Source organism: Ictidomys tridecemlineatus, chromosome 1 (assembly GCF_052094955.1).
Source record: "Ictidomys tridecemlineatus isolate mIctTri1 chromosome 1, mIctTri1.hap1, whole genome shotgun sequence".
NCBI lineage: Eukaryota > Metazoa > Chordata > Mammalia > Rodentia > Sciuridae > Ictidomys > Ictidomys tridecemlineatus.
In genome coordinates, this window is record NC_135477.1 from 124,105,993 (window position 1) to 124,681,885 (window position 575,893).

The 575,893-nt window shown below is 36.9% G+C and overlaps 2 protein-coding genes and 1 long non-coding RNA gene across 4 annotated transcripts; 2 read left to right on the forward strand and 1 right to left on the reverse strand.

Moving 5' to 3' along the window:
- Window positions 1–137,472: 137,472 nt before the first annotated feature.
- On the reverse strand, window positions 137,473–150,482 carry Yipf5 (Yip1 domain family member 5). The gene is made up of 6 exons (XM_005324219.4): window positions 150,324–150,482; window positions 149,708–149,827; window positions 143,175–143,347; window positions 141,894–142,039; window positions 139,741–139,922; window positions 137,473–138,445 (listed from the first exon to the last, which is right to left on the reverse strand). Exons 2-6 carry the CDS (start codon window positions 149,815–149,817, stop codon window positions 138,283–138,285), a joined length of 774 nt encoding a protein of 257 aa, XP_005324276.1. The 5' UTR covers window positions 149,818–149,827; window positions 150,324–150,482; the 3' UTR covers window positions 137,473–138,282.
- Window positions 150,483–150,570: 88 nt separating this feature from the next.
- Window positions 150,571–158,197, forward strand: LOC120885455 (uncharacterized). Its single transcript, XR_005728085.2, has 2 exons — window positions 150,571–150,848; window positions 152,121–158,197. It is a non-coding gene; the product is annotated as an uncharacterized LOC120885455 (long non-coding RNA).
- Window positions 158,198–182,784: 24,587 nt separating this feature from the next.
- Window positions 182,785–448,514, forward strand: Kctd16 (potassium channel tetramerization domain containing 16). Of its 2 annotated transcripts, none has more exons than XM_078047148.1 (3): window positions 182,785–183,892; window positions 184,245–185,405; window positions 302,946–303,141. In XM_078047148.1, the coding sequence occupies exons 2-3, from the start codon at window positions 184,574–184,576 to the stop codon at window positions 302,948–302,950; spliced, it is 837 nt and encodes a 278-aa protein (XP_077903274.1). In that variant the 5' UTR covers window positions 182,785–183,892; window positions 184,245–184,573; the 3' UTR covers window positions 302,951–303,141. The 2 variants fall into 2 exon arrangements, with proteins under 2 accessions (XP_077903274.1, XP_005324275.1); XM_005324218.4 differs by lacking the exon at window positions 302,946–303,141 and adding an exon at window positions 436,928–448,514 and having other exon boundaries at window positions 182,832–183,892.
- Window positions 448,515–575,893: the final 127,379 nt, after the last annotated feature.

Sequence of the window (575,893 nt, forward strand, 5' to 3'; positions counted from 1 at the left end):
ATATGACCAAGAAGTAAAAGTCTCTAAGACTTCATAGCCTTTGAATAAGCTGTTGGAATTATGGCACAACTTGATATTACTAAGTCATATTCATGGAATTTGCAATTTTAGAGCTCTTAAATACAATTGTCTCCTGGAATTTGTTTAAATTCCCTAAATACTTATACTTACATATGCATTTATATGAATACATTTTAGGAAAAAAACATATATATACACACACACACACATGCCTTATGTTATAAATTATATAGGTGCATATAGATTTCTGGAACTCTTAAATCCAAATATCACATAAGGTCAAACATAAAAATTCTAATTTCTTGATTCAAATTTCAATAAAAAAGAAAAAGTAATCATGTCGTCATAGAATTAGAGTCTCTGATTCTCAATTTCAGATTCATCTATTGCCCCTGATAATAATAGAAAGAGAGATTGTTAATTTTTTTATAGAGTGACATATTTCTCTCTTCCTCTCTGGATTTCTAGCCATCCTTATTTTTCCTTCTACAAAAAAAGAAGTTTCATTATAATTCCTTCTCCTAACACTTCTCACCCCCGCTAGCATTAAAAAAAAAAAAAAAATCCTGCCACTTCTGAAAAGCTTCTTTGTTGCAGACACAAATCTTCTCAGTGCACTGAGAACCAAATACCAAAAATTCTCTGCAGCTCCTCCAGTTCCCAGTGGATACTCAATCCCTTGAATTGCAATACAGTCATCTCAAATCATCCCTAGGATGACAGAAAAGAATATATATTCAGTAAAGTGCTTAAAAACTTTAAATTCTATAAGTAAGATTTCTATACCCTAAGAGGATTCCGATTAATTTGTTCCAAAAATATTTGACTGCCACTCGTGTTCAAACCACATTTGGAGGGGAAGGAAGATAGAATGTAAGCAAACTTTAAATCTGTCCTTGAGGATCTTAAAATTCAGAAGAGAACATGAGGTCTCTACTCAAATTGTATTTTAAGGGACAAAGTATTAGTGAGTCCAACTATTTTTATCCTTTAATTGTTTATGACATATATTTGAAAACTAAAATTTTAATGCATTAATGAAAATATTCAATATGACACTTAAATCCAATAATTACAATAACACAGTACAGGAAGAAAATATCTAGTAGTGTTAAAAAAATAACATTTACAAAACTGACACTATTCCTAGGCCAACATCTCTGCTCTTGCTTATGGACCAGAACTCTTTACTGCCTTGATTCCATCATTTTAGTCTTTGGAGGTCCCTGTGAAGGGGCTACCTTTCTTTCATGCCTTGACTTCATTCTGCTCCCCTTCACTCTGTTCTACCTGCTTGTTTTTTTTTACATCACATTGTGACAAATCTTGCCCCATGTCATGAGAGGCACTTAGTTCAACATATGATCAATGCATAGCACTGTAATATCACCTATCTTCAGTTGCAGAGAAGGATATCACACACATTTGCATTAGGTAGGGCTCTTTTGCTGGCAATGGAATCATTAGCTTTTGTATGGGGAGTTAAGTAGCTTCAGGCACGATAGCATGACTAGGTCCAGAAGCTTGAAGATCACCATGACACAGACTCTTTCCACTCTTAGTTCTTTCAGGGTTCCTCCCTTGACTCTGTACTGAATTTATTTTCAAACCTCACATGGTAGTATATCAGTTCCAGACCTAAATCCTTCCAGAACCAAACATGGAACAAAAGGGAAACTTTTGTCTTCTATTCACAGTGGTTTCATAAGGGCCTAGATTTTATTGGCCTCCATTAGGTCATAATCCCAGTTCTGAGCCAATCTGTGTAGACCAGTGCCCTTTCCCTGAGCCAAAGGGAAAGAATGCTTCTTGGTTTAGTAGAGGCCACATGCCCACTTCTGCATCTAGGCTTGGGGCCAGACCTACTCAGATCATAGGAACTGAGAAGAAATATGAATCAGGTTCTCAACAGGAAATCCAAAAATAGAAAGGAAAAAAAAGGAATCTGGGAATCACATCCCTATCCCCAGAATCCATGTCACAAAACCTGATGATATCCTTGTGAATAATATCCCGTTACTAGTATGTAGAACAGAGCAGTTGAGAGCCATTGGCTTAACAGAGACTGGCTTGTGGTCGGGAGAGAGAACGTGGATTGAGAGAGGTAGTTGGTTTAAGGGAGAAGTTCATGTGACTGGGAAGTTAAGGCTAAGTTCATATCAAGAATTCATTGACAGTAATGCTATTGATTTTACATTAACTTTTAAACTATCTTCTATATTTTTTACTATGCCTCATAGGAACATTTTCTGAATTTTGAATTTTGTTATTCTCATCCTTGTTCCTAGGCAAAAGTTTTGTGTGTACCTAAGTCACAGATGTGGAAAAAGCAGAAGCTACCTGATTGTCAGAAGAAGTTTGGTTTTGATTAGCTCTAGGACCATGTCTACACTGGACATTGTTCAAATTGCATCATGTGTTTTTGACTGAAGTTACAGGAATAGAAATTTGGCTTTGTCATAAAGTCATAAAATTCATTTTATTCTGGTCTTAAAGGAGGCCAGAAATTTAGCAACTTTTAATAAGAATATATTTTTTTGTTTTAAAATAAGAGAAATGATTTAAAATCATACTCTCTAGCTGACTTTACAGATTCTCTGGGGGGGGTTAATGGTCTAATTTTATTCAAAATAAAAATGAAAACACGTGTCTATGAGAGTATACCTTATCTAAATCACATGCAAGGAAGAATAATGAAATTATCTTATAGTATTTTTGTCTTTCCTGGAATAAAACAACATCCAAGGAATGGATTCATCTTAAGGTTTCTTGGGAACAAATAATACTTCATATTCTTAGCATCTCTCCCTTCCCGAACCCACCCATGGTACAATGTTCTGAAGGATACCAGGATTCTGCAGGAAGCTGCATTAAATCAGCAGCAGGTAGCATCTTTGTTTTAGCATTTCTAGAAATGCTCAACTGGAAGAGAGGTTCAAAATCTAGAAGGCAATTAGGCACTCTGTAAGTGCTGCAATTCCTCTCCTCAGGGAAGATATCAACACTTATACCCAGGCTGGGTTCTGGATCTCTAGGCATGCAATTATCTAGTAGCAAGGAAAGTTAACTCTGATTTGCCAGGCTCTCTGGAATGTATATGAATGCATGTGTATGGGCATGAATACTTATATTACTCTGTTCTGACTACAGCAACTCCCAAGGTAGGTATTATTAACCACATCTCATTACTGAGAGACCAAGGCTCAGAGAAAGTACAATATCTCAATAGAGATATTGAGGCTGTCTGATACTGGAACCTATGCTTTTATACTGTGCTCTTCTGCTTCTATTAAGATAACCATTGTTCTCTAACCCCAGAGTGTCTTACCCATGAAAAAGTCAACCCAAGCCTTGTACCAGGGTTTTTGGCAAGGCTTAAATCTAGACATACTGCCTTTATACCTGAAAGAGCTGTAAGCAAAAAACATTGCTATTGAGGTTTGAGTCAGAAGAGTCCAGCTGGATGGTTCTGACTGGGTCAGATCCCTAGAATGTTGGAGCATGGAGAAGACTCGCAGGGGTCAGGATTCTATTTCAGACTCTATTCCTTCTTAACTCTGTGGCTTTAGACAAGGTAACTGAATTTCCCAGTGCCTCCTATCCTATGATCCATGGTTCTCATACAGGGACATTGGGAGGATTCAGTGGGATAATTCCCCTAAAGTGTTGGGCCTTTGTCTGGCACATAGAACACACTCAATATGTGTTATCTAAATGGATAGCAAAGAGATGGAGAAACAAAGATAGGGTCTCAGAAGCCATGAGACTTTCTGAGTTAGACCCAGAAGCTAGAGAAAACTGGGATACCTGCAAAGTTATTTAATATCTTTTTGATTTTTCATGATTCTTTATTCATTCTTCCCCAGGCCTGTTAAGTCTAATACTTGGTTTCTGTAAACAATGACCTTTTAATGATAATAATAGATACTGAATTACAAAGACACTGAGCATCTTACTCTAACATAGAGTGGGCCAAAGTGTGAACTCAGCTCGACAACTCCTAAAGCTTTATTCTCACTCCTCAACACCTCTTGATGCTGCTGTTGATCATTGTCCCCAACGCACCATCATCACAACCACCACCATCATCATGGCCACTACCACTATCACCACTAGCACCAGCATCATTACCTCCAACACCATCACCACAATCACCACCTCTATCAGTACCACAACCTCCCCACCACCATCACCACTACCATCACTATCATCACCGCCTCCACCACCATCCCAATTTTCATCATTGTCATCACTACAACTACCAACACTCCTGCCATACTACCTCCACCATCATTACCACTTCCATCTCCACCACCATCACCACCGCCCCTGCCAGCATCACCACCACAGCCACCATCACTACCACCACCACCATCACCTCCACACCACCATCTTCATCATTGTTGTCATATCTCAGTTTATTGAGCTTGCAATTACAACCTTTTAGTATTATTTTCAGGGCTTTATACATATTAACTCATTTAATTCTCACAGTCTTATGAGGTACCTATACATATTATTCCTGTTTTACACAAAAATAAATGTAGTACCTTCCTTAAGGTCATGCTGTTGATGAGCAATAGAGCCATAGTTTAGGTCCAGACAGTCTGATTGTAGAACTCATTGACTTAACACTTCTCTAGTGTACTGCATGTGCTACCCTTTACAGAAAATATCCATGTGCTCTATTTTGAGCCTAATCACTATTCTTCCAGATAATATTATTCTCATTTAACAGAGGTGAGAATCGAGGCTTAGGATTGTGACAGTCCCTGCATCCCCCAGCTGTCTGGTAGCAAAGCTAGGACTAAGCCATCTATCTGACCCCAAGTCCAGTATTATTTGCATCATAGCACAGCTACTAGTGCCTGTCCAGTATCCAGCCCATATTCCTTCTCTTCATTCTTACTACATATATCTCATGCATAACTTTCATGACATATTTATCCTTGTACTATCCTTCTGTTCAAAACGTCTTAACTATGGTCTCATTCTAACCTCATATCACTTTGTCTTAGTTAGAAAATTAACTCCATGTCCAGAAAAAAATAATTTGTCATGGAATTTAAGCTAAAGAAATAACACTTTAGGGCTGGAGCTCAGTGGCAGAGCACTTGCCTAGCATGTGTGAGGCACTGGGTTCCATCCTTAGCACCATATACAAATAAAAAAAAAAGGCATTCTGTCCATCTACTACTACAAAAATATTTTTTTTAAAAAAAGTAGTAACACTTTAAAAGTAGGACCTCAAGCAAGTGCCTGGCCACCAGAATAGGTAGCCTGAAGTTTTCCATTGCCTCTGTCACCAACCTAGCTGGCCACGAAGGAAAGCTGTTCTTTGTCCTTGCTAGGAAGATGCCTGGCTTCAGGAGAAAATTCAAAGCCTGATCTCAAACCATCCCTGCATTATGTTATTCTAAGAATGAAGTGCTTACAGACCTAGGGACTAGGCACCATGAGAGATGAGAGGAGATTCCCTCTGTCCTGCAGTTTCCATAGCTAGCTTTCTAGAGGAGAGCAGAACTGCTAAGTCACTAGAGATGATCTCAGGCTGAGGTGCAGTAAAGCCTCTTAAGAACACATTACTCTTTAAAATAGAGAGAATAACTAGACCTCAAGAAGAGAAGTCTGAGGAACCAACACCCTAATTTTCTACAGAAATGGTGAAGAGACTAATCATTCATCTGGTCATTAATATTTCTGTGTTACAGATTAAGTCAGCTAAAGTTAAACACTGTTATTTTGATCATCATCTAGCAAGAATTTTAACAAGATAGTTTCTTTGGAAAAAAGAGACTATGTATTACTTTTTATCATTTTTAATTTTTTTTTGTATCTTACACAGTGTCTACAAATAGGAGAAATGGTCAAGAAAATACTTCTTTTTATTTTATAATTGATTCAATTGAATAATTGATTCAATATTGTTACACTGATCCTGAACTTGTCCAGTTAAATATCTCCTTTTTTCAGTTCCCTAATTTATACATACTTACTGAGTGCCTACTGTATGTCATAAATTAGAATATGCATTGAAAAATTCACATGGTTATAAACCTTTGGATAATACATACTCAGGGAGGACTGACAAGAGAGAGTTACAGACATGGCAGTTTTATATATGATGCTACAGGAGCACAGTTAGGCACTCTGAGCTGTGTGGAACAACTTCCCTGAACAAAGGGGTTAAGTGGTATTTAATGAGTCAGGGAGGAAGGGAAAGTGGGATCCAGGAATGTGGGAAGATTTAGATGCCAGAGAAAGAATGCTACTTTTGAAGAAAAGAAAGCAAGTATGATAAAAGTAAAAAAGAAGATCAGAGATATGTCCTAGAATGCTTTTTAAGCCATGGTAAAGATTTTAGCCTATTTCCAGAAAGGGCAGATGGCCAACACTGGGAAACAGGAAGCGACTGAGCCACCTAGAGGCAAGAGCATTATTTACCAACAAATAGAAATTGCTTGGATGGACAACGTACATGTAAAGTCAGGCAATCACCAAGCCACTTTGTAGCATTTGCTCCAGAATTTTCATAATCTGGCATGGAAAATAATAAAAGCCAGGTGAATAGAGAGAAAGATCAGACCCTGACAGGTAGGTGGGAATAATTAAATGATTAGTCAAAGTGTGAGTGCTGAGTACCTTCCAAGTGACCATGAATATTCAGGTAAATGTGTCTGGCTGGAAGATTACTGAAACAGCCGGCACCCAGTGGACAAAATGTACTCAAGTACTCAAGTCAATCTCTAATTAACAGACAACGTGGTATTGACTGACATCCTGCTAGGTTCTAAGCCTGGGTGTACAGATGGCAGCCAACATGCAGGCAAAAGATGAAATATTCAATAGCCATCTGGATAAGCCTTGCCATCACACCAGACATTTGGATCATTGGAAACATCTGGAATATTGACCTGACCTCCTTTTTCTATGAAAATCCACAGTGCTGCAAATCAAACCATAGGGACTTGGCGGAATTACAATCATCCACCAGCTACGGAAGGAGCTTAAGGTCGTTTAAGTAGTTTGGATATCTTCCATGCCTAGGCTTGATGCTTCCATGCCTAAAATTCTAGTTTGTTTGTTTATTTATTTATTTATTTTTGTGGTGCTACGGATGGAACTCAGGGCCTTGTACATTCGAGTCAAGCACCCTACAAACTGAACCATATCCCCAGCCCTGATCAGAAATTTTCTTTATAGCTAAATTATTGACATCAGTTATCTGTCGGTCTGCCCTTCCTTCCTTCTCTCTTATTTTGTGTGTGGAGCTGTATGTGTGCTGGGTACCAAACTCAGGGCCTTTTGCATGCTAGACAAGTGCTTTACCACTGAGTTACACACCCTAGCTCCATAAAATGCATTTGAATTCCCTTCCTTCACCACAGTCAGCAAACCCACCAACTCACAATGTGAAATGTCAGCAATCCCTGAAATTACCCCTGTTCAGACTAAGAGGGAAACACCTGTCTCAGCTGAAATCAGTATCAACTCACTGCCCTGCAGAGTTGGCTTTGCTTGGTTACTTCTTCTTAGAGTTCATAAACTAGTGCTTCCTACCTGGGCTCCTCCAGTTTGAAAACAGGATCAGAACTAGATTCTAGGGGCAGTCACTAAGGCATGATCCAGAATCTTCCTAGGAGTGCTGCAAGCCAAGTTGGACGAGAGCTGTGAAGATGGTAGAAAGCCCAGAAACCTAGATATCCCTATGTGCAGTACATCTGCAGAGCAGTGTAGCTCCATTTTTGTTTGTTTGCTTGTTTGTCCTCCTTTCTTCACTTGGTGAAACTCTCTTTAATCTGCAAAACCATGTTCAAATACATCCCTGGGGCCCCTTCCATGACATCTTGCAGAGTGAATGACTCATTTGTTCATTGAATCATTCATTGGTTTGACAGATATGCTAAGAACTTATTGTGGGTGAGACACCTGGGATAGCTTCAGAAAAAAAGACCCAGTGTTTGCCATCAAGCTCAAGTTGCTGTTTGTCATATCTTTTTGTTCCTAACTATTAATGGGTATTAAACTTACCAAGTACTTATTTTGACCCAGGCTCTGTACCTGAGCACTCTATGTGCATTGAAATCTATGCTATATTTCTTTCATTAGTTCCACTTTATAAATGAGTAAACTGAGGCACAGAGAGGCCAAACAATTGCCCAAGACTTCATTACCAGTTTTTGCAAGTGGCAGACCTAGAATTTGAGTGGCATTAGGCTGAGTCTATAAGCTTTTCATTAATTGCTCCAAAAGACTCCCTGCCCTCTCTTGGCCACACTTTCATTGTACAGTATTATAATTACAATTATAATTAGCTATCTGCCTATATGTTACTTTCATCACACTGTGAACAATTCCAGAAAAAGCACACAGAGAAAATCAATTTTATATCACATGGCACCTGGCATATAAAATGTACATTTAAAAACTAATCATCAAATCATAGAAATTGAGATGTTCCTTGCCAATAGCAAGTGTGCTTTGATAAGTGAAGCATGACCAGGCTAAATTGTTGTGTATTTTTGGAACCGAAGGTATAATTTAGAAATTGGATGGTTTTCAGTTTTAATATTGTACTATTTGGCCAGGATCATGTAGCCTTGTTAAAATAGATTCTTTTATTCTAGGTTATTTTACAAAAGAAATACATTTTAGTAAAATATTTATTTTTTACAATATGTGTTATTAAAAGTAAAATTTTCAATCTTCTCTGATATAATAACAACAGCTAAAGTTTACTAAACATACTGTACTAGACAGTGTGCCAAGAACTTTACATGTACTGTCTCATTGATTCGTCCCCCAAAAACCTTGACACTCAAACTTCTTTTATTCCCGATTTGGACTTCTGGTTTCCACTCCAACATATATAGAGCTTATAAGTCATCACTCTTGTCTTCACAACAACACAAGTACTGGACAAGACTAAAAAAAAATCCATCATTTTCTTGGAATCATGAGAGAACTGAGGTTGAAGGAGAAACAGTCACCCTGAAATGTAGAAAGACAGACACATGAAGTCAAAGCAGGCGCTGATTCTCTGGAGCCACTAAAATTATAAACAAGTAGGAACACTTACTGGTAATTTTAATGAATTAAAGAAGACTGAGTAGATACTGAATATGAGAATGAGGAACTCCCTAGGGTCTGCAGTAGTCTTAGAGCACCCCCAAATTTCTACAAGCTTTACTTCCAAGAACCTCATCAGGTTCTTACAGTGAAGATCTGGGAAAAAAAAATTATTCTGGCTTTGGCAGGGAAGGGGAAGAGCAGTTATGCTGATACACTCTCAGATTCTGCTCCATAAAAGAGGCCTACTTTCCAAGGAAATGACCTTGCCAGCCTTATCTCAGCAAAGGGAAGGGCATTCCTCACAGCCCAGCCTCCTCTAGCCTTTCTGTCTCACCAGGGGAATGGCCAGGAAGGAGAAACCAGTGTCAACAGAGGCCAGGGCTCCATGACAGTAGGTTGGAGATGTTGTAGTCAAGAAATTGTAAGGGACAAAGGGTAAAAAGCTACTACTCTGGAGAAACACTTGTGAAGGTCATAGCTTAGTGGACCATAAGCCTACTGAAAGACTAACTTAATTAAAAGATTATAGAATGTTCTTCCTTCTTTATACTTTATCACCATGAAAATAAGCCTCTGAAAAAGTCTACCAATAAGCCCATCCAAAGCACTTTTCATTTCCTTAACAACAGATTACTCTGAAAGAGCTCAAGGCACAGATTCTGTTTGAGGAAGAAGTCTTAGGGATGTCCAAATCAAGAGGAGAGAGAGAGAGAGAAACAAGCACACCAGAGGAACTTGAAGCCTCTTGATGTCTTGCTTCAAGAACCTCAGTTCTTATGACTTCCCACCATTCTACTGTGAACATCCTACCTCAAGAGGCAGACAGAATTTATGAAATAGGAAAAGGGTTTTATCTTTCTTTAGTATGGACTAATAAGCTACCAGAGTTCTGTTTCCTACTCCAAAAGAGATGTTCAGGAAGATTCCCTGAGAAGCAACTTAGCAGACTTTTAGAAGAATAACTTTCCTTTGAGACACTGAAAACAAAACTCCTTGAAAGAATAGGTTTGTGAGGAAGATAATCAAGCACCTCTGCTGCCAAAGAAAGGGAGCTGCATCAGATCCTGTGTGTTGGGGTCAAGAGAAGAGATTCACTCAGTTTCCTGAGAAAGGACACGGAGGAAAACTCATCAGGTTTATTGCTTCCTAAGAGGTAGCAACCCTGACCTAATCTACCTAATCTCATCTCCTGGGAGGTGTCTGGTAGCACTTTTGAGAAGCTACTCTAAATGAATGAAGCGTATGAACCTTCTCTGGAAGCCAGGGTAGAGAACATACACAGTCACCTTGCTCCTTTAGACCCAGTCACTCAGCCACCAGCCGCTGCCAGCACTTCTCATGGTCACAGCTGAAGATGGCATGTCCTTGTCCCTTTCCTGCTATTTGAGCTGAGAAGACTCAGACTGAAGCAGTGAATATAATACCTCTGCTGCAATCATATTAAAATGGCTTGCTTCATAGTCAGCTTTTTGTCTGTATCTATGTAATGTTTGTTCTTTTAACTGATCTGATTTTGTTTAACAACAACAGAGATACATAATCTGGGGGCATAATTTAGGCACAATTGAAGTCACCTATGTGGAACTACTAGAGCAGTCTGGTAACTATTGTTATATGCCATCCATAGGCAGTGCACTCTGTTTAAGGCAATAGGAGATTTGTGGCCGGGGGTAAACACAGCTTAAAATATAATGAGGCAACACACACACATATATGCACATGTATGCACACACACGCATATAATGGTAAAGGAAAAGCAGAGAAGCTGTGATGAATAGAGCCAACCAGTCTTGAGGCTCTTTTGAGGGCTTCTTAAACCACATCTCACCATTGGCTGGTAGTTTATTATTGACCAGATTGGATTTAAAGGCTTACTTAATAACCTGTCTTGAACCATTACTTCTGCTGTTCTGATAGATAATTTGCATTTTATGTACACGGCCTTTGTGTACAGTCCAAAGCTCATCAGAATCAAAATGCTGTTAAAGAGAATCTATATTTCCAAGTCAGATTATGGAGGAACCAAGCTTTCAAATTGCATGTATCTACTTCTACTGACCAAGACATTTTCCTGAAATGCAAATGCTTATCTTACAAATGCATTTTGGTAGTTTTCATTACTTTCAATATCATTGAGCAGGCTTAAAAGCTTCCAGTATATATCCAAATTCCAGATCTGAACTGTTAATTCTAAATCACAATACAGAAAGAATGCAATTGTAAAAATGATTGTTACTTTGAAGTTCTACCTGTCTGAATACCTGTGAGTGCTCCTAAGTTGGTTTGTACCTTAGTGCCATATAGAAAGGAGGGAAAATGAACAACAGCTGGACTCCTTTTATCTTACTTCTTTTGGGGGAATGACTTCACACAGAATAGGTAATGGGTTTTTCCTGAGGGAAGTCATAAGGGGGCTTGGATGCTTCTGGAGTTATAAGCCGTATAGCTACAACAAATGTTCAGCTCCAGGTTTCTTACATAAGATATATTACTGGTAGATAATCCTGAGGGATACAAGATATGTGTGTTAGTCAGGTTTTGTTATTATGACAAGTTTAAGATAAACAACTTAAAGGGTGAAAAGTTTATTTTGGCTCATGGTTTCAATCCATGGTCCCTTGGTCCTGTCACTTTGGGCCTGCGGTGAAAAAGTGCATCATGGTACAGAGTGCATGGTGGAACAAAGCTTCTCACCTCAGGGTGAGAAATAGGGCAGTGAGAGAGGAGGAGCAGGTGTGCAAATATCCCCTGAAAAGTCACACCCCCAGTGACCTAACTTCCTTCCATTAGGCCCCACCTTCTTAAAGTTCTACCACCTCCCAATAGATCTACAAACTTGTAACCAAGCCATTCGTTAGCAGATGGGCCTTTGGGGAATAGTTAAGATCCAAACCACAACAATAACAGTATGCCTGGTTCATTTCAGACTCCAAAGAGTCCACAACAGAAAGGCAGCTTTCAATTTGGTAGAAACTAGTATCCTAGCAACAAAGGCCACAAGAAGTTGAGACCCATTAAGATGGAGAAGGAAACAATGCTAGCATTGCTGTGAGACATTGAAATACATCTTTAGGCCACTGAACTTTCAATTAGTCTGTTTTACTAATTAATCATTGCTTTCACTGAAAATGTGTGCAAAAGAATTAAGAAAAAAATCAGGGAGCTTTGTCATATAGTAGCAGCACTGCAGGCTGAATTACAATCTTTATCTAGATTGATGATTTTGAGAGATTTCTGTGTGTATTTAAATATCTTTTTGACAATGGTAGACCTTTTGTGTAGACAATTTAAAAGATACTTTGCTCAAACAAATGAGAACATTTTAACATGTCTAATTTTCTCATGAATGTCGAATTAGCAAATAAGATATTTGGGTGTTTAATCTCCAATCTGCATAATAATAAATGCTCTCAAAACAAAATCATCTATTTTATATTCTTATTGGAAAACCATTTTATACAAATTTTAGAGGAAAGTTAATACTTTGCATCTAGAAGGCCAATATTTACCTTTCAGTTTTTATAGAGCTGTGAATAATAATTCATCATTCTCCTCCATTTCTGAGCTTCTGGTCCAAGAAAATGTAGGCAGGGATTTGGAAACTCACATTTGTCATGCTCAACCTGAAAATATGTGAGCTCTGGGACTTTGCCATTAATTCAATTCAATTCAAATAATAAGAAGAATTAAGAGGAAGAGAAGCAGAAGCAGGAACAAGGAGAAATAAAAAGAAGAGAAAATGGTTTCTGCCTGAGTTTAACTCAAAGTATTTGTAGCCTTGTATATGCAAGTAGCAGTTAATATTTATTCGAGTGGTTACTGCTTATTGGGGTGTTTATTATGTAGAGAACTTGGGCTGAGAGGATTAGATCCATCATCTCATTTAATTCTCACAACAATCCATGAGGTAGATTCTATTATGATCCCTGTTTTCCAGACAACAAAACTAATGCTCAGCATGGGAGGAATAGAGGAACTTTAGACAGGGCAAAGGGGAGGGAGAGGAAGGGAGGAGGCATTGGAGTAGGAAAGCGGGTGGAGTGAAATGGACCCTAAGTGCATGTATGAAGACACAAATGGTGTGACTCTACTTTGAGTAGAGAGACATGAAAAATCATGCTCTATATGTGTAACATGAATTGGACCACATTCTGCTGTCATATATAACAAATTATAATAATTAAAAAAATTAATGCTCAGAGTGAAATGAATTACTCTAAGTTACCCAGCTGCCAAGTGGAAGAACCCAATTTGAACTCCTGACTGTAGGACTCCTGAGCCAGTGTTTGCCTTTCCTACTAGCTAGAAAAATTGTGGTTGCCATCTGTCAGCATTGTGCAAGTCCTTTTTAAAGGGTTATCTAATAGAAAATAGGAAACAGAGTGGTCACCCACTGCTGGATTCATGGTTATTATCACTATCCTATTGTCCTTTCATTAAGGTCCTTCTTCCAAAAATGGTTGCATATTTCACAAAGGTGAATTTTTAGCCTAACTATAAAAACTTAAATTGGCAAAGGATTCCATTCATTTTTATCCATTTTAATAGTGATAATCTATGTTATATTACACTAGAGAAACAAAAAGAACAAACACAAAGCAGGATATCTATAACAATTTGAATTAGTGCACTGTATCATTTTATATTGGCTATGTCTATAAAGGCTTTTTGGGGGGCTGGGTACCGGGGATTGAACTCAGGGGCACTCAACCACTGAGCCACATCCCCAGCACTATTTTGATTTTAATTAGAGACAGGGTCTCACTGAGTTGCTCAGGGCTTCACTAACTTGCTGAGGCTGACTTTCAACTCACAACCCTCCTGTATCAGCCTACTGAGCTGCTGGGATTATAGGTGTGTGTCACCATACCTGGCCTATAAGACTCTAAGACTCTTAATCCTCTAAGGCTCATAATCTAGGTGTGGCTGAATAATTCCTTTTGATTTTTTTTCAGATATTATGGGCATAATTGAGAATATTTTCTCAAATTCAGGCTTCCTTTCCTGAATAACTCAACACTCTTTTATAAAAAAAGCAATGAGAAAACATACCTTTAAGGAATGACTAGATAAGAAAGGCATTTGAATTGGGGAGTTAAATAACTATGCCAGAGAATGAGGTTTTCTTGTTACTCCTTTCATCTTTAATATTTCATATGCATTGACAGGCTCACTCCAAAGACCTGGTGAATCTCTTCTCTTTGTGACCCTCCAAGGCCTCTGTTATGGTTGAGACATTAGATGTCCTCCAAAAGCTTATTTGTGAGACAATGCAAGAAAGTTTAGAAATGAAATGATTGGGTTATAAAAGGTTTAACATAATCAGTGCATTAACTCCCTGATAGAAATTAAATGAGTGGTGATTATAGGTAGGTGGGTTATGGCTGGAGGAGGTGGGGCATTGGGGGCATGCCTTTGGGGCATATAATGAGCAGACAGAGCTTAGTCTTTCTATGCTTCCTGATACCAAATTCATGGATGTTTTCCTTTGCCACACATTTCCATCATGATGTTCTGCCTTATCTCAGGCCCTAAAAAATGGAGTCAACCATCTATGGACTGAGACCTCTGAAACATGAGCCCCCAAATGAACATTTCCTCTTCTAATTACTCTTGTTTGGTCCTTTGGTCACAGCAGCAAAAAAGCTGACTAAAACAGCCTCAATGGCAAAACAGGTAAAATACCAATCTTTCAGATTATGTGAAGTTTTATGGACAAAATATCATGGGGTAAAGTATTATAATATAAATTTGCAACCCCAAATTCTGTGCAAAATATATCTATTCTTAAATTAGCTTAAAACTATCTGCACATTTCCACTTACCTGGGGGCCATGAAGTTCAAGTGCTGCCACTCCTGGGGACCTCTTTCCTCTCTTCAAAATTTTCCACAAAACTCTCCTACTCATGTCAAAGTATTGGAGAGTCCTCCAGACATCTGTCCACCCTGGGTACCAAGGAGACATTCGTTGTTGCTGTAGATCTTGCTCCTTTTAGCATTCTTGGGTCACAGGTCACTACAGAGAATATGAGTCCACTTGTGGCCCACTTCTTATATGCAACTGGACTCTGTCGATTATAGTCTGATCTAAAATTCACCCCCCAAATCAGGTTCTGAAGTCTCAGTCCCTAAAGTGGAAATGTTATTGGATGAGGCATTCGGAAGGTGAATGGATCACAAGGGTTCTAACCTTGTTAGTGGATTAATCAACTAGTGGATTCATAATATAATGGGCTATTTGGAGGTAATGAAATATAGGAGGTAGAGCCTATTTGAAGAAAGTAGGTCACTGGGGGCAAATCCTTGAAGGTTATAGCTTGTCTCTGGCCCCTTCTCCCACATCCCTCTCTCTCTCTCTGCTTCCTGGTCATCATGAAGTAAGAACCTCTGTTCCTCCAAGCAACTCTTGCTGTTAGGGTCTGTAAACAAGTAAAGATGGCGCCTGGCATTTTGCCAGAGGGAGTGGTTTGTGAGGTGGCACCAGCGAGCCATTAAGTGTGGAGATTCCTTATTGGTTGACTGCTGTATCTAGTTTATGTTAATTAAGATAAGCTGTGTGGAATGTATATATACCCCTCCTGTCCTACGATAAAGGGCTCCCCCTCCTGCTGCATCAACCTTCACAAGTTTCTCTCGTCACCCCTCCCCGGTTAATTTGCCCAGCCAGCCGGACTGTGGCATCTTGCTATGATGTTATGCTTTGGCAAGGTCACCATGGTGTGAAATCTCTGAAGTTTTGAGCTAAAATAAATCTTTCCTCCTTTAAGTTGATTTTCCTAGGTATTTTATCATAGCAACAAAAAGCTGATTAACACAGAAAATTGGTACCAAGAGGTAGGACCATTGCTGTGATTGTTACAGACAATGTGATTCAGAAGGCTTTGAAACTGGTTTTCAGGAAGTTTGGAAATTTTTGGAGAAGAATGCTAGAGAAAACTTAGAACATTATAAACAGAGCTTAATGTGTGAATATGGTGTGAGCTTCAAAAGACCAGAAAATGCTGATAGGAATGTGAACAGTAAAGTGTGTGTTAATGAGGTTTGAGATAGAAATGATTCTATTGGGAATTGAACCAGAGGCCATTCATATTACATTCTGGCAAAGAATTTGTACATATTTCCATGCTCTGAGACTTTATATGAGAATGAGTTTAAAGGTGATGGAATAATTAATTTGGTGGGGAAAATTGTAAGGCATCACAATATTCAGGGTGGCATTTGTATAGCTGGCTGCTATTAGTGGGATTTACAATGAGAATAGTGTCCAAAAGCACAGTAGAATAATTTGAAAATCTTGAAGTTTGGTCAGAAAAGAAGTACATGCAATCTCAATTCTTCTTAAACAGATTCGTGTGTCCAATGCTGCTGCCATCATCTGTGGACATCAGTCAGAGCTTCTTCAGCCTCTTCATGTGGACTCATACCAGTGACTCTCCAGGAAGATTCTAGGTCTCCAGTCTTGGACTGGGGCTGCATAATTGGTCCCTCTTATTCTGAAGTTCCCAGCTTCTCAGAGCACCTACTAATTTCTCTGGCTCTGCAGCATACAAATGCCATCGTGAGACTATTCAGATTGTGATCATTTAAGAATATATATATTCTATTGATCCTATTCCTCTAGAGAATTTTGTCTAATGTACCATCCCCAGAAGCCACCTACACAGAAGGGACCAAATTGCTAGATCTGGACCCAGACATCTTTTTTAACCTGCAGGGTGGTGGTAGAGGGCAAAGTTGGGGCTTAGAAAATCATATCCCAGAATATGCCGCTTTAGACTTCAGACTGAGTACCTGGGGGACAGTGAATGTAAGTGAGACCTTTATCTAAGTTCCTTGATCTACCTAAAGACCAAATCTACAATTAGAGGAACACAATTACTTTCAACTTTTCTAACTGAAATGTTATTCAAGGAAGACTAAACTTGTATCAGTGAGAAAGAGACTGAAGATTAAACAACACACAGAGAGGCCAGAGGAACTTTGCTATGAGCAATTATCTGTTCTCTGTGTTCATTTTCCCTCTAAAATTTATTTGCTTCTCTATCCTCTGTGTAGAGGGTATTTAAGCTTCAACCATACAGTCCTGCTATAAGTGTCACTTCTTGTATGGCTTCCTAGATCACATTAAGACACCTATAAGCATTTCCCCCACTAATCTGCTTATTGTCAGTTGTTTCAGCAGGCTCAATTATTGACCCTTCAAGGAAAATTTTTAGCTTCCCTATGACAGCCAGTATCATCTTGTAGAACCTGGTAGACCAGTTCTTATGGCTCTACTGCAAACCTTCCATGAACAAGAAGACCCCTACCTGCTAAGAGTGGGAAAGGATGGTAAAATTGTAGGAAATAGTAGTTTAGTAAAATGCTCAAGGGGTGGGGAGCACTAGTTTTACTCAGCTGTGCATAGTCAATCTTGATGTTGCTGATTTTAAAAATTATTTTATTTGGTTTAGCATCATAGTCTCCTTTCTAGGGAAAGCTTTTATAGAGGGCTCATTTGTTTAAAAAGAAAGAACAAAGAACAGAGATGTTGCCCTGTTGACCTACCAGTTTGCTTCCCCACAAGAAGCCCTGGAGCTCCGTGGGTCACACTGAACATTGATATCCTCAGTCAAGGGCTGCCTGTCGAAGTTCACCTACAATATCATAACCGTTTCTATTACAGAACAGAACATCCACAAAATGATGCTTCATAAAAACACATTGCCATATTTCATTGGATTTGAGATGTATCTTTTGTAGCAAACACCATTTGTTTTTGAGTGTCATCAGGGAATAAGAGTACAATCTGCATATATGTTATACATTTCAGATATCTTAAAATGTGAAAAAGGTGTGCTTTAGAATAGAAAATATTTAGTAATAAGCTGACTTTTTAAACAGTGAAGGAAAATGCAATCCAAACAACCAAAGTATTTAAAGGACATTGGTTTTCCTATTTTAATTGACAATTCTATCCTTACTTTGACCGTAAGGACGACACCTGTTTAGAAAAAGGATAAAGGTTGGTTCAACATATGAAATTCAATAAACATAATTCATGATGTTAATAGATTTAAAGGCAAGAATCATATGATCATCTCAATGGATGAAGAAAATGCATTTGACAAAATAGAGTATGCTTTTATGTTCAAAACACTAGAAAAACTAGGGATAGTAGGAATATACCTCAATATTGCAAAAGCTGTCCATGCTAAAGCCAAGGCCAACATTTTTCTAAATGGAGAAAAATTGAAAGCATTCCATCTAAAAACTGGAACAAAACAAGGATGCCCTTTATCACCACTTCTATTCAATATAGTCCTTGAAACTCTAGCCAGAGCAATTAGACAGATGAAAGAAATTAAAGGGATACGAATAAGAAAAGAAGAACTCAAACTATCACTGTTTGCCGATAATATAATTCTATATTTATAAGATCCAAAAAATTTCACTAGAAAATAATGGAATGAATAAATGAATTCAGCAAAGTAGTAGGATATAAAATCAATACCCATAAATCAAATTTATTTCTATACATCAGTGATGGATTTACTGAAAGAGAAATTAGGAAAACCCCATTCACAATAGCCTCAAAAAATATTTGGAAATTAATCTAATAGTTGAAAGAGCTCTATAGTGAAAACTACAGAACACTAACAAAAGAAATTGAAGAAGATCTTAGAAGATGGAAAGATCTTCCATGCTATTGAATAGGCAGAATTAATATTGTCAAAATTTATCTGGGAAATTAAGAGACCTAGAATAGCTAAAGCAATTCTTATCAAGAAAAGTGAAGCAGGAGACATCACAATACCAGAAATTAAACTATACTGAAGAGCCATAGTAACAAAAACAGCATGATATTGGCACCAAGACAGACATGTAGTCCAATGATACAGAATAGAAGACACAGAGACAAATGCACATTAGTACAGTTATCTCATACTAGACAAAGGCACCAAAAACATTCATTGGAGAAAGGATAGTCTCTTCAAAAAATAGTGTTGAGAAAACTGGAAATCCATATGTAACAAAATGAAATTAAACCTCTATCTCTCACCATGCACAAAACTCAATTCAAAGAAAGAAATGATGAGAATAGAAGTAAGAAAATTTGAAAAAAATAATTTAGTTTAGGTAGATGGTCCATTTAAAAGCACCATTTCTAGCAATTCAGCAATGGAATGGTTTGCATTTACCATGTCTTCATAATATTCCAAGTAAGATCCAAATATCCAGTGAGCAATTTGAGTGCAACTTTAGAAAATCAACTATGACTTGTTTGTTTAATACCTTATGGAAGCCTATGTACATTTAAAGAGAAAAATAATTTTGAGGAAAATATGTTCTAAATCCTGTTTTTTAAATGATTGTTTTTGAAAGTCGAGACATTGCCACACTCATTACAAAGTTCCATTAAACAGAGCCTTAAAATAATAGGGTTAGTCATGACTCTGTCTTTATATCTTGCTGCTTTATATTATGCTTTCTCTCTGTGGCCTTAAAACATAACATTGTTTCTCTTCAGAATCCAGATTTAGGGACTGTGAAATTAGGACAGGAAAAGGAACACATGCAATGTCCTGTTGTTTCTCCCTGAATATCTACCACATCAGTCATTTAACAATGACACATTAAGGGCACGGGGGACCCTGTTGAGGACCCTTTTGAGGACTGGGGCTTATCCAGGGAGTGGGGGAACAGAGGTAGAGGCATTTTAGGATGCAGGAGTTTCCAGTTCTCATCAATCTACTACTTATAGCAACAAACCCTGGTTAAAGAAAGGCCTTGGCAAAGTGGGAATAAAAAAAGACCACCCTAATTAAAACAGGCAAATCTTGTTCATGAGGAAGAGGGACAGCCACCATTACTTATGTGTAGCAGAGACCCAAAGGCAGGCAGGGAAGTGGGAGAGCTTTACTGTGGGGAAAATGGAAGACTTTCAGGAGTGCTGGGATTGGAGGCTATCTGCACGGGTAGCTGTTGCAGGCTAACTAGAAGGATCTTATGGGATCGGTTAGGGGAATATATTTAACTTCTTTCTATTAGTTCTATGTTGGAGATGGGGGCAACCTATTTCTGGTCTTTATAAACCACTGAGTTTCAGGTATTTTGTTATAGCACAAACAGACTAATACATCAAACCATGCAGGAGAACTGATTTGACAAACAAAACAAAACAAAACAAAACCCTGCTACTATAACTCTTGAGCCCCAGATACTTCAAAGCTTCTGTCCCCTGCCGTGTACTTAGAAGACCTGCTTCTCCCTGCATCATCAATGCTACCTCTGGCCAAGCCACCTATGCTACCTCTGGCCCAGCCAGAACCTTTTCCAGCAATAAAATAGATTTTGTGTGGTATCTGCTTCAACACCATTGCTGCTTCTGATTCAAAGTCTCTCATGGGTCTTTTTGACTATGGATCTAGGTAATGAGCCATAAGGGAGGCAGAAAAGAAAATTTTTCTGCTTTGGACGACCAGGGTTCATAAGATAGAAGTTTAAAAATGCACTGAAAGTTCAAAAAGCACTGAGAAGTTACAAAAATAAAGTAAATTCTCATTACTGAACAGGACTCAACATTTTGGTCTTCCAGTGCAATGGAGTCCTACAGGCTGACAAAGGACCCCAGGTTCTAGTGAGGTTGTTACATGTTAGAAGGCATCATTTGGCTATCTTTTAAAAAATATAGTTATTTCTCTGTGGGAGGCTTTAATTTATACCATGGGCAGTCTCATGTAAGTTGGAGAATTGACTCAAAAGATTTATTGCCTGACTCTCTCTGTTCCAGATTGAGATGTACACTCTGGCATCTGTGTTCAAGCACAGATGAAATGCATCATTTGTCAGGTGTTTAGAACTCCACTCCAAATTTTGCTCTGTGTCATATATTATGTGCTTTGATTTTCCTCTTTAAATTTATTTTTCACATCTAATTTTATGTGCTGCTGTATTATACATATCTCTGTCATGGTTCTTTCAAGTGCTTTTTGGAAAAGGGAGTTTCTCAGAACAAACAAATATGGGATTTGATTCAGTTATAAATTCCTTTTTTAAGCATGGCTTGAAAATTTGAGCATGCTAACAATGTGCAGAATTTTTCTGATATCTCGGTTGCATCAATACCCTTATGGATAATCTGGGAATGCTTATTATGCCTAGGGTGTGATGTATTTATCAAATTGTTATTTTTATCTTCCCCAGTTGTGAAGGCATTGGCAATAAATGCCAATTATAAAAAACATTACATGCGAGTACTGTGCTAAGTTCTTTATGGAGATGATCATGTTTGATTTTTGTAGCAATCCTAGGAGATAGGTACTACTATTATCCCCAGTTTATGGATGAGGAAGCTAAGGCTCAAAGAGGTGAAGTAACGTTTGTGATTTCAGAGATATTAAGACATTGCTTAACCAATTTCAATAACTGACAAGCATCGCAAAGCCACCTTGGTGAGATGGCCAAGGTGAAGAGGAGCAAGAGTCAAGGCCTAGGGCCTCTGCGTCTGAACAACTCTCTCCAGCTGCAAGGGAACTTTGCACAGAGCTGTGGAGATAGAATCTGTCATGCACATATCTCTTGGTTATTTTATGTGGTCATAAAACTGCTTCAGGCAGTAAAGGAAAATGCTTTGATGCTTCAAAGGGAATTTGAAAGGAAATCTCCATCCTCATCCAGAAAACAGCATGACTAACACTGTCCCAGACAAGAGGAGAATGGCCAACACACTATGACCGCATCATGCAGACAAGGTGTCTGGAAAACCGTGCATGGGGGCTGGCTCCCCTGTGATGCTGCCTGATAGCCCTGAATCTTGGCCTTTTGGGGCTAAATACTTCTAACAAGTCTTTTTTATCCAAACCTTTTAGTATTTTAGGTGTCTGAGCTGTATATAAAAATATATAAATATAAATATATATATAAAAATATCTCAGGAATCATTAAGCTTAGCCTCTTTACTTTGAGGATTCACTTACAATTATATTTGTACTCATTGTTCTATTTTGTTATGACTAGGGCTGTGTAGCTTCCATCAGACTAAACTTCTTGAGGAAGAATAATTTTTAAGACTGCATAAAATGCAAAACAAATAAGCAAACATTTTTCTGATTTCAGAGTGAGCATATCAGAACTTGAGAGTGAAGATCCTGGAAAAAGGAATGCAGAAGAGAGAGCCCTTTATTTGTGTTGATTTTCCACTTGAGGTACATGTTGATAATTGGGGAGGAATAGAGACTCCAATAGAAAGTGGCACCAAGAACTTATGGCAGGTGCTCTGTAATACAGAAAAATTAAGATTCATGGATATAAGGCTGCAAGAAATTGAGGAATTAAGATTCCAGAGAAAGGAGAATGGCAGAGAAGATAACATACACCCAATTTCCTCTTAAAGGATGCCCTCCCCTAAACTGGACACAAACAGGGAGGAGACATTCTAGGAAAAGTATAATATGCATCATTAAATTAGAATTTCAGATAAAACAGAGATAACTTTTTAGTATAAGTATATTCCAGAGTAAATGAAATGATGGAGCGTTTATTAGGAGTACTGTTGCCTATGAAAAGGATCAAATGAAAGTTCTAGAAATAAAAAATAAAGTGATTGAAATAAATAATTCAATAGATAGATTAAAGAAATTTAGGAAATGTAGAAGGAGAATTCGAGAAGTGGAAGAGAGATCAGTAAAATATCCAGATTGATAACAGAGAAGAGAAGGAAATATGGGATCAATAAAGAAGCATAATATACTGAAATACAGCTTAAGGAATAATAGAGAAAGAGGAATGAAATGGCAGAAAAGAGTGATATGAAGAGACACTGGTTGAAAAAATACCTTGGCTAATTTCAGGTGTAAATTTGGGCCACAGCTCATAGATATTTGCTCAAACATTATTCTGGGTGTTTTTTTTTTAATATTTATTTTTTAGTTGTAGTTGGACACAATACCTTTGTTTTGTTTATTTATTTTTATGTGGTGCTGAGGATTGAACCCAAGGCCTCATTTGTGCTAAACAAGTACTCTACCACTGAGCCATAATCCCAGTCCCTATTCTGGATGTTTTTTGAAGGTGTTTTCTGGATGAGATGAACTTCTAAATTGGTGGATTTTAAGTAAAATATTACCCTCCATAGGATGATAGACCTCATCCAATCAGTAGAAGGCCTCAATAAAACAAATTCTGACTTCTCTTAAGCAAGAAGAAATTCTGCCAACAGACTTTCTTGGGTTTGAATAATGATTCTAACCTTGATCTATAATCTGCAAGTCCACTATTTAGAGGACCAAGGAAGCTTCTTAGCCCTCTCTCTCTTTCACCTTCTCTCTCTCAGTCTCTCTCTATCTCTCTCTCTCTCTCTCTCTCTCTCTCTCTCTCTCTCTCTCTCTCTCTCTCTCTCTCTCTCTCCACACACACACACACACACACACACACACCCTGTTGGTTTTGTTGAAAAAAGAATAATTAGTACATAGATCCATACTATAGGAGGTTTGAACAGAAGGAAAAACCTCAGGACAAACACAAAAAGAAATGAAAAATACTACAAGGATAAATATGTGGATAAATTTAAATTATTTTTAAAGTAGTAATTATAGTGATGCCACCAATAGCAAAAGTTCTAAGAATTTAAAGTATTCTTAGAGTTAAAACACTTAACTGTACACAAGTACAGAGCAAGTCATGAATACAGTTAGCAAATTTTAATGTCCTCAACATTATTCAGAATGTGTCAAGAGCATTAATTTAAGGCATTCTCTAAGAAGTCAAGAATGCATATTATAATTTCTAGGAAAACCATTAAAAGAATAGAAAAATTTTCACCATGAGATTAATAGAAGAAAAAAATGAATAATAAAATTATTCATTAATTCAAAAGATGGCAAGAAAAGAGAATAAAATGAACAAAGAGTTTGGGGAACAAATAGAAAACAAATAAATGGTAGGTATAAAGCATATCAACAATCTAATTTAATACAAAGGGATTCAAGAGTCCAATTAAAAGGAAAAGATTTTCAGACTGAATTTTTACCACTTAAAAGAGGAACATCTTAAATATAAGGGCGAGATGGTTAAATGTATTTTTTTAATGGAAAACGTTGTACCATGACCCAAAAGAAATTTGGTATAGATGTATATCTTAGTCCATTTTCTGTCACTGTAATTAAGTACTGTAAACTGGGTAATTTATGAAGAAAATAAATTAATTTTTAGTTTTGGAGGCTGGTAAGTCTGAAGTCAAAGGACCAAATTTTATGAAAGCCTTCTAGATCATTGAACATTAGTGGTGGCCTCAGGAGTATACAGGGCATCAGCTTGGTTTCTTGCCTGAAATTGTGATTTTCATCAATTTGGCCTTTCCTGAACTCTCTAGTAAGCCAATTATGCATTTTATAAGGGTTTTGATGTTTCATTCAACATTTAATTTTTGACACCTGGATTTGTTCTGTTTGTTTTTGAAGGGCTATCCAGTCTTCCATTATTCATAGGGAAGGCTAAGCAACAGACTGTGCTCCTAAGTAAGTTTTGTTATTAGTTAGTCCTGGCAGTCCAATTGTTCAAGAGACAACTGCTATTGAAACAAGAGTACGTTGCACTGATAGATTCCCAGAAGAAGGGACATGCCGTACTATTGAGGATCACATAAAGAAGCAACAGGGTCAGCCAAGAGCCAGCCTTATTATAGTTTCCAATAGAGGGAATGAAAGAGTAAGTAGGCTCAGAGTTGGTTAGTTTGATTAGCTGCAGTAGGCTCTAGGTTGTAGGGGTTGTTTCTAGATGTCTGGTATTTGACTCTGAAATGATTAAGGTGGAGGAATAGAAATATGGGGGGAGGAGCTCAATGAAGGATGTGTTTGGGGGTGTGAGCTCTAGATTGGTTAGTTTGCATATAAAACATGCAGGACCAAGTTAGTTCCTGGCTGTCTATAGGAATTAGCTAGGCTAGGAGGAAAAAAGGTCCCTGCAGGGTTAGTAAGGCCCCAAAATATATCAAAAAACATCAGTCATCAAAAGTACATAATAAAAAAAGTCATAAGAATACAGGCTTTTAAAAGGCATGATAAACAAGTTGCCGTGTATTCCTAAACAATAGGTATCTATGTTTGTATATATTTTATCTTAGAAAGTTACATGAGCGCAAGGATTATATATATCTCTTAGTTCCTGAGAAATTGAGATGGAACTCACCTATAGCCAATTTAACCAACACGATTTGAGTTAGATTCTACCTCCATTGGAATCATAGCTACAAATTCAAGAAACTATTAGTTCCAACTACAAAATATTTATGAATCAAATTTACTGTGTACTTTCAAATACCTAAGTATTCTTAGTTGTTTTCTTAAGTGTTCAATTTTTCCATTCATCTCTTTTGTTTCACCATTTGAAAAACACTCTCTTAAATATAAAACAAAAAAATTAGATCCCAATTGAAATGTCTCATAAAATATGGTCTTTGTTGAAAATTAGTCTGCAGGTATAGGTGATTGCCACTTCAAAGGATTCATGTAGTGGAACAAAGCAACTTCCTTCTTGGTCTTCTACTTCAATCAAATGACAACTGCTTTTGATTAGGACATTGAGTGAGTTACCTAATATATTCCAGTCACATGTCTGATTTCCCCAACAATGTTTCAGAAAAGCATTCTTGGAAGGCATGTTCCTTCTCATGTCTAGATTCAATCCATGCTAAGGATAAAAGCCGCCATTCCACAGTTCCACTGGCTCTGCAAGGCATTTGGCCAAGTTCTCTGTCAACACTCAAGCAATTATTATCCAAATTTGCATGTGAGCTAAGTGTGAGCCCTATTTAAGGAAAGTCGCCACAGAGATGATGGAGACATTCTTTCTGAATTGACAGATAGAGGCATCGCTTCAGAACTGACAAATCAAGACCACCATCCCCATAGTTGCCCAAGTGCCCCTGCTCAGCAGTTGGAACTGAACACACCACTCAAGACTGTCAGTGCTGACAGAGCAACTTCTCCCCTGTCCCAGTGTCCCTTTGAAGTCACAAACAGTAATGAGAGAAAGGGCGGAACTTCATGTGGGTGGTAAATTCCTGGCATTCGAGGGTTTAAATTATTTGTACCTGATGCCAAGGATCATTCCATTTTCCCATCTGCAAATGGATATTTCCCAAAGCAGAGTATATCTTAATAATAATCCTCTATTCTTTAGGAATACAGGCTCACCCTGTTCCTTTGTTGAAGGAGACACAGAGCAATGAGTGTTTGAAAGGGCTGTGTCTACTCTCTGATAGTTTTCTTGCATGCGCCCTGTAACAGAGGGAAGCCTTCAGCCAGATGACCTCACAGACCAGATATTCAGGGAAGCCATTCAGACACATGCACTGGAGACATCTTCTGAACAAAAGCCAAGGGATATCTTCTCAGTCTCCCCTTCCAACAATGACCTGTGAGAATGTGCTGCAAGATGCCATGGAAATGGAAGCATCGCCTGACTTTCCTTTAGTCTGGCAATTATAAGCGTGGGTGAGTTGAGGTGTCAGCTTAAACTGGAGAAAGCATGGCTTGAAATCTGAACAATCAGGGAACTCTAGCCTCCCAAAATATTTTTTAATATCTGTGTAGTTTTAATGGTGCCCATTTATTGAATGCCTGTTTGCTTTTCTTTAAAGGATTCTGTGACAATACATGCTGTAGTTTTTTTTAATAGCAAACAACCTCCAACCTTTTTAATTTGTACTCCCTAGTAGTCAAAACTTGCTGAATACCCAGTACCACCAGTATATGAACATTTATTTATAAATTATCTGACTACTATTATATTTCTTTCACTATAAAATATTCAAAGGATGAGATACGTTAAAATACCCAGTATTCAAACTGCAGAGAGTTCACACTTTATTAGTCAACTCCTCAAATTATAAAAATAATCAGAATGACACTGAAGCATTTTGCTACTAATTTTGTATAATATAAAACATGAATTCAGGCATTTTATTAATGTTTAGAATACATGACATAAAAAGTCAGTAAAGCTAAGCCTGTAATCCCAGCAGCTTAGGAGACTGAGTCAGGAGGATTGCAAGTTCAAAGCCAGCCTAAGCATCTTAGCAAGGCCCTAAGCAACTCAGCAAGTTGGGGATGGGATTGTGGCTCAATGGTTAAGTGCTCATGGGTTAAATCCCCAGCATTGAAAAGAAAAAGAAAACAAGAGAAAAAAAGCTAATGTTTACCATATTGTAAATATACAATATACAATCACATAAAAATATCACAAATCAAGAAGTTAAATCTAATTTATAAAAAATCAGAAAACATAGAATAAAAAATTAGAAAATAATTATTCAAACACAGATTCATAGGATAAAATAAAATAAGGCATTATTTAAAAAACCCAAATATTAAGCATAAACTAATGTGGCTTTTTATGAACACTGAAACTGAAATATATTTGATATTTTATAATACTATGCTAATAGGTTACAATTACTAGCATCAATTTATTCCAATCTCTGGAAAAAGTTTATGGTTATAGTTGAAAAGGGGCAAGGAGAAAGCTAAAAGCTAACACCAAATATTTTCCTTTGTTGTCTTCTTCAAATAATCCCTCTGTTTTATTATCTTCAGGACATAGTAAGGCTTTCTTTTTCCTCAAGAACTATAATTTTTCAAATGATGGTACACTACTTTTTGTTTTTTAAAAAAGCATTTCTGTTTCATATAAAACTAGTTTCATCATAGATAGACTGAGATTACAATGGATAGGAAATTACTTCTTATAGTTTAAGTATTATTAATACATTTTCCACTTGTTCAGAAGTCTTTGAAATTAGAAATAGAATAATTATTTCAATGAAAACTTATTTCATTGCCATTTTCTTTTTCCTCTTAAGTTCTTGAAGAATCTAAAGGACACTGAACACTGTATCTTTTTCTGCTTTGAAATAATAATTTATTTATAATTCAGGAAAACCTCAAGACAAAAAAATATCAGATATTGGTTTAAAAAAATAGGTATACCCCCATTACTGATGTTTTAATACTTGAAATAACAAACAAACAATTACAAGCACCCCTGTTTATCATACTAGAGTACCCAAACCCCATGTGGCAATACACTGAGGGAAAAATGTGACATTAATGTCAGTGAAATCTGTGTTTGTAAAGTGATTTTATCAATAGAATTCATTCAACACTGGATGTGGAAAAAGAAAGATCAAGAGTAGTAATTCAGAAATTAGATTTATTTTTTATTTATATATGACAGCAGAATACATTACAATTCTTATTACACATATAGAGCACAATTTTTCATATCTCTCGTTGTATATGCAGTAGATTCACACCAATTCGTGTCTTCATACCTGTACTTTGGATAATAATGATTAACACATTCCACCATCATTAATAACTCCAAGCCCCATCCCTTCCCCTGCAACCCCTCTGCCCTATCTAGAATTCATCTATTCCTCTCATGCTCCCTCTCCCTACCTCACTAAGAATCAGCCTCCTTATATCAAAGAAACATTCAGCATTTGTTTTTTTGGGGGGGATTGGGTTTTTTTGGGGATTAGCATTATCTTCTCTAACTCCATGGTATGCAAATACCATGATTTTATTCTCTTTTATTGCTGAGTAATATTCCATTGTGTATATATGCCACATTTTTTTATGCATTCATCTATTGAAGGGCATCTAGGTTTGTTCCTTAGTTTAGCTATTGTGAATTGTGCAAAGCTATAGATTTTTTTTTAGGCTGACATTTTTCATAATACCATTAATCCAGGGATTTCTTACACCAGGAAATCGAAACTGGTGTTTCAGGTTGTGAGGGATGATTTAAGTAAATCCAAATAATATAATCTCAGATCTCTCAAATTAAGTTGTGAAAACTGAAAGTCAATGGACTGAGGGCCTTAGTCAACTTCTCCCTGGATCAGAATCACCCACTTCCCTTAGGATCCATTGAACACCACAGATGATGCGTCATCCTCTGATACGTAGTTAGTTAGATGATGTGTTGATGAATATAAAAATACTGGTAAAGTTTCGTTTTTGCTTTGTTTTAGGTTGAAAAACATGTTAAATTCCTAACACTTCCTTCTCTTTTCCTAGGAGATGGTTTTTTCACCTGTCATAATGCACAAGTTCCCTTCCACTGTGGGAGACAGAAATGGAGCCAGGGGCCTGTCCTGCTGGAGCGGATAGGTAAGAAGCAAAGCACAGAGACACAGATGTGGGACAAAGTGGGGATCACATAGAAGGCAGTGGAGTGAGACAGGTCTTGGGAGCACCAGGGGAGATTGAATGAGGTTGGCTGTCACTTGAATGTTTTCCGGGCACTCCAGCTAGGGCCATTATGGCACCTTTGTGTACAGAAAGGGCCACAGCCCAGCAGAGCACTTGGACATTCAATCAGACATTATTAAATTTAATTGAATTAAAAGAGTTGGAACCATTACATGACTAATTTAAGGCCCCAGGCTGGGTACATTCAACATTTGGCAACATTTGGCGAGGGCCAAAGCGGTGCCTGCAGAGGTGGTGGCACGGCCCCAGTTCAGGGGCAGCAGAGTGCCTCATTATTTGATGGGAAAGTGTAGGAGGAGACGCTTGAAACAGCTCCACTGAGGACTTTGGATCTAAGATGGAGCTTAGGAAGGCAGAGAGGGCTTTTGTTTCTTTTCTTTTTAATGTCCCTTTTTCTAAAAATATAAAGACAAAACAAATTAACCACTGCAAATTTAGAAAAATCAGGCAAGACTTCCCAAAAAGAAAGAAAAAAAGAAAGGGAACAAAGAGAAAATAAAAATCACTCATGATTTCAGAGAGGATTACAGTTAACTTTCATGTACGTCCATTCAGTGTATGTGTGTGTGTGTGTGTGTGTGTGTGTGTGTGTGTGAAGAAGGTCATAATTTATCTACATAAACAACTCCCTGAGCAGAGAGTCCTGGAAGATGGCGGCGAAGGGAGTGCATCACCCCAGTGCGCCGCATCACTGAGCCAGTGAAAGACGATATGAAACGGCTGAAGGATATCTTGTTGGGAATTTCCAGTGAAATTGAGGCGCTACAGAATCTAATAGACAGGTTTCCATCGTGCGAGGTTCGGCTGTGGGAGCTCCATTTCTCCGCACGGAGGGTCGCATAGCCTGATCGCTCCGCGGCTGGTTGTCTGTGGCGCGCGCTGGGGATCGGCAGGGTGCCGGAGCGGGAGAACAGCGAGGAGAGGGAGAACAGTGATACGGATTCGGGGGGCTCCTGCCAGTGATACATCGGCAGCGCTTGGTGCGGAGTTCCGGCTTGAGACAGAGGAGAGAAGCGGTGGTTCCAGTCACCAGTCTGACCACGGAGGACGGCGGCCGCCATCTTGGAGAGATGATGTAATCATCCCATTGTTCTGCTGATCTCAGCTCATTCAGCTACGGAACAGGTGATTCCAGGCTGGTATTTGCCTGCGTCTAGCAGACAGATTTCTTGCTCAGGATCGGGACTGGGGATCTTGTGGAGAATACTCTTGAAGGCTCGTGCCTGGCAAGGCGTGCGCCGGGCACTGAGCAGCGGGACTTGGGTTCCCGGGACTTGGGTTCCCGGGGCTAACCGGGCCCAGGTCTGAGGAATCTGCGGAGACTGCCTGTGAAGGCGAGCTCCGAGTGGAGCGTGCGCTGAGCTTGGGGCGACTGGGTTCTGACTCCCGGGACAGTTTTGGCCTGGGGCTGGGGAACCCCTGGGGGTCGCTCGCTGGAGCCAGCTCCCAGCGGAGAGAGTGTATCCAGATCGGAAAGGCGGGGTTCTTGCTACCTAAGCTGCTTTGGCCCAAGGCTAGGGAACCGGCGGTGACTGCTTCTCGGCCAGGGTCCTGCTGGGTGCTGTGGGGGCAGAGTGGAGCTTCCATCTGCGCCCAGAGCAGGCCAAGTGACCCGCCGGCGTGGTATCATGAAACCCCAAATGCAACTGGGGCTGAAGAGAGAAGCCGCCCACGCCTAGAATAGGACCAGCGACCCACTGGCAAGACAGGCCAGGTAGCTTGCCAACGTGGTAGACACGTAACACTGAGGCAGTCGCGTCACACTGGTTGGAGTGGGGGTGGAGCAGGGTCGCCGCCCGGGTCCGGAGGGGGCTCAGCGACCCGTTGGAGAGGTAGTCAGGTACCCCCATTGGGAGTGGGGGCTGTGCAGAACTGCGACCCACCGGCCTAGAGGTCTGCCAGCGTGGTAGACACATCACACCAATTGGAGTGGGGGCACAGCAGAGCCGCCACCCACATCCAGATCAGGACCAACGACCCCAGGGCGTGGTAGTTACGTTACCACAATTGGAGTGGGGTCAGAGCAGAACAGCCACCAGGGCCTGCAGTGGGGGCAGACCTGCGACCAATTAGCGTGGTAGACAGACCACCCTAATTAGAGGAGGAGCACAGCCACTACCCGCCCTGCAAGGGAGACTTCCCAACTATACAAGAGCAATATAAATAAATAGGGGGTAAATTTCAAAAACACAACAGTTGCACCAAGCAGAAAGAAACGCGAGCAGCATGAAAAGACAAGGAAAGAAAGGACCACAAGCAATGCAGGTCAACTCAACTTTAGAAGAGGTAATAGCTGCAACAGACGGAATGTCAGATAAAGAGTACAGGATATATATGCTTCAGATGATCTGGAGTCTCAAGGAAGACATGAGACAGCAAAATCAGACAATGAAAGATCACATTGACAAACAAATCCAGGAAGTAAAAGATCAATTTCACAGGGAGATAGAGGTAATAAAAAACAAACAAATTGAAATCCTAGAAATGCAGGAATCATTAAACCAACTTAAAAACTCAATTGAGAATACTACCAGCAGATTAGATCACTTAGAAGAGAGAACATCAGACAATGAAGACAAAGTATTTCAACTGGAAAAGAACATAGACAGCTTAGCAAGTCTGCTAAGAAACCATGAGCAGAACATCCAAGAATTATGGGACAATATCAAAAGACCAAATTTAAGAGTCATTGGGATACAGGAAGGTACAGAGCTCCAAACTAAAGGAATAAACAGACTATTCAGTGAGATTATACAAGAAAACTTCCCAGACTTGAGGAATGAGACAGAATCACAAATCCTAGAAGCCTACAGGACGCCGAATGTGCAAAATCATAAGAGATCCACACCTAGACACATTATAATGAAGATGTCCAACATACAGAATAAGGAGAGAATTTTAAAAGCTGCAAGAGAAAGAAAGCAGATTACATTTAGGGGCAAACCAATCAGGATAACAGCTGATCTCTCAACACAGACCCTGAAAGCTAGAAGATCCTGGAATAACATATTTCAAACACTGAAAGAAAATGGGTTCCAACCAAGAATCGTGTATCCGGCGAAATTAAGTTTCAGGATAGAAGATGAAATTAAAACCTTCCATGATAAACAAAAGTTAAAAGAAAACCATCTCTTCAAAAAATCCTTGGCAAAACATTACAGGAAGAGGAAATGGAAAATAACATTGAAAACCAACAATGGGAGATAGGACAGTAAAGGAAGGAAAATAGTCAAAGAGGATAACAAATCAGGTTTAGAAACATCAATAAACAAATATGGCTAGAAGAACAAATCATATCTCAATAATAACCCTAAATGTTAATGGCTTAAATTCACCAATTAAGAGACACAGGCTAGTAGAATGGATCACAAAAGAAGACCCAACAATATGCTGCCTACAGGAGACGCATCTGATAGAAAAAGATATCCATAGACTGAAGGTGAAAGGTTGGGAAAAATCATACCACTCATATGGAATGCGGAAACAAGCAGGAGTGTACATACTCATATCTAATAAAATAGATTTCAAGCCAAAGTTAATCAAAAGGGATAAAGAAGGACACTTTATACTGCTCAAGGGAACCATACACCAACAAGACATAACAATCATAAATATATATGCCCCAAATAATGGTGCAGCTGTGTTCATCAAGCAAACTCTCCTCAAGTTCAAGAGTCTAATAGACCACCATACAATAATCATGGGAGACTTCAACACACCTCTCTCACCACTGGACAGATCTTACAAACAAAAGTTAAATAAAGAAACTATAGAACTCAATAACACAATTAACAACCTAGACTTAATTGACATATATAGACTATACCACCCAAAATCAAGTAGTTACACTTTTTTCTCAGCAGCACATGGAACCTTCTCAAAAATAGACCATATATTATGTCACAGGGCAACTCTTAGACAATATAAAGGGGTAGAGATAATACCATGCATCTTATCTGATCATAATGGAATAAAACTGAAAATCAATGATAAAAGAAGGAAGGAAAAATCAAGCATCACTTGGGGAATGAACAATAGGTTGCTGAATGATCAATGGGTTTTAGAAGACATCAAGGAGGAAATTAAAAAATTCCTAGAGTTAAATGAAAACACAGACACAACATATCGGAATCTATGGGACACATTGAAAGCAGTTCTAAGAGGAAAATTCATTGCTTGGAGTTCATTCCTCAAAAAAAGAAAAAACCAACAAATAAATGATCTCATACTTCATCTCAAAATCCTAGAAAAAGAAGAGCAAAACAACAGCAAAAGAAGTAGAAGGCAAGAAATAATTAAAATCAGAGCTGAAATAAATGAAATTGAAACAAAAGAAACAATTGAAAAAATTGACAAGACTAAAAGTTGGTTCTTTGAAAAAATAAATAAAATTGACAGACCCTTAGCCATGCTAACAAAGAGAAGAAGAGAGAGAACTCAAATTACTAACATACGGGATGAAAAAGGTAATATCACAACAGACACTTCAGAAATACAGAAGATAATCAGAAATTATTTTGAATCCTTATACTCCAATAAAATAGAAGATAGTGAAGGCATAGATAAATTCCTTAAGTCTTATGACCTGCCCAGATTGAGTCAGGAGGATATAGACAACCTAAACAGACCAATAACAATAGAGGAAATAGAAGAAACCATCAAAAGATTACCAACTAAGAAAAGCCCAGGACCGGATGGGTATACAGCAGAGTTTTACAAAACCTTTAAAGAGAAACTAACACCAATACTTTTCAAGCTATTTCAGGAAATAGAAAAAGAGGGAGAACTTCCAAATTTATTCTACGAGGCCAACATCACCCTGATTCCAAAACCAGACAAAGACACTTCAAAGAAAGAAAACTACAGACCAATATCTCTAATGAACCTGGACGCAAAAATCCTCAATAAAATTCTGGCGAATTGGATTCAAATACATATCAAAAAAATTATACATCATGATCAAGTAGGATTCATCCCTGGGATGCAAGGCTGGTTCAATATACGGAAATCAATAAATGTTATTCACCACATCAATAGACTTAAAAATAAGAACCATATGATCATCTCGATAGATGCAGAAAAAGCATTCGACAAAGTACAGCATCCCTTTATGTTCAAAACTCTAGAAAAATTAGGGATAACTGGAACATACCTCAACATTGTAAAAGCAATCTACGATAAGCCACAGGCCAGCATCATTCTGAATGGAGAAAAATTGAAGGCATTCCCTCTAAGATCTGGTACAAGACAGGGATGCCCTCTCTCACCACTTCTGTTCAACATAGTCCTCGAAACACTGGCCAGAGCAATTAGACAGACGAAAGAAATTAAAGGCATAAAAATAGGAAAAGAAGAACTTAAATTATCACTATTTGCAGATGATATGATCCTATACCTAGCAGACCCAAAAGGGTCTACAAAGAAGCTATTAGAGCTAATAAATGAATTCAGCAAAGTGGCAGGATATAAGATCAACAAGCATAAATCAAAGGCATTCCTGTATATCAGTGACAAATCCTCTGAAACGGAAATGAAGACAACTACTCCATTCACAATATCCCCCCCAAAAATAAAATACTTGGGAATCAACCTAACAAAAGAGGTGAAAGATTTATATAATGAAAATTATAGAACCCTAAAGAAAGATATAGAAGAAGACCTTAGAAGATGGAAAAATATACCCTGCTCATGGATAGGTAGAACTAACATCATCAAAATGGCGATATTACCAAAAGTTCTCTATAAGTTCAATGCAATGCCAATCAAAATCCCAATGGAATTTCTTGTAGAAATAGATAAAAGAATCATGAAATTCATATGGAATAATAAAAGACCCAGAATAGCAAAAACAATGCTAAGCAGGAAGTGTGAATCAGGCGGTATAGCAATACCAGACTTCAAACTATACTACAGAGCAATAGTAACAAAAACAGCATGGTACTGGTACCAAAACAGGCGGGTGGACCAATGGTACAGAATAGAGGACACAGAAACCAATCCACAAAACTACAACTATCTTATATTTGATAAAGGGGCTAAAAGCATGCAATGGAGGAAGGATAGCATCCTCAACAAATGGTGCTGGGAAAACTGGAAATCCATTTGCATCAAAATGAATCTGAACCCCTATCTCTCGCCATGCACAAAAGTTAACTCAAAATGGATTAAGGAGCTTGATATTAAATCAGAGACACGGCATCTGATAGAAGAAAAAGTTGGTTATGATCTACATACTGTGGGATCGGGCCCCAAATTCCTCAATAGGACACCCATAGCGCAAGAGTTAACAACTAGAATCAACAAATGGGACTTACTCAAACTAAAAAGTTTTTTCTCAGCAAAAGAAACAATAAGAGAGATAAACAGGGAGCCTACATCCTGGGAACAAATCTTTAATCCACACACTTCAGATAGAGCCCTAATAACCAGAATATACAAAGAACTCAAAAAATTAGACAATAAGATAACAAATAACCCAATCAATAAATGGGCCAAGGACCTGAACAGACAGTTCTCAGAGGAGGACATACAATCAATCAATAAGTACATGAAAAAATGCTCACCATCCATTAGGAAGTCAAACAACAATAAGTGCTGGAGAGGATGCGGGGAAAAGGGCACTCTTGTTCATTGCTGGTGGGACTGCAAATTGGTGCAGCCAATTTGGAAAGCAGTATGGAGATTTCTTGGAAAGCTGGGAATGGAACCACCATTTGACTCAGCTATTCCCCTTCTCGGTCTATTCCCTAAAGACCTAATAAGAGCATGTTACAGAGACACTGCTACAACGATGTTCATAGCAGCACAATTCACTATAGCAAGATTATGGAATCAGCCTAGATGCCCTTCAATAGATGAATGGATAAAAAAAAATGTGGCATTTATACACAATGGAGTATTACTCTGCATTAAGGAACGACAAAATCATAGAATTTGGAGGGAAATGGATGGCATTAGAGCAGATTATGCTAAGTGAAGCTAGTCAATCGTTAAAAAACAAATACCAAATGACCCCTTTGATATAAGGGGAGTAAACAAGGACAGGATAAGGACGAAGAGCTTGAGAAGAAGATTTACATTAAACAGGGATGAGAAAAGGGGAGGGGAGGGGAGGGGAGGGGAGGGGGGATAGTAGAGAATAGGACAGACAGCAGAATACATCAGACACTAGAAAGGCAATATGTCAATCAATGGAAGGGTAACTGATGTGAAACAGCAATCTGTATACGGGGTAAAGTTGGGAGTTCATAACCCACTTGAATCAAACTGTGAAAGATGATGTATTAAGAACTGTGTAATGTTTTGAACGACCAACAATAAAAAAAAAAAAATTAGTTCCTAAAAAAAAAAAAAAAAAAAAAACAACTCCCATACCTATGCTTTGCTACTTCTTCCCCAGAAATGAAGTAATACCCTTCTCAGTGTCTTTTTGATTGCCAACATCATCATAGTCAGTATAATGGTTTGGTCACTGAAGATAACTTTTGGAGATGGGAGAGGGAAATCTAGATTGAAGGTGTCAAGGCAGACCTCAACTGTTCTGTAAGAGATGGAATTTGGAGAGATTGTCCCCTCTTGTGGCCACCAGCGTTCTCTAGTGGGCACTCTCCCTGAGGGCCTCAGGGGACCACCTCTGCTCCACAGTGCTCCATGAGGAAAGTTCTCAGACACATTGAGCACCAACATCCAGGCAGCAGAGTACAGCTCTCAGCTCAGATTGGCTGTCAGTTGGATGCCTGCAACATCACTGGATTTTATTTACTGCTGCTGCTCTACTTTCTAACAGATTCATATATTCACACAGGGGTAGTGGAAGAGGACGATAAACCCAAGGGACAAACCCCACTCTGCAGAAAGTCTGAACTGTACAGCTAGCCCTGTGTGACGGAAAGAAAATGCTGTTTATAATGTCACCATGACATTTATACCCACTGGGGTTGTCGTATATATGGTGGCAGGTGACTCAGCACAATCATGTATTTCAAGACAGGATTCTATAGTAAACATGGGCCCTCAGCCCCTGAGGCAGGACTGCCTAGATACTCCTCTTCCACCTGGTACCCATCCAGCCAGAAGAAAGCCTGACTTGAACTTGTACTGCTCCCTCTCGCTAAAGGTCCAATCACATATTTATGGGTGTCTATAAACAATGTAGTTTTGCTTGCTTCTGCTTTTCAAACCAAAAAGCCACTTTCTCCTTCTAACATTACCCAGACAAATAGCAGGTTTTGCTTCACAATACACTTTATTTAGGAAAGCAACGTACCATCATAGGTATTTCAAATAATGCAGCAAAGTACAAAGACAAATTATAAAAGCCAGCTGGAATACAACTGACTGGCTTTGGCCTTCAAGACATTGTGAACCTTATTGTGACTAAGTTAACTTTGGCAATGGGAAGTGCAGAACCAAGTCTGTGGCTGCCTCTGGCAACTCAGGCCACACCAACTAGTATACGTTTGTAAACCTGCCATATGCTGAGTTTCACCTTCATTGTTTATTGAGCATGTGACAGGGACTGTGCCTGGGAATACAAAGGGAAACGACAGTCAATCTCTGCACATAGGAGCTCATAATCTAATGGTGAGATAGAGAAGCACACAGTCAACACAATACAGAGTCATGTGCTAGCTCAGTGTCCTATGGGGTCCCCAGAATGGTCATCTAACCTAGCTTTGCACAGTCGAGAGGTTTCCAGGAGGAAGTGAGCCTAATGCAAGACCTGGAGGATGAGCATGCATATTAATCAGGCAAAGGGAGGCCTGATGTCCTTTTGCCATCTCTTATACACCCTCAGGGACCCAAGAAACTCTCTATCCCATTGTCTGTCCCATTCTTTGTCTTGGTGGTTAATTTTCATGAGCACACATCTTGTACTCCAAGACTAGGTTGCCATTTCCTCAGAAGACAGGGATTGTCTTTTTTCAGTGTTCCCAAGACTGAGTAGGACAGAGCAGCTGCCAACCAGAAACCCTGGATAGTAAATAGATTGATCTTTAATGAATCAGCACTTCTCCATCACTTGGCTGTAACAAGAAGGAAGAGGTAGGTGGTTGTACTAGGTGAGAAGGGGCCAATGATACAAAGAAAACACAAAACCACCTGCTAGGTTGCTGCCTGGATCAGAGGACTTGGAATATTTTCTATTTGTTAATGGAAGAGGTCCAACCACACAAGTCTCTCAACAGCACAGGAATTTGAAAGAAAAAAAACTTATTTCATTGAAACCCCAAATAAAATGACCTCCACCCCCTGCCCCAAATCCATGGCCCTGAAGAGGCCTGTATTTAGGAGAAGGTGATTCAGAAGCTGCACTCCTGCTTCTTGTGATGCCCTTTGTACACATTGGTCACCTCCTCCGGCTTCTTCTGCAGCAGAGCTGAATTCTGATCAATCCACTACAGAGTCTTCATGTGCATTAAGGGTCTTGCAGATCTGCTGTCAAGGGTCACTGGTGCTGGTGGGGTCTCCAGATGTATTCAGGTGCTCGATGATGTTCATGAGTTCCTGGGCCATATGCTTCAGGTGTGCCTCAATGTTCTCAGCCAGCTTGCAGGTCTTCTCACGCTCCTTGTCAGCAAGCTACAGGTGGATGGTGCTGCTCTTCTCCTTAAGTGACTCCTCCAGTGGGCTCAGCAGGTCTTCCAGCTCCTTCTGTTGCGATAGGATGAAGTCAAGCTCTTGGTCCAACCACTACTGATCCAGCTTCACTTTCTGTACCTCACAGTGTAGACTGATGATCTTCTCCCCATTCTCAATCAGTGTGCAGTCCCAGGCGTTGACTTGGGTGGCCTGCTGTGGAAAGTGCCATCCCTGGACCTCCAGCTTCAGAATCCACGTTGATCAGGCTCTCCAGCTATGCAGAGGTCATCACAGGACAGGTGGCTGCTCCAGCAGCTGCACTGGTGCCAGGTGGAGCTGTCACAGCAGCTACTACCTTGCTGGGGATCCCAGTTGGCACCAGTGGTTTTAAACTCAAGGCAAAACCAGTGGTGGTGGTGGTGATGGTGGTGGTTGAGTATGTTGCTGTGGACGCACCAGAAGCTGCTCCAGGGGCCTTTAAGCTAAAACTCAGCATGCCAGCTCAGGGGCTTCAGCAGTGGTTGCCGGGAGTGGGTATAGTATGAATCCACAGTTCCTTACTACTGCTCAGTGTGTCCTGGGGCTGTGTGACAACAAATGTCAGTTTGCACATAGAGATTTCTGGGCAGCTGACTCCAACCCTGACAACTTGGTATGGCCAGCGCTGTGTCTCATACTTTCCTCACCTAGGCCCTCAGCTAACTTTACAGCTGTCCTGGGAGGAAGGTCAGGAGTTCGGCCCCAGTGCACAGGTGGGAGAAAAGGCTGAGGTGGAAATAGGCTGTTACTCAGTGGGCCATGTACCTCTCTCTCTATTCCTACTCTACCATATGGCTCCATAGGCATACATCCCTCTTTCCATCTCACCCTCATATCATTGTTTTCCTTTCACTGAAAACAGCTGAGGTAAAGCAGCTCCAGGATACCTTCTGCTTTCAGGCACAAAGTCAGTCTCCAGATGCAAGGAAAAGACGGAGGCTTGAACTCTGTGCATGCCACTTACTGGTTCTTCTAAGGCTCCCTATGCCTTAGTGTATCCCTATGTAACAAAAACCATCGTGACTCTCCTTGAAGAATGGGCAAGGTCACAACTGAGAAAGGTCTGTTTCTTCTTCCCTCTCCAAGCCAGTTCTTATTTCTGGAAGTCATGGAATCCCCTCCTAGCTGACGTCAGAAGAAACCTACTAGAGCCATCCTCATCCCTTTCACTGTACCCTTTGCTTTCCTCATGTAGAAAACTAAGGCTTTGCTGTGGGCCTCCACAGGTGGCACCCACCAAGGGCATTTCCCTGTTAGCAGGAAAGCTTTCCTGATTTCTTGCAAATATGCTGAAATAGATATTTTTCCAGTAGAATATGCAATTTCATTTTCCCTACTCCAGGAGGGACCTTTGCTCCCATGAAAATATGCTTCTAATAGCTCCTCCCACACCTATGACCAAAACCCCCAGATATATCAGAATTCTCTTAGCACTATTTATTGAATTATTCATTTCCAAGGAAGACTCAGAAAAGTCTTGAGTCCCATATTGTAAACTGCAATGAAGGATTCAGTCTCTAAATCCAAACTATATTGGATCATAGTTCACAGCATTTTAGAAAGAGTCACAAAAGCCATATTTCAGTGTCTCGACATAATTACCTGGGTAGTAAGAACCTTAAGCAGAGGTGTACATGTGTGAATGTGTGTACATTCCAGAATCTGTTTTAAACAAAATATAGTCAGTCAACTTTAGGAGCTTAGGTTTTTTTTCAGCCTGCTTTGTATATCAAGCCAATACATCAATATTCATGGTCAGATTTATTTGTAAGGCTAAAATAATCACTGACTGGGAAATTTTTAGATGTAATAAATAAATGTGAAGAAACCAGAACCTTCATACACTACAGTGGCAACGTCCTTGCCTGTAGTGTGATTTTTTTGTGGGGAGGAAAACCCTACCCCTTGCCTGCCTTGAAAGGATGGGGAGTTTGTCCACTCCTCCTGCTCCTGACAGGTGTCTGTCTTGGCCACAGTCAGTCAGGGTCCTGCACTCTCCTTGAAGTTCATGATAGGGCATGCAATTCTGAACTTTAAAATTAAGATAAAATACTAAAGTCAAAAAGAAATAATTTCTCTCTTGTTCTGAATTTAAAACTGCAAGACTGTTGTGAGCAGGAGCTATTGATAATTCTTTTGCTTCTATAAAGGTAGAGCCTTCTGAGTGTAGGAAGGCTAAATGGAACTAAGAGATTCAGAGACACAGAACCCTGATGATATTGTTCAGATGCCCCAAAGCAGCCGCACTTGGCTTTCTAGTTGCATCAGGCTAAAAAACAAAACAAAACAAAAAAAAAATGCTTTTTTTTCCCTTTGGTACTTAATCCACTTAAGTTTGAACCTGACTAACATAGTTCTTAATACAAAATAAAGTCAAGGAAGAAACAAAATTAATAAATGAAAAGTACTAAAGGAGAACTTACATCTAACTAAGAAGGAAGTATTATCATTTTGGCTTAAGATGAGTACTAAGACTCAATCAACAGGAACCAATATTTACATCCTTAATCCTTTGCAAATGATTAAATTGAGACTCAGAGAAACTTTCCATCTCAGCCAAGGGCACATAGCAAAGATGGGGAGGGAGAGATATGGTCTAGGTTTTCCTCCAAACCCATGCCTTCTTCATCAGAAAGGAATTGCTACTTACTCTGAAAATAATCCATAATAAAAAACAGTATAACATAAGCAGACAGGTTTGAAGTGTTGATAAATTATCATAAATTTTATGATCCACTTTTTGGGTCAGTATTGATAAATTAAGTCTTTGAACATCTCTAATTCCAATGTCTATCCAGGTTGGGATCTGGCCTCTTTACCACTGAGCCAGGGAAATGCCTGGTCTATGACAGATATTACTGATGCCCAGTGCCATCAGGCTGAGAGGTTGTCTCACTACAGAGAACAGAATTCCTCCAGTGGTTGTGAGGTTATCTTTAAATAGTCCTATTCTTCGGCATCCTCTTCCATTCTTTTTTTCCTTCCCAACTCTGATCTACTTTGATTCATCCTAGTTGAGCACATATTTACTGAGAGCCTCTTAGATGCCAGATGCCACACTGAGCAGATAGCCTGTTGGAGAAATGAATTTTGGCTTCTCATCCCAAAAGACCAAAGTGACATTGCCTCAGTCACTCCATCTTCGATTCTCTCTCCATCTCCCATCCCCAACAACAGCTCCTTGGTACCTTGGAGACTGAATCTTCAGTTGATAAAGGGGATAAGTAAGCTGCCCCCAAATCCAGGCTGGGACCACTATTATGAGCTGCATTGTGTCCCTGATAAATTCCCATGTTGATGTCCTAACCCCCAATTCCTCAGAAAGTCACTGTGTATAGAAATTGAGTTATTGCAGATGGAATTAGTATAGCTAAAATGAGGTCACTAAGGTGGGCCCTAATCCAACATGACTAGTGTCATGTTGGACATGGACAAACTTGGACATGGACACGTGCAGAGGAAAGCTCATGGGAAGATACAGGAGAATGCCAATGAGTGTAAAGGTGGCCATCAACAGGTCAAAGAAGCCCGCTCACATCCTTCCCTCCAGGCTGTAAAGGAACCACTGTTACCAGCACCTTTACTGCAGAACTCTGGCCTCCAGACTGGAAGACAAACACTCCTGATGTTTAAGCCACCCCAACCACCCCATGGTCCACTGTTAAGGCAAAGCGATTCGCCATGCAGGGCCTATCTATCTTCAGATGGGGTGGGCCTGGCCCCATTCGATGCACTTATTTTTTAACTACATGGCATTCCTACTTTTCCTGGAGCTTTGGAGGACATCCATCCCTGGACTTATATTCCTAGGTGACATGAATCCCTGGGAGCTGAGCAGCAACTTCTTCCTTCAGGTGGACATGTGCAGGTGAGCTCACCAGTCCTCACCACAGCTCCTCCTGCTTTCCAGAAGACTGGCTGAGTCACGCACTGTCATGCTCAGGTCCGTGCTGGTCCCTGGCCTCAGTTCAGGGGAGCATGCATCAAGACTGGCCCAAGTAAGAGGGTGGAGAAGTGAAAAGCGGTGCGACCAGAGGGGGAAGGTTGGGTTCCCCGAGACCTGTTGGCTGAGCAGAGGAGTTGCTCACTTTGGCATAGTCGGTGTGGGCAATGAACACCTCTGGGCCCCACAATGGATTAAAGAAGGGCTCTTCTCTATTAGCAGTGAGGCTATTATATGCTGGCCATGCTTCCTTCTCACTCCAGTAACAACTGATATTGGGTTTCTTGTCAACTCTGACAAATGGTTTTCATTTAGAGTGAGAAAAATAATATTGGTAAATTTCCTTACACTCTAATAATTTGGAGTAAGTTTTAAAAGTTTTTTCACTTCACGCTTACTTTACACAGGAGGCTCAGAGAGGTCAAGTAACTGGCTCAAGGGCACAGCGCCAGTAGTTATTTTGGAAACAACGCAAGTTTCCTATATTTTCTCTGGGGTCTTCATTACTAAGCTACCAGCAGAGAGGTCACAGGAAGCAGAATTGGCGTCACCTGATGACTACTTTTTTGCCCCTTTTCTTGCTCCACAGAGCAGAAGTGACTCATCTTCCTTGGGCAGGGATTATTTGCCCTTTCAAATAGGTCTCTGAGGAATTTTTCTGATAATTACAAATGCCAGCAATCATTCAGGATTGGGAAGCAGCACAAATGGTCCCAAATGCCACTGTCCTCATCCACCAAGCCCTGCCCCGATGGCAGAGTGGTATTTTTACCACCATGCTTTAGCTGGACCAACACCTGGGGAAGCTTGCTGAGGACAGGTTATTACAAAGATGGATTTCATAAAATATGGAGGAATAAACCAAAGAACAAGATTTGAATACTAATAAGTTGTCTGCCTGAATTCTCTCCTAATTCTGAAAGTAATTTTTATCATGTCTAGATGAATGAGACACTAACCTAGGGATGTTTCCACAAATTTGGGGAAAGCAGACCTTTGTGCCTGATGGATTCCTTTGCTATTCGGTCAGGCCCTCTTTAATACACATAACCCTTGAAAGTAGGAGCAAAGAGGAAGGAAACACTGCAGGTTGGAAAATGGTGCCCACCCCTGTGCCCTGAACCAGCTCCCTCTGCCAGCTTTGGAATGCAGAGACAGAGCTGCTTCTCTATGCCAACAGGTCCTTCTCCTGTCTTTCACTTAGAACTTTCCAGACATGGAGAATGGGGAGTCTCATGGAAACCATAGAGAGACTGTATTTGTTGTACAGATGAAAAAAAAATGAGATCCAGAAAAGTGAAAGGGTATTTTTGAATGCCTAAGTGACTTACAGGATTGGGACTGAGAACCCACAGTTGCTGCCTTGCTCGAAATATGGATTTTTTCCCCCGTTTTACAGGCTGGCAGTACAAGGCTGTACGGTCTCTGTAGCAGATAAAACTCCCACAGCAGGCATGCAGGAAAAAGGCATTTTGATCCATAGCTTTGGTCCCTATGACAGCATTAAAGCAGTTTAAATCTATTTGAATGATTTTCTATTCATGGATGGAGATTATATATATATATATATATATATATATATATATATATATATGTCCTGCTTTTACTGAAATCTACTGAAGATACTGAAAAAAAAGATTAAAATGCTTATTGGGAGCTAATTTATTACCTGAGCACTTAGATATGTGCTAAGCCAAGTAAGTGTTTTACAATGTGTTATCCCAGTTAATCCTCTCAATAACTTTATGGGATAAGTGATTTTTTATTTTATTGGTAAGGAAAATAGTGCAAGGAGCATTCCCCTAGACAATACAGATAGATCCTGGATGCAACCCATATTGTCTGATTCCACCAAGTCCAGGTATTCTTCTTCTATTTTGCATAACAAATTGTCACAAATGTTGTGGATTAAAACAACTGTGATTTCTTCTCTGATTATGCCAGCCTAGAGTCCTGATGGGGTTGGCTAGGCTCTGCCCAAAGCTTACTGCAAGGCTGATATCAAGGTATAGACCGACTAGGCTCTTATCTGAAGCCTTTGAGGAGTTGCATCCATCCCCAGATCTTTCAGGCTGTTGGCTAGCAATTTCTTGCTCTTTTAGTTCTGAGGTCCCAGTTTTCCTATTGGCTATCAGCCAGGGCCTGACCTCTTCTGCTAGAGGCCACCCTGTTCCTCTCCTCTCTTGTCCTCCTCTATCCTCAACTGCATATTAAGTCCTTCTCATGTTCATGCAATTAGGTCAGACCCAGCGGGGTAATATGCATCAATTCAGCTGACTTGGGACTTCACTTGCGTCTTCATCTAGACTAGTGTTTTATTGAAATAACCAGAAACAAGAATTTTAAGAGGTGAGTGGGTGACAAAGGCTTACGGTAATAACTAGGGGATGGTGGGACCAGGGAGTGGTGGGACCTAGAGAGAACTCGCTTCTGTGGTGTTCCAACTGCAAAAGGCTGCCACTATACTGCTCCCCTAGACTGCTACCACATGGAAAAGCAAAAGAAATAGTATTGACAGATCTTCTGATTTTTTAAGACCAGAATCTTCATTTTTTGTGTGATATCATTAAATTAGTTAAAACAAAACAAAACAAAAACAAAAACAAAAACCTTACAACTAATTTGAAGATAAAACACATCCATCTTCAGACTGGGTAGGACCTACAGAACACCAGTTGGGAACTATCTTTAAAACTTCCATGACCATGATTTCTCCCTGCCTCTATCCAGTCCCTTGGAGTGTCCCCATGTCTACGCCCTGACTTTGCTTGTCACTCTGGGCTCTCCATCTTGAGCACCATACACCATAGTTGCTCACCAGCCCCAAAGGCTTTTCCACAGACAGCTGATCTTCAGAGATGAACAAAGTCTCTTTGGCACCTGCTGTCGGCTTTCTCCAGATAGTCCCAGTGACGTTGCCTCTCTGTTCTCCTACAGAGAACCTTTAAAACTGTCCCCGGAATAACCCTTTTCAGGCTGTTGCTTGTCTCCCTACTCTACTAGATTGTAGCATAAAGAAAGCAGAAATCAACCCTACCTCATTTGAATTAATTTCCTCTTATTTACATTAATTTCCTGGATGTGCTTAGCAATTATTTCTTGATTGAACAAAAGGCATTCTGCAACACTGAGAGCTCTCTTTGAGCTCCTCAAATGGCACTGGTCATCCTGGGCCCTCTTTCAGAATGTCTGAGACTGCAGGGGAAGACTATTTACTTGAGAGTTTAAATATGGAAACTCATCAAACAATGGATCAATTCTTTAAAAAAAGCTTTTTGAATAGACATTTCTTAAAAAGAATTATTTATTTTTAGTAGAGTGTATTTTGACATATTATACATACATGGAGTCTAACTTTCCATTCTTGAGTTTGTACGTGATGTGGAGTTATACTGGTCATGTATTATATTGAATGGACTTTTAAAAAGTCATTATTACAAGCATTGAAAGTCTCCACGGGGTAGCCTACCATGGAGGTGTGGTCTGTTGAGCTGCAAAGGAGCAGCTGGTGTTGTGACCCACCCCTTTACATGGTACAAACAGGCTAGACAAAATAGGGTGGACAGAGTAGGACAGATGGAGCAGGGTGGATGGATTGGGATGAATGGAGTAGGGTGGATTGTAAAAGAACGTTGCTGGTAATGTGGTAACTCTAATAGTTTCTGATTATTTTCTATTTCAACATATAAAAAAAGAGTTTAAAGGCATGATTTACAATTATGTGTATAGACATTTTACATCCTACTCCTTAATCCTCATAATAGAAGGAAACCCTAAGGGAATGTGTGTAGAACAAAGTGGGGGCCACACCATCTGTTTCCCATCACCTTGTGCCTTTGGAGTTAACTCGAGTAATATTGTTAATCCAAAACAGATCAGACCCTGGACACTACAGGAAAACAAAAGTCTTAAGTTCCTCGTCCATGTTTCTGGGATGTTATCTTGGGCCGTGCACTAGCTCTCCTGTCATGATCACGACCATGGAAACCCTTCCTAGCAGAACTGACCGCTTCCCCAGGCTTGGCCCTGCCAGAGCCTGCCCGTGCTTCCTTGTTACCCTGAGTGCAGCTGATGCCTGGACCTTCCTGCAGCATCCACTGCACCACTGCAGCATCCTTCAGGAAGCACACTGGCCTGGGAGTCAAGAGACCCTCTCCAAAGCCTGTGCCAGTAGCAAGTTCTACGATCTTCAAGAAATTACCTACACCTTATGGGCCTCATTTTCTTCATGTGCAAAATAGGGTTTTTTTTCAGCTACATTAAGTGTATCACTATGACATATTTTTTTGTAGTGATAAGGAATGGTCTTAGTTGTGGTTTTTAGCAGCTTGGTATATTAGTATGATTTTTTTTACTGATAAGGAATGTTTTTTCTTGGCACAGGCTATGTCTATATGAAGTCATTTTCTTTGTTAAACAACAAGACTAATACGAGAATCCCTGAATTACGACCAAATAAACCACAGTCAACATATAAGACTATACAGTGACTTTAATCCTAAGCTATAAAGAATAGTTTCTTTTTGGTATGATTTCTTTTTATGCTTCTCCTGATTCAAGAAAAAGAGCTACAGAATCATGTCATAAAGAAATTCACTTTGTAGTTGGGGAGAGTATTTGTTTTGTTTCACAAATATTTAAATCCAGAAAACAAGAAGACAGCATCTTCCTGGGAAAAAATATTAGAGACATGCCTCAAAGAACACTCTCCCACTATTCATTCCTGCCAATGTCATCAACCTCATTCATCCCTCTGATCCGTTCTGGTGTGTGATGAAACTCAGGTTTTTCTTTTGCTAAAATTTTCATGTGATATTGTCAACAAGTAAAATAAATTAAGATTAGAAATATGATATCATGAAACTAGAACTTTGATATGGAACCAGAAGTTTATGAAGAGCAAACAGGAATCTTTTTAATGGAAGATTAATATTAATGGCATAGCAAATTGGGATAGGGGCACCTGCATCTGAAAATGAAGTGCATTTTTTTTTAGTGGTTCTGGGATGGCCCCCAGGGCTTTGTATATGCTAGGCAAGTGCTCTACCACTGAACCACAACCAAGCTCCCCTAGGTGCACTCTTATTAATTTCTCAGTAGTGAGATCTCTAAATAGAGGAGTAAACAGCTGTATAGGATGTGAAGTATAATTCAAAAGGTGGGAGAAGACACTCAGAAAATATTAGAACATCCTTTGGGGTATAGATGGTACTGGGGATTGAACTCAAGGGCACTCAACCACTGAGCCACATCCCCAGCCTTTTTTTGTGTGTGTGTGTGTGTGTGTGTGTGTTTTATTTAGTAACAGGGTTTCACTGAGCTACTTAGAGCCTTACTTTTGCTGAGGTTGGCTTTGAACTTGCAATCCTCCTGCCTCAGCCTCCTGAGCTGCTGGGATTATAGCATGCACCATGGTGCCTGGTTAGAACATCCATTTCTTTTTATTTTAGCATAAAATTTTTAGTATAAAAATAAAAAGAAATTAAGCCTTATTGATATTCCACATGGATTGACACTAGCACCTTCATCTGGTCAGCTCAATGTCTCATATACAGTGTTTACATTGGACTATTAGGTGAATTAAGCTTGCCCTCAGAAAATGGACAAATGGCTATTTTTAAAGCAACAGAAATCCAAGTTTAGTAAATGGCAGAGCTGACATTTCTACTACTGGTGTGACTTTTTAGTCAGTCATCTACTTAACTCCTAGGAGTTCCCCAGGTGACTGCTAAGTACTTTCCATTTATTTTCTCATTTAGCTCTATCTTAAAATGGGGAGTCTGAGGCATAGAGAGGCTAAGAAATCAGCTGAAGTTGCACATGCAGTGAGTGAAAGATCAGGATTCAAACCCAGACCAAACTTAAGGGCTGTCTGTCTTTTCCCAGAGTTTGCTTTTCTGATTCACTGAAAATTGGTGTGGTGAGTGTTCCTTTAAGGCCAGCTTCTTTTCTTTCTTCTGGATTCTTTCGACTTTCAAAATGTTTGAAAAATCACAGCTTCATATTGATGTTACCAACAAACTTTCCATAGGAAAGAACAAAGGAAAATCCACTAAAATCAATTTCTACTTAGATATAAAAGATAACATGTTTCAAAAGAAAATATTAATTTGGAAAGGCTACATACTATGCATACTGTATGATTCCAACTATGTGATCTTCTGGGAAAGGCAAATCTACTACGTAGACCATAAAAAAACCAACCAACCACCAACAACAACAAACAGTGGTTGCCAGAGTTTTATGGAAAGGGAAGAATAAAGGTGGATATTTATGACAACGAAGGCATTCTGGGTAATATATAATGGTGGATATACTTCACCATACATTTGTCAAACCCCAGAGAACATACAAAACAAAAGACTGAACTCTAGTATAAACTTTAAAACTTTGGTTGATTAAAAAAGGGGAGTAGTTTGCTCCAAAAACCAAAACACAACAAATATACTTGACAAAGGAATTCTGTTCAGAACATATGAAGAACTTCTACAACTCAGTCATGAGATAAACTACAACAAAAATGAATAAAAGATTCAAACAGCTGGCTCATGAAAGAAAATATGCAAATGGCCAATAAGCATGTTAAGGCATTCACCTCATTAGTTATTCAGGAAAAGCAAATGAAAGCCACAATAAACTAATGCCATATACCTTCTATAATGGAAAAAATGTAAAATACTGATATTATCAAATGTTGGAGCAACTGGAACTCTTGTAAATTGCTGGCGGGAATATAAAATGAAATCACCATTTCAGGAAACTGGCAGTTTCTTGAAAAGTGGAACATATGTTTACTCTGTGACCTAGCAATTCTACCTCTAGAACTTCCCTAAGAGAAACAAAAAACATATGTGTACTCACATCCATATAAAACTATTCATAGCAACTTTTTCATCATACCTCCAAACTGGCAGAATCCCAAATATCCATTTATAGGAGAATGAATCAACAAACTGTGCATATCCCTATGATGAAATACATTCAGCAATAATAACAGATGAACAATTGATATCTATAATAGTATGGATCGCTCTTATGGCATGTATCTTTAGCAAAAGATGCTAAGGATGACATACTGTATGATTTTGTTATATGAAATTTAGAAGGTGGGAAACTATCACATAATGGTAATTGATAGGATTAGTGGTTATTTCTAGGAGGGGCTTTCCTGGACAAGGACACAGGTGTCTTTCTATGTTGATGGACAATTTCTGTATCTTGGCAGGGCTGTGGTTTCTATAAGTGTACACATTTATCAAAATGATTGAACAGTACACTTATAAATTAAATATTTCACTGTTTATATTACATATCGATAAATAAAATTGGGAGGATTTATTCTTTAATCTGTGACTAGATTATATATATATATATATATATATATATATATATATATATATATAGGAATAATTATGATTTGGGGGTGGATGTCAGACCAGTGGAGACATAAGAGAGTCCTCTTTAGTTTATCCTATTTTATTTTCATTGAACTACCTTATTGAGGTATAATTAACATGTAAAATTCTGTGCACATTTAAGTATATAACTCAACAAATTGGGGGATAAGTATATATCTGTGAAACAATCACCACCATCAAAGCTGTAGACATATCCTTAACCCCTTAGAATTTTTTACCACTGACTTTATCATTATTTGTGTGTGTAGGTGTTAAGAACACTTAACATGGTACCTATCCTTTTAGTGAATTTGGATTATAAATACAGCATTGTTTGCTGTAGGTACTATGCTGTGTGGTAGATCTCAGTAGTTGCCTCCTGACAGAGAACAGAAAGAGAGAGGCGTACCCTGTGCCAACAGGACACCAGCAGTTTACTTATGTGGTTTGCAATTTCATTTCCTGTCCTGATTTAATGCTACACATTGCAATTTCATAGTTTAACAAGCACCAGCACAATAGGCTGGCATTATTGCCAAGGCACAGAACTCTAGATTAAAGTTGCCATAAAAAACAATTAAAAGTAAATTAATGCTTAAATGAAATCTTTAAGTACAAGGCCTTTGAAGTAGAATTAGTAGAAATCAGTAACATACAGACAAAATAAATAAGTAAATAAATACATTTAATTAATTAATTAATTAAAATGAAAATTCACCTCTGTTTTTAGGCTCCTGTTTAGATCTAGAATAAAATTTATAGAAGCTAGATAACAGAAGAAAAGCATAATGATATGAATTTCTGTGGCTCAGGAACCCTCAAAAAGAAATGAAAGCCCAAAGAAGCGATTAGAATCAGTTACTTAATTGGGATAAAGAAGAGTAAGTTGTGAGGAGGCAGTAAAATTATGCCGGGAGGCTTAAAAGGTGAGAGCTATATCAGCAAGGCTTGCAGGGTTCTCTCCGTGTCAGCTTCTTGTTCTTGAAGAGGAAGCTGCCTTGTCTCCTACTGTAGGGAGAGCGTCTTTCTCAGGGCAATTTCAACTTCTTTTAAGAAGCAGTAGGATGATCAAAGTGATCTTTTTACACTTGCTGTTTTTCAAATGTCTTTTACTTGAATAGTCAGAATGCTGGGATAGCATATTTTAACTCCATCACAAGATAGATAGCTTAGGAAGTGGCATATCTGCAACCTCAGGTGAAGAGAACAAACTAACCTAGAATTGTATTTTATTTTTAAGACACAGATTTGAATTATAAATAAAGACCAAATCTCTTTACTATCCCATGATCAATTAAAAAATGAAATCAGATATATTGAATGCAAAATGAGAAGTTTTGTATTTAACAGTATGCAAATAAGAGGGTACAGAAAGTTCTTCGGTGAAAACTCTTTGGGTTCATAACTTAGAAGAAGGAAGAGAGTTTTCTGAGTTTGCTCAGATGCAGCCAGAGGAACAAAGAATTTATCCTCTAACCAGGAATGATCCAGTGATGACTACTATGAGGCACTTATTTGTACCCATATGAGGTAACATTAAATCTGTCTTTTTGGTTGGCTATATTTTCTATGATTTTGACCTTTTAATACCACAAGACTTTGCATGGACAGAAGTGAAACAAAAGATCATCATAAAGATTTTAATTATATCAGCCAATTTATTGACTGTTAATTACAAAATTTTCTTGATGCCAGGTTGCCATCAATAAATTCACATCTTTGGGTGGGAGGAGGAAAAGAAAAGAAATTCAACTAAGTGCATGAATTTTAAGACACATTCCAATTTCAGAATGTGAGAAGTTATCTTAAAATCCAAAAACTATGGTCTGTCCGTGTGCTAAATTTTCATAAAAGTAATCACAACAAATCCTTATAATAATCTTATGAAACAGGGATTATCTTTCCTATTTTATAATTATCCTATAAGGATAAATAACTTGATCAAGATCCTATGGTTGGTCATTTCTAGGCCTAGATTGCAGTATAAATACTCCTGGCTCTAAAGTCCTTGCATTATGGAAGCTAAGATCATTCATTATTTAATAATCATATCTTCCCAGATTTCTAGCCCATATGAAGGAAAGATCTTATTTTGCTTGTGTTCTTTCTTCAGATAATTCTGTGGCTCCCTCATGGCTTAGCTCTCATCTTTCCAAGTCTTTCTGACTTAGAACAAGATTTAAATAATAGAAAACAATGATACATGAATAAATATGTATAATGGAGAGTCCAGCAGATTCTTATAGAATTTAGGTCCTCATAGGCCAATTTGAGCAGTGTATGGAACCTTGGTGCTTTGCAGACAACCAACCTGAAATAACAGTGCTCCTATTCATTGACTAGCTCCTTTTCTTCTGAGGAGAAGCAGAGGCTTCTCCTCCAATTAATATTAGCTGCTTTAGACCTTCAAGGGCTGACCTACTTCCTCATTATACAGAAGAGTCTCAGTGAGAAAAACTGAGTCACCCAAGGGCACAGAGAGACTCACTGGTAAATCTAGCAGCACTATTCAGATATTCTAATCAGTGATCATAAACATGACCATAATCACTACTAGCTGCTGAATATTTATTATGTGCTAGACCTTGTAGTAGTAGTTTCACATACAATTTTAACAATAACCTATGAGGTTGATGGCATTCTTAGCCTTGTTTTATAGAATAAGAAAACTGAGGCTTCGAGAGGTTATTTTTTCGCCCAAGGTCACTCAGATTGTAAGTGGAACAGCAGGATCAAATCTAGGTCTGCCTGATTCTAAGTCCACTCTCTTCTACTCTTTCCTTTTTAGATTTGATTAACTGCATCTGCTCTCTATTGGTTTTGTCTGTAAGGCATGCTTCCCCCGGTTCACCAAAGTAGTTGACCACACACCAGGATGTGGTGATATTGACAGTTACTGTATCTTTCCATTTCATTAGGCATCTAAATTTTCCTACAGAAAATAAATTTAAAAATCAAGATATTAGCATTTATTCAAATAACATGTCCTTTAGCTAATGTGTCCTTTAAAAATTTGGGGGTATCCATCTATCAATCAATCATCAATTATGATAATGTTTTTCCTTCTATTAAGTAGCAATAACCTAAGCTAAAGAGTAACCACTCTTAGCCAGTGAATACCCTTGCCATGATGCCCTCTTCTGCTCATTCCCAATTGTGTCAATTTTATTAATTGGAGAAAACCTATTTTGTAAGTAACTGATTCAAACCAATCAGTTTTCCACGGAACATTCCATAATTTTCATTGCAGGCCTGGAAGCCCACATTTTCTAGAAATGGCTAAAATTTGCAGGCAGTACTTCTGTAATATTGTGATTTATGATACAAAATATATTTTTTGACCTCCCTCTTTTTCCTGGCACACATTTTATAAAATATTTTGGGATTTCTGGAATGATAAGGGTCTTTTGTATGCTAGTGAGACCGTTGGTGGCTAGGGGGCACTCAATGGAGTCCAGATATGAGAAAGATCAAGGTATAAATAGAGGGTTGGTACTTTCAGCCCCCGCCCCCACCTCTGGGGAGGGGAAAAGACTTAAAGGTTGAGTTGACCATGAATGGTCAATGATAAAATTTATACTTACATACATAATGAAGCCTCTCTGAAAACCTTAAAGGACCGGGTTTGTCAATCCACTTGCAGGAGGCTGGTGTCCTCCAACTCCACGGGGACTAAAACCCCTGTGTTTGGTGTCTTTCCAGGTCTTTCCCTATATAGGCTGCAATCTTATTATTCACTTGTATCCTTATTCTATCCTTTATAAATAAGCTGGTTAAAGTTAAGTAAAGGGTCTCTCTTAGTTCTGTGATCAGCTCTCGCAAACTAATTGAGCCTGATGAGGGAGTGGGAGAACCTTGATTGTTAGTCCATGTTGTGGTTTGGACTTTAGGTATTCCCCCAAAGCTCCTGTGTTAATGCAGGAATACTCAGAGGCAAAACGACTGGATTATGAGAACTGAGCCTAATCAGTGCATCCTAGTTTGAATGGACTGATGGGCAAGGAGGTCACCTTAGGTGGGGTGTGGCTGGAGGAGGTGGGTCATTGAGGACATACCTTGGAAAGGTTCCTCTAAGTTGTTCGTGTTGGCTATTTTGGTCACAGTGATAAAAAGCAGACTAACATAGCCCATCGGGCAGAAGTAGAGGTGATAGCTTGCTACTTTTGATTGGCATGTGAAGTGGGTTTTCAGGCTATATCTACCACAAAGGATATCATTTGGGAAGTAGTTTCTAAGAACTGCTTCCTACTGGGACTTCAAACTGAGTGGTGTACAGTTCCCAACAGATTGATTACCATGTAACTACAAATCCTGATGCTTGAATGCTTATGTCTTCGGTCATAATGGATAACATATAATGGCAGTAGGCTGTTAAAGAAAAAAATTATTCAATGACACCTTTTAAAGCATAGTATGGAATACTTCATTCAAGACCATCACAGTAAATAGAGGAACCACTATATTGGGATTTGCAGTGAGGAACAAAGATGGTGCTCAGTTCTAAAACTAGCATGAGTGAGTGAGAATTTATAACCTTAGTTACTTAAGAGGCCAAGGTAGGAGAACTTCAAGTTCAAGGCCAGCCTATGCAACTTAGCAAGACACTGTCTCAAAATAAAAATAAAATGAGTTGGGGGTGGTAATTCAGTGGTAGAGTGCCACTGGGTTTAATCTCAGAAACACACACACACACACACACACACACACACACACACACAAATAATATTTATTTAGGTTCATATTTGGAGGTTCCAGTCTATAATCAGTTGGCCACAGCAAGAGCACATGATAGAACAAAAGCCACTTATCTCATGGCCATTAAATAAAAGACAGGAAGAGATGCAGGTCCCACATTCCACTCTGAGGGAACAACCCCAGTGACCTAAATGCCTCCCACTGGGCCCCACATTTTAAAGTTTCTACCATCTTCCAATAGCATCAAGTTGGGGACCAAGACTCGAATACATGGACTTTGGGGGACATTCCAGATCTGAACTATAGCACTATCATACCCTTTACTGACCCCTGGCCTAGAGGATCTGTGATCACTTTTAGGATTTCACATTGAAGTAGAAGCAGAATGAATATCCTCTCTGCCAACTCAAATATCCCAATTTGACTACCAGTAGAATGAATTACGAGTAGAATACAGAACCATGATATCCACACTATCCTCAAAACAATATTCAATAGTAGATGCTTTTTTAAGAGGGGAAAGGATATTTTATGTCTCCACCTTTTCCATCCATATTATTTTCTCTGTTAAAAGAATGCAGCTATTCCTGCTATTTTAATTCATGACATTTTTATTGCACTATACAGTATACATAGAAGCCTGCGCACAATTTTATTAAATCCAGACCTCAGGATCATGTTTTCTTTCTGCACTTGGAGTGAGAAAAGGAGTTAGGGTGAGTTAAAAGCCAAAAATGAGAAAAAATTTCCCTAAGCATGAAAGAAAGTAGAATAGTTACTTTACTGTGGTCCAACAAATGGATCAAGAAATGGTATAATGTGGTTTCACTAAAAACCCATTATCATGACCATGATTCATGGCTGTGTGAAAAATTTAAACAAAAATTCCTTTACCTGATAGTCAAATTTCGCAAATATATGACTCACTCATTGTTCCCTAGTATCATCTGGAACTAAATTGAATATTCAGGTTCCATCATGTTTGGGATATCTCAGGTCTTAATTTATCATTTTTCCCTTTAAAAAGCCTTCAGGGAGAAGGTAGATTTTGATGGATGATAGACACTTGGATCTTTCCCAAGCAGTGTCGCATCCTCCAGCCTCCTCTTAGAAATGTGTTGCTTCCTTTCTACAAGTAAGCCTTTAAGTCTTCTGTCTTACTCATTAACATTTTAGACTATTTAATTGACTTATATGTGATGTAGTTTACAATGATAAAATCATCAAAAATTTATAGGGATACCACATAAAACTAGAAGAAAAACAACCTGTCAAAGCGGTTTTTAAAAACTCTTCTGTTAACATTATGGTGCAATCTTTAAAGATGCAGAGCATGTTAGAGATAAATGGACATGATTTATTATGCTTTGTAGCCTGGCCACATTCTTATGTTACTGTGATTAATTTTCTCAAGAGAGGATAATTCTGACATCTAAAAATGTGACTTAACTTTAAAAATTCCAAACAGAATATGTTTTCTTGCTGAAATGAAGATATTTAAATATTTAAATAAACTTTTCAAAGGTAGCATTGCTTTATCATCTCAACTAAGTATTAAAAGCAATTTTTTGCTATAGATTTATCATAGAATAAACATATATATGTGCACATATATATGTGTATAAACACATGTAAGAATATATATAAAATTTGTACTTGTATCATATATTTTATCTATATAGTATATTTATAATTACATTATGTATTTATCTCTGTATTATATTTTATATATATTGATGTAATTTATTAGAATATTATTATAGATTAATTTTTAAGTGGTAGGGCAATATAACCTACATTTTTGTAGGCATAATTGGTCACTGATGTAATTTATTTCTTCTCCTAAATAACTTCCTTCCTCCTAGAGCCAGATTTTTGTGTGTAGCTACAAAATTGGGAGCTGATTAGTTTAAGTTAATCAGGTGATTGGTTTAGATTGGCATGGGAGGCAGGACAATGAACCATGAGCAAAAGATTTCTAGAAATATCTGAGACAGTTCTCTGTTATTTGAAAACTTTATGTGGTAGAGTTCATTACTGGATATTTTCAGTGTTTACACGGAGCAGGTGAAACTGTGACAATCATATTGAGACCCCAGGCAAGAAACTAGAGCAGGACATCAGTTTGAGGATGGCACAGGAGTTTGGAATAGTAATGACATCATATTCCACAGATTCGTCAGTTCTAGAGTTGAGCTGCTTAGATAACTTAGTAGAGGAAATGATTTATCTTCCTTTGTATTAAGCTAATTTGTATTGAAGTGCTTTTGCAATTTGCAGCTTAAACAGTCTGATTTATACACATCTGATAGTCAAACTACTATTTAGCCACTTTGGAGTTATTCTCAAGATAATAACACATCAATCCAGAGGAAGAAATAGACAGGCTGTCCTTTTATTAGTAAGTCACCATCAACTATCTAATGAGTACCTATTTCCTTCATATCTAAGGAGAACTACTGTATCCTGGGTGCTATGCTCTTAAAGATGCCACACTTAGGTGAACTGTTTGTCCAGGAAGATATTTCAATATTGTGACAAGTTCTCCCTTTGTTAAAGGACAAGTAAAGCAAATAGGAGATTTTTCACAAGCCCTCATGCTTGATTTAAGGAATAAACTAGAATGTAGACAATTATAAAACATCTCCATATTGGAGAGTATCTCATTATATGAGATAATAAATTACATCATCATAATAAATTACATCAAACAGCTGAATATGTGAAATTTTCTTACTGGAAAGAATACATGTTTCTTAAATCTTAAAAAGAAGCATGTAAGTATCTTTATTTAAGAATGGAAATGTTATATGAGTTATACTCATATATATCTCCAAATCATATTAAAAATGTGCATGCTCAGGGTCTATTATAAACTTGTATATGAATATATTCTGTTTCACATATTCACATAAACATTAAACAAAAACATGCAGATATATATGCATATGAAGAAGGTCTGGAAGAACACAGTTCAAATCCGGAAGTCTTCTTTGGATGTTAGAGCCGTGGAGATCAGTAGAGGAAGACAGAGATAGAGAAGACAGAGATAGGCTCTAGGGCAGGTGAAATCTATTGTTGCTTTGACTTTATATAAAAAACTCAGAATTCTTATGATATATATGTGTGTGTGTGTGTGTGTGTGTGTGTGTGTGTATTCTCTGTCTTTTTCTGTCTCTCTCTCTTTATATATATAATATATATATATATTATTTACATACATCTATGAAAGACATATCAAGAAGCCTTAATGTTCATAATATTTCATTTAAATTCTCTTTTACTAACTCATCATATAGAAATAATCTTAAAGATTTGCAAAGGTATTTTATATAGAATTATTTATAATAAAAATATGTAAAACATTTATAATCGTTAGATTCTTGCTACAAAATATTAAACCTTTAGAATTATTCAATATGCATAGTCTAAGAGAATAATTTACAGTGCCATTTTAAATATATATACACACACACATAAACAAACATTCATATGTATATATATAGCCTTATCTCAATAATGTCTGAAAGCTAAATGATTTTAAAATATGTGCCAAAATGATGCTATCTCCAGGTGCTTATTGCTCTGGGGGTCTCTCTCTCTCTCTCTCTCTCTCTCTTTCTCTCTCTCTCTCTCTCTCTCTCTCTCTCTCTCTCTCTCTCTCTCTCTCCCAATTTTCTGCATTATTTCTTGCAGTACAGGGAATTGAACTCAGGTCTTTATACACAGTAGGTAAGAGCTCTACCACTGAGCTACATTCTTAAAAATGTTTATTTTGAGACATGGTATAACTAAGTTGCTGAGGCTGGTCTCAAATTTTGAATCCTTCTGTCTTGGCCTCCCAAATATTTTGGATTACAGGTGTATGCCACCATGCCTGATAATCTAACTTTTAAAGTAAAAACAAATGTATGATTGCACATACACAAAAACAATTTTGCCAAAATGAGATATTAGCAACTCAAGTTAAAAAGTGCATTAAAAGAAAAAAAATTTATCAACAACATATAGAGTCTATTCCAAAAAGTATTATTCCAAGTATGGCTTAAGTTTAGGAAATAGAGCTATCTTTTACTTACTGAAGAGTCCATACCAGGAACCTATAAACATAAATATCTTATTAAATAGTCAGTTAGTAGAATTATTCCTTTAAAGTAAATAGAACATAGCATATTTATTGTCATCACTGCTATTCAATATTGGACTGGAAATAGTAGCCAATGTAATCAGATAATTGTTTGTAAAAGAATAGGTAATTCTGAAATTATTCCCAAATATTTCTATCATTGACCTAGAAATGATAAATTGATATATAATCCACTTTATAGATTCAAACAGGAACTTTTCCATTTTATAGAACAAATTTATATACCTATCTATAGAGGTACTTTCTATTTCTTCTCCTCTTTCCATAAAATATATTTCTGACCCAAGCAAAGCTCAATCTCTCCACTCAAGCTCTACAGTTTCTTCCCTTCTCTTCTTTCATAAACTTCACCCATATATTTTTCTCCTTTCTCTCTTGAATCCTTGACTTCTCTGTTTGAGCTGAGTTAATGACTCATGTCAGCAAAGAAGCTCTGATATCTAAAATCTTTTGAACAACAGCAAATCATTCCTGACAATCCCCCCAACCCATTCCATTTCTTTTTTCCATTTGCAGCAAAACCACTTGAAGTGTTAATTGGCTACTCTAGCTATCTACTTCCTTATCTTCCATTTTTTTTTCTCAATTCATTCTAACCTGGCCTCACCCCAATATTCCATTGAAACATTTTGTTAAGCTCATCAATTCCACCTCCGCTTTCCCAATCTTGCAGAAAATTTGTTGTTGATGTTTTTATTTTTAAAATGGGCTCTTCTATGTTTCCCAGGCTGGTCTCAAACTGGTGGGCTCAAGAGATCCTCTTGCCTTAGCCTCCCAAGTGGCTGGGATATCAGTCATAATTCTCCATCTTCTCTTATCTTCTGTGACATCATCTATCCTGCTGTTCCTCCTTCATTTTCTCTGGCTTTTTTGTTTTAACTTCTCATCCCCTTACCCACCTACCCACTTTCTATTTCTGACAACCAAATGCCACACTGAGACAGAGTTTGGTTGTAAACTCTTTCTTTTCTAATTCAACTATTTTCCCACATTATCTCATCTAGTGCTGTGCTTCTACATTCTATCTACACATTTCTGAATTCTAAGTTTTTAATTCCAAGACCAACTGTTTCCTTGAGCTCCAAACCCATCTATGCACCTATGAATTTGACATATGCACTTGGATGTCAATTGGGTCTTTCAAAATAAACATTCCCCAGAATTCTTGATCCTTCTTCTCCCTTGACAAATCAGCATTCTGCAGTGTTTGTTATCTCAATAAATGGAACCACATTCCACCCAGTTGTTAATCTAAAAACCTTAGTCCTCTCCTGTTGAGAGCCACAGCCAAGTCCGGATGGCGCCTGGCATTTTGCCAGAAGGAGTGGTTGGGAGATGATGCCAGCGAGCCATTGGGATGATGGTGATTAAGTTAAGCTGTGTATTATTATTATTGGGATGGTGACTGATTGCTGTAATTGGATGATGCTGGATTGGGGCAAGCTGTGTATTCAGTTGTGTATGTGGACCTCTGCTATCTGGCAGTGGGGCGGCTCCTGCTGCTTTGGCTGCCCACTACTTTTGAGTTCTCGTGGAGTTCCTGATGAGTTCCCATTGAGTTCTCTCAGAGTTTCCGTGGAGTTCTGGGGAATTCCCATGGGGTTCGGGCAATAAAGTAGTTCCTGTTTGAACCTACAAGTGGCTTGTGACCTCCCGGTTATTTTGTGCCCAGCCAGACTGCAGCACTCTCCTTGAATGCATTAGTGAATCTGAGTTGTTCTACCTTATAGAGTATCTTAAATGCATCCATTTCTCTTCATCTTTTTCCTATCTAGTGAAATCACTCTTAACTCTTAATTCCCATAATACAACCTCGCCTATTTCCCTCTTGCTCCCTTAAAACTTTTTCTCCACAAAGCCACAGCAATTGCTTTAAAGCACAAATCAGATTATTTCATTACTCTGACCTTTCAAAAGTTTCCAAATGTACTTAGAATCATATTTGCCCTCCTCATTCATTTGTAAAAGAATAGATAATTCTGTAATTATTCCTAAATATTTCTGTCATTGACCTAGAAATGATAAATTGATATATAATCCACTTTGTAGATTCAGACAGGAACTTATCCATTTTATAATATAAATTTATATACCTATCTAGAGAGGTACCTGTATTGTATTTCTTCTCCAGTTCCAACAGAAGATCTTTCTGACCCTAGCAAAGCTCAATCTCTGGCCTGACTAGCCTTATATATTTACGGTCCTATCTACCTCTCTGAACTCTCACCCTTTCCCCTTGGATTCAGTTTCTGCTCTTTGGACTGCTGGGTTCTTTCCAACTTCAAACCTTTGGTTTGCTGCTGACCCTGCCTTGACATGCAGAGCCCACCTTATCCCAGGTCACAGGCTCCTTCTTGGTGGGTCTTCCTGGGCCATAATGCCTATGTGTTAACTCACTCTCTGCTGCATCATGCTGTCATAGTTCCTTCCTGACACCAAAACTGTTGTATGTTTCCTTGTTTAATGACTCACCATCCTCCACAGGAATGCAAGGTCTCTGTGGGCACAGACTTGGCACTATCTTCAACATCTAACACAAACAGGTATTCAACAAGTGTTTAATGCAAATCAAGATATCAAGTGGCCAATAATCAAAACTAATGAGTGAGTTTTGAAAGGTGACCAGGTATGAACCAAGAGTTAACTTCTGCAGTGCTCCTTTTCACCAACAATAGCAATTAGAAAATATAATATTTTAAAAATCTCATACATAATGGAATAAAACCTTATTAAAGACCTGTCAGTAAACCTCACAAGAAATACTCAGGAAACTATTTGAAGAAAACTATGAAACCTAATTGAAATATGTAAGATATGAATAAATAGACCAATATGTCATATTCCTGGATGTAATTAAAGAAATTTCCTCAGAATAATTTAACAACGTCAACTATATTTCAATAACAGTATTAACATTGAACCAATTCTAAAATTTATGACCAATTTTAAAATTCATAATGAACTAATGAACCAATTCTAAGATTTATTTAGAGAAGAAAATTTACATAAAATGGTATATCAGAGTATATTCTTTCTATCAATTTTGGTAACACCAAAAAAGAAAGAAAGATAACTTAAATAGTTATCAATTAGGAAAAGGCTAAAATACAGCACATCTGTACTACAGAATGTATGTAGCATTTAAAAATAATTACGTAGCAAGGTATGGTGGCACACACCTGTAATCCCAGATACTTCAGAGGCTGAGGCAGGAGAATTGCAAGTTTGAGACCAGGCTTAACAATTTAATGAGACCCTGTCTCAAAATAATAATAATAATATTAAAAAGGCTGGGGATGTGGCTCAGTTGTAGAACATCCCTGTGTTCAATCCCCAGTACTGCAAATGATGATAATGATGATGATGATGATAAAATAGTTATGCAGGTAAGCTCCAGAAAAAAATTACTAAGTTTAAAAAAAAGAACTAAACTTCAGGGAATGCTACATAATATAGTGTCATGTATCTGAGGCACAGACCAGTCTCTGACCCCTATGGGTACCATGGTTCAAGTGCCTCTGAATGAACACAAGCATGACAGCTCTTCTAATTCCTACCTGGGTGACATGGGGCAGGTGATTTATGTAGAAAAGGAAGAAAAATAATCTGTCACTCATATTTATGAGAATTAAGCCAAATGAAATAAGTGGTGTTGCAAGCTCACTACCTGGCATATATCATGTCTTTAATAAAGGGACACATTATTACCTAGGGTGACAGTGATCTTGGTGGTGGTGGTGGTAGTAACAGTAACAGTAGCAGCTCACATTTGTTTGGCTAAGTTGTCTGCTAAATCCCTCTGGACATGAACTATTTTTATCATTGCATCTACCCAGGAGGCATGTATTGCACTGTATAAAACATCCTGAATTCAAGGATGAGGAGACTGAGTTCTGATGAACTTAAGTAACTACCAGAGATCAGAATCTAGCAAGAAATTGATGCCGGGAGGAGCACTGGAATTTAGATGACTCCCAAGCCATATGGTCTTACTGAACATATGGTCTTGCTGACCATATTGCTGCCTGTTTCTTTGAGTGTGGAGCTAGAAAACTGCCTCACTTGGTCACACATTCTTAGCATTCATCCGTTAGTCTTTCCTTTTTTATTTTTTATTTTGAATGGTATATCATTTGGTTTTTAAAATATTTTTAATTTGTATTAGTTTTTGAGGGTGCAGCATGGTATTATAATCCAATGTACACAATGTATGCTAATCAAATCAGTGTTATCATTACTTTGTATTTGGGGACTTCAAGCTCCTCTCTTCTGGAAAATAGTAACAGGTTACTGTGACAGCCCCGCACTGTGTTATATAGCACACTAGTGCTTCTTATTTATACCTATCTAATATTTTCTGAAAGCAGGCTTGCATCAGATTTGCCTTCAGAACCAGAGCTTGAAGGTAGAGCCCTGAATCTTTATCTTTTTCTTGGCTTGTTTTCCTTTTTATAAAAAGCAGCATGCAATCACAGGCTAACCATTCAGACTATATGGTAGGAATCTAGATAGGTAAAATACACCTTGGCCAAACCTCACCTTCTCATGCTTGCTCTTCCTACCAGAACTGCTACTGTGTGTTTTCAGGATGATGTTTTTTCTTTACCTTCCACTGCCAAACATAAGCCATAACTTCATGTCATCCTTGCCACCTCCCCAGGACATATTTCTATGATGACTTGGAGTTACTCTTGTACCTGACCTTAATATTCTGCTGGAAATACAGTCAAGTGAATTTAGTTTCTCTTCAGTCTAGGTCAGTAAAGAAACCACAGAGAGCTGGGTCCTGTGGATGAGGCAGATAGACTCTGAAGGCATATAAATTCTGAGGCTTTTGGAAAATGCTCAGGACCGGGGGCTGGGCCTGTGGCTCAGTGGTAGAGAGTTTGCCTAGCACGTATGAGGCACTGGATTAGATCCTCAGCACCACATAAAATTAAATAAAATAAAAGTTAAAAAATTCCACTTAACATTTAAAAAAATAATGTTTAGGACCAAGCACTTGAGCTGTTTGTCTCTCTCTCTGCCTCTCAGGTTTTCTTACTTAGAAAACAAGGAGGCAGGTCCTATATGTTCTACAGTACTGAGATCAATCAGGGAAAAGAGATGGACAGTAAATTTCTTCCCTGACTCTCCTTCTCTAGCCATATTCTTTCTCATTCCTAGCACCTCATGTCTTTAAGACACTGCATATTTATAAAAAATTTCTCAATCACCTAGCACCAGGGGAGGGACAACACTGAAATTATCCTTGTAGCCTATGCATGCAAAGGTTGAGTGCTTTTCCTGTGAGGAAGCTTGTCATTTTTATTCTGCTTGTTTCACTTTGGTTGTAGCAATCCATGATGATATGTGTGTTTGGAAACTCCATTAAAACAGATATCTATAACTCACAATAGTATCCTGGTATTATCCCTCTCCTGTAGCTTCACTTTCTATAAGGTACAGCCACATGTTTCTTTGGGCTTTCTTTTCTTTTCCTTTTTTTTTTCTTTTGGTTTTTTTATTTTTGGCAACTACCCCTTTCTCTGGAGAATTGTAGCTAGCAGGGGAAACTAAGATTGTCTTCAGTGCTCGATGTTTAGTTAACAAAGATAGGGCAAAAGCCTGCTCAATGCCACTCAGTCTTTGTCATGCTCTGGACCTGGCTCATAGTTGCACTTGTGGGTATGATTGAACTTAACATTCTTCCTTCTCAAACATGCATAAAGCAGGGTCAGCAGGCAATTTGGTTCCCCCCCACCCCACCCCCAGCCTCTTTCCTACCAAGTTTCCTGTTTGTGGACTTTCCACAGATGTTTTCTGTTTGCAGCAGCAGTGCACCAACAACTTACTTCTAACAACAAAATCAAACAGCTTGCCTAATGGCAATGCGGGGCTGATGGAAGCCCTCCAGCTAGTCAAGGAGGGAATGTGGTTATTGTAAACATTTATTCATCAGGCGGTAGGTCTCTTTAATCCTCTACCCTGCTGAACTTCAATGAAAACCCCCACTCTGGCCTCTAACCAACCTGCTAGGACTTCAAAAGGAGCAAGCTGGGGAAGAATGGGGCTCTGGAGGGTGCAGCCCCTTTCCTGTGGTGGGAGGGGCTCTCTGCCATGGTGGTATGGAGAAGCTTGAGCTTGTATTCACAGGGTTTGGAGGAATCCCCTGGACCAGAGAACTGGGTTGAAGTTCCCTTCAAGGGCAGGTGAAAAGGAAGCACATTTGAATGGGGAAGGATGCTTTGGGGTAGGGCTGTTGGAATTGGCAAATAAAAATATAGAACATCCAGTTGAATTTGAATCTCAAATAAACAATGGTTCTTGTATAAGTTTACTCCATGCAGCATTTGAGATGCACTTTACTAAAAAGTTATTTGCTGATTATCAGAAATTCAAGTTTAACAGGGTGCCCTGACATACCCTCTTGGGGGTTGTCTCTTTGACAAGCCCTGGGTCTCTTCAGGTTTATTTCTTTCAGGGATGATTGTTTCTCCTGACCTGTCAGGATGTGCTTTTGGAAATTCTGAAAATGAGATATTCTTTCCCTTCTCCTTTCTCCTGAGGGTATCCAGGTGGATAGATCCAGTCGAGTCTTTCATTTCACTTTCTGGCAGTGAATCCTTAGTATAGAGCCAGATTCTCCCAGTGGGCAAGTTCCTCTGTGGGAAAGGGTGAGGCAGCCCTGAAGTTGTGTTAACTCTTGCAGTTCCTCAGGATTCCCTTAAGCAGGACTTGGTCTCAGGTCAGCCAAGTTCCAAGAGGCAAGTGGCTTCATCCAAGTGCCTCACTTAGGCAATGCCCACATAGACCTGCAGGTCAGTTACTCACTGGTCAACTGTAAATATCTGTCTTGTTTCTGGTACAGACCAGACCAGCACTGATAGTAAAACTCATTTATAGTGTCATCTTATTGCCAGGAATAACAGCAATGTGTCTGCTAAAAATCTAACATATCAGCCAGGGAATGGGCTGGGAAATATCCTCTTTTCTTGGCTCAGACCTATCACACACAGGATGAATTTAAGTTGTGTTACAAGGAACCCTGGGCTGTGACTGGGCATCCTGGATCTTGGGCCCCTCCAGCCTCATGCCAAATAGAGTAACATAGGGGCTCTATTTTTTTTTTCTTTTTTCGTACCAGGGATTGAATCCAGGGGCACTCAACTACTGAGCCACAGCCCCAGCCCTTTTTTGTATTTTACTTTGAGACAAGGTCTTGCTCAGTTGCTTAGGACTTCACTAAGTTGCTGTAGCTGGCTTTGAACTTATGATCTTCCTACATCAGTCTCTCAAGCTGCTGGGATTACAGGTGTGCACCACGGTGCCCAGCTCCATTCTTGATTATTATATACTTAGGCTTTTATTTAAGATAAAGGCTATGTTTGAAATAAGGGTCCTACAGCTAAAGGCAAGTCTGAAAACAGCTGAACTAGAATGACCTCTGATTTTTCTATCAATGGTGTTACAATTTCAACAATGATTTCCCAAAACCCTTCACTTGGCCTTTCAAGCCTTTCAAGCATTTGGTGCCAACTTCCTCTGTTCCTATCCCTGACCTCCATGTGTATTGGTTCCATTCACAATTGGCTAAACAGCCATGCTCTTTATTTCTTTTACTTCTCAGTTTTGCAAAACTCATCATTCCAATTGGTTCTCCATGGAGAAGTCCCAAGCTTTCCTCTCCCTGGACAAAAAGCTGTCCTTTGCCTACACACCCAGAGAGTTTTGCTTGTGCCCATGATCTAAGCACAATTTTCATTGACAGTTTATAGAGACAATTGTCTCTCTCAATTTTGAGCTCTTGGGGAATAGGATAGTGGTTCTGCATCTCTCATGGAAACCAATTGGGACATTGCATCTTGCAGCATTGACAGCAGTCTATTCTGCCTGTGCTCCTCCTTTTGCTCATCTCCTCCCCTTCAGAACCTGGATGGAAAACGGCTTCTTCCAGGATGCCTTCTGTCCTCACCAAACACATCTCAGGCACTTTTATGATCATATTCTACTCATCTTCCCATTGTCATTTACTTAGATGTCTCCTTCCCCAGAGTAAGTATCTTTGAGGGCAGAAACTGTCCTATCCTATACCTGAGCCCAATGTCTTACATGGACCAAGTATTTAAACAATGTTCATTCAATGAATAAATAAAGCACTGAAGAAGGAATGAATTTATAGGTTTCAACTCACAATATTTTGCACACTTAACAGGAAAATAAGAGAAAGTCTATTTTATAGTACTCTACCAACATGGGCTCTGGATTCCAGTTGCTTGAACTTGAATCACACCTTCTTACTAGGTGTGCAACTTCGGGCAAATTAACCCTTTATTCCTTCCTTTCATCCTCTGCCAAATGGGTATCATTATTCCATTCTCCTCACAGAATGGTTATGAGGAGAGTCAAAGTAAAACACTTCTTATAAAAAGGATTAAATACATGTTAACTGTCATTATTATTCTTACCATAATTAATGAATACAGGGAAGGCTATTATCAGTTTGTAAAACAATAATAAGTATGATATCTATAGTAAATGAACTCATTTTCAGCATTTCTACAACATATACAAAAACAAATGCCCTTACAGAGGCATTGGACCAAATCCCAAATCATTAGCAAGTTCCAGGTGTATATTGTCCCCTGACTCCATCACATCCCAGACCTAGGGGACATGCACTGAGACCAGAGGGCCAGGCCTGTAGGGGCCACTCCTGGCCCTAAGCAGCCCAGCCCTAGGATGGCTACTTCACATCTGTTCAGAGCAGTTCTTGGAGTCACATGAGGCACATAGAGGCAGAGTCCCAAAGTGACTGTCTCAATAAAGAGATCTCAGAGTCAGGGCTTTCTGGGCTGTTGAACCTTTCTCCACTCATCTTTCACCACAGAAGTGCCATTTTTTTGTGTGTCTTTATTGCAGCCCTTGTCTGATAGCTGAAGTGCCTTTGCCTTATTAATTCTTACTGCCCCCAAGCTTTGGTAGACTGTGACTCCTTCAGGCACAAGTTTCTATAACTTAATATGCAGCTTCGTTCAGGTAAGCGTCTGTCTTTGTGAGGCATGGAAATAGGCCTATGGAAGGAAATACATCAGCCTGACTGGCAATCATTTCCACTTCAAGGCACATCAGTGGGCTTGTGAGGGCATGGTTTTGTCTGGGGAGGACTGAGTGAGTGAACAAAGGTTAAAAAGAAAAGAAAAGAAAAAGGCAGGAGAAACTACAAGCTACCAGGGAAGTCCTTCCAAACTCAACATATGTGTAAGTTTCACAAAGATGTGGCCATGTGCTTCAAATCACCCTCAACCAACAGCTGCCTCTTCTGTTACAACAACCACTTCAGATGTCTCCTTCCAGGTTCCTGGAAGAGGTGAATATCTAGAGCACACAGGGGTCTCTTGTCTGAGAAGTAACATGTGTAGCTTAAATTTCATATGTGTTTCATCAAGGAAAAAATATTTGGCACATGCTAGGGAAACAGGAATGAGTTACTTTTATCCTTTACAATTGCTGATTATCTATTTCAAGATCCAAATAGTGTAAGGGGATCTGAGGGAGGAGGGAGAACTTGATTATTTTTTTCTTACTTTTTCATTGCACTGCCACATTCTGCATTATTAGGGAAAAGATTTAGGCTGGGGATAGATTCTGTGGCTCCCGTTCAGCTTTCACCAGTAACTTGCTGTATTCTTAGAGCTTACTGCACTTAGCTGTTCTAATTCATAAAGTGAAGTTTCTCTAACATTTTAGAACTGAAGGACTCATTGGGGCATATTAAAATGCAGTTTCCAAGGATGAGGTGCATCTTTAACAAGCCTTCCAAGCGACTGTGATGTAGGCAATCTTTAGATCAGTCTTTAATCTCCATGTTGAGCTCTAAGATCCTTCCAACAAAGTTCCATGATCCAGTGATCCCTGATGATAGAGAGTAGTAAGATATTGTTTCAAGGTTAGGTACTCATTTGGTCACAAGGACATCAACATTAATTTATTCTGAAGTTGGTGGGCTCCCTGAGGATGATTTAAGTTTTAAAGCCATCACCCTTCAAGTTCTTTTCTTGCAGATGGGTTCATGGTTGTCGATGAAACGTGGGCATAGATGGGCAGAGACAGTTTGGGATATGAGCATCTGATAATGTAAACAAACAAAAACTTCTCAAGTCACCAAGTGTAAAACTGAGATGAGAGGGTAATCTGAGGAGACCTGGATTGGAGGTGAACCAGACTAAAAGACATGCACAGGAAATAGTTGTAAGCCTGCTTACTTTAAGTACTTGATGAAGGTTAACCCAAAAGACTCAGCATGTATACTAGTGAAAGGTATAATTCCACATGACCAGAGGACTCTTCATCATTTTTTAATATTATTAAGAAGTGCAAGAAATGGTTATCACATTCTGTAACTAATATCCACTAGGCTGTCAGTTCTATGAGAACAAGGACTACATCTTTTACATCTCATATTCTCAACAGTTAGTACAATGCATGCTACATAATAGATGCTCACTAAAAATTTATAGAATGGGAGAATGGTAGTGTTCTTTTAAATTAATGGTCATAAAGGAATAATAAAATATTAAATATAAATTTCTATTTTCCATTATCCCTTAGACAATAATTTCAGAAATTGTCCTTTTTCTTTCACTTGTCAAATATGCTCTCAGTCTTTGCTTCCAACAAAGTTCCTAAAGCAATACCCTAAAGTAAATTGTTCATTTCTTTATATATTTAATAAGTGGCATCCAGCTATCAAAGGGGCCACAAAGATGAAACAGACACTGCACTCAGGGAGCTCAGATATGGTGCAAGATTGAAACATGTATAACATCTGAGAGATTTCCTTTGGGTAAAGGTAAGATTTTGTTTTATTAAAAATAATAGGGGAATGATAGAAGTGGTGGGAACATGAGGTTAAGAGAATAATTCTATAAAATGGGCCCACTGTCCTGATTCCCATATGCTTTCTTTTCCAAGAAGCAATTTACTTGCAACTCTGTCTGGCTTAAGTAGGTAGACAGGATATGTCATATTCCTCAGCAAAATACCTGTTATCTGAAGAATCAATGAATGCCCAAAATAATGTCAATTAGAGAAACAAGTTACCCTGAAGGTGGGTGGCAGGGGACGGGGCATGGTGACCAGATCCTAGAACTCAGTGAGAAAAGGATGATTCCTCCCAACCATGAAATCTATAAGAAATTATGGTTAAGAATCCAATTAGAATTCAGTCAGCATGGGCCAAAGTGACCTAGGGCACTGGGGACTTAAAAGTCTGACATCATCCTGATGTCAGTCAAAAGTCAAAAGGTGGACCTAGACAGGACTTTCTGAAAACTTTTCTGGGATTCCAAATAAAACTGGAGTGCAGGAAAAGCAATCTGTCCTTTCCTGACTGACAGAAACCACTCTGTCCCTTGAAAGTGTCCCATTTCCCTTTTCTATTCCTTCTCATGAACTCATTGCCTGTTACTCTGAGCAACATGTCTGAAATATTTCTGAATTGATCACAAGAATTGGGGCTTGAAGGAGGGTCTTTGTGCTGCCTCTGTTTTTCAGAAGTTCCTAGTCCTGTATCAGAAATAGCTAACAGAACTTCTCAGACCTGATTTTTATTCCCAGGTCAAAATTTCTTCCAAGTTCTTATGATCTGACAAAGCAAATTTCTATGTCAAAAGTAAAGCAGAATATGGTTCAGTTTTCCTTCCCTTCTCCATTTCTTCTGCCACCCTGCCCCTCCCCCTAGTCTCCTGCATCAAATATTGAAACTCCTAAGGCTCACTCTTCTTGAAATCAAGCAAACTTTTAATAACTATTTATTACAATCCAAGGGCAAAGTCCAACAGCTCAAAATATATGAGAAACAAATTTAAAAAGTTTCCAGGAAACTAAACTTTATAAACTAAATGGATAAACTTGGTAATATTTTTTTTCAAATATTTTTTTAAATTTATTTATTCTAATTTGTTATACATGACAGCAGAATGCATTTCAATTCATAGTACACATTTAGAACACAATTTTTCATGTCTATAATTGTATACAAAGTAGAGTCACACCATTCATGTCTCCATACATGTACTTAAGGTAATGATGTTATTTCATTTCACCATCTTTCCTACCCCCATATCCCCTTTGCTCTATCTAAAGTTCCTTCATTCCTCCCATGCTCCACCCCCACCCTCATTATGGATCATCATCTGCAAATCAGAGAAAACATTCTGACTTTGGGTTTTGGGATTGGCTTACTTTACTTAGCATGATATTCTCTAGCTCCATCCATTTACCTGCAAATACTATGATTTTATTCTCTTTTAATACTAATATTCCATTGTGTATATATGCCACAGTTTCTTTATCCATTCTTCTATTGAAGGGTATCTAGGTTGGTTCCACAATTTAGCTATTGTGAATTGTGCTGCTATAAACATTGATGTGGCTATATCCCTGTAGTATGCTGTTTTAAGTCCTTTGGATGTAAACCAAGTAGTGGGATAGGTGAGTCAAATGGTAGTTCCATTCCAAGTTTCCCAAAGAATCTCCATACTGCTTTCCAGACTGGCTGCACCAATTTGCAGTCTCACCAGCAATGTGTGAGTGTACCCTCCCACCCCCGATCCTCGCCAACACTTATTTTGCTTGTATTCTTAATAGCTGTCATTCTCACTGAAGCAAGATGAAATATTACAGTAGTTTTGATTTGCATTTCTATAATTACTAAAGATATTGAACATTTTTTCCCATATATTTGTTGATTAATTGTATATCCTGTTCTGAGAAGAGTCTGTTCAGGTCCTTGGTCCATTTATTGACTGGGTTATTTGGTTTATTGGTGTTAGATTTTCCTATGATTACCTGAATAGATGCAGAAAAAGCATTTGACAAAGTATAGCATCCTTTCATGTTCAAAACACTAGAAAAACTAGGGATAATGGGAACATATGTCAACATTGTAAAAGCTATCTATATTAGCCCAAGGCTAACATCATTCCAAATGGAGAAAAATTGAAAGTATTCCCTCTAAAAACTGGAACAAGATAGTGATGCCCTCTTTACTACTTCTATTTAACATAGTTCTTGAAACTCTAGCCAGAGCAATTAGACAGATGAAAGAAATTAAAAGGATATGGATAGGAAAAGAAGAACTCTAACTACCACTACTTGCCAACAACATGATTCTATTCCTAGAGTATCCAAAAAATTCCACCAGAAAGCTTTTAGAACTAATAAATGAATTCAGCAATGTAGCAGGATATAAAATCAACACCCATAATTTTTACATTTTACAGGTATTTCTATACATCAGTGACAAATCCTCTGAAAGAGAAACTAGGAAAACTACCTCATTAACAATAGCCTCAAAATAAAACAAAATAAAACTCTTGGGAATCAACTTAAAGAAACAGGTGAAAGACCTCTAAAATGAAAACTATAGAACACTAAAGAAAGAAAATAAAAAAGACCTTAGAAGATTAAAATGGCTCCCTTGTTCTTGGATAGGCAGAATTAATATTGTCAAAATGACCATATTAATAAATTTATGCAGATTTAATACAATTCCAATCAAAATCCCAATGGCATTCCTCATAGAAGTAGAAAAAGCAATCATGAAATTCACCTGAAAAAAAAAAAAATGAGAGACCCAGAATATCCAAAGCAATCCTTAGCAAGAAAAGTGAAGCAGGAGGCATCACTTATATTACAGAGTTATAGTTAAAAAACAAACAAACAAACAAAAACCAACCAAACAAACAAAAAACAGCACCGTATTGGCGCCAAAACAGACAAGTAGACCAAAGGTACAGAATAGAAGACACTGAAACAAACCCACATAAATACAATTGTCTCATACTAGACAAAGGTGCCAAGAATATGCATTGGAGAAAATATAGCCTCTTCAACAAATGGTGCTGGGAGAACTGGAAATCCATATGCAGCAAAATGAAACTAAACCCTGTCACCAAGCACAAAACTCAACTCAGAGTAGATCAAGGACCTAGGAATTAAACCAGAGACACTGCGCCTAATAAAAGAAAAGTAGGTCCAGCAAAAGCTTCTTCTCAGCAAAAGAAACAATAAGTGAAGTGACAAGAGAGCCTACAGAATGGGAGCAAATTTTTAGCGCACACACATCAGATAGATCACTAATCTCTAGGTAATATTTCTTATGATAAATGTTGAAGATCCTATTTGGAGGTGCTGGCTATACCAAGGACAAGTTGCTTCATCTTTCTTCTCCCGATTACAAGTTTTCAGAAATCCTTTAAGGAGGAAAGACTTCCTGTTCACTAGTAGTTGAATACTGGGTAAAACCCCAAACTTCTTCTTCCAGAAGACAGAGAGGACCCCTTGGGACCCTCCTAACAAGAACATGAACGCTGGTCTGCCTCAGAATCAGAGAAGTCTGGCCATGCATTGGCTGTGGGGGGCTGGGTCATTTCTTTGGGTTCTCTAAACAAATGGTGTTGACTTTGTCTATCCTTAAGTACCATCTGTGCCTCTCTTTCTCCACTTTTGGCATTGAAAAAAGCTAAAAAACATAGTGAGAGTTAAGTTTTTTAAGTTAATTCCAAGGCTGCCAGGTAAAGCTCCAGATGGCTGCTCTTTAGTAAAAATTTTAAGAAATAAGACAAATCCATGTAGAGAAACTTAAGAATTCAATTCTATAGCAACTCTAGTTCCTTCTAATACTATCATAATATCAAAGATTTGGGCCAGTAGTTCTGAACTGAGATAGTACAGCCCTTTAAGAGGTGCTTCAGAAATCTGTTGAGATGTCTTGGTTACACAGTGATTAGGGGACATTGCTTGCATGAAAGGAGACCGGGATCATTAGATCCTGTTTAGTTCAATGCAGAATAAGGGATTTGCATGACTTTCTGTCACCCCAAAGACAGTCCTGGAACTAAAAAATCTATTTATAATGATTTTAGCATGGAATGTTTGATTTCACATAAATTTAAAGATTTTTCGATACAGTTGTGATATAGAACAATTTTCTAACAATGTAATTATGCACTTGGAGAGAATTTTGTTGTTGTTGTTGTTAATTCCTTCTTTTCATTTCTACTTTCTCTAGAACATTACCAGGAGCATTTCACAGTTCTAAGCAATTGCTCACAGTGTTCAAGTCACAATACAACTTCCCTGTCATATTCTTGGTAGTTCAATGGAAAGGGGCAAGCACACAAATATCACCTTGTGTCTTCAATGAAGACAATCCTGAGGATTTTACATATTAATATACATAATGTCTCATGATAAATTATATTTATTTCTTCTTTTATTATAGTGGAGATTTTTCAATTCTTTTGCTGTTGATACTATGCATATAAATAAGATATACTATCTACAAATTTTCTTTCAGGATGAAAAAGGGACAGAATTACAAGGTACTTATTACAAAAAGTAGTTGGATAGGCTATTTTAACATTCTTGCTTCTTTTTAAGACTGTTTAAGGCAAAGTAAAATACACAAAGCAAATACCTGTGTATCTATCATTCAGATTAAGAGTTAGAGTATTAGGGTTAGGGTTATAGCTTAGTGGTATAGCACCTGTCTAGCACATGTGAGGCGCTAGGTTCAATCCTCAGCACCACATAAAAATTAGTAACTAAAATAAAGGAATTGTGTCTGCCTACAATTAAAATTTTTTTAAAAAGAGGCAGAGTATTTTCAGCAACATGAAAATTCCCTTGTGGCCCCTCTCAAACATGATCTCCTTTTCTATCTTGTTATTCACAGAAATCTCCTTACAACTTACCTCCTAAGAAGACCTTCCCAGACACCAGAGTTTAGTAAGCATTTTTTTTTCTTTGAAACTACACATAAGTGAAATTTTAGTATGTATGCTTTCAGTGTCTGGTTTCTTTAGCTGAACATTATATTAATGATATTCATTTACATTGTTGGGTCTGACTAGTGTTCATCTCTTTTCATTGTTGTATCATGTTCCATGGTATGAATTTATTACTACTTACTATTCCATTCTACTGATGATGATTTGGGGCTATTCATAGGTTTTGTTATTTAATAATAGTGCTATGAACATTGCTAAACATTCCTCCTGGTACATGTGTGCTTACATTTCTGTAGATTAAATTTAGGGTTGCAGTATAAAATACAGAACATGGGAGTTAAGTCTGAATTTCAGATAAACAATGAGTAATTTTTTACTGTGTTTTTCAAACATCTTATGGAACATACTTATACTAAAGATTTATTTGTTCTTTATTTGAGATCCAAATTTAACTGGCATCCTGTGTTTTGTTTTCTAAGTCTGGCAACCCTAAATATAAACTTAGCAGGGGATTTGCTATATCATAAAGCATGTGTATTTTCAACTTTACTGAATAACACTAAACTGTTCTTCTAAAAGGCAGAACTAAATTAAACCTTCTCTAGTAGGGTTATGAGAGTGTTTTCCTTCTGTCATGAATTGCATGTCCACAGATGTGTAGATCTCTCTATATACTCTGTTGGTCAATTAGTATATTCTGGTGCAAACCCTATTATAACTAAATAATAATGTCTTGGTTTCTGGTAAGTTAGGTTTTCCCATTATCTTCTTTAAAAGTGCCTTTGCTATTCTTGGTCTCTTAAATTTCCAATTGAATTTCAAAATCAGCTTGTCAAGTGTTAACAAAAACTTGCTGGCATATTTTTTAATATTTCTAAGTGTTGATTAACCTTTATTTTATTCATTTATTTATATGCATTGCTGAGAATCAAACCCAGTGTCTCACATATGGTAGGCAAGTGCTCCACCACTGAGCCACAACCCCAGCCCAACCTGATGGCATTTTGATTTGTTATTATACTGAATGCAAAGAAGAATTTGGGAGAAATTCTAGTCTTTGAAGCATTCAGTTAAACAATCCATGATCTCTGTGTATAAATTTGTTAATTTAGTATTCTTTTAAAAATAATTTTATTGTTTAATGTATATATTGTAGTTATTTTAAAGCTCTACTTTGATCATTTCAACATATTAATTATCTCTACATCTGATTCTATTATCTATTTTCTATTGTAACCATGAGTCTTTTTCCATTTTTTTGCTTCTTATGTGTCTCAACAATTTATACATTAAAAGACAATAGTAATGGAAGTAAATAACATTAATCCTTAGGAAAGGCCATGTCACTTTGTCTGACAGGTTGAGGAATCTAATCTGTAGTTTAATTGGGTCCTGGTTTGTTGCTGCTTTAATTAGATTTAGCCTCTGATTCAAATGCTCTAAGATAGGAATTAAGACTTTTCACTCAGCAAGGTTTAGACTCTGGCCCTCAGCAGCTTCAAAAGCTTGCCACAGGCAGTTCAGCTGAGTCACCTCAATTTTTTGAACCAATGGAGACCACACTGTGCTTTTCCACCTAGCTGCCACCTTTGGAGGGCCTGGAGAGTTCTCTTCATTCACATCTTCAGCCTTCTACACACTTAGGATACCTCCTTGTACCTTCTGTGCTGCTCAGAGTTTTTGGATAATACCCACAGTGAAGTCAGGGAAGGCCACGTACCAGGATGGTTCTTCACTCCCTGCTCCTCTCCCAGGTGTCAAAATGCAACTTTAGGTGTCAGAGTTCTGACTTTATATCATCATTTAAAAAGAAAGACTTTTATATTTGTTGCTGCCATATAAAAATACAATTATGGATTGGTTATTATTAACCAAAATGCTTGAAACCAGAAGTTTTTCAGAGAGTTTCAGATTTTTAAATATTTCCATATACATAATGAAATACCCTCAGGATATATTTATGTTTCATATATACCTCATACACATGGACTAAAGGTAATTTTTTTTTTGACCACTGAGCCACATCCCCAGCTCAGTTTTGTATTTTATTTAAAGACAGGGTCTCACTGAGTTGCTTAGTGCTTCACTTTTGCTGAGGCTGCCTTTGAACTCGCGATCTTCTTGCCTCAGCTTCCTGAGCCTCTGATATCCTTGGCATGTGCCATCGTTCCCAGCCCTAAAGATAATTTTCTAAAATATTTTTAATATGCTTACATTTTTGTCTGTGGCCTGTCACATATGGCCAGGTGTGGAATTTTCTACTTGAGGCATCATGTTGGAACTCAAAACTCAGATTTTGGACTATTTCAGATCTGGAATTTTAGATTAGATATGCTCAACCCATACCATGTACATTGTACTTGTATTCAGTAACATCACTAAATTTACTTACTAACTCTAATAGATTTTTTTTAAATGGATTTTTTTTTTAGAATAACACAAGAAAGTTCTCAAGGCCTCAATTATTAAACCTCAGCATGTACCACTGGTTAAGAAAGTAAATTGCTGAGCTACATAGCCTGGGTCCAGATCCAAATTCTTCCATTTGCTGGCTTGTGACATTGGGCAAGTTTTACCTTATAATTTTTTGTCTCCAGTTTCTCACCAGTAAAATATGGATGATAGTAGGACATACTTCTTAGGTTTTTTTTAATGTGGATTAAATAAGTTAATACATACACAATATTGACAGCTTTCTCTGCCTACCTCTGCCTCCCCCAATTTCATGGCCACTGTCACAGTGGTCCTTGTGCTCCAGCATGGACAAAGAGCTTCCCCACTGCCTGGATCACATTTTTGTCTTTTTTCACATGGATAACTCCCTTATATTTTTTAAGTATCAAGTAAGTGTTGACTTCAGAGAGCGGTCTCCCTTAGGATCCCGCTAGTCCATATGATATATATATATATATATATATATATATATATATATATATATATATATATATATATTTTGCAATTTAGAAAATGTCCCTTTTCCTTGAGACACTTCAACTGCAGGAAAACTAACCTTCATGTTCAGTGTCTACTTCATGAAGGGTAGGTGTCCCTAGAGTTCTGCAGTCTGCTACACTGGCAGCCTTGTTTCTGATGCCAATCCCCAGACCAGGTCAGTTCCCCCAACATCTATACTCATGTAGGACCCTACTTACTTCTTCATGAAACTTGTCACATGGTAACTGTTTAAATGCAATTACCTCAAGTGCCAAGAGAGAAGGGGATGGTGTCAGTTTTGCACTGTTGACCCATTATAGGTGCTCAATAAATATTTCTGAATGAATGCACAAGTGAATTTTAAATTTCACAGGGAAAAATCAAGATGGGCTAAAGTGTACTTTCTTAATGATAAAGGGCAATTGTAAGGCTTTATCCAGAGGGACCCACTGTTCCTGAGGAACAGCAGAGAAGGTTAAAAGTGAATAGGAGGGTTTAAGGACAGGTCAGAAATCCAGAATGGTTCTATCCTTTCTCTGAGCATTTCCCCTATTTCTCTGCTTCTTGAGCAGAGCCCATAATGGAGAATATGCTTCATAATATCTTTTCTTTTACAGATTTCTTATACCTGCAGCTGATATGGCTGTTGAACTTCCCATATACTACAAATAACGTGAGGGGCAAAGTTCTGGAAACAAAAGAAATAATTTCTTTAGATGAATTACCTAACTTTAAAACAATTAATGTCAGCAACTCTAATTTCGAAGTGAATCAAAGTGAATAATGCAGAGAGCCAGAGTTGATGGAATGCATCCCACTTTTGCTAAAATAGGAGAGAAGTGCTTTACTTTTTAGATGAATCAAGAATGTTATTAATCATTCCATCCATCCCTGCTGGTATAGAAGGGCAAGAGAAAATGTGAATTGATTTGACACTAAAGCAACAAGCTAAGAAGTGAAAATTCAGTGTTAAAAAATAAGAATATCATCACTATGATTTTTACTAATTAACAATAACACCATTTGATTCAAACGTATGATATGTCAAAATCATTGTATTGTTATGTGCAATTAACAAAAAAAACAATAACAGAAGCTCACTTTGCAGTAAGTCTTTACTGTGTACAGCTCTGGATAAGTATTTATGGGCATTAACTTATATACTTTATTGTCACAACAACGAGGTGAATAAAATCCCTCCTCTCTTTGCAGAGGGAGATGACAAGGCAGAGAGGTGTTAGAGTTGTTTTTTCCTCAGGTGACACAGCTCTCAAGGATGGTGCTGAGGTTTGAATCTGAGGTCCCAGATCTGCCTTTTCTCAAAGGCAGAGGAAATAACCCCACTGAAGCCTGCTGAATGCCTTTCAGTGTTCTGCATGCATGGGCAAGGGCTCCAGTTGCCTCACCCATCAAGTCACCTGTTGTTTGGTCAATTTAGTGAGTTTAAAGGATAACAATTTACTCTATTCTTCCTACAGCTAGCTCCATACAACTATGATTCAAAAGGCAGCACAAAGGATGGGCTCAAGCAAGGCCTTTCCAACAGTGGTGTTCATTGCTCAGGGAGAAAGAGGGAAAAGGAAGTGCTGTTTCTGCAGGTCCTGAGGGCTCCCAGCCTTTCCCTGGGTAGGGAGTCATGAAGCCTGCCATGCCTGGTAGTGGACACCCGTGACTCAGCCTTTCTCATCCCTATCAATGGAACAGCATTGACTCTATCACTTATAGAAACCTTGCCATAGGCTGGGCCCCGTGCCAGGCACTTCACAGACCTTCACTGAATGAATCCTCTGGCAGCTGATTGTAGGTTTGTCTTTGGCCAGCGATCCTTTGGGCCATCAAGCTACCTTTTTCCTCCTGGGTACCTTCTGCACACCTCCTTCCCCTTCAAGGTCACTAACCTTGTTGCAAGTTAGATAGGGCCACAGAATTACGCTCTGATGGACAGAATGCAGGCAGTGGTGATGTGTGCACTGCTTTGTGGATGACTCTTTCCTACAGCCAGCAGCACCCCTGAATTGTGAGGTTATCATTACCCTCATTGATATGCTAATCCTACGCTGTTTTACAGATGAAGATGAAGTTGAATGATTAGCCAAGTTCACACAGCTAGTGAGTTGTAGGGCTGAGACTCAGAACCATTAACTGTCTGACTCAAGGCTTACTCTCCCACCTTTTCAGCCACCATAGTTTGTTGTCTGGAAAAGCAGAAATAGGGACGCCACTACCTGAGGCTTAACAAAAATGCTGCTGTCCTCCAACCCTAAGCAGCAAGCAGCAGCAAATATTGCCTTCTGTCACACACACACACACACACACACACACACACACACACACTTCTTTATCTAGAAGAATGTTTCAATCTGCTTCAACATTTGTACTAAATTAAGCTATTACACTTTATTAGACAGTATCTTTGGTTAATTCCAAATACTGTAAGACACGAATTTTTTTCCATATAAAAAGGGATTTAATTTTTTTTTATAAAAATTGTATGTGCTGTCATATAATGCAGCTGGAGTTTATTTGCATAATATCAAGTTTCTCAAAGTTTAGTGCAATAATTAGATACTGCTGTCATGATGCATGTTTGGAGCTCGGCTGGGCATGTTTCTAAAATGCTGTTGCCACCTCAGAGTGGACCCTCTCTTTTGGAATTTCCACATATGTTCTCTTGGCGTAAAAATCCTATGGAAAAATATAGTCATCATCCAGACTCAGATAAAAGTGATCTGCATTGAGAGATGTTCCAACAGTTCTGATATGTCTCTGTTTGGGAGAGTTGAGAAGAAGTTTTGCCTGGATAAGGGGGGTGACTGATGGTACCCTCATCTTCCCAGTCTTAGGATGTTATGCTTCAGTGACATGAGATCCATTTCCCTTTTCCTCTCATCACCAACTTATTTAGTTATGCCAAGGAATGCTTTAATTTTCTAAGCTTTAAGTGAATGCCTTTCAGGGTTGATCTTATAGACAAGGGGTCAGCAAATTCTTACTATAAAGGGCCAGATAGTAAATATGTTTACCTTCATAAAGCATAGATCTCTGTTGTGCTTACTCAACTCTACTATTATAGCATAATAGCCATCATAGCAATCCATCAATGACTGAGTGGGGCTATGTCCCAATAAAATTTTACATTCAAAAGCAGTTGGTGGGCTGCATTTAACCTGTGGGCCACAGTTTCTGATCTCTGCTACAGATACTCACCAAAGAAATAAAATCTATTGCTTTGTTTATTCATTTACTCTTGTGAAGAATGTTTATTAAGGTTTACCTTGTGTGTCAGGCACTGTTCAAGGTAGTAAGGACTTGCTCTCTGAGGCTTTCTTGATTAAAAAATATAATAAGTAAGCAAATGAATAATCTTGGATGGTAACAAGTACTATGACTATATTAAAGCTGAATGTGTAGTGTGTAATTTCTGGGGTCTGCAGGGAAATATGTGCAGGATTTGAGCTGTGGGTTCAAGGAGGTGACTTAGCACAGAGGCTGTGCCTTTGCGGGCTGCTACCTTATATAGCACTGTAAGTTGCATTATTATGCCCTTTTTTTCCACAGGAAAATAAACCAAACTGAGACTCTAAGAACAAAGATAACTTGCCTATAATTCATAGCTGCTAATGAAAAAAAACTAGACTTCAAATCTGAGCTGGAATCCAAATCTGCTTGTCTCTATGTGGTTTCTCTCAGGAGCTGTAGTTTTTACTAAGAGATTCTCTGGCAATGCCCCCTTATAGCTATCAATGACTTCCAGGAAGTCATGATTAGAAAGAAACAGAAACTTTCACTCTTGCTTTCATGTAAGCCTCACCCCTACTTCTAACAAATATTTACTGAGCATCTACTATGAACTGGGAATAACTGAGTATCTAAGGTGAACCAGACAAATACAGTGCCGGGACCATGATATGCTGGTAAAGACTGCAACCTGGCTCTGCAGAGGCAGAGGAAGCCCTAATTTGCGGCCTTTGTCAGCTTTCACAGTATAAACGCTTGTGCCAGGATTGATTTCATACTACCAACTTGTCATGAGCTGGCTTTCAACATTCCTGAAAATCTAACAATACATTCTTGTGAGCAGCCACAATCTAGCTCCAGCATACCACTGTGCCCACTGACTCCAAGTGCTTATAGTCTGGTGAGATACAGACAAATAAACAGAACATTCTAATACAGAATAAGAAGTATTATCACAGGGAGTGGAGGAAGGATACTTTTGGTGTGGGGTTGACGCAAAAATACGCGCACTTCACCCCAATGTGGAAACATGAAGAAAGAATAAAAGCAATCATTGTAGTATATACTTGACACCAAAGGTGGAGACATTTGGAAACTTTTGTGTTTTAATAGAAATCTTCACTTTTTATAAGAATATTTGTCATCTTTACCGAACATCATAGTGAGGGGAAAGCCCACTTCAAATAGTTGTTCCCAACAGAGATGATGGATTTGTATAGACTCATTCATGTTCTCTTAGGCTCACTTATGACCAGCTAGTAGAAGAAAAGCCATAAGCTATGGCCAAAAATTAGGGAAGAACAGTTGATCTATAAGGAGATCAAACCATCAGCATGCACTGTAATTACCTCTTCTATGAGAACTCAGGGAGATGAGGAGAATAATATGATAGTAATAAGAATCAGTGATTGAAACTTTGGATTGTACAGGGGGAGTGAGGGGAGGAGAAAGAGTTTAGGGATGGAAAGGATAATGAAATGAGATGGACATTATTACCCTATATACATGTATTATTCCACAACCGGTGTCACACTGCACTATGTTCAGCCAGAGGAAGAAGTTGTGCTCCATTTTTTGTACACTGTGTCAAAATGCATTCTACTCTCATGTATACCTGTTAGAACAAATCAAAAAAATGAAATTAAAAAAAAGTAATTGAAAAAGACATGGAATTGGGCAGATGGGCACAAGTATGAATTTAATATTAAGAGTAATAAACTATGTTTTGGGGGAGAATAACATGAATATTATAAAATAGATCATAAAATATTTTAAAACTTATAATTGTTCTGTTAATGGTATAGTCTTTGTTTTTCAAAAGAAGGAAAATATTAAAGTAATTGTATAAAAATTTCAAGCAAACCACACAAACTCCCAAAATGTGTTTACCTCGACTAATATCAGATAAGAAACTTTGCTAAGTACTTGATTGATAACCAATATTCAAATTTACTTTTAAAAAAATCATCATCTTGTTGATATACTGCAGATGGTCCTTAGCTCAAATTATTTAGTTTGTTGTTTGATTCTTTGCATGGGAGAGCCTGAGTTAATGGAAGGTTGAAGTTTCTAGTCTCATCCCTGCTGTCAACTATTGTGACTATAAAAAATGTGCATTAATTCTCAATTCTTCTTCTGATCCCAGGAATATCAAGTGTCAGTACTTTATCATTTAGGCTCTCCAGTTATAAAAGTTTTATTTATATGAAGCCTCTTTCCTTTCCTCCTCAGTGATGACTCCCAGAGAATACACACAAATGACAAGATGGAATTCTGTCAGGCTTATGGGAAGTCACTCATTTTTAAACTCTAGCACAATTTGCAAAAGGCTTAATTTAGACTTAAAATGTAGCTGGACCAAAATAAGTTAAAAAAACAAACAAACAAAGAAATGTATTAAAATCCATAGCATTTTAAAACCAAGATGGAACAGGAACTTCAATGACATGTGGACGACCTTTTGCAAATATCATCAGCTTTTAAATATTTAGCAAACAAAGACATATCTGACTTGAGGACTTTTCTGGTCACATCCACAGGCATCTACCCCATCCTACCACCCACCCTCTTTATAACTGAGATAGTGCTGGGACCTGTTCAAACATCAGCTAGAAAAGTTGCTTGGGAAACACTGTTGCCAGAACATTGAAGATCAACATGTACATTGCCATGCACACCCCCAGAGCTGGAACTGCCTTTCTGCTATTGCCATCAACCAGGACCCATAGTCATTTTCTAGTTGTGTCCCCATATTCATTAATTCTGATGGCAGGGGTCTGCAGGCTCATTCCCCTCTTCCTGTTTCTCCATCATCATCCCAGTTCATCTTGCCTCTTCCAAAGTATGTTGTGTGGGCTCAAGAGCATACCAGAAAAAAGCTCAGTGATTCCAAGTCTTGCTGTGTTTCTTTTGTAAGTGAGGTTTCCATCTAGAGACTGGAGATGACTTGATCCATTCATATTCTCATAGGCTCACTTATGACCAGGTTGATTAGTGAAAGAACTATATTTCTTGATTAGTTAAAGACTTGATTAGTGAAAGAACTATATTTCTAGCACTGCACAGTAAATAAATAGATAAATAAAAACTATAGCTACAACCTGAAAATGAACACATGAGCTCTACTTTTTATAATTATTCCAAACATACATGTTGGGTTCATTTTTAATTCATTCCCCTTAACTTTAGTTCAGAGACAGCACCTGGTGATCTTCAAGTAGTGAGCTATGATGAAAGCCTTATCTATACCTACCAAGTACACATGAAACAGCTCTAGAGACTCAAATCCTGCACTCACACTGTCTGCTTTGAAGTACTTCACCAAATAATAGCCAAATTTATACTTCATTGTGTTATTTGCAAACCCCAACCTCACACACATCTACAAATCAACCCAGTACGCAGGTCTATGTGATCCCTTGTAATTTTCTACCAGAAAATAAGTAAATGTGCCAATAATGTTTTATGAAATAGAAGGCACAGATTTCATCAGAGAGACAACAAAGAATGCTGGAGACTGTGGTGAAGTAGAGAACCCGTGCCTGGGTGCAGAACATAGACTTTGCTTTGCCCTTGCATATTGCTGCCATGTGAGCCCAGTTCTGCAAGATCTTCCAGTTTTTTAAAAGTAGAATGCAATCTGTGTATGGATGTACATTTCCCCAATTTTCAAAGCCTTGCAAAAAATTTAATTTTTGTTTAAACCTGTGGACCAAACACATCTGTGGGTTTACACCTGGCATAAAGAACACACTTTTGTAACCTGTAGTATTAACAACCATACATTTCAGAAATCTTGCAGCACCATAGAATGTTCTGAAACTGAATCTTCCACCATTTCCATGCATCTTTAATTTTAAATATGTATTTTATTTATTAGTTGCATTCAGAAAAGTATATCTATTAGAAGTGCATAGCTTCAGAAACTGTTCATGTATGTGTAACTAGAACTCAGTTCCAAAATTAGAATATTTTTCCAGAAGCCCCCTACCATCACTACCTACCCTCTACAAGAGCAACCACAATCATATACCTTTCTCTGTTACCGTTTTGCTAAATCAGACCAAATCAATGACTCAAAGGATGCTAACTATATCCATAACCATATCCATACACTAATTAATTACAATAATATAAACCATAGATTGCTTTAAAAATCAATGTATGCATAAATACCAGCATACTAGAAACCTTGGTCTGATTTCTCAGATAATTTGTCAGCTGAGTTTGATAGAGCAGCCTTGGCCAAGTTTTCCATTCATTTTGTCCATACAAAGAAAAGGAAGGCTTTGGATTCACAGATTTCATGTTACCTGATCCAGGTCATTGGAGCCAAATACTTCTCTAATGACACGTGTACGTAAAATTCAAACTTTCCTGTCTTTCTGAAATGTGCATCGAGATATCACCATTTGTTTTTTCATAAAATTAACCACATAGATGATACATAGGACTTTGCTTCGATTATGTACTTGTTTCAACAAGTTTCTAACAGTCCATCCACAGGCCCTGCTGAGCTTTGGCTTCTCAATATGTTTTTCTTTTCATCCTTCAGCAGTCATCCTGCAGTTTAAAGCTTTTGGTTCTCACATCCTTTGTTTTGAAAGCAACCTGAAACTGGCATCATCGTGTGTGTGTGTGTGTGTGTGTGTGTGTGTGTGAAAATAATCTGTGAAGGACATTATGGCATATTTGGCACAGGATGCTGAAAACAAAGACAGGGCTTGGTGGGGTTTGTGTCAAAACACATGCCAGTATATTGATGAAATAGTCCTGGAGACCTCCTCCTCACTATTGAATGTGATCACTTCCTGACTGATTCAGCTGCTGGACATCTGCTTTGGCTGCCCACCAAAATTCAGAGCCACCCCTCCTACAAACCATGCTGTGCAGCAGAGAAACCACCACATTGGACTCCGTCACCCAGACTGCTAGATGGATGAAATGGAAGAGACCTAATATGCATAATAATATCCATAGCATGTATACATAATATAATAATATACATAAGATGGGACTTTGCTTTGATGTATCCATCTATCTTACCTGTAAACTGTGTATTGATTGATTATTTTACAAAGTGCTCTTTAAAATCTACCTTCATTAACAACCTAAGGAGCATCAATCAGTGTGGAGATGCCTTCCTTCCTATCAGACGTAAAGTCTATCTTTGTCATTTTCATTGCTTTAATAACAAGACCTATGTTTAAGGAGAGTATTAGGAAATGCTACAGGCAATATAAACCATTAAGTACAATCTGGAAGGTAATATATTCCATGTCTATCATCGGCAGGATTTGGGCCTCTATAGCTTTTGTTTCTCACAGGATAAAGGGATTTTTGCAAATGGCCATCTGTGAATCAGATGGCCTTCTAAGAGGAAGGTTGTCTGGTGGGGCCATAGTCATCTCCTGAGTCCTTAGAATAGAAAAGGAAGTCAGAGGGATGAAGCAGTGCAAGAAAGATTGGACCCATCTCTGATTCCTGGTTGGAGGAGCTAAGGGAGGCCCTTCCTGACAGCTAGCCAGGAAATGGGCTTGAGTCCTGCAGCTGTGTGAAGATGAATTCTGTCAGCAACATGAAGAGCCTGGAAACACACTCTCCCCGAGTCTCCAGAGGGGAATGAGCCCTGCCCCTACCTTAATTTTAGTCTTGGTAGACTCAAAGCAGAGAAACCAGCCAAGCCCACTGAACTTGTACCCTACAAAACTGCAAAACAATAAACAAATGTTGTTTTAAGCCACTGCATCCGTCCTAAGTTGTTATTACAGCAATAGACAACTAACACAAGTCCAAACTCTAAGATCAAATAATTCCTGTTCTAAGATTTTTGAAACCAATCAAGATTATATATAAAAATGCTTTGTTACCCAGTAGCTAAATATTGAAAATAATCTGATTGCTGAATATTAGAGAATTGGTTAAGTAATTTATAATAGAGCCATACAATGAAATACTATTCAGTCACTAAGATTCATTTTTTTTGCTATGAATATTCAATATTCTAAAAAATGCTCACAGTATAACATTGAGTGAAAAGAAAGAATACTGGGCTATAAATAAAATATGGCCTGGTCACGTATCTATGCCCTTTCCTGCATGTGTGTATGTACCTAGGATTATGTAATAAGATGTTAACAAGATGCTTACTTTAGTCCTGGCTGGTGCCCAGAAGCCAAGAATACAATCCTAGGCTCCAGAGTCTCCACATTCCAAGACCAGGTGCTGCACAGAATTAGCCCATTGGCTCCTCCAGGGCAAAAAGAAGGAACTTTGGAACAATCAGGGAGTGGAGGTGCTCTGGGCCTCTTCTCTTCATCACTTCTGGGGATGGGGTGCTTGGCTCTTATTTTATAACAAATGAAAGGGGGGACATCAAGGGGACCATATAAGCACTGGTTACCTGCCCCAAAGTTTGCAGGAGACCCCGGCTGGGCTGTGACACATAGCATACTGATTTGTGAGGATGTAACTGATTGATTCATCACTGCTTGAGCCTGGAAGCGATAATGGAAGACAGTTCTGTCCTTGGGTTACTCACATCCACGGATCTTTTTACTTATGTCACTTTGAGTTTTGGGGCATCATTAGCTACAGAAAAGGCCTCCTACTCACAACACCTTCCTTATTTTACACTCTAAAATGTTGTTGAAAGCTTAAACTTAAGTTCTCAAAATTGAATTTGAAGGGAATATGACAATCCAATAAATTAAAAATATGCATACATTTATAATATAATAAAATATCTTTAAAAATACACCTAAACTAAATTTTAAATCAAAAATACCCTGAGACAGAGAAAGAGTACTAATCCAACTAAGCATGATGAGAAAAAGCTTTCCTTTCTTTTTAAAGATTCTTCGCTCAATCTTTCTGTTACTTTCAGGTGGGCCCAGTCTGAGAATAGATAAAAAATACTTGAAGGGTAAGGGAAGAGAAAAAAATTCAGCAATTATTCTAAAACTTAGACATCAGTCAGATGCCTCTGATCCCATGTAAGAACTTTGATTTTTGTTACTAATTTTGCGTTTTTTGAATTCTTTGTGGAGTCTATGTTTTAAACAACACACTAGAACATATCTTTTCATATACTCAACATTTGGCATTGGGGAAAATCTCTCAAAGGAATCTTGGCTGCCTTGTACTCCCCTGGAGAAAATTCCCCCAGAGTTGGGATGACAGTGTGTTAAACAGCCCATCACTCATCTACGACAGTTCAGCATCTCACCACATCAGAGAATAAAAGAATAAGGGCCCTCAATTTTTCACAGTCTAACCTTGGGGTTACATTACTCAATGCCAAAACATCTAGATTAAGATGAAAAAATATTCAATCATTCACCCAGATACTCTAAAGTATCCAGATGTTTGACATCTTGTATGCATAGCATACAATGGTATTAATTGGATAATATAAAATTACTGTACTCCTTGGTCATTAAGCATTTCAAAATTATCATCTACTTATGTGCCAGCCATGCAGGATGAATTGATTCATAAGCCATTGTCACTGCTCCTCTGGAGTTCCCTATCCAGTGACATGTACGCTAAACAGAAAAGTACAAGAAAATGTGGTAAATGGTGTGTCACATTAGGAAGCTTTCATTGCAAGGAAGAGCACATTCAACTAACAGCATGGCTTCCAAGAGCCAACTCTGTGCTTTCGTGCAAATTGGAAAAAGGTGTCTCATTCGCTAGGCAAACAGTACTCCATCAGAACACGTGGTGGGGTGAAGAGAGCGCAGCAGAACAGCCTTGCACAGGGCCAAATCTGCACAGCTGTGCTCAAGCTCATGGGACACATACAAACACACACACACATAATATTTCATAGAATGAGAAGTCTAAGTTTAGGCAATACTAGGGTTGGTTAGTTCTGTGGAATGAAAGCAAAGTGTTTTGGTAAATCTTTGTGTGCTGGCAGCCTTAGCACTGTTGGCTCTCATCTTCCAGGTCAACCCCTCAAGGTTACAAATGAGCTGCTACAGCTCTAAGACTCACCTCTTCACACAACTACATCCAAACAGAAGAGCAACTGTGTTGATCTAGGTTGAAAAAAGCTTTCCCAGATGCCCTCCAGAAAAATTCTCTTTCATTTTCATTGGCTGTTACTGGGTCACCTGTTTATTCTTAGGTCTGTCTTTGATAACAGAGAATAAATTATCAAGTTTAATCAGAACCAAAACAGATTCTACCACCCAGGAATAGGGAGGCTATCCAACTCTTCTTATTTATAGGGCCACCTAAAACTTTAGCAAAAGCTGGGTTTGGTTTGAAGAAAGAAGAATAGAATGACTTGTGGGTTGACAGTGGCTATTGCCTGCTACAAGTCAGTGAGAGATACAATCCAAACGTCGTTGCACAAGCAGCATGAGAAACAAGTGATACTTTCCACAGCAATCTTGATTTTGGAATTGGCACTTGATGTATAAGACATATTTCTCAGGAGAAGAAATGATGAGAAAATATGGAAGATTATTAATTTGACAGTTATGATGGTTTCTTCTTTTAATGAGACAAATGTTCTGTACAATTACATAGGCACCCAAGAGAAACATAGTGGGAAAAGAACTGAAAGAGAATTTTCTTCTCATTAAGAAAAAAATAATATGTACTTTTAGTTGCAATACACAACCCAACAAACACTCATTTATTAAAGAAAGGAATTATGGTGATCCCACTGGAAGAGCAGAACTTGAGGGTTAAACCATGAGGAGCCGCTCACTGGTGCTCTCTTTCTCTCCTCTGTTGGCAGCATTCTTTACATAGTGGGACCAGAGGTTTTCAACAACGCCAAGTCTATGGCTCACAGGCTTCACAACCAGGGGAAAGTGAGTGCTTCTCTCCCTTTGTGTGCATCCTTACACTAGAAAAGGACATTGATGGTCCTGCTAGGTTAGCTGCTCACCCTTACACCTATCATAATTGCCAAGAGATGGTGACAGTCATCTGGGCCACTTGTCCTCTTCTGCGGCTGATGTGGTGGACGTCTTCGTTTCCTCCTCACAAACCCCAAGGAAACAAAAAGATGAACAAGAACAATTACTAACACCCATTGCATTAGTTAGAAGAATTTGAAAAATAAGAAAATAACACCATCTTTAATGCTTTTAATGGTATCACAAAGAAATAATGAATATGTTCTTTTTCCAATGTTTTGTGTCGCTTTTCTGATATTATATTAACACTTTAATATTATAATGTGTGATCTCTAACATATATGACACATACATGTGAAATGTGTAGATACACACACGTACATATATACATACACATTTTGGGACATGCCCCAAGATAAAACATATATTCTACACAAAAATTTGTACATGATTATTCATGGCAACATAATTCATAATAGCCAAAAGGTGGAATAACTTGAAAGTCCATCAATGGATGAATAGACAAATGAAATACATATTCACATAATGAAATACGATTTAAGAATAAAAATGAATGAAATATTGACACATGCTACAACCTAGATGAATCTTGAAAACATGTTAAGTCAAAGAAGCCAGACAAAAGCTCCATATTGTATCATTTTATTTGTGTGAAATGTTCAGAATAGGTAAATTCACATAGACAAAAAAAGTAAATTAGTAGTTTCTAGGGGCTAGGCTGAGTGTGATGAGCCAGCAAATGAGCCAGTCACTGAGAAGCACAGTATACCACTTTGTGATGATGAAATTTCTACAATTAGCCTGGGATAATGGCTGCACAACTCAGCTGCACACTTCACAAAGGTGAACTTAATGGTGTATAAAGCAGACTTCAAAAGAACTTGAAGGTCTAGCTGTATTACCTAGAGATAATCATATTAATATTTTTATTTGTCTCCATAGAGACTTTTTTAGGCATGAATGCAAAACATGCATTTTATTGTTGCTATATATTTTGTGATATATGTGCACATACATAATAGATCAATATATAGATAGATATAGGTATACAACATAATTGGTCTAACCATTCTCCCCATTAAGGAGAGAACATTTTAAAGTGTGTTCACTATTTCTGTTTGGTTTACTATTTGTGAGCTAGGGTGAAAGTCTGACTCCTGCTTAAGACTTTGTAGAACTCATTATAGGAAGAAAGAAGAAAAACACGAGCATTAATCTACTTATTTTTAAAACTACTGTTGTCATAACAATTTCATATTGCCTTGTAAGTGGTATTCTTTTTCGCCTTCATGCTATATTTAGTGCATTAGTTACCATAACAACAAGATGTAATTCATCATATTTAAACCCAACCTGAGGGGCATTCTCTAGCAGGAATCTTTAGATTATGTTATAAACATACAGATGAAAGACAGTTCCATAGATCATTAGCTCCAGTATTTTGCCTCAGGAATAGCTTTCCCTAAAACTTCCAAATACATGGACTGTAAGCTTATTTTAAAATAAATATAAAACAAGGCTTGGAAAATCAAAATCCTCCTGTCTCATTTCAAATTTTGTTTAGGATTCTGAAGCCAAGGCAGCAATGGTGCACCTTATAGGCATTAACCCTGCAATAAAGTCCTCAGGAACTTTCTCACTGATTTTTCCCTGGGTAAGCAGGAAAAAAAAATGACCCTAGTAGACTATAGAAACCCTGGGCCCCTGGACCTTGTCAAACATGGCTGAGCTTGTTTCCTGTCTATGTCTATTTTCTGCTGCTATAACAGAACACCACAGACTAGGTGATTTGTAAAGTATTAAAGTCTGCTTGGCTTATGATTCTGGAGGCTGAAGATAGGAAGTTCAATATTCAAGGTGTTGGCTTCTGGTGAGGGCCTTCTTACTATGTCGTAACATGGTGGAGGCTATCCTATGGAAAGAAAGCAGAAGGAAGGGAGGACAGAAGCAAGGAATGGAGAAAAAGGGGCAGAGAAGGAGAGAGTGATGGAGAGGGGAAACAGGAGAGTTCCAAACTCCCCCTTTTATGATTAACCCATTCAGTCATAAGGCTTAAACTCACTCATGAGGTGGATGCACTGGTGACTTAATCTCCTCTTAAAGGCACCCCTGTCAAGACCCTCACAATGACAATTACATTTTGATAAGAGTACATCCAATTTGATAAGGGACATTCAAGCAATAGCAGTTTTTCAATCCAAAAGCACACTATCAATGTGCTTCTGTGATAGTAAAAAGAAGCCTTTTCTTCCTTGACATGTGCTTCTTCTCTATAAGTAATATTTTTTTAAACTTTTGGCTCAGCCATTCCTTTGAGATGGACAAAACCCAGGATCATATTTCCAAAAACATGCACATAATACTAAAAAATTTTTATTCGAATTTCTAGGGCTTCATGCATCCCTTAAAACCCATCAATAACTTAACACCAAAACAAACAAACAAACAAACAACTCAATCAATAAACTGAATAGACTGAACTGAACAGACACTTCTCAGAAGATGATATACAATCAATCAACAAATAAATGAAAAAATGTTCAACATCTCTAAATGAAGATTAAAACTACTCTAAGATTTCATCTCACTCTGGTCAGAATGGCCGTTAGCAAGAATACAAGCAACATTAAGTGTTGGTGAGGATGTGGGGGGAAAGGCACACTCATACACTGCTGGTGGGACTGCAAATTGCGCAACCATTATAGAAAGCAGTATGGAGATTCCTAGAAAACTTGGAATGGAATCACCATTTGACCCAGCTATCCCACTCCTTGGTCTCTGCACAAAGGACTTAAAATCAACATGCTATAGTGATTCAGCCACATCAATGTTTATAGCACCTCAATTCACAATAGCTAAACTGTGGAACCAACCTAGATGCCTTCAATAGATAAATGGATAAAAAAACCTGTGGTATATGTACATAATGGAGTATTACTCAGCCTTAAAGAAGAATAAAATTATGGCATTTGCTGGTATATGGATGGAACTGGAGAATATTATGCTAAGTGAAGTAAGCCAATCCCAAAACACCAAAGCCCAAATGTTTTCTCTGATAAGTGAATGCTGATCCATAGTGAGGGGGGATATGGGAAGAATGGAGGAACTATGGATTTGGCAAAGGGAAGGGAGGTGAGGGGGAATGGAAGAAGAAAATATGGTGGAATGAAACGGAATCATCATCCCTAGGTACATGTATGTTTTCAAGGATGGTGTGACTCCACATCACATACAACTAGAGAAATGAAAATTTGTGTTCCATTTGTGTACAATGAATCAAAATGCGTTCTGCTGTCATGAATAACTAATCAGAAAAGAAAGAAAGAGAGAAAGATTCTTGGATCCAATCTAATCTAAAGCTAATGCATTTGCTCTCTCCATTTCATTCATTTAGTTACCTATCCAGTCATGGAGTAAACATTTATTGAGGCTTACAATATGCCAAGCACTCTCCTAAGTTCTTTGTAGTCTTATGAATCATTCCCAGGACACTTTGGGGAGACCAGTAGGTTATGGAAGAGTGAGTATTGTTCTCTGTACTTGGACACAGAGCAATTCTATGTCCTGGAGAGAGATTCTCCTTGCTGCAGAAAGTGAGCTGCCTAGTTTGATGCATTTCTATAACATCCTTTTCTTCTAGATGCACAGTCCTGTGTAGGTCTGTGAAAGCCTTTTGCCTAGCAATATGGGGCTTTGGAGAAGACACAGGATTCCAGGTCAGCACCATTTCCCAGCCACATAAACTGGATAAGAAATTTCACCTAACATTTAATTTCTTCCTCTGTGGGATAGAGCTAATAATCATGACTACCTCACATTAACTCTATCTGGAAATATGAAGTAAAAAGTAGTAAAATGAGAAAATGGAGATAAAAGCATTTTGTAAAAAAAATAATAAAAGCATTTTGTACAAAAAGATGATGATGGTGATGATTATCCTCATTATTGTTATGCCATTGTTGTGGAAAATCAGATCCATATGTTCACTTTTGCTCTATAGAATAACAGAAAGGTGAGAGCCCACTCATAATCTGGGTTCCAGCTTTCTCCTTTACTTTGAATTGAACTAAAAGTTGCTGGAATAAATCAGATAGCACTGTTTCAAAACCATGAGACCTCTCACATCAGCAATCCCCTGGGTGGGAGACAATCCCTCAGCCTCTAATTTGCAGCTATAAATCACCAAATGTGATGAATTATATGTACACACATTCACATTATAAACTATAACTTCCAGATGTTTTTAAAAATGAAAGTTTAGTTTAATTACCCTTCTTGGGAGTGTCTTATAAAGATCTTTGCCTGTAGTATTAGGATTCTTTTGGTAGAAAGACAACTCTACTTGTCTAAGCTTCCATATGAGGAACATATGTTCAAGATACCAGAGGGTCCTATGGATCCCATGAAGTGGGACAAGTTACCTGGCCATCGGGAAGGGCACTGTTGGGAGTCAGAACCTCAGAGCACTTTTTCTACTTCTGCTTCTGCTTCTCTGCTTGGGATCCTCATATTTCTGCTGGCTCTTTATCATTAGATCAGCCCTCTCTGAACCTCTGACCCACATGGGATGCTGAAGATAGCTGTGCCTAACTCCCAACTGGACACGTTTGCACTCAATGTCTCAGATAGACCTAATCTATCTCTCTGTTCTGATTCCACAACCCAAGAGAAGAGACACTGGTCATGATAAGGAAAAAATTCTGAGATGTCCTAAATTTAATCATGAGGGTCAGAGGATGGGATGGAGGAGAGATGAAGAAGGTTAATCAATTAACATTACTGATTACTGTTATTGTTGCGAAGGAAAATATCAGGAGTTTTATTTTTATTTTTATTTTTCAGTGCTGGGTATCAAACTCGGCACATTCGAGGCAAGAGCTCTACCACTGAATTATATTTTATATCCCCAGCCCCTGTTCCCTGTATGTGAATGTATGTTAAAACCTGGACTCAAACTCCTCCAGGCTCCCCAGGCACCACTGCATCCTGATGTAATCAACCCAGAAGCAATCATTACTTTTCCCTTTGGACTGCCCTCTTATCCCAGAGCTGTCTCAAGCTCTTATCTATGGCCAAGTTAAACACAAACAACTTACACCCACCTTTCCCTAATTGTTTTATGCAAAAATGCTCTTAGCTCTGATTGGGGGACAATTTCCCAACTGTGCTCTAGCTCTGTTGCTAGAAGTTGTGAGAACTCATCCCAGGACCTGGTTTCTTTGTTGTTGTTGTTATTGTTGTTGTTGTTGTTGTTTCTGGCTAGCATCTGTAATGGCTTCATAAACTCTTGTATTTCATAGATCCCTCAGTCTCAAGAATTTAGGTTTAATAGACTGAGTTGGATTTGATAGGGCCTAACAACAACCAAACACCCACTTTCCAACTCAAATTTTCAAACACTGGAGAAAACAGTAGAGAGAGGAGTGACCTGTTAACTTTATTATTAATAGAGGTGGTTTAAATGTGCTGCAAAGTGGGATTCCCCATGAGGGCAGGAGCCTTTATCTAAAGAGCAAGGAGAAGGGTAAAGCAAATGCAGAAAGCACACAGAAGCCGCAGGAGGGAGAGGCTGAGCTAAGCAAGCCCAGGACCTCACCTGGAACTCATTAATCCATCAGCTGCCCTGCGCCTCCTTCCTGGGAGGAAGGGGTGGAGGAGGCTCAAGTATCACAGAGGCAGGATCTCCACCACCTGGTTGAAACGTCCAGACCTGGGAAAGGAGGGTCTCCCCTCTTACAGAATTTACTGTTGTCTAATCAACTGCATTTGTGGGCAGTAGGGAAGACTGGGGACAGGCCTGAACCCTTTGGATAAGAGCAAGGAAGGGAATACTTATGAGCTGGCTGTGTACTTCATAAGGTGTGCACTACAGCCCTTCCTTCTTGGAGGGAAACGAGAACCCCTGGAAGGTTGTGTTCTGGCCTTGAGTTTGCTGCTGCCAGAATCCAGGCTGGAGGGAAGTGGAGACCATTGTACTAGTCTTCAAAGGAGGGGAAGTCTTCTATCTCTGTTCTTTTTAGCATAGTGGGGAGGATTTTCTGTTCCTTTCAGCCCTTATGGGCTTTCCACTCTTTCACTCTATGAGGAGTTTCTTGAGGTGTTTTGGTTTAGTCTAGCATGAGTTAAATGAGATGGAGTAGACACCTCTTGTATTTGCTCTATTATGAACAACTGCAATACACAAGCTAACTGTATGGAGGGTTCTGTCCTACTGGGACAGGACAGGAATATAGATGTCTGTGACTCTGACCCCATCATGCACAGCCACTAGGGGTCTAGACCCTGGGGCTGGGCTGGAAAGTGAGAAACACAGACAGTGGCTATTACATAGAAACCTCATGTGAATTTAGGAGAAAAGAAAAGACATGTGAGGCTGTGGCCTCCCGTGTGGTCATGACCAGCAAATAGGACTATGTCTTCATGTCCTTGTGGATGTCGAAAGGTACAAAATGAGGATGAACCTGTAGCCTTTGTCCTGGTTTCTTTTTCTCCTGGGCCACCCACTGAGGGCATGATGCTGCATCTATGACCAACCTAGCTCCACAATGGATCCACCATGGCTCATTGTTCTTAGCACTTTGCTCAAGTTATTGTGCAAATCAGACCCTTTGGCACATGATTTTATTCCTTGAGTTGGGAACAAACTCTTCCTAAGGCCTACAGGCCCTGTGGGATCTAGCTCTGCCTTCCCTCACACCCAGCCTGGGCGTGCTTCTGCCTGCTCAGCCATCTCTGCTGCAGCCACACTGCCTGCCCTGTGAACCAGGAAGCCCCCTCCCTCTCACCTCACAGCCTATATGAGCTCTCCCCACACTTCTCCCCCTCCTCTTATTTCATTGATCTGACTCCTAATTCTCATAGAACTCTCAACACAAATGTCACTTCACCAGGAAAGTCCTTCTCAATCCCTAGGACAGGCACCAGAGCTCTCATTGCTTCTTGCAGTTATAACTGTACATCTCTGTGATTAGTTGATGAATGTCCATCTCCCCACCAGAGAATAAGCTCCATGAGAGCACCCTATGTGCAGCTTTGCTTTCCACACCATCCTCAGTATCAGGCATACAGATAACAGACTGTCAATTTACACAGCACAGAGGTTAGAAGTTGTTATGTACATGTATGAATATGCCACAGCAAGTTACATTTTTTGTGTATATATAATGCACTGATGAGAAAAATCAGCAAATAAAAGGAAGACAGTAAAGTACAGGAAGGAGAAGAGTGGGAGGGAGGAGGAGAGGAAAAGAGGAAGCTCTGGAGACTGAAATGGAGCAAATTATATTCTGTGCATGTGTTATGTCAAAAGGAACCCCACTATTATGTGTAATGATAATGCACTAATAAAACATTTTTTTAAAAGTTCTGGATTTGAAGTGTCATTTTCTGGGTTTAACTCCCACATCTATTACTTAATAGGTGAGTCTCAGCATGCTCATCTGATACAAGCATATAACAAGTTATTTATCTCATAGAATATTGCAAGAAATAAATTGTTGCATACATGCAAATTTCTTAAAACAGCACCTGGCAAAGCAATATGCATTCAATAAATGTTAATAATAAATGGAGGGTAAAATGTTCCCAAAGGGAGGAGAGACAATGACTCCTTTTACAACCAAAGACAAGAAAGATCATTTTTTTCCATCTTGCTTCTACATTATTTTCTTAAATTTGAATTCTGCAAATTCTGAGTGTTGAATTAGGGTGCTTAGTCTCCTAGCAAAGCCCCCACAGAGTACACAAACAATACACTCACAGAAAAGATTACAGCGATGAAAGAAATGAGCCCATCCATATTTATGCAGATGATAAATTCTGAAGTCAGACTGTAATACAGTTTTGTGTAGCAAGTAACAGCTATGATTCAGGTGCTTCTAAACAGGAACTAGATGAATGTGGGCTTGCAAGCCTGTAGTCATCTTTCCCCAATTGAAGGGCAATATGAAAATGAGCTTCACTCAGTGTTCATCTTCTTACACACATATTCTTTCAATTTGTTTCTTCAGGGAGCAAGGTAGATTCATTGAGAAATATAATAGGTATATTATCAACCTGGGCTCTAGCTCATTAGATTGGTTTATTTGCTTCATTTTGATCCTTCTGGCCCATGGGAGGAACTGAGAATGCTGTCTTCTTGTTATTTAATAGAATCTCCAAACTTCTTTTTCCAGTACATTCTATTATGGAGAGACAAGTATGGTATTAGTTCTGACATGCTTCCTGTACTAAAGGAATTTACCTTTGATTTAGCCTCGGGCTGGAACAATTTGTGGCACTTGTGTGACATTGCTAGTCTACTGTAGAACTTAAGAAGTTGAGGCAGGTGTGGTGGTGCATACCTATAATACCAGCAGCTCGGAGGCTGAGGCAGAAGAATTGTGAGTTCAAAGCCAGCCTCAGCAATTTTGTGAGGCCTTAAGCAATTTATTGAGACCCTGTATTCAAGTAAAATATTAAAAGGGCTGGAGATCTGTCTCAGAGGTTAAAAAGCCCTGGGTTCAATCCCCAGTACTCTCCAAAAAAGAAATTGATGAATCCTGATCTCCATTGAACAGCGACACAGTTAAATGCTTTCTAATTCCCATGTCTACTCCCTTCTTCCATTTTTTGATAGCTTTTCTTGCTGCCTACATGGCAGAAACATGACTGTTGACATTGATTTATGGTTTGCAGTTTCTTTTTTTTTTTTTAAGAGAGAGAAAGAGAGAGAGAGAGAATTTTTTTTAATATTTAATTTTTAGTTCTTGGTGGACACAACATCTTTATATGTGATGCTGAGGATTGAACCCGGGCCTCAGGCATGCCAGGTGAGCGTGCTACCGCTTGAGTCACATCCCCAGATCTATGGTTTGCAGTTTCACCAAACTCCAGAATAGAATGATGTACTCTCTAGAGCCCTAGTACAAAATTCCCACAGAAATGCTCTAATTGACCAAATTAAATCATGCGGCTCACTTGGATAAATAGGTAGGACAGGGTGAAATACATTGAAGAATATGTAGGGATGTGGAGTTGAAATGACAGGCAGGCAAAGCAATGTGCCCATCCAATGTATACACATACCTGTCTTCCTACATGTTTCTGCCATGACCCTTATCACCCTTTCTGTCCACACACACGAGTTCAAACACTGACGGAGCAAAGTGAGCAAAACAGACCCTGCACACTTGCTCTGATATGCAAAGACATATGTGTGAAGCAAATTTTGAGCCTTTTCCCCTCCATGTGAGTAAAACTACTTCATGATATTAGAGTAATAACATCTGGAAAGCTCCAGCTGGTTTTCTCCTCTGCCCACCATTCCACAAATCTCTAGGGGAAAGAGATTTATATTTCCTTACAGTTATAAGGAAATGAGAAGAGGCCCCTCCCCAAGGGAATCACTGATTCAGTGGGCCCTTAGAGAATAAGGACTTTTTAACATTCTTTGTGATTCTAATGCATGACTAAGTTTGACTTGCTACCTTCATTATATTAATAATCATATTAGTGCTAGCAAATATTGAATTATATTAACATTAATATAATTAACTATTGATCCCTTTCTAATTACCAGGTCCTGGGATATGTACTTTATATACATTGTGTCATTTATTTTTTTCTAATCCATATCCAAACCCTAGAGATAAAGAGGCCCCTGGAAAGCTACATTCGTTTTTTAGGGCACTGGTTTAGATATTGGAAGACAAAAAAAATATGCTTTTCACAGTAAAAGTAACAATAGCTGACATTAATCAAGCTCTTGCTCTGCCAAGGTCACTGCTAAGGAGTTTACACTTGGCAGCTCCTCCCTGTGCCGCAGACCAGACTTCAGTGTTTTTACATGATGCATCAGTTTATGAGTTTATTCAAACAGCTTTTGTCAGCTGTCTACCATTCTGCAGCTACTGCCCAAGGACACCATACAACACAGAACCTTGCCTTTCAGAAGCTTATCCAGCATCCAAGGCCAAGGAAGTACCCTGGCCAACTTGGGTACTTTTTATTTGTAGTCTTGCCCAGGTTTATCATCTCCCAAATTCAAGGCCTTGGCTGAGAGTTGCTGCAGAGAGATCTGTCCCTGTTCAGACCTGACTACCCCTGGATCTCCTAGACCTTTGGTTCAGAGGGAATTACTTAAGGTGCTATCCATCTTCACAGCCCCAGACTTTTCTTATTCTCTCAAGTGGAGTCTCATGGGGCTTTGAAAAACCCAGATTAAACCTTTTGGTCAATCAAGTAGTAGCTGTTTGATACAGTATCTACACATTTTAAAGGTTTATGGGTAGAATGCAGGAGATCTCTGAACTTGGATGGGAGAATTTGAATTTTTAAATACATTAGCCTCTAACTAAAGTGACTCATTTCTTCAATTACATATATAGGCAATAAATCACAATAGTACTAACAGAATCTGTGACTTTGTCACAAATACAAATTAAATATTTTCATATATTACTTGTAGATATAAGTAGTATTATTTATATTCATTCATTACTTCAATATAATGTTAGACTTGCTGCTGGAACTTGTTACTTAACACATGAAGAACATATTTGTTCTTATAATACACATTTGTTCAAATAACACATAAAGAAGCATATTTGTTACTATAACACAACTATATTTTAAAAACTACTCCCATAATCTATATTCCTAGTTGGTTTCCTTTGTAATTCTGTATTTTTTTTTAAATTCACTTAGAAACATTATTCCCAGAGAGTTAGTAGGTTCCACAACACACACAAAGTATCCCACATATCGCTTTGTGCTAGTGCATGCTATGCAACTTAGAGAAATATCAGATGTTTGATATTCATAGAAGAGATATTACAATACTGTCAAAATTATCTAAATTCCAAACATCGCCAAAGTGCATCAAGTATGAATCTCAATACACAAACTGAAGTATGCAAGAAATTCAGTTGTTTTCATAACTTAATTCCTATTATAAGCCTCTTTTATAATAAGGCAGAAACCTAGTATCAATTAATTAAGGATGACTTACCTTTGAGTGGTAGAACTGTAGGACCCAGGCACTGTGGGACAGGCTTTATCTGTGCCCTCTCCTCTGCTTTAGTAGTCAGTCTCTGGCACCACAGGTAGACACTGGTTACCTCCTGGAGTTGTCTCTGACTTCTGGACCCTGCCAGGTGTGTGGATGTGCTCATCAGCATTCTGCTACTGTTACAAACACTCGAGAGAAGTGTTTGTAACAGTAGTATAATGAGGAAAGATTTATTTTGGCCACAGTTTTGGTTTCAGAAGTTGCAGTCGGTAGTAACTTGGCTCCATTGCCTTTGGCCCTGTAGTGAGCGGAACCATGAGAGTGCACAGTGGAGGAAGCCTCTCACCTCATGACAGCCAGAAAGCAAAGGAAGGGAAAGGAGGGCTGGGGACCCTAAAATCTCCTGCAAGGGCTTTCCCCTCCAAGGACTTCACTTCGGTCCTTAGACCCCACTTCTTGAAGGTTCCACCACCTCCCCAAAGCTCCATAGACTGGTGACTAAGCCTTTTACACCTGGGCCTTTCGGGTTCCCTTATCCAAATTATAGCAGTGGGGAGCATCCTGCTCTTCTTGAGCCATCCCTACGTCTCTTTCCTTTTCTGTCTTAGTCCATTTTTTTGGAAGCCCCACATAGCTTTCCTACTCTGGGCTCTCACCTTTTTCCAAGGCATAATCAGAAGCTGGGCACAGCTGTGCTTTCCTCTCACATCCCCCAAACCTATCTGGACTTATGTCAGCTCCCACTCCTAGAATTTCACCCACCTGAGCTTGGGCTGGTTGGGGAGAGATTAAACAGCCACCTTCCCAGACACACACTGGTGCCTAAGTGTCCTTACTTCCCCCTTTCTCCTCCCCCCCATCCTCCTAATTTCAGCAAACATTCTAGTCTGGGAGGCTGAGAAGCTTTGCTTCTACCTTTTTTAGTCTTGGCTCCCCCTCAAATCCTACCATTTGAAATGCAAAAACAATCATTTTAGAAATTCAAATGCAATGTTTTTAACATTTGAAAGTTTTTGTGGAAGTGTCTCCTCCCTAAAGTCAATGTCTATCAGCTTAGATGGGACAGTTTAGGGAAGAGTCAAGGTGTTAACAGGAAACACCAGGGAAAACATATCTGTTAATTCCAAATATTTTTCCACCATAAAAAATATAAAAAATTTACATATCAAGTACACAAACTACAGCTGAAAATATTTATGTATTCTCACTCTCAATGAGAAATGCCAGAAATAAGTAGAAACTAACAAAATTGTGATGAGTAGAGGCTTGGAGAAGCTCATTTGTAAGCTAACTGACTTCCTTCTGCTCTTGCATGATGGGAGCCAAAATAGGGACCTATAAAATACAAATGTCTCCCTGTCATCTTGTAACAGGTGCTCTCTGAGCCCTCAGCTAGTACGAGCACTCTGTCCCTGTGCTTCTACAATACGCAGAGTTAGCATCTGTCTTAACTCAGAGAAAATCATATAACCACAGTAATGATGCAGCAATGATTAGGAAAATTTTACTGCCGAGCAGAGTCTATGGTCTGGGTTGTGTAGTGAATATTTCTAAATTTTCTGCATATTATGATGTTTTGACATCTTAGAAAAATTTTCAGGCTGAGGAGAGTCTCCGTCTCCCGGCAAACCAACTCTCAGAGATAGCAAAGGGCCCAACCTTTGCTGGGCCTTTGCTATGGAAATTAATTCAGAGATTCAGAGGCATCCTCCTTTATTCGGCCTGTACACCTCAGAGAAAATATTCCTTTGCCTTCAGGTGCCAAGGCATCAAGGGACCCCTGTAGCCCAGAGACCCTGAAATTATGCAAACTATCTAATTCTAAACTATCTATTGTTTTTTTCTGTGAAGTCCCAATAAAGGCAGTGGCTTAACCTACCCCTCATCCTTGGTCTGCCTCCTGATCGCCTGGTGGCTTTCCACATGACTCTGCATGGCCTGCTGTGCCTCCTGACTCTAGGACCAGCAAGTATAATGGATGTTATTTTCCCCTGAGCCTCTCCAGTGTCTCCTCTTGTGGCCATATCCAACTATCACATAGAGGAATGTAAAACAGGGGGAATGAGGGCTGAGGAAGGGGAAATGAGGTGTGTCTTCCACAGCAAAATGTGACCAACTGCATCTGAGGGGTGAGGGGAAAGCAAATCCTCTGTGTTGCTGGCAAGCTGCCTCCATGTGGGCGGATGGAGGTGGTCAGCACTGTTCTGGCTTCAGAGAGGCAGTGTATGTCCCAGGACCAGAGCACCTCGCTGACCCTGCTGCAGACATGAGGGATCAATGAGGGATTAAGGCTCCCAGTCAGGTCTGCCTCTTCTGCAGGTGAGGCCAAGGGATATCACAGATTTCCCCATTATTGCCTGGATATCTTTCAGCCTCACGTGGCTGTGCTCAGAGGGCAGAAACCAGGCTTTACTCATCTCTCTATCACTCATCACCCTACATGGGAACTAGCACACAGGAAGTACCCAGGAAGACTGCTTCCCCCACCATTTACTGAGCACTTCGTGTGTGAGGTTCTGGGTCTACACACTGGAAAAACACTATTCTATTTCACCCTCACAAAGAACCCCCCAAGACACACAGCCCCACAGTGAGAACAAGCTCAGTGCCTAAGGTTACACACCTGGTGAGCGGCAGAGCCAAGATCTGAATCAGGAGAGGTGACTCCTGAGACTGGCTTCTGAACACCTGTGCTGCTGAAGAGCAACCCCTGAGAAGCTCCCTACAGCTTCCCTGCGCCTCAGGAGACTGCTCTCTGCATGTCCAGGGCAGCTGTGGCTGGAGTTGATGTGGACTTAGGATGTGTTTCCATGGTTGCAGCCCTGCCAGGATTTCTGGGTAAGATAAAGAGAAGAGAGCCTAAGCTTTCTTGTCAGATGGAAAATCCTGAGATATTATATTTATATGCACTGGCTCCTTTTTCAAAGGGGCCAAAGAGTGCTCGACGTCCAGCATCAAGAAAACACACACAGACATCAGCAAGAGCCTAACGGCACAAGACTCCAAGTTCATTACGTTTTCTTGAGCATGGTCCCTCAGAATCAGGTTTTCTCATGTGTGAAACGAGGGTTTTGTGGTTCTCAGGGTGATTCTCCATCAGTGAACTAGCAATAGTAAGATTTTAAAACACAATTTCCTTGTTTCTGTTCTGCCAAGTTTTAATTTCAGCAGGTTTATGGCAAAGCCTGGGAATCTAAGTTTTAAGTTCACTTAGTGATTCAAATACTCGGCCTTGTTTGGGAACCGTTGGTCCCTTCCTAACTGAATTGCTGATTGGAGGAATTAAGTCCTCAAGTGTCACCAGACAAGGGCAGGGTGCTGGGAAATGTTTAAGAAATGTTTAAGTCTGGGGCTGGGGCCCAGAAAAGATGTATGGAGAATGTGACAATACTAATTTATCTGATGAACAGTAAGAAACACAGTGACATTTTATAATGGTCATCTAGTACTGCTCATCACTCATTTGCCTCATTTTCAAAGTGATATCTTGATATTCCTCCAAGAAACCACTCCATTTCAACTATTTTGCCATAGTTTTAGAGTAGGGTTGAATCCATTTTGCTCCTGACCTAGGAGGTAAGCAGTGTTTATCTTGGCTTGGCTGCCCATTTTATCTTTGCTTGGGGACCCACACCAAGTAAATGGGAATCAATCCCAGGATTTTTTTTTTTAATTTTTAATTTTACTTTTTTTTTTTTGGTCCTGGGTTTGACCTTATGGGCACTTAACCTCTAAGCCACATCTCCAACCCTTTTTATTTTTTATTTTGAGACAGGGTCTCTCTACATTGCTTAGGGACTTGCTAAATTGCTGGAGCTTGCCTTGAACTTTCCATTCTCCTGCGTCAGCCTCCAAAGTCTCTGAGACTATAGTCTTCACCATCATGCCGGGCAATCCCAGGACTTTTGATAGCTTGACTGCAAAGCTGGGACATCGTCATCTTGGAGCTATTGGCAGTCCTCTCATGGCAGGGAAAATGCCTGTACACAGTGGAGAAAAATGGGCTGCCCCAGAGAAAAGACATCATAAGTACCACAAACTGTAAGGTCTCAACAGTAATGAATTATATTACATCCAGATGGATTTTCTGTTAATGAGTGCACCATGGATGCATTTAATAGAAAACTGACAGAATGTGAAAAGATATTTGTCATGTCAAGAAGGAACTTATATCTTCTAGAATACGTAAGAAACTTATAACTCAAGGATAAAACATTGCAAGTTGGTACCTGATATGAATAGGAACTGTACAGAAGAGAAAATTCCAAAAACAAACCTACATTGAGCTGCTCGGAGTCAGGATCATGAAGAGATACTCAAATGACAAGAATTAAATGTTACTTTATGCCCTTAAACTGGCAGCCATTAGGAAGCTGGAAATCACCAAGGGTTGAAGGAACCAAGAGGGATACAGGACCCTCCAAGTATTGCTGATGAGGGTGTCAGCCCCTGCAGCTTTGGGGAATACTTGAGCTCAACATGGTCAACATGATCTCAACATGATCCACCAACCTGGGGACCCACCAGTGTTTTTCCAGAGTCCACATCCCAGTAGATAAATTTTCCGGCTCCATGAAAGGACATGTGTAGGATTTTCAAAGAAATACTGTCTCTGATGACATGGCAGGAAGCTAGAGTTATCTACCACTGGGAGAAGGAGGAAGAACAATGTAGTAGATCTATACCATATATTATTATGTAGTAATCATAAAAATGATGTGTGTGTATAATAAAGTGAGAAAAGGAGAGAACAGAGTAAGATCTATAATCAAGTACAAATAAAAAAAATACATATACCCAAACTGTATATATATCATATTCAATAAAAGTATGTATACTAAACATATTAAAAAGATTTCCCAAGGGGAATCCCTCCCTGCTCCTACCTGGGTTAAACAAAACAAAAACAGAAAGCAAACAAACGAATATTGGATAATTTCAACAAGAGAAATAAGGGTAAAACAAAACCCCAAATGCTAAGAGCAAGAAAAATAAGAGAAATTATCTTTGCATAATTTGGCTAGGGAAGTCTTCTCTGAGGTATTCCCCACTGTGTGAGCTGAGACGTGACTGTGGGCTTCTGGGAGAGTAGCTGCACAGAGGGAAGCTATGAGCAAAGCTCTGAGGCAGGGCAGAGCTGGATGTTTTAAGGAACTAAAAGAAGCCGGGGTGGTGGTGACCAAGGCAGACAAAGTGCCTTTTCTTGAGGTTCTCTTTCCCAGGAGGACTGTGTTAATAACACAATTAGCCTGAGCTGTAAAATCCATTCTCTTCAGTTTGCACAGTCATTATAAGAAGGAAGCAAAACAGTTTCCCGGTAAAACTTTTTTCAGTTTTACAGCAACCAGAGTGCATTTGGAGGAAATAGGTTTGTGATTTTTTTTTTATGTGAGACCCTTGTGTGGAATTTCTACATAAAACTCCCTCTGAGATACTACTTTAAACTCTCCACAATCAATAGTCTGAAGAAATGGAGGCTGTGTGGGTGAGCAGGGTCAGAGTTCCAACTTTAGGATCTGGCAGCCCTTGTAGTGTTGATGGTGGCAACTCAGTGTGAGGTCTGATGCTCAGTAGGTGTTGATTATACCTGTGAGATGCATACACAAATAATAAATTTCCTTAAAAATAGTATGGGGAGGGGCTGGGGAAGGTAGAGCCTACTTTGCATGAAATCCTGGGTTCAATCCCCAGTACTTTTGAGAAAAAAGTATGTGAATGGAAGGGGCATGATCATCTATGACTGGTTATACCTCTGCTATCTCTAACATACACACGCACGCTCACACACACACACACACACGCACACACGCATGCCAAAGTTGTAGACAAAGATAGAGAATGCAAGTAAATAGAGAAAACATCAAAATGTTGACAGTGATTGTATATGTGTCGATTGTGTGGTGGATCTATGGGTAAATTTTTCTTTCTAATTTTTGGTATTATCTAATATATAAATTCTAAGCATATTTCTATAATTTCCAATTTTATGGTTTTTTCATGTAATTTTCTCTACTAGTAATTCTTTGAAAAATTGAGAAAGGTACATATAAAGGGAAGGGAAAATCCTATTAAAAAATATATTGCCACTTCCTTTTAGGGGATGAACAACATTCATGATTTTGGTGGCCAGTGGATGTACAAAGACAGATCTGGAACACAGTGCAAAGTGGATGGAGTTGAGAGCTGTAATTTCTATGCATGGGTAAACTATAAGAAATGGGAGTCTGCACTTACATTTGAAGAGATTGGGGTCTTGGGAAAGAGCAAAGAGGTAAGAAAGAGAACCCAAGAAGAAAAATGGCCATTGTGAAATTTCCTGGTATGAGGATGTTGTAAATAATTCAGAATAGCAGTGTCTGGGTTTCCACATGAAACATCTCTGGGCCCGGCCACTACTGGGGCCTACAACATGAAAAAGAGAGGCAGACCTCTGCGTTTGTGGACTTTATGTTCTAGGGCGGCAGACAATGATAATATCTAGTATTTATAGAGCAGTAAATGGGTGCCACGTACTGTTCTCAGTGCTTTACGTAGTTTAACTCTTGTAATCCTCCTAAGGACCTTAGGAATTTCTTTTTTTTTCCCCCAGTGGTTCTGAGGACAGAATCCAGGGCCTTGCACATGCTAGGCAAGCACTCTATCCCTGAGATCCCCAGCCTTGAGTTTCTTTCTTTTTTACATAGACCAAACTGAAGCACAACATGTTGTCTTGCCTGAGCCCTTGTAGTGATTGGTAAGAATGGGACTAGAACCTGTGTAGCCTGCCTCTAGAGCTAGTAAACAGAGATAATTACAGGTTACCCTGACTGTTAGAAAAGAAATGTGCTCAGTATTTTCATGGAGAATAACGAGGCACTAACAATGGCCAGGACTACACATGAGCCATGATGACTTTCCTTCAGAACACAGCAGAGGAAGGTGAGGCTCAGTTCAAGAGACCAGGAATGGTATTTACATGGACAAAACAGACAAGGGCAAACCAGGCCATGGATGCTAGGGTTGCACATTAGAGACAGGAGCTGAAAGAAAAGAGGAAATTGTAAACTCCCTCTACAGAGTACCTTTTGTGTAATAGTCTCAGGGAAGTTTCCTAAGAGGCAGTACTACAAAGTGGCACACTATAAAGTGCTACAGAATTAACCAGCCTTCACAGTGTTCCAAGTCCACATCCACAATATACAACGGTGCTTTTTAAAAGCAAGAAAATGAGCCTATTTTTAACAGAGGGGCACAAATAGTAACATTGCCCATTCTTGAATGGTTGTTGCTAAGTGGAAAATTATTCTAACAACTTTTTTTATTCAAAAGTCATTAGGACCAGATAGCTGGTAAGATGACGATGTGGCTGTCCAAATGAGACCCATTCCAAACCATTGCCTTGGACTTTCTGATTGAGTAAAAGGCTCTTGGTTGATTTAATGTGTTTGCAAATGCATCTCCCTTGCTGCCACTCCTACTGCCTCTGAATGATTTCTGGTGAACTCAGCTGATCCACCCTGCCACACAGAAGAAATTCCCAGAAGTCCCAAGGACTTTCCCTCCTGTGCCACAGAGAACTCAACTTCTTCACGTCTCTCCTCCCCTCTTCCTTCTGCCCTCCTTCTCAATATTCACAGTTCTTCAGTAGCCTGAATTAGATTGTACCAATGTGTCTGTATTTTCAATTAAAATTGTTTCTTAAATCTTTTCAGTAATTTATGTGTGCTTACTATTATTGCTGCATTGCAAATTACCCTCAAACCAAGTGGCTTGAAAAAAATAAACATTTATTATCTCAGAGTTTCTATAGGCCAGGAATTTGAGAGTGACTGAGCTGGGCAGCTCAGGCTCAGGGCCTTCTGGGAGATTGTGTTCAGAAAGCTGGGCTGCACACACCTGAAGCCCTGGCTGGAGGGTCCTCCTGGCTGGAGGATCACATGCAAGGTGGTGCCAAGGGCCTCAGTTCCTCTGGCTATTTGTTGAGGGCCACAGCCGAGTCGGGGATGACGCATGGCTGATGGTGTCATCGGTGGTACAATTTTCCAAAAGGAACCGTCATTTGGCTTGGTGTCTTGGCATTTTGCATCCTCCTCCCTTCTACTTGTGATGGTCTAAAATTTTTGGGCCATCAGAGGTGAGGCAAAGAACCTCACCCCTCCACTGGCACCAAGGCCAAATTTTGGGGCCAACAGAGATGAGGCAAAGAACCTTACCCCCCCACACACACACTGGTGCAAAGGCCAAATTTGGGGGCCAACAGAGGTGAGGCGAAGAACCTCACCCCACACACACACTGGTGCAAAGGCCTATCCACAAGTATGGCTGTATGCTGGACTGGTAGTCAATGACGGGTAAGATCCAATTGCAATGGTACCAACCTAAGACAGGAGACTGACGCCTTGAGGTCAGCTCATCTGATGATGGGTAAGGACCATATGCAGTATTAGACAACCTAAGACAGGCAGGGTCCCTAAGCCACATGCTGTTGTTTAATTAAACAGAAGGGGGGAGATATTGAGGGCCACAGCCCAGTCAGGATGAGGCATGGCATCTTGCCAGAAAGGAGTGGTTGAGAGGTGAAGCCAGCTAGCCATTGAGATGTTGATGGTTATGTTAAGCTGTGTATTCAATTGTATATAGACCCCTGCTGGGTGCCCCCTACTTTGGAGTTCTCAAGTGGGGATTCCTGGGGAGTTCGCCTGAGGAGTTCCCATTGGTTGGTGAAGCTCCGGTGGAGGGAGGTCTGGTTGGTGTGTGGTGTTCCTGGAAGGGCTGCGTGGGTGGTGTTCACGGGAGTTCGGAAATAAAGTTTGTTCCTGCTTGAGTGGCTCGGTTATTTGTGCCCAGCCAAACTGCGGCTGCTATTGACAGAAGGCTTGGGTTCCTTGTCACAGGAGTCTCTCTGTGGGGCTGCTTGAGTGTCCTCATGAACAATCCAAGAGACAGTAAGGCAGAAGCCACTGTCTTAGGACCTACTCCTAGTAAGCACACATGGAGGTCATTTTCATAAGATCTCCATGGGTTACACAAGTCTGTCCTGTCAATGTAGGAGACCAAAGGTCTTCAGAATCATGAGGACTATCTTGGAAGGCTGACTACCACATCAGGGAAGGGTGCATACTTAACCTCTAATCCAAAGATATGGAAGAATAAAGAAATCACTGACCGGTCTAAATTGATAGTCTCTCCTATATAGTAGTTGAATGTATTCACTTTTACTTATTTGTGAAAGAATTCATTTTGAAGTTTGTCAAAGTTAATATCAAGATTGATCCTATCTTTATTTATAATTCTATTTATTGTACTCCTACAGGTATCAATCCTTTGGGCTAAGAACTTTAGTTACACTTAATTCTTATCACAGTTTTATGAGGTTGTTATTACTAGTCCCTCTTTGCAGACCAGGTAACAAATCAGAGTCTCCAATTTACAGATAATCTTAAAGAGCAATGAGTGTAAATACTTCACCAAGGGATCCTGCAGCCTGGAGAGTCTGAGACTCTTCCAAAATCTACATTGAAGCAGGGCCTCCTTGAGCCTCCTTGAGGACGGGCAGAGCTCTCTTTCAATTGCACAGGGGCAGTGGTCTTATGATGTGGTGGTCTTTTCTGCTTCACAAAAGGCCAGAGCTCTGACAAGACACCTAACCTCTGTGAGTCTGTCACAATGCACGTAATAGTGTGTGACGATTGTATGAGTAAATAAATAAAGCACCAAGAGCCATGTCTGGCATACCCCAAGGGCTCATAAGATAGTAGCTGCTATTACCGTGATGTCTTCGTTGGTTATGAACAGGAAAGCTAATGAAAACCACCAGTGAGCATGTGATAGTTGAATCATGACTTAACCCAGCCTGTGCTGACCCCTTTTCACCCTCCCTCCTCAGGCCAACCTCATGAGTTGGCACAACATATGATGGGCTAGTCAGCCTCTGTTTTTGCTCTAGCTCCAATCTTTTAACCAAAGTGAAGTGTGCATGCCCCTTACTTTCAAAGACAAGAACACAACCTGGATCCTTCTGGATTAACTTTTGACAAAGTAACATTGCTATCTGAGGCTCTTTAGGGTTTTGAGAGATGCCCCATGACTGATGGACCCCTCTACGTGCAAAAGTTCATCGCATGTGCTTTTTGGAACATCACTGCAATTGTTCAGAAAAGAATAACATGGTTACAACCTTACAAAAATGCTCAGTAGTGGGTTACTGCCCAATGCTGGGAGCAGGCAAAATCCCCCTTTCTAAGAACAGCCATACACGAAGTTTTGCAGGCAGTCAGAGCCCACTTTCATTTTGGACACCATAAAGCTCTTTTTCCCTATTTCTCATTGTTAAAGATTCTAATGTCTTCCATTTAGAAGTTGAGGTCAAAATCATGTTCTCTCTTTTTCAGGGACACGAGCATTATAGATCTAACTCCTATTGCAAATTGACTTTGTACTCTATTTTAAGACTCTCAGGAAACAGCCAGCTGGTGAGGAAGAAATTGTGGATGTCTGGGCAGTGTGTAAAGTTGGACTGAGAATCTTTTTAGGGGTACCTGTATATACTTCAGTGAGGAAGACTATAGAAGCCACCTTTCCCAATTATTGGTATAACCAACTTGGAGAGGTGAGGTTTATTTATTATTTGTTCTCCTTAAACAAAAAATATCATAATTTTTTTCTGAATGAAAAACTATAGTCCCTTCAATGTTCCACCTTGCTGGTGTTCTTGGTAACTGACCACAAACAAATCAATTCGATTTTTATCTATTGAAGACTGTTGTAGAATTCACAGTCAGTATAGCAATGTGCCATATTTGCCATTCACTCTATGTTACTTAAACCACTTGATTTATAATGAACCAAGAAACGAAGAAGAAGGAGGAGGAGGAGGAGGAGGAGGAGGAGGAGGAGGAGGAGGAGGGGGAGGAGGAGGAGGATACAAATAGACTATAACATCTGGGTCCTGTATCTCATAGAAGAGCTTTGGGGCTATGGAATCAGGTTACTAACAGAGACCCGAGTGAAAAGCCCCATGTCTGTGATGTGCTTTGCCACGAAGGTCAATCAGTTAGCAATCAGTCAGGAAGATGGGTTGGAGGTTGTGGGAGTTAAGAAACTACATGTTCAGATAATGAAGTGACAGCAGGGGTCCCAGAATTACCATATTCTGGTGTCTGGGGCCAAACCACAATAGTCTCCTTGAGTTATCAGTATAAGGGGAAAAATGGTATAATGTAGTGTTTAGGAATATAGTTTTAAAAAATATTTTTAATTACAGATGGATAAGAATATAGATTTTGGATTCTAGCTTGGCCACTTTGCAGTTGTGCACACTTAGTCAGTGTTTCTTAGCTATATTTACTTGACTGTTCTTAATTATAAAATAAGGATAGTAAGACCAAGGGCTGTTATAAGTGGTACAGCTACTTTCCCTGGGCAAAAAATAAATAAATAAATAAAAATTAAGGGATACTACAAAAGTCAGTAATTGAGACAAATTATCTTTTAATGTCATTTTTTGTAAAAAAATCAAATTGAAAAAAATCATGGTCAATAAAATTTCAAAGGGACCTTTTCTGAGATGAACTACATTGACTTTTTAAATATTTCTGGGTTTTTAACAGAAGGTTGTACAGTTGCACACTCAGCCTTTTTTCTATGCCACTAGTTCGTAGCCATTTTGGACATTTAGCATCTTTTACCATGTGGAGAGTCAGAGGCTTCAAAATTGTTTAGTCCTGATGATGCCATATAATTTACTTATTTTGTTTAGTTTACTTGCCCCACTAGAACTTAAACTCTGTTTAAGTTTTGATTTTAGATTCACAGCAAATCTGTGGAGATAGTGTCTGCCAGTGAGGCCATGAAGGGGCTGTGGGGGTCAATGACCACCATTTCTTGCCCTCTTACCTGAAGAATTTCAAGCTAGTCATATAGGAGCAGACAGGAGTTTATTAGAAGGGAAAGGACTAGGGAAAAGGGGACGCCCTCAAGGGAGAAAGAGAGAGCTTCTCCTAATATTGACGTCTTATATGAACATAGTAACATTTTAAAAAATCACCAAAGTTACTGAGAGTACTGTCACAGCACTATCGACTAAACTCTGGACTGTTTAGATTTTCCCATTAATGCCATTTTTCTGTTTCAGGATGCAATTCAGGATATCATGCTGTGTTTAGTCCTCAGGGCTTCTTGATCTCCCCAACCTATGACAGTTTCCCTGTCTCCTTTGCTTATCATCATTTGACACTTTTTTTAGTTAGATATTTTGCCAAAGAGTCCCTCCATTTACCACCCACAATGACCACATCTCATTTCCTTCCAAAGCCCCACTTCTAAATGCTGTTGACATATGTATTTGGCGATTCCATTTCTAACATGAGATTGTTTGGGAGACACATTCAAATCATAGCAACAAGGTTTGAAAAATACTAGTTTCTCTGTCTTACACTTGACTAAGTATCAGAATTTGTAGAAGGAAAGCTATGGGGTCCTATTATGTTCCTTTTCAGAAGCATTCAATATCTTCTTTTCCTCAGTGAGTGCTTTTTAAACTTGTTTACCAAATCTATGCTATTGAACATGCTGGGTACAGAAGGACAAATTGGCCTCTGGGCAGCCACTCCTTCAAATGGTATGACAGTCATTTTACAGGCTAGTTTTGGTGTTTTTTTTTTTTGTGTGTGTGTGTGTGTGTGTGTGTTTTCCAGTGCTGGGGATTGAACCCAGGACTCTTGCATGCCAGACAATGTTCTACCACTGAACTGTGCATCCCCAGCCCTATTCCACAGGCTGGAGATGAGTTTTGACTCAGAGAAATAAACAGTGAATTCTAACTCTTGCTAAGGTGAGTTTCTTGAGCTCTCTGAATTCCATTTTCTTTATGTATAAAAATGGAAAGTCTTCACTTTTGTGGCCAGGGATGAATCAGAGTTTCCTTTCTTTCTTTTTTTTTTTTTTCAAAGTGCCTAACTGGAGACCTAGCACATAGAGGCTGGCCAATAAAGATTCTTTCTTATCTATTCCTCTGTGTCTAGTGTCTCCCCTGGTACTGTTCAGAGGAGGCCTCTGGTACAGCAGATCACTGCCCCCCAAGAAGCAGAACACTGATAGACAAAAGCAGTCAAGCATGTTTGCTAATTTCTCACTTTTAAGATACATGACCTTGGATAAGTTATTTACTAACCTATTTTTTATCTGCATGATAAAGATTACCTCAAAGGGATGCTGCGAGGATTTTGTAATAACATGTACTTATAGTTTCTAGGACTTTGTATGAAACATTTAACTCTTGACAAATACTAATTATTGTTATATTGCTACTTTTGATATATAGGACAGGTGACAAAAAGACCTGGGAGGGAAGAAAGAAAAATAAAAACAGATTTACTATGAAGGAAATTTTAAAAATGGTAAATTTGTAGCTCACTAGCTTTTGAAAAGCTAACTCTAAACTTCCATGATTTTAACTTAACAATTAAGGAATGGGAATAGAGAGAGAGGATGTGGTTCATTACTGTAGTATTTCTGAAGATTTAGAACATGAGTGGCAAACCTTCCCTATGAAAGGCCAGGTAGTGAATATTTTAGACATCACAGACCACACTGAAGTTCTATCCATGTTCTTTTCTTTTTCTTATAATATTTTAAAACTATCGGAAAACAAACAAACAAACATTCTTTGCTCCACTGACTAGGGCTGCTGATCCCTGGTAGTTAATTACTATTACTATATTATAGAGAAATTTGAAGAAAGATAATGAGTAGGTAAGTTTAAAGTGTAGAGCATTACATATTTGCTGATAAGAGGGAAGGAGTGAATTGTAGAATGGCAATTAGATTCCTTGCCAAAACCATGGAAGAATGAAAACAAGGAAAATCCAGAGTCTAAATCCAAGACTTAATGAAACATTTCTTCCATGTATAGATAGCTTGGGGCTTATTTGTCACAAAAACGAGCAGGAAATTTGTTTGGCCAAGGCTGCTTATAACTGTGGGAAGATAATTCTCCATGGGCCACTTGGGTTTCTGGGTTTCTTGTGAGCAAGGCACTCATTTTGTTTCAGATTATCTTTTGAAGGACTTTTGTATGGTGAACAGACTTGTAAGATAGAAGTAGTGTTTCTCTCTCTCAGAATAAAAGACCCAGTATGCCATCTGCCTATAATAAAAAAAAAAAAAACTAGGCTCTCCAACATGAGTCTTTTCTTCTGTAGCATACCATTGCATGTGAAAACATTATCTGGCCTTCTTCATGATGCAGAAAAAGTCTGGGAGTAATAAACTGTTCTTTTTCTCTTATCCAGAAGTCTCACATCATCTGTCAATACCCATGGAACTCTGGCAGATTCACTTCTTACCTTGAAAGCAGAAAGAAAAAAATCTTAAACTTTTCACAGAGACAAGTGAAATGAAGACGAGGAAAAACAAGTTAAAGCAAGAGGACCAGAAAACATTATTTGTAAAGTCATCTTTTAAAAAAGAATTTAACAAAAAGGTATGTTTTAATCATAAAGAAATGATAGATTGATGTATTTACTATGATTGCAACATTACACAATGTATACATGTATCAAAGCATCTCACGGAATTCCATAAATATGTACATTTTTATTTATCAGTTGAAACAAATAAATAAGTAATACATAAGTGAATATTTAATGAAGTCTTTAAATACTATGAGACACTGAAATAGGCAAGAAAAGTGACTTATTTAGGGTATGCAGGTGATTTGAGTAAAAGCATCACATTGCCATCACATCCATCTCTTTGGCTATTTGTTGACTAAAATTCTACCCAGTATTCAAAGGGCTTCTCAAATACCACCTTGCCTAAAAGTGACTTCTTTTCCAAAACTTGTTATTTTATGCTGCCTTCAATACTTATTATTATTATTATTTAAAGTGTAGATCATTACATATTTGCTGATACCCATTATTATTATTATTATTTTGGGGGGATACCAGGGATTGAACTCAGGGACACTTAACCACTGAGCCACATCCCCAACCCGCTTTTATATTTTTTATTTAGAGTCAGGGTCTCACTGAGTTGTTTAGCACTTCACTTTTGCTGAGGTTGGCTTTGAATTCATGATCCTCCTGCCTCAGCATCCCAAGCTGCTGGGATTACAGTGTGCCACTGCACCCAGCACAATACATATTCTGCAATCTGTATTTGGGGTAAAAATGGGAGTTCATAACCCACTTGAATATAATGTATGAAATTATGATATGTCAAGAGCTTCGTAATGTTTTGAACAACCAATAAAAAAAGAAAATTTATACACAGATAGGTACAAAAGGGAGACTCTGTGAAGACACAAAAAGAAGATGGCACTGAGAGTGGTCTCAGAAACATTAGACTCTGCCAATCCACAAGACTGAGACTTCTAGCCTCCAGAACTGTAACAAAAAAACTTGTTGTATATGCTAAAATCTGTGATGTGCTGCTATTGCACCTTACTAGTAAGTTAACAATGTACTCAATATTTAGTTATTAAATAAATGAATTTAAGGAAGCCACCCCTTCCCTGAGTTAAATGTATCTTATTTATAGCAATAACAATTTGTACCAACTTTTATTATACTTCTTGTCCATAAAGTTGCATTGTAATACTATCTTTGTTTATCATATTATATAATATTTGTTCTATTTTGTACACTACAGAAAACATGGTAAGATCAAACAAAATTGAAATCTATTGACAAGCATGTTTTGATTTAAAGATTCAAGTTCCATCTTTAGGGCCAGATACACACAAACTCTCTCTCTCTCTCTCTCTCTCTCTCTCTCTCTCTCTCTCTCTCTCTCTCTCTCTCGATTCTCCTTCCCTCACATCAGATTCAGCTTCATATTTAATGTGATGAAAAGGTGATTTCCAATATATTCAGACTGGCAGAAAAGATCAAAAAGCTTATTTTTCCCAGCAAAATTCCCCAAGTTGCTTTTTACTGGATCAGGCCACAGCTCATTCCTGAACCAGTTAGTGTGAGCAGTGGTTGTGATGGCTAGGCCTACATGGAGTCCCATGTACCCTACTCCCAGGAAATCAGAGGTGGACTCAGCCACTCTACCCTTCACCCAACAGTTGAGAGACAAGGAGAGGTGCCCTCCAGAGGTAAATCAAGATGCAGGAGAAGTGGAATGAGTGTTGGGAAGAACACATCAAGAATCCCTAATGCTTGACTGCAAGACTGCTAAGCCCTGTCTCCTTATCATCTGGACCAAGCATCAATTAAGCATGAGGAGATTTGGGTTTATGTTGCAACCCAGACAGAGTTTCTGTGACTCCCACTTGTCTCCATTTTGGAAAACAGACTATAACCTCACCACCTGAGCCCCATGTGGTGAAGGGAAATGGCCCTCTTCTCTTCCCTAGCAGGAAGGGAACACATAGGCAGCCGTGATGAGGTTGGACATATTGGTTTTGTGATCAAATTCTACCTGGTTGGTCATGGAGAAGTAGGTGAAAATAAAGATAAGCAAATGGGAAATGTATGAGGACAGGAATACTACTTTCAAATTTTCTGTTCTCCACTTTAGCCAGCAAGTGGGAATTACATCAGATAGGTTACAGAACCACCTAGTGGTCAAACAGCATCCATGCTAGTAGGATGTTCAGAGAACTTCCAAGTACGTGTTACACCAGAAAGTTCACTAAGACTTTCAGCCTCTTTGTCATCTCCGTGTCTCTCCTTTTCCCACTACCTATTGTAAGAAAGCCAAAAATAATATGCCAACACAGCTGACTCATTTTATCCTAATTTTTTGCTCTCAGTAGCACTTCTGTAAGCAGAATAGGTGAAAGCCCACAAGGGCACCTGGGCCCTTCAATCATTTCCCCAGACCCTGAAACATGGCCATGCTCTCCTCACATCTGTTAATTCCCACTGTTGTTAAATTTTTCAGTGGTGAGGTTCATATGAGGGACTTTCAATTTCTGCTTCATGTACTTGGATGTTCTTTGAATCCATTCATAATATGTTTGCATTGCTTCTGTAATAACAACAACAACAACAACAACAAAAACACTTCAAACATGAAAATACAGAGTGTCACTGCTACAGGGATTTCCCAGTGTCCTAAGACCAGAGAAGAAGAGTCCATCTGTGTTGAATTATCTACAAATCTCCTGTACATATTTTTTAGATGCAAAGCTAGAATTATGAGAAAAGAAAGTGGTTTGGACACTAATTGGTGTTCATTTGTTCACATGAGAAGTTAATCCATGGATCTCATGAGTTGAGACACTCTGGCCCTCTCCAGAGAGTCTTACTTTTGGCAGTGTGAGACTCCAGGCTCCTGTGCGTTGCTTAATTTGTAGCCATGTTTGGAGGAAATAAGGCTGGCAGAGGAAGGTGAGAGGGTACTCTACTTGGCATGTAGACATACAATCATGATTCAAACTGCAGCAGGGTGGCTTAGAAGGACAGCCTTTTATAATATTCTACATAAAAATATAAGGGTTTTAGATTATCATGTATGTATTACTGAGCGTTACTGAGAATTGAATATACGCTATTTAGAAAAATATGATGAAAGTTGTATTTGGGCAATTTGGCCTGATGGTTTGGAGGAGGGATTCCATCTTCTGAGATAACAGGAGAAGGTTGTAACTCAGAGACAATTGCTGTGACAACTGCTAATGCAGGCATAAGACTGCCTTTTTGCCAAATCCCCAGCGTGCCCATTACAGTGCCTCGTATAGTACAGTTGACTAATAAGCAGTGTTTGGATGAACATTTGCATAATCTGAATGCAAATAGTGTTGTAGAGGAAGGAATCATGGGCGAGAAGGAGGGAAATCAAATATGACTCTGCAGTCTCAATGACTAGTCTCAATGTGTGTGTGTGTGTGTGTGTGTGTGTGTGTGTGTGTGTGTGTTTGAGAGAGAGAGAGAAATACATGAAGGTGAAGAGGGAAAGGAGAGAGGAAGACATTGTACAAGATTAATGTGGAGGGGCTGCTTGTCAGGGTGGATGAGGGAGAAGATGAGATCTGTCATACATAGGCTGAAGTTGAGCTTATGTTGGGACATCTGAAGAGAATTTCCAACAGACAATTGATGATAGAGATTTGGGTATGATTGAGAGGTCAGTGTTTGGGACATAGATTTACATGCCTCCATGTTATACATTAAGAGTTGAATCTGAAAGAGCACATAAATGGTCTTGGAAGCAGGATGTAAAGACAGAAATCAGATACCACAAATGGATTCTGGGGAATATTCACTTTAAAAAAATGTTTTTTGCAGTGCTGGGGAATATAGAACCAAGGTCCTTATGCACAGATAGGCAAGTGCCCAACCATTGAGCTACATTCCCATCACCCATTTAGTATGTTAAAAAGTGTTGGGAACGCTAGATAAATTCACAGGTGATAAGCTTCTCTGATGGACAGTTAAACTCTTCTTTATTCAAGGCTAGGTGAAATTTTACATGAAGACTATATAGAGAGAGTTCCTCAAAGACAGGTATGAAGTAAAAAAATCCTTCTGAGATACATAAAAGGAATAAAATATCCTCATTTTTCCATTGTTCTCTGTCCCAATATTCTCAATAGCAACAAAAATCCAAATACTTCAATTAAAAAGTTTGCAGCAGAGGTTTTCTGTCATTCTTATTTATTAGAGTGTACCTTTCCCCTCTACTTTTGCTTTTGTTTTCACTTTTTAAAGAGGTTGTTTAAGCCTATGCATCAAATTCTTACAAAGCAACCCTACCACTAAGAGAAAATCAAAAAGGAAGTACAGAGCATCTATAACAACTTTGCAGAGAGTCAGTGGGAGGGGGAACCAAAGGAGCACTATCCAGGACATTGACCCCAGAGCACTTGGAAAACTTAATTGGCAAACCATGAAGAAATACAATGGGAGAATCAAGGGTAGCTTAATGCAACCTTTTTTTTTTTTTTTTTTTTTTTTTAGCATTAAAGGACTACTTTTGTACTTTTGGTGGTAACCATTTTTCTCTTCCCTGCCTTATAGCTGTCCTCCTCTTGTACATTAACAAAAACCAATTTCTTTCTTGATGCAATCAGACAGCTAGAAAGAGGAGACTGATTGGATGAGTGGTCTTTGGTGATGATGACTCACCAGTTTGCTGGAGAACGTGTTGAAGTAAACATATGTGACTTTCATTGATGGGAGAGAACAGAGTTTCTCCATCAAGGATACATGTGTGTGCATGTGTCACCAGCATCAATTTGGATAGGTAAATGGAAACGTGATTGTTCTCTATTGATGCAAGTATGATGGAAACAATACACTTTTTACTAAGTAGATATCACATGGAAGCAGGACCCAGGTGTTTCCTTTCTGAAGGAAACTCCCAACAACACGGAAAAACACGGAAATCCAATGTAAACAATGACAACACATTAACAGAAAACACAGTGATTCTCAAATCAAATTCTTAAAGGCTCATAACTCTGTAAATTCAGCTCATTAAACTACTGAAAGGGGGAAAATTAAAAAGCAATCATTTTAATTATTGTGTTTGTGTCAAGTTTAGCCAACTGCTACAATATCATTTGGCTTGTTCTACTGTAATTAATCCAGTAAGTGTACAAAGTAAACAAATTAGAACTATTTATAGCTCTGAAGTGCAAGTGGAAATGAGATATTGCCCAAGTACAATTACAGTAAATGTAGGCTTGTTGATATTCTTTCAAATGACGCATTAGGACTTTAAATCCCTCTTGTTGTTCTTCAACTGTATTAATCTTCATGAAACAAAGAAAATTCCAAGTTTGTATCTCATCAATCTTTTTCTCAAATGGGCACATCAAGTTGATTAGCCAGGCAGTTGGTTTTATTTGAGCTAAATTGGATTAATCTCATTAAAGAAACATTAATGTGCAAATCTAAAGTGAATTTTCTTTAAGAGTCTTTGCAATGAGGTGCAAACATTATGTGACTTTTTGAGTCAGTTCCACAGAATGAAAGCCATGACTAAGATTTATATAATTTTACTGGGACAGATGCTCCCAGGTTCAGATAATAATGACTTATATGCAAATAAAAAAAATACTTGGCATAAAAGGAAAAAATAAATTTTTACTGAAATAAAAGTTTTTAAGTAATATCCTTTACTTAGCAAAAACAAATGTCAACTCTTTAGGTACAACACATGCAAATCAGATCCAAAGTTACTGTATTCACAATTGTAAGGGAAAAAGATTTCCAAGGCCCCTCATGATATTTCTGCTACCACTGTTGCTGAGACGACTACAACTGTAATAAAAAATATTATCTACTACCTATTTATGCGTTTAGTTTACAAGATATGAAGTCCGAGTTTGTGTGGAATTTTGAATATAACTGAAATAGCCTGCTATTTGCTTTTGTATCAACAAGGCCAAGAAAATTCACCTACTGCTGCATAGAGAAAAGGCCAGATCTCTGTTTCTGCATATCTGGTTTGGCCTCTGGTTTTACCCCAACCACTGTTTACCATTGTCTGCTTATAGGCATACAGCAGGTTTATTATCTTCAAAGCAGTACTGTGCAGGAGTGGTGTCCTTTGGATGATGCTAAACCGGTTCACATAAATGGTCTCTTTTAATATTCTGCTCAGTGAATGAAGGGGACAAGGAAACCATTTTAATCACCATTTTCCAGAAAATATAAAAATAAACTTTATTTGAAGCCATATGAGGAATTAGGAGGCACAGCCAAAATAGAATCTGGGTTTTGCTCTTCTCCTGAGCACTTTCCACACCTGCTTATTTCTCCCCTGTGAGCGAAAGCGACAGCCCACCACAGTGCCTACAGGGATTTTCCAAGAGCCCTCTAAAGAAAGTGAGTAACACCTGGTAAGAACAAGGCTTTGTATTCTCGTGTTATCTGGAATGTAGAACTATAGAAAGAAATCTCTAGTTAATTTCAGAACTGAATTAAAGTTCATAATACAAGCCTCAGGGAGATAACTCTACTTTTGATTTGTTGCCAAAAAAGCCCCTTGGGGAAGAGCCAAAAACTTAATTCATTTATCGGTTCGGTGCTATGTATGTAATTTAGTTCTTTCAAATTTGCTCTTAGGATTGAAAATAAATTATAAAACAGCATGAACTCTTTTGAAATGTTGCTACATTTTCAGGATTGCCTAACTACTGTCTGGGTCAAACCAAGGCTATACTCATTGCTAGCCACTTCACCATAGGGCAAATACTTTGCATATTTAAAATAATCTCAAATGATGATAACTCCTACCTCATTGGTTCGTAATTTCAACATGAGATATGCACGTGGCAGACCTGGTTGAGAACTCAGCACAAGGCAGGTACATTTTGATTATTACTGATTTCACTCTGAGTGTACATTAAAATGCATATTTGAAGACTTACACATAAATGGTAATTACTCTTTTGTCAACGTTTTTAGCTTAAAGTTGAAATTAACCCAAGTTGTCCACTAATCAAATACATGCTTCAATTATGAATTGATATGATTGATTGATTTGCATCGCTCTTTACAGAGGATCCAAGGTGCCACCTATGACACAGTCCCCTGTCCTGGATGAGTTTACCTGGGCTTTCTCTGTACTCTCTCAACTTTGCTTTGATTGTAAGAATTTCATGAGGTTGTGACCTCCTGAAAGGCAGAGATATGTTTCCATCTGTATTCTCACATAGAATCCTCTGTATAGCAGCCACGCAGCAACATTGGTTAAACATAGATTTGAAGACGGGAAGCTAAAAGCTACTTATCCACTAAAGTAACTGATAATTAGCTTTGAGATCGCTGCTGTATTGGCAAATAAGAGCAATCCTAATTCTCCAAGATCATAATTCTACCCCTAGGCTTCCACTGCTTTATTCTATTATGAGAAGATATTATAACTTAACACACATGAGAGGGAGATAAGAGGAGAGGAGAATAAGGAAAAGGAGAAATAAGGAAAGGGAAAACTGGTCAAGAGGAGAGGAAAATCAATTCATGAATTTCCATTTTATTTTTCACCAAATATCCTTCAATGTTGTATGATTATACTATATGTAATATATACTATGTATATGTACAATTATAATACTATGTATATTATATACATACATATTATACATAGTATCCTAATTTTCCTTTTGTCTTACACATCGTTATTTAAATATTCATTATTTAGTGTCTTACAGAAAATGTTTGCTGACCTCTAGTGTAGGAGACAGGAAGCCATGCTGTCCCAAGGCACTGTTTCCTTTAAGCCCTGTTACACCTTTTCTGTGAATGAAGCAGATTCCATGAAGGTGAGAGCAGAGAGGTAGAGAGACTGAGACTAGAGGAGGGAGGAATATATAGATATATTTTTAAGGAAGATTCTTTTCCTTTAAGAGGAAATAAAAAGTTTTCTTTGTCCCTTCCATTCTGCCTAGGGCTAACCTAAAAAATGCTTATGGCTACCTTACAGTGCCTACCTGCATAGACCATTGCATCAACAGTCATGGTAAAATTAATCCTGCATGTGGTCAAAAAGAAGCAAACAAGGATCCCTGAGCCATATACCAATATTAGAAACGTTAAAAGTAAAGCTTTAAAATCCTTGGGAGGAAATATTGAGGCTTTTTAAAAACGTTTTTCACAAACCTATAAATGAAATGATGTAGCAGTTCAACCCTATGAAAGTTCCCTGAGAATTTCTTGCACAGAAACACAGGGGAAGATACATTATTCACAGACCATTGTTTGTAAAAATAAGAAACTAGAGAAAGAAAATAGATCAATGCCTATGACATTCATGGAATGCTCTATACCAGTGAACAGCTTCACCAAGTGTCCACATACTTGAATCTCACAAACTTATTGGCAAAAATACCAAAGTTGCAGAAGAATAACACGGTATGATATAATTTACAAAAATCCAGCTGTGATGGTGCATGCCTGTAATTTCAGCAACTTGGGAGGCTGAGGCAGGAAGATCACAAGTTTAAGGCTAGCCTCAACAACTCAGCAAGGCTCTAAGCAACTTAGGGAGACTCTATGACAACAAAAAATAAAAGAGCCAGGGACATAGCTCAGTATAAAGGACCCCTGGGTTCATTCTTTACTGAAAACAAAACAAAATATGCTAATATTACCTAGTTTTAGGGTAGATATAAATGCAGTAAAAATAAAGGAATGCTAAGAACAATAAACTCCAAATTTAGATTATTAGTGAGTTTTGCTAGAAAGACATTGATCACAATTAGAATATATGGAGGATATGTGCAGGATGTTTCAACCACATTTAACAATGTTTTCACATTTCAATTAAAATGCAGTGCACATGCATCCTACTTTTTATTTATTGTATGGTAATATAAAACACAACATTTAAATATAAAACATAAAATTTAAATATAAAAATCAACTTTACAACCTAAAAGAATCTCTCTTTCCTTCAGAAGCTTTGCCTTTTGAGAGCCATACTGCTTTCCTGTACTTGCTGAAATGAACATCCTTTCCTCCCTCAAGAGTAGCACAGCTTTTACTTTGTGAAAGACATTTTAGTTATTGAACTAAGGAAATTACCACTGAATTTTTGAGAAGAGTCTAGTTACTCCCCAGGAGGCCAGTCCTAATATAGATAAAAGTCCTTGGTACCTTAGAGTGATTTAGGTTGTAAGATTGAGAGGGACACTAATGAACCGAAAAGAAAAGAAGTCTGCTAATGGTAGAAAATCCAGCCATGGCCTCTGGCTGATGTGCCTGCTGAATAGTAATACTTTTTAATGCCATTAGACTAAAAGGAAACCACTTAAAAGAAAACTTTTCATTAAGATTTGCTGGAACAAAATCATGGTTTTTTCCATAAATTGTATCTATATATTTTTTCCCCAAAAGAAATCTGGAAAAAAATTTTTTAGTCACAAATTTTCTCACTTCATAAAATGTTCCAGGTGACAACTCTGTGGAGATATAGATGTAGACACATCTATATTCACTATATAGACTTCTGTGTAAACTGATAAGATTCAAATAAATAGGGGGCTGGGTTTGTGGCTCAGTGTTAGAGTGTTTGCCTAGCACATGTGAGGGTCTGGGTTCAATTCTCAGCACAATATAAAAATAAATGAACAAAAGAAAATAATTTTTAAAAAATCCAAATAAATAATAAATACAGGGAACACTTTATTATATCAATATATATTCTTTCATAATATGATTGAAATTTTATTACCATCTCACAAGTTATAGAATTTCAGAATTGAAATGCTTTAAAGAATCTAATACAACCTCTTCGTTTTACAGAGAAAACTAAACCACAGAATGACTTAATCAAGGTCTTACCAAATTATTAGCAGGATTAATGCTAAGATATGTATTCTCCCCTCTCAGTTCAAAAGGATGAAAGAGAGAAAGGAAAAATGAAAGATTAGAGCAAGATTTCCAGCTACGTTGTGGTTTGGGATTCAAGAAGCAGGAGTACAGCTTCTCAGTGAGATGGTGATAAAGGGAATTCACTGAAATTTGGTATTGGACAGTTAGAGAATTATAGAGAAGCAGAAACTCGGGTGCTTTGAACAGAGGACAAAGAGGACAAAAATGAGTACATTGAATGATTCTGGGACGTATTTTTTTTTTACTTCTTTGCTATTTATGATGGTTTTGTTCTGTAGGGTTAGGATTGTTGATTTTGTTGATTTGATTTTTTTGTTTATCTGTTAATTTGTTTTTGCTTTTATTTTTATTTTTAACTCTTCCTCTCATTTCTTTCCTTATAGCCAAATTCTCTTCTTTCTCTATTGAGTTTGTAATTTTTAGTTATTTCTTACTCCTCCATCTTTATACCCATTTTCTTTATTACCATTATGCCCATCTCTTCCACTTTCCATCTGGTAGACTTTTTGGATGGTGGCACCACAAGTTTGCCTCAGCCAGGAGGGGTGACACAGGCAGGGAGAGAAACACAGTGAACAAATTTGGCATGGTCGAAACTGTGGAACAGAGAGGCAGTCTGATCTTAACTGAACCAGAGACAGCAGGGCCAGCTGGTATTTGGAAAGTGCTCTGTGTTTCTTGGCTGTCAAGGAGAGCTTAGGCGGTGTGGGGGGGCATCTTGAAGTGGCTGCTGTGGGGTCTCCCAAATGGGAGTTCATAGTGAGCACCAGACTATCCTAGCAAGCAGCTGCTGTGGGGTCTAGTGTTCCTGCTGGGATGTGATTGAAGCAGGCACAGAATTGTATTCAGGCTGGGGATAGATAGGAAAGTGACTTGCTTTCCTTTTAGGTATAGCAGCTTATGGGACCAGCTGGGGATAGTCCAGAAGATGGAGGGGGGGGGGGGCATGACTGGACCGCATTTGTATGCAATGAAGTGTTCCAGACCTATGGAGGGTTAGTTACCTCACCCTATGAGTGGGGCTCTTGGGAGATGCCTGAAATCCAGATGTCCACCAGATATTGGCATTTCCCTAGCAATAGGGATTGTGGATCTAATATCTCTGGAGCAGATACCAACCCACATAGTTCAGAAGTTCTTATCACCAGCTGCCAGCCACTGAAATTTCCTATTTAGAACTCTGTGCCAGCCCCACTCTGGGAGTGCTTCAATATAGTCTGTCCAGACAAAACTCCAATCATTAGTACTTCCCATTCTGTCCTTTGGTTCCAGGCTTCTCCAGCTTGCAGATTTGTGAGCAACACAAAGATGATGGATTGAATATCCCCTAAATCTTACTCTCTAAGGGGTGTACAACCCATGAAGAAACAGAAAGAAGCACAGTATGACATAAGCAGTGAACATCCAGTCTTGTCAATAGCTTTGACAACCTCAAAAGAAATAATTCCTTTCTTTTTCTTTTTTTTTTTTAAATTTTAATATTTATTTTTTAGTTTTCGGCGGACACAACAGCTTTGTTTGTATGTGGTGCTGAGGATCGAACCTGGGCCGCACGCATGCCAGGCGAGCGCGCAACCACTTGAGCCACATCCCCAGCCCCAATTCCTTTATTTTTCATTATGGGTTTTTTTCCCTTTTGTGTGTGTGTGTGTGTGTGTGTGTGTGTGTGTGTGCGCGCGTGTGTGTGTGCACGTGCGTGCACGTACACGCACATGTGTTAGTACTGATTGCTCTTTTTCATTTTTTACCTCTTTGTTATTTATGACTATTTTGTCTATGTAGGGTTAGGATTGTTGATTTTGTTGATTTGGCTTTTTGTTTGTCTGTTTTTGCTTTTATTTTTTTTAACTCTTCCTCTCCTTTCTTCCCTTACAGCCAAATTCCCTTTTCTTTCTCTGTTTAGTTTGTAATTTTTAGTTCTTTATTACTCCTCCTTCTTTAAATCCATCTCTTCTGCTTTCCCTCTGTAGACTTTTTGGATATTTTAAACTTTTGTTCTTTCTTGCCACAATTGTTTTTCTCTTAATGAACAGTCATTTTACTATTTGTTAGCACTATTTCATTTTATATAATTCTTGTCCCCACCATTTGTATTGCTGCAGTCAGTAGTATGGGTGGCATAGTTGACACCTGTGTTTAATGCTATATCAAGTTCATGGCTATTTTTTGTCATTGCTATTGCTAACACTGACCTTGCCATTCTTTTTTTTTTTTTTGTGGACATTAGTGTTGTGGATATCATAGTAGGCACTGGGCAGTTGTTTTATTTTAAAGCTATACATTGTTCACCACTCTTCTTGTTTGTTTCCCATTTTTCTGAGAGGGGCTGGGAAGCTACTGGGACTCTGCAAGTTCACAGAGTAGAGACTATTGCTGAGCTACATCCAGAACTCACACATGTTCTGCTCAAATTTCAAAAATATTTTAATATACAGATTAGGGGAGTGAAAACCCCCAAATAAATAACCAGGCACCAGATAGGAATGGCTAGAGGGGAGCCTCAGGTCCCACTCTTGGGCATCTGTTCCTACAGCAAAAACAAAGAGAAGATCCATAATGGTTGCTCAGAGTGGTGTAGCAGCTCTCCAAGAGAGGTCCTGCACTTCAGCATCATCCTCCATTCTCTTAATTCATTTCTTAGATCTACTTTTAACTCACTAATCACTTTACTACTCTTTCTGTACTTCACTCCCTTCTATATTTGTGGGTTCCTTTGTTGAGGGTTGTAAATTTGGGGAAAAGATTTATTAGCCTGTTTCCTCATGTTTTCAGAAGTCTTGAACTTGTGCAACTTTTTTTTGATGAATTCCTCTTTCTTTTTTTGTGTGAGGGTGTTTTTTGGTGTACAGCTATCTCTTTTTTAAAGTGCTATGTAGTTAGTATATCTCAATCTCCACACCTAGGCTCAGCATAGAACAAGTGTTAATTTCATCTGCCAATGACTCTTAGTTTGTTGCTGCTGAACAAAAATTTTAATAAATAACACTGCTCTGTATAAGTATAATGTAACAATAAAACATTAATTCTTTCAATTAATAAATATCTATATCTTTCTATGATTGATTACTTTTATAAATTTTTCAACAATGTTTGTAGTTTTCAGTATCCATGAGTTAGCCTCCTTAGTTAATTTTTTTCATAGCCTATTAGGCTAATTACTAGTACAGTTGATCATAGCCTAATTTTTTGGATACTATTGTAAATGGAATTACTTATTTTTTTCTTGGATTATTTATCAGCAGTGTATAGAAAAACAACTGAATGTTGTTAAGTCCTATCTTTTAATTCATATCTTTTTTTATCCTGTAAAACTAGTGGTGTGAAGGATGCAGTTTGGAAAATACTTCCCAAAGGGATATATTATTTTTGCCATGAAATCTTTCTTTGAATTTATTTGCTTTTCCACATCATTCGAGGGGGGTTTTATGTCATTTTTAACACTTGTGGTGGATTATATTCTTATCTACTTACATATCTTATTACTAGGGGGAAAAGACTAGAAAATTTGAATAACATCATAGTTAAATAAAAATTTATTTATCCACTTAAAAAAAACAAAAATCACTTAACCAAAAAAATAGGCATGAAATGTGTCTGTTTTGGCCATGCAAAAAGAAATAATGTGAAGTCACCTTTATCTACTGATTACCAAATATACAAAACATGAACGTTCTCAACTTCAGAAGTAAAAAAAGATGTGAAGAATTTGGAAGGTATTTTAGAGAAGATTCCAAAGACAATCAGAAAAAGAAAATACATTGTGGGAAAAAGTTAAAATAGATAATATTCAGCTTGTTAAGGAGGAATCCAAAACCAGAACTTTGTTCAGAGTGGGTACTCAATGTCCTGGAATTGCGTTCAAGGATAGCAAAAGCTCACTGAGCAAGGATGGGAAACATTTCTCTATTTGCTGAACCAGGAAAACCCAAGCAAAGACTTCATTCTTTCCCTTGCCCCTGAAAAAAAATATATTTGTATTATTTCCCCCATCACTTAGAGATGAAATTTTTTCTTTTTTTTTTTTGTTAAAGAACTAAAAATAGGCAACATAAAACTCTATTGGCAATCACAATAAGTGCTATAAATTTGCTTCATTTCTATATTAGAGTCAAAGTTGGAAGGGACACAGACAGGAGACAAGGGTGAAACACTAAAAGGATGCCATCAGCTCCCCTAGTTCTGTGGACTGTGGGCTTGGATTGACATGCTGCTGGCACTCCAGAGTCTCAGAATAAACATAGTGCACATTTGTAAAATCCTTGAAACTTCCTCACTAAATTAAGAGCCGTTCTTTTAGTACATCTGCATTTGTGACAGATTAAATTTCTTAAGATCCTGGCTCTTGGGGTCCATTGCATATTCAATGGTGACTCATTGTGGTTTTTGATTCCTCTCCTCAAAAGGCGTAGGCTGTCCATCATGGTATTTCAGATGAATATGGTCATAAAGCTGAGAGCACACAATTACCAACCATAGTGATATGTATTACACATTTTATTTTGGACCTACTTATGAATATGGTTCCTTTGTCATAAGTTATACTCAAGTGAATGTCATTGTATATCTGTGTATGCTTGCAAAAACATGTATGCCGTTATGGCCTAAGTTTTTGTGTGAAGTGAGCTATGAAATGCTGTCATGTTTTTATGTTTCTCAAGTAAACGTCATTAAAAAGGTAGATAAATGTCCTTTAATATGTTTATTTTTTTCCAGAATTACATTTTTTGGATTTTAGATTTTAAGGATTTTAAATTTTAGGGGTTGTGATCTCTCAGGATTTCAATATTCTGGATTGTGGTGTTTGGGATTGTGTTTTATGGGATTTTAGTCCAAACACATTCTGACCAGAATATCATCATTAGCAATGTGGAGGAAATTATTTGGGGAGCAGTACCAGGAGCTAAAGCATGCTTGGCTGCAAGGTGAGGGGGTGGGAAGGAAGACAGATGAAAAAAAGTCAGCTAGGATGGTAGTGAATGAATTCTTTCTTCCAGATCTTGGCCAGGATCTATACGTTCGCCACTTCAGATTTAAAAAAATGGTGATCTGATACTATCTCAAATAGATAAAACAAGAAGATTCAAAGTCTAATTACAATATGAAAAATTGTAGTGGTTAAGAAAAAAGTTTCCAGCATGAGGGCTGGAATGTATTTCTGAGAGGTTTTATAAGCAGGTTAATATCAGAGACAATTGGCTTGTATTATGCAGCTATTTAAAAACTGCTTTAGAATCATAACATGCTTTTCTGCTGTTTTGACTTTCAGTACTTACTGCTTTTATACCAGATACAGAAGTTTTATTTTGATACATCAAAATTTTTTATTAAAATTAAATATTAAATAAAATTCCTTAGCATGTCTTAGCACAATCTTTCTCAACTGTCCTTCTGCTGATTCTCACAAGACCCTAGGTTCCCCTTGAAGTATTAAAGTCATACTCTTAGCTCTTGTTCTGCCTCTGGTAAAGACAGTTTCCATGGTTTATTCATAAATGATTCTCTGTTATTTTTTTGTGACATGAATAAAAACAGAAAATCAATGTAACTCTTATGTCAAATATTAAATTCTAACTCTAGTTCAGAGTAGATGTCCAAATACAACTATGTATAAACACTCTACATCTCTTTTGCCATTCAGTTTAATCTTTTATTCAAACCACAGAAATGATTGATTCTTTCCAGGAAAAGCCAAAACTAAGCTATCCCATCAGGAAGACTGTGAGCTACACCAGAGTCAAAACAGAATATGACTCAAAGAGACGGTAAAAACTGAAATTGGGTAGCTGGGCATGGTAGCATACACCTGTAATCCTCTTAGTCAGCCTCCCAAATCACTGGGATTGAATCTTTCACAGGAAAAGTAAAAACTCAGGAGGATGGGAAGTCAAAGTCAGCCTCAGAAACTTAGTGAGAACGTGTCCCAGAATAATAATAATAATAATAATAATAATAATAATAATAATAATAATAATAATAGTAATAATGGCGGCTGGGGAATGTGGCTCAGTGGTTAAGTATTTCTGGATTCAATCCCTGGTGCCAATTTTTTTTTTTTAATTAGCCTGGGTTTAGAATGACCTGTGCTGACCCATACATAGGAGGATTGCCTGAATGGACATTTAAACTAGCAGATCTTGTTCAATGTGACTCTTCAGAGTGATATAAAATTGACATTTAAATATTAGAAATATAGTCTCTTAAACTACTCTAAGATTTCATCTCACTCTTGTCAGAATGGCAATCATCAAGAATACAGGCAACAATAAATGCTGGAGAGAATGTGGTGAAAAGTGTATGCTCATACACTGCTGGTGGGACTGCAAATTGGTGCAACCACTATGGAAAGCAGTATGGAGATTCCTCAGAAAATTGAGAATGAAATCACCATTTGATGTTGTGTCTGCCGATAACTAAAAAATAAATATTAAAAAAATGCAGATGCTAATTCACAATAAGGTGGGGGTCACTAGGGAATAGCATTTCCTTAGATTAGGTAAAGGGAAGTGATGGGAGGGGAGGAGAGGGTATGTGGGGATAGGAAAGATCACCAGGTATCCTACTCCTTGGTTTACACCCAAAGAACTTAAAATCAGCATTCTATAGTGACACAGCCACATCAATGTTTATAGCAGCTCAATTCATAATAGCTAGACTATGGAATCAACTTAGGCATCCCTCAATAGATGAGTGGATAAAGAAAATGTGATATATATACTCAATGGAATATTACTCAGATTTAAAGAACAGTAAAATTATGGCATTGCCAGTAAACGGTTGGAGTTGGAGAATATCATGCTAAGTGAAATAAGTCAATCCCATAAAACCAAAAGCCGAATGTTTTCTCTAAAATGCAGATGCTGGGGCTGGGGATGTGGCTCAAGCTGTAGTGCGCTCGCCTGGCATGCGTGCGGCCCAGGTTTGATCCTCAGCACCACATACAAAAAACAAAGATGTTGTGTCTGCCGATAACTAAAAAATAAATATTAAAAAAATGCAGATGCTAATTCACAATAAGGTGGGGGTCACTAGGGAATAGCATTTCCTTAGATTAGGTAAAGGGAAGTGATGGGAGGGGAGGAGAGGGTATGTGGGGATAGGAAAGATAATAGAATAAAACAGACATTATTACTGTATGTATATATGTGACTACATGACCAATATGCTTCTGCAACATGTACACTGAGAAAAATGATTATATCCTATCTATATATGATATATAAAAGTGCATAAATGCATTCTACTGTCATGTATAACTAATTAAAACAAATTTTAAAAAACCAAATGTCACACTCCAGGAATGAACGATTCCAATACGGGCACAGCACTACATACATTGGTGGGGGGAAAGTGCAAAGATCCCCAATGTCTGAAAACAGGGGCTGGTGACCTAAACTCTACTCATATAATAAAATGATATCCAGCCAATAAGAAGGATTAAGTAAATCTCAATATTCAGCATATATATGAGGCTCATAAGAGCTAAATTTAAAAAGGGAAACTTTGAAAGCATTATCCTAAGTGAACTAAGCCAGAAACAAAAGGCCACATACTGTATGCTTCCACACACAGGAGATGTCCTAAATAGGCAAATCTGGAGACAAAATTTTTATTGTGGTTGGAAGGGCAGGGGTGAGAGGTATAGTGTTTCCTTTTGGGGGTATGGAAGTATTCTTAAGATAGTGGTAATTGTTGTACAACCCTGTAAGTATAATAAAAACCACTTAGTCATACTCTAAAATGGTGAATGTTTTTATACAAATTTTATCTCAATAATGAAAACCTTAAAAATAAGATGTGTACTGTGTATATTCAAATGTGTGTATAAGTCACTGGGAGGAGAAAGAGGATACCTGTATTTTTATATGGCAACCTGTTTCAATGTGGATGGCCTTCAAAAACATTATGCTAAGTCAAAAAAAGCCAAATATAAAGGCCTATATATCATATTCCATTTAAATTAACTTCTAGAACGTGCAAATAAATCTATAGACAGTAGTTGTCAGGAGGTCATGGTGGGAATTGACTGTAGTGAGCAAGTGCATATCAATTTTAGGGAAGTTAGGGAAGTGAAATTTGGGGGGCAACTTCCCTTTCTTCCATTTTCTGGTATTGCTTTTTTTTTTTTTTTTCCTGGGCAAAATTATTATATTATTTCTGCCTTTAATAAAATTCATCATAAACCCTCCTCTCTAACTCTACAAAGATATTTTAGATGTTTTAGCAGTTGCTCTATCTCCTATTTTCCCTCTCCATATTTCAAAGTTTACTTACACAATTTATTTTAAGTATGTGCTTCACAGGTTTTAGTAAACATACTGTTGTGTAACTATGGCCACTCAGAAAGTTCCCTCTTGCTCAATACAGTCAATTCCCACCATGACCTCCTGACAAATACTAACTGGCTATCTATAGATTTATTTGCATGTTCTAGAAGTTAATTTAAATGGAATATGATATATAGTCCTTTATATTTGGCTTTTTTGGCTTAGCGTAATGTTTTTGAAGGTCATTCACATTGAAACAAGTTGCCATATAGAAATATTCATTTTTATCATGGTGATGGTATAATTGGAAAAGGAAATAAAGTTGTTTCCACCTTTAAAAAGAAAACAGAAAATAAAAGGGATTTTTGAGACAATTCTTTAAAGGCAAGACTCTACCAAATTCTTCGATACTACAGAAGACCATAAAACTGAAATCCACAAGCAAATGTCATTAAATATAATAAAGACATTTTCAGAACTACATTTTATCTAGGAAAAAATAACCATATTGTTTTCCTTACTTTTGGGAGAATCAGAGTAAGCCAACTAAGTGAAAAAATAAAATTTACAAGCATTTTACATGTTACCACTCAGTACTTGGTTAAAACTGTGTATATCACAAATTTTGAAAAGCTACTGAAAACACCTTAGTACACAATTATTCATCCTGCAAATTATCCGCAGATTTAGTGCTAATTTCAGAAATAAACCAAATTTATATATGCAAGGTAAGCCTAATTAGTTAAGCTCACAAAAATGTATTAGCCGATTTTTAGAACCTAATGTGCTCAAGAAAGTATTTTGCTTTTAAATTAGAACAGCTCTGTATTTAATTAGTCCTCATTTGAGTATGTAATCACCTTAATTTATTTGCACAAACATAGGACATTGTGCTCCATCAGCAATGTTCTTCATTAACAAAGTAGGAACTTTGTGCACAAGAGCAGAAGAAATATTTCCATCTGTGATGCAACATCAGAACTGAATACTATCAAATCTTATAGTCACCATTTGTTGATTTTAGGGTCATCATCCTGAGATGCATATTAATGATAATATATTTTTGATTAAGTACACTGCCATTCCCTAGAAACCAACAATTTAAATATTTAATGTTTCATTTTACCTATCATCCAGTTATAAAATGGATATTTACTTGGCAATGAACAAAGTAACTTACTAAAATTCAAGTAACAGTATTACAATTCAAGCATCAGTAATTTGTATGGTGCAGAAGCATAATTAATTTAATTTTAAAAAATTCTTCATTATGGTATAAAATAATAGCAGTTTCAACTGTCGAAGAGGCAAGAATAGGTTTTATTTAGACTGCTGGAAACAAACAGTATATACTGGAAAAGTCAATGACATAGCATTCTTTCATTAAAATGTAACCAACCTATCCTTTCTTAAGGCATTTTGAATAAATGTTGATATTTGTGTTAATTACCTATTATCACAGTTCTCCAAAATCCTAAATAACTCTCAAAAGATTCTTGTTAACTTTTATCTACTTTTGAAAAGGTACTTATGTTTTTGCTTGATTCTAAATGTTTCATTTCTAAAGTTCATATTCTGACACACACATCATTCAATACAGATAACTTCATAATTTAAGCTTTTATTTTCAAATAAACTGGAATTTATAAATATTGAAATCACTTAGTAACTAGCAGTTGAAATTTGACATGACAACACAAAATGTGTCAGTGGATACTTTGTGAGGACTAACTTGGGGCATTATTTGGATAGGAGGTTTGCTCCAGGTAGTATTTTAAAGAATGGCTTAGTGCTATTTTTTTGTCAAGCATGCTTCCTGTTAAGACTTTTGCCGTGGGAGATGCTACATTTTGAAAAATTCAGACACTATTTTATGAAAGACTAAACACTGTTATATAAATGTTTTTTGTGTGTAAGTATATATACATATATGTATATATAATTTCCCCTCCCACAGGGCAAGATAAACAGGTTGACTTGAGTCATTACCTCAGATCTTCTCTATATGACAAGAGATCTTGAAACATGGTTTTTATGTCCTACTTGTCCATGACTGAATGAAAGTGCCCTACAGAATAAGATTCTAACTTCTACATTTCCTGTGTTATTCAAACTCTAAAGTCCCCATTCATATGGTGGGGGAGTATATAATTTCAAACCAAATTAACTTTTTTTTTGGTAGGTAGCTCTAATTCTATAGGCTCTCTATTCACCTCACTGATTGTTTCTTTTGCTGAGAAGATTATTAGTTTGAATCCATCCCATTTACAGATTCTTGATTTTATTTCTTGCACTATAGGAGTCTTATTAAGGAAGTTGGGGCCTAATCCAACAAAGGTAATTTTAACATTGAAAAAAATTATCTTTCTTAGCTATGGAGAAGTTAAATAATGCCTATTAGGGTCAAAAATACATACATTCAAACTGTCAATTATACAGTACTACTTAAGTTCTAGCCAAAGTCCTGTAATTAGACACATTTTAAAAAAATTCTTTGATTGAATGCTAGTATCCAAAGATAGCATTTCAAGATTTATAGAACTTTGCATATGCATTACTATGTCTGAAGAATGCCTTTTCCAACAAAACTAAATAGTTCTTAAAAAGTGTGAATACAGTATGGTAGTAAAGTCACAAAACATGCATATACACCATGTGTTAAATTAACTACATGTCCTTGGCATGTGTGCATTCGCAAGTAAATAACACAGTAATGTGCTTTAACTTGCCACTCCATTTACTGAGAACATGACCTGGAATGAGATACAATATGTGTCAATCTGTCATCCCCACAGTGAGCTTTAGTTAATTTATGTTAATCACTGGGTGAACTGAGCTAAGCTGAGGGTTTCTAGTATTTAAAGGTATTTGTATGTTTTTGGCATAAAAAGGTACATAAGAAACAGAAATCCATTCCAATGCCAGACAAAAAGAAAATATCCACAAATTTTGAGACACAGATTACCATTCTTTAATGTATGCATAAATATGGCTATATATATTTTTGACTTGGAATTTTATAAGGGAAATATTGGCTATACATGACTCTTCATATAACCAAGCAAACTCTTGCATTAAATGCAATTTCACTGTATGGGTATATTGATAGAGCTACATATTAACTGGTTTTACATACTATTATTTTGGAGCTAAATAAAAAAAAATCTGTACAACAATTTAAAAATTATTTTGTTGTGGGGATAGGCAACAAATAATAAAGCAATATTATCCATTTGGGGAATGTGGCTGATAATGACCAGTGTTAACTAAGAATGAATTTAATTTCTAAAGCATAATCTACCTTATTCCTCAGAGCTTAATATTAACAGAAGGCATTCATACATTGCTTTAAAAGAACTGTATTTAAAAAACTGAAAAACGTAAAGATACTATTTAAATATTACAATAAAATATATTATTCTAACCAAAACTATTAGTGAGTGTGTTTCTCCTGAAGATTAAGTATGAAGAAAAACATATTTATGTGATGACAGAAATTAGAACTTATGATCTTATAGGAAATGTGTTTTAATTTACCTCAACTTTTTATACTTGAAAAATTGCTCTAAAAAACAACCATTAATTCTTCAGTTTGGATTTTTTTTTTTTTTTAAATAACGTTTTTCTTCCATACCATGACTTTCTCATAAGTGTAACAGAACTTTATATAGAATTAGAGGCAGTTTCTCTAGAAAAAGCCAGTGGTCAATATACATGGCATAGTATTTTCATACAGATTATCTGGTAAGAAAGCTTGAATATAAATCAAATAAATTCAATGTAAGAAAATAAATTTCTTCTCATTTAATCTTCTTTTTCTGATTCTATACTAACTGAATTCTATTTTTAAATCTAAGGTGGAGAGTCAAGATCAAACCCTAATTACAGAAAATGAGACACAAAGAACAGTTGTTTAGTAAAAGTAAACAACACAATTAAAATTAATTGGGAAAACTTTAATTATTAAGCATCAAATGTACTTTACATTGATAAATGCAATATTCAAATTGTGAAATTTTAAATATTTTTCTCAAAAAAAGTTAGCAATTTTCTTTCTCCTGGGAAATGTGGAGACCCAACTAAGCAATAATGTGGTCAGTTCAGGTTTAGATAATATTAATATCTACACAGCCGTTCACGTTTCATGTCTATTGTGAACTTCCCATATCTTTGAATTTTAGCAAATAATTTTCATGAGATAATTTACAGGACTGTCAATTCTTTTGAAGTGCAAACTCACAACACTCTGCCTGGATCCTGTTTTTGTTGTTTCACTGTACTTAATTTGAGAACACAGGTAATTTTTCTTTCCTAATTCCTTGGAAAAAAAATTCTGCAATAAGTTTTGTATCTTGTTTACTTTATATAACTGGGTTGTTTTTAAGAAAGATTATCAGCTTTGTGGTTAGTTTCCCACAGTTGATAAAAATCTATCAAAAACATCGTAATATAATTTGTAAGGAAGAAAAGTTGTTTTTCAAAGAATGCAGAACAGGAAAGAAATAGTACTTCTTATTTGTATAACCACAAACACTTAAAGCTAGTCACACTGCAGGTAAATCCAATACAGTATTCAAAAGTTCTATAAAAATGAACAAAAGATACATGTTTACTTCCACTGCTCCAAAAGTCTATTGTAAATCTGCACGAGAATTGTGTTGCAGCAGTGTGCTGGTCCAATTTAAGAGTTCAAGGTTCTTTTTGTGTATTTGGCCCACTGACGTCCACATCCCAGTAAGTTCAGTTCAAAAGACGGAAATTAGGGCAAAGACTCCATATAATAAAGCACATGGATATGCTACTAAAAGTTGCTGTCCTTCCATAGCTAATGCAGAAATAAAAATCTTGGAAGCGGAAAAACTACACCATCCAATAATCCCAGCAGTGAGAATGATTCCTATCATTCCTCTGTAACAAAAAAAAAGGGGGGGAGGTGTGAGACAGATGAGATTAGTTGTATAAGAACACTACAATAACCTGTTCTAAAGAAAAGCATTTTAATCCACATGTAGACATACAGAAATAATCAAGAATTTTTTTCAAATGTTAAAATGTACCTCACAGTAAATTCAATAATGCTGAATCACTTTATGTGATAAAAAGCTAATTTATAACCACATTTTGCTCTTTTAAAATATGAGATTTCCTAATTGTGGCACTTCTGAAATTCAGGCTGAAAATTTCTTTGTTGTAGAAACTACTCTGTGCATTATTAGGACATTCAGCAGGTATCCCTGGCTTCTAGCTTTAAGATACTACCATTCCTGCTTGCCCACAGCTATGACATCAAAATTGTCTCTAAACACTGTCAAATGCTCCCTGGAAGCAAAACTCTACTGGATGAAAATTAGCATTTTAGTATAAAAGCAACTTCTATAACATTCAAATATAAATATATTAATTCGTAACAAATCACAAGCACAAAGCAGCTTCTTCTGAAGCATTTGTTCAAAGGCAGAATGCTGCAAAGCCATTATCTTGCCAAATTTTTCCTACTGCTTTTCTCCTAAACATTCATTTTGACCATCTATCTGAAATAAAGCCTAATCATTGGTAATGTCCAGTATAAGCCACAAGGAGGTGCTTGAATTACTGAAAAAGAATTTGCACACTGGCCATAAGGAGGAACTTCATGAACAGTAATTGACCTTTCTATTTAATCTACCTAAAAGATCATTTAAAAAGTACACATATTTAAAGCTATATACAAGTACATCTGAGAACATGGGGATTCATAATAGCCTCTTATCATAAAGAGTATGTTTCATTTTCAATTATAAAGCTGTCAAATCAAGACTATGTATTTATTATTCATTCATTTCACATATGCTCAAAGGTGTCAAACAATTTGATATGATCTAAAGCATATTAAGAAGGGTAAGCATAATAACTTAAGATGAATAACTTAAACTTTTCTGCGTGTGATATAATGATCACAATTATTCATTACTGCTATGACCAGGCTAAGAAAATAAACACAAAACAAGTAAAATTCTTTTCATAAGTAAAATGAGCTTTCATAAAAGATTTTAAAATTTATTCCCATTTTCTTTGCTCATTACCCAAAAGCATGTAGCAAAGTTCTTACCTACAAGAGCCACTTTTTGATATGCTTGTTGAATCAGTGATTTCAAACTGAAGATAAGATGAATCCTACTACATGGAATTGTCAATTAAATCCCAAGATAAAGATCAGTACTTACTGCAAAGAAAAAATCACTGCAAAGCTGGAAAGTAGGATCATGGGAAGAAGACAATATCCCAGGACACTTGCCACACAACCAAATGAAACACCTGTCATACTCATTAAGTTCAATAAACAAAACATCCCTAGACATCCAATTGCACTGATTCCATATACGTAGCCAAACTGGATTTTGCCAGCCTACAGGTAAAGAAAAGATAACAGGTTAAAAGGCAAAAAAAAAAAAAAAAAAAAAAAAAGTTCATTTTGACATAATTTCCCTTAAAAGAGTACAGATATAGAATTCAAGATCAACAAAATCTGAAGATGTATATATTCTTCACTTAGGGAAGTATAAGAACAGACTAGTTTTTATATACTTCTTAAGCTTAAAGTGATATCACCTCCCAATACAGATATTTAATTTTCCATTTTCCAGGTAACATCTGAAGTTGGCATAGAATTGAACAAATAAAAGGACAAAATTATGGTATAATTACTCAAGCTAGCTGGATTTCTAAAAAAGAACTTCGGTTGAATTTAAGCAAATAAACCACAAAGACATGAAAGAAAGGCATTCAGAATGCTTGAATTGCTAATAATCATTTGAAGGCCCCTGATTTCATCCCAAATGCTCCAAAGCAACTTATTCTCAATGGCAGATGTAGCCATAATCTTTCTAATAGCAGAAATAATTTTATCAATTACTTTAAATACATATTAGCAGAGCTAGGAGGAAAGAAGTCAGGATAAGCACTAAGGTCGGGCTCTGTGGAGAAAGGAGGAAAAAAAGCAAGAATATAATGGAACATTTTTTTCTCTCATTATTTTCCAAAATAGTTACTTTTTACAGTTCTCTGACCAAATAACAACAAAACCTTAATTCTGCTCTGGTAAAAGACATCATTAGACAATTTCAGAATAGCAAAGTAGGTTAATTAGAACTACCTCACTAGTCAAGGTATGTTAAAAAAAAAAAATCACTGTATTCATGCCACACATTCACTAGAACCTGTCTATACAGGAACCTTCAAAAAGACCCTGGTTTGTCAAATTTTCTTCTCATTTAAGATTTAATCTTAAAAATTCTTCTACATTTCATATAGCAAAATGAAAAATCCTTAGAATTTTTATAACAAAATATATTTGTAAATACTTCATTAAGAGTGTGGAAATTTGAAAAAGCCAGCTGAATTCATTGATGAATTCATTCATGTAGCAATAATAAAATCCCACACTTACACAGTGCTTTTAACTTTTCAAAGTGTTCTGCCATAACCAGTCTTATTTTATCTTCAAAACAATCCTGTTAGGTAGGCAGCCCAGGGTTATCTATCAGAGGGATGTCAAGGACAAAGTAGATGTTCAAGCCCAGCTCTTCTGTAAATTTCCGTTTTTATTCACTACATTATTTATCTTTTGCAATTTAGAGATATAATATAAAACAGGAATAATTATCTTTAAAATGTTTCTTTTCATTCTCAATATACTTTAACATTCTTGGGAGATAGTGTGGAAAAATCCCATAGTTCTTCAAGGTTTTGATTCATTACAAGGTAAAATATATTTAGGAAAGTAATCATGAGTCCAACAACAAAACACTGACCACCAGGTCTAGCATTTAAAAATCAATAAGCAAAAAATACTATCATTTAAAAACAGCCAAAGCAGGCTAGGTGCTGTGGCATACACCTATAATCTCAGTGACTCAGAAGGCTAAAAGCAGGGGGATCACGAGTTTGAGGCTAGTCTCAGCAACTTAAGAGAGACCCTGTCTTAAAACAAAAAATAGTAAGAGATGGTGATACAGCTCAGTGGTAAAGCATCTCTGGGTTCAACCCCCAATACAAAAAAGACAAAGCAACAGGTAGAGAACATTAATACCTGCAAAGTAGGAAGTAAAGGGACTGATTGAAGGACTGAAGCCACATATTATGTAATTTTTCCTTATTGTTTTGTTTTTTCCCTAATTGGACCACTTCCTGAAATAAGAACCATAAATACACTACATGGTTCTACTGATGTAGAAATGATGAATAGGTATATATTCGAACAACTAAATGCTATGTAAAACACATCAAAGACTTGAGGTATAAGCAAAATTTCAAAATGGCTTTTAATAGAATATTTAAAGATTGTTAAAAATCTGAGAGATGAAATTAAAAATCTTACCAGTAACAACGTGGCTCCAAAGGCAAGGCAAAAAACCATTGGTCCTGCCAAATCAGTTTCATTCATAATGCTGCCATCTGCTACTTTTAATGGATGTAGCACTGTTAGTGTTTTTTGCCAGATGTGGTCAAAATTGATACCTAATTCTAAGGGAAAAGAAAAAAAAGGACATGAACTAGAAAGGGTACCAGATGTGATGAAACAGATAATAATTACATCTCTCAGCTATGACTGCACAGCAAAAAATACATGGACAGTGGTAATAGTAAGGGGCTCTTTATCTAAGGCTTCAGGAACACCTGGTGGCCCCATGAAATTGTATACAAAACTATGTCTCTATGCATATGTGTGCATTTTTCTGAGGAGAGTATTCACAGCTTTCTTTAGACTTTTAAGGGTCTTTAGTCCACACACACACAAAGAAGGTCAGAACTACTGCTCTGTAGGTTTTGAAAACTACAATATTTTTTAAGTAACATTATCAGTCTATTAGTTCATTTCCATGCTCAATAATCTCTACTGTTATTTCCTTAATTTCTTTCACTGATAAAATTTAATAATCTGAAGTAAAAGTCAGTCTTTACAAACTGATATACTTTAGTATTAGTTAACAACAAAAAAAATTCTGTTGCCTCTGGCCCAATGTGGTTTCATATACACTTTGTTCAAAATGAGCTTCTAGCCAGGCATGATAGTGCACACCTGTAATCCCAACAGCTTGGGAGGCTGAGGCAGGAGAACTGCGAATTCAAAGGCAGCCTCAGCAACTCAGCAAGACCCTGTGTCTAAATTAAATATAAAAAATAGCTAAATATGTGGCTCAAGAGTTAAGCATGCTGGGTTCAATTTCCAGTACCCCCACCCCACAAAAAGCTCCTAAGTTGAAAAAAATTTTTCATATATGATTGTTTTCTTAATGAAAGGACATCTCCTCAAAATTAAGTTTTATTTTCACTGACCAGCTAGATACTAAAGTACAGGTTGAGTATCTCTCTAACCTGAAAATTCAAAATCTGAAATACTCCAAAACTGAAATTCTTTGAATGCTTGGCACAATTCTCAAAAAATTTCAGATTCTGGAAGATCTAAGATTTCAGAGTTTTGGATTAGGGATGAGGAAATCTAATCTACAAAAATATTCTATCATCTACAAAAATATTCTATCATCTACAAAAATACTCTAACATCTGAAAAACTTCAAAATCTAGAACACTTCTGGTCCCATGCTTTTCAGATAGAAGACATTTAACTTGTACTATCAAATGTTACAACCAATCTTACCTTCTAATAAAGGTGGTTCATCCTCAAAGTTGTTTCCGTAGAATGGCTGAGGTGTAGCTGGAGTATATGCCTGAGCTGGCTGGAAAATCTGACCAGTGTATGGCTGTTGTGGCTGCATCATGTCTGCAGGGACAAATCGGCCTTGCTGCGCATAGTCATAGCCAGCATACTGTCTACAAATCAAACACAGTTCAATTGTTCAAAAATATTTCAATTCACTGACAGTTGATATCCTTGAAATTCCTAAACTTTCATTTGACAGGTCTTGGTCATGCTATTTCTAAGATACTAACTTTGCCAGTGCTTATAAATACTAGTTGAAATGATTGAAAGATTAAGCTGATCATCTACACTGAAAAGTCACCTGCTTTTATACAGAATCTTCCTGATGTCAGTATTCATTTGTGCAGTGTATTTTAAGTAGTTTACAAACTATTACATTTTCAAACATTAGAATGTCAACAGATAAAAACACAAATCTATTTATTTTTCTATTTTCTTAGTGAGGGCACATAATATTACAATACTCCATGAAATAAATTTATGCATAAGAGAATGAACTGAGGCTTACGATGACAGACTTTACATGTTACATAATTTCCCACATAATTTGTATACCTATTGAATCATCCTTTTACTTCTCATGCTGTTGTTATTTTTTGCAAGTGAGTAAATCTCTTTAACAGTCTATTTTAAACCACAGCATGGAAAAATCAAGTTTGTTTTTGTTCAATCTTTGTGAATATAATAAAACATTATTAGTACACCTTGCATTCAAATAGTACTTTTAAATTTTCAAAGTGGTTGTATACCTATTGTCTCATTTGATTTGTACTAGAGAAAATCCTAGATTTAGAGGGTGACAGATACCTTACCACTGGTGTTTTAGCGACAATGACAAGAAGGAACCAAAAGATACTGAAGCCACACCTTCAAATACCTGTTTGATCACATTCTGGAAAATGTACCTAATCTAGCTATGTATTAAGAAACACAGACGCATACTTTTATTTTAAAAGTAATTTTTTAAAAAATACCTTTATTTTGTTTATTTATTTTTATGTGGTGCTGAGAAAGAACCCAGTGCCTCACAAGTGAGGGGCAAGCACTTGACTGCTGAACCACAACCCCAGCCCCCAAAGTAAAATATTTTTTAAAAAATTAGTCTATTAAATTTTTTTGGTCTCTTTTCAAAAAATACAAAAATCTAATGAGGGTTTTTTTTTTTTTTTGGTACTGGGGATTGAATCCAGGGGTGTTCAACCACTGAGCCAGATCCCCAGCCTTTTTAAAAATATTTTATCTAGAGATAGGGTCTCTCTGAGTTGCTTAGGGCCTCACCAAGTTGCTTCCCAAACCGCTGGGATTACAGGAGTGCACCACCATGAGATTTTAAAATAAAAATTCTTAATTAAACATTTCAACTAAAAGAAAATCAAAATAACATTAAATGTTTAGCTACATACAGTCCTTTTGGGACTCCAATGTGATTCTCAAATCATAATCCTTTAAAATGTTACTATGTGCAAAGCACTGTTTTAAGTGTTTAATGTGAATTCTCTCAAATTATGCTCACTATAACCCCATGAAGTCACACCATATTAGATATTGTATTTCTCATTATAAAGATATGGAGAGTGAAATTTAAAATAATTTGCCCACGGTGGTGCCTAGATTCAAACCTAGGCTTTCTGACTCCAGTGGCCAACTCTTAACAATTGTAATAAAAATCACTTCAAAATCCTATATCAGAGATAACTTAAGATAACTTAACAGCCTTTTCACTATGTAAATATGTTGATTTCTACTTACATACATACCCATCCATACATGCACACCACCCAACAGGGCTAGCTAGGTGAACTACAAAAAGAATTCACATTTCCTGATTTAGCACAATATATACTACTGTGATGATCTTTGTCAAGAATTTATTGGAGTCTATGAAAACACAACTAAATCTCCATATGGAGGTTTCTACAATCTGCTTAAAAAAGACTATTTTATATCTGAGAGAGAGAGAAAGAAAAAAAGAAATATGACTCAATAGAAAATCAAAATGAACAATACAGATTAGCAGATCTCAAACTCTTTGGTATTAGAACACCTTTATATTCTTAATATGTATTGAAAACCCCAAATAAGCTATTTTCTATCAAAATTTATAATAAAATAAATGTTTAATAAACATTTAAAATATTTATAAATTCATTTAAAGTAACAATTCCAATACATTATATTTTAACCTTTTTATGAAAAACTTTCTAACCAAAACAGTATTGAAAAAGTCACACTGTATTTTTAAAAATTTCATTAATGGCTGGTTTAATAAAAGCTAGATTCTTACAACTCCCTCTGAATTTAATCTGTTATGATAAGTGGTTTTAGGTGAAGTACCTGATGAAAAAACCATTCTGCAGGCATGTAGCTAGGAAAAAAAAAGAGTACTATAATAATCTTTTTGAATGATCATGAATGTTCTTTTTGATGCCACATCGAAAATTCAAGTTGCAACATGGAACTTGAAATACCATCAATGAACTTTTTGTACCATTACATTGAAGTAACACTCTGAATGGTTCCTTTATTCTTACATGATTCTGTAAACATCATGCATTGGCCACTTAGAAAAAAAAAATCAGTATTAATTTTATTAATTTTGGTTATCTTCCAACTGGCATTTTATTCTACAATATTAAAAGATCATATTTAATATCATCATTGTTCTCATCAGAAAAATAGTTAAAAAAATAGTAAAAAAAAAAAAAATCTCTTTCACCTGAAAACTCAAAACTGATCATTGACGACATAAACTGTCAGTTGCTTTCTTTGAAATGACAGGCTCAGTTACTCATTTTTCAGAATATATCTGTTAAACACTCAAGTTGAATAACTGCAATTTGTCAGCTATTATTTCAAATAAAAATGGTCTCCATGAAAAAGCTGGTTGCAAACTGGTTCAGCTTGCAACTCAAATTGTACATGAGGGCTTCTTAGAGATACCATAATTTCAGTATGTAATAGATGTGCTTTACAAGTGTTTTCCATTTTGTCAACAAAATATTGAAGAAATGTGTGTACTATGGGTCAGGATTTAACAAAACAACAAATGTTATTGCTTCATTAAGGGAATACTTGAATGAAACTGACTCCCTCTGCTCTTCTACGGGTGTGTAGCCTTGAAAAATACAACTACTAGAACAATTTGATACTCCTGTGATGACTTATACTTAGATAACAGCAGTTTTACCAAACATATTTTTACTACATCAGTGCAAATGTTAATACATCTAAAAAGCATACAGAATGTCTTAGTATTACCATGAAAGTAACTTTTGGCTTTAAAAGCCCCCTGAAAAGTCTCAAAGATCCTCTAGGGTCTGTCATCCACAGTGAGAAATACTAATTTAGAGTCATAAATTAAAAGTAAGTAAGAGAAACAGTGAGAGCAATTGACCATTTCTAAGCTGGCATCATCATTCCATCTTCAGGATGCCACATGAGAAAGACAACACTGTGGCATTTTACTACCTCCCTTTTCTGACAGGACCTATGGAAGAAAACTGACTCACTCCTTTTAAAGGAAAACATGGTATGGCAGACATAATCTTTACAGATTAGCAACATTTTCACAGCAGGAAAAGTAGCATATGCTAAATCAATCTCTGAAAAAGTACTTTATGTCTTTGTTGTTGAACAAAGACAAAGCCTCTTATTCCACAAAGGTATTATCAGTTAAGTCAAAGATGAAAACAAAAGCTCTCAGTGTTTTTTTTTTTTTAAGTACTGGAGAAAAACATAAGTGATTGCTGTTGCTATATATTTTAGAAGTGTATCTAGAATACAATGTGGGATCTATTCAATATCATACATGCCAAAACAAAACAACAAAAAATAAGTTATGATAAAAGAATATTTACTTTTGGTTTTTGTTTGTTTCATTTGGCATATGAGTGTTATCAGTGGTATCTGTGAAGCACCCATAGAAGACACCAGAAAATGTTAAAGCTGACATCATATGGAAAATGCCAATGATAGACTAATAAGCCAAACTTGAAGACAATCCAAATATTATGCCTTTTGAATCTAGATTTTCAACAACAAAGAGTTATCAGCTGATATTTGTTAACAAGTTAGCAAACCACACAGATAACACTTGGTAAGCTAATATAAAGTTTTAAAATATCATAAGGATGCAGATCTATTTTCAGATACATACAGAAGTGGAAAAGCACAACTTATAAAGTGTAAAGAACTTATAAAGCTAAGAAACACATATTTATTACTGCTAATATATAACACCTTTTGTTTTCCTAAGTATTATCTATAAACCCTTAATTGTTAACTGGCAGCAATGGCTATATAATTACATAAGGAGGAAAAAAAAAACCCTTCTTCACAAATACTGAAGCAAAGCTTAGTAACCCATGATTTGGTTGGAATGGAATTATGAAAATAGTTAGCAACAGAATATCTATACAACTTCCAAATGGAGAACTGCAATTAGATAAGCCACCTTTTTATTTATTGTTTTTTATTTTGGGGGGAGGCTTACCGGGGATTGAACTCAGGGGCATGTGGTTACTGAGCCACATCCACAGCCCTATTTTAGAGACAGGGTCTCACTGAGTTGCTTAGTGCCTCACTTTTGCTGAGGCTGGCTTTGAACTCATGATCTTCCTGCCTCAGCTGCCTAAGCAGCTGGGATTACAGGCATGTGCCACTGTGCCCAGTACACATTATTAAGTGATACAAATATGGATAGGTTATAAAATAAATGCTGAGGTAGATAAACTTGGGAGGCTGCAATCTAAATGTACTACTTCTATAAGTCTAAAGATGGTTAAAAAAAGAAATGCTGAGGTAGACAGACCTAGGAGGTTGCATCTAAATGGAATACTTCTACAAGTCTAAACATTAAGATCTTTTGGTTAAAAACAGGCTGGCATATTGAGATAACTAGTAGCAGTCAAGCGTTGGAGAGCCTAAGTCTCTGGTCAATCTTTGGCCCTTCGATACACAAAGCAATCATCAAAAATACATATTTAGGTAAATTAATGATTGGAAACCTCTAAACATGATTTTCCCATTCTACTCAATTGTTAGATCAAGAGAGATAACTACTCATAGGTATGTAACTGAGCACTACACAAAAGGAAAAAGATAATTCATAGATTCGGGTATTTTTACATGTTCACCCCTACTGTTCAACAGGTTATGTATTTACATCTCAAATTTATCAGACTTAAATAGTCTATAGGTTATAAAAAGGTGCATAGTGGGGCTGAATTTTTCTTTTTTAAATATCATTGGCACTTTCACTCAGATACATTAATGCAACGTATTCTAGTACTACACACTTCTCACAGACTGACTAGATACACAATCTTTTCCCTATCATGGAAAAGTCTTCATGGAGTTTTAAATCCAGGATCCATAGATGAACAACAGATGACACATGGATTGTCTACAGTTATATACACATTTATTTGGGGAGTTTATGCATGTACTCCTGAAAAATGGGTCCACAGTTTTCATAAGATTCTCAAAGTGGTCCAGGACCACCTAAAAATGTTTAGGAACCCTAATATAGAAAACTCCTTCATTTGCCAGAAGAATAATGAGATTTATCTCTAAGGTTCTAAAAGACTAAAGATAGAATAGTTCCAGAAGAAATTGGGAAAAAAAACCTTCAGTTAACATATTTTTGCCACAAACTCCAGATACTATAATAAGATTTCATTCTATTTTTAACAGTTCAGACTGAAAGGACTTCAATTTTCCTATTGAATCTGCAACTGATGTCTGCTTCAGTGTGAGCAATAAAAATGATTATCAATTGCTATATGAAAATCACCTGATGACTCATAACAAGGAGCTTCCATTGTTAAACCGTCTTAAACAGTGCCACCAAGCACTTTCAATTAGAGTTGATAGCTTCTTTTTTTTTTTTTTTTTTTTGTAATGGGAATTGAACCCAGAGGCTGACTCAACCACTGAGCCTCATCCCCCACCTCTCCAACCTCACTTTTAAAAAAAAAATTTGAGACAGGGTCTCACTAAGTCGCTGAGGCTGGTTTTGAGCTCGTGATCCTCCTGTCTCAGCCTCCTCAGCTGCTAGGGTTATGAGCCAACATCAATTACCTGATAAAATCAGAAAGTTGGACTGTATTACTACACAAGCCATCAAAAGCTTTTGACAGTCCAGTGGGACTATGTAGGAGCCTATCTTCTAAGTACTTGAAGCTTGCATCCTCATTTTAAAGGATACAGAAATACGGTAACTACCTCAATAAGCTACTTTTCTACCCTGGCATACCTGAAGATTTTGCAGAAGATACCAAATTCTAAATAGGATAATCTCTTCAAACTCAAATTAGTGTCACAGATTTCTCCAGAAAAGAAATTTATTAATAATCACATTCCTGAAAAGGGACACGTTCACACATTCAGTTTTGGACAGAACTACATATTCTGAATACATGCTTTCAATGCAATGTAAACTAAATAAATCGCCAAAGCTGAAAGGTTACTTGCTATAGGGTCCTCCACTTCCTCCATAATCATAGGACGGCTGAGATTGGTCATCGATGCTGTAACTTGTCTGGTAGAATTCCGTGTTTAAGTTCTCAAAGCCTGACATTGCAAATGATCTGAAATAGAAGAGAAAAAGCATGCCCAAGGCTCTATTGAAATCATTCATGGCACTTTGCTTAAGCAAATAGTCAGAAGACAGTAAACATTTATTCCCCAGTAATTGTGGAAAGCAGCATTTGGAAGGTGGTCGGGGAAAAGGAGTATGAAAATATCTAGTTTCTAAGTCGAGGCCGTGGAAGACACTGATAAGTCTTTTGGTAGGGGCGAGGTCGTGGGAGGGGTGACTCCACAAGGATCTACAAGATCAGTTATAAAAGATGATTCCTCAGAGGCGTACAGCTGACAATACGACTGTCTCCTTGAAACCAAGGCTCTAGGCCCATCAGCAAAGTGCAGAATCCTAGAAGGTCGCGCCTAAGGTGCTGAGACCACGGCAGAAGGAGTTGAAAAGAGAGTAAGGGTCTAGAGAAAAGCGCCGAAAGAGGGCAACAATCAGAGCCGCACTACTATCGGGAGAAGCCAAAGAGTGTGCCACAGACCAGGGACACTCACCAAACGCGGGGGCGGCAGCGGCGGAAGCAGTTGTACCTCCAGCGGCCCCAAATAACCCCCAACTCAGTTCCAGACCCTGTAGTAGCCCCGTTGCTACGTGTCACAGGGCCAAAAAACTGCTTCCGGGGCACGCCCGCTCGCGCAGGCGTGTTGGCAGGATTACATTCGGTTGGAGTCCGGGTCGCGGTGGAGGGGGCGGTGCTAGAATATAGAGCATGCGCAACGTCTTGGCGGGCCAATGGGAAGAGAGAAAGTACTTCTGGCACTTGGTGAACGGCGGAGGAAGAAGGCGCAGGCGCAGCAATTGCTGATTACTTGGTGGGAGGAGGGAGTATTCCTCCCTTGTCCGGGAGCTAGGAGAACGGACGGGAAGCCGCGAGATGAAACCTAGGGATTCTCTTTCCTGTGCACTAGCTACAGAGCCGCGGTCTCTCTGGAAGTACAGTGATTCAGGCGCGGTACTAACAGTTTAAAGTATTTAATTTTTGCAACCTAATGAGATGGTTACCCTCTTACTTTACGTTTGTGAGTGTTCATTTTGTGCTACCTACTGGGAATACAATAGTGACTATTAGATTTAGGGTAACCGTCCTTCTGGGCGAGAGGGCTAATTAAGCACATACAAATAAGTTGTTATTGATATCTTTAATGTCTTATAATTTTTCGAAAGGTGTAATATTCATTTGGGGGGGAAAAAAGAGCCTTAACAGCCGCTTAGAAAGGGTGATGATCAAAAGGTTGTTAACTTGAGAGGGAAAAAGAGGGAAGGATAATGGCGGAGGATGGAAGGAGAGCTTGAGTGTTGCAGGCAGAGAGAATAGCATGTGCAAAGCCCGGAATGAGGAAAAGCATGGTGTGAGGAAAGGTGTAAATCAGGCTTTCTGAGCCTTTGCACTACTGTCATTTTGGTTTAGACGGTTCTTTCTAGGGGCGGGTAGTGCCCTGTGCATTGTAAGATGTTTGTGAGCATTCTGACCTTTATCCACTAGATTTCCCCTGAGTTATGACTAAAATGGCTTCAGACATTTCCTAGAATCACAATTTCCAGTCACTTTACCCTTGGTGGTGGAATCTTGAATATTGTCACTTTAATACTATGCTATTAACCAATAAGCAGAACCGTCTTTGAGGGTTCAGTACTTAAATTTATATAGTGAGCCTTTTCATTATATACTGGAATCAAAATACTGTGGTCCTCACAAAAGAAGCCAGACCATTGCTCTGGGACCAATTTCCAAAGGAATAATAAAATTTCACTGGTTGAAACTTTTCTCTGGGCACACATAAACACTTCAAGATAAAACAAGTGCAAAACAAACATTCTGCTTCAAACTAAAGTAGTAACAGCAAAAGAACATAGCGTCCAAACCAAAAAAACAAGTATACCGTGGAGTACAATAAACAGTTAGCCACCTTTACAAGTTCCAGCTCCATCAGCGTGAATTTCTGAAATTGCTCATCAAACTGTTTAATTTACCACTGTTTGCCAATCACTTTAGCATTTATTGATGTAGGTATCTTCTGCATAACTTTAGATAGAAAGAGCATATATTATGATTTGTCTCATTGTCTCAATTTATGCCTGTTCCCCCGCCCCCAACATTATTAATAGTGTCCCCTTTTCATTCTCAAGAATATCTATTCTTGGTTCACAAATTTATATGGTTATGCTCTTTAAGCTACTTTATCCATGAAGCTTAAGTTTCTGTTTATTAACAATATGCAATAATTCATCACTTAGTGATCTTATGGTTGAAAAAATTCTAATCTCTCATCTGATATTTCTATTTCTTCCAGTTCAAAAGAGGTGTACCACTCTCAAATTTTAATGAAATAGAAGAATATGAACAATAAATGTCTGCTTAGGAATGAATTGTTGAGCATAAATTTTATTCAAATTCTGCTTTTGTATGTGAAAGCAATTACCGTATTTGTTTAAATGTCTTCTCCTCCAACTTCTGCGCCAACTGAGAAACCAAGTAAGAAAACTGAGTTACCTGATTAAATTTTCCATATTATTTGACTTTGAAACATAAGCCAAGGTATCTTGCAGAAGTTCCTTGGAGATTTTGAGAGGATTGATTAATTTCATGGCTAGACATATGGGTCTTTCTTTTTGGAAAAAAAATTTTGAAGTTGCTTTCCCTTTCTGTGATAGGCTCCAGAGAGTTATAGGAAACTGGTAAATGTGCTGTCCTCTGTTAAAGTCATCAAGCTGACTTATTTACCAGTAGAAAGCCTTAGCCAGGTCACAAGATGGAACATGAAATGGGCTCTGGGACAGCTGCTTTCTCCTGCTATGGGATACAAGGTACAAATCACCAAACTTGTAACAAAAATGGAAAAGACATTCTAATCATGAATAACATTTTAATTTGGTTGACAGTCACACTAGTGTAATACTAATATAAGTACTTCACAAGCACACATAAAATAACTTTGTTTTCTTAGAATAGCAGCAAAATTGTTTGTCAGTATTTTAGAACTACCTTCTTTACCTCTGTTTTATAGTAATTATGTCATGTGCTAGAAAAGATAGTTTGAACATGGGAAGTTTGCTCCTATTATTCAATGATATCCCCGAACACCACTTGAGATGGAGATTTGGCATTTGTACCTGTATCATATCAAGTTCCATAATGAAACTTGATAACAGTAAAAGCCAGTATAATTGCCCAATATCTTTTTTTACTATTTCCACATATCCCAAATATGACTACTGTTTTCCCCAAATCATTGTTTATCTCTTAAAAAGAGTTCCCTCATTCAATCCCCTGTATTAGAGCTGTTATTCAAATTCTGCTTCTGTTATTTTAATTATTTTACAGTAAATTGTTGTTTGGGCAAGATAGATTTTCCTGTAATGATACAGAATACTTTTGGATAGAACTATTTTTCAGATGTCAAAAGAAATTTAATGCTGATTTAATAATTATTTTTGGAACTTTGGTATTGCAAGTGCTGTTGTTTAACAAAAGCCTTTAAAGATAATTTTTAAAACAATTCTGTAATTATTTTATTGTATAGATCATAAATACTCTCTTAATAACGAAAACATTTCTAATCTTAGATAAACATATATTGTGGTTTGGGATAAGAATTTCAGTGACAGCATTGGAAGTCCTAGGGGTCTCCAGCTACTTAGACAGAAAGAGAGGTAATGTAAAAGAACTAGCATCAGACAACCTGTACTGGTCCCTAGTGATGGCAAAGCCACTGGTGCACAGTGAAGGTAAAAATGAAGCATTTGTACATTGTGAAGTTAATAACTACACATACTGTGTGCCAGGCTCTACTCCAAGCAATTTGCAACATTTAACTCAAATAGTCCTTCTACAACCCAGTGAGGTAGGTACTGTGTAACTCCAGTTTGACACAGGAAACTGTGAAGATGGTAGGTAATTTGTCAAGCAGCATTAGGCTAGGAAATACTAAACCAGACATTTTTACTCATACAATCTGGGCCTTGAGTCCCTGTGCTAAACCACTGGGCAGCCTTGTTATTGTGTTGTAATGTGAAGGTGGGAAAGGCATTAATTCTAATTAATATACTACTTAATCTGATGTGTGGTTATGTGTATTTTTATATGTATATAAGTTAAAATTGCTATTAGATATTTGACATTTGCATCTAAATTCCCATGTGTATATGTTCAAGTTTATAAAAATATATTTTATAATCTTTTTGCTGAGGAAATGGTGGATCAATTTATGTTTAAGTTCACCTTTTATTAGTCCTGATTTTAATTAATATTGCATAGTGTTTAAGTATGCAAGCACTGGAGCTGTGTGGATTTATATCCTTTAGCACTTATTAGCCATGGATCTTTGGTAATTTACTTAAACTCCTTGTGCTTCAATTTTATTATCCATAAAAACAAGATAGTAGCAGTATTCTTCTTGTAAAGTTGGTAGGAGAATTATATGAGATAATGCATGTAAATGTTATTGTCTAAGTACTAAATAAATGTTTGCAGTTGTTGTTATTGCTGTAGTATCATATAGCTATAGAAACAATATGATTTCATCAGGAATAAAAATGGAATTTTGAAAATTTATAAGGATTAGGTTTGAACAAACTACTTCTAATATCAATTACACATATTTACTGTTTCTTCTCCTGCATATTCTGTATTGCTTTGTAATTTCTTTTTTGATACTGTAAATTTTATTAAAAATATACTTTTTTACCCTCTGTGCAAAATTTGCCATAGTTGACTTGTTTGCATTGTCAGTTTTGCTGTCATAATTTTTGATAGCAAACACTATTGTTTTAAGAACTACCCATATATTAGAATAATTGTATTTGAAAACTGTGAACAGTGCTATTTATATTTGATGTTCTTGATGTGTTTTGTGGTATTTCGAACACTAAAGAAAATATTTTCTTGTTTCTTCTTATTCTCTCTCTTCTCTTCCTCTAACACAAGGAATTTATCAGGAGACAGTAAATAAGATGAATTATGTTATGAAAGATGTTTTATTTTTTAAGAAAAGGAAATTTCCCAGTCAAATGGAACAGTTTTCACAAAAATTTTAATACGTAATGTTTCTTACAATCAAGAGGGCTCAGGGTTTACTACACTCAATGAAAGGAAAGCCTGAAAGTTACTGCAAGTGTAATATATCATGGCCAGCCTTCCTTTTAGCAGTGTACCTTTTATATTTTTCTGTTAGAATTCTTTATGACCTTCTCAATTATATATACTATAAGCTACCTCTGCTTATATTACATTTTAAGTATTTGCTGATATGAGGAATGTCATATTAAACTCTATTTTATTATAAGACATCATTTCTAGGGATAGACTTTGTTGCACCAGGAGCTTTAAGCCAGATCAGTTTTCATTTATCTTTACATCTTTTGAAGTATACATGTTAAAGCCATAGTGTTCTAATTTTTCATTTTGATCTGATTTTCACATTAATATGTTGATAATAACAGTATCTCACCAGAATATGAGTCAGGTCACTAGATATGAGGCAAGTAGAATTTGTGGGAGAGCATCCTAGCTTATTGCCCATATATAGCAGCCCACACATTTTTTACTTATTTCTGTTCTAAATGTTAACAAATGCATGTTACCAAAGCAAGAATGAAAAAGCTTGCTTAGGTCATTACTGTGCTCTGCTGATTAGAAGGGCAGGGTGCATATGTCTGTGCATTATGAAGAAAAGCATTTAGCTATTCTTGTTACTGATAAATATTAAGTAGCATTTATTAGCAACTCTTGTTACCGTGAGCTTATTAATGAGACAAACAAGTGTAAGAGAATTACCATATACTGAGCTTTTATACTGTGCCAAGTTTTCTAGGCTTATTCCCTATATCACCATTTTCACAATGGTTGGACTTTATGAAATTGCTGATATTTTATCTACAAAAGGGGAAATTTTATTTGGTTCAGCCTAAGAGGTTATATTTATTTTCATTTGACCAATGAGTAAAGTGTGGCTTACCATGTTAAGTAACTTAGCTAAGGTCACACAGAATGCATTATGTAAAAATACAAATGCATGTATGTTTTATAACTAAGGTTTAAACCAAAGTTCATCTCAAATGTCCTATGTATTTCCCAAATCTTCACAAAAAATGTTTTAAAAATAAAAGGACACCTGAAGAAAGAATTACTTTAAAAAATACTACGGTGCAAGGATGTGGAGAAAAAGGTACACTCATACATTGCTGGTGGGATTGGTGCAGCCAATTTAGAAAGAAGTATGGAGATTCCTTGGAAAACTGGGAATGGAAACACCATTTGACCCAGCTATTCCTCTTCTCGGACTATGCTCAAAAGACCTAAAAACGGCATACTACAGGGACACAGCCACATCAATGTTTATAGCAGCACAATTGACAATAGCTAGACTGTGGAACCAGCCTAGATGCCCTTCAATGGATGAATGGATAAAAAAAAAAAATGAGGCATTTATACACAATGAAATATTACTCAGCACTAAAAAATAATAAGATCATGGTATTTGCAGGGAAACGGATGGCATTAGAGCAGATTATGCTAAGTGAAGTTAGCCAATCCCAAAAAAGCAAATGCCAAATGTCTTCTCTGATATAAGGGAAATGACTCAAAATGGGGTAGGGATGAAGAGCATGAGAAGAAAATTACCTCTAGATAGGGAAGAGAGGTGGGAGGGAAGGGGAGGGAGAAGGGGAATTGCATGGAAGAGGGAAGGAGACCCCCTTCATTATATAGAATCCAGGTTTGACGATGTGAGGAAAAAAAAAAGAAATGAGTCACATTAGATTGGGTAGAGAGAAGGGAGGGGAGGGGAGGGGAGAGGAAGGGGAGGATGGAAGGACAGCAGAATAAAATAGACATTATTATTGCTATGTGTATATATGTGACTGCATGTCCAATGTGATTCTGCAACCTGTACACTCAGAAAAAAGAAATTATATCCCATCCATTTCAAATGTATGATATGTCAAGATCATTGTAGTGTCATGTGTAACTAATTAAAACAAATTTTAAAAAGGAAAAGGAAAAAAAATGCCATGGTCAGTAACTGTGTTGCACAATAATTACGATGCAGGCATGTGTTTCATTGTAACTTGTGCAGAAATAATTGGTGAGGAGGAACCTTTCACTGCTGTTGAGGAATGGAAAGAAGACAACTGAACTGACTGTTGGGAAAAAATTATTCAGCCTGTATTAGTTTCTTAAGGCTGCTATAACAAAGTACCACAACCAGGGTGGCATAGTAAATAGAAATGTTTTGTCCTACACTTCTAGAGACTATATAAGTCTAAAATAAGGAGTAGGTAGAGTTTCTTTCTTCTGGGAGCTGTAAAGAAGAATCCCTTCAAGCTTCTCCTAGCTTCTGGTGGTTTCTGGGAATCTTCAGCGTTATTGAATTGAAGATGTTGCCCTCCAACCTCTGCCTCCATCATCCCATAACACTCTGTGTTTCTGCATAAAGTCTTCCCTTTGTACATATCTGTGTCCAGAATTCCTTTTTATAAGGACACCAATTATATTGAATGAAGTCCCACCTTAATGTTATCATTTAAGCTTGATTAACTCTGTAAAGATTGCATTTACAAACAAGATCACATTCTCAAGAGGAGTAGAAACAACAGAATATGTATACATTACCTATGTGTGATTATTAAAAGGAGATTTATTGATTGGTGTACATGACCAGAACCTGGATAATCTCACAATGGCCATCTACAGGCTAGAGAACTAAAGGAACCAGTAGCTGCTCAAATGAAGATCCTGGAGCCTCACAATGAGAGGGATCAATGATGTAGCCTTAGTCCAGGACTGAAGGCCTGGAAACTCCCAGGAGTGTCACTAGTCAGAGTTTGTTTTGAAGGATGGAATGTTCTCAGGTGATCACAGCAGTAAAGAACCTGTTTAAGAAGTATTAACCTTGCATCTGCTGCTGCTTCCTTGGTCTTGCAACTTTTGTTCCATCCAAGCTCCCAACCTATTGGACTGTGCTATCCACACTTAGGGTGGGTCTCTGCCTCAGTTTGCTATCCCACAGGCCAGTCATTCCTAGAAATACCCTCAAGGACACACCCTGAAGCCTCTTAATCTTAGGTATCTCTGAATCCAATCAAGTGGACAATTCAGACCAACTGTCACATGATGTAATGGGGATAAGAAGTTTTAACATATCACTTTTGGAAAACATAATCAAGCCCATAACACACACAGTCTTATGTTCTTACTGAATTCCTTTGTCCAAACATAAACAAATCTTTTGCTATTACAGGTTCAAATGAACAATAATCTGATTTTTTCCCTTTTGATTACCTGTTCATGTCAATGTCAATTTTTTGTCACTACTATAATGAGTGATAAGCCTTTTGAATAAAATCCATGGCAATGGAATTTCTAAATCCATTCTTTTGGCTCAAAGTATATTCTCTGCATTTGGCTAAAGTAATTCATATGCATATATAAGGATGAGTACTGGAAAAATATTTTCATCAGTTTCTTTAACAAATTATGAGGCCACTAATTATAAATGATAAAGTCTTGCCAAAAGGAAATGTTAATTTTTTAAATTAATGATGATTTCTAATAATTGAAGTTAGAACTTTTTTCATTTTTAAATTTTCTCCCTTGGAGAAAAAAGTTATTTTGGCCTAACCATAATATGTTTCACATACATAGATTAGATATTTGGTTACATTTTTTTTTGTTAAGAATTACCAGCTTAACTTTACTCAGGTTTACTTAAAGATTATTTTGTTTTAAAACAATTAAAGACATGTGAAATCAAACTTATGATCTTTGTTTAATTTTGCACACTTTGTTATGGAAGTCAAAACATTTTTGCCTTGGGTTTTACGTTAAGCTGTCAAGATATTCTTTACTCTTTCCCTGTACTTATAATTTTGCACAATTTAATGAAATTAAAAATTTCAAAATTTCCCTGCTCTCTGAGATCATGGAAGGGAGTATAAACATTCTTGACCCTTGCTAACATTTTATTTTGGATAGATTAACTTCATTTAAAATTTATTTGGTTTTAGGTTTGTAAATATCACTTTCTCTAACACACTCTCCCTCCTACTCCCTGGAAATTAAGTATCTCAAGTTTGCATTAAATTCTTGGGAGGACCCTAGGAGATTAGCCTGAATTCACTGAGACAGCTCTGATCTTCATAGAAAACAAAAATAGACTGATCTTCACATAAAAATCAGGACAGTAAGTACCTCAGAAAATGGCCAAAATGCTCTTCATTTAACTGGCTTCACATAATGGGAATTAAAGAGAATTAAACCTGACAAGATATAATTTATGCCCTACCCTCTGATTTTACAAATGAGGATCTGAGGCCAAGAGAAATGAAGGAACATGTAGGACCTAAAATTGCAACTCCTCTCTTGATATTTTTGATCCTTGTAGAGTCCCCAGAGGTCACTCATCATTTCACCTGCTCCTGCCAGCTTGCCCACTATAAAACAGGCAAGGTTCCCCCACCTGGCTGGTTCCTGTCAATCATAGCAGCTGCACCCTACCAGAGGCTTCAGTCTAAGCACTTTTACCACCCTATAAACTAGTGAATGTATTTACAAAAGTCAATTCTATTCACCTATGGAAACCTAGTGTTACTCAGTCCTTCAAATATTATAAGCCACAGCCTGTTCTTGTTCCTGCTATTTCTGAATGCAAACCCCATGTGGCCCTGCCTGGCATAGTCTCTTTCTCATCTATATGGGAGTACACGTGATTAATAAACTGCTGACAGTCTCACCTTTCCAGAGTCAAGTATACCATGTTTTCAGTCCTCTGGTCCTATTTAGGGGAGAGGATGGTCCCATTTAGTGGGAGGACCCTTCTTCCACCAGCAGGGTAAATATGTGATCAGAAAGAAGACTCGGATAGATTTTTATTAATAATAGTATCAGAGCCAACAGATATCTTTTCTGTGACTTTCAGCTGGTACATGACAAAGATTAGGTGGTAAGTAAGAAGGCAATGGTAACCATCTAATTACATTAGAAGCTCTATTAGCACTAAAGACATGTTATAGTTTCGTATCCTAACTATGGTATAGAACAATGTGGTATTTATTCATTTATTTAATAAATATTTACTGAGATTCGGTGATGTGCCAGGCTCTACATACAATAGACTCTTGTTAGCTCCTTGGTAGTCTAAGTTCAAAGAAGTCCTCTTCTGTTTCTCCTACAAGTTGGATGCAAGCTTCCTGGATAAATTTGTTTCTCAGTGTTTCCAACTTGATAAGGCCACTTCGGATTTTCCATTCAATACACCCATCATTTGTTTTAAGTGTGGATATGAGATGTTCCCCAAAGACTTGTGTTGAAGTTTTGATCCTCAGTGCAGCAATGTTCAGAGGAGCTCTTGGGAGGTGATTGGACAGAGCCCTCATGATCCATGATTAAGTCATTGCTGGGCTTATAGTTGAAGACATTAAGAGAAGGTAGTGAAACTTGGGGAGGTGGGGTCTAATTGAAAGGATGGGTCAGTGGAGTTGTGCCTTTGAAGGGGATATCTTATCCCATGCCCTTCCTTCCTCCCTCTTCTTCCTGTTTGCTATGAGGTAAGCAGCTTTTCCCTACAACACCCTTCCTCCATAAGTCCTGCGTCACTCCAAGTCCACAGCAATGGGACCAAGTGATTACAGACTGAAACCTGTGAAACTGTGAACCCAAATCATTCTTTCCTCTTCTAAATTGTTTTTCTCAGCTATTTTTTCACAGTGATTCGAAGTTGACTGAAGTACTATTCTTTGTGATCTGGGAGATCTGGACCAGCAATAGGCTCTCATTTGCAAACCTGCTCCCGGGGAGAATGTTTACAATAATCTGTCAGTGGTGGCCTTCCTGTCATTGATAATAACCTCACCAAATGGGAAGTCATCATCTGTTTTCAGGACACATAGTTCTGAGTACTGGTATACAAAGCACATGGGATGAACAATGAGGGACAGCATATCTTGAGAACTTTTAAATCTTTTTAAGAGCAGGTATCATGGATCCATGCCAACGGGAATCCACAAAAGTGTTAATTCCTTGGCAGTTTATTTTCTTAAATTCCTTTTTCATAATCCTATGTTCCTGTTATCTATCACTTTGTAAAAAACAAAACAAAAGTAGAAAAACAACTAAAAGAAAAGAAAAATACCAACAAATGCTCAAAACTTTTTGGTTTAAACAACTATAGCATCATTCTATTTCCTCACAAATCTAATCTGGGCAAGGGCTTGCCAGGATTATCTCATCTCTGCTCCACACAACTTTGCTGGTGTTGGAATCATCTGAAAACTCACTGAGTCATGTATATTTTTATTTATTCATTTTTTGATGCCAGGAGTTGAACCCAGGGGAGTTTAAATCCCCAGCCCTTTTTAAAATATTATGTTTAGAGACAGGGTCTCACTGAGTTGTTTAGGCCCTCACTAAATTGTTCAGGCTGTTTTTGAACTTGGGATCCTCCTGCCTCAGGCTCCCGAGCCTCTCACTCACATATCTGACTACTGCTGCTGCTGCTGATGACTGCTGGAATCTTCACTAGAGCTCTCACCCAGAGCACCTGTACCCTGCTTCTCCATATGTCATAGGCTTTCTCAAAGTGCAGTGGCTAGATCCTAAGGAAGAACATCTATCCTGAGAGCATCCTGAGAATCAAATGAAAGTTTCTACACTATCCTGGGAAGTCACACATCACTTCATATGCATTGTATAGGCTGGAAAGGAGTGGTGTGTCCTGGGGGGAGGGTTTATGAGTATGAATCCAAGGTCTTCTACATGCTAAGAAGTGCTTTACCACTGACCTACATCTCCAGCTCATTTTATGTTATTTTGAGCAAGAGCCTCCCTAAGTTGCCCAGGCCCTTGAACTTGCAACCCTCCTGCCTCTGACTCCCAAGTAGCTCGTATAACAAGTGTGAGTGAAAGGGAAGGGTGGGTGGTGGTGGTGGTAGTCAAGTATAGCTTACTGGCAGAGCATTTGCCTAGCATATACAAAGCTGTGTTTGATCCTCAGCACTGTATTTTTAAAAAGGGAATTAGAGAACTCCGACTTTTGAAGGGAAGACTGGTCAAAGATTTTTGACAAGTTTTAAAACTACCACTTTCCAATGGGATGAAAGTGGGAAAAATGTTGTTTTGCAATCAGAGATGTTGGTACTAGTTAGCAGCAATCTCTGTTCAGCAGTCCCTCTTGTGAATACCTACCCAAGGAAATGAAATCAGCATCTTGTAGAAACATCTGCACTCCATGTTCATTGTAGAATTATTCAGAATAGCCAAAAAAGGGAAAAACCTAAATGACCATCAATGAAAAAAGAAATTGTAGCACACCCACAAACACATTACTCAGTTTAAAAAAAGGACAGATTCTGCCATTTATGATAACATGGTGAAATTGAAGTATATTATATTAAGAAAAATAAGCCAGACACAAAAAGAAAAATATTGCATGATTTCTATTATAAAAACATACAATCTAAAGAACTCTAATAACTTGAACATGTGAAGGTGTAAGTAGATGAGTGGTTATCAGAGACAGGACGGGGGAATACTGAGGAGATGTCGGTCAAGGGGTAGAGAGTAGAAGTTATATAGGACAAATAAATCTGGAAGTCTAAAATATAGCATGAGGGCTGTAGTCAATAATATTGCAATATGTGCTAGAAATTCTCCTGGAGTAGATTTTAGGTGCTCTTATCACACAAAAGGTAAATCTCACATATTGGATATGTTACATTGCTTATCTCTACTAATAATCATTTTGTTACATATATGTATATTAGAACATTGTGTCATGTACCTTAAATTTATACTATAAAAAATGAAAAAGTTAAAAACATAAGAGTGGGTACACCACTTATCCCCCTACCAAAAAAAAAAGTAAAAGAAAGAATTCCACATGTGTATTATTTAGATCCTAACTCATGAGTAAAGAGCTACTTCAAGTTTGAATATATTGGTGGTTGTTTTGTAGTTCTGTAGACACAGTCTTACTATTATTATATGCATTTATAGATTCTAGTCAATTATGAAATTAAGCATTCTGCTTCTTGCACAGCTATTACTCATAAAAACATAGTCTCTAATCAAATAGTTTGTTGGCAGAATCAAGCACATTTGGAAAACTATTCTGTAGCACTCTGCCTACATCCAGTGATATCCAGCCTTTGATGTTTGCTCATTTTTTCATGATGCATAATAAAATGCTCCTGTTTGTTTCTAGAATTTCCTGTCAGTAGAATGTTTACACCATGCTCATCTTGCCCCCTAGTGGTTTTTTATATCTTCATTCATATGGTATTTGCATATCATTTTTCCAATCCTTTCAGATGCACAAAGGAAAAGTATCATTTTGTTCCTTACCACACATACTTCATTTTACTGATGAGAAAAATGAAACCCAGAGAACTTTTGGTAGTAAGACTGTCAGACTGTCACATATCCTGCTGGACCTAGAAATTATGTATTATATTAGAAATATGCCTCAGAAGGACAGGCAGGATTGTTAATTGATGAACAAGAACAGTGCCTAACAAATGGGAGGTGTTCATAAAATATTTGATAAATAATAAAAATAAAAGTTTATACTATATTTTACTTATATATATTTTATTTATCCCATCATCCATTGATGGATAGATGTTTAAGTTGCTTCCATCTTTTACCTGTAGTGAATAATTGCTGCTATGAACATGTGTATACCAATAGCTCTTTGAGACCCTGATTCCAATTCTTTTGTACATATAAACAGGTGTGCTAGATCACATGGTAATTTTATTTTTAATTTACTGAGAAACTGCCATACTCTTTTTCATAGCAGCTACACTATTTAACATTTTCAACAACAGTGTACAAATGTTCCAGTTTCTCTACTTTCTGGCCCACACGTGTTGTTTTGTTTGTTTGTTTTCATAGCAGCCATCTGATGGGGGTGAGGTGAGAGCTCATTGCATTTCCCTAAAGAATGGTGATGTTGAGCATTGATGCTTGTTAACCACTTGTTTATCTTCCATGGAGAAATTCCTATTTAAGTCCTTTGCTACCAACAGTCACTTTCAGTTCATCAGTTACTTTCTATGTATACAGAAAAATCTTAACAATATGATAAAAGCCAGTTTTCCTTCTCATTTAATGTGCCATATCATTATTCATTTAAGATATGAGCAATAATGATAATAATAAAAAAAACTTGCACTTGTTATATGCCAGGCACTATCTTAAGTACCACACATAAGATTCTTAATCCTCAAAACTTTCTGTTAAGATGGATACTATCACTATCCTCAGTTTGCAAAGGAAGACAGAAGCACAGAGAAGTGGTTTATGCAAAGTCACATGATGCAGGGAAGTGGAGCCAGGACTAGTACCCAAGTAATTGGCTTTAGAATCTCTGTACTTAACCACATTGTTTTGCCTTTGTGACACTCAGTCATTTAAAAATATTAACCTCATCTTCTTTTGTGCTTTCTTCCTGGATGCCTCTTTTGTATAAAATTGGATTGTGGTTTATGGAAAATTAAATGCAAATTGTCTGTATTGCAAGAAGGAATCCATTGCTTGATTAATTTCCATCAATTATGTCAATGCCTGATGTTCACAATCAAAAAAAGGCATCAGAAACCTTCATTTGGTCAACCCAGAAAATAATTATGACTGATACTAGTAACTAAACTCTATAGATTTAAGGGGAAAGTATATAAGTATAAAATTTCTTGTATCAAGTTTGTGCTAGATCCTAATTTTAAAAAGGAAAGGAGGAATCAATGACCTATAGTCCCTGTTCAGAGCCTAATGAAATGTGGTTGAAAGTTTAAGTAATAAGTTATCCATGTTGCCAGTCAGAGCTCTTCATCATCATAAACATTGACTCTTTTCTGTATAAATCTTTTAATGATATTCCAGTTTTGTAGTTTTAAGAAATAGTTGCAAAGTCTCATTCATAATTCTTTCACTAGTTAAAAGACAGCAGAAGGAGATTTTAACCAGTTTGTTTAGGCAAATATTCAACTCTTCTTCAGGTATTCTCATTTTTTCTTCAACACACTCCCAACACCAGACCAAGCTTCCAAGGCAATATACCACATGTTTGTTCAAATTTTAGCATCTTGCAAACAATGTTCAAGGCAAGATTTTTTCATTTTCTTTTAGAGTTGTCATACTATCAAGTGGTGATGAGAACTATAGATCTTACTAAAGAATGGGAAGGAGATAGGATCACCTAAAGTACAGGGTGGCTAGAAGAAGAAGAGCCTGAGTTGCAGATTCACTTAAACAATTTGTTGTGATATTACCCATGAAACTTTTCATGGCATAACTTTCCTCACCAGAAAATTGACAGAGAGCCATAAAGAGAGGGGTTGGAGGAAGGACGGAGGGAAGGAAGGACTGGCAATGTGTTAATTCATCCATCAATTCAATGACCCTTTATTGAAGACCCATTATGAGTCAGGCATTGTGCAAGATGCTAGGGACAAGTTACAGTGACAAACACAAATAGACATTATTCCTTCCTTTGCAGAGCTTACATTATCGTTGGTGGAGACAAATATTATTCAGATAATCACTCAGCAAGGTGTCAAGATACTCCTTAGGACTTCTGAGTTCTGAAATTACAGATATATAAATATAAAAGGCATAATTCATAGGGCACAGATCTTATGTATGTATTTGAGAGTTCTGACAAATCTCATTTATTTCTTAGACTCGTTTTTACCAGACTATTAGCCATGGATATTGCAAACCACTTATGACAATTTTCTACCTGTCAATAACATAACACATTATCCTGGTTCATTATTGTAATCATAGTTACTATGTCTATTGAATGCATAATTTCAGGCATCATTTTCATCACATTCTTAGAACTGCCTTTCTCTTTTCAAAGGTAGAAATGGAAAAATAACAGGGTCCCATCCTAAAGTCTAGAAAGGTCATTGTGATATTAAAGTTTTCTTCACATTAAATTTAGAGTTTGAAATGCAAAAGCTGATGCGGATGCCTGAGAAAGAGAAAAGAGAGATGCTGTTTATTTTTTAGCTATATCAGAATATCACTTGGGTTCTCCCTTCTCTTCAAATTTAAGTTTTTATTGATAGAACATATACAGACAAAGATGTGAAGATTATATGTCTTCACTGAGTCATTAATGATCCACGGGTAGCAGGAGGTAGAATTTTTAATTACTTACTTGCTCATTGAATTTCTTCTTTGGCAGGTGATTTCTGAATTTTATACCTCAGAGTTATGTCATTATTTAAATCTTCTGTGCAATCTTTAGTTTCACCTGTAAAAACTATTCTACAAATGTGAGATGTCTTTAAGTTGTATTAAATGTTTAAGGAGGAGGCTATTTACTGAGAACCAGCCAGAAGGAAGATTAGAATATTGTTGCTAGCAACTATTCTGTCTCAGGCTGAGGTTTCTTAGAAAGATATTTGCACATGTCAGTTCTTCAGTAACCACTGCTCCAGCCTACCCTGACCCCAGAAGTTGATGTGGTTGATTTAGTATGTAGCACACTCACCATGGAGAATAGCTTCTACATACAGGAAGACTGGGAAATTATATATTTGGAGATGTTCTTCACTAGGGGAGGCAAAAACTCTAGTAATCACCAGTCGTTATAGGTTTCTTGCTTGTCACAACCAAAAGATTTTCTTGATGTAAAAAGAAGATGTTAGGCAAATTTTTGTCAATAATGAACTTTTGATTTTATCTGGTTTTTCTATTGATTGGATACTTTTTCTGCAAAATTTCCTTTGTTCTGAAAAGCTAATAAATATTTGCCCTATATTTTCCCCATGATTTCTGTTATCTTGTAGCTAAGAAATCTTTGAGGCTAAATTCTCATCTTAGATTATCTTTTCTTAAGTCTTTCAATAGAATGTAGTTTTAATGATTCATTTTTCTGGTGGAGTATAGAGTTATATAGCTGGAGGTGGATTTTATGACTCTAAACTTGTTTCTTAAACCTCTAAGGATACTTAAAATTGGCGAGGTTGGTGCTTGGTAGGTAGAACATTTCAAGCTCTGGAAAGTTTGCCTTTGAGCAGCATCAGTTAAGAGATGAATGATTCTCCACTATTCTCTATACCTCTTCAATGACTAGAGAACAAATTTAACAAAGAGAAGACTAAATTAAGTTATTATGCCTAGAGTGATCCAAATATACATAAGGAGAAAGTATCAATAGAAACTTGAATTAATGATAGTAAGGACTGGAATAGGAGTAGTGAAATGGAGAAGTCTTGGGTGGGAGGGTGTGTATAGCTTGAAAACACCAGATAGGTGAGGTGATTCTGTCCTTTCCAATCAAATATCCATCCCATCTGTCACCCCTCGTTGCCAACATATATGGAGACTGGGAACCACTATTGAACTGACTGACACCTTCTTTGATGAGCTAATCTTCCTACACATAAGTTCCAAAAGGAAGATAGAAGGTCAATAATGCACAACATAATCAAAGGCAAGCTCTGGGATCATGTTAATGCCTCATACTCATGTGTGGGGACATAAGAGGCACATGAATTTGCAAACACTTTAATAAAAGTGATGAATAACAACGATATCAAAATGCTCACTTAGGATTTTTGAAATTTCTAAACTATTTAAATTTTGACCAACCATTGTGAAAATATTCAAAGCACAGCTCTTAACCTATTTGGGGTTAAGAGAAATTTCATACTCTATTAAAATTTGGATAAGTTGTTTGGAATTTCTAGAAAGTGCCCAACAGGTACATTGTTTTACATACAGTTCCAGGGAATTCATGAACTTTGTGATATTCATACATGGATCTGGTTTAAGGACTCAAGATTTAAATCAAATTGTGCTGGGTCATGAGAATGTTCAGAGAATACAAATTTCCTCTCTGAGTGACTGTAGATAGCTGTGGCCTTGAGTTATTATGAGTGGCTTTCCAGAATCTTTACCCTTTTCACTTCTATTGTAACATACATAGTACAGCCATCTCATTTTAATCCACATGTTTCTCATATTCCTTATTCTTTTATTCGGGTACTTAAGGTAGTTGCTATCTTGTTATTTTTCTTCCTTCTTCAGAGTGGCTGTAAAGAGTTTGTGCAGCTCCTGTGTCAGAATGACTTCTTATGTGCAGGATGAGGCTGACTAACCACAACCTGAGAGGCCAGCCTGGGGAAATCCACCGGAAGGAGGCTTTAGAAGGAACTGCAGATTAGTTGTGGGTAACCAGGCCCAGCGAGAGCCATGAATTACATAAAACATAAATGCAGACATAGTGAGTATGTCTGCATTGGATGAGCCTCACCCATCCTTCGTCAGGCACAGAGTCGACATTTCCTCTGTGTTTCCTTAACTCTATGTAACCCCATCATGGCTCCTCCCACTGCACTGGCATTATGTCTCTAGAAGCTTCTCTCTCTTAGAGTCTATGAGCAATTCCAAGGCAAAGTCCATGAATATTGTCACCCAACTTATCTGTACCCCAATCCAGTGTCTGGGTTAAGTACAGGCTTTGGAGTCAGACTGTCAGCTCCCCTAAATTCATACTCTGTACATCAGCATACCTGGGGCAAGAGACTTACCTGAGCCTTGGTTTTCTTTCTTTTCTTCTTCTTCCTTTCCTTTCATTTTTTTTAGGCCCCCTCCCGTCTTCCTTCTCTCTTTCTCTCTTTTGATTTTTTAATTTCCTTGCGCCAAAATGTCATACTAATAAGGTTTATTGTAAATGAATAAATTGAAGAATGGTTAGCAAAGTGATAGTCACTAAATATCATTTTAATAGTTGGTATTATTATGTCTATCATTACTGTTGATTGTTATATGAAAATGTCTTTGCTTTATGTCTCCTTGTTCATCTGCCTAGACAAAACTTTTTTTATCTTACACCACTAAAGAACACTCTTCCCCTTACCTCTTTCCTTGTCCCCTCTGACCTCTTTCTGTTAAAGCCCCTTCTATGCAATGCAGTAATTAATATCCTTCTCTCCTGGTTTTATTCTTCTCTATAGCACTTATCATGATTTCACATTTGATGAGCTTATTAATTGTCTAGGATGTAAACTCCATGAAGGAGAGGCTTTGACTATTTTATGTCCACTGCTATATTCTTAATGCCTTGATCAATGCCTGTTGCATGGAGCACACTCAATGAATATTTATCATTTGAGTGAATGGATACGCACACGCACCATACTACACACAATAATCCCCATTCTCTGCCACAGTTGAACTTCCCTAATTGTCACCAATGTTATGCATTAAATGCATGTATTCCTTCACTTGCCAAATGGTCAAAAAGAACATATTTTCCCTTTATTTTGTGATAGGGGTAGGGAGTGGAACTATTTCCGAAACTGTTATCAAAATGTATATTGATTAGAACTTTCCCATGAAAGCCATATCTTTCAGTGGGGCTTCTGACTTGAAGTCATTGGTGGAAGTCCCTTCTCAGAGAAATGAGAGTGTGGCAGTAGGCAGGGGTGATGAGCTCTGCATGAAGCTGCATTCCTCCCCATATACCATAAGGGACTTTTACCACTCTTGTGGGGGACTTTGGTAGCCTCTCTCCATTGACTAATCCTTGTCCAAGCTTGTCTATTAAGTCATCTTGAGGACCAGGACCCTTCATATCTTGGTATTTTATGTAAAGAATCAGTCATCAAACATTTTTTGAGGAAGGGCTTGGGTATACTAATATTCATTTTTCTATCCGTAGAAAGAAACGTTAGGGCCTGTTGAATGATTCCATGTTAAATATGGAGAATTTTTCTTATATGATCAGGTCAGGTAAATTTCTTTCACCACATGTTTTGTAAAAGACCAAACAATTGATTACTAACATAAGTATAGAGATGAGCTTATATTTCTTAAGGCCACACTGAGATGGCAAGGTATATCTAGGTGGCAGACACAGAGGGGATCTCATTGCTCTCTTTGGGGGCTTGAGACTTAGCTAGTTGGAAGAAATAAGCAATTGAAACTGAGACTCACTTCAGACCCTGGGTAAAAAAAAATGAGCCATGTTACTCAGGGTAGCTTTCAGTTTCCCTTTGTTAAGGCCTCAAGTCCATGCAAGGACTGTGACAGCACTGCCCTCTTCTGTCACTCTGTTTGTTACTTCCAGTGACTTCTCAAGTTGGCTTAATGATCCTAACATGAATTTTCAATTTCTAAAAAATGCTTGTTTCAGGCAGAGGGGAAAGCAGATCATAGTTTCAATGTGATGAATGGATTTATTCTATCAATTTTTCTCTCTCCATATGATTAACTAACTAGATCATTACATTTTGTAGTAAGGTATTCCTTTGACCTGTGTTTTCTCTGGAGATTATAAATAGGGGAGTGGATGAAATCGAGGGTCATCAAAAAATTAATTCATAAATTTATTTGTGTCCAAAAAGTTATTTGATTTCTTTCAATTTCCAAAGCTTTCTTATTTCTTTCCTTGGGAGTTAAAGTCTACTGCTTGACATATTGTGGCTCTTTCATTGACAGAACTTTCAGGTTTTAAGAGCAAATAAAGAGCTCATATATCAAAAGCTAGTACCATTTTCTATGAATTTCATGTTTGTGCAAAGATTTTTCTCAGAATTCAGGACTGCTTTGTTATTCTTTTTTTTCTTTATATTTGTATGTATCTTTAAAGTAGCCAGATAACATGGGGCTTTGAACTTTATCAAGGACTTTGATCTTTACTCTATAAAGCAATGAGGAGCCAACTAAGATATATGGGCAAAGAATGCATCCTTAGAAAGACCACACTGTTGGCTTTGTGTTTAATGAACTGGATGAAAAGCTTTGAAGCAGGGAGGAAGTTAGCAGGTCATGTGCTAATACCACTCACTTCCACTTCCCCCATACCTCCACAAGGCATCCACAATCATGGGCAGCTTTTCCTCACTTATTTTTCCTCAACCCTAGTCTAAGTCGTCATCATTTATAATGGATCCTGAATATTCTTCTCACTAATTTCCCTACTATGAATTTTGCTCCCCTAAGAACCCATTATTCCCATAGCAAGCAGCATTAAAAACAAACAAACAAACAAGTAAACCAGAACATACATCACTTGCGAATAAACTCACCAATGACTTCCATCACACTTAGAATGAAATCTACACTTCTAGTGTGTTATGCGAGGCTCCAGCATCCAGTCCAGTGGTTTTTCTCAGTTCCTTGAACATCAAGTTCAGTCTCACATCAGCTGTCTGAGCCTTATTCCTGTCCTTCTTCAGCCAAGGATACACGGGTCTCAGGATTTCCGAGCTGACTTCTTGTCTCAGCTCACGTTCTTAGAGAGTCCCAGCAGGCAGTATCCATCCTTTTCTCCTTGGCCCTTTATCCAAGACATACCTTTCCTACCACTTACTTCTGTTTTATTCATAATGCACACAGCTATTTGAAATTACATTGCTCTTTTATTTGTTCACTTGTTTAGAATCTGTGTTTTTGGCTGAGAATGGAAGTCTTCTGAAGGAAAAGACCTGACTATGTTGTTCATCTCTGGGTCCCCAATAGGTTGATCATACAGTTTACTGCTTTACCAGGATCATGGAGAATGCTCAATTATTATTTGTTGAATAAACAAATTTAGGTAAAAGGCAAAGTACTGGGTAGGACAAATAGAAGAAGAAATACCTAAAAGAATTATGCTAGAGATAAAGTGGACAGATTTCATTATTGGGAGCCAAAGAAAAGGGCCTGCCATAGTTGGGATGCTAAATGTCCTCCAAAGGCCCATCCATGTCTTAAAAGTTTAGTCCCCAGGGTGTGTTATCAGGAGGTGGCAGAACCTTTGACAGGTGGGGCCTAGAGGGAGGTTCTTAGGTAATTGGGAACTGTCCCCAAAGGGGATTATGGGACCCTTTTTATTATTCTTTTTTTCATTGTTCCCAGGCTCATATCACAAGAGATTTTGCTCTGTCATATGCTTCTGCCATGAGGTGCTTCCTTGCCCCAGGCTAAAAGCAATGGAGCTAACCAATCATGAACTACAACCTCCAAAACTTTGAGCCAAAATAAATATTTTCTCTGTATAAGTTGATTATCTCAGGCACTTTGTTACAGTAGCCAAACTCTCTAACAAAGAGATATCAGTTGATGAGTTTTCACTTGCATGAGAGAGAGAGAGAGAGAGAGAGAGAGAGAGAGAGAGAGAGAGAGAGAGAGAGAGAGAGAAAGCCAGTGATGCCATTAACAGAGATGGAGAAGTTGGTGGAATAAAATGGATGCAGTTACAAATAGATATTTGGCTCTGAAAATAGTATAAAGTGCTGGTAGTTCCCTGTGAAGATGTCTAATAGACATATAAAAGTTGGGAAAAGATCAGACAAAAATTTAGATTTGGGGGTCATTTGCATAGTGATGATGAATTAGTTCAGAAAAGGGGAGAGAGAACTTAAAAAATGTGCACATTCTAGCCCAACCATCCTTGTGGTCAAGAAACCATGCTGGAACAAGTGACATCTAACAATTGAAGAGCAAGGCCTGGAGCTTATGGGGTGAGAGGTAGTTAACACTGACAATTGAAAGTATGTTATCCAGATGAGAATAATTACAACACTGACATAGGGTGCCCTTTGACCTGCCCCAAACATCTTTCATTAGGAGGTCTATGTCCAAAGGAGATGTAAGCAATTGCTTTGTTTCCTTCCCTTTGGATCTATAAGGGGTTCAGAGTAAGGATTGGCCAACATTAGTGATAGGTTTTCATGGAGCTAATAATGTAAATAAGTTTGGGAGGAAAATGCATTTTAAAAATACACTAAGCATTAGGTACATAATATAATACCAAAAGCTATATTTATTGATCTCTTTCTATGGAGTAGGTAGGTAACTAATCACTTAATATACATTGTCATATTAGTTCTCACAAACCCTGTATAAAGGAAGTACAGTTGTTATCCCTACTGCATAGATGAAAAATCGTGACTCAGAGAGGTGAGATGACTTTCCAAGTTTGTAAATTATGAAGTTGGGGTTCAGCCCTAGAGTTTCCTAGTTCCAAAGTCCAACATGATTATCCCATGGCTTTGCTGTTTAAAGTAATCATTAATTTTCAGTATTTCTTAATAAATTTCTTTCCTTTTCTATCCCAAACTTGTGAACATTGTCAAAAAGTCAGACAAACTTTATTTGCAGTCATGAAAGTTGACCACAATCGCTCCAACATTGTCTGTAAATGTGTGTGTATGTGTGTGTGTGTGATCAAACTCACTCTATTCCTCTATTAGACTTCTGGTATTACACGTTGCCTGAGGAACTACTATGGCCAACACCAATCAGCTTTCCCAGATCCTCAGGATATCTTTAACCACAGGGTTTCCTAGGTAGTTAAAATAGAAATAGTATTTGGAATTCTTTCCCCCCACCTCCATCCTTAATCTATAGGCATATCCTCTTTAGTGTAGAAATCTGTTCGTGGAAATGATCACATTAATTAGACTGGTGCTATGCATAAGTATTGCAATACAGTAGGCTGGTTATGTGCTGCTGAAATCAATCTTAGGAAATGGTCCTTCTTTCTCTTCATGCCTCCTGATGTTGTGATGTGATATGCCTCTGGCTATAGTTTTAGTCACATCTTTCTGTGCTATAGGGAGGCTGATGTTGTCCTTCAACAAGTCAAAAGATTTCTACCAGGCAACAACTGACTGCTGACCTGGGTGTCTTAGACCATCTCCTCAGAAGCATTTGGAGTTGTTGCAGTGAAGCATGCTTGTTCCATCCAGCATCTTCCACCATCTTTTGTAGCATCCCCAACACTGTAGTTCACACACCTTTTGTCAGCCATCTTGAACCAAAGAGATTGCAGATGTACAAGTAATGGCAGAAAGCGGGCCCTGGAGGAGTATGTAAACAGCCTGGGAAGGGCCACTCAAATGGCTCTTAGTCTTTATTGGCTGAGAACCAAATATAAATTAGCTGTTGAGTCCACTGCTGCAATGGACTTATATTTATATACACATATAAAATATTTCTGAGGTCACTAGTCCCTTAATGAACCAGCTCCATCTGGAGTGGTTCTAAATGAATTCTAGATGAGTGCCTCTTTGACTTCATACCCAGGAAATGTATAGTGATGCAAGGTGGCACTTTTTTAGCCCATCAATAATTTATTAATGGGTACTTTGGGCTAAGCATGATGTTCCTTAGTATTTCAAAAAATGACTTTGTCTTTGGTTAGATCTGAATTTCTCATTGAACTTTCCCAAGTTCTCTTTGTAGCAGTCATTACCTTTTCTGTGTTTCAGTTGTCTCCAAAATTCTTTTTTCTTTTTGTTTTACCCTACTGGATAACAAGCTTATGGAAGGTAAAATTTATGTCTGATTCATCACTATCTCTTTTAGAGTGCCTGATGGTTTCTTGCAAAGACAATGCATGATTCATAAATATTGAAGTGAGTGACAATAAGAGACATAGAAGAGAAGGAGTTGAAAGGAGCCCAAAGTTGCTTTTGTTGGACTTAAACAACCTTTGTCAACAACAACAACAACAACAACAAAAACAACAACCAAAATTTGTCATTACTAAGTGGAACTGGACCCGTGGGAAAGGACTCTGATAAGCCAGGGGCTCTTTCTTTTTCTTTTGTGGTGCTTGGGATTGAATTCAGGGGCTTACACATAGCATTCACTCTGCCAACCGAGATATACCAAGCCTTAGCCAGAGGCTCTGTAAGTGAATTTGTTTTTAAAGGTAAGTGACTTTTTTGTTATTATTATGAAACACTGATGTTCTCATCATGGACTCCATCTGTTACTTCCTTTAGGTAGTTACTTTCTTTGATTTTACACTTAACAGATATAATTGTCTTTGAATACAACGGCAATAAAAGGATGTATTTGCTTACTCTTTGGTGCAAATAAGACATTTAATATTTCTCTGTAACTAGCCCACTTATCCAAGTTTTCATCTTAATTTATGATTTTATTAAATGTCTCACCCGGGGTAAGCGTAGCTTCTGTGTCCAGTATGATGGCTCTTCAACAGCAGTTGTATATAACTACTCTTGAAACATAATTTAAATATATGAAAAATTCAAGAGGTTGGTCAGGAGGAATCAGGTCGAATCCAGTTTCTATCAGATACATAAATCTTTTTTTGTGTGTCACTCCATTTGTTCACAAGCATTCTTTTTCCTGATGAATGGCAACCAGATTTATCAGGAAGATATACAACACTAGTTCCCTCTCGAATGATTGCTTGATGTCCTCAGGTAGTGATTAGAACTGCACATTGCACACCAGCCTGTCATTTTGAGAGACCCTAGGGTTATTGTGAGATATGCTTGAAGTTCAGATCATTGTCTACAATGGTAACATGCAATTTCTTTGGCAGAAGTTCTGCAAATCTGCATTGTACAACAAAGGATGATGTTTTCTCTCTCATATTTGAATGGTGTGCTTTGCCCCTAAAATCTTATGCCCAATACATGTTTCTGTGTAGATCAATCAGTACCAGGCCTTCTACCCTCTTTTCCTGTATGTTTTTGGAAAAGATGCATAGTGACTAATGTATGAAACCATCTCAAAATATTTTTAAAGTAAATACTTTTCCCAACATCTTAACAGTTAAAAAAAAGTAGGATTTGATTGCTCTGTGGGAGATTCTTATTCCCCCCCCAAAAAAATCTCTTATTTCTATAGACTTCTAAATTCTGAAGAAAAAAGATACCTCTATATTGCTCATCCTTCTGTATGCATGAAGGGTCAGTCCTCTGATGATATGTTCAGAAATCTTTTATTTTTTGTTAACCTTAAATTATTCTCCCATTTGGAACTAACATTTTGGAAATGAAGAAAATTAAATGTGCCACATGAGATTGCACTCTTGCTGTATCCAGCTGAAATTTTTAGATATCAATGTTCCCATTGGTAGCTTATCCTTTCATTTATTTATTTATTCTCTCATTCATTAGCTAATTTATTCTAACGATCATTTTTTTTTTGACAAAGACTTATAGATCTCTTTCTGTCTGCCTGGCACTGAACTAGAACTGAAGATACAGTGGTGATCTAGCTAGAAATGTGTTATTGCTCTATGTGATGCCAAACCCAAGTATTGGGTACACATTGAGGATATTTAATAAAGAAAATAACATGTTCAATATAGTCAAGAGAGCCTTTGGGGTAAGATAGGCTTTATGTGATCCGCTGCTGGTAACCTAACCTCTTGGAGACTCTTTTATTCTCCCCACAATACCAACAGTTTAGGATTGTTACAGGAATTAAGAAGAGATGGTATGTGTGAAATTGTCTGGCAGTTAGGGTCAGTTTTACTTATTAATCTTGTTAATTTGTTTAGCCACAGGCATGGTTTTATTTTAAGAAACTTGTGTCAGTACAGTTTTGTAAAATGTTACTCTTTCAGAAATATTTCTATTAATTGTCTGTCTTTCTTCCATTCCAGTTTCATTTCACGTGGAGCACTTGAATAACCTCTTTGCAGTACTGGGCTCAAAGAGGCTAGTTTTTGCATCCAGTTTATTTCTCTGGGGCCCAATCAAACAAAAAGGTCCTTGCTAGTATGCAGAATTCAAGTGCCTTGAGAAATAAACAGGAATGAATTGCCTTATGTTCCCAACCCATTGCTTGTTCAGACATAACCCTGTCGGCTTTTTAACATATCAATTTCTTGGGCCATTCTGAAGATATTACTCTTGCTCCTGCAACTAAATTCAACAAACATTAATTAATTGAGCATCTTTCAGATGTCATACCTTGTGCTACCTTCTAGGGGATACCAAGATGAATGAAAAATGATCTAGCCCCATTTTAAGTTATTTCAGAAATAACACAAAAGATAAGAAAAAAAAGTAGTGTTCAGAGCATACCTGCAATCCCCAGTTTTGACATCTCAAGTTCTCTGTTAAAACAATTCAATTGTTCTCCTGGAACTGAATCTTTCCATTCATTAAGTGGTCTTTGTCCTTCTTTCTTCCTACTGCTTTCCATCTGTGAATGACACTGGTGCAATTCATTTCAATAAACATATGACATGTCTTGGTTTAGTTGAAAAAAAAACGCCTTCTATGAACAATTGCTACCCCAAAGTGACAGTACTGAAATACTATAAAATGATGTGAGATATTTTGAATGAGCCAGCCTGTTCATTTACTTTCCTCCATTCCTCATTCTTTGAAAGATGTAGTTATCTTCCAACTTAGGGTGTGAGTTTTAAAATTAACTAAATTAAAATTATCAATCTCTAAGGACAAACATGATTAGAGTTCCCAGTATCACTTTTGCTTTCTCTTACTCTCATCCTAGCAGGGAGAACAGGCTCTCAGAAAAGGGACCAGTAACATCACCAGCATGAATGAGTAACTCAGTCCCCTTCCATCTACCTCTCACACACACCTGTGGGGTATGTACTGAAATCGGAGGAAGTTAGGGAGTGGTGATCGAGTTAAGCATAAATATAATGTTACCCATTACTTATTGAACACTTGCTATCTGCCAAGCAGTTTCAGAATATTATCTCTAATCCTTGCATCTATTCTGCAGAGTGGATATTTTTATTCCTAATATATACATGAGAATATTCTCAGAGAGGCAAAGCTATTTACTCCCGACTTTGCCGATGTCTTTTGAAAAATGGGTGTCCTATGCAGGAGATAAAAAATTGATAAGTTTTGGCCCAGAAATACACTCTTCCTTGACTAAGAGATAAGATACACTACACAATGTATAGCAAACATCATGAGAAAGAGTCCAACACATATAACTTAACATATATAACAGGCATTATACAGTGAATAACAGACATGGTTAAACAGTAGGGAAAGAACTATAGGAGTATAGGGTAGACCTCTTTTGTTTGTTTTATAGCTATTACTAAAATAGTACATGTGTATTTAATGGAACCAAGTGTTTGATGAGCAGCTATATTTTGTTTTTCCTCATTTGCCAATCTATTTTAAGAAATAGAATCAAGTTGGGTGCAGTGGCATGCACTTGTAATCTCAGTTACTAAAGAGGCAGAGGCAGGAGAAGCACAAGTTTAAATCAGCCTCAGCAACTTAGTGAGACCTGTCTAAAAAAGAAAGAAAGGAAAGGTGGGTGGTTCAATATTTCTTTTGGCTCTGCTTCATGCTAATGAGATCACAGTTTTCAAACACATCCATAGAAATTGGATTTAATCAATATTTTAGTCCACTTTTGTGTCACTACGACCAAGATACTCCATAAGAACAATTTAGAAGTGGAAGAGTGTATTTGGAGCTCATGGTTTCAGAGGTCTCAGTCCATAGGTGGCTGACTCTATTGCTCTGGGTCCCAGGAGAGCCAGACATCATAGAGGAAGGGCCCAATGCAAGACAACTGCTTAGGTCAAGGTGGGGGAAAAGGGCTGTAGGGAATATGCACCCTTGACACAACCCCAATGACCCACCTCCTTCAGCCATGCCCACCAGCCCACAAATGCCACCAGTCAGTTCATTCAAACTAGAAAGGACTAATTAGGTTAAAGTTCTCATAATCTAATCTATTCCTGAATTCGCACAGGAGCTTTTGGGGGACACCCCATATCCAAACCATAATAATCAACTTCATGGTTAACTGTACAGTCCTAACCTGGATCATTTGTTTCAGAAAAGCTTCCTACTATAGAAATGAGTACAGACATATACACATTCCAAAACTACTAATACAGTCAGGAATATTGCCTTTACATCTGAAGAGCAGTACTTTTTTCATAGCAGCATTTTTTTTTTACTTTTAAAAATGAGATCTCAAAATGATAGCTCACTTGAAAGAACTTTGTATCCTGTAGGCGTCCATTCAGAGGCACCATGGTGATCCAAACAGCTTTTGCTTTCATTTGTATTTTGTGAGAGTCGATTTCAAGAGTATCTTCAGGGAGAGACTGAGAGAAATGACTAGACTACACGTTTTCGATTACTTCAGACCTTTAACTGTATCAGAGGCTAGGGAGGATGACCTGGAAGTGCCTCCTCCTTCAACTCTAAGATTATTCTAGTCTCATCTAAATTCTTTCTCGTAAGGCTTTACATTAACAAGAAAGATTGCTGTTTGCTGCCTTCATCTTTTGTTTCTTACGTAGCAAATTACTTCCTGGGATGTCTTTGAAGACTTGGCAGCTGTATTTTATCTTTATTTTGTCATCAGTCACAGGATATCTTTAAAGAGAGACAGTTTCATTTTATAGATAGGGTAGCAGAGGCCACCTGAGGTTAAACGGTCTGTCCAAATCATAAGTGAACTAACTAGGACCAAAGGATGCGTATAGCATCAGGCATATTTTGGGACATAAAATTCAGAGCTCTAGAATCTATGACTTTTAAGTTATTTTTTCATTAGTATGATTTTGAATTTGAGTGTGTGCTTGCATGTGATTGCTTGAACTCAAAGATTATATAAAATCCAGCTCTGTATCTCAACTTTCTAACATCATGCTAGATGCCACACGGGCACTTCATGTATCCACGTGGAATGAATAGAATAGTGCCAGGTAAGTAGCATCCCTTGCAAAAGATGGTGGTGTTTCCATTTTTGACCATTGGAATAGTAATTAGTTTCAGTTCCCCAATGCTGTTGCCTGGTCTCATTCACCAAAGCCTGAAAATCCTCCAATGATTTTGGAAGTAGAATTGAATTTCAATCTTTGAACATGTTTCATAATTTCCTTATGCCTCTACTGGGGTCTAACAACAATGACTACAACTACTTTTATCACTGTTATGAATACTAATGGCATGTATTAAGTATTCACTAAAAGCTATATAATGTCCAGAGTATTTAAGTGCATCATAATGTTTAATCTGTACAATACACATGGGATGCAGATCTTATTGCCATCTTGCTCTGGCTGAGAGACATTGAATCCTTTGGTCAAAGTCACATAGCTGGCCAGGAAGGGCTCAACAAGGGCTGATGACTGAGATGAGGATTTGATGCTTCCCCTCCATAAACAAAAGTTATTAGATGATGGCCATAATGCAGGATTGCTTAGGGGTATATAACACCCTGAGTGCACAGCATCTTTGTATGAATAAGTTTATGGGATCAATTCATTCTCTGAGAGCAAGGATAGTCAGCAAAAAACCTATCTTCACTTGATGGCACGGAGATGCAAGGATGTGTTAGGTGTGAGAATGTGGGAAATGATCACATGATTTCAAATTATTTTGTCCTTTTGAGAATAAACCCTACAACATTCAGCTATGGGAGTGTGTGAAAAGTAGGGGTGAGGAAGCAGAAGCTAAGATTCATCGTATTAATATTACAATTTACCTGGGGTATATCTTGAGGTTCTAGGGACCCGAATATCATGAAAGCAGGATGGAGCGTTCTTTCTTGCTCTTCCCCTAAAAGAAATCTGTTGCTGTCTGTTATTCAGCCTTCGGCCGAATGTGCCATCCCAGTGTTTCAGCGGAGGGAGCTGCCAGGAGAGAATAATAACACTAGTGGTGCTATCTGCTGACAGGAAGGACAGGAATACGCTTGCAGCCTGGGCTTGGCTCCCTGCCTCCTCTGAAGGTTCACTGACAGCCTCCCAGAGACACACTGGCCTGCTTACCCTAGCACTATTTAAGTCTCTCTGAATGGTGTATGGCTTTCTTTCCTTCAAGCCTTTTATCTTCTAAATCTCACCCCTCCTTTGTTTGAGCCCTGAGACAAAAAGAACAAGGACTAACTCACATCAAGATGGTTAACCTGAGGTCTGTGGACCCAACAGGAGCAGGCTGCAGGCCAACCTCTAAACAACCCCCTGATTCCTCAGGAGGGGAAAGGCTCAGGTGTCTTGAATTCTTGAGGCTCTGTGTGATTTAAAAAGTAGATATTCCCAAAGAGAGCTGCCAAAGCAGTTCTTCGTTATTAATAGGGAGCATGTTGGCACAAAACAATATAATGCAATATAACTGGAAAACAGAATATTTGTGAATATTTATTATTATTGTTGTTGTTGTTTATTAAAAATTCAGACTGTGTTTTAGATACCTCAGCACATCACAGGCTACAAGCTTATGGTAGTCTGGTGAAGGTTTTATGTTTCTCTGTCTTCAGAGTGTGTCTCTGTGACTGTATGTGTAAGCATATTTCAAAAGAAGTTTTATAGTAAAAATTTGAGGTTTCTTGAGGTATGAATCACTGGCTCACCTCGCTCCTCTTCTACTCAGCTCTTTCTGTGAGCCTCCGTCCTGACATTAACGTATGCTTTGTGTTAATTTCTTAGGTCTCATCAGACCATTTAAAAAAATTAACAATTACTTGTCTCAAAAATAACTTAATCTCCAATAAATAGAACTCTTCATTTATGAAATTCAGAATATTATTCTTTTAAATTGTAAAATCTTTTAGGCTTGCAATTTAAATTGATTGATTAAAATTACTTGCTTTTAAAAACATATAGTAATTTTGATATTCTTCTCATTTTCTTTACTTATGTCTTCTTATCCCTAGTCTGAAATATATAAGGTTGAAAATAAGACATTGATCATACCAAATGTGCAGTGGACTGAATCCTATTCTGCTACTCTGCTGCAGACTCTGTGGAAATTATGTACCTCTCTGATTCTTAGTTTTTGTCTTTAATGGCTTGCAATTTAAATTGGAATGGTTAATATCCATTTCTCAAGTGTTTTTTTTTTTAGATTTAAAAGACTGATTTTTCCTTACTCTCTTCTCTACCTCTTGCCATACTAGTTCCATAATATTTTAATACCTGACCTTCAAAGCTATTGTCATGGTGTACTGATCCACTTTTTAAGAATGAAAGAAAACAAAAGCATTTGCCTATTTTAACCAAAACCAGCACTTAATAGGCCTAGATTTAGATTTATTTTTCCTTAACATGGCGGTAATTAAATGTTTATTTCATTCTCATGTGAAGAGTGCATGTCAAGTAAACTCAAATCACTATAAAAACTTAAAAATAAAAGCAAAGTTTGTTTTAAAATAAAATTTATTTTTTGGCTCTGCTGAGTTCCCATGTATTGGATCTGCACTGATACTTTGGGGCACTAGATGGCGATATAAGTGCACCACATAACAAATATTTCCTTGATTGGTCCAGCAGTGAAATCCTGATGATTGAGGCCAGAACAGGTTAATGCATTAGTTAAAGAAACGAAGTCAAATATAATCAGGTGTTGGAGTGTTAGCTAATATTCTGAATGTGTTTAGTAACCCAATGCTTATTGAAAGAAAAAAATTGTTAAAACAGAAATTAACTTATCCAACTTTTGAGTCCATCTTCAAGCTAATTCTGGGGACAAGGTTGGCCATAAACACAGGTATCCCATCAGATAAATGCATCCAATTCATACATTCCCCTCCATTTTTGGTTTTTATTTTTTTAAATAGCAATTGTTTGGAATGGAGTATGCCTCACATATATTATTCATTGATGAAGTAGTATATTCTTATCAGGAATGTGAGCCCTAAGATACTGGTGTTTTAAAGGGGAAATGGCCGACTTACTGTAAGCTGTTGGCTGGACCATTATTGACTGGCAGGCTCAACTGGAAGCACTTTGTTAGTGGATTAGGTTGCCCTGGAAATGCCTTCCTGACACTCTAATGATGCACTTAAGGGAGCCCTCTGGGACAAGAGTAAAATGTCTCTTAGCAGGCATGCCTTCCACCAGAATCCTCTTGGGATAAGTTGGGAGGGGGCAGGGCTATGTCCACAGATGCTCAGTAAGGAAATAGCCCAGAAATGGTTGCAGGTAGCAATTTCTTCCAGGTAAGCCAAGAGATAATGACTTACTGTTATAAATTGTGGGCATTCTTTTTCTATGGGTGTCAATGCTTTATTTTTCATTATGAAAGAACATCATTAGTTCCTGTATGGTTTTTATTTTCTGGTTTTTCTTTGCTGGGAGTGGCAGTGGCAGATGGATGAAAAAAAATAAAGGAGGATATTCGATTGGATGAGGAGGGTATTTGAGTGAATATGATTTTAATTAAAGGAATAAAAACACTATGGCTTGCATATTGGGTCATTCAGTGGGATTTTTTTTTTAAAGAGCTTTAGAGGGGAAATGTGCCCTTTAGCAGAAATTCAGTGCATGTGGAAATGATTTGTTTGAAGATTTTTCAAATGAAAAGCACTTGTGTCCATCTCATTTCCGAGTGGAGGCTTATTGCTGTGTGTGTCTGTGTTGGGCTGTTGGGGGTGTTGGGGTGGAGGTAAGGACAAGAAAGAAATGGCAAAGAAAAGGCCCTTGGAAACTCCAGACTCCAGGACAGGACAGGGAGGGAAGTGGCTGAGCCTCTCAGCGTCCCCGCCCCAAGCCCAGAGCTAAGCGCCTGGAAGTCGCGTGCCCACCACCGGGTGCAGCGTCCCCGTCAGTCCTGGCAACCTGTCACCGAGGAGGACGTGACTCGGAGCTGCCTCCGCTTTCTCTAAGCATATTCCTTTAAGATGATGTAATAGTCATTTCCCTGGATGGTTTCTTGCCTGCACTGCTGAAACAACAGCATCCGAACTGCACTGGGAACTGTGGAACCACCCAGCTCCGTCGCTGGAGAAGCCGGAGCCGCGAGCCCCCCGCCGGCCTCTCCGCCGCGCTGCTGCGGCCTCCAGCTCGGCTCCCACCGGTGCGAACATGGGAGTCCCTTTGCCCTTGCCGGCAGGTGGGCTGCCTACCTGGGACCCCAGCCCGGCACATCTGTCTGTCTTTCTGCTGCTGCTGGGCTTTCTGAAAAGCTTCTAAGTCCCGGTACCTCTTGCAACTCTCCTGTTTTAAGGATCCTTTATGAAGGTTTGTTTTTTTTTCTGGAGAAGCTTTGGTTGAATATTTTTACTGTTTTACTTCTTCAACCTAACCTCTTCTCATCATCGTTTAACTTTTTTGTGACTTGTTTTAACTTGAGATCGAGAGTGAATACATACACATACCTGCATATATACAAATACACATATATACTTACATACATACATATATAAATACATATATAAATATTTAATATACAATTATTCTTTCCCAAGAGCACATCTCTCTGGCACTTTTCATTGATACCTCTGTCCTTTACCTGTTCGGAATTTGACAAGATCCAGACTCAGTGTGGCTGTGGATTCTGATTGCTTTCAAATGATTATTTCTTCACAAGAACTGGGTCTCCAGCATTCACCAAGGTAAGTTCCAAGACTTATTGCCTTTCCTGTCCTGATGAAAAAAGATCCCCTTTTAGAAGTTGAAAATTGTATATTCCTTTTTAATGCAGAAATTCAAATGGGGTTGTTTTTATTACTAATTGCTTGAGACAGAAGCTTATGGGTAAACATATAGACACAAAATACCATAAGAGAAGCTACAATTTAGTTGAGAAATGGCTGAAATCAGTAGTACCAGGGATGCTTATGTAAAATAATCTCTCTCCCTCCATCTCTTTCCCCCTCCCTCCCCCTCTCTTTCCTCTCTCCAGAGGTCTCTCTTTTTCTGACTCATTCTGGGTTTGAGGACATAATTTTGTCTCTTTTCCTTCAGATCTCTGAGTACCTGGATCTCTGAGTACCTGGGAACTTGGCCTGCCTTGGCTACTAAGCTTGATGGAAGATCTGATGTAGATGAGTTGAATGTATTCCACGAAGTGATAGCTCAACATCAGCCAGGGTTCAAAGTACTTTTTCAGCATCACTTCACCTGTGGACTCTTCTAAATTTTGCTTTACTGGGGGGGAAAAACCTGGGGTAAGAGGAGATCATTTTTAACAAATTAGCATCCTTTCCCCTTCCTTACAAGTGAATGCAAAGGATAAGGCTGTGACTCCATTGGACTGCACCTTTAAGTTAAAATTGCAGAAGAAGAAAGGGACAATGGCTCTGAGTGGAAATTGTAGTCGTTATTATCCTCGAGAACAAGGGGCTGCAGTTCCCAACTCCTTCCCTGAAGTCATAGAGCTGAATGTCGGGGGTCAAGTTTATTTCACTCGCCATTCCACATTAATAAGCATCCCTCATTCCCTCCTGTGGAAAATGTTTTCCCCAAAGAGAGACACAGCTAACGATCTAGCCAAGGACTCCAAGGGAAGGTTTTTCATTGACAGAGATGGATTCTTGTTCCGTTATATTCTGGACTATCTCAGGGACAGGCAGGTGGTCCTGCCTGATCACTTTCCAGAACGGGGAAGACTGAAAAGGGAGGCTGAGTACTTCCAGCTTCCAGACTTGGTCAAACTCCTGACCCCAGACGAAATCAAGCAAAGCCCGGATGAATTCTGCCACAGTGACTTTGAAGATGCCTCCCAGGGAAGTGACACAAGAATCTGCCCCCCTTCCTCCATGCTCCCTGCTGACCGCAAGTGGGGCTTCATTACTGTGGGTTACAGGGGATCCTGCACCTTGGGCAGAGAGGGGCAGGCAGATGCCAAGTTTCGGAGAGTTCCCCGGATTTTGGTGTGTGGAAGGATTTCCTTGGCAAAGGAAGTCTTTGGAGAAACTTTGAATGAAAGCAGAGACCCTGACCGAGCCCCAGAAAGATACACCTCCAGATTTTATCTCAAATTCAAGCATCTGGAAAGGGCTTTTGATATGTTGTCAGAGTGTGGATTCCACATGGTGGCCTGTAACTCATCGGTGACAGCATCTTTCGTCAACCAATATACAGATGACAAGATCTGGTCAAGCTACACTGAATACGTCTTCTACCGTAAGTATAAAGGCTTCTATTCATTTTTTTTTGTGTATATCAATTCTCTTCATAGATACATTTGGGCTACATGTTCTGTCAGTATCTAAGGACGACCATTTGGGATTGCTATACCTCTTGAACTTTAGCTAGAGTACTAGAGATTACAATTAAGCTCTCATGGTTTACTTACAGCAACTTCTAAGCTCACAAAATAGTTAAAGGCCTCAGAAATCACAAGGTACAGATATTGGTGTAGGTAATATGTGGATGAAAACAAGCATTTTTGTCTTTTTTGCCAAATATCAAATTATGAAGGTAAGATTGGTGATTATAACTTGGCTGTTGGTCCACGGGGTTTGGTAGTGTCAGAGTGGAGAAAGTACTGCTGTCTCCTCTTTGAGCTGAACTTTGGGGTCCATTAAGCCGATTGGTAAAGACTTTCTTTCATCAGGGACTCTGAGAACACAAATGCATGTTGCACTGAGTAATGTGGTCTTGGCTAGATGGCAGTACAGACTGCTGAAAATCCCCCTTCCTCCCCCCAAGTCTGAAATTGGCTTTTTATGGGTTTTACAAATCTGCTGTTTGATTCGTTCTCATTTTGTACTGAGACTTGAGTTGCACTGCAGACTTAATTAAGCTGAACTTCATTTAAGATCCATCTGAAAGGAACTACATCCTTGAGAATTGTCAATCACAGGCAAACACCTTCAGACAGCTGAGGTGATAGAGTTACTGACATAAAAAGAGACCAGAGTGGGGGAAAAAAGGAAATGGATATACTGATGACTTTTAAGTAGGGATTCTTAGAGTTCTTTTTTTTTTTTGCTTAAATGAAGACTTACGGTGCAGATTGCCTTGTGTTTTTGAAATGACATTATTCAAAACTATAAACTTCAAGCCATTGATCTATATAGGAAGGATAGTAAATCAGCCTATACTGTTTTCTGCTTGGTTTAACTGCTGATTTTCAGTAGCCTAGGAATTAGCTGAAGTGAATTCCATAAAGAATATGTTTCCAGTGTTAATATTTAATTGTCTATATTATCATTTGAAAACAAATGTCTACATTTCTTTGAACATAAAAGTGAAACTGAATTTCTTGAACTGCTTTTGCCTACAGTTGTTTTTATTCATTTGGAGATCATATTGGCCATCCTGATAGAGATGACAGGGTTATCACACATTTGGTTATTTTAGAAGTGAAGCCATGTGAATTGCATAGACAAAACAGCCTGTGTGGAAAAATTAAATCAGTTTAGGAGACACTGATGTGTAATAACAAACATTATTTGGTCCAATAACCCTATCTATGGCCTTTATCTATAATCTATATCTTCCTGTATGCCAGAGTGTAGTTACCAGATACTGCTTTCTTCCTTCTGGCATATTTCCCACTAGCATAGAGATAAGACCCTGGCTTTTTAGCCTTCTGTAAAGGAACTGGCATTATCTGTGATTCTGTAGAACAAATATCTTTTCCAAACTTTTGGAGAAAATGCATCTTAGAGAGTTCAAATACAGTTTTGTGATACCCACCATGGTTCTTCAATTTCTAATATATGAAAACTTGTTCTTTCAAGAAGCTTCTATCAAATAAATGAAATATCACTCATACCCTCCAAAAGGACCACTGTAAGTTTTTTAATCACTTGCTTACATAAATGGGACACTCAATCATAAATGTATTTGCCTATTAGTTCAGTGGCATTTCTGAGTTCATCAAGAGCTCATCCGCTTAACATTATGTTCTCTTTAGATTGCTCTGGAAACACTCTGTTCTCCTGATCATATAATTGCTTCCTTCTTTGTTGGATTGCTGAGAGGTTATGGAGGTAATAGTTTACTTTTCATCTTTCCATGCATAGGCTAGTAAAAATGCACATACCAACAGTATACACCTTGCCAATCATACACTTCTCCTTTGTACCCAACACCGAGAGTTAAATGTAAACTCTTCCTCTGTCTTAGGACCAATAAACTGACAGCTGGCTTTCTAGGGTGCATAACAGCTTCCGTGCAGCTGCTTAGCCATAATTATTTAATTAGAGGCTGCCAACTGTGCCTATATAAGCATTAATTCATCAAGCTGTTGTATACGGGTTAATGGGCTGAAACCATGGGAGGTGCTCTAAAACAGGGAGTTGACTGCATGCAGATCCTTTTCACAGAGGAACTCAACTTCCTCCTGAGTTGAATGGGGAAGGGGAGGAAAACACACACACACACACACACACACACACACACACACACGCACACACCTTAGATCCAGAAAATTAATTCCAAGCAATCAGACCCTTCCAATATCCCAGTAATAATGCAAAATCTCTTTGCCTGGGTCCACATCTTAGTTAAAAAAAAAAAGAAAGAAACAAGATCGTTGTGCTTTGCATATGGTGTTTGACAGCCATGGGGGAAGACCTCTTCTTTCTCCATTTACCTATTTTCCATCCAAATCTTCCATGAGGAATTTGGGAGAGAAAAATCTGCCTATCAGTTATTAAGAGGTTAGAGTCTTACCTCGTTGAAATTTTCATAGGCAGTTAGAACTGGTGGTTAGCATTGGGTAAATTTCAGTATTTTGTTAATGTAGACCTAAGAACAATGAAAAAACAACTGGTACTTGTATGTTTGTTTACATCACTCACACACCAAAATATGATATGTGATATACTATGGACTATGATTCACCTCTCTGCAACCAAAAGAGTACATGAGTGCTATAGGAACATAGACAAGCACCTGTCTTAGCATTGCTTCAAAATATGCCCTTTGTTTTTATTATGTTTTAATAATATTATATTTTATTATGTTTTAATAATATTAAGATACTTTTGATCCTTTTCCACACAATTTGTTAAATAATATCTCCTTTTTCTTCACATATTACATAGAAGGTGATATCATAAACATTAGACAATTCTTCTTGATTCACCTCTAAATAAAAAGGGAGTTAAGTAATTTAGAAAGAGAAATCTTGATTTTGAGATAGATGCCCCAAAACCATCACATCACTTAGGAACAAAATCACAGATGCATGGAAACAAATGAGCCCCATCTTTCCAGTGCCATCTTCCAATTCCTAAAGGAGTAGAAAGATTGTTCTCGGTTCAAGAGAATGATGCACATTTCTTTCAGCCTGCTCATGAGTGAACTACTTCATATGAATACCTGAAAGTACTTTGATTCAAAGGCATTTGCCTCTAAAAAAACCTTGATAACATGACCACAAGTAAGGAACTTAATTCATGGGACACTTTACTACAAAAATACACACTCTAAATTCTGTGAGTTATAGAAACAGAACCCTATTTATTATCTTTTCCACAAATAAATGCTTGTAGGTTTCTTTTAACCTTTCTTCACTTTTTTTTTTCTTAAATTTAAAGGGTTGTTTCCACAAAAGTCTCTAAATTACATACACAGTATATATCTTCAGGCCTGTTGATTAAGATAGGGTGTTGGCAAAAAGTAAATCAGGAAATTATTTCCTACTTAGAATTCAGCTGTGTTTTTGTACTGGGGAAAAATATATGGTTATGTCCACTGTGAATAATTTACTTGATATTGATCATAAAACTTTCAATTAAAGGGTATACTTTCACAGCAAAGCAGGTGGGAGTACATTTATCTTGAAATGATTCTACCTCTTTTTCTCCTGATTACTTGAAAGATACTGATGTCTTCAATTGTTATTGCCATAGAGATACAATGTTGGTACATTTAAAATGGAACAGCAGGGAGAAGGTAGCCAGAACTGTGAGGAATGTGAGCCTGGGTCTCTACCAACACCTCCATCTCCATCTCCGCTTTCTGTAGCTTTTTTATGTCCTCTCAACTTAAGTGCTCTTTTTACCTCCTGCTCAAGTCACTCCTGCTACCAAGTTCTTTCTCCCCATGCTATAATCACAACTTGTCAGGATGACTTCTGCTCTGTCATTACACTTAGAATGCTTTCAAGGCTCAGGGTAACTTTCCCCTAGAGATACTTGTGCCTAAGAGCACTTTTAATAGTTGAGTATCAGGCAGCCTTTTAGCTATAAAGAAGTGTTCTTAAGAATTGAGGCTTCTTAATTTATAATTTAAGAAAATGCACAATTTGAGTACACAGTTACATCATGAAGTCTGCCTAGACCTGCTGCTCAGGCAGGTATTGGATGGTAACCATGCAGGAGTAATGTTGTAATTTTTCTTATTTAAGATGCTGTGCCCTGAGAATCTTAATATGATAGTGACAAAGCATGTTAGTAAAATATTTTATTATGCTGTTTTCACTTCCACACCAAATAAGATCCATTACCCAAGCTCAATCCCTTGTGCGAAGCGATTAAAACAGTTTCTTCCTGGGCCTGTGGCATCACTGAATGAATTTGGCAGCAAAAGACTGTCAGTATCTAATCAGCAAAGGGAGAAGGTCTCAGAGTCTGCCGTCGAGTGTCCTGATATGTTTAAAAAAAAAAAAAAGCATTTATGATTGGAAAGAGAGAACTGCATATTCCTGACAGTCTAATGAGGTTTAGATCTTATCAAAGAAATCAAAAATGGAGCAGCTGAGACTGCCACAAAGCTCCAGACGCAAAACACCTACGAACACCTCCAAACACAGAACATGGAGAGAAACGACTGCTTATGAGAGTAACCAGGCCAACATTCAGGAAGAAGCTGTGCTGAAATTGATAGACCAATGCTCAGCTTTTGCATCATGACTCACTGTTGCTCTTTTTCTTCTTCTGTCTTTACTCTGACTTTCCTGAAGTCCTGAATTTCTTAGGAAGTCAGTTTAGATTTTTTTATTACATAAAAATTTTAAATGCAAATAAAGTAGAGGTAATAGTAAAATGAACTTCCATGCATTAATTAATATCCATCTCCATAATCACAATTATCAGTATAAGATGATTTTGCTTCATCTATATTTCTACATGCATTCCCTCCAGTATACACTGAATTATTTTTGAAGCAAATGCCAGATATCAATCATTGAATTCATCCACAAATACTAAAGTACATATTTCTAAAATGTAACAAATTTAAAACAACACAATACCATTATTACATATAAAATTAATAATTCTTAGCTACCATTGGATATCTAGTCAGTGTTCAGAGTTTCCTGATGTCTCTTAAAGTTGGTTTGTTTCAATCAAGATCCAAGTGAAGCCCATCAGTTATACTTGGTTGCTTTTTTATTCTCTTTCATAATTAAAAAAAGTTGCATAACTTATATGCAACAAAATGGCAAAATACGTACATCCCTTTCTGCCTCTGTTTCTATGCTGTTTTTTGTTTTTGTTTTTGACAATCTATTTGTTCCAAGAATCAAGTTTTTTTTCCCATATCAACTGTCCTACATTTTGTGTTTTACTGATCTGTTTCTGAAATCTCTGTGATGTCACTGATACTATTTTTTCCCCCATAAACTTTTTAGATCTAGACTAGATTCTAGAAGCTTGATCTGATTTGGTTTCAGTATTTCTGGCAAGAAATATTCATTGGTGATGGCAAGTGTATTTTTAATTTATGTTGGTGAACTGAAATGCTATATGTTATGGAGGCAAGGTAAAAACATCTTTTTTATTGTTAGCTTTCACATATTCATTAAATGAATAAATAGCAATTGGGTCTTTTCTCTCCATTGTCCAAGTTGATTCCTAGGAGAAAGTAAGTATTCAAGAAGCCCCTACTTTTCCTTCCAGTCATTCAAGAACAATCTAGTATTCCATAGTTGTTCTCATCTTTGGACTGGGCTGCCATTAGGGGTACAGTGAGCTTGCCAAGATATGTACTCTGTCCTGTTGACTGTGAGCAGGAATCATTTTGGATGGGAAAGTTCACCTTCTGCCTATTCTAATTTTACATTTGAGTATCTTTGGATCCTTTCAACTGTGCTGAAGTTCCAATGAATTCACCATCTGTGTTTCCCAAATCTCTTTTCTCTCTGTGTTTCTTATCTCAGTAAATGGCATCATCAGTCACCAGCTGCCAAAGGAAGAATGAAACCTAGATGATGTCCCTTAGTCTTCCTTTTCCTCAGTAACTTTCTCTTATCTATGACCAGTCCCCTGGTTTCTCCTCCTTCAATTTCCTTAGGTTTATTCACTTCTTTCTAACCTTACTGCTGCTGCTCTGGCCCAGGCCATCAATGGTGCTTTTTTAGACAACTTCAAAGAAACTTAAATTGTCTTCTCCACCCCTTCCAGTGTTGTCTTTGGATCTATTCTCCCTGTTGCAAACATGGTAAGATTTCTCAACTGTGAGTCTGACCCTGTCACTCCTTGGTTGAAAGTTCTTCATTGCCTCACAACTACTATTTTTCTACCTAAACACAAGCTCCTTCACATGAACCGCTGCCCTTTATAAGGTGACCTCTGCTTCCATCTCCTGACTCTACTGTTGCCATCCTGCCCCTTGCATTTTAAACTCAGCTGTAATAGATCTCTTTCAGTTCCTGGTACACATGTGCTTCTTCAGTTTTGTACATGGTATTCCCTCTGCTTTGATTTAACTAAATATTTAAGGTCCTGATTAGAGCATTTTCTAAGAAGCCTTCTAAGCCTACCATATGTGGGTAGGGAACCTTTTTTCTTTATCTCATAGGTCCCTACTTTCCTCCACCATTGTATAAATAATAATTGATATGCTTATTTACTTGTCTCTCCAAATGTAAGCTCTGTGAAGATAGAAACTGTGCTCATCAAGTCATCATAGTACATGGTACTCATCTAGTGCAAATGTAGGTATTCTGTAAATATTTCTTGAATAAGAAGAAGGAGAAGGAGAAGGCCTACAGAAATATTCTGTTATGATAATGAATGGTACTATCTCAAATGTATCAAGATAAAAATCTCAACAGATCTAGAAAACAATGATAGTATGCCTTTAATAATAACAATAATGATATTGCTTAAGTTTCTCTGAGTGCTAAGCATTTTACAAACAAACTGGAATTCTCACTGCATGTGTTCCACTCTCAGCACCTGTACAAAGATTCCAGCTCTAGGGAACTGAGAAACATATTTGCCAGCAGCAAAAATCTCCTGTGGTTTCCTTTTAGATGCTTCATCCAAGCAGGATCAAATTGAACTGGGTGGGGCCAGTGTTTAAGGAAAAGCCCATGAGGGACTGAGGATTTGGAAGAGTACTTCAAAATTGATAAAGTAGCCCCCAAAGTAAAAGAATTCTAGTATAATATAGAGTGTGCTGTGAAAATTGCTTCTTAATTTTCTTGCTGCTGAAGTGTTCCATTTTCTCCCTTCTTCTCTTCCCATAAATGTTAATGACCATTTCTTAAACTTAGAGGTAGCATGATATGATGGTTAAGAGCTTGGATTTCTGAGCCCAGATTAAAGTTTGCTAATTGCCCCCAATAAAAGAATGTTGAAGGTCAACTCCCTGCTTTGCCTACTAGCTAGATGATCATTAGCAAATTCCCTTCTTTCTTTACGTGCAAAATGAAGATAAGAATAAGTACTTGACCCATAACATTGTGATATTCAATAAGTATATAGGAAGTACTCAAAATAGTGCCTAGCACCCAGTGCTTCAGGAATGTCATTAAGTACACCCATCCTGGAACAACAGCATAGATCAGTCTCAGGCACTTCCTTGAAGTAACTTATCTGATTCTTTCTGATAGTCCTCTTGGCTACTTTGTCTAGTCTTTTAATCTATGCATGTTAAGACAAACAAAAATTACTTAAGATTTATTTGATAAAAGGACATTCTGGCTACTTATTTGTTTATTTTGGTATTGAGGATTGAATCCACTGCTGCTTTACAACTGAGCCACATCCCCAGCCCTTTTTATTTTCATCTCGAGACAGGGTCTTGCTAAGTTACTTAGGGCTTTGTAAAATTGCTGAGCTAGTCTCAAACTTGCAGTCTTCTGCCTCAGCCTCCCAAGTTGCTGGTATTACAGAAGTGCACTACCATGCCCAGTTGTGTCTATTTATTTCTAATTGTATAGGAATAAACATAAAGGCAAACCCATCAATTTGAAGTAAAAGGCTTCAAATTAAATGTCACACCATACCTCAATAAATTCATAAAATTACTGTGTCAATTTAAAAATATATATTAGTAATTAAAAATGAATGGACAATAAAGGCTTTATAGTCAAGTAACTCTGTATTTGCTCTTAGCCATTCCAAAATGGAATTCATTAACAATGGCCTTCTCCCCCCGTAGATTTCAACGTGTGACTTTTCAGAACCTAGAATAAGATATGGTGGAATTGAAATTTAAAAATGCAATTTAAATTACATATTCAGTCACTGCCAAACTCGAATCACCTTTTATGAATCTCAGCCTAGAGGGTATTTTTTATGGTGACAGAAAATGGTTTATTGAGTCTGCTATTGACAATAGGACCACTTAAATTGCTCCAGAAGTGAAAACAAGACATTTTGCTCTGCACTGCTCATGGCGGTCCATTGTGGCATTGAAAGGAAATTAGATTGTTAATTAGAGGCAATATCATGTGACCCATTCAAAAGCTACCCCATGTGAAGAAATTCATACTTTTATTCATCAGCCTCATTCCAAAGCAAAAAGTTGGGGTAATTTCTCCAGTCCACTTTATAGCAACCTTTTATTCTAAGTAAATCTGATATAATGTGATTATGAACTAGTTACATTGATAAAATTAGAAGGAAACCCATTGTATATAATTTGGTGGCAAACTGAAGAGGCTCTCAGGCTGTTGTATACTGAGTTTTAGACAACACTGTGAACTGACCAGATCAACACCATGAGGCAAGTAAATAGAGAAAAGGAGAGTTGAACTCTGGTAACAGTGTTATGATTTAAATATGACCTGTACCCCCCAATAGAACAGGTAAGAGAGTTTAGAGGTGAAATGATTGGGTTATGAAAACCTTAACCTAATCAGTGCATTAATTCACTGATGGGGATTTACTGGGTGGTAATTGGTAGGGTAGGGTGTGGCTGGAGGATGTGGGTTGTTTGGGACATAATTTGGGGGTTTATATTTTATCCCTATGAGTGGAATAGGCTCTCTCTCTGCTTCTCACTTGCTTTCTTTGCCACATACTTCTGCCATGATGTTCTGCTTCACCTGAAGCCCTGAGGAATGGAGTCATCCCTCTATGGACTGAGAACTCTGAAACTGTGAGCCTCACATAAACTTTTCCTCCTCTAAAATTGTTCTTGTTGGTTGTTTTGATCATAGACACAGAAAGCTGACTGAAACAGTTTTTTTTTTCTTATGGGGACATGAAAGTGCAGAGAAATTCTAGTGATTAGGACAATAGAAATGGGGCATATGGATGTTAGAGTGTGGCAGAGGCGTGGAATTAAAACCAAGAGAATATTCTTGACTTGGAGAAGTGTTGCAGCATTCTGAAAATACCCCAGACAGAAGAGCTGACCTATAATGCAGAGCATATGGAGCACTGGTCAGGCATCACTGCTGATTTTCTTACAGCTTAAGCAGTTGGTTACATTGGTTGAAGACATTTTCCTGGGAGTCTGTGCCTGCAAATTTACACAGTAATGCAAGTGAAAATAGGATTCAGTTTATGAAATTGCTTTCTAGTCAATTAGGTGAAATATCTGTTTTTTTCCCCCTTAAACAGAGGGATACCTGTGTGGTTCAATTTTGTCAAGCTGCAGTAATAAAAAGGGAAGGTATTAATTCCTATTTGTCCAGTAAAAGCATGCCTCAGAAACTGAGCAATTTTTTTGCTTGGCTTTTCTGCATAGATATTCCTGTGGCACAAAGAGGTAATGGTTGATAGTAAAATGTATGGTACCTTCAACAGTTTTAGGCCTGCTTTGTATGCTCAAAATTATAAAATATTTACTATATTTGTTTGAAAATTCTATATTGATTCATACTTAGTGAGGATCTGTCTTATATAAAGGAACTTTCTATAGGACTGTCCACTTGAGATGGGTACAAGATGTCAAATCTGTATGCAAAGAATCAGGATTCTGATTCATAAACTCTTCATGTTAATAATTTTCTAGTATTTATCCACAATCTGCCAGAGAAGTGATTAACAATCTGCCCCGACTTCATTGATTGGAAACTTCAGGCCCTTCAAACTTTCCTTCATCTGTACCCTTCACATGTTAAAAAAAATGCAGTGAAGTATAATTTTGTTTTCTGAAACATCTTGACATCCTTTCATCAGAATGACCTTTTGCAATAGGCAGATTTAAGTCTAGCCTTAGTTATTTGTTGAGAGTTCTGTTCACCACTTTCTGACCACATGGTGAAGACCAGGCACTGTGACCTTACTCTGCCCTTTGCTTTTGTGTATATTAAGATCCTAGACATCTTACAGGTAGGCTTAGACACTTCTAGAAATATTTATTGTACTCAAAATTGCATGAGGATATTCATATAAGGTCAGTGATATCACCGGGCATGTGATCTGGGGAGCAGTCAGATTAATAAATGGGAACTTTCAAAGAGAGAGCTCTCTTTCCCACATACTAGATGAATATATGAGAATAGAGAGGGAGCTCCTAATTTGAATTTGGGAGTGTCAGGAACTTAAAGTAGATTTAATATTAATGCTTAGAGAGGACAAAATGCTGAAATCCTTAATGCATTTGTTGACTTTAAAATGCGTACTGATTGAGGAAGTCATAAAAGTTATCTACTAAGATGGCTTTGGAAAACTTTAAGATCATTAACAATCTTGTAATTTCTTAATTAGTTGAATTTTTTCCAACAATACCTAAGTGAATGATTTCAATAATGCCAGGAACCAGTATTGTCCTTTAAAACTCTTCAATCAGGGGCTGGGCCTACAGCTCAGCAGCAGAGCGCTTGCCTAGCACATGTGAGGCACTGAGTTCCATCCTTAGCACAACATAAAATTAAATAAAATAAAGGCATCTACAATGGTGAAAAAATTTTAAAAACAACAAAACAAACAAAAAAACCTCTTCAATCCTTAGGCTGGGTTTTGGGCTCAGTGATAGAGTGCTCACCTAGCACTTGTGAAACACTGGGTTTGATTCTCAGCACCACATAAAATATACATAAAATGGAGGTATTTTGTGTCCATCTACAACTAAAAACAATTAAAGAAAAAAACTCTTCAATTCTCTTCTGTTGAAAACTTTTCCTTAACAAAGTGTATGTGCAAAGTCAGAGTCAAAATGATAGCCTATGACTAGCCATTGAATTTATTTTATTTTATTGGTACCAGGGATTGAACTCAGGGGTATTTTCTTTTTATAATTTTGATTCAGGGTCTCACTAAGTTGCTTAGGCCATGCTAAGTTGCTGAGGCTGATCTTGGACTTGTGATCCTCCTGCTTTAGCTTCCCAAGCCACTGGTATTACAGATATGCACAAACATGCCCAGCTAGTTATTGATTTCAAAAGTACTTTATAATTATATCTGTAGTTCCTTTTATAAAGACTCTTAAAATGGTATGTGTCATTATCATCATTATTATTATTTTAACTGTAAGGATTAATGATTTACTTTGTCAATCTAATGCATAAATCTTTCCCAGTGACTACCACAGTGTGGAACATACAGGAGGTGTTCAATAAATATTTGTTAAATGCATGAATAAATTCATGTTCACATTTTAAAGAAAGAAAATGTGAAATGTAAAATGAATGAGATTTGCTGTTTTACTTGTTATTTACTTTTAATCATGAATGTATCCTATGAGCAGCGATAAAAATATGGTTGAACGTACCAACAATATCAAACTGTTTGGGTAAAAGTCTTGGTTCCATCATTTCTACCAGAGAAAATGTGTTAACTTCTGTACTCCTCAAATTGCTTATCTGTAGCTGGAGGATGAGGAAGCTACTCTCAAGGTGGTATTGTGAGATCTAAGCCAAGCCCGAGCCATTTTACCAGCTTTGCTCACATCAGTAGCCAGGCATTTCATTGGTAGATTCTTTTTAGTTCATCTTACAAAAAGGTGTTTTTGGACCCTGGAGAAACTGAGAATGTGGACCCTTTAGAGTGGACCTTGCCCACCTTCAAAACAGAAGCTGAGTGGTACTTACCAGTATCACTCTGGACCATTACTTCATGATCTCAAAGAAAGAAAAGTTAATCCTGCAACACATGCTCCTCTGGCTCCCTTGGCTCACCTCTCTTGCCTTTATGAAGGCACTTGTCTATCTGCAGTGTCCCCTGCACTGGTCATTACAGCTGGCTGGTCTCTTCTGCACCTTAACATGCTGCACTTGTGTGTCCTCTGCCGAAACACTCTTCCTCCTGCCACTGACCTTTCTGTGTCCTACTTATCCTTCAGGATCAGGCCTAATGCCTTTTCCTTAAAAGGCCTTCTGCCACCTTCCCAGCAGGAGTAGCCAGAGTTGTCTTAGTTGCATTCTACACAGCACCTTGCTTTTTTCCATACAACACTGTTCACATCTGTTAAGTATTTGTTCAATTTGCTTGTTCATTGTTCCCCTTTCTCTGTAGATAGAAGCTTCAAGGAGGAAGGAGCTATATTTGTCTTCCTCTTTTGTATCCTTGGCACTGAGCACAATACCTGGCATATAAGAGACCCTCAATAAGTTAGATTTTTTCTATCTTGCCTGTCCCACCATGTAAAATTATAATAATAAAATTCCCTTCCATGTTGAAGTCAAGTATGCATATATGCATATATAAAAACATTTTATATATATATATATAATCTACAGCACATAATATGTAATATATGATAATATGTATAAAATATAACATATATGTATATATGGTCAGACATCACAGAGACCTTTTTGTTTTTTTTATTCTTATTTTTATTTCGCTGTAGATGGACCTAATGCCTTTATTTTGTGTATCTATTTTTATGTGATGCTGAGGATCGAACCCAGCTTTACACATGCTAGGCAAGTGCTCTACCTCTGAGAAACAACCCCAGGCCCTACATATAGATCTTGTTAGTGTAGTGGAAACAATGAGAGAAAGAAGACAAAAGGCAATTTAAATCTTGAGAGTGTAAGAGTTGTAGACAACCATGGGGAAAGTTGCTTTGGAAAGTCACTTAACCTCTCCAATCTTCAGAGACCTTAATTGTATGACAGGGATAGTGGATCTATTTAAGAGTCTCATAGGATATTTAGCAAATAAGAGGGCATATGTAAAGTGATTATGTTGCTTGATCAGACCTCAATGGAACATCTATAGAGCATCTTAAGGACAGGTAGTTGCAACCAAGGTGGGGGGAGATTTAATCTTCACTTTTAGAAAGATGCTAAAGCATTTAGACATTAGTAGTCAAAATAGGCAAGCAGGTTTAACAAGACTGCAGCACCGGCACTATAATTGTGTAAGGTTGGGCAACATTCAATCAAAATATGTAGGATACATTTTGTTTCCTCCATTGTACAATGTTCATACATGTGTGCTGTGTGAGAAACTGGCCAAATGGATAAAAACAAGTTGCTTAGTTAAGCCCTATATATTATAATGCTGGATACTTTTATAAAATCAGAGCATCCTGGCTGGGGTGGAGGGAATACTTTGATTTCATGACACATCATCCTTGCTGAGTTACCAAACTTTAAATGAAATCCTGGGCAGAAGCCGACATACACATTCTTTTAAAGTGTTGCTTTTTTGATTGAGTGGTTTTTGGGTATATGTATAATTTACCCCCCATCCCCGTTTACCTCCTGGTGGCCCTTGGGGCAATTCTAAGAAACCTAGCACTCGTGATGTAGTTGTTGAAAAAAGCTTGACCTGAATATTCTAAAATGATGAACTGCCCTTTTGAGAAATTGGCCTTTTATATTTTTGGTTAAGTTGTTAGCTGTATGTTCATTTTTGCTCATTTTGTTTTCATTAGACTTGTGTTATATTATTAGAACAAGTCTATATCAAGGCAATTATTAGAAAAATTAAAGAGCAAAGTTAATTTTGTTTCTATCTTTGGTATATTTCAAAGAAAGTTATCTTAATTATCTATTTTTGTAAATACAAGCAATGGGCATTGTTTCTATTGAAAAGGGGATGTGGAAAATAATTTCTAGACTGAATTTATATGCTATCTGCCAACTAGTTGGAAATAGTTTTCATATTGTAAATAAAGGCTAAGTTTGGTATATTAGTCTATTACATTTATATAATAAATATTTCTTTCAAAGAGCTTAAAGAACTGTGGTAAAACCTCTGGTTAAAATGGTGCTTTCTAGCTTGACATGAAGAAATCATTGTACACACAAAAAAGTCTATTTTGAGGGTATTCAAAAATAATCTCTCATACCAGCCATATTCTTTTGCATAAAATCAGCAGGGGTACTTTCTTTTTATCATAGCTATATTTTTATATTTTTTATAGTCTCTGATTTGCATTGGTAATTTTCTTCCTTTTATGGGAGAAGAAGTTTTCTTCAAAACAACCAGATGCAGTGTAATCAAATAATTCGTCTCTTCACTTGCTACAGAAGTCCTCCTGACTTCAGATAGAAAAAAAAAACCACAGGTAGACAATAGTGTATATTTAAATTCTGAGATGTAAATCATAATCATAAGTATCCTTTACTCAACAGTGTAACATATATTATGTAAAGTGTTTCTTGTTTAATCCTCACAAAACCTGTACAAGGAGGAACAGGCCCAGAGAGGTTTAACATAGTCAACATCACATGGTTAGTGGCTGCCTCAGAGTTTATTTGTAGAGGGCATTTGGTAGGGTCTGTGTGGCTTCAAGTTTAAAAAAGTTCATTGGTTCATATTAACAACAGGATGAGGGTAGACTGAGAGAGATCAAGCCTGGTGATGAAGCTGAATTTAAAATAACTCTTTACACCACAGAACCACATCACTGCCATGGTATCTAATAATTAGTACAAGCAAAATTCAAACCTCAATTGTCCTGACCCCAATTCTGGCATTCTTAACTGTCATGCCATACCACAGAAATACCAGATGGCAGTGCTGTCTTTTTTGAGCTGTCAAAGCAGCTATTCAAGGGAACCACCTCACAAGATTAAATGAGAAGCCCACATAAAGCCTCTAGCAGGGTGTGTGGATGGTAGAAGGTGCTCAACAGCTGATTTTCCTTTCTCTTCCTCTTCAAATTTCAAGTTGTATGAACACGATTTCCCAGTGATACAGCTTCAAAAAAATTAAACCAGATTGGGCCGAAGTCTGCAAATCTGTCCTCAGTTACCCACACAGAAATTCTGAGATACAATCTCTTCTCCTAGAGACTCCTACACAGCATTATTTTTAAGAATTTGATTTCTTAGGTACCATGGATATGAAAAGGCAAAAGATTTCATTGTACAAAAAAAGATGGAAAAGAATATGTCCTTGTCTTTCTCTATCCCATCAAATACCTAAGCAGAAAATAAATAAAATATGAGTATATATTATGTCTTCTTATATATGTACACACACACACACACACACACACCACACACACACACATTAAAGATTTCTGGAATCGGTACCAAGGCATCTTAAGTGAGGTATCTTAAGCAATAGAAATCCAAGTGCTTTGGCAGGCATTCTTGCTTCTCAGAGAAAAGATGTTAAAGCATGAACCTATGAGCGACCTGAAAGTCTGTTTAAATCATAAAATATCCTGAAAATGAACTCTTCTTCAGTACAGTTTCCAGTTTTGCACTTGAGAGAGTTATCTGGGAATGTAATTTAGGTCTGAGCACTCTATGTTAATGAAGCTTTCTATTACTTTAGAAGCCTATTACTGTAGCAAGCCTGCAACCACACATGGACAAGAAAGGTTGGTTCTCAAATGTAAAACCAGTCGACTCTCTTTTCCTCTTTCCCTTCTGAATCCTGATGAAAATCCTAGAACTCTAGAGACAGGGAAGTATAGACTCTTGTTTTTCTTCATTTCTTAAGTTTTTTCCTCTCATTTGTTACTTTTGTCTAAAATGAATTGGAGATGGCACTGGATAAGTGCAAGCCACATAAGTGCTTTTGATAATATTATAATGTACTCTTTTAACAACACTAGGATAATCATTAGAACAATTAGGAGATAGGGTTTACTTTCCCCCATTTTACAGATGAGAACACGGAGATAAAGGGAAATCCTTACTCAAGTTCACAGCTAATAAATGCAAAACCCATGATTCAGACTCCAGTTAAATCTGTCTGATTCTAAAGACTATAAAATAAAACTTTAAGAACTTTCAGTTACAATGGATTGTCCATAGAGTGCAGATCTTTCTTGTGTCCATGAGTTATTATTCTTAAAGCATTCAGGATAATCACTAGAACATTTTAAATGCAATGTGAGTTCACTAAATAAAATGGGACTTGTTTCTTTTATTGTCTACTGTGAGACTGAGCCTCAAGTGATTAAGAGTTTGACTCTGAGGAGAAAAATCTGTGTATGAATACATAATAACAGTTAACATTTATGGGGTTGGTTTATTTTTGCCAGGCTTTGTGCTGAGGGCTTCATGGAATATTCATTTATTCAGCAATTTTTATTAAACAGCTACTGCATGCCAAGCAGTATTCTAGGCACTGAGAATAAATTCAGCATTGAATAAAACAAACATGATTTTCTACCTTCAGGGAACTTTTATTCTAGGGCATGTGTGTATATATGTGTGTGTTAGGGGAGTGCTGGGAATGCATGACAAGAAACCATAAGTAAAGGTCGATCATGCCACATGAATACAGAGATGAGAATGAGGCAGGGTGGTGTTAGCAGTACATGTCCTTTAATTCCAGGTAGAAAGCAGGTAAGTCTTCAATGGTGATATTTAAATAAAGGTTGTGGGAAATAAGGTTGTGAAATATGGGGCATCTTACAGAGAAAAGCAATAGCATGTACCAAGGCCCTGGGGTAAGAAAGTGCTGGACTGTTGGAAAAATAGCTTAGAATGGCCCTTTCGGCTAGAGCAGGTAAGGCAGAGAGAGGCTAGAATGAAAGGAGACCAGAGAGGTTCCAGGGAGCCAGACTGAGTTGAGACCCGTAGACCTGTGTAAGGACTCTGGCTTTAGCTCTGGGTGATGTGGACAGCCATTGTTGGGTTTTGAGCAGGTAAGTGACATGATCTGTCCTATTTTAAAAAGCTGCCTGCTGTGTGGTATTAGAAATTTGACCTATATTTTTACAAGCTAGACGTATTTGACTCTGGCTGCTGTTTTGAGAACAGACTGATAGGATCAAGGGAAGAAGCAGGGCTATCAAATAGATGACCACTGGAATGATCCAGCTGTGAGACGGTGCCAGCTCAGACCAGGTCAAGAGTGGAGAGGGTGAGAATGGACTGATTCTGGATGTGTGCCAAGGACAGTTTGTGTTCCAAGATTTCTAACTTAAACAACTTGGAAGAATGGAATTACTCCAAACCCAGATAAGGAAGACTGAGGAAAGAGCAGGTTTTGGAGGTAATAAGGAACTCAAATTCTGGGCATATTAAGTGAGAGATGCTCATTAGACATTTATGTGGATGTATGAAGTAGGAAGTGGGAGATACGGGTCTGTGGTTGAGAAGGGTAAAGGATGAGGCTTTAGATATAAAATTTGGTTGTCGTCAGCAGCAGGTAGAAAGCATTGAAACAGAAGTGGCTGTATGATACCAAAGGAGATATGTAGGGGGAGCAGAGAGTAGGGTCATGACCCTGAGGCCTGAACTCTCAAGTGTTAGGTCTTGGGAAGAACCTGCAAAAGAGACTCAAAATTAATGACCAGGGACATGCAGGGAGAGATGGGTAAGTGTGGTGTTCTGGAAGTGAAATGAAAACACGATGCTTTGAGTACTATGGAGGGATTAGTGAATCACATACTGATGAAAGAGTAAATTCTTTGAAGTGCGATACACACTGGATATGCCAATATGGAGGTCATTGGTAAATTTGGCAACAGAAGTTTTGGTGAACCAGAGGACAAAAGCCTCATTACAATGTATTTGGGAGAGAACAGGAATAGAGGAACTGAGAAAAGTGCATGTAGAGATTGCTTTCAAAAAGCTTTGCTATACAGTGAAATAGAGAAGTTTGGTGATAGAAGAGAAAGTGAGAGTGAAACATGATTTTAAAAAAGAATGAATTGCATGTTTGATGAAAGGAAAGTACTGTGGTTAGGAAAAAAATCAATAATACAAGAAAGAGAGAAAAGGCAGCTAGAGTGATACCCTTAGATAAGGAAGAGGGAATCAGATCAAATGCAGAGTTTATCCTTAGATATGAGCCTTGTCACTGTATCCATTGGAATAGGACATAGAGATGTAGAATTGGTAGTAGTTACAGTACATATAATGACATATATGCAGAGGTATGTCATTATATGTACTATATCTATACATATGTACCTTATCTATACATATATACATGTAAATGTGTATGTACGTACATACACATATACACACACATGCACAAGTATTTTGGGAAGGAAGTACTTGAGGTTTGAAAAGAAAGAGTAGTATAAAATATTAATCCAGTAATGTGGGAAAGTAAATGAACTGCAGAAATGTATTACTGACCAATAGAGCATTAAAGACTCACTTGAAACAAGTGCTCATCCATTTCAAGTGAGATGATTCATCATGGTTGGCCATTTTTCTCCACCATTATCAAGCTGTGTGGGTGCTGGTGGGATGTAGGTTCAGATATGGTACTAACCAGGGGGTAAGAAGTTTTGCAAAGGAGAGGTAGAAGTATTGAAAAAATATGTGAAAGTTGTTAAAATAATTGACCATTGAGCTTATACATTAAGAATTTCTGTGAGGACATGGAAATGAGGGACAATGAAAAGGTGTAAGATCAACGGATCACATATGCTTATGGTGTCAAGTATCTGCATGGAATATAGTGCTGGAAGAAATGTGCTGGAGGACCTCAGAGGAGATGGTAGCTGTTTAGACTTGAGCTTATGGTGGATCAAGAAATTACTAATGATGTTGTTCAGGGTATGACCATGAAAGAGGATGACTAAGGGGTGGGTATGCTTTTGAAAGAGAAGAGTTAGAATTTGCAGGTGTTAGTAAGTACGTATCTATGTAGGTACTGAAAGCACCAAGTCTTATTTTGTCTTCACCATGGCTCTGTCATCCTGATTTTAGAGAGAAAAATTGAGGCTAAGATTGATTAAGTAATTCCCAGGATCCCAAACTAGGGATAGTAGCACTAGGACTTGAATCAGGCCTGTAAGATACATCTGTCTTACCACTCTCATAATGGCTTCGGTAGGATATGTTTTGTTGCTTCTATGCCATGGCCAATTTAGAGAGCTTGGGAGACTTTCAAATGTGTTGTGTCATTTGTCTACCAGCTCGTATCATTCACCAACATAGATTTACTTATTTATTTAGGTACTGGAGATTGAATATAGGCCTGTTCTATGATAACACATGCCTTACCATTGAGTTACACCTCAACCTCCAAAATGGATTTATGGAATACCCACTAAAGAGCAGTGCACTGCATCATTCCATGCTCCGGGGTTGCAAGGATAAAATGTATTATGTAGAATTATAGTTGAGAACTCATTTTCAGCTGTATTATCTTTGCCAGTAAGAAAGTGTTTGAATAGTTATTTGAATATTTCATTGCATCTTGTTCCTATTATCTTATAAAAAATGAGTAAAGAATAGAAAATGAAAGTGCTGATATTGGAGATAAGAACCATCTATCTCATAAACTTAATATAATTGAGACATAGATAGAAATCTTTAGGCATGCTGAAATAGGCAAATCCTTAGCCTTAAGTGGATATCATTGGATTTAAGCCAGTTGAATAAGTTTTCAATTAGGAGGAAAAAAATCATAGTTAAAAATGTACAAATTGTTGGAACCATATTTCAAAGATACTATGTAGAAAGGAAGATATAATTAAGCATGATATTAATTTTTTTCTTATTAGGTAATGCCAATTATATAAGGTGTAACATCTCTAGTTTGATTTATGTAGCTAGACCTTTATACATATCTTCAGGGATTTATTATTTACGAATATGTAGAGTACTTTTATAATATAGCAGTGATAGATTCTGGGAAAAAGTAGAAGAAAAAGTGCTTACTTCTATGTGGAATGATCAGGGGAACCTTCCCTGAGGTCTTAAAGACATATAGCATGGGAAAGTAGTTTGTCAAACACTGAGTATAGGGAACAGTGTGACAGGCGTCTATTGAGCAGGTGCCAAGCCACCTTCATTGCTAATTTAGTACTAGAAAAGTTTGCAGCAGCACTGTTTGATAAGTATTTAACACATTGCAATATCTAATGGTATAGTTTAGGGTACACTCTTTACAGCCATCCTCATAAATTATATGCCTGAATTTTCTTGTTCATTTATTTGATAAATATTTATTAATTGTCCACTATTTAGCAGGTGTGCTCTCAGAACCTGGGAGTTGGGGTGAAGGGCTACTTCTGTCATGAAACTTACATTCTAGTGAGGGAGATAGATTGATAGGCAAATTGCAAATATTACGTTTTCTTATATTGATTTCTCATAGTAAAACTGTCATTCCTAGTTTGTGGCTCATCTTTCCAACTATGCATTAATCTAGTGATATTCTGTGGTGTATATTCCTACTACCCAAGTTAGATTAGCCAAGACAGCATTAGTTTAAATCACTATCCATGAACATTGCCTCTAAGGTTTAATTCAGTAAAGCTGTGAGGTTGATAAAATCCCCTCTTCTCCACTATGCCTTCTGGAGCTAAGAGTGTTCCAGAAATGGAAGCGCTACATAAAAAAAAACAAAAACAAAAACAAAAAACCAACAACATCAAAAAAGGAAAAACAAAACAAAACAACAAACAAACAAACAAACAAAAACATCCCAATTGTATCACCAACTCTTTATTAAAAAGATGGAACTATTCTCAACTCTTGCACGTTCTTGCTACTTGAGAATTTGTCAAAGGATAAATTATTCAAATTGCTCTTTCTTTGTAAATTCACATATATAATCCATATGATTTTTTCTTAAACTTTTTTTGGAATTTCATATATGTCCCCAATTGTGTGGGTCAGCTTTTTCATCATTGTGACCAAAAGGCCTGACGAGAACAATTAGAGGAGAATAGTCTATTTGGCTCATGGTTTCCTATGTCTCAATCTATAAATGGTCAACACCATTGCTTTGGGCTCAAGGTGAGGTGGAACATTATGGCAGAGTAAAATAGCTCAGGGCATGACAATCAGGAAGAAAAGAGAGAACTCTGCTCACTATGGATAAAATATATTTCTCAAAGGTACCCCTAGTGACCTACCTCCTCCAACCACACCCTACCTGTCTGCAATTGCCCCCACTTAATCCATTCAAGTGGATTGTACTCAGTAGGTTAAAGCTCTTATAGCCCAATCATTTCACCTCTAAACTTTCTTATGTTGTCATACACATGAGCTTTTGTGGAACACCTCATTTCTTAGCCATAACGTCAATAATGTTCAAATAACAAATCTGCTTATTTTAATAACAATAGTAATAACTAATATTTTTGAGTACTTATTTGCCTGGCATATGAGATACCATTATCTGAACCTGAAAAGTAATGGGCTCAGAGTGATTAAGCAGATTGTTCAAGGTCACACAGCTAGTGACAGGCAGAGCTAGGATTTAGACCACAGGGTCCCAGAGGATCTGTAATATGTGACTATGTTCCCAGAAGGCCAATCTACCTGCCCTTTTATTTCTGGCCAACAAACTCCTTTTGATGAAGTCCCAGATAGTTCTCTCCCCAAGTTAGATGCTGCAGTCTTTAGAGTAGCACTGTTCAATAAGGGGAGCCATGTATACCAATCAAAATTTTATAGCAACCACAAAAAGAAGTAGAGCCTAACATTAAAATTAATTTGAATAAAATGTTTTAATCCAACATACAAAATATTATCTTGTTAACATATTTAATATTTTTATTGCTTCAAATTTTATGATAAAGTCATTAAAACTAAATAAAATTTAAAATGTAGTTCTTTAGCCATACTCTTCATATTTTCAGTGCTCAATGGCCACATGTAGCTAATGGATACTGTTTTAGAACATACAACTGTAGCAGGTACTGTTCTAAAGTACCTCATTACCATCACTTATAGATTTTTAAGTAGAACTGAGATGTTAGGATTACTTTCTAAATGCAAGATTGCATTTAAACATAGAATTTTTGCTTTAAGCAGAGCAACTATGTCTTCTAGATTTTTCTAAGTGTTTTGCAGGTGTACTTCCACCTTGAGAGGGCCTTCAGATGCATAAAGGGAGCCATGTCCCCTGATTAAACAGTTAGCTCAAGTGTGAGTCAACTTTTTTTGTTGTTCTTGTAGGCATGGGGTAGGATGAAGATTTTGATCCTTGTCATTTTTCTTTCATCTCAGGAGAAATTCTGATTCCATTATTTTTAATTGTTTGCCTTATTACGTTGAAATGTACACTGCAAGGGCTTGGTACCATGGAGGTCAACTTTATTTCCATCTGAGTTTTACAATCAGCAAGGAGTCTTACCTAACAGAGCTATCTTCCTAAGTCAGTGAAAAGGAAAAAAAATATAAAAGGAAAGAAATGTGTGAGGTTTGCATGTTAGCTTCCTCAAAGTTCTTTTTTTTCCCTCTATTCCACCCACACTTTATTTTATTCTATAGTAAAAAACAAAGAGTTTAGTGATAATGGCCTCAGGTTCTGTCAGTTAGAGTCTGGTCCCCAAAGAGCTGTACTATTTCATTATTTGTACTTTAAATGAATCCATTGTTACAGTTGGGTTTTTCTTGTTTTGCACCCTTTAGATCTTTCATAAACAGGACAGATAATGCATACAAAAGAATACAGCCTACCTGGGAAGATAAGGCAAAATTGCCCAGGTGTTTGAATTATGCTGACCAGTTTTATCTGGTTACCATAAATCTGTTCCTGCCCTGGCAGTGGATCCTAGGGAAGGGGAGGAGAAGAGGGAGGAATAAAAAACCTATTAATTAGTACTCACCATTTAATTCCTGCAGATTCTACTTTGCACCTAGGAAACCATACTATTTACTAGGCAAAAGTCTCCCAGGATTAAAACACAATTGTAATATTTTCTGCATAAGAAAAAAAATTAACAGCAGGAAGAGATGATCCATTGAAAAGAATATAATCTTCAATTATTGTATTGTGCTTTTGTACAGAAGCATTTGCATTCCCAGTCATCCGATCCCAAACAGGTGCTATATTAGCAGCCAAGTCCCAGCAATGGGGAGGAAATGAGTTATTTTTTGCTTTTGATGTTGTCTTTGGAGTTTCCAAATTCAAAAGTCAAGATGAATTGTTCAAACCTCCCTACCTGGTAGAGACATAGGCCTTTTATCTCAAAAATGGGTGCTCTCCAGTGTCATTCCATTGGAGAAAGTTTAGATGTTAACTTACTTGTGAGAAATGTAATATGCAAAAACCTCTTTAAGTGAGCCAGGCTTGCTCAAACCACATTATGTTTACCAACCATATCTTTCCTATCCTGGGTAACAAGTTATTTAGGTACCATTAGAGGCATTGAATTAGTGAGATAACTAACTCTACAGCAGTTTAGTAGAAGGTCCTGGACTTGAAGTCAGAAGGCTAGAACTCACCCCTAGTTATGCTACTTACCAGGTAGGAGGACAAGGTACTAGAATGAGTATTGGGTTTTCTTGCAAAAAGTAGGAACAAATCCACTCACCTTGCTATGTTGTTGTAATGTGTTAAATAAGATGATGTTTATAGCAAAATGTCTAGTAAAATACAGAGCACAGTACAAAGAAGTTGTGTGCATCATTCATGTCATAATCCCTCCCTTTCCTGCAGATAAAAGTTGCTGAGACGATGCTGAGACGATGCAGAAACCAATGTCTCTCTAGAGGGATCCCAGCCCTTTCCTCTCTTTCCTGATAAAAACAGAAATACATCTCTAACTCTATCTCTTCCAAATGAAAGCTAAAAGCCTCCTGATCAGCAATAAATAAATGATTGCCAGGAAATGTACACACTAGGCTCACTAAAGTGGAGCTCAGTTTCTACCCCGTGAAAATATATAAGCACACCCAGTTGATGGAATAAAATGTCCTCAGCTTATGCTTTTAGGGAAGAATCATTTTGCATGGATGATAATCTTGTTTTTGTGCACAAAGTATGGTCTGATTCAGTGATTTTAACCTCTTAATCCTTTATTCCTGATTGATTTGCAATGAAGTCTCAGGCTTCCCTTCTCTTGGGAAGTTCTATGTGCCTCTCCCAAAGGTGAGGCTGCCTGGTCCATAAGCTAATTGAAGCTGAAGCACTCTGTAGCCTGCTGAACCCAGAGAGCTTCAGTGAGATTGTTCAGCTCTTTGTCTCCAAGGTTTTAATTTAACTGGAGCAGGGACTGGAGTCTGTTTGACTGGGTTCAGATCCTCACTCTGCCACATATTGCTTATTTGTCCTTATGCACACAAATTACCCAAACTGTTGATGACTGTTTTTTTACTTATAAAGTGAGAATGATGACAATACCTACTTTTTGTAGTTGCTAAGAGGGTTAAATGAAAGAATCATCAGGAAATGTTTAGTGATGATCCTTGCTTATGATGAGCCCTCAATAAATGTTAGCTTTCATTATTATTATTGCTATTATGGAAATAAAAGGTTTTAAGTCTTTTGATTAAAAATTATAATGTTCCCTATTCCCTATCAAACTTTAGTTATGTCTTTTGAGATTCACTATTGAAAATGCATGCCTCTGGGAATAAGCCACATTCTCAACGAAAGAATTTTAATATCCAGCTCTTATTTTAAAGGGCATGAAGTCTACCATAGGAGTTTAAAAAACTTAAGAGCATGAAAGTCTTCATTCCTACTGTGTTCTATGAAATATCTTCACACTGCATGTTTTAGCAGTATTGGTCCCATACTTACGATGATAATTTTTATACTAAAGAGTATAAAATATTTGGAATATTTGGAGTCTAGAATTAGAAAAATTCTAATGATTCTATTAAAGCATTGACATTATTAAGCAGCAAAACACTTATCATGATCCTCTTAGGATCTAATACGTAGTACTGTGCTAGGTACTATCAGATGCTCAGGATACATGAAACCCTGTCACTGCCCACATAGACACAAGTACCATGTAAAAATAATTATGAAATAACTAGTAAGAGTTATAGTTGAGAGCACAATTAAAATGCAGAAGGTAAAATCAATTCTGGCTATTGGGCAACATCAGGAAAAGCTCTGGAGAAGATGAGTAGCTATTGATTTGGCAAGTGGGGATGTGGCATGGGGAAACTTGAAAGGATGGTTCCTTAGAGTTTTGTGGAATTGGTGGGTAATCTGGCATGTCTAGAAAAAAATGACAATAAAAGATGATGTTATTAATTACACTTACCTAAACAATCATGGATGTAGATTTTCATAGTAATGTAGAGATATAAAATAAACCTAACTTCTATTTTGTGACATTGGCTAATGACTATGAAAGTGACATCTTAAGAGAAACTTGATTTTAGGTTAGTAAAGTAAGCTGTTTAGAAAAGGCATTAGAGTGAGTGACTTGAAGAATACATGGCCTAGTGTCACAAAGAGGTGAAGATTTTTGCAAGTGCATTTAGCACTAGCACTCTGGGGAGGCATAGTGGGATATGTATTGGTCTGGAAAGAAGGAGATTTTTTTTCTGCTACCAACTGGATGATGAGCTGGGGAAGTTGCTCAACCTTTTGTACTCAGTAAGGTGATTTTGAGAAAAATCTCAAAATGTATGTATTCATCATATTGACAGTGGCTACCTCAGCAGTGGACTATGTTTTAATGGTTTGCCTTCTCCCTATCTGAAAAATACCCTCTGACTAATACATGCCGGTAGTCAGGCACCAGTGATTATCCCAGGATGGAGAGAAATATGAAACTTCTGCTTGATTTCCTTCATTATTCTTCTCTGAGTCCTAGGTTCTTGGGCATTCTGGGCTCCCCTAGCCAGAATGGTTTCCCTGCTCTGAAAGTCTCTTTGCTTATGGCTTTGTCAATAACATGCCTCTCTTTGGTCTTAACAGGATGAATATCAAGCTCAAAAATAATTTCCAAACAAGTTGGCTCCACTCTGGTTTCTCATCCCATTGAAGAATGGTCACTGTTTAGATCATGAGCCATGAAGCTGCTCTCCTTGCTATCATAATTGTTATTTGGCATATTGATAGAGTATTAAATTCCATTTGAACAGATGGTGCCAGGATTTAAACGTGCACTCATCAGATGCAGATGGTCGAAACGGTGAACTTATCTGTTGGTTACTGTTATTTAAAGCAGGTTAAATATAGTGACTTTGCATCATTTTTCTTTGAGACTTTTATATTTTCAGTGATTATAAATGGTGTCTTCTATTCCTCATCCTTTTAGGGTAGCCTTTGATTTTAATTAATACACATTTTTCCTCTATTTGGCCCAGATTATCTCCTCTAAGCCTGTTGTTACACACTTGATTTCCAGTTTTTTTTTGGGGGGGGGGTGGGGGGATAGGAATACAACTAATCCACACTGGCAATTTTTCTGGAAGAAAAAAGGTTTTGGTTGTCTAGATTTCTAATCATACCTTCTACCCACCTGTCACCTAGGTACAAATTGTCAGTCACAAAACAGAGCTTAGCACATAGGATTCAGAAGCCCTATGCTTACTTTAGAGAAGATAAAGCAACACAGCAACAGAGAAGCTGAGTGACTTACCCAAGGTCACATTGAGGACTGTGAGAGAGTCAAGGCCAGTCCTGTATCTTCCGGTTGCTATTTGGTACACTTTTCAGATACCACACAGCCTCCTGGAACAATTCCAGTAGCTTAGTATCAGATACTGTTACTAGCAACTGGCACTTTTCCCTCTTGGGGAAATTGATGCCATCATGTGGAGAACAAACACTCTGCCAACTTTCTGAAAAACCACAAGTTCTGCAAACATTTCATGGTTCTGATTCTGAAGTTGGGGTTTTTGCAACCAGATGGCTATGAATTGAAAAAGAGATATCTTTGCAATGAAGGAGGCAGGAGCAAACATCGAAGAGTTAATTTCTGAATGTGGGATGACAAGAGAAGTAGGTCACTGGATGCTATAGTTGAAAAAGATTCAGGGGAAAAATATTTCAGATAAGTGTGTATTGTCTTCTTGATGATTTCCAGTGACCGACTTCTCAGGGTCCCATAGGATTTCATTCAGTACTCCATTACCCTGAGAGTTCATGAGCTCTTCTTATTTTCATTTAGGAGAATTAGTTCCTTTTAGTTTGGTAACTTTAAGTCAAAGTCTGTCACTTCTACACTTTTCTTTGGGGGAAACAAGAGTTGCCTGGGAAGTGTGAAAGAGTCAGAATTGAAACTTGTCCATGTAAACTGCTTTACCTGGAAAGGGTGAGGCTTCATATCATGCTCCTCTGTGATCACTGGGTCTTATTGGCTCAGCCTAAGGGTTGATCTTGCTTCTTCCCTAAGAATGCATTGTTGTCTCTTCCACAGCCATGCTCTCTGTTGTGAAGAAGTGGGCTATAAGATACTAAGATCTGGAAAAGGAATGATATAATTAGCATTTATACAAAACAATTTATTTAAGCTCTTTTGGCACATCTTCCAGCATCATTATTTGAGCTATTCTCTTCTTCTATTCCACAAATGTTTATTGAGTATGTAGTTGGTGCTACATACTAGGGATATAACTAGGGCAAAACAAATTCTAGCTGTAAGAAGCTCATAGTCCAGGAGAGGAGACAAAAAAAGTAGGTAGATTACTGTAATCTCTCATAATAAGCTCATTCCTGTGATAGGAACAGGCTTCTGGGGCCGAGAAAGCACACAAGGAAGCCCATGGGAGACACACATTAAATGATTATTGAGTGAGAAAAGAGTCCTAAATTGCAGCTTACTAGTTGTATGATTTTTGGCAAGTCTGGACCTCGGTTGTCTCATCTGCAAACTGGGAATAATTATACTTTCCAGATAGCATCTCAGAGTACTTATGAGAATCAATTGAAACAATGCTCTTAAAAGCACTTAGGAAACCATAATGCTATGTAAGGGAATTGTTAAATGATGTGTTCTTCCTGGTGTTGTGCATAGGCTTGGTATCTTTGTTAAAATTTATTATGAATTTTGGGTAAGTTTCCTGAGAGAATAGATTTCAGCCAAAGGGATATGTCTATAGAAGTCTCTGATAGGCTTTCTTCTTTGCTAGACAAAAACATATGACATAGGCCCCAGACGTAGTGGTAAAAAATCTGATTTAGTTTGTATTTAGAGTAAAGAGGATTCTGAAAGACTTATTTCTTCTTTAAAGGGTTTTAATTATATATTTACCTCTGTAAGTCCTGTTTTGACAAGTATCTAAATTTCTAATGACTAAATCCATGTTATCACCAGATTTCCCCAGAAACAAAAACACTGTAATCATAAAATATCAAGACTATTTGAATGCCCATTATATACTCTGCATTAAGGAAAACATATGAAACATATATTTTTTATATCATCAAAGATCTTTTAATCCAATTGATGAAAAATGATCACTCCACATAAAATCATAATAGCAAATGACAGTGTATGCAATACATAAACCATATGCAAAACTGAGAGTTAGAGAACATAACAGGTTTATGGAGGCGGGGAACATCTATTGGCACTTGAAGGATGGATGGGATTTGGATAGAACTAACTGCAGTGGAGGATTATTAATCCCTACAAGTGAAAGGAGAGGCATGGACATTGGAAATGAGCAGAATGCATAGTGCCGGTTTCTGGGATAATACTAATTGTTTCTATTTATTCACATGCTAAAATCTTTACATGGATTACCTCACAGAGTTTTCAGAACACCTCTATGAAGTTGGTACTATTAGCATCCCTATTTTATACCAGAAAATCGAGGTTCAGAGAGATTAACCTTAGACCCACAGGTATTAAGTGGGAAACTCAGGTTTCAAATCCAGATATGTCTGAATCTTTATTAATCACCATGTTATGCTAATTTCTGTTTGTGTCAGAAAGTTCTTAAATGATCTCAATTTATGGAAAAATCAGCATTTTTAAACCTCTCAATATCTCTTAAAATTAGAATCATCCTTTTTTTCCTTCCTTTTTCTTTCTCTCTTTTCTTCATCACAAAGTGATGTTTTTGGTTTTTTGGGGTTTTTTTTTTTGCTTTGTACTTCTAGTAATTTTTAAAATTTGAGATAATGTAAATCTAACAGAAGAGTTAAAAAAGATCAGACTAGATAAAGGGTAATGAAGGGAAGAGGGGGAGGGGAATAGGAAGGACAGTAGAATTCATTGATTATAACTTTCCTAGTCTTGTATTTGTATTCACGACCAGGATAACTCTACATCATGTACGACCACAAGAGTGGACACCTAATAGAATAAGTTATAGTTTATGTATGTATATTATGCCAAAATATACTTTACTATCATGTATAACTAAAAATGAAAGAATTTTAAAAGTAGCAGAGTCCCTGTATACCTTTTATCTATACTCCTCTTCTTTAGACATTTGACATAATAATAGAGCAGTAGCCAAAACTAAGAAGTTTACCAAACTATATTATTTCTAGCTAAAGTACAAAATTTGTTTGAATTTCTTCAATTTTTCCAGGAATGTCCTTTTTCTGCTGGAGGATCTGGTTCATTTTCCCAGCGTGCATTTAGTCATCACGTATCCAAGGTCTCCTTCAATCCTTACATTCTCTCCATTTCTCTTTGTCTTTCAGGACTCTGAAAATTTTAAAGATCACTTGTCAGCTACTTTTTCTAATGCTTTTCAGTTTGAATTGATATTTTTCTTATGATTAGATTGAGAATTATGCATTATTGGGAGTGTGTCAGGGAGGTAATGTTCCTGCTCAGTGCTTCATACCTGGGGACACTTGCTAGCAATAGGTGATTTCAAAATGCCTTTCAATATTCCTAGACTGTTTAGTCTAGTGAGGAGATTTAAAACAATAAAATGGAGATGTATCTCTGAAGAGAATAGATAGGACTGAGGTACTAGGATTGGAGTGGGAAGTGGTGTGTTTTTCTTCCTATATCTTATCCTCCATACTTCAAAACTCCTGCATTGTCAAATAGGGCAAGCGTCCCCTATTCTAAAAGGTACCGTACCTGAAATCCTCACTCTGAAGTTTACTCTGATGGGTCTTGAGCTTTGTTGGGATCTGTTTTTATGCTTCGACAGCCTGGAATATGTTGATACTAGAAAGAGGGACACTAAATGAGTAAAAAGCATTCTAAGTAATACAATTCCTCTCTGACCTTACTCATGCTTTCAAAACACTTTTTGGAGTATTAGAGGACAAGGTTGAAAACCTGACACATGGCTTTTATGGTTAATGTGGAAAGTTTATGTTGGAGGCACTCATCATGTTGGGGAATAGCAGCATATTATAATAGAATCACTCTTTTCACAAGAGTCTTTGAATTCTACATATAATGTAGACTAGAAATTACATCAGATTATTTAAAGGCACAATATTTGTACATTAATCCTTTAGCCACTGACTTTGGTGGATATTTTAATTTTATTCAGAGAGGCAAATAGGACTTGTGTATGAATAAAAATGAAAGGATTGTAAGCATAAAGACTTTATTGCTATCGCTCCCCTATTGAATACAGTGATTTTCTGGTTACCTGATCTGAAATGAATCCTAAGTTAGTGGCAGAAGAGAGCACAATGCAATAATTCAGGGTGCCATGTTTTGCCTACAAAGCATAAATATTTGAACATTTGCATTACCATTTCTGAATGAGTGGATTAAATAGCTATGAAATATTAACTCATGTTCTTTCAAGTATGATTGAAATATTACATTCAATTGTTACCCCCCCCAAGGGAAAACCCCACAAATCCCTGTGCTCTATGAAACATGAAAAGAATCTCATTTTAGTGTCATGCTTCATTTAACTGGTGCCCTGTCTATGATATGATGGGAGCCATGTTGTAGTTGAGAATTGAAGACTTCCCTTTCGCTCTTCAGAGGAACAGTGCATTACCTACTTCGTCTGTTTTCTCTAAAAGTTGTAAGTTAAAATTTGTAAATTCAGAAGTAGAGCTGACAACCTAAAGAGGGTTCTGGTTTTTTTTTTTATAAATGGAAGGCTGTTTCTGTAATGTGTCTTATGTTTTAGAAGCTTGCTATTGTAAGCATAAAGAGATATTAAGGCGAGACATATTGCATGGACTTCTGTTAGCTCAGGAAACCTCTTACTTATCTGGTACCATAAACTGACATTCTAGTTTATAAACAGAAGTTGTATTAATCTTGTCCAACAAAAAAGATACAATTCTTAGCAGGTGGCTTTTGTAGAAAATGATAAGCATTTTATCACAATACAAATTTTATTATTATTATTATTATTATTATTATTGAAAAAAAACATAAACCCTAGAAAATGATATACTTTTTCTCCATGGATAATACATTTGCAAAATTCCTAACTAATATGTTTTTGTTGACATGAATTTTAATTGTATATATCCAACTGGCCATTATCATTATTTTATATATTTAGCATTTATTATGAACCAGTATTCATAAGTTATTGTTAATTAAAGTTCATAATTTTCTCATTTCTTCAGTTTTTACCTATTCTTTTTCTGTTCTGAGATCCCATTCAGGAAACCAGAGTGCATTGCATTGTCTTCTGCTTAGGCTCTTCTCAGCTGATATTTTTTCATAGTTACTCTGGGTGATGAACTTCTGGTAGGAAGATAACAGAAGGAAAGTGCCATTTTCATCACTCCCATAATCAGCATAACTATGGCATCACTTTTAAAAATATATGTACTTTTGGCTGTAAATAAACACAATACCTTTATTTTATTTATATGTGGTGCTGAGGATAGAACCCAGTGCCTCACATGTGCTAGGCAGACACTCTGCCATTGAACCCCAGCCCCAGCCCATTATGCCATCACCTTTGATGTCAGTCTTGACCATTTGGCTGAGATAGTTCTTGTGAGGTATCTCCAGCATCATGCTCTTTTTCTCCTTCTTCATTGAGAAGAAGTCTCTATGTGTAGCTCATCCTTAAGGTGTGATGATTTATGCTTCTCTCCAAGGGCAGATTGTTCAATAAATTATTTGGAATTCTTTCACGTAGGAGATTTCTTCCTTTCTTCCTTCTTTCCTTTCCTCCTTTGTTCTCCTCATCCATATAGGATACAGGGTCTTCCATATGGTAGACAAGTGCTCTACCATGGAGCTATCCCATCAGCCCCAATTATTTCTTTATTCAATAATGTGTGTTGTATATGCTTTTATACTGTTTTGTTACTCAAGTTGTTTCAGCTTTTTGATAGCTCTTTCTGTTGGCTCCTTTGTTCCTATGACCTATCATCATCTTTGTGAGTTTTGCCATAATGGTTGTTGTTGTGGGGGACATTTCATGATTTTATGGTCCTACAAAGTCTTCCAGTAAAACTTTCTATGTAACATCTAAGATCAACCATTGTACCAAGGATTCCTTGTTTCTATTATTGGATAATTGTATTAGAAATGGTTAACTGGATGCTCGATGTATTCATTGCTACTAGGGTAATACTGCTTCTAGGGCATCTCAGCTGAAGAACATATAATGCAGTGTATACACACACACACACACACATCTTTCTAGGCATTATAATTATATACATATGTACTTATAAATATTATACATAACCATTTGTATCTATATTAAATGAAGCATGAGTTCATACTGATTTCTCCAACTCTTAATTCATTACCACATGGATTATTCTAGTCTCCTTCTCTTGCTTATCTGTGAACTCCCTCTCCAATGGTAGCAAACCTGCTTCCACTCTCTATATTCATTTACTATCTTTTTCACTTCCATTTTGCATGAATAACAAATTCAGTGGGACACAATTTTACCAATTAGAGTACAATGCTTATGTACAGTTTCTTTTGCTTTTAGTCTTATACCCCATTCAATTGCAAAGTTTCTTATATCCTTTTTTCTCTGTCCTCTTCAGTGAGATTGTTTCATACATTTGCAATGCAATTAGATTGTTTTATTCTATTCTACAATAATCTATAACAATTACATTTTAAAATTTCATTTTATAAAGACATTTGTTTCTTTGTATCTTATTTTAGAGATTTCCTTATGGCCTGTGTTCTAGTTCACTAACTCTTTCTTCATCTGGATTTATTGTTCTGTTGAAATTATCCTCTTCCTTCTAATCTTGATTGGTGTATTTTCCACTTGATTCTTTTTTTTTTTTTCGCAGTTTCAGTTCTTTGTCAAGATTTTCAATCATGCCTGTTACCTTTTTGTATATATTAAAAATGGTCTGTGTCTGATAACTTTATTATCTGGATTTCATGTGGTTTTGTTTATATTGTCTTTTAAAAATATTACTTTCTAACTATTTATCTTATCCCTTCATCTGCCTGTGTTGTTTTTCATTAAATTGCTCATTTATTTGAAAAAAGTCAAGGGTTAAGTGAATCTACAATGGTCTTCTTCCAGGGAGGATTTAATTTTGCTTCCAGGTGGAAGTTAGGGATCCTGGGTTACTAAAACCCAAATTCAAGGACTGCAATGAGTTGAAGGGGGACTTCTGTCTTGGAGAAGATCTATTTATGGTATGTAACTCCTTTGGGTTACTCAAACCACAACATGAAGTGTCTCTAGGGCTTCTTTACCTTGATGAACTCCAATTTCTTTCTCACAAAATCTCTGCCTAATTTCTCAGCAATCTCTTTTGGGATTGTCAGATGCCCAACAGCTTTTGCAAAAAGAGGTGCTTGTGACATTTGAACAGGCACTTCACAGAATAATACAAATGGTCAAAACATATATGAAAAATGTTCAACATCTCTATCAATTAGAGAAATGAAAATTAAAACTACACTGAGATTTCATCTCACTCCAGTCAAAAGGGCTATTATCAAGAATACAAATAACAATAAATTTTGGCAAGGATGTGGGGGACAAGGGACACTCATACATTGTTAGTGGGACTGCAAATTGGTACAATCACTCTGGAAAGCAGTATGGAGATTCTTTAGAAAACTTCAAATGGAAACACCATTAGACACAGATTTCCCACTCCTTGGCATATACCTAAAGAACTTAAATTCAGCATACTACAGTGACACAGCCACATCATTATTCATAGCAGCTCAAGTCACAATAGCCAAGCTATGGAACCAACCTAGGTGCCTGCAACAGATGAATGGATGAAGAAAATGTGCTATATTTACACAATGGAATATTACTCAGTCATACAGAAGAATAAAATTATGGCATTTGCTGGTAAGTAGATGGATTTAGAGACTATCATTCTAAGTGAAATAAGCCAATTCCCCCAAACTGAAAGGCCTAATATTCTCTCTGATATGTGGACACTAACCCATAACAATGGAGGGTATGGAGGGTATGGACTTATAGAAGTTCCTTGGATTAGAAAAAAATAGAATGAAGGAAAGGGAGATAGATGAGACTAGGAAAGCAGTAGAATGACTCAGACATACCTTTCCTATGTTTATCTATGAATACATGACCAGTGTAACTCCAATCAAGTTCAACCACAAGAATGGGAAGTTATGCTCCTTGTATGTATAATAAGTCAGAATACACCCTACTGTCATGTATACTTAAAAACAACGAATAAAAATAAAAGAGCTTATACTTAGAAAAAAAATCCAGTGTGGGGCACTGACTTGAATATGGCATAGTTGTCACCTACAGATACACACAGGAAACACTGAGAGCAGATTGAATAATGAAGTACTAAATTGCATTGTATAGATAACTAGAGAATACACAAGTCTGTTTTCACTTGATGCTGTACAATGTGAAGAATAATTACAAAACAGTCACATAAAGGAGAAATTGGTGAGGGTTACTATGTAATTTCCATGGAATTGGACCAATTGACTTTTCCATTTTTACACTTCCCTATCAGATATACTTCCAATCAGGTTGATAATGTGACCAAGTATATCTCAGTAATCCTATAAATATGTTAAATATGTTTATTTTTTCCTTGGGGGTTGGGGTGGTACCTCTATTGGTAGATAAATTTCTCAATGTGCCTTCAAAAGTGGACCCAATTCCCAGTTCCTCACCTTCCCTAGTCAGATCTGCCAGGATCTTTGGTGTGTTCAGAATTCTAGCCTTAATTTTGTATTGTTTTGAGCTAGAGATTCTTTTTTAGTAATAAAACCAATAACAAATCTTGGCAAGTTTTAAGGGTCAAATGAAATGTAGTCATGACATGAAGCTCCTTAAGAGCTGAAAAATCACAAGTGATTTGTTAAATTTTAAATATTATTTTGGCTTGTCATGGGATTGTGAACCTTGGGGATAATGATAAGATTAGGAAGCTCTGGATGTGGAAAGACAATATTAAGCATTCTGTGACAGGTGATAGAGAGCCTCAGAAACCTGAATTGTGTTTTTTTTTTAAATTCATTTTAACATTTATCAATCCATTTATTTATTTAATAAATAATTATGACTATCTACAATGGACTTATCTCTGTGTTGGCTGCTGAGAATTAGAGAGAAAATATGCATATAATCTGTGACTTCAAGAAGCTTACAGCACAGCAGGGAGGTAGAAATTAACCAAAGAATCAAATTAACAAATGTATGAGTCCCAATTCAGACTTTGAAGGAAAGGACTAAAAAGATCTTACTATATTAGTATATAATGAGGAGATGGAAGGCTTGGTCTCCTTGAGAGGTCAAGGAAGTCAAGGATGACTAGAAGGCCAGGACCCAAAATGGGATCGAGAGACATGAAGCATGAAGAACCTGTGGAACTGTGGGCCATGGCAAGAAGTCTGGTCTTCAACACGAGAACAGTGGGAAGCCCTTGAAGTATTCAGGATAATGATCTAATGAGTGAGGATGCTGCATCCTGGAGATCAGGTGATGTTGGCATGGAGAGAGAGTCTTTATCAAACTTTATATCAAATAGTTGAATTTTCCATGTTCTATAAAGAGAGAGTAATTTAAGGTGAACTCTTCCACACAGAGTGAGATTTGTGAATTTTTGCCTAGGAATGCATTATCAAAAAGACAATGAATATAATACCAGGTAATTTGAAACTATCACACTATTCCCTTCCACTGAATGAATAAATAGTGGCTGTTTTGCACAAGTGGTTAGGATAAAAATAAGCCAAGTCTGGTTTTGAGCTACATCCATTGAACATTCATTTAAGAAACAAAATATTGGAAATATACAAATGATTAAATTTCTTCTTCTAAAACATTTACAATATAAGCTGAGCACAGTGGCACACACCTATAATTCCAGTGACTTGGGAGGCTGAGGCCAGAGGATTACAATTTTGAGGTTAGCCTCAGCAACGTAGTTGAAACCTGTGTCAAAAATAAAATTTCAAAAGGGGTTAAGGGTGGGGGTTGGCATTGTGGCTTGTGGTCTGTGGCTTGTGGTAGAGCTCTTGCTTAGCATGTGTGAGGCACTGGGTTCGATTCTTAGCACCACATGTAAATAAATAAAATGAAGGTCCATCAACGTCTAAATTTTTTTAAAGGGGCTGGGGGTGTAGCTCAGTGGTAGAGTGTCCCTGGGTTTAGTCTCCAGTACCACATATACACAACACATTTAAAAATACAATGGAATAAAAGGTATAGTGTAGAACTTTGATGGCACGCACATTTTATTAACATTTTGAATATTTGCTCAGAGAAACTAGATGTGGGATATTGTCTGAGATCTCCATATCTCCTCAAATAAAGCATCAAATCACTGATGATAATTGAACATTGACAGATACACCATACTGTCCTACCTGTACTGAATTTTTTTTCCCCAACCCATTTCCCTTTTGAGGCCCACCGATTTCTGGGTCATTTCTTCAATTCCCACATCATATTGTTTATTGAACTTATTCTTTATTACCTTCTCTGGCCCCAGGGGAAGATTTAGTAGGAAAAGCATGAACCCTAGAGTCAGTTATACATTGCTTGGCTCTCAGCAATGACAAATATCAATAGTGTGATCTTGAGCAAATTATTTAACCTTTTTGTAGTTCGTTTTCCTTAAGTTTGAATGTGAGATAATACTATCATATAGGGATACTGTGGGAACTGAATTAGGATTTGTTCAAGGTGATTATCATTATTTCTGTGAGATTATAATGATTAAATATGACTGCAACAATATTTCCCATCCATTATGATCTTTTCCAATGTGACCAACTGACCTGAAATCAAAAGGTAGATTTCATTTCTTCTTGGTAAACTTGTGGCTATTTTGAGTCTTGAGTATGATGAAAATGATAAGCAACCTCTAACACCAGATCATAAAAAACACTGCCACTTCTGGCTTCTGTCCTTGGACACTTGGTTTTAGAGCCCTGAGCTTCCATAAAAGTAACCTAATTATTCTGAGGAAACTCAGACACACAGAGATGTCCACACAGAGGCCTGGCCAATAGCTCCAGCTATGGTTCCAGCCAAAAGCTTGATCTGATTGCTGTTGTGTTAGTGAAGAGACCTCTGAATGACTTTAGTTCCCAGCAATCACTTCTTCCCAACTGAAGACCCAGAGCCATAGAGTTCAGATGAACTCTTCCTATTATATCATTTGCGTTCCTAATCATAGAAACTATGAATACAATAAAGTGTTTTTAAGCTGGGTTTGAGGCAATCAGATATTAGTAGCAACTGTAATAGTTGTCAGTGAGTTCTAGACATTATCATCATGATCATGAATATTATCATTGTTACCTGTATTACAAAATAATTTTTATATAGTACCTTACCAGGAAAGTAAAGCCAATAAAAACCAATTGTATGGATTAGGAACATACATGAAGTCCAGGTGTTGTAGACTATTCTATATTTTCCTGCCAAAGCTGTCATCGATGAGCATCCACGAGTGTCTTTTCTCTCAAGATACTTCCATTTCTCTCTAATTTTCCTCCCATCTTTTCTGCCTACTACCCTCTCCTCAAACCACATTTAGCATGTATGAGGCATTGAGTTCGTTTTTTACATGTGGTGCTAAGAAATAAGCTGGGCTATTTCCATATTCGGCAACATTGTCCTTAGGAGAAAGCTTGTGAATGTTAGATTCTTCATTTATGTCATAAATATTTACTAAGCTCCTTTTATGTGACACTTGGAATACAGTAATGAATTAACAGACACCCTTGTCCTATGAGCTTACATTCTAGTTTGGAGAATTTAATAATGGGACAGATAAGTAATTAAAATAGACATTATGGTATGTGGGCATAAGTTCTGTGGAAAACGTAAAGCAGAAACTTGAGAGAGTGTTGGGGGTAATGGTGAGAGAGGGTAACCAAGGATGACCTCATTGAAGATGGAATATCCACAAAAGCTTAAAAGAGACAAGAGATGAAGTCTTAAGGAGAGCTAGAGAATGTGTTTTATACAGATTAACCAGGAATAGGAAAGGCCTGAGGTAACAGTAGTTGAGTGCTCAAATCACCTCAAGAAGACAGGTGTGGCTATAGCAGAGTTAGTGGGAGTAGAGGAAACTTGAAGAATGTGGATTGGAATGAAATGCTGGACCTATGTGTGTACACACACACACACATAAACACACACATATGCAAACTGACATGCATATATGGGTCTTTGTCTTGATAGTGATATCAGGCCTCTAGGGGATATTGTGAAGACTCTGATTCTGACTTGGAGATGGGAGCACAATGGGGGATTTGGGGCAGAAAAATAACATCATCTGATTTTCCCTGTAACAGGCTCCCTCTGACAGCTGTGTTGAAAATAGACTGAAAAGAGATGGTTGAAAGCAGGAGAGCAGTTTGGGGATCATTCTAATCATCTGAGCAGGGGATGGGTATGACTTAGGTCAGGGTACTAGCAATCAAGATGAGAAAAGACCCTTGGACTTCACTGATGACTTGGACACATCAAGAATGCCTTCATCTATTCTGAAAGCTAGAAGCACGTACTGACCATATCTGCGAGAGGGAAGACAGTCAGAGGAGCAGGGTTGGAGAATATTTTTAATTTTGGACATGTTGACTTTGAGATGTTAACCTCTTTTTAAATATAAATATCACCTACCCCTCACAAAAACAACAAAATCAATGTTGAAACACTAAAAAAGGCTTTGCCTCTTTGTCTTAGCAAAGATCCTGACCATGCATATCATGCAAATTCACTGTCCTTAAAATTATTTATTATTCCATTTAGAATAAGTCTAAATTTATTTGTCCTGAGGTCCTTTCTATGTGTACCACCTGTCTACCCTAACTTAAAATATTCTCATCTTCATTCACCTTACTGCTAACAGAAGGTCCTTATTTCTGATCTGTAGACATGCCAAAATCAATTTGGTTTTAGAGATATGCAGTTACTACTCTATCTTTTTGAAATACCCTTCTTGTTTTTTTTTTCTGTGCAAGAAGCCCTTATGATTATTTATATTGCTGTCCATGTGTTATTTTAGAAGTTCTTTAGTACTCATTATCTTTACAGCACTTCTCATCTTCCAAAATTATTTATTTATTTATTTGCATGCTTATTGATTGTCTCCATCCTCTCCTCAGCCTCGTCATTAGACTTATTTGCCACCATATTCCCAGTAGTGTCTGGCATAGATTAGACACTAAGTACATATTTGCTGAACAAGTGAATGGGGGTAAAAAATAAAGGAGTAATGAAGAGAAAAAAAACCTGTTCTCTTTTATAATAATTTTTTTAAAAAAACATTTTTTTATGTTGACTGTGATTTTTCTACCAATGATTAATACATTTTAGGTTGTAGACATTACTTTTTGCAAAGTATTTCATGTGGGATTTTGTATTAATAGCACAAAATCAATAGGTCAGGTTATCCCTGCTTTTCATATGGAAATGAGGATCCCAGGAACCAGAAAACTTCTTAAAGCTTACTATGCTTTTACATGACAGACTCTGACATGACCTTGAACTGATGTCTCTTGACTTTGCATCTTGACTTTGAATTGTGTTCTTTCTATACACCATGCTAGGTCTTTATGGTACCACAGACAAGATGCTATCACAAGCAGCAGCATATAACCAAATGGGTCAGATAAAATTAGCAGTGGTCTCAAATTTTGCTGACTTGAGTCTTTGCTCATTTTTAGAACCAAAATCAGATTTATTAATATCTTCTGGCTCTGGGATGTTTAAAGAACTTTCTTTAATTTACATACATATTTCTCAGACTCTGACTATTGATAATGTTAACTGGGAATACAAGACCTGTCACAGGAATCATTTTCCTTTTCAAATTTTTACCAATTTTACAGTCTCTGGGAGCTTTATAATCTTTGAGAAGACAGAACTAATGGTTGGCTTCAGTATGTTCCACAAACCACAACCCTTTCCACAGCACTCATCACAAGGTGAGGGATTGTGAGCAGTTTCCACCTTGGGTTATTTCTGGCAAAACTATACAGAAGAGAGCTCACCACATCCTGGCTATTTCTGATATTGTTTGCTTCCGTGTTAACCTACCCACGGGCAAAAATAACCCACACTTTAACAGAGGTGGTGCTTGGAGTGGAGTGGTATGGACCAGGAGATGGGCTCCTCTCAGAGCATGTATACCCAGGAAGTCACACAATTGACATTTTACTTTGAAATTCTTTGCCTTTGTTTACTTAAGTTTCACAAACATTGTACTCAATATTTGTGAAAGCAAAGTAGGTATCCTGTATCCTGTGAGGAATTTAGAGAAGCAAAATCGAGCCTTTGTCTCAAGCATATATAACCTAATAAGGAATCTTAAGCTTGCTCTGAAATAATTATAATGCAAATTAGAGTTCTTAAATACATGCAGCTTCGAATGTATAGTTAAAATTTACTGCTTGGATCAGACAGACTTGAGTTTATGTTGTGACTATGTCACTTATTATTGGGCTGTTTTGGATAAGAAACTTAATCTCCTGAGACATGTTTTCTTCATTTCACATGAAGGTTTTGTTTTTCATATACATATATATATAATACATATGAAATATTATATATAATTATATTATTATATATGATATATACATATATAATATTATTACATGTAAATAATATAACATAATAAATATATATAAAATAATATATGCAATTTATGTTATACATGATGTAGTATAATAGTATATATATTATACATAATTGCATTCATCGTGTATTTTTGAAAATTAATGAACACAGTTCTTGGAATATAACAATTAGTCAATCAATGTTAGCCTTTACAATTATATACCTTTACATGTCTTAAAATGGTGTCTATTTCTTCTCTGCTTTCTAAAAGTGACGGAATTTAACATTGAATAAATACTATTAGTAAAGTTGTAAAGGAAAGTTCAATACATTTGGCAATATGGCCGGTCTTAATTTGATGAGAGTCTGAGTTCTATATGGAGAAGTCTTAAAATGTAGGAGATAAATCTAGAAGGTCAAGTAAGGAGAAACTGAAGAGTTTAAATATTAAGTTCAGGAAACTATGTGGACAGGAGGTGAAGGATGGTGTTGTTAAAAAGGGAATTCTGGAGGTAAACTACTTGGGTTCATACCCCAGTTATTACTTTGTACTGCTGCATGCTTTGGGCAAATTATAAAATCTCTACCTCAGTTTTCTCATTGGTAATAATATTATAAATATCAAGGGTTATTGTGAGTATTATGTTACACATTCATTATTAGCTGAAAGCCTGGCAAAGCACTGAAGAAAAATGGTTATTGTTACCATTTGAATAGAACTGAGTAGTTGATTTACAGGTGGCAGAAACAACAGGCAGCCATTTCCCTGCTAATTTATTACTAAAATCGATGTGCCAATGAATTTCGAGTAAGACAGTAATAAAAAGTGACATTTTAAACCACTTCTCAAATCACCCCAAATTTGTTTTTTCTCTAAGAGTTTCCTGACCATTTACATAGTCAACTTCTAGCTGAAGGTGACTTTAAGAGTTTTATGCAAAGTGACTTGGACAGATGCAATTTGCATATAGAGTCACACCAATAGCAGCATATAATTTGTGATACATCAATACAGTTCATATAGTAAATCTCTTCCTGAAAAGTTGAGTATATATATTAGCTTTTGTAAATTGAATATTTTAAGCACACAGAGAAGTCTTTCTTTAGAAAAAGCTATCATTAGTAAATTTTTTAAATGCAAAAGTTATAACCACCCCATGTATCATCTTTCTTCTTTTTCCATCTTTATTGAAGTATAATTAACAAATAAAATTGTATGTATTTAAGGTATCTGATGTGATGCTCTGACCTATGTATACATTGTGAAAAGATTATTGTGTTTAAACTAATACATCCATCACCTCATATAGTTACTTTATGTGTGTTCATGTGATGAGAGCATTTAGGATCTACTCTTAGCAGCTTTAGCAAACTTATATACAATATAATATGATTACCTATAGTCAGTCTGTGTATATTAGGTCTCTAGAACATGTTCATCCTTTATAACTTAAACATTTTACCTTTAGACCAGTGATAAGAAAATCAAGTGTTAATTATTTGAGTGGGCACAGGGATGCATAAATAGTGCTTACTAATTATTACCGCTATGAACTATGTAATGTTTTGAACGACCAACAATAAAAAAAAAAAAAAACAAAACAGATTCGATTCCAGGGTAAACGAGATTTGTGGGTTTGGGAGCCTACAAAAACCAGATGTGTTGATAGATGAATAAATAGATGTGTTGATATATGATCACTCATTTAGTCAGGTAAGAGTTTAAAGAATCCAGATTTCATATTCCATGCTTATGTATTTTGAAGGACTATTTTTCTGTAGTTCACTGATTATCCTGGTACTTCCCAGTGATTCTTTGATAAAGAGTGTCATGTGATTGGTGTTCCTGGCACTAATGTGTAATTCATTTATTAAAATGTGCATACTTTTTTTAAAAAAAAAAAGACAAATCAGAGTTTATCTTGAAATTTTCCTTTTTGTTTCTTTCCAGAAAATATACAGATATTTCACTCTGTCAGTATTAATTTTAAGTGTGTCCATTTCCTTTAGGGGCAAACGTTTGACAGATGATGTTAGTGCTTTTCATGAGAACTCAAAGTAGATGAATAATGAATAGGAATGCCACTTCCCTAGGAGAACCCAAAAGAACCCCAGGGGTTCATCTTTGATTAGGCTAGGCTAGGATGACAGTTGGCATCTGCAGTTTCACTGGTGAATATTTTCCTCACTGTTGTTCAACCAGATTACAAAGGAACATTCCACGGAGTTCTTGGCATTCCAGGAAGATTATGAGGCTCATGTCAGAAAGCCTAAATGGAACATTTTTTCTGGAAATGTTATGCAACTAGGTCATGGTTTGTCATGTACATCTCCAGTTGGAGACTGGGATGTTTCTTCCACTTCTGCCTTCTCTAACTCAGTGCTTACAGCATTGTTCTTATTGTATTGCAGCCTAGGAAAGATTATTTTTTCTCCTCTTATTTCCCAACTTCCTCCTTCCTCTTTTCTCCTTTCCTTCCTTATTATAAATTTGTTTATCTAAAATTAGGAAATCCTTTAGACATTCGTGACCTATTTTTTAAAGTTAGACCTGCTTGTAATTTCTAATTCTCTTAATAAAGCAGGAAGAGTTAGTATAACTTAGAAGAATCTATTTGGGGAGGGTTCACTAGTTACATCCATGATATTTTATACTGGCCCCAAATTGAATCCCCTTTTCATTGTCATCCTTATCTCCAAGCTACAATATTCTTTTCTTTGCTTATAGGAAGACACATACCTATCTACCTGTATTGCATATTTAATCCATAACTGTACTTTACAGATTGATAATCTACTTGCCACATTTTTCTAGCCATGTAACTTTAGAATCTGGATGTCATTAAACCATTTTCATTACAAAAAGTTATAAACATATTTGAAAATCGACTATCATATGTTTCTTGGGCTTTACGAAGTCCATGTGTTCATGAAGATGAGCCTCAGAACTGTGACTCACACAAAGCAGATATTCTATACATTTGTTTATCAGAGCCAATTGCTTTCTTAGCAAATGTATTCATTTCTCTTTTAAAACTAAGAGTCAACTTCATATAATTTCACTATTTGTGCCCTCCTCCTGGCCTTTTTGGTTCAGAAAGGAAGTTGTTGCTGATGTGTGGCCGTAAAAAGTAACAATTACTTTTTTGAAAAGGTGAATATATTTCTATAGTTTTCTAAGATGTTATACCTGTTTAGTGGAGAGAAACTTATAATGGGCTCTTTTACCTTTATTGAAATAAGTCTTTTATTACAAGTCGAGATTGTGACTGAAGGTACTTGACCCTGAGAGACTACATGTGTTTACAAGTGAGGTGTGGTGGGGGATAGAGACATATATCTATATCTATATCTATTTATATCTATATCCATTTATATCTATCAGATAGATATTTTCTCTTACCAAATTAATGCTAATGGAATCTCAAGCATGTTTTATACTTAGAACTTTAAAAGCTTCTAATAAGGAATAGTTTTTTTATTATGGATTGATAAAATAAGAAGGCTGTTGTCTGCTACGTTTTCACTAAATCCCTTCACACTGCTTTCCACATGGGTCTTAGGGAAGAAGTAGGCATTTGGTTACCAGTATCTCTAGGGTAACAACCTGTTGTCTACTGCCCTGTATCTAAGGCCTGCATGGGCCTCTGGAGAAAACCAGTTGGGTTGGCAAAAGAATATCCTAATGTGTGCTGCCTTATCTGGAAATACTTTGTTTGCATTTGAGAATCAGCTAACAAGAAGACCATCTTCCTATTTTTAAATGTGCTGTATTATATGGACTCATTTAAAAAAATTGGTTATAAGAACACTTAATATGAGATCTGCCCACTTAACAAAGTTTTAAGTCTGTAGCATGATATTGCTGCCTATAGGTATAATATTGTATAGCACATCTTTAGGGCCTATTCATCTTGCTTGAGTCAAATTTTACACCCATTTGTAAGTAGCTCATTTTCCCTCCCTCATTCTATTATTTGGTTCTTTGTCTTTGACTTTTTAAGTTATGTAAGTGGAAGCATGCAGTATTTGTCCTTTTGTGATTTCCTTATTTCACTTAGCATGATGTCATACATGTTGATGTGCACTATAGATTTCCTCTGTTTTAAGTCTGAATACTATTCCATTATACTCATGTATATATATTCTATTTTTTAATCATTTATTTGTCAGTGAACATTCAGGCTTTTTCCATATCTTCGTTATTGTGAATTATGCTGCATTGAGCTTGGGAATGCAAATATTTCTTAGAGATCCTCAAATTGATTTCAAATTTTCAGGATGAATACCCAGAGGTGGGATTGCTTGATGATATGGTAATTCTACTTTTAATTTTTTGAGGAATTTCCATTCTATTTCCCATAGTAGGGGCACAATTTTGCATTTCTGCAGGGTTCTAATTTTTCTCCAACCTCTGTGACACTTGTTATCTTTGTCCTTTTGATAATATCTCTCCTGACAAGTTTGAAATGATGTCTCATTGTAGTTTTTATTTGCATTTTCCTATGACTAGTGGCACTGAGTATCTTTTCATATACCTAATGGCTTTATGTACATTTCCTTTGAAGAAATGTGTGTTTGAAACCTTAGTCCATTTGTTTCAACTGATTTATGATATTAAGTGCAGAGGCCAAAGTGTCTTTGACATTGAAAATAATTTATTAGGATCTGAAGGTGAGTTCAGTTCTAAAATCACTTCACTTTGCTTTAGAAAAATACAGGAGCATGTAAAAATACCAACATTTAGCAAAGAACAAGCTCAGTTATATGATGTTAGAGATAATGACAAACTTAGAAAAGGTTTGATGCTTATATGATGATTCGGTGGAGATGTGAAAAAATTAAGTGACTTGGGTGAGGTCATCCAACTTCTTTTTGGTAGAAGTTGATGTAGCAGTAAGCTCCTGCTGCATCCTCATCGCTCAGGGAGATATTGATACTGTAAATACTAGGTTAGTATTATCTATTTTTGCTTCCACAGGTTGTAGTGGGATTCTTTCCAGCCTCCAATTAATAAAGACAAAATGTAGTTATAGTTATTATGTTATTGTTATCAGATTGGAATTCAGGAACTGTGGTTCTAGAAGCCACCTTTATTAAACTCAACTCTATTTCTCACTAATGGGGCATTGCCTGTGTGAATAGGTCTAGCATTATTTGGACAAAACAAAAAACTCAATTATTGTTTTTTTATAGAAATATGAATGTGACATTCTATATTCTCTTTCTATTATTTGGAACTATAATCAGAGAAACTCTTCAACTGTTGGAAACACTGTAATTTCAGCCAAAAAAATGGACTTCTATGTGCCTTTGTTTTTTTTCCATTTAAAAAAGTTACAAAGTCTGGTGCAAAGATTGTCAGAACACCTGTTTGGGGTTCAGCAAACAGAATTACCCATAAGTTATATTCTACCTACAGAAAGTTCATTACTTCTTGCATTGCAACAGGAAGGACAATATCAGGAAAGGCCTGCAGCTAAGACCTTCCAGAAATTCCCAAGGAGTCCTAATAGTGAGAGTCTGCCTGATTTCTCTTGGGGCTTGCTGGAGAGAAGTGCCTTCTTAAAAACACTACAGCCAAGTGCAATGGTGCATGCCTGTAATCCCAGTTACTCAGTAGGCTGAGAAGGAGGATCACAAATTCGAGGCAAGCTGTGGAATTTAGCAAGACCCTGTATCAAATAAAATTAAAAAGAATAGAGTTATAACTCAGTGGTAGTGTTTGCTTAGTATGTGCAAGGTTCTGAACTGGATGCCCAGCACCACAAAACAAACACCTAGCACACCAGCAAAAAAACAAAAAACAAAAACAAAACAAAACAAAAAACAACAAAAAAAACCTCTATAAAAGCCACAAGAATTCCTTGAGGGTCTAGTGACCAAAGTAAGTTTGAAACCATTCATTATGCCACTAAAGGAAAACCATTGTTTACTAGAAACTGTAGTACTTCAGTCCCATTAGTGCAGGTGACAAATATGTGCAATCAGTAGATTTTATATTTGGTTAAATTGAAGACCAGATAATAGGTATTATTAACATCAATATAGAACTTGAAAAGATGTTTAGTAATATCTTAAAATTTCTAAGCTATTAATTGTCTTTCTGAGTGTGGAAGAGGGAGAATTCATAATATTCAAGGTGAATAATGTGGCATTTTTTGTAAAGTAATAAGTAAATCATATTCATTAGGTACTTAAATTTTTATATATTATTTATTGTTCTACCTTATAATTGAGTTATCTACATATGTATCTGCACCCCTATCAAATTGTGAGTTCTTAAAGACAAGAGTATGTGCATTATTCACCCTCATATTATCCAGAAGCATAATGCCATACAAATATAAAATAACTGAATTCAAGAAATTACTTTTATTATAAAACACTCCCACCATCTCCATAGTAGAAGAACCTCAGTTTTATAGAACTATAAGAAAAAGCTGTTTGTAAATGAACAACTTTTTATCTACAAAGCAGGGCTAGTCCATTTAAGAACTCTGATAGTGAGTGAACCAATAAGAAAGATTTATTTCAAGTTTGGAAATTCTAAAATAATGTTAAACAACCATGTCTCTTTTATTCATCCTATGGAGTAATCATCAGAAACAAAGACAACATTTCTTGTTAGACTCTTAGAGTTTAGCTTCTCAGGCTGGGTAGTGAAATATTTGGGTCTGACCTTGGGACAACACAGCATCAGCTACCAATCCCACTAAAATTGAGAAGCTCAGTAAGACCTGAAGCTGTTTGAATAGCTATAACCACACTTTGACTACTGAATGTCCATCTTATGTCACTCACAGAGCTATATGCCAGTGTTTCATTTCATCAATACCAATAATTTACACTATTTAGGCTATTTTTCACATATAAACCATTTCTGTGCACAAGAATACAGCATGCTAGGTCCTAGAAATGCTGAAATGAGTCATATAAACACTAGTGGGAAATGAGATGGGAGGGATGTCGAGTATCCACTGAATCTTTAGTGGGTACCAGTACAATGTAGTTCTTACTCACACAAGAAAAAAAAATAGAAAAACTTACAGATGAATAAACAGGTGATATGGTTTGATCATGGATATTTATCAATTATTCAGATTAGTCATTAGAAAAATATAAATTAAGCACTAAATGTATCCAAAAAAGCCCAGGTGTAAAAGATGTGTATAGGCTTTGTGCTCAAGAACCCTTCATTCAACTGGTAAGGCAATGTTTAGCATAGTTAAGATATAACCAATGTGTAGTATGATTAAAACACTAAATAACATAAGATTATACATTATTATATGTAGTTATATAATTAAAATAGATTATAAACACAGTACATACAAATTCTTAGGAGAAGAGATTGTTATTGCTTAAAGTTCTTGTGATCTTAATTCACTGACACATTAATTTAAGAAGAAGGAAGAAAATTTCTCATTTTCCTTGACTGTTGTGTTAAGGATATATATTACTAAGTTTTTAAAATTTGATTTCAATTCCTTTGCACGGTTAAATGAATTCAGTGCTATTATATAAGTTCAGAGATGAGGGAATGGGAGCAAGCTTCGGTCATTCTTCTACAGAGATGACTCTAAGTGGTGAAGCTGTGCTTGGATCTCAGTCAGTCACAAAGTCTCACTCTTTTGCCATGTCACACTACTACTGGAAAAATTACTCAGTCATAAAAGAAAGCATTAAGCACATTATTTTGAGAATAGTTAATGGGTTAACAGGTCAGGACACAAATACTACCTGGTTATTATCCAACTCATAACTTCTTCTAAACAAATGGTATGTCCTTTTTTTTTCTTCTATAGATTCTGCAGAATTTTGATGTCACTTTTTTAATGTAGAAGATTCTGAGATGATTACAGAACCAGCAGTTGATTTCAAAGATGTACTATTTGCACATTTTATAGCTAGCTCTCTTTAGATATTCCAAACCTGTCAGTTAATATTGTGTAAGTGATAAACAAGTGGGTGTTCAATTTAGATCAATCCTTTAAAGAGTACCTTGCAGGGCTGGGATTGTGGCTCAGTAATAGAGTGTTTGCCTAGCATGTGTGAGACATTGGGTTTGATTCTCAGCACCATGTATGAATAAATAAAATAAAGGTCAATTGACAACTAAAAAATATTTTTTAAAAAAGTACCTTCCTTTGTGCAGAATATGTTTTCTTAGGGCATACTGTAACATGCTTTGGATTCAGTGGATGCTTAGTAAACATTTGATGTTGGTTAAGTGGGTGATACCCTGAACTCTTTAAAGTTAAGACCATTATACTCTTTGCCAATCAAATGGATACAAATAACTGATCTGTCAAAAGATAGAGAAAACCTGCAACCATCCAGAAGTCTCTTCTTTATCTTTATATAGGGTACCCTACATGAAGGAATTAATAGAATTTAATAGATCAACTATTCTCCATCATATCATGAAGTTGAATACCACATCATCAGGGTGATGAATCAGAAAATGAGACAAATATTTACAAATCAGTCCCTAGGGACTTTGTATTCCATCTTTACAACCAGCATAGAATGATATAGTTCATCTCTCAGGATTAGTTGAAACGCAAAGGAAAATTTGACACACAAAGGGAAATATGAGCGAGGGCACCTAGTGGTCTTTGAGTAGATTAACCCCTCCATTCACAGATGAGGAGACTAGGAGAAATCCTGGGTTCTCAGGCTGTAGCCATTATCCCCTGTGGCTCCATGTGCAGTATTCAGATGACCAGGAATATATACTATGGATAGTTCACCATGTAATGACTGGTGCGTGCTCACTGCCAGCAGGCAGGATTTGGACAGTCCAGAATCCAACTCTGCAAGGTTCATGAGCAGTATTCCCTGGGCAGAGGGAAAGAAGAAGAGACTTCAGGGGTAAAGTTATTTACAATTTGATGAACAGAGAAAGAATGCTAAGATCTGCAGGCTTCTGAAGGAGCAGTTCCCCAGGATAAGTATCTTGTCTGGAGCCATCTAAAGGGACAAGGAACTCAGTTCTTTTTAATAAAGGGCAAAGCACAGTGAGACAAATTAATCATTCCTATTCTCTGTGAGAGCAAGTAATAAAATTGTTTATTGCTCCCTTCCCAAAGAAAACAAAATTAGAAGGTCAAGAAAAACATAAAGGAAATTATATTGTCATCTGGGCACAATTGCAAGTGTATAATTGGTGCAGCATTTTGAAAAGGGTAGTTTGTGTGTATCTATTTTTTTGTAAGCCTGGTTTTTGCCTTTATCATTTTACAATTAATGTTGTATCTTTGAGTCCGTATTTATCTTGCTGAAAGAGATCATTATTCCAAGAAAGTTTTCTTTCCTACTGATAGTATGTCTTAAGTAACTATCAATATCATTTTTGTAAATGGATATAATTAACTTATAGGCTGGCAGCTTTCTTCAGAATTTTTTCTTTTTGTCTCCCTGCACTTACTGTATTATCTGACTGTAATGTGTAAATATCTGTCTAGAATTGATTAAATGACCCCATTTGGGTCCCAATTAACTAAGCAACAAGGGCTGTTACACTTAGGAACTGAATATCATTGATATAGGGTAAAAATTAATAAACTAAAGAATGAGTTATAAAGGGAAAACCTCACAGGCAAATCCCCCAAAGATTTCCTTTAGACAAAGCTGGGACTTAAGGAGAGAAATGTTAAAAGAAAATAATTACTAGATTAATGACATACATGTGATTAAAACACTCTATGTACTGAAAGTAGGGTTTTTTCTTAGAAGATTAATTTGAAAAATAATGTGCCAGAGGCGTCCCTCAAGTGTCCTCGAGTCTGCTTGCTACCTCTCTGCTTCTATAAAAGGGTAGAATTTGACCCAACATGTTACCTCGCCCTTTGTACCTCTCTGCAGCAATTCTTTCATCCAGATATTTCAAAGTGTTTTTACAAATGTAAATTAACAAGCCTCATCACTTTTCTCCATGGAGATGGTTCATTTAAGTAACACAGAAACTTACCTCAATGGCTTATTCAAGGTCATCCGAGATGTCCTTTGAGTAATCTGGAAATGGATATTCAAAGTGTAAAAATACATTGCAGTCTCCCTGCAGATCCAGGCTCTTTGCAATCCTTGGTGTGGACTGCTGAGGGACAAATAGTTTTCTTTAGTCTTTACAGTGAGGCTCCTACCAGTTGGCCTTCTCCCAACCCCAGCAAACACCCCATATGTGGGAACCCAGACTTCAGTCTTTGCCGCCTTTGTCTTATCAGTCCCCAAAGCTGAGTGAGAACAGAAAATAATACTTCTTAAGATTTTTATGAGCTGGATGCTGTGACATGTGCTATAATCCCAGCAAGTTGGGAGGCTGATGCAGGAGGTTAACAAGGTCAGTCTTAGCAACTTAGCAAGGCCTTACGCAATTTAGTGAGAATTTGTCTCAAAATAAAAAAATAAAAAGGGCTGAGGATGTAGTTTATCTCGGTTCATTCCTCAGGAACACACACACACACACACACACACAGATTTTTATGAATCCATTAAATAAAAACGGATTAAATAACTATTGCACCTATTTTCTCTTTTTCTTCTATTAATCCATTTAACAAATGTTTATTGAACATTTTTTTTTGTTGCCACTTACTGTGCTAGACACAGGGGATGCTGCAACCTTGTCTCTCCTTCATGAGAAAGACAGTAAGCAAGAACCAGATACTATATATGGTCAGTGCCATGAAGACAACAGATGTCAGAGCTGGGTTGGGGATGAATGGATAGATCAGGGAAGGCCCCTCTAGGCAGGTGGCATTTTAACTGAGTCCTGCAACATGATAGTAAGTCAGACTTGCAACACCTGGAGGGAAGAGTGGACGTAAAGACAAGAGCTCAAATGGGAAAGAACTTGGAATGTTAGAACATGGCTAAAGCTTAGTGAGCAGGGCAAGACCAGCAGGAGATGAAGCAACAGAGGAAGGGCAGAATGTGTGGGCCCTGGGATTTATTGTGGATTTTATTGTGAAAACATTAATTAATCTGTTATGGGTTTTAAGTAAGGAAGTAACATGATTAAATTTATTTTTTTAAATAATTAAATTTATTTTAAACTGGTCCATGAAAATATAAAATTGTACATATTAATGGTAGATTTATGTTTGAAAACAGTAAATTATGGACAATATCCTTGCTTTGTAAAGATTTCCCTCCACCTTTACATATTAAATGATTCATTGTGCAGGGAAGGTATTCCTATGCTTTATGATCATGGAAGGAATATGAGTAGTAAACTGTGTGTGCTTTTGATTTCAATCTGTACCACATCAGTTCTCTGAACATTCAGGAAACACAGAGTAAATCATTGCTTTAACAGGGAAAGACCTTCCTAGCTCTCCAGAGACCCAAGGAATCAGACTGGTCTCTGCATGGTTGGTAAATGGCTTTCTTGCTCTTCTGGCTTAGGGACCTGCAGCGATTCTCAGATTCATCTGTCCTTCTCTGTGATCTCTATAGCACATTGTACAGACTCCTATGTGACCTTTACCACTTTGTTTTGTTCTTAAGTGACTCCTCTTGCCTTATTCTACCATTTATGGTTTCTTTGAGGACTGGAAACCATCGTCCTCAACTTTGTTTTTCCAGTCATTCTCACAGAGTTGTTGCTCAAGAAGTGATGGACAGATAAATGATTAATTACTGGTGCCTGTGTAGTGGATTTTTTTTGTAAATCTGTACACATTTGAGTATGAAAAAAAGTTACTATAAATGATTATCCTAGGACAAGATGTATAACATCAATTTGGCCATGGTAAACTGGGATGTATGGTCACCTTAGTAAACATTGTAGTAAATTATTAGAAGAATTGTAAACGTTCCAATTTTGGAGGTCTTTTGGAAAACACTAGTACCTCAGTTGCCCAAGTGGTTTAGAGCAATGGTTCTCAAAGCCTGGGAGATTTGACATATAGGAGACATTTGTAGGTGACAAGAGAATCAAAGTTAAATCATACTGATCCACAGTCTCATAACAAAATTCTCTTATCAATCTTTTTTAATCTTCCTAATGATTACAAAAGGAAGTTTCATTTGATGCTTAATTATCTTTAACCCCTCTAATCCCTGATAATAAGCTATCTTTTTATGTGAACAACTTTGGAATTTTGTATAGAAAACTTAATTTACATGAAATGCCATTTTCTTTGTATAGAAAATGGCATTTCATGTAAATTAAAACTACACTGAAATTTCATCTCACTTTTAGTCAAAAGGGCAATTATCATGTATACAAGTAACCATAAATGTTTGGCAAGGATGTGGGGAAAAACCGTACACTCATACATTGTGGGTGGGACTGAAAATTGGCGCAACCACTCTGGAAAGCACTATGGAAATTTCTCAGAAAACTTGGAATGGAACTACCGTTTGACACAGCTATCCCACTCTTTGGCATATACCCAAAGGACTTAAAATCAACATATTATAGTTACATAGCTACATCAATGCTTATTGCTAGCAGCTCAATTCACAATAGCTAAACTATGGAACAAAACTAGGTGCCCTTCAACAGATGAATGGATAAAGAAAATGTGGTACATGCACACTTTGGAAGATTACTCAACCTTAAATAAGAATGAAATTATGGCATTTGCCTGTAAATGGATGGAACTGGAGGCAATCATGCTAAGTGAAATAAGCCAATCCTAAAAAAAAAAACAAACAAAAAAAACCCAAGGGTCAAATATTGTCTGATACGTGAATGCTGACTCACAATAGGTGTGAAGGTGAGGTGGGGAGGGAGGAATGTAGGTTCACTGGATTGGACAGAGGGTGGGGTGGGGTTGGGGGAAGGAAGAAGGGATGGAAATAGGAAATACCGTAGAATGGATTGGACATAACTTTCCTATGTTCATATCTGAATACTTGGCCTATGTAACTCCACATCATGTACAACCACAAGAATGAGAAGTTTTAATCTATGTATGTATGATATGTCAAAATATATTCTACTTTGATGTAAACTAAAAAGAACACATTAAAAAAAGAAAATAGGGATTCTATCACTTGGGTCCCCTTCTTCCTCCGGAAGAAGTCTTTTCTGCTGTCCTTTAATAAACTTCTACTTTCCACTCTGGAAAAAAAAAAAGAAAATGGCATTTCACTGGAATATATTATAACATTAATTGTGTTTATTTTTATTCTTCTTTTGATGGCTAAGCATGATCATTTTCTGTGTAGGATTGGGATATAAAGTTTAATTTTTTAAAAGAATATTTGAAGTAAAGATATATAGGTAAGATTTAAAATATATAAAGATTGTATATATATTTTGGGCCAAAATTATGAAGTTGATGTACAAATGACAATAATTTGGGAAAATAATTTAGACCAATGATTCCTAACTCTCTTAGCTTATAATACAATAAGAAAATACCATAGACTTGGTGATTTAAACAACACATCTGTATTTCTCATGGTTCTGCAGATTGGGTAATCCAAGATGGGAGCCTAGCATGGTTGGATTCTTAGTGAGGGTTCTCCCTCTAGCTTTCACACAGTCGCATGTGTTCTTGTAAAGGCACTAATCCCATCACAACAGCTCTGTCCTAGCAATCTCATCTAAACTGAACCTTCTAAAAGCCCCACCTCTTAATACCATCACAATGGGAGTTAAGGCTTCAAGATAAGAATTCTGAGGAGATATAAATATTTAGTATGTAGTCTCAACCCTTCTGACCCTAATGTTAGGGTCCCCATTTATTTGGAAATATTGACATGAAATGCCTTTGAAACAATTTAGGAAAAAAATGTTTTATGTATAAAATTTTAATTTTACTTATTGTATAATTTTTTGCTCATTGAAAGAATTGAATATACTCATTGTTGAAATGAGGTATTGGAAAATGCATAACAGCATAAAGATGAAAATTAAAATTATGTAGAATACCACAGTTCAGGGACAAACACATTTGCTATATATTTCTTTTTTCACTTTGTCCTTTTACAAATGGGATCATTTTGAATATCAAAATGTTACTACATGTGTAAATCTAGATTTACATAAAATAAAGGGGCTATGGTTTTGTTTACTAAAAACAATAGGTTGAAATCTTTTTGAGTACTTAAAAGTTTAATGTTCTCAAAATTTATATATATATATGCAATATTTAGCCCTATCTTTATCAAATAATTTAAAGTACATCTTTACTAAATAAAACTTCATAACATTTTAGTTCTAATTATTAAGTGCAAGAGAAATGAGTGAAACTTACTTTTGGAAATTGTTCATTTAAATCCCTGCTTTCTAAAAACCTGACCAGAGACACATGCTTTCCATCTCTTAGCAACCTTACCTTCCTACTATAGAAACATAAAACCATAGCAGATTGATTTGTGTTCTAATTCTCAGTGAGTGGAAACAGCTTTAGCTCTATTGCTGCATCAAGCCAACAGGTGCAGGGAGATAATTATCTACTCATAAGAACGGTACAGGTGTCAGAAACGTGTATTTACATATTTTCCAAAGCAGAAGGACATTAGTGTGGTGTAACATTATTACCTTAATCACCAGCAGGTAAGATGGTTAAAAAATACAAACAGCAACAATGACAATCACTCTACACTAATATAATAAACTGTTCTTCCACTGACAGCTCCATTTCCTTTCATTTTCCCCAAGGTTTTCTCTTTCAAGAAGGGAAATGACTACACCATCACCTGATTTTAATATTGTATGGTGAGTGCAGTGGGGATTATATGGTCTCATTATAAAATGTAGTCTAGAAACAAATTGAGGCTAAGGAGATAACCGGTGATCTGCAAACAAACTCCTGTCCATGCCTCTGGTTCCACTCAACCAAAATACTAACAATTTTTTTAAAATTTATTTTTCAGTGGACACAATATCTTTATTTTATTTTTAAGTGGTGCTGAGGATCGAACCCAGCGCCCCGCACATGCCAGGCAAGCACGTTACTGCTTGAGCCACATCCCCAGCCCCAAAATACTAACAATTTTGAAGATTGTAATGTCTAAGAGGACTAGGGGTCTATGACACTGGCTGTATTCTCTGTGCCTGAAACTATATTTGGCTCTTAGAAAATTCAACAATATTTTTATGGTTGGAATAATGAACCATCATCATAACAACCACAATTTATTAAACAGTCAAGATGTATCTGGCACTGTGATTTAATACACCAATTCTAGTTCTCACAGCAACTCTAATCTGTAGTTTTCAATATCTGTATTTTCCTATTGAAAAAATAGACTCAAAATAGGTAATATGCCAAGTTCACACAGGGATAGGACTGGGATTCAGAGCTAGATATGTCTGATGTCAATAATTCAGGTTTTTTCTTCCATAGACCAGAAAAGAGTTATATGATCTCAGAAAGGACTTTTTATATGAAATGGGAAAACTGTAATAGTTTGAATGCAGAATGAGGTTCTTTTATGCTGTCAGAAAATAATAACGTTACTTAAAAAAAAAAAAGAAAACCGAATCCTGAAATTGTCAAACAGATTTTTCCTGTGGTTTACTTCAGGAGGTAGGTGAAAGCTTTCAGTGAGTGTCAGACATTGTAGGATCTCTTTGAAAAAATGTGTACTGTGTTTCCACCCATCTAGCATCTCCACTGCCTAACTTTTCTTCACTACTCTGGCAGCTGGGGGGCACTAAAGGGCTAAGAGGGACATCTTAACTTGGTTTCTCCTTCCCACCTTCCATTTCTCTTCAGCAGTTGGGCTACTTTGTGAGGTAAAGGGGCAGTTGTTGCCAAAGAGAGCCCAGAATATCTGGAAGGGAGCAGAGAGTGGCATTAGCCCTTCAGGAAATGAAGGCATCAAAAAGATCTGTTTGCCAGAGTTTGCAGTTTCCTTCAGCTTTATAGATAGTTGACTTGGTAATGTTTCATCAAAATAGCAAACTCACCCAAAAGCCTGGGAATCTAACTATTATTTTTAAAATTCTAAAGTACATGAAGGCTTTGGCTGGGCACCCTTCCCCAACCTGTTTTTTGTTTTTTGGAGAAAAACTTGTAATACACAAATGATGAGTTTGTTGTAATTGTCCACCTTGGGTGTAAAAGTACATGAGCTAAGTTAAGAATTTAACATTTTTATTTATTTTTCTTTATCAGTCAGCTGTAGGGCACAGTGCTTGTCTCTGCAAAAAATTCATTGAATCAGATATTTTATATAACCTCTTTGCTGGCTTATATTCCCTTTACTATGCTAAAGATATTTTAGTTTACCTGGTCTTTAAGTATGTATTTCACTGAAAGCATTTTAATTCACTGATTTTTGTTTCTTGACATATTTACCTTACATATGCTAATCTTAAAATCTGTTTCTCTGGTCACATGGTGAAATGGGAGGAAAATAGGGATGATTCATGAAACTCTATTACCACTCCCAAGGAGGATGCTAAATATTTGACAAAGATGGTAATCCTTAGAGAAGACAGACAAGATTGTCTTTGTGGCAAAAGTATGGGCTCTGAATCAGATAGCCTACCACATATGAGCTGAGTGACACTGAGCACCTTCTTTAACTTTTCTGTCTCAACTTCCTTGCCTATTAACTGCAGATAATAATTGTTCTGCTCTAAGGAGGTTATTTTGAGGATTATGTTGGTAAATGGAAGTCACTTAGGAAAAGACTGGCACAGTGGAAGCACTTTGAAATGACAGCTGCTCTCAATTATGCTCTGTCTGTCCTAGCACACTTGCTAAGTGAAGCTCTTCTTCCTGGCATGCAGAAAGCAGGTAGCAAATTTGATTGAATAAACAAATGGGTGCTTCCTTGGGTTTTTACCCCAAAGCTGTGGTTGTTGCTGCTTCTGATTTATTCTGCTTTCCATCTCTGCAGGCTGTATTTAATGGGTCAACACTTTCTTACCCAGAAGTTCTCACAGAGGATGTGATGATCAGCGGAAGAAGCAAAATAAATAGGCAATTTGTCAAATTAGATATCGTTCTTTCCCTCAGGTGACAAATGTATAGTGACCAATTTGAGCTGATATGACTTTTTTGAGTTTTTACTTTTCTGCTTGTTCACAGATATCACTTTATACAAAGGCACTCAATAAAATAAGTGCATCCAGAAGCTTTAAAAGGGAGTTTCTCTCAATAAAAGGAGATGCTGGTTATTTAAAACCACATGAAAGAGTGGATTCCAGGAATAAGTAAGCACCAGGACTCTTTCTCCCACCTAAACAATTGCACTGGCAGAATCTGTGTTCATGATTTTGGAACTGTGGAGTCTATGGAATGCTTTCAACTTCAAGGGAAGGCTGAGATAGTAAGGCCTGGTCCACTCAAGTTCATCTCTTGGCACAGTAGTAGCGACCCATTCCTCAACCTCAGTTCTGTGATAGGCAGCTAGGTTACTGAAGCAGCTTGTACACAGCTTGCAGAAGATAGGGTGGGGAAAAAAGCACTTTCTCCTCAAAGCATCAGGGATCTGTGCTTCAATTACTGATTGCCACTTAAAATGACAGAGGTGCAGAGGCAGACAGCGGTTTTTAAAAAATGATTTTTTAGTGCGATATAGCTATAATAATAGTGAGGTTCATTTTGACATAATCATATATGCATGGGATATAATTTGGTACATTTCAATCTCTAGTACTTCCTCTTTACCTCTCCTTCTCCCAAAGCATGTTTACCTTCCACTATTTTACTGGTCTTATATTTATTTTATTTTTAAATTGTAGGTACATATAAAGGTGGAATTGACTATGGAATCTTCATATATATATCTCTATCTAGCACAATTTCTTCAATTTCATTCTGCAGTTCCTTCCTTTTCCTCCCTCCTTTCCCCTCAATCCTTATCCTCTACTCCATTGATCTTTTATTTTCATGATGTTTCCCCAGCTCCTTTTTCTTAATTTTGCTCTAGCTTTTGTATGTTAGAGAAAACATTATAGCGTTTTTGAATGTTTTTTGACTTTCTGAGTCTGGGTTTTTTCACTTACATGTTCTTCATCTCCATCCATTTACCAGCAAATTCCATAGTTTCAATCTTCATTTTGGGTAAGTAAAACTCCATTATGTATAAATACCACATTTTCTTAATCCATTCATCTGTTGATGAGCACCTGAGCTGGTTCTATAACTTGGATATTGTGAATTGTCCTAATATAAACATTAATGTGCCTCTAAGACTATAATATGCTTATTTTATTTTCTGAGGGGGATAAAAGCCAAGGAGTAGTATGGTGGTTGCATTCATAGGTTTTTGGGTAATCTCCATATTAATTTCCAGAGTGGTTGAGTCAATTTGCAGTCCTACCAATAATGCATGAGTGTACCTTTTCCCCCACATTCTCACCACCATTTATTATTATTTGTATTCTTGGTGATCACCATTCTAACTGGAGTAAAATTAAATCTGAACATAGTTTTAATTTTCATTTCTCTGATTTCTAGAACAGTTTTTCATTTTTTATTGGTCATTTATATTTCTTTTGAGAAATGTCTGTTTAGTTCTTTTATCATTTTATTGATTTGGATTTTTTTTGGTATTAAGTTTTTTGAGATCTTAATATATTCTGGATATTAATCCCCTATCATAGGAGTAACTGGTAAATATTTTCTCCTATTGTAGGCTTTCTCTCTTTATGCTCCTAATTGCTTCCTTTACATGTAGAAGCTTTTTAATTTGATGCTGTCTTACTTATTGAAACTTGGTTTTATTTCTTGAGCTTCAAGGATGTTGTTAAGGAAATTGATGCGTATCTACTAATCTACTAATGTGTTGGAGTGCTGCTCCTATGTTGAAAGCAGTTGTTGCTGCACACTGTTACATGCCCCTTCCTTTCCACCTAAGTAAACTTCCAGGAAATTTAAAGGGCTAGAGGTCTTTCTTTATTTTCATGATGTTTACACCTCAGGATCATCTTTGACACAGAAACAACTTATAGTAATCAATACCAAGAAAAAACAATGAGCAAAAACAAAACAAAACCCCCAAAATCCTGGGGAAGAGGGAGAATGTGAATTTCAGAATTATCATATTTTAGATTTAAATATCCATTTCTTAACCAAAGATCACAAAATATCTAAAGAAACAAAAAAGTATGGCAAATTCAAAGGAAAAAAATAAATCTACAGAAGCTATTCCAGAAAAATCCCTTATGGCAGATCATATTTTAAAATTACTATTTTAAAAATGCTAAGAACTAAAGGGAGATTTTGAGAAAGTTAAAAAATATACATAAAAATGGAAATACCAATAAACCTAAAAACAGCTTAAAATAAATACTTGATTTGAAAAGTGCAAAAACAGAAATAAAAAAAATTAACTAGAAGGAGTTCAAGGAGATTTAAATAGGCAAAAGAATCAGCAAAGTTGAAGAAGTAGTAATGGAGATTAACAAGTTTGAGGAGAAAATAAGGAAAGATTAAAAAAGAATTGAACAGAGCCTATGGGACATCATCAAGCAGACCAACATATGAAATGTGGAAGCCTTAGAAAAAAGACAAGGGGACAGAATAATTAAAGATATAATGGCTCAACTTCCCAAATTTGATGAAAGACATGAATTTCAGTATCCAAGAAGTTCAATGTATTTTGAGGTGCACTGAAAAGACACCAAGGTGTGTTATAATTAAACTTTCAAAGGACAAAGAGAATCTTGAAAGCAGCAAGATAAAAACCTACTTTCACAAACAGGGAATTCTCAGTAGGAACATCAGCATGATTTTGTTATAAATTTTGGAGGCCAGAAGCTAATAGGTCAATATATTCAAAGTGCATTCAAAGTACACACACACACACACACACACACACACACACACACACACACAGTTAACCAAAACCTGTTTGGAAAAACTGTCTTTCAAAGGTGAGAAAAAATAAAGATATTCCCAATTAAACAAAAGCTGAAGGAATTTGTCATTGCTACATCTGCCCTCCAAGAAATGCTCAAGGGGAAGCTGAAAAGTGAAATGAAAGGACACTAGACAGTAACTGAATCTATATGAAGAAATAGAGATCTCAATAAAGGTAAATACTTGTAAAAAAAAGTTAGTTTTATTGTAATAACAATTTGTAACTCTACTTTTTTTCCTATGTGATTTAAGAGACAAGTACATTAAAATTATTAGTCTACAGCTTAGTATTATTTTAACTTTGGTTTATAACCTCACATTTTTTTTCTACATAATTTAGTAGACAAAAGCATTTCAACATACAAAATATAAGGATGTGATTTTTTGTTGCATTAACACATGAAGATAGGCAATGTAGTAAAAAAATAGAAATTTTGCCAGACACAGCAGCTGTAATTCCAGAGGCTGGGGAGGCTGAGGCAGGAGGATTACAATTTTAAAGCCAGCCTCAGCAAAAGCAAGATGCTAAGCAACTCAGTGAAACCCTGTGTCTAAGTAAAATACAAAATATGGCTTGACACTGGGGATGTGGTTCAGCAGTCCAGTGGCCCTGAGTTCAATCCCCAGTACCCTGTCTCCCCTAGGGGAAAAAAAAATAGAAATTTTAAATGCTATTGAATTTAAACTGGAATAAATTTAATTAGAGTGTTATAACTTTCAGGCATAAATGTAATTCCCATCTCAACCAGAAAGAAAATGTCTATAAAATAAAAACAAAAGGAAATGAGAAAAGAACTTAGACATTTTCCTATAAAAGGTCAACTAATTACAAATGAAGTCTTTATTAAATTAAATGAGGAACAAAAAGAAAAGAAAAAAGATATGAGGAATATATGTATAACAAAGAGTAAAATGGCAGAGGCAAACCTTTTCTTATGAATAATTATTTTAGATCAGCTGGGCCTGTTGGCACAAATCTGTATTCCCAGAAGCTCAGGGGGATGAAGCAGGAGGATTGCAGTTTGAGGCCAGTCTCAGTAATTTAGCAAGGCCCTAAACAACTTAGTAAGACCCTGTCTAAAAATTTAAAAATAAATAAATAAATGAACAAAAATGGCTATGTATGTGGCTCAATAGTTAAGTATCCCTGGGTTCAATACCCAATACAAAAAAAAAAAAATTAACGGATGGAACAGATAAAAACTCATGGTCCAATTACTTGCTTTCCATAAGAGACTCACTTTCAATCAATGAATAAGTTGAAAGTAAAAGAATATGAAAATAAATGTAAAAAATAACCAAAAGAGATAAAGCGTGGTTATAATCACCATAGAAAAAATAGATTTTAAATTAAAAAATTTATAAGAGACAAAGAAAGACACTATATGCTAATAAAAGTTTTCATACAGCAAGAAGATATAACAATATAAACATTTATACTTTTACCAGCAGAACATAAAAATATTCAATGCAAAAATGGGCAAAGAGAAATGAATATTTCTGCAATCATAATTGAAGACTTCAATATGTCCCTTTTAATAACAGATAAACAAGTAGACAGAAAATAAGGAGATACAGGAGTTAGACAACACTATAAACCAGCTAGAACTAATAACCTTACATAGGATATTCAAGAACAACAGCATGTGTAATATTCTCAAGGGTCCATGGTTTATATATTAGGTCACAAAAGTAATGTCTTGATAGATTGAAAAAGATAGGTACCGTGCAAAGTATCTTCTCTGACCAAACAGGGTGAAATTAGAAATCCATAATAGATGTGAACTGGAAAATTTTCAAATTCATGAAAGGTAAACAACTTTCTTAAACAACCCATGAATCAAAGAAGAAATTACAAGGGAAATTAGAAATGCTTAGAGACAAATGAAAACAAAAGATTAAAATAAAATAAAAAACTTATGACATACAGAAAGAAGAGTGCCCCAAAGGAAGTCTGTACTGTACCCACTTAAATTAAAAATCTCATGTCAATAGTGTAACTTACAGGCAAAGGAACTAGAAAGAGAGGAATGAACTAATTCCAAAGATGGCAGGAGGGAGGAAACAAGATTAAAGCAGATATAAACAAAATGGAAGCGAGAAAATAAAGAAAATCAATGAAACCAAGTGTTTGTTTTTATGAAAAGTTCAACAAAATTGACAAACCTTTACCTAGATGGGCTATGAAAAAACATACAGTGAAGAATCTGAAATGAAAGTTACAAAAACAATTCCATCTATAATAGTACTCAAAAAACTTCACCATTAACCAAGGAGATGAAAGAATTGTATAACAAAACCTAAAAAGCAGTGCTAAAAGAAATCAAAGACAAAAATAAACTGTATGTATGTAGATTGAGAGACTTAACATATTGTTTATATGTTACAATTACCTAAAGTGATCTGTAGACTCAATATAATCTGTATCAAAATCCCAATTTTTTTCTGCAAGAAAAATTCATGCTCAAAATCATATCTCAAGGTACTTTCAAATAGCACAGAAATTTTGAAAAAGAACAAATCTAGAAAACTCACACTTCTGATTTCAAAACTCACTACAAAGCTGTAGTAGTTTCAAACAGCATGGTTTTGGCATAAAGTTGGATGTACATATCAACGGACTAGAATAAACAATCTGGGCATGATGGTGTATACTTATAATCCCAGTATCTTAGAAGTCTAAGGCAGGAGGATTGTGAGTTCAAAGACAATGTCATCAACTTAGTGAGATCATGTCTCTAAATAAAATATTTCAAAAAAACATGTCTGAGTATGTGACTCAGTGGTTAAGTGCCCCTAGGTTCAATCCCTTTCTACCACATGTTTTTTTGTGGTGCTGGGATGGAACCCAGGGTCTTGCACATAGTAGATAGGTGCTCCATAAATGAGGTACTTTCCTCCCTCCAATTATGTAATTTTTGATAAAAGTACCATGACCATTCAGTGAGGTAAAGGACAGAGTTTACAAGAAATTTTTTTAGGAAAACTCTATTTACATGCAAAAGAATGGGCTCTTACCTAATACCTTTTACAAAAATCAATTCAAAATGCTACAGAGACCTAATTTTAAGACCCCAAAGTCTAACAGTCTTAGAAGAGAACATAGAGTAAAAGGTTTATGATAAAGAATTTAGCAGATTTTTAGGACATGACACCAAAGACACAGGCAGCAATAACAACAAAAATCCTAAAAATTGGAACTTCTTGAAAATTTCAAAAAAAAATGCATAAAAAGGCAATTCTCTGCAGAATAAAAAGTCAACCCACAGAATGAGCAAAGTATTTGTGAATCATATATCTGACAAGAGATTAATATCCAGGATAGGGCTGGATGGATAGCTTGGTGGTACGGTGCTCATGCACAAGGCCTTATGTATGATCTCCAGAACCTCAAAACAAAACAACATGTCCAGATTATATAGAGGACCCCTACAACTTAACAAAAGAACAAACCACACAATTCAAGTATTGGCAATGGACTTGAATAACACTTCTCCCCAAAAGACATATAAGTGGTCAATAAGCATGTGCAAAGATGTTCAACATCTTTAGTTGTTAAGGAAGTACAGATCAAAAGTAGGTAAGATACTACTCATACCCTTTAGGATGGTGACTTTCAAAATCATAGACTATAATAAATGCTGGTGAGGATGTGGAGGAATTGGAACCCTTTTGTGCTGTTGGGGGCAATGTCAAATTCTGACAGCCTCTGTGGAAGACAGTATGACAGTTCATCAGAAAAGTAATAATAATAATAATAAATATCATTGCCCTATAATCCTGGGGTTCCACTTTGGGGTACATACCCCAAAGAATGAAACAAAGAAACTTAGGCACATTCACGTTTACAGCTATTGCATTCACAAAAATTAAAACATGAAAGCAACCCAGTGTCCATGGACTGATGAATAAATAAGCAAAATGTGTCATATACATACTGCAGTGCTCATTCAGGGTCATGGTTAATTTTGTGAAAATATTAAATGAGAATAGTAGGCAGGAATGTTCATTCCACATTTTCAGGGATTTCACCTATCTCTGAATTCAACCTTCGATTTCAGCATGTAAAACAAGTGGAGTGAGGATGCTGGTAAGGAAGAGCAAAGAAAATTATATCTTCCTATTTTCTCCTTGAGCATATCTTCCTTTAATACACCTAACCCACACCCCACCCCAACCCTTGTGTATTCACTTGCTTCTTTCTTTGAATTTCTATACTGAAGGTGTCAATCCCACCTTTAAAGCCTCCTAGTTCAGAAGGGTTCCTTTTTCTTTTGGACTTTGTTTTATAGGGAAGTTCTAACAGAGTCCAACAAAGCCACAGCACTTCTGAAAGCTAGCTGTTTAAATTGTGCCCAGGTAATTATAATTTCTTTAATGGTGGCCATTCCTCTGGTAATATGTATTCACACTAAAAAAAGATATTTTTGAAATTCTTTAACAGCATATTAAAATGCAAATCGGTCTTCCTATTAAAGATTTCTGGAAGTTCTCTGACAACACATTTAAATGCAAATTGCTGAAGTGTAGATGCTAAAATTAAAATGGGTGAACATAATACACCTCCATGGAGGGGCCCAGGCTTTTCTAGGCAGAGAAGAAAGCAGAGCTTCAGGCCCCTAGAATTCTAATCATCCACAGGGCCAGTGACCAGGTCTGGACAACTTCCCAGGAATACATTTCCACCTCCCAGCTGCTCCTGCTTCTCTGCACTTAGTCCTGTGAATAGACTCCTAGCCAGAGTAGCTTTTCTTTCTTCCTTACATTTCATTCTTCCAGGACAGACAGGGCACAGCAAAGCTCTGGAGCCTCTGGCACCATTTACTTTGGGATGCTGCCTTGCCCTATTTCCAGCCTGTTGGAGATTTCTCCCCTTCCTCCTGCTGTCTTCAGAACTGGAGTGTGGCAGGAGGCATATCCCCATGGCAACAACACAAGCTAATGCTTTCCTAGTTCTGCTTTTGTGACACCACAGGGTCCTTCTAATTATTCCAAAGAGTGTCATGGGATTCTCAAAACAAAATTAGTTTAATTCACTCCAAATTTAAAAATAAGTATGTGTCACTCCAGTTTGGGAACACTGACTGGTGAAGGGAGAGGGCTGTGAGTACTGGGGGAGGCTGTGGGTGTGAGTTAAGTAATGAAATGAGGACCTGATCCAGGGACTTGAACATGGAGGGCTGAAGATCACTGTGGAACTGGGTGGTTTCTTAGGAATGGGGTTGAGGGGGCCCCTAATCCCTAAAATGTGGGTCCCCTGTGAGATTAATATTTTCACAACAGGCTGTACTGTGGCAAGCTGGGCTATTCGTCCTGACATTGTGTGTCTGGTGATCTTCCTTGAGACCTTTTTGAGTGAGTGGCCTTGGGAAAGTTTCCTGATGAAATAGGTGTTTTTAATGACCTTCACTGTAATCTTCATTTTAAAAAGTAATTTTTAGTTATACAAATAATACCTGACAACTTTTCCCCTCAGACTCTTTGGCCTTAGGCTCTGTACCTTCCTCTTCTCCCTAGAGTCAAATTTGATTTGTACCCTTCAAAAAAATGCCAAGATACATCTATAGAAAATGTATATGTTGTGTTTGTGAGTTTTGTTTTAAAGAATGACATCATTCCGCAGTATGATTTTTGTCTCTCAATAATCTTTCTTTGAGGCCTATCAATTATGATGTAATAATATTAATTCAATTATTTAACTTTATGATCTCATGATTGTGAAGTTAAGAACAAAAGAAAGGCAGCCAGTGTAGATAGATGATCGGGTTGGAAGATGGAAGCCGATTCAAAGGAAAATGGCATGTTAATATCTTCAGGATGTGGAACCTGATTTCTAAGAACAGTATCAATCATATCACAGTTTATCTAATGAATTATTAATGGTGGACATTTAGATTATAATTCTTCACAATTACAAATAATGCTACAAGGTAGATTGTTGCATGTGGTTCCTGTTATGGTGACAGGAACCATAGGCGGGAGGGTGGTACCTTTTTTCATCCATCATAAGGCTTGCAGACAATATTCCTGCAACCAAAGACAGGCAAACGAGGGGAAGCATACCAAACTTGTTTAATTGAATTTTACATGATGCCAAAGCTTCAGAAATGAAGACTTTAAGACCCAGGGAAAACTGTTTGGTTTTACACTTAGATTCAATGTAGAATTGACAGTCATGTAGACTGTTAGACAAAGGGTAATGGGCTGAGAGGGGAACTCAGCAAGGCTGTCTGTTAAAATGCTTCCTGGCCTCTCTGAAGCATTCCTTCCTTTCTGGTATGAGAAACCTTCTGGAATGACAGTCTTGAGCAGAAAAGGGGTCTTTCTAGATTTTATGGCTTGCTTTGGGGAAGAGAGGTTCTAGTTTCAATGACCAATCTTGGAGAAGAGGAATTCTGGTGTGTAAAACTTGCTTTTGGGGAGGAGCAAGGTCAGAAAGACCTTGCTTCTCAGAGTCTTTAGGGGCTCTTTCTGTCCCAAGTATTCAGCATGCCAAAGTCCCATGGTTGGGAGTATTGTTTTCTGGGTCCCCACAGTAAATACTTTGAAATGGAACTACTATGATGCTAATTTTTCAAGGAATTTGTTCCCTTTTTCCAGCCTACTTGTTCTAGCAGAGACCTTTTAAAAGATTTCTTTTTGACCAATAGATTCTGATTTCCTGGAAGGAGAGATCTTGTTCCCTGTTAAAATTCTGTTTCATAACCTATGTAATTAAAAATAACAGTGTTGCAAGAAATTATATAATAATGACAGTCATATCCTGTGTTTCATCCACAATGTAATGACAGAGAGTGAAACAGAGCTTTGAATGTTTAGATAATATAATTTTTTTCAGTGTTGCAGCATATCTATAAATGCCATATTCTGTTTGGCGGGTGAAAACCTCACTCTATATTTTTCCCTGAAGTGTTTTGTGTCTCTTTGGAAAGTTTGCTTCAGCAGAAATAATATGATCTTTGGTCTCACTGTCTAGATATGTAGAATTATTTGGTGAATGCAGGCGTTGTAGATAGACAATGATGATAATAATGGTGATACAATTGGGCTGATCATGACCCTATAAATTACTGAATAATTTCCTGCTGTTCAGTGTAGGGAAGCTCAATTAAGAGAACAGATAGGCATTTGTGCATTACAGTTTCAATTATTCACTGCTAAATTTGGAAAAGAATTCAGACCAACATCCTCATATAACATCAAAAAAGTAGAATCTCAAGAAGGTAATATATCCTGTCCAAGATCACTTAGCAAGGCTGTGCCAGCAGTGTCCGCCAGATTTTTTAAAATTTATTTTTAAAAATTTGCATAAAAATGAAATTATTTTCTCTTTTTTTGGTATACAGTACAGTGAACTTTGACAAATTACTTGACACAATTAGGATACAGAAGAGTTTCATAATTCCCAAAATTACTAGCTTTTACTTTGTACTCAAATTCTAACCCAAACCCCAAACCCTTAACAAGTATTGTTCTCTGCAATATTGTCATGCAATTTCCAGGATTTCATATAAATGGAAGCGTACAGGATTTAACCTTTTAAGCCTGGCACCTTTCACTTACATAATATATTTGAGACCTGCCCACTTTACAGATTATGTTAGACATGTGGTTTCCCTTTTATTTCTCAGAGGTATTCCACTGTATGGATGTACCACAGTTTTGCTTATCCATCTACTTACTGGAGGGCATTTGGATTATTTCTATCTTTTGTTGACTATGAATAAAGCTGCCTCAAATATCTTTGTATTAGTTCTTGTACTAATTTAAGATAGTATTTCTCTAGGGTAAATAACTAGATGTGGAATTGCTGCTGGTTCACATAGTTATATATATACAATTTTTTGTATATATATATAACTATGTGAACCAGCAGCAATTCCACATTCTATATATATATATATATATATATATATATATATATATATATATATATATTTTTTTTTTTTTAATGTAATAAGAAATTTCCAAACTATTTATGAGAGTGATTATACCATTTTGCAATCCTACCAGAATAAGAGATCCAGTTATCTACATCTCCACCAGCACTTGCCATTGTTGGTGTGTAGGTTTTAATCAATCTGATGGATGTGTGTGCAGTCTATATCATTGTGGCTTTGTTTTGCATTTTTTTAATGACTAATGGTGTTGAACATGCTTTTATGTGCTTATTTGCCATCTATATATCTTTTTGATAAAGATAGGGAGGAGATACCTGCTAAAATATTTTACCAATCTTTTAATTAGGTTTTTTTTCCCTTTTCTGTTGAGCTTTGAAGTGTGAAAATACATAACTAGGATACAAGTACTTTGTTGGATATGTGACTTATAGCTATTTGTTCCTGCTAACTTTTTTCATTTTTTTTTAGAGCAAAAGTTTTTAATTTTGAAGTCAAATTTATCACTTTTTATTGTACCATGTTAAAAGGTGAAATTACAACAAACTTAAAAACATTAATTGGCTTTTATCTGTAATTCTAGAATCTAGCAGTCTTCACAACCTAGATAGGTTTAGAAAACTTTGGGTCTGCAATGTGGTTTGAGAACTTTATAGATAGAAAATAGAAATTAGGTATAGAAAACAGAAATAGGGTGTGGAGCCTGGTGATTGGTCTCTGTGTTTGCTTTGTTTGTACAGGGTCTGAATAGTAGGCACCTCTAATTGACTCAAGCCTGGGTGCTGTGGTTGGCTGAGGCTCAGTTTGTTCCTCCTCCTTTAGATTTCCAGCTAGTTTTGTACTAAGTTAGCTTGAAGTTTATTATGTAAGGGCTTGCATACACAGCCATCCTCAAACCAAATTTATTTTAATGTAACAATGAGTTGTGCTTTATGGTTTATCTGAGGGCTCTTTGCCTAACAAAGTGTCTGATACTGTTTTCTACAGCTGTAATAGTTCTTTATTTTCTATTTAAGTATAGGGTTCATTCATTTTGAGTTCATTTTTTTAAAATGTGTGAGGTATAAACAGAGATTTTTTTTCTTTTTTTTTTTTTTTTGCTTAAGGACATTCAGTTATCCAGCACTATTTGTTGAAATGATTATTCCTCTCCAATGACTTGCTTTTGCACTGCTGTCATAAATCTATTCATTGAGTTTATTTCTCTAACCTTTATTTTGTTCCATCAATCTATATAACTATCCTTCCATTTATACCATAATATCTATTAAAGTTTTACAGTGTGTTAAAAATTACAACTTAGGGGTTGGGGTTATGACTCCAGTGGTAGAGTGCTTGCCTAGGACGGGTAAGCACCACATAAGCACAAATAAACAACACCAAGTAAATAAATAAAATAAAGGTTAAATTCTTTTTTTTTTTTAAGAGAGAGTGAGAGAGGAGAGAGAGAGAGAGAGAGAGAGAGAGAGAGAGAGAGAGAGAGAGAGAGAATTTTTAATATTTATTTTTTTTTTAGTTCTCGGCGGACACAACATCTTTGTTGGTATGTGGTGCTGAGGATGGAACCCGGGTCGCTCGCATACCAGGGAGCGCGCTACCGCTTGAGCCACATCCCCAGCCCAAGGTTAAATTTCTAAAAAAAAAATTACAACTTAGTGAGACCCTGTCTCTAAAAAAAAAAAACGTGCTGGGGATATGGTTCAGAAGTTGAGCACCTGGTTTCAATCCCCGTAGTATCAAAAAAAAAAAAAAAAAAAATTACTGTGAGTATTCTCAGTTTCTTCTTACTTTTTCAAAAATTGTTTGGGGTAGTTTAGTTACTTTGCTTCATCATTACAAATTAGAATTCGCTTGTCAATACCTCAAAAAAAATCCTGCTATAATTTTTACTGGAATCGTGCTATATCTATAAATTAATTTGGTGGGAGATTGGAAAAATTAAAATTTAAAATTATTAAGGTTTTTAATCCATGTACATAGATACTTCTGTATTTATTTAAATTCTTTACTTTCTTTCATCAGTCTTCTATATTTTTCAGAAATTGATTTGGGATACATTTTGTTAGATTTATCACTAAGGCTTTCATCTTTTGGAAACATCTTATTATTGTTACTATTATTATTTTGGTTTCCAGTTGTTTATTTCTTATATTGAGGAAATGCAACTGATTTTTGAGCATTGACTGACTCTGGTCACTATGCTGAATAACTTCTTAGCTCAAGGAGCTTTTTTAGAGATGTCTCAAAGCATTTGTGAAGTGTCTGTTTAGATCATTTATCAATTTATTGATTGTATTACTTAGTATCTAAGATTTTTGAGTTTATTATATATTCAGAATATTAATTATCTGTCAAATGAATAGCTGGCAATTTTTTTCTCCCATTCCACAATTGTTTCATCCTTATTGACTTGTTCCCTTTAATGTTTAGAAGTTTTTTATTTTAATATAATGTAATATCCTTTTAAAAATTTTGCTTTTGTTTCCTGTGCTACAGAAAGAAATCACTGCCTATGTCAAAATCTTGAAATCTTGAAGTGTTTCCTCTAGGTTTTTTTTTTTTTTTTTTTTGCAGTGATTTAAAAGTTTCAAATCTCATATGAAGAGCTTTGATCTATTTTGAGTTGGTTTTTTTATAGGCTGAGAGAGGGCTCTAGTTTCAATACATGTGAATATTCAGTTTTCCCAGTGTCATTTATTGATGATACTGATCTTTCTTCTAGTGTTTCAATGTCTTTCTTCAGTGTCTTGAATTTTCACTGTAGAGATCTTTCGAAGGCTTCCTTAGGTTTATTCCAAGGATCTATTTCTATTTCATTTTTTTGGTGTGATTATTGTGAATGTGGTTACTTTTCTGATATATTTATCAACTAGTTTATTATTAGTCTGAGGAAAGTCACTGATTTTTGTATGATGATTTTGTATCCTGCTACTTTACTGAATTTGTTTATCAGTTTTGAAAGTCTTTTGGTGCAGTTTTTAGGATTTTCACTATATACATTCTTATCACCTGCAAAGAGGGATAATTTGACATTTTTTCATATTTGTATGCCCTTTATTTCTTTTTCTTGCTTGATTTCCCTGGCTTGGATTTCTAATAATATTATTTAAAGTATGAGTGGTTAAAGTCTTATTCCTGATATTAAAGGAAATGTCTTCAGTTTTCCCCACGCAGCATGATGTTGGCTGTGGGTTTGTTATATATAGACTATCTAATGTTGAGGTTTTATCCTCAACATACCTGATATATTTACATATTTTATTATATTTGAATCTTCTCACTCTCTTAGTTTAGCTAAGAGAATTTTGGATTTTATCAATTTTTTTTCTGCATTGAGATGGTCATGAGGTTTTTATCCTTGTTTCTACTTATGGGCTGTGTTATACTTATTGATTTGCATATGTTATAATTTTCTTGTATTCCTGGACTGAAAACAACTTGATCATAGAGTGTGATGTTTTTAATGTGCTGTTGTTTGATTTGAAACTCTTTTGCTGAGGATTTTTACATATATGCTTATTGAAAATGTTGGCCTTTAGTTTTCTGTTCTTGTATTCTTATCAGGTTTTGATACCACAGTAATGTTGGCTTTATAGAATAAGTTTGGAAGTATTCCTTCCATTTCTATTTTATACAATAGTTTGAGGTCCACTGATGATTTCTTTAAAAGTCTGGTAAAGTTTTAGTAGTGAATCCATCTGATCCTGGCATTTTCTTTGTTAGAAGACTTTGTATAATTTCTTTAATCTCTTATTTGTTATGGATCTATTTGAATTTTTATATCTCCTTGGTTCAATTTCAGTAGGTTATATATGCCAGAAATTTATCCATTTTCTTCTACACTTTCCAATTTATTGGCATATAATTTTTAAAATATTCCCTGTTGACCTTTGAATTTCAGTGGTAAGTGTTGTAATGTCTCCTTTTTAATCACTATTTTATTTATTTGAATCTTCTCTCTCTCTGTCTCTTAGTTTAGCTAAAGGTTTTTCAATTTTGTTGTTCTTTTCAAAGAACTACTCTTAATTTTATTGATTCTCTGCATTATTCTTTTAGCTTCTGTTTTATTTGTTTCTGTCCTGATCTTTATTATTTCTTTTCTTCTACTGATATTTGGTTTATTTACTTTCTGTTTTTTTTCCCTAAGGCCTTCAGAAGCATCATTAGGTCATTTATTTGAGATATATTTTTTTTAATTTAGGTACTCAATGCAAGGTATTATTTTATTAGTACTCCTTTTGCTATATCCTACAGGTTTGAATATGTTGTGTTTCTATTTTTGTTTGATTCAAGAAATTTTTTAAATTTCCTGAGAGATTTCTTCAGGTATCTATTATTCATTCACTAATGCAGTGTTATATAATTTGTCTGTGTTTGTATAATTTCTGCAGGTTTCCTTACTATTAATTTCTAGTTTCATGCCTTATGATCAGATAAGATACAAGAAATTATTTCAATTATTTTTTGACTTTGTTAAGAATTGCTTTGTGTCTTCATACAGTATAATTTGGAAAAAGTTCCATGTGCTGATAAACAGGTTAAATTGTGCAATGGCTGGATGGAATTTTTTTCTAGACATTGGTTAATTCCATTAGATAGATAGTCTAATTTAGCTTCATATTTCCTTGTTGAGTTTTGGTCTGGATGATCTCTCTGAGAAAGTAGGGTATTGAAATTACCCACTCTTATTATATTGGGACCTATCTCACCCTTTAGGACTGGTAGTGTTTGTGTTATGAAGTTTAGTGCTCTCTCACATTTTATGCATAAGTATATAACTGTTATATCTTCTTGATGTATTGTTCCATGATCAATAGATAGTGATTTTGTTTGTTTGGTACCTAGGGGTGCTTAATCACAAACCATGTCACCAGATCTTTTTATTTTTATTCTGAGACAGGGTCTCACTAAGATGCTTAGGGCCTCATTAAGTTGCTTTGAAAACATATTTCTTCCTCAGCCTTCTGAGTCACTGGGGATCACAGTCATGTGCCGGCACACTTGGCAAAGGCCCTTTATTATCTCTTACGATTTTGTCTTAAAATGTGTTTTGTCAGATATAATTGTACCTACTCCTATTTGCTTCCATATTTTATTTGCTTGGAATATCAATTTCCATTCTTTTACTTTCAGTCTGTGTATATCTTTGCAGGTAAGGTGAGATTTTGTTTAGTATATTGCTAGGTCTTGCTTTTCAAACCATTCTGTTTGTGTCTTTTAGTGGGAGAATTAAGACCATTTAAATGTAGTGTTATTATTGAAGAGTATGTGCTTGTTCCAGTCATTTTGTTGAGTTTCTTCTTGTTGTTTGACTAGTCTATATTCATTTCTTTCTTTTTTATTTTAGAAGTTTGGTGACTTACTGTATTGATAGTATTTTATTATTCCCCATTTCTCATTAGTATGCCATTCTTCTAGTATTATTTATTTATTTATTTTAACCTACTCTCATAATTGTGTTTGTTTTTATTCCTCTTCTAGGTGAAGAATTCCTTTACCCATCTTCAATAATGCTGGTCTAGTGGTCATGAATTTCCTTAGTTTGTACTTATCTTGAGTTTATTTCCTACTGGACTCTAATGAAATCTCCTTGTGGCATCTCTGGTTGCACTTTGTGAGTTTTGACACAGAGCATTCTGTAGGAAGGTCAGAAAGACTATCTCTGTAATGTTTGAAAGAATGGGGACACTCTGGTATTTCAGGCAGATATGATATAAGCAGCAGAGTATGTGGATTGTATACTCTGTGGTTATTCATTTTATGGGAGTGGTAGCCCGTATTAGGAAATGAAGATTTCTATCACACTGTTGATAGTAGCTCTTCTATTTGAAAAGATTCTGATGTTGATTGTTCCAATTGTGTTGAAGGACCTGAACCTCTTGTTCCTCTGATTGAAGACTAGGTGCTGCTTGGGAAGCATTAAAGGCTGGAATCACAGAACCTTTCTGTGGGACTCACCTTCAGATTATCAGCCCTGCATCATTAGATCAGGTGTGGCTGCAGTTGATGTGTAGACAGTCTTCATAGTTGTGATGTTATTAACTGCTGTGTGTTTCCTCTCTGCTTCTACTGTGGGGTATCTGCTCAGGAGCTGGAACTTAGCCTTCCCCTATCCGTACCTGTCTGGAGATGGATGGACAACTGGAAATTTATATCTCCCCCTTTCTCTAAGTAGAAGTGTACTACACAGTTCAAGCAAGACTGGGTTGTGGTCACAGCTGAGCTTAATTCCTCCCAACTGATCTGGGAGTGTAGCTCAGAGGCTAAAGCCCCTACCCAATGTACATGAGGTCCTAGGCTCAGGCACCACACCAGAAGTAAAAGAGAGAGGTAGATAGAAAAAGAGAAATAATTTAAAAGGAGATGAATAAAACATAAGAAGAGGGAAAACAGTATTTTTAAAATGGAAAAAAATGAGAAAAAAGAAAAAATTCAAATAAAAAAATAAATGCACTAAAATTAATAAAAACACAAAAAGAGTTGACACAGAAAGATAAAAAGTTTCTTTTAACTGAGGTGATGGTAAGTGCTTCTCTGTGGGTCTTCTAAGTTTGCCATTGGCTACTTCTGTGAGAGATATTGGGTCATAACTTAAGTTTGTTAATTCCTCTCAGCTCTCATCAAATGAGTTGGGGCAGTATGCTATTCCTCATTGAACAGGTGAATGTGGGATATTGCCTGCACCAGGGGTATGTTCTCTCTAGAAGATTTTAGTCTGCATACCTAGGAACATGCCCAATAGTGAGTGCCTTGTCACTGACCAAGCTTCAGAGGAAAGTGGACTGTATTGGGTAAATATTTTTGCTACCACTTTTAAATTGTGACTTAAAGTTTAAAAAAATGGACATAGAAATAATCAAATTACTTGTTTTTTTTTTCAGAGGGGTTTTTGGTTGTGTGTTTTTTGCTTGGCCCATTTTATCTGTTATTAAATTTATGGCCATAAATCTATTCTTAATATTATTCTGTAATTCTTATGCTTGTGGTATCTGATATACTCTGATTTTGGTAATTTAAGTTTTGTTTTTCTTTCTTTATCAGTCTGAGTACATGTTTATTAATATTTTCAAAGAAACTTTTTTTAGCTTTATTGATTTTTCTTTTTTTAAATTTTCCAATTTCTATTTTATTTTTATTCCTTACTTCATTCTCCTTAATTTCCATATGCTCTTTTTTTCTAATTTATTGAGATAGAAATTTTAATTATAGATTTGAGAATTTTCTTCCTTTCTAATATAAGATTAAATGTTATACTTTTTCCTCAAAGCATTTATTCAGATACACCTCATAAATTTTGATATGTTGTATATTCTACCTTATTTTGAGACTTTCTCTTTGACTTTTAGATTATTTAGAAATGTGTCATTTAACTTTCAAATATTTGGGGATTTTGCAAACCTCTTTTTGTTCTTGATTTCCAGTTCAGTTTGATAATAATCAGAGAATAATACCTTGAATTATTTCAATTAAAACATTTCAAAGTTAAGTTTTATGATGGAGCCTATAATCTCTCTAATTCAATGTTCCATGTACACTTGAAAATGTAGTCTGTTATTGTTGAGTGGAGTGCTTTATAAATGTTAATTGTATCAAGTTGATTGACAGTGTTGTTTAGCACTTATATATCCTTGTTGACTTTCTCTCTACTTAATCTTTTGATTACTCATAATTGAATGTCGAAGTCTCAAATAATTGTAGATTTTTCATTTTTCCTTTCTTCTATGCTTATATTGTTTTTGTTGTTTTGGTTAGGTTTGATGTGGTTTTTTTTGCTTCATCTGTTTTAAATATCTGTTAATTGGTCCAGACATACTTAGGAATTTTATTTGTTCTGGATACATTGATCCTTTTTATAACTTTGTAATGTCCCTCTTAAATTTTTGTTCTTCCTCCCAGATACCTGGCACAATGCTCTTAAAACCCTTCAAATCTTTGGAATAATATCATATTTTGTGTGCTAATGAAGTGATTGGTGACCCAGAGTCTCTGGAAAGCTTCAGGAGGAGTCCTGGTCATGGGAGAGGCCAAAGCAGAATTGGATGATTAGGACTTTCAGTCCCACCCTACAATCTCCAGAGAGGAGACAGGAGAAAAAGACTGAAGGTTGAATTTACTACCAGTGGCTAATGATTTAATCAATCATGGCTACATAGTAAAGCCTCCATAAAAACCTCAAAGGACTAACTCAGAGAGCTTCCATATAACTGAACACAAGGAAGTACTAAGAGGATGGCTGCCCAGGAGAGCATGGAAGCTCCATGCCCTTCCCTATATGCCCTGCTCTTTCAACTTATTTGGCTGTTTATGCCCTTTATCATTTCCTTTATTAATAACTGATATATGCAAGTAAAGTGTTTCCCTGAGTTTTGTGAGCTGCTACAGCAGCAAATTCTTAAAATCCAAGAAGGAAGGCATGATTTATATATGGCCAGAATTGTAGGTTACAATATACCACTTTGGATTGACAGCTGAAATAAGGGACAGTCTTGTGGGTTGAAGAGGGAAAATGACCTCTCACATCTGGTGTCAGAAGTATTACACTGGGTGAAGAACAGAGAAGGAAAAACACTTTGTTTTTTCCTATTTCTTATATGATAATTTTTCTTGCCCTGAAGTGTACTTTATCTTGTTCTTCATACAGCCTATTCCTATAACCAGGTCTGATATGGTAACAAAGGAATAAGAGAAGGAAGACTCTTCAAACCATAGAGGCCCCTTTTTTAAATTCTTTTGGTAATAGTGAAATATATTATCTCAGGTTGTCTGAAAGTCTTCACAAGGGAGCAGCCACATGGCTGAGTCTTGCCTAAGTGAAGCTAAATAAAACAAAAAGAGAAATTAAATCAGTATACATCCCCTACAGGCCTCTTTTCTTGATTCTGTGACCTCAAGGATAGGGAAGAGTATTGCTCTTATACTGTTTTCTCATTACTCCTACTGTGTAGCCTCGGGATTCAGGCTTTTGTAGGGGAAGTATGGGAGGGGGGAAAAAAGCAGAAATTTCTACCATATTGGTGGTGATTCCAGTTCTTTATTTACTTTCAGTGTTATCAGACAGTTTCTTTATTTGTGCTGACCAGTAGTTTTAGCTGCAATAAATAGGAGAGAAAGTATGGAATGAGTTTACTACTTCTGAGCTGGAAATAACACCTCTTAAATCATGCTGTGGACACCTCTGTAGACTTTCCCCACTCTCAGTGCCCCCTGGTCAACAAAAACTTTTAACTTGTTTAATTATTATATATGATATCCCCATGTTATTTTTAAGAAATGTAGCTAATACATAAACAATACCCAACTCTTTTCAGCCAATTGTCTCTTAATTTTAATCAGTTTAATAGAGAATTATTTGCATCAATAATAACCCAGAGATAACAAGTAAAGAAAAAAAGTAGGGAACTGAAATTTCTTTATGCTAATCAGAAGAGAATCCTGGAGACTGGTTTTCTAAAGCACACAAAAATGTATGTTCCTGAGTAAATAAAGGAAAATAAAAACTTTATTAGGGGTATGTAAATTAACAGGTAAATTTATATCAGTATGCATCCTTTTGTCTGCAATTTCAGAAGCCTAACAATATTTGACTTAGGCTAAGAAAAGAACTGTATGTTCAAATACAGGGGGTGTGGCTTTAGAAATGATTGGATCCAGTTATTCAAATTATGTAGCCAGGAATATGTCTTTCTCCTTTAATGGTTTTTATAAGCATTCTAATGGCTGAATTCTTTGTCAAATGATTACTATGATAGGGTAAGGGCTTAGAATCTTCAGATTTATAGTCTTCAGTGAGAGTAAATCCAGCAAAACACAATTGAAATTTGAAGGTTCATGTTGATTAGCTTGGATTGAACTACATTTTCATTGGTCTTGAACCAGCAAGTGGACTTCACCCTTGCAAATAATATGGATACCAGTGAGGAAAGAGCAAATGCTCTGAGAAATTTGAGGTCGAATGAACTTAAGAAGGGGCATTGATTCTGTAAAAGCAAAACAAGAGTATCCACTATGTAGGCGATGTTGAAAGAAAGATGAAAACTATGAAAAGAAATTTCTCTTACTTCACAGTATGGCTTAGAAGTCTATTTTATGTGAGAAGGAAAGCTCAAAGGCTGGTTTTCTAAACCTCTAACAATAACAATTCTCTTGCATCCAGGGGGGGAAGTGAATATGCTGAGTTTTTGTCACTGATTTTTAGCACCTACATGTATAGTAAATGCATTCTCCAGTGATATTGAATGGCATATACAAAAGACAGGCCATGCTTCTTTCTTTCACTAATTGCTACCTGCTATATTTTGTTACTTATAAAAAATTATAAGGAATGGATTTTGAGTTTAAAAAGATTGCTTTTCAAGTTAAAAAGTGCATCACATCTACTTTTTATGTCAAAATCTTTATAGTTATGAAAAAAATCACTAGAAATTAAAAGCGGAACATTGGTTGAAAGAAAGAATGTGGAAGAATAGGATGGATGGGTACTTCTAAAGTTATGGATGCCCCTTTGTCCTGTTCCATAAATCCTGAGTAAACGGGTTTACTCAGGATTCAGAGTTGAGTATTACAGCCAGAATCCCCAAGTGATCATCTCAAACACGCCATCATGGAAGCACCTCACGTAAACCACCACCATTCAGCTGCCAATGGTGCATGGAGGTGAGGAGATTGGAGACAAAATTGCTTCACGAAAGATTGAGTGTCTGTGCATACAAGAAGAGGTTGTTTGCAGGATGATGTGAAGAAAGTCTTGGCAAGGAGTCAGATGTGAATCTGTTGGGGGGTGGCATCTCTATCTTTCTCTCTCTCTCTCTCTCTCTCTCTCTCTCTCTCTCTCTCTCTCTCTCTCTCTCACACACACACACACACACACACACACACACACACACACACACACTCACACACTTCCTGGGAACCAAGAAAAAGCCCAGAGATTGAAACATATTTTCTGCTGTGACTGTTCAGCACTTGAGAAAATTTGAGAACCAAAAATTAGCCCTCAACATCTTTTGCCTTAAGAAGAAAAAGAGATAATAATGAAACAAATACTGTAACATTTAATTCAAAGTATAACATATAGAGTAGTTGGTACAGCTATCTTAAACTGCCTGAAACATCAAGCAAACTTCTACTTAGCACCTTCTTTATGTTCTTTCAGTTCTGTCTCTATCATTCTCTGTCCTCACAGTTCTCTTTTTACCTCTGGCTTATGTAGAGTCACAGGGTCTTAGCGTGATTTATGGGATACAGATGTCCATTTTGGAACTCAGTGACTGAATTTTTCTCTGCACATCATACATGTACTGCAGCTCTTTCACTAGGTTCTATTCAAAATTCTTTTATGAGGCACATGTGACATTTTCCTCCGAAAATATTAGATTGATGAATCCCGAAAGAAGCAGTTCTACTTTTAAAATTACATTCTACATTGCTTTCTATTTTGAAAATGCAGGGCTATAATCTCTAGTGATGGTATTTTGTGGTTGATATTCTGATGACCTGACAAGACAACACACCCATAGGTAAGAACCCAAACCATTTTTAAGTTATTTTCCTTCCACCTCTTCAAAATTCAAGTACCAGATAGAACATTTTTTGAATGCACAGAATTTTGTTTCAACCATAAATCTGAGTCTTTGAAAAACAGATAATTATAGTGGCTGTCAATCTAACCTTTCTAATCTTTCCTAAATAAAATATTTAAATCATTGGTATAATGATATTTTTTAAAAAATTCATTTTGAATTGTTGCCAATTGCCAAGCATAACTAATTTGATATGAAACCTAGAGGTTTAGGGATAAAGTTTTGGGTTGTTTGTTTTGTCTTGTTTTTAGACAGAGCTCTTAATTTATTTATGTCTCTGATTGCTTTATTTAAGATAGAGGTCATGATTTGAACCTTTACAGGACACGTATGGCTCCTTGGCTTTACTTCTCAGTTTCCCTGAGTGTGAAGGTAGTAACTACACTTGAACACCTCTGACACAATTCTGGGAGATCCCTCTGCTTTTTGTTGGGCACAGAAATACAGATCAGACCTTTATTGATTTCCATACTCTCTTCTCCATACCTCATGATGGACTAATACTTTGGATTCCAGACCTGTGCCTCTATCTCACATGACCTGGTAACGTAATTTGGGAAAAGGTGGATTATCCTTTAGTACCCATGTGGTGATGTCAATAGTAAAATATGTAAGGAAAATACATTATAATTTTGAAGCATTGGTTAAGACTGTGTTGTGTTAAGTCATCACCTAACAAACCCTAGGTTTTCAAATATCACACAATTCCTCATAAGTATTCTATCTTTGAAGACTCAGATTTTAAATGATGCCAGTTCAGCAGTGACTTTTTTTTTTCTTGCTTTCTTTTTCTTTTTTTTTTTTTAGTATCAGAGATTGAACTCAGGGGCACTTGACCACTGAGCCACATCCCCAGCCATATTTTGTAGTTTATTTAGAGACAGGGTCTCACTGAGTTGCTTAGTGCCTCATAGTTGCTGAGGCTGGTTTTGAACTCAAAATTCTCCAGTCTCAGCCTCCTAAACTGCTGGGATTACAGGTGTGAGCCACCGTGCCTGGCTCAGCATTGCCTTTTGACTAGTGAGCTAGAATATTTTATGCTTTTAAATATTTTATTAAGATAAAATTAACCTACATTAGAGTGCACAGATCTTAAATGTTAGATTCAATGGGTTTTGACAAGTGTATACCTACATGTAAACAACATCTTGTTCTAAATACAGAACATTTCTATTTCTACAGAAAACTCTCTGTACACAACACCCTTTAGGTGACCATCATTTTGATTTTTATCACTATAGACTAGTTTGGATTGTACACTAGCTTTGTGCAAATAAAATTATATAAATGTGTTTTAAATAGTGGCCAAACCTTATATACCTCACAAGTATGTAAGTGAAGATATCCCTTGCCATCTAAAAATACATTTATTTTATATTTTTTTCTAATATAATGAATTACAGGTGTGAACAGCCCTATAGAATCTCTCACAGAGGCATTGTTTTGATCTCCACTGTCATTTTCAAGAATTAACCTGGTTGTTCTTTCTTAATCCATAGAAGTGTATATCCATTCTCAAAGAAATCTAAGATTTGTGATGGAAAAATAAATCACTTAACAAGTAGTGTATTCTTTACGCCTTATATTGCAAGCCTTAGATTGAGTTACATAATTTAACAGTTCAATTTAACAAATACTTGTAAATGTCTGCCATGATCCAGCTACCATAAGAGATGTTGCTACTGTGGAGATAAATAAGATGTTGTCTTTAGGCATTAGGGCTATAGCAAGGAAACAAATGCCATCACTCATTGATAGTCTGTATTGTGCTTTAGTTTGTCACTTATTTCTACTATAAAATACAGTCTTAGAGAAATTATCTGTCTGCCTCTATTCTTAATTTTAAGAAAATCTGCAAACTTTTTTTACATTCAGTTATTTTGAGGTGGATTAATGATATCATGGTACGTTGCTTAGCAGGGTTGGTGAAGAACTATCTTCTATAATAATTGTGGCAAAAGCAGTAATAGTTCAATAGTAAGAACAATGATAATATGTCAAACACTTGTGAACACTTAACATGTACCAGGCACAGTTCTAAATATATCTTATGGTTTGCCCCCACTCAATCCTTTTGTATTAGTCTAATTCTTCCCAGAGGCAGATATTAAGATTGGGTTGAATACGTAAGGATTTTGCTAGGGAAAATGTTTGTGATGAGAAAGTGGAGAGAAGCTAGGAGGTTTATGAGATAACTGTCCAAGTCTCACCTCCAGGTAAATCAGGAAGGTAGGAAGGATAAATGGAAGTATCCTACGTTGCCACAGATCAGCAGAAAGTTAAGACAATATGGTCAGGGAGTTCTTGAGTCAAAATTTGCCATTAAAGCAGTCTCATATCTTCTAGAAAGGGGCCAGTCTTAATACCCTTCTTGTATTCTCTCTCTGTTGGGAGAAAACCTGTATGAGGCAGGGCTCTGGTGCAAATGCTTCTATGAACTTCAGAGCACAGCTGCATAGGAACTTAGCAGTTGTATTTCCTGTAGTTAGAGGTCTGTAGATGCAATCTCACAAGCTGCATTTTACAGAGGAGAAAAGTAAGGTAATGAAGAGATTGATTTGCCAAAGATGAATTACTTTAAGGTAAGTGTCAGAGCCAGAATTCCAACCAATGGCAGCCATCTGGTATCACACTCTATGCTAGTAATCATTAGATCAGCTCTCAAGGTTATAGTTTGATGTTATTTTCTTTAATACAATTTTAACAAAAAAAATTTACAGTGATTTATAAAGTATGAAGCACTATATGACAGTCTAGAGAAGTAATTCCTAACTTAATTTAGTATGCATGAAATCACCACAGGGACTTACTGAAGATTCAGAAAAGCCCCTTACCTCCAGATTGAGCTCAGTAGGTCTGGAGTCAGGCTTTAGGATTTACATTTTTTCAGAGTCATCCCTAGTGATCCTTTGCAAATGATCTTCCAATCAGACTTTTACAAACACTGCTCTAGAGAAAGAATACTTGGCTTGGAGGAACAAAAGAGTAGTTTAAATTCTGATTATGCAAATCTCTAGTTATAAGAACTTGGAACAGTTGCTTAAATTCATGAAACCCAGTTTACAAATTTGCAAATGGGGATAGTAACAACCATAATGAACCACATAGGACTCACCAGGTTGTTTTGAATTCCATTTGGACTAAATTGCTTGAAACTCTGGGAAAATTGTACAAATGCAGGTTATAGTAACCCCTGCTCATAGTGATGCCCTCATCAATAGCATCCTTCTCTGATTGTGTCAACAGGTGATTAGTGGAGTTTGGATATTTGTGGGTATGTCAAATACTTCATATTTGGGCATGTTTGGTACCTGTCCATGAATCTAGGTAGGAAAAAGAGAAATGTCCTTTGGTCACTGACTACATAGCCAATAAATAAAAAAATGAATTTCTCTTTTATTTCTCTAATAAGTCACATTAAGTCTTCAGGGAATATCTTGGTTGTATGGGAAGCTTAGAAATGGAATCTTTAAAAAGGCATTTCATTGGTACACTTTTTTCTTTCCTCGTGGCATTACTACTGATACCTTTAAAAATGAAGTCATAGTAAATCAAGATGGTGTAGAAGATGAAGAAAATTTTCATTTATTGCTTGTCTCTTCCTTAGCTTCCTAGGGGAACCGGAATGTGTCCACAACCTGTAGCTTAGTACATTTTACCCTGGGATATCTAATGTTCTGACATCTCATGAAAGCACATCACAAGGATCAGCTCGAATGCCTGTCTTCCAAGGATTTAAGAGGACTGCAGTTTAAAACAGCAATGTGCCTGTCATTAACATTCTACCTGTCTGAAGAGATTCCTTAACACTGGTCTCACTTTACTTACACTTCCTTTGTTAGCCTGGGAAACGGTGCCGTAGAAGAGGGCTACCCACCAAGAGGGCACTCCCATGGTGCTCCCTCTTGCCCAAATGCCCTTGCTTTTCTCCTCTTCCTTGTGTTCTTGAGCTAAGAATCTTAACAAAGGAGAAAGCTGCTTAGTTGCCCTGAGCTTTATTCTCTTTATCTGTAAACTGAGGGCAATAATATATGCCCTATCTACTATAAAGAGGACAAGATAGAAACAACCCCTTTCTCAAGACCTCATTGGCTATTAGATTATAGTTACACATTAAGTTCTTTTTTCATACTGATCCCAACTTCCAATTAGTAAAACATTATAAATTAAAAATGTTTCTGAAATGCACTTTATTGCATGAAGTCAAGATAGCTGCCAGAAACAAATAAAGTAAAAAAAAAAAAAATCCAAGTGTAAACTCTTAATAAACACTCAAGTATATAAAACCAAACAATCAAAATCACTATTTTAACAGGCCTTTGGGGAAAATTTTTAATGATATATCTATTATTACGATTACTTTTTGTACTAGAAATTTTCTTTTGCAATAAGAAGTATTCTTCAGATTATTCATCTTAAACACATTTACGATTGAGTCCATATGCCTGAATATATCCCAATTACTAGAATAGTGTACTTCTAGGGAGAGGCAGTTTCCATAATGACTTCTTTTTCAAAAATCCCTTGCTCTTCTCTATCAATATACTCTTTCTTCCTGAGAATCCATCAGTGATGTGCCTTACAGACAGATGTCAAAATTTCTCTTTTGGCAATGTAGCATTGCCAAAACATTTGCTTCCAAAAATGTCCTATTTTTATTTTGTCTTAATGCCTGTCAAGAAGGGTAGTTTTCACCTTCAAGTAATTTCAGCTAATGTCCTTGGATATTATAATTTAAGTGTTTGAATCATTCCATGCAGTTTCCCTTGAACTGTGATTTCATGACAAGCAATTATCTTTGTATTCACATAGAGCTACAAAGATTTTTAAAATATTTTTTAATTCATTTGTAGCCACTTGTTTAAAAAGTATTTTAACATGGATTACAAAAACGTAACATTGAATTATGTTAAAATAATTCAGAACAACAAGAGAAAGAGAAAAGCTAAATATGAACTGGGGTGAGCAGTGGATAATACAGTGTAATATTAGCAGTATCTCAGACCTTGCATTAATAGAAATTAACAAAAAATTTACATTGTATTAGTTATTTCAGTTTCTTAAAACATTGTTTAAGATCACTTCTTCAAAATTAGGGTAATTATTACACTGCTTCTAGATCTTGCTATTTAATATATTAATGAAGAAACATTTTTACACAGATTTTAAAATATTTTAAATATTTTTCAATATAATTGGTTTCCCTGGTAACTTTTGTATCTTACGCATTAAAAAAACCTAATTATGAGAGAGAGTTCATAGGTTATTCACCAACCTACTGAAGTGATATTTGGCACAAAAATGATTAACATCATTTTTGCTGTATTCTCAACAACGATGCAAGGATGTTGGCAGTGCCCATGTGAAGCTGGTTCAGAGGAATCGTGTGGTAATTTAAGGTAATCCAGGATGCCACTGAGCAGGGAATGGTTTCATGAAGTTTTGTTGTTGTTGTTATTGTTTAGGAAAATGGGCCTATCTGTTCTGTTTAGAGTAGAGTGAAGGTAGAGCTCATTTAGGAATTTACCCAGGTTTCAGATGAGGAGGTCAGGTCAAAGTTGGTAGCTATTAGGAATTAAGGTGAACTGTACACAGATGAAATAAAATAGTCTCAAAATATTGTTCTTAGATGGAAAAGATGAAGAGCTCAATTTTAGAATCAAATTACTGTAACTTATTTTTTGTGTGTTCTTTTTAGTTATACATGGCAGACAGTACAGTATATTTTGACATTTTTAGAAACATGGAGTATGTCTTATTCTAATTATGTTATCAGTCCTGTGGTTGTACATGATGTGGAGGTACATCACTGTGGTGTAATCATGTATGTACATAGGAAAGTTATTTACATAAAGGTTTTTAGACTCAGTATGAACCTAAGGGTTTGGAATTCATCGATACAGAGAGAAGATGTGAAATCAAAAGAATAAAGTAGCTTATCAATAGAAAAAGCAGAAACAGAAGAGGCTAATATGGAGAAAGACTCGGGATCAATAGAGAAGTCTCATTTTCCTACCTCTCAGGAACAACCAGTGATCTTTGGCCAGCGTTTAGCCTTGGAGGTAACAGGATCCCAAGTGATAGCTGGCACATGTTTTAGGAGAGAATTGTCCTGTCTAGGAATGGTTGATGCTCAGTAGTGACACACTCAGGACCCAGGTTGCCCTCAAACGGTGAAGCTCAAGGCGCACAATTCCTTTGCCTCCTCCACACTGCAATGTTAGGGGTTGAAGCCAGACATTGAGCATGCTACATAAACACTCTGCCATTCTTTGCCTGTTTGTATGGAGGTCTAGTGACACTGCAGGCCAGATCACTTAACTCAGTGTACTCTTGTTCAGTTCTCTTTACTGGGCCTCACTTTCTACTCCTCTCATGGAATTTAAATTTTATTCTTTCCACTAAGGCTGCTCTCTATTGGATCACTCAGCCTCCTTTTGCTCTTCCCATTGTTCTCTTTCCTCTCTGTAACCTTTTATTCAGTGGTTTGTGGCTCTTTTCAGGTTTTGCAGTATTATACTAATTATTTCAAGCTTTTACATTTTTTCCCTATGGTATAGAAATTCTGAAACCTCTGAAATTAACTGATCCTCTTATTTGTTTCTTTTGCAAATGTTTAAGGAACCATTCTGAAGGCTGCTATTTAACATGTCCCAATCATTTAATATTCTATGTTCCTCATTTCCATAATTTTTTTAATTGTGACTTTTTTATTAAAACATGTAAATGCTTACTTAAAAGGATTTGCTCTTATAAGGACACTCTGGGCTTTAATCGTATATGTCATTACTGTCTCTGACCCCAAATGAAATTTTATTTTGAAGTATCTTATGATTTTGATTGAAACTCAATCCATCTAAAGAGATCTTCAAGAGTATCATATTGAGCAGGAAAGGTAGTAACCTACTTAGTGTATACTGCATCTGGAATTCCAAAACCCCTTAGGTCCATGCCAATTTCAAAGATGAACTATCCACAAAGCATAGTTTAATAAAACATAATATCCATTTCATTTAATTAGTCAGTTTCTTATGTGATTAAACAAGAAACCAATTACATTTTGCATATAATATCAAATGTTTTTAGAAGATTATCAAGTGATTTAACTAGATTATAAACTCTGCATCCCCTTAAATTAATACTGCAGTATTTTTTGAGTGAATACCAATAAGGTCATATTTTATTTTGCCTTTGCTAACACTAAAATGAAAATAATGACAGGAAAACCTCAAAAAGATTATATTGAATATTTAAATAGCTATTGATGTACTTTCAGTTGCTACCCATCAAAGATATACTGATAACCCTATGATTCAGTATAGCTTTCTTTTTAACTGGGATTCACAGAGATGTTTTAAGGTGTCCACAGTCACAGAAACCTAACATTCTGGGTATATGTGGCATATTTGTACATGAACTTTATTTTTTTTTCATATGGGGGAGATTTTTTCTTGATTTACTACCTTATTACATTACCTAATTGATATTTTGCATGTTCACAAATAATTCATAGGATTTCTCATAAGTATGCTTGTTCCTAATCAGAGTCTTAAAGGCTGGTAGCTGTGGAGGAATCTTTTTGTACATACTTTCACTTCAGAACAGGAACCTTGGGGAGAGGATGAAACCTTTTCTTCTTGCTTCCATAGAGAATCTTCAGCCACATTGTTATTGCTTGGATATGAGGTGTCCCCTAAAGGCTCTGTATTAATGCAGGAATGTTTGGAGGTGAAATGACTACATTAGAAGAGCTGTAAGCTAATCAATTCATCCTAGTTTGAATGGACTGTGGTAACTGCAAGCAGGTAGGATGTGGTGAGAGGAAGTAGGTCACTGAGGGTGTACCCTGGAAGGGTTCATCTTACCCATGGCCCCTTCCCCTTTACCTCTCTCTGCTTTCTGACCACTGGGAATGGAGTAACACTCCTCCACCATGTCCTTCTACCATGTTGTTCTTCCTGACCTTGGACCTAGAGCAACAGACATCACTGCACATGGTCTAAACTTCTGGAACTGTGTGAGACAAAATAAATTTTCCTCCTCTTAGTTGTTCTTGTTAGGTATTTTGGTTATAACAGTGCAAAGCTAACCAGTGTTCCCTTTGAATGGCACAACTGGATTTAGATGGGAAAATGACAGCCTGGGCTTTGAAATTAGTGGAACAGGGTTCCAACTTATCTAATTATTGCTTCAGTATTCATGATATGCTTATACTAATTTATCCTCTGTAAACCTCAGTTGCTTTATTTTAATATCCATTTCTTCATTCAACCCTATTTATTGTGCATTTAATAATTGGAAGGCAATATGCAAACTGCTAGAAATAAATGTTGTCTTTCACTTGGTAGAGCTTACAGGGAAATGGAAAATTATAAGAGTGTCTATCATATTAGTTTATGCAAATGAACTGGTATTAAATGCCAATATATAATAAAGGTTCAATATAGGCTAAACATTTTATTATTACTAGTAGTAATGTTCTAATAGTAGTAATATGTCTCCAATCAGCCACTGTTGGTTTGCTCCAGAGTGTAGCATACTTACTACCTGGCACATATATGACTGTTGTCTTATGTAGATTTTTTTTTAAATAAGCAAACTACTATATAAGAATTTGTGAAAAATAATTAAGGAAGTTTACCCAGAAGGAACTGGTAAAGGATCAGAGAAAGCAGTACAAGAAAGCAAAAGGAGCCAAATAACAGTTGGATTCAGGCTAAGTTCAGTGGAGAAAGACTGATTCTTTAGGAGACTCTGAAGGGTAAGATACTCCTCTCCTCCTAGCAGACTCAAGGACATGTTTGTCTTCACACTTCTGTACCTGTCAGTCTACTAAGGTCTACTAGCCTGGGGAACAGCATGTTGGACAGAATAGTGGCCCACAAAGATGTTCATTCCCTACTCCCTGTAACCTGTGTAAAGAAAACTTTGCAGATGGAATTGGAGTGTGGACCTTGAATTAGGGAAATTATGCTAGGCTCTCCATATGGCCTCATCTAGTCACATGAGTTCTTAAAAGTGGCAAATCTTCCCTGAGGTCAGAGAGATATTCTTCAGACAGAAGGGTCAGAAGAAAATCACTGCTGACTTGGAAATGGAGGAAGGAAACCATGAGTCAAGGACTGGGGGAGGCCTTTAGAATCTGGAAAAGACTAGGAAATGGAATCTCTGTTATCACCTCCAGAAGGAAATATAACCTGAGAAAATTCAGAGAGAACTGTGTCTGACCTCTGACCTATAGTAATTTAAGGTAATATATTTGCATTGTTAAAGCCATTAAATTTGTAGTCATCTGTTATGAAGGCAACAGAAAACTTACATGGGGACATAAAGGCCTAGACACTTCATTCTTTGCTCTCTGCTTTTTGTGTACAAAGTAACTAGTAGCCCAAAGAAACTTCTCTGAAGAATGGTTACAGGTATAGGAATTACCTGTACCAAATGTATCAGAAATTACTTTTAGGAGCCAGTGGATTAGAAAAGTAAGTTTTCTATACATATAACAAAAATAAGCAACTTTAAAGCTATATCCATGCTATAGAAATCATCCAGAAAATTCAACAACTCTTTGGAGAATTTTATTGCATTATAAGAACCTGACTTGTATGCTGCTGTAACTAACCAGCTGGAGAATTTATCATCCTCTGGAGCATTTGGTTTACTTGGCAGAAAAACAAAACAAAACTACCTAGAAAATGGAAAAGGAGCATCTTTAAGAAACAAATGTTTTGAGAAGTCAAGGTCAAGAAAAATAAGCTAAAGGAGTATTTCTCATTTTTGGATGGCTATCTTTCCTCTCTACTGTCTCTTTGCTCACAATTTGTGACTCAGCAAGAATCCTGAATGTATTTTTTTTTCTTACAGTGAGCACAGAATAAAATCTGTATATATGAATGATTGATTCCACATCCATGTGTTCAAGATTCAGCCAAAGAAAGCTTATTGGAAAATCAAACATAAATGAAATGAGTTTTCTCATATTCTGAACTCTGGAACATGATTTCTGCAATGTACATGGTTACAGATCACCTAACCACGAAAGATGGTTTAAATCTGATATCATGGAATGTCAGAGATTATGGGAGCCAGGCTGGCAGATGCTCCTGGCAACAAGTCAATGTTGCCTTTGACTCTAGCTTCCCTTTTTATCACCTTTTAGTGACTTCTTTTCCTTCCCTGATTTTTTTGTGTCAATAATAATTTTATTGCTGCATGAAGAGTATAATTATACCATTGTGGGAGGGACTCTATTAGATTTAAATGCTTCATCAGGAAGAATGCTTTTGGCTGCAAATAATAGAAAATCCAACCAAAATAGACAATAAGGGATTTATCAGTTCTAAGAAGATGTCGGGAGACAGGGAAGACCCAGGATTCATGCTAAAACCTGTCTTTTCCAATTTCCATGGACTACTGAAGCAGGCCAGAGTTGTCTCTCCTCAAGGTTCTCATGGTCACAAGTGGTTCAGATACATCCAGATGTACACTGCACATGATGAAGAAAAATTTTACTTCAACAAGGTATTTTTTTTTCCCAAAAGGAATTAACCTTTTGAAGGGGCCCAAACTGTTGTCCAGCTTACTCCTCCCGGGATCACATACTATGTCTCATAAGCAACGTTCTTGGAAAAGCCACTATTTTCCATCTTCACCTTAAGAAACTGACTCTTCAGTAAGGCGGAAGGTGAAGGGATGATGGTGGCTTTTGGATACAGAACCCCTGATAGTTTTGATGGTAAAATGAAATAGTGAGTGCTTAGTCCAACACCTACACATGCACCAATCTCAAGCCTTATGAGGTGTAATTCTTTTGGAGATAGTTTTCTACTGTGTTACCATATTTAAGACCCAGGAGTAAAATATCCAAATAAAATTTAATGATTCTCTAAAAGAAGACCAAAGGAAACTATTTTGTATGGCCCTGAAAAATATGTAAACCATTTCTATTCCTTCACCTTCACCTCTCTGAATTCCTCTCCAGTAGTCACAACTGCTCACATTAGAGTCCACTCTTTCCTCTACATAGGCCTAGTGTAAGTCCTTTCTCTAGTCCTTTTTCTTTCAAATGCAGCTCTTTATTACACAGATCAGTTTAGCACATCAAGGCTTGGGTTTCCTTTCCACCCAATATCCTGATCAGCACTACGGGGCTTCAGAAATGAAGAGGGCACATGCAGAATTCCCTTAAGAGGCCAGAAATAAAGTAGAATGAAAAAATAAGTAAAATCGAATAGTGCTTCCCCCCCTTTCTTCTTCTCTTCCTCCTTTTTTAAGCATTCTAGACAACACTTTGGTAAAAATCTTCAAGACTTCTTTCCATCCCTTCCCTAAGGAGGATCAAGAAAGGAAGTGAGATTGTTCATCATGAGGATCTACCCTGCTTTGCTCTCAGAATTGCTCTATTAGAATAACACCCAAGACTGGCATAAAAATAGATTGATAAAAAGTTCAGGGAAGAAAGAGGTCTCACTGATCCTAAACATACTGTTTTTTGTCTTTTTCAGAGGGTTTTAATTTTCTCCTGCCCATGGATTATGGTGATCACACAGACCCAAGCTCCTTTTTTGTTTTAATGTTTTTACTCTCTCTTCTAACATTGTAAATATAAATGGGTACCCTGTTTAGATTCCATTCTCCTTTGCCACTTGCCTGACTGTACCAGCTTGCCCTCTAGTTTTGAAAGAATTGGTTACATCTGCCATTAATGTTATCACTTTAGTTTTTTGTGTGTATTATCCAAAAGAAAATGCTCATACAGACACTTAATTGCAGAATAAAGTCAACTCGTTCCCTGTACTTTGGGGACAATATTGATGATTATGCTTTTAAGTGTTATTCTATTCAATGAAACTAGAAGAAATTAGGTAAAAAAGAACCCTGGTCCATTTATGTTAAATACCCTTATATAACTTTTTTTTGAATGTGAAGACATCTTTACCTAAGTCTTTCACTACTTTGGGACAGTTAGATCTTAACAGAGAGAGTCAAGGTTCTGTGCTTTGCAATTGGGTATTGGTTAACTATTGGCGTGTGAGCGGAGGGTGTAAGGCTTTTATTTCCCTAAAAGAGTATGAGGTAAAAGGACAATTCCATTTCTGGCTATTAAATGTTTATCAAGGAGACTGCTAGGAAGAGAAGTCTATACCAATTTCTCTTGATAGCAATCAGGAGACCAAAGCCACCAGAGTTCAGTTGACAGAAAGCACAGGCGGAATGAGGATGAGGGAGAAACAAGCCAACAGAAGAGTGTTCGGAACTTTTTATTGACCCATGACTGTGCCTGCTTGAAAATACTTTTTCAAGAGGAGAATTTTGGATTTATTTTAGTGTAGGTAAAAGTGAAAAGAACTAAGAGCAAAAAACTTAATATGCTATGCATTTCACAAATTATCTTATGTAATCTGCATACAACCCTCTGATGTGAACATTACTATCATTGTTCTCATTTTCATTTTCTTTTTAGGTGAGGGAGTTACAGAGTTAAGTAACTTGATTAGAGTCACACAATTGGTAATAACCACTGCATCATAAAGCCTTTAAATGGTGTTAGTATATACAATATCTTTATGGAAAATGATCCTGGAAAACATGTAAGCAAATAAGAATTTTTCATTTCAACAAATCCATGGTGTAGGACAAAAACATTCACATTCCATGATTATCTCTTTGACTAGAATCTACTGAAAATTAAAAAGTGTCCCATTTTATTTTCACCTTTAAAAATATTGAGAAAGTAAAGCTTTTCTTTTTCTGTTGATAGCCACTTTCTGTTCTGTCATTTTGAATAATATGCCTAAAGTGAGGCTTAGAATAATAGAAAGAAATAAGTGTGTAGGGAGAGGAAACTAAACAGAAAGGGAATGTATTCACAAGTAAACATAATACAAACTTATAATTTCATTTTTAACAACAAAAAGCACAATGACCTTTATTCATTGTCTTGCAACAAAAATAAGGAACATAATGCCAGCACAAAGTTGAGTTCTACCTTACATCAAAAAATGAAGGGATTGCAGTCTAGAAAATTTTACCAGTAATCTTTCATGGCTGACTATTAGAGAAATCAATACAGATTATTTCATAGTCAATACAACTGGCATTGCTTCTAAACTAGTTGAGTTTAGTGATTGTGAGTCACTCTAATGGAACCATTCTGCTGCACTCAGATATAACCAGGGCACATGTTTGCATTATGACAAAATAGTTTTCTACCTCTCTAAGGCAAGAGATTAAAATCACACAATTGTTAATGCAGAAAAGTTTGGGGAAATGTCATGGTTCCTGATGTAGCCAGTTATCCCTTTGCAAAAATAGATGTAAATATTTTGTATCTGGCATCACAAAACATTTCTGCTTTACTGCCACCCTTCAAGTTATTTTCTTGCAAATTCTTGCAACCTTTCCTGAATGCTTCTGCTAATTTTGAATGCCCACTTTTTATAGAACTTACTAGTTGTTTTGGATCCAGATAATCAGTTGTACCATTTAGTAGAGCACAAATTACTTTGTACTATTTCATTGAGATAATGTAACAGGAGGCATTTTGTGATCCATGAGGCATTTTGCAATGTAATACAAAAGTTATAATTGACTTTATAGATAGAGTCATTCAGTGAATACTTATGATTTTATCCTACCTATCACAGAAGTCATGGTAATTATACGTGATATGAGATAAAGAAGGTACATTCTACTAGTGAAACCTCAGCATTCTCATGAGATAGAGCCATCTAAGTTCACAATTAATGTATAATGTAGCTGAGGAAAATAGGAGAATCACCCCAAAGGATTTCACACTATGAGATACCCCTCTAAAGTCCTAAGTAGAGGTTTGCTGAGATAAGTGGAAAAACACAGGCCCCAGGTGGAATACCTAGCAGGTGCAGAGTAAGGACTAGCCACACTCAGAAAATGGTGAAAGTTAGACTGGAGTACATTATAAGCAGGTGAAAAGAGAAAAGCAAGAAGGACAGAATCACTATAATTGTGAAGGACCTTGAATCTGATGCTATCGGAAGTAGAATTTGTTCTGAAGTCAGTGGAAAGGATTTTAGACAGAGAAATAATTGGATCAGCAGCCTGGTGGAGATTGAACTGAAAGGCAGTGAGACCAAGGATAAGAAGAGCAATTGTAGGTGGCTATGTAAGTAGGTAAGAAGAGAGATGGGGGATTCTGGAGACAAGGATGCATGTCCTGACTCCTCAGAAAAATACCTTAAGCCCCTGTTGAATATTAAGCATAATATTTTCTTCTTGTATCTTTCTCTTTGCTTTTTTTTTTTCAAAATTCTATGCATCAAAAAGGTACTTAGAAAATTCTTGCTTTAATGGGAGGATTAGATGAATTGTAGGTAGGGAAGAGGGGTGGGAGAGAAAGGAGGGGGCAGGGGATTAGCAAGGGCTGTGGAATGTGATGGACATCATTATCCAAAATACATGTATGAAGACTGGAATTAGGTGTCAACATACTTTATATATAAACGGAGATATGAAAAATTGTGGTATATATGTGTAATAAGAATTGTAATGCAAAAAAAGAAGAAGAAAGGAAAAAAAGAAAATTCTTGTTTTATTTAGTATATTAGAAAACTACATTAAAAATTCACTTGGATGATTTGGTCTAGATCCAATGATTAGGATACCTTGATAAAGTGCTGTCATTTTTAGCTGTATGGATGTTACCACTTTGTATATTATTCTATGAGCCAAAAGGTATCTTGATGTTTCTATTAGCAACCAAATGCTTAGCAGTTGATCCATCAAAAACCCTTATCTTTTTGGATCTTTAACAGTATACATTTTCTTTGTGTGTGTATTAATGGAGATTGATATCGGGGTGCTTGAACATTGAGCCATGTCTCCACCCTTTTTATTTATTTTTTTAATAAAAATTTTTTTTCTAGTTGTGGATACTTTTGTTTTATTTATTTATTTATTTTTAAAATTTATTTATTTTTTAAATATTCATTTATTTATTTTTATGTATTTTTATTTATATATGACAGCAGAATGCATTACAATTCTTTTTTTAATTGATTGTTCAAACATTACAGAGCTCATGATATATCATCTTTCATACATTTGACTCAATTGGGTTTTGAACTCCCATTTTTACCCCAAATACAGATTGCAGAATCACATCTGTTACATACTCATATTTTTACATAATGGCATATTAGTGACTGTTGTATTCTGCTACCTTTCCTATCCCCTACTATCCCCCTCCCCTCCCCTCCCCTCCCATCTTCCCCCTCTACCTCCTCTGCTGTTGTTCAATTCTCTCCCTTTTTTTCCCCTCCCCCTTGCCCCTCATAACCTCTTATAATTTTGTGTATCATTGAAGGTCTCCTACCATTTCCATAAGCATTCCCTTCTCTCTCCCTTTCTCTCCCCCCATTCGTCTTTGTTTACTGTTAGTCTTTTCCTCATGCTCTTCCTTCCTATTCTGTTCTTAGTGGCTCTCTTTATATCAAAGAAGACATTTGGCATTTGTTTTTTAGGGCTTGGCTAGCTTCACTTAGCATAATCTGCTCTAATGCCATCCATTTCCCTGCAAATTCTATGATTGGGCTGGGGATGTGGCTCAAGCAGTAGCGCATTTGCCTGGCATGCGTGCGGCCCGGGTTTGATTCTCAGCACCACATACAAAGATGTTATGTCCGCTGAAAAATAAATATTAAAAAAAATCTACTGCTTTTGCTGTTTTATTCATTTATATGTGATGCTGAGAATTGAATCCAGTGCCTCGCACATAGCAGGCAGCACTCTGCCACTGAGCCACAACCCCAGCCCCTCCACTCTTTTTATTTTTTTGAGACAAGGTTTTGCTAAGTTTTCTAGGCTGGCTTGGAATTTACCATCCTCCTGCCTCAGTCTCTAGAGTCTCTGGGATTATAGGTATGTGCCTGGCTAATAAAAGCTTTTAGTTTTAGATTCTATTAGGATCCATCAAGGTGGAAATAAAAATTCTCAAAAGCATTATTTTATTTCATTTTCCATTTTATTTCATTTTATTATTGTTTCTCATAACAATGTTTTACTTATTGAATACTTACCTAGTACTAGTCATTCTTCTAAACACTCTGGGGACCTATTCTCATTTAGTTTTTACACAAACACTATGAAGCAGGTTTTATTACTCTTCCATTTTTAAAATGAAAAGATCAGAACACAGACAATACAACTAGCTAGAGGCCACAGAGCTTCAGATCCTGGTTTTCTGACCCCAAAGTACTTTCATAAATGGTCATTATAAAAAGTGAAGAAATAAGCCGGATTAGCAGAACACAGTGGTAAAGCGTTTTGGACCCAGAGAGCATCACTGTGGTGGCTTTATGGATTTTGAGTGACTCTGGGCAGGCTTCAAAAGAAGAAAAAATGAAAAGGAAGAAAGGAGTGAAGGCGAGACAAAGAACTCAGTTTGAAATAAAAATGCATAATGTCACAGTAAAATGTGTAATAAATATTTTTGAATGAAATGAAACATGAAAGGCATAGACAAAGGAGGATTTTATAGCAGGGAGTGAATGAGGGACCGTGGCTTAAGTTCGATCCTTGGCATAGAAATACTGTGCACTTAGAGTATGATTATTTTTATGGATTGCAGCTTCTCTTACTCTCAGACTATTTCTGGACCTATTAACAAATTCATAAATGTTCATCCTCTGTTTTTCCTTGCTGGTTAGAATCATCATAAATGGCTTTAGCTTTCTGAATACTCATTATCATACTTTAATACGGTATCAAAGAAAGAATGAATTAACTATAAAATATCAGCAATTGCTCTGGTATATAAATACGTTTTAAGATAGTATATTAGATTATGCCATAGTTTATATGAAGGACAGAATGGTTTGTATCATAAGATAGAATGATTTACAAGTCCACTTGCCTCTTCTTTATTATTCTTTCTCTTGAATTCAGCTCCCTTTGGGTTGGCTATAACCAGTGGAAAAGGGATGAATCCTTTAGCATGAGCAACAGGGTGTTTTGGAAAGTAGAAAAAAATTCTATATTGTAGAAAGAAACCCTAATGACCTCTATCCATCATTTTAGTCTTTTATCTCCCTTGTTTTGGTATACTATTTGGTTATATAATGGCATCCTTAGAGCATTAGATCCTACCTTCAGAAGTCATGTGATTTGCTTGTCCTTAGCAACCTTGATGGGCATGTCAAGGACAGCACACCTAAGAATACAAGCAAATTTTCTATGGACAGCAGAGTGGCTATCTTTCTAGTTAACTCATATTTTTCCCTTGTGTGTCTCATTGGAATTATAATTCTTCAGATAAAAGCTTTCTAAGCTTCAAATGACTGTTACTTACCTAAGCCTTAACATGATTCTTTCTGTAGAGTGATAGCAAAATTGAATAGTTGTATAAGACCCATGATATCTCTGTTAGATCCAATGTAATTTGTGAAAAAAAAAATCAGTTATAGTACTTTTAAGACTTCCCCAGATGGGAAGGGGTTAACACCAAACTCGAAATAGAACTCTTGGTTGTGTGACAAGAGCAATGGGAACAGTTAAACTTTAAGCCACTTTTTAAAAGCTTTTTATGTTTGTCCTGAGAGTCATCTGCAGCAATTTGGTCATCATCAGAAATATTTGAAATATCTAAAGTTCTTTGTTATTAATTTTTTTTTGCCTATAAGAAGGAGGATAGTAGGGCTGGACTGGGGTGGGAAGGGAGCTCCAGGTTGGGGCACAAGTCCCACTCTGTGATGCAGGTGAATTGATTTCTTTCTAGCTCCCACCCTTTGTTTCATAAGATCTGGCTGGATTTGGGATTTAAACTGAGATGCCATGCTGTCATGGAAAATACACATATGGTCCTATTTGGCCCAAAGCTTCCAGTTCACCACTCCTAGGCTATATACTCTAAATTTTTCCCTTTATGACTCTAAATTTTATGGCTATGAAAAAGTATTTAAATTGAAAGAAGGAATGAAAAACCTAAATAAAATGTTTTATAGTAAGGGAAAAAGTGACTGAGCAATCATACAAAGATTAAAACCAACTAAATTTAGACAAAACAAAAACAGACCAGGGTGTCACGGTTAAATATAAATTTAATGTGAATAGTTGGTATGGACAGCATTGTTATGGGGAAAGGAAAAGAGCAACATAATCCCAAAAGGCAACAGGAAGAACATGTGGCCCAGCACCAGCAAGCACTCAGCTTTGGTCTGATCCCCAATATAGGAGTATCCAGATGTGGTCAATGTCCCTTCATATGGATATGAAAAATCTGGGAAGTGCCCAGAACTTTAAAAAAATGGGAAATTGTTTTATTTGAGGAAAACCTAAAGGAATGTGAATAGATCAGCCTGAAGATGAGCAGGGAAGAATTTTGTTTGGTTACTTCTCAGGGATAGGATGTGTTTTCATGTTGAAAATGTAAAGTTGTTTTCTGTGATTGGAGACAGCTGGAATAAGTGAGCTTAACTGAAAGCAATGAAGTTGTGATTGTATATGGGGGAGAATGGTTCCCTTCACAGTGGGGTGGTAAAATGCTAGAAGAATCTATGGAGAGATATCTTGGTCCCAGGTGATGATCAAATACAGAAAAGGGAAGAGATTGCTTTGGTTTTCCTGAAGGTACCGTGGGATAGTTGAGTGCCCAGGTCTGTGACTGTCACATTGATGTCATGGTCATCATCATCATTATCTTTGTCAACATCATCATCAACCTCATCCACATTACTACCACCTTTTGTTTGCCCCCTATTCATAGCAGCAGCTCTAACAGCACACAAGAGCCAATGTTTTCCTTGAAGTGATAGATACAGAAACCTCAAGGACCCTGAGAATATCAAAACCTATTTTCCCCTGAGTTTTGCTGTCCTGGACCACCAGGTTTCATTTTTTTATCTCCTGGCTGCCTGCTCTGTCTGATTTATATGGCATACAGGAAACTCCACACTTAACATTCCTTAGAGTAAGAGATCAAACTGATGGACCATCTCTTAACCTCATCCCAAATTCCCAGGAGAGAAATTCTGTTATTTCTTTCCTGGGTAAGTGTTTATCTATACCTTGAGACGAGGTGGGAGTTACTTGGTTTAAGATTGGTAAGAGGGTCTATCAGTCAAGATGATATTACAGGCTAAGATGCCCCTATAAGATTCATATTTGGAGCCTGAACATCCAATGCCTCTGAATATGGCTATATTTGGAGATAGGGAGCCTTTAAAGAAGCCATTAAATTAAAATGGAGTCATAAAGATGAGCCTAATCTAATCTGACTGGTGATCTTGTAAGAAGAGAGATTTAGATACACAGAAAGAAACTAGGGATGCATATGCATCGAAGAAAGAACATGTGGACGACTAAACAAGGAGATTATCTGTAGGTCAAGGAGAGAGAACTCAGATGAGTCCAACCCTACCAAACTCTAGATTATGAGAAAATAAATTCTCTTGCTTAAACTATCGATCTCTGGTATTTTGTTATAACAATCCTAGAAAATGAATATAAATGTTCAATATTTCTTTTGAAACAATGGGGTTTATTGTAAGCTAAGCCATAATCATTACCATTATCTATGACAATAGTAAGTGATGATTATATAGACACTTATGTAACTATAGTCTGCCCTGGATAGGAATGTGTAACTGGATCTGTTTTAGTCAGCTTTTTTAATGCTATGACCAGAAGACTGTCAAGAACAACACAGAGGAGGAAACATTTATTTGGGGCTCATGGTTTCAGAGGTCTTAGTCCATAGGCAGCTGATTCCATTGCTCTGGGCCCCAGATGAGAAAAAACATCAAGGCAAAAGAGTAAGGAGGAGAAAGGCATCTCAGGACATAGCAATCAGGAAGTGGAAAGGGACAAATTATAAACCCTCCAGTCACACCCATGTGACTCACCTCCTCTAGTCACATCCTACCGCCATTGAGTCCACAGCAATGGATTAATTCACTGATTATGTCATACCTCTCATAATCTAATCATGTTGCTTCTGAAAACTCTTATATTGTCACACACACAAGCTTTAAGGACTAAAATATTATGCAATATAATAACTAAACTTTAAGAGGATCCAAGTATTGTGTTTTTCTAGGGAGGGAGCCAAGAATATAGCAGCTCAAGTTTACTCCAAAACTATTCTAAACATTCTCCACTGTGTACTTGGTTGGGGCAGAAACTTCAGGGAAGTGGGGGGGGGGGAGTAACAGCAGTCTGTACCTTTGCAGTTCTAGCTTCTGTGATAGAAGAACCTGTCAGAACCACTTCCACTGCTCCCTCCATCCTGCCACCGTTTCTCAGCATTGATGGTCTTGTTTACCTTTCCGTGCTTCCCCATCTCTGACTACTACTGGTAGAGCTATTCTTTAAACTTACAACCCACTCCATGCCAGTGATTGCTTCTGGCACTGGCTTTACTGTGAAGTGGGCTTTACAAACTCCTTGATAAACATAGACTGATAGGGACCAGGTGACTTTCCCTTTGTTCTGATTTGCTCACATTGATTCCTCAATTTCCTGATGGACTTGGGCTTGACTGATCTACCTTGGGATTGCCTGGTGATGTAGGACTGACTGTTAGAACTGATGAATTTTACCTGCTCAATCCACTGCCCCTCAGGATCTTGTCTGTTGCTAACAACCTTTCTAAAGGCTTGAAAATGGGATTGGATATTCTAGCTATTACTTACAAAGGTCAGAGTTTCTGCCTCCTGAGAACTTCCTTGGTATGCTGTGGACAAAATCCATTCAATTCCAGTTATTCTTAATATACTAGAACCAAAGAAAAATTTATTTCCTTGATCTTATCCTGAAATGGTTGATGTTTCTGCTAGAGGTTGAATTTCCCTTATCTGAATTGCTAGGGACAAGAAAAATATTGGGTTTCAGATTGGGGAGAGCAGTTAGAATATTTGCATGTATATATAATGAGATATCTTGGGAACGGGAACCAATTGTGAATGCAAAATTTATTTTATTTATGTTTCATATATGCTTTAGAAATAGAGCCTGAAGGCAATTTTATGTAATGTTTTATTTTAAAATATTTTAAAATATTTACTTAAAATATTTTAAAATTTCATGGTATTGAATTTTCTACTTAATAGAATATCAGTCCTCAAATATTCTTGAATTTTGGAACATTTTGGATTTAAAATTTTCAGATTAGGGGTACTCACTCAGTATGTCCTTACAAAATAAAGCCATAGTTCCTTAATTGGTTTTCCCCAGTTTTCTAATCTGTCACCAGCCCTTCTTTTTTAAAAAATTATTTTATTTTTAAATACATGACAGTGGAATGCATTATAATTTTTATTACTTATATAGAGCACATTTTTTCATGTCTCTGTGTGACCAGCCCTTTTTTCTGACTTTAATGTTATGCTAGCTTCACAAAGCTGCTTGTCCTTGTTCAGTCATTATTTCCCATGCCTTTACTTCTCCAATGTCCCCTTTCTTCTCTTTATCATCTCATTACATTCTATCCATCTTTGAAATCCTGGATCAAGTGTCATCCCCTCCATGGAAACCTGCTCGCTCTCCCAAATTGGAATGAATCCCTTCTCCATCAGTCTGTATGACCCCATTAGAGGACAGGCTTTGCTCATAGGTTCTTTTTTTTTATTTTTGGTAGTGGTATTGGGGATTGAATCCAGAGCCTTGTGCATGCTAGACAAGCACTCTACCAACTGAGCTATATCCCCAGTCCAGCTTCATTCCTATTAAGTGTTTTTTGTTTGGTTGGTACCAGAAATTGAACCCAAGGTGCTTTACCACTGAGTCACATCCCCAGCCCTTTTTATTTTTATTTTTTATTTTTGAGACAGGGTCTTGCTAAGTTGCTGAGGCTAGCCTTGAACTTGCAATCCTCCTGCCTCAGTCATTAATCCTTCACTAATCTCCTTGAGGCCTGAGGCAGCATCTTGTCTTCCTTTATATTCTTCCAGCACCCATCCAGTGCTTTTTGAATAATAATATTTTTAAGCACTAATCATGTGCCAGGCTATATGCTATAAGCTCAAAAGATATTATTTCATTTAATAGTCAATAATTTTTAAATGAAGGAACTAAAACTTAAAGGTTAAATAAATCATTCCCAAGATTACACAGTTTATAAATGGTGGAGACTGAATTTGAACCTATTTCTCTCTGACTTCAAAATCCATTCTTCTTTCCACTAATCTAGATTGCCCACCTCAGATACTCAATATACGAATGCTTCATTAATCTGGATTCAAAAGCCTTTTCATTTTAAGAATTGTTCACCTTAAGGTGAGCTCATGCAACATCTCCCTGTCATGACTGCTACTGCTGCAGCAGCAGCTGCTGATCCTAACTTCTTCCTCTAAACCTGGCCAAGAAGGTTGCCTAATAGAGGCTCGGGGAGATTAAGAACCCTAGAGTGTCATTAAAGAGCAAGGTACATTGCTGATCTTGTCCCAGCCATGCAGTAGCTGAACAAAGGTGATGTGTTGGATGCATTTTCCATGCTAAGGAAAGAACAGCTGAATGTTAACCAGTACATTAATCATGTTGACAGATGGTCTGCCTGACCTGGGCTCTTGAACAGGCTCTTCCTATCTCACAAGTTCACTGCTGTTTACCTATTAGTTTGGAGGGAATAATATAAGATATAGGCTTAGACCAGGAATCTTATTAATAGCTAGAAGAAAAGGTTAGGCTCTCTGAAGTTTTAATTGCCTTTATTCTACTTGCTCAGGACACTGACCTTTTTCGTTTTATCATAATACTCACCCCCATCAGTGCATTTCAAATATATGCCCACATTCTGGTCCCACATGCAGGATGGTTCCCAGTTACAGTTCACACATAGCATCAAAAATGGTTACCACCAACAAGTCAGGTAAGCATTCATTCTGAGGAAATTTGCTATCCCTTGGCTTTATTTTTGTTGGCTTAGTGGGTAGATTCTAATTCAGACTAGGCAAAATTTAGTCTGCTGAGGCTGGTGGGCAGGTGTTGATTTTTATGACTGGGCTGTTTGAATTGCTAGGACATCCAGATATTCCAGGCTGACATCACCTCAGTAGGATAGTCAAAGTCTGTTCTGTGGAAGTTTGGAGTCTTAGTGAGTCCCTGCAGTAGTCTGAAGTGTATGTCAGGGCATTATCAACCAGACCAGTGCAGGTTAGGATTATATATGTGTATATGCACATATTCAATGTATATGTGTGTGCATATATAGCCATCTGTCTTTCTACTATATTGAGATCCACTAAACTCAGTGGACAAACCTAGTCAGATACAAAGGAATTTAAACCTGCCTTCATCCTCAAATCATGCTGTTGGATATGGATATAGCAATAGAAAGAATGTCTTGATATAGAAAAGAAACAGGGAAGGCGAAAGAGGACAAAATGGGACAGCTTTTTCCTCCCCCTTTGATGTGAGTACCTACTCAGTGTTGAGTAATCTTCACTGAGGGCCTCTCTGAATTCTCATACTAGGCCTTTGAGATAGGTTTCCTAGTCCCTGATTCACAGAAGAGAAAACCAAGAGCCAGAGCATATAATGCAGCCAAAGTCACACAGATTGTAAATGGTGGGTTGACATCCAAGATAGTCCAATCTGATTCTAACACTCACCTTTGCTTTGACTAGCCATCATAATTCTTAATGCATTTTATACTGCCTATTTTTTTCAGAAACAAACCAATTAGTAGTGAGAGGTGAAATGTTAGAGGAAATCAATACTTTCTCCTTTACTACTGTGTTTAATGGGCAGTTTTATGCCAAACTGCCCAAAGAACTTTCTGCACTCTTAGAAATCCAAAATTCAAAGCTCTTAATCAACATCCCACAACTCCAGAAAGGAAGAAATCTACTTATGGTAATATTCTTTTGATTCCCAGGGCATTCATGTTTCCTCCATATCTTTTCAGGCAGAAAAGATAATATTGGTTCAAGGTCAAGCCAATTGCCTGTAAAACCCAAGAGGTGCAATGTGGGTTGACACATTCTTGGCATGTTTTGAATGAAGTCTTCATCAGTTGTTAATATTTTAGTCTTCTAAGCCTTGCAAGATTGGGAAATAGGCCAGAATAAATTGTAATCTTGATGACAGAGTCCTGAGACCAGACAAAATTCTGTTACTGTTTTGAGCCAAAATATTAGTACTCAATCCTCTGGATGTCTGGATACAGATGACAGAGTACACCTCAAAGGCATTACCTACAGCCCATGCATCTGCTTAGCCAATTCACAAAGAGCTTAAATAACTCATATATAGTGTCCCTAAGTTCAAGAGAATCTCAAGAAATGAGTCCTAAGAGAAATGAGATATTTTGGGGTATGATTAGTGGGACATGCAGAGTTGCAATTATTTGGAGGAATTTATATCCTTAAGTTTTAACTGAGGAGCATAGAAGCAGAAGAAATGTGGGAGGAGAGAGGAGGGCAGGAGAATTTGTATACAGTGCAGTATAATTTATTTTTGGTTCTTCATGATGTCATTGTGTATATTTAAAACATAATTTGTGAAATCTTTTCTGTGAATTTTTTTCTTTATTTCCAAGTATGCTTTGTTTTAAGCCAACAAAAACACAAGTTTTGTGCTTATTTTTTTAAACAATACTTTTCCTAGTTATAAAAGCTAGATATTGAAGTCTGATTCATGACTAACTTTTCCAATACACAAAAGAGTCCCATGAATTTAGAGCCAAGTTCATTGAGTTGGCTTTGTTTTTTCTACTTCCTATTTTTTTCTACTTTTGTGGTTGTGCGGGCTCAATTGGTTGTTGATAATTGAAAATTCCCAAATGGAAATGCACTGAGAGCCCTCAGACTCTATTTTCTTCTTGTCCCTCTTTGCTTGTTTTCACTTAATGCTGATTCCCATTAGGAGTCTCTGGGGAGTAAGAACATTAACCATAGTGCCCAGGTGCACTGTTCCAAACTACCTCCTGATATAGTTTGGTCATTTCAGAGAGCAATATAGGAGATGCTATGACATATTTCCCAATGTTCATTGTAGTTGATCTCTACCATTCTAGCCAGCCATGTAATTGCATCTCCTTTGTCAGGTTTATTATTGTCTTTTAAAATCTGCTCAGCTTTTGATTCACACACTCTACTTCCAGATAGTATGCTGAAAACAGAGATGCTAGATACAGGTAGATGCTCATCACAGTATTACTTCCAAACTGGACCCTATTATACAAGAATATGGGAATAGCTAACATTGAAGTCTCACCCAATGAGATGCCTTGAAACCATTAAAATTATGTAATCAAATTTTATTTTGAGAAATGATAAGCATTTTGTGATATATTATGTTATAAACAATAGGTTATTTTCCAAAGACGTGAGTGTGTGTGTGTGTGTGTGTGTGTGTGTATGTGTGTATTAGTTATGCAATCAGACATTATATTCAGCCAAAATAGAAAATGTTTTACAAAATTACAGACTTTTAAAAGCTAAACAAATAAAGCTAACTGTTTTTAATTCAGAAAAAATAGAGATATTAGAGAGTAAAATAGAATTATCTTTAATCTTGCTTACAAAATACTAATGAAAATCTGGGAGAAAAAAAAACTTAGTTATAAAAGGATGATTTCTATTTCTTATTGATAAACATTTCAAAAATATTCCCTCTATGACCATGCATTGCTTTGTATAACTTGAAAGTACTAAACATAGCTAGCCATGGTGGTACAACCCTGTAGTTCCCAGCTGCTTGGGGTGCTGAGGAGGGAGAATCACTTGAGCTCAGAATTCCAGACCAGGGCAACATAGCAAGGCCCTGTCTCAAAAACAAAAGCAAACAAAAATCCCACTAAACATAGATATTGTTTAAATTACTGCAGATTTCAAGTAAGATTCTCATTCAGCTCCACTCAGCAGATATTGATAAACAGCTAAGAGGTGGCAGGCACTTTGCTAGGTGGTTCACAAAAGGCATCTTTTGGAGTTGACTGTAACAAATCATCTCAGATCAAAGAGCAGGAACATGCATTGGATTGGTAGTCTCTCCCAAATGGGGTGGGAACTGGGGAGTCTTATCTCTACATGTCATTCTGGTTTGTGAACAGTGGCTGAAACAAAGGCTTCAGGACAAATGCTTAGCCCCATCAGTCATGTCCATCGGCCTTCATCCTTAGCACTTATCACTCTGATTAAACATATACAATTGAAGTAAAAATAAAAGTGACTTCCAATGCAGCTTCAAGATAAATCTTCTCCCTCCCCTTCCAATCAGATTATTGTCTCTACCTCCCCTCCCCACCTGCCCCCCAATATAGAAATTCTGGAGCTACCTGTACTTTGAAAGGAAGTCAAGTCTATTCTCAGTTAATTTAAAGTAATTTTGGAATTTAACTGGAGTAGTTAAGTATTTGTGTTCAGTTTGTTTACTGCATTAGTATAGTCTCACCATTAAATAATACTTGTAGTCTAATACACAGAATAGGAGGAAATTATTTTATTTTTGAATTGGCTTCTTCTCAAATAAGAAGGCGTCGATCACAAAGGACATGGAAGATAATGTGTTGTTGGCAAAGTGCAGGAGGGACCTTCATTGAGAAGGGGTAGGAAGGGCTCCCTGTTACCCCTTTCTCTAGCACATCTCCTGGTACTTGGAATGGTGTTGAAACTCTGTAAAACATAGTTGCCACCTCCTGGAAGGGGAAGTGACAAGGCCAAATAAACTTGTTTTCATCTTAAGAAAAGTTGTCACAAATGTCTCTCCTCAGCAGTCTTTAGAGTAAGATTTTAATAACTATACTTTTACTAATTGCCTCAAGTTGAAAAGTGTGGGTAGGAAGGCAAGCGTGGTAATGATAGAGGGGTGGATAAATGAAAGAGGAGTTAAGAAAAAAGTTATGAAGAGCCCAGCAGTGTCATTATGGTCTCTATTCAAAGCATTTTTAGGATGTGGAGAAAAGTTGAAAAAACATGATTTTGAATTTGTGGCAAAAGTGAGTTGGAATACTCTGGGGTCTTGTTTAATGTGACTGATGAGATAAGAACTCAGATTCAAACAAAGAGCAGAAATATCAAATATGGTGAAACAAAAAGGCACACTAGCATTAATGGGTAGGTGAGGTTCACATAGCATCTATCTACTGTTGTGTGATAACAGACCATTCATAACATTTTATAAATATTCTGCCAGCATGTTTGTAGCATCTTCAGCTATAGATGTGATGGTCTTGGAACAAGGATTAAATAGATATGAGATTGCAAAATCTACCATAAGGTTTTATTATTAGAGGACTGATCAGAATTTGGAAAGTACAGCTGCAATTTTTTAAAAATTATGTTAACAGGAAACAGTGATTCAGGTTTATGGATGCTTTTATACTAATGGCACCCAGAATGTAGTTAAATTTTATTAAGAAAGTACTACTCTCTTTTTGGAAACAGGGAGTGATATTTACCTTCTTTGTAATCATCACATTCTCATAATGATTAGCTGAACACTTATGTCATAGAATTTGTCCACATGGGTAGACCATCTAAGATATTCAGAATCTCTTAAATTGTTTTTGCTTTCACAAGTAGTCATAGTAGTAGTGTAAGTATCAATAGTAGAAATAATAGTAATAGTAATATTTTTTGTGGCCACAGTGTGCAAGACACTGTAAGTTATTTTCACATTGAGAGATTCTAGAATTAGTATTTGGTATGTATTATCTCATTTTGTCATCAGCCATTGGCATAGATGCCATTATTATTTCTGCATTTTGCCCACCAGAAACTGGGACTTTGAGGGGTAATTTAACTTAAGACCATATGGCCATAAATAGAGGATTTGACTTAAAAAAGTCTAATATTGACTCTCTGTAACTAAACTCACATTTATAAGAATCACATTAAAGAATGGAATGGCCTAAAATTTTCCTTCTTATTTTCAGTTCACTTGGAACAAAAGAAATTTGGCAATTATCAGGTTTATTATCCAATGCAGGAGATTAATACAAATATTATATTCAAACCCCAAAGTATTTGGGTGGCAATAGAAATACATTTTTCTGTTTTTAATTTTTATTTTGTGATGGGGAGACATGAATTCTTTGGAACATCAGGGGACATTCAGCTACAGCACATTGAGATAAAGCATAACTGTCTTAGAAATAATGAAGACTTGAGCCAGGGAAATTTCTCACATAAGTTTTTAGGCTGTCTCTGCTCTTCTTGCAGTCTACCTGCTTGGTAAAGAACTGCAGAAGTGTGCCTTGTGCTCTAGCTTAAGAGAAGCTAGTCAGGCAGCAACATAATTCTTGATAGAGCCTGGAACACAAATTCACTACGTGTCCCCATGTAGGTTCCTATACATCACCCAGCACACATCATGTTAGGCACTGAAGCATTTTAGGGACAGGTGGAGGAGACAGGGATCAGAGGAAGGAAGAATGTGAAGAGAGAAGGCATGAAAGGAATCTGGCAGTGTTTTCTCCATTTGATCTCCAAGTGCACTGGTTCTGCATCTTTGGATTCTCAAGCAATCATGGATCAAAAATATTTGAAAAAAAGAATTGTGTCTGTTCTGAATACTTGCAGGCCCTGCCCCTCAATTTCTCTTCTCTCTGCATCTTTGCTCTACCCTGTGCTTGCTGCCATTTTTGTTTGTAACAAATCCACTCAAGCTTTATTGTTTACATAGCAACATTGCTCAAATAACATTTTACACTTATTTATCTGAACCTTTCATGATGTTTTGCTTCACTAAAGGCCTAAAGCAATGGGTCAGTAGCCAAGGGCTGAAACCAACGTAAACCAAAATAAACCTCTCCTTTTTAAAATTGATTTTTTTCAGATATTTTTTAATAGCGACAGAAAGCTGACCAAGAAAACAACCACTTGTGTGTCATTTACATTGCATTATCTATTTCAAATAACCTACAGACCATTGAAAGTGCATGTGAGGATATACACAGGTTATGTAAGGATTTGAGCATGCCTAGTTTCTGTGCATGGACTGGGAAGTGTGGGGCCTGGAATAACACCTCTGTGGATCCTGAGGAACTTTCTTTTAAAATAGGTACTTTATCATTTTATTTGAAAGCATGAGTCTTTTTTGTTTTCCTTATCTACTGAACTTTATGCATATGAATGAATGCACATAATGTAAAGTAGTACATTCAAACCCTGGAAATCTCATTTTTTAAAAAAATAAAATTGGTGGCTAATCAAAAGGGCCAAAGCACATGTCTGCCTGGATTCACTCCTCAGTCTCACCTCTCTTCCCAGGCTTTGCTCCTACTACAGCTCCAGTAGAGATCTGCAGTAATATGAAGGATGCATCAGGATGGATGTGTTCTAAACAGCTTGGGGGTCATTACTTATGGAAAGGCCTAACTATTGTCAGTTATTAGACTGACCTGCATTTTGGATCATCCTTCTGGGTTTCTGATATTAAAAGTTATTTTCTAGACACATACATCTCCACACCATGAAATGCCATCATGGGGAGATCCATGTTTCATGGAGACCACAGGCTTCCTATAACATCATGTGACTGAATTTAGAGCATTAGTGTCTCTCCTAAATATCCTTTTCTGAATGCTTCTTCTGATAAATCCTACTGTGGGCAATCATCCCTGAACAAATCCAACTGAGTAGAGATAGCATATTTGTTATATTTTCCTAATGTTTCTCTATTTGAAACAATTTCCTAATATACTCTGAACATTTTATTTATCTATGCTAAACAGTACTTTCCTTTTTCCCAGTCATTTTCAAAATATGAGTATCATTAGCTCTACTAAGAATAAATGATATATTACTTGCAAAACTTTAAACAATGAAGAAGTATTTAAGATTAAAAATGAAATGAAATAATATAAATGGAATGAAATCTCATTCCAAATATAATGATGAAGATAATAAAACATTAAGTAACACAATGACATTAAACATTATGTGCCAAGCTAACCTTTATATATATACATTCACATATATATTTGTCATAATGATTTCATGTTCAGTGCATGATAGACCTGGGGAGGAAAAGGTTAAGTTACCTGTACATTGCCATAGTGGTAGTAAGTAGAGAACCTGGATTCTAATTGCAATTTGAAAATAGCAATGTCGCTGCCTATTTACTGATTTAATAGGATCAGGGATAGTCACAGGAGCATTATTCAAAGATTTCAAGAAAGAAATCATGAAGGATGAACCATTCCCACCCTAAAATTTTATTTTAACTTAAAAATGTAAATTCATGTGGATTCTCTGACGTGACACAAGGATCATTCATGGTATAATTTTCAAGTGTTGCAAATTTACAGTGGGATAAGTAAATTCCTCAAAGTCTTTTTGCTTTTTTTAAAGATGGTCTCCTTTATAGAATCACTCCAATGCAATTTTAATTTTGTTTTCGAACAAGTGACTCTGTTTTCTTTTTGTTCTTATGTTTTACTAGTTTGTATAATTTTGAAAGAAACTAAGTTATTACAAAATTGGGACAGGGTAAGAGAAAGCCATTGTTTCATGGTAAGTAAATGTTACAACAAATGTGGGCAGAAGTCCCTAGGTTTACCAGCTCTAAGCATTCAGCACTGTGCTAGCCATCAGCCTAGACTTCTTATCATGAGAGGTAGTCCTGTAGGTGAACTGGCAAAGTCAGACTCAGTGAAGGTCTTCTGCCTGCAAGTCGGGAACAGTGCAGTTATCAAACATACTGAGAGGCTCCCTTGCGAAAGGGACTCACCAAAGGGGCTCTGTTTCTTTCTCATTTATCCATGAGTGTGGGTTCATCAAAGCCCATTCACCTGTGTCTTTTTCTCTCTTATTTTTTTGCATCTTTTGTATATGAATTCACATTATGTAATATCAGTCTTAAAACACAAATGAGGGGCTGGTGGTATAGCATGTATTTAGCATGCACAAAGCCTGGATTCAATTCCCACACCAAAAATAAATAAATAAACAAACAAACAACAAATCAGAATAAAAACCCTCTCAAAATAAATATAAGCGAACAGAAAAAGCCATGAACAAGTCTTTGAACCACAAACATTAAGGAGTGCTATGAAGAAGAAAAAATTGTAAAACCACTCACTGGAGACTGGACCAACATTAGAAAAAAGTGCTTTTCACTGATTTTTATAAATAGCAGCATTTCTCAAAGTGTGGTCTATAGACTACCTGCTATCAGACACCACCTAAGTTCCTTGTAAAGTTTAGATTTCTAGGCCTCAGAATCTTAAGAATGGGTCCTGGATAAGGGCATGCTAGTGTGGACACAGTGAAGTTTGAGAACTATTGGTCAATCAGAGAGAGCTGAACCTTATTAGCATGGTCCTTGGGGCCCTATAAGATCTGGCCCTGACCCACCATTTTCCAAAGGAACAGATCATTGTTTGAATTTGCTGTATTTTTTAATTTTCTTCTCGTTTCTTTTTTTGGCTTTAGTTCCTCTGACATTGTTCCTTGTTCTTGGAATGTGCACCCTAATGTTTTCCTTTCTTAGACTACTGAGAAAATCCCTTCAAATGCCTACTTATGCCCTCTTCTCTCTGATCCCTTACTGGTCTGCTTATCTCTTAAAGTGGAGCTGAGCCCTCCCTTCACTCTGACTTAATTGTTCCCCCATAGCCCACACTGTACGTGCTACTTTTAAGCATGTGCCACCCAGATTTGCAATTTCATTTTTACCTGTGTGTTATGCCTACTATACCGTGAAATCTGGAAGGGCAGAGGTGGATTTTACTCATCTGTGTTTCCCCAGCATCTTTCCCAATTCTTGGCAAATAACAATTCTGAACAAATATTTGCTGAATGAGAGAAAGAACAATCTAGGGGAAACCTGCTTTCTATTAAGTCTCCCACCATGCTGAGGCTGGAAGCATGAATGTTCTTTCACTGTGATGCATTCTCCTGGCAGCGCAGTCCTGCCTTTTAGTCCCTGGTGAGGGAGATTGAAGGAAAGGAGGCTTCTTTCAGGGGCCATCCTTGCAAATCTCTTTCTAGATTTAAAAGAGGGATCAAAGACACAGCCCTGAGTTGCCTGCTCAAGCCTTTGTTGTTACCTTCTCTTTGCAGCCAGGGACCAAGAGGAAGATTGTGTGTATGTGTTACCACTGACTTTGATCTAGCTTGGTTGACGTGGATGGTACCTTGTTCACTGTACGTTGCCAGAGACTAACGTATAATGCAATAAGGGGATATCCGTGTGACAGCAGGTGATGCTGAAGAAATGTATGGTTTAATTCACTAGGTGGTAATGTATTCTAGGCAGATACTGGCCTGTGTGCATAATGGGATTCTTGGGGACCACAGCAGATACTTTGTACCAGTGAGGTAATTGCTTTACTCTGCTACTTTCAGGCTTATTAAAGGGAACCCTGAGTTCAGATTTGTGAGCCCTGCTCACTTAAGCACTATTTTCCTGAGGCCATCTTTCCACCAGACCATGTATGTATCTCATTGATCCTGACTGACAGTGGTCCCCAACATGCTCCTAAGCCACTGCGTAGGCCTGCCTGTGTGGCCACAGGATTGCTTGATGAAGAAAAACAAAACAAATCCTCAGCGAAGAAAGTCTGTTTTATCTCTTTATTGTTATGTTCTCCAAAGTGAGATGTGGATACCTCTAATGATTTTAGGTGGTTCACAGGTAAACATTTAGAAATTATAATAAGAAAAAGTAAAACTAATTTTTAAGGCTTATGATTTCACAGATTTAAGGTTCATGGGGGGAAGTTAAAGTAGCTATTAAGTTTAGAAGTGAGATATTTTAAGGGAATATTTAAGAAAATAGTATTAAAAATTAGGTAAGGAAAAGGCTACAGTAATTAACTTGGTAATGCAGTAACTATAATTCCTGATACATAGCAGGTTTTAATAGATATTTATTGAAATGAAAGAATGAATAATGAAAATTGTAACAGTGACTAAAATTTATCATATGCTTCTCAGCTACCGTTTGAGAAGTCTAACATACAATATTTGATTTTGATTACAGTACTGACATTTGAATCTTCATTTTATAAATGAAGGAACTGAGGCAAAATAGAAAATAACTTGTGTAGAGCCACACAGCTAATGGTGTTAGATATCCACTCTGCCACCAAACCCCATGCGACAAGTGTACTTCTTTGTATTCAAAAAAATTAAAAGTCAAAATGGGGTCTTTATTTCCAGTTCCACCTGGATTCCCTAAGGTATTATAAATGTACCAACATGTTAAATGTTAGCTCAACTTACTCCACTGAATACGCTGCCAATATAATGCACTGGTTATGTTAGTGCTTGCCTCATTAAACAATGTGCACTTTTTGTGAAATTTTATAAATCTCTGTACAAGCCAAATTTTCTATCCTCTCACAAAGAATTCTTCACCTTCATCGACAATGTTGTGAAATGTGATGTCATGGCTTAAGATTTCTGGAGAGCTTATCATATATTGAGCCAAACAGTAGTTCATCTCAAAGAAGTCTAATAGCGCTGATGACACTTTACTCTCAACAGATGTGTTGCTTGCCTCTGAAAGTGGTCATGATGGTCATAAAGATGCAAATGTCAGAGTCACATATGAAAACTCTGCAGTGAAATGAGTGTTTTTCAAAATTAATATGCCATTTAGGTTGGTGATTTTACATATAAATGCAGTAACTAATATTACAAGTTGACATTTATCTATTTCTCTTATATTGGCAAAGAATTATACATTTACATTCACCAAAAGCTTCCCTCCTCAATGTTTGCTTTGTAAATTTATAGTGTGACTGTGCAGAGCCAGGCAAAATGTCCTATTCTCCAGGACAGTAGGAATGGGCTAAATATTGATTAAGTCTCACAACCTGATAAATAAAACCTGGTAATAGTCTCAAAAGCCTTTCCTCAGATCTTTGGGGACTCTCAGGATACCAGGAACTTCTAATTCCTACTTTTAAAATTTAACACTGTATGCATTTCTCTATGACTTGTTTCCTTCTGCAAAATCTGAAGGCTAAAGAAAAAAGGCATTTGGGAGAATATATTATACAGTTTGATTAAAATTATAAATTCTTCACATTTGCTCTTTGGTATAACTCATTTGCTAGCTGCAATAGGACACAAATGTTAGGGTTTAGAATAATTTCAGAGCTGAGTGACATTTCTTAAATGTGAAAATGGTTATTTTTCCTCTTCATTTGCTTTTGATTCTTTCTACACTAGTTTCAGTGAAGAGAGAGGTCAGGCCACAATAGATGATAGGTACCACCACGGGCATTTCATATATAATGCAGATGCCAATTCCTGACAAAAAACTTTCTACCATATTTGGAAAAGCCAGTGATCTCATCATTGATAACTAAGACGGGAAGAAACATTTGAAAATCTTTCTTCTATGATTTTTCAAAATGTGGGTCATGAATCATCTGTTTCAAAATTTCTGGGAATGTTAAAAATACAGATTTCAGATCTCTATTGTAGATTATAGTATCTCCAATGGAGACCAGAAAAATATAAATTTATTAGAAGCTCTCAAGGTGATTCTTATGATCACCAGAGTTTAGTTATAACTTTAATCTCCCCAGGGTACATAGATACCAAGGCACAATACAATGGAGTGATTTCCTAGGCAGTAAATAACAAACTACCGTGCTTGGCTATTCAAATCCAGGTAGGTGAGCTGCAGTTTTTAATTCATTTGACATGCATCTCTCTGCCTCAGCTGTGTAGTTATGTAACTTAATTACTTCTTAGTTTGATTTGACGGCCTTATTCTATTAGATAAGATGTGTTAATTACTCTGATGGCAATATGTGGTAATAATGGCTCAGTGTTACATTAATAATTTCAAGATCATGAATAATATGCAAAACCTCTGTGTCTGAGCCATTATTAATTTGTTTCACCAGTGCTGAAGTGTTTAAAATTCAGTTTCAAGCATGTCTTCTCTGAGGAAAAAAGAATAATACATGTATTGAAAAGCCTTCTCTTTGTTCTGCTCTTAACTCTATCCTTGCTAACACAATTAGCTGTGTATTGTACATAATTAGGGAGGTAAAAATTCAATTTCATTTTATTTTTCAAAAATACAGGTAAATCAAAACAAAGTCTTTGCAGGTAACAAAAGGGAAAGAGTAGAAGCAATATAAATTTTGTACAGTAGTACGCTTATAATGAAGCTCAAGCTCAAGTAATAATTTTATATGTAGAATATTTTAATGGTTCTAGTTTCTAAGTAAAGTCATATTTTCTCACCTAAAAAAATGTATCTTGATCCTCATTTACATGGTTAAACAGTTGGTACTAGGAGAGAAGAGAAAGGGAGTTCTATCTACCTCCCCAGCATCCACTAGTCTACATGGAAACCAACTTCAGTTTCCACAGTTGGACAGACAGAACAGTTTTGACCAAATATTCCGTTCTCCTGAGATGTAAGGATAGTATATGATGTAAATTGGCCCAACCCAAGCTAATTATAGGAATTTTCTAGAAAAATTGGAAAATACATGCACTAAGAATTCTGGCATAAATTTAGAGTGACTGACATTTATTTTGCCACCATGAAAGGGATATCTACCATCACAGATAAAAAGATAGGGTTGACAGAATGGGGGTGTGAAACTAACCCCTGATGACAAAATTTAAGACCCTGTATATCCAGTCATGCCTGTAGTCAAATATCATTAATTTTTTTTACCACTATACTATCAAAATATTATATATTTTTGATTTAATTTTTTTCTTAAACCATTGTGAGTGAAGCTTCTATCACTTGCAAAAACAACAAAAACACCTTAAAAAATATAAAAACCTTCTGAACTCAGAAGCTTCCCAGATGGGAATGGGTTTGTAGTGAGTTTTGCAGGAATTCTCCCAGGTCTCTATTGTGACCAGTGGAATAGATTTATTAGTAACTAGCCTGGGATAAAGGTAGGATGACCATATAATGGATCATACTACCTAGAACACTTTTGACCCTTATCCTTTGATTATGTAGAGTTTTAAATCTAAACAAAAGTAAACAGGATAGTAAAATAAACTTCCATGAACCCATCACTACTCATTGTCCAATCATGCTTCATTTATATCCCAGCAACTCCTACCACCCTCAATATTGCTTTTTGTTTTGTTTTGTTTTGGAGTATCAGAAATTGAACCCAGGGGCACTTAACCACTGAGCCTCATCCCCACCCATTTTTAATATTTTATTTAGAGACAAGGTCTTGCTGGGTTGCTGAGGGCTCACTAAATTGCTGAGATTGGCTTCAATTTGTGGTCCTCCTGCCTCAGCCTCCTGAGCTTCTGGGATTTTAGGCATGCACCACCAAGCCTGGCTTAAATGAATCTTAGACGTCATTTTACTGGATAAAATTTGAGAGGGAAAGGAGTGTCTAACTAAGCAGATGGTTAACTGAGACTGTCCCAGGGAGACTGAGACTGAAAATATGAATAGATTGAAAATAAAGGGTTTACAATCCATAATCTAAGGACTATCCATCCTCTAACCAACTGAGATAATGGACCAACTGGGGTTCTTAAAATCCTTGAGAACAATTTTTTTCTTTTAACCTTCTATGGTTATATACATGTTTTATTGAATACTATATTAAGCTGGGTCCTCCAAGAAACAGATGTCAAAAAAGGATAAAATGTGAGAGAGTTTCATAGGGGAAAAACCCTAATGAAAGAAAATTGGTTGGAAGTCAGGAAAAGATGGGAGAATAATTAGACCGTAATACAAGTCTGACCCTCAGGGAAGAAGAAAGAAAGAAAGAATGGGTAGAAGTGTCCTAGGTTCTGCAAGCCTTTCAAGAAGTCCTTAAGCCAAAATCAAGTGTAAGAGGAGTCCTGATGTCTCCTAGGGTTCAGCCTGCTCTGGAGTCTAGACTGCCCTCCATCTTGGGTTGGAGCAGTCCATGGAAAGTGTGGCCTCATCATGCAAACATATTTCATAGTGTAGCAATGAAGGCCCAAGGTCAGCTCTGCTCCCTGTAATGGGAGGAATTTTCACAGCCTTCACACATATCTAGACTTTTATTATAAATTCTACCCATGTAGTGTTGCACAGTGATTAAAAGCATGGTTTTGGGCATTAAAGCATCCCTATTAAAGTCTTTGCCCTATTGCTTAATGGTGTGACTAAACAAATCATTTAGTTTCAATGTGCTTTAAACATGAAATGGGGATAATAGTAGCCCTTCTTGGTTGTGAAAATGAAATGAGATGAACTATAGGTGGTGCTTAGCAGAGGGCTTGGTCTCTACCAAGCGCTCAATTATTGTTTGTAGTGGTGGTGGTGGTGATGATGGTGACAGATATGAAGATTTTGTGAAATCTTGAATCCATAGGTCCATATTTCAAAACTGGATCTAAATAATAGATTGGAAATGATTAATTTTATATCATCAAAGAGTTTGGTACCTCAAAAATACCCTTCTTATTAACTCTAGTCCTCTAGGCATCCCCTCTGTCTGGATTCTGTTTACCTTTCACCATTCCTGTATGTTTGCTTCATATTCCTCCTTCTCTTTTCAGTTTGAAAATAAATTGATCAACTGAATAGCATGGATGGTGAAAGGAGACCCTCATCATTATACAACATACATGTAAGAAGATGTGAATTTGGTATCATCATACCTTATATATAATCAGAGATATGAAAAATTATTGTATAATGGTGTATTAAGAACTGTAATGCAAAAAATAAATAAATTTAAAAAAATTTATCAGATCAGATGATACTTCCTTGATTCCACAGACTAGTAAAAGTTTTCATTTAACATATTCCCAACCATAAATTAAGGTATGTTATTTAAAAATCACAAACCCAATCTCTATGCATTAAAATTTGTATCTCTACACTTTATCAGTACGTGATCATAAAAACTGATAATAAGGAAGATTAACAGTAACTTATTTTAATTAAAATCAAGAGCAACATCAGTTAAAACCATGATCAACTTAGACAATGCTGACATACTCTCCCAACAGGTAGTCAACTTCACATAAGCAGAGATTGTGTCACTGTCGTTCACTGATGTCACCTTAGCACTTAGCACCACGGCTGACATAGTTGGCATCAGTAAATATTTTGGCACATTGACAGCACAGCATTCTATTTTAAAATTGTGGCAATTCCAAGCACAGAAAAATAAATATTCCATGTTCTTATATGTGGAAGTTAAAAACAAAAACAAAAACCAAAAACATTGGTTTCTAGCAGTAGAGGGTAGAATCATGTTCACTACAGACTAGGAAGGGTAAGGAAAGAGGGGACCAGAGGGAGGCTAGATAATAAGTATCAAGATATAATTAGATAGGAGGATCAAATTCTAATGTTGTATCACAGGTAGAGTGACTATAGTTGACTATAATTTATCTCATATTTTATAAAGAATTATAAGAAAGAAGTTTGAAGCTGTTCAATACAAAAAAATGATAAATATTTAAGGAGTGAGAAATGCTAATCACCCTATTTGATCATTACATGTTGTATACATATATTGAATTATCATACTGTCCCTCAGAGATGTGCACAACGATTGTTCATAGATATTAAAAAGGTAAAAAGAAAATTATGTCAATTACATATCTCTGTAGGAATATGAGCACAAGAGCTTTATAATTTGTAGTATAACTCCTGCTTCTCAATAACAATAATGAGTTAATTTTTTATATTTTTGTTGTAAGTGGTAGACACAATATCTTTATTTCATTTTTATGTGGTGCTAAGGATCAAACCTCACACATGTTAGGCAAGTACTCTACCACTGAGCCACAACTCCAGCCTCATAGTGGGTTAATTTTCGATTGTGAATATATTGTTTTATTAACTTCTAATTATTTTCCATGTTATTAGAAAGTAATCCTTAGTTAGATGTAAAATGGGAAAGCACTTGAAAGAGTGACTTTGCTGATGAACCGAAGAGATAATCTATCCTTTGGGAGAACTTTGAGACTTTTCTGGGACCCTGTTTTGAGAACCACTGGTCTAGGCTATTGACATGGAAAGGCTAGTCACACCTATGAGTTGAGGATCGTCTCCTGGGATCATGGCCCTTTCTGCCTCTTTTTTAGGCTGTTTTCTGGGCAGAGCAGTTGCTTCTTCTTACCCTGTGATTTCTTCTTTGGTTTCTGAGCCCGTATCCATGTGGTCTCTTCTTTGAGCTCTGTACAACTGCCATTTTGCTTAATTCTTTTTTTAAAGTAACTCAAACCCTCTTTATTTGGCTTTCCATGTCCTTCTGAGAACTGCTGTCAACAGTTCCGTTTGCATTTTGCCGAATTAGTTTCTTATATTTTGATATGCCAAGGATGAGCCCAGGGCCTTGGACACATGCCTGATTCCTTATTATTGGTACAAATTGGCTTTATTTTCCTCTCAATATGCCATGCACAGGGACTAAAACAATTAGAACCACCACTCATTTAGTCCTCCTGTGCTGTGATTTGCATTAACTGACACTTGTCCTTTAACCTATGCCACAGTGCTCAGTCCTTCCTTTGAGTAATGAGTAGAACCTGTAGGGGCTGCTCCTGTCACTTTGCACTGTGGGAGCTGCTTCACTAACGCTTTACCATTGCATCGTCACATCCTGTCATATGTAAGTACTCACTTGGGTTGAAATAAAAGCAACTTGATTTGGAGATTTAGGACACTATGTTAATGGTCTAATCTGCTTCTTAGCATTAGTGACAAGCATGTTCTATCTGATTTTTACTTTCTGCCTGTTTCTGAAGTCATTCTCTTTCCATTGGTTGATACGTGGCAATGGTTTATGGAGAAGGGGTCACAGGAAACATACTCTCTCTTCTATCAACTGCCCCCTTTCTGTCTCTTACATTTACCAAAATATTACCTAGTTCCAGCCAAGTATTTGCTGGGCAGCCTGAGAGTTAATGCCTGTAATTAATTCCTATCTATGAGCCATTTACTAGCAGTAACCACTCAAATGGGCTTGTAAAGAATGCACCAAAGCAATTTTGTTTTTAAGGGACTAACTTTCTGTGCTACCTATGGTTAAAATCAGTTTTATAGGCCAGATCTCGTCCCTCTGATTATTTGAACAAAAATTATGGCTAATATAACCCTCCCACCTGTGCGTGTAAGCACCCACATAAACACACACATGCACACACACTTCTCCCCCTCACCCACCTGCTACCTCAGTCATTCAAGCAAGTCACAATTATCTCTTGTCAAGATGGCTGTGATGGATTTCTCTTCAGCTTCTCTGGCTCTAGGAAAATCTCCAGCTGTCTAGCAGGAGATCTTATCATGTCAAAAAGATCTGGGCCACTAAAAAGGATTAAAAGGTCTTGCATGTCCTCTATTTCCATCTCCTGACCCTCCCTCCCTGTACTCTCCACCTGACCTTCCATTTCCATTGTGGATTCTGTGTTCAACGTGTACTAAATTATGTGCCCTGGGTTTTCCCACTCCTGGGTCTTTGAACAAATTCTTCTCTTTGGAACAGTCTTCCTTCTTTTGTCATTCACTTTCTTCGTCCTTTCAGCCTAGCCATTTATTACTTTTTTTCAAGTTTCAGCATGGACATGAGAGCCTTCAGGAAGCATTCCTGGGGAGACACCCTGCCCATGAGCTTTCAGGACACCAGGTACCTTCCCCATCAAAGTCCACATCACATGGTGTCATAGCCTCTGGATTTGCCTGTTCGTCCTCTCCCCTGGACTGTGAGGACCATGAACTCAGGAGCTACGTCTTGTTCATGGCCAAATCACCAGTGTCCAGACAATGATTGGCACACAATAGACAGTCAGTAGACATTTATTTTGTTAATAGATGGTTTCATGTTTCATGTGGATACGTTTGTAGATTCTACTTCATTTTCATAAAGAACCTTAATAGAAAGGGATTGATAGTTTATGATGATAATGATGACATATCCCCATCAAAGATTTTTAATAGTTATTTTAATGATATAATAAAATGTCTTGTTCTATCATAGAACTGAAGTCACCCATGAAGGCAATTATATTTTATAAGCTGTGTTACACTTGTTAAAAGAAAAACATCAAAATGGTATAGATCTGTGACATTTTTGCCCATCTGTTACCATTGGCTTCTTCCTTTCCACTGCATCCTAAGATGCATGCACAAGTCTATGAAAGTGAAGTTCATGGAGTAAGTTGACTTTGAGAAAGTGATAGTAAATATAGAAATCAGTGTGATCAGAGAGGATGAATGTCAGACACCAGAAGAACAATAGAAAATAATTATCTGATAGAGGAACAAACACATCTATCTGTACTGTGAATTTAAAAAATATGTTTATAATATTTTTCATCAAGTATACTAGTTTGTGATGAGTTGAAATATTTCCATCTAGTTTATCAAACTCCACTCAACATGTGCAATTCAAAGCATTCAATTTGAAATGGAAACACTTGTCACAGATGAAACTGGACCTTATAATGAATTGTGTCTCCTAGTTTTAGTGCTGTCTGCTGTTCTCTTCTTGACTTAAGATAATTTCAGGAGGTTATGGGGTCTTCTGAGCCATATTTTAAACACTTGGTTTGAAAATCAGTTTAGATGCACTCAGAGGAAAAAAGTACAATTCTCTTTAGGTGCCTCCAAGGTCTAATACTCTGTCTTTTGGAGAATGAATTACCCCAAGAAAGCGTTTTGAAAAACTAAGCATTTTGAAAAATATTAACTTCAATATATAAGACTCTATAAAAAAGATGTGTAGTGACTGTAATTTACAGCTTTTCTTTACCCATGGTATAATGTTTTGGTCAGCATTGCACATATTCAAAAGTACTGAGTTTATGGTTAAATTCAGTATTGTTAAAAATTTCTGAGAAAAATTTGAAAAAAGTTTGGGAGCTTGAAGAAAACTAAACTTTTAATAAAGACAGAATTAAATCATCCACCTTGAATTTATTGTGGAAGCAAAATGTTTATGGCAGAAAGGTATGATAGACAATTTTCGCAACAATGTTGATTTTGCCTCTAGGTCCAGACATGACCGCATTTTCTCAGAAATAAGTACATGGTACTTTCTATAGCTTAATGACATCAGAGACTTGCAGCTAAGAGCATATATTTTGGTGATTTATGGAACTGGAAAGTTATTTGTTTTGAATTGAGTGCCTGACCTTACTATGCGTGACAGACATCTACTAATTTGAAGGTTCAGTATTTCCTCCAGGATCCATCTTCTAGAAAATGTTTGTGCCTTTCTTTTTGGTCCAGTAGGTAGAACATTGGTTTTCCTTTCTACTGTTACCAATTTTGGATAGCTTTCATGACATTCTTTCTCTTTCCCATTAGAATTCTCATACCTTACTTTATGTTTTCATGGTGCTCAATCTAGAGCTGTGTACATTTACCACATAGTGTTTTTAAATAATTATTTTTATTTGGTGTTTTGTATACCTACTTAAGTCCCTCTTCTTACAGATAATTACTATTAAGAGTTTCTTATGTTTCTTCTCATGAAGCAGATTTTTTTTTGTTTTAGTTATACATGATAGTGGAATGTATTTTGACATACCATATATACATAGAGTATTATTTCCCTTTCTTATGGTTGTACATGATGTGGAGTTATGCTGGTCATGAATTAATATACGATCATAGGAAAGTTATGTCCAGTTCATTCTACAGTCTTTTCTAATCCCATCCTCCTTCCCTTCCCTTCATTCCCCTTTTTCTAACCCATGAACTACTATTCTACCCTCCCAAACTTAATGTGAGATAGCATTCATATTATCAGAAAGAATATTTGGCCTTTGGTTTGTTGTATTGACTTATTTCACTTGGCATAATAATCTCCATTTCCATCAATCTAGCAGCAAATGCCATAATTTCATTCTTTTTAATAGCTGAGTATTATTCCACTGTGTATATGTACCACATTTTCTTTATCCATTCATCCATTGAAGGGCACCTAAGATGGTTCCATAGCTTAGCTATTGTGAACTGAGCTGCTATGAACATTAATGTGACCATATCACTACAGTATGCTGATTTTAAGCCCTTTGGGTATATGCCAAGGAGTGAGATAATCGGGTGAAATGGTAGTTTCATTCCAAGTTTTCTGAGAAATCTTCATACTTTCCAGAGTGGTTGCACCAATTTGCAGTCCCACTGGCAATGTATGAGTACACCTTTTTCCCCACATCCTCACCAACGTTTATTGTTATTTGTATTCTTGACAATTACCATTCTGACTGGAGTGTGAGATAAAATCTCAGTGTAGTTTTAATTTGCATTTCTCTAATTGCTATAGATATTGAACATTTTTTCATATATTTATTTCTTCTTCTGTGAAATATCTATTCAGTTCCTTTGCCCATTTATTGGCTGGGTTATTTGTTTTTCTGGTGTTAAGTTTTGTGAGTTCTTTATATATCCTAGAGATTAATGAGGAGCAGTTGGCAAAGATTTTCTCCCATTCTATAGGCTGTCTCTTCACATTCTTGACTATTTTCTTTGCTGTGAAAAAAGCTTTTTATTTTGAAACTACCCCATTTATTGATTCTTTTAAAAAAATATTTTTAAGTTTTTGATGGACCTTTATTTTATTTATATGTGGTGCTGAGAATCAAACCCAGAGCATCATACGTGCTAGGCAAGCGCGCCACCACTGAGCCACAACCTCAGCTCCCCACCATTTATTGATTCTTGATTTACTTCTTGCACTTTTGGAGTCTTGTTGAAGAATTTGGTTCCTAAGCCAACATGATGGGGATTTGAGCCTACATCTTATTCCAGTAGGCACAGTGTCTCTAGTCTAATACCTAGAGTCCTTGATCTGCTCTTAGTTGAGTTTTGTGCAGGGTGTAAAATAGGGGTCTAATTTCATTTTACTATATATGGATTTCCAGTTTTCCCAGCAATATTTGTTGAAGAGGCTATCTTTTCTCCGATATGTTTATGGCATCTTTGTGTAGTATGAGATAATTGGATTTTTGTGGGTTTTTCTTTGTGTCTTCTATTCTGTACCATTGGTTTTCAGGTCAATTTTGGTGCCAATACACCAAATACTATAGCTCTGTAGTTAGTATAATTTAAGATCTGGTATATTATGCCTCCTGCTTCACTTTTCTCTCTGAGGATTGCTTTGGCTATTCTGGATCTCTTATTTTTCCAAATGAATTTCATGACTTTTTTTATTTCTATGAAGAACATCATTAGAATTTTAATAAGAATTGCATTAAATCTGTGCAGCCCTTTTGGTAGGATGGCCATTTTGACAATATTAATTCTGCCTATCCAAGAACATGGGAGATCTTTCCATTTTCTGGGGTCTTCTTCAACTAATTTTTTAGTATTCTGTAGTTTTTGTTGTAGAGGTCTTTTACTTTTTTTGTTAGATTGATTCCCAAATATTCCATTTTCTTTGAGGCTGTTGTGTCTGGGTTAGTTTTCCTAATTTGTCCCCTAAAGTAGAAATTCTGCATGTTGTTGCTGTACATCTACCTGAATATAAACATGGATTTTTAAAACCACACACAAAAGATTATATTTTTGATAATATTTTCACCATACTTTTTCTCTATATTGGATGTATTTTTATGAACACATGTAGGACTGCCTCATTTTTTAAAGACTTGTCTAGTAATTCCAATTTATTGATGTTCTATAGCATTCATAAATTAGCCATGTTCCTAATTATGAACACTTAAATTTTGCAACTTTCTGTTTTGTAAACACTGTAATGAACAATCCCAGTGAACTTCTGCACAACAGTTCCAGGATATATCTCAAACAGTGGGATTTCAGGGCATATTCTTATTTAATATTTGTAGGTCAACTCTACAAAATAAGTCATATCAATTATTCTGCTACCAACAGCATTATACTGTATATAAATAATTTGTCTACTTTGATCTCTCTTTCACCTAGCTGGTGAGAGAATTGAGTGCAGAGCAGTGCTTTTTATTTCTTGATCTCTGCTACAGCTAACAGTGCTTAATAAATATTTGCAGAAGGAAGAAATAGAGAATGAAAAGTTCTGCTCATTTGTTGTACCATCAGAGTCACGTCAGTGGCAATATTAAAGTCACACTTTACTAAGACACCCAGACAAATTTGATAATTCATGGGAAGGTGCGTCTGTAGTTGTGAATTCCTCAGGCAATTACATACTTTCTCTTCCTTAAATCTTATTTAGAAGCCCAGAGAGAGGTAGAAGAGACTTTATCAAAGTCAATCTGTATCTCCTTTCTTTCAGAGTGGGCTATCCACTGGGTCCAGCAGATGCTCTACCTAGTAATCTGAGTATGAGAAGGGGCAGGAAAGGAGAGGTGAATATTCTCTTTTTTGCCCCAAGCAAGAAGTATGACCCCCAAGAAAGAAGTATGACCCCTGCTGTATTAAGTGCTGAAACATTAATTTTATTTTGTCATTTTTCAATGTGCATTGTATCATCCACATGAAAACTGACTGTGGCTCCAAGGCCTAATGCGTAGTCTCTCAGTTCTCCAGGCTGACCATCGTGGCTCTCCATGATTGGGCCTCAAGGGTGTGTGTCCTGATCCCACCTACTTCCAACCGCTCCTGACAGCTAGAGACCTACTGTGGGCTTCACTGACCCGCTTTCTGGAATCGGACCATACTACCCTCTTCCATTGTGAAAAGAATCCTCATCTTCCTGAGTCTTGTTGCTGAAAATTTCTTTGCTGTAGCACTTGTTATATAATCAGCACTTGGTTTCTTGTCATCTGATTGATTAAGGCCTATCATACTTATTTCACCTGGGCTGCCGTAGTGACTTTTAGTCTGTACCCTATTTTTTAGCAAATGAACTGTAAATATGCCACCCATCTGTACTCCAGCCTGGAAACTCAGAGTACTTCTCTTTAAAGACCTCCAGTGCTTTTCAAGTCATATTTATTTGAAATATTATTTGCATACCACAATGCTGACTCCCCTGGGAGAGACAAGGTGAATCTCTAGGTATTTACTTTTTCCTGTTCACTGGCCTGATGCCTGTTTGGCTGATCAACCCTGACTGGCCCAGTGCAGGTGTAATGCATGTCCTAGATTACTCAGTGACTTTGAACTTTAATTTTTATTATCTAGCTTCACTCAAAGAGTACCTCAGTGCCCCTGTAATCTTTAGGATGCTTCTTCTCTAAGGCTGATAGGATTTATGGCCCCAGGGTTGGAAAAGCATAAAGATGAGATGGTCCTCCTGAGAGGTTTGTCTCTTCAGGTTAGTGTTAATGCAGAAGCCTTATTTACTCACTAGATCCCAGGACCATAAAAAAAGTAAATCCACAGCAGAGTGCTAAAAGATGGCCCTTGTTCAGAGCCATCTCAGCCTCTAAAACTGACACTGCAATCAATGAAAACATTTTATTGGCCCTCTTGGGTTTTACTACAGGAAATCACAAAGCTCTATTTTGTACCAAAACAGCAACAGATTTTGTTGGTGGCCTTGAATCAATCTGTTAAATATATTTGAAGGAATGTGGATATTAGTGAAGTTGGATAGGAATTTTCAGGAGGTGCCAAGAAATAAGCTTCTACAAATAAACAATCAATCAAACAAACAAACACACAGACGTGAGTATTTGCATAGGTCTTACAAGTTTGCAAAATACTTCTATATATTTCATATGTTCTATCCTCCCACCTTAGAAAGAACATGTGGCAGGTGTGATTTGTACTCATTCCATTTGAGACATGAGGGTATATTGAAATTCAGAGGCATTGAGTCCTACGAGGTTGGGATTCTCATAGATGGATTTCGTGTCTCTTATGTGTGTGTGACATGTTGTAACTTCAGAAATGAACAGGAAAGCTACACATGCTTCAGCTCTAAATCCACCAAGTCTATAGAATAAAACTAATCTTTGGGAACACAAAGTAAAGTCTCTATTTGTGGTTATTCAGCCTATTGAAATAATATGGAAAGTCCACATGGATGGTTCAGTTACTTAAAACCAGTCATCTATGGCTTTATTTATTGGGATTATACAAATGATTTGACTCTTACAGTACTACTCATCCATTCCTTCATTATTCACTTGAAATGTTCCAGTGTTTTCTATGTACCAGGCACAGTACTATAGAGGATGAGTAACACATAGCCACGGCTTTTAAGAGTCATGGTGAAATAATTAAACAATATAACTGATGCTAATTTATGATAATCACTTCAGACACATTATAAAGCACTTATTCTCAACAGCCCCTTTTGATGATGTAGGTTCTCTTAATATCTGTATTTTCCAGACAAGGTAGTTGAAGCTGAGTTCTAAGGTTAAGCTGGTACATGGCGGACCTGAATTCCATTCAAGATTTGGTGTGATTCCCAAAGACCACACTTTTGGGCCTCTCTATAACTCTTCTTCCCATGCTTTACTCCCTGGCTCATGGCCTGGGGTAGACAGACACAGAAACAAATATCTTGGCAATATAATAGGGAAGTTTAATAACAAAAGAACAAATGGAGTATTATAAGAGCCCAAACTGAAGGCAATAAGAAATGACGCCTTGGATGAAATTAAACTTGGTTCTTAAAATAGCCCTAGAATTTTTCTTGTCAAAGAAGGAAAAAAGTCATTCTCAGAAGAAAAGAAAATCTGGGCAAAAGCATGAGGCATATTTGAAAATTTCTGCTCTGGGATGTGCAGAAAGTGTTCATTGGATACCAGCAGCTTATTGAGTTCTCGTAGAGTTCATGGTAGTGTACCAGTGGTGTGCAGCTGGGATTATAGAGTTGGCATGTTCCTGCCTTTTGCTTTAAGCTTGAAAGAGTTCCTCTAACTTTTGTGGTAATCAGACCTCAGAACACCGCAGCACCATCACTGGACTGGTGGTTTCAGTAACCTAGTAAGCATAGAAGTACCCTAATCTTACGAATTTCAAAGCATTGTTTTTAGGTTTTATTGGCTTTCCACACTGTGACAATTGCTACTTAAATATTCAAAAAGGCTTCAGATTGTCATCTGATCCACATTGGAAACAAACAGTATTGGTTAAGAAGCAGGGAGTAACATAATAATTACCTAGAAGCAGGAAGACAGTTGTCAATTGTCAAACAATTATTATGCTAGATGTGAAGCATCGCTGTGGGTGGGGGACAGGGAGTCTGTCCATTTTCCTACAGATTTGGAGACTTTGAGGTCTTTTCATTGAAGGTACAATACTGCTATCACTCAACAATATTGATGTCATATCATCAAGAGCCTGAGAAAACGCAACAACATCCTGGGAGTATTGTCTCTCTAAAGAAGTCCCAGAATTTACTGGAAGAAAGAAGAGGAATGCACTGAGTATAATTATCCAGAAAATACCTTGGTGTAATTGAGTTATCACTCTTATTTTCAAACTGGAATTTTCGTACTCCTCAAGTTTTACTTGACAAACTCCTTTATGCCGTTTGGAGATTAAAAATAATTCCTTCACTTAAAGTTTGTAACCTTTAAATCTCTAAGATTATAGGAACATGCTGGGAATGTTAAAGGAAGCTAAAACATAAAAAAGGAGGCCTTTGGATAAAAGAGAGCAGATTAAACACCCAGGTTTCTTTCCCCTCCCCCATCCCTGTTATGGACCCCTGAAACAAAAGAAGAATAAAATGTCATTACTACAAGGATAAAGAGAATGGCCCAGAAAGTGTTATCAGATGAGAAATGTCAACATTTTGGAAATCAGAAATTGGATGCACAAGTGATAATTAATTGAGTAGAGAAGAGACACCAAAGAGATTAAGTCTATGGGCAGCTCAGGGGGCCTGGAGATTCCAGGTCATGGGGAAACCTGGAAAGGAAAGGGCTGGAACCAGAGGCACCCTGTGCAACCAAGAAATTCACTTCCCCACCTGGTGGGAGCAAGGAGGATTTTCTTCAGATTAATCAACCCTGGAAAGCTCTGGGTTTAAGAAAACAGCTCAGCAGAGGGCAATTGAGATACTAATACTGAAAATAGCAGGATTAAGTTAAAAATCTACACAGTGACTCACAAAGCCCTCAACTTTTGTCTGCTACTTATCTCCCAGAGCTATTGATAGCAGGGCAAGAAACTGGAGGATTCTTCCTTAGACAAACTAATCTGCCCAATGAGGGAATGGGGAGACACTGAAACCACTAACCTTCAACATCCCCCAAAGGATTAGCCCCATCTCCATTTGATCAGGCTGTTGTTAAACCCATCAGTAAATATATTGTCATGCTATTTGCCCTTTTGCCCCCAAACAACGTTTCAGAAAAGGAATTGCTTTGTGTACTTTAGAATCTCTGAAGTGATATACTTAATCTAAGGATATTTCTTTAATCTATAGAATTAGAAGCCCTGAGCAATTGTGCAGAGAGAGCTTCACATGGAGTTCTCCAATCACATGCTGTTGAAAAGTAATGTGCCTTTGCTCCTTTAATGTGGCGTTTGTCTGTTCTTGCCACTTGGCTCCTAGAGTATCAATTATGTATTGCCACAACAGTGCTACTGAAGAAACCATCCCAAATCTCAGTGGCTCAGGATAACAAGCCTTTTTTTAGTTCAAGAGTGCTAGCCAGTGTGGTAGTTATTCTGGTGCTGGCTGGGCTCACTGGGCTTAGTGTCTGTGGGCTGCTGCAGGTGCACCCAGGGGCTGTGTGCATCCTGCCTGTGCTCCCTCTCTGAGGAGCTCTGTGTGTTCAGAGGCCAATCAGATGCTGGCTGGTCTAAAACTGACACTCATGGAGAAAATGGAGGCAGCTCAGTTCTGCTTCATGTGTCTCATTCTCCAGCACTGTAATCTGGGCATGTTTATGACAAAAGCAGAGAAGACATATGAAAGCATGTCTCAATGTATGAATGATTTTCATGCCTCTGCTTATATCATATCTGCTAATGTCTCAGTGGCCAAAGCAGGTCACATGGCTCAGTCTAGAATAGGTGAAGAATTGGGTCCATTGATGATGTCAATCTACCACACCTGAATCTAAAATATTCCCTCCTCTTGCATGTGGACCTCACCCTGCAAAATACAGGGAATGTAGAATTTTGTGTTATCTTTACTCAACAATTTATCCTTGGCTGAAAGGACCCCATGCTGTATATTTGTTATCAGTTTATTTAAATGTGTAATTCACCTTGAAACCAGAATATGAGAAATCCCTTAAGGGTTGGAGAGACTCCATTTATATAGCAAACCACTGCTCTTTGAAACATGGTTATAAAGGATTCATCAACACTGAGCTGAATTCACAATTCCTCATTCAGAGCAGAAGTGATGAAATCACATTGGCACTTCCTCAAGTCCATCTCATGGACCACATACAGGGTAGTATTCTGGTGCAACAGACATCTCAGTACTTGGCTTCAGGGCTCAAAGTGGGTGACCTTGTCAAATGACTTGACTTCTGCTTCTTTTCATGAAAACTCATACTGAAAACCTATCTTGTAGACTTAATGATTTAAAAAGGCAAATCCCATTTGGTGGCACTAATATAAAAGTATAAAATTCTAGACCAATTAAAAACATTTTATTATTTCAATATTATGGCAAGAAGTCACCCTCATGGTAGGGATGACTGTCCTTTGTGTACTTTGTGCCAGGGATTGTGTTAAGCACTTCACTTCCATAAATTTACTTAGTCTTCATGGCAATGATATGGAAGCCAATATTATGTCTGGTTTATAGAAACTGGGTTCTAGAAAGGACAACTAACTTAACCAATTTCACATGGTACTTAAAGGAATCAATGAGAAGCATCTGGCAGTTAGCCGGATGGTGGTACCACCATCCTAATTAGAATAAGTTATACTCCATGTATGTATAATATGGGAAAATGTACTCTACTGTCATGTATATCTAAAAAGAACAAATTAAAAAAGTAAAGAATCTGGCAGTGGGATTCCAGAGCCAGTTTTCTTAACTGCCCTTCTTCTGCTGTATATGATGGCTGTCCTTTGCCACTGTGCCTTCTGGATTATGCAGAGGATTCACTTTCACAAATAATTGCCATGGCATAGCAATGGTATAGCAGGTTACATCAAATAGAACACATGTGACCATCATTAATCACTATTAAGCACCTGTTATGTGCAGCACTTTGCTAAAAGTGAGGGTAAGAATAAGATAGATAAAGAAGACTTAACAATAGTGTGGGCCACACCAAAAACAAAGTAAATAAGGTACAGCCAGGATGGATGCGGGGCAGGGGGTGGGTGGGATTGAGAGGAGACTGAATGACTATATACATGAAAATGACTTTTATTTTTTGGCTCAACAATCACATATTGGGAGTCTACTATGAGAATGTTTCAGCTGGTAGAGAAATGAGTAAGGCAGTCCTTGCTTTGCTCTAAAGGAGCTCAGATTCTAGTGAAACGCACACGCACACACACACACACACACACACACACACACACACACACACACCAATAATGCAGCATGACAAAGGACTCTAATAAAGCTGACTTTATTTGGATGCAGGGGTTTGAGACAGGAATTAATTCTAGAAATACAAAGGAGTCATAAAGATTGAAGAGGGACTCCTCAGGAAGAAAATCTAACAAATATACAGAAAAAATAGGAGAGTGTTTAGTGAATGCCAAGTGATAAGAGATGAGGAGGCCATGGCAGGTGCAAGATGGAGTTGGAGGAGTGAAGGCATGATGAGAACAGGGTCAAGAGGCAAATGGGGACCACATCAAATAGGATCATGCAGGGAAAATGGAGATGTAGCTCGCAAAATGGGAGCTGTCAATGTTAAGATCCTGAAAATCCATCAGTAAGTAAATGGTACAATGGCAAAATGTTTGAGTTCACTATTGGTCAGGGTAAGCCCGTGATTTTAATAGGACTGATATCAGGAGGCATAGTGGTGGCAGCATATGTCCAGTGCCATCTACCTAGCTGCAAGGACCTTGCTGTGAGACCACAGGGCACCCTCACACTGACAGTACCCAGGCAGACAGGCTGACTTGTGTATTGGCCCTTGTCAAAGGTGCTACTGTAGAATCTATTTCTGGGAAACTCTGTTTTTCTTCCTCTTTGCTGATCCTGGAAGAGCTGAGCCATTGCCCCAGTGGCACATGTGCTGTCCTGACCCTGGTGCCTATAACAGCAGGGAGGGCAAGGAGCACAGCATGACGGCATGTGCAAGCCTGAGCTCCGATCCACAGTTGTGCAGAAGTCTGCTGCTCTAGGACTGGAACGGGTAGTACAAGAAGGAGACAACTCGGAAGCCAAGAGGAGCATCTGCATGTGCATGCTGTGAATTAGTAAACAGGCTGCCACTGTGGACTCCCTCTTGTGTCTTTTGCTTTTATTAGCCTGAAAATGCTGCAGAAACCACTTTGCTCCTGGTCCCAGGCACGATGGATGGCCTGAGGCCATCACTGCTGTGCTCTGGTTACATCCAAGACATTATTTTAAATCCCTGGTTATTTCTCACCTTTTTAAATTAAAGATGTTGCCAGGTTTTAATAGTGGGCACTTGAAAAGCCTGTTTCTATGATTTCTTCTAGATGAAAGAGACGAACTGTTCTATCAGAGTAGTTCCAAGAAAGAAAGTGCCTTTTCACATGTGATGAATCCACTGTCACCCATATGTTCACTCTCCTTGCTTTTGAAACCTGCTCCACTCATTGTAGGAGGCACATATCATCCCCATATGCACTCCTATACCCACACATGCCCTTTGTAGTCACAAAACCACAGGGAAGTCATCACAAGAATGTATACATACCAATTTTACCTGGATTTTCCCACTAGTTTTCTATGATAATAAGGGCTTTTGTTTTTTTGTTGTTCTAATACGTTGGCCATACAATGGTATTACAAATAGCCTTAATTTGAAATTTCATGATTAGTAGGAAGAATGAACATTTTCCCAAGCACGCACTTGGTGTTTGTATTTTCTATTTTGTACATGGTTTGCCTATATCTTTATATATTGGGTGTCAGTTTTTCTCACAAAACTTAATGAATACTTTAAATGGTGCAGATATTATTCACTTGTATGCCTTGAGTGCAATGTTAGACATGTAGACAGTAATTGCTTGTGTCTTAAACTGTTTTTATCCAACTCTTAGTAAGACCTGCTCCTTCTCACTGTTATTCAGTGTTTTGCTCAACTGTCAGCTTCTTAGGGCAGCTCTGACCTGCTTGTGTACAGCTGAGAGAGAGAGAGAGAGAGAGAGAGAGAGAGAGAGAGAGAGAGAGAGAGAGAGAGAGAGAGAATGAATCTCTGACCTGTGCACAACTGGGGCAGAGTAGTGAGAGAGAATAGTAGCTGTAGAGCTTGACTGGGTGTAGATCCTGGCCACCTATTATGTGCTTTGAATGAAATGGGGGACAATAAAACACCTAGTCTAAAGGACATTCGTGAGTATTAAAATGATTAGTAAAGTAGAGGACTTAGAACTATGCTGTCTTAAAAAGCTATAACTATAGAAATATAGTAATTATTTTAGGGAATATGAATATTAGAGAGACATAAGGCCTGAGAAGAAATAAAGAAGGAAGATTGGGCCATCTTCCTAATTCTTCTCTGTCCTAGCCCTGCTGGTTATAGTCCTTCCTGATGTTTCAAGGAATATTGGTCAAGAATCTTCTATATTAATACCTTCATACCCACACTTATTGTCTGCACAATGCATAATAGTTATTATGTTATAAAATCAGTGGAGAAGCTCAATAAGAGGTGAGTGGATAAAGAAATTAGAGTCTATGTCCACAATGGAGTAATAGCCATAAAGAAGAATGGAATTATGTAATTTAAAGGAAAATGGATAGAACTAGAAATCATCATGTTAAACAAAATAAGTCAGACCCAGAAAGATGAGTGTCACATGTTGTCTTCCATGTGGAAGCTAGAAGAGGGCAAGAAAAGGGCACCATGAAATCGAGGAGAGGAAAGAGAGGCAATAGGGAGTGAAATTGGTCAATTTATGTTGTGTGCGTGTGAATATGCTACAGTGCAATCCTCTATGCTGTGTAGTCAATATGCACCATTAAAAAAAACTCATATATTAAGTTATTAAGATAAATTATCATGTCCATGGAGAAAAGTCCCCAAATATTATTCCTTTCAGGGCACTGAATTCAGGGGATAAGAAATAAACATACATACTAAGTAATAGCAAGGAATATTGGCATAAAACATGGAACATGGTTTGGTTCAGGTTCAAATTCTGCCTCCAGTCCTTGTAGGGTTGCTTGGAGAATTAAATGAGTTAAAATATATATGTAAGGTGAATGGAACATCACACATCCAATAAGTTATAATCGTGTTGATAAATATGCATGAGATATTCTTTTTTGGATGAGTGGGATTTTAGTTACTGCCTGAGGAGAGAAAAAAAATCCAGTAGGTTCAGAGAACAGGTAAGTTTGAACTGATCTGTAAGTTATAGATTTTAGAGTTAGAGAGAACTTCAACTGGGATTGCATGGCATGAACCATGTAGGATAAATGTGTCACTTGCTCTGGAGGCTGGTTATCAAGGGAATTAAATGAAGTAATGTTCATAATGTACTAGGCAGAGAACCTATACCAAATAAGTGCTTGATAAATGGTCAATGATACTGCTGATTAAATATGATACCACTTTAAATGAGTGAAGTGGATTGCTGAGGTACAGGAGTGATGGAAAATGAACTAAAAGGTCAGGCTTGGGTTCTGATGGTGGAACACCAAAGGGTTGCTCTCTGAGATGAATTGAGATAGTTCTGATTCCTCTTACTTTTATTAGGGTCTTTCAAACAGAGCAGAGGCACTTAGACTGTATAGAACAATTTGGTGGTAATTAACAAGAAAGATGCTAACACTGTGCTCTTTGAAGCATTGAAGAGAGATTATCTTTATTTATTCATCCCCTGGGGCTTGAGGCAAGAATTGTTCCAGGGAAATGCTTTGACACATGCATGAGACATCTGTGTTGCCTAGAAAAGCATCATATTTGATCAGCATCACCATCTACCATTTATCAGGAACTTGGTACTAGGTACTCTGTCTAGTGCATTATGTACATTACCTCATTTGATGCTCTCAGTCACTCCAAAAGCAAGTTGACACATTTATTCTCATTTTAAAAATGATGGAACTAAAATTTGGAGTGGATGCACAACTAGAAAGTACTGAGGCTGGATTTAAACCTGGGACTGCCTGTCTCCAAAACCACTACTCTTCACAGTCTAACAGAATCTTTGTACAACCTCCTTGTGCAATCATTGTTCAATTGCTGTCTTTTCTCTCCTGCTTCCCCTAAGTGATTGTATTTCCTTTATCCCTGCATTCTTTGTACTGATTTTCTAAGCCTCACTTATGCACTCAATCTTTCAACATTTATGGAATTTGTACAGTGTACTAAGCACTCAGCAGTGCTGAGTTTTCTCTTTTTGTTTTAAATTTCCCGTAATGCCACAGCCTTGGAAAAGTACTCAGAAAATACCAGATCTTGTTAGATGTGGTCCAGTCCTATCAAGGAACTGAATAAATTCAGGATATTTTACTGAAGCCCCAGAGGTAGGAGCATTCTTTCTTGCTTTTCTTCCTCTCCTTTCCTGTCAGAGACCAGCTCCAACAGGGGGTTTCAGGAGACAAATGGATGGTGAGCAGTCGGCGAAAGAGGAGTGGAGAAACAACACAGACACCAAAGTGAAGGTGTTGATCCCAATCTTTACTTGTGAAGTTGATCATATATACTTTTCATTTTGGCAGGCTCACAGTACTTTGTGGTTACAAAACAGGAATCAAAGAAACAAAATATTACCTAGCTACAATTAGAATAGAAGAATGTATCTTGGCTTATGCATAAGCAAGCATTTGTACTTTCAGTTCTCCTTTTGCTTTGAGCTTTTTCTGCTTAGTTAACTTTTAATAATAGTTATAAATGTCCCAAACTATTGGCCTATACCTTGACTATTCTTTCTTGACTTACTGACTGGAACCAGTGGCATGGTTACGGCAAGTGGTTGACTTGTTATTAATTTTAATCAAACAAGAGTAAGAGCACAAACCATTGTGCACAGGAACAAGAACAAGTTGCCCAGTACTAAGCACTAATCTGTCTTTTTAACATTAATTTTTCTTCTCTAGATTTTAATTTAATTTCTCAAAAACTTCCTTGACAGGAATACAGGGAGTTTTTCATTAGACATTAACAATTTACGCTCCACAGCTGAATCATTGCATTTAGAGCAAACAGATCTATTCTTAAGAAGTAGTTGCATTAATTGGAAAAGTCATGTTTTTTCCTTCATACTTAATGGTCATATGAGAAGTTGCAACTATACTTATTAAAGGAATACAAAACCAAATTAGCCCATTCCCAGAAACATACTGCGCTCCTCCAGAGGATGGACGCCTTGCGCCATCCACCTCAGTAGGGCCTTGCCATTGCCTGAGTCAGGGGAGGGGCGCAGCACTTCCCTATCACCCTTCTATGATCTTTTTCTTCCTTCCTTCCATAAGTATTTGCCCTATGAATATCACCTCCCCCCAATCAAACAATGTTGGGAGCCAGAGATACAATAAAATGCATGCACACACACACACACACACACACACACACACACACACCAAATGTAATTAAAACATGCTTCTGATCCATTGTCAAATGCAATACACATCTCCTGCAGACTGCTACTCAACACTTATCCCTCACTCAGTGGTTAGTAATATAGTGCTCATCACTGTGGCCTTTGTAAAAATACTAGACAGAACCTACTATGAGCAAGAAGCTCAACACCCATAATTACATAAAGGGAGAAAGGAATTTAGGTAATTCTCACCCATTCCATTCCTTCCAGTGACAAGACATCTTGCGGTAAGGATAGGTATGATTCTTTGATTATGATTACAAATTGAGCTCTGCAAGGTAGAGTTGGACAAAATGAGCTTGTGGAGAACCTTGGGAGTTGGATTAGGCAGTTGTGGTTATGAAGCACAGTGTGTGTATGTGTCCAAGAGTTTTGGACTGGATATTTGTGCCTTTCCCAACAATTAATATGTTGAAATTGAGGTCATAAGCCCCAATGTGATGGCATTAGGCCTTGGGGGAGGAGCCCCATGGTGGAACTAGTGTCCTTATATGAAAAGACACCAGACCTTCTCTCTCCACTCTGTGGAGGGGCAGGGAGAAGGTGACCATCTGCAAGCCAGAGAAAGAGAGAGAGCCCTCACTAAGAACTGAATCTGGTGCCACTTGGATCTTGGATTTCCCATCTTTCAGAACTATAAGAGATAAGTTTTTTTTTTTAATGTTGCAACTTTTTTAATATTTATTTTTTTAGTTGCAGATGGATACATTATCTTTATTTTACATTTATGTGGTGCTGAGGATAGAACCCAGTGCCTTATACATGCCAGGAGAGCACTCTACCACTGAGCCAAAACCCCAGCCATAGAGAAAAGTTTTTATTGCTTAAGCTACCTAGTCTATAATATTTTGTTACAGTAACCTGACTTGCTTAAGATATCAAATTTCTCTAACAACATGGTCATATGGCTTTGGTGAACTACTGACAAGATCAGGAAAGATCCTTTTTCTCTCCTGGCTGGGGTGAAAGGGGACTAAAATGATACTATCTTTCCTTGCTCACTGTGGAGAGAGTATTTTCCAAATCAGACCATGTGCCAGGAGTAGTTCTGATAGAGACTGGGTGATGAACACTAAAAAGGTGCTTCTCTCTAGGCCTATCCTTAGCCCCATCCCACAGACCCATTCTGTAAATGTGATCTCAGAGTGAAAGACCTATTTTCCTCAACAAAGATCTGAACATCTTCAATGAACAGGGCTCTGTTATAGGCAGAAGGAATTCATTTCATTGCAAAAAAAAAAAAAAAAAGTATGTGTGTGTGTGTGTGTGTGGGGGGGTACTTTCAAAAGAATATATTGTTGATTTTCAATTTCAAAAAGCCGAAACAGCTTCCATAAATTCACCTACTTCTAACTGGTTGATTCAATTCATTATGAGAGGAGACTTCAGCCACTCTGAACTCTTATTTCTCAACCACAGCGAGATACACAGGGTAGATTTTAAAGACCAGAGTACAACCTGTTTCCTGTGGCAGATGCTCATATATTTATTAAATAAATAAGCTGAGTATGCCTAGCCCCACAGGAAATATAAATGTTAGTCTTTCATTCTTTGTCACCCATTAATAGTGCACATTTTTGTAATAATGGGATTTGATGAATGAGTTTCATGAAATCTTTTATATAAGTCATTACATGGAAATTTTTTAGCAGTAATTGTTGCCTTCCCTGTTCTTTCAGTGATCTTCTGGGAATATCTTAAATATGGAACTGGCCACAAAGTTATATTAATAAACTTAATTAGCAAGAAATGCAGTATAATGCACATGTTAAACATTAATCACATAGGCTACATACAGATTAAATCTTGAAAATTCCTGGATGATTTCCATTTATAAGTCCATTGTCCTTAACCACATGATGTATGCTTTATTCTTACTCAGGAAGGATGCAAAACCTTGGTTTGTTCTTTTGCAATCTATTAATTGATTCAAAAATTATTTACTGAGCACCTATCTAGGCCAGGCAGTGTCTTGGGTAACAGTGAAAAGATAGGCAAGGGAGCTGCTCTTATGGAACGTATATCTCTGTCGGTGTAGTCCAGTAGACATTTCTGTGATGATGGAAATTGTTTAGTGTTATTGGATTAGGAAGTGATTTTCTGTCTGCAATAGAGTATCCACTAACCACATGTGACTATTGAGCCTTTGAGATATAGATAGTGCAACAGAGAAGATGACGTTTTAGAATTATTTAATTTTAAATTTAAATACTCATTTGGGAATAGTGACTACCAAAATGGAAAGCCCTGTACTGGTGGGAGAGACTGATTTTAAACAAGTCAATACAAAACCAGGTTATATCCAAACTGAGGTGAGTGCTATAGAGGAAATAAGCAGGTGATGTGGTGTGGGCACTGTCAGAGACTGGCTTCCCTTGGTAGGTATCAGGATGGACACTGGATGAGGTGGAGACAGACCTGTGAGGGGTTGAAAGGAGAGGATTGCAGGCAGTGGGAACAGCAAGTGTCAAGGCCAAGCCTGAGGTTTCCCAGGAGTGCAATGACTGGCCCATATGCTTATCTCTTCCCAGGTACACACCAGGGCTAGAGATGCCTACTTTGGCATGACAAATCCTCTCTTCTGCAAGGACTAGTTCTAGCCAGGCTGTGAGTGACTAGGAAGGACCCACTCAGATCTGCACCAGCTGAGCTGCCATCTTTACTCTGTACAGCAGCTGGTGCACAAAGCTGACCCCACTCACATCCTGGCAGTTCCATGTGCCTTCTTTTATCTTCTCACACTCAAGTATCCACAGGCAGCACAGGAGACATTTGCTGCATCTAAATTTTTCCTGATTTCTCTGGAGAGAGAACTTGATTCCTTTCATTGGACTCTTTATCTGCAGTCCAAATGCCTATTAACTTTCTCATTCTACCTCCCCACCCAACCTGTGTCCTCTTTAGGACACTGACTTCTCCCTACAGCATCTCACACAATGCACATCTCTGTTTCTAGTGTTATTTTTCTGTAGCAACACAATGTATTTTCACAGATAGGAAAAATTGGACACTTGGTATTTGAGATGTGGCTGGTATTATTAAAATCATAACCATTTATCAGTACCATTATCATCATTTGCACTCAGGAGAGGCAATGCCTTAGTCCAAATCACTTAGGTGGTAAATGGCATAGCCAAGATATCTGATATGGAATCCAGTGCTTTTCCTGAATACCCTGTCTGACCCTTATCTTATCTGACCCAAATACCCTGACCAACCCTCAGTTTCAGCCTAATTGTACTGTTCAGCCAGTGAATTCTCAAATTTGAGAGCTGGAGGAATCCAAATTCTCTCTCTCTCTTTTTTCTCCTCACAAACAGTATGAATGTTTATGTAGAACATCTCAAACAATAATCAGAATCTCCTGGGAAATGTAAGAGATTATAACAAATATGTACAATAAGAAATTAGTATTAAAGTAAATTATTTCTCTGTAAATCAGTAATGAATAGTTGAATTTGAACAAATTGTCTCTTCTCCCAGTTTGAGAAGGTGCTTTCTCCATATTCATTCACATGCCCATCATCGTAGTCGGTCCTAGTCATAGTAACAGAGAGATGATATTCTGAATAATTTAGAACATGCTTTATTTATTGTTAACATTTTAAACTGAAATTAAAACACTAAATTTGAAATTTCTCTTATAGACTACTATGAATTCTCAAAATGCATCTTTTCTAGATCTCTTGAGCTTTACAAATAGTGATTTGCATTTGTTTGCTTATTCTAGTTCACAGTCCTATTCTGAGAAGACAGGCCTTTCCTCCATCAATCCTGATTAATACCTACCAGCGCCCACTCTCTTCTACTTTAATACAGCATCTGAAGGTTAGACAAGAGACCAGCCCAGGTGCAGGCAGTGGTAGACATTCTGGAGGAGAGGACTGGGCTGTGACTGCTCACTCTTCTCTTCATCAGGAACCTCTGGGCTGGAACAAAGCTGGACTGTGACTGCTCAGTCTTCTATTCATCAGGAGCCTCTGGTTCACAGGAAGGTTGAAGGAATGATCATGTCCTTATGGGATACAGGAGCTTACACTGTAATCCTGTTTGTACATCTTGAGTAAAAAACTAATGAACAGTTTTTATACACCTCTCCTAATTCTTTCATAAATATTGAAACTCAAGACAGTCCTGTGAGAAAGAGACTGTCATTTAAGCCTGAGAGGTGATGTAGTATATAGCTCACATGTTCTGCCTCTTTAATTTTAACTACCTGCATTTGAAATCTAGCTCTACCTCTTGGCCTGGTGTGTGACTTTGGCAAACTTAACCTCTCCATGCCTCAGTTTTGTCATTTGTAAAAACAGTAATAAAATTTGACAGATAAGATTGTTCAACACTAAATGGATTAATGTAAAGAAATATACAAGTGATTAACAAATGGTCACTATGAATATTATTTATTAAAAAGCTGTAGCTTGCTATATAGTGCAAGAATCTGACAAACTTTTCTTTTTCTCTTTCTGGAATCAAATCCAACTTGAACTCTCACTTCCTAAGATTGGCAGGAATATCCAAGTGATATAATTTTGTGGATCTCTTCATTTATAACTAACCCAGAACTAAGTCCAGAAGAGAGAGGAGCCAGTCTGTGCTTGTCCCTGTAATTCCCACTATGATGCCTACCATGTTTGAGAGCTGATGATTTCCCACCCATCTGCTACTGCCCTGCACTGGAGTCCTATCACCTGACCTGATGCTCCCATGTAGCCTCTCTATCACAGTGTACTATGTAAAACTGAGGTCCTGAGCTCTCTGAAGATGGGCTTTTGAAATTCCACTTCTGGATTCCAGATCCATCTCTGTTTTGAGTAGTATGTTGACTTTCTTCAACCTCACAGTCACAAAGCTTCCAAACATTTCCTCTAGGGCAGTACAATTTCATCACATTGATGCAACTCAACACATACTTCAAACAGGCAGCAGGATGCCAGTTTCAGAATATTTTACTATGAAGTCTACTTAAAAAAAATTTGAACTTGAATAACTTAGGACAGAGTTTGGCTCTCCAGTTTGGCAATAGGACTTATGCAGACCTTTTGTTTTATAGCCAGAATAATTCAAAGATGTATGTCATGATCCCTATTGGTACTTCAGTTTTTTAAACACAGTCCCCAAACAAATCCTGGGTGAAGATTTTCTTTAGGGTACAATGCTTCATCAATCCTTATTCTACTATATTAGTCCATTTTCTGCTGGTATAATAAAATGTCTGAGGCTAGATGATATCTAAGTAAAGGTTTATTTAGTTCAGAGTTGTGGAAGCTGAAAGTCTTAGCTTGGGTAGACCCCTCTAGCCTCTGGAAATTGCCCTCTACCTACATCACAACACAGTGAATGGCATCATAGTGGATATGTGTGCAAGAGAGAGCAAACCCATTGTGAGATAGGAATCAAGTGGGACTCAAGGACAGGAGTGCTTTTGTTATATGTATATACAATTCACAGGATATGGGTTTTCATGAGAACCATATTAATTTCTTCCAGGGCAGACCTCTCATGACCTAACTATCTGTGTTTGTCAGCTTTTCATTACTGTGCCCAAAATATCTGGCCAGAAAAACTTAGAGGAGGAAAAGTTTGTTTGGGGCTCATAGTTCAGAAGTTCAGTTCATAGTTGGCTGACTCCATTGCCCTGGGTCAGAGGTAAGGCATAATATCATGGTGAAAGGGTATGGCAGAGGAAAGCTGTTCACCTTGTGGCAGCCAGGAAGCAGGAGAGAAGAGGGCGTGCAAAGAGGGAACAAGAACATTCACAAGGAGTCAAGGACAAAATATAATCCCTAGAGGTATATCCCCAGTGACCTATTTCCTCTAGCCATGCCCTGTCTGCCTGCATCTACCACCAGTACACTAGTCCTTTTGAATTATTAATTCCTCAAGTGATCGATCCACTGATTAGGTTACAGCTCTCATAATCTAATCATTTTGCCACTGAACATTTCTATAATGTCCAACATTGTGGGAGACATCTCATATCCAAATCATAATACTACCTTCCACTGAGTTTTACCTATTAAAAGTTAAATCACCTCCCAACATTGCCACAGTGGGGATTGGGCTTCCAACAAATGAATTACTGGGGAACATCTTTAAACCATATCTAAACCATAGTAATTCAGATACCTGGTTTTAGGTTTCAAACCACAAAAAAGAGTTGCTTCCCAGAGCTAAGAATCTAGAACTCTAAACACTGGGATTGGTTGTTATTCTTATAAGAGGAATAATGAATATTATATTCTTGGGAAGTCTGTTCTGGCATGAAGACATAGGACATGGACATACATAATATTTTCAGTATTAAAGGATGAAACACCTGAATATAATACTTTTTTCCAAATTCGTTGGTAAGCTTTAAAGTTTTTAATCCCATGCTGCTCCTCTTATTGTAGTAAATCCACATTAAATGAAGATTCACCATGAATAATAAACTTTTCATGTTGGGGCAACTGGAATCTTGATACTCAGAATTCTGAATGTGCATGTTCAGAAAACAAAATATTTCTGGTAGCATTAGTCAACTGGTATCTTAATAAGACTGTGTTATTTCATTTTAAAGGTAAACCTGCAGGGATGTTTTCTTTCTTCTTCTCTTTACTCCTCTGATATATACATAGACAGCCATTATTATTGGTACCCTCTATCATAGTTGGCTATTTGAATACTTGACTCTCAGACATTTTGCTTTCTTATCGGAAAATTCTGAGTGTTATATAATTTGTATAAAGATTTCTTGATTAATTCAACTACCCCTAAATCCAGATATGTAAGAAAAAATAATTTGTAAGAAACAAGACAACTCCATATGGGTGTGCATTTGTTTTACAGATATCGATTCTGGGGCTTTACACATGTAGGGTAAATAGTCTACTACTGAGCTACATCCTCACCTGCATTTTAATATCATTTTAAGATCTGGACACCACTGAAGCAAAGTATTTTTCAAAAATGGTTACAAGCTGAAATAAAATATGTGTGTCTGGTGAATAATATGTGAAAATGCTTATGATCATGAGCACCTATGACTTCCATTCAAAACACTATATGGAGAAGATTCTTAATGCTGGTCTTTGTTTTCTGCCTCTTTCTTCATCCCTCTTTTCTTTATTCATTTTGTAAGCATATGTTGATCATGTTGCACAGAGGTGGGTCAGCAATGGCATCCCGTCTTCAGGGAGTTCACTCTGGTGAATAGAGATACTATGTAGTTAGGCTGAGAACAGTGTAATGTGGTATAACAGACACAATAACTATGATTTGATTAATGGGCCATTTGCACAAAGAAGAGAGGACCATTTAATTCTTCTCCAGAAAGGTTTCCCAAGGAGTTGACTTTGAACTCAGTCCTAGAACAATGAGATTTCACTAACCCCAGAATGAGAGGTAAGGAAAGGAGCATGTTAGGTACAGAGAGTAATATGAACAATGATCTGAAGATTTGAAAGTGCACATTGTGTTTGGAGAATGGGGGGTGGGGTGGATTTTTCACTGTGGGTGATGCCTCTGGAAAAAGAGAGTGAGACTAAATGTGAAAGTTTGTTTATACTATGCTAATGGATTTCAATTTCTGTAGGCAATAAGGAGCTAGCAAACTTTTAAAAGCAGGACCATACAACATCGATAATCATCAGAAAAATGCAAATTGAAACCACAATGAGATATGAACTCATGCCTATTAGAATAGCTATAATCAAAAAGATGAAAGAAGGCAAGTGCTGGAAGGATGTGGAGAAAAGGGAACACTTGCACACCATGGAAATTAGTACATTCATTGTGGAAAGCAGTATGGAGGTTCCTCAAGAAATTAAAAACAGGCTGGGGATGTAGCTCACTAGTAGAGAACTTGCCTAGCATGCATGAAGTCCTGAGTTCAATTACCAGAACTGTAAAAAAAAGTTACTAAGAAAAGAACTGCAATATGATCCATCAATGCTATTAGGTATATAGCCAAAGAATACAAAATCAGTATGTCAAAGAGACATCTCTTTTCCTGTGTTAATTGCAGCATTATTTAAATAGCTGGTATGGAATCAATCTAAATGTCCATAAACAGATGAGTGAATAAAGAAAATGTGGTATGCACAGTGGAATATCATGCACGCTTAAGAAATAAGGTACTAGTAGCATTAGCAACAACATGGATGAATCCGGAGGACATTTTTTTATAAGTGAAATAAGACAGGCACAGAGAGACAGATACCACATTATCCCACTTATATGTGGACTTGAACCCAGAAACAGAGAAACAGGGTAGTTACCAAAAAGATACAGAGACGAGGAAATATTGGTCAAAGGACATAAGATTTGGCAAGATGGAAATACTTTTAAGAAATCTGTTGTACTATATTGTACAATAACACTGTATTGTGCATGTGGAGATTTGCTAATAGTAGATTTTAAGTGTTTATACCACAACATAATAAGTATGTGAGGTAATACTTCTTTTAAGTAACTTGATTTAGTCATTACACAATGTATACATATATTGAAACATGTTGTGTATGATAAATACATACAATTTTACTTGTCAATTTAAAAATAAATAAATGAAAGAGTTCAGGGGCACAATATGATCATCTCCACTTCTCAGAAAAATCAATGACAAATAAGAAACTAGAGTTGTTTATTCTTTTAGACTTGGGTACCACTACCAAGAATAGAAGAAGGTAATCAGGTTGAACATGTGAATGGATTGCAGATGACAGAAAACTGCAACGTTTATATGGAGATTTGAAAGTGCACATTGTGTTTGGAGAATGGGGGGTGGGGTGCAGGCAGAGGATGATAGCTGAGCAAATGTGGACAATTCTGCCAGCTGATTGCTTCCAGCTCAAACACCTGTGACACACATAATCTTTCTTTCATTCTCTCCCCTGAAATGGAGGCTACTTGGAACATACTTTTGAGTGTCCTTTCTGTCCCCAAGGCTTTCATTTCAGATTTTCTGTCCTGTAGTTAGTTGCTCTTTGGTTTCTATGGTAGAAAAACCTAGCAAATTGAGCACAGTCCCTACAGAACACTTAGTTGTGGATGTTAAAATTTATGATAGAACAATTTGGTTGTGCCCTGTTTCTGAATAGATGGAAACACTTAATTTTTTCATCTGTTTCAATGGCAGCACTTGGTATGACTTCATATCAAAAGGCAGTGCAAAATTAGTTTTGAATTATTCTAATATATAAAATCTGAACATTGGAATGATTTATGGAAATAAATCATCTGACTTAGCACTAACAGGTTTTTGAGCCTCATCTTGTAGCCATTTATTTTTAACTTCTATGAATATCCCCTGCTCTACTGATACCAACACACACTTCCAAAGCCAGTGAGATGTCTGCTTATAAATACTGAATCAACCAGTACATCAAACTTAACTCGACTTTGTTCATTCCACACTACTTCTAAGAAGGTAGTATGCCTTTTAAGCTGTATACCCCTATGTAACCCAAATAGGAAAAGATGTGACAAAATCTTAATTAGATTTAGACCAGGGGGCTGGGAATGTGGCTCAAACGGTAGCGCGCTCGCCTGGCATATGTGCAGCCTGGGTTCGATTCTCAGCATCACATACAAAGATGTTGTGTCTGTCAAAAACTAAAATAATAATAATAATAATAATAATAATAATAATAATAAATAATTCTCTCTCTCTCTCTCTCTCTCTCTCTCTCTAAAAAAAAAAAAAAGATGTAAACCAGGGCTAATATTTCCTGCCTACTTTTGCCAGGCCAGTAGGAACCCCTGGACATGGTGGTACTGTCCCCAAAGGGGCCTATTAGACCCTTGTTCGTTCTAGGGGATGTAGAGGCTGGTGAACACACTCACCTTTTCTTTTTCTTTTTTTTTTAATGCTGTATTAGGCTACTTTTATTTATTTTAGTCACTACAAATGAACATCTACAAGCCAACACATGTACCATGGGCTGTTATATAATCATTACAAATAATGCTTTAAAGTGTTTTGTTTAAAAATGAGAATATAAAATTAACTCATCTATTTACAATGTGTATACCTTAAAGAATACAGTTACTTTTGAGAAACCTTAGAATACATTCCTTACACTGGTTTTCCCTGTGTTTTTAATTGCTCATTCTTTTCCCGTTCTGGAAACACTCTGCCTTAACCACAGGAGAACACAAACAATACTTTCCAGGTACATTTATGCTATTTTTTTTTTCTGGTCCAAAGGATGGAACTAGAACACGTGAGAAGGAACAGTGCAATAGATAAGAGTGACTCTCAAAGTAGACAGATTGTTGGATTCCTGACCCTGCTTCATACTAGTTCTGGGACACAGCATAATTTTCAGTCTCTGTGCCTCAGTAACTCTAATTATAAATTTGAGTTAATGTACTGAATTCATTTTATATCATTATTTTGAAAACTCAGATAATACATATAAAGTACTTAAATCAGTACCTGAAATATTTACGAAATCTATGACTATACATTTATCATGTATTTGTGTCCATTTGAGAGGTAATGAAAGACCTTCTGGCTCCAACATTTGTGGTAGTGGTATTTTACCAAAAGAAAACTTTCCTAGGCTTAGGGAAATCACATTTAAGGATACTGACTGATATGCAAATACATGCAAATAATACATTTTTATATGTAGGTACAAATTCCTGTGACCTACTTTATTTAAATATAACATGGAAAAGAAATAAGGGACTTAAAACTTACCTACTCTGGTGGTTGCTTTAGAAAAACAAGTCAAAAATCGATATTTGCTTCTTGAAAAGAACTTAAGTAGTTCAGAGATTTGTACGTACTATATCTTTTCGACTTGAACTCGGGATATTTGGGGGAAGAAATACTTCATTGAATGCATATTTTAATTATAAGGTCAATTCTGATTTCATAAATGTTAAAATGTGTGAAAAAAGCAACTTGAAAATATATGGTAATTAAAATGAATCCCTCATACATTTTACTATCTACAGATAACGATTATTAACTGTTAATATATGTTTTCCAGACTCTCTAAAATATGTGCATAGTATATGTATATACATAATTTTAAATTATATTATAAAAACATTTGCTACATATTAAACATATATCTGCTTAGAAATACTTATATATTTAGCATATATAAATTTTTTATTTTTATTTTTTATTTTTACAATAAACATCATTCTGCAATTTAAAAAATAATTTTGTAACTTTTATCATTTAATATATCATAGATTTATCCAGTGTCAGTATATATAGATCTACCCAGGTGTAAGAACTGCTATTGATAAGTCTATCTATATGCATGGCCATGTTAATTTGATCATTGCCTTATTTATATTGGTTAAAAATAACTTACGCTTTTATTGTAATGGACTCCTTTAAGAATTTGATCATAGCTATATACAGTTTCCTAGAAACATTATCAAGCATCCAAGATGTGAATCCATTAAGGACTTCATGGTTTCCCTGAAGTTGCTTCTAGAGCCTTTCACCCACCTATGGCCAGTCATAGACACTTAGTGCCCTTAAACTTTACAATAATTTTCTTTCATATTTAACCACACACAAAACCAATAACAAATTGTAAAACACAGAGCTTTAATACATGTCAAAGTTAAAAGATCTCAGTTTTAGATATTCTTATTATAAAATTCAGAATAAATTCATTCAATAGAACAATATATCATTTGTGGGGATTTTTTCTTTACTGGGACTGAAACACTTGCTCAGTCTATTGGTTAATATAAAAATAGCCTTCACATGTTAACTCCAAAGCAAAATAAATTGCTAAGTGAATTTCATATGACATGGAAATCAGCACAGAATCAGCTAAAGTATAACTTTCTTTTTTTTTTAGAAAAACTATGTATTTGAAGATATTATAATAAATAGTTAACACTTGTTGAGAATTTAAGATTTGCTGGACTCTTTATTGAATAATTTATAAGTCCTTTTTCTTATTTGTTCCCCATGAGATGAGTGATTTTATCAACCTAATTTTACAGGTGGAGGAATTGCATTTTGTAGAGATTAAGTGAGTTGTCCAAAGTTGCACATCTAGAAAGCTCTGAAGTCAGGAAATCAATTCATTACTCCCAAGTCTGTTTCCTGTCCTCTAGACACTGTATAGATAGGCATTTTCAGTTCAGAGGCTGTAGAAATAATATACAGAAGATGACCATTTATATTTGAGGAGTATCAAATCTTCAAACTCTCAAACTAAATTTTGATGTTAGGAAATGTGATGCTTTGGAGGAGAACCAACCATTTTTGGGAAGGGGTAGGCAGTAGACCCAACCCTGGTCTTGGTTTTCCTCTACAAAATGATGGGCAGAGTACAATCCTAAATTCACTCATAGTTCTCAAATTAATATATCACCCCACTGTTCATTTCTTTTATTTTTTAACAAATAATTTTATATATAGTTTCTGAGAGTAGCTCCTTCATCAGTCTCCATCCTGCTTCCCCCTTTCCTTTCTTTCATATTTATTCAGGTCCTTTCCAGTATGTGTAGGAATATACCAAGCAAATTTCTGGTTTCCTTTTTCTTCCTTCCTTTCTTTCTTTTTTTCAAGCACAAGGGAAAATGGTTTAATCAAGTGACATGGTAAACATGAAATGCATGAGACTACCACATAACACAGTAAGCTAGTTTACCCCGGGCCTTTTTTTTTTTTTTTTTTTTTTTGAGACAGGGTCTTGCTAAGTTGCTTAGGACATTACTAACTTGCTGAGGCTGACTTAACTTGCAATCCTCCTGCTTCAGCCTTTAAGTCATAGGCCACAAGATAAAAGTATCAGATTACATATAGGGGGAAACTAGCTCCTATCTCAGCCTACTTCTCAACCCAGACCCTCAAAACTAGGAGGTCTTGGAACAACATATACCAAGCTCTGAAAGAAAATGGATGCCAGCCAAGAATTTTATATCCAGCAAATGAAATAAAAACCTTCCATGATAAACAAAAGTTGAAAGAATTCACAACTAGGAATCCAGCACTACAGAACATTCTCAGCAAGAATATTCCATGAGGAAATGAAACAACAACAAAAAACAAAACAACAACAACAAAAAAACATCAAAGGGAGGAACTACACTAAAGGAAAAGGTAATCAAAGAAAAACTAAGTCAAATTTAAAACCAGAAATAAACCAAAATGAATTTATGAATACAAATCATACTTCAATAATAACCCTGAATGTTAATGGCCTATACTCATTAATCAAAAGATATACACTGACAGGTTGGATTAAAAAGCAAGACCCAACAATCTGCTGTCTCCAAAAGACTCACCTCATAGGCAAAGACATCCACATCCATTTTCACTTGAAGGTGAAAAGATGGGGCGGGGGAATCACTCACGTGTACCATGTAAACAACCAGGGGTGTCCATCCTTATGTCAGATAAAGTGAACTTCAAGCCAGAGCTAGTCAGAAAGGACAAAGAAGGACATTTCCTTTTTCTTTTGCTTTGGCTATCCCCCTTTCCATAATGCTCTTCCTGCTCAATCTGTAAGAATTCTATTCTATTCTTCTAAATCAACATAAAACTAGTAAGGTCAGCCCATTTGGAAGAAATATCTCTATTAGCTTTTAAGATGTTAAAAATACAGATTCTAGTCCTGTTGATCTCCCTCTTGAGAGTTTATAATTAAGTTTTGATTTCTACTCAGTTTATTGCTCTCTTGTTTTATATGTGATTATTTTTTCTTAAGGATACTTTTAACATTTTAAAGCAGGGGCCTTATTGCAGGTTTACTTAGTGAAAAATACATGAGTATTTTTGTCTTACATTGTCCATTTTTAGTAATATATCCTCATAGAATTGAAAAAATCTTTCTGAATAGGAAACTCAAAAATGTAAGAAATGTGCTTTTCTCTAAATATGTCTATACCCATGTATATAGCTAAGCATATACAGGTAGAACAAACACTCAGAGAAACATGCCTTTAATTGCCTTTGCATATTTGGATCAGAACAAATGGTTTTCATTTTTTACAGGAGGCCTTTCAATGTTTCACTGTGTATGTCAGGAAAGAAGTGGTAGGGACCAGTATTCAAGGATCCTTTTTCCAAGATTTTCTAAAAACATATGGGTATGCCTGTCACGGGAAAAGATATATCCCTGAAGAAGGGTACAAAGATTTCTGGGAGAAAGGGGGAACTTGACTCAGGAATAGTGGGGGTTTTGGTGTATGTGACAGAAAAAAAAAAAAGAATATCAACAACATGCCAGTCAGAGTCACAGATGGAGGTTTATTTAGGAGGTAGTATACTGTCAAGGGAGGGCAATCTCAAGAGAGAGAGAGAACTTTGGGGGTAAAGCAAGGAGTATAGATTCAAGGAAGAATAAGGAACATCTTGAGAGTGAGAGACATGGATTGGGGTTCCTGGCTCTTCTTTTAAAGAAAACTTGCCAAGGGGTGGGTATAAACAGGTAGTAGGAATGTTGTCAGGCTGAGATCACAAGTTCATTTCTGCTGGTCCAGCTAAACTCAGGATCCTGAGACTGATGTCATCTTCATTTATTTCATCTTCTATTATCTGATCAATAGATAGCTTTGAGAATTCCCCAAAGGCATAGGTTTCTTGAAATATCATATCCCTCTTTACTTAATTGATTTATTGGGGGTTTAATTAACAATGCACAGGTAGATTAACAGAATTCCAAGGAATTTGGGAGCAACAGACCTGCAGGAGAGGCTGACCTAGAAAAGTACACAGAATTTCTGAGTTAAAAAATCTTATTTGTTGTCCTTCCTTTATGTTTCCTTTCTATTTCTTATTCCTTCTATCCTACCTCACCTCCAAATTTAGAGTCTCTCTTGAAGTAAAAAGAATAAAATAAAATAAAACACCTCAGAATAAGGTATCTTATTAATTTCTTCACAAATTTCTTAGCAAATTTTAATTCACTTCAGCTATCAGTTGTTTAAAACATTTAGCAATATTAATTAAACCTGTACTATTTGAGTGGCATCCTACAAAATACTTACAATTTTGAGTTAAAGCAGATGGAAAAGTGTGTTTCCATACAGAGTAATGATTGACATTTTAGACTGTTCTGGTTTAGATCTGGACTGTTCCCCCAAAGCTCATGTGTTGAAAGTATGTTGCAGTAAGTATGTTGCTCCGTCCAGAGATGGAGCCTTAAAGGCAATGGTTGGATCATTAGGGCTGCGACCTCACCAGTGGATTAATCCATTGATGAATGAATGAACTACTGGGAGGTGAGACCTAGTTAAAGGAAGTACTAGGGGCATGTCCTAGAAGGATTTATCTTGTGCAGGGTGTGTCTGTCAGAGTCTCTCTCTCTCTCTCTTTCTCTGTCTCGGCTTTCCTGCTGCCATTAGCTGAGCAGCTTCCTGTGCTACAACCTTCTTCCACCTTCTTCCATGATGCCGTGTCTCATCTTGGGCCTGAGAAACAGAGCCAGCTGAGCTCAGAATGAATCCTCTGTAACAGTGAGCAAAAACAACCTTTTTCTCCTGTAAATTGTTTTTGGAAACAGCAATGAAGGGCTGAATAACAGATCTACAATGCCTATAAGAGTACAGAGGGATGATGACAGACAGGGTCTGCTCATGAGCTGAGACTTGAATTGGGGTATCAGAAAGGTGCTATTAGGAGCCAACTGTTGGACCTTTCCTCCTTCCAGAGAACATTGTTGATATTCACTTGGGAAGATTATGCCACCTGACTGGATGGTTGAGGAGCTTGCTTTAGGCAAGTGTCCTGTAATTGGGTGCTTGATCCTGGAGGAGAATCTTTTCAGTGAGCTTCATAGCAAGTGAATGTTCAGCTGGATTCATTTGCTTGACAATCATTCAGATCAAAAGACAGCCATTTCTAATGCATCTGAAAGGGCAGTGTCAGATTTTCCTTTCAAATTGCAGTGCTTGGTTTATTCCCCATTGCTTTCTGTGCAAATACTGATTCATTCAGCCTAACCCTTACCATCAAGAACTGGAGACAGAATTGAGATGTAAATTTATTCTTTTATTTCTTTTTACTTGTGGGGAGAGTCTGAGAAACAGAGAATTTATTTTCTCCCTTACACTTAGCACTGAAAGCAATCCAGAAAAATAAGCTCTCCTATTTCCCCTTCTTTCCCTTCTGTCAATATCTTTCCTTACTTTTCCCCCAATCCCTTCTTTTCTTTCTCGTTCTCTTTTTCCCTTTCATGCTTTCTTTTATTAGTAGACATATAATCATGTTAGTAGGATATATCATGCTCTTTACACATTAAAGAACCCAGTTCAAAGAGATTAAATAACAGTAGTTGGCATATGATTCAAACTTTCAGTGGCTTTTCCTTTTCGTGGAAGTGGTAACATCTAGAAATTTGTTGCAATTTTTGATAACACTTGGCCCCTAAACAGAAGGGAAAGGATGCTTGGATTAGGAATTAGTTGCTCTTTTTGGTCCACTGCAACTGTCCAGCCTGCCCTTTTTATTTGAATTGGGATATTTGCTTTGTGAGATTAGTTTTACAGTCTCACAAGGATTATGAACAAAGACAGATCTGCTCAACTGGACTGAAGAAGTAGAGAAAGTGAGTCTGCATTCTCAAGTTTTTGATGTAAGTTATGGTATGCTCTCTGTGGAATTCTATAGCATGGATGAAATATTAAACTCTATAGTTGGGCATTGCAGATTCAAGATTCCATTTGCTAACTGGAGATTCACACAAATCTTTGAGACTTCTACTGATTCAAAATGCCAACTAATGCTTTGAATTAAAGATTTAAAGTGATGGTTTCATATGGAATAGTAATTAAATAATTCATATCCACTCATGTTCAATACAGGCTTTGGGCAAGTTACCTAAACACTAAGCCTTGACTTACTCATCCGTGAAATAGACAACAATAAAAAGATTCTTAGAATAACATAAATTCACAGAGGTATTGAGAGAATTAAATGAGATAAGTCATACAATTTGCTAAATGTAATTCCTGGCACATATCAAACACTCAGTAAATCCCAGCTGCTATTTTTTTTTAGAAGATCTTATATGTCAACCTGATCAATGCCACTAGAACTATGATATAATTGATGCCGTGAAATAAAATTATAGGATTTTCCCCTCTATAAATTAAGATAACTAAATTTCCACTCTTTGCATTAATTTCATTGTCAAGTTGGAAATGCCAACACCAGCCATGTCTTTATAATGAGAGAAAAAGTTATATCATAGGCTGCCAGCCACTAATGGTTGTGCAGAGTGGTTCTGCTTAATGGCATTTAACTGAAGTGTTAAAAGGATAGGGAATCCAAACCAGTGTTCTACTTGCAGTCTTTGTTATCTTTTGTGAGGAATCTGAAGCTAGAGTCCTTTATCCCCACTCTGCAGCTAGGTCTCTAGCCTCCCTAGAACTCCAGAGCATTTCCTCTTAAGTGTTGCTCCAGAATGTAATGATAGGCAATGTAGGATTAGAATCTGTGGCCCTTCCTTGAAATTTGGAACTTTCTAGGACAGATTTAATAGGAAAGAAAAGAGAAATATAAATACTCCAGCCATTAATGTTATTGATTATGTTTAGTGCCAGGCTCTATTATCAGAGTCTGGGTAAGCAGAGGTAAATAATATATAAACAATATGTGCTCTAGATTTCCAGCTCAGTTGATGTCACAATTGCTGATGAAACAGGAGACTGTGCAGGGCTTCAGAGTGGGTAATTGTTGAGCTTGGCCTTGAAGAATAATGTACAGAGTTTGTGGAAGGTTTAAGCTACTTTGATTTTTTGAAGCTTTGGGTATATTAAAATTAAAGAAATGCCACCAAAAGGGTGACAAAACCATGATTTTTAATATGCTTCCATTTAGCAAATTTATTATTTCAACCCATGTTAAGAATGGATGGAGCACTAATCTCTAGGATATAGCAGTAATCTCTAGAGTATATAAAGAACTCAAAAAGCTAAGCACCAAAAAAAAAACCCCCACAAATGACTCAATTAATAAATGGGCCAGGGACCTAAACAGATACTTCTCAAAAGAGGACATACAATCAATCAACACATATGTGAAAAAATGCTCGTCATCTCTAACAATTAGAGAAATGCAAATCAAAACTGCTCTAACACGTCATCTCATACCAGTCAGAATGGCAGCTATTATGAAGACAAATAATAATAAGTGTTGGTGAGGATTGGGGAAAAAGGTACACTCATACACTGCTGGTGGGACTGCAAATTGGTGCAGCCATTATGGAAAGCAGTATGGAGATTCCTTGGAAATCTGGGAATGGAACTACCTTTTGACCCAGCTATCCCTCTCCTCAGACTATACCCAAAGGACTTAAACTCAGCATACTATAGGGACATAGCCACATCAATGTTTATAGAAGCACAATTCATAATAGCTAAACTGTGGACCAACCTAGATGCCCTTCAGTAAATGAATGAATAAAAAAATGTGGCATATATAAATAGTGGAATTTTACTCAGCAATAAAATCATGGCATTTTCAGGTAAATGGATGGCATTGGAGAAGATAATGCTAAGTGAAGTTAGCCAATCCCCCCAAAACAAATGACAAATGTTTTCTCTGATATAGGAGGCTGATTTATAGTGGGATAGGAGGTGGGGCATGGGAGGAATAGACAGACTCTAGATAGGGCAGAGGCATGGGAGGGAATGGGAGGGAACATGGGGTTAGCAAGGATGGTAGAATGTGATGGTGGAATGACATTATCCAAAGTACATGTATGAACACACAAATTGGTGTGAACATACTTTATATACCACCAGAGATATGAAAAATTGTGCTGTATAGGTGTAATAAGAATTGTAATGCATTCTGTTGTCATTCATTTTTTAAAATATAAATTTAAAAAAAAGGAATAGATGGTATATACCATCTCAGTTAGTGATAGTGCAAAAGGTTAACATTTGAGGCCTTTTGTAAATGTGGGAATCGGGGGAAAATGACAACCTAAGTCCCTATCTCTTCCCACATTTAGCCCTATTAACAAATTCCTTGTGAGCATTGTCTTTGTTCTTTTAGGCTCTTGTAACAAACTATCATGAACATAATAAAAATATGGCTAAAAAGCAATAGAAATTCATTTATCACAGTCCCAGATGCTGAATGTCCAAGATCAAGGTGCCAGTAGGCTTGATGTCTGGTGAGGGTTCGTTTCCTGGTTCAGAGTCTTCTTGTTGTGACCACAGAGGGTGGAAATGTCTAGCATGCTCCCTTGGGCTTGTTTTATTAAGAGTATAGTAAAATTCACAAGAGCTCCAGCTCCCAAAGTCCTCACCTCTCAATTTATGACATTGAGGGTTAGGATTTTCAACATGATTAATTTGGGGGTGGTATGAAAAAGCAAACATTCAGATAATAGCAGATACCCTACGTGTCTTACTAAATACTAATCTGCAAACCCACCCTTTGGACTTGCTATCTAGTTGTCCGCTCTCATTACAGAGGAAACTGAGGCTCAGAAATTTCAGAAAGTGACCCCTCCCTCATTTTTCTAATGCAGTCATGCACAATAAACACTTATCAAATTGGAAAGTTCACTTCTGCAGGTGTCTAAGTCGCCCTCTCTCTGCAGGACTGACTATAAATGGAACAGTTTTTTCCAGAATGTTTCTCACAGTTTAGGTTACAAGTTCTCTTTATTACAAACACTTCAGAATGTTTTGCAGAATCATTCCTGCTTAACACCTGTCAAGACGGTGGCATGAGGAGGTAGGAACCCTTCAGTGGAGTCAGATTCTTCTAAGTAGGTCGTCATTATCCTTCTTTTGTGGAAAAAAAAAAAAGCCATATCTGTCATGAACTAAAAAACAAGACTGAAAGGGAAGTTTTGAAAATTTTATACTACCTTTGCTTTTACATTAAATTCCAATTTGCTCTATGTTAAACACTAGTAAATTCTATCTGCTTTTTATTTTGTTAATTAATTAATTAATTTTTGGTTTTTTAATTGATTTTTTATATATGACAGCAGAATGCATTACAATTCATATTACACATATAGAGCACAAATTTTTATATCTCTGTTTGTATACAAATTATATTCAAATTAATTCATGTCTTCATACATGTATTTTAGATAATGATGTCCATCACATTCCCCATCATTTATAACCCCCTGCCCCCTCTCTTCCCCTTCTACTCCGATGCCCTATCTAGAGTTTTTCTATTCCTCCCATGCTCCCCCTTTTTACCCCACTATAAATCAGCCTCCTGTATCAGAGAAAACATTTGTCATTTTTTTGGGGGGGGGATTGGCTAACTTCACTTAGCATTATCTTCTCCAATGCCATCCATTTACCAGCAAATGCCATGATTTTGTTCTCTTTTATTGCTGAGTAATATTGCATTGTGTATATATGCCACACAATTCACAATAGCTAAACTATGGAACCAACCTAGATGCCCTTCAGTAGATGAATGGATCTATCTGCTTTTTATCCCTCATGTGAGATTTTCATGTTCCTGCCTCTGGAACTCAACTAGGGGCAATATTGCTCTCAGGAGACATTTGGTCATGTCTGGGGACACTTATTGCAATCACAGCTGAGAATGTGTGCTACTAACCTCTAGTGGGGAAGGTGAGAGAGGCTGTGAGACTCCCTACAGTACACAGACAGCCTCCATTACATAGCATGGCTTCGTGTGTTAATAGTGCCAAGGTTGAGAAATCTCAATGTACAAGCAGGTTTCTTAACTTGGGGGAGGTCTTTTTCTAGATTCTAGGGATCTATAGATGAACTTCATGGAATTCATAAACTTCTAAAAAATTTGTATGAATTCTTGTGTATATGCACATTGTCTCGTGAAAAAGTACTGTAGTTTTTATCAGATTCTCAAATTCCTCAAAGGTGATAAGTCACAAAACTGTGTCATGTCCCATACCAAGAATATTTTCCCACACTATTTTTTTTTTTAAATCAATCCATGATTCTTACCTTTGTTGAAAACTTATTTAAAGTATTTTTCTGTAAATGTTCCTAGGTGAGTAGGGTCACCATCTCTCCTGGGATGCTTGGGGAATGACATACCTAATGACCAATAACACCCCTCCTTCACTCTCAAATGTGTCCGAGTCCTGGTTTGAATAAAAAGTTATAAGGCCACTATTCTGATATAAGGTGTCCATTTCAATTCTCCTCATGCTTTTGAAGAATTCCTCTCTGCCAAGGTATAAATTGTATGTTTAAAATCCATGCATAATAAATACTCAGATATATAGAACCCCTTCATTGCTGACTATCAACTCAGGCTATGGAATCATTTGGGGGCATAGATGGAGGGAGATAGGATGGTAAGACAAGTGCCATAATTATGTTAAATATTTTACTCAGGATATCCTTATGTACTAAAAACAGATGACATTTAGAAATCTCATTATGGATATGAAACACTTGCCAAATTAGGGTGTGTTCTCATCACAATCTGTGGCCTATATAGCTAAAAAACCTGTAAAAATTCAGAATCGGCATAAAGTGTGGTCCCAAGAGAGGCATATTTTATATTTTTAGTCTGTTGGAATGGGCCAGTACTATTAGTATAAGTTGTATGTGTATGCACACCCGAGTGTATCATACATTGATCTCACCATCGCTTCTGGGCAATTAATGTAACATTTTTTCTGATTCTAGGAAAAGAATTCTGTAACATGAGGAAGTTAGAATCAGTTTTCTTTAAAATTTCTTTTGGTTTGACATTCCATGTTTTCATTCATTTTTTCACTCATTGATCTCTCTGAAGTGATTGGTTACCTGCTCCCAGCCAGGCCCTGTACATTGCCTTGTAGGTACAGACATGAGAATTAGCTTTTCAGATCCCAAGGATCTCAGGGCTCAGTAGGCAAAGTCAACATCCAGGGTGCCAGGAGTGTATGAAAAGGTGTCTCTTAGCACAGCCAGGGGAAAAAGAGAAGACAAGTGACACAAAGAGAAGAAAAATGTATTCCTTCACTCTTTGAATATAATTAGGCAATAAATTCCTCTGAGAAGATAAAATTCCTGAGGGAACATTAGAACTCCTCCCAAGAGTATTATTACTTTGGGGCAAGAAATCATCTCTTCTCTCTGAATCTCTGATATAAGAGTGCCAGAGGGTGGTGACCAAGGACATGGGATTTGCTGCTAGATCTGGGTTGGAGTCCCAGATCTAGGACTTACTAAATCATTTCGAGTGTTTACTTCCTTGAGGCTCAGTTTCCTCATCTGTAGATTGAGAATGGTAATAGAATTGTAACTATTTAATGGAATTATTAAATAGGATCAATTAAAATGATGTGTATGAGCCATTTGCTGCCTAGTAAGTACCTTTAAAAAGTTAACTCAGGTGTTGTTGGAAGTGAGTGTTATAGCTGAAAAAGCACAGGTATTAGAGTCTAACAAACGAGGAGGTCTCAAACCCAAGCCCTGGCACTTATTAAGGGCAAATGCATTCATCAGACCTGGCTCTGCTTCCTTATCAGTTAAATTAAAATAATATTACACACTTCAGAACATTTTTGCAGTGATACAAGAGGATGGTATACATAAAGTACTTTTTATACATTGATAGCTACTCTGGATATATTTTCTTTTACATTCTTTCAGTTTGCTTGACTTACAATGTTGAAAACTTCTATAGTGCCATTCATTCAATTACTTCCTCATTATAAAATGTTTATTGTGTGAATCTAGACCCCAAGGCCAGTCTCCAAGGAGGACAGGAATAATATATTTTTTTAATGTAACCTATCTCTGCCTTTCTTGGTGACCCCAGTAGTAGTGGTCTCAACTTGTTACATGAATTGTCTCTTCCTGCTCCTTTGTGCCAGGCTCTCCCCTGTATCTTGAATACTTAATAAGTCACAATAATCTCTGCTCTGGGAACATCAGGGTCCAGCAGGAGAGGACACGTTTTTAGATGATGATTGACTCTGGGAAGGGTATGTGCTCACTGGAGGGTAGCAGGGTGTTTTGCTAAGTTGGCTACTCTCATTTTCTGTCCCTTCACCTGTGCATGGCAGGATCTAAGTCCCTGTTGTGACACCATTCAGAGGTAATCCGTAACTTCTGGGAGAGCTACGTTTTTGTCTTTTACCTGTGCTTCTTTGAAGCTCTTTCTTCCCACATATTCTCTTTTTGTATTCAAACGATAGTGATACCTACTGCTCCCAGATTTTATAGGGTAACTCACCTGTAATGCAGATTGCTAGACTTGATTTAGATTTGTTATGAGATAATTTTACATGCAATAGAGATTTTGGAGAAATTTAGTTCTAAAATTAAGGAAAATTTTTTTATAGTTTATTAAAGGATTGCATTCTTAAATTCTTTGTTCTCAGATACTTGATTCTCTTTGGTCACTTTTGGAACCAAAATTATATCCTAAGAACATAAACAACAAAATCAGGGTTCAAAATCAAGTTCAGGTCCCTTCCCTGCTTTTGAATCCAGGAGTTCTATATGGAGTAATTATATGAAGGTAAAGCTGCAGCAACACTGTAGAGCTTCTGCACCTGCAATTCTTGAATCCAAGCCAGAGATGCTGGTTTCCCATCAAAAAGGACACAGAATAGAAAGGAGGATTAAAACAGCATTTTTACTTTTCATTTTTTTTTTAAATTTTCTCTCTTCCCCAGTGAGTGTACTTGAATGAAATTGAGAACTAGTGTGCAATGCTGAACACACATTGCAGTGTGCAGGCTTCCAGAAAGCCAAGGAGAACAATAAGCATGACTCCACAGGTTACCACATGGAAGTCAACCCAATAGCATTTTATTGTAGTAGACTCTGAGAAATAAAGAGGGACTTATTAATATGTAACTACACAGTCATTACATATTTATGCTCTATAGAATACATGATTAGTGCTACCCTGACTGTATAATTTATTGTCGGTAGGAGCAGTTAAGACAGTTCAGATAACCATGTACTGTAATTATGTAGTAATTGCTATTCTTTGAATAAAAGTAGTAACCAATAAAATGAAAACTGGCAAGTAATTGCCTTATAATTATTTTGGGAAAGGAATTGCTCCAAGTAAAACAACTGGAGATAAACAGATGAATATTTCATTTGATAGGCGATGTACACTAGCTATCGGAAGCCCTGCAATCACATCAAGACAGATTCCACACTATTTATTTTCCTCTTTTACTTTAAGCAATTTGGGCAGTAGGCTGATTTCCACAGAACAAATCCTACTTGTAACTCAGTCTTTATCATTAGAGGTTGCTTTCACAATGGGGTGCAAGTTAATTCAGAACAGAGAAAAACCTTATTTGTTGTTATTATTTTTGAATCTCCCTTAGTTGTTTCCTCGATGACAAAGTTATCATTTCCACAAACCCAGCAGTGAGCTTATCAATTCTAGAGGCATTTCCATTTTCTATTTTAATAATTGTCAAGACAACTCTTTTTTTTATGCTCAAAGTTCCTTGTTGTGAGATATTCTTTCTAGAAAAGGATTTAAAAGATTTCCCTTAGAGATATCTTGATTTACCATAGCTACTAATTTATTTGGTACTGGAAAAGGAGTAGAAAAAGATAATTCATTTACACAAGAAGTTCCTTTAAACTGTTTTATGTTCTAAAAATGTGCAATTTATTTATTTAAAATTTATTTATTTAACTTCTACTTCTAATTAGATCAATAGGGAGCTTCTTTTGTTCTCAAGTTATTTTTTTTAAAAAGATAGTTGTAAACTAATTAAGCCCATGTAGGCTGAACATTTTTTTCCTACTCATTTCTTATTCTCATTTCAAATTCATGTAATGTAAGTACATGGATCTTCAGGAACAAAACCAATAGGGATCAATACTCTTTATTAGTTGCTTGAGGTTACTTTAGCCTGTTATTTTCTTTAAAAAATCCTCATGTTGCAGGTGATATAAAAGGCACATGAGAAGTGAATAACAATTAGACAGAGTGCTGCAATTTCTCAGGATATGAATGAATGTGTTCATCTGTGCCAAGTTACAATTAATGCATAACTCAGTTAAGGGTTATGGATTTGTAGGGCAGGTGGAGACATGTTAGACTATACATTTGCTATTTGTTATAAAGGCCTAAATAAACATGTTCTCAGATATTCATTTGAAACAATTTTCAAATTTGTTGTTAAGAAAAAAGACTAGTGAAGAAATGTTAGAGTATTATTTGGCTATTATACAAACATTATTACTTGAAAGTTACTCAACACATTGGTAGCAAAGTTTATTCGTGGGAAGAAATCATGGGATTAGGACCAGAGAAGGTATACATTTTACCATTTTATTTACAAATTCATCTATTTTTACATATGCATATTTTTACCTACATGGAGTATACATGTATACCCATAGCTATTTACATAGATTCAAATAATACCTGATACCAATGAACACTCAGTGAAAATTATCTTTTGTTGGTGTTAGTCATCTAAAAGCTGGCCAATCCAAACATTCTCTCTGGAATGCTGATGCTAACACATGATAAGAGGGGGTGGGGAAGAAACAGTAGAAATTCATAGGATTAGACAAAAGGGAATGAAGGGAAGGGAATAGGAATTGAAATAGAAAATTCAGTAGAATAAGTCAGACATAACTTTCCTAGTACATACATGAATACACCATCAGTTAAACTCCACATTAGGTACAACCGCATGAATGGGATTCTAATTAGAATGATTTATACTTCATGTATGTATAATATGTCAAAATATACTCTGCTGTTATGCATATCTAGAGAGAACAAATTTTAAAAAATTGAAAAAAAAAAAGCTGACCCATGATAGAAACTATTACCACCCACAATCCCAAGTATTCTCTCAACAATTTGTTGGCTAAAAATCACTGATGCTGGGAAAACTGACCTTCAAAGTCTTGTTAATATGCAGATCTCAAGAAAGTGTGTAAGGATATTACTGAAAAGAATACTGATTTTTAATGGCAGATATTATTTTATCAGGTCTGTTCTCCCTGACACTGTTTACTATCACTTTTTGCCGCAAACAGAGTATGTGCTGTGAGAAGTCTCCATACATTCCAATGTCCTTTATAGGATAGTGAATTGGAAAAGTAAGCAATTTGGTATTCCAACACTTGGAACAAAGATGCAGCTCAGCCATTTGATAACTCTGCATTTGTGGGAAATCTATGACCCTTCAGTTTGCTGATGAGTTTGACCCTCTTCTAAAGAATGCTAAAGATGTTGTTTTATTATATCTCTGGGGTTCACACTGTGTTTTCAGAAGGAAACTAATCCTGCAACTCAGTCACAAGTGACTGAATGGGAGTGCAAACCAAGGGGTCTAAGCAGCCACATGTGGGCTGGCTACAAAGGAAGCCAGTCACCTTGAAGGCTACTCAGCAAAAGTCTCTGGCCTAATAGGGTCACTCAGATGGGTGGTGGCAATGAGATGCAATCAAGTCATCACTTGAAGGTAGTAGAATTGCTCACAAATATATAAAGACAGTAGATCCCTTGAGCTCTGGCCATATTGAAAAGGATGCTGAGAAAAATCCCTTTGTCAATGTCTATCTAGCTCATGACTTCTGGCTTCCTAAGAATTGTTTCCCACTCCCTACATTCACATACTCTTGGACTTGATGGTCATGTCCATCCTATGTGGCTTTGTCCCTGTGGTTATAGCTAACTAGACAAGAAAAGGATAACTGACTTCAGTTTTCTCCCTTGAATTTCAAATTGGGGTTTAGAACCCTGGTCAAGTTGGTTACCTGAATTTCAGACAGATAAACTTTGGATTTGGGGGAAGGATGGGTGCAGGCTTGCAGAAAAGCAGATCTACCAGGAGCAAAAAATGAAGAAGGTATGCAAAGATGAGTGGCCACACAAGAGAGGTTGCGTGGGCTGCTGAGGCTTTCGTTCTCATTTCTGGTTCTATTCCTTGGATGTGGGTTATGTAAGATTCCTTTGCACCCTTAACATTAAATGTTGAAACACTTCCTTATTTTTCTTCATATTTTATCAAGGAGATTTTCATTACTTAAAATGAAGAGAGCTATGAATAAACAATCAGCTTTCTGTGATGGCCACGACTGTGCATCCCATTCTCAGAAGTACTGAGACCCAGAGGACTCTTCTGTGGCTCCAAGTGGGCCACAATGTACAGCCAGGCTATGCCTTGCAAAAAATCCTATTGAGGAAAGTAATCCATATTATTTTACTCTACCCTGGAATCTTTCTAAATCCTAAAGTATCAAATGATTCCAATATATTCTAACATCTGCAGAATAGAAATAACAAAGTTCCTCCCTTACTTAGGGGCAATTGTAAGGATCAAAGCAATGGATTTAGAATCTGCTTTTGAATCCCTATGCATACTAGACAGTCATAGTAAATAAATTGCACTCCTTTGTAGAGCTGAACTGTGAATAATAATTAACAGGAGTTGATTACTATGTATGATAAGCAAAATTTTTATCCCCCATGACCTTTGTCTCTAATGTTAACATGCACAAATGAATTTGCAGGTGGAATTAAAGATATTAATCAGTTGACCTTAAAATAGGGAGATAATTCTGGGTTATCCAGGTGGGCCCCATCTAATTAAAGCAGAAAAGAAGGTGGTGTGGGGGAGTCAGAGATTCCAGAGGTGAGGTGTAGTATTGCTGAATTCAGCATGGGGAAGGGCAGGGGAGAAGAAATGTGTGCTGCTTCCTGGCCTAGACGGTGGCCTTGGGCTCACAGCCAGCAAGGAGTCAGGGACCTCAGACCTACATCCACAAGGAATGTGATTCTGCCAACAACCTGGATGAGCAGCTCAAAAGCAGATTATCTCCCCAAGCCTTCAGAGAAGAGCTTAGTGGAGCCAACACCTTTATTTTGTCTTTGTGAGACACAGAGTAGAAACCCAGATAAGCCCCACTGTGCCTGGACCTTCTGACCTATACAAACTGAGTGATAATAAGTGTGTGGTGTTTAAAGTCTCTTACTTTCTGGTAATTAGTTACAGCATGGATAGAAAACTGTAATACAAGTGGATCCTAAGCATAGTGTTAAGTTCTTTATAGTCACTCTACCAAAATCATCAAGAGATTTTGGGAAGTAGGGGTGTGTATATCTTTGCTACAATGGAGGAAATCATGGCTCAGAGAGGTTATGCAGCTGGTTCAAAACAAGAGAGTTTGGTAATTGGCAGAGCCAGGACTTGAATCTAGGTTTGTCTATGATGGGTTCAAACCAATATTTTTTATCAACTAAGTTGTCAAACGATGGCAACTAGAAATGAGGGCTACTTCATCATCCCAGCAGGTACATTGAGCCCCATGGACTGTTATGCCAGGTATATAATTCATCTTATCCTCTTTCTGCTTGCTTTTTTCTGAGAGAGAAAAAGAGCCAGACAGCAGCTCTGCACCTGCAGAAAGTGGCTGTACTGCCCCACGGGCCAATTTAGCCTCCGTCAGCCCGTGGCGAGAGCTCATCTGGGGCCTGGCGCCTGCCCTGCTTGGCAACCTGAGCATCTCGTCATAGTCCAGGCTCTGAAGCATGAAATGGGGTTTTGCGCTGAAGCCTGAGAGACACGGTGCATGGAGTTTGCTTTGGCTATTTTCCCCCCTACTGTTTGTTTTTAGAGATGAAGTAAGGGCGGGCATGAAAAAGGTCTCCCAGGTCTTCTCTATGAGATGGCAGCCACTGGTGCAGACAGGAATACAAATAAGGGCAGGTAGGGCAGTTCTCTGAGCCCCCACATATAGTCCACACTTAATATGCAGCAGACATTCTTGTGATTATTATCACCATTATTATTACATTATTATTTCAGGGTCATGGAGAAAGCTTCCTACCTCCAAAATGAATTCTTCAGTCACAATTAGGGTCCTTTCCATTCTTTTAATTTAAGTTTAACATCCTGTAAAATGTGGTGTGTGTGTGTGTGTGTGTGTGTGTGTGTGTGTATGTGTGTGTGGGAGAGAGAGAATGAGAATACTATCTTTATCATTGTTCCCCTGACACCTCTGTAATACACATTGTTATAAGAAAATAGCAAGTAAATAAAGGGTGTTGAGGTTTTCCTTCAGTCTAAATCTAATATCCCTGGTGAGAAGAATTTGTCATTCACATTCTAGTACAGCATTTCCCATGTGTAAAATGTATTCCATGGAAGGGAGTTTAACTGATTCACAGATGAGCATATCATTTTAATATTTATGTATTTTAATATGAATTATAAGAAAACATAGCACATTAATTGCATGATTCCTAATGAGGCTAAAATCAATAGAAAGTAAAAGTAGTGTGTCAATGGAAGGCAAAATTATAATTACATAATAATATATAGAATGCACAAAGATAGTGAGATGGCGTGAAGGCAATTTATGGGAAACCTGCGACTCTCTGGTTCATTGTGACATTTTTTCAGTTTATCAGATTACTTACAAAAAGGACATTAGAAGATGAATAAAGAGAAAAGGTCTTGATCTCCTGAGGAATACAATGAGGTCTACAAGAGGTGAATGCGAAGGCAGCTAAGGGCAAGAGTAGATAAAATTCCCTGACAAAGAAGATTGAAATCTCTCATGTCAAATGTGACCCCCCTCAATTTTTTTCCTAGTTCTACCAAAACAGAAGGAAAAAATAAATGTGCTACCTTGTGGCCTAGGGGAGTGATGTTGTCTTGCAAAATTGCTTTACCTGCAAGCAGGCTGTCCACTGAGGAACTCATTTATTTTGTGGTGGCAGGAGTTACTTGAGCCCCACATGGAAGAACAGAAGGTTGGTATCAGAGGGGACCTAGGGAACCTCATTGTTCTACAGGTAAATAAACTTGGAAGGGAGAAGTTAAATGATTTCTCCAAGGTCTCACAGCTATCTAATGGTAAGACTTGAACACCATCTGGGCCTGTGACTCTTGCAGATGCAGTGTAGGAATGTAGCCTCAGTAGAGGATAAGCTGAGACTTCAGGTCCTGCATTAACACACGATAGAGAACAAACACAGGAAAAGGTATAAATTGTAGAATTCCATTCTGTCAGACTCGGGCTTTTGCTTCTATATTCCTTATTATATTTCATCACCCTAGTCTTTTAATTATTATTATTATTATTATTATTGATTTTTTTTGGTTCTGGAGATTGAACCCAGAGTTTCACATATATGAAGCATGTGCTCCACCAATAAGCCATACCCAAGCTACTTCATCACCCTAATCTTAAAAACTGTGATAACATGGTGCATATTTTAAAAATTTCCAGTAGCTGGAAAGCTTCTTGCAGAGAATGTTCTCAGGGTGGGCAGCTGTTCTTGCTGTAATTCTCTTAGTTACAATTCTGCATATTTGGCCTAGTAAAACTTTGTTTAAAGAGTTTCTGATATGACTTTTGGCATACATTTTAAAAATGACACAAGCTAGGGAATCTGAATTAGTGTATGACTAAGAGTCTTGTTAGAAATAATAGTCTTTTCTGTACTTTCTCCCACAGTTGCCTGTCCCATATACAAAATCTGGGAATTCTGCAACTTAAAAGAACTGTTAGAGAGGAGAGTCTGCTACAAATCCTTAGGTATCTCTTTGGAAAATGGGCATTATACATAATCTTTTTATAGTACTACAAATTGCATTTATATGGCAATACAGATTGAGGGTGAACTAGCTAATGACCTCTAACAGCTCTTTTGCTTACTGGCATGATCTCCATTATATATCAGAAACAAATATCTTTTTTAAAAAATAGAAATACACTTAAAAGCTATAGGGGATCCCATTGTTCTACCAACCATCCATCACAGTCCTGAAAACAAAAATGATACCATTACATTTCCTCATGGAAGCCATCATTTGAGACACAAAGATGGGGAACATCCTATTGAAGATGAGTCTCTGGTTTTGGCTACCCTATCCTTTTCACCCTTTGGTTTGCTAATTGGACTTCTACTACTCTGTATGGTATACTGTCTATCCTGGGGTATTTTGCTACCTGAATCCAAAAATTTCTGCCTCAATCTACTTTGACAAAGATGGGCATGCCAACCTAATGTATATACCCTTCTCTTTACCCAAATTCTCTATATACTGATTTTAGGTTATTATTTCTAGTTCAATCTTCATTCTGAAATTTTTGTGTGTGATATGGCATAATGAAAATTATCCTTGTTTTAAAATAAAAACTAAATCACCACAACCTCTCAGGATTTCTGTGCCTCTCTCATAACATGAATATATATTAATTACTTCCCCATGTACCCACCAGAAAGGTTTCTTGATATTCCATATTCCTAATCACCAAGCCTACACCCCCAAAGCTGCTGATTCTATGTGTGTCACCAAGTTGAATTAGTTTTTAATTTATGTCTAAGAAATATTTGATCAAAATATTTCTTTTTTCCTGTTAGATCATATATGGTGATAGATGCTAGGCAAGAGCCACAACTTAACTACTAACGAATAATTAATACTTAATGGCCCCAAACCTTCTCTCTCTCCTCCCACCAACTGTCAGTGAGTTTTCCTCTTATTCTCTGTTTAATCATACATTTCTCCCGTATAAAGAACCATGGATTGGAAAAGTCTGTCTAAATGATGAGTTAAAGGTTAGGCCATAGTCCTACATGTTCAACACTAATCAGAAGGCTCTGGAAGCTGTTCTTTCATTTACTCATTCACTGTAGTATAGAGGTTAAAGTACTAGAGTTAGTCTCCATTTATAGATAACTTCTAAATAGGTGAATTTGAGAAATTTATTTAGCCCCTCAGTGCATTAGTGTTCTGAAATATAATTAAATTATCCATTTCATTGAAAGGATTCAATTGCAAATTATATACTATGCCTGCTACAGACTAAGCCTCCAATATATTTGCTATTCTTTCATTTATCATTTATTTAGCAACAATTTATTAATTTCCTGTTTGTGATAGTCATTGTATACTGAGGCAACACAAAATAAATAAAGCCCCGTGTTTTCTTTAGGGGTTCATCATTTGGATAGGGTAATACTACAGACTCTGTAGGCAGTTAATTATAGCTCATTGGCAAATGCTCTAGTTTAGAGGTATGTCCATAATGTGTTACAAAGTATTCTGAGAATTTAGGGATGAGGTGTCTAACTTTGCTGCATCTTTACAAAGAAGACAACACCAGGGCCAAATCTGGAAGGGCAAAGAGACATTGGAGAGACCAGGTGGACATGCATGTGTAAAGTCTTGGCAGTGAGAGGAAAAGTTCTGTGTTATTAAAGCAATTGAACCTAGAAGACTAGCAAGGAAAGAGTGTAAAAAAAGAAGATGGAAATTAGACATACCAAATGGTGAAATAAGGTGCCATACCCTTTGGAGGACTCTCGACCCAGAATGAGGAGCCTGTGAAAAGTTGCAAGAAGAAGGGTGAGAGTTTATCTTATTTTGCTTCTGAGGAGTGGAATGGGTCAAACTCAGAACAGAGTCAACAAACCCATTTAAAAGGGTATTATAATAGTCTGGGGAAGAAAAGATTAAGCAACCTGATATGAATATTCTGATAATTGTAATAGAGTAGAAGGAGTAGATTCAAGAGAAAATTATGACATACAATGGGGTTTATTGCTGAAAGCTGGGAGGTAGGTGTAAAGAGAGTTAAGAACAACCCCGGTATCCTAATTTAGGTAGCTCAGGAGGTAGTGGCATCATTAACTGAAGGGAAAAACAGGACATAGACTGGGAAGAGGAGAAGATGGAGGAGGCTCATGTACTACATTCTTTGTTTTTCCCTCGTGTGTCCCCTGAAATAGACTAATGGTGTGTCTGGTAATAATGTGCTAAAAACAGAAGGACCCAAATATGAAGGATAGCAAATCTAAGACCTGAGTGGCAAATACTGCAATCCCAGAAAGTTAGGTGCTAAGTCAACCCTCGATGGGAAAATAAAACCTTTCTTTACTGCAAGATAGAAAAATATCCATCCATTTTTAAACTGTTAGTATAATAAATTTTCATTGTAAAAAATGGATTAAACATTGAAGAAATGAAGGTCGTTCTGTAATCCCACCATCTACACATAATCAGTCTGTCCAGTTTGGTTTATATCCTTCCATGCTGCTTGAAATGCATTCTCAGCCCTTGTGTGTCTGCTGCTGTTTATTACTGTTTACATGAAAAGTATGTCTTCTGTATCCCAGCATATAGGTCAATGTTTGTACATCTTTATCATTCTTTTTAATGTATGACTGAAATCCTATTGTGTAAATATCCTCAGGTAAACTTCCTGCATGTAGAGTTTGGCTCAGGCATCTACAAATGGTGAATCAATTCTTCCTGTTTGATTTATGTCTGATGATTGATAAGATAAGGTTAGTTAGCCTATGTGATTACATTGCTAATTGAGTGGATATATGTATAAGTTTCCTATTGCTGCTGTAACAAATTAACTATAAACTTATTGGCCTAAAACAGAACAAATTTATGCTTTTACAGCTCTGGAGGTCAAAAGCACAAAATGAGTCTAAGGAATTAAAATTAAAGTTGGTTCCTCTAGAGGCTTCAGGAGACAATCCTTTTCTTGCTCCTTCCAGCTTCTAGAGGTATCCAGAGGTCTTTGTTTCCTAGAACAGCACTTCCTGTTCTTCCTTCTTGACACCCCTGCTTACTCATCCAGACCTTTATAATTACATTTAGGAATTATATGAACAATCCAAGGTCATCTCCCCATGTCAAGATCCTGACTTCATCATATCTGCAAAGGCCTTTGTGCCATGAAAGACAACAGATTTGCTGGTTTGGGGTGTTAAAATATGAACTCTTTTGTGTGTGGGGGGGTGATTACTCAGCTGACCACATTATAAAAATATTTCAAAAATGAAACAACATTGAAAGAACAGACATGAGTTAGGATCAGTACCATCCTGTTGCTTTGAAACGGGTGACAATGAATGATGTCTGTTGCATTCTTCTGTGTACTATGGGATATAGGAGAGATGATGAACAGATCCCATCACTGTTAGAGGAAGGTGAGAGTGAGGCTCATATTTGCAATAGTACAAAGATTCATAAAATCAAACACCTTCACCCATTAAATGCCACAATGCAGTTTAAATGAGAGAGAAAAGGGAAAATTACTCAGATTTCTTGAGAAATCTAACTTTTCTTTCTAGAGTTAGATCTCAGACCAAAACCCTTCTCGCTTCTTTCCCATGGAAGTGGTGTTTGTGGTGAAAAGGAGAACAGAGCTATACCAGATGTTAACTCCTCTGGCTTTCATTTCTTTCAGTGTTCTGTGGCATTTTGTATATCCTAAAAAATTTTTTTAAAATGACTTTTTGTCTTTTGTAAGGAAATTATGTTTGGCAAATATGAATCCTATGTCTATAATCCTAATGACTCCAACGTCTTTGCTGTGTTCTGATTCCATTGGGGTTTAGATGGACAGGTTAAAAATATTCCTCTTTCTTACCTTCTACTCAACCAAAATCACATGAGGCCTCCTTCTCAGGCATGTCCACTGTGGACAGCTGTTTTCTCCTTGTTCCCACTGCCTTTCATGTCTCTCCCGAGCAGTGATACACCATGGTAAACACCTCCAGATCTGTGGTGAGGGAAACTCTATTGCTGTTTTTTTCCTGACAAGAGGATTGACCACATCCAGGCAGGCCAGCCAGGATCTGTATGGAGAGACTTTCATTCAGAATCTTTTTATTCAGTTGCTGAAGTCCCATAAATCCTCTCAGCTTCTAGTCTTCTCTGCCCAGATCTCTGAGACAGGAGACCCATAGAGAAGCACTGCCAAAGCCCTTGGCTGGCAAACAGTTGGAGTAGTACATCATCTCTGCAAGTCTTTTACTTTCTTAATATCACCACACACTTGCAAGTTGTCCCTTACCTAGTGTATTTCCCACTTTTTTTCATTAAAATGGAATTTCAGCTAAATTATTGGAGGCTGCCATCATATACTTTCTACAAATAAGTAAAATGTGACTTCCTCTCACCCATGCAAGGTGATTTTTTTTAAAGTGATTTTTTTAAGTCATTTACTTAAAAGGAAAATTCTTGACCTGGACCTCCTGTCTTTTTCCCAAAATCTAGGATATAGGATGTCAATGCCATTTTGACTTGGCAAATGAGGACAATATCCCAGGGGATGGTGGAAATAGCAGATGCATGGAGTCTGAGTACCAGAAAGACCTATGGAGTAAAATTGCTCTCCTTTCATGTGAGAGAAAGAGAATTCTTTGTTATTTCACCAATTGTATTTATGGGTCATTTTTGGAGCACAGGCTTTTGCCTCAGTGTTAACATCTGAAAATGCAAAGGTGAAACTCCAAGATGGGGATTCTAAGACCAGTGTTCAAGGATGACCACATCAAGACTTTTTTATTAGCCAAGCCATCCTCATTCTGATTCACTTCTACTTTTATTCTCTTATTTTACATCCTTTTGTCTTCTCATGGGATGTCTAAGTCCAAGTACTTTTCATTTATGATTCACCTTCCTGCTGATTGGTTGATCACTAACTCATCATAGATACATGGTTCTATTTTTTACTGTATGTATAAGAGGTATAGTCTTTATCAAAAAGACAGAACATCCTTGAAAAAGAGTATTGTGGAAGAAAGAAGCTCAGAACATGGAAATAAGAAATACCTTACTGGGACAAAATGTATAACCAAAGACCATAACCAAGTAACCTACCCTACTTGCCTACAGTTATCACCCAGTTAATGTTTTCAAGTGGACTAACACAATGATTAGGCTGGGGCTCTCATAACTCAATCATTTCACCTCCATACTTTGTTGAATTGCCTCACACATGAACTTTTGGGGAATACCTCATATTTAAACCATAACACTTAGTAAATATATTACATCATACAATTAAAGAAAGTACATCTTTGGAGCCATCGTCAATCTAAAAGATCAGCCTTGGCTTAACACTTTCTTTTCCAAACTCATCCAAGTTGCTGCACACATCTAAAATTCTGCTGGTTGGAGAATGAGAAGGAGAAGTCCTCCTTAAAGTTGGGCCTCTGGGAAGCTTATCTAAATATCAATCAACGCTTTCAAAGTGCCAAGAACCGCATCCTGCTGACAGGTCTTCTGCAGGCAGCTGTTCAGAAAGTGTTATCACAAGTTCACAAAGTTACCAGACCTAGTAATGAATAGAGAGAGAGGAAAGTGAGCAATAATAATAATTCCCTCCATCGCTCCAAAGCTGGCAAGCCTCTTTTTCCACCATGCTAGTGTGCTGTGTGGTAGACTGGTTGTTTTTCCTGTCTTTTCATCTTATAAATGAGATTTTTTTTCTTTTATTTTCTTCTATACAACTAGGGGAAAGTGTGTGCATGTGTGTCCTCTTCTACATAGTACTTACATATAACTTTCGCTTTGTTGGAGGATTACATTAATTTGGAATAAAAAAAAAACTTGTTTGGGGCTGGGGCTGGGGGCTGATCAGTGGTTAAAGTATGTGATTAGCTCTGTGTTCAATCCCTAGCATCAAAAATGAATCTATGCAGTTTTCTATGGGTGGCTTGGGGTTTAAAGATGCTTCCATGAGTGTAAAAGTCCATGGCTCCCTCCTTTTCCCCTTTCTTCTTCCCCAGGTGAAGGGACATTGCTATATAAAAGGCTGGGGTGGATAGTTATGCTTAGAGAGGTAATATGTAGTGGAAAGTAATAAAAGAACTTAGAACTAATGAATATTCAGACACAGGGGCTAAGCAATATATATTGTCAAATAGAAAATAGAGCAAATTTAGTTCCTTGTTTCATCAGGTCATTGACAAGTGATAGAGGATTTATACAATCAGTCTTATTTTTTATCTCATCAAGATCCTAGATTTCAGTCACTATATGTTCTTAGTCTACTGAAGTCTTGTATCTAGCTAGTTATGGACTGGTTTCCATTTCTATAATAAAGTTAAGAAGTAACTGCTTAGTTTCAGATGTACAAAGCAAAGTTAATATGCTGTTTACTTTTAGGAATCCAGCTTTACTGACTGTCATTTCTATACCTTTGTTACTTTATTTTATAATTTAAACAACGTGTTCTAAGCACATTAAAATTATTTCACACAGGTCAGCAGTGGTACATTGATTTCATTAGGCTTATCTCTGGTCAAAGAAATATAATGGGCTTGGATTTTTAAATTATTCAAGTAAATAACTAATGTACTAGGCATCAACTGAGCTGGACCAATGTATTATTTGGTTTATTCTCTCTGCTTCACTGCATGTTGACAGATGATTGCTTTGTCTTAAATGACTTTGTGCTATGCATTGATCTTATACTAACATGTGTCATAGGAGAAAATACAAACATCCATGAAATGGGATTTTTCTCTATTAATTGTAAGATTTCTCCTACAGGCCTTGGTTTTAGAGCACTTGTTCATTCATCATCTATGGAAAGATACATACTAGAATATTGACCTTTGACTATTTCCAGGTGAATTTTCTACATTTAGTATATTAGTGCTCAAAACTAGATTGTGTTTATCAAGAAATGACTCCATGAAAGACACATGCCTTTCATCACTACTTATCTCTTCCTTCTCTTCTACTGTTATGGTTTAGATGTGGTGTCCCGAGAAGCTCATGTATAAGACAATGTAAGAAAATTCAGAAGAGAAATGATTGAGTTATAGCCTTAACCCAATCAGTTAACTAATACCTGATGGGATTAAATAAATGGTTACTGGAGGCAGGTATGGTGTGGCTGGAAGAAGTGGTTCATTGGTGGGCATGGCTGTGGGTATATATTTTGTATCTGGAGAGTGGATTCTCTCTCTCTGCTTTCTGGTCATCATTTGAGTTGATTCCATCTGCCACACTCTTCCACCATGATGTTCTGCCTCACCTCAAACCCTAAGGAATGGAGTCTGCTATCAATGGATTAAAACTCTGAAAAAAAGCTGAGTAAAACACCTACCTATTGTGTTTTCCATTCTTAAGGCTACCTGGGGGCTAAATTGTTTCCACTTCCATGTCAAAACAGACATGAAAGAGGAACTCTTATTATTTATTCTATGTTTACATATTGGGTTGGACTTTGGATGATAATTGGAGAATTAATAAGAGACATTTCTTGCTCCTGAAGAGGAAGAACTTAACTGAAGTAGGTTTGGAATCACAATACAATGAAGCTAGGTGTTCTATAAATAAGCTTTGTGACCTTGGGACTCTGAGACAACAGAGTGAATTGCTGAGGGAGGCTTTGGAAGATACTTTTGGAAGGTGTCCTGATAGACATCATCATAGTAGTTCAGATGCAAAGAATCCATTAGAAGGATTTGGAGCATGCTTCAGTCCTAGCTGCACTTATTATTTTAATTTTGAAGACATCACTGTCAACTATCAACATTTTTAGATTTATATGTATGGTTCAGTTCAAAAATACCAATCTGGGACTATTTACCCTATGTTTTAACTGAGGCTACACAAAGATAACCTCTACAATTGCATCCAATAAGATGACTCATGCCCTTTCCCCTTTGGTTCGTGTTTGATATTGAGAATTTTATCTAGGATTAATCAGTAGTTGTACTTTCATATCCTTACTATTGGCATAATAAATAGTCTTAGGAAATTGCATTTAAATAAACCAAACATCTAAGTATTTCCAAGACTAGTATGCACCATATCATAAAATAGTCTATATATTTATTTTTTCTCCTTTTTGTCACATACAAACCTGTGCCCTGCAATATGCCAGTTTTAAAGCATGCATGAAATTGAAAGCATTGTTTTGGTTTCTTCTGCCTAGAATCCCATTCACTGTGATGTGGAATCCACTTTCAAGGTTCAGCTAAGACATCAGCACCTCTAATAAGCTCCTAGATCCCATGCCCCTTTCCTCTGACATCATACTTTTGTTCCTATTATTGACCTTAGCATATTGAGTAACATATTGTGTATGCACAAAGTGTATTGAACAACTACATATAGTAAGGACAATATGACATATATTGGCCAATGTGTTTTCTGTGATCAATATACAATATACATATATTGAATGAATATTCAATATATTGAGACCTTTCTCTCATATTAGACTATAAGCTCCAAGGAAACTGGAAATTTACTTTATTCATATCCACATATACAGAAGCTAGTATCATGTCTAATGTAGAACAGATTCCCAATAGCCAAGTGGTAAATGAAGAACTGTTTCATCTTGAGGAGAAAAAGGTTAAATTCAGGGCATCTCTGGATCCACTGTAAGGTCTTTGATGTTCACTTCTTTTTTTTTTTTTTAAAGAAAGAGAGAGAGAGAGAGCGAGAGAGAGAGAGAGAGAGAGAGAGAGAGAGAATTTTTTTAATATTTATTGTTTTTTAGTTTTTGGCGGACACAACATCTTTTTTTTATGTGGTGCTGAGGATCGAACCTGGGCCGCACCGGCATGCCAGGTGAGCGCGCTACAGCTTGAGCCACATCCCCAGCCCCTGTTCACTTCTTTTACCTAAGAATTTCCTTATGCTCTTTTTAAGGAGGTGCATCGAGTTATTCAAAATGTGTTTTTCTTGAATAAAGAAAATAAGACTGTGGCAATGTCATCAAACTTTCTCATATTTCTTTGCCCAGCTTATATGCCCAACATACCTTACATATTATCCTACACATTACTTTTTTTTTCTGTTCAAAGTGCTCAAAATCCTCAAATAGAGAGCTTAGGTTGGTTTTCTTCTTATGCCCTGAGAAAATGTCTTGAGCACTTTACTTCCTATACCTTCCCTTCCTTACTTCACCTCTGTAGATAAGCAGAATCCTCACATTGACTTGCCACAGATAAATGGGACCATTTCATCTTTCTTGGTGTCCCCCAAGGAAGCCAAGAAAAGCAGAAGAATCTATAGTTGAAGAGAACCTGGGGACTCTTGTTAGATGATAAATGAGGATTTAGAAAATCGCCACCTTAGCTGTAAACTGTACTTGCTGGCCAAGTTGAAGAATTAAACTGCCATCTTTCATCCCACAGAGCTGAGATTTCTCTGCAGTCAGAGCCCCCATTTTGACCTTTATTTTCACATTTTGTTGAGTTATTCATTCTCCAGCTCAGCTTCTTTGATTTGAAATATTCAGATCTACAATTTTTTTTCAGGAGATGGGTTCCTTGTTTTCTCCCCAGCATTTTCTCATGCCACTGAACTGCATCATGTGTTAATAAGCTTTTTACTGTGCTAAATTGCTTTGTTTCTGTAGCTGATTTGAAGGCAAAAAGGCCCTAGAGGGTGAAGGGGAAAAAAAGAAACATTCTGAAGTAATTAGAATGATTACAGCAGCTGAAAACATTTCTTTCCTAAAACTGCAATATTGTCTCAGGAGAGTTTTTTTCCTCTGTTTTACAATAGCCCATGAGGCTCAAGTATCCATGTTTGCAAAGTGAATGGTGGCTGGTCATTTTTCATTATAGTGTTGCATAAGAGTCATATATGAAGATTTAGAGTGCATTATCATGAGAAGCCATTGGCTTATCTTGCTCATTTGTTTTCAGTTACTGGTTGGGTTCTAGTTATGTCATTTGCTGTCATGACCATCTGAGCCTGAAGCTTAGCAACAGTACTGTAAGGTTTGAAGCATTCAGTTTAGAACCAATATTATGATACATATATAAAAATCTATGCATTAAAATTGATGAGGTATAGATATTTCTGTGATAAGGAAAACCAAATTAGTAAATGTTGCAGCTATGAATTGACAGTTAGGAAAAGATGCTTTACTCCAGTGAAATATTAGTCTTTGTTTTATGAAACACCTGGTACTTATTTTTTAGGAGAAAGCCGAGTTTGATTTGGGAGATGAGTGGAAGCCATTGAAGTGGCAGAGAGTTTATGATGGAAGATTTATATTACTTAGACCTTTCTTTTCTGCTGTTTCATGCGATCAGGTAGCACATGATGGCTCTTTTCTGAATCTTTTACAAAATAGGTTGCTCACAATTTCCTTGTAACAGAGATAACAGTTCCAGTTCCATATGGTCTTCCGGCACCATTACAAGTCTGAAAAGCTGGTAAGGAGGCAGAACTTTTTTTTTTTTTTTAATGAGTTACTCAAGACAATACAATGATCTTGACGTATCATACATTTGATTCAAATGGGGTATGAATTCTCCTTTTCCCACATGTACAGATTACAGGATCACATTGGTTATACAGCCATGTTTATACATACAGCAATACTAGTGTCTGTTGTATTCTGTTGCCCTTCCTATCCCCCCCTCCCCTCCCCTCCCCTCCCTTCCCCTCCCTTCCCCTCCCATCACCTCTCTCTACCTGGCAGAACTTGAGGGTGAGCAAGAAATTGTTCAGTCCATACTTGAAATTTTTTTCTCTATTGTTTCCTTCCAAAATCTGTTAAAAATGGCAGCTATAACTGCATTCCTGCTGAAATGTACTGATATCTCATGAATAAATTTTAAAATCAAATAACATTTTCCAAGTAACTTCAAAATAAAATATCCTGGGAAATATAAATCCTCCCAAGTATTTTGCTTACTATGTTAACATTTTACTACAAAATATATTGAACATAATTTAGCCTTTTCCTGATGACTCAGGATAGGTCTCACAAATGTTCAATAGTTCTGTAGATTTTATTAATGTGTATAGTATTATTTATTTAGTGAAGAGACTGACTATACTGAACTAATGGACTTTTATGGTAATTGTGGCCAATTTTTAGCATCTTCTAGATTTTCTCTCTCTTTTTTTATATGATGGCTATTCTGTAAAGTTAAGTAGGTAAGCAAGTGTGTTACATAAGATGACATGTAAAGTAAGAGTCACGTGATTGTAGGATGGCCCCTTCTATGGAATAGAGCACGTACACTTTGTGACATCCATTTGGCCGTGTAGAAGCTCATCCTTTTTGGCCATTAGGATAAGTGAGGCATTATAGTTTTTGGTTTTTGGCTAAAGGGAATGATGTCTGCAGCCGAGAATAAGCAAACAGGTGAATTATGATTTCCTTCATAGTTTATTGTGAGATAATAATATATAAGCTTAAAACTGTTTGCCCTGATTATAGCTGTCACTAAAGGGAAATGTTGATTGAGGCTATAACCTTTCAATAAAATATAAGGTGTACAAATTCAGAAAAATGTTTTCATTTACTTGTAGGTACTGATAACTTCAGTAAAGATAGAATTATTGCCTAATATCCATAAATCATTGACAACAGAGATTTAATCAGGAATAGACATATGTATTTGTTATTTATTTTTCCATATTTGTTTTTGTAGTTTTTATTAATAAGTGTGGAGTCAAGCCATGGAGATTTGTATATCATATCCATTGCCACTGCTGAATACAGCTCTCTGTTTTATTTAGCATCGTACTCCCATTTCACTGGCAATGTGTACAATAGATAAAAGAGTATCTTTTTCTCCTTATTAAATCTCAATTTTTTCCCACAGATATTTGCTTCATGCCACTCTGTTACTAAATATATTTTTTTCTGTTTCTGTTCTCATGGGAAAATGTGGCCACCATAAGTTCTCAAGTTCAGGTATTACTTGTCTAGCCACCCAAAAATAATGAATCAACTCTTGACCCCAATCCCATATTTTTAAGAACATATGTATGTGAACATCTGGACCAATGAATCAACATATATAAATCTGCCTCTGTACTAGTAACTGTATCATGACCAGTGCCAATGTTGCATAGCATTGCTCCTACTCAGATAATGCAGGGATATGCATTTATTAGGTTGGAGAAGCAGGGGTTACACAGGAAGGAACACAGTTCCCTAGAAGTTGGATTGCACAACTTCCAATGTAGGCCTAATGGGGCCTAATATTAACTTCTATTTAGATCGGTGTCTTAATTAGAATAAGATATATTACAAGCTTGCATAATTATATCAAAATGAATTCTATTGTAATGTATAACTATAAAGAACCAATAAAAAATAAAATAGATTTAAATATTTTTTTAAAAGACATCAAGGTTGTTTTTAAAAAGGTATCTGCTCTTCATTAAAAATGATGGTGAAGAGTGAGGCTGTGCTGTCTGGTAATCATTGTTTGGGATTTTAAGTATTGCTCTTATAAGGTTTTCATGTCATCTTTATACCACTGAGAGATAGTATCTCTAGAAATGTATAGAGACAGAAAAGGATAAAATTGATACATTGACTGGATTGATAGGAAAACTTGGTTAAGAGCAAGACAAATAATCTTTAATCTCTTTTCTGCTACTGAGCTGAATAACTGTTGACTTGGTGGTAAATGGAATAAGTGTCTAGGATGGGTGTCTCATACATGCTGAATGTCAGAGCCATTACTACAGTCCCCCAGTCATACGATAAGCATCCCAGGGAACCTCAAATACCGTCATAAAGTTAGTGACAAGAGAAGTTTCTTGAAAGTTTCTGTAAATTTCTACACATTATAAAAATACTTGTGATTGACCATTTGAGGTTGGTATATTTCTTATTGTTCTCACGTAGTTGTTAACCACTCTGTGGGAAATACTATGAGTAGTATTTGGTCATACTTGTTCTTTTTTGCTCTGTCATTTTCACAACTTTCTACTTTAGACTGTGTTTGTACTACATGTCATGTGTTTACTGGATGAATGAATATGATGAATGAATATGCAATGACAGAATGAACATGTGTGTCTGCAGTAGCAAAATGTCTTTGCTTAATGAAGTGCTTCTAAGATATTTTCAGTTAAGACCTGTTGGTATAGGTAGGGGATAATAATGGAAACATCCCAAAGTGCTTTGGAGGCTTTATTTGGGAAAAAACAAAACTAGCCATTCCTCAAAGACTTAGAACTAATCATGAGAACTCAGACTATATTGGTTTGAATGAGTTAATGCAAATGAGAGTACTTGGCAAGCTGAAAAAAGGAGTATTATTCTTTTCACAAAAAATACTTCCAAGCTCACCTGGGGAGAGTAGCTTGCATCTGTAAAGTCCTTTAACCTTTGCAAAGCACTCCATGTGTAATTTCCCAACAACCTCATGAAGGTGGTATTTTTGTTATTTCCATTTTACAGCTGAAGAAACAGTTTTACTTAGGGAAGATAATTGTTTCTAAGTTACATGTTTAATAATAAAGACAAGGTTCAAGTTCTGTTTTTTTGGAACTTAAGTCTGAATTCTTTCCTCCACACTAGAAGGAATATTCTGGGGTAATAGTCTTCCATTTTTAGGAGTAATGATACTTCATATTTATCCAAAATGTAAAGAAAGACTCCAGTATTCTGTTGATTTTTTTTTTTTGAAAAGGAAATCAACCAACCTACAAACACCAGAGTTTCACATAAGCTCCTGTGTAGGGATTGGGGTCTCTGGTGAAAGCTGCAGGATTAAAGAGCTCAGGAGTATAGGAATTTCTGTCACTAACATGAATGACTTAGTAGGTGTAGTTTTTAAGATAGATTTCTTCACCTTTGAAGCATGACCCAGTAAGAAGAGCTTTGCTACCAGGTGGATACACTCTATTGTCCAGCCTATAGGGTAAGTATTTATCAATAGCACTATAAATTAGAAATTTGCTAGAGCCCTTCTCCCACTTCCTTTTACCTTACCAGAAGTTCTGGTTTCAGAGATGCTTAGAAATATTTGCCTAAGGGCACATACTAGTAAGCAGCAGAGCTAGCATTTCTGGTCTCTCCATTAATTTTGTCATTTTTAAGGTCAAATATATAGAACACATAATTTATTAATAATCAGGAAAATAAACCAGATTTCAATTTTAGAGCAAGCCTTTTTATTAATCACATATTTCATTTGGAGAAATTATTAACTAGCTTCCTTCTAATATTTCTTTACATAGGAATATTCCCATCAGATGATGCTGGAGGCGAAATTAGCTTGAATGTCCCAGGTCAGAGTTTAGAGAAAGCTTTTAAAATAAACTTTTGTCTAGTTGCGTGATTTGGGATAAAATGTAGATTTTTTTTGTCATATGATTTAGTTCTATTATCTGTCCTTTTTTTTTCACCACCATTCTGAGATAGCAACACAGGGAAAATATTTACTTATATAATAATTATGGAACATCTACAATGTTTGGGGTATACTCTTCAAGACACAGACATTGTATCAATGAACAAAGACTTCATTCTCATGAAACTTTCATTCTGGTAGATAAAATAGATGTTGATGTATCTAAGGGGTACTCAATTCCATACAGAAAATAAAGTAGGTAAGTGTGGGGAGTAATGTATTAGGAGAGCATTCTGCAAAGGGTAGGCATGGAGGACCTCATAAGAGCTACATGAAGTTAGCATCTGAAGGTAGCACCCTTTCCTCCTCCTCATGGGGCAGGCTTCCTCTAAAGTTGCCTATTTTAGCACATGACATGGGACCCAACATGGGTGGACATCTGCTCTGTGAAAAAGTCATTCAATATAAATGATTGTCAAAGGTAGAAATCATATGTGAGGCCCAGAAAGAAGAATGACAAGCAGCATGAATAAAGTGTTATGTGCAAGCATGCTGCCAAAAAAATTCTCTGGGTTCTATCAAACTTCCCTTTCTGTTGGTCATGAAAGTTTTAGGTTCAAAAGTGATTTGACCCTTTCCTTGCTGGGGAAAAGGAAGTTAGTTTCTCTTACTTCTAAAGGTTTTGGTGATTGCAATGCCCTAATTAAAATTGGATTTCAACATATAGCCTTTCTCTGAATGTGCACTCTCTCTATGGTACCTCGTGGGAATACTCATTACCCAGTCTCATATTTTTAAAACGTTCTTTTGTCAAGACTAATGAGTCTTATCATTTGTCTCTGAAGCAAGTGGCTACACACATTTAATATTTCATATAGCTCTTTTATGTGGATGTGAGCAGAATTGGAGCCAATCTAACTATTCAGTACCCTTTCCTGTGTGTACCTGCCTGGCTTGGTGGGTTTCCTTGTTTCTAGTCCAGTCCTACCTAACCCTATTTTAAATCTTTTTGGGAACACTAAGAACGTGTACACTGGGGGCACCTTGTGGCAGGAAGTGGAAATAGTGATGTGTGTAAAGGAAAGGGGGAGATGAGAGGTGAACTGGGGGAGAGGGAGAAAGTTGAGGGTTTGGTTCCCTGGACTATCAGAAGGTTTTGTGTTTGGGGGCTGGGGGTGACCTCTCATGTTTGCAGTGGCTGAAAATTCAGTTGTTAAGCTGGACTATTTCAGAAGAACTCAAACAGGCTATAAGAAGTGTTCTTTTCAACCCAGGATGAGTTGATTAGTTACATTTAGAACACAATTACAATATTTACAGGATTCCTGTGTTCTCCTTTCCCTCTCTCCTTTAGCTATTTCTTCTTTTTGTTCCAAGGTGGCTGGTGCCCTTATGAAAAACCCCATTTCCTCATTTACTGCTCATCTCTTCCTTGTACCTTTCCCCATGAGATTCTACCGGGACCTACTCTGGACTCACACTATAATCAGAAGACTCCTGACTCAATTCCCAGCCAACCTGTCATATTGCATGTACATTGAATTTCACACTGAGTAGGTGCTCAAATATATATTTCTTTTTTAAAAAAAGTTTTAAGTTGAAGATGGACACATACCTCTATTTTATGTATTTATTTTTAAGTGGTGCTGAGGATTGAACCCAGTGCCTCACACATGCTAGGCAAGTGCTCTACCACTGAGCCGCAACCCCAACCTCTCAAAATATACTTCTTGAATAAATGTGGTCAGAGCTTAATATGTAACCCCTGCCAGACACCACAGGCATTTCATAACTGCCTCTTAGAAACATTCTTTGCCATAAACTAATGGTGGTGACTTCAAGGTCCTTAGAGACATTGGGAAGAGATATATTTATGAAGCTAAGCCCTTGATGAAGTTCTTCTTTCACCCCGATCAATTCCTTTGGGCAGAGATTCTGAAATGAACAGCGAAACTGAAGGTCATCCTCTGCATGTCTGTTCGGAATCTGGCCCGGGTGTTGTATTAATAATTTTCCTTTCATTAACACTGTCCCCACATGAATACTTCTAAGGCTGACCTTCTTGAATTGAGAGACAGGATGGTGTGAGCAGCCAGAAGCAGAAGTACAGTCAGAAGCCTCTAATTCACCTTCTGGCATTGCCATTACCAGCAGCACGATCTTGGACGAGTCTCTTCAGTTCCTTCAGCTTCCATAGTCTCATTATGAAATGGTAACTGTGCAACCTGGCCTACCTCCTGTGGGTCTGCAGGATCATTTGCTGTAATGGATGTGAATGTTCTTTATAAGCTGTGAAGTAGAGACAAAGACATAACGGCATATTTAATTCTAACATTTGGATTTTTTGTTTCAAATCCCAGATTAGTGGCTTTCTGCCACACAAATTTTAACTGATTTGTTGCTCTCTATCAGACATTAACAGCAGAAATGTGCTGATTTTACTTCTGGTGGTAGTGAGTGCCTGCTCTGTGAAAGGTTGTGTGCTAAGAGCTGTGTATAAACAGTGGGGAAAAAACTCATTGTTGCTTCCCGTGGTGAATGTACAGAGGGAGAAACGTATTAAACAAACATGGATTACCATGTAATTATAAATTTATAATTAAAAGCATGTTGGGATAAAACTCCTGTGAGAGAGAGATGAAAGGGAGCAAAAGCCTAACGTGGAAAAAAGAAGCAGTGCTGAGCCCATGAGGAAGGAGGAAAGGACTCAGAGGGCAGCACATGGAATGAAGGAAACGTAGACACCACAGGGGTCACAAGATGGTGAGCAGTGAAAAGTGCCCAGAGTGTCAGATCTTAGATGAGAGGATGAAGCCATGTGGTTGGAAGGATTAGGTCCATGCAAAGCTCTGAAAGCCATGGTTAGGATGCTCAGTTTTAGAGCAGGGATGTGGCCCAGTGGTACAGTGTTTGCCTGGCATGTGTAAGTCCCTGGGTTGGATCCCCAGAAAAAGATATTCAATCTTGTTAGGAGTTAGACACAAAGGCATGGAAGCCTGAGGCTGGTAGAACTACTAGAGTCATGTTAAAGAGGAGCAGACCTCACACTCTGGTACTTTGTGAACAGATTAGAGGCAGGGATATGTGAAAACAGGGAGAGTAGCTAAGAGTTTGTTGCAATGGTCCAAGCAAGAACTGAAGGTAAATGTGGCTCTCATTGGTACTGTTCATCTTATATATCTAGTCCTCCTTTCTCTGGAGCACAGCAGGATTTTATTCTTCAGTTTATTCCAAAGGTAGACATGAACCTTTCAAAATTGCTGTGATCCAAGGAACTTTGAAAGAGAACTTAAATCTTCTCTGGAGAGAAGTTTAAGTACAATGTGTAATTTTCTGTTCTGTATCTATCTCCTGCCTTAATGTCAGTGGAGACACATGTCTAAGTGGAGCCTCCTTCCATGTGAACCCCCAAGTAATGAGGACTAACAGAGTCCCCTGCTGACCAACAGTGAATATGCTCCATCACTGAGATGTTCTCTTTTATTGCAGAGAAAATTGTCTTGACTGGTACTGTGCTCACACATAATGTTCTAGTCAGTATTTTAGCTGTTGAGGCCAAAAGACCTACCAAGAACAATTATAGAGGAGGAAAAGTTTATTTGGCTCATGGTTTCATAGGTCTGTGTCCATAGACAGCCAGCTCCATAGCTCTGGGCCCAAGGTGAAGCAGAACATCATGGTGGAAGAGTATGGTGGAGGCAAATGGCTCAGGATGCTTCAATCAGGAATAAGGGAGAGAGGGAGGAATGGTGGGCTTCTGATACCAGGGAAAAATATAAACTACAAAGGTATGTCCCCAGTAAACCCACCTCCTCCCATCACTCTCCACAAACCTTCAACTACCACTCAGTTAATCCTTATCAGGGAACTAATGCTCTAATTAGGTTACACCTCTCATAACCCAATCATTCATCTCTAAACTTCCTTGCATTGTCTTATACATGAGCTTTTGTGGAAAATTTCATATTTAAGCCATAACACATAGGTATACTAGTTAATTTTCAAATAAACTTCATTTTTGCAAGTATGTTGGTGCTATAATGAGTGATCATAGAATTTTTCACCACCTATAGTACTTTTATTAGCACTTAACACTTCTGAATTCTGTTTGTAGATTTCAGCTCACCTTTGTCACACCTGTTTATATTCTGATTCAGAGCACTATTCCTATGACATTCATTAAAGAAATATATCAATAACCTGATTTTAAAAAATAGGACCTTTTCAAGACTTTTGTAATTGTTTTAGTTGCCTCCTTTATTTACTATCATCTACACATTATTTGAAGCAGAGACAGAATTGAAAATGTAGACATAGGGGAAGTTTGAATTACTATATTCTCTAATTTGTTTTTTAAAGTGGTGGTGAATTTATATGATTTTCTATATAAATATTAAGATTACAATATATTTTTTCTATCCCTGTGTCATTCCTCCTCAACCTATGCAAAAGGTATAATATCTGTTCTTAGTTTCATGTGCCAATAGAGTGTGAATATGCATTCATATATGTTTTTGTTTACATATGCATTTATATATTTACATACATGTTTTATACACACACACACACACACATATATATTTTCAGAAAGTCAAACTGGGTCTTCCTTGCCACCTGCATGCCTATTTCTTACCCACTTATCCATGCTGTAGGAGAGAATAGGCTGTGTATTTAAAGCATTGGCCCACTCCTTGGCAACCTGTGTTCTGGGGTTTAGATGGCTTTTTTTTTTTTTTTTTTTTTTTGCTGCAGCAAGAATGGGAAGAGTTAATTGCCGGCTTTATTTTGTTGGGAGAGGCAGCTTTCATTTCACATTGATTTTCTGCATTCTCTGTGCCAATTTGTGACAGCTTGTTTCGCAGCTCCACATTTGTTTAAAGCTCTCTAACAGACTGGTTCTATTTTTTTTATGCTGTTTTTTTCCCTGTTTTTTTTAAACTTAGGAGAACATGGCTTTGCACGTGGTTGGGAACCCAGATAAGTCTCTCTCTGGAGACCATGATTGGCATCTCCCCCTGTCGTGCAGATGTGAAATGAGGAAAGCTAATTTTCCCATCGACTTTCTAGTTTCTATTACTATCTGTCATTTTACATTGGTGCTCATTACAGCCATCTTCTTGCCAGATGGAAATCTGCCTACTCACTGGGTGTCTATTTTCTGCCACTCATGGATCATGACAATGTCAGACAATATGTCAGTAAACTCCCTTCAATATCCTTTTTTTGCGATAGATTTGTGACATTATGTAAAATGCTTGGTATTGGCAGGTAACTAACTTCATGCCATATATGAGCAAAGGAGAAGTAATACCAGAAAGTCCAGCTTCCTTGAGAAAGTGGCCTATGGTATCAGAAGAGATGAACAGTGTTGGCAACACAAATGAATCACTTTATAGTACTCATTATTCTCTGAAAACTGAACTGAATGTGACTAAAGTATTGGTATGTACCAATGAACACTAGAAGGTCTTTTCTTGCTGAGATGACAGGTCATAGCAAAAAATGAGGCTTGGCTTAAATCAGTGGTTCTCAAAGTATAGTCCTGTATCACAAGCAAGAGTGTCACTTGGTGTCCTCTTAGAAATGCAAGTTCTCAGGCCCTATTCCAGTCTTATTGAACCAGAAACTCTGTATTTTAAATAGCTCTTTATGTGATTCTAATACCTCCTAAAGTTTGAGAACCACTACAGAACTAAAGCAGCAACTGAAGAATTGGAGCATCGTGGCAGTGTTATTTAATTGGGTTGACAGTTGTTCCAATAACTATTTCATTTTTCACTTGTACGATGAGGAGGTAATGTTTCTGTGTCTGATAATTGAACAGATAATTAGTATGATATAATCAAAATGCCAAGTATATTTTTGTTTTCTAAACTTCAAGATATATCCACTGAATGAAGGTCCTTGCTTTGTATGGAGAGCCCCTGGAGGCCCTCTGATATAGTTAAGTCCTATGGACACTTTAAGGCCAATCAGGTCTCAACATGGTTGTTAGGTCTGTCTTCAAACTCAGCTGGGCAGGCTACATGTGGGAACCTATAGTAAGTACCTTCTTTATCCTTCCTCATTCCCACCCTACCTAGTCAGCACTTGTGCTATGTTGCATTTTCTGCTTATATCTTTTCACTCTGGTAGTTTCCTCCATCATAATCTCCCTGTTTAATTTCCATTGCCCTCCCAGATAGTTCTTCTGGGAGAGTCCAAGTAGGTTCAGACTGGTATTCTCTTCCTAACATGGTGCTGATATGGGCCATGGGAAACCCTCAAGTGTCCTTGTCCCACAGCTGTGGTCAAGAAGACACATAGTAACGCAGCAAATGTTCTCTGGACTCTGCTGCCCAAGGTATCTGTCAGCCTCCCCCTCAGCCTCTCAGGCCTTGGCAAACTCTCATCCATGAGACAGCTCTGGCCTACTGCCTGTTTTTTTTTTTTTTTTTTTTTTTTTTTTTTTTGTGGGTAAGGTTTCATTGGAACACAGCCATATTCATTAGTTTATATATAGCGTATGGTTGCTTTTATGTTATAGTGGGCAAGAGGTGTGGATTGCAAAGTCTAAAATATTTGCTGTTTGGCTCTGTAGAAAGAGTTTGCCAACTTTCCTCTAAATATTGAGTTGTGGGGTGGGTTGTGGTGGAGTATACAAAGAGAGAAATGAGAAGTCAGTCAGATTATACCCTGGTCCACTTTGTCTCCTCAACTCCAGAGATTTATGATTCTCTCATAAGTAGTTAGTTTCCTTGAAGCACCCCAACCTCTCATGTTAAAGGAAAGTAGATGGCAACATGGTAGCAACTCTATCCAAGAAATCCCTGTACAAAATCATCTCCTTTCCTCCAATACCCTTGTCCTCTTGATGTAAATGAGTTGTTCAAGAGTCATCTCAAGTCTTGGTCACCCATTTTGAAAACACACAGTTTTGGTCTTATTCCTCATTTTGTTGTCTTTTATTTGTCACCTTAGTTCCTTGGCCAAAATTCATGATCTATAACCAATGACATCTGTGTTTACATAGTTAAATAAGTCTCAGATGATTCACCTGGCTCTTGATTTGGGGGAGATGTAGGACCACTCCTAGTGAAATAAATTAATTCTCAGCTCATTCTTACTTCTATGATATGAAAAGTCACAGGCTCAATTTAAGGAAATAAGCACAAAAGCTTTCTAAGGTAGTCTATGGGTGGCTTGCTCAAATAATACACTTTAAGCACTTCTCAAGTCCACATCAGACCTTCATGTCAAACCTAACCTGTACTGTGGCAAATCAAAAAATCCAAGTACTACTCTGCCACCTTCAAGCAGGCTCAAGTATTCTGATGTGTCAGAAAAGAATCATCTTTCTTTCAATCTCTGAGATGTAAACTGACCTGTAACTTCTCACACTCAAGTATTTCATTTATTATTTATGTATCCATTTCTCAACATTGTTGAATTTACTTTTTAGAAGTATTTGTCCTGTATTATTTTGGAAATGATGGAGACACAAACTAGCATACTATAAAAAGTAATCTATCCCATGTGATCATCCATAGAACATGTCTCAAGATCCCGTGAGGTGAACAAAACTAATAAGAGTGAATGACTATGCCGTTTCAGTCATATCACATCAAGTTCCAACCCTTGCTCTAGTAACTGGTTGTGTCACCATGTAGGTGGGCTGGTTTATTGAGCAAACAGTAATCAAAATTGCTGAACCCTGATTGAAACTATGGCTTTATCTTGCATTTTTAATACTCAAACCTAAGGGACTATATGGTGAATTGACTACCTTAAGAGAAATGAAAATCCCACAGCAAAACTCAACAACATTCTGTTCAGCTTTTGATTTTCTAGTAGTGACTAGGTATTTTGTTAATTTGTGGTTTTTAAAACTACTTAATGATGGTATTCATTACCAGTTTTCATATTTATCAGTGGAATGATGGTAATATAGCAGATAGTAAAAAAAATTGTGCCTGTTATTTTATATACATGTATATATATGTATATATAAAATTATATGTATATTATATATATATATATATATTCCTTAACATTTTTATTGAATCCTAGTTGTCCTCAATTTTCTTATGTTTATGTCCAAACTGATTTATTTTGGGCCAACATAAGTTTGAGCTCATGTGCTAATTTACATAGAGCACAAATGCAGAGTGTTAAAAAAAAGTGAGAGTTTTCTTTTCTTCGTTGCTAATTACCCATTAAGTGCCCCCAGCATGAGCTCTAGAAATATTAGCTATATTATATTCCCAAGTTGTTTTTAAAATTTATTCACAAGTTTGAAGGTTGGATCGATGTGAAAATGCTTCCTTCTGAAAAGGATTTAGAATATTTATACAAATAAGCTCCTGATATACTTTTGAATTTATTTTACACACACACACACACACACACACACACACACACACACACACACTTATATAAATTTACCCTAGAGGGAGAGGAAACTCTGGTACAGATTTTTCCTTTTTTAACTATGTACATTTTCATAATATTTTTATTTCTTCAAGATTTAGGAATTTTCTGCAATATGAACAACCATGTTCTTTTGTTGTGTATTCCAGTAATTCTTTGCATTTTTATCCTACATAAACTCACTTTTAACATCTGTGCTGCAAAGGTGTAATACAAGATTCTCAATGGGTTCTTATGATTAAAAATCTATGATCTCTAAGAACCAGAGCAAAATGGCAGCATTTGCTAGTACAAATGCTGATTTGTATTCTCTTGAAGCGAATGTTGACAGAATTCCTACTATGGTGAAGCATGATTCTTGTTGCTAGGGATATTGGAAAATTAAAGAGATACCATCACTGTGCAGATTAAGCCTTAGGAGCACTCATGACCTCAATGCATTGTTTTACCCAGGTTATCTAGCATGCTAGATAATTCATATGAAATTATATTTTGCTTCCAAGTCACCTAGGGCATTTCTGTCTCCTTTATTTGCTGAATTATAAGCAGCCCACAACCCACTTTTTCTTCTGGATTTTTTTTTTTTTTTGGTTGAATATGGTACTAGTGCCAAACTAGAACATTTTCTTCTTCTCTCCCTCATCCCCTGCCTCCTCCTCCTGTGTTTTTTTTCTCCTCCTTCTCCTTCTCTTCCTCCTCCTTCAATATAGACAGTATCAAGAATTTCCTGGCTTTTACAATTGTTTCTTCTATTCATTTCTAAATAGCATTAGTTGTTCATGAGCCAAGTGATTGTGATTTATTTTTTTCAACTTCCACATCAATTACAAATATAATTTTTGAATTATAACATTTGAATAGATAATGAAAATATGTGAACATTCTCATTCTCGATATTTGATTGAAATATTAAAATATATATCACTGATGGCTATCCAGTCTATGAAATACATTCATTTTAATCTTCACTAGTCTGTTTGATAAATCAGATGAACAAATAGAATTTCATACATAGAAATGAGTATCATATGAATACAGCAAAAATTGCTTTGCTGTTCTCACACTCATCTCATATCCTTATCCTGTACCCTTCTTCTGGAAGCAAAGCAGTACTATAGCTCAGTGTTTCCTAAATCTCAACACAAGGATGGATTTGAGATTGACTCAACTCTGGAAGCTGAGAAGAGGCATGAATCTGAAGTGCTGCAACTTCTTTTGCTAATCCATAAATTTGAATTCAAATTCAGTTATTTCAGCTTTTCCTTTAACTTACTCCCATTTTACATATTCATAAGCCCCAACCAAAAAGCAAATGCAGCTATCACCTCAGTGTTTTCTTATTTTTAATACATTTAGCAATATATTGATCGATTGATGTGCATGATACAAATTAATTCTTCATTTAAAATAGAGTTTCTTTCTATTTTCTTTCAAGCAAGGAAAAGTTTAAAGCGTTTGAGTTTGACTCAACCAAGATAGAGTCCTTATAAAAGTGAGTGCCTGCTGAACTGAGAAAGGGTCTTCCAGGGAAGAAGAGAGAACACCTGGAATATGTCCCAGAGAAATGCTCACACAGATGTGATATCCCTACCGGCTTGAGAAAAGAGAGGGATCCAGAGCCTGCCAGAGGGAGGAGGTGAACAGGGGGACCTCTCTGGCAATCAGGCATAGTTCTAAATCACTGAACTTATATCAGAACCTCAGTGTCCAGGCTACAGTTGCAGGGCCCTCCCACCATATGGATTCTCATGTAGCATAGCAGCATCTATTTTGTTTTATTGTTGGAGATATTGTTCTCAAGAAGAGAGATGTAAAATATGAGTGGCAATAGATTATAACATGATAGAATATATAGAGAGGAATCTTAGAAATTACTTTATATCATTTATATGCCAGGCAATGATTTAGGGGCTTGTGTTCCTACCTACATTTTTTTTTTTTGTACTAGGGATTGAACCCAGAGATACCATCACTGTGCTGATTGAGCCTTAGAGCACTCATGACCTCAATGCATTGAGGTCTATCACAGAGCTACATCCCCAGCTCTTTTTAGTTTTAATTTTGAGGCAGGATCTCACTAAGTTGCAGTAGCTATCCGGGAACTTATGATCTTCCTGCCTGTCTTTCAAATAACTGGGATTACAGTTATTTACCACCATGTGCAATAACTATGTGGATCTTATAGTCTAAGGAAAGCAAGCAAACAAAAACATCAAGGAAATACTAGGCATTCGTAAGTGCTACAAAGAAAAATAAGATCATGTGATAATTATTAGGTAGCCATTTTAGGAAAGACCTCTCCATTAAGGAAACTATGACCTGAGACCTGATGGAAGAAAAGCACCCAGTGATGTGAAGGTATGTGGAAAGATCATTTCTAGGCAGAAGGAAGAAGTGCAGTGGCCTGAGGTGCAAAAAAGCTAAACACTTAGGCACAGAGTAAAGAAAACCCCATGTGTTTGGGGTTGAGTAGTGAAGGGGAGAGTAAAGAGCCAAAGTTTGGAAAGTAAGGCAGGACCCTTTTGTAGGCCAAGGGAAGGATCAAGTGTCAATTCCTCTTTTTAAAAACAGAAAAGATGAAGCTCCGAGAGGCAATACATATTGAACATCGTAGTTATTGACAGCTCTGGTCACTGTAATGACCTCTGTGTCTTTTGCACTCATTTTCTTGCTGAGGCTGGGGTTCACTTAAATTCTGATATGGCATATTGATTTTAATATCTCCTAAGGATCGTCATAGCATCAATCACATGAAATTATTGGCAGAAATGGTGATAATAAATAAAAGAAGTGAGAGCACTCCCAGGGATAGTGGGGACATTAGAAACTGGCATAGTCACCTTATTCTAAGTGGTATAGAATCATACATATTTCTTCATATGTTAGACTAAAATACACACAGAGCCTATAAACACAAACAGAACTACAAACCAATGGTGTAAAAAGAAGGTAAAATCATCCGTATTAAACTTCTCATTTGTTTCTATGTAACTCTGACATAACTGGTGGCCCCAGGGAATGTTCCTAGGGCCATCTTGAGTCCACTAGCAACAATCAGAAGAGGGAGCCGGCAGGATTTTATGGAAGTTCTGCCACAGATGAATGGATATTACAATATTAGCATCACTTGGGGCAACAAATATGTACTCAATTTGCCTTTAAACTCCATTCATCCATTGACTTACTTGTGAACACATATTAAGAAATCATTTCTATATGTTACTAATAGTGTCCTCTTCCTTCATCTTGAAGATCTTCTGCTAACATTTCTCATAAGATAACATCTAGTGGTGACAAACTTTCTCAGCTTCTGATTGTCTGAGAGTATTGTTCCTTCATTTTCAAAAGACAGTATTGCTGTGTATAGTATTCCTGGTTGACAGTTTTATACTTTTTCTTTTCAGGATTTTGAATATATCATCCCATACCCTTCTGTGTTCTTATACAAAGAAAGCATAAGTATGTGAGGTGATGGATATGTTAATTAGCTTAATTTAATCATTCTACAAGGTATGCAGGTATTGAAACATCACATTGTATCTTATTCATATATATCATTATTATTTATCAAATAAAAAATAAAATTTAAAACAGAAATAGCTTATGTGCAGAACATAAATGCTAAGCATTGTAAGTCTTCAAAGCTTCATAAGAAAATCATTGCCGTTCAGATTTAAATATGAGTATCACAGATGTGGAAACAAGTTCAATAAGGTGAAGTGAATTAGTTAACAGAAATATGTAACAGAATTATGTAAAAGAAGTACAGTGTGGATCTAAGCATATCCAGCTCCTCTTCTTTTCACTTATCAATATTTGTTGAACACTTATATCCAAGAATTGCACTGGGCTCTGAGAACAGAACAGACAAGGTGCCACTAGGAAGCTGCAGAATCTTCCAGTCACTCAGAAATAGCTCAAAGAGGAAGGGGGACAGATGCTCTCACATTCAGTTTTTCAAAAAGACAGGTCAAGTTAGTCTGTGAGTCAGGATCCTCTGGCATAAGTAGTTCCAGAGACTCTTATTCCTCTTCTTCTATATGGATTCTGGTGCTGTTACCCATTCAGTGGCCTTAGGGAGGCTTTTATGGGATGATTGATTAGCTCGCAATAGCGTCTGAGGCAGGAAGATGTTTACTGAGTCTTTATTTTACCTTCTCCCTTAGGTGTCTGGGAAACAAAAATTATTTCTTTTTTTATGGAGACAAATGGCAGATGTGGAATTTGTACACCATTTATATATCTAGCTTTCTGTCCTTCCCTCTTCCAGATTTGAGGAATGCTAGAATTCCTTGGTTCATGAATTTGTAGTTTCAATCTCTGCCTTCCTGGTCAAATAGCCATCCCTCTTCTGACCTATGATCCTCCTGTCTCCTTCTTATAAAAGACCTTGTGGTTAAATTGTGCATACCTTCATAATCCAAGATATGGCTATCTCAAGATTCTTAATCACATTTGAGAAGCCCCTTTTACCAGGTGCTATGGGTTAAATTAAAAAGAAAAAGAAAAGATGTTCTAACCCCTGGTAGATACATTCCTTATTAGGAACACAGACCTTATTTGGAATTAGGGTCTTTGTAGATGTGATCATGTTAAAGTCATAATCATACTGGATACTCTTAATCCAATGACGGGTGTCCTAATAAGACAAAAGAGATTTGGTCACAGTTATCCCAAGAGGATAAAACCATGTGAAGTTAGGAGGAGGTGACACAAAGGCAGAATATCACGTGACAACAGAGGAAAAGGCTGGAGTGATGTGTCTCAAGTCAAAGTAGCCAAAGGATTTTCAGCATTCACAAGAAGCTAGAAAAAAGGCATGGAACAGGTTTTCCCCTGAGGCCTCTAGAAGGAATCACCCTACCCACATCTTAATTTTATATTTATGGCCTCCATAACTGAGTGAAGAAATTCCCATTATCTTAAGCCACAAGGCTGTAGTAATTTATTATAGTAGCTCTAGGAAACTAATATACCATGTAAAACAGCATATTCACAAGTTCTGGGAATTAGGACCGGAACATCTCTGGGGAGCCATTATTCAGTCCACCTGCCACAGGTAAACAGTGCTCTGTTCTTCTTCCACTACTCTTCCCCAGTGCAGACCTCTCTGTTAAACAGAACCAAAAGATAAGCCATAGTACTAAAAGTGAGGATAAGTAAGGAATCCTAAAACATCACTCTTATTCTAGGTCAGCAGAACAAATTTCTAACCCACTTAGTCCACCTTGTACATGTATGAAGAGCAAGAGGTAGTAGGAATGGCAGGGGGAAAGACCTGGTTACCTCCATGGGACCTTACTGCCTTCATATGGTGTGCCTCTGGAAGGACAGAAGGTAGAATCCCATCTTTAACATAGAACACTCTCATGCACTGCTTAAAAACATGGCCTGAGAATGTCTGGGGCACTACCCAATCCATTTAATATAAACATCTCTTTCTGGGAAGACAGAGTAATAGGATATATACAAGAATTTGGTAAATTTCTATGAAGTAACCCTTTCACTCATTGGCAGAAGAGAAAAAAAAAGTTATTCCCTGAAGACTGATATGGAAACAGAACATCAACATTCATTAGTATCAGACATTCAATAAATTATAATTAATACTGATGTTTTTATTATTATAAGCTATATTTTTTCTTTCCCCATACTCTGCATGCTTGGATATTCAACTGTCCTTCATATCCAATGAATATCTTCTCTGTTAATTTGGGAAAGAAGAGAAGTGCATTCCTTGTTTGGCAAATATTTAAAATGAGGACTATTCTTCAAGGATCAATTGTGTGCAATACCTCCTTTCCAGTTGGTGTCACAGAATACTAAGACCATGATGCATATGAGTTGAGAGATGTCAGCATGCTTTGGAAAGTGAAAAGCAGAAATGTGTAATTATAAAGGAATATTGAGTAGGCAAAACCAGTGAGGCTCATTCTTTGTTGAGAAAGCAGAATGGGAAATTTGACATTATGGCAAGTTGGAAACCTTCTGTACCATAAGAGAAGTGGCTGGTTGCTTGGTACTAATTATGTTGGTGGGGACATTTGTACTAGAGACACATGTAGGGGAGACTTCCTGGTACCTGGTCCATTTACACAGTCGGACATGGCTAAACAACTCTCCATTTGAGCAGATACAGAGCTGGCCTGAAAGTTACTATCAGGGAGTCCAAGCTTTTACTTCCATTCTTTATCAAAAAGGATAAGATAAGATAAGCCAGATGTTTCCTGTACTGTACCTAGAATTCAGAAGTGAATGGTAATAGTAGTATGTAGTTATTAATTGTGGCATGCTTTAGGGCAACGGACACACTCCTTGGTACTTCACACATTATTATTTTCCTCAAAAGGAGACAGAAGACAAGTAATTTAAATTTCCAGGATCACAGATATTAAATACCAAAGGCAGGACTTCCTAACTCCAAAGACTAAATTTGAAATTGTTGTACTATAGTTGCCTGTGGAAATTGGAGATCTGTGTTAAATAAAATGCACTTGGTTTTCGGTACTTCCTCTGGAAAATGTAATATGAAAATATGGTACAATGAAGTTGAACACTGAAGCCTGGTTTCCTAAAGACCACATTTTGCTGGAGATTAGGGTGAATTCAGGCCAATGGGAATGCTATGAGTTGAAAAGACTTTTCTAGGACCCTGTGATGTTTAGAAAATTACTTTCTAGGATGCCTTGATGCCTGCTGTCACAGCATGCATCTCATTCCTCTTGTTCTGTCCTCAGTAGAGATGGAGACATGCCAGTAACTGATTCTGTAAAATGAACTTTCATTGTAATTGAAAACTCTTCGACAGACCCCATCTTAGTTTTGTTTCTCTATAACACATGAGAAACCTCCTCCTGCTAAGATGGAGACTTAGCTTCTCCACTTTTCATAGCTCACCAGGTAGCTCTGAAGTGGTAGCTCCAGGGCCGACCATTCTAGCAAGCATCATATCTGCAGGAAACTGCTTCCCTGAAGATGCTGGTTTGGCTTAGCTTTTGTTAGAAAGTAGGTCTGTTTTTTTCATGCAATTGATTGGGGTACAGAAGAGATCAGTGGGATCTCGAATATAACAACTGGAAAGACCCAAGACAATAGGGCTCTCTGGACAGGCTGTGAGTCTTCTCTCTCTCAAGTAGCCATTTGGAAATCATTGGTGGTACTATGCCCAACTGGAAATCTCTGTTAATTTTGACTTCCCAATGGAGTAGATTAAAAACAAAGCTGAGCTTGACTTATTTATGGGGGAAGATTTGCTGAAACATCGGAAAAAAATATCAATACACTATTTAATGCTGGTAAAATACAGAGCTCATTGTTCATAATGATGTTGTAAGTACCTTGTAAATAAGGCAAACTATTTGCATTAACAAATGATATGACTATCCATTGTGCCTTACCACAAAGGGATTTATTTAGATGACTAGGAAGCACTCTGAGAATCCTCAAAGCTATTTCAGCCTAATAAAGGGAAACTCACCCCAAGCACACAGTGTTTTAGTTTGGACAAGGCTATTCTACCCCTCAGCAGTGGCTGAGAGGCAGCGATTGATGTTTTCCCAATTGATATTTTCCCTTTGTGAAGCACAGTTAGTTAGTTCCTTAGTCAATCTCAAATTTATTGTCACTGAAAGATGTTAGTTTGTTACAATATGCCAACTTGGGGGAAAGAAACAACCCTTAAAGGTCAGACAGTTATTAATGATTTGAACTGAGAGGAAAGACATATAAAATCAGCGGTGTGGTAGGGTATCTTTTGAATGTTTTACCAATGATCTGTTTGTGAAATCTCTGCTAATAAGTGGCACCTTTTCTCCCCTGGTTGTGAAAAGGCAAAAATTGTTCCCTCCTTATTATCCTGTGGTCCAGATGCAGTAGTTATGGTTCATCTCTTTTCATGATAGCACATATATCACATTGGTGCACATAATCAAGTGGGCACCTGCTTCACAAAAGCCTGGCCAGCAACAGTCATTCAGAAGCAGCCAATGGAGGAATCAGCATGGTTGGATGGAAGATGCAGAGTTAAAGCTGTTAGACAGGAAAGGGCACCACATTCCGAGAGGGGTTATTCCAACTAAGTCAGTAATGTGCCAATTGATACAAGCCTGGGGAATATTTTCTTTACCTGCCCCAAGCCTCTCAGAGAAACTGTATGGCAAGAAAACTCATTGAGTGTTCTCTAACTTGATATTTCCCTGAATTTGGAAGTTGAAATTGTATTATTCCTGATCAAATTTCAATAGAGGGCACAAGGACAGGATTTTTAGCTATGCACAGGTCAAACTTGGTTAGGTGAAGAAACAGGAAGCAGGCTTTTAGTTAGTTAATTCCTTAGTCAATCTCAAATTTATTGTCACTGGAAGATGTTAGTTTGTCCCTGGAGTAGACACTGCACAGTCACATCCATGCCTTTGACAGGAGTGGGAGGGAACGGACCATTTGGAACACACGTAGCCTCCTCTGTGTCTCAGAACTGTAGGTTGTCCTGTTTCTCCTAGTCTTCATTTATTAATTCTTCTATTCTACCAACAAAATTTTATTGTTGAACATAGCAGAATACGTAAGACTGAAAACAATCTCACTTGTGGTTTCTTCAGAAATTCATCACATAAGATCACTGAACTGATGTTTATGTAAAGTTTGGTGGTGTGGGTGATGAGTGTTTTTGAAGGTAAAGTGTAAAACCCTCTACATTTTCTCACCATTGCTCTTTGGCACTTCAACTAGCTGGGATAAAGCACAAAGCCAGGAGCAGAAGGTCTGGTATTTGCATAATCTTGGTAAGTAATTGCTGGCTTTTCATCCCCCTGGCAGAGGTAGTCCTCACCAGAACACCATTTTGCATAGTGTGATTTTGTGGAATTCACAAGGCTGAGCTTCTCCAGCGTATAGTCTGAGTTACCCTCAGATTGCTCTCAGAATGAGTTTTCACACAAGTATATTTAAGTCTCACTTTTATAAAACATTTTTTTTTGCTTCTGGAAAATACATTAGAAATGAATCCATAGCTCATTTGCTATGTTAATCCCTAAATGGTTCATCCCAGTTCATATACAATCTCAACAATAATGACTGAGTTAAAAAGACACTGCTTTGGTAGGAACTGTCTTGGAGGTGGAGGAATCTCAATTATGTCTCTCCTTCTCAGAGCTTCCCCTGGCACTTGGAATGTGTCTAGCCCCCTAACTCAGGCCTGTGAGCCCCACAAGATGAGGCCCTGTCAGAAGCTGCAACTCATCTTTCATAATTTTCCCTCTTTGGTCCCTATAATCCTGCCATTCTCACTTTCCTGGTTTAATTCCAGAGCTTCGGCTTTCACATAGCCAATAGTTGTTTTTCGGGTTTTTTGTTTGTTTGTTTTAACTTCAGGTCAAATATCATCGTCTCAGAAAGACCTTCTCTTGACCACATTGTAAGTAGGTAGGTAACATCAAGCTCTTTACTGAATCATTTTTTTGTGATTCATTTTTACCTATTGCCTGTCTTCCCATACAAGAATATATGCCTATGAGGACTAAGTCTTTGCTTCTTTTATTCAGCTTTATATCTCCATTACCTGGTACCCACAAACATTACTGCTACTGAATGGTTGAATGAACTGAAAGTCAAAAGATCTATATTCTTGTCCATCTCTCCTGTTACTAACTGCATTTATTCTTAAAATGCTATTGGCTTTAGCTTTGCTTTTTGTAAAAGAGAGAAAAAAATCCTTTTTCAAATCAGATTTCTAATATTAGTTTTACATCTGCTTTTAAATTTGTATATGGGTTATGCACCAGTGAATTGTTTTATGATCACGAAAGACTCACACATGTGTATTATAAGTTAGGAATTGTATCTGTGATAGTCTCATCAATAAACAGCTTGCATTACTGATGCTTTGAGTTCTTGAGACACACACATATATATATATATATATATATATATATATATATATATATATATATATATATTTCATTCCACAAACATTATTTGAGAACCAGGCACTTCCTGCTACTGGACAGCTCAGATAGGACCTGAGACAGGGCACTGTTACTCAGGTAAGGTTGAGAAGGGGAAGGGTGTCCTAGGAAGAGGCACTAATGTTTGAGGAAGCCTCTAAGGGAGAGGGGACATGGCATGTCTCAGCCAGTTTTGCAGGCTGGATACATGTGGCTGAGCTTCACCAAAAGGCCCTGGCAAAGCACAGGGAGGTTGTCTTCGGCTGGTTGACTGACTGATTCCTGAAGAAGGAAATCTTGATTTGTCTAGAACATGATATTTTGTCCAGAACATGATAAATTATTTGGTTTATGCAGCTGTTAAATTATTTTTTCTATATAATACTACTTATCGAATCTATTTCTATTAAAAATAGAGAAGATTATTACTGGTTTGCTATTTCACTTGACTTTCACAATATCCTACATACAACCACATATTTAACTGAAATAATCCCAGAGGACTCTTTGTAGAGAAGTTCAAATTTTCCTTCAAACACTGCCAATTCCCAGTAGCAACCTTATGTGTGTTCCAAAGTCGAACTTATTCTGCTATTCATTCTGGGCTTGTTCTTTAGTAATGTGACATTTGGTCTTTATCCTGCTTGATCTGTTGTGTTGAGTTCCCCAAGTTCTAAGCCCATGTTGTCATGGTACTAGGGTTTGGGTACTCAGCAATGTGCTTTTGGGAAAATGGCATTTCTTGGATCTTATTTTTCTTAAAGCTTTGAACATGCCTATAAACACAAGAAAAGATATTATCTCGTGATTATTTGTAATACTCTAATAACTTGAAACTTTGTTTTCGATACATCTAAATATGGCTCTGTTGTGGGCTGAGTATTAGCAGTCTCTCTTCCTCCAGATTCATATGTTGAAGTCCTAATCCCAAATGCCTCAGAATGTGATTGTATTTGGAGATACTGGTTGAACAATTATGTTAAAATGAAGCCATTCATTTCAGTCATCAATATGGACTGATCTCCTCATAATAAGAGGAGAGTAGAACACTGACCTGAACAAAGAAAGCACTCCGTGAAGAGGGAAGTCAAGTCATCTACAAGCCAAGGATAGAGGCCTCAAACAAACAACCTAGCTGACACCTTGATCTTGACCTTCAGCTTTTAAAACTGAGAAAAAAATGTTCTGTTGTTCAAGCCACCCACCTTATGGTACTTTGTTATGACAGCCCTGGCAAACTAATACAAGTACATGTAAAGTTCTTTAACATATCTATTGAAGATCACATGCAATTCATTCATTTACAAACTAACCTAGTATATATTTTGCTGATTAAAGGAGAAAATGTTTATGGGCATTCTTCAGGAACACATTATTATACTTTGCTGTGAAGAATGTCATCAGTCCTCCCTGACAAGACCACATGATCCTCTTGAAAGGGGCAGGAAGTCAGGAATATGAAAAGGATTACTTAACAGCAACTGTTATATTTCATGTAATAACACTGGTCAATCTTCACATCTCAAGGCCATGGTCGACTCAGTTCAAACTCTACAACATGTTTTGTAATGAATGTACAGCTCAAAATTGACAAATTTTGTAAGCACTCTTTTCTGAATCGACAGGTCATCAGTGGTTTGACCCCTTGGTATAGAATGGGCATCAGTCTAGGAATCTGAACATCCAGGTCTGGCTGACCTCTGTCCCTTTGCTGGTGGAACTTGGGGCACTCCACTTTTTTCTCTGTGGTTCTCAGCCTTCATCTGTGAGCTAAGAGTAGATTGGCCTCCATGACCTTGTAGAGCCATTCTATTATAAAAATTCACAGTAAGTGTCCCCAGTAAGTAAGTGTGCTTGAGAAACATTTCACACTTATAAGACTGAAAAAAATGGGTTTTAAAGCAATCCATATGGTTACAAGTTTTAGAGCTCAATATGTAAGCAAAACTTAGCTGAGCTTCTAAACTTTCAAGGTATCAGTGGAGGCATTATAAAATATAATTTTCCAGTGCCCTTCTAGTTATTTCATTTATATTTTCTTCTCCATGGTATTGACATTGTATATTATTGTGAAATAAACCTAGCTTCTGATTTATAATGTGAAAAATGCCACATAACCTCAGAACCCAAACAAGTTGTCATGGCAACTGATGACATTTCTCTTTTGCAGAGCATAATAGGAGCACATGGCTTGTGTGGCCCTGCAAAACTTTTCATGTTATATTTGCAGTGGGGAAGCTGGAAACAATAATAGTATGAAGGTAGGAAGTCCTCCTGCTCAGATCCTCACTTTAAAGCTTACTTTGGTCAGGGGTGATGTCATCTTAATCATTGAATCCCTAGGGCTTGCATTAAAGTGGGCACTTAATGCATGGGTTTTTTTTTCTATAAATGAATGAATAAATATTAGAATTCCTTGTTTGTACATGATCTCTAACATAAAAGACTTAACCAGTGTGCTTTGGCAAAGTTTTATTTAGTGTAGTAAAATAAAAGTAGTTATTATTTTTGCTGGACCAAATCTACTCACAGTTTTATTCTGAGATATCACCTTCTCTCCAAATGTTTGTCAGAGGGTTTGGTTGATGTCATTCTTTCCACAGTCACATGATTGGGCATGAGACTTGGGTGTGGCCAAGGAGAAAAATGTATTCCTATGACCACATTAATAGATTCAAGGAAAGACATGTGAACCAGTTATGTGAAAGCATACTTCTGATAGAGGCACACACTCCTTTTTTGCTGATTTTTAATATTCATGTTGATTGGTAGGAAGTTGTTGGCAACCATATTACCATCAGCAGAGTCTAAGGAGGATAGTCTGATGTTGTAGAACAGAGTCCAGGAAAGGGATGAAGTAGAACCTGGCAGCATTTTTCAAAACTCCTACCTCTCAATTAATTGACTTCATGAGTTAATAAATTCTCTTAACATTTAAGACAGACAGGTTGCATTTATGTCACTTGCAACATGAAGCATATCAAAATAGGTCCCCCCAAAAGACTTGAGGCATTATGGAATGAATCCTTGTCTATGGACAAACTCCTGGCTGCTTGATTTTGGACAAGCCTCTCTTGGAAAAATGAGGCCAATTATTCTGAGCCTTCCTAGTATTAACAGAACAAAGCTTGAAAATATATGTTTGAAGTATTTTGTAAAATATAAAACTCTTCTGCAGATAGCTATTAGAATGTTGACAGTGGTAACTGAAAATAATGCTAAATAAGAGTGTTTTAACTGGAAGCTACTAATCTTATTATATCTACCTACTATCTCAATTATTCAATGTCTCAGATTAAAGGAAACCATACAATGCAAAATACTACTTTGTTGAGTCAAAAGAAACTGAAGCTACTTTCTAAAAGTCAGTTCTAAAATTGAAGTTCTAAAAGTGTGTTCTAAAATTGAACTTATTCTGCTATTCATTCAGAGCTTGTTCTTTAGTACTGTGAAGGAATTTTAATAGTAATATTAATAAATGCCACTTATCATTTACTGACCATATGATCAGTGGTATTTTTTATACTTTTAAAAATTATTTTTAGTTATACATGATAGTAGAGTCTATTTTGGCAAAATATACATATATAAAGTTTGACTTATTTTATTAGGTTCTCACTCTTATGGTTGTACATGATGTGGAGTTAATCTGGTCATACATACAAATACCAAGGCTAAGATTATGACCAATTAATTCTGCTCTTTCCTATTTCCCTCCCCCATCCCTTCCATTCATTCCTTTTTGTCTACTCCAATCTATTTTTATTATTCCCCAACCTCCCTTATTTTGGGTTAGCATCCACAAGTCAGTGAGAATATTCAGCTTTTGGTTTTCTGAGATTGGCTTATTTCACTTGGCATGAATCTCCAGTTCTATCAATTTACTGACGAATGGCATTCTTCTTTGTGGCTGAGTAATATTCCATTGTGTATATATATCACATTTTCTTTATCCATTCATCTGTTGAAGGACACTTAGGTTGTTTCCATGGCTTGGTTATTGTGAATTGAGCTGCTGTAAACATAGATGTGGCTGTGTCACTATAGTATGTTGTCTTTAAATCCTTTAGGTATAGACTGAGGTATGGGATAACTGGGTCATATGGTTGTTCCATTCCAAGTTTTCTGAGGAATCTTCATACTGCTTTCTAGAGTGGTTGCACCAATTTGTAGTCCCACTTAATCCTTGTAACATCTCTGAGGGAGGTGATATTGCTTCTCCTGTTGTACAGACGAGGAAAGCAGGATTTGAGGACATGGAATAATTTCCTCAGTGTTTTTCAGGGAGTAGGCAACAGTGCAGAACACAAACTCAGTCCTTCCAGCTCCAAACATTTAATTATGTTTTATTTAACTCAAACATTTGGAAGAGAAACTGAAATATAGAGATAGGTGAGCCTTCTTTATTATTCAGTTGAAATAATCTGTGAACATGTTGAATTATAGTAGTTGGAAGATAGAGAAGGTGAGAACATTTTAATTTTATCTAATTTAATTTAAATTTGCATTTCCCTAATAACTAACAAAAATAAACATCTTTCATGTATTTATTTGCCAATTGTACATTTTTAGAAGGACTTTCGATTTAAGTTCTTTGGTTATATTTAAGCCTAGCTCTTTGTCATTCATTATTGAGTTTATATATGTATTCTGGGTGCTAGATAATTCAATATGTGGGTTACCTTTTCAGTTTTGGGTATGTTCTTTGTACAAAAATTTTAAATTTTAATGAGCTACAATTCCTTTTTTTTTCTTTTGTTGCTTATGCTTTTGGAGTCATATCAGTTGTGAAATTCAAGGTCAAACAATTTACCCCTCTATTTTCTTTTTAAAATTGTATGGTTTTAGCCTTGTGTATTAGGCAATTGATCCTTTTAAATTAATTTTTGTTCATGTTCTGAGGCAGGGGTCCAACTTAATTATTTTGCATGTTGTTTCAGTATTACTTGTTGGAGAAACTCTTTTTCTACATTGAATTCTCTTAGTGTGAATAATATATCTCATGAGGCCTTAGATATATGAGTTAACATACTTTTAGTTTTGCTATTACTTGCTTATCCCAGACCTAGAGGAAACAGAGGGAACCAGTTATTGTTTATAAGTAGAGAAATGGAGTCTGATCCATGGAGGTTAATACACCAATAATAAAAATATCTTCTATTTACCAACAGACCTTTTGGGTAGCACACAAAAGGTGTGAGAGGAGATGTATCTATGATTTCTGAGTCATGTAATAATCCCACATATTTTTTACTCCAATGTAGAGAAGACATGCCATTAAGATAAAACACACCAAACCAACCCATGAATATTGCAGTTATGTTTTGAAATCTGATCCTGCAATGCCCTGCTCATTCCATTGCACCACAATTTACTTAGTTATACAACTCATCATGCCTCTATCTCCTTTCCCGTGCTGCACTCCTTAGGGTAGTTGGAGGATTCTTCCTAAAACACAGTCCTATCAAGACACTTTGTTGCTTACAGTACTGCTCTTTTGATCTTGGTTAGTTTTTTTTTATTTGTTTTTTGTCTTGTTTTGTTTACCATTGTGCCAATTCAATGTATGTTTTTTGCTCAGTCTCCAATGTATTTTGGAGGAAGCCCCTGCACGGATGCAATTTTCCACCTTGATTCATATGCCTAGACCTCACTACTTTTTCAAATAACCTTTGAAAAGTTAATGGGATTCTTTGTGACATGCATTTTCTGAATTCTGTTGCTTAGTTTTAAAATGACCATTTAGCCTACTTTACCTGCTTTCTCTTATTATCGAACTAATAAAATAAGTAAGAAATTGTGCTGCAAAGTAACATTTCCCTCCCTGTCAAGCAGTGAAATACTCCTTTGGCAACAAGGTAAACCGTTACCAACTCAACAACATTTCTCTCCTGTGTATGTCTAATTTGAATGGAAATATTTCTTCCATGGTTGCTAAACATGTTTTTAATCCTTTTTGTTGTTGTTGTTGTTCAAGATTGGGAATATTCTGAGGGCAGAGGTAGGATGCACTTTATTCCCAGTTGTTACCCATGGAGACCAGGAAGGAATAACTTACCAGTTCTCTACAGGCCAGCACTGTTCAATAGAACATTTTGCAGAAATCCTAATAAGGTGTGATTATTGAGTACTTAAAATAATATCATGATGAAGAACTGCCTGGAGTTTTAATTTTATTTCATTTTAAGTAATTTAAATAGTAACTGAAAATGTGTTTTGTAACTACCATATTAAATAGGGTAGCTCCAACTTTTGCAATTATGATCCCTGAACTAGATAAAAAGTAGGAATGGTGCTATAAAATATACAGGATAGGTCAAAGCAACGAGAATAGCTAATAAATGAGTAGCATTATGTATGAAGTAATCCAGGAAGATGTTTAGATATTTAGAAAATGACACTGATAAAACTCGGTAAGTGATTAGATGGAGGAAGATAGTAAAAAAGAAGGAGGAATAAAAGATGACTTTAAAAGCCTGGGTTGTGGCTCAGTAGTAGAGCCCTTGCCTAGCACATGTAAGGCACTGGGTTCAATCCTCAGCATTACATAAAAAAGAAAGGAAGGAAGGAAGGAAGGAAGGAAGGAAGGAAGGAAGGAAGGAAGGAAGGAAGGAAGGAAGGAAGGAAGGAAGGAAGGAAGGACGGACTTCATAAAGTGTGTGTGTGTGTGTGTGTGTGTGTGTGTGTGTGCATGTGTGTGTGTGTGTGTGTGTGTTCTGCTTCCCAAGAGACTGTGATAAAAATAGGACAGCCATAGTTTTCTTGAACAGGCTGAGAACCAAATGCACATTTGGATATTCTCAGGGAGGAGAACTGCTTTTAATTTTTCTTTGGGGAGTGGCTTTACTTGAAGAGCCTGCTGCAACATGTATGGGTGCATTCATGTGGGTCCAAGCTTTTGCTTGAAGACTGGTAAGACTAAAAGAAAACACACAATTAAATTAGCCTTAACACACTCTGGAGGATAACATTCTTGGAGATCCTGTCAAAGGAGAGAGACTGAAACAAATAGGGCTGACTTGTGCTCACAGATAACCCTCGAAGTAACTTCACTCACGGCTCCAGTTCAGATTGCCCTCTGAATGTGAATTTCACGCTTGATGTAAGCCATCTCAAAACCCATGGGAGGAATTTGGGCAGAGGAAAAGAGATTAGTGTAATCTGCTCTGGTCTCTTCTCTATTCCAGCATCTCAAGCATCTCTGTGCTCTCCCTCTATCCACCTGGGAGGGTATTGAGGGGTTAAGCTCCACTTCGTTATTCCAGCTCTCAGATCTCTCCCCAGCTGTGGTGTGGCAGGCCTCAGGGTAAGACCTGTTGGCTGCTTTTATAATTGGGATATCTAATGCAGAACATATATGAATTTTTTTATCCTTAATTTCAAATGGCTTAATGTGGATATTTCCCAAGATCCTTGAAATCATATCAACACATTTTTTTAAAAGGATCTCAATGTGAAATCAAGTGAGACTCTCAAGCTCCATTTCTCCCTGAGAGAAGGTGATTTATGATTTGCATGAAAGAGATGTTCCCTTGGGCCCAAACCTATAATTGGTCTGTGTGTGCATCTGTTGACCTAGGAATCCATCCAGGCATCCATTTGACTATAACAGGCTGCTGTGTTGGATAAAGGAGCAGGAAGAATCATTTTGTATGTGTCTGGGGCCTGAAACAAGACAGAATGACATCCTGCCAGTCTTCCACCTGGTTCATTGGACTGGGTGTAGATGCCAGTAGAGTCAGAGGGTGAGCCAAAACCGAAAGAATTTGTTTTTCAAAGGCATAGGCGAGAGAATGTTGCAGAGATACAGGGACAGGACCTCTGTCTCAACTGTCACATAGACATTACAGTTACTCTGACCACTCTAGGACTGCAGCCATGAGCACATGCAAAGCATGGCCCTGGACACTGTAGGAATGATGATAAAGAGGAGCAATTCAAGGAACCTTGCACTTAAGCAACCTGTCAATCATGGGGATGCCAGGAAGAAACTGGGACACTCTTTGATGAGCAAGACCTGAAGTTTTGCATATTTAGTAGATGCAACTTGCATAGGGATTTGATCATGTTATCTGATTGGTACTGAAATGAACGTGGGGCTTGGGGTATCAGGTTGGCCATGAAGGCCCTGAATAGGAAAATATTTGTCTACATGTGTAGCGGAGCATTAATCAAAAAGCTTGGCATGGGTTTCTGGTAGAATTTCTCTCAGTGCCCCTCATCTATTTATCACATTCTATGACTTGTAAATGTCATCTAAAATCTCTGCTTTCTGAGTGATAAAGCAGAGAATGTGAGACTGGAAACAGATTGTCTGGGTAGACTCTGGGCTGCTCAGCATGTAAGACCTGAGAGTGTCATTAACTTTGCTGAGCTGATAATCATCAAAGCTCTGGTCTAGTGTTTGTCAAAGAGAGACTAGGATCAGGCTTTCTGAGCTGTTGATTTCCATCTACTGTTTCTATTTGATTGTGTGTTGATTTGGGAATTGAAGTGGTATGCTATGTACTCATCTTCCCACTTACTTAGGCAGCTTGAAAGTTAGAACATCTACATTTTAAAAATTTCAAACAGATCCACAAGTGGAAGTATTTATGCTCCCTATTTCCGTGAAAAATACGACATGCTGTACTGAAAAATTTCACCAAGTGCTATTTATTCTCGTTGCTTGGTACAGATCCATCTACACTCTGTCTCCAAATAATACGGTTCTATGTGTCCGACTTTACTGTCTGGTTGGTGAAATGTGTGATACTATTAGGAAACATCGAAAGTCAAATTCTTCTGTCTTCTTTGTCTACTAAATAGATGATAAAAGGATGTATATAATCAGGGAATTTTTTAAAAAGCAGAATACTCAACACTAGATAGTCTGTTAAGTGTACTATGGTATTCTGTAGAAGACTATGTTTAGAAAGACTATCTAGTGAAATGGGGAGATAATCATATTCCAGTGCTAAGTGAAAACAGTAGATTACAGCCATCAGTAAGAACTTCTGTACAAAATATTTGGAGGTGAAAGTAACTGTATCCCATATTTCATCCATATGTTCATTTATATGAGCACCTACAAGGTAAAGACTGGCAAAAACTTTTTTCGTAAGAGTTGAGTGGAAAAGACAGATAATAATCAAGCACATAATGAACATTCGCTTAAGATTGTGACATTTGAGCCAGCTGAATAACAAGGTGGAGCCAGTGAAAATGAAAGAATAGCATTCTCTGCACAGAGAACACTGAATGCAAATGACCTGAGGTGGGAGGGAATTCCGTGTTCTTGAGGAACAGGAGGATGGCAGAGCTGCTAGAGCCAGGTGGCCAAGGGAGGAAGGGTAGAAGATAAGAAAGGAGGGAGGCATCTAGTCAGGTAAAGTTAGGCTGGAATTCCTTTGTGAGAACATAGAAAGCCAGCTTTTAAGCAAGGGAGTAACATGATTTAATTTATGTTCTTGAAATAACACTCTGGCTACTATATATAGAATAGACTGTCGGGAAGAGGTATAGAGACAGTCAGGCCTGTTAGAAGATATAACAATCCTGGGGGAGAAAGATAGTGGTTCCTTAACCTAGATCACTGATCTGTACCCTGGCACTTGACAATGTCTTCAGACATTCTTTTGTTATGCAGGAAGGGCTGGCATTTAATAGGCAGAGACCAGGAATGCTACTAAGCATTTCACAATGCACAGGGTAGTCCCTCGTAACAAAGAATTATCAAGCACAAAATGTTGATAGTGCCCAGATTGAGAAACCCTGGGCTGGAGCATTCCCAGTGGGAATGAGAGAAGTGGTAAATTTTGAACACGTTCTGCAGATAAAGTCAACAGGCCTTGTTAAGAGATTGGATGAAAAGGTGAGAAGAAGAAAGAAATAAAGAGCCATTCTCTGGGAATCTTGCTTCATAGTGAGGTAAGAAAGCCTGAATAAGGATCCATAGTTACATGACAGAACAGGGAGTCCAGGACTCTTCACAACACTGAGCTTCTGTGAAAATTATAGAAGTTAAGCTCAGAGTTATCCATTTCAATATTTACTGACCTAAACCCTGATCTTTTTGTTTACTCTGTTGCTCTGAGAAACATCAAAGTGGCCAATGAAACATAATTAAGTTAATATCCGGTCGCTTATATAGCCAGCTAGGATTGTTTAACAGGATAATCAATAATCTCGAGAAATTTAAACAGCTACTTATAGGGATATTCAGGCACGGAATGTGGAAGTGAGTGAGTTTGATTCTTCAAATTTTTACTAAATAAGTGACTATAAAACCCTCCACTGGCTTCCCAGCTGCATAGAACAAATCCAAAAGCCTTGGTCCTCAATGCCCAATTTGTACTGGCTGTACTCATCCCTCCAGCCTCAGCAGGGACTGTTCTCTGCCTCGAGGAGTAGTCTCTGAATACATTGGCCATTTTCTTTTCCATGTATATGCCAGATTTGTTCCCAATAGGTCTTCTGCATTCTTGAGTCCCTGTTCTGGAAACACTTTGAACTAATTTATAAAGAGTTTAGCAATTGTACAAAGTGAGTGTGTAGCAGAGTATACTTGGTAGAAGGAACACAGTCTGGAAACTTCCCAGGTGATTCTAAGGTACAGTCAAGTTTGAGAAGCAATATCTCAGATTATACTTCTGTAGCTAAGGTATAAAATTGAAATGGAAATCATACAAACTTTGTAATTAGATAAATCTGCTTTCAGCTTTGGAATATTCCCCAGATAGAGATGTTTTTCCATTTCCTGGTTTGTAAATTTGATCAGATTACCCATTCTTAACCGGTAGTTCATTCATCGATAAAATTAAGATAATAATAGCTATTCTGAAATAGCCTTGGACAATACATGGCACAGAAAAGAATTCAAGGAATACTGGCTTTCCCTCCCCAGCCCCTGACGTGTGGCAGCAGAAAAGGCATGGTTTCTCTATTTATTGCTGTGGGTCCTTCTTCTCTCCTAACACCCCACAAAAGGATGACCACCTATTTGGCAGTATCCCCCAAGCTCTGTATTCCAGGTAAGCTTCCTCACTTGGAGTCTGCATGTTCTAGCTCAAGACCTTCTGAAATAGATAAAATGGCAGTCAACCCTCCTTTGCTGCTGTGAGTCTGTTGCTCAGCTTCTTGAAAACAATTCCAGACACTGATATCCTGTTTGTTTTCCTGATGCCAGTACTTGTATAACAGCCAATTACAAGGCATTTGTCATTGTTTTTATACCATAACTTGGTAATTTGATTTAGACAGGGGCATTTTCTGTTGATAAATCTAGGTGGATTTCCAAGTCAGAATACATTTATTAAAACACCAATTAGACCCTGCTCCCTCATCCATCACAAGACCTTTAATTTTTGTGTGGTTTTGGCAGGGTGTTCCAGGAACCATGTTTTCCTGAGTGAATGACTTAAATCAAATTGTCATTTTACAAGGATTACCTTATCTCTAAACTTCAAGCCAAGCCATTCTTTATGTACTCTGTGAATAATAAGCAATATGATTTTCAAGCCCTGCTGCTCCATTATTGGGATACAGCATGAGAAATAATAGGTCTAGGAAGCTGAAGCCAAAGGTGGTACTCTCCAAAGGGAAGCAATCTCCCAGGTGTTCGTGGAGTTGGAATAAACACTCCAATGACATAAGCACAGTGAAAAGTTGAGTAAGCAATAGTCAAGTTCAAGAAGAAAAGGTGCCCAGGGAGGAGAGCAGATGCTGTTTCCTAAAGGATTGATTTTGGATGTTTCAAAGCTGAACACAATGTATTTCCCTCTCCCCTCAACTTCTGCTTTAGCCAACATCATGTGACAAGAGTAATTTCCTTTTTTCCTGATGTCTTTCAGAATTGTCTGTTCTGCTGCTTGGTACCCACCCACTGACACCTTGTATAAAAATACCTGCAGCAGGGAGGCAGCAAAAAAGCTACTCCTGGAGGAGAAAATAGAAAAGAAGATAAGGGCAGGCAGGAAAGAAGGTGAAATCTAAGGAAGTAGAGATGAGAAAATGGAAGAGATTAACTCAGAAGAAAAAAACTTCAGTAAATCTTTATTGAGTTCTCATTTAGAGCAAACCACTGTGAATGTATTTATTAGGATGTTTTGGTGAAGGTGTCAAAATTCCATCTTGGGGAAGCTTAACAAAATAATAAATTTATTGAAAAGGATACTGGTGTAGTATACAGAATGGAGAAGAGAGGACAGGTGGGTTCCCTGTGGCTGCTGCTTCTTTCTTCCCTCTGCAAGTTGTATTTCTTCTTTCTAACAGGAGGTACTTACCTGAGCAACATGGAATGAGGGAGTGAACTAACATTATTTTTAAAAAAATTGTTGTTGTAGATGGTGCAATACCTTTATTTATTTATTTTTCTGGTGTGCTGCGGATTGAACCCAGTGCCTCACACATGCTGGGCAAGTGCTCTACCACTGAGCTACAGCCTCTGTCCAAAGGAAACACCATTTTATTTGAATAACTCAGAATGCAGAGTTTTCTCAGAATGCTCAACTTTAGCAGTCTTGGGAAGAATTCTGGCCCAGCTTGAGTCGTGTACCTTCCTTTAACTTACCATGCATATGGGAATGGTAGGCTGAGAGGGGTAAGCTCTCTTCATACACCCATTGTTGGTGGTAGCAGGGTACCTTTATTGACTGTTACCAAGAGAACCACATGTTTTGAGTCATAAAGAAGCTGTTCCCTGAAACAGTCCCTGAAAAAGCTGGGCGTAGTAATGGGGAGTGATATTGGGCAAGCTTTCTCTGAGCAAAAACTGGAGGGAAGTGAAAGGAGGGATACAAAGTTAAATCAGGCAGACAGGGATATACACTGCCCTCAAGGCACGTATGTCCTCTCAAGGAACCAAGAGGTGTGCACAAATACCTTTATACCTAGAGATTGAAGCAAACAGTGGAAATATGTTTTTTTGAAAAGAAAGAAGGAGAGAAAAAAGGAAAAGAAGGAAATCGATTGCAAAGAGATCAGATAGGTCTAATTTCATAGGACAACAAATTGAGGAGGTTAATGATGACGAAGGTGATAGCCACAGGAAGAGCAGGAGATATGACACCAGATGTGCAAGCTCAGCTGTCTACTAACAGTACCCCAGGGGACATGGTCTCTCTATAAGCTCCTTGGGTGTTCATTTTAAAAATTATTTTTAACATAGAAAGCAATACCAGAGGCCTTGTTTCCTCTTCTAACTTTATAAATATGCTTATCTTCCAGTTTCATTTTATATTCCATAAACAAAACTCAAAAATATAAAAAAATTGGGACAGGCATTTCTGTCAAACTAAAGCAGTAGAAAACACCCAGGAGAGAAGGATAAGGGAAATATGGGCAAAGTCCAGGCAGTGCGAGGAACGATGGGGCTGTGTGCCTGTCAGCTTGTCTGTAGCAGATACTTATCACTAGGAGTCCTCAAGACTGGTGTCTAGACCAGGCTAGGGTGCCACCTTGCTCAAACATCATTTCTTCTCCCTGAATCTCATTTTTTTATCTCCAAAATGAGAGAGACTGAATTACATCAGGGATGGCAAATTGTTCCATTGTGTGTTCCAATTCCGATCAATCGGCAGTGAGAAGGGTATGTCTGGATTCCATGGGAAGGACATCCAGCAGTGAGCTAGGTGGTGTGTTAAACCATCATCTGTCATAGTGCTTTGGTGGGAATTTGTTTGCAGGGATTTTTCCATGTGACAGATAAGGCATTTCCCCCTGGGGAAATCTGAGGAAGCTGGTTCAGTCTCCCATCTCTCCCACCAGATAGATGGTCTCTCAGTCTTCACTGACAATGTCCCTGAAATGAGTTTTCTGCCCATTGCTTTCATACTTTTTCAACTTTTTGTAGTGGTTTGCAGCTATTTTTGTTGCATAGTCCTGGAGAATCTAATAATAGCCACAGACATCTCTCAAAGATCGTCAATACACCATGCTTAGCAAAGAACATCAGGAGGTTCATAGTCCTTTTGAATACCAAACTAGTATCCATAAGGAAGCTCTGGTGGTCACGGATTCCAAATTAAGTACCCTTAGTATTAAATGTAATGTCACCTTATTGGTATGTTAAGATATTCCTAATAAAAATTGAGAAGTTAGAAAACAAATCTCATTACTTACTTAAATAAAGTTGCCTCTGTTAAAACTAGCAGCCCACTTGCTTATACATGTAACATGTTTAGTCCATTAAAAATCAGGGGATATTTCTTAAATTACTAATTGGTTGTTTAATTACTAATGCACTTGGTAAACAGATGCTGTTTATCATACTTAAGTATGATAGTAATTGAGTTACATAGCCAGTTGTTTTAGAGAGATTAAGATACCTGCATTAATTTCCTCACAATGAAGTGACTGTATGAATTACTTGTTAGGGTCTGTGACAGTTGTAATGCTTTTGGTATTCTAGTATATAGTTAAATAATTCATTAGTGTACCACTTACTAATGGAATCATGTTTAGCTCTTTAACTCAGTTTTAATAGATGAGTGGCTTTAAATCTTAGAATGCATATAAATTGCTTGAGGTATGTTTGACTACAGATTGCCAGGTCCAAGTTGAAAAAATTTTGTATCTCTAAGTCTGTGAGAGAGAAGCCAAGAAATTTGCATTAAAACAAAAAAACAAAACAAAACAAAAACCACCTTCTGGTGATTCTCATACAGGTGTTCCCCAGATTATACTTTAAAAAGCATTGCAATGGAAGGTTTTCTAGTGTGAGCCAAAGATCATATCAGACTTGGTTTTATTCTGATACAAAATAGATACTTAATATGTTCATTCAATAATTTGAATTATTCCTGCTTTAGTGCGTCACAGGAGAATTGGCTGGGTTTAGAAACATTTTGCAGAGCACTGCACACCATAATACATGAAGTTATGGAAAATGTTAACACCAAACCATATGTCTTAAGAATCACAACTTAATTTCATATACTCTGTTTTTTCAATATGTTGATCATTTTAAGCTGCTCATTTTCTAATATGATGAAAGAAGCTATGTATGTTCTATAATTCAAGATGAAATAGATAATGAGGATCATCCTTTTTTATTATTCTAATGCACTTGGTAAACAGATGCTGTTTGATAATATGTGCATTTAGGTCATCCTAATGCCATTTCATCTATTTTTGAAATTACTCTGGTTTTCATTTAAAAATAAAATTGTCACCATCTTTCTTTTTAATCCAAGTAGAATGCTTTTCAGAGTAATCAGCAGGAGAAAGATAAAGGGAATTACCAAGTGTTGAGATCCTTTTTATGCTGGGAACATGACAGGAGCTTTACAGACACTTTGCTGAGTAGGCCCCACCACAGCACTTTGCAAAGCAATTGCTGCACCCATTTTATGGATGAAGGGACAGATCTGGAGAAATACATTTCTCAAAGTGACTTAGTTCCTAGCTAGTAGAGCTGGAACTGACTTACCTCACATGTTAAATAACTCTTTGCCAGCACACATGTTCCCAGGAGTTACTGAAATGATACCTTGAAATAAAACCTTCAGATATCAATGACTACAGTATCAGTAATACTCCTTGGCCAGAGAAAATAGATTAGATTTCTTTTTGGATTAGATTCATACCTCAGTGGCAAAGCACAAAACAAAGCCCTGATTATATAAGTGTATATTACATAAGTGTGTACTGGATATTTTGGAAGGAAAAAAATAGAGTACTGAAAAAACTATTCAGTTTACCCAAACAAATTGCTTGCCTCTGCTAATCTGATTTTATCATCTCTTGTCCAGATGACATTTTCTTAAATCTTAATAGCCTTTCTTTTCTAATATTTTTTATGTTCTTATGTTCTAACCACTAGTTTTATATCTGTAATCTTCCCAATTGACACAGGAAATAGACATTATTGACATAATTATTCTCATTTAACTCATGAAAAAAAACAGATTTGTAGAGAGCATAAATGACTATTCAAAGTCAACAATATGAATAGCAGTACCCGAGCTGGCATCCAAGTCTGTCTGACTTGGAAAGTCTGATCCTGTAGGTCCCTGTCTATAGAGTAGGCCTCAAAAACTCATCACAGAAGCCAGACTGGTCATGAAGAGTAGCACAGCAACCAGGAGTAAGACTTAAATGCTTGACTATCTTGGATACTCTTCTTTTCCCACTTTGGCTACAGTCCTGAGAACATAGAAAGATTTCTTTGCTATTATAAAATGACAAGTCAAGCACAGTGATGAATTGGAACTGATGCTCAACCCTGGTGTCAAAAGGCAAGAGTATGTGGTGCACTGGGTCTCAGACATTACATCACTTAAGACAACTACCACATGAATCACATTTTCTGATTTTTCTTCAAAGAAAGCTGGAACTCATATTTTTATTTAACATCTAATTTTAAAAATTGGTTTATAATTTTTAAACAAATTATCAGCTAAATAAAGCCCAATGAAATTTCTATATCACTGCTTTTCTATCTCGGCATTATCATTTATTTGATATTTTAAGGCATACAGAAAGTCAGCATATGACAGAGCATCTACCTTTTCTGAATTTCCAGGTAGGCTGGGATAAGCTCCTCTTACATGCATTACTATATCTCTGTGTTCCTTCTTACAGGCCTGGTAGAGCTAGCATTTCTCCAATAATGACAAGGCTGATAGTGCTTAACACTTTGTTTTTCTTGCTGTAAATTCTGCATCTCATCCTTTTACTTGGGAAAACAAATGTGATATTACAGTTATTGCCATCAGGTTTTCAGATAATGCATTCTGTTGGTGAGGATCCTATGAGTGGAGCAGCTACTCCTGTGTGTTCTGTTATCATCAACTGATTATACTGGCCCAGAAAGAACCTGGGAAGTGTTCTTGCCAAATACTAACTTCACCGGCAGACAGAGCCCTTGGCTCTACTAATCTGTGAAATTGTTTCCTACTTTCCAGCACACTGAAAGCTAATTGCTTTCTTAATGAAACAAAACTATCCACTGAGCCAGTTTGTGGAGCTGGAAGATTACTCGCCTGTGACAGCCCACTTATCCCTAGGGTGGTTAAATGTTTATTGTTTGGACATAATTAACCTTAGTGAGTAAGCTGACCACATGAGTACTTTACCTTCCTGGTGAGCTTGTCAACTGTTTTAAAATCTGCTGTCTACTCCCCAACTACAGAAGTGATTTCCTCTTATTTGGTATCAGAGGTAGTCATGTGCTTAGAGTTGGTTCCAGAATTAAAAGCTAAATTAATTGTATTCCACTGAGGGATATCATAATCTTAAATGAGGAGGGTGTATATCATAGTACTGCTGATGTGGATTATGGTAATCCTCTTAAAAGGCCAGAGGGAGGAAGATTAAACCCCATTGCCCCAAACTTCACCTCATTTACTTACACCCATGTTTTCATCAGTTAATGTAATTTTGTATATCACATCCTTTTGGATACGGTACAAGGAATAGATTGCAACAAGGTATAGCTGATAACATTTTGAAACAATTATCCAAAGTCAATTCCTTCATTTTAATTGGGATGATTAGAATATTAGCCTAACCCACTATCCAAAATATGTGTCATGGCACAGTTGGATCATAGTGGTGGTTGTTATCACTGAATGGTACACAAAAGCTTTGTTCTCCATTTCTAATATATTATAAATACAGCCTCGAAATCAGGGGATGCCTTGGCACAACGGAACCAAGGAGCCTTTAGTCTGAATATTAACACATATTTTCTAACAATGACAGCTATTAGATGGTGGAATGCTCTCTCGGGGGAAATAAGAGCATCAGTGTACCTCATTTTAGAGTGGAGGAGAGAAACATGTGAAGAAGGGAGCTGAGGAAACTTCTGGTCCAGAATAAATGGGATGAATCTGGGGGTCCATAGCTTTATGATTTTTTGAAGGATTTCCATGGTGTTTCTAAAGCTTCATTAAAAAACAATGGCTTTTTGAAGAAAAATTAAGCAATATGGAACTATGAAAAGGAAAAACTGATAATTGGCTCCTTATGATCTCCATTCTATTGAGTAAATATGAACTTGGTTAAGGTATTTTACCTCTCTTAGCTTGCTTGCTTTCTTTATCTATCAAAGGTAACAATGATATCACCTTCATAAATTTGTTATGAGATTTAAATGAATGAACATATGGAAACCACTTATGGCAATGTCTTTCCAGGTCAGCTTACCTGTCTATTCATCTAACCCTCTACATTCTTCTTTGCTTCCTTTCCCTATACTAGTTTATCATGAATACCCTTCATGTCCTACATGTAGAGCTACCTCATTCTTTTAAGATCTGTTTAATATTCCGTTATGTGAATGTACTGTACTTATCAGTCCTCTTCTAATGGGCATTTACTTTATTTCCATAATTAGAAATTATAAACAAAATTTTACAATATATACCCTTGGACATATTCCCTTCCACATTACCACAAATGAGATTGTTAAAATAAAGCATTCATGTATTTATATTTTAATAATTTGAATTTATTTATACTTAACAGGATTTCAGAATTTTGTTTTCTTAACATTATTTTTGTCAATATAGATGATGCTGATTTTGTTTTGCAGAATTTTTCCCCCACCCCCCAGATTGTGTACTCCTACATGTTCTGCAGGGTGTGTGTGTGTGTGCACACACACACACATAGCTTCATTCTAAACGTGTTCTCTAAGAATTCTGTAACTTGTGTTTTCTCTCCTACACCCATTACATTAGCATTGTGCTGCCATTTCACTGGTCTTGAGTCCCATCTCTCCAGTATTCTCTGCCACATCGCTTTCTGCCATCCACACACCAAATGGGCAAGGTACAGCTGTGTTTATAGGAATGTATTTATAGAACTGCTCTATCAAGCTTCCCATGGAAACCACTTGAGTTTTAACTAGGTGACCTGTTGTGCAGATGTGACCACAAGGTGGAAGCTAAGTCTCAACTCTATTCTTCCTCTCTGTTGGGTTGAAGCTAAAATCCTGTGGACTAAATGAATGTTTGTAGTTTTGGGTAGGCAGACTTGGTGTGGCAGTAGATGGAATTGATGGCCAGCTACTCATTATGAGTATCTAGCTTCTTAAATATCTCTTGCACAGGTTTGCTACAGTATTGCACATTCTTCCATAGGGATTTAACTTTTAGGGACTATATAATAAAACTGCATAATTTATTTTAGTCCTTTGCTGCCATTCAAAAAGTTTATTGTTTGTGGCTTGGGGGATTAGCATCATGGAAAAAAAACTGGTACCGGATTCAAAAGACTTAAATTTTAGTCCATAGATAGAAAAGAATTACAGACTAGAGGCCTGTGTCCAAATTTCTTCCTTTGGTAATACTGGGAAAAGTGCTCAACTCGTGGAAACTTTAGTTTCTTCCTGAATAAATGCTTATAATACTTCCTTCTGTGTCCATTCACATTCTTTCTTGTAGATAATAAATATTGACTCTGGATGTTTTAGGCAAATGCTGTTTATTATAAGGATATCAGGACTTCACAGATAAACAGGAGGCTATAGGCTAAATTTTGTAAAGCAGGCAGGAATTCATTTCTTCAGGAAGCTAGGCCACAGACTTGATCTAACTAGAGTACCTTGGCTGCTGCCCTTGGCCTCTACACTGAATAAATTCTCACACATCCTGGGTGTTTGTAGCATTCCCCCAAACTTTAAATTTTGGAGCATGAGTAATGCATTGTCCAACCTGAGTTAAGTATCCATACTGGGATTCCAGAAGACAGGGGAAGGAGTAACCTTGTCATTTGGTTTCCACGATGGAAAACATAATGTGACCTACAATGAACCTGCAAAGCAACAATGGCAGAATGATTACCATGTGGATTCAGGATCCAGGCACCCTGAATTCTACTACAGCCTGCTACTTATCCATTTGTTTTTATGGGTAAAGTGGGGATGGTTAAGTTACATAACTCATTAGGGTTATTTTGAGCATCAAATAAATTGGTATGCATGAAGTTCTTAGAACAATATCTGACATAAATTTAGTAGATCTTCTCTCTTAATACTAAATTTCCCACAAAGGGAGGACTTAATTCTGGATAGCCATGCATAAAACTTACAAAAAATTGATATCAACACTGAATCATGATAAACATTGAGTTTGTTTGTTTATTTATATATTTATTTTTGCAGTGCTAGAGATTGAATCTAAAACCTCATACATGCTAGTCAAGTTCTCTTCCACTGAGCCATTCCTCTAGCCCCATGTATCTGATCGTTTTTCTTATGGCTTTTTTAGAATTCCAGCTCAGAAAACTAACTTCCTTTCATCAAGATGGGCTATTATTGCTTTCTTCTTTTATAAAATGAGAGATGTGGACCACATGACTTTTAAGGTATCTTAAAATTCTAAGATGCTGTGAAGGAGACTCAGAAGAAGGTAGATCTTCCAGAAAAAAAAAAAAAAAAGGCAGGCAATTGCCTGTAGCTTGCCATTGGCCACAAGTGGCCACTGAGCACTTGATCACTTGATAAAGCTAATTCAAATTGAGATGTACAGTAAGCTTAAATGCACTCTATTGCAAAAAATTAGTACAAAAAGTAAGAGTCTAAAGTAACCTAATAATAATATTAAAGTATTGATTACATATTGAAATGATTTGTAGATATTATGTTAAATAATATGTACAAATTAAAATTTTAATTAAAATCAATTTCACCTGTTTCTTATTTTTTTCATGTGGCTACTAGAAAACTTAAAATGATAATGTGGTTCATATTACATTTCTTTGGCTAGTGCGGGGTTATAGTACCTATGTAGCTGAGTAGTTTTTTTTTAATATTTTTTAGTTGTTTATAGACCTTTATTTTATTTATTAATATGTGGTGCTGAGAATTGAACCCAGTGCCTCACACATGCCAGGCAAGTGTGCTACCGCTGAGCCACCTCCCCAGCCCAGCTGAGTAGTTTTGAAGCAGTTAAACTTCCTTCATCTCTGTATTAATCAAGATACTTACATTTTTTAATTGACATAAATCCTCCTCAACCCCTTCTTTAAAAAATAAGGTAATTGAAATATAATGGCTCACACATAGTTGAAAAGTGCAAGAATCCAGGCTTGTCTGGATCCAGGAGCTAAATGGATTTTAACACTCTGTGAGTGTACATGTGGACTTTGGGTGTCCATATCTGCTCTGTTCACTCCCAGGCAAGTTCTCACTCTGTAGGAACCACAGTAATTTTATGTCTGTATAGCTTTATGCCTCTTAGGGTGGCCAGTGATCTCGAGTCTTAACCTAGCTCAGGTTCTTCCTACACTTGTACCAATCACTGTGTCATGGAATATGATGCTTAGATCAGCCCCGCCTGCCTGGATTCCTAATGCTCCCTAGAGCACTCACAGAGTCAGCTGTTCAAAGTCCATGGACTGAGAATGAGGGTCACCAAGGAAAGTGTCCATTCTTTTACCAGAACAAGGAAGAATGATTTCTGAGCAGGAAAAAATAATAACCAAAGCCTATCAGGGGTGAGAGAAACCAGGCTTCTTTTCCTTTGTTCTTTATCTCATGCTCACCTGAACAAAAACACATAACTCATCTTACTCTATCTTTACATACTTTATCCAGCTGTCACGAAATCCTATTAATTTGCTTTTCAGTTTCATAAATAACCCCAGATTCCCTTGAGTCTTGCACATGCTTCCCATCTATTCTCTCTTATTCTAATCTCATCTTGCTACAATTAAAAAATCTCTTCTTCATACTGCTTCCAGAGTATTTATTTTATTAAAATATTTTTATAAAAGTAACATATGCAGAAAACACAATGCATGACTAAGTTGTTCCAGAGAGCAAACATTAGGTCACGTTCTTATAACCTAATACAACTAAGTCAAGATAAAGAACACCTGCCAGAGGTATCCCTTCTAGCTTCCCCATCCCAAACACAACACCTAAGCATTTCCTTGACATTTTTATGGTTATTCCTCCATTTCTTCTTTCTTTCACAGTTTACTTGTTCAAAATGCATACCTAGACTGAGATATAGCTCTGTGGTAGGGGGCATATTTAGCATGTACAAGTTCCGAAGTTCAATCCCTGGCATGGAAGGAAGGGAGGGAAAGTGCGTGCTATTTGAACTGTGTTGTTGCTCATAGTTCGGATGTGGCTGGTTGCATGTGATTGGCACAATTCAATATGCTCTACTCTTTCTGTTTTATTCAAATATATTAGCTGGATTCAGAGACTGGATCTGACTCACAGGAGATGCTTTGGCTAGATTATGGAAACACATGTCTTGTATCTCTTTTGGGAATTAATAGTCAATAATGTTTAGTCCCTATATCTATTAATTCATTGTGAATTATAAAATGGGTGACAGGCTTATTCAGTAATTTTCCATTGCTACATTATTTTTATCCAATATTGAGATAAAATTCACATACAAGTCACCAACTCAAAGTGTATAATATAGTCATATAGTTGTGCAGCTGTCATTGCTGATTTTAGAATATTTTGTTCCTCCAGAAAGAAACCCTGTGATCAAAAGGAGTTACTTCATATTCTCAGTCGATTTTCTCTTTCCATAGATTTGTCTATTCTGAAAATTTCATACAAATAAAATAATACAGTTTGTGGTCTTTTGTAACTCTTTTCTTTCATTTAGCATAATGTTTTTAAGGTATATCCACACTGGATCATGTGTCCTTCTTGTTTTGTTTTAACAATGAATAACATTCCATTGTATGGATATAATCTATTTTGTTTATTCATCAGATGATGGATATTTGAGTTCCTTCTTTGGACTGTTAGAAATAATGTTGCTATATATATTTGTGTACAAGTTTTTATGTGGAAACGTTTTATTTGGGTATCTAACTAGGAGTGAATTTGCTATGTTATGTGGCAATTTTTTGTGTAACTTTTTGAGGGCCTACTAAGACTAGTTTCTAAATGAGAAGTACCACTTTATATTTTCACCCCCAATACATGAGGGACTAATTTCTCCATATCTTAACCAATACTTAAGTTATCTAGCTTTTTAGTAAGATAACCATCCTACTGGGTATAAAGTAATATCTCATCAATGTCTTTGTATTTTTCACCAACGATGTGCATCCTATAGAAACCATATAGCTACACCTTATTTTTCTACTCAATTTCCCAATCTCTGCCTTTCAATTGGATCATTAAAAACATATTTCATGTCACTTATATGGATAGGTTCACATCTGCCATTTTGCCTTTTGTTCTTTATATGCATCTTGTATTTATTTAAAAATCATTTTTCTCCTTCATTGCTTTCTCTGTATTAACTGTAAGTATATATTCCAATTCCTTGATTATTTTTTTGATCTAGGTCTTAATATAAATTTTAACTTATCAGAATCTATTTCACATATATTTCTAATTCAAGAAAAATACAGAACTAGGAATATACTTTTTTATGGCTTTATTACCTCCTTACCATTTTTTGCAATTACTATTATGTGCATGTCCATGTTATAAATCAAAAAATATATTGTTGTAATTTTTTACTCTGTATGTTACATCTTTTAAAAAGCTGATAGAATAAAAGAAATCATGTATACATGTATAAAATTTGTTATATTAACCTTCTTATTTATGCTTATTGATTCTCTTCATTTCTTTCCTTTGATTTGAGTTACCATCTGGTTCATTTCCTTACTTCAATAAAACTTTGTTCCAACTAGTCTCCATTGTGTTGTTATTGCCAAATATGTTATATTTTTGTATGTTATAGGCCCAACATTATAATTATGTTCATATTGTTTGATGTTATTGTTTTTCAAATTAGTATAGGGAACAGAGAAAACGAGATATGTAATTACACTGTCTTTGTAATTACCTATATAATTACCTTTAACAACACTTTTTTTTCCTTGTGGATTCAAATAACCATCTGGTATTATTTTCTTTCAGCATGAAGAACTTTCTCTAGTTTTTTGGTAAGACAGGTATTATAACAACAAAGTCTCTCAGTTTTTTGTCTGTCTGGAAATATTTATTTCACTATTATTTTTAAAACTGTTTTGCTGGATCTAGGAGTCTTTGCTAACTGTGTTTTTTTCCTGCTTTCATCACTTTAGCTATGTTATCCCATTTCTTTCTGGCCACCATTGTTTCTAATAGGAAATCTGCTGTTAACCTTATTGGAGTTCTTTGTACATCATGAGTCATTATTTTTATGCTTCTTTTGAAATTTTTTTCTTTGTCTTTCAACAATTTTATTAAAATGTATTTTGATGTGAATGTCTTTGCATTTATAATATTTTGAGTTTATGAATATGTAAATTAATATTTTCTATCAAAATTGAAAATCGATCAATAATTGTTTCTTCAACTATTTATCTGTCCCTTTGTTTGACTCTTTGGGTACTTCTATTAAATATATTTTGATGTGCTTAATTATATTTTATATTTCTCTGAGGTTATAGTTTTCTTCCTTTCCTCCCCTTCTCTTTCCTTTAGATTCAATAATCTCTATTGACCTTTTTTGAAGATTTTTTAGTCTTCTGTTGGTTCCAAATTACTGTTGAATCTCCATGATAAATTTTTTCTTTTGACTATTATATATTTCCACCCTAGAATTTTCCTTTGGCTCTTCTTTTAAATAATTTTTAACTCTTTGATACTTTCTACTTGATAAGACATTATTGTCATACTTCATTTTCTTTTTTTTAGTGTTTTTCTTTATTCTTTGAGCATATTGATAATAGCAGTTTTGAAATATTTGTATACTAGGTCCACTCTCTGAACCCCTCAAAGGCACTTTCTTTTGCCTGATTTTAAAACAAATTCCTGTACATAGATCATACTTTCCTATTTATTTATTTACATACCTTATAATATTTTGAAATCTGGTTATCTTAGATAATATAGTAGTAAGTCTCTTGCAGAAAGTATATAGTTGGGTCTACCTTCTACATAAGTTTTTGTGGTGTTTTTTTGCTTAGACATTTAAATTTATTTATTTATTCACTTCACTGAAGTAATACTATGAAATTTATTTCCCTCAGAGTGATATAAATGATATAAAAATATAAAATTGTCATATCAAAAATTTTTTCTGTTTCTTCCTCATATTTTCATTTTGCCTAGAAACCTAGGAATTAATCTAAGTTTGCCAAGAGTAACATACTGTTTAAATTTTGTACTTAAACATCATTACCCAGATTTTCAACTCATTAACATTACATTTATAAGTTATCTGTAGGCCATTACTATACTTTATGTATGGAGTTTACAGTCTTTTTGCTTCATGTTCAGCGAGGGATTAGTAATTTACAGGTGTTTTCTTTGATGATTTCTGTGAGGAACCTGCCTTGAATATGCATATAGGCTTCTAAGCTTCTAGAAATGGTTGTAATATTTTTAAGTCTGACTTCCTTGGAGTTGCCCCTGGATCAAAGTAGCAGTTGTGTTCAAGTGCTTTGTGACTGTGAGGCTTTAGCCTTGTTGATGTGTCTGAATGAAGTTTTGGGACATGCTTTGAATACATAGTCCCAGGTTTTGCTCTGATTGCTCTTGATTAGGTGCTTCCTAGCATACACTACAGCCTTTCTGATGGAAAAACAAGGAGGACCCTCTTGGCTCCTTTTGTGTGTGTGTATGGGGGGTGGTGTTCTCTCTAAAACTCATGGCTGCTGTGCCATTTTGCTTGTATTGGAACTACCGCCCTTCTGAATTGCTCTCCTCCAAAGTCTCTATTGCTTTTGCTAATTCTCCTAGGCATAGAATTCTCCATTCTATATTACACATAAATTCAGTTCTATCAGGGATAGTTGTGGGGCTTAGTCTTTATGGAATATAGCCAAGGATAATACTCTTCTTAATGAATAGGGAGGGGGAAGTTTCCAGCACTTGCTTTTCACTTCTGGCAAAGAACTTCCACAACCTGAGCAAGATGGTTATGAAGCAATTGTGGCCCCAGTAATCTCAGTCTTGTTTGACTCTAGTGAAACTTCCTCCATACAAGAAAGAACTTGATGGAGAAAGAGGGACAAGATTCTCTTGACCATGTCGCCTAGAATTTAACTTTTACATTAGAGGTCTAGGGGAGAGAGTATGAGAAATTCTGGTAGTCTATACCTTTAAAAAAAAACTGTAACTGTAAACTGTGATATAAATAGTGCATCTTCTAGGTTGAACACATTTAGTGTAGTACTTCCATTACTCCAAGATTTTAGGATGGAGGGGATATATTTGGGAGGTTCATGGCTCAAATGCTGTTGTTCTTACAAAATTTAGTAGATTTTTAATGAATCAATGTTTCTTTATTTGCTGTATATAATCATGACATATCTAGATATTTTAATAATTTATTTTAATTAATTATGTACAAGTTAAGTTATTACTGGAGAGCCTGACAATCTTCTAACTCCATTATTCTAAGAAATCTTTCTACTATATTATTCATTGTATATTTATAAAGATATACTTCCTTTATTTACTATATATTTACTTAGTGATATTGTTTACATTAAGAAGGATGATGACTTTTTTAATATTTATTTTTTAGTTATAGGTGAACACAATGTCTTTATTTTATTTTATGTGGGGCTGAGGATCAATCTAGTGCCTCATGCATGCTAGGTGAGCACTCTACCTCTGAGCCACAACCCCAGCCCAGAAGATGACAATTTGATACTTTTATTAACTAGATGGTATTCAAGACAATGGTTTGGTTTCCTGTCAATGCTCCATGTAAAATGAGTTACTTTTTTTTCTTGTTATCATCATGAACTCATGAATTTAAATAGGTTTGATGGTTTTAAATCTCTGGTTCTATCTTTGGCCACTGAGAGCTGCTTCAGATTGCTTCTAAGTCTATTTGATATAGCTTCAGTAGTTGTTGACAGTCACTTTGCTAATAGGTATGGGAGAGTATTCCAGGCTCATCTTGTAAATTTGCTAGCATAGACCTAGAGTTAATCTTCTCTAAGAAGGTCTCTTTGATCTTCCTGTGACATGGCATTTCAAGATCACAGTCTGAATTTTAGGGATACTTACTGGTACTGGGGTAGCCATTGTTTCTATGACTTTTCAGGGGACAAAGCCAAATGTACAAATACATACACAAAGGTAAAACAATTCATAAATTCACGAAGATACTTCCAAGTCAACTGAAAAGCCACTGTTTTTTATTTTAAACTCTTCTAAATTACATTTGAATTTCTTTCACATTGAAAATCATGGTTTTCAGTAATTAGCCACCATTTCGAGAAAATATGTATTTAAAGCTTATTTTGAAAATCTAAATCTTGTTCTATTATGGATTTCCAAAAAAAGCTTTCAAGCTAAATTTCTCAAGTTGTATACATTAAATATGTTCAACTTTTTGTATGTCAATAATATCTCAAAGTATTCTTTAAATAATGTATATTTACTGACAGTTGATAACAGTTTGTGTCATTTGAACATGTTATTTTTATTAAATATAAAACTGTTGGCTTCCACTTTCTTCAATCAAATATCTTAATATGATGCTACATTTTCTTTGGGAATAAAATCTTACTTCCCCAAACTCTGATGACAACCTAATATTCTTTCACTAGTAAGTCATTTTTTAGGAATTTTTCTAGAAATGTATTGACATTGTTCATTATATCTTGTTATTCTGATCTTCATGGTATGATCTTTCAACATATGATTTTTAAATATATAATATAAAATATATAAAATCTATAATTTATAATGTCATTGTATTATATATATTAGATATTTCATATATACACATAAACATATTCATGAGACAATTAAATTTTTCTTGATTTCTAGATTTTGGGATTTCCTTTGTTCTCTTATTTTTTTCCTTGGGGACTCTTACCTGTATATTGAATTTGGGTGTTCTTTTTCAATTTTTCTAGAACCTTCTTATTCACTTAATTTTCATTTTAAAATTATACCTTTTCATCTTTTATGTCTAAGACATATTTCTGATTTTTTTGCATTTTTCTACTTTTATTTATTTTTAAATTGTTAATTATTTTATAAATATTTTTAACTAAATTCTGAGTCTTTTCTAGTTTCAATTTGTGTTATTCTTCAATGTTTTGTATCGATTGGTTAGTGTATTTGATCTTAGTTTGGAGTAGTGAATTACATTTTTAGACCTTTTATGTGAATGTTACTAGAGCATGAATTCATTGTAGGGCTATTATTCTGCTCCTTTTATTCTTTTCTTTATTATATCTTTGTATGGAAATTGTTTTTCTGTCATAGTCTCTTTTTTATTGTACCTTTGTGCAGAATTTGAGTTCAACAGTTTTATGTTGCTTATTTATGCCTATCTTTTCTGAACTTTTAAAATGAAATGGAGTTCAGGAATTTTCTTCTCATTCCACACAACTCTCTCTAATATTGTTTCGCTATAATGTTCAGAAACATTGTTGGTTACTTTCTGAGACCTCCCAGCTTCCTTTTTCTCATTTTGGCCTAGGACTCCTTTTTCTTTCCTATATGTTCTCCCTGTCTTGTCCAAATTGTAGACTACTGCCAGAGCTTTCTTCTCAATGTGTGGCCCTATCTTAGAAAGGAGTATTGTAGGTGGGTACTCAGGGTTTAGAGAGCTGGACTGCTCAGTCCTCTCAGTCTTTAGTTTGCTCCCTTATTTTAGGAGAGGAGGAACTAGTTCTCACAGTCTGTGCTTCAGGTCTCAGATTGGCTGACTGTACTTTCCAGTACATATTTTGGCTATTTTGGGGTGCTTCGGCTCTTAAGTCCTTTAAGTCCCACCATGTTGCTTTCTTCTTTTCTACACAGATACTTTTAACATGTAATATTGCGATGAAGGTGATTTCTTCTTTCTTCCTGTGTTTTAGTATTTGTGAGCATATCATGTCAGCTAATTTTGTCAAAATATTATCCATGAGTTTTGCTTTGGTGAATGGTTTTGTTTTGATGTGGGTATGTGAAGTGATTAAAAATAATGATGCCATTCCTGCCATGTACTCCCAAGTCCTGCAAAGTAATATTTTAAAAATATAACATCCAAATATGACACTTCCTTACTTTAAAAATAATGCTTCTACATATTTTTATTATCCTCAGATGAAGCCCAGCCTTCTTATAATGGCCTAAAGGAGTGGTTTACAACCTTTGTTTTGTATTAGAATGACTTAGAGTGCTTTTCTTAATCCTGATCCATTAAATTAGCAGTTCTGAGATGAGGCTGGATGGCAGTAGTTTTTAAAGCTCCCCGGGTAATTCCAGTGATTGAGACCTTTGACTAGTAGGCATTTACAACCTATCTGGCTTCTGTCTACTTCTTCTATCCTGTTGCTTTCTGACAAACTCAGGGGCAATACATGCTTCAATCACATCATACATTTTGTAGTTACTAAAATTCACTACCCTGGTTATCTCTTGTTTCTTTGCCTATAATATTTTATTTCTACATGGAATTACTTCTTTCTCCCCAAATGACTGTTTACTTGATAATATCATATAAATTATGGGTAGTGGATCTGAAGACTATAACAAAAATTATTTTCTTCTATCATAGGCAGGGAAAATGACCAATCAGTTTTAAGTTTATTATTTTGTTGTTGTTGTTTGTTTGTTTGTTTGTTTCTGTACTGGGCCCAGTGTGAACCCTAATTATGTGAGTATATAAGTCAGCTCCTGCTTGGAGGTGAGGCTTCAGCTCTCCCTAAGTATCTCCATGGATCTATGCAGACTAAATGTTGGACTTTGGAAGGTTTCTTGAGAAGAACAAGTTTCTCACCAGTATATCCATAGGGTGTTTACTTCTCTAGCTGATGATTTATATTCATAACACTGAGCCTGGAGTTGGAAATTAGATCTGCCACTTTAAAGTATGCTTGGCCTGGCACTGGTCTTGTGAGGAGTGGATTCTTATCAGCAGTTGTATTAAAACAGCATCAGAGACAAGAGCTAGCATATTTTTTAAATGACAGTTCTAAGGAGGCTTCCTGTTTTAGATTAAATCATGATTCCAAAGGCTAAGCCCTGGATTAAAGATTTTGATTTGTCTCCATATTCTCTTAATCAAATCTTCTTTTCTTAATGCTTCCACCCTTAGGAAAAATGAGAAACCACTTTTTCCTAATGGCTTTTATTGTATTCCATTAGGTCCCAATAGACACTAAGCAACTCATCTTGGTTTGAAATAAGATAAACTTTCAGGACAACCAGAGAATCACCAGGAAGCTGTTAAAAATAATGTCAGAAATTCATCTTTAAAACACTTGGGGACAGAGTAAATAACGTCTGAAGTATTCACACAAAAATAGTTACCTCTATTATAGGAGTAAGGGGGCTTTACTTTTTTTTCAATGCTCTTATCCAACTTTTGTGATTTTCTTACACCCTATCTATTTACCTATCTGTTATCTATCTACACAAACACACACACACACACCACATACACACACACACATACACACACACACACACACACACACACACACACACACACCTATAAGGAAATTAGGTCTTCTTAGAGAGTATTCCTCCAAGATAGTAGAAGTTGCCATTTTCAAGACTTAGGAATAAGTTTAACCATGGAAATCTTGTGTACTCAAAACTATAAAACATTGGTGAAAGAAATTAAAGAAGAAAGAAACAAATTGAAAGATGTTGTGTTTATGGATTGAAAATCTTATATTGTTAAAATTTTTATACTACTCAAAGAAATCTACAGATTCAGTGTTACCTCCATCAAAATTTTGATGATATTTTTTATAGAAATACAAAAAAAGTACTAAAACTCATATGGCCCCACAGAAAGATCCAGAATAGCTAAAGTAATTTTGGGAGACATCAAGCCTGGAAACATCGTACTTCTTAACTTAAAAATAGATGCAGATCCATAGTAATAAAAACAGTTTGGTCCTGGCTTAGAGACAGACATACAGACCAAGGAAAGAGAATAGAATCCAGAAATAAATCCAGGCACGTATGGTTAACTAATCTTCCACAAGAATGCCAAGAATACATAATGGAGAAAAGGATAATCTCTTCAAGAAATGAAGTTGGGAAAACCAGATATCACATGCAAAAGAATTACACATCACAGACAAAAATCAACTCAAAATGGATTATAGACTTAAACATGAGACAAGAATTTTAAAACACTTAAGAAGTGTGTGTGTGTGAATCTTCTTGATATTGGCCTTGGCAATACTTTCTTGGATGTGGCACTGAACACACAGGCAACCAAAGTAAAAATAGACAAGTAGGATGCATCAAAAGAAACAATGAACAGAGAGAAAAAGATAAGCTACATAATGAGATAAAATATTTGCAGACCATTTTCCTGATTAAGGGATTAATATCCAAAATATATGAGAGAATCCTACAACTCAATAACAAGAAAATGAGTAAGCCAGTTTTAAAATGGGCAAAGGAATATGCGGTGTGTGTGTGTGTGTGTGTGTGTGTGTGTGTGTGTATGTATTTCACCAAAGAAGATATATAAATTGCTACCTGGCATAAAAGAGGGGTTCACCATCACTAATAATCAAGGAATTATAAGTCACAGCAAAAAATGAGATATGATCTCACACCTATTAGGATAGCTATTATAAAACAGAACAAAAAATAAAGTGTTGGCATGGATGTGGAGAAATTGCAACCATTGTACACTGTTGGTAGGATCATAAAATGGTGCAAGTTATAGAAAACAGTGTGGATTTTTCTTAAAAATAGAGCTATCATATGATCTAGAAATCCCACTTCTGAGTGTAATCCAAAAGAACTGAAATTAAGATCTCCAAAAGAGATCCATACTCCTGTATTTATTACAACACTATGCACGATAGTCAACATATGGAAATAAAAATGCCCACTAATATTGGGATGGATTAAAAATAATGTGACCCACACACATAGTGAAATTATTCAGTCTTTAAAGTGGAAGGATATCCTGCCACTTGAAACATTGTAGAGGAATCTGGAGGACTTTATGCTGAGGGAAAAATGACAGTAATGGAAGAACAGATACTGTGTAATGCCATCTAAATATGATGTGCAAGAGTCAAATTCCAGAAATAGATAATTCAACAGTGGTTTCCAGGGATTGGGAAGATGGGAAAACAAGGAGCTGATACTCAGAATCAAAGTTTTAGTTAAAGCAGAATGAATTACTTTTAGAAATCTGCTGTACGCCATTCGCAAAACAACATAGCATCTCAGTACTTGAATATTGTTAAGAGGGTAGAATTCATCTTAAGTGTTCATAAAACAAGGACAAACAACAAAGTAATGCAAAATGACTTGGGGAGGTGACGGGGTGTGCTAATACTTTGGTTGTGGTAGAGCATCAGATGCATGCAACTGTCCAAACTCATCAAACTGTGTGCATTAAGCATGTGCAGTATTTTATGTCAATTATCATTTAGTGCAACTATTAAAATACTCCATTGAGAAAATGTTAGAATATATTATCCTTTTCGTACTTTTCATCTGAATTGAAGAATTTGATGAGTATCTTAGAACAATTTAGCCTGCCTCCCTTCACTCTTCAAAAATTCTGTAGAAGTCTCAAGTCATAATTCCTAATTAAAGAATATTTTTTTAAAGCAGCATAGTCAGTTGATTAAAATTGTTTTTATTCTCAAACCTCTACCTGGGATAGGTGGCACTGGAGACTCTGGGGAGAACAACTGCTGGTCCTTTGTTTTTATGTGATGTGGCCCAGGTTGCCCCCTAGGGTTCAGCTTTGATTATGCTGCTTCTGCCCCACCAAGAGATAATGGCTAAGAGGGAGACAACCAGTGCTATAATAAGGACTGAAGCACAAGTCACACTTTCTGTGGAAGCTCAGCTAAAATCAAACTTTAATCATGAATTGTGAAATAGCACACTGGCAGTTAGGAGGTGCTAAAATATTAACACTTCTATTGAAACAAAGATTCAGGCACTTTATTATCCTCATGACCAACTCTGGGATTTTATAATTAAGTCTTTCAGTTTGATTTATTTAGACTCTAAGCAAACTTTCAAAGTGAGTCTGAGGGGCTTTGAACTTGGAACATGAATGTGCTGCATTTCCCGAGGCAATTTAGAACTGGGGTTTCATCACTTCAGCGCCCTGGCTCAGAAGCAGGTATTCTGAGAAACTTCTCTTGAGCATCCTTACTCATTAACTGCAAGAAGGGCCTCAGATATCTCCCTTGGCAGTGTGAATATTCAGGAGGGAGTGAGAGGGAGAGAGGTTGCAGTTAAGATGGAACTGGATTAGTCATAGCATATTAATTTCTCTTGGTTGATTCTCTTTGGCACTCAAATGGACACTTCTCTCTTCTATCTAAGCCTTTAACAGATTCTAAATACTTCTTCATTGGCCATAATGAGTAGAAACATGCACCATTTTCCTCCACGTTAATATATATATATATATATATATATATATATATATATATATATATATATATATTTCACCTTCTAAGAGGTAATTTAATATTGAGAAACATTGAATCTAGCATAATCCTGAGACTTAACATGTGATAAATTCTCAGGATAATCTGCATTTAAATAAACTATATAATATTTAATCCATTTTTAACTAATAAGATTGGTGAATCAAGAAAAAGAATGAACCCTAAGTGAAGTACAGATTCAAGAGTGACACACTGTCCAGTGACACAGAATAATCCTTGTCCATGGTAGAGGAGGGGAGAGAGAGAATGTGGATCACACAGAAAATGTGCCTAATTAATGTTAATACAGAAGAGATTGAGGGAGGGGAGGAGGGAGAGCAGAGAGAAAGAGCTTTGGAAGAGGAAAGTAGAGTATCTAAGTTTAAAAATATGGGAGTTATTCCGGGACATACACTTTGAGCATTTGAAAATGACCAGAGGAACTGGATCATTTGCCAAAATGGCTGCCAAATCTGGATCAAAATGAAACAGTCTTTCATCACTGTGAAGATAGAGCACAAAGGCTGAGTGAGAAAAAGAAAGAAAAAAATAGCACAACAAAAAGAAGTACAGAGAATTCCCTGGACTTTCCCCATGTGCTTACATCAGTGGACTGAGATCAAGCTGCATTTCTCTGAAGTTCCAGGTGTTTCATAGCCCATTATTTGAAGGATAATATAGGATATCTGCAGCATGTTTCACCAATCATACCTGAGATGGAGAATTGGGTGGTAAAATCATTCAGCCTAGTGTGACCATAGAGACAACAGTAGAAGGCTTGGGAGGAAATGAGGAATGTGTCCATCATGCAGAAGTGTGGTCCATCTAGCCTGTCTTCCCTGAAGATGCAGCTAAGTGCATCACTGGTGCATTGTTGGGACAATTATTTATAATTAGAACTGACCTAGGCAGAATATAAAGGGCAGTGATTCATCCCTTCATCCTGGCATCCCCACCCGCTAGTGTTCATATTCCTTTGTTCTTGAGGCTCCTAGTGTCCCTGGTCACCTTTGATGTCTCAGAGTCCTCTTCTGAAATTTCCCAAAGAGCCTGCATGGACTTCTGAGTCTGATCAGCTTTCCCCCTATCATCAACAGTGGTCTGAAATGCACCCCATTACTCTAGGCTTCCTCTCCCCTTAGTGCTGGAAAGCAACTCCTTCACCCTGAGTTGTCAGTCTCTCCTCATCACTTTGAGATATCTTTCTGATCCACATGGATTTTGATAGGAGAGTCTGGAGGACGAAATGTCTTGAAAGAAATGATGATGGAATGAGTGTCAGAACCCCCAGTTTGAGTTCACATTAATTAACCAATCTTGGAAATCTTGAAAGTTCTTTTGTAATATGAATCTCAATTTATTCGTTTGGTAAATGGAAGAAACATTATTTATTTCCACAGGATAAGTAAGATATTATTATACCTATAAAAAATCCAGTAATAAACTTTAGCATTGAATAATTGCTTTTAGCATTATGATTTTTATCATGGTGGAATTCTTGGTCTGCCCCTAAAAAGAGGTGTTCTTTTTTTTTTGACAGAGAAAAGGGTTGCCTCTATAAAAATTCTAATATTAAATCCTGTAGTAGCTGCCTACTCGATTGATTTTAGACTGGCATAAATTTGGGACTGAAATTTCACCAGCCCTAACATTTTAATTTAAAATATGCAACAAAATCATATATGCTTTTTCAAAAGTAAAGTCAACTATGAGTGAAAATAATAGTTCTCACTATGTACTTCTTTTTCCTCTGAATTGTTCTTTTACTTTGTCCCTCTTCATGCTCCCTACACACACACACACAGACACACACACACACACACACACACATATACACACACAGCATTTATCCCAGACTAGACTCATTAGACACATATTATAAAGCAATTTGGATATCAAACTTCAGCCTATTTTTCATTCAGTTGAGGAAAGTAAATTGTCATGGTCTCGGATTTACTATTCATTTCCTTAATGCATGATTCAATGACTTCATTTAACTGGTGAGTGTATTTTTGACTGATAAATTTATGTTTGGGTAGATCTAGGCTTTTGAATTCAGTTGACAACACTATCTTTTTTCTCATTTTATTTTTTGATTGACACATAATAATTGTACATGGAAAACACGGTCTTTAAGACTATGCCACAAGCTCTCTTTCCCCCTGATGGGTATAAAAATAAACAAACAATAACAGTTCTCTATTATTGACTATAAATGACTATAAATATGAGCATTTAAAAAGACAAACACTTTGAAATTATCTTTCCTTTAATATTGTCACATCTTACATTTTATGGAGTGCTCTTATTGAGAAGTTGTGAAGATCTGAGAAGGGGGGAATATAGAAATATTCTAAATAAAACATCCACCTAACCGTTGAAGGAAGATGAATTTTAAGCTTCAACTGTTATAGTGGAGGAAACAAATTAAAATGAACTTAGATGAAACACAAACTTGTATGGAAAAGTGATTATCACTGGTCTACATGTATTTAAATGTAATGAGTACTAAAGGAATCTGTGATCAGGTAACTTAATCAATTAAAATATTTTTCACTGATTTGCTCACTTAAATGACTGAGGAGACTGATATCTGCTTTGCTGTAGAGACAGAAGATGGACAAGCATGCTCTCTGCTGTTAAGAGGCTTACAGACTAACACAGGCTCCACTTACAAGCAATGTTGAATGTGCAAGAGAGATGTGCCCTAGGTGGACATGAGGGCAAAGAAGCAGTCACAGATTTGGCATCCAGGGTCATGAGGCTGAGCATGATGGAAATCAAGAGATACCCTGGAAAGAGTAACCAAGCTGACCCTTTATTAATGAGTTAGCCAGACAAAGGAAGAACATTTTAGACAAAAAGAACAATCTGAATAAAGTCAATGAGGCTAGAAACGTAATATACAAACATTAAGGGGTGATACAGGGGGAGGGCAAGGATTCATGATTAATAATAGAATAAAATACTGTTTAAGAGTCTCTTCTCTCCTGCTAAGGAGAGTAATCCAGTGTCAATGAGACCAAAGTGAAGACTGACAATAGCTGTGGTAATAATACCAAGGATTTGAATTCCATCTCAAGTATATATGTTGCAATGTTAATATTATTTTGCAGAATGCTTCAATAACTTCTTTATTTGACATAAACTATGATACGTTGAAAGTAAGCCATAAAGATTGTCAAAACTAGGGATGAGAAAAAAATTAGGGATATTAGGAATTTAGTAAATGATGTATAACTTGTTAGTTATACAAACTGGGCCCAGGATGCAGGTCTTATGCCAAGACTGGTACAGTATAACTACCCACTGTGCAAAAGAAATACCTTTGCTTGAGGCCTTCACTAAACCCAGGCCAGCCATCTTCTCACACTTGGAGTGGTCTGAAGTACCATCACTTTGTAGAGGGGCTTGGAGTATAAGAAATCCAAGCCCATAGATGGGGAAAAAGCACCTACTTTATGTGAAAACTCATTTTTTTTTTCAAGTGAGAGAGACAGAATAAGGAAAAATCCTTGGGAAACTGACAGTTTAGTAACAGTCATAAGAGACACCGGTAATGAGTACAATATTAAGAAGCCAAGTACCAAGCAGAAAACTTTGCATTTACTTCTCAAACAACCCCTGTGGCAGATTTTGCTATTGCCCCCAGCTGACTAGACTGAGATTCTGTAGCTTGCTCACTTCACCAAGTGATGGGTAACAGAGGTGATTCATTCCGACGTTCCTCTGACCTCACATTTTGTGTTCTTCAGCATCTGAAACATTGCCTTTCCCATGTACTGCCCCTCGGGTTATGCGACACCTGTACTGCACCAAATGTGAATTGTTGGTGCTTAATAAGCCACATGGAGAATTATCCCTCTGTTCTAAGAATTCCAGGGAGGAGGCTGCTGGTCTAGATAAAGGGACTCCATCCGGGAATGTTACTAACTGCTCTCTGGTCCTGCTATGTAAAAAAGAGAAAGAAGAAAAGAAAAAGAAATAGAAGAAGAAGGAACAAGTGTCTTATTTTCTAATGGAACTGGGTTTACTATTTGCTATTAATTTAGCTCCAAGGGCTGGGCTGTCATGGAAATCTAACGGAAACTCTGTCCCTTGAATAAAGCCCTAATATACAAGCCAAAGGAATGACATCAAGTTGAACGTACTGAAAGCCTGTTGATTTTTGGTAAAGTTTGAACTTTAGGTTTGCCTCCTGTTCCTAAGAAGCTATCAGGGCACATGGCTGTCTTCTTGCATTTCAATGTGTTTGCAGCTATTTTCTCTCTCCCTGTTGTAGAGAACACACACTCAGGTATTAAGATGTGACAGGATGATGGAAATGAGCAAGGGAAGACGGCACATGGGAAGGCAGTAATTAACCAGAATGCATATTTATCATAGTCTGTCATTGTTTACAAACAATATAATGATTCCTGATTGTAGAATTAAACTCCAGACTCTAGTTTACAAAGTCAATCAAGCAACCCCAACAGGTGCAGATCAGCAAAAGGACTAACCAAGTAAATGCTTGGTATTCAGGAGCTGGAGACAGAGAGTGCATCTTCTTGTAAATCATCAGGATATTGAGATAACTAATCCACGAGCCTCACTTTTCCTCATTCATAAAAGGGGAACCAGGAAATCTACATCAGATATTCCTCGCTCTCCTCTTCACTCTTAGGAGTCACCATCTTCTTTCACCTGGATGTCCGTAATGGCCTCCTATTTGGCCCTCCTACCTCAATTCTCACTCACCCATAATCTATTTTCTAGATAGCAACCAGAGGAAGCTTAGATTAGCACAATTATGTAATGTAACTTCTTTGGTGAAAACATCCTTTTTGCCCTCATTCAAAATTCTACCTCCATATTGCAGCCTTTGAAGCCCTACATGATTTGGCTCCTGCCTCCCGTTTTAATCTCATCTTTTAATATTTCTCCCCTTTAATCATGCTCTAGGTCATGAAGGCCTTCTTTCTATTTTTTGCACTATCATTTTAGTTCACCTCAGGACTTTGCAATATGCTGTTCTTTTTACCAGTAATGGCTTCTATATGATCATCATAGGCGGCTTCTTTTAGACATTTGATCTTCATACAAATATCAATTTACCTGTAGATGTCATCTGACCACCAGCCTATTGACTACAGCTACCTCACCTCAACTTACTCCACCATATTATCCTGTTTTATTTTCTTCACAGCCCTCAACAGTACTTGAAATTTTACCTCTCATTTGTTTATTTGCTTAACTTTTTACTAGAATATCAACTCCATGTGACCAGCTGTATACCCACAGAGTGTTTGGCAGAGAGCCAATAAGTACTAATACTTATTGGTATTATTATTATTACTATTAATATTATTAATAAATTATATTATTATATATATATATTATATATATATTATATATATATAATAAATAATATTAATATTATTATTAATAAATATTATTATTAATAAGTACTAATATTATTGGTATTATTACTTATTGGGTGCTGAGTGAAGGAATGTGAGATCAAATGAGGTACAATGAATACAAATACCGGGTGTTTTTCTGCTAAGTTGTGGCTCTTCTTGAATCTTTGCTAAAGTGAAATGAGCCTAATTTTCAGCCAGGCACTCTCCTTCAAAGGGAACTTACTTTTCAGAAGTTTATAACTAATAGTCTCATGACAGACAAGTTTAGAACAAGAGTAAGATTAATTCTCTTACCACAAAAGGAAAAAAGTAAGCTACCCAGCATTCATTTTGTTGAATTTAGTTTTCTGTTTTGCCTTATGCTGAGCTTACATTGGTGTGGATACAGGCATGTTGCACAGAATTATCAAAACATAGATCTTTATGGAATTCCAGGAAAAGAAAGAATTTACAATAGTGTCTTCAAGACAAGAGTCTAGGATATATCAATTTGGGTGTTCTACAGTCCTGATAACTAATCTTCCTATCTTTATTCTCCCACAACCTCTTCCTCTTCCTAGGTGACTGCCTTGGAGAATGAAAGCACCATGCACTACCATCCAAGCCAAGAACCTCTGAGAACACTTCTTGCCCTCTCTCCTCCTCTCACCCACATCAGTAACCACTACCTCTTGGATAGCTCTGGGGTCTGGCTGATTCTTTCCACGTTGTGTACCAATAGCTTTTGCTATGACTTCTGCTTAACCTAGATTATTTTAAGTCTCCTAACTCATCTCCAACCCCCATCCTTTCTTATAGCTATCCATTCTCCACCCTTTTAAACCACACTGATAAACTGGTCACTCTCCAGTGGTTCCTAAAAGATTGATCCAGCTCTACCTATCTCCTGCCTTTGCCAACCAACCTTTGCACCTCAGCCACCAGCGAACTGCTCTCGCATCCCGAATGCAGCATGCTTTTCTCACCCCTGGCTTAGCGAACACTACTTTTGATATCTCACACAATCTTTGCAGTCTTTTCTCCTTAACTAAACTCTATTTATTCCTCATTCTTGTCTGAAACCAGATGACATTTCCTCCAGCAAGACTGTGGGAACTTGGCTAACTCCCCAAAGTCACACTGGGAGCCCTGGCACTATCGTCTTGGCAACTGAATTTTACTTTTCTCGAATGCAACTCTGGGTCATGTCATCTGTTTTCCAGAATCTTCTTGGGAATTGATTAGGTGTCCGTGGCCTGCCTTGGCATTTCTTATTTTACCTCCATGTTTCTTCCATTGCTGCCTCCTTCTAGCTTCCTTTACTATCTCATATTTACTTCCTTAACCTTCACTTTGGTGCCAGTATTTGTATTTCTTTGTCTCTGATGCTACTATTTGTATGTCTGTTCCTCCTCTTACTCTCTTCCCTTCCCTCCTCTCCAATCTCCAAGTCCTCTCATGCTAGGCCTAGGTAACCAACGTTATGAAATTGAATTTAGAACATTTCTAAATCAAATGATTCAGTAACGGTTAACTCAATAATCTGATGAAGAGTTTGCTTAACTTTGGAGCTTTTCATTAGAATTAAACATGTTCCCCCCTTCAGGAAACCTTGTCTCCTTTAGGATCAATGAAATGTGATGATAAAGAGCACATTTTCTGTCTGAAGAAAAGTAGAGTGAAAAGTCCAGTCACCAGAACCTGGAATCCTTCTCTCTCTCTCCTTTTTAATGTCTTTTCCATCTATTTTCTAAATGTTAATGACTAAGAGTGTATTACCAAGGGTTTAATTATCAACATAGGTAGAAGAATATGTTTAATAAATGGAGATCAAACAAGATAGAACTGAAATATCTCTCGATCTTTCCCATGGTTATCATGGGCTCATATTATTTATTTTCTATCCCCCCTGGTCTGAATATTATTAGTGCTAATTTATTTTGGCTACACTCCTTGGTTTTCATTTCTCATAGAATACATCAGCAAACTACTTCAAAGACTCCTTTTAAGTGAATTAATCATGTAGGTAATGGTGGGTTCCATGCTTGAAGAATATTTCTTCTCCTCTGGCAGGAGTCAAGCAATCTCCCAAAGATTTGATACATCATACTGATATGATGTAGTCATGTCAGGGAAATCCATATAAAGGGTTAACAACAGATCTTCTTCATAAGGCACAATTTATCACCTCATTCAGGCATTCTCATCCATAGCGTCAGTCACTGTAGGTCAAATATTGCAATCTTCTTCCCACTGTGCCAAGAGGAGGAAGATTTCTACGTGAATTGCTTTGTGCCTAAATGATGTTTCCCCCAATATTATCAATCTATGCAAATGAAATCAATTCTTTGGTAGATATCCCATGATGAGAGTACAAAGCAGAGATACTGGTTAAGTAATATGAAAGATGGTTTGGGTAGACATATATATGTTCAAGAAAGTAGAAGAAACAAGGAATTATCTATTTAGTTATCTTCATTGTGTTTTTGTAAGGATTCACACATGGTGATTAATATTAACATTGCAAGTAAAGTATAAAAAGTAATGTACTGTCTTTTAAAAAACATTGTTCAACGAGCATCATTATATTCTAGGCATTGTAACCACTCTGTAGATAAATCAGATCATCCAGTTCTTACTCTCTTACCAGAAAAGTATTGTTTTTTCCAACATTTTCCAATGAAGAAACTGCAAGACACCAGCAGAACTGTGCTCCATTCTTGTTTCTTTGAGTTGAAGCAAAAATTCTGAAGTAGTGCACATTGCTGCCTGCCTGCCTCTCTGTGGAGATTCTGGGTTCAGACTGCCTGAGTCTGAATCACAGCTCCATCTTAAAAGATGACTAAGATGTTGCATTAGTTACTTAAGCTCTCTGTGCCTCAGTTTGCTTTCCTGCAAAATGTGAATGTCATCAGAGCCTCTTCTCAGGGATGCTGTCTATCTCAAATGAGCCTCTGAGAGGAAAGTGCAGACAATAACATGTGTCAAGGCAGTTAACAATTAATGTTGACCATTATTATTGCATAATATAGTTGTTGGCTATATGGGAAAAAATTTTACTTAGCTCTACTTTTGTCCTATTTTGAAATCCTAATTAAAAGAGTAGCATTTAATTAGTGGCCAATCAGCAGAGATACTTGCTTAGGCAGAGCTGCTAAATTCTGCAAGTCTTTCTGTTCTGTTATCATCTGAAGACAGCCTGTTGAAAATGAAACATTCTTCCCATTTTTTGAAAAGTGAAAGGACAATTCAATTCCCTTCATCTTCTGTACTGAGCTTCTTTTGGAACTTATTGGAAATGGCATGGTTGGGTCTTTACTCCAGAAGCTCCTGCCAGAAAAGCAGTGTTTTACTGGAGCATCAAAATAGTATTGGAACAGGCAGAGTTAACCAAAGGTCAAATCCTAATTTTGCCTTTTATTAGCTTTGCAAACAGTGAACCAATTAGTAAAAGTTTACTCATCAATAAAATAATATTTATTTCAGAACAACAGTTTTCAACTAGAGGTGACTTTGCCCCCCACCTCCCTCTGGCAGTGTCAGGAGAGATTTTCTATTGCCTTGACTGAGGAGGGGAGGGGGTCTACTGGTAACCAGTGAAAGGAGAGTGGGGATGCTGCCACGTATCCCCCAGTGCACAGAACAGTCTCCTATGCAAAATTATGGATCCCAAACTCCAATAGTGCTGAGGTAGAGACACCCTGACTCAGTGTTAGAATAAATGAAATATTTGAACATCACTTAGCATCACACATGGCACATACACGTGTTTGCAGTTCATTAACTCAGCAAGTAATTCTGACTAAGAACCATTTTCCAGGCACTGCCCCCCGTATTAGCCTGTTTTAATTGCTGTAACCAAAATACTCAGAGGTCTCAGTCCGTGGTTGACCAACTCCTATGCTCTGGGCCTGAGGTGGCACAGAACATGGCAGAATGATGTGGTGGAATAAAGCTTCTCAGCTCATGGCAGCCAGGGAGCAGAGACAGCAAGAGAGTAAAGAGCTGTGGATGATATTATCCAGGCTACCCCTGCCTTAATGACTTCCTCCAGTCACATTCCACCTGCCTACATTTATCACCCAGTAGTAAATTCAATGGTTGGATTAATTAATTAATTCACTTATACGGTTACAGCTTTTATAATCTAATAATTTCACCTCTGAACTTTCTTGCAATGCCTAACACTTGAGTTCTTTGGGGGGACACTTTCAGATCCAGACTATGACAGCTCACTAATGTGAGCTCCGAGGCTTCCTCCTGGATGGGGTACAAGCAGTAAATTAATTCACATGGCAGTGTCTGAGATTTGGTCTTCCTTAAGGGGCATATGCAATTAAAAAAGAAAGGTTTTAAAAATATTAATTATGAGTATCTCTCTGATAGAATGTCAGCCTTCCTGGTACCTAGGAACCATGTGTCCTCTCTAGCTACTTATTTACCCTAGGGAGTAGGAATCGGGCATCATAGTTCCACCTTCCTTCCCTGACAGTGAGGATCCCACGAGATGGTGCAGGTGAAGTGAGCAGCCCAGTAGGGAGCTGCTGGACAAATGTAGGTCAGTGTTATCCTCACGTAGCTTCTCCCTCTCTCTGGATTAGATGTGCAGTCACGTTGCAGGAAACTTCTTACTCCAAACTCCCCTGTCATGTATTTAACGGCACTGTACTCCACAAAAAATAGTCTCTTTCTAAGAGCCACACACCCAAACGATAGACTGTCAGATGGGAAATCCTCCATCTGGGTATGATTTATCTACCTTTTACCCACATGGCTCCACACCTTCCCAGTTGTGTCCCTGGCATGGTCCCAAACAGTTCCAGAAAGGAACTGGGCATGCACACTGCTATGGATTCCTCATTATAAAATGAGGCAGGCAGTGGCTTCCAGGTCCCTTCCATGACTCACTACAATTCTGTTTCCAAAACACTGCTGTGGCATCTGGGTCCGCCAACAGTACTGTTCTGCATTGCAATCCCACTTGGCCTTCTTATCGCCATGAGTCTCATGCATTCAAAATTTTCTGGTCAGCCCAACTTCCTTCAAAGTAATTTATGACTCATAAATATTTTAAGACAGTTCTTTTATTTCATCTCTGTGTCTCATAAAATTCATAGGGTTCTCTAGCTCTTGAACAATTGCTCTGGGGTAATTTGACTTTTTTTTTTTTTTTCACCAGGAGGATCAATAGAAGTTTAAGTTTGCATTTGCCAATAAACATAGATTGTTGTGTTTGCTTTTTTTTCTCTGTAAGGAGATATCACATGCTAGTTCATTGTTGAATATTCATTAAGCAGTATTAGCAAATATTATATCTTCCTTAACTGGCAAAGGGATTTTTTCATGAGCTAATTAAGTGCAGACTTCAAACACCACTGATTGCTACCAGAGCAGCCCTAGTAAAACTGACTAAAGGTGGAAGGATGTGTGTGATGCACCCACATCAGAAAAAGCATCAGGGATGCTTCATGCTTCCTTTAGTCATTTTCAATTATTTCCAATGATCTGGGGGAAGGGAATTGAAATCTCTTACATATATAAAGATAAAAGACCTAAGAAAGCCAGGACTTTCAAGTTGTTTTTAGTTGATTACTTTTAGAAATTACTGAAGGGCTAGAATCAGTTGGATGGTCAGGTCTTAAAATCAACTCTAACCCGTTAAGGATGTCAGTACATTTAAATATCTCTTACAGAAAATTTCCATGATATTGTATCATGTATCCACCAAAATGAGCAGAAGCTTTGCATTTAAAGAGATCTGGGTTTGAATTCTTACGATTTGTCTACTTTATAACTTGAGTCAGGCAATTCATCTCATTCAGCTCTGGTTTCCTCCTCTGTGGAAAGAAATAAACAATAATATCACCTGAGAAAATTATTGTGAAGACTAACATAGGGCAATTGCTGAGCATAATAACAGGCAAATAGGGCATCATTGATAAATTATATGTATTATTATTATATTACTATGTTTCTGGTTTTGGAGGGATAACTATGACATTATTCACTATTGGAATCTCTACGTACAACACGTGGCAAGAGAACCCCGATATCCCTTTTTAGATGTTAGTCAATTTGTTAGGAGTAGTGTATCAAAGAGGCTGCCATTCTAGAGGAGAAACATTATAAATAAAGTAGCTTAACAATAGTAGTACTTGTTCCCTAAAGCCTTAATTCTGGAGTTATATGAGCCTAGAGGGTATTTTCGTCATTTTTTTTCTCATTGATGTGACCAAAAGACCTGACAATAATTTTAGAGGAGGCAAAGTTTATTTGGGGGCTCACAGTTTCAGAGATCTCAGCCCATGGAGCCAGACCATTCCTTGGGGCTTGAGGTAAGGCTGAACATCGTGGTGGAAGAGTGTGTGTGTGTGGGGTGGGGGGGGTAGATGTAGCTCAAGACATCACACCAGGAAGCAGAAGGAGAGAGTCTCCACTTACCTCATACAAAATACATCCCCCAAAGCATGCCCCCAATGACCCACAAACTTCAACCACACTCTACCTGGCTACAGTTACCATCCGATTTATTTTTGTCGGGGGATTAATTCATGGATTGGGTTAAGGTTCTCAAAACCCAATCATTTCACCTCTAAACCATCTTGCATTATCTGACACATGAGCTTTTGGGGGACAAATAATCTAAACCATAATAGAGGATGAAAAGGACAAACTGAGCAGATATTAAGTATGTTTATATGAATCTGACATAGTGTTCAGGACTCTTTTAAATAACAAAATTAATACTCACTAGATTAAGCAAAAAGAGTTTTTAGGCTTATAAAACTATAACCGTAGGAGTGGGTCAACTTGATGTGCTCCTAGAAGTAGGGCTCTTTCTCTTCACCGTTGCTTGGCTGTTCCTACCTTGTTCTGCTTACTGCTACACCAGTGTCTTCTCCAGCTCGTACTGAAGATGGATATCACACTTTCAGCTCCACATCTTGACCCCCCATGGTCTCAAAGAGAACCTATGCCTGCACCTGAATCACCCACTGTGGTTGGGAGGGCTCTTTCACATATGAACTGGGTATTGAGAGAAGATGCCTAGATATTGACTAAGAAAAGTGAAGCATTGGGGGACCTTATTCTAGTTTACAAAAAATGGTGAAGAACAAAAAAAAAAAGGGAATCTCTATAATAAAGAGGAAACTAGGGAAAACAGGTGAAGATGGGCTAAAGAATTTGAAGTAATTAAATGAGGACATTTAGGGTAGCTGATAGCTAAGTCTTTGTTTAAAAAAGCTAATGCTAAGATGAAGAAATAAAATGAGAAAGGAAACAAGAAAAGAACATAATGACTTGGAAGATGGAATAAATATGCTGTTGTCAAGGGATGCCTGAAAGAGCAGGACAATCTACCAGGGAGTGAAAAACCTTGCTGTAAAACCTTGCAGGTAAAAAAATCTGAACTGGGAGGGTATGTCTGAGTATTTCAAATTATGAAAACTGTGAAAAATAGAGTGTTTAAAATTGGAGTGCTTAAAAAAGTTAATTTTTATTTAAAGCATATAATAGAGATTTTTACATTAATAAATAATTATGGGTGATGATTAATTTACACATATACATGCATGCAGATGCAAACATATGCTTTCAAATTTTTGGATAGGCCAGTGGAATTTCTATTATTTTTGTTAGCATGTTTTTGTCACTTAATGTGTAGTGATTTACCTAAATATCTTTTATTCTAATGACCAGTGCATAACTGAATTTTCTCTCCTTTTTTATGGTGAAAGTTTTAGTTTCTTGGGTGTACACACACACACACACACACACACACACACACACACACAACTAAACTTTCCATATAGAGCTTTAGTTAGTCTTCTGTTCTATTCATTTATTCTATAGGTATTTACTGAGCACCTACTACCACCTGCCTTGACAGCCTGACCTGTGTGTGCCTAGCAGTGTGCACTAGAATTCAGAATGAAATGAGCACAGCCCCTACAGCCCAGTGTGGAAAACAGACATCAAAGCAATAAACCTAGAAACAACCATAATTATACATTATAGTGTTTTGAAAGCAAAGGCCAGGGGATTAGTGGAAGCATAAATTGGGGGGATAAACAGGTAAGATCACTTCGAGAAGTTATATTTTGGCTGAGTTCATGAGGTTGAGGTAGAGTTATGCAGGTGACAATTGGTAGGTTATGCAGTGCTGACAAAGGAAGAGGAAATCTAAAACTCCGAGGTACAACCAGGCAGCAGGGCAGGATCTGAACTGAGGTCATGGCTTTCTTTTATTTCCATTTCCTAACTTCTCTATGAGACCAAACATTCTAGCAGATCAAGAGCAGTGTCTGCCTTTTTTTTTTTTTTAATCCCTTTCAGCTTTAGTGTGTTGGTTACTAAGGTGTGTCTCTCTCAGCTCCAAATCCACCCCATGCACTCTTCTGTGTGATGTTAGGCATGGGATCCAGGTGCACTGCACTGGCCACTGCTCCTTTGCCCAGCTGGCTTCCCACAAAGTTCTGTCAGTAGGGGCTGCTAGAGGAAGCCTGTGAGACAGGAGGGAAAGGAAAACTTCTCCTTTGTTCCTTGCACCTGTAGGCATCAACCCAGCTTTTCTTTACTCCAAAAGCAGTTGGCTTCAGTTTTCTTCTCTCCGCTCCCATTTCAGAGGTATGAACACCAGCAGATCAGCATGCTTTTCTCAGATGCCTGGGTCCCTCCTCCACAGGATGCTTCTCCTAAGCTTTGGAGCTCTAATAACTGTATTCTCTTTTGTTTTCACAGATTTAAGGGAGCTGCACCCTGCAGTTACTGTCTTTTTCTCTTTCGTATCAGCTTTTTGTGTGTTCACTCCTCCAATCTCTGTTTAACCAAGTTCTGATATTTATTTCCCCCTGTTAAAATAACTGGAAGGGTGTCTATCTTTCTGAATGGTTCTGACTGAGATATGGGTGGTTTAGCTGCTCCTGTCCATACACACCACCTCCTGATGAGGAGCCCCAGCTGGGCCCTTCCAAGGCCAAATGGCCGTGAGTGAAAAAGATCATCCACAAATAAGAAAGGCTGCCAGACTTGAAGGTGCATTCCTTTTTCCAGAAGCTTACACAGTCTGCCTATTACCAATCTCCACTTTGCAATATCTTTTCCAAGGTTAGCAGAATTATAAAAACATCAATTTGGCCATTATTGACTTTTCAACTGGAATACCAAGAAAGTCTTTCAGCAGCCCTGATAAATTAGATCTGGCCACCTAGTTCCCAGACTGGAAGGCTCCTACATCATTGACAGAAAAGACAGGAGAAAGCAGTTTTCCCAGCTGTTGCTGTAAATGATGTGCATTGTGCTCACAGCCATTAGCAGGTGGAGAGTTTGAAGTGTGGGTAGATTGCAGAGCTGCCTCTTTTAAAAATGCATAAGCACTTTGTGAGTTTGCTAAGTCATGTTCACTCAGCTGGGCTTGAATTTTTCATAGGGGAGAAATATTCTGTCATCTTTCTTCTTTTACTTCTTCTCAGTAAGGACTACCATGATGAGTTTGAATGAGCAGAATGCTTATTGTATTACACAAACTATGAAACATCATGTATATTAACTACTTCATTTAATATTTTTAAAAGATTGGTTAAGAAGAGACTATTCACCTTATTTTTCAGATAAGGAAACTGAGTCTCAGATATTTTCTCTAGCACACCACAGCTGACAAATTGTGCAACTTGAGTGTAGAGCTTGAGATCTGCTCTTCCATGTTTTTGTCAACTTAAATAATTTAATATATGTGTTTAGTTCATTCATTCATTCATCAGACATTTAGCAAACCTTCTCTATGTGCCAGACACCAAAAAAAAAAAAATGCTATCATATCCAACAAATTCAGCAATGGCTTATTCAGAAATAAGGTGGAGCTATTAGACTTTTTAACCAGCAAGTAGTTAATAACTCTACCAAAAGGGAATAGGTTTTCTGCTTTTTAAAATGTCAATAAATCAGACTTTTCTTAGAATGAAATAGTTTTCTTCCCACATATGGCTAATCAATTGCAACCTATTTTTCCCCCCAAATGGAGAGAATTATTATTCCAGCCAGTATTGAAACCTCAGCAAATTAGAAGTCAAAGTATGTTGCAGTTTGAAGCACTAAGGCATTTATCAAATCACTGTTTGCTGTGATTGAGGAGTGGGGATACTAGAATACCTTCAGTTACATAATTGACCTTTCATGGGTCCCTTTCATAGGACCTGTGAGCATGTATCAGCGGGACTACAAGGGTGAAGGGGCCTGGTACTTATACCACATTCATGTTTGATTTAGAACCTCTTTGCTTGTGGTTAAGTTCTTCAGAAGAGGGTATCAAAGCAGACAATGCTTCCAAAAGAGAGATGGAGTGGTTTTCTTCTCACCCTTGATTATTTTTCAAATTTTTCACAATGACTCTTCATATAGTGCTTTAGCTGGACTGAATTAAACCTATCTTCTTCCTTAATTTTGAAATAATATATAGACTTCAAAAGCCACCTTGTAAATGATCTTGCCAAAACGGTAAAACATTCAAATATTCTCATAAAATATTGAAACATGTGGTAGCATGGCAGGCTACACTCAAATTAAGTTGTTCAATTTCCCTTTAATAGTGATAGTACTTTGAATAAGTGAAAAGTAAGGTTTCTATTTGCCCTGAAGCAGGAGGATCCAGCTGACATTCAAGTACATGACAGTCCCAGTAGCTCAGGGAGCAGAACTGCAGCAGAGCCAGGTTCCTGGCTTGCTGTACAGTGGAAGGTTGCGGGAGTTTTCCATGGGAATATAGAAGGATCCTTCACACCACGGTGTCACATTGTCAAGATGATCTTTAGAGAGGACTCTGGTTTCCTCTGGAGTCCACTGAATGGAATGACTTCCACTGGGAAGGGAACTCTTGGGCAGAAAGACTCAGGGCTTGCACTTCTATGGGTCCAGCAGGGTTCGTGGACAAAATATTTATCATCTTGCTTAAAGGTAATGGGCAAGTAGGTCTTGGAGATAAATATATATTTCCTTTCCTCCTCCTTTTTCTTTTCTTCAAGGCGAAATTCAATTTCAGAACTTTCCCAGAAAGGAACAAATTACATCTGCTCTGGTCTGATGTGATTACTGTGCTGTAGCCCAATTCATTAGAACCCTTTCTCAGTTGAGTCATATTAACAGGGCTGGCTGAGTTTAGGGGGTGGGGCAGAGGCAGATTCTGCCTGCCGAAGGTGAGAGATGGTCCCTCTGAAGTCCATGCTAGCAGACAGAAGCTATTTTCCATTGCTGATATTTTCAGTCCCCAGCTGCTCCATGTCAAACTGTTTTTATGTTGCATGGGAGATATTTATTTGTAATAGCCTAGGATAACTAGGAGGTTTCTATTGTTGCCCATTGAACTGCTGCTTCTAATTTAATGACTATATAATACAAAGATTTTTCAATCCCATTTTGGAAAGGAACTTGGAAAGGGGGCATAAGTTAGAGATACTTCTGGAGATGTTATTTACCAGGACTTTTTTTTTTTTTTTCAATTCCTGGGAAACTACAGAGTCCATGGAATTATCTTAAATAATAAGATCAATAAATAATCAAATCACTTAGATAGGTTTAAAAAAGAGGCATTATAAAAAAAGACAGGACGGAATTTCTCTAATAGTTTGCATGTTAAGTTTTTTTCCCTACCCTGACCATATTAGAAATCATAATAAATTAGGATCATGTTGTAATGTGACCTATTACTAATGAGAATAAGATATCGTGAAAACAAAACTGGGTCTTCTCCAAAACATATGGAGATACTACATTATCCTTGTCTTTAGTATTAGTATATAAAAAAGGAACTGTGTTTATGTATTTATGTATTTATGTATTTATTTATTACGGCTTCAGTACAATGAACTGTATGAAATGCCCAGTGATCAGTAAGTAGCATTGAGTTCATGAATCTGGGAAGACTGGGTCTTCAGAGGGTGGAAGGCTGAGAGCAGTGACTTATGTTTAGAAAGATCCTTTGTGCCATAATTGTGGGGTTTTCTGGTTCACTAAGTCACCAACTGTGTATCTGAAAATTCACTCTGTTTCGAAATTGCTGAATGCAGTTCTATGCATCAAGACTTAAGGGAATAGGGAAAGAAGGACACACTGGCTTAAGAAAGAAAAAAGAGTTTAGTGGACCATATAACTGAACACCCACTGACAAGACTAGCTTAAGATCCAGGTACTTAGAAGTTATTATTAGGATACAGTTTTTTACTGAATTCTATACTTTTCCTTTGGCTCTTTTCTGGGATTATAGCAATGAATATTTCACTATCTCCACATCAGGGAACTGATATGCATACAGTAAAATGAATCAGAATGTATTATATGCAATAATAGAAGCACTTACAAAAACATAACCCTGACTCAGAGGGGGGAAAGGCAACTATTTCTGAGGAGGTGGACAAAGGCTTCAGAGGAAACATAGAGTTTAAACATTGTTTTGAAAAGTAAGCAAGAATTTTACAGATAGGTAAAATAAAGAGAAGATAGAGTTCATTGCCTTGTTTATGACTTTTAGGAGATCTTTATTCAGATCTCAGCTCTGTCAGTTAAGAACTGTACAAGCCGTGGCAAGTTTCTTAAACTTCCAGGGTCTTCTTTTCCATGTGTGAAAATTAGAAGTGGAACAATAGAGTCCATGGAATTATCTTAAGAGCCAATGAGAGGATGGGTATCTAGGGAGTAGATGGGGCTGGCAGAAAGTAAGCCCTTCCTCACTGGTTGCTGTCACCCCAGAGTCATCAACTCCCCCTGCTGTACCTGAAGGTCAAGTTTTGTGTTAGGGGTCAGCATCAACCAGGGAAAGCAGACAAGCACTTACTGCATACTTCTTGTGTGTCACAGAGTGCCTCTCACTTGACCTTCCTAAAGCAGGAAAGTTGTTAGTATCTCATTGATAAGGGAACTGGAGCTTTAGAAATCCAGGGGGTCTGCCAAGGTGACAGTGTCACCAGATGGTGTGCTGGATGTTCCACCCTAGCGCTGCCTGACCCCGGTGCCCAGGGGCCTGAGTGTCATGCATATTATATTTTTCAGAGTGCACTATCACTCTCCTCCTCCCCTGGGTGGACGTGGCTTCTGGGTGCCGTTGCTGTCACTCACCTGTGTGCCACCCATTTCTGGAAGCTTTGCTGGTGACGCAGCTGTATTTGAGCGCTGTGCTTGCTGCCCAACTGAGCTGCCTGGCACTCATCCCATGGTCTGTGCTTCCCTTGCAGGTGAGCCTTCCCGGTGGTCCTCGCATTGTGATTGCTGCTGTAAGAACGGCAAGGGTGACAAAGAAGGGGAGAGCGGCACGTCCTGCAACGACCTCTCCACCTCCAGCTGTGACAGCCAGTCTGAGGCCAGCTCTCCCCAGGAGACGGTCATCTGTGGGCCGGTGACACGCCAGACCAACATCCAGACTCTGGACCGTCCCATCAAGAAGGGCCCAGTCCAGCTGATCCAACAGTCAGAGATGCGGCGGAAAAGTGATCTGCTCCGGACTCTGACTTCGGGCTCTAGGGAGTCGAACATGAGCAGCAAAAAAAAAGCTGTTAAGGAAAAGCTCTCCATTGAGGAGGAGCTAGAGAAATGCATCCAGGATTTCCTAAAGATCAAAATTCCAGATCGGTTCCCTGAGAGAAAGCACCCTTGGCAGTCTGAACTTTTACGGAAGTATCATCTATAGGGGAGGGCAGCGGGGTGGGAGAAGAAAAGAACAGAAAATGAGTCACCATTTTAAAATAAACCTCCTAAAACAGCATATTTTAAAGGAAAAGAACAAGTAATGACACACATTTGTTAGAACACGATAGTCCATTAATAAACTACTGCCTACTTTACCTAGTTCACCTTAACGTGTAAATCCACAGGGTAGATTTCTTTCCAGATGTGGAAACACATGAAAAACTCTTGTTGTTGTTCGTTTGTTTGTTTGTTAACTTGGTCCCGTGTGCTGAGTATCTTACACACGATGAGAACCAGCTACAGCAGAGGGGCTGACAGGCTTTGGGAGTCATCTATCCCAAACTGGGTTTTTTTCCTCTCATCTTCTACCTCCCTCCTTTGATCAAGGATACATGGTAGAGTGAGATCTGGCCCAATGGCATAGGTTTGCATTTTTTTAAATTTTCCTTTTCCTTTGTTTAAGGGGTTAGGGGGGAATGGCAGATTTATATGACTTTTCACTTAAATCTCTATGTGCCAGTTTATATTGACTCCGTATGCATGAGTATTTGTGCCACACAAGCACAACTAAGTCTGTATATAGACACAATGCACATGACCCAGGGCCTGGGCATCCTAAGGGCTGTGCCCTGCTGCCAGCAGCCCCTCCTAAAGCACTTCACACGGATGCGCTTCTGCCTCTTTCTTAAAACCCTCCTGGGCAGATTTCCCAGCAACTCTTGGCAACACTTTCAAACATCGAATAACCTTCATCATCAACAAATTGTCTTCCTTATTTTGAAATTAATACCTTCAGGCTCCACTTTCCTGTTTTGTTCTTTCTCCGTATTTGGAGAAGGTGAGAAGAGCTAGTACAACCTTCTTTTTGTATTAGAAAAAAAAAAAAAAAGAAACCCACTCATAGCCACAGAAAAAAAACTACTAAATGATCCCACACTCAGCCTTCTCTACCCTGAGTTGGATTATCACCCTCCTCCGAATACCAACATTTTCATGCTGTGGTCTTTCCACATAATTCACCCAAAGTTCTCTGTACTCCTGTACAGCTGTGGAATTAAGAAAAACAGACAGCATTTGAGTAAGGGCCCGGCTTTTCATTTGTTTGTTTTAGAATTGCATTCCACACATTCTCTTAATAATTTCTCATAAGGATTTTAAAGGACAGTGCTACATTGTTATTGCTTGGGGCTAGTTTTGGTTGCCTTTGAGTTTCTGGGATTGGCTGTGTCCGTACTCAGATTTAGTTGTCATTTCTATTAATCATAAGCCAAGTAGGCAATTGGGGATCTGAAACTAAGATGTTGGCTTTCTAAGCTGTCTTTACAAATCACATCCTTTACCTGTACAGACACAGCCAAAAAGAAACTTAATAGCCACCCATTCATGTGACTCTGTATTCTATTAATGTACCAGTAGCTCCTTTGTAGACTTGTGCTTAATGAAGGTTAACAGACCAGTTTTAATTTTCAGCATTTCTCATGCATTTCAGAGTAACTGAAAAACAATTTATTGATTATTAATTGTGTGCCAAGCACTTCTAATTTTTTCATTGTGTGTGTGTGTGTGTGTGTGTAATCATAGGTAATAAAGGCAACTGGATGTCTCTAGGAGGGAAAAACTATGATCAATTTCTTCTCTTGGAAATTTTCACTGATGTGCATTTACTATGTAAGAGGTTCTGTATTGATTTCTGTTAGTGCCCATTAGTATCTGGATATCTTTCTGAATTTTTGTAACTCTTGCCTTCACACCCGGGCAATAGACTTAGCCAATGTTTTCTTGTTCTAATGGTTCAAATGGAGTTTAAGTTTTACTTAAGTGAAAAAGAAAGTTTATTTTGGAAGTTGAGATGCCAAGAGAACTATAATTTATGAATTCAAATGGTGTTCTTTTATGTGTTAATATATTAGCATATATTTGATCTTAACTACAACATAGCTTTGTTTGTAAAACCTACCAATATGTCTTCATTCTTTTCAATGTTTCTTGATGGTGCATCAAAATACCATCATTCTAATAAGAGAAGATATTGCAAAGAATTACAGAGATCAATGGGTCAAGAAGAAGTTACATTTAATGTCCATGTCAGTCAAATGATTGTTGGGGTCACTCTGGAAGGGCTGTCAAAAAAATTGGGGGCCGAAGTAAATTGGCCCAAATCCTGACTTCCTTAAATGTCAGACCTAACTGTAAGGACATCAAGATAGAGAGATGCCCTGATAAGAATTGAAGAACTGGGCTGGCAGTCAACCCACTGCTTCAATAGTATACTTCAAATAGAAAATTAAATGCTGAAAAAAAGAAAAAAGATTAAAAAAAAAAAGGAATTCATAGCACTATTCCTCTAGTCCCTGACCTGTTGTGATTTCTTTTTCTGTGCAGGCATTCTTTATACCTCCATAAGTAAAACTACTAGCAGGAAATCTGCTAAAAACAATGACACAACATTTTTATTCTGGGTTGGTTCTAAATTGGCACCCATTCAACGGTTAAAAAAAAAAAGTCTTAAATATTTAAGACAACAACATGGTGTTCATTTGTGTGGGTCTTGGTATTGAGATGAATGTGGACTGGGTCAGTAAAAGGGTGTAAGGAAACATGAAAGTCGTCAGTCCTACTGTGAGTGTAGTTATCACCACACAGAGTCCAGGTGGCATGTAGTGCTGGAAATAAGTTTGGGGTAAGTGAATGACAAAATTAAATGCTCTAGAAGTCCTGGAAGTCAGGTCTCTTTCACTGAAGTTAAAATAGTTTTCGGAACTTTTAGTTCAATTTTGGACAGAACAACATATGTGGTTGACTATTGAAGATTGGTTAGATGAGGGCCATAAAGTGTTGATATGACGAAACTAATGGTAACCGATGGGTCAATGAGTGGGAGACCATATGTGTAGATTCCCAGCTTAGGCTGTGTCCTGGAACGTCTGGCAATGCTAAATTCAGTGAGGTGGGAGAGGTCATTCCCTAAAGGCACATGGGTGTCCCCAAGACATAAACATAAAAGTTCTCTACCCGCTATCTAAAAGGAGTGCTCTATATTCAGAAGGAAAAGAGGAAGACAGGAAATAAAAATACTGACTCATGGAAGCAGTGTGCTCTTTCTCCTCTTCCTCAAAAAAAAAAAAAAAAAAATCACACTGAGATGTGGTCATGGAAACAACCAAGTGAGGTGGCTCCCAAAGTATGCAGTGGTGTTTTCCTTTGTAATTACAGTCACAGATACCTTCCAGGAAATGCACGCATGGTGATTTAAAATAAAAGGGCAGGGGGAGCACAATCACAAGCATTCCCTTTGTTCTTTATCCCTCCATAGTGAAATCTGTTCCAGTGGATTCATTTGGGGGACATACATTGTTTAAAAGGGTCGGCCATAGAACTTTTCACTTTTCTATTGGGCTTGTTTGATTTTGAGGCAGGTTTATCCATACTCGGAGGTGTGTAGCTCATTCTGGATTTTTCTTATTTACCACTGCTCATGTTTCTGGATTACTTTTGCTTCTCTGGGCTTTATATGCCACTCTGAGTATCCTTTGTATATGCCAAATAAAACATGCTCTATTGAGAAAAAGGAAAGGCATATGTGGTGTTTCACAAAATTGTTTGACACCAGTTTTCACAGTGGAAGTCAGACATTGATTCTCACCTGTCTTCCTTGGCTACAATTTTATTCTTTCAATTTCTTATCCACTAGTGGATTAACCCAAAGCATTTGAGTGCTGGGTTTGTTTTTTTGTTTTTTTTTTTTTTGCCACTAGGTACAATGCTGTGGAGTTTGACTAACTTTGGCTTTCTAGATGATCTTTGCTAGAATTAATAAGACGTTTTCCATGAACTTTCAGGAAGAATTCTTTGTCAACTCCACTTGACATAGCAATTTTCTAAGGAAAAATGAAGGGAGTTATTTTTTCCCCTGGTGCCTCTGTGGCAGATAAATGTTTTTGCCAATTTGCATGCTGGCTTATAGGTTTAGCATGGGCCATTTCTTTCCTTAATGTCTTGGTATTGTTGGTGTCTTGTAATCTTGATGGCCCACTGTTCCAATTTATTTATTTTCTTTTACATTGTCAAAATAACACACTAGAGAAAGATTTAGACTGAGCATTCTGTATTTGAAGTTACAATGGAGTTAGTTGTCATTTGTACAGGACTGTACAATGATTAATATCTGCAGAGAAATTAGACCAAATGAAACCTGCTGGAATGGGTTTGATCTATATTGCCTTCATCATTCTGGTTTTAGATGAAATGGTCATTGCTCTCCACCCCTGCTGAAAGGAAAAGAGTCTTAAACTTTGATAATCATAGCCTTGTGATACAACCACAGAGCTTATTTGTTTGAAATGCCTGTTTTTCTCTTCTTGCTGTTCACATTGGAATGGAGATTCTTTACCCCGTGACCTCCATAGCAAACATTTTAGCAGCAATTCTCAATATATAGTATGCACAAAAATCATTTGTAGCACTTTTTCCAGATATCCTTCACCCTAAATCCAAAGAGCAGAGCCAAGGAATCAGCATTTGAGCTTGTATTCTTCATGATTTTGGTGAGATTGGTCTATGTATACCTTACATTGAGAAACTATTGTTTAGTGTGAGGTCAACATTTCTCTCACCTCCTAGTGGCTCATCTAGGAGGTCTTCTCATTTTCTTCCCACTAAAAATAAGTCAAAGCATGTATTTTCATCACCTTAAGAAAAAGGGCCTAAAGAAAAACATCTAGGGCTAATGCACAGTAGATTTCCATGATTCCTTTGCCATTTTATCTGCCTTTCAAATATAATCCCTTCCTTAGAAGGTTTGGTGTGTGCCTTTTTCCCCCAAATTACAAGCTTATATCATTATAGTTTTATCACTGGGTAGAAGGGAACATGTCTCTGAATGAGATGTATCCTTATGAAACCCAATAAGGAATAAGAATATTGACCTTTCTCAAGGAGAACTATTCGTTTCCTTGCTCAGTGCAAGTCAGAGAACTTAGAGTGTTCTATAATTTAATGATGTGTATGGCCCCAAAGGTGGTTCTATTGATGGTATGTACAAGTATCACCATAGTGAATATGGAAGTGGTGAATGAATTCAGCTGCTTCACATCAATAAAGTCCTGAGCCATTGAACTACTTAGTTTGCCCAATTTAATTCAAGCAGGACTATGAAGTTCTCAGATAATGACATTCCTGACCTCTAACACCAACTAAAATATCAAAGCAAAAGCTCATGTATGAGAATAAATGCAAAAGAAAGAAATAAGGAGTGAATTTTAAAATGGTAACAGTGCATATGTAATGATATAAAGGGAAATGAAGTCCTGAAATTTTCTAGTCTCTCTGACCAGTGGAGATGCCAATACAATGATTATTTAGCAAAAAAAAAAAAAAAAAAAAAAAAAAAAAAATCTGGAAGGTTACAATTATAGACCCAGTTAGCCCTATCTATATAATAAAATAACTGAATAGATGCTAAATTCCCATTTTATAAGAAATAGAGAATGAATGACTTAAAGAGGGAAAGAATGGCTAATCATGATTGTCTGTGAATATTTAAGCAAAGATTACTGCCAAAGGAAATAGTTAATTGATGAATAGTTAATGAAATTGAGGAATTTGAGCAGTTAATTAAGATTTGGTCAATATAAAAACAAAATGGTTCAATATGATTCAGTTTCCTGCTTTCCTATACTCCCTTCTACCCCAACTTTCTAAGCTTTAAAAAAAATTTCTCTTGTTTGTGAGTGAATTGTATTGTTAGTTGGGCAATGAATTTTATGGCCCAGATTGTCATCTTTGCATTATTTAGAGAAGCTACTTTTAAAAGGATAAACAAAACCATGCCCTGGCCCAGCAATTATCAAGGGGTTTGTCCTGGAGAAGGGTGGGGAATAATTTTCCTGTAAATCAGCTTTATAAAAGCACTTATGAGCCAACTAGAGATTTAGTAAGTCTTTCCCAGTGATCTGCGCTGTCTTATCAGTTTATTCTTAATATGACCTTTGGTTAATTTATCTGCATTTGCACAATAAAAATCAACATCAGATTCTCTTCTTGTAGATGCTGGTTCTATCCATCACAAATGGAAGAAAATTGATGTAGCATGAAGTGGTGCAGAGTTGTTTCAAAGCTGCATTTCTGTTGTGACTATATATGTTTGTGCATGAGGCCACGTGCAATTTTTAGGTTAGTGTTGGGTCAGTGGTTAATGTCCATGTGCGTGTTATCTGAGTGCATGGAAAAAGTTTGGTTACAAAGTTTAATAGCTCTTTAGTTGTGAAAAATAGTTGACTTTTACTGTGGGTATCAGTCCTTGAGAATGTTGAGTAAAGCTGTTCTCCTGATATGAAATCCAAACATGACAGATTTCTGGGGCAAAATTAAAGTCCTTTCAATCCATATGATCAAGAGTGGCATCTCTCTCTCTCTCTCTCTCTCTCACACACACACACACACACACACATACACACACACACACACACATAAATGTATAAAGGAAAGAAAAAGAATGTGATCCTGGGGATTAAACACAGACCCTTACACATAGTAGGCAAATGCTCTACCACCAATCTGTACCTCCAGCCCCTAAAAATGCATTTTTTGAAAGCTAAAATTTACATAGAATTCCCATTGATCATAAGCAGTTTTTCTGAACTGTGTGTGACCAATGGTCAATGGTTTCCTTCTTTGAGAGAAACAGAAACACTTTCAGAAAATCTTTATTTTGCATGGGTTCAATGCATGTAAAACATTTGGTTCTAAACCAGGGGTGGTTTTGTGACCTAGAGATTTTTTGGCAATGCCTGAGATATCTCTGAGCGTCATGATAAAGGAGTATTGCTGATATCTAATGGGTATAGGTGAGAGATTCTGCTAAAAATCCTGCAATTCACAGGAATGCCCCTCAAAACAAAGAACTATTCTGCCCCAATGTCAATAGTGCTTATGTTGAGACACTATAAATTAAGTGTTGGTGTAAGTTTTCTGAGGTATTCTTTCTGTATTCTGAAGATAGGATAAAATATAAAAATAATAGTTGCCAACTCAAATGTATACACTGTTTATTTGAATTTAGATACAGTTATCTCTTTGTAGAGATGTGAAGGCTGATATTTTTGGGAGGAAAATATGTAACTTTTTCTAGGATTCTGTTAGTGATGGGGCAGTCCTATAGTTTAGGTGTCTGTCTTCTACTTCAATCTTTCTGCCTGAGAAAAATCATACTTCACTGATGTTGTCAACCTCAGAATAGCTAACTATGTTTGTTGGGAAGCACTTTGGGAGCATTTTCAGTTTACATAACCTTGTTGAACGTGTTTTTTCAAGCTGATCAATAGTAGGCAACAAAGTGCTCTCAGAAATGAAGCCAGTAAGAAAGAGAAAAGTTTTAGAGTAGGTCAATGATTTCATCATTCTTAATGCTCATTGTTTATTTCCTTGGGTCGAATAGAGACTCACTAAAGAGGCACTTCAATCTTGGAGAATATGTTTCTCAGATGCACACAGGGGTGGCTGCCACACCCTGTTTTCAAAGGTGCAACAAGTCTGAGCACAACCCCTGGCTGCTGACCCCTTATTATTTGGTATGAATATGCTGACTTTATTAGGACACAAAGCACATTTGCAATCTCAGATAAATTGGATGTTTTTCTTTTAATTCATCTACCCACATCCAAAGGATGGATTAAAGGCCAGAGCATTTTATTCCTATTTTTTTTTTGACAAGGGAATCTAAGAACCAAGAATTTAAGTCATTCATTCATTCATTTATTTGTTTCATGTATGTGTTCATCAATGATGTATTGAGTATATACCATGGACAGAGCACTATAATGAACTTTATAATCCCCTAGGGAATCAAATTTGGAATAAAGAGGTTGAATTCATGTCATCCAAATTCTAGACTAATATTATTTCTATATGTAGCTGTGATCAACATTCTATAATTGTGGTTTAAGTATTGTTATAAATAACATTTATTAAAGATTTATTGTTACATGCCAGAAAACTCTACAGCGTTTCGCATACCTTTTCTCATTTAATCCTATAATAACCCAATGAAGTAGGCTTTGCCACCATCCTCCTTATAAATGAGGTTGTGACGTTCAGAAAAAGAAAATAACACATAAAGGCTGATGGCTTAACCATCTCATTGTATATCCTCTTTATTCTCTGGACCTTGCCAATTTCTCATCTCTTCTATTCTTAAGTAAAGGATAGCCAGGGTAAACTCCACCTGACACCCTTACTGGAAGTCATTGGCTATTTTAAATTGCAAATCCTAATAGACATGCAACTGCAGAAGAGATAAAGAAAAGGCAAATTTGGAGGGGTAGTTGTTCTTGCCACCAGCTGTCATTTATGCCACAAACCCTATCAAGGGGAAGTAAACAAGTAGAACAGGTGTCTGGCAAGTACTGATTCCTCCCAACCCAAAGTGGTAAGCTATCTTCCATATATCAGGAGAATGGCAACTGGACTGTGTGCTCTGTTGCACTAGGTCACCAGGGAGAGTTTTGGGAGAAGCACCAATGGTGTATACCCATGGATGGTACATGTATTTATACTTCCATGCATCTATGTATCTTCTCTTCATGTTTGGACTTTTATTAAAAGATCGGATTTTTATTCAATTCAGATCAGAAATTCAAAAATGACTCAGCTGCCTCCAAAATATCATGATTACTTTTCTAAGTTGGGGGGAAAAGAAAGGCAGCTGCAGAGAAGAAACTGCATTGAAATATGTGAGGGGGTATGAGAATGCATATATGTGTGTTTTGTTTGTGTATAAAATTACATGTATATATGTATGTACATCTATCTAAATGTGTATATATATACATATAAATATCTTAATATATATACACTCATAAAGAAAACTCATAGTTTGAAATTCTGAGTTTGGGAAATTTATTATTATTATAATTTTTATTTGATTTCCTAGAAGGTGTAATATAGTTTTGATTTCTAAAATCTCTTCTACTATGAATGTTTGTATGTATTTATGTGCAGAAAAATGATCAAAATTCCTAGATTTAACATGTATGAATACAAAACCAAACAAAATGCCAAACTTGTAAAAACTGGCTTTCTTATCAAACCATTTGTTGGAATTTTAAACTATGTATTTTCAAACCTGTTCATTAAAAACATCCACCAAATGAACAGTGATAATATTTAGGAAGAAAAAAAAAAGAAAATGTAGGTACTTCACTTGCCTATTGTTTAATTTACTATCTCCTGGTTGATTTCAGTTTATCATTCATAAAGGAGTTTCTGTGGCTTATGTGATTTGTAGGTAGAGTATATTATCTGTTTAATTACTTTGAAGGTACAGTAAATAATTTATAATATGCATATTGTAAATAGATACTAAAGCTCAAGGGTACATTGTAATATTAACCAAACACTCTCCTGTCCCCTGAAAATAGCCCTTCCAATCTGTTTATACAAATACCAAAACAGTTTCTCAAAGAAGGAACAAAATGTAATGAAATGGAAGAAAACATTACTTGCCTGTTTTGGCATCCTCTAGACAAACAACCAAACGACTGCATTTTGGACATTATTCAGGGTACAGTAAGTTGTGTTCTCACTTCATAGCCATGTATTTTCCATGTCACTGGAGAATGTGAAAAGTGATTGAAGTCAACCTATGCAAACAGATTTTCCCTGGTGCTCCCTGGGATCAGGCACACAACCCTATCCCTCCAGATACTTAGCCTGGCTCCCAGCTCAGTCTAGGCTAACAAACCAAGCACAGATTCTTCCTCCCAGGGACTCATCAGGGTGTGCACACAACCAGAAGCACTTTTGAACTAATCAAATAAGGTCATTTACTTCTTCCATAGGCCTTCTGTCAATGTGGTCTTAAAAACATGATATATATATATATATATATATATATATATGTATGTATATATATATATATATATATATATATGTATATATATATATATTAAACATAGTAATTAAATATATATTAGTAATTAAATTTTCTAATTAAGTTTAAGGACACTAAAAGAAGTGATTGTTCCCCCCCCCCCCGACAAAATTTGGGACACAGGATATTTTACATCATCTGGCTTTAAGTTCCCATGCTATTTTCTTTCATTTACATATTTTTTACTTCCAAAGGAACAAGTTCAATCAAGAGAGCTTTTCTTAAAATATGCTGCTTAGTTTATATTAAAAACAGATTAATCTATTTTTTCTTAAATTTTGAGGGGTAGGGGTGCCAAACCCTTCATGACCCTGTTTCTGCTCTAAGGAAATGGACTTATGCATTATTGGAAAGGTATCCTATTCAAAACATCAAAGTATTGACTTAGGGGATATGCTTTTCAGAAAATCCCACGGAAAATTATTAATGGGATCTGCTTTAAGTGAGTCACTCCTTTGACTGGTAATAGGGTTCAGCTTAGTCTGGAAAATAAATAACCTTTGTGTTGGCTGAAGAAACCTAAATAAAGACCTTAGTAGAATTCTTGTTTCCCACATCTTTCACAACCAGAAGAACACTGGGTAGAACTTGAGAAACAAAATAATTTGTCCCAAATATATTGTCATGTTTAAACAATATCAGCACTTTTGAAGTGAAGGGCCCTGTTGCTTAGGTTACCTGGAGATCTCCAAATACATTTTGCCAGGGATTACCAAGATCCTCTTTACATGTCTCTGATGCTTTGAATGTGGTGTCACCACAGACAGAGAAGTGTTGAGTTTTGCTGGAACTAACACTGGGTGGTGATTTACTGGGGCCTTGCTCATGTTACTTTTTCCTGACCTCATTGAAGCACTTGATGAATTGGGTCAGTTTGTTGCACATTGATGTATACCAAGTGACACCCATTGAAATTACCTCTTCTCTTTTCCAATGCAGTTTGCTTGTACATAAGTGTAATGTCAAATTGTTTACAGGTTCTTTTTGTGTGTAATTGTGATAGCAGACTTAGCTTAAACTTTAAAGGAATCTGTTTACTGAATGGTGTTAAAATGAATGTGCTTATTACAGTATAAACATCATTAATTATGGACTCACATGAATGCATGTCTACACGTTGTCAATTCCCAGCAACTCCTTTATTCAGCAAAAAGTCTGCAGTCTGTGAATAGCAAATATACATAAACTACTGTGACTCTAAGAACTCAGTAACTGTTTTACCTTGGTGTGTAATACTGTAGATCTTAGCCTGCTGTATTTCTTTCTTACCTATTTGTTTTCGTGAGAGAAACATGATAAAAAATAGTATTACTAATGTCCCAATGGATTTGCACACTACTTTGGCAATCATTGACCACTCAAAAGGCAAATGCGTATAGATGGAACAACAGCCCTGAGCAACATATATATATATACATATATACATATTTATGTATGCAGTATCTACACTGCTAATTACTACCATCTATCCTTACTGCCAATGAAAACAACTATTTTCTTTGAAATCACTGACCGATATGAAAAAAATTAATTTGCTATTAACTGCTTTCATATTCTGCTTAGTTCTTATAGTATGGTAGATGATACAGGTGCAGTTCCAGTATTGTAACATTGTGTGGTGAAAACTACAAAAGTCATTCTATGGATATATTTTAAAAGGCATAACAGAAACTATATTTCAGATTCTTGTGTGAATATAATTACAGAAATAGGTAACTATTTTTATGTGTTTCCATAAATGACTCCATTTCATATACATTGTAATTTAGCACCAATCATAATAAATCATTTGGTAACATTTAGCTGTTATATATACATATATATAATATTTATTTTCAGTATGCGTAAGAGACTGATGGTGCAACATTATTTCATACTAACTCAAGAACTTTATATGAAAGATAATTGGTGTTGCAATTAGTTTATTTCTAATTAGTTGGGGCAGCTTGCTGAATTTTGGCATAGAAAAGGAGGAAACTTGATAAATTGATTTTTAATATACTTAGAAACTGCAGTGAGTGAAGGTACTACATCTGCCTCTTGTTAACTGGTAGCTTTGCACTATTTATATGTTATTTATCAAAACTCTTTAAGTCCTAGTTTCTTCATCTGTAAATAGGAAATAAAAAATAATACATCTTAAGATTCCTATGAGAATTAAATTAGATAATCAAAGTAATGCATTTATCACAGAGTATAGCACATTAAACAGATGCTTAATAATTTGCATCTACTAATTACTATTACCCAAATACGTAAATTTTAGTGTGGCTTCAACACTCTAAATATCTAAGTTTATTTATTTTTTTCCTCCTTAACCATTAATGACATTGCCTATAGAACTAGATATACAGTAAGGTTTTTTTAATCAAAAGGAGAAATTATATATAGAAAAAAAGGATTATTCAATTTGGAGAAGCTTAGAAATAATTTGGCCTTTTGCTACTGTGAAGTGTGTTCCAGAGAACACTTCTCCCATAATGTGTACTCAAAAGATGGAAGGAATTGGATGATGTACAGTTTGAGAAATATAACCTGTTTTATAAATACCACTTTGTAATTTTTAAATACTCTTTATCATATTTAAAGCCCTCTAGATTTTTACAGTAAAGGAACTTTTAAATTTTAACCTAGCATCTTCCAGACTTCTCTCACCAAAGATACTTGTAACTTTGAGGTACACAGTTGGGGAAGTGCTGATCTAGTCCAGTACCTTCCTTGTACAGGAGGGACAAGCTGAGATCCAAAAGGGGGATGAGATATGTTGTAAGTATGAAAATCCTGAATTTAGACTCAGGTTGGGAACTCAGTCCTGGGTTGTGACTCAGGCTAGGGAAGTCTCTCCTGAACCATTCTCATGTAGATGACAAGCAATAGTAATGAGGTTGTTCTGAAATCTGTTCTAGAGTCAGAAGAGCATCTAGAGCATCTTCCCTGCACAGATCAATTTTAAGGTTGCATGAGTTCTGAAAACCAAGCAGAAGAAAGGTAAGGATCCAGTGTGCAGGAATCCTTCAGACTCAGACACCACTGAATTGTCTTAGGAATGGGGTTGGTTCTGCTTTGCCTTCATAGGATGACACAGATGCTAGATCATGCTGAACCTTAGCCCAGCAGTGAAATAAGAGCCCACACAGACCAAAGTGGTGAAAGTGACATTTCCAATGAATTTTTTTTTTTTAATGTGGTGCTGAGCATCAACCCCAGTGCTAGACAAGTACTCTACCACTGAGCCACAACCCCAGCCCTTCTACGAATTCTTAAGTAGGGAGAAAGGGGCTTTCCACTGAAAAGATGACAAAGAAAACCCCTATTGGGAAATTGTGATGTTAATGATGCCCAAAGTTCCAGAAATTGCTTAAAGAGAGTCACAATTTCATTAGATTCAGATCACAGGGAAAGACTTTGCCTCCACCAAATCAGAAGGAGAAGGATCAACATCAAGAGGAAAATGTGGATGCAGATAATGGATTAGAGCCTTCAAAGATGAGCACCAGCAAGGAATTTGTCACCATTCTTCCACCTAGTACAGAAGTGAGTTTCTCCACAAATTGAGGGTCCTGAGGACACTCTAGAGTCGCTGTGACATGGGTGATTAGTACACAGGTTACTCTATGGACTTACCCGTGATCCCAGCCAGTAATATACCGATGTGGATCTGCATAATGCCTCCCATTTGTGCTGTTTGGAGATATTTGGATGGAATATTTCTTATTCACCTCAACAGAGTAATTACAATGAGCTGGTGCCTGTACACGGCCACTGTCCAAAAAACCCATTCTTCTGACAAAGTGAGTTGAACAGGACTTGATCAGAAAAATCATAGTTTGTGGAATGAAGAGGGTGAGATATGCAAAACCACAACCTTCTCAGACAATACTTCTCCTCCCCTCCAGTTTCAATCCAAGGGCAGCATTCCTTCCCAAGCCTGCACAGCATTCAGAGTGCCCATCAATCTCCACACCCTGGCAGCTGCCTTGAAACAGGTCACAATAGGTGGTTAGCCCAGTAGGGGACTGGTAAAGTCTCCTAGCCAGGCAGAACAGCTTCTGCCTTAAATAAGTCAGCCTCACCTTGCCAGGCTTAAAAGTCACAATACCTCAGCAGCAAAGGCCAAGAAGGGCACTGTTTTTCAAATGTCTATATACCAGAAACCTCCACTTGCACCCCACAGAGCCATTACTTGTTCTTAGCAACTATGTCATGAAAGAAAAATCTGGGTATGAAGCTTGGTCTTCACTTTGTTTTTCTTTCTTCTACCCCACTACATGCTCTATTTTTTAGGGTAACAGGAAACAAAATGTCCTGCATGCCCTGAAGATAGCTGGTGCATTGAAACAGGATTGTTCCTCCTCTGTGACTAGGTCTGAGCTCTCAGGGAGCCAATCTGCTCCCTGGTGGATATGAATCAATGAACTCCAGTATGTCAGAGACCTAAAATAACCAACCTACATGTATCTCATGGCACAGTAAAGCCTTTCTTTTCTTCATCCTCCTGGACTCTCCACTTCTATCTGTTCATTTCTATTTCTCTCTCTTCCTCCTGTTCTTTCTGCATCCAGTACAATAATAAGTCACAGCACACCCCCCACACCATTCTCTCTAGGCCTTAGTTTCCTCATCTGATCTGTAAATGAGGACTTTTAAGGAGATGTACCTGTCCGTTATTTTGCTATCTCTCTTCTTTATTAATTTTCACCCAGGCTGGTCTCCAACTTGGAGGAAGAACAGAGGAGGCTTTGGTTGACCAAATTGTTTTAGTCTGAGGTCTACCTAAACAGGAAATGAAGAATTAAGTGGAATTGAATTGAATGTGGTTAGATGCTAGATCCTTTAAAATTATGTAATTTCACAGTTATTGTGAACTCTTCCCTCCTGGACACGCAAGACTTTACTCTGCTAATTTCTACAAGCACAGGTTGTAGAATTATACCCACTAGGTACTCATTTTTGGCATTTCCCAGAGCTCCACCTTTTGTTTCAGAAAGTCTAGCATCAGTTTCCATCTTATCTTCAACACAAGTAGAAAGGAAGGGTTTAGGAAGGGTGTAAAGGTAATAAGCTTAGCTTGAGATGAGAACTGTTTTTAATTGAAAGCAAATTACTTTTTACCTCTTGCCCCTGGGTAGAATAGCCCTGAGTGCCTAAAAATAATAAACTGTCATATTTTCTTAAACTAAGGAGATAAATGACCTATTCTCTCGCACATGAAATTAAAAAATGTGGGACAGTATGAGAAGGAAAGAGAGATGTTAGTGTCAATCAGGTCTACCTATCTGAGGCATAAGATTTTCCTTGTTAATGCAAATGAATAACTTGATGATTTCCTTGAATTATTCTTTAGAGGGATGCTATCTGGAGGTTCCTTTGCAAAACCCAGGCTCTATGCTCACAATGGGATGAAGTCCACAATATCTTCTGACTGACACCTTAAATTTTGCAGAGAGCTTGTTTGTTCAACTAAAGTTTTTGAAAGCTGAATAGAAAGCTTGAGATTTGGACAGAATTGCATCATATTTCTCATAACATAACTTGTCATGGGTCTGTACAGCTATCAAGTATCTTGCATTGATATGTGTGATACTTTGAGGAAATGCTAGAAATATAGAAGATTAAATGTTAAAAAAATATATATAGAAACATCCCCATGCCAGATGTTCTCCATATTTGATAATACTCTTTGTTAATAAATAAATGTCAACCAGCTACAAAAACATACAAAAGCTGTCTTCTTGATTGAATGGAGAAAATTAATTATTTTCTGGTTTATGACACATAGTCAATAGAGATCCTTTTTATTTCAAAATAGTGAAAACACCCAAACAGACAGAGGTCTCCAACTTGGATCCAAATACTCCTTTAAGTAGTCCATCAATCTCAAGGGCTAAGCTGGAAGAAGTCTCAACATAAGTGCAGAGTTCTGAGGATTATCTTTCTAAAATATAGGAAAGAGAGATGGGGAAAAAAACTGACAAGCACTGACAATTATACCCACTAGGTACTACTTTTCATGGACCCAGCTTCATTGACCTAGCCCAAGTTTCCTCTTCCTCCAGAGCTTTCCCTCTCTCTGAGGCCATTGCTGTTTCTACTTTGATTATCTTAGTGAAATTTCCTAAAGTAACCCTAGAAAAGAGGCAGAAATGGGAAGCAAGGAGTAGGGATGAATAACTTCTGAAAAGAAAAGGAAAAAGAAGGTCTAGTGCCATGCTCCTTAAATCCCACTTTTTGAATAAACAGCAGAAAATTGCAGTTGTATCAGGACCAATGCCCTACCAAGACCTACTGGACCAGAATCTGAGTTTTAATAGAACTCAGGAGTGTCGCATACACATTAAAGTTTGAGAAACATCAGTCTATGCAGAATGGCAAAATGAATACTGATAGCCTCAAAGGCAAAAAGGAGAGGTTGAGGAGCAGGTGTATAGGGGAGGAGAAGTGTTCTGAAAGGGCATCAGGTAATGTTGAGGTTGTCATATGGGCAAAATAGTCTGCAGTGGATGAGACACCACTGGTGGATGAAGTCATACTCTTTATTCCAATGAAAAAGTTTGGCAGTCAACTATAAATAAAAATAAGATAATAAACTATAATTACAACAATCAGACATTACTATAGTTAATATTTCATCCTATGTTGTCTACTTTCCCAATATATATTCTATTCAAATAAGTAAAATATTTATTTCTAGTATATTAATTAGCCACAAAGCATATGCATAAATGACAAGCAATTAATATTAATATACTCTATGATTTATAGATAATAGTGGATTTATTATATATTGATGGGAACGTAAATGATCTGTTGTAACATTTGTTTACTGGTTATAACATATTTGACTTTTTATACAAGTAAATTTTAGGAAGTTTTTAAAAAATTAATAATAGTGGTTTTAAAAAATATTATTTGACTAGACACACAGCTGTAATCCAACTACTTGGGTGGCTGGAGGCAGGAGGATCACAAGTTCAAGGTCAGCCTGGGCAACTTAGTGAGATCCTGTTTCAAAAAAAAAATGGTACTGAAAAGATTCACTATGCCAAACGTTGGCAATGATGCAGAGCAATGAGAACTTGCAGACAATGATGGTGAATGAATGAAGAAATATAGTTACTTTCAAAATCTGTTCAGCATTATCGGGAGATTTCAATAAGAGTTTCACACTGGAAACCATCCTAAATGCTATTCAAGAGTAGAGCAGATACAAATGAAATGCCTACTTGATGTTTCTGTTAAGGCAATGTTCAAAACAAACAGAACTAGGTGAGGCTGTTAGAAATAAGAACTGTAGTTACCATTCTAGAGCAACCAGTGCCAACCTATGATGTTTAAGTGTATCAAATACATTTTCAACTTTTTGACATTTCAAATTTATTATACCTTCATCTGATTGTAACTCCATCTTAAGTTGCAATACCTTACAGTATAAAAATTTTGGAAACTAGAGAGTGTCAATTACTATTATCATTTTACTATATATGTCTCCCTAAACGTTTTGTTTCTTTTTAAAATGGCCTTTCTCCCTTCTTAACCAATATAATATATATTTGTTCAAATAAAAATCCCAGAAGATCAACATGTGAAAACTAGAAAAAGATGATGGACTACTGCATTTCCATTCCACAAAGATCAATTCTGTAAAATTTAGTGCTTAAAGAGTTTGTTTTAAAAGTGGATCTTTTTATAGTTGTATTTCATAAATGGTGTTTTGCTAACCCTAGCTTTCTTTGAAATGCTGTCTCCTCCTCCTCCTCCTCCTCCTCCTCCTCCTCCTCCTCCTCCTCCTTTTTCTCCTCCTCCTCCCTTGGCTTTACTAATTTCCCTATATTTCCCTTATTTCCCTATATATTAACTGTATTCAAGAAGTGAAAGTGACTTACCCTACATCCTCCCACCTTTTGCTACTGTGTGAAATGTTTCTTTGTAAATTAGAAAAGGGAAATTAGCTTTGACTGGGACCTCACAGGTTGCCTTAAAGGGAGGCTGTCTGTGGTGTCAAGCTCCTGACTGGCAATCACTTGATTACCTCCTACAAAGGCCAGGAGTCATCCTTTGAATTCTGGATGCCATTCCAAGCCTCAGAACAGCCCGTTACAGAAATCTAGGAGAGAAGGAAATAACTGGTGACACCAGACCTCATCTGTCTGCCACCCTGTGCTGAAGTGGGGTGGGGAGGTAGACTCTGAAATAACTGTCACTCAGAAGCCCTTTGAAATCATGCAAGCCAGTGGTTATAAATTACAGCCATCTGCTTCCTGGAGGCATTCATGTCTGGAGGGGCCTGTAGTCTTTATGGGTCAGGTGGAGATACTACTGGTGTCCTATAGATAGGAGCCAGGGGTGCTGCTCAACAGTCTGCAGTGGATGAGACAGTCCCCCACAGCAAAGTATGCCAACAGTGCCAAGGGTGACATCACAACTGTGAGCAGGTAGTTATGTGTGTGTATGTGTGTGTGTGTGTGTGTGTGTGTGTGTGTGTGTGTGTGAGCACAGACGATGGCTTAGTTTGGTTCACCATGATTTGCAACACAAAACTTCCTTTTGCAGCACAAAGGTCCATACCATTCAAATAGACTATGTTGCAGAGTGGGGACATACCTACAAAACAGTTAGGGTGTGATAAAATTAGTTCTAAAGAAATTTAGATGTAAAAAAACCAGTAAATTAATTATCCCAAATGGGCAGTTAGACAAACACCCACCCAAGCTCCTTGTGAAAAAGAGCCACTCAGTTGAATGGATAGGAGCAGAAGGGATCCTGTCTGATGGTGAGGATCCTGTCTTGTTCTGACACATGGAACTCACTGGGAACCCTGGACAGACCATCTAACAGCTCCAGAACTCTTCCTCTATTATCTATAAAACAAAGGAAAAGGGAAGAAAATGAACACTTGTGATACTCTCTTATTTGCTAGATACTTCCATATCTTTCTTTTATTTAGTCCTCATCATAGCTGCAAGTAGGTATCAGTATCTCTATATTACATCCGAGACTCAGAGAGGTTAATTTACCCTGCCAGTGTCAGCATGATAGTAGGAGAGTCAGAATTTCAACGTAAGTGACCTGATTTCTTTCATTTTTTATCTTCCCATAGATCCTATTTCCTCTATCTGTAAAATAGAGATGATACATGGGTTTTCTGTGAAGATTTATTTAAGGCACACAGACTAAGAAAATCAATAGACATTTCATAAATGCTGAGTATCATTTTTATCATTTTTTATTTTGAAATGTAAAAAAATAAATACCCTTTTATTTCCAAGAAATAGCTGCATAGAAATGACACCAAGTCATTATTAGGTACTAATTTTCAAGCAAATGGATAATGTTCCTTTGGAATAAAAACTCTCTGATTTTTATTTTTTTTCTGGCTGGATCAAGAGAGACAGAGGACGTGAAATCCTGGCTTGGAGATGGAAAAAGGCTAACCCAGGCTTGAGTGGCCCTTTTCCCAACCAACCTTCTGTAAGACAGGTGGGTGGTAAGTGGAGCAGGTAGTAATGCCACTGAGCTAAGTGCTGGGCCAAGAGCCCAGGAGTCTGTCTCACTTGGTTATTAGGCTCTCAAAATAACTCTCCAGGGATTTTTAACCATTATAGTAAATGATCTCAGTCTGGGAGGATGAATAATTTGATGTTAGCAGTAAATTTGAGGGAGTTGTAAGTGTGGGAGACACATACTAATGTGTTTAGAGGCAGCCCCTTGCAACCTATGGTTTTATACATCTGTAACCCACTACACTGGGTTGCACCAACAGGCCCACCAGCAAACCCCATCTTCACAATCACACCTCTTGTCAAGGATGAATGACTCTTGTTAAAATGCAAATGTACTTGGGAGCAACCAATGCATGAATATATTAGCACATATTAACACTGTGTTTGTTTATCAGATTAGAGGAAGGGGTGGGTGGGTGGGTGTTATTTTGGATTTGTATTAGGGGTAGAGACAGACCACTCAGCAATATTTGGTCTCTACTTCCACAAGAATTTTCAAACTACTTTCACCTTCTCAGGTTATCACAGCTCTGATATTTACAAACTCACTCCAGACTTGGCAAGAGGCCAGGCCCAGAGAGTTTAGTAATTGGCTTGAGGTTGCAGAACTAGAAAAGGGCAGGGGCTCAGCTGAAGATAAGAGTTCTAAGTCTGAATTCCATGCCAGCAGGTAACCTGTTAGCAGAGGCAGGGTGTCCAAAAGCCATGGTAAAGAACAGCACTAGCTTCTGTGTTGAAATTAAAAGTTTGAGTTTAACAAGATAATTTTTTTTTTTTTTTTGGTTTGAAGGAAGACTGAGAGGTTGTTGTGATGGTGTGTGACAGTGCTCTTCAGAGGGTGAGATGGGCAAGAGTGTGTGTCTGCTTGTGTGTCTGTGTGTGGTGGAGGAGGGGGGTCCTTCTGCTAGGACCCACTGTGACTTTATTTTCTGCCACTGGAATAGAGCATGCTTTGAATCTTTCTCTTCGTCCTTTGCTGCGACCCAACTTTTCTAAGGAATCTCCATACTGCTTACCAGATTGGTTGCACCAATTTTCAGTCGCACCAGCAATGTATGGGTGTGCCTTTTCCCCGACAACCACACCAACATTTATTGTTGTTTGTATTCCTGATAACTGCTGGGAGAACTAGGAATCCATATGCAGCAAAATGAAACTAAACCCCCATCTCTCACCATGCATAAAACTCAACTCAAAGTGGATCAAGGACCTAGGAATTAAACCAGAGACCCTGTGCCTAACAGAGAAAAAAGTAGGCCCAAATCTTCATCATATCAGGTTAGGCCTTGACTTTCTTAACAAGACTCCTAAAGCATAAGAGGTAAAATCAAGAATCAATAAATTGGATGGATTCAAATTGAAAATCTTCTTCTCTGCAAAAGAAACAATCAATGAGGTGAAGAGAGAACCTACATTTTCAGAGCAACTTTTTGCCACATGCAGTCAGATAGAGCACTAATCTCCAGAGTATATAAAGAACTCAAAAAACAAAACTCAAAAAACACCAAAAAATTTTAAAAAAAAACCCAATCAATAAATGGGCTAAGGAGCTGAACACATACTTCTCAGAAGAAGAAATGTAATTGATCAACAAATATATGAAAAGTCTTCAACATCTCTAGCATTTCTAGAGAAATGCCAGTCAAAACTATGCTAAGATTTCATCTCATGCCTACATGACAAAATATCAATGACTTTTGCCCGGGAAACAGTCTAAAAACAGCCATCACGGGGAGGCCTTGCACACAGAAGAAACACATGGGTTCCTAACAGGAGGGATTTGAGGTTTCTTTCAAGGCAGCTCCTTACTGTGTGCTCAAACCGAGCCCTAACATTTATAGGGCCTGTATAGGAGTACATGGAAGTCAGCATGCCATGTCTACATGTTTAAAGATTTGATTATTATGAGGTATATCTGGATGTTTTGCTAATAGGTTGACAAAATTTAAATGAGTAATAAATCTATGCACAACTAATAAGCTATTTTATACTCATTTATCCAATTTTTCTTTATATCAACCAAAGCAGTAACAATACTTATAATCAAGATTTTTTTTCAAATAATTTGGCTTTATTAACAGTAACTTCTAAAGCCTAAAAATATAATTTTATCCAATGTATTTTTCCACAACTTGATTATATTTTTCTAAAATATGTAAATTACAATAAATGTAATATGTCAAAAATACTTTTCATATGTTTTGAAAAAGTTACACTTTTCTGATTTTCAAAACTGCAAAAATTAAAAGGGAGAGCTCAAAATATCAATAATGAACCTCAACACTGAAGAATAATTTTTTAAGTAAATAATCTTTTAAATCAGATTATATTTTGGAAAATTTAATTACCTCTTATCAAATAGTTTCATTAACATAACAGTTCTGTCATTCAGTCATCTAAATGACATGGTATCAGTAGGAATTTAAGAGTAGTATGAGTTGTTTGATATTGCAGAATGACCTCCAGTGACCACATTGCAAAACCTTCACTCATTCATAGACCCTCTGAAATTATGAATTGGAAAACAAACAGAAACAGAAAAAGGGACACACTCTGGGGAAAGGATATTTTGTTAACCTGGAATCTATTGCTTTCATACTATCTGAGGACAAGGATTCCAGAAGTCAATCAGTTTGTCAAACCTAAGCGGTTTTGCTTCTCAAATCCTGCCCTTTCTCTGAAGCAGCACCTGGCTCCAACACCAGCAACCACAAACATTCAGCTTTTAGACATAATTATCTTTTTAGAGGATTCAGGGCAAGAAAGGTGGAGACTTATTTCTTTGGCCTGCAGAGTGTTAGGTGGAAGAGTGGATGTTTAAGATTTGGGTTCTAACTGGGCCAGGTCTGAGTGCTTCATTCTGAATGCCAAGGTACTTACTCGTTCTTAAATTTGTGATATGCAAGTCTTTCCCAGGCATGGAACCCAAAGCATGGTTCCTTCTCGACTGGGAGTAAGGACAGAGTTGTCTATATGACTTTGTCATTGCACATCTCACTTGATAAATGGGAACATTACCTCTTAAATACATATAACATTCTTTTTTTTAACAGTCTTAAGGAAAGCAAAACAGTAAGATTATACTGTCTTTTTAGATGTATTTATAATTTGGATAAAAGCTTGGATTACAGGAGCAAAAAACTACAAAAATAGAGTTTCTTGTTTGCCTTGGTTGGTTTCTTGTGTGTGTGTGTGTGTGTGTGTGTGTGTGTGTGTGTGTGTGTGTGTATTAATTAAGGAATCAAAGTGTGAATAAGAGGATATATTGCTATCACCACATGTCAATGTCAAGTAGCTAGGAAACTCTATTAAGAGCCTCTAAAGGCTGGAGCTGGTTCAGCGGTAGAGCACTTGCCTCACACATGCAAGAACCTGGGTTCGATCCTCAGCACCACATAATAATAAACAAGTGAAATAAAGGTATTATGTCCAACTACAACTAAAAAATAAATATTAAAAAAATAAGCTTCCAAGCATAGGATTCTGAAAATGTTTTCTTCTTTGCCTTTCTGATCTCCTAAAGCATATTAAAATTTTAATACATGTATGAAGTGAAATGAAAATGGCATTAATTTAACAAAGTCATCATAAATTATTGGTTGCTCAATTGTACATGAGGGCCCCACTACCAGTTCCATTTTGTAAGGACATGCACTAAACTCTTGCCATTGCATCCTTTTAGCTTGTTTATTTATTTATTTTCTGGGTAATGTTTTCTAAGTTTTCAGAATGTGTTTAGTGCCAGGCTTTGGGCTAAATTTTTACATACAGTATCTCATTTAGTCCTCATGATAAGCAGGTTCTATTTGTATGATAACTATTATAAAATAAGGAAACACAGATGAAACAAGTTGCCCAGGATCATATAGGTAGTGAGTGAAGGGAAAGAAAAGATTAGTCAAACTTCAAAGCACGCATTCTGAAGTATTACGCTGTACTGTCTACCACAGACATTGTTGAAGATGCCAACGCACATTTCAGGATGGACTCATCTGGCATTGACTTCTCTGTCTGAATTAGTGATATTGATGGCTCTGGGATCAGGAGCCCTGCACTTGAGCTCTACTTTAGAGAAAATCTATCTAACTCAGAATTCTGAGTTGAGAGCACCCTGTCCTGATTTTCATGACCCTTGTTGTAGTGGATACACAGAGTGCTGATTCTGAGGACTCTGGTTTAGGATACTATATAACTTTGATGTAAACAAAAAGATTAGTGTGCTGTTTGGGCACAGCTGTGTAATCAAAGCCACACAGCCTAGATGGAGTTCAGCTAATTGGTTCAGTGGAAACTTACAGCTGGAACAGGACAGAATGGAGCCGTCTGCCATTGTGCTGGCGGAACAGCCGTGTGGTCACGTTCCCTGGCCGCCTATGAAACAAATGCCCTAGTTTGTAAAGAGGCACCGAGTGGTGGTGGCACACACATAGCTGAGCTGTTTAACATTTGCCGACATTCACGGTAATGTATCAGCTGTCAATACACCGCACACACATTAGGGGGGATGGTGACAGTGTTGCTGACACACTATTGATTCATGGCACAGGCTGTTTATCTGTGACAAGAAAACGTCAGTTGATATTGACAAATCATCTGAAAATACTCACCTCCTCACACTCTATCAAGTTGAGTGAAATAAACAGTAAACTGCCTGTGGGGAGTGAAGACAGATCCAGGTGGAAAGAACGTCCACAGACATGAGATGTTCCCCATGTCTATACAGCCCCCTTTGCTGAGGATAAAGAATTGTTTTTCTCCCTGAAAGGCCAAAGACGGAAAAACAGTGATGTTAATAACAGGAAAGAACAAAGAGTGAATTTGGAGTGGGCCTTGTTTGAGTAATTCTATCTTGCTCATTGACCTTAACAATGAGTGTGAGCACTGTCTGGTGTGCAGTGCTAGATGGGCAAAGACCTTAATGAGAAGATGAAGGTTTGATCTTAGCTTGAAAAAGCCATGATCAAGGTGGAGAGATTTTATTGAAAGCAATGTTTTATAAGCACATTACAGTACTTCCCTCACCAGTTCGTATTTGAGGTGAACACTGAAGAGCCGCAATATAGCACTAAATCTAAGGGAAGGAGTAAAGATTTCAAACTTTCAAAATCACTAAGCATTTTAAGTTACATAACCTTTGGACAACAAGAGTTTTAAGATTGTGGTGCATATTCAGCCAAGCTAGAGTTGTTGCAAAATGTTCACCTGCATAAAGGATTGCCATTGTCTATAAATGCTGTTTCTATTTAAAATAAATAAGTAAATATATCACTCATCCAGTCAAAATCAGCTCTGTGACCTGCACTGTGTTAAACAGTGGTCATATAAATGAGAACAAGAAACTCTTTCCTTTATGGAGCTGACATTTTAGTAAAAATTAATAAATATAAAAAAATTAATAAATATAAAAAATTAATAAATATAAAAACAATATCAGGTAACACTTGACATGTAGGGAAAAATGATAGTTTAATAAGCAGTACTGAGTAATTCTGGATGTTCTGTAAGTCTTCTATGGACACATATTCCCATGGTGTTATAGAGTTAAAAAATAACTCATATCTATGAGCCAAGTGCTATATTATACACTGTTTTTTGGGGGAGGTGGGTACCTGGAATGATCTCAAGGGCATTCAGCCAGTGAATCACATTCCCAGCCCTATTTTGTATTTTACTTAGAGACAGGGTCTCACTGATTTGCTAGTGCCTCTCCGTTGCTGAGGCTGGATTTGAAATCACAATCCTCCTGTCTCAGCCTCCCCATCCACTGGGGTTACAGTCTTGTGCCACCGTGCCCAGTATACTATATACTCTTATGTCAATAAAAGATTGTGAGTAGCAGTTGGTAAGAGTTCAGGATGTGAATGCAGGTCATTTTGAGGTTTAAAAACTGCCTTAACTATATCCTACTCTATTGACTCTGGGATAATCACTTATGCTCTCTGAGCCTCAGTTTCCTCATGTGTAAAGTTAAAACAATACCTTGATGAATTCTAGTAGGGATTACATTAGGCAATATGTCAAAAATATGAGGCATGTAACAGGTAATCAATGAATTCATCTTTAGAAGCTTCTGAGATATGTACTAAGGTCTGTCATGAAGATCTCAGTAGTCATTACTTAAAATGCTTGATGCTTTTAAGAGGCTGTATGAATGGAGCATTGGATCCTCATTCTCATCCAATCTTCACTCTTTTCATCATATTCAGTGCTGAATCACAGCACTTCAACTTCAATAACATCGCTACTACTCCTGTCACACCAGCACCAACCCCACCAAGGCCTCCACCATGAACACTTCCTCCCCCACATCAGTTCTACCACCACGAAGACTACTTCTGTAAGCATCTGACCTTCCATGAGTCCCTGTAGTGCACCACACACTATGCCAGGCTGTGGGAGGTGTTAATCTAATTCTTGCAACCACCCGACCTGATAATGTTAAAACTCCCTACGTTATAGAGGGAAAAATGAAAACACTCTCTACGTTAAAAAAAATAATAATAATTCATTTTGTTTCCCCAGGAAGGGGTAGAATTGGTTGGTATTCATTTCCAGGCAGCCCAATCCAGAAGTTCCCCCATCAGCTGTGTATACAGCGCATAACCTAAGTGATCAGTGGCTCTGATCAAACTGTGAAGGCGGCCATAGGAGCCACTGACAACCAGAATCCTGGATTCAGCTGTTCTCCTTGGATGCTAGCTTGGCAGTATCCCAGACATCCCACCCCCAATTTTCTTTTTGAGGAAAATAGCTTAGGCCCATAGAGAATCTGTCTCAACAAGTGCTAACTCATAGTGTTATGATAAAGAAAAAGCAGAAGGAATCTCTGTCAGTAAGGCAAAGACTTAGAAGTAGTCAGTTCCATTGAAATGCTTTCTGATGAGTGAAATGAAAGTCAAGAAACTGCTATTTCCTTATTTGATCGGGTCCCCTGTTAAGAATTGATTGAACTCACACATTTGCCAATTTACGGAAAATAACTCGAAGTGTCATTAAATGAATTTCCGGAGAGTCCAATTTCAATCTGCCCTATCTCTTTGTTTATAGCCACTATTTTCTAGGATACTGCAGGGAATACTCTTTCTCTCCGATAGATCTAATAGAAACAGGAAGATATCTTGCTGAATTTATAGAAATCCTTTTCCCTAGCTTGTCTAAATGTCCTTAGCTCCAGTGGCTATTGTTTTTGAGGTTATTTTGTGTATGGCATTTGTGGTTTGTCTGTGTGTCTTAGAAATCAATTTCTTTTTCAGTAATAGGTCTATAAAATCTTTAGGGGTCATCTCTACAGTAGTACCATTTTACCGGAGAAAATAAAGTCACCTTACAATAAGGTCTTTGGATAATTTGAATGATAAAATGGAATCAGATAAAGTCCAAGACCTAGGTTATATCAAATTCTAGATTAAAATGGAGTCTGCTTTAATGAGACATTGCATTGGGGATGAGTGTGTTGGAAAACAAATGAACTGAAGTGATCTATAAACTGTTACTCAATGCAACTAGGGAAAGCACTTGTTTCCAGTTGTATCATTTATAACTCTAAAGCCAACTGGCTTCTGTTTGCCTATTGGTATGACAGTCACAGAGTGATACAAGGTAGTTGGCTTACTTTTCATCAAATTTTGATTTCCAGGAATAATAAAGTAGTCCCCTGTAGTTTCTTTTTCCAATTGGGAATTAATTCAGTGGTTTTTCCAAGGTAAATCCAGTCTACACAATTTTAGATATGGGCAGCTAATATTTTTTGGTCATCTGAGTATGGCTTTGAGCATATAGCTTTGTGCACAGCTGACCTCAACACAGTTCTTATAATATTAATGTTAGATGGACAGAGCTACAAGAGGTATTAAGGTGTCTTTAAAGGAAAGGTTCTAAGTAATAGGACAGGGAATTACACATATAATTATTCTGGATATATGTATACAAAACAATCTAGTTTCTTTCAGTCTTTCAGGGAGTCAACAGCAAAATCACTAATAGCCAAGAAAATGCAAATTATACCAATGATGAGTATGTTAGTTCACTAGGGTTGCCATGGCAAAATACTACAATTGGATGGCTTAGGGCCTTTCTCTTATAACCTTAATGACCTCTTTAAGGATCCTGTCTCCAAATACAGTCACATTCTGAGGTTAGAACCAAAACGGAACTACAGAGCCAACCTACTCTCTTATTTCTGACCCACAGAAAAGTGTTAGAAATAACAAATGATTATCATTATTTTAAGCCAGTAAGTATTGCAATGATCTGTTTTGCACAATAGATGACCAAATAGGTACTATTTTCTCATTTTATTCATGATGAAATATATACAGTTGATTTGTTTGAAATCAGATATACTAAGTGGGGATACTGAAATTTGAATCTAGTTCTTTCAGTGTCCAAAGTTTAAATTCTTACTTGGAATGGTATCTTAAATTTCCTATGAGCTAAACAAGAAGATCAGTATTCCTAAGGTTCAATCTATTTCATATGACAAAGTTTAGTTTTTGCACTCTAAATTTTCTCTCTCTTGTAAATGTTAATGTCTTGATTTAAAATCTCATTTATTACTTGGGAGGCTGAGGGAAGTGTCTTCTGAGCCCCTGAGTTTGAGGCTGGCTTGGATATATAGTGAGAACCCTCACCTCAAAAAGTAGATACATACATGAAATGCATTCTCACTTATTTATTTATTAAACATCTATAAAATATTTTTCATATATCTGGGGATACAAAGATAAGGAAGGGTACTTATATTTATGAATCTCATAGTTTGATGATGTATGCCCAAAACCAATTTAAAATGTCATGGCCTTTTGTCATTATAATACACATACACACACACACACACATACACACGCTCATGCACACACCCACAATATGTATGTTTTATGTAGTGCTACGATTATTATTTTTGCTTTTTATTGCACTGTTGATATATGACTAATAGCCTCTTTTGTTATGACTTAATAAATCCCAGATCAGGTATTTAAATGATAGAAAATATTGCTATACTACCTTGCAGTTAAATGATCTTCATTTTCTCCAAATTTTGTTTTATAATGGTTCTCTTCTAAATCTTCATGAGAATTTTATTATCTGGATGAGGGAATATTTGCATAGTTATTAGCATATAATCTAGTGCAATAGTTTTCATGAGTTTCACTGGTGCAGCTAATCTAAACATAATGGTTAGCCAAAATGGACTGCATCAGATAATTAAGGGAGAGAGTTTTAGAAAAAAGAGACAACATGATATTGTTTGCACAGATAATCCCCCAATATGTTTATTATTGCAAAGCTTATTGTTCAACCTTGTGTCTGAATATCCTTCCAGGAATTTCTCAAGCTAAAGAATGTCAATATTTTTCTCTATAGATTTTAACATTAGAATAATCAACAGAGTATAGACTATTACTTGAAGCTGACAGGAGTTTGCAAATTTTATTTTTTCAGATAATATGTCTTATCTGAAGCTTGAGTCTTTGAGGACCCAAAGTAGTAAGGGCATTTCTAGAAGAACAGGGTAGAAGAATGGAAAAAGTATAGAATTGGTAGTCAAGGAAAGTAGATCTGATCAAGTCTTTATCACTGAGTTTTGGTACCCTGAAAGTTCAATAAATCTCCCTGAGTTTCAATTTTAATTTCTTCCCATGTAAAGTGGAGAAAATAACAATAGTAATGTCTATCTTCCAGGTGATTACATCCTTGTGAGGAGGATGTATGGAAAATATTCTTACTGCTATTTTTTAATTGAGCTCATTCTGGTTTTACTTTTTTTTCCAATTACTTAAGTCTAATACAGTGCTAATGCCCAGCACCTCATGGAGTGTGTAGCAAAAGACTGGAACCTTCCTAAGTGATAGCTGTTATAGTAATTTCAAACATAAAAGTTCTAATGATTAGCTTTGGAAGTTCTCTCTTAAAGCCTGGAACACCAAGCTATACGTTAATTATTCTAGTTCAAGTCCTCCAGATTGACTTTATGACATGTATGCAAGAATCCTTGCTCCATCAAGTGTCCATTTAGATGATTCTGGCTATGTATACCTGGCCAGAGGTACTCAACAATAGAATTCATTCCCTGAGAAGATGAATGAGGGTACAATAACTTCTCAAATCAAAATATTTCCTCATATACAGTGAACATTTGACTGAAATCTTCTTTGTACCTTATCTCCAATGCATTCTTTTAGTTTTGTATTCTCCTCAGTAATCCTATGTCTGCCTGAAGAGGTGATACACTCATTTTTCAAAATAATGTTTATGGCTTTGACTCTGTTAGGGATAAAGAAAATTACCCCAAATTTGAGCTAAAAATACAATTGTCTTTGAAGGCATGTTGCTAAAACTCAGAGGGGATAGCTTCTTATGATTCAGACCCAGTAAAGAAAGGGAGGGAGGGATATAAGAAATGTACTGTCATTAGAAAAACCATCCTGAGCAATCATGGGAATACGGAGAATGATGAACAAACCTCACATTGTCTACCAGCACCCATCAAGCTCCAGTAGTATCAGGGACCTCTGTCGTGCACAGAAGGGTGGCCTGTGCTCTATAATGTGTTAGGTTTTATAATTTCAGGCATGAGATTTTCATGAATGCTCTGGGATAAAAGAAGCTTGAATTACATAAAATGAAGTATACAGGCTAGCTCTTTTGTGGGCACACTATTTCCATTTATGACATTTCAGGAAAGTTTAATAATAAGATGCAGTTAAACAATAGAATCTCACTTAAATGTGTACATCATTGTTTAGCAGTATTTTGCTCTTATCCTTGAGGTTATTGGAGACGTCTGGAGGTATTCTATATAATAAGATATCCATGGGAGTAATCTGATGTAATACTGTGCACACTTTTCTCAGCAAAATAAAGGACAGTTTTAACAAATAAGTCCTAATACTGTTTTAGATACTGGACAGTGGATAATTTGGGAGCCTATCCATGAAAACATCTCGATACTAGGATCCTAGCTCCGTTACTTGTTAATTCTCTGTTTCAGTTATGGCTAATTAGGGATACAGAATCACTTTGACCCTATTGTAGGTGAATATGGGGACAAGAGGTCAAAAAAAAAAAAAAAGGAGAGAAAAGTCACTGGCACAGCGGGCCAGTGTGGAGTAAGTGGATGAGCTGGAACCTGTGAGACAGCACATCTAGCTCTGGCAGCAGAACTGGCACGGGGCTGAGAGTAGAAGTCTGTGACAGGTTGCTGGATCTTTGTGGGATTGCTTCAGCAGGATTTCAGAGAAGCAGCTAGTTCAGCTACTTTCAAAGAAGCAGTAGGCCTGGAGTTGCTGTTGAGTCAAGAGGAAAAACTGGATTCAGACTGGAGAAAAATAAGGGAATGCTTTGAATTTCTCTCAACCAATAAGGAACTTCAAAGTAAACTGGCTGCTGATTCATGTCCCCACCCCCAATTAAGACTAATATCTCTTGTGAATAATCCTAACCTGGAGCTATATGTGGAAAAGAATTCTGGAAAATGCACTTCCAGGTTAACTAAATGAACACAGTATAAAACCAGCATTCTGAGTGACCTTATGTAAATTACTTAAACCGTCTGTGTATCGTTTTTTATCCATAAAAGGGGACATAATAATGGTAATTGCATTGTAGCATTATTTGAAAGATTATATAATGTGCTTTATGTAAAACATTTTTTCACAGTGCCTCATGCATGGTAAGAGCTCAAAACTGTTATTTTTATTTTCACATATATATTCTCTTGTCAGTGGCTATATGTGCCCTTCTATGACTGTCCCCATTAATCTGCTTTTCTCTGCCCTTGAGATATTTTTTTGAGGTTGTGTCAACCTTAATTAAGCAAACATCCAGGGATAAGGTATTCTGCTTTCAAAGGTTGTTCTTGAGAGGGCTGATCTATGCATTCAGAGGGGGTCTATTCACACTGAAATGGTAATTGTCTATTGTCCAATATAGTGGTTCCTGGAGGATAAAGCATGTTCACTAACCTGCAGCTGTAGACACCTGGAAAGAATAATATTCTAATCTCTATATGGTTATGCTTTGTACAAAAGAATGCATGATCTGCTTGATGCATTGTTATGTTGTAGTCACTCCATACAAGATGACTCCTTTCTGCTTGTCTGGGGTATATGATGCTGATAATAATCTGTCTTCCTCACTGTGCCCAGTATGAGGAGAGTGTTGGCTCATTGCTCTTTGTGGCTGCTCCTGATTGCACTGGGAAAGTCAGAGTAGAAGGCTCAAATCTCCAGGGATGGATGTAACTTAAATTTATTGGAAATGCTCCTGGTTCTGTTGGTAAACTTGACTGTCATTATCAGTAGTGCCCCATGAAAGCTCATGCTAGCAGTAGCCCTCCCAAAGGTCAGAACATTGGGAAAGGTGGTGACTTTCTATAGCTTAGTCCTTCTAATGCTATGGGGTTTGTAGCTATCCAATTCAGCATGAACTATAAGGAAGTTATAGCAGTGTATATCTGAAAGGCAGCAAAGTTATATTGATTAAAGTTAGTTTCACACTGTAGAAACTAAACTACAGGGACCTAAGTGCAAAAGTAGTATGAAATTATTGAGGAGTCAGGAGCAACTGCACATACTCTCTGTTCTTTGATTTGTCAGGGAAAGTGCAGTATGTAGGTGAACCAAGAGCCAGTCATCCTAGAATTGGGCCTTTTGTACAGTAATTTCATCCCTCATTTTCCAATTATATTCTACAGCTAGAAGAGAGAGGTGAAAAAACTTCCCTTGAGATTTCAGTAGTAGTTCACCTTCTCCTTAAAATCATTTTGTCCTTTATACCTCTCCATATTTCTAATCTCCAACCCTGTTCCGACCTTTCCAATCTGAATTGATAGAATTCTCAATAACTTTATTCAGTTCTTACATAGGGGTCACACTTTATCCTTACACAATTGCTTATATTTTCTCACATAATGTCTAATCCTTTCATCGTTACTGTAAACTAATGTCATGCAAAAACTAGCTTCATAGGTCAACTGAATTGTAGTGTACTCTACTGCAAGGATTACTACTCTATATGTCAACTGTGTTCTAATTTACTTTATTGTAAGGTTTACAGTTCCACAGGTCAAGCATATTGTAATGAGCTTCAGTATAAGCACTACAGCTCCATAGGTCAATTGAATTGTATTCTATGGCACTGGAAAGACCACTCATAGCTCAACTGCATTATAGTTGACTCTGGCACACCAACTATAGCTTCGTACCTCTGGGTACTTTGCAGTTAAAGCTTGGCACAAAGTATATACTGTACACATGTTAAAAACAATTGATAATCTGATCATCCTTAAACATCAATGTCTTTCTCAATAAGCCAGCTTTTCCACACAATTCTTCTTAGCAATATTAGATTATCTATGAAGCTCTGCTATTGTATAAATTAAAGCTCCAAAAATCTGGAGCCAAAAAAATTTCTACTGAAATTGTTCTCTTATTTGTTATGTCAAGAAACTACTTCATAAATAAGATTCAAAATCTGAATACAGGCTTGGAGAAGGTAAAACTATAATGACAGCATTACAAAAAAAAAAAAAGAAAATCAACACAGTCAATAATTAGATTTCTTATTGCTTCTACCTAGAAGAATATATTCTTTCACCCAATATAATTTTAGTTAACAGGCTTAAAGTAGCATCTGCATTCACTCACAATCACGGCAGCATTGTTGAATCTGAAACTTTAGTGTTCATATGTTTGATTATAAGCATCGAATGGGTAAAGATGTTAAAGTGAAGGTAGATGTGTTTATCTGATCCAGAACATGTGGATGAAAAATTAAAAAGCTCTATCAATCAATTAAATGTTTCTGGAACCAGCTGTACACACAATGCCAAGTAACTGATCACTTGGAAACATCTGGACCATTGACAGCACTTCCTTTTAAATATTTAGATGTTTGATGTCACCTTTACTTGATTAACACAGAAACCACTTGTAAGAATTGGGACTTGGAAAATCAGATTTTAGTTTTGTAAAAATATTTGCAGAAAAAATGAAAGAATTTACATTATAAAAGACTAACCTTAGAATTACATCTCCACTTCAGCTTTCTCATCAGGCAGAGTAAAAATTCCAGTAGGAGAATTTCATTTATTTAAAAGGAGTGAATGACTCTGTAATCATTACAGTCTCATCAATAAATGACACGCAAAACTCATGGGCCTTTGCTCCCAAACTCTTCCTCCTCTGTTGCTGTTGGGAATTTTAGCTGTTCTTCTGGTCATTGAGACTCCAAGTATCCGTATTATGTTTAATATTTTCTTCTTCTTTGCCTTTGATTCCTATTAGTGGGTAAGTGCATTCTGTTGAGTCAACTTTAGGCTTTCTATTGTCTATTCTTTTTCTCTTCACCTGAAGTTCAGTTTCATATCAGATAATTTCTTTTCTTTAAAGAAGGGGTTCAAATTCATTTTAAGTGTAAGAGTAATGCATGCTTTTTTGGAAATAAATTCATATCAAACAAAAGTGCTCAGAATAAAAATAGAAGAGTTTGTTTCTGCTAATCTCACTTCCTAATTGTTTTAATTAGTAATAGTGGTTATTTCCTGATTTTATTATTACCCTATATTATTTTTATATATCTTCCTAAATTAGTATCCTATATCCATATAAGTGTCTGAATCAGAATCAGAATATTAGCTAATATTTATAGAGCAATGAACTTAATCCAGAAGTAATGCGTTAAGTATTTACATATTTTTTTCATGTCATCTCTTTAAAATATATATTTTTATTATCTTTATTGTACTATCAGATAATTAGTTGAATAAGAATTCTGATGTCAACGGATTTAACTTTATATCTTCAAATTCTGTCCGTACTCTACATAGAAGGCATTATTTGATTTCTAAAATAAAAATACAATTATATACACTTTTGCAAATTCTTTCCTTTTATTCAAGAAAATATTAGATTTATTATTTCTTTTGTTTTTTGTTTTATACTTGGAAATAAATCCATGAGTACTTTATCACTGAATTATTTATGTATTTATTTTATATTGGCACAGGTTCTCACTAAGTTGCTTAGGGTCTCCCTAAGTTCTTGAGGCTGGCCTCAGATTTGCAATCCTCTTGCCTCATCCTCCCAAGTTGCAGGGAATTAAGGTGTGTGCCACTGCACCCCCACTGAATCACTGAATATTTATTCTTATAGTAAAGTACCTCATTCTTTTAAATGGTCATATAGTATTTTGTGCAAATCAGATAGATAATTATTTAGTTAAAAAATTCCCTATGAATTGAGAGCTAAGTGATTTTTTCCATTTTACAACTAATATTTTTGTATGGTTGTGTTTGTATTTCTGTTGGATACATTTTTTAAAAAATGAAATTGCAATGGGTGCCTAACTTGTTTGCCTACTTCTGCCCTTCATGTCTTTCTTCTTATTCTTTGATGATTTACCACTATGGCACAAGTCTGATCCCACCTGTCCTCACCTCTGGCCTTGCCTTGACTTGTTGAATAAAACATAAACTCATTCCCTTTTTTGACTTTCAAAATTTCATGCTCTTTCAGCTCAAACTTATTTCACTGAGTTCTCTCTTACCTACTCAGTGCTCTAGCATTAACCTGGAATCTCTTTCTCCTCCACTTTTTCAAGTATGATTCCTACTTACCTTCTAAATCTGGTTCAATTATTGCTTCCTTCACAAATTCTTCCCATCTGGAAGTCATATATTCAAAGTCCCAGTTTCCCAAAGCACCTGTTTTATATCTCCGTTCGCACAGCCATCGGGTTGTATTTTGCATTAGAGGTGATCTCTAATACGTGCTTGATCATTCTTTGAAAATTCTGAAGAAAGGAAAGCCTTGTGGGTGTGTTCCATGTATACCATGTGATATACTTCCAGTGGCATCTGGTTTTAGCTTGTTTATTAAATCGTTAGCCCATAAATGAATTTGCATTTAAGGAGGACGATCACTTTACTCTTTCCCTGAATTTCTTCTTCTTTTTTCTATTCTTCTTCTTCTTTTTTTTAGAACCATTGGAGAAGATGATTTGAGCTGCTTACCTTCTTATTTAAGCATTCACTTATCTCTAAAGGTAGATTTATGGCCATTTTGTTGGTGGTATACTAATAGCCTCTACACACTAAACGTTTTGGTTACTATCACATGTGCCTTTCTTAATGTTTTTATAGAAAATGGCACTGGCTGCAATTCCTAATCTGTGACAGCCATCTCCATCCCTCTCTCCTGTACCTGAGGACATGGGACTCCTAAGAACACTTGATAAACAACAATTCTAGAGATTGGTCAGTAAATGACTAGTAAATGTTGGACTTTCCTGGAATAAAAAGTGAGGTGAGCTGATCAGATTCTCTAGAATTTGGAATTTGGAAACTGTGAGACTGAGATGTGATATGGAAGGCAAAAAGGAAAAAGAGAATGTTATACAAGTGCTGGGTCCCAGAGTTTTAAGAATGTGGAGTTGTGTGTTTGGAGGCTGGTTCCAAAAACAGTTGGTATTACAGGCAGCCAAAATTGCCTTTAAAATTTCCTTATAAAGGTGTCACTTTGGGGACAAGCATATTGCATTCTGGTAAACTCAACATAGTATGGTTTTCCAACAAATTTGAAAAAGAGTATTGCTTCTTCATTGGAGTGCCAGATAAAGTAGTTGGCTTTCGTTAAAGGGCCATGCTTTAATGAAAATATGTATCTTTTGATACCAGAATTACACTCAGTGAAGTGAGATGATCACAGTATGGGAGGCACCTGGAAACTGAAAGTGACTAAGAAAACAGCAGTTTCAGGACACCCTTCCAATGCTCACTTCTGTGTGTATGTGAGAGGCACTTTAAGATGAATATGCATAAGATAAATCCACACATGATTTCACACCAGGCTAGAGAAGAGGGGAGCAAGCCAGTAGAGGGAGAAAATGCAAAATTCATGCAGAGAGAAGCAGAATTATCCTGATGGAGAAGCCATGGAGCCCTGAGAGGAGACAGGCGAATAGGCAGTCCCTCAGGCTGGCTTGGATCTGGGTCACTCGACTCTTCTGTCCCGCGGTTTGTGTCTGTCCTTATGGTGCACCCTCCCTTCTTTGAAGGAACCTGAATGGCTCTCTTGTTCACCGTGACTGCAATTATCCAGAGTACTGCATGAAATGGAGAAGTCATTGTTTCTTGATTTTTTTCCTCCAAGATTTGTCTTGCATCCATAAAAATGCTTGTGAATGGTAAACAGAGCACCTGTAAAAAATGCTCTCCATAGTACACCTTCCCGGGAAATTATATAGTTGCATTTTTGATTTGCTATCATAGTCAAGAGATTAGAAGGCAACACAGGAGAACAGCACAGAGAATTAGTGTTTTGACAAATTTGCATCTATATCTGGATATATATATATATATATATATATATATATATATATATATATATATATATAATTTTCCCCCCAGTACCAGACATTGAACTCAGGGGCACTCTTCCACTGAGTCACATTCCCAGTCCTATTTTGTATAATTTAGAGACATGGTCTCACTGAGTTGCTTAGTGCCTCACCATCACTGAGGCTGGCTTTAAACTCCAAATCCTCCTGCTTCAGCCTCCCACTGAACCACTGGGATTACAGGCATGCATGGCCACACCTGGCTACCATATATTTTTTGTACTTAGCATACCCAGTGTATTTTTTGGACCCCAAAAGTTACCTTTAAAGATAGTTAAGACTAATTTTAGTGTTTTTCATCATATAAAAAGCATTTTATATCCTCTCTTGCATCTCCTTGGAGAACAGCTTTACTTATGAAATAAGATGTTATTAATTTTTTTCATGGAAAGCAATTACATAATTTTCAGTTGTCAGATGATACTTTTGAATAAATCCTGCTCCCTCCCATTTGTGCCAAATCTGTTCAGTGACCATTCTGGGATTTAATCAGCAAACCATAGTGGAGAATTGACTTAGAAAAAGAACCCTGTCAATTATATCTGCTCCTCAGATGTTCACTGTGTCCTGCAAGGAAACATCAGACCACAGAAAGGAAGCAGAAAAGCTGCCAGGAAAAAAAGAATGGCGAATCTGGACTGCCTTTTGCAACATCTGCTGGGGGTAGACAAACTGCCTGGTGATGTGCAACCTTGAGCACACAGATCAGCTACAGTGCCAGTTCCCACCAAGGGGAAATTGGTTTCCAGATCTACTGAGCTGGTGCCCAGAAAAACATAGGAAATAAGAGAGAAAAGGCAAAAAGTTGTGGATGCTTGTCAATAAAAAAGATTTGGGGGCAAACCTCAGCTTTCTTTCCCTTCCTTGGAAGACATTGGTCTCGAAATCTGTGCTGAAGCTGTTTTTCTTCATTTGTCAAAAGCTTAGGTTGGAACATAGACACATTTCTGCTGAGAGTTCCAACTGGCACATGCTGCTTTATTTTCAAGGAATAAAAAAAAGTCTACTCTCTGAGGTACTTTATAGGAGATACATGTCATCAACCATAATAGCCTCTTTTGTTGCAATCTTTTTCCTCCAGACCAGTAACTTCTGTTTCCCATGAATGCACTTGTCTCTTCTTCTTGCCTCAAATGAAAGCCAACCCATCTTTGCTCTTCACTGATCAGAGTCATCACACTGGCTTATCATCTGCATTCAGACAGATTCCATTGATGATTCTGGCGAGGGTATTTTTGTTTGTGAAGCCAGAATCCAAAATCATCTTTAAAATATTCACAGATGGGCTTTGACCAGTGAATGAGGAAGCCAGACTTTATCAAGGGGCATATTAAAATTTGCATATATGATTTCTAATAATAAAACTAGTTAGAAGATAGAAACAGGAAATGAAAGGAAATTTCTGTTCACATGCAACAACAGTAAGGCTAACAGTGTCCCAGCTCTGTGGTATTTTACTTATATTTCTCATCATTCTTTGAGAGTTACCTGTATGGAATTAACAGTCATGCACTATATAATGATGTATACATAACAGTGGTTCCATAAGATTTACAATGGAGCTGAAAAAGTCCTACTGCCTAGAATTTTTACTGTATTTTTCCATGTTTACATACATTTAGATGCACAGATACTTTCCATTGTGTTGCAATTGCCTATGGCGTTCAATACAGTGACATGGTGTACAGGTTTATAACCTAGGAACAATAGGCTACCCCATGTAGACCAACTAGGTTTAAATAAGTGCAGTCTGTGAGGGTTTTATCTAATGATTTCTCAGAATATGTTGTCAACATTAAGAAATGCATGATTGTGCAATGATTATTTTTCTGGCTCTGCCTAAAAGTAATTTACTCTGGAAGTATAAAAGTTTGTCTGACTCCAAGTTTCCAGGTTTTGAAATATAGTCTACTGCTTCCATAGAGTGTTTTTAATTGTTGATACAATAAAGGGTTATTAAGAACCTGTTTAGTGTCCAGCATTACTCCAGCACTGGGAACACAGCAATGAGAAAGAAAGAAAAAGAAAAAAAAGATGATGAATATGACAGTATTTTTTTTACCAAAGTTAGAAAGGCATTGAGAAAGAATCTAACCTAATACAGGTGGGAAACTTACTGTATCTTTTTTTCCCCTAGTCTGTGAAAACATATTGCCCAAGTGGTGAGAGCTTGGGCTCTAAATTGGTGTTTATATCAGGGTTCGACCATTTCCTGGAGTTAAGATCAATTTGTCCTTTGTAAAAAGGGGTTAGTAGTAATAGTACTTACCACATAGGGTCATTATTTTTAAGACTGAAGGATATAATGCACACAGATTGCATGGAACAAAGACCCCCCAAAAAGGTTGCAATTATTAATTGTGATGATGATAATAGGATGTAGACAATTATCATAGCAATAAAGGAGGCAACATTTCACTCTGACAGGAGAAAAAGATCTGAGGCAGGACAATTCTTAACTTTAGAACCCAGGACTCTTTTCTCCAGGAAGTGCTCCTGATCTAAAAAGAGTTTGGTATTACGTTGGTTTGGTTTTTGTTTCTAAAAAGATGACACTAGGCTTCCAATAACCTGAAGAGTTTTCAAAGTCAGTGATGACAACTATGCAGTCTCTTTCCTTGAAGTGATCTTTGCAAGTCCTTGGCCAGGACTATACAGACAGGACACTGGGAGGGGGACAGCAGGGTGGCAGAAATGTCTTTTACCAGCAAAGGTGGCTTTCCTTCTGCCCCTTCACTGCCCTTCTTTACCCTTCAAAGGTGGTGAGTCATACCTGTGAGAGAGCCTAAAGCCTGTTAGTGAGATGCTAGCTGGGAAAGAAGGTGGCTCAGATTGAGGATCCTTCATCCAAAAATCTAGCACCCCACCACGCCCCCCCCCAAAAAAAATGAGGATCAAGTCAATGCTCAAGAATTTGAGAACTTCAGATTTTTTTTTGAAGAGAGAGAGAGAGAGAGAGAGAGAGAGAGAGAATTTTTTAATATTTATTTTTTAGTTTTCAGTGGACACAACATCTTTACTTTAATTTTATGTGGTGCTGAGGATCAAACCCAGCACCCCGTGCATGCCAGGTGAGCATGCTACCACTTGAGCCACATCCCCAGCCCCAAGAACTTCATATTTTTAAGTTTCAATTTGAATATGAAATCTGAAACCCTCTGACACCAAGCATTTTGGTTAAGTTACCCTCAACTTGCCTAATTAATGTTTGAGTTTGAGTTGTGATCTGGAGAAGGTTCAAAATTTTGCACAATGGTTGGAAATAACTCTGGGGAGTCAGATTATCTTACTTGGGACTCATGTTCACATTTGTACAAGTCACACATGAATTCCTATACTTCAAAAGCCTGGACTAGGCTTAACACTCTCTGCTGGCTGGTATAACTCATAGACTCTGCCCATTGTTATTTGATCAACACAATCTGGCAGCTTTTACACTTGCTAATTAAGAAACTCTTAGGTGTTAGAGATGGGCAGTTTTATGTCATTTACATTCCACCAGCGTGATAAGGGCCTAGGACAAATTCACCTTCACTGAAGTTTGCTGAAATCCTTGGTGAAGGATACCAGGAGACCTCACGCAAAGCACTTAACCTTCCTGTGTCTGCATCTCCTCAACTATGAAATGAAAATACTCAAGTCTGTCCACATACTCTTGTGAGTCTGATGAGATGGTGGCTCTGGACCCTGCAGTTAGGACAGGTGCTTCTAGATGTTCACAGAATGCTGATGGCACAACTCACCCCCTTTCTAGGGTGTTCTATCTTATCCCTGTACCTTATCTTCTCTGGCAGACCACACAAGACATCAGTTCATGTGTATATTAAATCTCTAAACCATCCTTTCATAACTATGGGTATAATCTAAATTTTAAAAAAATCTCTTCTTCAATAAAAATTCAAGTGGTTTCTATGTGCCAGGCTCTGTGTAGCTGCAAAACTTATTCTCCTTTTAGTTCCTTCCCCCGCTCCACCAACCCCCCCCACCACACATCTATTGATTTGGATCAGATCCAAGATGGAACAGAGAGTAATTAAGAAGAAAAGGGTGAAATCTCACATAATTAATATGTTTTAAGTAAACATTTTATTTAAAAGTTTTATTTCCAGAAGAGTTGTAAAGATAGTAGGATAGTTCTCGAATACACTTAATTCATTTTTCCTTAAGGTTAACCTCTTACTTGAATGATCCATTGCATCTGTTATAATTAAGAAACCAACATTGTCACATAACCTAAACAGATTCTACGCTTTATTCAGATTTTCAAGTTCCCCACTAAAATCTATTCACCTGTTTTTGGTTCACATTGACACACCATGCACATTTATTTGTCATGTCTTCTTCACCTTCTCTGGCCTGAGAAAGTTTCTGAATCTTTCCTTGTTATTTCTGACCTAAACAGTTTTAAGATCTACTAATCATTTTGTAGAATCTCCCTCAACTTAGATGTATCTGATATTGTGCTCATTAGACTGGGATTATGAGTTTTTATAAAGATCGCAGAGGCAAAGTGTCTTTGACGTTATATTACCTCTGAGTGCATGTTAAGAACATGTGAACAAGACATTATTGGTGATGTTAACCTTGATCATTACTGTATTCTTGAAGCTAGATACTAAGTGCAACCTACATTCAAAAGTGGGGAGGGGAACTAAGCTTCACCTCTTGGCATATATACATAAATATTTGAAATTCTATCTATCGATATGCATATATTCAATCTCTAAATCATCCCTTACTTATATGAGAATGGAGATGCATATTTACTATACACTGTGAGTTATGCTCCAATACTATATATGTTATTTTATTTTAAATTGTTCTACCTTTGCATTGGGAACTTCAGCAGGTTGTATGTGTCTCTTGAGAAACCCCATCCTTTTGATTTTTGTGTGCTTCCTTATTTTACACACTACTAGATGCTTTAAACTCATATTTGTATTATCCCTGATAATCAGCCATTTCCACATGAGCCCTGGTTCCTATGACTAGAGATGATATTGGAAATCAGAATCTAGTCACCTATCATGATTATTGCCATTGGGGTGTCAGAGATTCCAGGACACTCAGTAGTTGGTATAATTTTAATCCAGTATCAGGTCCTCTGTGCTTTGGAAACTTGCTAGCTGGCTTTTCTCTCTGGGAACATGATTGTGGTGTCCTCAGATCTTCTTCCAATGCACTTCTCTAACAATGGTCACCTAATTAGCAATGGAGACTAATTTTAGGTGTAGCATGAAAATAAAAGCAGTATTTTAGCAATATTACTGGCATAGCAGTCTGGGCAATGCAATGGAGTAGGTAAACCATTGGAGATGGGAAAGCCAGTTAGGAAAGTCTGCACAAAATTGATTATTATAAAAATCAAAGGAAGGATAACAGATAAGAAAATCTATTGAAAGTCTTGTGGATTTTCTCAGCTACTTCCTGCCATGGTTTTACATTTTAAGGACTTTTCTCATGCTGAGTTCTATTGTTTCTTAAATACACAAGTTGCAAGAGCTATGAATCTCTGTCCAACCCTCATTTATAATGGGAGATTCAGAGTGTAGGACATAGGGCTTAGGGCACAAGACTCAAGGGTAACTTGCACACAGCTTCCCACTTGAGTTACAAATGACATTGTGCTAATTCTCTTCAGGCAGTGGATGGATCCAGGCCAGAGGTGTGACCAGACACCCAAGGATAGTTTCAAAGGACTCTCATAGTACTCTTCCTTTGTTTCCCCATTACCTGTATCTTCTAAGAGGAGGGATGTAAACAAATACTGGAAAAATACGCTTGTGGATTTTGTTAGGGTGAGAAGATACTATGCAAAAGCCTTCAGGTCTTAGTCCAGAGCTGTTCACATGAGGTTCCTTATGAACATGGATGACTTTTCTACTTCTGTAAGATGTTTGCAGTTGATGTTCCAGGACTTCCTTTGCTACCTCAAATACAGTCCACAAAGCAGCAAAAGCTTGTCCTTGGGGAAGTGGTTGAGAAATGCAAAGAAAATGCATCATCTATGGAACAAGTTAGGCTTGTTTTCCTAGATATCCATTACAATTTAAAGTTTAAGATGTAATAATCTAGACTGGCTCATAGTGGGATATACATGGAAATCACTTAGAGAAGCTTTATGAAATACTAATGTTTGAGTCTGTCACAGAAACTCTAATTTATATGGTGACCTATTTGAATTTTTACAATGTCTCAGTATGTGGCAAATGTGTTTTCTTTTTTTTCTTTTTTTTTTTTTTTTTGAGGGTTGGCGGTAGCATGGGGATTGAACCTAGAGTGCTTTACCACTTAGTTACATCTCAAGCCCTTTTTATTTTATAATTTATTTTAAGACAGGATCTCACTAAGTTTCATAGGGCCTCTCTAAATTCCTGAGGCTGGCCTCAAACCTGTAATCCTCTTGGCTGAGCCTTCTGAGGTGCTGGGATTAGGAGTGTACCATCATGCCCAGCTATGATCTTGAGAACCACTATTCCAAGACAAGGATTCTCAACTCTAATTGGACCTTAGTCTCACTTGAGATGTTTAAGTCCAGCAACAATAAAAAGATATTCAGACTTCACCATTGAAGAATCTTTCTTCGTCAGTTTGGAGTGGTGTTTAGTAGTTCTTTTTTATAGCTTCCTAAGTCATTCTAATTTGCTTCCATCTTAGAAAACCTTTAAATTTGGGTCCCTGGAGGTCATATCTCGAAGTTGTTGTAGCAAAACAGGAATAGAGGTCTTGAAGAAGTTAAGTGACTGCCAAGAGGAATGTGACTTTAGTGGAAGACTTCTAGATTGCTGCTCTGTGAGGTGTTGTTCACTTCCCATTTTTCAAGACGAATAGCTCAATAATATGCAATAATTGAGTATTATCATTCTTCAGACAAAGCTTTTATTACTTGTTTGATTCCACTGGGTAACCTGAGTTCTGTGACATTTGCAAATTTCAAAAGCACCAAATTATCAATACATTTCATGTAACTTGTTGGAAACTAGTTATTAATCACTGTATTGTATAACTCCCTCATCTCTGTACATTTCAAATTGTAAGAGTCCCCCAGCAGCCTTCTTCCCCCTCCTCCAGAGCACTACCAATGCATCTCTGCAAGCTTGACTTTTCCTGTTGCCTGAAGTGACTTGGAGACTAAACTGTCTTTTCTCAAGTCTCTGCAATCAGCCTGTATTCTCCTTATAAACACCAGTTTCAGCCTTTATTTTTAGAGTCTTCTAATACACTCTGATAAATGTTCTCCTCCTAAGGGCTTGTCAGGAGCAAGGGTGATTGATAAACTGTATGAACGGAAAGAGAAAAATGTTCTTTCTAATATCTGCCATTGTGACAGATTACATAAATAATGTTCTAAGGCTAATCGGTAGTAAATGGATTTTATATTTTAAATGCTCTTTGCAGCCATCCAGGTATGAATCACATTTCTTTATCAGAATCATTATGAGGGCTGCCTTGACTTGTAAAATCTAGCAAATAGATACAGAAAACCAGATGATGCTAGGCATGTGTACTCGACGTTATTGGGATATTGTATATTCTGGAAGCTCATAAATCATCACTTCGTGTGAAAAGACCTGCCATGGAAAAATAAAAGGTTCGTCCTTGGTCATCAGCATAGCTGCTTGGAGAGGTGTTGCTTTCTCTGTGTCAGACAAAGGAGGCTTCAACCGTTCACTCCTTGTTTGCCTGAAAATTCAGAACAGAATTCTTCCCAGCAGGGTTTTCTGAAGTATGTTATCCAAGGTGATTTTTGACAGTACAGAAGTGAATATTTTGATTTGGGCATCTGTAATATTTGTGCATTTTTGCATTAAGCCTGCAGAAGTAGTTTATTTTCTACTTTCATTTTTTTTTTTAAGGGTAGGGGTACTGAGGATTGAACTCAAGGGCCCTTTACCACTGAGCTACATCCACAGGCTTTTTATTTATGTATTTATTTTTATTTGAAAACAGTATCTCACTAAGTTTCTCAGAGCCTCACTAAGTTGTGAAAGTTGTCCTTGAACTTGTGATCTGACTCAGCCTCCGAGTCGTTGGAATTACAGGCATGTGCTGGGCTACCTCCTTCCTACTTTTCCTTGCCTTCAGAGGTACAGAAGCAGGAAAAGGGAATAAAATGGGGAGTAAGAATGAGACAAGTCAATGTAAGTGAAAGAAGAAGGAGAAGAAGAAGAGGAGGAAGAAGAAGAAGAGGAGGAAGAAGGGATCTAATATTGAGAGAAAGACATCAGAGCCTGGGAAGGTCCTGAATATAAGGAGTCATGGATGTAGGTGTGCATGTGTATACATTTGTAGAGTAGCTTCCCAGAATCTTTTCCACTCAAGGAGTGCCTATATTCCCTGACTTGGAACTTGGAATTTTGTTTAGAGATATAATCTGCTGACCCAGTGTGCTCTCCCTTAAGAACAGAAAGAAAGCAATCTTTAGAAAGAGGAAAAGAGAAAGGAAGAAAGCGGGTGGGAGGGAAGGAGGGAGGGAGAAGAGGGAGGCAGACAGCAACAGGAAGGCTTGGAGGTGGCAGTGAGACTAGACGACAAGATTTTTAGGATAATTGGAGGTCTGAGGCTACGTAGCTCTGGAGGTATGTACGCTAAAGCCATCTGATAGGGCAGCATCGGTATACTGGAGAAAGCCCTGTAGTAGTAATTAATGAGCACAGGTACAAACCCCAAGTGTGTGTTAAAGAATTCTCTTTCCTTCAGAACCCCATTTCCCTCGTCCATAAACTGTGTTGGTGAGACTTAAAAAAGTATGGCTCATTGCTATTTTGTAAAAGAGTAAATCTGGTGTGATTGTTTTGTTGTTATTATCATATTTATTTTTTAAACTACCTTATAATCATGGCAGATGAAATTGGTTTTTCATTATCATAATGATATAAGATTTTGCTTTAAGGTAAGATTATTTAAGTGAGAATGATTCTACTTGAAGAAAAAAAAAAGAGGCAATAGATACAGTAGGGTTAAATGTCTTCATGACATTTATTCTATCAGGCATTTTTCTAGGTTCTTTACATATATTAGCTCATTTGATCCTCACAATTTTTGGAAAATATTGTTACATTCCCATTTCCCAGTGTGGACACTGAGACATGCAATTAGATGTCACTGTTTCATGTTTCATGAGTAGCAGAAGTCAGAGGCGGAATCCAGATTCTCTGGCTCCATAATCATGTACTTCACTAATCTATCTACTATAATACCTCTTAACTGTCAATACAGAAGAGATGATATGGCAAAAATAGAGAAGACACCACTCCAGAGACACTACCCTAATTTTACTTGAAATCATGACACTTGTTTTTTATCTAAACCTTGATCTGGTATATAAGGTGGCTGTTAAGAAACAATTTATAAGTGAACAGGTGAATGACTTGTTTATATTGATTTTAAAAAAATGACACTGGGATGCATTACAATTCTTATTATATGTATACAGCACAATTTTTCATATCTCTGGTTGTATATAAAGTATGTTGACACCAATTCATTCTTCGTACATGTACTTTGGATAATGATGTCTATCACATTCCACCATCCTTGCTAATCCCCTGCCCCTTCCCTTTCCCTTCCACCCCTCTTCCCTATCTAGAATTCATCTAATCCTCCCATGCTCCCCCTCCCTACCCCACTATGAGTCAGCCTCCTTATATCAAAGAAAACATTCAGCTTTTGGTTTTTTTTTTTTTTTTGGATCTTTCTAAAGCTCAAGTTACATCACCTTGCTCTCCTGCTTGAACACCTTTCCTGGCTTCCCAACAAGGTTGTCAGATTAAATGAATAAAATGCCAAATACCTAGGCAAATTTGCATTTCAGATAAATTATTTTCCTTTATAGTGTAAGCAAGTTCCAGGCGATATTTAAAACATCCTAAAAAAATGATTCATTTTTCATTTGAAGTTCAATTTTAGCAGGGTCTCCTGTGTTTTATCTGCCTACCTACTTCGATTGCCCTCAGAATAATGTCCAAATTCCTTAACTTGCTTTAATGCTTGTGATGTGCTGACAGTTTATTTCTTTGACCTCTTCTTAGACTTTACATTACCTCCACCCCAGAAACTTTGCAGTTCCCCAAGCTTAGGCTTTCTCTTACTCCCTGGCCCACTTCACATGCTGTTCTTTATTTTTACCTAATTCTTTAGTCCAAACGAGTTAGCTATTATTCCTCAATCTGAGTTAGGGAGCACCATGACTTGCCCAGGTAATTTTATGCCTGCTTATTGGCAAAATTTCCTTTGTATAAATATATAAGACAATGACGTGTACCACAAAACAACCAGACTGGCTTACCCAGTGCTGAGCTGTTCAGGTCTCCCAGGGACATTCCCACCAAGTCTCCCAAGGCAATCATTAGCACAGCCATTTCCCACAGAGGACTATTGTAGCACTCTGACTGTGCTGTGCTGAAGTGGGTCTGGCATCTGCATCTTATAGCTCAACTAAATATGAACTTGCCAAATTCGTCTACTCTATCAAGGTCAAGTTCCATCCAAATCAACAGGCACTTTTTACCACAATTTCCCCAATGACACCCATATAGGCCTTGAATTGAATATCAAATTTTGAATCAAAGATTCTTCTCAAAACTTTCTGGGTTTATTACTCTCAGAACCTCACTTACCTTTATTGTAAAATGGAGGTCATAATACCTACCTTTGGAAGAATATTGGTTTAGTTTTCCAACTTTTTATAACAAATTTTAACCTCAGGCAATTTCATTATAAAATGTTGCTTGTCAGTGTTGTTGGCCTACCTGCCTGTCTGTTTTTTCCTTCCTCTCTCATGTATACATGCAACATACACACATGCATACACATACATATACATACACACACAGCAATGGGGAATGTGAATGAAACCACCTCTGCTATCCATGGAGCAAGTACTGGATCAAAGCAACCACAAGTTACCAGAGCATGAGGAAAGCCAACCTCCTCTGTTTTGGTTTTGCAATAACTGGTTTAGGATATAGAAATACTGCTAAATCTAGAGAAATGGGACAGTTTTAGTTTTTATCCTAAATGATATCAAGTGAATTTGATGAAGAACTTTATGGACAACTGATGGGGATATAGCCATGATTTCCTTACATTTCCTCATAACTCAACAACAAATATTTATATGCTTGAGTAGCATTATACCTGCTGAGATGCAAGTTTTTAATATTTTATTATATTCTACAACTGTAATATATATATATATATATATATAACAATGTTTGTAATAATTTATTTTTATTAATGAAAAACTCAAGACAATATAAATATCCAAAAATAGTAGTAGTGAACGGCTATCCTTCACAAATTTTATCATCAAGGATAATATCAAGATTAATCAGAATTGTTCTCTGATATAGTTGTAAACAGAGGAGTCTCTGACTATACCTTGCCTCCCTGAGGGCTGAGTAGATCAAAATCTTGAGACATACCTAAAGTCTGTTCATGGATCAGTGACTGGAAATTTCTGAATGATGGTATGTACACCATCTATTTTAGCTGGCAAATGATGGTGTATATCTAAATGTATATTTTTAATTAGCATTAAAAAGTTGAACATGAAAATGATTATAATAATTAACTACATGCAGCCTAAAAAATGTATGCATATGTGCATGCCAAAAACACTGTCTAGAAGGAGAGTCCCTGATATACTATTATTATTAAGTGATGGGATTTTGAGTTCTATTTGAGTGCTATATATATTTGTGTGTATATATATTTATATATATGTATGTATATATATTTTAATTTTAATTTTAATTTTAATATTAAATTTGTTCCTTCTAATTTTGTTAATTTCATCTTTTTTTTTTTTTTTTTTTTTTTTTTAGCCAGTGTTTGATTCAGAAAATTCTGCTTAAGGTAATAAGGGCATGTCGATTTTTTTTTAATTTAAAAAAGTTTTGCATATGTAGATAGACAGAATGCCTTTATTTTATTTGTTTATTTTTATGTGGTGATGTGGATCGAACCCAGTGCCTCACACATGCTAGGCAAGCACTCTGCCACTGAGCTACAGCCCCAGCCAGGGGACATGTCAAATTTTAGGCCATAGGGTTAGGTGCACAATGGAAAGCTGAGTTGGCTTCAAGTAATAGTATGTGGGCAATGTTTACTGGTGGATTTTGAACATTTCCTGGCTGTTAAAATAGAGATTAGAGACGAGGTCATCTTTTCTTTCTCTGGATTAGTTTTTCCCAGTTGCAGATAGTCCATTTGGTCTGAGCACAGAATCACACCTAACAGAAGTTAAAAAAAAAAAAATGGAGACAGTGTTCCCAAATTATGCATTCCAGAATTACTTAGTTACCTAACAAATACTTTTACTGATAGCTTAATACAGTTTGGTTTTCCTTACTGAGGAGAGAATTTTAATGTATTCATATACTCTGTTGGAGTAAAAATAGTTAAACTTCATACCTTCATACATACATACATGTTCAAGAGATATTTTATCAGGTGTGGTGATATATGTATAATATTATATATATATATATTTATGTATATATATAAATATATGCATGCTAAAATAAAACATTTACGTACATGGTAAAACAAAACCATGAATTATCTATTTCAGTAATGTAAAAATGTGTAATATATATATGTATATATATATATATGTATATATATATATATATATACAGAGAGAGAGAGAGAGAGAGAATGAATAAATTTTCAAAGAGTCACATGTAAATGTGATGTGGAAATAAGTAGGTAAGATTAATCTTAACAATGTGTCTAATTTAACCTTATACATCTAAAACTTAATAATTAACCAGTATAAGACTATTGACCATTTTTTCTATTTCTCTTTTTTTTCTTAGTCTTTGAAATCTGATGTGTATTTTGTACTTTTGGCACATCTATGTTTGAGTAGCTGCAGTTTGAGAGCTCAGTAGCCAGCACTGACTAGCATTATTACACATCATTGTTCTGTTCCCTTGCTGGTATGCTCTAAGGGGCAGAAGCCTCAGTAAGTTTAGAAATTTGTGAAAAATGCAATCATAAAGCTCACCCCATACCTACTAAATCAGAATCTGTATTTTAAGATTCTCAAGTGATTTGCTTTAGATGGGGAAGTTACTGTTATTTTAGAATTTGCAGAATTCCATTCACACCTATTTCTTCAACCACTTTATCCTCTATGGCTGAGCTCCAGCAAATTGTAGATTATGGTTGAGCTTTATTATAGACAAACATCTGAATGGAGGCTTGCTCAGGGCTGATACAAGTTCTTCAGACTGTCTAGATCTGGTATGGTTCTGCAATGGAAGGTATAGGCCTAATAGCAATAGAAAATATTTGGCTGTAAGCCCATGTGAATGGCACAGCTGTAATGTGTTGATGTCTTCATAATCAACAGATTTATTTATACAGTCTTGTTTTGCATGAGAAATATCTTATATGGGATTGTTGGTAAAATATTTACAGATCTTCAAATTTTCTTTTGGAAGGATGGGCTAGAAATTCCATGAAACAATGTGAGGTCTTCATTAGGCCTTTGTCCCTTGCCAGGTTTCCGTTAATTTGTTTGGGTTTGATTCCTGTTTGCTTTGCATTTTTCCTCATGACAAATGGTATCAACTCATTAGCTAATAATTTCCTATTCAGTGGAAGGGGAATACTGAAGAATTTTCTGAGATAACATGGCTGGCCTTGAATTTCATAGCAGGCGTAAACCTAGTTGCATTTGATCCTCCATAGTTATTTTTCTATTCATCCCAAACCTCATCTGAACAGATAATAAACCACTTCATGAACAGATGTGCCACTTATTCATCTAGTTCTGTAATGATAATGAAGGAAATGTAATCTGGAGTATCTATGGAAGATGAACTAAAGCCAGATTGGTATGAATAATAAAGACTGTTGAAATGTTGGGACCCACATGAAAAGCCAGTCATTAAGTACTTGACAATCCTGTCTTTGATCAAGTCCAATAACATATAGAAACACCAAGTCTTGGGTGCTGGGCTCCACATGGAGCTAATGTTTGTGCAGATGTAAACATTCCAAATTGTTTAGAGTATAAAGAAGCATAAAGGATAAATTTTCTTGCAGCTGGAAGCAACATCTGATATTGCAAAATGCTTTAAATATGTTGGAAGGATTGCTTTTATTCAGACAAATTTAAGATTAACCAAAAGACAAGTGTGACTTAACATTTTTGTGTTAAAAAACCAATGGATTGAGTCCAATTTTTCTCTAAAAGACAATGTAAAATTGTCTCTTGAGGTATAATGATTAGCTTGGAATCTATTGGACAATGACTTTTGTTTTATACATGATAGGTAGATACTCTCATCATAGAGTATCTGTAGAGGAGAGGCATTTGTATATTCAATCAACTCTAACAGCATTTTGTCATAAGGATCATGTGACCTTCTCATCTTATCTACTTAGGTGCAGTATGACAACTCCATAAATTCTGAGAATATTGATTCTGTTCCACATTTTCAATATGTCTCATTTTTGTCATGATGACTTTTTTCTCTGTGATTTTTGTGGCTGTTTTGGAAATGTGAATAAGAATACTTAAATTATTAGTTACTTTTCTTTTATAAGTTGCTGTTCATTGCTATCCCTTTGTTGCAGTAAGGGCCACCTAAATAATTCTGTCCTACTCAAGCAATGGAAAGTAGAGCATGTCATAAATAACAAATCCTGTTTCTGACCTTTGTGTGCAGCAGTATTCAATAATTCAATTAACAAAACCCAGGAGGAGCAGGTAATAATTATTTCTTAAAAGTCAACATGGTTGTAAAACAGTTTGCTAATAGAAGCAGAAGAGGGAATTTACAATAATGGTCCATGCTGTACTTATACTTTTTAATGAATTAATACATTTAAGGTGTCTAAATCAACAATCCTGAGGAATATATGAAGTTGCTTTGCTATAAAACAAATATAGTCTAAATCTTGCCCCAAGAAAGATGTTTTACATTAAAATCTTGTTGTTCAATGATGTTCATTGATATCAAACCCTTCTGACTTACAATGCCACCCACCTTCCTCCCAACTTGCATCTCCTCTCACGTTCCCTATGGCTGTGAATGACTCCATTATGCACCAGGCTTTTATCTCCCACACTTCTCCTGGCAACTACCATCTAGCCTTCCAAAACTCCTACATCTCCCTCAATGCAACCTGTTCACAATTGCCAAGGTTACTTTCACATGCTGTTTCTTCTGCCTGCCTGATATAGTTCCTTCTCACTCCTCCTGTCTTCCTTTGGTTAGTGTACATGCTATATGCAAGATTCATCTCAGATAACATTTCCCTTCACTATCCAACTCCTCCTCCCTATCTAGCTCATGTGTGTTCTCATGTCCTCTGGTGCTAGAAAGACCCTCACCCCTCTGCTTCAAAAGCAGGACCTACTTGTTTGTCTCCTGTGGTACTTGGTGAGCTGCTTGAAAGACAAACCTTGAGCCCTATTGGTCTTTGAATTTGAAACCCCCAGGGACTTCCCTGCTTTTTGTTTGAGGGCCTGGGGGTGCTCCTTGCACAACACACGAGTTCACACCTGTTGTGAACAAAAGCCTTTACAGTGACAGAATGAAGCAATTCATGTAGGTCAACTGAAGCCTTTATAAATTCTCTTCTACCCTCCCTTTTTTTTTATGAGTTTGGAAATTACTTTAAAGTCTGATAAGATGAATGCCAAGAAATATACTTATAAACCTTCCCTTTGCTCATTTTATTCATCTTGATAATTGTTTTAAGACATTCCAGTTAATTCTCCTTGTCTTTGTTGCCTAAAGTTTTTCATGACCCTCAAGGGAATCTGGTTTCTGTTCTGTTCTATGGAAATTAGACAATTTGAGGTCTTCAAAGGCATGAAATTCATGATCTTTTCACTAACAATGTTAGAAATGACTAGAGCTGGTTTTCATGAATATAATAAACAACAGAGGACCCTGGCAAGACTGACATTAAAAGGTACATTTCTTGTTGTGCATGAGTGGGAAGTAGTTGGTGATTTGGGGTAAAATATGTTCCTTTGTAAGGAGCTTGATTCTGCACAAATTTCTTCCCGCAGTCTGTGGACTTAAGATCGGACATTTTCCAAGTTGCTGTACATCAACCTCATATGTTTATTTAGGATAAAGTTCAGGACAGGTAAGCTGCTGATTGCAGTGACAAGATTTCTAGGGTTCTTTAATTTTTTTAAGGCTTCTTTCATAGACACTGCCTTCTCTCTGAGGGGAATTTTGAGGGTGACTAAGAAACAGCATTCCAAAAAGAAGGAGATGGGCAAGTGGGGAGAACCATGAGTGACTCACCACCTGCATCTTGTTACACCTTTATCAAGAAGGATAAGGAATTCTTAAAGTTCCTGCATGTCTATTGAAGGCCACTCCCTAGGTCTCAGTGCAAGGCGTTCAAGGTGATATTGCTCCCTGATCTATCCTGAAGAATATCCCATGTGTGGTGCATTCTGTTGGATGCACAGCAGTTGGATGGTATGTTCTCTTTGTGTCTACAGGTCCACTTGGTACAGATTGTAGTTGAAGTCCACGCTTTCCTTTTTATTTCCCTATTGAGTGTCCACTCAAACTTCTCTTGCATCTTTACCATTTCTATTTACCTACCTAAAGTGTCTGAGTTTTTTCAAATCCAATTTGAATCCTTCATGGGCTGGATAAGCTCTTCTAGACTACCTAAATTCCTGCATTTATAAAATCTATATCTTATCTCATTAACAGTATTCAATTCCACTCAACAAAAATGTAAGGAGTGCTGATTTGCTGTGCATTGGATGTTCATGCATGTTTCATGCAAAAACAAAAGAGTTCATTTCTTCTCTTACCCTACTTCCAATGAAAACAGTCTTTCAATTATTGTAACATAAATGATGATTTATTAGTACATGAATTTTCTAGCAAAAACACCCAGAAATTGTTCTGTACTTTTCAGTTATATCCAACTATTACATAATCATCGTTGCTGTGATGGCAAAATATTGTTTAGTCAGTGTTGAGAACCAGAGCCACAGGGCCCCAGCAAACTTCCAGCTGCCAGCTGATTAGCTCCTCTGCGGTGATGCTCATTGGGCTGTTTCCCCGCCCTTTCAGACCATGGAGCTGCTCATTGGAGGACTCTTTTGGCTCCGCCCATGCGACCCAGCCAATCGGCCTCAAGAGCAGGAGGAGTGGGGGTTGAGAGGCTTGTGGAAAGCCAGTGGTGGCAGTTGGGCTCTGCGGGAATTCCTGAAGAGCTTGTGTGGTGCGGCCTGTGTGTTCTAAAAATAAAGTTCATTTCTGCTTGACATAAGTGGCTCGTGAATTATGCCCAGCCAGACTGTGGAAAGTCAGTTTGCCTTTGTGCATGTGGACATTCTGTGTATGAAGTAACAGAGTTAGTCTCCCAGAGGACAGGATGATTTAATGTTGCAAAGACATCTCTCTTTTATGATTATGAAATTTAAAAAATTATAATCAATGTGTTTTAAAAGATTAGTATTTTATCTTCTTTAAAAGCTTTGTTGAGACAAAATTGTACATATTTAAGGTATACAACTTGATGCATTTTCATTGTGAAATAAATCTAATTAACATGTCTATTACCTAACATAGTTACCATTGTGTTTTTCATCTGCTCTTACTGTTGCTTTATTTTTTCTTTCTTTTCTGTAGTAGGAACACTTAAGATCTATCCTTTTCAGCAAATTTCAAGTGTATCATGCATTGTTCTCAAGTGGAGTCACCATGCTGTAATTAGGTCTCCGAAACCTATTCATCTTATAACTGAAAGTTTGTTTCTTTTGAAAACTCATTTTCCCCACACCCTGACCCTAGTAACTACTCTTTTACTTTCTGTTTATATGAGCTTGACCTTTTAAGATTTCCCACATAAATGAGACTGTGCAGTATTTATCTTTATGTAGTATTTGTCTTTCTGTTTCTAACTTTTTTCACTTAACATCATGTCCTTCTGGTTCATTAATTTTGTTGTAAATGACAGGAGATCATCCTTTTTAAGGACTGAATGATCGTGTGTGTGTGTGTGTGTGTGTGTGTGTGTGTGTGTGTGTGTCTAAATGGGAGAGAGAGAGAGATTTTCATTCTCTATTCATTTTGGGCCTCACACATGCTAGACTAGTGCTCTACATTAAGTTAAATACCCAGTCATTTTTAAAGTCCATTTTTGAGACAGGATGTTTCTAAGTTGCCAAGGATAACCTTATACTTGCTATCCTCTTGCGTCAGACTCCCAAGTAGCTGGGATTATAGATGTAGGCCACCATGCCTGGCATCTATTCATCTTTATGAATACTTGGATATTGTGAAAAATTCTATAATTAACATGTGCAGATATACATTTGACATGCTGACATTCCTTGTCTTTGTCTTTTTGTTAATAATGATTTTTACAGGTATAATGTGATACTGTGGTTTTGATTTGCATTTCTCTGATGACTAGTGATGCTGAAAGCATTTTCATGTGCTTGGTAGCCATTCATATATCTTCTTTTGAAAAAAAAAATCTCTGTAGAGTCCTTCAACCATTTTTTAAAAAGTGGTGATTTCTTTTTATTTTGCTGATGCATTGATTGAGATCATTATGCATTTCATATATGAACTCCTTATTGGACGAATGGTTTGACAATATTTTCTTCCATTCTGTATATTGCCCTTTTACTCTGTTAACTGTCTTCTTCATTGTACAGAAGTGCTTTTGGTCTGATGCAATCAGACAAAAATGTGTCTATTTTTACTTTTGTTATCTGTAATTTTAGTGTCATTCAAAAATTCACTGTCCAGACTGAGGTCAGAGCCTTTTCCCTATTACTTTCAGTAGTTCTACAGTTTGGGGCCTTGAATTTAAGTCTTTAATCCATTTGAGATCATTTTTGTATATGGTGTGAGATAATCATCTAGCTCTAACCTTGTGTAGATACCTAGTCTCCCTAACATAATTTATTTAGGAGACTATCCTCTTACCATTGTGTGGTCTCAAATCCCATATCAAAGATCTGTTAATCACAAACATGCATATTTATTTCTGAGCTTTTAACTCTGTTCCATTGTTCTTTGTGTCTGTTTTTATTCGAGTAACAGGCTGTTTGGATTACTGTAGATTTGTAATCTATTTTGAAATCAAGAAGTGAGATGCCTCTAGTTTTCTACCTCTGAGACAAGATTGGTTTGACTATCTGGAGTCTTTTGTGAAACAGAGCAATACCAGAGCAATAACAAATAATAATAATAATAATAGTTATCAAGAAACTCCCAACAAGGTAAATTCTAGAACAAGATGTGCTCACAGGAAAATTTTACCTAATATCCAAAGAAGAATTAGTACTAATCCTTCTTAGAGTCTTCCAAGAAAATGGAAGAGGAAACAATTCCAAATTTATTCTATGAGTCTAGCATTACCTGAATACCAAAACCAGAAAATGACACCCGAAGGAAGAAAATTACAAGTCAGTACCTGATGAATATAAATGTGAAGTTCTTCAATAAAATACCATCAAAAAATTCAGAGGCCCATTAAAATGATTATACATCATGACAAAGTAGATTTATCACTGGTATGCAAGGCCTGTTCAAAATACACCAATCATGGCAACAAAGCACAGTAATAGTGGAGAAATAGAAACCACATGATTATCTCAATAGGTTCAGACAAAAAAAATTGACATTTGTTCCTTTGGGAGCAAATATTCTTCCTTATTAGGCACTTCCAGTTTTGTTTTGTCTTCTCTTCATGGATATTTCCAAATTTAGATATTTTATACATTTATATAAACTATAAATATCAGAATGCTCAGAAATTACTATTTCAAGAAAATATTGTTATTATTGGCTATAAATTGTACCAAGAACACATGTAGAAAAACGTTTTTGCCTAGTACCAATGTTTAAGTCTAATTCTTTTCCAGATTTTTTTTTAGAATGATACCTCTTTGGTAGATAAAATATAAATTTATAAACCAAGGGAAGTACTATAATGCTTAGTGGAAGCACATTTTAATTCAGTAAATTCATGTACAGTAGGATTTGCCAACTTGGCTAAAAATGTTCAAGTTTTATATTTCCTTGCTCATCTTTAATCTAGCAGTCCTACCTATTATTGAAGGTGTGGTATGTTACAATAATCCTAAATGTCCTCACACTGGTGATTAGAACTTTTGCTTTTTTTCTCTATGATCAAGAATAGTATCTCCACTTTCATTCCCAATTTTTGTGATTTGTGTCCTCTCTGTTGTTTTTCTCCTTAATCAGTCTAGCTAATGATTTGCCAATTTTATTAATCTTTGGGGGAAAAGGACCAACTTTCTGTTTTGTTGATTCTGTTTTTTTTCTATCCCCTATTTCATTTATTTCCACTCTAAACTTATTGCTTTCCTTATGCATCCTGAGAGCTTTGTTTCCTTTCTGTTCTTGGTGTCTAACTTAAGGTGGAAGGTTAGCTTATTAATTTGAGATATTTTTCTTGTTTTACTGTAGGTTTTTATAGCAAGAAATTTCTCTCTGAGAACTGCTTTCCCTACATCCTTTAAGCTGTGGTATGTTATGTTTTCATTGTCAATCATTTCAAAGTATTTCCTAATTTCCCTTGGGATTTCTTTTTTTGATCTAATGGTTATGTAGGAGTGTGTTGTTTATTACCACATGTTGTGAAATTTCCAAATTCTCTTTTTGTTATTGATGTCTATGTCTAATATCATTCCATTGTGGTCAGAGAATATACTTTATATGATTTCAAATTTATTGAGTCTTATTCACTTATTTTGTGGCTGGAAATGTGATTTGTCCTATACAGTCTTATGTTTTGTTTTGCTTTTGTGGATGGTGTGCTCAATAGATGCCTGGCTAAAAATGTTGTTCAAGTTTTATATTTCCTTGCTCATCTTTAATCTAGCAGTCCTACCTATTATTGAAAGTGGGGTGTTGATATATTTAGTTATTATTGTTCAACTGTCTCTTTTTCCTAGAACTGTACTTCAAAAGGCACCTTCATCTATGACAAAACATAATAGCTAATATTATTCGCAACATTTTATAATTAACATAATCTTTATAAATTATTTGTACCTGAACTTTCACAGCAAACTTAAGTAGTACCATTATTTACCCCATTATTAATAGTTGAAGAAAATAACAATAAAAAATCAATAACTCTCACAAAGTTTAAATTGGTAAAGGCACTGAACTTGGGTTTGTTAAAATCTTATATGTTTCCTACTACACCCAGGTGTGCTCTTCCCATTTCCCTATTTTGTAAGCATCAATATGCCTCCATTATTGCTCTTCATCCATCCATCTTCCATTCCCTTCTGACCACCTGTTCCTGTTCACTTTAAGCCCACTGAGTTTGGCTGAGCCTATGCCTGGCTTCAGCTCAACTCTCTGTATCTGTAGCTCACCTCCTTGGCTGGCATCTTCTGGTATTAAATCTATCCCGCTTTCTGGCCAAGATTCAACAAGCTCTGGTGACAACAGCCAGACCCACCCACCCACCTGTCTATTCAAACACTGCCAACTGGGCAGCATCTCCTCTTCAACCAGCTGTCAGTAGTCATTGTCTCTTGCCAAAACACCTCTGTCCCACCCCACCCTAACCCATCCCTTCTCCTGGCACTTCTAAGAAAGACATGGTAGGCCGTAATTATATACCAAAGCATTTTTTAAAAATCATTGTATAGTAAATAAATGATAAAAGTTTGAATCTACATACTCAATAATTGTATCATAACTAAATGATAAAAGGTTGAATCTATATACTCAGAGAGGAAACCGTTGAATGTGAAGAGTGAGTTCATGGGCTGGGGTTGTGGCTCAGCAGTAGAGTGCTTGCCTAGCACGTGCGAGACCCTGGGTTTGATCCTCAGCATCACAATAAGTAAATAAATAAATAAATAAATGGATTGTGTCCAACCACGACTAAAAAATAAATAAATATTTTTAAAAAGTAAGTTCACTCTTTGTTTCAATCTACATTCTACCACCACTGATAAAAAAGATTTCAGCTGACTTTTTAAAATAAATTGGCCAGCTATGTCCATGTCAAGAAGATGCAAGTTTTTTCCAAGAGATAGGACTGGGAGGGAAGAGGACTTATGAGCTGAAATTGAATCCAAGATATGTTGTTTCAGATGCTGACTTAAAATCTTGGGAATTTGTGTTTATGGCTGTAGTAGAGGGGAAAAAAGGCATTTGACTAGAACATGATGAAGAAAGTTTGTGTTGCCAGAATTAAGGAGAGCAAACTGAAAATAGGGTAAACATCTGGCCAGAGATATACCTTTACTTATAGATATTTTTATGTAGCAACTTTGTTGGCAGGTAAACTAGATTATAGGTTATGTAGGGCAGAATATGTGACAGAATTAAAAAAATATATAAACCCAAAGTTAGAGAACAAGGAATAGATTCAAAGTCCTAAAATCAAGCCTAAGGGCAAGATAACTTGAAAGTCATAACAGATGACTAAATCTGTCAAGCAAGACATATTTGGTGTGTGTGTGTGTGTGTGTGTGTGTGTGTGTGTGTGTGTTGTGTGTCTTGATATCTTTCTTTGTGGGGACACAGTTTAGAAGAGATACTAGAAGATGCATAAAAAGACAGTTCAGGATTCTATGATTTGATGCTTTGGTCTTTCAAATTGGGCTCCCCATGTTTCTGGTTTTATAGCTGGTAGAAGGGGAAGGGGACTCATTTGTCCTATAAAGAAGAGGACTTCTACACCAGAGTGTGGGAAAACAGAGTTCTCTTGCACTGTTAGGAGAGAAAACATCTATGTAGCCATGAGCCCAATATTTTGGGGGTATTGATGGGATAACTTAGGTGTGCTTGGTAATACAGAGAGATATCTATCCATATTCATAGCCAGACAAGTGCAAGAAGGGCTTTGATCTAAACTGTTATAAATAGGGGAATGGATAAAAATATATGTAATAAAATTATGTGTATAAAAAAGGAATACACAGATCTATAAAACCATGTGGGTCAAATCCCAACACAATCCAAGAAAAACAAGTAGCATAATATTAATTATATAAATATGTAGAGCAGAAAATAATATAGTTCAGTACTAAAAGATATACTCAGACATTCATTTGTACAGTGTGTGTAATATAAAAAGGAAGCTTATACTAAATTCATAATTAAGATTAGGTCAGTTTAAGGGGGAGGATTTTTAACTATTTTTTAATCATCAAAATTTTCTCTAATGAGACTGCATTTATTTATTATTTGTGTAATTTTAAAGTGCTACCTAGGTAGCACAAAATGAAGTTCTTAATCATGGCGTGAGGTTTTAGGTGACTTATTTTTTCTGTATATTTTTATACAAGTGTTTTAACTTGCAAAATTCCAAAGTAAAGAAATAGCCAGGCCTAGTGATGCTTTCCTGTAGTCCTGACTACTTGAGGCAGATGGGTCCCTTGAGCCCAGGAGTTTGAGGTCAACCTGGGAGCATAGAGAAATCTTGACTCAGAGAGAGAGAGCGAGAGCGAGAGCGAGAGCGAGAGCGAGAGCGAGAGCGAGAGAGAGAGAGAGAGAGAGAGAGAGAGAGAGAAGTTTAAAAAATAAACAGAGGGATTCCACACAAACAAATGAGAGTGAATTTTCTCTGTAATACAGAGGAGAACATACCTTTGCTCATTTTTACATACCTGTGCTTTGAACTGGTGGGAGACTAGACTTTTACTATGAGAACTTACCCACTTTGTGAGGTAACTGTGGTCCTTTCCTTAATAGACACTTCTTAATAAGTCTATTTGATTTCAATGAAGAGTGGTCAGAATAGTAAATAAATCTCCCTGTGGACAACTGGGGACATTTTTGAAACAATATATGCTTGCCCTGTCCATCATTCATACAGTCACTCTCAACACCTCTATGTTTCAAAGGCTAACCTGGGGGTTCTGAGGTACTTCTCCTGCCCTCTGGAAGCCCAAGGCTAATAGAAGAGACAGAAGGCGAAACAATAATTGTCAAGCAATGTGATAAATGCTGTGATGAGCTATGTATAAGATATTTAATGACTCTTTTGCCTCTGTCAATGACTGACTAGGTGATGGCAGACTTCCACTTTCACTATAAACAACAGAAAACTGGAAAAATACACAAAATAGCTGTTTTTTTCTTATTGTGCCACAATCAGCATAGGATTGTGATCCATGAAATAACAACACAGTTGAGGGGAGCTCTACAATTAACCTGGCTTTCTGCCTGGAGTCCCATGTTAAATTACCATGCTCGGGGAACACAAGCAAAGTAGAATGGCCCCACAAGGCTGAGAACACAGAGATTTGAGAGGTTTGGTGATTGGGCAGCTGACATTTTCAAAGAAAATTGTTGGAGAGGAAGGAGCTATACAGAATACAGAGATCCAGAAATCTACATAATGGTACCTTTGGGTTTGTTTCTAACCAATAAATGGTGCTGGCTGTTTTAGTCAGCTTTTTCACCACTTTGACTAAAAGACCTGATTAACCCAATTGTAGAAGAGGAAAAGTTTATTTGGAGTTATTTATTCAGAGGTCTCAATCCACAGACAGCAGCCTCCATTCCTTGTGGCTCAAGGTGAGGCCAAACATCATGGTAGAAGAGTGTGGCAGAAGGAAGCAGCTCACATGGTGATCAGAAAACAGAGAGGAAGATTCGACTCTCCCGATACAAAATATATACCTCAAAGCCCTCACTGAACCACTGCCTCCAGCTGCCACTCAGTCATTCCCAACAGGGATTAATCAAATGACTAGGTTGAGGGTATAATCCAATCATTTCTCCTCTGTGCCTTCTTGCATTGTCACATGTGAGCTTTGGGAGAACACTACATCTAAACTATAACACTGGCACAGGGCTTAAGGGCAACTTCACGAGGCTGAGCAAACCAAAAATTTCCAGAACCCACCTCAGTCTTAAAGGAGAGACCTTGTTGAACACCCTGAGCATTCAGTAAAGAAACAAAGGGCACAATTTCAGGGGAGTGGTAATTTAACACCAGAGAAAGGCTCCTGTGGACCCATCTAATAAAGATTACACTTTTCAAGGTAAAGAAATACAGTATCTGCAATGAGAAATTTACAGGAAGGGTGTGTGGTAGATTAAAAACCTGCGAAACCAGAAGGAAACGACAGTAAGCTTGAAAACAAAATAAGAATAGGGAAAGGTAAACCTCAGTGGTTTATATTGCTACTTTTAGACTCTAGAAAAAGAAGAGTAAAATAATATAAACAAAAGGAATAAAATGATAAAAGGTAGAAATTAATTAGTAGACAATACAAAAAACAATGAAATAAAAAACAGTTCTTTGAAATAATCAGTATAATTGACAAACCTCAGAATAATTGACAAACTTTACAGAATAAAAGGAGATGGCATAAATAGCAAATAACAGGGTGAAAGACGAGGTGTCACTATATATCCTAAGACATGAAGGGAAAATAAGAGAACAATTTAATGCTACTTTGAGAGCATAAATGAAATGACACTTTTCTTGAAAGCTACAAATTATTCAAACTGACCTAAACATAAGTAGAACTGTCTGACATTATATATTATTAGGATATTATATTCATAAATAAAAATTTTCCACAAAAGTAATCTAAATTCAAATACAGAAAATTATATCTCTATATAGTAGCAGCAAATTATCAGAATACAAAATAAAAAATAATATTTAAATTAATGCCCAAATTGAAATACTAAAAGATTAACTTCACCAAATATGTGAGTTCTATTTACTGAAAATTATAAAACATTTCTAAGAAATATTAAAGAAGGCATAAATAATTGTAGAGTAATAATGTTTTCATGAATTTGGAGGCTCAATATTGTTAGATACCATTTTCCTCAATATTGAATTACAGAATCAAAGAAATAATAATTTAAATCCTAGTAGGTATCTTTGTAGAAAAAGACAAGGTAACTTTAAGAAGTATATTGGCCTAGAGTAGTCAAAATGATTTTTAAAGGCAAGAGTCAATTTGAGGGCTTCTATTATCTGGTTTCAGGATAAGCTATATAAGCCAAGTAACCACTGGGTGTGATGGTGCACACCTGCAGTCCCAGCTAGCAAGAGGTTTGTTCAGGGCAAGCCTGAAAAATATGGCAATACCTGCTTGAAAGAAAGGAAAAAAAGAAAGAAAGAAAGAAAGAAAGAGAGAGAGAGAGAGAGAGAGAGAGAGAGAGAGAGAGAGAGAGAGGGAGGGAGGGAGGGAGGGAGGGAGGGAGGGGGGGGGAGGGAGGGAGGGAGGGAGGGAGGAAGGAAAGAAAAGTCTAAAAAAAGGGGAGGCTATAGTAATCAATTAAAAGGTATTATATTGGTATTATAATAGACATACAGATAGAATTGATACTTTATGAATATGCCCACATATACCTGATTAATTGATTTTTAACAAATGTGGCAATTAACTTCAGTATGGAAAATACATATTTGCCAAAATATATTCATCAGTGAATTTTGATGCTACCACTGAGTATTCACAGTATTTAAACTCTGACAAGTTTTCTAAGACAATTTACTGTTAATAATGGATGCAATTTTTGACAGATTCTTTATGAAAAAAAATATGTGAACAACCAATAATTACCTTACCAGAAATTAGTTACCATCATTAGTCATCAGGAAATACAAAATAAAATCATCGTTGGCTAATCCTATGTACCAATAGAATGGCCAACACTTGAAACACTAACAATACCAAGTATGGCTGAGAATGTAGAACACCTGGAGCTGCTGTACATTTCTCAGAATTGCACAACCATTTTGGAAAACAGTTTAATGGTTTCCTATATGTGTAAAAATTAATATATAATAAGAACCAGTGATTCCACTGATGGATATATATGCAAGACAAATTAAAATATGTATTTACATGAATATTTGTACATGATGTTCAGAGAGCTCTGTGGTAGATCAAAACTGAACACAATTCAAATGTTCAACAACAAGAGAGTGAGTGGTAAACAAATTTTAGTATATTTGGTTCAATGGAACTTAGCCTGCAACAAAAAGCACCAAAGATGAATCACGAACCTTTTACTGTGCAAAGGAAGTAAAATAAAATTGCACTTACTATACAATTTATATATATTAAATTTTAGTAAATGTAACAATAAAATATAACACCAGAAAACAAAGCAATATTAGTTCCTCATGGGCAGGGGACTTCCAGGGGCAAGGGCTGTGGTAAGGGGGTGACAAGGAGAAAATGCATGAGGATTCATCACAGGCGTCTACACTCTATGCCCATGCTGCCCACACACACAATCATACCATGCCAAGGTGAGAGCAGCTTGAGCATAGGATCAGAGGGAGCTGGGCAATGTAAGTACTCTAACATTGTTCCTCTATGTCAAGATCCCATGCACACTCATTTCTAAACAATTATTGCTTTGTGAGAATGTGGCCCCAGCATTGTCAGCTGATTTTTCCAGAAAAAAAAAAAGCCCCAAAGCTTAAATTTTATGTGAAATCTCTCAAATTTTAAACCTGTAATACTGTGTGGACTAATGCTAATGGGTCAACAAAACAAAACACACAATTGTGCATCTCTAGACAGAATATAATCCCCAGGATAAGAGTTGACAGTTTATGACCTGGGTTTGAATCTGCAGGACTTAGTAACTCTCTGAATGAGGACGATGAGAGGCAGCTTAGGGATTTCTGACTGGGGCAACTGATTGGAGTCTGATTTTAATAACTGAAATAGAAATTAGGAGTCAGTAGCATATGTCTGTGGATACAATGATCCTGGGTTTGTTTAGACTGTGTTCAATTTGAAGTGCCTATATGAATAAACAAATGAATCTTTCCAGAAGGCATTTGAATATAATTTCTTGAACTTTTGACAAAGGACAGGGTATGGGCTGGAAAATATTTTGTGACAACAGTGATTATGGTACTTGGTTTGTTTGTTTGTTTGTCTATTTATTTGTTTATTTTGTACCAGTGATTGAACCCAGGGGCTCATTTTATGTTGAGACAGGGTCTTACTGAGTTGTTGAGGGCCTTGCTAAATTGCTGAGGCTGGCTTTGAACTCACAATCTTCCTGCCTCAGCCTCCTGAGCTGCTGGGATTACAGGCAAGTGCCACTGCACCCAGCCCTTGGCTTATTTTTGTAATATCTATTTAAAAAATACTGGAGTCATTTTCTTTATACTACCATTTATATTGGGTGTCTCAATAGGCAATTAAGAGTACTCTCTGTGGTTTCCTTAAAGTACAACCTTTGGCTTAATATTATTTTCCTGTTTTATTCGTTAGTTCTCTTGCTCAGTGCCAGTTTTTTCTTCCCTTCTTCATGAGGTAAACAACTTCAAAGTGAGAGAAAACAACTGAGTGCATTTTGAGGTGTTAACAAACTGCATGAAAGATTTCAACATATACATGGTGATAGGGATATTTTTAAGCATTTTTCACCCAAGGTGCCCAGTTTTCAATTAGAAGAGTAAAAAAGATGTTATTGAAAATTCAGTATGGGTTCCAATATTGAAAAACTGCTAGGGAAAGGGTTTGGAATGCTTTTCGGTGGATAATAGGAAGTCTTTAGAGGTCTAGGCTGGAGAAATTGGATATGTGCTTCAAAGAGATCACTTTGGTCAGAATTTAAAGACGAATTGGAGAAGGGAAGCATTACTGGCATAAATTCTAATGAGACTCTTACTGGCCTCAAGGTGGGAGGTAATCGATGGATTAATAACTTCTAATTATTTCTTCTAATAGTGATTACAATACAAAAGCAGTGATTCATAATCATTTGTATTTGGCTTTACAATTTGTAAATTTTTTTAGATTGATCTAGTTTTATTTTTTTTGAATGTGTGTGTGCACGCGTGCTTCTTTTTCTTGCCATAGTCACTTCTTTCAAATTAGATTTGATTTCGAATCAATTTTAAAATTATTCACTAACTTGTAAGTGCTGCCCTGTGCTACCTGGTAGTAAAACAAAAACAGAACAAAAAGAAGTAAATGGGCCCTCTGTGCAAAGAGGTTTAAGTATAGCTGGGGAGATATTCACTAGACAAAGAGAAATACAAGAGACACTTTGTCCTGTGTTCTTTGCACACCTCTAGCTCTAGCATTGTTCTGGAGATATGGCGGGTGCTCTGAAAGTGTGTGAATGAAGGTATCAGAATACCACTATGCTTCACAAGGAAATTATCCCTTTGCAGCTGCACTTAGAAGATTAATGAGGAAATGGTGGTACACAGAAAACATCTAAATGACTATATTTTTGCATTTGGAAACTGCTGGTGACACAGGCCCACACCATCTGTTGGCTTGGCAACTGTGAGAGTTGACAACATTGCTCAGTGGAGGAGCCAGGATTCACTTTACGGAGGATAAATGCACAGTTGAGTATGGCTGGAGAGCTTGTGAACAGTGGTTGTAGTGGTAACCTAGACTCCACTTCCTTAATTTTATGTCTATGCAAGGCTTGAAACTCGGAACCCCTCTCCAGCACCATCTTCTCACTTGTCTTCACTGTATATAAACCTGATCTTGGGACTCACTACAACCTCGAAGCCTCAAGCCTTTCTTGTCTGCGTGCTCACGCCCACTCAGCTGGATCCCCTTAATCATTTGATATTATGGTTTGGATGTGAGGCAGAAGCTCACATGTGAGACAGCGCAAGAAGGTTCAGAGGAGAAATGGTTGAGTTGTGAGAGCCTAGACCCAATCAGTGAATTAATCCCCTGGTAAGGATTAACTGAGTGTTAACTGAAGTGGTTAGGGTATGGCTGGAGTAGTGGTATTGGGGCATGACTTTGGGTATGTATGTGTATCTGGAGAGTGGAGTCCTCTCTCTCTCTGCTTCGGATCACAATGTGAGCTGCTTCCATCTGCCACACTCTTCCACCATGAAGTCCTGCCTCGCCTGGAGTCTTGAGGAATGGAGCCAGCCTTGTATGGACTAAGACCTCTAAAACCCTGTGACCTCGAATAAACTTTCCCTCCCCTACAATTGGGCTGGTTGGGCCTTTTAGTTGAAGCAGCAAAAAAGTTGACTAAAAACCTTGATGTCCAATTCTAAATAAATTACATTCTCAATTTTATTGAAACAACCTAGATGTTTATTGGTATATTAATTTATGTGGAGAAGATGGGTTGATCTTTTTAATTTCATAGACATACCAATAAGATTATTAGTCCGAATCTCTTATCTGCAAATATGATATTAAAAATGTTCTCAAAATTAAATGATTTCTAATTTAGTTGGTGCAGATTCAGTATGTCTTAAAGTAGCTTTTTAAAGAAAATCTTAACCTGAATTGATCTAGGGATATTATTTACCCATTCTTCATAGTGAACATATTAATATTCTATTGAAGACATAAATATTTACCAGCTAGTTCCCTTGACTTGTTTTGGAATGACATATATGCTATTCCTATATATTATAGGACTAAAACAGAAAAATTCTGAATTCTGGAGCATGTTTAGCTTCAAATGTCTCATATAAAATTTTTTGTGGATGTAACTTTTGATTTCTAAATAATTCCTTGTGTAACCTTGAGTAATTTTCCCAATAATTCTGGGATGTGATGAGTGCATTGCTGCTGCACCCAGTTTTCAGATGCAAAGACAGAGCTACAGGGTGATGAACCAGAGAGCTTGGATTTAAAAATAGGCATTCTTTAGTTCTCTAGTGCTCTTTCACAATTTTTCCTTTAACAGTTACTTTTGATTTTATTATAAAATCAAAGGTTTTAATACAAAATGAAATTTCTTAAAAGTAGAAAGAAAAAAATCAAAGCTTCTCACAACTCAGATATAAATTACTATAAATATCCTCTCTTTTTCTGTGCATTTATGTGTGTTTATGAGTTTCCAAGTGTATGTGTGTATACATGTGACCATATGAGTATATATTTGTAGAAGTGTGAGTGTTAATGTATGTGTGAAGCTGTTAGTGGGTATGAGTGTGCATGTGCACAAGCATGTGTATGTACATGTGTGTGTATTTGTGCACACAGTTGTGTGGGCATGTGTACACATGTTTGAGTGCATTTTCTATGTGTATTTTTGTGGTGTGTCTGTGTATGTGTGTTTGTGTTGGCATGTGTGTGTGTTTATGTGCTTGTTTGTGTGCATGTGTTTTTTGTAATATTTCTGTGTGAGTTCATCTGCATGTATGTTTCTGTGCTTTATCCGTGTGCATGAGCTTTATCTGTGTGCATGTGTGTGTGTACTTGCATAGGTTTGTGTGTTTATGTAGATATGTGTGTTGTATGTGTGCAAACTCATGTGTGTTTGGTTTTGTGGGGCACATGTTTGTGTGTGTTTCTGCACATGTATGTTTGTGAGTGTGCAAATGAATATATGTTTGTGTGTATGCATGTGTATGTTTATGTGGTTTGTATGAGTGTTTGTTTTCATGTGTTTGTGTGTGCGTGTGCATGAGCTTGTTTGCATGTTTGTGTTTGTGCATGAGTTTATTGGTGTGAATGGATATGCTTGTGTGTATCTTTGTTTTTGTTCTGTGCTGCATGCATGTGCATATGTGGTTGTGGTTGTGTGTGTTGCTGTGTGCCTGTGTGTTGTGTGAACATGTCCAAATGTTTTTGTTTGTGTCTACTGGTACGTGTTCAAGTGTGAGTGTGTTTATGTATGGTTGTGTGCTAGCCCCTGTTTGTGCATGCATTCACGTTTGTATGTATGATTGTATCTGTGTGTGCATGCCACTGGTTTTGGGTGTGTGCATGTGTGAATAGTTTCTGTGTTTGCTTACATCTATGTGTTTGTACTTTTTATAAAGTGCACATACTTATGTGTGTTTGTGTGAGTTTGTGTTTTCACAGAGAATGTAAGTATATGCATATGCACATGAATGCACATTTGTTTGTGTGTGTGTGCAGTGTTTTGCGTTTCTGTGTCTGTTTATGAGTCTGGATCCGTTTGCAATTGTGTGTGTGTTTTTGTGTTTGTGGAGTTTGGGGGTGTGTGGACAATTTTGTGTGTTCTATGTGTGGTAAGGCATAAGTGTGTGGGTATGTGAGTGTGCAAGCATGTATGAGTGTGCAAGAGTGTAGACATGTAAGCTTTAAGTTGTTCAACATGTGTTTGACATTGCACATGTTTAAGCATGTAAATGTATATGTAAGTACATGAGAATATAAATATGTATGCATTTGTAATCATGTAAGTGCCTAAAAATTCAAGATGATATGTGTTACTGCATAAACATGTGAATGTGTAAGCATGTAAGTTTGTAAGTCTGTAAGCATGTGGGAGTTTCTAAGCAAATAAGGGTATAAGCATGGAAGCATGCAAGCATCCATTAGTGTGCAAGCATGCAAGAGATCATACTGGTAATTGTGAGAATGTTAGTGTCTGTGTGTATGAATATGATCTTGTGTGTGGGAGCATGTATGTGTATATGTGAGTATGAGTGCAGGCATTTAAGTGTATAAACATATAACTGTGAAACCATGTTACCAAGCAAGCATGTATGAGTGTGTAAGCACATAAATCTGTAATAAAGAAAATGAGCAGATATGTAAGAATGTGTAAACATGTACATCAATGAATGTGAATCAGTGTGAAATGATGTTAGTGTGTAAGCACTTGTGCATGTGTGTGCATGCATGCATATTTGTGTGTGTGCATGACTTACATGTTGTGTTGTTTTATGTGCATGTGTGTTTCTTTGTGTGTGCTTGTGTATATGAGCATGTGTTAGTGTTTATGTGAATGTTTTTGTTTTTGCCTCCTCTAGTGTTTGTGTGTGTGTTTGTGTGTGTGCACATGAATGTGAGTTTGCCTGTTTGTTTTGGTGCACATTGCTTTGAGTGTGCATGCATATGTGTTTGTATATATGTGCCAATTTGTTTTCTGGACACACATGTTTATGTATATGTGTGCATATGTATTGTGAGTGCTTACATATGTGTATGCATGTGTAGCTGTGTGTACTTGTGCATGTATGCACATGTTTGTGTGTGTTTTGTGTGTGCAAGTATTTCTGCCTTTGTGCATTTTGTGTAGTATGTGTATTTGTGGTCTGTTTATGTTTGTGCTCAAGTGTGCTTCTGTGTGTGAGTTGGAGGTTTGTGTATGTGGCCACTTGTGTGTGTGTCTATGTGTTGGTTTCTTGTATGTTTGTGCTTGTTTGTGATTTTGTGTATGTTTGTGTGCATGTGCTTGTGTGTTTGTTTTTGTGTGTGTGCATGTTCTTCTTTTGTGGGTGTGTGCATATGCATGCAATTGTGTATTTCTGTGTTTGTATTTGTGTTTGTGTGTGTCCATGTCTCTATTTGTGTTTATGTTTGTTATGCCTGTGTGAGTGCACATGTATGCTTTTGTGTTTGTGTGTATGCTTGTTTGTGCATGTGTGAAGTATTTATATGTGTATGTATGTTTTTATATGTGTATGCCCCTGTTTGTGTTTCTGTGTGTATTTGTGTATCCATGCATGTTTGTATGTTTGTGGATGTATCTTTCACTATGTTTGCATATGTTTGTATGTGTCAGTGTGTTCTGGTGTATACATACATGCATGTTTAGCTCTATATATGTGGGTTTGTATATTTTGCATATGTCTTTGAGTGTATGTTTGTGAATGCATGTATTTGTATTTGTGCATGTGTGTGCTTGTGAGTTTGTGCATGTTTGCACATGTGAGTGAATTTGAATCTGTGTATTTGCATATGTGTGTGCATTACTGTGTTCATGTGTGTAGTAATGTGTGTTCATGTTTGTGCACATGTTTTCATGTTGCATATTTGTGTGTGTTAGTGTTTGAGTGCAGCTTTATTAGTGTGTGAATGTGCAAGTGAGTGTATGCCTTTGCAAATGTGTGTTTCTCTGTGTGTTTATGTTTGTTTTGTAGTGTTTGTATGTGTGTACTTTTTTGGTGTGCATAAGTGTGCAAGCATGTCTTCATGTTTATTATGTGTGTGTATGAATTTGTGTGCCTGTTTGTGTGTGCATGTACCTGTATTTGTGTGTACATGTGCACGTTGAACAGTTTTGTTTTCAGACTGAGGCTATGCAAGGAGGAAACACAACATGCATTTAACTTACACACACTATAAACATGCAACATACACATAACACACAGCACATAAGATACATGCAATACAACCTACTCACAATATGCAATGTATATAACATGCACATAACACAATTTAATGTACAACATATACATAATATACAATACACATAAGACATACATGCAACACATTTGACATACAACCTACCCCTTGCATGCATTTAGCATACAACATATACAAATCACAACACATAACACGCAGGAGACAAACAATATTCACATAACACACATGTCATATACATATAAAATACATACAAGCACAATTTGCAATGTACATAAATAATATATAATACATGCAGCATACACATGACTGTGTGAGTGTGTGGGATTGAATGGGTGAGTGTGATTGTATATGTGTGTATATATGTGAATGTGTGGTAGTTAATTGTGTGAAGCATATGTGAGTGTGTAATTGTGTGGGAGTATGCATAAGGCTGTTAGTGTGGGCAAGTGTGTGAAAGTGTGAGTGTATGTGTGTGTTTGAGTGTGTGTGGTTGTGTCTGAGCATGTGTGTTATGTGTGGGGCTAGGTGGAAGGGTTTGTGAGTGTGTAAGCTTGAGAGTGTGAGAACGTGTGAATGTGAGTGTGAATATGTATGTGTGAATGTGTATTGTGTGAGTGTGAATGTTTGTTGAGTGTGATTGTGTATAATGTGTGTTAGTATGTATGTAATTAATTGTGTGTATGTGTATGTTTATGTGTATGAGTGTGTGTGATTTTATATGCATGTGAGTGTATTTGTTTATGTGTGTGTATGTTGAAATGTGTGTGACTGTATGTAAATGTGAGAGTGAGCATGACTGTATATATATATATATATATATATATATATATATATATATAAATGTGTGTGAATGTGGGAGTGTATACGTTTGATTGTAGGTTTGAGTGTATTTATGTGACTGTGTGCAAGTTTGTGTCTATGTGAGTGCAAGCGTGAATGTGTCTTCTTAGTGTGAGTGTGTGTGAATGTGTGTGATTAATTGTGAGTGTGCATTGTGAGTGTATGTGTGAGAGTGTATGTGTGAGTGTGAGGGAGGTTATACATATATAATGTGTGTTGATTTGTATGTGTATGTTTGAGTGTGTTTGAGTGTTCATGTATGACAGTATTCATGTTTGAGTGTGTAAGTCTATGTATGTGAGTGTATTGGGTATGAGTATGTGAGTGTGTGTGTATGTTTGAGTGGGATAATCCATATACAGAATTCTGCTTAATGATTTTACTCACTTTAATTTAATTATACACATATTCTAAGCAATACATTACCTTTAAATCATGATTTCCCATTGTTCTAAACCTCTGGTGCTGAGATTTCAGGGAACATGCTCATTTTCAGTTTATCGGGTCTTCCTCATTGCTGATTTCTGTTCAACACCCTTTTCTACCTATGCACATAAATACCCATTCTTGTGTGTCTCATAAACACCCTGGATATGTGGCTGTTCTTATAAAATTAATGTTACAAATAAAATATTAAATGTTTCCCAAATTCTTAAATTATGCTAAAGGCTAGACTTGTTTCTAGTATTTTTCACTCATACTGTATACATGTTTTTAACCAGGGTGCCTAGTTTCAATTTATTTTTATGTGGTGCTGAGGATGAAACTCAATGCCTCATACATGTTAGGCAAGCACTCTACCATTGAACTATAACCCCAGCCCCGTCATACTGTATTTTTAAGATATATGTATATACCTACCATCAGTTTTTTCTAACTGTATTTAACTACTTCATAACACTCCTACTGATAACTCATCAGATGGTATTTAACTGGTAGAACTTTATAGTTGGAAACAATATAAACAATGATGTGAAGAATAATGTTGAACATGTTCCTTTAAGGACTCCATTGAGAATTACCCTGGACTCTGTACATAGAGTACGATCTATCAGTCATAAGGCAGGAACAAATTAAATTTCTGCAAGTAATGTCAGATAGTTTTGGGGGGTATGTGGACTAACTAGTTCAGTATCTTATAAGTAGTGCTTGAAGGACATTTATTTCACCATATTTATACTAAATATAGGTATGATTCAGGTTTGTTTGAAACTTTTTGAAATTTAATAATATTAGATTTAATTCTTTTTTTAAAGAGAGAGAGAGAGAGAGAGAGAATTTTTTAATAATTATTTTTTATTTTTCGGCGGACACAACATCTTTGTATGTGGTGCTGAGGATCGAACCCGGGCCTCACGCATGTCATGCGAGCGCGCTACTGCTTGAGCCACATCTCCAGCCCCGATTTAATTCTAATTTGTATTTTTTGATGCTGGTGAATTTGAGAAAGTCTTTATATGCTGATTATACATCTATGAGTTCCTTTCTACAAGTTTCTTGTTCATACCCTGTGTACATTTTTAATCTGATTTTTGTTCTTTTCTCATTTACATGAGAAATATAATATTCAGAAATATAAATATAATTTCTTACACAAAGAGGACAACAAAATGTTCCATTTTTGAAAGAATTAAAGTTTATTTGACTAATCCTCTATTAGTTTTAAATTATGGTTCAATGATTATTTACTGCGTTCTTAAAGCTCTCTTTTTTAAAAAAAATTGAAATGCTGCAATTCAACAGTAGGAATTTGTTTAAAATATTAGGTAGGTAATAAATTACTCAGTTCCTAAGTTTTTGTATCAATTTACCTAGTGCCTGAGATTTCCTAATTCACTAAACTTTTGCCAGTCTTAAGTGTTAGTTTAATCAGATTTTTATGACTGCGACCAAAATACCTGGCAAAAACAACTGAGAGAAGGAAAAGTTCATTTGGGGTTTACAGTTTCAGAGGTTTCAGTCCATAGACAGTAGACTCCATTTCTTGAGTTCCAAGGTGAGGCTGTATATCATGCTGGGAAGAGCTTTGTAGACGAAAGTTGCTCAGGTATTGGCAGGGTCAGGAAGAAAAGAGAAAGCTGAGAAAGAGCCACAGGGAAGGTGTACCCTTCTAGGTGCATTACTCCAAATGACCCACTTCCTCCACCATAACCCATTTGGCTATACCCACTTCCTCCAGAAATACCCATCTGTCTGTTGTTACTACCAACTCAGACCATTCCAACTAGTGTGGACTCATTAGGTTACAGCTCTTACAATCCAATCTTTTCACCTCAATATTCCTGCATTAATAGAAATTTTGTGAGGGGATACATCATATCCAAACCATAACAAATGTTATTTTTTTCTTGAATAATTACCTACTGTTAAACTACTATCTGTGATTTTCAATTTGCAATTTTTTAGTAAATAATACTTTGGTCTTTGACAGAGTACTGTCAATTTTTTTTGTATCCATGAGTCAAAATAGTATTTTAATTATTACATATTTAAAGAAAACTTTCATGCACTATCAAGCCCATCTCACTTATTATTTTTTTTTAATTTTTTAATTTGTTTTAATTAGTTTTATTTATTATTTTTCTTTTACAAAAATTTCCTAAATATTCTGGCTTCCTTATTTTTCCTTTAGTATTAGTTTAACGAAAAAACTAATCATTTGAAAATATTACTGAATTCTCTCAGTGAATATTTTATTAAATATTTTAAAATTTAGTATGCTTTTGTTTTTTGTTTTAGGATTTGGTTAAATGTATACATTACTTTAGATAGAACTGAATTTTTCTAATGTTGAGTCTTCCTATCATAGAACATGGCATGTTTTTAACTTAAAATCCTCTTTTACAACCTTCAGGATCCCTTAAACTTGCATTGCTGGATAACTCCACTTAGTTGCGATCCTTTTCATTTCCTAGTTGATGTATTTTCTAGGTACTATGTGGTTTTGGTGCAGGGAGGGGAATTTCAACTTTAAATGGTTTTAGTCGTAACTTGTTTTTTGTATATATGGCAACTATGGATTCCTTGTGTTAATTGTGTATACTGGTTCACTAACATCTTTTATCATCTGTAAGCAATTTCCCAGTGTTTTTCCTAATTGCACTGTCATTCGATATAGTTTTAGTTGTTCTTTCTTCTTTCCCCCTGAATTGTGCCAACTCGTGTTTCATTTCTTTGTTTCCTTAACATGAGTTTTCTGAGCTCCTGAGGCTTTGCTTTGTGTTCATATTTCATGGTTCTGGTTACATTTAATTTTTTAGTATTCATGATAGATTCATGGCCACATTTTCTACTGCATTTTTCTTAACCACCCAGCTGGCTGGCTATCTATCTATCTATCATCTATCTATTTATTTATTTAACTTTGCCCCTCCTCAGTTCTTGTACCAACTTGGGAATGTTTCTTTTTATGATTACTCATTTTTCATACAGTGATTTTTTTTTTCCTGAACAAGCTATTTATTGGAGTTCACGATTGGAAGGAACCTATGTGAGTTCCTGCTTTCCCTCCATGGCTTTAGGGAGACCTCTGACATATCTTATGATGTGAGGCTTTCTGTCTCTTGATTTAACTGAAATGGAATGTGTATGCTTTCTTTGTTGCTTTTAGATGACTTATTGGAAGAGAAATGTTGGAATGTTCACTTAATGGCTTCATTTTCAAACTGAAAGTTGGTGATGAAGCATATTCAGTATTTTTGGATTCCATGAATAAATTTTCAATTTGTCAAATGCCTATTGTACATTTCTCATTTTTTAAACCTACATTTTATGAAGAATACATTCTAAATTTTAGTAATGCTATTTGGAATATACTAAAATGTTTACACATTTTTAATGCTTTGACCTATTGTTATAAAGTAAAATGTATTAGTACACATTTACTATGACATCTTCCTTGCATTTCTGCCATGACCTGCACAGCCAACCCTTAGAAAACTGTCAAGGGGTGATGGGGGATTAACAGGGACACACTAACATTTACAGAGAGAAAGCTGGAACCAGGTAGGACATCATGATGGAGGAACATGATCCAGAGCTAGTACAGCATGTTTATTATACAGATTTTATCATCAAAATGTTATTTATTGGAAAGTTTCTGTAAGGCAGACAGGCTTGAAGGTCCTAGTCACTTGCAAGACACTGTGGTATCTTATTATGCTCAGAATTCTCTATCCCTGGCAGCTAGTGTCTGAGCTCAAGGTCCATACTTAGATACCTCTATGCCTTTTCACAGAGCCTCTTCAGGCAAGGCATCATCATAGCAACTGGGCAATCTTGACCTACATCTTTGCATGGGAAGTTCCTAGCACAAATGCCATGAGGTAAACAGAGACCATGGCCCAAGTCACTGCTCTCCACATCTTCTCCTTTTTTAATTTTTTAAATGTGACTGATGCATGTTTAATCTGAAGTGCTGAAACTTGTATCAGATGAACTTGCAGCTGACCTGGAGAAAACAACACAGAATTAAGAGCAAGGAAATAAGTCCTAAGAGATAACATGTAGTATGTTTTAAGGATTGAAACCATTTAGGTGTTCTAATAGCTTTTTTGTAAAACTGGCAGGAGATAACATGGGAATCTTACTTTTTTATATGATTTGGATGTAACAGTATAGTTGTAAAATAATCCTAACAATGGATTAGGACTCCAAATTTCTAACAGATGCATCTTTTCTTTTCCCAATCCCATTGGAAACTATATAAAATAAGTGTTGCACAAATAAATTGATAAGCAACATGACATTGCCATTCTTGTCTGATCTTAAGACTTTGTATCTGATCACCCAAGCCCATTACAGTAGCCTCTAAGGCATTTGGCTTAGCCTTAAATTTTTTATCAATAGCTTCCTGATTTCAGAGGGCTCTTGAAGTATTTTGTGCAAAAGCATTGCTGAATAGAGTGCTCTCTACCCAATTCCTTCCTTCTTCTTCTTCTTCTTTTTTTTTTTTTTTAACAATTAGCTACCTGTCTTGTGTCCTCATCTCATTTTCCCCTCTGAGCAAGGGAACCCTTACTACTATAAGGGAAAATGGATGATGACCACTGACTATTCTGGCTGTTTCCAGCTGAGAGGGGGTGACAGAGGGCAAGCAAGCATCTGGGCTTTCCTTTTAGGAATGTTTTGGTCAGTGGAGGAGTACGTGGTAAAAGTCTGGTTCAGAAAAAAACAGGTTATAAAGTCATCTCAGAGATGGGTCATTCTATAAAAGAAATAAGAAGACATGAGCACTGGCATAAGATTAATACAAAATAAAATAAATAAATATGATGATGACCATAGATACCAGCATTTTTTTTTAAGTCAGGAGGTGCAAGAGCTAAGAAATTGTTTCTTTAAGGGATTAACAGACTATAGTGATAAAATTTATAAGGAAAATACAAACTTAAACTAACAAGAGTAAAAACATATTGAGTTTGTATATAGTTATGAACTAAGTTGGCTATGTATAGTTAGAGAAATCAGTTAAAGTTATTCAAGGCTTTTCCTAAGATCAAATATTAATGCACTGATATAAATCAAATTTTTGAAATTTACCCTTTACAAATCTACTATAACTGACATAGACACTCTACAACTTTTTACTTTGGTATACAAAAGACTTTTTTTTTTTTAAATCCAGAAACATTTCCTTTTTTCTTTTACTTTTTATGCCAGAATATATTTCCATACCTAGAACTTTCTTATATCTCTTTTCTAGCTGCTGACCTCTTTTTAAATTTACATTCTGAAACAACCTTTATGAAATTATCTCATTTTAGACAAATTACTCCACTTCTATAAGATGGAATACTTTGTGTCTTTTTATGGTAATTTAATTGAAGCCTAACTAACAGTCTTTTGTACTCTTTGTATGTAGAATTTCACTTGATAGAATCTTAACTCTTAGTAACCTTGTTTTTAGTGAAGACATAGAAACAAAGTGATCTCAAACCTTTTTTCACTTACAATTGCATTTAAATATATTATCTTATGTTTAAATATATTACCTTATGAAATTTAAGAAGCTAAGAGTACTTAATTTTACATTTAGCAGTTGATATTTTAGCACTTTAACTTCGTAAATTAATCAGATGCCCCCTTTAAAAACACATTTATGAAGATTAATCTCATTTATGTTAAGGCTAATTTACTCATTTTAACTGCAAAAAAAACAGGATATCAGAAGAGTATAGTTAATAGTCTTTATCAGATCAGAGTTTACTTTTGGCTTAGATTAGAGTCAGTTTAGATATCTAAAGAAATTCTCAGGTAAAAAATTTTAAAGTAAAAAAACCTTGTGTATATAAGATTATTCTATTTGTTTTTCCCATTGCTGTAGAGTTTAGGGAGGAATTTGATAAGAAAGCATGGTGGTAGAGTGTGAGAGCAGATAAGATAGCCAGCTATAAATGTCCTGAAAGCCTAAGATTTAAAAGTGGCACCTTTTTTTCCTTTGGTCTCAAACTGGTTTTGAATAATTGCCTCAGCAATTTACATTTTAAGTGTAAGCCTAAAAGAGATCTGGTAGAAGCTAAAAAGTAAGGAAAACTTCTGTTTTGATCTTGAGAGGCAAAACCTCACGTATAGAGCATTTTAACCATTATTACTTTTACTTTATTCCTCCAGCTTTAATTGTTACTCTAAGCATAGCAACATAGAGATCTCATTTTTTTGTATCCTGCATGTCCCATGGCCATTCTGTACTCCTTACCTTTCTTTATCTAAAGCATCCTCAGGAGTATCCACTCATCTAATTCACTTGATCAGACCCTGTTCAGGTGCCAACTGCTGTGACCTGCACTGTCTAACTTTAGAAAACTGGTGAGGGGTGAGGGGGGGTTTAAAAGGACACACAAACCTTTATAGAGAGAAAGCTGGAACCAAGTGGGACATCATCCTCTGATGGAGGAACAATGGCCCAGAGCTAACACAGCACATTTATTATATAGGTTTTTATCATCAAAAGGTTATGTGTGGGAAAGTATCTGAAAAACAGCCTTGAAGGTCATGGTCACTTGCAAGACATTGTGGTAATCGTATTATGCCCAGAACTCTCTATCCCTGGCAGCTGGTATCTGACCTCAAGATTCAGACTGATATATCTTCATGCTTTTGCACAGAGCCTCCTCTGGCAGGGCATCACCATAGCAACTGGGCAATCTTGATCTATACCTTTACACAGGAAGTTCCCAGCACAAGGGCAGCCATGAGGCATTCAGAGACCATGATCCCAGTCATACTCTCCACATATTTCTTAAACAAATTTCTGATAATCTAAAATTAAAATAAGAAAAGTTATACTTATTGAGGGTCTACCAGTCTATTTGTTGGTAAACACTCAATAGGTATTATTAAATATTCTATATATGTTATCTTTTTCAACTCACAGCACAATTCTATGAATTTAGTGATACTAATATTTTGAAGTTGAGGAAATGGAGACTTGTGCAGGTTCAGTTGTTGAAGTTCAAAAGTAGTGTACATGGGAAACTTGACTTTTTATGGGTTAAGTGTATTCTTTTTTTGGGGGGGGGTGTACCAGGGACTGAACTCAGGTTCACTTGACCACAGAGCCACATCCCCAGTCCTATTTTTATTTTAATTAGAGACAGAGTCTCAATGAATTGCTAAGTACCTTGCTTTTGCCGAGTCTGGCTTTGAACTCATGATCCTCCTGCCTCAGCCTCCTGAGTCTCCTAGGATTACAGGTGTGCCACTGTGCCCAGTTTAAGAGTACTCTTTTTTCAGGGGGTGGGGTTACCAGGGATTGAACTCAACACTGAGCCACATCCCCAGCCCAATTGTTGTATTTTATTAAAGACAGGGTCTCACTGAGTTACTTAGTGCCTTGCTTTTGCTGAGGCTGGCTTTGCGATCCTCCTGTGTCAGCCTCCTGAGCTGCTGTGATAATAGGCATGCACCACTGAACCCAGCTAAGGGTACTCTTAACCCACTATTTTATAATAGGTTTAGTTTGCTGACAGACCGCTGAAACCTTTTTCAACACATCCATAAATTTTGGTGTAATAGTTAATTTGGCTTCATAAAGTGGAATAGAGAGTTTAAACTTTCCCTTTTAGAGAGGGGATGGAGAACAGAAGTTAGACCTCACTTATTATCAACAACCTTACAAAGATTATTTTCACATAACAGTTAGTTTAGAAGCAAGTCTTCAGCATATTTTCCTATTGTTTCCAATGTTGACATTGATTTCAAGTCTTCTATTTTGAAAAGGAGGTATTGCTCATTTTGTTTTTCTAGAACTTGTCCTCTTTTAATTTATATTGTCCTTTTTTTTTTTTGTACTAGGGATTAAACCCAGTAACGCTTAACCATTGAGCAACACTCCCTTTCCTTTTTATTTTTCATTTTGAGTTAGGATCTTTTTAAGTGACCTAGGTCCTCGCTGAGTTGCTGAGGTTGGCTTTGAATTTGAGATCCTACTGCCCCAGCTTTCAGAGCCACTGGGATTTCAGGTGTGCCTCACCAGGCACAGCTATATGTATGTTAATGCATACATACAGACCTGTATGACATATGTCCAGATAAACAGATAGATAAAAATAGAAATATTAAATGTATTGTCCTATATTTTATTTTTTCTTGATATTCATTTTCTTCATTCTCTTTTATTGTGGGGGGGGTGCTTTTCTTTCATCAGATCTCCTGTACCTCACTCAAAACTACCCTTTTAGACTCATATATCATTTCTTTTGTTTGTTTATTTGAACGAATTTTTGTGATTATTTAGTTTTTAATGAGTTATTTCCTTTCAGTTTCTCTCTGTTATGATTTAGGTATGAGGAGGCACCCAAAATCTCATGTGTGAGACAATGAGAAAGTGTAGAGGTGAAACAATTGGATTATGAGAGCTTTAACCTAATTAGTGAAATAATCAACTTGAATGGATTAAGTGGGTGGTAGCTGTAGATAGAGCATGACTAGAGGTGTGTCACTGTGTTGTGGGTGGTAGCTATAGACGGAGCATGACTAGAGTTGTATCACTGTGTTGTGCCTTTGGAGTATATATTTTGTCTTTGTTGAGCAGAATTCTCTCTCTGTTTGCTGGTGCTATGTCCAGAGCTGTTTTCCTCTGCCATACTCTTCCACCATGTTGTTCTGGACTGGGCACGGGGCCAGAGCATTGGAGTTGGTTGTCTATGGACTTGAATCCTCTGAAACCATGAGAGCCAAATAAACTTTTCCTCTTCTAAAATTGTTCTTGTCAGGTCTTTTGGTCATGACAATGAACAAGCTGACTAAAACATGGTCAAACACATTTTAATGTTTTTTTTTCTAAATCTTGAAGTTAAAAATCTAGTATATTTCCTTTCATTTAAAATACTGGTCTAATTCAAAGGTATGAATTTATTTTAGCTCTGGCTATTTTCCATATTATAGTAATCTCATTGTCATTATTTTCTAAATAGCTTGTAATTATAGTTTTGATTTTCCTCTTTCAAAAAAATTTCCTTAGGTAGGCTTAAAAGTATACTTTTATGGTTTAATTCTCCCTTTATTGGATTGTTATTAGATAAAGTGGTATATAATTTCTACCTTTGAGAATTAATGCAAGTCCTATTGCCACAGAATATAACCCAATTTTGGTAAATGTTCTGTAATCATTGCAAAATCAGATGGATATTTGTCATGCAAAAGCTATTCTATACATAATCATGCATTATATTTGAATCCTTTATATACTGTTTGCATATAGACTTTTTAGGTTTGTTCTGTCAAAAGCTGAAAATAGTTTGTTAAATTTTCCCACTTTATTGTATTTCTGACAATCTCATTCTTTCTGTAATTCTTGTAGTTCTTGATTACTATATTTCAACATGTTATTTTCTACTGGAACATTCATAATTTGCCTTTTAAAACATTTTATTTTTTATTTACTTTTATTAACATTAATGGCTTTATTTTATTTAGACTTTTATTTTATTCACAGTTTGATAAATTTTCTAGCCCAATTTTTTCCTTGAAATGTTTTTGTTGGGTACTTCTTGATAGTACCCACAAACAAATGCATACATACATGCAGTGTTTTACTTTTTTATTAGTGATTTGATAGTTAAGCTCTTTATAGTAGGGATTTATCAGCATACATTTGTGTTTTATTTTTAAACAATAGAACAAAAAGCCTCATCTCAATCCAATCCCTTAGAGGGGCATGCTTAGAAGTACACAAATGTTGATCTTACCCTGGGCTCCCTCAGAATTATTTGCCCTCCCAGGAGATGTTGAGGGAATCTTTCATAGGGGATCAGATGAGAAGCTCATTTATCAGAGGCTGGGTGTTACCAGAACTTTCTCTGAACAATTTAAAATAATACACTCTAGGAAGAGGGGCATGCTTCTGAGCCCGAGAGGTGGTGGCCTGGAGCTCATCCATTGAGCTCTAAAGCTGTAGCCCTAGAAGATCAAACCTGGGTTCCCTTGCCCAGTCCTTCCTTGATCATACTTCTAGGGGCATCAAGACAGTTGTCACAGCACTGTGAGTCAGTGAATAATCCTCCTGGGGGCAGGCCAGAATACTTTTTACTTTGTGGATAGCTACTATTCAATGGCAACCCCTTGTGCAAATGGGAAGGAACAGTGGTGGTGCACACGTGTCTGTCTATGGCATTCTCTATCCTGCAGGTCCTGCACACTCACCCCCTTGGATCTGCACAACCCAGATGACTCCTGGATTCCCAGGAGAGCAAGACTCAAGAAGGAGCTATCAAACCTCCTACCAGTGGGCATTTTGGGGGGGGGGGTTAGAGCAATTAATTAGGAAAATAAAGAGATGTAACTGTGTTTAAAACCCTGAGTTTGTGGAACAATATATATATATATCATACTTTTATTCTAATTGAGGTTACTTCTAATTTTAAAAGTGTTCAAATTTATTTTCATTTCACAAGATCTATACTGAAATAAAAAATTGATTTGCCAGTGTAAGGTAGAAATTTTAGTTCAGTTCTTATTTCTAACTTCCACTCACTCTCTGGTTTTTCACAAATCAGATTTTTAATAGCGAATTATTACTAGTTATTTGCAATTTGCTAAATTATGTGTCAAACCTATAACTATTGGACTCATGCATTGTATTTTAAAACCATACTGACAAAAATCATATCACTGTTCCTTTATTTAATTTAGTTTCATTGCTCACAGTTAAGCCTTATGTAATAATGAGTCCCTCCGAGAGATGTATTTTTTGATTCATCTGTAGAAAGTTTCTATATATCACCAAGTAATTTATTTTTTGAGAAGAGTTTATGGATTCTATTTTAGCAAATGCCTTTTCTTATGTATGAGGGGTTTTTTTTCATCCTTGGAATTAAAAGGATCACAATGTTTTTTATATTCATTACTTTATTGTACTTAAAGTGGCTGTGCAGATTGCAAACTTCTGTCTTTCCTGCACTCAGCAAAATTTTATTTTTTATTTTATTCTATTATTTATTATTATATTTTTCTTTTCTCTCTTTTGGGACTTTTGTTATACATTTATCTTTTCTCTCATTTTTTATCATGTTAATATTTTTATATCATTTATGACTTTCTTGAGTTTATCATATACATTAACTAAATTCATATGAAGTGTCCAACCTACCGTGTAGTATGCCAATATTTGTTTTAAAATTTTTATGTAATCTTTACTAAATTTAGAATGTTTCTTTCAAAATAAATTCATAGCTTCAGTTTCAAATGTTCTCTTGAATCTTTTTGGAAGCACACACTAGAAATTCTTTAAAATACTCTTCCCAATTTTTACCACTGACCTATGCGAGAATCTCCTTTGATTTATTTTCTTTTCCTTGTCTTCACAAAAATACTCTTTCCTGAACTGCATTTTAGGTATACAGTAGTTCTTCTGTTTGGCTACAGAGGAGAATCTCAGGTGATGTCCCTTCTCTGGAAGGAAGTCCTGCCTCCTGTATTCTGTCACTGTTGCATAGTGCAGCACCAAGGTTGCTCCTCCCTCATTTATGGGATACAGTCGGATTTAGTGGAGAAAACCCTCCCTTCTTCAGGAAGCCTTCTTCCTCACAGAGAGGTCCTCAGTTGTCTTCCATTCCTTCCTCAGATCACTTAGCAAAAACTCTTTGACTCATCTCTGACATCCTTCTTATTTAAATTGCTGATGAGGATTTTTTTTTTTTTTTAGTAAAACACCCACATGACATTTTTTGTTGAAGCAGGGAAATAACTTTATTCAGGGATTACCTGTAATATGTATTATCACATACATGTGTATAGTTTTGGGGGGGTACCAGTGACTGAACCCAGGGGCACTCACTGAACCACTGAGCCACATCTCCAGCCCTATTTTGTATTTTATTTAGAAACAGGGTCTCACTGAATTGCTTATCGACTTGCTGTTGCTGAGGCTGACTTTGAACTTCCAATCCTCCAGCCTAAACCTCTTGAGCCGCTTGGATTACAGGAGTGAGCCACCATGCCTAATCTCATGTATTTTGTAATATGCTACAAATTATAAATATATTTAGCATGTTATTACACCACATATGCTACCCATACCACATGTGTTACAGAAATATGTAATCCTGTTATTTTTCTAGTCAACTTCCCATTATGGTATGTTTAGCATCCATCTCAGGTCTTTTCTAACTACCACAGGATCACAAGAACACTTTACAAAGAAGACCAAGTCAATTCAGTATGAATTCCATGATTTCCTCCAGTTTCCCTTTCTCTACATTCAAAATTTTACTCTCACTTTTCTTTCCGCCCCTTCTTACTGTTTTTCCTAATAAGGAATCTCTATCCAATGTCCTCTTTCTCTGGGTCCTTTTTCCCACTCATTCCTTTTCTTCAGATAGAAATTTTACCCATGTACCCCTTTCTTGAAAATTGGTGTATCTTTATTATCCTCACCTCAACCCCCAACTGCCAAGCTTTTTCTATGAACTCCTTCTTTAGAAAGTATCACACCTAGTGCTCTTCAATGCTTTCATTATGCCCCTCTACCTCCTGGTAGCCTATGGCATTATTACACAATCCTTCTGCATTCTGGAAACCCTTTCTGCCTTTGAGTTCCTATTCACTGCCCTTATTTTCTAATTAATTCTTTTCCAGTTCTCTTAGCTCCTCAGATTCCTTCCTCTCTCCAAGGTCTTTGGTGCTTCCAGAAATTGCTCCCCTATGTTCTCCCTGATGGAGGAGGTTCAGGACTTGTCACTCTACTATACTGATGACCCTTGAACCTTCATTTTTCACTTAGAGCACTCCCTTCTGAGATCTCAACTTTTCCTTCAACTACTTGATAGACACTATTCATAAGACTCCTGGTAGAGATGCCCCATATCTTAGAATCTTTTTTTTTTTCTCTTTCCATATCCACCAGTAGCCAAATGCCATCAATTTTGCCATTCATGTTTTTGGCATTCTTTCAGGGTTCTCTGTCATCTCTACCTTGGGCCTCGTCTCTCCTTAATAAAAACCATACCATATAGTACTCTCTCCCATCAGATAGAATAATAGACATGAACCTACTGCAATTGCTTTCTCATTAGCAATGATATGGACAAGCCTATTCAAGGCCAATTTCCACTTTGTGTAAACATTCTGAAGGCTCTATTCATATTTACATATTACATAGATGTTTCATAACACAAAATACCTACTTTGCATGGTGACAGTATATTTCTTTCAACTATCATCTCTTTCCACTCCAGGTTAGTGATGTTGTAAGTATTTAAACAGTATAAAGATATAAATCTAAATATTTTTATTTGTAATCACTCCCAGTGTACCACATTCTGGCATTTACCTCTTTCTTAATACTGATCACAAGTATTGTGGTTTCTCAAGTGATTTGTGTAATTCCTTCTAACACCCCTGCTGCCCACCAAATTATCTGCTTGGTGCATGGCAGAAGAAAAAGTTTGTCAATATTTGGCTAAAAAGTACTTTGAAACAGTATGAACAAGGAGACCTGAACTACTGAACTGAAACAGATTCTCAGGAGCTCTTCAAATAACTGGGTTTCAGGTAATCAAGTCCCCACAGATAGGCTCAGTGGGAAGCCTAGGCAAGGATGGTGGCTCCCAGGTACACACGTGGTTGAGTTTTAGAGTCTCTAATAAGCACTATTCCACTAATCTTCACACTAACTTTGAAATGCTGCACTGTTCTCCTTCATAGGTGAGAAAAATAAAGTTTGAAAAGGCTGAGTGGATTCAGAAGGCAAAACACAACCAGAAAGTGTTGGATTCTGATACTGAAACTTCTGACTCCTCTTTCATTTCCCTCCTTATTCAACCTTTGATAGATGCATATTGCATATTCTTGTAATTTTAAGGAATCTCCTAATTTGATTATCAGGTCTCAGCATCAGGGATCTCATCTATGTGTTATTCATCCTTGCAGTCCTGGAAACTGTCACGATCACTGGCACAGAGTAAGCTGTCCACTATGTTGATATTTTAACAAACAAATCACTAGCCAATAGTAGCTAAATTTACTGGGCTTCCTTGTCTTGGTTACTGCCTTAATAATTTTTGCAGTAATTCATGCAATGCCCTATGAGTTAGTCTGGTGATGACCATTCCTGTCTACAGAGCCAGTAAGTGGTAGAAGTGACACTGACCCAACAGTCATTCAGCCACTTTGCTGTACTAGAATCAGAGTCCATTTTATATCAGATATCAATGGGCGTGGTCATTTGGAAACATGGCCACAAGATACCAACAGTCCCTCATGGAAAAGTGTGGGATATAACCTTCAGTTGAATCTGGGGAGGATGGTGAAATTGATACATGTGACTTCCAAAACTTAGGCATAAAAGGCCATGCTTCCCTGCCTTATGGACAATCTGCTCATAGAGCCCTGGACTGCCATGAGGGAAGTCCAAATAACTTGAGGATGCCATGCTGTGAGAAAACCCAAGCCATCTGGAGAGGCCACATGTAAGCAGTCCTGGTTGACAGTCCCAGCTGATGGGAGTGTTTAAGTTGTTGCAGTTCAAGTATTTCAGCCCTGCTGTTAGACATGTAGATGAAGACTCAATCCTCCAAAAAATGCCTATCTCAGGTGTCCTAGTGGAGTGCCATGCTAGTGTTCCCAGATGAGGACCCAGATATCTCTACTGTGCCTTGTCTGTCTTTTGATTCACAGTCTGTGAGCATAACAAATGTTGTTGATTTATGTCCAAAAATAACTAGAATAATGGGATTTAATTATAGTTTAATAAACCCATTTCCTGAGGCCACTTGCTTTCTAAATATATAGAATAATACTCCAATGTTGTTTGGTTTAAAAATCACATGTATGTCACATCTCACACCTGTGGGTGCTGTGCATTAGCTGACTGAAATGCTTAAAGGGTTTGGCCCCTTGGACGGCTCTTTGCTTTAAGGAAATCCACAGGATTATAGAATCTCTCATTAGTATTCTGCTGAGCTCAGTGTGTTGTGTATTTGTTCTTGGCTTCTTGCCCAACAAATCTTGGCAACCATGTAATTCCCTACCTGCCCCCCCCCCTAATTATTTGGCAACCAGGTACTGCTGCTGTACTGAGATATTATTCTCCACATCACTGGATGTTTGGGTTGGTTTTCTTGACCAATGTAATCCTTTTTTATTCCTATATTTGCCAAGGACTGGCCAAATACACAGAAAATAAAGAATGATTAACATTATTTGAGGCTCTTCCTGAGCCAGGATACATGTCATAGACTAGGAACATCAGTTTGCTCCTCCAGATGCTAAGAACCCGTTCTTAACAAATTTGTAAAATATGGAAGCATAAAAAGTAAGAAAGGACCCTATTGTTAATGCATATGAGTAATTGCAATTGTAATGTTTTCTCTGAACCAAAATTGCTGTTTAAACACTTTATGTATTGAAAAATCGTTAACTGAGGTTCATATGCAAAGTATTCTTCCAGCTAGATGTTGATAATATGATAGCAAACAAAGTAGTCTGACCCCATTTTCCATGGAATCTGTGGGGAAAGGTTTCAGATCATGCTTCTGTAAAATGGAAATAGGAATTTACCTTTCCTGGGTTTGTGATATATAAATGATTGATTTTGTGCTTTGCAAGCAATAGTAGATGCATCTATTTTCCACTACTTCACGTTTTGCCTTTTTTTCTCCATATTTATCACTAGGAATACTGTTCAATTTTTCCTTCTTAAATACAAAATATACTATACAAATAAATATACATACATACATACAAAACGTAGTTTGCTATATAGTGCCTATATAGAATATAGCTATGTGCTGGGGATATAGCTCAGTTGATAGAGTGCTTGCTTGCCTTGCATGTACAAAGCCCTGGGTTCAATACCCAGCAGTACAAAAAAAAAGAATATAACTATATATAACATAATTATATGTAATGTATCTGTCATAGATACATGATATACATATACATCATAATGTTAGCTATTATAAATTGATATTTCTAAATGCTTAATTTATGTGACTTGATTTGTTCTTTTAGATATATTTGAGCCTATGATATGACAGATATTGTGCTATATATTTAAATCTATCCTCATAAATCTATCTTCATAAGGTAGAAACTAATATTTTTGCTACTTACAGAGCAGAAAACTACTGCCAGTGAAGAGCTTAACTTTGCCTGCATGTAGGTTTTGTCTCATTTTTCTAAGCCAATTGTCAAAGTAAAAGTGTTTACCAATATCTTCCAGTAATTAAGACTTCAATGAGATTTAGTGCAGCTATAACATCTTTTCTCTCTTTCCTTTTTCCCTCCCTTCTTCCTTTCCCTCTCCCTTTCTTTCTCACCCTCCGTCCCATCCCTCCTTTTCACCCTCTCCCCAAATTCTGGGCATTGAACCCAGGGGTGCCTTACCAGTGAGCTACATCCCAGCATCCCCAATCCTTTTTACTTCTGAGACAGGATCTCACTAATTTGCTGAGATCTGCCTTGAACCTACAATCCTCTTGCCTCAGCCTCCCAAGTAGCTGAGATTACAGTGTGTGCATCCTGCCTGGGCAACCTTAACATCTTTGCCACCAAATATCAAAGTCTTAAGTAGCTTATTTTTTTTTCTATCTGCTTCCCACACAGCTCCTCAGTGCTGTTTTCCACTGCTTCCTCATAGATATCTTTTGTGTTGCTCTTTCACTGTCTTCACTTCTTGTCTGGTACCAACAGTTGTCCAGAAGCAAAAAAAAAAAAAAAAAAAAAAAAAAAAAAAAAGATATTTTTATTCAATAAATAAGACCTGAGCCAGAAACACACTACATTCATTTCCATTTATGTGACTCTTATTTTTCATAGTACCTGTATCCTGGAGCTTTGTGTTGTTTATATATTCCTTGATACGGTTTTGGAACTCAATTCATACTTCTCGAATGAATATGAAACATGACTATTTTTCCCTTTCCTGGGAAAGTCTTTATTCATGAGCCCTTCCCTTATTATTTAAACCCAATTGTATTTTTCCTCTAGACCTAGATGGCTCAAATTTGCACCATATGGAATATGAAATTAGATTTTTTTACATAGCTTCATGGTGTTCTGGGTTGATAAGGACCTTGTCTCCCACTGAACATTATTTGGTTGATGAACTGCTAAGCATTTAAGCTTAGACGAGTCCTTTTTTTCTTCTGTAAAGAACTAGGTCTCAGTCTCCTCTACTGTAAATGCAGGCATGTGAGCCAGGTCAGTGGACTTTGGCCTGGGTGCAGAGTGCCTCACTGGCACAGTGGAGGAACAACTGCGGTTCCCAAGATCTAAACATTCATGTTTCGAATATAATTTTAAAGAAAAATATGTAAAACTCACAGGCTATTTTGTAGAAATCTCGCGCTTTAAAGACATTTTTTGACAATAAAAAGAAGTACTCGTACAAGAAAAGGCCAGGGAAATATTAATTTATAGATCAGAGGTTAGAAAACTGACCAATAGTACAAACCAGCCATCAGCCTGTTTTTTGTATGCCCTGCAAGCTGAGATACGTTTCCCATTTTTTTATGTGACTTGTAAAACAGAAAACAAATAAGAGTGTATAACAGGGTGAAAGGTAAGCTGCAATGCCTACAATATTGACTATCTGACCCTTTATAGAGAATCGGCCAATTCCTAATCTAGATGAAGGGTAACAAATGCATGGCGTATATGCTGACTTCTACCCTATCCTGCCCACAGAAGATATCTTTAATGATTTAAAAGAAGAATCCTTCTCCATCTTCCTTAGAATTCCATCAACATAGTGGTCCTAAAGTTACTACCAATCTAGTGGAGCTGAGATTTTTGACTGCACATCTTCACAGTTAGAAGAGTGTTTGAGGCATTCTGCTCAATTGTCCACCAATTCTATTTTTCCAGCCTTCTAGTGTGTTCTACTTCACTTCCATTGCCAGTATCCACCTATCTTTTTACCTGAGGGCTTTCCCAAAACTAAAAATGGCCCCTCCATACATGGCAGGCCAGAAATGCCAAGGAATTAACACTCCTAGGAGAAGGCTCAGGAGTTGGTATATAAATACCCTCGCTCCCTTGCCCTTTGGGTGGGTTCATTATGAGTCACCTTTAGTGAAGTGTCCCAGCTTTCCCGTGAGGTCAACCTCAATTTGCTCATTGTGGTAGCTGGCTTAATGATGTTGCCTTTATGGACTGCTTTCCATTCCCACTATTCTCTTCCCTAGTGTTTGCTGCGTTCCCCAAAGAAGTTACTTGTACTTGAATCATTGTCTCAGAGTGTGCTTCTGGGGCATTTCAAGCCAAGACTGATTTCAGACCTATTCCTCCATGAAAGCAATACTTTTCTAAAGGCCTCTAACTTAAAGCATTGCCAACTTCCCTTGTAAGCCCTAGAAATTGCTGCCTGCAGTTATCCATTTTGAGGATAGCCCAATTTTGTGTGGTCTGATGTCTCTATTGTTGACTCTGACTTTATGGATGGGTCAACCAATTAATTTTCTGATTGGATACTCGGTGCTTTTCAGCCTCCTCCTCCAGATTCCTATTAGTGATGAGATTTCCTAGGTGCCTGTACAATGGAAAATTCACAACCAATAAACACTTGAATCTTAAGATTTACATTGACCAGGCAGGTTGCTTTACCAAGCGCTAATAATAACTCCATTTTCTCTCACACCCCGGCAGAAAATGCAGGCAGCTGTGTCCAATTATGCTGAGCACAGCAAACTTCAACTTGTTAAAGGTAGGAAACAGGCTGTTTCAGGATGTGAAAAACTCAACATAATTTGAAGATAATTTCTCAAGTGTATGGTTTACTTGCTGTTTTTATTTTATTTCTCAAACCAGCATTAAGTTTTCAGTTCCCAATGTAGGGCAAGAAACATAGTCCTCGTGAATACCCAAAAGTCAGAGTCCAAATATATGAACTCTATTCATGGGCCAATCAACAACTCTGTTGAAAGACCCAAGAGAAATCCTTGTTTCATTTACTGTTTAGAAAAATATATTTAATAATACCTCCTAGTAAGAGAGGAATTTTGACTAAACTACCTACTGATCTTTGAGGTCCAAAACCAAGATATAGATAAAAGCAAGATGGCAGGGCATTTTAATTGGCAGATGGGCCCATCTAATATAATGAAACATAAAATTTTATGACATGACTTACATGATCCCTGAGGGCACGGAAATGGTCTTTTCATGATCTTTGAAAGATTAAATTCTTTAAGTAATTTTTGCTCCTTCCACCACCTCTGGCTTCCCTAGAGAAGTTGATTCCATCATTAACTGTTCCATCACCAAATGATTCTGATGATGTTTTTCAAGCATTTAGGTAGAATTTTCCATGCTGCAACACAGACCTAACAACTTTTTTCTTTCCTCTAATGAAAATAATTGATCCCTCTGTTAGCTTTCTCTAATGAGAGTCAGCCAGGGGCCAGTCTCTCTTTACTCTTTTACTAATTAAATATCTTTTCTTCTGCATCATGAGATGATTACAACTGTGTCCAAAACAATGTACAGTGTTTTCTTTTCATACTTCCAAAAATTAGTACCTTAATTTTCTAAACAAATTTTCTAACACCCCCCACTTAAATTAGATCACATGGGAAGCTTATGTTACCATGTGTTTTCTCTTCCCTGAATTCACGGTTGTTTGTAATTATGTATTTGTTCTTTTGATTATGTAACTAATGAATATTTCCTCTCACTAGTCTGTATGCCTTAAGAGTCCAGGAACCATATTTGTTAATTCCTATGTTCTCATTGTCAATTTTTTTTCCAATACATGATATTGATGAGTAATATTAATTACATAGTATATATCCTTTTTAATGTAATTATATATTACATTTACTAATGTGTAATAATTATTATTCAACAATGCTATGATTTAGGAATATTCTTAACCCTGGTGTTGTGCATGAGCATATTTTATATATATATATATAATTTAGATAACTTTTTTATATATAATATATATGCACACATACACATACTATCTGCATATATATCATGTATGCATTATTATATATACACATAATTATATATACACATATTATTATATAAACATATATAATAATTTGTGCATTATTACATATATATTATATAAGGACATGTAATTTTTAGATTGAAAAGTCAAGCATAAATAGCTCTTTTTCTTTCAAAATGCCCACTCTTCATAAGTTTTCATCAGAGGGAATAAGAAGCTTGTTGAAGTCTGTTGTCCAAGTTATGTTTATTTTTAACTTTTTTTTAACAGATTAAGTTTGTTTTTTATTGTTCAGCCTGAGAATGTACAATGCACTGGCTACATTTATATTAGTTGCCATGGTTTCCAATAGTTCAGAAATTGTCCAAGAAAGGAGTGGAATTTTTCTCACCATGTAAAGATGTTTTTCCCTAACTTGTTTGTGCCCACGTAATGTACCAGTTTGAATCGTCTGCTTTTCTATTCCCCATCTGTGCTGTTTCAAGGGGCAGAGAGAAAAAGAAAAAAAAAAAAAAGGCAGGTTGAAGAGAGACATGTTCTTCATTCTACCAACGATTAGCTCAAAATTAGGCTCTCTGAACTGTACACAGAAAGCTGCTTGCTTACATAGTATAGGCAGCATGTGTAGTACACCCGCTTTTCTCTTCACTCCCACAGGCACATCTCACAGTTTTTGTGGAGGACGCCAGACAAAGACCACTGGTTGCCCGGAGGCAGAGGCAGAACCCTCAGAAGAGACTTAACGCAAACAGTTTTACTGTTGTTTGGAGCTGCTGTTATTTTTAGTTAATTTTCTCTGACCAATTGGAGGGATCACTTTGTCAGGGATGAGTGCCTTTGATTCTGCTCCAATTACTTATCCATCTTATTATCTAAACACACCTAAAAAGGAAAACACATCTCCCTCTAGGGAAATGTAATGTACCCTATATTCTATAGCTTTACTTCATTGTAGAAGGCATTCTTGTATCCTGACTCTCTGTTCATGCTAGCTATCATTTAATAAGTAGTTACTATGTACTTGCAACTGTGGTCCTTATGCTAGAGTCCATATTAACAGAACCCACACAGGAACCTCATAAAATAAGTACCGTTATTAGCCCTGTTTTACAGGTGAGAAAAAAAAAAACCGAGTCAGAATTCAATGTGTGCACTGAGGATTGTAAAACAGATCTTTATGTCATTCGGCATTTATTCACTCATCTGAGAAACTTACTGACAACTGTGACCTAGCTAATTATGTCAGTGCTAGGAATACATTATTGAACAAAGTTTCTGCCTTCAGGGAGCTTGCATTCAACGAGTCTTTACTCAAGACAGCACTGTCTCCAGAGAGACATTTTGCTAAAGAATTTCTGGCGCACTTCATTCTGTGTAAGCTACTCTAACGTTCATGTCAGTCTTTGGGCTGGAGTATTGCTAGAGAAGGACACTTTAATAGGAAAGTTAAGTGAGTGCCCTAACCTTTGGTTCTCTTCTCCAAGTTCCACCTATCCACAAGAACAAGCCCAGCTTGTGTCTTTACTAGCCATATCACCCTCTCAACTTCACGGTCAGGGCTGACTGATTCCTAAGTAGCTAGGTCAATTGGATTATTTTTCTCAATCTAGAGTTTATAATTAGAAATTAGAGATACAGAAAAGACTTCTTCCTATTGGAAGAGAAGAGGTTTAAGCTGGTTTTAGACTGTTATTCTAGGCTCTGTGTACTTGAGAATTTCAGAAATTTGCCTTCAAAGTGAGAGAAAGGAAGAAGAGGGAGTAGGGAGGATTATGGATGGGTGCAGTCAAGTAGATATACAGAGAGAAGCACCAGCACAGAATCATGGGATGCTGGAAAAAAAAGGCAACCAAGAGAGTATTCCCTGGAGACCTGGGTTCTTATCTTTGTTTTTGCCACTAGGAATCCTGAGTTTTACAGGTGAGTACCTGTATCAACAAGAGTTGGTACCACAAGTAGTCCTGGGAAGCATCTCCATAGCATGTAGTTTTGCAGTTGGATAACCCACCAGTCAGTTGGTAGTGAGGATGATGTCACTGAAGCAGGTGGAGCAGCAGCAGGCTCCATTTGAGGTTGCAGTGCACCTGGTGAGCAGTGCATCCAGGGTGACTCAGCACAGGACACAGGGGGAAGGAGCTCACTGACTAGTGCAACACCTGTAGAATTTGAAAGATGTAGGAAAACATTAATAGCATGAAAATTATTGCTAATTATTTATGACTGTCATTGATGCTTTGAAGAGAGAAAATGTCAAACTCAGACATGGATAACCAGCTTAAAATAAAACTGGAGGATCAAAGGTCCTCCTTGGCAGCAGAGAGACCCACATCACCCACAGCAGTAGGATAGAGGAACTGAAGACCATAAAAGGGACATAACTGGAATGTTAGCAAAACTTCAGTGAAAGCTGAAACTTTCAGCCTAGGCAATTTACCTTTGCCATGGCAGGGCCTAATGGAGAAGGAGTGTGGCCCTGAGATTGGGATGAGGATATCTGGAGTAGTTGTATTTGAGCGACTTTAAACTTTGGATTCCACTGGTCCCTCTGGGCCTGCGCAAGTGTCTCCCTTTCCTTTGTTTGAAGATAGAGCTGATTCTACCCACCCATCCTACTCTTTGCCGAGGCTATAGAAGATGCTCAAGGATTTATAACTACATCTACTAAAGTATTTCCTCCATAAAATATGCACCCAAAACCCCTTATCTCAGGTTCACATCCAGGAGACCCAACAAAAGGTAATCCCATTTCCACCCTCCAGCCTCAGAACTCTACTGTGCAGGCCTTTGTCATTCCACAAGTATAGGATACAGATCTCTATGCTCCAAAGTTTACATTTGAGTCCCCTAGGAAGTAACCGGGCAGGGATGGCAACAGTTGATACATATCCTGTCATCACAGAGTGGAAAATTATGGCTCTAAAATGGCACTATGTGCAAGGTAGCATAGGAGCAGGGAGTGCTATCCTCTGGTTGCCTGATGGTACCACGCACGCACAGGTGAACGCGCACACACACACACGCACAGACAAAGCATGTGGGCTCTGAAGGACTAGAGGGGCTGAGACTGGGTGAGTCAGACAGTAAGTGAGGGTCTAATTCGTTCACAAAGGTGGGACCTAATATAATAATCATGGACTTTCATAATTAATTTGGAGATTTTTAAGTGGATTTTTAAATCTTTTTTTCTCATTGGATCTCAAATGTCTCATTGGATGAGACATCTTTTGTTATTCATAAGAGACACAAAACTTGAATTAAACTTGGTCCAAGAGGGGAATTTGTTAACTCATATGATTAAACGAAAGGTTGAATAAGCACAAAAGACAGAGAAACAACTACTCTTCAGGGACAAATGGACCCAGGAACTCAAGGACAGCCAACGTCTCTCCTCTGACTCCCAAAACTGCTTCTTTCTAAAGGGGTTAGATTCATTCTCTGTTGTTGTAGACTGGAACCAGCAGCTTTTGAGTTTTGAATCAATATGGCTTCAGTCTCCAGAAAGAAAAGTCCCAGACTCTGTCTGTGGTCCCAAGTGCACAAGTTTCAGGGAATGGAGGTGGTCATTGTATCTTGAGTTAGTTGCATACCTATGGATTAATCAGCTGTAGTCATAGGGGTTGGAGCATGTTAAATGTACACTTGCAAAGGAGGAGGGTAGATGCTTAGTCTATCATGACTGACACCTTGCAGATTTCCATGACAACATCTCCCACAATCTTTAGTGAAGGGAAGATCAAGCTCCAGAGCTACTTGATGTCAAAGGTACTGATTATAAAAGTGGAATAAGGAACCCCAGACTACAGGGGACCATACTAGGTGGGAGAAAAAGCTCTAAACTTGAGATCAAAAGGAACAAAAGTTTAAGTAGTAGTTCCCCCATTAACTGGGCAAACAGAATTGGGTCATTTAACCTCTTTGTTTCTTTATTGTAAAATGAGAGGAGTAAGAAAATATAGACAAAGAAATATAATACCATTGTAAGTACTCAATAAATGTACCAAGCAATCTCATAGCAGTACTAATAACCATAATATTCTGTTAGCCTATGAGTTCATTGACTACTGGGATTATATTTTATGTGTGTTAATTCATTGACTTTATTTAATTCTGGGATCATGATTTATGTGTGTTTATTATTATAAAGTAATCCTAACATAGAACATACCATGTTACCCAAACTTACTACATATTTTCTGAATCATAGTATCATAATAGCCTACTATCCATTTTTAAATCCTTTATTCAGAAAATATGTATTGAATTTAAAACACACACATACACACAGTTACATTATTATTCTATTCCTGACCAGACCACTTGGTAACTATTCACTTATCTGATCTATTGCTCAGAACTTGGGTCATTCTGGTTATGAGAAACTCTGGTGAATTTACATATCCTATCAAAATGCATTAAGTAAGGAAACACGCAATAAAGAACACAATTATCCAACACTTTCATATCTGAAAAGTCATGCCAGGCCAATATATTTGGAACTTGGTTATTTAGAAACATGTTTCAGCTCCACATTTTATTGAGCCTATCAGTACATGCTTTCTAAGGATTTCTAAAATAACTATTTTCCTTTCCTTTATCTTTTTTTTTTCTTTTTCTGGGTCCATTGGACAGGTTTTCCTAGTACAGAGGAGATAGGAAACACATGTTACAGTTGTTCACCTAGGGAAGGTGCTGAGAATTGTCTCCTGAGGCACACCTGCTCATTTCTAGCTCTGGCTCTTAGCCATACTTTCTACAGATTGCTTAATTTGGGGGAAATAGCCATATTTTTCAATCTCATCTTAAAAGGGTAATTTTAGTTGCTGATGTTTGTTTCAGGAGGCTCATCTCTTTCCTTTCACTGGGAGGGCCTTTAACAAGGCATTGCCAAAATATTAGATTTTTATGCAGGACTAGAGGCAATGAGTAGGAACCTCTCTGTAACAAAAGAAAAACAAGGCATTCATTATTTGCCTATTTGCAATTGTGTCCCTCCTTGCTTACAAAGCTGTGGCAATATTTTTGTTGAATGGCTTAAAGCAGAGAAATCCTTTTTTTTTTCAGAAATAGCTTTGAAAGAGGCAAACTGCAGTCCAATAATTCATTTTTTTTCCATTTTTCCCCACTGTGCTTCTTCTGTCCCATCTCTCCAACAGGGCTAAAAGCAAAACTGCCTTGCATACACTGAAATACTAGGAAATTCCTAATTGACTTAGCCTGACTTTCCAAGGGGTCGGGGAGAACCTGAACAAGGACTTTTAGAGTATTATTTTTTGAGGGGATGCAGTTCTGAGGAGCATTATTGAAGGAGAAGGAGTATAAAGCAAGGAAGGAATGAGAATTACTGATCTAATATAAACATGGTATCTAGTTACCAACCTCTTTGTATCAATTGGAACAGAGAGCTCCAACACAAAGGGCTGTCTTTAGAGAAGTTTCTAGACAGCTGCTCAGAGCAGTTTATTCAAAGGGACAAAAAAAGCATTTATCTGATCCCCGTAGATTACCATTGGTCCAACTTTCACTGCTGTGGAGGACTAATTCCTTCACACTTCTCAGCAGCATCTATCACTTCAGCAACCAAGGAAGAGACCCCAGAACACAGGTAAGCAGCACACAGTGCACAGTCAAGATGTGATGCTGTTGGGAAGCTGGGTCCAGGTGGTCAGGTAACTGGGGCTGGGACAATAGCCAGATGAGACCAAGAAAATCTAAAGCAGCGTGTAAGAGGTGTTTAGTATACAAGTTAATTTATAAGGAGGCATTTTTAAAAATAAATATACCATAATTTATAGTCCACTTGGGCAGGGATATTGCACAGTGGTAAATAGAATAGGTTTTGAGTCTGGCAAAGGAGGTTTCTAAATCAACCTCAGCCATTCCCCAGCAGTGTAACTTGGGCTACAGTCTTCTCACCTATTAAATTAGGCTAAGAAAGGAGTCTACATTATAGGGGTTTTTGAGGCTATGTGACATTGAGTACAGTATATGACCTACAATAAGGACTCAGAAATTGGTAGGTAATTGTTGTAGTCAGCTTTTTCACTGCTGCAACCAGAGGAACATACCAGAACAACTATAAAGGAGGAAAGGTTTATAGAGGGGCTAACAGTTTTGGAGGTCTTTAGTCCATAAAAAGCCAGCTGCCTTCCTTGGGGCTCAAGGTGAAGCAGGACATCATGGCAGAGCCATGGAGCAGAGGGAAACAGTTCACATGATGATCAGAGGGCAGAGAGAAAGACTCCATTCTCTAGATTCAAAATATACACCCCCTAGCCATGCCCCCAATGAATTACTTCCTCTAGCCAAACTCCCACCTGCCTCCAGCCACCACCCAGTTAATCCCATCAGGGATCAATTCACTGGTTAGATTAAGCCTATAACCAAATCATTTCTCCTTCAAACCTTCTTGCATTATCTCACACATGAGCTTTTGGAGGACACCTCACATCCAAACCATAACACTAATATTAGTATTTTCCCATTTCTGAGGATTATGCTACATCTCTGTGTAGTCAAGGTTTTATTTCCAATAAATTCTGTTCAAAATGTCCACATGTTGGTGTAGCTTTAACTGATTCTTTCTGTGTTAAAGATGAATCACTGAAATGGAAGAGAAAGAACTAGGCTGTCAGAAGAGGGGCAGATAAAGACACCTACTAACACAGTCTCAGCCACGGGGTAGCAGGGGAGGAATCTGTTTCTCAGTTCCCAGTTTATTTTTATACAAACCATTCACAAACCGACATTTGAAAAATGATTTTATAGACTATAATGACATGTAACCACAAGTGTCATAACAACAGGATTGATGATCTTTGGGGTAGCAGTTTTCTTATGACCTTTATAAAGCTGAAATCATAAGAATGTACTTAAATACATTCACATTCTCAGGCACACAGATACACACACACACACTGCTCACACATAGGTTTTTCTTTTCTTTGTATTTTTTGTTCTTGTTTGATTGTTTTTTGTTTTGTTTTATTTATATTTTTTGTAATTTGTTTGTTTGTTTTTGCATTAGGCAGAGGATACAGGGAATGCCATTAGGCTACGTGAGTTTAATTAGTATGGCAATGTATAGGAAAAAAAACTGGTGAGTTTTTCCAACTTCCATGCATATTTTTAGGAACTACAGCTTTTGAAGTGTTCTACCCTTACTCAACTTTTACTTTCCTTTTGGGAGGCAACCTGCTTTGTGAATTATGAAGGCTGGGTTGGTCTCCACAACCAGCATGCTAGCCTTCTTGTTTCCCTCACTCACTGTGGAAAGCATGTGTTTACCCAGGAAACAGTCAACTCAGTTTTAACATTGGCCTCAGCAAAACCTATTTATGAAGGCAAATCCAGCACTACTGCAAAATTAAAATCCAACTTGAACACTTTCCAAAACCAAACTGAAATGGCTTTTGGATTATCCACAGTAGTGGATTATTCACACCACTGCTCTCCTATTAACAAAACGTTACTCATAGTTCACTACACAGTTAGCTTCAATACATGAATGAGCACTGTTGCAAGTTAATCACATGGAACTCAGAACATGTTCTCCAACAAGCTTTGTGAGGAATTGCAGTCAGATGCCTGGACCAGAGGTCCTCAAAGTGCACTCCTTGATCAGCAGTAGCAGGACCTGGAAACTTACTGAAAAAGCAAATAAATCATTCCTTTTTTGTATTATTAGATGTGTATAATGAAAAAAAAAAAGCCTACCACACAAAATGAACTGCCTTGTGAGGCTTTATGTGTCCAACTACTAGAAATATTAAATAGAGTTAGGATCACATATCTGAGGTATTAGAAGAGAGTCTTGCTTTAGATAAGGCATTGTATAAAGCTGCTGAATGTTGCTTCTGATGCTAACATTTGCGCCAAGTAGTGAGAAATGAGCAATTGGAGGATCTCTCAGTTTGCATCTCCTAGATAGTCTATGTAGCCACATACTTTCTAAACATTGTGAATCTTTTCCTGAGTTTTGCTGAAATACCCACATGTCCATCCAAATAGATATTCAAAAACTCATTTCCCAAATTAGCTTTATCTATCTCCAGAATTTCTGCGGTTTCTAAAGACTTTGAAAACATAATGAAAACCAAATAAACAAGCCTGTGTTTGGGATGAGATAAAAACATTTGGCATCGTGATGTGGTTGATCCTTAGTATGCTTTCAACTTTATCACAGGAAGGTAATTATTATTGATATGATTCATTAAATTTTAGCACAAATTCTCATCGTCATAGATAATGATAAGTAAATAACCTTTGTTCAGTGATTTGAAGAGTAAAAAGTACCTCTACCTCTATGGGCACACTTTCTCTTCTAGTAGTGACCCTGTGAGCATTTATGATAGTTTTTACCCTCATTTTGCAGATGAAGAACCTGATGTGAAAAGTTCAGTGACTTATCTTGGGTCTGTCTACTAGTTAGTTAGAAGAAGTGGGTTCAGGCCCTTGACTTTAAGAGTCCGTGTTCTTTCCCTTATATATGTGGTTCTTAAACATATTTGCCTGGGGATTCCCAGTTATTGAGGATCCCAAAGACCTATAGATATAAGTCCTGGAAAAAATAGTAAATTTTAAAACTGATAAAATTTTAAAATATTATTTTTATTTCACATTAAATAATAGTATTTACCAGGAAAGTAATTACATGAGAATATAAATAACATTTTTGTACATTATTATATTTTAAAAACAATGTTTTCCAAAACAAAAAAGTGAGGACAGGGATGTTTATTTGCATTTTAAGTATCTCTTTAATGCTTGGTTTAAAAGAAAGAAGAAAACTAGAATGTCATATTTTTGTCTGTATTCAGCCTGTTACAATATGATGTATTGAATGAACTGTGTGAAGAAAATTTGAACTAATAAGATATATAGTTTGGAAAAGTTTGCATATTTTAATAACCTTAACAGATAATTATTGATATTTTTCTTTGATACTATACCAAAATTCAACAAAGAGTGGTTTCTCAAAGGTCAGTTGTGGTATTGAATCTGTATACTTTTTAAATGCTTTTACACTAAAAACATTAGTTATCTTATATTTTGAATGAATCTTTTATCAATGAATGATTTTATGACAATATACAATGGTCATCTGGAAAATATTGATTCCCTGAGTTTTGAATATCTAAATGTCACCACATCTCATTATATAGTATAAAAATCACATTAGTTAATGGCACCAGTAATATCCTCAAAAGTCTTTATGTGGTAGGAAGCTATCAAATCTGTGGCTGCAGCCAGTTTTCAAAACTCTCATTTTTCTGTTCAAATTTCATCTTTAACCATAAATGTTGTCATTTGCTTTCTTTGAAGGATTGGGTTTACTTCATTATTCTAAAGAAAATATCTGTATGCCAAATTTCTAAATTACCAGAATTTACATTTCATGAAAAAATGCATAAATTAGTTAGCTCAGCTTGCAGCTGAAATGCTCACCCGTCTTTTCCTTGGAGACAGTCTTCCTACTTCAGGTGAGCTGCAGAAAGGCCTGGAGCCTTTTGTACACTCCCCACTTCATCCTTTCATCGTGTGAAATACTAAAAAGACATGACATCAAGACTGAGGTTTGGTTCCCTTATACTGCTCCAACAAGAATATTCTCTGGTGACATTGTTTGTTTCTAGTGAAAGTGCACAACGGTGAAGGATGCCGTGGTTACCAACTAGTACAGTGTGGTGTTCCTCTCTTGATTTATACAAAGGAACCAGCAGTTCTACCCACCAATGCTTTTATCTCATCACTACACATGTCAACGCACGACAAAAGCAAGTCATATCTTATCATTGTTATGAACAGTGTTGATCTCATGGATCTGTGGGGGACTTGGGTGTTCACAAAAGAATTGCTATTCTACAATTTTTACAATTATTCTTTTCCTGTTGTAGAGGCATTTGACATTGATCCTACATTTCCATTTTTTTTTTGCTTTATAGTTAACCTGTTCTTTTTTTCTTATTATTGGTTCTTATTAGATATACATAACATTAGGATTTATTGTGATATAATTATAAAAGTATGGAATATAATTTTTCTAATACGGTCCCTACTACTTCCCATTTCCCTCCCCCTCATCCTTCCCTCTGTTCTACTGATCTTTCTGATACCTAAACTACATTTTAAAGTAAACACTTCTAATGCCAAACTTCTTAAGGTTGTTAGCATTCTTTTCTTTTTTGTTTGTTTTTTGTTTTGGGTGCTAGAGGTTGAACCCCCAGCCTTATGCATGCAAGACAAGCACTCTACCAACTATGCTATCTCCCCAGCCCTTTCTTTTAAATTTTATGCCTCTCATGGCCTATTTTGAACTGTTCCCCTCCTCAAACCTATTCTGCAGTGTTAGGGTCTGTAAACAAGTCAAGATGGCGCCTGGCATTTTGCCAGGGGGAGTGGTTTGTGAGGTGGTGCCAGCGAGCCATTAAGTGTGGTGATTCCTTATTGGTTGACTGCTGTATCTAGTTTATGTTAATTAAGATAAGCTGTGTGGAATGTATATACACCCCTCCTGTCCTACGATAAATGGCTCCCACTCCTGCTGTATCAATGTACACAAGTTGATCGTCACCCCCCAGTTATTTTGCCCAGCCAGCAGGGCTGCGGCACTGCAGTCCCATTAAATTTTTCTTTCTTCTAACTCACTTTAGTTCCCTCTACCCATTTTGTCCCCATAGATACATCACAGATTTTCTGGTGCCTATATATATATTATTCACTCTCATATCCTTAGTATTCTGCATATTCCCTGCTTTATAAAAGGCATTCAATAAATATTTGTTGTGTATTGTGTATGTTTCACAGTCCCCAGAATGATTGACAACATGTTTTAACTATTTTTCTGTGACTCAACCTCTCACTCATGTCTCCCTTTTACCTGATGACAGAAAGAAATAACTCTGGTTGATTTCAAGCAACTCTGTAATTTTTACACTTATATGTGGAGTCATCAAATTCAGAGTCCTCCCAACCCCATCCTCTTCCCTTGTATAGATTTTATCACTGACAGGTTATTTATCATTGCAGTATTGTGGGAATGTGTGTCCTATTGTTTGGTTTGCATAGATCTACTCTGGGCACCACCAAGATGTGATAATACTATCACACTGGCAGACAGCCAGCCTCCATTCAGGATGGCATCTGCAGCTGAGATGGGAGCACCTGTGCCGGGAACCTGCTGGGGCTGGCTGCAATATCTGTCAATCCTCATTATTCAAAGAGTCTATATTTGTGAATTTTTCTACTACGTATAATTTATTTCTGATTCTAAAATAAATGTAATGGTGCTTTTGTGGTCACATCCAGATGTCCTCAGAGTAAAAAAAAAAAAAAAAAAAAAAAATGAGTTCCCTGATAAGCACGTTCCCAGCTCAGCTCAGGTCAATGCAAAGACCTATCTGCAAAAACCCTGTTTCCAAATAAAGGCGCATTCATATGGACTGAGAATTAGAACTGCAGTACATCTTTTCGAGGGACCCATGGGACCCACTCAGGCAGTGCTCCTCTCCGCTCTAATGTGCTAAGCAAGTATCATTTGGGGGTCAGTCTGGTGCTGATTTTTTAAAATTATTTTTAAATAAAATATTTTTACTGGCGATTTCACTGTATGAAATGACATTCACGCATGGTGCTCTCTAGTGTTCATAAGTATGAGATGTTATGTCTCTTATGGAGATAAGATACCTATTAGGTAAGCTTCTTTCAGGTACTGGTTGCAGAGTTGTCTACCATAAGTTCAATGTTAAAGAATCAACAATATATATTAAGTAAGGTGTCTTTAACTAGAAATACACAAAACAAAGCTGTACATTGATCAATTGACAAAGAATGTGACCAGAAGATTACAGGAAAAATCCTGTTCCCCCCACCCCCGCCCCCGGCAGCAGCAGAATAGTAATTGCTACCTCTATGTTCAAGATATCTTTTTAAGAAAGAAGTACTACAAATAATGAAAATTGCCATAGCATTTGCCTGTGCCTTTCTCTGGTTATGAGGTAGACAGCCATGAACCTGAATTCTGGCATCAATTTCACCAGGAGCTTTTTGGATGAAAACCAGGAACCTTCCTGAGGAGGCCGCTCTGAGGATGGAACAGACCTCTGGCTAGTCCTCTCTCCTACCCTGAGTGGGTTCCCATGGGTCCCTCGAAAAGATGATTGCAGTCCTAATTCTCAGTCCATATGAATGTGCCTTTATTTGGAAACAGGTCTTTGCAGATGTAATTAAGAGGTGATGATGGACCCTCTCTCCATTAACTATTGTCCTTATAAGAAAGGGAAACTTGGAAACATGGAGACATCCAGGAGTCACTTAGAAAACAAGGTCACATGAAGACCCAGGCAGAGACTGGTGTTTCCCTATTATAAAGCAGCCAACCCAAGCATTGTTGGCAACCACAGAAGCTTGGAGAGCTCCACAGAGCCGATTTTCCCTCATAGCCCTAGAAGGAAACCACTCTGCACATACCTTGATTTCAGACTGCTTATCTCAAAGGTGTGAAAAAGTAAATTTCTCTGAGTATGTGATGTTCTTTTCGTTTTTTTTCCCCCCCTCAGTTCTGAGGATCCAACCCAGGGTTTCACACATGCTAGGCAAGCACTCTACCACCATGTCACGTCTCCAGCCCTAATTTCTCATGTTTTGAAGCTGCCCTGTTTGTGGCACTTTGTTACAGCATCCCTAGTCATTTAGTACACACCCTGAGTACTTTAAAATAGTATTATTGCTATAATCCAGAAGAATTCCGGATACACCTATGAGAAAAGAACATTTTATCATCTGTGCCCTTCTCATTCAGAACCTCTGCAAATTACCTGGAAATCCCAGCCTCCAGGTTTTGGGTAGTGGGTGTCCCTGAGAGAGGCAAAACACTGGAGAATAAGTTCATGAAAAGCTCCCGTGGGTGTGGTGTTTTCCACCCTTAGATCCATGCAGTTTAAAGGAGGAACAATGCACATCAATGGAGGACCTGCTTCAGTGGCTTTCAAGCTGACAGAGTGTGACACTCTTGATGAGACGCTGCTGCCCCTGACACTCTGGCAGGTTCACTTCCTCCAGACTCCCCTCACCAAACCTGGTGGCTTTCTTATTGGCCCTCGGAGATGGGGTGTGAATGGCTGCTACACCAGAGGAGGGACCTCAGCAGCAGCACGGGCAGGTTGTCAGCGCTCAGGACAGCCTCCAAGGTAGGACAGTAGCTTTCTCTTTTTGGTCCTGGCCATTGGTCTGTGGGAGCTTAGCCATTCCACCCATAGAAGAGAAGCAGTCACTCCTCTGGAGTGGCTTCTCCACTGGAGGTGGAATTTGACCCATTGGACTCAATTTCAGGCTGCTGCAGGGGAGCACCCCATGGAGCTGGCCAGGGGATCTGGGAGTGGATGTATGTACCTTCGCAGCTTTGGGTTATTTATGGGGGGTGTCAGATCCTTAGAGTCCTGCCTGGGAATGAATTGAAATCAGACAGGCTGAAATAGTTTCTGTGCCTGTGTCTGAGTCTGCCTCTGGCCATGTGAATTATTGAGCGATCCTTTAGAGTAATCCTTAGTGACAAGCTTCAGCTAGAGAGCTGGGAGAGGAGACAGTCCACCTGACTGTGATTGTGTTCAAAAGAGAGCATCTTCTAGTCAGTATTTTTTCATTTTTTTAATAACTGTGGTAAAATATGCATAACATTTACTATCCTAATAATTTTTGAGTCTACAGGTCAGTAGTATTAAATACTTTCATAATGGACAACAGTGACTACTAACTCATTTCTGAAACTGGAACTTTTTATTTTGAAAAATTAAAACTCTGCTCATTAAACTTTAACAAAACATTACTCCCTCCAGCCCCCTACCACTGGCAACCACCTTTATACTCCCTGTCTCTATGATTAGTTACTATGCTAAATACCTCATATAATATTTCTCTTTTTGTGACTGGAGTATTTCAACCAAGTAAAAATTTGAAGTTGTTATTTATAGAAGACACTATGTGTGCCAGTTGATATATAGAGTGCTTAATAAGCTTTAATTCATTATATTCTAGTAACTCTAAACAATCATTATTATGAGCAATCTCAATTGCACATAGTAAGACTCCAAAGCATTGTATAAATTGAGTAAAATTTCCAGGTCATTCTAGTAAGTGATGGAGCCTGCTTACATACACAGGTCTGCTTGTCTCCAATCTTACCTCCCAAAGAACAACCCCTGAACAGAGTTATGTATTTCATAGTTATGTACATGATTTTCAGATTAGGATAAGGCTTACACATGACATAGTAATGCTGTAGTTTTACGTGGCTAGACCACTAGTTAGCAAGGAAGACTCATAAGATCAGGAACAATCTCTGGTTTTCCCACCAATGTACACCTAGAGACTAGTATAATACTGGGCAAAAATGAATCTCAGTAAATATCTGTTCAATGAAAACCTTTAAAGTAGGGTGGATGAAATGATTGCATTGCAAAGTTTTGTATGCACTATAACATTTCCCCTCCAGAACAACCTTGGGCAGTTGGCAGAGAAAAATATTATTTCAAACCTGCAGGTGTGAAACTGGAACTTTCATTTTCTGCTTATGGATTTTGCTTTATCCACCCCATCTTTCTTACATGGCAAAAATTATATAGGGCTCAACCCTGAGTTTAGTGATTACTCCCCATATATTCTTGTTGTTTTCATAGAAGTCACTTGAAACATTGAACCAATTGTTGCTGATTGCCAAGATCAGGCCAACAATGACAATAATATCCCGAAATTGTTGACTTTAATCATTCAAATAAACTGCAAGCATGCTGAGGGAAGGATGAGAACTACGATCCAGTGATATTTATCAATTTCAGCATGTCCTGGGTGATAGGAGACCTTTCTCTAATTTGTCATATTCACATGACTCAAGTACTTTCAGCAATAAAGCCCTGTTTGTTATTTTGGAAAAGGAATGACAGATACAGTATAAATTTACCTATACTTATAAGTATAGATTAATATATGAACGTTCACAAATACCTGACAATTTTTTTTACTATAAACTCAGTTGTAAACACTTCTGCATAATTATTCTAATGTGAAAATTTTGATGTTATATGGGAACTTACAGTTTTCCCTTTGTCTATTCCAAGTTGTTCTTGGTGGGAAGGCAATTATCAAACCTATCCTGTGATCACACATAAAAAGCCAAGGTCATGTACAACCTTGAGGCAACCAGAAAATTAAACATCATCTGTGTACATCTGCCAAACATTGAAAAAAAACCAGAAATGGTCAAGACTTTTCAGGATTCACAAAGAAAATTTTGGCCCCATTACCATCTCTTATTTTTCTATGGAAAAAATTGCTTAATTAACCAATTTCTCCATTTTCTAAAATTAAAGCTGTAACTCTTGAAAGATGCTATTTAGGTCCATTATATATTTGTTAATCCAGTGCTTTGGATAAACCCCCAAAGATTTTAGCTTGTCCTTTTATTTAGGTATTTGGTCCTAAGGACTCCTTTAGCTTTTATTCCAAATTATCATCAAGCCTGTATTTCTCTTAATGGTCACATTTTCTTTCTGGTTCCCTATTTCTAATTGGAGCTCTTAAGTCCTTATGTCTGTAATCAATTACTCTTTCTTTGTCTGCAGCATTGGATCAGTCACTGAGTATGATAGAGTAGTCTGCAAGGCTTTTCTGATTCTCTTCCTTCTGTTCTTATCATAATCTTGCCATTTCATTCTCCTAGAATGCTTTTCCTTTCTCTCTACAGCTACTGAAATTGAAAACATCTTCTCAGATAAATCCAGGAAGCCACAATCTTTCAGAATCTGTTCTGAAAGTACACCTGCCCAGTGAAGTGTGATTATGCCTCCTAGAGTCTTGCAGCATGTGAATTCCACATTATATGGTAGTTATTGGTGTCCCATTGCAAGTTAAAATATAAGAAGTACCAGGCTCAGTTCCAGGCCTGGAAGGTTAATAGTACACTGTGCTAGTAGATTTTCACCTAAGAGTCTAACAGAATAGTGAAAAGTTCTTGAGTTAGACTGCCTAAACTTATACATTTTTACATATATAACCTCAGACATGTCACTTAAAAGAATAATAGCTACCTTTATTTATGTATTTTAATGTAAGATTTTCATCATTGTTGCCTGGCACAAATTAAAGGTTTATTCATTCAATTCATTTTACATTTACAGGTAGTCTGTTTCAACTAGTGTGTGTGTGTGTGTGTGTGTGTGTTTGTGTGTGTTTCGCTAAGAGGCAAGCATTCTACCAACTGAGGTGTATGTGAGGCAACCATTCTACCAACTGAGTTATATTTCCAGTCCCTCAACTATTGTTTTGGACTCAATGAATACACAGTGGTGAATAAGTGCTTACTTTCATGAAGCATAGATTTTAGTAGCAGGAGGCGGAGAGGGTTGTTAACCTATTATGAAATATTATAGCTGTACTGATTGTTTTCAGTCAGTTCCATTTGTAGGTTTCTGTGCTATTTTCGAGGTTAAAGATCTTGAGTGTAATTATGGAGATAGATAATTAATTAGCAATGTCGAAATGGAAGTTTTGAATGAAGCACTATGATAATAAGTGCTGTTTTCCAAAGTGAAATGCAAGGCCATGACATAAACATTTCAAATGTGGTATATGAAATCATTTCTCTGCATCCCTTAGTGAGATGTGAAATGAGCACACCTAAATGACATCATCTGAAGCCAAAGAAGAGATATTTTTAGCAAGGGTATTTGGGTTTCTCTGTTCTCCTCCTCTTCCTCAGGGAGAGGTGAGGTTGCTTCACTCTTCATCTAATGTTAAGAATGGTTTAAATGAAACCAGAGTTTCATATGGTTTCTCATTGTTTGAGGAACACACTACACTGGTGTCTGATTCCTTCTGGAAAACCCAAAAGTGAATGATGTGGTTGGAAACTGCTGTAACAGCGGACTGATAGAGCATTGAGTAGCCCTCATTTTTCAAGTTCAGGAAAGTTCGTAACATTTGAATATTCCCATCGATCCAATGTGCAAGGAAATGTGGGGCGGGGGTGTGATGAGTTAATTCCTAACTAGGAGGCTGCAGGGAAGTTTGAACAGATCTCAGCTGAAAGAACTTGTGTATCAATGGATGCCTGATGCCTGTGTCCACGGAAGACGTAAATGACCAACCACAATAAGAAGCATTCATCCTCCTCAGTAACCAAGATTGGCTGGCCACCTTACAATCTCATTAGAATGTCCGCTTATACTTCTGTAAGTAAATAGGTTAATTTGAAAGAGCGATAAGATCATGAGTAAAACAAATTTGGACCGCTTAATAGAGTGTGACTAGGGTAAGAAGGAACCTCCAAGAGTAAATTGGGAGTGAATGTTCAGGGTTAGACCCTGAGAGCAGAAAAAAAAAAAAAAAAAAAACCAGATTGACAAAAGTAGCCGACAGGCAATGATCTGGGGATTGAGAAAGTTTTGCAGGCAAAAGGAACAGCACATTCCAGCGCCATTGGATGAAAATAAGGTTGACATATTTCAAAAAAACTAAAGAAAGCCAATTGCAGAAACTTAGTAATGGGAGTGATGAAGTAATAGTGGATGTCATCAGAGAAGACAGGAGTGGCAAATCAAGTAGGATCCTGCAGGGGATGATAAGGGGTTTGGATTTTATTTTGAGTAGAAAGTGGATCCATGAGAGAGTTTGAAGCAGGAAATGACATTAAGTGCTTTACATTTTTAAAGTAGTGCTTTTATTGCTGAGCGAAGCTATAGAAGACTGTACAAAGTCCATATTTTAGGGAGTTATCAAAAACCCGAAACAGATTAGACTTGAGCAAATTGAATTAGTTTTGGAGAAGCTGAGAGGAATGGAGGGTACATACAGATGTGGAGGCAGCAAAGCATTTGACACAAGAAGTCATGACTCCCCTCCAGTACAAATAAGAGCTTGGTATTGGGATTCTGAGCTACAGATTGGTTGCTGGGATTACCTAAGACTGGTCTACACAGCTGCCAAGCAAAGATGGGGAGGAAGAAACCAAGACCTAAAGTCTGACCTAAACTGAAAGCAAGGCAAAGTGCCCAAAATTGTGATGTCCAATCAGAGGGACCAAGAAAAGATATACGATCCAGACATGATGGTGTTTGATAGAAATCAGGAAGAAAGATTTCAAAGGGTGGTGGAATGCAGAGCTTGCAGAGTGTCTTGCTTGCTAAAAAATATAGTAATGGGTTCTACATTGCCTTTGGCCATTGACTGAAAAGAATTCAGGAGACAAATCAAAGCTCTATCTGCATAGCTGTGGAGTGGCAACTGACCTGACTTTTACATTGGCAATCTCTTCCTTAGAGCTCCTGAAACGTAAATTAGTCTTCATTCAGAAACTTCATGGCATTTTTCCTAAGTTGTGCTGTTCTATTTGTTAGCATGATTATTTGATTGGTGTCTAGTTCCACAGTCAGATGTTTAGATTAATAAGAGACCTTTTCCGACTTTGCTCACTATTATATTCCTAACACAATGCTGAACACAACAGTTACTCAAACATTTGGTGAGTAAATTAATACTGCCTCACCTCCTATCTATTCACGTCCTTTTCCAAATCCAAAGAGACTAGCAACATTCTAGATTGTGAGTGACACAAGCATGTGTATTTAATTTTTTCACTTATCTAAGAGTTTTGATTGGCACCTAGTAGGTGTCATTGTGAGAGATGTTTATTGACACTGAGGAACTTAACATTTAGTACAGGATATTAATTTTTCACATGGATATTTAGCTATAATTATATGCTAAGAAAGGAATTATAGAATGTATAGAATGCTATCAATAGTATAAAATCTGTTTTCTACCTTCAGATAAGAACAATATTACAATTTTAAAGCAAGAGAGGGACCATAATTTTGGTTTTAATTTGTAATCTCTATGGCACCTAGAACAGGTCCATTCCTGGTACATAAGAGGGTAGAAACTCAAGGCTGGCATACTGGCAATACACACTAACAATGCTAATCAGCATGCTCTATCACTATAGGTCTTGAATCATGAAGTCCTTACTCCCTTTGTCCCATGGGTATGGTGGTCAGGGAATTATTGAAGAGACTCTCTGTGGGATAGGGTATTAGACATTTCTTTTCCATCTGTCTACACACATGGAGATGTTGGCTCTTTGCCTGTATCAGAAATTAGATTGATAATTATAGCAGTACTGGAATTGAATGTGTATAGAGAATACCTCTAGTGGTTGGTTATTAAAAGATTAGAATCTCCTTATAGATTTTTAAGTTGGGCCAGATGGACATCCCCATAAAAGCACTAAAGAAATTAGAGTGAAAAAGGAAAATTAAAATGCTTAAACAGATAATGGTAGAGAAATTGAAAGACAAGGGTGAGAGTATCAAGACATGGTAAGATGAAAAATATATTTCATTGCTCAGATGACCATGAAGCTGATTTGCATCCAAATTAATTAATTTATTAATATTTTAATGTGTGTGTGTGTGTGTGTGTGTGTGTTTTGGGGTGTTTTTTCTCTGTGGCCAAAATATCTGACAAGAACAACTTAGTGAAAGAAAAGTTCGTCTCGGCTCACTATTTCAGAGATTCAATCCATAGTTGACCATGGATTTGTGTCACTCACAATCCAGAATGGTGCTCTGAGCCTGAGAGAAGGCAAAACATCATGGAAAAAGGGTGTAGCAGAGGAAGGCCACTCAGGCCACAGTGGCCAAGAAGCAGAGAAAGAGCACCAAGGATGAAATATAAAACCCAAGGGACACCCCAGTGACCTACTTCTTCCAGTCATACACTATGTGCCTTTGTTATACCCAGTTAGTCCATTCAAAAAAATGGATTAATCTAGTGAATAGATTATGGCTCTAATAATATAATCATTTGGGGGACACCTCATAACTAAACCATTACAACTTCTGGTGGATACAAGTCACCTCTGGACCTTTGCACTTGCTGTTCTTTCTTCCTGGAATGCTTTCCTCCTGTCTCTTTGCCTAGTTGTGATATTTCTGTATTTTATTTTATTTATTTATTTTTTGTGTGTTTTAATTTACATATAACAGCAGAATGCATTACAATTCTTATTACATATATCGAGCACAATTTTTCACATCTCTGGTTGTATACCTAATATATTCACACCAATTCATGTCTTCATACCTGTGCTTTGGATAATAATGATCATCACATGCTGTTCTTTCTTCCTGAAATGCTTTTCTCCTGTCTCTTTGCCTAGTTGTGCTATTTCTATATGTTAGATTTCAGCTGGATAGACTTTTCTTGATGACCCTTTATGTAGTAGACCCTCCCCATTTAGGTTTCCATCACCCTATTATGAACCTTTAGCATCACAATTTTCATTTATCTGCTTAATTAGTGTATTTTAAAGTTATCTAAATTTAACACTTAATATAATATTTAATAGTTAAAGTTAAAATTTTAAGTGATCTCATTAAAATATAAACTTCACAATAACAGGTACATTTATTATATTATTTGTTACTTTAAAGTAAAACATCACTTGGGTCCCTTAGAAGCATTCCATAGACATATGTTTAAAAAATGAATGAGTATTGATTGGCTATAATGTGGACTGTATGGTTGTCATTTCATGTTGGTGAAAATCACTTGGATTTTTCAGACTTACAGAGGAGGAATCTCTGAAATTACTTTCTATTCTTTAACTACTCCTAGTAGGATTTCCCACCTAGTCACAACCTTGCCATGTTTAAATTGAAGCTTGTTGCATACACTACATCTTCTGAAAATAATGACTTCTTATAATGATTTGGTCACAAGACCCCTCTTCTCATCTGTTTAATGAGGAAGTTGAACTACATGATAACATTAACTATATTCTAAGTCTAAGATGTAATATGATTCATCAGTATAACATTTAAATCTTTTATTTTTGTTTCCAACTACTTTTTCTAAAGCTCAGAAATGGACAATCAATGCTAGAGAAGGGGGTGGCCAAAGTTTGAGTTGAATGGGAGACTAATGTCTGTGTTAATTTAGGTCTTGATCTTGCTGACCTGGTTGCATAAACAGCCCCACATTCTCTAAGTCACGTGGGAACCTTATTCATATTTGTTTATCTCCATTGAGGTGCTCCTATGAATTTAGTCATACTTTTAGGAATTCTTGATAAGTCACAAATTTTGCCTAAGAAAAAATTGAGAAGAAGTGGCTTTCATATGAATAAAAGTAAAACAGTTCTCAACAGAAATAAATCAAAGCTTTTGTGGTTTTCACTAGCATTCCAACTTCTACCAAAGATCTCTTTTTACCAAAGTGTCTTTGCATGGATTTAGATTGCAGAGAGAAGCAGAATGAGTAATGCTGAATGAGGGTGTTTGGTAAATAAGAAGGTGTGCTCTAGACTCAGAGCAGTACTTAGACCACTTAACTCATGTGTAATGTAGGGCAAGTCATTTGTCTCTCCTGAGTCTGGTGTTTCTGACCTGTCTGTGTGAATAATAGTAGTACTAGTAGCACAGTCCTACTTGAGTGTTAAATGAAGTGACATACAAAAAGCAGTTATCACCATGCCTGGTTCATTATCAAGTGTTAAATATTAGCCATGACTCTGTTGCTGTAATACTTGTAACTCTCAATGTATGTTTGTAAACAGCATATGAAAGAGATTCCTCTAATATTCCCAACATTACATGCAACTTATTTGTTTAAACTGTGAATTCTTAAAACACTAGGTATACTTAGAAATGTACCATACAGGATCTTCCAATCAGTAATGATTGGTTTAAAATATGGAACAGAGACAACTTCTAATTAGTTAGTAAACTTCCTTCTCCCAACCAATTTTCTAAAATTTGTTCATTTCCTGTAGTTAATTGTATTTGTTTGGGGCTGTTGTGAATTGCTCTGCTATAAACATTGGCATGCATGCATAATCCACAGTAGCCAAATGGATTATTGTGCCCATCTAGGTGCCCATCAACGTATGAGCAGATAAAGAAAATGTGGTTTTTACATATAATAGAATTTACGTAGCTATAAAGAAGAAGAAAATTGTGCCCTTTACTAATAAATGGATGGAGCTGTACCATGCTAAGTGAAATAAGCTAGACTTGATAATCAAGGATGGAATGTTTTCTTTCACATTCAGAAGCAATAAAGAGAGGGAGAAGGAGGGGGAGAGAGAGGGAGAGAAAAAAATAAGAAGGAATATTAAAAAGTAAGAAGATCTCAAGAAAATAGAAGGGGAACCAATAGAGTAGAGAAAGGGTATCAAGAAGGAGAGAGTAGAGGAGGTCATGGGAAAGAACTGGTAACAAAATTACTAAACTATGTTATGTCCATGTGCAAATATACCACAACAAATCCCACTTATACATATAATGGTAATGCACTGATGATGATGATGATGATGATGATGATGATGATGATGATGATGATAGGGAAATCTGTAGAGTAGATCAAATGAACCCTGGGAAGGGAGGAGAGGAGTGAAAGGGAAAGTATTGGCCAAGGAGATGCAGAAAATTATGTAATGTGTTATACAAATATGGAATAATGAATCCCACTATGTATAATTATCAGGCACCAATAAAAAATAAATTTTAAAAATGCATTTGTTCATTGTAGTTGACTTGTGCTGAATAAAATGTGGACTTAGTATTTTTATCAAGTATACTAGGGGATACAATAAAAATATAGGCTTCACATTTAACTGCAAAGAGCCTACAGTACAGTGGTAAGAGCATGGGTTTCAAAATTATATAGATTTAGTTTCAAATTCTGGAATCTTTAATTTCTAGCTAGATGAACATGAAAAAATTATTTATATTATTATTTTCTGAGCCTCAAATTACTTGTGTGTAAAATATAATGCTTTCCTTGTTTCCATGTGAAAATAAATTCTTAAAAAACACAAAGTGAAATATGTAACACATAATCAGAGCCTAAGTAATAGCATTAGTTAATAACTATATAGTATATTAATAAAAATACTATAGTGTACAATTTTAAAATACCCCATTTTTGATCATTCCATACCAGTGATGAATATTGCTATTTCTACTTACTCACTTATGAAATAACTTAGTCTTGGTTTGTAGGTGGATCAGTAACAACACCACCCTTTCAAATATCAATGGTAAACATAATTTATTATCATTATTATTATTTACTTAAGATTGAGTCCAGGGGCACTTAGCCACATCCACAGTCCTTTGTTTATACATTTTATTTAGAGGTTGGTCTTACTGAGTTGCTTAGGGCCTCAGTAAGTTGCTGAAGATAGCTCTCAACTGACCATCCTCCTGCCTCAGTCTCCCAAGCTGCTGGGATTATGGGTGTGTGCCACGATGCCTGGACTAAATGCTATTTCTTATGGGCCCCAAGACTTCTGTGGTTCCAAACAATGTATCAGGCCAACTGTCCTCTATCTTGTCATTCAGAAATACAAGTTACATTTGTTTTTGTTCTTAACAGTTCAAGAAAATATTTATGTGGACCCACAAGTGGGAAATGGTGTGGTCAGTTCCAATAATATCTTCTCCAGTCTCCTCCTCAGAAGACTCTTGGGTATGCATAATAAAAACCTCATGAAAACATTAGAGAAATGTTGGCTCATAAAGAGAGGAAGAAAAAATAATATAGAATGAAAGGACACTTGCAAAGATGTTTTGCCTTATTGTTTCTTTGTAGCCATCCAGTGAGCTTTGGTGGGAGTTCATCTTCCTCACTGGGGAAACACCTTCTCCATTTCACACTGTTTTTCCTGAGCAAAGAAGGCAGGAATGACTGCACACATACCACATTTTTGCTATTTCTGTACTTAAGTAAACACCTTAAGTACATTATACATTTGCTACTTTGAACTATGTTCAGGATAAAAATGTCAAATATACCTAAAATTAAAAAGAATGATAAAATCAACTTTTATATACCTACTCTAAAACATCAATATTTTGCTAATACTCTTTCATTCCACTCATCATCTGCTTTTCCTGTTAAGGTTTAGAATATGGTCCAGACATTGTATCATCTTACTACGAAAATTCCCATATCTTTAGCTGATAAGATTATGCTAACATCACTACAATGCTATTGTTGCATATTAAAAAAAATAATAGGTCCCCAGTGTTATCTAATTCTCAGTCCATTTGCAAATTTTTTTCATTATCTAAAATGTGTCCTTTTATAATTTACTTTAATAATCAAACTATAAACTAGGACCAGTTATACATTTAATTGCTATGTATCCTTTGTCAATTTTATCCTATATAACTGTGCTCTTACTTACCTGAAGAAATTAGTCACTTTTCCTGTAGAATGCTAATTGCACATTCTGAACTTAATTTTGCTGAATGGTTTGGTTTATCTTAATTTTGCTTTTCCTATAAGCTTACAGGTAGATGGAAATGATTGACTAAATTGAGAATCTGTTCATTTGTAGTGTCTGTTATTTATTTTTGCTTAAGTTTTATATTTCAGGGACTTATCTAAAGTGTTTTTCTAGGAATTCTTTGAATAATGGTAGTACTGATTTTATTTGACTAACAGTTTCAGGTTTGACAATGAAATTAAAATCTTTCACAATAAACAAAAGTTAAAAGAATTTGCAGCCAGAAAACCAGCACTGCAAAGCATTTTGGGCAAAACAATACAAGAAGAGGAAATGAAAAATAACACCCAAAACCAACAGTGCGAAGTAATTCAGTAAAGGGGGAAAAATAATGAAAGAGGAAAAACAAGGCAAATTAAAATAAATAAATAAATAAATAAACATGTCTGGAAGTACAAACCATATATCAATAGTAACCCTAAACTTTAATGGCTTAAACTCACCAATTAATGACATAGGCTAGTAATCTGGATTAAAAAAAAAACACAGATCCAACTATGTGGTGCCTTCAGGAGACTCATCTGATAGGAAAAGACATATACAGGCTGAAGGTGAAAGGTTGGGAAAAATCATACCACTCACATGGTCCTTGGAAGCAAGCAGGTGTGGCCATACACATATCGAATAAAACTAACTTCAAACCTAAGTTAATCAAAAGGGATAAAGAAGGACACTATATACTTTTAAAGGGAACCATTCACCAACAAGTCATAACAATTATCAATATTTATGCACCAAACAATGGCGCAGCTATGTTCATAAAACAAATTCTTCTCAAGTTCAAGAGACAAATAGATCACAACACAATAATTATGGGTGACTTCAACACACCTCTCTCACCATTGGACAGATCTTCCAAACAAAAGTTGAATAAAGAAACCATAGAACTCAATAACACAATTAATAACCTAGACTTAACCAACATATATAGAATATATCAACCATCATCAAGCAAATATACGTTTTTCTCAGCAGCACATGATCCTTCTCAAAAATAGACCATATATTATGCCATAGGGCAACTGTTAGTAAATATAAAGGAGTATAGATAATACCATGCAGCCTATCTGATTATAATGGAATGAAACTGGAAATTAATGATAAAAGAAAGAAGGAAAAATCCTGCATTACTTGGAGAATTAACAATATGTTACTGAATAATCAATGGGTTACAGAAGACCTAAAGGAGGAAATAAAAAAATTCTTAGAGATAAATGAAAATACAGACACAACATATCGGAATCTATGGGACACAATGAAAGCAGTTTGAAGAGGAAAATTCATTGCCTAGAGTTCATTCCTCAAAAAAAGAAAAAAAACAACAAATAAATGAAAACTCACACTTCATCTCAAAACCCCAGAAAAGGAAGAGCAAAACAATGGCAAATATAGTAGAAGGCAAGAAATAATTAAAATCAGAGCTGAAATCAACAAAATTGAAACTAAAAAACCATTGAAAAAATTGATAAAACTAAAAGTTGGTTCTTCGAAAAAATAAATAAGATCGACAGACCCTTAGCCATGCTAACAAAGAGAAGAAGAGAGAGAACTCAAATTACTAGCATACGGGATGAAAAAGGCAATATCACAATGGACACTACAGAAATACAGAAGATAATTAGAAATTATTTTGAAACCCTATATTCCAATAAAATAGAAGATAGTGAAGATATCGATAAATTTATTAAGTCATATGATTTGCCCACATTGAGTCAGGAAGATACACACAATTTAAAAAGACCAATAACAAAGGAGGAAATAGAAGAAGCCATCAAAAGACTACCAACCAAGAAAAGCCTGGGACCGGATGGATATACAGCGGAGTTTTACAAAACCTTCAAAGAAGAATTAATACCAATACTTTTCAAGTTATTTCAAGAAATAGAAAAAGAAGGAGCTCTTCCAAATTCATTCTACGAGGCCAACATCACCCTGATCCTGAAACCAGACAAAGACTCTTCAAAGAAAGAAAAATACAGACCAATATCTCTAATGAGCTTAGATACAAAAATCCTCAATAAAATCCTGGTGAATCAAATACAAAAGCATATCAAAAAAATTGTGCACCATGATCAAATAGGATTCATCCCTGGGATGCAAGGCTGGTTCAATATATGGAAATCAATAAATGTTATTCACCACATCAATAGACTTAAGGATAAGAACCACATGATCATCTCAATAGATGCAGAAAAAGCATTAGACAAAGTACAACATAACTTTATGTTCAAAACACTAGAAAAACTAGGGATAACAGGAACTTTCCTCAACATTGTAAAAGCTATCTATGCTAAGCCTCAGGCTAGCATCATTCTGAATGGAGAAAAACTGAAGGCATTCCCTCTAAAATCTGGAGCAAGACAGGGATGCCCTCTCTCACCACTTCTATTCAATATAGTTCTCAAAATACTAGCCAGAGCAATTAGACAGACAAAAGAAATTAAAGGCATAAAAATAGGAAAAGAAGAACTTAAATTATCACTATTTGCGGATGATATGATCATATATCTAACAGACCCAAAAGGGTCTACAAAGAAACTACTAGAGCTAATAAATGAATTCAGCCAAGTGGCAAGATATAAAATCAACACGCATAAATCAAAGGCATTCCTGTATATCAGTGACAAATCCACTGAAATGGAAATGAGGACAAGGATCCCATTTACAATATCCTCAAAAAAAAAAATGAAATACTTGGGAATCAACCTAACAAAAGAGGTGAAGGATCTATACAATGAAAACTACAGAACACTAAAGAGAGAAATAGAAGAAGACCTTAGAAGATGGAAAAATATACCCTGTTCATGGATAGGAAGAACTAACATCATTAAAATGGTGATATTACCCAAAGTTCTCTATAGGTTTAATGCAATGCCAATCAAAATCCCAATGGCATTTCTTATAGAAATAGAAAAAGCAATCATGAAATTCATCTGGAAAAACAAAAGACCCAGAATAGCAAAAGCAATTCTAAGCAGGAAGTGTGAATCAGGCAGTATAGACTATATATATAAATATAATATAAATACCAGATTTCAAACTATAGTACAAAGTAATAGTAACAAAAACAGCATGGTACTGGTACCAAAACAGGCGGGTGGATCAATGGTACAGAATACAGGACACAGAGACCAATCCACAAAATTACAACTTTCTCATATTTGATTAAGGGGCTAAAAGCATGCAATGGAGGAAGGATAGCATCTTCAACAAATGGTGCTCATAGAACTGGAAAGCCATATGCAACAAAATGAAACTGAATCCCTTTCTCTTGCCATGCACAAAAGTTAACTCAAAATTGATCAAAGAGCTCGATATCAAATCAGATACTCTGTGCCTGATAGCAGAAAAAGTTGGCTCTGATCTACATATTGTGGGGTCGGGCTCCAAATTCCTTAATAGGACGTCCATAGCATAAGAGTTAATAACAAGAATCAACAAATGGGACTTACTCAAACTAAAAAGTTTTTTCTCAGCAAGAGAAACAATAAGAGAGGTAAACAGGGAGCCTACATCCTGGGAACAAATTTTTACTCCTCACACTTCAGATAGAGCCCTAATATCCAGAGTATACAAAGAACTCAAAAAATTAAACAATAAGATAACAAATAACCCAATCAACAAATGGGCCAAAGACCTTAACAGACACTTCTCAGAGGAGGACATACAATCAATCAACAAGTACATGAAAAAATGTTCACCATCTCTAGCAGTCAGAGAAATGCAAATCAAAACCACCCTAAGATACCATCTCACTCCGGTAAGATTAGCAGCCATTATGAAGTCAAACAACAACAAGTGCTGGCGAGGATGTGGGGAAAAGGGTACACTTGTGCATTGCTGATGGGACTGCAAACTGGTGTGACCAATTTGGAAATCAGTATGGAGATTTCTCCGAAAGCTGGGAATGGAACCACCATTCAACCCAGCTATTCCCCTTCTTGGACTATTCCCAAAAGACCTAAAAAGAACATACTACCGGGATACAGCATCATCAATGTTCATAGCAGCACAATTCACAATAGCTAGACTGTGGAACCAACCTAGATTCCCTTCAATAGTTGAATGGATTAAATACATGTGGCATATATACACAATGGAATATTACTCATCACTAAAAAACAACAAAATCATGGCATTTGCAGGGAAATGGATTGCATTAGAGCAGATTATGCTAAGTGAAGTCAGCCAATCCCTTAAAAACAAATGCTGAATCTCTTCTTTGATATAAGGGGGGTGACTCAAAACAGACCAGGGAGGAAGAGTATGAGAAGAAGATTACCATGAAACAGGGAGGAGAGGTGGGAAGGAATGGGAGAGAGGGGGAATTGCAAGGAAGAGGGAAGGAGACCTGCATTGTTATACAAAAATACATATAAGAGGAAATGAGGCAAAGGGGAGGGAAAAAAATAAGAGAGAGTGAGAGAAATGAGTTATGGTATATGGGGTAGAGGGATGGGAGGGGAGGCGAGGAGATGGGATGGGAGGGGGATAGGAAGGGGATAGGAAGGGCAGCAGAATACAACAGACACTTGTTTGGCAGTATGTATAAACGTGGCTGTGTAATCAACATGATTCTGCAATCTGTGCACCGGGGGAATAATAAGAATTTATACCCCATTTGAAACAAATGTATGATATATGATATGTCAAGATCAATGTAATGCTTTGAGCAACTAATAAATTTCTGATGTTTAAAAAAAAGAAATTATAAATGTCAAATGAGACATATAAAATTGTTATTTGAAAGCATGGGAGAGGGACATAAAGCAGGCAGATACTTGAAGAAAAATAAAGATTTTAAAAAGGAAAATATAATAGTTTAATACACAAAGATGAGAGCTTGAAACCCAATCATATCAATAATTTTATTAGGTGAAAATTAGACTGGCCACTTCCATTAAAAAGAAATTGTTGGAATGGCTAAAAAAGTGTGTGTGTGTGTGTGTGTGTGTGTGTGTGTGTGTGTGTGTGTGGTGTGTGTGTGTGTAATCTGTAAAAAAGAAACTTTAAATGTAAAGACATAATTTGAAAACAAAGAGAGAGATGATGTGTAAACCTGAATCATAAAAAAATCTAACATGGATCTTTTCATATCATTAAAAACTGTGTTTAAACCAAGAAATTTCACCTTATATAAAGAGGAGAATTTTATAGTTATAAAAGGTTAAGTATCAAAAATTAAACTCAACTTATATGGTAGAAAATGAATATAAATAAAAGCAAATATAAATGAAATTGAAAAAAGACAAACTGTAGGAAAAAATTTACATAAGTACACAATTTCTAAATATCTGGTAAAACTAAGCAAGAAAATAACAAAAACAACCATATTACAAGTACCAAAAATAGAAAAAGGGTAGCTTTACCATGTATTAAAACAATTATAATGAAATATTATGAATGAGTTTATGCTTATAAATTTCACAACTGTGAGGAAATAATTGGGTATTTTGGAAAACCAAACTTACCTAAACTTATTGTAGAAGAAATATGAAATACTATTAGTTTATATCTATTAAAGAAATTGAACTTGTGATTTCAACAAAAAATAAAACAAGGCCCAGATGGTTTTATTGGTAAATACTCTTGAATTTCAAAGGAAAAAATAAGACACATCTTTTTTTTTCCTTGTTCTTATATTACTGAGGATTGAACACAGTACACTCTACTACTGAGCTACATTCCCATTTTTATTTTTTATTTTGAGACAGGGTTTTGATAAGACAGGCTGGCCTCAAACTTGCAAACCTCCTGCTTTAGCCTCCTGAGTAGCTGGAATTACAGGGAATCTGCACTGTGCCCAGATAAAATCCATATACAGACTTCTCCATAATAAAAATAATGAAAGGATTTTTATTTTGGGGGAGCTAGAGGGGTGGTGCTACTGATTGAACCCAGGACCTGACACAAGCTAATTGCACACTCTACCAATGAATTATATTTCCTGCCTTGGTAGAGAATATTTTATGACTTATTTATTAGTCAACACCAAGTTTAGACCTCAAGAAGTAAAAGAAGAGGGTAGGGGAGAGGAGAGAAAGAAAATGAAAAAAGAAAAACACAGAAAATAAAATTACTGACCAAAATTGCTCATGAACATGAACACAAAGAACTTCATCAAAATGTTAGCAAAAAAAACCAGCAATATATAAAAATTTGAAAAATATATTATGTCCCAGTGGATTTTATCAGAAGAATTCAGGGTTGGTCCAACATTGGTGGCCGGGGGAGAATTCAACAATGTAATTCACTGTAATAACAGAAAAAAACACAAACGATTTCATGATTATTTCAAAAAATATACAACAATCATGTGACAGAATACAACATCCATGTCATCTGGGAACAGGCAGTCTTTACAGTCAACAATGATGAAAAAACTAGATGGTCTTATAGGAAAAATTGAAATGTGACCCTATTAATATGTAAACAAATTCAAATTTAAATTGGAACATAGACCTGAGTGTAAAATTTAAAACCATGTGTTACTTTAAAAGAACATGAAGTAAAGAAAGAAACTTCAACCTTGATGTAGTGAAGGATATGTTTAAAAGCTCTCAAAAGCACAAACCGTAAAATAAATTGTGAATGGAACATCATTAAAATGAAATGTGTCTGCCCACCAAAAGATGCTATTAAATAAATACAATGGCAGACTACCAAGTGTGTGTGAATATGTGTGTGTGTGTGTGTGTATGCACGTGCACAATTTGTTCTACAAGATTTGTTCATAGTAATTTCACTTATAACTTAGTACCTCAAACAACAGAATGGCTTACTAAAAGGTGGATGGAGAAACAAATTATAATTCCTTTTATATAATAAAAACTAGTCTGCAGAAAATAAACCACTTGTATGTGTGATAACATGGATGAAACTCAAAGTAATTTTTTTTAGAGAGAGAGAGAATTTTTTTAATATTTATTTTTTAGTTTTTGGCGGACACAACATCTTTGTTTGTATGTGGTGCTGAGGATCGACCCCGGGCCAAACGTGGTACTGTTTGAGCCACCTCCCCAGTCCTCAAAGTAATTTTGTTGAACAAAAGATATCAAATACAAAAGAGTCTAATTATATTTACATAAATTATAAAATGAGATGTAATATGAAATGAAGAAAAAAAACTAAGAGTAGCTGTTCCTGTGAACCTTGGAAAGCAGCACAGGGAACTTCTCAAGTTATCTAAAAAGTTTTATTCTTTGAGTGACGAGTGCACAAATTTATATATTGTCAAAGATCATCAGATGGAATAGCTATAATCTGTTTTATTTTATGTAAATTATATCTCAAATTAGCAAAAAAGTATTGGAATAGTTGCCCAAAATGATTGGTGAGGCTATTATGTTAAAGTCAATATTTTACCCAATTTTAAATTTTGAAAACTTGAAATAGTAGTTGTACCAGTTTTCTACTGCAACTGTAACACAATGACACGAACTTAGTGGCTTAACAAACATATTATCTTACAGTTTTGGAGGACAGAGTCTATTAAATGAGTCAACACAACTGTGTTTTGTTAGGAGACTCCAGGAGAGAATCTGTTTCCTTGTCTTTTTTACTACTTTTAAAAGCCACCTTTATTCTTTGGCTCATGGACTCTTCCTTCATCTTCAACTTTGTATCTATCTCTGCTCTGACTCTTGCTTCTACCCTCACATCTTCTCTGAATCTCTTGCCTCCCTGTTTCCATTTTAGGGATGCTTGTGAATGCATTGGGCTTACTCAGATTTTCCAGGTTCATCTCCCCCACCTCAAGACCCTTGACTGCATTGTCATGTCTTTTGTCATGCCAGGTAAGATAACACATTTACAAGTTCTGGGAATCGGGTCATGGTCATCTTCAGGATCCCTTATTCTGTGCATCATAGTAGGATACCAAATACATCCGAGACCCACTGTAGATCATCCTCAACCCACTGTTGATTCATTAATTGTCAGCAATCTTCCCCGCCTTCTCTAGCTTTGTTACTTCAGAAAAAAAAGAAAAAGAAATAGAAAAGGTACAGATGCATGAACAAATAAAATTGAGTAAATAAAGCTGTATTTCTATAGGCTTCTCTGGCATAATCTTTGCAGTGGTGTGGAACACGATTCTTACTTCACCTTTTTTTTTAAATACTGATAATTTTGAAAAATGGGGCCATGATGACATAAAAATCAAACTAAGGACAATAGAGTTCCAATCAGAGAGTCATCTGAATTTATGTATTAATTCATTGTTTTAGATTCATTCACTGGGGGTGTAGATTGGTAGAGTGCATCATGCTCCAGAACCTAGATCCTATTCCCAGAGCCACCCTCTCCATCAACAAGAAACAAAAACAAAACAAAACAAACAAACAAAAAAACTAGGTGCACTTTCTAGTGACAGTAATGCAAAAGATTGGTTAAAGGGAATTGGGAAGGGCTAATACATAGCAAGTTTTACTGAATTTCCATTCTGTACAAATGCTTCACTAGGCCCTGCCTGGAGACGTAGAAGTGGATGATGCAGGTTTGTTCCCTGTGTTCATGGAGCCTTCCAAAGGGACTTCCCATTTTGAGGATTTTAGAAAAATTTTATCCATTTTGAAACAAAAAAGTCTCCCCTTGAGACTCTCTGGAGAAAGAAGGAAATACTGGTTATTGGCATAAGAAAAATGATGTTGCATGTTATATTGAGAGTTAATCTATTTTATTTCAAAAACATGTTATGACATGATGAATTTAGTCCTTGAAATTTTGCAGAAAGGCTAAAGTACTAAATAATTAGGAGTGGAAAAAAATCATGGAGGAAATGCTTTTTAAAAAATAGCTGAAATGAAGGACTGTTCACAACAGAATAATGTCCTGGAATGACAGATGGGCGCTTAGTTTCCTGGGACATTCAGAGAGTCCTATTAAAAAGCCCTGGCATGGGGAGACATGGTAGAGAGTCACTTGTCACTCATTATTCTACAGAAATTAACTAAATTCACTATTCTCTCTGGTTCCAATTTCTATTCTAAATATCAACTAATCTGGTCTAAATTTTTTTTCTGTCCTCAGTGCCCTGAAATATTTTAAATGCATAGATTCTTATGGCCACTACTTTCTGGTTTTCAGAAAAGCAGCAAAAATATTCTGTAGGAAGTTGTAGCCAATGACATAAGAATCAGAATCTGACTTGACTTATAATCATTTTGTTCAGTATGTGTGTGTCTGTGTATTATACACACTGAAACTAAAATAATGTATTATGTTTAGGGAAGATAAGTTGTAAATTTTGCAGAGAAACATAAATTTATATAAGAAAATAGTATTTTTTAAAAAAGGTTTATAATGAAATGTGCCATCTAACACATTGTATTAATTAGGGTAGAAAATAAAAATTTAACTACAAAATCTCAGGAGTTGAGAATTTTTTCTCTCTCTCATGCAAAATACAAAGTATATAGACTGATTCTCTGGGACTATTGTCCTTCATGAGGTGACTTTGAAATCCAGGACATTTGTCATTTATTCATTGCTATTGAAGCCTGAGAGAATTTACTAATACTTGGCCATAAAAGAAGTTGAATATTTGTTGAATAAAAACAGAAAAAAAATCACTTCAAGGTATTTACTATAGAGGAGACTTAGGGTGGCAAGCACTTGGACTTTTTTGGAATATGCCTCAGTAAATAAACATATGACAGTAATCATACTGAATAGTGAGACAGCTGGATTGGCTAGATCACAGGCTCTAATTATGGCCTAAAGTCTAGGTTGCTTTCAGGTACAAGTGCTAGATTACCCAAGCAAATGAGACTTAAGCAACTGGGATTTAATAGTCTCTACCATAATAAAAATGAATCAAGACAATGATCATGGAAGGTTTTATTGCTTCACTAATCATTAAAGACCTAAGGTGTCCCCATTTTTTATCTCCTTCAACCTTATGCTGACAGGGTCACATAATAGTTCCCCTCACACCCTTGGCCAACAATATATTTTTTAATGGGTTGGCCCAGAAAGTTGTCCTCATGCATCTTTCTTTTTTTCTTTTTATTAGAATGGAAATTTCAGAACCGTTCACCCACAGAAGAATTCATTCTCAGTGTCTGCACCTACATCACATGATATATCACCTAGCCAAAAGAGAGATCCCTGAACTGGAGGTAAAAACTTTGAGTCATTAGCATACAGATGCCATTTAAATTCATGAGATTGCATGAACTTGCTGATGAACTGCATGTTGATTTTTTTTTTAAAATGATAGGAATCACCTGGTTCTTCATCATTAAGCGGTGGGGAAATGAGATGACACTTAGTAGCTTGCTAATTTTGAACAAGTTGCTTAACCTTTCTGAGTTTCCATTCTTTCAACTTTAAAATGGGGATGACATTTAAATTGACATGTTTCTATGAGATCAACCCCCAACTCTTAAAGTTATCTAGGCTTATCTTTTCAATATATCACCAAGGTTACAAGGATCAAAGAAAATAATGCCTGTGCCAGACTTCATAAGCACTTGATATATATTAATTCTCTTTTACACCAAATATCTGTAAAAACCAGAGTGGCCAAGAGTAATTTTTTTGTTGTTGTTCTGATTAACACCATCAAATGGCTTCCTGTTACATGTGGAATAAAACTGGCCTTTCTATGACTACCACGGTGTTCAGTGTTGTCCTGCCTGTCTGTCTAACTTCTTCTCATCCCTCCACTCATGCCCTATTCTTTATTGATCAGGATGTCTTAACACAATCCTCAGCTAGACCAAACTTTAGGCCAGGTTGTTTCTGATCCTGGGGCCTTACTCTCCCGTTTCTTAGAGTGCATTCCTTAGAAAACAATCTCATTGTAAATTAGTTCTTTGACACTGTAAATGTAAATCTGTTTGAAAGCCTCTTGCCAGTTCTACAGCTCAGGACTGTCTTCTCAAGGACCCTGGAGCCATGCCTTTGTGGTGTAATCCAGAAGTTCCCTGTCTCCCAGTTTCTGTGGGAAGTTGGGCACTTACCTTCCTGGGTGCTTTGCAGCAAGATGAAAAATTATCTTCTCTTATAAACGCATTTTTAAGTTTATTTTTCCCTTTGGGAAAGACCAGTTAGTAAATACAGGTGACCTACAACTTCCCCAGGCCTGTTTTTTTTTTTTTTTTTAAATTTCCTATTCCTTTCTCACTGGAATTGAATTCAGATTGCCTTCTGGTCTCTATTCCTTATTATAATAGCCTTAAATAATGTCTTCCTTATCTGTTTACTTTTGACTGGTAAAATTTTTGCTTTGACAGTACCCCTTAGATAGTCTGACCTTTCTGATCCTAGCTTGTTTCCACTCAAGTTGTCCATACCTGTTGTTCCCTTTATTAGGAGTGCTGCATCCCTGTGGCCACCCACAGTAATCTGCTCAGTAAGAGCTTGGCTCAGGCATCACCTTAGCTGTCTTTCATGCTTACTCTTTCCTGTTGCCTTTCTCACCGTACTCATCCTCAGTTGCATCATCCTGTTTTATGAACTCTATAATATTAATCATGATCTGAAATTTTCTCACTTATGTGTTATTTACTTGCATATTTGCTTTTAGTCACCTGTATATGAGCTTCATGCAGCAGAGCCTGTTACTGGTTCCTCACCCAGCCCCTGAAAAGTGCCTAATATTTAGTAAGTGCTCAAAATATTTTTATCAGAGTTTGATACTTTCTTTCTCTGGGCTCTGCTTGCTTGCTTGCCTGCCTATCTATCTATCTATCTATCTATCTATCTATCTATCTATCTATCTATCTATCTATCTATTTATCGTTACAGGATATTGAATCCGGAGGTGCTTTGCCATTGAGCTGCATCCCAGCAGCTCCACTTTTCAAAAATTTGAGACAGGGTCTTGCTAAGTTTCCCAGGCTGGCCTCAAACTTGCAATCCTCCTACCTCAGCCTCCCAAGTAGCTGGGTTTACAGGCATGAACCACACTGCTCAGCTTCTTATATTTTTATTTTAAAAATAACTAAACAAAACTCATATATATTCCATTTTCCCCCTCTATCTGCCATAATTGATGGTTGGACAGTGTTGTTGCCACTGGCCCATCCTTGTCTTTTATCATTGGAGAAGCAAGGGGAGTTTATTAGCAGCTCAGCTTCAGCAAACTGGCCCAGAAGTTGTTGATTTGGCAGTTTGTGACCACAGCAATTTCTCCCACTGTTGAAACATGAATTTTACCAGCAAGTGGCGGATACGCAAGTGACTCCAAGCTGAAATCTTCTTACTAGGGGGCACTTGGGTCCACCTATTAGGAAAGCAGCATGTACAGTCTGCTTTTTGCTGCAGCAGATGCTGATGGAGATTTGTTTCAGGCACAGGTTGTTTCTAGTCATCTCAAGTGTAGAAAGCAAGCAATCCTAAGTCCCTAAAACACTTTCACTGAAATTGCTAAATAATGAACTCAGGTGAGAAGAGCTTTACAAACACCTTCTCTTATACTTTACTATTTTTGTGATTCTTCTTTTAATTTTTAAAAATTTTATACACAGAGTGGGGTTGATTATGACATATTCATATGTGCATATAGCACAGTGGTTTCCATTTCAATGGCCTGTACTAATCTCTTCCCTCTCCTCCTGCCTCCCCCAGATCCCCTTACTCTATTCTACTGGTCTCCCTTCTAGGCATTCATTTTTTTCTTTTTACTTTTTAATTGAGTGTTATAATTATATATAAAATTTGAATGCATTGTGGTATATTTATATACACAACTAGAATAATTTGGTGAAATTCATACACCAGTTTTCCCCCCTCCACACTCTCCTCCCTCCCTTTTGTGCACTGCTTCTGCTCTACTCATCCCTTTTCTCTTTCCATGAGGTCTCCTTTCTTATTTCCTTTCTTGTGTTTAATTTCCACATGTAAAAAAACACATTCCATCCTTGACGATTTGAGTCTATCTTATTTTATTTAGCATGATGTTCTCCAGTTCTATCCAGCACATTATAGAATTTCATTTTTCTTTGTGGATGAATAGAAGAACTCCATTGTGTGTGTGTGTGTGGTGTGTGTGTATCACATTTTCTTTATCCATTTGTCTGTTGAGGGGCAACTAGGTTGGTTCCATAACTTGGCTATTGTGGATTGTGCTGTATAACGTCACTATGCATGCATCCTTAGTATATGCTGATTTTAGTTCTTTTGAACAAATACCAAGGGATAGGATAGCTGGGTCATATCATGGTTGCATTCCTAGTCTTCTGAGGAATATCCATACTGCTTTCTAAAGTGATTGTACTAATTTACAATCCCACCAACAATGTATGAATGTAATTTCCCCAATATCCTCACCAGCAGTATTGTTATTTTTATTCTTGAAGACAGTCCTTCTAACTGGTATGAGATGAAATCAGTGTAGTTTTGATTTGCATTTCTATGATTACTAAGGATATTTGGCTTTTCTTTCATATATTAGTTGGTCATTTTGTATTTCTTCTTTTGAGAAATTTCTCATTAGATATTTTGCCCATTTATTGAGTGAATTATTGTGGGGGCTTTTTGTTGTTGTTGTTGTTGATAAATTTTTTGAATTTTTAATATATTCTGGTTATTAATTCCCTGTCAGTAGAGGATCTGGCAAAGATCTTACTTATAGGCTCTCTCCTTATACTCTTGTTTTCTTTGCTGTGCAGAAACTTTTAAATTTAATCATATCCCACCTATGGATTCTTGGCTTTATTTCTCATACTGTTAAGGAAGTTGGTGCCTGCACCATTATTTCTGAATTTTGCTTCTACATTTTTGTCTAGTGTTTTACTGTTTCTGGTCTAATTCCTAGGTCTCTTTTATTCCTTTTGAGTTGACTTTTGTACATGGTGATAGGAAGTAATTTCATTTCATTCTTCTACATATAGTTGTCCTGTTTTCCTAGAACTATTTATTTAAAAGCCTATCTTTTTCCAACATATGCTTTTGGCACTTTTGTGAAAGACCAGAGGATTGTTTTTGTCTGGATTTGTCTGTCTTGTAGACTGTATCATTGGTGTCATTTATGTTTTTGTGCAAATACCATGCTGTTTATGTTTCCGTAGGACTATAGCATAATTTGAGATCAAGTATTGCATGCCTCCAGTCTTGCTCTTGTTGCTCAGAATTGCTTTGACTATTGAGAGTGGTGTGTTGAAATCACCAAGTATGACTGCATTGGATCTATCTGGGACTTAAAGTCAGAAGTGTTTGTTTTATGTAATCAGGATGACCAACATTTGGGGCATAAATATCTACTAACATTATATCTTTTAGTTGGAATGTTCTCTTTAACAGTATATGATGCCTTTCCTTGTCTCTTCTGATTAAGTTTTGCTTCTTGAAATCTCCTTTGTCAGATATAAGAATAGCCACTCCTGCTTGTTTTTAAACTGTTATCATGGAATGTCTTTCCCATCCCTTTACTTTCAGTCTGTGGATCTTTATGTATAAGATGACTTTCTTTCTAACACTTGCTAACAGCATATGGTTGTTTTTTTTTTCTTTTTAATTCATTCTGGCAGTCTGTGTCTTTTAATTGGAGAGTTGAGACCATTTGCAGTCAGAGTTATGAAAAGATGTTTATTCCAGTCATTTTGGATGGTTTTATAGATTTAATTTGCACTTAATTTTTATTTGCTTAATTGGTCTTGTAGAAAGTCTCATACTTTTGAGAGCTCTGAGGTTGTTTTTGAGTTCTTGGTATAGTATTTCTTAAGTGTAGCTTAATGGTCATGCATTCTTTCAGTTTATTCTTATCACAGAAAGTTTTATGTCTTCTTCAATTTTGAATGATAGCTTTGCTAGATGTAGCAACCTTGGCTGGCAGTTATGTTTTTTAGAGCTTGAATTATATCATTCCAACCATCTTGACTTTTAAAGACTGAGTTGAGAAGTCTTAAGTGAGTGTTACTGGTCTACTTGTAAATACAACTTCTTATGGCTTTTTATGTTCTTTCTTTATTCTCTATGTTGGGCATCTTGATTATGATGTGTCTCAGGTTCTTTTTTGATCTTATCTATTTAGAGTTCTATATGATTCCCATATCGGGATATCCATTTTGTTCCTATGCTTTGGACAATTTTCGGCTATTATTTCATGGCAAAGATTTTTTAATGCCACTGGCCCATATTTCTATGTCTACATCTATGCCAAGAACTCTTAAGTTTGTCTCTTAATATTGTCTCAGAGTTCTTGTATGTTTTGATGATGATCTTTCTGTTTTTCTTTTCTTCTTACTGCCTACTGAGTACTCCAGCTCAAATATCCTATATTTAACACCTGAGGTTCTGTTTTCTACTTAGTCAGTTGGTGATGTTTTCCAAGTGAAGTTTTTCTTTTTTAATTTGCTTTACTGTATCTTTCATTTCTATTCATTTCATTTCTATTTTCAGAATCTCTATTTCTTTATTTAAATGGTCTTTCACCTCCTATAAGCACTCTCTTAGTTTATTCCTTAATTTGTTTCTTAGGTCTTCTTTGAGCTCATTAATCACTGTAATAATCAATGTCTTAAATTTTTTTTCCATGGAATTTCATTCACTTTTATGTCTGTGTGTTCTTTTATCGGGAGATTGTAACTTTTGAAGGGAGTCTTATCCACCTGTTTCCTCAGGATTTCAAAGATCTTGGACTTGTTCATCTCTTGAGATAGATTCCTCTTTGTCTTTTGTAAAGATGTCTTTTGACATGTCGTCTTCTTTGTAAAAAGTCCTGTGTTGTTGATACCTCTTAGGAAAACACAGACTATTTCATGAATTTGCAGGTCATTTGTACAGAGCCATATAAATCTACTCTGTATTGTTCCAAGGTGCTCCTGAAGCAAGAACCTACTTTACTTCTTGGAACTCTTGTTTCATGCAGCTTAACCAAAAGACCAATAAAATATAAGAGGGAGACATAGTTATCGTTTAGGTTTGTCAGAATTTGAAGAGCCTATTTCTCTATGTAATCAATTAAATTACTGTATTCAGAAGCTAAAATTCAAAAGCAACTACAATTGATTTGTTAAGTTACTGAGTTAACTCTCTTCTATGTTCCCAGCTCTAGTGTCCTGCTCACTGTTTCTTCCATTGAGGCCAAGTAGAGGGTCAAGAACTCATCTAGGAGATGTGATTAATGGTGACATAGTTCAGAACAAAATCCTACTTCATTATCAGTAGCAGCTGTTGCTCTTTAAGCCTGGAGTTTCTGAATAATTGTTTCAACTCATTTCATTTGTCCTTTAAAGGCACAAGAGAAGCAATTTGATAAGAAAAATCTTCGCCAGGGGACACATGTATATTAGCCAAGAGAACATCAATAAAATGTCTTCACCTTTCACATCATTGGCATCTGATAATAACATTCATAAAAATCTCCTGAAATGAGAGGCTGCAGAAGATAGAGGGATGTTTTGTGCAGAAAATAGCAGAGAACAGAGCAGGGTCCTTAATAAGAGGACAAAACTGGAGTCTAGGAAATGTTGTGGGGGCAGGGAAGGACATGAGATTCAACATAAGAACTGCAGCCATACATTTATCTGAGTTGTTGCATGATGGAGACCGAGAAGAAAAGTTAAGTGGTAAGTGGAAAGGTGATATCAGGAAAAGCAATTTGCTTTTGAATTTTAATTTTGTAGAGAAGGAGGAAGAAAACAATGATTTGGAAGGTTCAATACAGAAGCAATTAGGAGTTGTCTGAAATGTTCTTTTTTACATGTTATTAAGTTACATAGTCTCAAACTAAAACAGGACATGCCTTAGTTGGTGATAAAGTACAGTAGAGAAAAATAGAAGCTGATCATCCAATAGTATGCAGTATTGTTGCTGAAACCTTAGTTCTGATAATGATTTAGCCACCAAGTCAACTGTCAGGATTCTATACCCACACCCTGCCACTAGCTGCCTGCAATTGTACTACATGGATCCTAGGACAATGTAAATCAACTAAATTAGCACTTCTTTGTATATCTAAAACTAATAATGTAAACCCCAAGAATCTTTGTAGATGTTTCCTATTTATTGCTGTACTAGCACAATGTAAGTAAACAAAACAATGAGTGATCCTTGATTAAGAAAAAATGAAATTTAAAAAAAATCTTAAGTTACAAGATGACAATAAAATCTGAAGAATTTTCCCACCAGTTCCCTCCCCTATATACAATCTAATGATGAGTCACTCATATCCTTAAGGATCCTAGCAGTGAGCAGGGGATGTTATTTGCTCAATATTTTATTCAATAGAAATTTCCTAGTTCCATCTCTGTACTCAACTCTGTTCCACGTGCTCAGAAAAATGTATGGCTGCAGTTCTAATATTGAATCTCTTGTCCTTTCCCCCAACATTTCCTAGACTCCAGTGAATGTGAAGTTCCTGACTTTGAGAATATATTCTAACATGGGGAGACAGACAGAAAACAAATGTCCAGCATTTCTGGCATTATAGGTGTTGCAAAGCACAATAAAGCAGAATACAGGAGACCACATTGCCTGGGGAGAACTGGTGCTGTTTTATTTGGCATAGTTAGGGAAAGCGCCTTTGATCAGATGGTTTTTGAGCAGAGATTTGAAGGAAAATAAGTGATCGTGCTGTGCAGATAGATGACTAAGGGACGAAGTAGCCAGGTGGAAGAGCAAATGCAGACCCTGTCCTGGGAAGGCATTACTTTTCAGGGATTCCTTTTCTTTTTCTTTTTTTTTTAATTTGTTCAAATTATTTACACATGACAATGGGATGCATTTCAACTCATCATACACAAATACAACACAACTTTTCATTTCTCTGGATGTACATGGTGCAGAGTTACACCATTCGTGCAATCATGCACATACATAGGGTAATATTGTCTGTCTTATTCCATCATCTTTCCCATCCCCAAACCTGCTCCCCTCCCCTCACTCTCCTCTGCCCTATCCAAAGTTCCACTATTTTTCCCTTGTTCCCTCATCCCTTTATGGATCAGCATCCACTTACTAGAGAAAACATTAGGTGTTTGGGGATTTGCTAACTTCACTTAGCATTATATTCTCCAGCTTCATCCATTTACCTGCAAATGCTATATTTTAATTCTCCTTTAAGGCTGAATAGTATTCTATTTTGTGTGTGTGTGTGTGTGTGTGTGTGTGTGTGTGTGTATTTCTTTATCCATTCATCTATTGAGGGACACCTAGGTTGGCTCCACAGTTTACCTATTATAAAATGAGCTACTATAAACATTGATGTGGCTGCATTACTGTAATATGCTGATTTTAAGTTCTTTGGGTATATACTGAGGAGTGGGATAGCTGGGTCAAAGGGTGATTCCATTTCAAGTGTTTTAAGGAATCTCATACTGCCTTCCATAGTGGTTGCACCAATTTGCAGCCCCACCAGCAATGCATGAGTGTACTTTTCCCCTGCATTCTCACCAATGCTTATTTTTGCTTGTATTCATGATGATTGCTGTTCTAACTGGAGTGAGATGAAATGGGAATTTATAAAGTAGTCAAGGTTGTTGGAACAGAATGAGTAAGGAGACTGATGTAAAATGGAGCCAGAGTCTAAAGGTCTGTTTAGTGGGTAGACATTTTATAACTTAAAGAGATGGAAATGGACAAAAGAAATTTATTGTCAGATGCTGGCCATTGAGGATCTCCTTGCCTTGCAGAGCTTGTCAGGCTCCGACTCTGGGGTGACAGATTGAAAGTTTCCATTGCAACTTGTTTCTAATTCTATAATCATAGAACTTTGATTTCTCTCTTTTCAGTTGAATTTTTTGTGTGCTCACATGTGATTTTAAGAAATTGTAGAGAAATCACATATATTTTGCCCATTTTTCTCAATGGCAATATTTTGTGATATTAAATTATAAGATTCTGATACTGATACAATGAAATGATCTTATTCAGATTTCCCCATTTTTACTTGTAATCACATGTGTTCATTAAGTATATTCCATTTTCACATGTGTAGGTTACTATATCCACCACCATAATCAATATATTAAACAGTTCTAACATAAAAGTTCCCCACTTAAAACCATACAACCACTCTCCTTACTCTTTCCCCATGTATAAAGCCATGAATGTGTCCTCTATTTATAAGTTTTCCTCATTTAACAACTATTATACAAGGGAAATCATTCAATAAGTGACCTTTGGTGATTGGTTTTCAACTCAACACAACTACTGGGAAATTAAATAGTTCTTGCATGTATAAATAATTTTTATTGCTAAGTGATAGTGCATGCTATAGATATACCATTGTTTGTTTATTTTCACCAGCTGAAAGATATATGGGCTGATTGGGATGATTATAAATAAAACTGTTATGAACATTAGTGTCTACTTTTTTATATAAAATAATAGGTTCTCATTTCTCTGAGACAAATACTTAAGGATGCAATTTCTAGAACCTATGATAGTTTCATATTTTGTTTTGTAAGAATGTAACAACCTATTTTCTACAGCTGGTATAGCCTTTTTATATTCCCATCAGCAATCCATGAGTGAGTCACTTTCTTTACATCCTTGATGTTATGATTTTTTTTGCTTTAGTCATTCTGATATCTTATATATTATATATAAAACATTCTCATATATTTTATTGGTTTTAATTTGCATTTACTTGATGGCTAATGATGTTGAACATCTTCCATGAACTTATTTGGCATGTGTGTTCTCTTCACAGAAAGGTCTGTTCATTCCTTTCTCCACCTTCTAGATGTATCATTTTTGCCATTGTTAGGTATTTTGTTCATTTATTTTGTTTTTCATACTGTGGAGGTTTCTCAGATCAGAAAGCTGTAGCTGGATCTACTTTGACTGTTCTGTCCTTTACCTTCTTGTATCTGGATGGTATAGGAGAGCTTTGATCCCTCAGGGCAAAGTGGCTCCTCAGACTGAGCTTCTGCATGTCTCTTGTGAGTTCTGCTTGCCCACCTGGGTGTCTCTTGGCATAAAATTGGAGTTTAGTACCAACTAGAGGAGAGTGCTTTTCCTGGATGCCTAGTTTTGGTTAAGGCTCCTAATGAATCCCTATTGCCTTTTGTATTAGGCTTGCCAGATGTTGTCAGAGGAACCTTTGTTCTATTGGGAGAGGAATGAGCCCACATGGCTGCCTTCTATTGCTAAGTATGGGGGAAAGCCCAGCCCTGTGAAGCAATCTGTCTGGTGGCAGAACCAAGATATCCCCCACTGTGCTATCTTCAATACCTATGCTCCTAAACCACTTCCCCCTTTTAACACCTTTCAAACTCCATTGTCTCTCATCATTTTCAAGATTTATAGTTGTACTTACTAGAAAAGGGCGGTAAAAATAGGTCTACATCACCTTGCCTAGACTGAAAATACAAGAAGAGTATTTCAAAATAATTGAAGATCCACAGAAAGTTATAAAGGCGGGTGCAGGAAGATTCTGTATATCCTATGTGCATCCTTCCTTGATGCCACTCCATAGCTTGACTACAGTACAATAGCAAAGTCAGGAAAATGACCTGGGTACAAACTGTAACTCTTATTCAGACACTACCAGTGAGACACCACACACACACACACACACACACACACACACACACACATACACACACACTCATGTGGTATGTGTGCATGTATGCATGTGAATGTATTATAGTTGTATGCTATTTTATCCTTTTGTACCTTTGTGTAACCACTACATCAATCAAGGCACTTAATCATCATAACCAGACTCTCATTTCTACCCCTTTCTAGTCATATACCTCTCTTCTTCTCTATTCCTAATTCATAGCAATCACCAACACATTTCTATAATTTGTTTTTTCATAAATGTTATATAAGGAATTGTGCAGAATAGTGCCTTTTGATATTGACTTTTTTCATTTTTGTATAATTTCCTCAAGTTTCATCCAATATATTGTATATATCAATAGTGTGGGTTTCTTTTTTACTAAGCAGTATTTTGTGGTATGGATTATTATTGCATTTTGTTTAACTATTTACCACTGAAGGATATTTAGTTTCCTGGTTTCGATTATTAGAAATACAGCTACTACAAATAATTGAGTACAAGTTTCTGCATGAAACAAATTTGATTTCTCTGGGACATATGCCTAAGAGTGCAATTGTTAGTCTTTATGGTAGATTCATTATGTTTAAAATGTACTCTGAAACTATTTTCCATAGTTATTATATGATTTTACACTTTTACCAGTAATGTATGAATGAATCAGTTTCTGTACGTCCTTGCCAGAATATGGTGTTGTTACAACTTACATTAGCTACTCTGATACATTATTATACCACTGTAGATTTAAGTTGCACTTCCAAGTCACTATTGATGTCAGATATTTTATGTGTTTATTTGCCATCTATGTATCCTATATAATGAAATGTTTCTTCATATATTATTTCCATTTTCTTTTTTTTCTAGATTTTATTTTTTAAGAAAAATTTGGTTCGTAGCAGGTGAATTGAGTAAAAGGTGCAGAGATCTTTTCTACATGCCTCCTGCCCTAAGACATGCACAAACTCCCCCATTGCCAACATCCCCTACTACAGTGGCATATTGATTACAGTTGATGAACTTACATTGGCATATCACTTAATAGTCCGTAGTTTATTTTAAGGTCTACTTTGGGTGTTAGATAATCTGTAGGTTTGGATATACTAATAATGACATATAGTCAACATTTCGATAATTACTCCCCTAATAATCTCCTGTGCTCCACCTATTCATTCCTCGAGTCCACTTAACTCTTGGAAGCCATCAATCTCCTTATTATCTCTATTGTTTTGCCTTTTCCAGAAAGTCATAGACTTGGAATCATGCAGTAGGTAGCCTTTCAGATTCTCTATCTTAATAATGAACATTTAATTTCTTTTATGTCTTTTTAGGGGTTGGTAGTTCTTTCCTGTCCAATAATATTCAGCTAAACAGATGTACTACAGTATATCTATTCACCTGCCAAAGGACAAAAGGCATCCTAGTTTTGGCAATTATGAATATATCTGTTATAAACATCCCTGCTTTGTATGATCACAAGTTCCAGCTCCTGGATAAATACTAAGGAGCAGCACTGACAGATTGATGGTAAGAGTATGATCAGTTTTGAAAGAAACTGTTAAAATGTCTTCTAAAGTGGCTGTACCACTATCAGTGAATTTGAACTTGTTGCTCAACATCAGAATCT

What these genes read in the sequence shown, in the direction of transcription:
- Kctd16 (XM_005324218.4), top strand. Translation starts at nt 184,574, where the DNA reads ATGGCTCTGAGTGGAAATTGTAGTCGTTATTATCCTCGAGAACAAGGG. An exon ending in CACTGAATACGTCTTCTACC is followed by an intron (nt 185,406 to 436,927) that starts GTAAGTATAAAG and finishes CTTCCCTTGCAG; the next exon opens with GTGAGCCTTCCCGGTGGTCC.
- Yipf5 (XM_005324219.4), bottom strand. Translation starts at nt 149,817, where the DNA reads ATGTCAGGCTTTGAGAACTTAAACACGGAATTCTACCAGACAAGTTAC. An exon ending in TGAACCACCTTTATTAGAAG is followed by an intron (nt 142,040 to 143,174) that starts GTAAGATTGGTT and finishes CTTTTCCCTTAG; the next exon opens with AATTAGGTATCAATTTTGAC. An exon ending in TTGGAGCCACGTTGTTACTG is followed by an intron (nt 139,923 to 141,893) that starts GTAAGATTTTTA and finishes CTTTACCTGTAG; the next exon opens with GCTGGCAAAATCCAGTTTGG.